At 43.3% G+C, this 565,640-nt stretch overlaps 2 protein-coding genes and 1 non-coding gene across 18 annotated transcripts; all 3 read right to left on the reverse strand.

Annotated features, from left to right (window-relative positions):
- Positions 1 to 21,460: 21,460 nt before the first annotated feature.
- On the reverse strand, positions 21,461 to 424,747 carry ATP2B2 (ATPase plasma membrane Ca2+ transporting 2). 13 transcript variants are annotated; one of them, XM_059856153.1, is made up of 27 exons: positions 424,612 to 424,741; positions 324,029 to 324,080; positions 287,277 to 287,376; positions 207,364 to 207,473; positions 191,248 to 191,732; positions 138,532 to 138,729; positions 115,851 to 116,108; positions 114,705 to 114,830; positions 113,308 to 113,433; positions 111,577 to 111,609; positions 109,956 to 110,051; positions 104,067 to 104,108; positions 102,298 to 102,462; positions 99,960 to 100,174; positions 97,398 to 97,640; positions 73,317 to 73,558; positions 72,127 to 72,361; positions 66,306 to 66,485; positions 65,255 to 65,342; positions 58,799 to 58,905; positions 57,981 to 58,172; positions 49,745 to 49,958; positions 47,099 to 47,310; positions 45,483 to 45,590; positions 41,633 to 41,815; positions 35,396 to 35,482; positions 21,461 to 24,972 (listed from the first exon to the last, which is right to left on the reverse strand). In XM_059856153.1, exons 5-27 carry the CDS (start codon positions 191,444 to 191,446, stop codon positions 24,661 to 24,663), a joined length of 3,861 nt encoding a protein of 1,286 aa, XP_059712136.1. In that variant the 5' UTR covers positions 191,447 to 191,732; positions 207,364 to 207,473; positions 287,277 to 287,376; positions 324,029 to 324,080; positions 424,612 to 424,741; the 3' UTR covers positions 21,461 to 24,660. The 13 variants fall into 13 exon arrangements, with proteins under 13 accessions (XP_059712136.1, XP_059712137.1, XP_059712134.1 ...); XM_059856154.1 differs by lacking the exon at positions 324,029 to 324,080 and having other exon boundaries at positions 424,612 to 424,747; XM_059856151.1 differs by lacking the exon at positions 207,364 to 207,473.
- Positions 424,748 to 441,876: 17,129 nt separating this feature from the next.
- Positions 441,877 to 536,542, reverse strand: IARS1 (isoleucyl-tRNA synthetase 1). 4 transcript variants are annotated; one of them, XM_059856168.1, is made up of 35 exons: positions 536,401 to 536,542; positions 534,641 to 534,730; positions 531,842 to 531,961; positions 531,197 to 531,353; positions 530,628 to 530,747; positions 527,846 to 527,928; positions 520,264 to 520,381; positions 517,567 to 517,714; positions 516,317 to 516,404; positions 512,497 to 512,557; positions 510,913 to 511,008; positions 506,402 to 506,524; positions 504,889 to 504,980; positions 500,528 to 500,626; positions 490,403 to 490,529; positions 485,594 to 485,667; positions 483,966 to 484,160; positions 478,955 to 479,041; positions 478,178 to 478,261; positions 474,576 to 474,723; positions 471,759 to 471,879; positions 467,964 to 468,055; positions 467,184 to 467,261; positions 466,674 to 466,795; positions 463,960 to 464,062; positions 463,748 to 463,831; positions 459,811 to 459,985; positions 458,142 to 458,245; positions 457,764 to 457,859; positions 456,797 to 456,973; positions 453,250 to 453,361; positions 452,176 to 452,301; positions 447,483 to 447,626; positions 446,413 to 446,565; positions 441,877 to 442,467 (listed from the first exon to the last, which is right to left on the reverse strand). In XM_059856168.1, exons 3-35 carry the CDS (start codon positions 531,958 to 531,960, stop codon positions 442,385 to 442,387), a joined length of 3,789 nt encoding a protein of 1,262 aa, XP_059712151.1. In that variant the 5' UTR covers position 531,961; positions 534,641 to 534,730; positions 536,401 to 536,542; the 3' UTR covers positions 441,877 to 442,384. The 4 variants fall into 4 exon arrangements, with proteins under 4 accessions (XP_059712151.1, XP_059712148.1, XP_059712149.1 ...); XM_059856165.1 differs by lacking the exon at positions 441,877 to 442,467 and having other exon boundaries at positions 444,269 to 446,565; XM_059856166.1 differs by lacking the exons at positions 441,877 to 442,467; positions 536,401 to 536,542 and adding an exon at positions 536,125 to 536,262 and having other exon boundaries at positions 444,269 to 446,565.
- LOC132332543 (small nucleolar RNA SNORA84) lies at positions 533,957 to 534,088 on the reverse strand. Its single transcript, XR_009487925.1, has one exon. It is a non-coding gene; the product is annotated as a small nucleolar RNA SNORA84 (small nucleolar RNA).
- Positions 536,543 to 565,640: the final 29,098 nt, after the last annotated feature.

Here is a 565,640-nt window from a genome sequence, read left to right on the forward strand (position 1 = left end):
TGATGGCAGTGGTTGCTCAGAGTTCCCATTCTGCTAAAATCAATATTAAATTGAGGAATATTAGAGTGATGCCATGTCAGGGCCACCTAAACCAGGGGCCAGGCAGAATTAAGGGAATAAAAAGCAGTTCTATTTATTGAAGGGCCTGCAGGTACATTTAGGGCAGATGAAACCCAAAATGGAAAATGTTTCACAGGTTTTTATACTTTTATAAGTTTGGTCCATTTGCACACTGGGGTTCATCTGCCAATTCCAGCTCCAGGTAATGAAGTCACTGACCCCAGGTTTGATCCCCCCCAAGTCCCTTTTGTTCCCATCTCTGGGCCCTGGGGCAGTGAGGTGTCCTTGATTGCCAGGCCTGGAGAGGAATTGTTGTGTCTGCCCAAACTGGGAAAGCTGCAGCTGACCCTGGGTGTGGGGTTTGGAGTTACACACTAAAGAGCTGCAGGAGTGCAAATCAGTTAAAAATATACAAGCTAAAATGCTAAGGCATCAAGAGCATAGCACACACTTGCACTTAAGGATGTGATAATCAGATAAAAAACTCTGGAGTGTTTATAAATGAGCATGCCATGCTCCCATCCTCATGAGCTCGTTTCCAAAGAGAATTGGAAAAGCGTTTCTGAGTTTGCATGGCCGGGGGATGCAGCTTGCCCTGGTGTGCTGTGAAAGCAGGGCAGCACAGCCTGGCACCCAAAGCTGGGATTGTGTGGCAGCACCTGCTCAGCAGCACCAACCTGCCAAGCAGCAGGCACAATCCATGGCACATGGCTGAACCCCCATTATTTCCCTTTGTGCTGGAATGAGAGCAGTGCTAGCCATGAGAACAGCACAAAAATGCAATTTTGGCGGTTTGGAGGTGCTGGTGATAACTCAGATTTTCAAATTCTTTCACTATACTTGAAAAATGTAGCTGCACATGAACTGGAGGCACGAGAAGGTCGTGGCAGGGAAATTCCCTGCCCTGAGGGATGGCTGTGCCTCCACCATCTGCACAGCACCTCAGTCAAGCACGTCAGCACCAGCAAGGCATCCACCAAGACCAAATTATAATTCCTCCCAGAAACATTCCTGGAAGGTTTCCAAGAGTGAAAACATTCCTCCCTCAAGTTTGTTATTTGAATGCTGTATTTATATTGTGGAGTGTTAAAATAATTAAATTTTTAGCCAGACCAGGATAATCTCTTTTGACAACCTTAGTGGATAGCACAGCCATACATTTTTTTCCTGGTAATTATTTGAGTTCTAGACCAGCTTGCAGAAAAAAATCCTATTCCAATTAAGAAATGCAGGTGTAAGAGAGGTAGAACTTCAGGTATTTGTCCCAGGTGAGGTGATTTATCACTGGCAAGTCGTGCTTTTATTTGACTGCAGGTCTTCAAAGCCCCAAATTCACATTTTGGTTACTAAGTTCTTATCCTCAGGAGTAAGGTCCACTATAATGTTTCTGAATGCAGAGCAAACCTGACCCCCCACTTAAAACCAATGAGGAGGGAAAGATTAAACCTCTGTGTGAAGTAGATAGAAAATAATTCTTTAAAATATTTTTAAAACCATATTTTGGGGGAGGGGTGACATTTTTTCAAGTACATACATAATTTTTTCTTTACAACATTTGATGACCTGACCTGTCAGGCTTATTTTTTGCTAGTCCTGATCCTAAGCTATTAACTCTAGTCTGAGCATTCAGTAGAACAATCATTGAGTAAAATAGAGAAATGTTTTCCCAATATTTTGTAAGATACATGAGGAAAAGGAAAGTTTTGTGGACCAAAGAGATTCATAAATTGAGGCAGATTTGTACCATTTCAGAGAAGGTCCCGAGTGTGGGCTCTGTATTTCACACAGGGGCACTCTGCAGGGCTTTGAGGTGACTGAGCAGTCCAATAAAAGAAAAAAAAAATGCAAATTATTGTAAAATAATTGGTTTTTCTAAAGTGGGCACACTGAGGTGTGAAAGAGGCTTCCAGGAGTTCCTACACCAGAGAAGGACTTGTGGTTTTTGGTTGGGATAATACTTCCAGAAAATAAAATTTCATCCTTAAAGAAATCTCTGCTATCTCATTGTGCACGTGAGGCTTTCAGCTGGATAATACAAATATCTGGGGGCTCTGTTCCTCTAGTACAGCCACCAAGTTAATTTTTGTCACAGCAACATTGATTCTGCCTCTTGTGTCTGCTTTTCACAAGATCACAGTATCATCAGGGTGTTCCTTATTTTTTTCTTCCTCTATTCCAAGATGATTTACAAGGAAAAGCTGCTCTCTCCTTCCCTTTGAAAAGGCAATGAAGCTTCTTTGGATGTTCATTGTGCACAGGTGTAAAACCCATCAGAAATTTGGAAAGGTTTTCTTGACAGCATCAGGAGGTTGGAATAATTGAGAGAAAAAATTATGTTGCAAGGATGACTTGCACAAAGCATACTTTACTTTATATTAAATTGCTTTTAGAAATGCAGGTACTAATTCCAGTGTTATTTAGTGCAAAACCAGGTGCTTTGGGTAGGACTAGGAAAAACCAAGTCACTTAGCTCTAATTGCTGAATATTCTTCCTCAACATTGGACTTAAAAAGCCCAAAAAGACCAAATTGTCATTTGAAAACTGAAAACATTTGATTATTCAACTGGATCAATTATCTTAGACTGAGACAAGGCTGGAATTAAGTGCAGATATTTCTAAAACTCCCTGAGAGCAGGCCATGACCATTCCATTAACTCAATTGTTGTGCTTCTCATCCTCCACAATCCCTTTCCTTTCCCTTGGCTCTCTGTTTGATGTCGTGGAGATCACAGCCCTCCAACATGTGCAATTTCAGTTTTCAGTGCTGATGACAAGTTAAAACTGAAAGCAGTTTTGTAAAATTACCAATGTCAGTGCAGACAGACCAGAACAATGTAATTAACTGCAGAACAAGTCATTAAAGAGAGAGAAGAAATGAAGCTGCAAATCAGCTGCAAAGGCAGACTCTGAACTTTTGGCACCACAAATTGCTAATTCGTTATCAGCATTGTTGTTATCAGCCCTCTGAAATATTTGGCGACCTTAAAGTTTAGAAATGGAGCTTTGGGAGTTTGAGAAACTCAGAAAACCACTAAAAATGTCCTTTTTCTTTTTGCTTAATTGAAACAGGGCTCTATAGATCAGGATTTCTGTTTAAACACAGCAGCTGTGCCCTTCTGACACTCAGTTTGGGGGATCACTGCATAAATTCACAGAAGGCCACTACAAACTGCATGAAACAAATCCATTAATATGGCAGGGAAGTGTTTGGAGCCATCACAGGCAGAGGTTTTTTGAGCCAGAACCTATAATTGCCTCTAAAGTTATGGGTTTGCAATGCTAGAGCAGTAATCATTATTTTTTAACTTCTGGAAATGAACAGACAGAAACCAAACAAAACAAAACCATTTGGTTCCTCATTGGAAAAAAAGGAAAAATTAAAAAGATGGTTTGACCATAGATATTGTCAATAAAATGCTTTTGAAGGGTGGGAAATAAGGGCACAAAGGGAATTATGGGCTCACTTCTCAGGATTTACAGATTTTGCCAAGGATAGTTACAAACTCCCCTACCTAGGGAGATCAAATCATGCAAGAAGTCACAAATTCACAGAACTGTGAATTTTGTACAAACAGACACTGCTGCATTTAAGGCCAGAAATCACAAATTTCCCCTCCCAGGAGAAAGTCCAGCCTGAAGTGCTGCAGGGACTTTCTGCATTTGCTGTGCCCAAGACAGAGATAAATGTTTATAAAATGGGAGAGAGCTCCAGCAGAGAGTTTAGAGCTTCTCCATGAGCAGAAAAAGTGGGAATTCCAGCAATAGGACCCTGTGGTGCTGGAGCTGCAGCCCCCACATTTATGATTATTGTCCTTACTCCTCTCAGTCAGGAATTCTAGGATTTTCTTTGGGGGTGGATTTGTACAGCCTGCTCTTTTAGCTGAAATTTATTAGGAATTTTAAGTCTTGAAAAAGTATTAGAATAAATCTTCTTTTCTTGCAAATATCCCCATTGCCTCTATTAGTTACTGGGGACAGGAAGAAAAACAATCAGAATTTCCCTCCATTACTTTAATTCTGGTGTATATTTTATCTATAAAACTGCTCTTTTTGCATCCAGCTGGAGAGGAAATATTTTAAGGCCTGAGGAAGTGCTGAACAAGGAAAAAAAATGAAGACCAGGAATTATCTGTCAAGTCAAACAAAGCTTTTTCAAGAGTTCCTTCTTAATTTCTTTATTATGATCCAAGCAGATGAAAAATGGCAATTTTAAGAGTTAGAAAAGAGTAGCAACAACAGCAACACCACCATGAGCTAGGGGCAAAGAAACCCTGACCTCAATCTTATGTTGTTTTTTATTTTTTCTGATGTACTTTTGTAACCTGTGTGTTAATGACATAAAAACATACATTCATTTTTATATTATTTATAGTTTGGGCTATTTTTAAAAGCCCATCTACCTCTAGTCAGCAATGAAAAACAAGTGTGATTCAAGAGAGCTCCAACAGAGGTCTTATTCTTCAGGGAAATCAGATTGAGTATGGGCTTGAATAAATCCAGGCTGCAGCCCCAGCAGCCTGTGGGTGTCTGTGAATGGCTCATTTTGTATTCCAGACACACTGTGAGCTACAAATGCCAACCACCAGAGCTGCACTACACAGATCAGGCTCTTTCTCCATCTTAAAGCAACCACTTCCTTTCTGAAAACACACTTAAAAATCCTCTGAGGACAGAGTGATTCATTTCAGGAATTTTTCCTCATCAGTGTTGGGTTTTTTTCTGATTTCAACTCAAATACTGTCCCAATGCAAGGCTGTAAACAAGGAAAAGCAGCAGCTCACGAGCAGAACTGAAATGGAGGAGAAAAATTGAGTTTATCTCTTTTGGCAGATGAGAGCTTGCTGCTGTGATCTGTCATTTGGGTCATTTTCCCCTCCAAAGCAGGAACTGAAATTCATTTTGCTGAGATTTCCTTTGAAACTCTGGGTGCAGGGGGGCAGAGTTTTCCCACAGGACAAGTGAGAATTATTTCACCCCACGTTAATCAGGACTCCAGCACCCGTGGCCCCCTGATGCCTCGTGAGGGCTGCCCTAGAGCAGAGGCTGGATGGAGTTACAGAACAAAGCAGGGATTGATTCCAAGGATCTCCTCCATGGATCCACCTTGGGCAGCACCAGAGCCCAGCCAGGGCTGCACCCAAGATGAACCAAAATGGCCCCAAAATGGACACGGGGTCTCTCCCTGGGATCAGCTCTGCTCCATTTGCACCTTGCAGTTCATTGTCCCAGCCCAGCTTTAGCCCAGGCACTCCCACCCTGCTTGTTTTTCTCTCTCCAGCCCACGGGGTTTGTGCTCCTGGGCTGAGATTTGGCTCATTTGTCCTTGGTGCCCAGCTGGAGCAGGAATTGTTTTGTCTCCCTGCTCTGTGCAGAGCTCACCATCCCCTCACATGGAGCCCAGACCCACACACTAAAGCAGCACAGAATGTGAAAAATAGAAAAGCCAAAACCTGAGGCATCACCCCTCTCTGCCCATCACCTGGACTCACACACACGAGGCAAAGCTTTCCCAGCAGCAAACCTGGGCTGGGTTTCAGAACAAAAGAAGCAAAATCTGATTTATTTCTGCCCTGAGCATGCTCTTCCAGCTCTGGGCATCATGTGGCTCCTTGTTTCCATGGAAACAACTCTGATGCTGAGCACATCCTCTCCTATCACCAACTGCAGGAAGGTTTGGGGATTTTTCCCCCCCATCCTCTGAGAATTTTTCGAAGACATCAATCTGAAATAATTTGCTGCACTTGATTGGCATTGATTTCTATTTACAAATATGTAATTCTTCCCAGGAGCAGAGGAGATTATCTCAATCTACACTGAAATGAGCTGCAGGAAATACATGGCACGGGCAAATTAATTTAATTATCCTTGGGATGGGATTGCCACAGCTGACAGGGGAATGAAGATGTTGCACAATTGTGATCCCTTGATGGGGCTTTTACTTTGATTCTTTGGAGGCATGATTTGCATTGTGGCTGATTTGTCCTTTTAAAAAAAGAGATTGACAGAGCAGCTGCTTCCAGTGGTCATGTCTGGAGCACCTGGAAAACACTGAGGAAAACAAGGGGGAAATGGGGAAAAAATGTGAACAAATCTGAAAGTGTTGCACACCTGAGAGAAGTGCTGCTTCTGCCTATCAGTGGATTGGAAAAATAAAGAAAAAATGGATTTACAGATTTACAGGTGCTACAGAAAACCCTTCAGTACAGTGATAAGGGATGCCTGAAGGATTTTCTTTCCCTTCTTGTAAGAGGCCTGGACTTTACCATGCAGGACAGTTTTTATGGCATCAAAACTTGTCCAGTATGGATGGAGAGTCGCAGTAGTTAGGTTTCCAACTTGAATCCACATTCTAAGTTACGGACTGCAAGTTTTCATTCCTTTGTTTCTTTGTGTGAACATCACTAGTACAAAAAATGACATTATTAAATCCCCCACAGAGTATCAAATTAAATTCTAATTAAAGTGAAGAAATCCACTGAAACAGAAATAGGAAGTGCAAATAACCCTTATTAAATCCATAAATCCAAAATGATACAAATTCAGGTAATTCCTGATGTCTGTTATCAGGAGTGATTGTAAGAGGCATGCAGACATTAATTCCTTTGAATGAAAACAAATACTCAGGAGATAACCAAAGCACCAAGAAAGGGGCCAAGCAGCCAGGAATTTTTCCATGCCAAGGCAGGCAGAAACTCCAGGGATTTTAAGAGGCTGAGCTGGTTCTGTTTGGACACTTAATGAAAAGAACATCATTTCCTCTGCCATGTTAACAATCAAGCAAAACACTGCAGAGTTTGTAGGGCTCTGTTGATATCTGCCAGGCCTAAAAGAGAATTTCCAGGTTTTTTGGAGATGACATTGGGCTGCAAGTTCTTTCTGCCTTATCTCCAGTGGGAAACTGACAACGTGGCCAATATGAACTGTCCCCTATCAACAGGCAGGGAAAAAAAGAATTGGGTCTGTGCTTTGGGAAGGGACCTTTAAGTGACAGGATTGAAGCAGATAATTTAATCTAAACACAATTAATTTGTCATGCTGAGTAAAGAGAATCAGCATGGAAAAAGGCAACTCACTTAAATCCTTCTATCCCTGCACAAGGCCATTGCCTTGTGGTAAGTTGCAAAATCTTGCTCAGAAAAACCTCTTTCTTTATTCAAAAGCACAGAAATATTCACAGAAGGGAAATTTCTCTGTGGAGGTTTCCAGACAAAAATATGACTCCAGCTTCCATCAGCTGGTTTTACTGGAGGCTGGGAGTGAGGCTCAAAATTAAGAGCCTAAGCAAAAAAAAGGCCTTCAGCAGGTAAATTAATCTAAACACTCTTAATTTGTGCTGAGTAAAGAGAATCAGCATTGGAAAAGGCAATTTAGTTAAATCTTTCTGTCCTGAGAAAAGAATCCTTCAAGGCCATTGCCTATTTACTGCCTTAGTGCTGAGTTATAAAACCTTCCCCAGAAAAGTGTTCTCTTCAAAAGCACAGAAATATTCACATATTCCTCAAAAGGAATAGATATCCTGTATATTCCTTTTGGAAAATATCTCTGTGGAGGTTTCCAGACAAAAATATGACTCCAGCTTCCATCAGCTCGTTTTACTGGAGGTTAGGAGTGAGCCTCAAAAAAAAACTTTAGCACTAGGGACTCCCCAAATTCAATTTAGCTGCAAAATACTTGAACAATTCCTCATGAGTGGAAATTAAAATTCAGAGCACTTTTTTCAAGTTGAACCTGTTAACAGATTGTTTGATCAGACTCCAGCTTTGCAAGCAAAAGGTGGAATTTTGGTGGTTTTTTACAGAAATTGAGGACATTTGAAGGCCAAACCCAAGGCCATGGAGAGTTCCACACTCTTCATTGATGACTGTTAGAAAGGTTGATGAGCTTTTACTCTGAATTCTTTCCTATTCTCTAGTAAAATAGAATTTAAAAGGACCAGAATTATGATTTACATCACACATATAAAAATTTAATTGAAAGAGGGAATTTTTTTTATGCAGCAGCATGAAAAGCAGAAATCTCTTCAAAGTCTGAAATTCTTTTCCAGGCTTTTTTTTCTGCTTACAAATTCAGAAATTGATACTTGCAAGTTAAAACCTTGACAGAAAACCTCAGAGGGTTTAGGATAAAGTGTTTCTGCTCAAAATTTAATAAGGGGGGGGAATTGAAACATTTCTTTATCTGTCCATGCAAAGTGTAATATTAAAAAAAAATAATATTTTCTTTAGAAGGTCTCATTCATGATGAAACAGAGTAAAAAGAAAACTTGAGAAATTGAAACTCTCTTCCACCTGGGACAGATATTTTGTTTTGGCTTCCACTTTCTGATATCCAACTGTAGAAGGAATAAAACACTCTCCTGAGTATTGTAATCAAAGATGTCCCTTATTAACCAACAAGCAAAAAACTGTTGCAAAGCTCAACATTTTTACAAAGCATCTGATTGAACTTATTAAATACTGAATTGTTCCTTTTTCAGTACTGAAGACAACAATTAGTCCAGGTTCACAATACCATTGTTAGAAAATTTAATTAACTTTGGTTTAAAAAAAAAAACCCTCTGTCAAAAATATTCTCCTCTTGAGTGTTATCCTGAGTGGGCCTTGATCTATAGAGCAGAAGAACTGAACCTGGGTTAATTTTGAAACAGAGATCATGGACAAAACTGGCAAGCAAACAGTGCTGCAAAGCAATTTTCCCTTTAAAAATCCACATTTTTTGGGCATTGGTCTTCCCTGAAAGCTGCTAATCCATTTTCTCTGTGTGTTCAATGCTATTTTCTTGAACATAAATGCATTAGAAAATAATTCATTTTTGGTCTTCCTTACAATATTTTCCTCTTTATAAACATTTGAAAGTTTTTAAAATGTATTTTCTATTCTACTTGTTCCTTTTGAAGCTCAAAAAGCCAAACCCCTGATTTTGTAGACTTAGAAATGATCACTCTCTCAAGATTTTTGTGACTAAATCTAGATCTAGATCTAAATTTAATTTAATTTCATCTGTAGATCTAAATCTGGACATGACCAGCTTCATTTTAAGTGAAAGCTCTGTGGGGAAAGCCCAGGAATATAAATCCATTTGTATTCCAAATAATTTCAGAAATGAACTAGAAGGAAATCAGGCAGGAGGTTTTGGTTTGGGACAACTTCCAAAGCACCACTGGAGTAATTTACTGGAGTCCAGCTGAAGGGCTGTGCTTTTCCTGAGCCCTGTGTATGCCTTCAAACCCTAAATGATATTTTTAAAGTTTGGGAAATTCTGCTTTGGACAGGAAATCGCTAGGAGTCACAAAGAACAGACCTAGAATGTTCTCTTGAACCCTGAAGAGTGCAGAGGCCAAGCTGTCAGGCAGAAAGGAGAGCCCAGAGCCCTGTGCTGATGGCAATTAGCACAAGTAATGAGGTGGCTCCTGCCCAAAATTCCAGCACCACCTGGGCAGCACGGCTGCCTTCAGAGGTGCTGTGGGGTGAAATAGATTCACATGGGAAGCTCGCTCATTTATTGAGAAGCAGAAATCTTTTTCCAGCCTATTCCCAGCCTGGGGATTTGGTTGAGTGGCTCTCATTAGGCTGTGTGATGGTCTAGGGTGACACTTGGTGGCTAATCCGAGCACTGAAATATCAATTGCAAGTCAGCTCTTGGGATAATTCAGGAAGAAACTGATCTCACCTCCTGATTAAAATCCTGAGCAGGCACGTGTGCAGCTTCTCAGGTTTTTGGAGCGTGTCATGTGGAGTGGTGAGCATGTCTGAGCTCCTGCTCTCAACTTAAACCTGCCAGAAATCCCTGAAACAAGGGAATGATCTCACTGGAAGTGCCTTCAACAAGGACAGATGAGTTTGGCCATGGGATAGAAAGGGAAAAACAACTGATGGAATTACTTTGTCAGTGTCCTCTTGATGCCTCAGGTTTTGGCTTTTCTATTTTCACATTCTGTGCTGCTTTAGTGTGTGGGTCTGGGCTCCATACGAGGGGATGGTGAGCTCTGCATAGAGCAGGGAGACAAAACAATTCCTGCTCCAGCTGGGCACCAAGGACAAATGAGCCAAATCTCAGCCCAGGAGCACAAACCCCGTGGGCTGGAGAGAGAAAAACAAGCAGGGTGGGAGTGCCTGGGCTAAAGCTGGGCTGGGACAATGAACTGCAAGGTGCAAATGGAGCAGAACTTATAAAAATATGAGATCTTGTGACCAAGCCCTCTTTTGCTTCCATCTTGGAGCCCTCTGGGCCGAGCCATGGCTGTGGCTCTGGTACTGCCAGGGTGTGGCTTTTGAATAAATATCTACTCAATAACTATGTGACCTCAATAAATATCCACTTTATTCCCTTTAACTCCATCCAACCTCTGCTCCAGCTCCTCGAGGCATCATTTTGGTGACCCAGATGGGACAGTGAGGCATCAGGAAAACCCTTGGACCTGGCATTCCCAGAGAGTCCCAGCTGAGCTCCAGAGGTCCTTAAGGCCTCACTCCTTGTCTGACATCAGCTGGCTTTTCCTGGGGCTGCTGGGGAACAAACAGCAGGCAATGCTCCCAGTCCCTCACCTTGGCCTCTCTGCTCCTGGCCTGGAGCCCAGGTTGGTTTCCTGACCCGTGTTGGTTTCCTGGCCCAGTCTGGTTTCCTGGCCCAGTCTGGTTTCCTGGCCCAGTTTGATTTCCTGGCCCAGTTTGGTCTCCAGGCCCAGTCTGGTTTCCTGGCCCAGTCTGGTTTCCTGGCCCAGTCTGGTTTCCTGGCCCAGTCTGGTCTCCAGGCCCAGTTTGGTCTCCTGGCCCAGTTTGGTCTCCTGGCCCAGTCTGGTCTCCTGGCCCAGTTTGGTCTCCTGGCCCAGTCTGGTCTCCTGGCCCAGTCTGGTTTCCTGGCCCAGTCTGGTCTCCAGGCCCAGCCTGGTTTCCTGGCCCAGTTTGGTCTCCCGGCCCAGTCTGGTCTCCAGGCCCAGGTTGGTCTCCAGGCCCAGTCTGGTCTCCAGGCCCAGTCTGGTTTCCTGGCCCAGTTTGGTCTCCAGGCCCAGTCTGGTCTCCAGGCCCAGTTTGGTCTCCAGGCCCAGTCTGGTCTCCAGGCCCAGTCTGGTCTCCAGGCCCAGTCTGGTTTCCTGGCCCAGGCTGGTTTCCTGGCTGCTGCCCACCCCTCTCACCCCCCCCCTCTTGCCCCATCCCAGCCACAAGGACCTGCAGTTTATTGTGCAGATAACACCAGACCACCCCCCATTCCCATGGATTCTCCTTCATGCCTACAGCTCATGGCTGGCCTCACACAGCTTTGGGGACAGGTGATTTCAGCTCATACATCTTGAAGGGAAGGTAGCCCAGAATTCCACAGATCTCAGCACAGCTTCACCAGTTCTACCCTAAGCAATCCAAAGCCATCAACTTGTGAATTTATGCAAGGAAAAATCCCAGTGGTGGGTGCAGCCTTAACTTTTAATGCTGCAAATACACCAGTTCTTGTTGAAATTTTCCAGCATGCACCCAGCTGGGACAAACAGTCCCACTTTGACACTTTTGTGCAGGTGAGGGGCTCAGCCTGACAGAAACCACCACTCTGGATTGCACTACCATGCTCTGAGAGCATCTTCTGTTGTCCTTCAGCTGCAGCTCCATTTGCTGGTTCCACCTGCAGGATTTAGGATTGAGGCTGTTGCAGTGTGCAGGCCTCATCTATTGCAGCAATGAGTCTGGGCTTCCATAATTAGTTCAAGCATTTTTGGATAATCTCTACAGAATTAGGTCCTGCTCTTCTCTTGACTTAAACTCGAGTGAGGCTGTTTTAGCAGTGTTTGCACTGAAATTTCTCATCCCAGTTTGCAGCAGGGTTCCCCTCAGAGCTGAAGTGAATCTGGCTGGATTCAGAGACCATCCTGAAGCAGGTTTTCTCCTTGGCTGCTCTGCTCACACTGAAACCCACAGCAGGAACAAATCTCATTGTGCTTCTGGGAGAGGCCCTCCTTTGGTGTCCCTTCACAGCTGTTCTGTATTCCAGCCTTTGCCACCTCCACTGGTGCAGTTTGGGGTCCCAATTCTTCATCCATCCATCCTCCTGCAGAGCCCTGGAGGTTTTGCAGGGTAAGGCTCACCTGGGACATCTCAGATTTCAGCCCCTCCCTTTGTTCAAATCTCTAGTTACTTCCCCAGACACTTTTCCTTGCATTTATTAAATAGGGAAAACCAACCTGACAATTTTGGTTTTCCCTCACTTGAATTTTAACACTAACCTGTTAACTTCCCTAAATTCCTTCCTGGACTGTATCACTGCTGAGACACGAGTACCCCAGTGGGTTTTCCACTGGCAGGATGCTGCAGTGTCCCTCTGTTTCCTTGCCACAGTGGTTTCAGCAAACAGAGCAGCCTGATTGCCTCCTCCAAGGTGTAACAGCACAGCAAAGCTGTTATTATCTGCATAAATTGGGGGTAGAGTTGAAAATCTGCATTGAAAACTATGATAAGAAAATACAATTAAAAGATCAGAAGGGATTTAATCTGTTTAAATGATTAGAAATTCATTCAGACCTGCTGGGAGGTGCTGCTCCCCTGCTTGAAAAGGGCCCAGAAGAGCTCCCAGTCTGAGTTTAGCCCTGCATTTATCAAATATGTGAAGAATTGAGTGATTGTACCTGAGGCACAGAGCTCTGATTATAAAACCCAATTTCCAGTTTGAATTCCTGCACACTCTGCAATCCCATAAAGAATTCTCCACCAAAACTCCTGGGCCCACCCTCCCTGTTAAGCTCTGGGTGTTCTCGTGTCCTTTGGCCTGGGAGCTCAGCAGGGAGGTGACAGAATTCCCCTCTGGAGTTTGTGGGGTTTGTGATGTGTGGGATGCTCATCTGTGCTTCCAGCAGATCCTGCACAACGCTGGGAATTCCACACAGGAGCTGCTGGGTCTGGAAAAGCCTCCTCTTTCAGCTCAATGGAAAAAGAAAAATGATTGGATGAACTTTTTTCTTCTTTGCTATCCTTAACCTGAATGATTTAATTCATCTTTGTGGGGAAAAGTTCTAAGCATTATTTCTTAGAGATTTAAAATTATATTACTCAGTCATAGACTATCCTCAACCTTTTCTGCAGCCACACTGAAGCCAAGTGGAAAAGAAGAACCCAAAAAAAGAAACGAAATCAAAGAATTTGGATCACCCTGTGCATTGCTTTGGATTTTTAAAAAAACCCTCCTGAATAAAACCATCATCTACTGATATGATTTTTGCTTGTCGTACTTTGATAAACCAAAATCAAAATTCCACCTGCAGCAGTTGAAAAAAAAAAAATTAAAACAAAAACCACCCCAACAAAAAGAGGTAAAATGAAAAGAAGGAAAACTGATCAGAAAGCAAAAGCAAGTCTTAGAAGCAGCTCTTCCTTTTGATCAGAATAACTTCACATGGAAGAGACTGCTTCAAAGCTCAGCAGTTTTCTGGGAATTATTGAAGCTTGAGGAGAGTGTTTCAAGTGATAATCTGCTCTTTTGGTGGTGTGGACTGCACAAAATGGCCCTAATGAGATTCAGTTCTAATGTCACAGGTCTTTCATAGCTGCATTTTAATCTCTGCTGAGGGCACCCAGGATGCCTGAATGAAGAGCATTGCTATTCTACAGGAATAAAAATTCCATTTGAAGATGAGCTGGAGATAATTTGTGCCTTTCTCCTCCACACAGAAGTGCTGCTGGGGGGGAAGGAGCAGGAATGGGATGTCAGAGTCTTCATTAACCCCTCAGAGGGACACACAGGGGTGGCACCTTGGTGACAGAGCTGTGCAATAGGACAGGGCTGGTGGGGAATTGAATGATGCCTTAGCATTTTAGCTTGTGTATTTTCCATCTATTTGCACTCCTGCAGCTCTTTAGTGTGTAACTCCAAACCCCACACCCAGTGTCAGCTGCAGCTTTCCCAGTTTGGGCAGACACAACAATTCCTCTCCAGGCCTGGCCATCAAGGACACCTCACTGCCCCAGGGCCCAGAGATGGGAACAAAAGGGACTTGGGGGGATCAAACCTGGGGTCAGTGACTTCATTACCTGGAGCTGGAATTGGCAGATTAACCCCCAATGTGCAAATGGACCAAAGTTATAAAAGTATAAAAACCTGTGAAACATTTTCCATTTTGGGTGTAGCCCCTGGGGGATTTCATTGGCCCTAAATGCCCTTGCAGGCCCTTCAATAAACAGAACTGCTTTTTATTCCCTTAATTCTGCCTGGCCTCTGGTTTTAGGTAGCCTGAAAAGGCATCAGGAGCCTCACTGATGTCACACTTTTGCCCTCTGTTGTTATTACGAACACATTCCTCCAACCTGAGATGTCTCAGCTCCATTTGAAGGAGAATTTCTCCCAGCCTGGGCCACTGGCATGGTGACAAATGCCCTGTCCCCTCACTGGTGCCACTGCCAGGGGCTTCACCTGCAGCATGAGGGGAGTCTGAGCAATCACCCACAGAGCCTGCAGCACTCAGCCTGGGCTGGGCAGGATTCAAACCAAAGCAGCTTCTGATGGCTAAAACCCCCTCTCTCTGGCACTGTTCATGCACTGCCACAGAATGTTTCCCCTCCTGTGGCTGTCAGACCCAAACCCAGCCTCTCTGGGCTGTCAGGAATTCGAGCAACCCAAATGTTGTGTCTGAAGGATGCTGCTGTGCTGCAAATTCTGCCCCTCCTGCCATCCTTCTGCAGCAAATGTTCCTCTGCTAAGATGTGCCCCTGGGGTCGGTGGCCATGCCACAGAGCTGACAGCTTTACAAGTCTCTGTGGCACACTGCTCCTGCACAAGATCAGTGCTTGCAATCCAGAGCCCCTGAGGGCTCCTCAGACATTGGCAGGGCAAGAACAGATCACCAGCGTTCCTGAAATGTGACATTGCTGTTTATTTTTTATGCAGTTTTCCATATCAAACAGCACATCTGTGTGCTCTGGCTGGAAATCAGCTGGTGCTCATTCAGAATCCCGGTCCTGGCACTTCCCTGGCTCTCAGTCCAGAACACACAAACCTCGTGCCCACAATCTGTTGCCTTTCTATGGCATCATCTCAATCTTTAATGCCACAAGAAGCACACAAAAATGAGTTGTACACTTGCTTTCTTTCAGTATTATAATCTGAGGAACACACTGAAAAACCTAACACATAAATTACTCCAAGATATAATGAGACAAGGGACTATAATTAAAAAAGTATCACTGCAATGAGAAATTCACTGTGAGGAGGTTCTAAAAAACCAAAACCCCTAAACCTCCCTTAAATCTAAACCAACACATTCATGGCCTTTCTCTGCATGAACAGATTTGAAAATATTTAACATCAATCTTAAAAAAAAACTACTGCTTGCATTGTCAGTGACAGTTTAAGCACAAGCATGAGCAACAAATCTGATGAGATCAGATTTTTTTCAGTGAATTTTGAGATGCAGCAGCAGAATCTTTGAAATCTGATATTGATTTCCACTGTAGGTAATTTCTATCTGAATTCTGCCTCCCTGTTTAGTCAGAAATAAATTATAAATGTTAATTTGTGCCTTGCCTATGCTCCAGGATTGTTTTTTAATCACTGACCACAGCTTCCCATCAGTGGAGAGATCCTAAAACACCAAATACAAAATTAAAGCCTTCCCTGACCTTGTTTTCTATTACACAACACCCACGGACACTGATGGGAAATAAAGGATGGGGAATTGGAAAACTTGGGGGAATTCCTGAAATCAAAGGTACCTGTGCTCTGCCAGCTGAAATGTGAAGCAAAGATTAACTGAGGTATCAAAAGCTGCAGAACAATGCATTAACTTTTGGAAGACTGGAATTTTTCATAGTTTATGGAAATGATTTCAATTCTAGGTCTCTGGTGCAATTTCAAACCAGCAGATTAGAAGCAAAAACCAACACCAATAACTGGAATAATATTCCAGAGAGCTGAAATAATGTTTGAGGATCCAGACTACCAGGTGCAAAGCCATCAAAGGTAATCATGATTTTGGGATGGGAGAAGAAGAGCAGGATTTCCTCACTGGGGCTTTGCTGTACTGTTATGCCCCATAAAAGCCAAAATTTTAGCAGGAAGTTTCTCAAAGTCTCCAATGGCAAAGAGCAGAATAAAGGCAAAAAAAGAAAACTAAAAAAGAGCAAGGATGTGCCAGATTATAACTCACAGCAGGGTGGGAGGGTGGGGAGTGCAGCACACAACCCTCACTATTCCTCCCCAAACTCCATTAGCAACACCCTGCAGGAGCTGAACAGAGGGGAATCACTCCCCTGAGCTCCCCAAGAAACAAAATGTTCCCTCCTTCCCTCCCCTTGTCAGCACTCCAGGCTGAGCTCTGAGCCCCGGAGCTCCCAGCCTCACCTGCTGCAGCCTCTCAGGCTGACCTTTCCTGTCTTTAATTTGGCTTTGATGCCCCTTAGAGATGCAAATGAGACAGACTTGTCCCAGCCAGCAGCAGAGATGCTGCAGCCCCAAGGTCTGGATTTAATTGCTTACACAGATTAGAATTTCTAGAGTTTCTGCCAAAAGATTCCCTTTTGGCACCTGCTGTTTCCTCTGTCTGCCCAGCAGTTCCCCCAGCACAAGGTTTCAAACACTTGTTCTGCTTTTTGGCTTAGCCTGGAATTGAGCTTCAGCTACTCAAATCTTGAAAACTTTTTTAAAGGGTGTCATCTTCTTTAAAGAATGGAATTTTTTCCCGTGTTGAAATTACTCGATCAGTGTTTCAGTATTTGGACTTTTCAGCCATTCTGACACCATTTAGTTGCAGCCTCAGGAGAAAAAGAAGTATTTTTTAAAGCTGCTATCGTTGCAAAAGGCAGGATTTCTTCTCTTTCCTTTCCAATATTGCCTGCAAAGTCTTGGCATCAAAAGTAGGCATTTTCTGAGCCCAGGAGAATTCAATGACCAGTAGTTAATTTTTTTTAATCCAGCCAGATTTTTTCTACTTTGACAGCATTTATGGAATGATATTCTGTGGAACTAATTTACAAGGAGAGACCATTCAGGATGTTTAAGCACCTGCCTGTTTTCCCTACTAAATCTCAGATTGCTGGAGAACCTAAAGAATGGGTTTTGGTTGTTTTTTAAAATAAATCCATGATTTGTAAAGTGTAACATGTGCATGAACTACAGAAGAAAGCAAACTCATGACTGTGACCACAGCTTTGAGCTTTGTCCTGTTTCAGCATTCCATGACACAACCAAACCCTTCAGTGTGGTGAGACTGCAGAGGTTCTGCACTGATGAAGAAATTCAATTAATTCTTGACCATAGGTAGCAGAGCTTTCCTCTGATGTGAGGAGATTCAGGGCTGTCCCAGCCATTTTTTGCAGTGTCTGCTCTTTGGAGGGATGGCAAATTTCCACCAGGCTCACCATGAGCATGAGGAGTGGCAGATCACAGATCAGCCTCCAAATTTTTAGGAACAAAATGTCCTGGCAGGAACACTGAGGAGACAAAATGCTTTGGCATTATTGGGGAGTGCTTCTGTCCTGCTGCATGAAAATGAAAAGAAAGGCAATTGAATCATCCCTGCAGTGTGCTCAGCCAAAGTGGGTTTTCTCATCCACTGAAAAAACAATTTATATCCAGGAGTTGTGGGGTACAGGAGACTGTGGAGTTTAATACAAGGAAAGCAGCCAGAAGGAATATTTCACTATGGCCATTTTTATCACCTCAGGCTTACAGAAAACAGCACAGAAAATGTGATAGAGAAATACTGAAACCTTCCACATCCCTCCCCAGCACAGACAGCAGGATAATAAAACCAGCTGGAAGGGACTTCATTCCTTGCTAGTAGAATAAAACCTCCAAGAAGGTCCCTATGGAACCAGAATCAGCCTCCCAAGGAGCAGCCAGAGCTCCTTCTCCCTTCCCAGGTTGTGTGGTGGGTTTGGCACAGGTGAGTCTCTCCTGGCAGGAATGCCTGGCACAGGTGGGTCTCTCCTAGCAGAGATTATTATATCTCCCTGCAGATGTCTGTGACTCTGCAGCTTTGCCTCTGAAGGCAAAGTCCTCTCTGAGAGGTGGCAGGACACACGGACAGTCCAGAGCACTGAATGCTCTCCTGGGGAGCTCTTAAATTCCCTTTTTCTGTAGGTTTGCTAGGACAGACACTTTATTCTGAATGAATTATGGCTTCATTCCCTGAGCAAGCACCACTCCCCACCAAACCATGCAGTGAGACCAGGCCTGGAACTGGAGAGAAAGCCACTGAAATGCCCAGAACCATCCCAACCAACCAAACAAGTGGGAAAGCAATCTGTCCCAGGCCGGGAGCTGCAGTGCTCTCCCCAGGCAGTGATTCTGGGGAGCAGCAGGGCTGGGCACTCAGCAGCTTCATCTGGGACTGGAAGGTTTCCTTTGGTTGCCTTCCTTTACAGAGCACTATTTCTGTGCACAGTGACATCTCCTACAACTCCTGGAATCTTCGTCTTCGAGAAAATAATTCCAAACGTGTACGAAATTAAAAATTGTAATTAACTCTCCATGTGCAAAGAAGCATGAGAGAGCTTCCCCATGTGATGTGCTGTGGTGAGAAAGTGTTAATAACTCATTCCTGTGACTTTTTCCACAATAATTTTAGAAAATTATTTGAAATGCCTCTTTTAAAACTCGAAGCTGGAATAATTTTAGCTATCTCCCTGATGAAAGCACTAGGAGGCTTTATAAATCCATGGGTCAGCCTCTCTGGAGACATTCCAGACCCAGCTGGCTGTGTTCCTGTGTCACCTGCTCCAGGGGACCCTGCCTTGGTAGGGGTTGGACTGGGTGATCTCCAGAGGTCCCTTCCAACCCTGGCTGCTCTGGGATTCTGGGAGAAAGGGCAGATTAGCATGGATTTAGCAGGTGCCAGAAATGCTCTGTGAAACTTTCAGAGAAAGCCACATAACACTTTTTTCTGATTTTCATAATCTTGTAAAAGCTGTTTGCTGTGCACCAACAATGCTGATTTTATACCAGCTCGACTCCTAGAGATTCTTAGATGCCACACACAAGGGTAGAGGGAGGTGCTGGAAAATCAACCAAGTCCATCAGAGGAAGGAGTGAAGCACATCTCCCCTTACTTGGGATTTAACTCTTCACTTATTAGCAGGCAAACATGGGCTCCCAGACAGACAGACAGACAATCAGTTTGAGCATGTGGGAGAAAATGTTATTGTAAATATTTCCTCGGGTTTGTGTTTGTCAACAGTCTGCCCTGTTTAATAAATGAGCTGTTTAATCATACTTCTCTTCAGTTCCCACCAGGTTAGATCATAATGTGCCTGTTAAAAGCTGCTTGTGAAAAGAAAACCAGAACCAGACACTTCCCTATTGCTCCCAGTACCTCCTGTAGCAGCGTGCTGGTGATCAAACCCCAGCATTCCCTACATGGATTCCATAAAATCAGAAATATGGCTCTGTAGTTCATAGCCCAGGGCAATGCACACATGGACCTTGTCTGGATCTGAGCCAGGAGCACAACATTATTATTATTATTATTATTATTATTATTATTATTATTATTATTATTAATGCTCCATTCTGCCAATGTCTCCCACAGCTGCAGGGATACAAACACAAAAGGCAAATATCCAGGGCTTACCTTCAGTGGTTCCCCAACAGCCACTCTAAAAGTGCTGGAATACCAAGAGGAAGTGGCAAGAGCTGAGCCCTGGAGCTCCACCCGTGCCCACCTTGGCTGCCCCAGGCAGGAGGCAGCAGCTCAGGTGGTGCCAGCCCTCCTGGTGCATGGCACAGCAGCAGACACCCAGGGGCACTGGGATGCTGGAGGTCACCTACTCCCAGCTGCTTTGGGACTTCTTTGGGAAGGGTTTCAGGCAGGGAATAATCTTGGGTTGGAATTCAGTGCCAGATCCAGCCAGTAACCAGCAATTATAACTTCATTTCATTTCAGTAGATAGCAAATTACAGATGCACCTGCATTTTCTTCCTCTTTCTCCCTCATTTCCCCCTTTTTCCTCTCCTTTATCTGCACCATTTCCCCCTTCCTTATCAGTACAGCCCCTCAGCAAATCACCACCTGGTTTACCCTTTTGGTCTTGGCATAAAACAGCTAAAAACTTGCAGCATTGCTATTTTGGATCAGAGTATCAGCCCTGGTCCTCCCTCGTGGATGAAGAGCCTCAAATATGTGCCTTTGTGAAGCCTCAGTTTGCTGCACAGAGCAGGAATTCAGCGTTGTGGGGAATTTCACTCCTGCTTTTCCTCCCAATTTGCACCTGCAACTCACATCCATCCCATACTTCACAAACTCTCCTGCAAAGGTGAAGCTCCTAAAGCACATCCCAGAGTGCCCAAAACACACTGAACAAGAACTCCAGAGCTTTTCTCCCCAGCACCTCCTCACAGGTGCTTCTCTGCAGAGACAGAGTCCTGCCCAAAGCACGCAGACTAACTGCAAATCAACTGATGTGTGTCAGGAGGAGGGAAAGGACTGACAGGGAATTAAAGTAAAAGTATTTCCTGATTATTACCTACCCTGAGCTCCCAAAACCAAAGCAGAAAACAGTTTCATTCCAAAGCAGCTGTAAAGCTGCATTAGTCCCAGAAATCTGCTGTTTAAATAATTGTTTTCTCTGAGGGTTTTGTTGAATTCACTGTGCTGACATTTTTATTTGTCGGTAACTTTCCTCACAGTGTAGCACTATTTCATTTTGGCCTCTCTCAAGTATAACATCTGATAGAGAATTGCTGAATAAAAAGTTTGAAATCTAGGTGAGAAGAGAGGAAAATCTGTAATTTGAAGCATTTTGCCTTTACAAATGAGATTATCTGACAGCCACTCACCTCATCCCTGGCCTGCTTGGCTAATTCCTACAGCAACAATATTTTATGAGCACAACTGCATCAATCTAAGCTGGAAAAAAAAAGGGGAAGGAACTTTGGGCTCAGGGCCTGAGCACTGGAATGAGAATTCCCTCTTTTTCCCTAGGTCTTCAGTGGCAGGAGAAGTCCTGGACTGAACTCCCCAATTCTGATTCTCCTGGCTGAGAGTCCTGATGCACTCCCCAATCCTAAACATTCAAAGTTCATTTTTCTCACTCTGACAGAGGGAAAAAGACCTGAAAAAAACCAAAAAGTCAGTGTAGAGCTGTCATGAATGACAGGAAAAGCCTCAGAGAGCTGTTGTTCCTAGGGCCAGGATGAAGATTGCTGCTCCCTAAGCAAATTCACTTTGTGGTTTGGCTTTCCTGAGCACTCAGTGCAGCCATTCCCTGCAGCACTCCCAGCAGCATTCCCACCTCCAGGCTTCCCAGCCCGGGCAGGCAGGAATTAAACCCTGGGGGCTGCTCAGCCCCTGGGGCAAGGAAAGCAAACTGTGCCTGGGGAGCAGGGTCCTCACTGCCAGTGCAGATCTGCATCCACCTGCACATCCAGACATCCCAGAGCTGCACCTCGGCAGTTCAGGTGAGAATAAAGAAAGCTGTTACATTCAGACCATTATTGTTCATGCTGCTTTGTGAATTTATTTCTTTAAATTTTCCACTTGCGCTCCTGCCAAGAGAGATCTATTAGACAGAAAGCAGCAAGAGTAAATCTTTATCATTTTGTTTCAAACTATAAAATAATTTACATCACATATTTTACTTACTTTTGTCTTTTTTGTTTGTTTTTTTTTTGAAACCACAAACATTCCAGCATCACACTGTAGGAATAAGAATAACAATAGAAAGCATAACCTTTTGCATAGTATTAAATGAACAGACAGAGTAAGTTCTTTATTTACAATTATTGTCTAGATAAAAAAATTCATAAAAACAGATGAATGAACATATATTAATAACCCCTAGTGGGATGGATTGCCAATGTACCACTGTATTGTTGTCCACAAATCTCATGCTGCTAAGTACAGTACGTAGAGAGCGAGCATTTATATATTGCAGGGAATTTTAACAAACTGATCATTTTGGTTTTTGATCCATTGTTCCCATCACAGAGAGGTCAAGCAATAAAAGAAAGGAATTGTGATGCACGACTTGTAGTTGAAAGGTCATAGCTATTCTGCTTTAAAAAAAAAAAAAAAGTCTATCATTTATCATATACATAAAGCACAGTCTCTGCTCACAAAAGCCCAAGTTTTCTATGCATCTCAGTTTATATATGTTTTACTATATATACACAGAATGCAGTGTTCATTTTCTTAACAGTTTTCAAGTCTGCAAATGGTACCTTAGGGAGGGGTACTCCTACAGGAAAAAATTCAAAAAAATAATTAAAAAAAAAAAAAAAAGGGAACCGAGAAAAAACATGAAGAGTGTTGGAAAACGAAAAGGCAAACAGTCAGTGTGTTAAGATGCTGAAAAGAAACTGTTCCAGTATTAATAGCTTCTGTAGATGTTCAAGTCCAAAGCTAGAGGCTTCCCTGTAAATAGATACCACTTTTGTCTTCTGGCCAGAGATGCCCAGAGGCCCCAGGGAGCCCATCCGTGCTGGAGTCCCCAGGTACAGAGCACCTCCCTGGCTGCTGGGGCCCAGCTGGGGCTCCTGCCAGGTGCCACTGCTGCCCTGGGCACCCTGCCTGCCCCTCGGGGCTGGGCACCAGCCACAGCCAGCAGAGCTCCCAGCCCAGAGTCCGGCAGCTGGCAAGGGACGCTGCTCAGAGCTTTACCTGGCTGAGAGTCCTGATGCACCCTGAAAACATCAGTCTGCAGTTTGGCCATGAGTCTAAGCTTGGTTTGGAGAGTTCTGGCTTGGTTAAGCTGCTGTGACTGCAGAGATGCACCACCGTGTGGAGCCACCTTTAGGACAACCAGAAAAACACCTGAACAACCCAACGGGACCGAGATGGTTGGAGGGTGTTTGGTTCCAACACGCCTGGCATAATTGATTGTGGAATTCCAAATGTCTTTTGCACTGTACAGTTATGGAAAAAATCATATGCTGAAAAGTCTCCAAGCAAACTTTATATTAAATACAAAAATTATTTATGAAAAATCTGTGATCCACAAAGTGCTTAGCATTCAAGTGGTTGACATAGCAATTGTATAAGCTCATGATTTTTACGTTTCTAGGGCTGTTACCATCTTGAAAAATGTTTTTTGCCTTCCATACTGCAGGTTTTCAAAGCAGCTTCCTTGGGAGAAAGCTGAAGGTAAAATAAGGTATTACCGTGTTACTGCAGGAACACAAGCTTCATTTAAAAAAAATCACACAAAGCACATCTCAATACACAATTAATAAAGATTCGTTCAGTCCTAATAGTGCAGAAATTATATTTTTCTTTAAAAAAGAAATCAAAGCAACAACCTACAGTGATTTTCATCCAAAATGCCAACAGCCCATACTTTGCAAATAATAAGGAAATAAATGCCTAGAGTACTAATTGAAAAGGATTAACACAGTATATCACAAGATTTTAACATTTCTTTTATCTCCATGTAGACAAACCAAATATAACTTATTTTAAATTATAAACTCATTTAATGTCTCTCTAAAAATAGTTTCCGAAGCCATTGCTGCATGTCTGAAGAATGAAATAGCCTCCATTACTGTATGTTGCACCAAAAGGAGTTCAAGCAGATCATCAGAGGAAAGGAAGGAAAAAAAAAAAGGAGAGAACCTGATCATTTTGATTTTTATTTGAAACAAAGGAAGCCTGGTTTACCTCCCTGTATATAGGATCACAATGCTACATCCAATGTGTAATATTTTGGCTTCTTTTGTTATTTACTAGCAGTATCTACATTATTAACAAAAAAAAAAAAAAAAAAAAAAAAAAGGACCAAAATAAAGCCCCAAAAAGGAAATCAGGCAGAAATCAGAGCAGGGTTGTAATAAAATACCCAGGGTGCGAGAGTACAGACATTTTCAATGAGCTGAGCTGAGCCATTTTTATACTACTTCGGCAGGAAGTGCTTTCTTAACCCTACAAATAGTTAAGGATATTATCTACAGGTTTGTAAACAAATTACATTCTTTTTTAGGACATAAATAAGTTAAAATAGTCAGAGCAATTTGAGCAGAAACAAGGCAACATGCCAACAAAGAAACTTTATATATATATAACTATATATATATAGATAGATATATACATATATATAATTAATTATCTATATACTTATATGTATATATCTCTATATATAGTCTCATAAATGTTTAAGTTCCTCTGTCCAACTGGTGCAAATCTACTGTGCAAGTTAAGCTTTGCAACTTCAAAAAAGTTATTTAAATTAATCTATACAATTGAGTCCATGCCACACAAGCATTTCAAAAACTCACAGACCAGTGAATTGGATAAATAGCCTCAGAAAGAAGTCCTCTGCAGTTCCTGCTTAAGGAGGAAAAAAACAACCAAAAAAAAAAACCAAAAAGGAAATAAAAACAAACAAAAAGAGAGAAAGAAGGGCCAGCAGTGTACAGTACATTCATGCAGGAGGATTTTTTTTTTGTTTTTGTTTTTCTGAAAGGGAGCGGGGGGGTATGTAAATCAGCCATTCATTCTTTCCCCAAAACCATTGTGATCAACGATTCATTCACTTGTCTCAGAGTGAATAAGAGTTCAAACAGCTTTTCAGCCAGCAATGTTTTTAATATATATATTTATATATCTCGGTTGCTGTGGGGTTTCTTATTTTATTTTACTTTAACTTTTTCTATTTCTTTTTTTTTTGTTTGTTTCCTTTTTGCAGTGACCTTTTCAGCTAAAGTGATGTCTCCAGGCTATGTATTGGGCTTCCTGGACTAGAAGAGGTAGCTGATTTACTTGTATCAGTTGTAAGATTGATTCCACTGTCGATAGCACTGTTGTTCTTGTTCAGCGAGGACGGTGGACTCGAGTTTTTCTTGAGAGCAGGGTCTTCTTCTAGGTCTGTGTCATCAATGAGTGGGATGTGGGGCTGGGAATCTTCTATCCTAAATTCAGGATGAGTCATAAAGTTGTGAATAGAGGTTCTAGATTCTGGTTTTTCTAAACCTTCATAGAGAGAGCTACGGAATGCCTTCACGACGCGGATCTGGGGGGAGAAAAGGAAAGGGCTGTCAGAGGGCACCTCCCCAGGGCACAGCAGGGCAGAGAACACTTGGTGAAAAATGTAGCACATGGTTAGGGCAGTGCAGGCAGCTGGAGTCCAAAGTCTCTGGATGTTATATGCATAAACGAGTGGCTCAGTTATGTGCATTTTGAATGTCTGTACCAACTGCAATATTAAAATAAACCGAGGTTTAAAGCCATCAAAGAACTGATGGGGAGGAGTGGTTAAAGAAAGCCAAGGTCCACTCGTGTGGTACATCCCTAGTAAAAGACAAGCCATGTTAATTGTAATGCAAATGTCAAACCATGCATGTTGATAGTTTGTTTGTTTGTTTTTTTGCAGTGAGTAAGTAGAAAGGCTTTTTTTAAATTAAAAAGTCTCTTTTGTATTGTTGTTAAAAAAACCATTACACATAACATATCACACTTCACAAACAGAAAAGCACGGAACAGGGACACGGTTGGATGGGTACGTATGAGACACACACAGGAGCCAAGTGTAAAAACTAGAATATCAATGTTTTAAAGCAAAATCTAAATGGATGCAGCCAAGAGCACAAAAAGCCAAGCAGACAAAGTACTAAGCGCAATCATGCTACCACAGGGGGGAAAAAAAAAATAAATCACAGTTACCACATGAACAGAGATAACTTGCACACAACAACTACACTTGGAAGCCTGGATAATGTGAACATAGTATCGTTGAACCAACTTTTATTTGTCCTTCATGCAGATGTGAGGTAAACACTCGAGTATAGACCCACTGTTCTAGCCATTCAGCTTGGTAATAAATAGAAGAACATGTAATAAAATGATGGGTTGGTTGTTGGGTTGAATTGAGTCCCATTGTTAGCAGCGAGCTGTTTGGATTTGGTGTCTCAGTCGTGCAGTTAAATGCTGAAAGCCGCATGATTTATGCCATATATGCAGTCTTTAAAGCAGGTCAGTGACCTGGGCCAGGGGCCACCTAATGCCAGAAACCACCTGGCAGGAAGAACAGAGGTGAAAATCAACTCAAGACTCAGCCCAGCGATTCTCAGGGATGGTGCCCACCGTTTTCCCAGTAGGAAATGGGAGGAGCAGAGCGAGGAGCCGGGACGCTACATCCTCTGTGGGTGGGCAAAGGGAGGGATGCTCTCTAGTCCCAGGGACCTACCAGTTCTCAAAAGAAGTGAAGGGTTGTGCTGGGTTACTGCTGAAAAAAACAGAACTTTTTGGAAGGGGGTGGAGGGGCAGAGAGGAAAAAACAGAATGGCAAAACGTGATCTGTTGGCAAATGTTTCATGACTAAGTATGAGTTCTGTCCCTCTACTTCCATGTAGCCCATGAGCAAACCTTGAGCATTTCTCAGGGGGGAGATTGAAACACAGGCAGAGGCAGAAAAGGTGCAAGCAGGTACTGTGAAAGCTTCTCCACACACATTTGAAATGGTTTGGTGGTTGGCATGTGGATCTTTTTACATGTAAATATGCTGCACATTGTTGGTTGGCCTGATACACCACTGCTTTGGAAAGCTTTAATTCCTCTTTTCCTTGGCAGACTGCACTTCAGTAATGGCACAGGGCCACAGGGGTCCAGCTGTGGGGTCCAGCTGATCCCATGCTTGGAGCTGGCCAAATTGTACAGAATTTCAGCACATTTGAGGAGGAGGCTGACTTGATCTGGTTTTGGGGTTTTCTCTTTGATCTCGGTTCTTGTTTATGCGCTCTAAATTTGGATATTTGTCATCTTTTAAAATCTTAACAGCTGAAGTCCTGCCATGTTCAGATCATTGGGCCAGCCCAAATACTCTCCCTTCACAGATAAATTTGGTAACAGTACAGGGCACAGTACAAAGGGTAGTTCATGGGACTGTTTACGCTCCAGGTAAGAGGATTGGAGTGGCACAGAACGGCTCAGCCAGACCTTGGGGTGGGAGAACGTGTTAGTTTGGCAGAGGTGCAAGAGGAAAAATTGTCTTGCACCAAAAAAAAAATCAACAAACAAATTTCAAGTCAGTGTCATCCCCTGCAATCACACAGTGTACCTAAGAGAGCTCCTGGAATTAAAAACCAGGGGTTTATGAGAGCTGAATCTGAGCTGTGAGAGGGCTCTGCAGAGACAACAGAGTGGGGTAAGGGATTCATCTGCACTGCTAAAGCCAGAAAAGGTGACAAAGCCCTTCACTATCTGTGCCCTCCTAGCTTGTCTTTTAAAGTACAGTCTAAATGAGGAAAAACAATGTATGACTGTTGAGGCAGCCTTAAATCCACATTCCCATATTGCCCTAGTTTAAATCAGGAATCTTTTTGTACCATGGGTACTTTACAGTATGGGCTGATGAGGTGACATTTCTGCAAACCTCCCCATTATTTCTGCCCTCTAAACACAAATACCAGTCACCTCTTCAGCTGCAGCTGCATGCTAGAGCTTATCAATTAAGGAGATAAATCTATTATCTGGGGAACAGCCACTTCTTATGGCATGGACTTAGGTTCTATTTGCCAGCTGCATTCTTTATGGTGAAGGGAAATTTTTACTGAAATAAAAGAATTTGATATTATCCTGAACAGATACAGCAGAATCCAAAGAAAGGAAAGCTTTTCTTCATCACACAAACTGTATTTAAGTCTGCAAGATTCAGCAGGGCAGGAACTGATGTCAGTTTGTGAGATCCACATCCCACAGTAGGGAAAGCATCTGTATTGCTTTAATACCAACATGTGGCATCTCATTTGGATTTAACTCCAAGCCCCCAGTCAATCCAGGGACACCTGCAGATTCCAGCTGTGTTTGACAGGCAGCTCTGCAAACGTGCCTGCCATGACCTGGATTTGGGGCTCTGCAGTGGCTCTGGAATTAATTAATTAATGAGCCACTGCATGACTTTGAGCTGCGTGGTCTGAAGATAGACCTGCAGCCTCTCACTTTGGGTGAAGGTGTGTGGCAAAAGTTTTGGCCTGGACTGTTTGGGTCTTGCAAGATCATTGAGATGTTTCTAGAATGGCTTCTACTGTTCACACTGGCTTGCACTGGCAATATTAGCTTAGAACTGCTTCAGCTCTGCTGACACCTGAGGTAATTCACCTTCTGAAGGCAATGGTAATGGAAGGGCCAAACTGGGCAAGTCCCTCAAGCTGACAATAAATCAAATTAGATTTCTAAAGAGTTTTCTTCACAAGGGAGCTGTAGAAACCCATAACTTCACTTAAAATCTCTCTACAGAGATGTACATTAGTTTTCCATTGATTTTTCACTTTAGAGGAAACTCCTTCCTCAGATTAAAATTTTGCATACTGAGCTTGGCATCCAGAAGAAAACATTTTTTTTTTTAATGTCACACATTATTCAGTGACAGAATTTCTGCATTGCAATAAAATTCAAAATCTCCTTCAAAGCCTGTCCCCCAATGGATCAAATTATTGCTTGCAGGGACAAAACTGAGTGAAAACAAAGGCAGAAGGTTTGTTGCATATAAAGGTGCCATTTTGGTTTCTCTACCAAAATACTACAATATTTAATCTACCTATTATATCTGATACAACTCCCAGATTTAAAAATATTATTTACCCAGAGTAACAATGCCCAACAGCAACAAATTCTTGTGATACACATTTAAATTCAAGATTTGAGGTAATATCTGGTGTAAAAATGTTTGGGGGCTCTGCTGAAACAAAGCCCAGCCAGATTTTTTTTGAAGATAAAATAAAGCAGATGAACTTGGGATGTTGTTATGGCTGTAAAAGCATGGAAAAGCAGGGACATCCGTGATGGATAGAACCTGGGAAGTGTTGGTTTAGTATGAACTATGTAGAGTTCATGTAATGGTGTTTCTTTATGAGACTGACAATGCCAAGGGAAGACAAACAGTGAGATACAGCTCCCTTTTCTCACAGTAATGGAGACAACAGAAAAAAATGAACTGCTTTTAACAAAAGACTGCAGGGACAACACTTCAGGACATTTTTGACATTGCTATAAGTTTCCACTTCTTTCTTCTCTGGAGCTGTAACAGAAAAAAACTCTTCAGCTTCATCCCACCTTGAAAGTCAGATTTATTATACTGCATCAGGCAAGAAAAAAAAAACAAAAACAAAAATAAAGAAATAGAATTTTAGATACTACAATTTTTTTTTTTCCCATCAGAAGAAAAAGGTGATATTCAGAATGTCAGTCCTAAGTACAACCATCTAGGCAAAATCTCCAAAGCCTGGTGAGCACCAAGAGCTGTGTTCTGGTTGGTAGTGTGTGGGCTTATACTCGAATGTTTACCTGGCTTCATCTAAGCCAAGTATCTGGAGTTTGGTTCACATTCATTTCAGGCTCAAGGTTAAAGACTCACAACCTCTTTTTATTTCACTCTCTCCTGCTGAACCCTTTTGTCCAATGTTCTCTAGCCCTCTGGGAAAACAAACACATTTAATATTCAGACAGTAGAGAGTAGGGCACTGCAACAGCAAATAAATTCAATACTGAAAGGTCAGTAAGGTGATTAGTATAAAATTGTAAACAAGAGGTCAATTTTGCAAAGAGATGCCAACTCTTAGGTGTTACTGAGACTATTCTAGGTCAAGACTAAACTGTACAGAGGTAAAGGAGTTTGGTCAAGGACTGTTGCATATGGAAAGCTTTGAAATAGAAAACATCTTCAGTATATTGGGATTTCTTTTTGAATCCTCCCAGTTTTAGGTGAGTAAAGTCAGATTAGGTCTCCACAAGAGATGCTGCTTGAATTGGGGTTGCCTGTAAATGTTGTGCCTCATATATTCTGGGGAATAGGATGCAGAAGTTGAGCAAATTCAAATATAAAGTTAAAAAAACTTGTATAAAAAATGTATAAAACTTTAAAATTCCAGTTTTCTGCTTTAACTAGTGAAACAGATGCATAACATTATCTGTGCTACTCTCTTCCCACATAAAGATGCCTGGTTCTCACTCCCAAAAGGGCTGAATTCCACTGTATTTTAGAGCAAAAGAGCAGAGCCCTGTGCAGAGCTTCCACTTTCCTCAGCAGGATTGCTGCAAAATGATGGAGTTGGACATTTTTGTATCAGATTTAAATAAATCACACAAGCCTCTAAAAGAACCTGTTTGTGCTTTGGGATCTAACCCTTCCTGCCATTGCACATCTCCACTTGAGGGCTTGGGTTTATTTTTAGGCTCTAAATCTGCTTAATTATCCTTCAGGGAGGAGATCCAGGAGTTGATTTTAATTTTTTTGCATATCCCAGGAGGGTTTTGTCAAGCCTTGGTCACAGGCAGTGGGAAGTCCTAGGCTTTAGTATGGAACCCCAGTCTCTGGTTCAATGGTGCAACTTTTAGAAACATAATTTTAGCTGTGGGTTTGATTGAAGTTCTGCTTGTTCCATTTCCTCCTGTGATGGTTAAACCTTCCTGTACAGAAATTGCCCGCTGGGCTTGGTCTGTGATCTGAATGTAGATCAATACTGAGCAGCAATCTTTGCCTCAACATTGATTAAAATAGATGATTTCTTTCAAAGAAATTAGCTCCCATTTTAATTCATGAAAAAAATTCCATCCAAACAAGACTTTACCTCAAGCTTTAACTCTGAATTCTGAATTATTTCCTTCATAGAAAATTAAATATGGTAGAAATATAAAAGCTCTTCATACACAACAGCTTGCAAACAGTTAAATGAACTCTTTAAGGTGATCTCTTGGGAAATGGGCTGTGAGAGCCACTGGAGCTGGGCTTGCTGGGTGTGACACAATTTGCAGATGGTCCTGGCCTCAGCAAAGCCCTGGGTGACACCTCCACCTGTCCATGACAGTTCCTGCCCTCGTGCCACCCCAGCAAATGCTGAATGCTCTACACAGGGCACGTTCCTGGCACAGTTCAGAGCCACTCTTTGACTAAAGGGGAATGGCAAAGGTTCCCTTGCCCAGCAAGTGAAGCCCCAGCTCTGGAGGCTGTGGCCCCTCCAAGTGAGGCAGAGCACAGATCCAGCCTTAAGGGTGCTGTGCTCTGCTCTTGCAGGATAACACTTCTTAAAAACCAACCAACCAATCAACCAGACAGAAAAATAAGCCAAAAACAAAACCTTCAGAGATCTGTGTGATGGACAAATATCCTGAGAGCATTTTGTGGTTGATTGGTGAGGTTTTACACTGCTGCTATAAAATTTGGAGTCCTGACTCTGTTTTCTCCTGTCTCACCATACAAGTGGGTCATTTGAGACCACTGCTGCTGGGGTTCATGTAGTAAAAAGTTTCAAGTGATTGCTTTAAATATTCACTTCTAAAAACCTCTGACGAGACAGTTCTCAGCAGAACCAAGAAAAAGGAACTCTGGGAGGTCTCTTTTGCTGGGGTTTGCTTTGGTTTGTTTGCTGTTTCCCCAGTGCTCCCTAAACTTAAAAGTTAGAATATTTTCTGAAAGAAAGGAGAGATTTGTTTCAGGGACCTGCAGTTCCTGACTGATTCCACTTGGGAAGAGTATGAGCTCCATATGAGAATGAGGGGAAGAGCAAAGGAATGTTAAATGTGTGTCTTTCTTGGAAAATCTGCAACTGTGTTCTTTTGCAGGGGTTACCTATTGCTACCACAAACATCTGAGAACCAGGAATACACAGAGTAGGATAAAGACTTGTTTACTTTGTGTACAGTTAGATATTCTCACCCTCTACCTAACTAAAAAATCTAGTGGTACAAGCTTTAATCACTACTCAATTTTAAGCACAAGATAATTTTAGGTGTTACTCATTCTGAGCTTCCAAAGGAAAAAAAATATGCTTCACTTTCCCAAGGTTCTGGGTTTCCCCCCCCAGATAAAACATAGAAAGAAATGTATATAAAACACAATCCACCAAAGGTTGTACCTGAACCCAGCCTTAACTCTGCCGTGCAGAGCTTTCAAATGATGGAAGTTTGTGTGTTTAAACTGTCTGAGGAGTTCTGAGACCACCTTGCTTAACTTCCTCATATTTTCATTTTCAGTAGCTTAAAGGTTTGCATATTAAACAGGCACACATATTTAGTGTGCATTCAAATGAATTTCATCATTTTATCAGAATAAACAAGATGCCAGGTTTTAATTTGCAGAAATTTTTGCTCTATTTAAAGCTGCAATGTCTTTCAAAAGAGATAAGAGACTCACAGACCTCACTGTCATCCATTAATGTGACATCCAGAAATTTGTAATTTGTTATTACAAATAACACCCTGGTGGTTCACTAGGGAAACTCTAAAATTGTATTAAATATTCCCTTGTACAAACTGCTTTTAATTAAGGGATTCCACAACTCTGAATGGGCCATATTTGTAAACAGCTGCTAATTACATTTAATAATTTGCTGACCTGTGTCACAAACCACTCTAGGGGTGCATCCCACAGGCAGATTTCTCTTAAGCAAGCACTAAGCTTTGAATCAAACATGAATTTGCTCAAATATACTAGAAAAACATTCCATTAAAAAAAATAAATTCCAAAATGTTACTATAAACCTGCAGGAGGCATCTCACAGATTGGAGAGGTGTCACAATGAACTTTATATTAAAAATTAGTAGCACACTTAGTAAAGAGCTTCATAAATGCTCTGGTAAATTAGACTGAGATATCAATAGAGCATCATGTGATTCCTAGTTTTTAAATTCAGTATTTCTTGATATCAGACCCTCTCCACTTTGGGCACCCAAAATGCCACCTGAAATATCCCAGTTGTTCCAACATCCTGAGCAAGTTTCAAGAGCTAGACCCTGTTTCCTTCCTATACTCCCTTGACACTCCCCATAAGATATTTACCTATATTTTTAACAATCCTGAAGACTGGGAAAGGCTTCAAAATCAGAAGTACAATTCTCCTATTATTCTCTTCCACCCCATGGGGAGGAGAAAATGGGGTATGAGCTGTTCTGAGCAGCTCAGAGGAAAGCAGCCAGTCCTGTGTGCCCACACACACAGAGCTCCAGCTCAGAGCTGGAGAGCAGCCCTAGGTGAGCATTTTGCAACTGGGATTTCCTCAAAAAATGCCAATTCACAAAACCATCCCCCATTTCTATGGAATTTGGATTAGGAAAAGTTTTCCAGGTTCTTGCATTCGAGCAACCCACTGTAAATACCCCATTTAAAAATAAAAACATTGGGGTTTTACTTGATGGGGTTTTTTCACTGCCATTCATAAATTTGTGTCTTTGTATGAATAAAGCCAAACTTTCCCTAAGTGTTACAATTTCTGATTTAATACCAGCAGACATTCTGCTGTGGTAATAAAACACCAACAGCCCAGAATAAGCACTTTAAAATCCCAATCTCTAATTGCCCTGCCATAGAGATCCTTATCTCTGGGAAGTTTAACAAATCAATCACCTGGCTTTTATCTTACTGAAGAAATGTGGTTATAACCATGAGGAGAGCTGTTTTATTTCTCCAAATGAAAGGTGACAAAGGCTGGAGCAGATTCTGCTCTCTCCTATTAATTAACTTCAGCCCATAAATGAGTGAGGCCCTTGTTAAGACACGACAACATCCAATTCTTGCTTTGCTGCAGTGGAGATAGAGAGGGAAGATAAACTGTCTATTTAAATTTTATTAGCTCTTTCCTCCCAGAGTGCTGGCTACAGCATGTGAAGGAAACATTTAGCACAGCACAATGAGCTGCTCCCAGTTTCCTGCTCAAATGGAGAGATTCTATCCCAGGCAATCATTCCCTGGATGAAAAGCTGCTTTGGGATTTTGGGGTTTTGTGCCCTGCTCAGTGTGGAAATGAGGGAACCCAGGCTCAGGAACATCCATGGCTTCACTTCCCCTGATCCTGCTCCTGCTCCTGCCCTGGAAGAGTTGGGGCTGCTGGGGTGAAACTTCTTAGGCCAAACTTCCCAAGACAAAAATAGGAAAACACAGAGAAATCTCTAAGAAGCAACTGCCAAATTGGAACCTAATTAGCTTTAGCAAAAATTAAGTTTTTCCTTTAAATCCAACAAAACTTCTGCTCTGCTCTTGTGTGAAAGCACTTTAAAAACCAACCAACCAGACTGAAAAAAGCAAAAATACCCTTCAGAGATCTGTCTGATGGACAAATACTTCTGAGACTATTTGGTGATTGTTCAGTAAGATTTTAATTGCTGCTATAAAAGTCACGTCTGAATGTTTGGTGTGCAAATACTGAGGGGGTTTGCACTCAAACAGGATGGAAAGGTCAAGCTTTCTTTTTCCTGCAGGAGTTCTGGAATTTTACTCCCTTCTCTTGTCTGCCTTTTCTCTGTCTGCCTTCCCTTCTCTGTTGGCCAGACAGATAACAGCAGTTTCTTCTCTGTTTGGCCAACTACTAAAACCTATATGAGGAATATACCCAATTATCTTCTGAAGTGTGTGACAGGCTTGTAAACTGAGTTCTACACATTTAAATATTCTTTTAATGCTGTAATAAAATAGCTGCTCACAATTCTGAATAAATAAAAATCTAGAAACAGAGACAGATCTTTCTGAGCCACTGGAATTTTGCTATTACCTGAAGCCCTTCCTTATCAGCTGCCTCAAAGGTTTTTCATTCATTTCAAGACTTCTTCAGTAGATATTTTGCACCTTAAACCAAACTGTGTCAGGATATTAAGATTCAGAAATCTCTTTTTTCTAAAAAATTTGTTACCATACCAATCTTGCTGTTTCAACACTGTCTTTTAACTTGTCTTGGTCCCTCCTGCTTCAATGCTTTCCTGCCAGTGAATTTAGAGATAAAAAATCTACATCCAAATAAGACAGAGATAATAAATCTAAATAAGATAGAATAAATCTACATCTAAATAAGACAGAGATAATAAATCTAAATCTAACTAGGTTGGAGAGAAAAAATCTAAATAAGACAGATATAAAATATCTAAAATTATATCTATATATCTAATATATCTAAAATATATCTTAGATAGAGGGAATAAAAGTCTTTCATCTTTCATGTAAAGTTTAAGCCTGGCATCATAAACTAGATTTCCTGTTTCTTGCTCCTTTTCTTCCATGTCTTTCCTGGAGTAGTTACAGAAAGTCTTCCTGGTGGAATGCTCTGATATCTGAAAAGCTTTAGAATCATTAAAAGTCTGTATTTTAGAAACAGTAGAAAATAAAACCTGACCGGGAGCCCTCAAATAAAATTAAAATCTCCTCACAATAAAAAACGACCCTAAATTCCTGTCCCCACTGTGAGTTAGCAAAGAGACAAAGAGAGAGCAACTCCTGGGGAGCATCTACTGTACACAAAGCAACCATGTCACGGGGTTTGGAGCTGACTGAAGTGGGAGCAGAGCCTGGGGAGGGGCAGAGGAGCTGAGTCTGAGGCGACTCTGGCTAAGTTGGCATCTCTGAGGGTCGGGTGCAGTAAGAATTCACACTCACGCCCAGCCGCAGCAGCAGAGGTGCTGGTAGGAGAGGAAAGAGCATTGGATAACGATACGTGACTAGGGCTAGAAATATTGGTTACATCCTGGGTCTGGCTTGTGACGGAGGACTGTCTCCTGAGAGCCCCCTGAAAGGAAGTGCCACTCTTGAAAGTATTGACTACTTCGATCTGTAACGGAGGAAAGAACGAGACAAGTTGCTTAAAGTATGGACACAGTTGCATAACTGACAGGAATAATCATGAAAAACAACAAATCAACCGTGCACGCACTTCTACTCCAGCTGCAATCCAGGTGCCCCTTTCCAGGGTTTTCAGAAATGATTCAAATCTTCTGTCTGGATAAAATGAGGCAGCTCCGTAGGTGGCAGTGGAGCTGCATCACTTTAAACAAGTAGAAGATTTGAAATAATATGGGTTTTTTTAAAGTTTAAACCGTTTTATTTCGAGGTAAATAAAATCAGCTGGAAGATTTGATGTAACTAATCTCCACTCTTTTTTTCCTACTGAGATTCAAATTATGCTGTTATGTCTCTCCAGGGGGAGAAAAGTTCAGTCACGCAGTTGGAATTTGGGGGATAGGGTTGGGGATGACACTCAACCAAAACAGAAAAACTTTAAAATTCAATACATGACTCTATTTTGTCTACAAACCCAGGGTTGTCAGTGCACTAGTTTGATAAAATAAGTCTTCCACTATTTTATCTGACTTTTTCTGCAATTAAAATATGTAAAAATTTAGCATTGTGCTATAGAATGTCGGGGTTTTGGAACTGGAGATTTAGAATTATTAATATTTTATCTTTACACAGAGCACTTAAAAGCACCCCGAAAATGATGTGGAACTGGATTGACTATTGCAGCAAATAACACAAAAATTTTCCACTTATTTTCATATGCCTGCTGTACTCCCTGTTTGACAGACCCATCCTGAGCACCTTCCTTTTACTCCCCACCACAGAGGATAAGTTAAAAACGGAGCTGAGCATTTCCAGGCATCCTTTGGCACCAGTATAAACCCATAAAAAGCAGGCTCTGGGTATAGAGGGAAAGCCAGGGATTGGCAGGAGCCAATCCCACAAATCCCTACACCCCAAAATGTCCTTCTGTTGTTTCTGACATCAGACAAAGCAGCAGAATATCCATGGGAGAAATTCAACCAGCTACTTGTTTAAAGTAACCTACTGTTACCAGACCATGCAACCCACATTTCTAGAGATTCCCAGCCTAGAAAGAGGTAAATTGGGGATATTTTTACCAATTTGAACAGGACAAATCTTGGTGAAAACCCTCCTAAATTTTCCAAGTGGGAAGAACTATAAAGAATTTATAATTTTCTGCTGTGGTCAGACGAAAGAATAAACCAGTTTCTAGGGCTGCATCTTTAATAATATGGATGTTTTCCCTCTCTTCAGCTTGTCTTTGGCCATCATTGTTTATTTTCCTGCATGTTTTTATGGGAATAATCAACCCCAGCCAGCTGGAAAAGGGATCCCAGGTTACTGCTGTGCAATTATCACAGCAAATTTTCCTCCCCAAAGCCCAGGTTTGTTCTGTCTGAGCCCTGGTACCATTTCTCTGTGCACACCCAGGGCTGGGCAGTGTTCAGCAGTCCCCACAAGGTTGGAGAGCTTTGGATTTGGCAGCAGAATTACATGTCCAGTGCAAATCTCCCAGTGAATCAAAGGGAAATCCCAGTAAATAAAATGTGAGGTGAGTTTGCACGTGGGGCAGGGCACCAGGGGATCCTCAGCTCAGGCTCATGGAAACACCACATGGCTCAAACACTGGTGGCATGGCACTTTAAATACTCACCTGGAATGCTCTGCTAAAGTAGAATTAAATACAGATCTTGGCTCCTTGGGGTCTAACCCAGGTGACAGAGCACTCTTCAAGAGAGACCATTCAAAAAAGACTCTAAAGACTCTCACTGAGGGCATGAACTGAGCATTTCTGTGATAAACCCTGAGATGTGCAAAAGCCTTCCTGACAAACTGACAGCCTTTGGTGCAAGAGTGAAAAGATGGGGGAAGATCTGTATTTAATGGTTTCTTCAGAGAAAAAGAATTACAGCCATGTAATTTGCTTTTCTCCTGAAGAAATGAACTCCAGCTGTTCATGGATATAATTCCTGGTGGGAGGATGACAACCTCCCCAGAATCCTAAAAGCTGAACATGCAGGGCTGTGCTCTGCCTGAAGCCAAGAAGAGAAGAACTTGGCCCAAAAGTTTATCTTCTCCAAGCAGAAAATAACAAAGAAGAAAAGAGCTCATGGAAATAAATAGTGCATTTTGAATTTAGATGGAACCTTTTCATGAAAAAGGAATGCATTTATTTAGAACAATTCAAGCTGCTAAAGAGGAGAAAGGAAATAAAAATTCATAAGTTTAAAAAACTTCCAACACAATATTGGATGCAATCATGTTTTGATTATAGACCATCAGGTAGAGAAAAAATACTGTCCTACATTTGAAGCTCATCCTTGATGTTGACATTTTTCACAGCTGTTTCATTTTTCTCTATGTTCTGTACTCTAGAAGATCAATTGTTTAGGTGTGCACAGCAAATAAAAATATCAGTGATTAGCAATTAAAAAAAAAAATCTGATAGTAGCAGAATAGTCCTGGCAGAACAGATACTTCTTCCTGATTTTTAACACAGAACAGATTTTCAGAAGCATTTCTGTTGTCATTTATGTGAGTAAGACCCAGGTATCATTCCCCTAATCTCCAAGCAGGATATTAATTTAAAAATTAAAAAAAAAAAAAAAAGAAAAAAAAAGTAAAAAAAGAAAAACCACCTTTCTTTAAGAAATAAACCAGTTTCCATTCCACTTACATGGGGCTACCACGATGTTTTCTATATTAAAAGCTACATGGATACCATAAAATGAGGTGCTGGCATTTTATCCAACTTCAGAACCTCTTGCCAGGAGTGACTTTCACTGCTGGAAGCTTTGAATTGGTTCAAAAGAAAAGTTTTCTTATTTTCTACATGAAAAATGAAGGGTGAAAAATGCAGTCCAGCACCTTTGTTGGTTTTTTAGCATCTGAAGAGGAACAATCTTCAAGCAGCAGTTACCCTGTCAGCTGTACTTTTTTCAGCTTTTCCTTTTACTCTCAGAACATTCCAGGCAGTTGTTTCCCACCTGGGGCAGATAAAGCAAACTGAATTTCAGGATGAATGAAGCAGAAGAGGAAAGAATCAGGTGGGGGTGTAAAATTTTGACAAACATAAGAAGTATTAGAATCTCCATAATGTTTCCATTCTCAGATGTGAAGGAACTGGAGAATCTTTCAATAAACAATCAAAAGAGGTGAGATGCGAATTTTTTTTCTGTTTTTTCACTCAGATTATGAAGTCTGGCCTGAAGGTGAGCTTGGTGAACTTCCCAAAGGCTGTTAGACCTGCCAAGAGGGTGTGATCACTCTTGTCTTGATCAGAATGAAGAATTTCTGAGAAAGGCACCAAAAACTTGTGAAAAAAAATTGCAGAAAACTGTTGGAAAGTCCTGTCTGTATGCAATTTCAGACCCCTTTTAGATCCTCCTCAAACCTGCATATCTAAAAAATAGATGGCTAAAGAAAAGCCATTTGTGAAGCTTCACCACTCAACGGTCATCTGAGAGAACTTTCCAGGAAGGAAACTCTTCCATTCAGAGAATGGGAGAACACATCCCTAAAGAGATTCCCCATTGGATATTTATCAGAGATTCCCTACTGGATATTTATCTGACAAAATGAACAAAAGGAGGCCAAAAAAGAGCATCAGAAGTCGACAGCCAGTCTCTGGCCTAGTTATGTGCATTTTTCATACACCTTTCTTTCAGGTAAATTTATGTGTCTTCACAAAACCAGGAAATTCCCAGTGGAAACCCCTCCTCTGGTGTTTTGGGTTGAACCCTCTGTTTGAGAGAGAATGTAGATGAAAAATCTCTTGAACACTGCAGAGTCTCTTGAACTGACTGCATTGGATGGGTTTCAAAGAGGGCACTCCAAGGAAGAAGTGTTGGATGTCTGAAAACAGCCCCCAGCCTGTTGTAGGTTCTTTGTTTCAGCAGTGAAGGCTTTGCTGCGAGCTGGGGCCACCTGTCCAAGAGCCACTGAAGAGAAAATAAGGGCAGATAATCCAATTTACAGCACAAGTGTGGAAACTGGTGTCAGGATTGAATGACCAAGCTGGTCCTGAGCCCAGAGTTCCATCCTAGTCTGCCATGCCCAGAGATATAAAAGGAGGGGATGCTCTGCCTTCTTCCTCCACATCTCCAGGAGTGCATTAGACAGCAGAGGATTCCTGCAAATCCTCCCAGGGATGCTAGAGACATCCCAGTCTTTTCCAGGAGCTCTTCTTTTGCTGGCCTCCTGAGAAATGTGTTATAAGGGAATGAATCCACCTGGATGGGCCCCACACACAACTCAGGGCCCTCCAGCAAGGCTCAAATTTGACCTTAGTCCATCACTCTCCACTGCACACCTGGGCACTGCTTTGGAATCTGTTGGCCCCTTTTCTCTTTTTCTTTTTTTTTTTTTTTTTTCATTCCACAGATGTGAAATGGATGCAAAAATAATCAAAGTCATTGAGTAAATAAAATGAGAAGAAAAATCACAGAGGTCTCTTGGCAGAGAGGAAGGAGACATCCTACTAAAGGTGCTTCTACAACTAAGAGCAGAGAGGAAACCAAGATGGATGTTAGCAAAGAGACATAATTAATGTTCATTTGGGTTTAAGGAGTGGAAAAGAATCATTTCTCTGTGAATTAAGTGGACAAAGAGATGCAGAACTAAAAGCTACCTCTCAGACTAGGAAGAGAACTGGAAGGATGTCATTTGCTTTGTGTTGCTCGAAGCTTTTTGCACTCACCCCAACCAGAAAGACATCCTGACAGAAGTGCCAACAGGCAACACTCCTCCTACAGCCACCAGGGAGAAAAGAATGCACATTTAGAGGTCGTCTTTCCCTGAAGATCACCAGTACCTGGGCACTTCTTGTCACAACTGAAATTTGAATTTTCTCTAGTGATGAGCGCTCTTGACTCAATGGAGTCAAGACACCCAAGCTCAGAGCTGAAGATCCATATTTAATCACTTACCACAGAACCCTGGGAATTACCCCAGCTTTTAATCTCACTACATTTCATGCTCTGCAGATACAGCCAAGAGACCTCGCTGCCCTAATTTGGCTTCTTTCCATCATTTTTCTTCTAAATTCATGGCTGCATCTTCCCTCCTCCCCCCCCCAAAAAAAATCAATTTGTAGATGTGAAAAAGCAGAATGTGCTGTTTATCTTGGATGAAGACAAAAACCCCAAATCTTCTGAGACAAAAATGTTCTTTAGAAGATTCTTTCAAGAAAAAAGGTTCATTTTCTTAATTATTCACCTCTTTTTCTTGTCAGGCTCATGTAAAACACGCACATCTGATGTGGTGATAGCTGTACTCTGCTGCAAGCTGCCAGAAATACTTGATCTTAGAAAGATCAAGCAGAGCACACCTGAGTGCAATGAAACACTTCACTGCAATGGAAAAGGCAAAATACTTCACATGATTTTCTTCAGCACTCCAGGACAAATTTCACAGCTCCTTAACCTGCACTATATTTAGCACCAGGATTCAGTGCAAAGGTCTGGTATATTAAAAAATGCCGTGGATTTTTGTGTTTGGCAAAAGCTGGGGAGAGATATTTCTCAGGAATCGTTCTTCATAGCCAGCTCTTACACCTCAATATTTAATGGCTGCTTAATTCCTACTAAAATCCAGAACCACATTTTTCATTATCTAATGGGAAATAAAATCAATCCCTTTTAATCGTGATCGATGTGTGGCAGTGCCAGAACTGAACAGATTTATTTTTTTAATCAAATTGTGCATCGTACTTCAGACTCAATTTCAATTATTCTGTTAGTGCAGCAATGGCAGCAACAATGTAATTTTTTTTTTTTTTTTGGAGCAAATCAAGCAATACATTTTAGAAAGCTTTCATAACATTCTGCGAGCTGACGTTGGCCAAGCAGCACAATTTCATGAGCTGTCATCACTCTAGGAGAAAAAGAACATCCAGTCACGGTATTCCCAAATCACAGATCCCTGGTTTTGCATTTTATCCCTTTGTATCTTTTCAGTTTATCTCTTGTGCTGCACACACCCTCTTTGCTCAGTTCCCTTATTTTGTTTTTCATGTTTTTCCTTTGAGAACAATTAACCAGTGCCATCCTCCACACACAAACACTCCGTGGCTTTCCTCTTAATGTTATTTTGCCTCGGTCTCACATTAATCATTTCTTTGGGTGTTTCTAGACCTTGTGGGCATTTATTTTTAGCATACCTGGGTTTGGATTCTGTTGAGCCCTCGGAACCAGAGGATCTGTCCACGTCGGAGTTCTCTCTCTGCATGATCTATTTCTTCAACATCTTCATTGAGCTCTTCCTCAGGGACCTCCTCCTTCTCAGTGAGCCTCCCTGCCTCCTTTAAAAACTTTAGCCTACTTGTTGGGATGGTTGCAATGACCTAAAATTATAAAAAGGTACTGAAAACATAAGCCTGATTCAAGAGCAACAGTATAACAATCTGCTAATTACAGAAGAGCAATCATATTTTAGTAAGGTCTATAAAGGTGAGCTAAGCCTGTTCCTAACAACACTTTGTGCTAGAATGGACAACTCCATTTTAGTCCAAAAAATATTTAATTTACTGTGTCAACAATTAGCATGACTTGCACCACTAAACCACAGTGTGGAGTGGAGCAGGTTCAAGGCTGGGAAAAATCTTATCAATAAAAGTAATTGAAAGTAAAACAAGATGGAAATATTTCAATGTAAAGAAAACTTAAGCAGATTGATAGCTCTGCAATCAGAGTTTGGGTATTTGTATGGTAATGGGAGGTGAAAATTCATTGTATCTCCTGCTGATAAATCTTCTCACACTCCCTTGGTTCATGGATTCAGCTTCCCTTTGTTCCAGCAGCTGGAATGCTTTTCTGGCATTTATCAAAATGGAGTTTTCTGAAAGGTGAGGATCTGCTTGTTGGATTTCTCGAAGGGCTGTCTCTCACTCTGTGTCCTTACCACCAATAAATTCTGATTAACTTAACCCCTCTACTTATTCTGCTTGCCCCCACAAGTGGTCCTTGGAAATACTTAATGCAGGAGAATAATCTTTAAAAATTGCAGATACTGTAGCTGGACAATTATTTTAAGTCCATTTCAGTGTTACCCTGTTGGGCAGTCATTTTCTCTTTGTTCTGATTCCTTGCATAAAACCAGGAGCAAATCATGGCAATTTAAACAAGACATTACCTGGAACACACTGAATGCTTAAATCAAATCTCCTGCAAAGCAAATTTTTAAACCCACTTAGCAAAAACTGCTGCAATTTTCTTTTTTGTCTTCATTTCAGCAGCGAGCAACCACAACTGTGAAGCTCAGATGTATGAAAAATGAAGAGAGAACCAAGACAGCTGCCAGAAAATTGGTGTGCAGGGCTTTGGAAAACTGGAATGGATGCAGTGAAGACACATGGAAATGTTCTGGATATTTTCAGGGTGAAAGCAAACCTCTGAGTTTGCTGAGGGTCTCCTTGAGCTTCACAATCCACAAGGCCAGTTTTATTATAATGTTTTAAAGACAGATTAAAAAAAAAAAACCACCAAAATAACCAAACCAAACCCAGTTTCTATACTACTATAAAACCTTTTTAAAGGGGGGTTGAAAAACAAGATGCAAACCTGGAGAATTAATGGTGTGGCACGAGCAAAGACAGAACAGGAGAGAAAAAGAAAGGGGAAAAGCTCATCAATTAAATACTTACTGAAAGTCCTTCAGCCTCCCAGCTTTCAAACTACATTGCCAACACTCTACAGAGAGAAACTACTGCAAACTCTGGGATCTGATGAAAGTGATGGTGATAAAGGATTTTTAAACCAATATTCATGAAAATAACTCTTCTGGGGCAGCAGTGTGTGTGACAGAATGTTGCTCTCTTGCAGCACCTCAGCCAAGCTGATGAGACTCTGCTCTAATTCTTTCCTTAAGGTGCTTACATGGCTTTTTTTATTAGTCTTTTATTTTTTGTATCTGCCAACACCCACCCAGTTCAGGACACAGGCTCAACAGATGCAGATTAAGGAACTAAATATTACTCCCAGGAAAATTATCCCAGTTTCAAGAAGTGATCAATAATTCTGGGAATGGGATATGAAATACTTTAGAAAGTCTTGGTTTTCAGAGGGGATGGGAGCTGTTAGAAAACTGTCCCTCCAAGCACCTCGAGTTGACTTGCTGGAAACTTCTCCTTAAATTCCTTTCAGAAGTGCTTGCTTTGGCACCCAGACTCTGAAATCTTGATTGCCTTTCACGGCTCACCAGAACAGCAGGTTCAGCACAGGGATTAAAAATTAAAAAAAAAAAACAAGAATAACAAATTTGTTTTGTGCTGGATGAGTCAGAGCAGCAGAGAAAAGGCTGAGACAGAAGAGAAGCATCACTGCTAAAGGAAAAGAATTCTGTCTGAAGAGCTCCATGAAGAAAGGCCTTGCCACAGACTGTAAATCATGTAAATATGGACAAAATTGATTGGTTTTAGCATCCTATTTTCTTTTCTTGTCACTAAATATTGACCACAAGAGAGATATTTTTTCCCTCTGTATTTGCTTTCTTCTCAGCAATAAAACTGTGGAGGTGTTCCAATACCAGTTTTAATTTAATGTCTAAGGTCTCACAGTAAACCTGGGAAACCTGGGGCAAGTAAAGTGAAGAAAAAATGCTGATATTAGTATTAGTTCTTGGTGGTTATGTAATAACCATGGATAACAAAATTTAGAAGCCAAAATATTTGATCAAAGGCTGTGGGAAATTGTTACAGCTGAATGAAGCAGTTTGGATTCTTGTCCCTCTCCCTGTTTGACTTTCCCTCTCTCCAAAAATTGGCATATTTTCCAAGCAGAAGGAAAAAAAGAAATAAATCCTTCCTTTCTGAGATTATCAAACTGATTTTAGGTCTTCCTCCTGCAAGACCTTAAGTCAAATCCTGACCTCAAGTAATAATTACAGCAGAATCATCTGCTAGTGGTGGTTTTCAGCCAGATGTGCATAAAAGCTGTTCTGAATCTGAGCTTATTTCTAAGGAAAACTAAGGCCAAACTGTCAAAAAATGTTATTTTTTTTTCCCCAGAAGAGAACAAATAATCAGAATTGAAAGCAAGCATTTATTCACTATCATTCCAGAAGAACCACAGCAGAATTCAATTGCAGTGGGCAATTTCTTGACTCTTCATAGAGGCAAATTGTGGATCTACAAATCTCTTTACATCCGAGAGAAAAAAATGCAGCTTCACATTTTTCTTTACTGCACCAGGTGGCAACAACTTAAATACCCTGTTAGTGCATTCAGAGGTGAAAAAATATTATTATTATGAACTTTGCAACCTGTGTTTGCACATAAAAGACCAATCTAGAATGTTAACAATACTGATTGTGTCTGTGTTATCACTTCCAGAGAGTTAATCCCAATTTGTTTAATATCATCTCATTGACATTTATTTCTTCATCAATGTATAATTCTATATTAGCCATTGATGACAGAGAATATGGCAGAAATTAAAAAAGGATATGTTAATTTAACTGCCATTTTTTACAACTATTAAAGGCAAAATGATTTTTTTTTTTTTTGCACTCTCTCTTCCATCCTTCACACACAGAATTAGGTGGAAGGAGAATCACAGCAGAAATATTTTGAAGGCACTGGAATTTTTCCTATGACAGTAAGCCAGAATGACAATTTCAGCAAGGGAATGAGTTGATTGACCTAGAACTGGAACTTCATTTCAGCTCCAAAACTTTGCCACATCCTACAGGAGGAATTCTATTCCAGGAAAGGTCACAGTGCTTTTGCCTTTGCTGTATTTTTTTGTGACTGAAAGACTGAAGTTGTGACTCAACATCTTTCACAAAAAAGCCTAACTGAAGATGGCCCTGGTGATAGCACACCCTGCTAGCAAGGAATGATTTGAAAATTAACAAAAACCCCCAAAGAAACTGAGGGATAAATTATCCTTTCTAATAAATCTCTCCTTGAAGCTCTCAGAGAGCACCTTGGCTTTCAGTGAGGGCTGAGAGAGGAAATCACAGGAATATCAACAACATCACACCTTTGAATGTGCAGCTTCCTGAATGCTTACCTGACCCCACACCAGCTCTCCTAATCCAATAAATACACACCACATCCACTGGTCCAGCTGCAGGGGAGAACAGCTGAATGGTTTTCCTCCAAACTGGACAATTACTATCTACAAAGAGAAGCACCAGGGAAAAGGGGTCAATTTTTCAGGGGGGAAAAGGCAACAAAACAAAAACAAACACAGCCAGACAAAAAAAAAAAAAAAAAAAAAAAAGCTGCATAATTTTGGTCCCAAAAAAACCCCATCAAACCCCACAGACTTCTGCATCCCCAATTAAAAGTGAGAAAAAGAAAGAGGAGTTCAGACTGAAGTTCCTCATCTCATATTTAACAGGGGTCAGATATGAGTGGTCAGGAAAAAAGAGAACAGGACAGTCCCCATGTGCTCTCCCAGCTCCTGAGTTTTTGGATTTCTTGACTCTGATCCGGTTCATTTTGGAATGTCCATTGCAAGAGAGGCTTTTCCCTCTGAGGAACATTTTATTGTGCATTTACAGATGTGCATCATGGGGAGACAGAGGGTACAGAAAACTCTAGATCTGTTGGAGAAAGAGGGTGGGAGAACCCCACACCTTCAGCAGGATAGCAACACACAGAGTCTGAGCAGACTGAGAAGGTTTTGCTAACTGAAAATCAGATATGATTGGTATTTCTTGTTAATATTGCTGCTGCAAAACTGGGAACCTGAAATCGCATCCAGAGATTAAAATTATCCAAATTTTAAACTCATAATTTTGAATTGGATGTTAAAGACCATCACTGTGAAATTCTGCTCCTATCACTGCTGCCCTTCCTTGAATACTCAATTTATTGAGGAGTTTCCCTTTTTAAATCACTGTAGCCCAAGCTCAAACTGCTCTTTCCTCCTCCTCCTTCCTCCTCCCAGGAGAAAGGTGCCAATGCTGAGCTGCCACTGCAGAGCTGAGCAATAACAAGATAAAAATAGATTTCTAAATTATAATATCAAATAGTATCGAGCACAGGATGGATGCCAGCAAAAGAATGGGTGCAGGAGCAGAAGGGGGAATTCTTACAGAAGAAAAATTTGGGGGAAATGTGTATTACTGTGATTATGTTCACTTGTGATGGACAGCAAACTCAGGAAAGGAACATGAGGAATCACAATCCAGGGGCATCATTGCTGGGAATACTGAGCAGCATTGGGCAGTGAGGTTGAACAGGAGAACAGTTCAGCATCAGCTGTTTGAAAGTATATTTGTCTTTTCAAGGAGTAATAAATAGTTGTAAAATGCTTTGTTGGTTTGCTATTAAACAACCTGTTGCAAAATCAATGATGGCTGTTTTTATTATTGTGCATGCTAGGATTAATTTAAGAATTTACCCAGTTATAAGGATCAAAATTTCTGTTTTATTAGCATGACTACATAACACTTTCCATTATTAACACTTGTATTGATTGAGAAAACACACAAAACCAGATGGTTTACTCTTAAATGGGCCTCCTGCAGCACTTAGATATAAAATTAAAGAAAAAAAAAAGAAAACACAGAGAAGAAAAGCCCCAACAACTTTGTGTTTGATTTTTCTGAGTGGGTTTGTGATGGCTTGAGTGATGATTGGTGATGAACAGCAAGTGATTCTTGCCCAGAGCTGTACCTGAATAGCAAAGGTGCCCAGGACAATAGTGCAAAAGATGGGGTTTCTGAAGATGCCGTCGAAGACGTTCCTCTCGCCGTGGATCTTGCGGGCGTTGATCTCGTTGAAGAGCTGCATCATGACAAAGGTGTTGAAGATGATGGTGTAGTGCTCCGAAGGAGGAGAGTGAAGAGGGGCGTTCCTCCCACTGTCGATCTTAAACATTTTCTCACCTAGGTGTAAGACAAAAAGAAAAGTTTCCTCTAGAATGAATCAAACCAGTTTATATTCCACTCGTATTCTTCAGCCTGTTGCCTTCTTTGCTCTGCTTTTTCTAGATAAAACTTTTCTTGCACCAATGAGTAAAACACGTCTCAACTGAGCAAGGAGCTGTTCAGATGCTGACTTTCATCTAACAATACAGGTATTGTCCTCCTATCTAACAAACCCTACCCAACGTTATCAGTCCTGCTCCTACCTATCCAAGTAGGAATGACTCTAAGCACTCAGCTCTCTCGGGTGTAACAAAATCTTAGGGTCATTGCCAGAGTGTTTGAATTTTCTACACTGGTTAGAAGACACCTCTCTCCATCAGGTTTTATCCATTTATTAACCCGGTAACTTCTCCCAAGCATTGAAGGATATCAGTCACAAAATACACTGGCATTCCTGGTTTTAAAGAGGTTTGGGGTTGATCAGCAGCAGGCACTGCTGTTTAGTTTGATAATTTGGCTTTCACTCATAGACCTGACCAAACAAAAAGCAAGATACAACCCAGGATGAGTAACTAAAAATGTGGTGAGCTTTGAAAAAATCAAGTTAAGATTTCTTTTTATACCGCAGCCTGACAGGACCAGACAGTGAATTCTGGATTTCTGATGTCTCAAAGACATTTACATTTTGTATGTTCAAACACAATGTATTTCTAAAAATAAAAAAGATAAAAATTTGATGTACTGGTCTCTGAAGAAGCCTCCTACAAAAGAAAGGAATTATTATTTGACCAAAATAGAAATAATTCTCATTAATTTGAAATTTAATTATGGAGGCACTGAGTTTTGCACATCATGTCACTGCAAAGCTGAGCCTTGTGGAGTTTAGAATGGAAAATATTATTTCCAAGGCTTATCAGAAAATTGTCTGAGATGTGTCCTTCAGAGTATGCAGGAGTTTTCCAAAGACACACAGGAGAAATTAGAATAGAGGGGAAAGCCTGGTTTGCTTTTCATCTGGCTCAGGATAAAATATTTTAAACCATAAAATTCATCAAAAAGCCATTCTAAGTCCCCATAAAGTTCACAGAAGTTCTTGTTCCAAGATGCATATCACAGGAATTACCAAGAGTTTCTTCACCTGTTTTAGAGAACCTGAAATTCCAATTATCTAATGCAGGCATTCTCAAAATTCCCTGTAAATCTAGCAACGTTAGAGACCACCTCACTTCAGAAACCTGGCAATTCTTTTGGTTTAATTCCATTGTGAACAGATCATTGCCTCCTCTGAGCATCCCAAATAAGCTGCAAGATGGCCATAAAGTGGACAAGGCTTTCACAGTGGAGCTCAAAAGCCTCCTAAAAATCACAGATTTACATTTGCAGCTTCTCTGGAAGTCTGTGTATTAGGAAAAAAAAAACCTGAAAGACAACACATGTGATTCAACAGTGACTACAAAGTGACAAGAAGACAATACCCAGCTGAAAAAAATCATCTGTCCTTTGAGAGAGTTCAGTTATTATTGTGGAGCAACAGAATCTATTATTAGCTCCTACTATTCCCTGCAGCAAGAAACATGTCTCCTCCTTCCCTGCCCTCTCCAAAATACAACCTATAAAAAGCATCCATTGCCAGCAAGGCCTGAAGAAGAATCCAGTAATCCAATAAATTAGACTTTTCACCCCCTTTTAATATCCATTGCAGAAATTAAATGTCAAAGCAGAGTGTTATCTGTATCACTTAACACTGATTACTTACTTTCCATACCACTTAAGATCAACATTATTTCTGGACTGGGGACCACACTTTGCTCTTGGTAAAATGGATCTTGATTTTTATTGTGGTTTGTTTTGTGGGTTTTTTTAAATTTGTTTTCATGTCCCTACTCACCACGACAAGCCTCACAATGAAATCTCAGTACAGAAGCAGCAGGGTGGACACTCCTATTACTGCATAACCTTCGATGCAGGGCTTGGATACAAACTTCTGCCAAAGCCCAAACCAGTATTTCACGAGGGGAAAAAAGCTCAATGAGGCCATTCCCAAAGTAACAATACATGGAAAGTGACTACAACATCTCACCTTCTGTGCTTCCCATCCCATCAACCAGGATTCACAGAATCACAGAGTGGCTGGGTTGGAAGAGACCTTGAAGATCATCGAGTCCAACCCAGCCTCAACACCTCAACTAAACCCTGGCACCCAGTGCCACATCCAGGCTTTTTTTAAACACATCCAGGCACGGTGACTCCACCACCTCCCTGGGCAAGACATTCCAGTACTTTATCACTCCTTCTGTGAAAAACTTTTCCCTAATATCCAAAAAGAAGTTTAAGGCTAAGGAAGGCGGGCAACAAGCGCGCATTAATTCGTTACATTTAAAGCATTTGGACACTTCAGCCATGCAACCCAGCTGCTCGTGAGCTGAGCACCGAGTCTGGGCGAGCTTCTCACCGACAAAGAGCAGGGTGAAGATGAGGGTGAGCTGGTAGACGGCGTGGCCCAGGATGTTTTTCATCATGGTGCGGGAGATGAGCGGCTTGTTGCGCCCGTAGGGTTTGCGCAGCAGCAGCGCCTCGGTCGGCGGCTCCGTGGCCAGCGCCAGCGAGGCAAACGTGTCCATGATCAGGTTCACCCACAGCATCTGCACGGCCTTCAGGGGAGAGTCCTGAGAGAAAAAAAATCAGGAAGGTTTGAATTTCCCTGGAAAAGGCTGGCTGGGGGTTCATTTTTCTCATGGGGCTCAGAAATCCCTGCACTGAGGACCCTTCTTCTGTTGTCAGGACCCTTCTTCCATTCCTTCTGCAGGACCAGGAGCACAATGACCCAAGCAGAGAGAAATTATCTCCCTGCAGGCATTTCAGCAGCACCATTTGCAACCACAAAACTCATACCAAGCACAACAGTAACTCCTTCCAACACACATTGCAATGCTCTCCTTTCCTTCATGCATCGTGCTTGAATTTTCAGCTGAAATTAGATGTAACTAAAGAACCCAAGTTTCTCTTGTGGAAGAAAAATTATATTTAAACAGATTTAAAAGTAACATTTCCTTTATACTAAAAGCGACCTGACTTTTTTTTTTTTTTTTCCAGAGAAAGCTTGAAATTATTACAAATTTATGGAACAATTACAGTGACATTGTGATACATTACACTTAAATAAAATCATTAACAGTAGTGACATAATAATAAAAAAAGCCTGATATTTTGATGAAAAAATAACCTGAAACTTATTAAAATATATCAAATGTGCAAAAGCAAGACAACCTGTTCTTTTATTACTTAAAGGAAAGCATATTTGGCACTATGGAAATGGAATGAAAAACTCCAAGTACTGTATTAGATGCAGGCTGTGGTTTTGGAAGCAGGTCTCCTGTCACTAGAAGGAGCTCTTTCCTCACACAATCCCATAAAGACTGTGGTCATAATACAGAGGACTCTAGGTCATGTTTAAAAACCCCAAAATTAACTAAATAAAGCAAAGTTACACAGATCTCAGGAGGATGCTGGACAACCCTTAACCAACTTTTGTTGTGTAACTCTCTGGGGCAGCTGTGAAGAGAGAGAAATGTTTCAAGGAGCCAGGGGAGGAAAAACAAAAAAAATCCCATGCCTTTAGACTGCATAAAACAGGCAGCATTAGCAAGGTCTGCTTCCTGTTCCAAACAGACCATTTTTACGAGGGGAAAAAGAATCACCAAAGTAATAAAGCATCAACATGACAAATTTCATTGTGAAATTGAGTTACTCTGCTGTGTGAAAGCTGGGAGAGGGAGCACTATTTTTGTGTATTTCATTACCATGGTGCTGCAGCAACGAAGCCAAAACAATGTAGAGGACAGGATACAAACCAAAGCAAAGCCAACAAAACTCCCTGAGAACTCTGCCCGCTTCTTCAAAGGGTTAAATGTTCATTTCTAATGAAATACCATACAAGAACACGCATTCAGTATCCCAAGGACTGATAAAAAACAAGGGTAAGTGCTTTGGTCTCTTGAGCATCTGGTTCAGATTTGAACTCTCCCTTGAGATGAAATATTATTTCCCCTTAAAAACACATTTTGAACACATTTACACAGATTTTTATGCATTTGATTTATCAAAAAAAAACAACTTTTGGGTTATTCAAAGGGATGGAGAAAAGCAAGCTCCTGTTTCTCAGTCTTACAGGTTGGCCTCATCACAGCAAGGAGGACAATTAGCATTAATAGATTCTTGACCTCTTGGTTATGGGTTGCATTAACTGAGCTTATCTGGAGAGCTCAGCTTACCCATCTGAAATGCAGCTGCAGAAACAGGAAATGTCTTTGTCCTTTGAGGTGACTAAAAAACTAAAGGTGATCAGGACAAACTTCATCCCAAATTGAGACTTCATTCATTTTTATTAACACTAATGGCTCCAACAAAGAGAGTAAAAAGCAGTTTGTGGCTGGGGCTCACAGACCCTCAGTGGGACACAGGTAAAAAGAAAAACATCTTTTCTGATGAAGAATTTTCCTTATCGTGTTTTTGCCTGTCTCATTAGTAAGTTTGAGCAAGCCTCTCTGCTTTGATCTGTTACAAAAACTCAATTTCCACTTCACACGCTGAATTCTCTGTCAATAAAACCAAATTTCCCTGTTAGATTTAATAGATGGAGTCAGAGATTCAGGTGTCTATCAGAGCCTGCCATATTCCCAGCAGAACAGGAAAGGCAGGGTATTTCAGTCTCTAAATCACACAACTGTAATTGGCAGTCATCAGTTTTGGCAACAACACATTCTCACCATTTCACACTGCCAATCACCTTGGGTGGCTGTGGTGCCCCTAATAATTATCTATTATTGGCAGTGCTACACTGCTCAGTGGAGTGTGAGAGCTCATTCCAGGCTGAAGCCAAAACATTAAATACACATTAGTCTGGGCAGGCAGTGGAATGAAATTTCCACTGTAACTCTATCTGATTTCTGATTAGTTGGTGGAAACTGAGGGAAATACATATCAGCGAAGGAGCTTAGGCTTCCACTGCAGATTTTAGTCACTTATGCAAGTGGGATGCAAATCAACCTTCTTTTCTTTGTGTTTTAGCCACTAACTGACCGGCCCATAATTCTTAATTTCCTCTCTGAAAACTTTGGGGATGTGAACCACCCCAAATCACCACTTATTCATCAAACTCCTTTCACTTGACCTTGGAATAGGTTAGCCTTGGCCTAGAGGTAAAAGGAAAATGTCCCTTAAATCAAGTGATGTTACACTTCATCTTGGAAACACTTAAAAGTACAAATTGCCAAAGGCTGGAAATAAACTACAAATCTTTTGTGACATGCAGAGCCTCACAAATTTTAGAGCTTGTTACTTTGGATTTAGATGACAAGCTGCAAGGGAACAAAAAGGTATTTTCACCCATACCTCTTTACTCCCACTTGCCACAGAACACATGCAGGTATCCAGAAAAATGAGCATTTCTGGGAGTTACCTTTCCATACATTAATGCAAAAAAAGTCCCCATGCTGCTAGATCACACTGTCTGCTAATTGTATGGAAGTGGCATCCTCAATCCCATTCCCATGCCTTGCCAAAACAAGGCCAAACAGTACAGACTTTCATTTTATATTACAGCTTTTTCAAGTTTGCCTGTGCTATTATTTTAGAATTTGCCAAGTACAGTTCTGCAGTAAAACATTATAACCACATAAATTACTCCCTTTTACATGTAAGTATAGATCATCCTCATTTTTTTGAACAAGATCTGTAAAAACAATCAGTGATTCATGCAGCAGTTCATTGCTACAGCGCCTTTTAATTAACATTTAATTTTCCAAACATAATGTCCTATGGAGTCACTGTTTTCAGCTCCTAATGTCTGCTAAAACACTAAGTCTCTCTCAAAGTGCAAGAATAATAATTTGAATGCAAAATGTTAAAACACAGCCTTTGTCTTCCCTTTTTTCAGTGCAACCCTTTTGAAGAGTTGCAATTGCCTCAACAGTTGGAGCCACAGACCGAACCTGGCACGGAGAGAAACTCTCTTCTTTCATGGCTCCAGTAAAAAACTGTTTCCATTTGACTGAGCTGCATTTTAAAATCTTCATTTTGTTCCTAGCCAGATCACTCTGGACAGCTCCAACTGTAATGAGCTGATATCCTCTGGGTGCTGTGTGTTTTTTGGGGACAGGGAGCAGGGTGAGCCCACACAGGGCCCTACAGGACACCCAGAGATGTGGAGCAGTGACTCACTGCAAGCACAAAACTCACAAGGATTGTAGGCAGAGCTCCAAAGAACCACCCTCACTGCATCAATCAGGGGCTCTGCAAAACTGTTATTCAGAGAATGAAGTCAGAATATAAAAGTTTGTAGCTCATAAATCCACTGGGAAAACAAAAAAATGGGCTTAAGCTGAGGCAGTGGCTGCAGAAGAGAAAGGACAATTCTGCACAAACTGGTCAAGATCACCACACCCTGACCACTCTAAAAGTGTGCAATAGGCACCACAGGGAAGACAGCAAGAGGGAACTGAGTTAGATTAATTTAAAATAAGGTGAATGAGCCCAGCTCAGCTGCCCTGAGCCACACAAACCTCTCTGGGAGCAACCAGAGGTGTGAACTCCTCTGGGGTCTGTGCACACACAGACACAGAGCTAAAACCAGCCCTGCACCCCAGACTGAGGGCTCCTGAGTCAGCTTCCCACCAGGGACTTCTCCAAGCTCTGCTTTCCTGCATGACCCAGATCTCAGAGCCCCTTACATAATTACAGACTCACAACACTGAAGTTCATTATTAGCTGAAAATTCAGATCTTGTGGCTTATAGATTGAGCTGCTGTAAACTGAAACAGGGCCCCATGTAAGTGAGATCCCTTGGAGGGGTGGTTGTGGCAGCAGCTGTGCTAAGCTTGTCAGCAGGTGACACTGGATCTGTAATTCTTATGCTGCTTAGAATATGGTTGCTGACACCTTAACATGACTTCGTGCTGGGAGCCAGGGGAGACAAGAGAAACAACCATTTGCATTGGTCCTGTGCATAATAAGTTCTTTGACAGCCCACTGTTTGTGCTGCATAAGCTTTATCTGGCACTGGAGCAGTACAGAGACATTTTGTACTCATCACTATCCACTGGAACAGCAAACCAGGACAAAACAGAAATCTCAGATAAGGCAGATATTCTCTAATAGCAGCATCTTCTTGAAGCAGGCACTGGGTAGATGAAAAATAAAATGATATTTGCTTAAAATTAACAGAATTAAACTGAACAGCAGTTCCCTGAAGTGGAATTGGCAAGGACCTTCACTTCATTAATCTAGTTGAGGAAAAAAGCAGCAGATTATTAAAATGGCCACTAATGGTCCCAGGTTCTGCCTAATGTTTTTCTTAAGCCTCTCCATGGGCCTCCCAAGGTGCCCTGGACCAAACAAATCATCTCCTGCGTGGGCAGGGCACTCTCTGGGTGCCCCTTGGAGGGCTGGCTGCACTCCCACCACACTCATACAGACATCAATTAATTCATTAATGCAGAATTGCAGTGCTTTCACTTGGAGTTCTGCAGGGAGATGACCACATCCTCATATTTACATGTACACCACAGCAAGTGCAGGATCAAGGCTGAATAAAATTAAGCCCATTATGCTGCAAAGCACAAGCCAAGTATTAAAAAAAGATTAGTCCAAGCAAAGATTTTATTATCTTTGTGCTTCCTTTAGGCACAAACCAAAAAGAGTAGGTGAGTGTGCTGGTCCCAAACTGCAGAACAGATTACTTGAGAGGTGGCACGAGGAAGAACAGAACAAATGTTATTACCTACAGAGAATTTTTCTCATTCTAGGTATGAAATGTCACCAAAAGAACAGCCTGTGGAATGTTCATTAACCTGAATCTTAATGATGGGCTGAAATTACATTCTGTGTGTCAGAGAAAGACAAACTGACCACCTAAATCAAAGGAAAACTCAGTCCAGTGAAGACTTTCTTCGTGTTCATTTTGAAGGTCACAGGAAGTTTTGCTGCCTTTTGAAAACTATAGATTTAAGCCCTGTTTGTTTGTTTGTTAAGGACTAAAACATTTCAGTCAAAATCTTTCAGTCAGACCTGTGCACAGTTCTGCAGATTTGGATGTACATGTGTGCACCTAGACTGTTGCAGGCAAGATTTTTTGGGAGAGTCCTGCACTTTGTGCTGGAGCTATTTTCATAGCAACCAGAGGGTACAGCATGTTCCCAAGTGCAATTTTTAGCAAAGCTTTCAAGCCAAACAGAATGTCCTTTGGCTGGCTGGAGTCAAAGCCTAACACAATAATGTGCATTTGTGAGGCAAAATCCTTCTTGAATGAGACAGAACCGGGAGCAGCTCGAGATTATTCACCCTGAGTGAAAACAGTGGCAAAGGACAGACCTGCTGCCTTTCTGCTTCCATCTCCACTTCAGCTTCCCCCACACCTTTACTCTGGGTTTGCACCTTTACTGCCAAATTTAGGAATTGCACAAGAATCTGCAAAGCAGCCCAGGAGTTCCAGGAGGTGTCCACTAAAACCTGTGAGCAGGGACAGCAGGCCCAGGGATGGTCTCACAGACCTCAGGGGCAAGAGAAGTGCACTGGGCCTGATCCAAATCCTTCTAGAAGCCAAAGGAATGATTCAAAGAATTAAAAAAGCTCCAGAATTAAAAAGGGGGTTATGCTTGTACTGATAATGCACTTCACATCCACTTAGGCTTGATTTAAAATAGTCCTCACACTGATCCAGCAAGGTTTAACCTCCTCAGGGATAAAAAACTATTTGGTTAACAAACAGAATGAGTTGCCTTTGTGCTTCCACAAAAAATTGAAGAAGTGCTGAGCATTGACCAAGAAACTTCACCTTAAAGAAATGTTTCTAGTCAGACACCGATTGTCAATAAAATCAGTTCCAGTGATGGTGCTGCTGACAGCACCTTGTTCTAGCTGGGTTTGCACCACATGGAAAAACCTCCCAGGGTTTCAGCCCTCATTCCTGTGTTCCCAGCAACAATCATTTCACAGCTGGGCATTTCCTCAATATGCTGGGAAATGTTTCCAAAGGGAAATTCATCCAACTTTGCCGCAACACCAGGAATTTTGTCCCTCAGCACAGGCTCAGTGGTGACAAGATGGGACCTCCAAGGCCTCTGAATGTCAGCCAGGGCACAGGAGAAGTTTGACCTCATGGGTTTCTTAAGGTACCTGGGTTTCTGGTTGCAAGGATCAATTCCATGATTCCAGTGTAAGTTTAGCCTGGAGCAGAGCTGATGACTTATTCATTGCTTTGCTCAGGTGTGCCTGGGCTGAAATGTACCTGCTGAAACAGGTATGGGCATCTGGGTGATGCACCATGAGGGAAGCATCAGCTTTCTCACAGTGCATCCCAATCCAGGGAGGCACTTTGTGACAGCACCTGTCTGCAGCATCTAAACTAGACATTATTTTAGGGACTGACAGCACTAAAACCCACATTTTGTAATTTTCTCATTAAAACAATAACCTTACACTGTACTGGGCATATCCTGTTTACTCTCTAGAGGGAAAAAAAAGGAGCAATTTTTTCCTTTTGCCCAAAAAATTATAATTTGAGAGAAAAAAGATGTTTTCTTTGAGATGTGCTTCTTGCAAATGACCTGGATATTTTGCATCTGCACCAGGATTGCAATGAAGGATTAATGGAGTGCAAGAAAGAGAGGTCTAAGTCCAACTCTATGTGTCATTTAATTGGTTTGTCATCTGCATCTGGAATTAAAAATAACTGCCTGAAAGCAACAAAATAATTTTATCAGTCAAAAAGGTTGGGGTTACTTCCATGGGTCAGCACTGCTGTCTTCAAAATAACCTCATTCCACAATTCATTAAAAAATATGTATTCATTGGTGAGGTATTCTGAGAGGAAAAAATTCACATAACCTGCTCCTTTCCCAACCCATGGTGCTTTCAGTTTGACCATCACAGGCTCAGGGATGGCAAAAAAGCACCTAAAAGTGAGTTCCTTTGGGAAAAAAGATGGATTAATCCAGCCTGACATCAGCAGCTCTTTAATCCTCAGCAGCCTGATCCTTGGAATGCTCAGGAGAATTTCCAAAGGTTTTGATGCCACAACAATTTGTTGTCTTTTCTTTTTATACCTTTTATGTATTCTCAGTGCCCTTAGCATGCATATCTGTAATCCCTCTAGTCTGATAACTTAGCATAGTCCTGGTATTCTATTAAGCCAGAAAACCAAACATCCTAAAGGCCTCACAGTTAGAAGCCAGAAAGCCCTACACTATCTTGAAAAAACAAGGTCTCCTCTCAAAGACATCCTGTAAACCAAGATTAAACCCAGCCAGGAATAAATACTTCAAGATACAAAGGTACCACACTATTCATTCAAGCTTCTCATTGGGGCATTTTTGTAGATATGTTATTTGCAAGGTCTATAAAACTGCACGTGCGATCTATCGTGTACGCATTTCAGCGTGCCCCACCTCGGTGAAGCATTACACCACAAAAATCCTTATTAAATACCAAGGTAAAACCCCTGTCACCCTCAACCACGCCTAGCTCTTCATGTTAGCACCTAGGAAAAGGCGTCCGTTTGCACTTGCTGTGTGCCAAGCAGGAATCAAATGCAAGGCCCCATCCACTGGGAGCGTGGATTGCAGCGGGATCATGGCGGGATCCTGGCAGGATCCCAGCAGGATTTCAGCAGGATCCCAGCAGGAATTGCTCACCTGGGTGATGCAGGCCCCAGTGAAGGCCACGATGACGGCCACGATGTTGACGGTGAGCTGGAACTGCAGGAACTTGGAGATGCTGTCGTAGACGTTGCGGCCCCACATGACGGCCTTGACGATGCTGCTGAAGTTGTCGTCCGTCAGGATGATGTCCGAGGCCTCCTTGGCCACGTCCGTGCCCGCGATGCCCTGGGGACAGGGGTTGGGAATGAGATTCCCTGCTGGACAGCACAAATCTCCATAGTCAAAGCCCCCAGCTTTTGATATTTCCTGGAATTTTGCTCATTTGGCCTGGTTTTGATGCGAATTAGGCCGCAGAAAAGGGAATTGACAGAGAGCAGAGGAATTTGTGTGGTGATGGCTCTGAGTGTTTTATCAGCTTAAAGACTGCTGAATATCTAAGTATTTTTGTCATTGATGGTGGGTTTTTATTATCCATGAACAGAATGGGTAACAAAAATGAGAATTATGTATAGAATTATATATAGTCGGACTACATATAGAAGACACCTTTCCAATTAGTGATGGATTTTACCACAGCAAAAGAGAACTCCAGTGTTGTGAAGAAAAAGTTCATTTTTCTGCATGGGCACAGGATTCTGCATAAAGCCAATAATTAATTAGACAAAATCCTGAAGAAGTATCAAAAGAAGCAATGCCAGTGAATCCAAGTGAATTAAAGGATTCTGAGCCAACGTAACTCATTCCCACCATTATATTCCTTCACTGACAAGTAATAACTAAACAACTTCACATTCAATGAATGGAAAAGCCCTTACAGCAAATTCATAATGGCACAAACATCAAGATTATACCATTGCAAAGCCAACATCAGCTTTTTTAAGTGCTGGTCCATCGTTGGTTCCATCCCCAGTCACAGCTACCACCTGCCTCTGTTCCACCTGTGTGCTGTCAATAATACCTGCAAAAAATGCATGTATGGGTGTGTGTTTACAGACATTTATGGGCAATAATTAGCAAGATAAAACGTCCCTGTAAAAAAGCAGGGGCTGTATAATACAAATTGGATAACACCACACAGTTTTACAGAGATTAAAAAGGCAGATCTTTAAGGAAAATAACGATGAAAGCTGTGGCATCACCACCATCCACTACTAAATATCACCATTAGGATTTACATGGGAAGTTCTGATCCTGTATCATCAACACATCAACACAACCTGCTCAGGCTTCAAAGGCAATGAGAGCAGCTCATTATGTCCTTCTGGCAGATTCCTGCTGTTTAAAGTGTCACAGCCCAGCACTGATCAAACACTGATGGAAAGGATTTGCCAAAAACTTAAGTTCATGTTTAGGGCCCTCCTAAACTGGGACCCATCTGTAATATCAGCTTTACTTAGAGGCCATCTTAACCTAAAGATAACAAAAGTAATTGATGAATTTTATGTAGCTGGAGAATTTTAGCAGCTGTGTTCAATTTTGTCAAACAAAGATACAAACTAATTCTTTAAATTCTGGAACCAAGCATTTTAATAAATAGATAGAATAAAATAATTTCTACTTTCGTGTTCATTTGAGAGAAATAAAAAGCAATTTTACTTGGTGAATCAAGTTTTTCACACAACAAGGCTGCAGGGAATTATTTTCCACTTATGCAGATAAGGAAAGTCAGGAAAATAATGAAGAATTTTTTCAGAGGCTACAGAAGCAGCTCAGGTTTTTGTAGAATGAAGATCATTCAGAATTTATGTTTCTATTTCCATGTCAGGGTCCATTTGAGCACAAGTCCAGAACACAGGATTGTTGTGTAGGACACCAGAACACCTTTCCATATTGATAACTCAGGGGAGGAAAATGACAGAATTCCTTTTGCTAACACATTTTGCACAAAGTTGTTACCTCCAAAAACAATTATCCAAACCTACCAAGTGTGAAAAGCTTTCACTCTGCTCTGGAAAAAATAAAATCCCTCCCCTATCAGATAACCAAGGAGAAATAGGAAATTGCAGATTACAGAGCTATAGCTGCCTCTTGGCAAGGTTCAGGCTTATCAGAAGATTGCAGTGCCATGTGCAAGCAGTTAGTGCCCTGTATTTTTCAGAGTTATGAAAATGAGAAAAAAAAAAAGCCCTATTCACTTTCCAGTGGTAGTATGATCTCAGAAAAATGACAATTACTCTGATAAGATCTCACAATTAGAGCTTTCAGTTTGTTGGGGTGATTTGCCTTTGGTATTACTAAATAAACAGGAACATCATCTGTCACTACTGTTAAAAGCATTTACTTTGTCTTGTTATTAACACATCCTTTGATGTTAAATTAATAGTTTAAGCTTCTGAAAAAAAAAAAGTCATTAAAATCTCTGGCTCATTAAGGTATTAACTGCTCCAAAGAGGTCGATAGTATCCGCTCACAACTGGGCTCCAAGTGGGAGCACAACCCAAATCAAGTTGAAGAGGCTCAAACAAATGATCTCCTAATAGAGATAAATGGATATAAATAGTGACTGTGCTGATGACTGTGCCACCAACTGCCCTCCATCAGCCAATTCCTGGGCACTGCCAACTCATTCACAAGGTTTAGGAGACACTTTTATCCCAAAATCCAAACTGTGCAGCCAGGATGAGCCCAGAGCACGGACCTGAATGCAGCCATGGGAAACCAGACATGAAAAAGTCTCAGGTAACATCAGCACCTGAGCCCCAGACCTTCCCCACAGTGCCTGCTGGGAGTGCCACAGGAAATATGTGGAATTCTGGGGATGGATTTCAGAGCTACCCATGGAAGAAAGAAGGACTTTGCAAAACTCCCATCTGTGCGTCAGACAAATTTCTAAACTGGAGCAGCCACGATTATTTGGGATTCAGGGGATTTATCACAGCTCTGCCAACACTCCCTGACTTCTACCAGCTCCTTTTAATCTCCTCCTCCTCCCTGCTTCCTCCCATTGCTGAATGCTTGCCTTCTTCCCAGCACGTGCCTCCCTCCAAACACATTAAGGTTTGTTTTTAATATTCTGTCAATGGCTGTGATAAGGTTTCACCTCAAGAATTCCCTCCAGTACTGAGAAATGTGCACAGATAAAACTCACAGTGTGAGGAGACCAAAGAGAGGAAGGATGCCCAGGAAGGGCTCTCCCTCTGAGCTGTGGGGATTAATCTCTGATGTGATCAGGGAAAAATGTGACTGAGGGCATGAGCTGACAGGCTGCCAGTAAAGAGAACATTCCCTGGCCTTTGCACTCAGTCCAAGTGGCTGAAAAGAAGCTCCAGTAATAATCAATCATGTCTAACAACCAGGAAATTTCTTCCAACTATACAGCTTTACTCCAGTTGAATGCTTACATACAGAATTTTAATAAAAACAGGTTTTCACGGGGAATTCTTCTACTCTCAGCAAAGCTTCCTGCCAAGACAGCCTTTGCTCTTTCACTGGCCCCTTCCCTCTGCTGAGCTGTTTGGCCATGACTTTCTCCTGTCAGAAAGAATTTCATTCAACAGCCCCAGGAGCACACCTCGAGCAGAACATGACAGTGTGCTGCACACAGGGATCCTGCTGATGTGGCAGGAATTTGGGCAGGAAATTTGGGCAGGAATTTGTCCTGTGGCTTGCATAAGACACAAGTTTCTCAGAGCAAGCAGCTTGTGTCAGATGAGGGCAAAGATCAGATTTAAAACAACCATGCAGAGCTGTCAAGAAGGGCTCTAAATGCATAAGCCTGCCATAAAAAGTACAAAATACAAGATACAAAACTGAAATATATCCTCCATCTCCCACCTTCCTCCCATCTAACACTAAGTAAGCATTAAATCAAATCCACTCAGGATAATAACTCAGGGAATATCAGCCAATGTCTCCTCTGCACCCGTGGCTCAGCTCAAACCCAACTAGAGGCAGCCCCAGGTTCTCCCTTTGTCACAGGAACAAGTGCTGCTCCACTTAAACAATCCTTGCTCATCACCCTTAGAGTTGCATCAGTAAGAAACTCCTGGGAGAAAAAAAAAAAATCCTGGTTTAGAGATTTCTTTCTGTCTCAACTGCTTAAAACAGGCAGGTAAATACATCTCCAGCTGAGGATTTCAGAGCTGAAGCCCAGTTCAGGGTTAGAGAGGCAGGAAAGCTGATCCTCCCTCAGGATCACACAGATTTGTGTTTCTTTGACAAGCCAAACATAGGTACAGCCGTGTATTTTCATAAACACGTCCTCTTCAGGTTAGTTTTTAGTATTTCCAAACTTCTGGAAGCTCCCTGTTAATGTAACAAGAATTTGCAAAATCTGTCTGAAGGAGAAAGCTCAAATTTATTTCAGTTACATGCCTGGGTGCTTGCCTGGATAGAAGTTTAAAGGTTTATATAAAATGTTCTATATGACATTACAAATAGCATTGGGAATTAAATGAAAATTCCTCCCCAAAGTTCAGGACATCAATTAATAAAATTTTCTGTATTTTGATTATTCTACCCATCTCACAGCTTTCCACATTAATGAGGTTATGAACATACTACCATGCCATGAAATAATAGTTGAAATATTTGAGTAATTAAGGGTGATTACTAAAAATCTTTTTTTCCTGAAGTTCCCTTTCTGTTTGATAACAAATTAGCCCTACATGAGAATAGCTGGTTTTAATATCACCAAAAAAATAATTCCAGTCTAATTGAAATATCTTAGAAGGAACCACTTGTTTAATTGGTTAACTGAGTATTTCTTTGATCTTTTCTATTCCCCATCACTGTTAAACAGTTGTTTCCCACAGTGTTTTTAAAAGATAAACTGACAATTTTGAATTATTTCAGCAATAGCACTATAACCTCACATCAGTATAAATGAGATGGGGTTTTTACTTGTTATATTTTGAAACAGTTAAAAATATGAAATTTTGAATTTGATAAATGATAATATGAAGCAAGTAGTTTTAAAATTATGAAAAGGTGTCTTAAAACCCATCCCAAACTGTATTTCAGTGGGACTGGGATTTTGGTTTCACTGAAGCACTTTGTGATGATAAACCACTCTGATGGGTGTTTTTCCAATCTACCTCTACTTCAAAGCCATAAATATTTGACTGCAAGTGTCTGCCCAGGCTGAAATGCTGAACCATGCCTTTCTCTGGTCCCTGAGCAGCACTGAAAACAAAAGTGAAAAATAAAAATGATCCTTTTGCTGGGTGGGATTGTGCTATGTTAAGGGAAAAAAAGATTCCCTCCAGCAGCTGTATGTCATTAAAAATTAAATATAAAAAAAGTTTATTTTCTGATGTGTGTTTTCAGCCTAGAGCAGATAGAATACATCAAAGGGGAGAAAATCCTCTCAATCCCTCAAGTGTCTGAGAAAAACATAACATTTTAATAAGAGGCCCAAAACTAGTGAACATTTAAATAGTTTCTTGTAACTTTTAATGGCCCTTAGAGTATTACCAGCCAAAAAATTCCATCATGATTTCCACAGACTCGTTCTTGAACTTTGTTAAGACACTTAATTGCTCTCTCGACCTTGTCACATCTTTCAAACATTAATTGTGGTACCTGCATGTGGCATTCAGTAGGAGTAAATATCTTTTGGGCTGTCAAAGTGCTTATGCTACAGACCATCAACAATTTGCTGTTCCTTTTTTCTCCAGCTCTCTATTGATTTCAATTTCCCTGGCAAAGGTTTCCTGCTCCTCTTGAGGGAAAATCCTGAATGATTCAGACGAGCACTCCTGAGGGACTTGGTAAATCCACTTAATGAAACACAAATTGTTGTGTTTCTGAAACAAATCAGCTGTTGGGCTGAACAAGGGCTGTTTTCTCTGAGAACAGGATCCTGGAGCACAGGGTTTGAGATGCTCTGCTGAGGAGACTTCAGCTGACCTTGGGCAGGTCTAACATTGACCCGTGGAGATAAAAATGCCTCCAAACCTTTCCAATCCTGAACAAAACCCTGCTGGAAAACTATTTTGGTGCACACCTCCCCCAGAAATGTGTATTATTTATTAATTACACATAGGTACTGCCATACTAATAAATTGTGTACATTAGAAGATTTACACATGAAAGGGGGGGATGGAGATGATACATTCTGTCTCCATCCAGCACCATGCCAGGATGATCCATTTCCACCTGGTCTCAAGCCCAAAGAACCCAGCTGATCCAGTCTTCAAATTCACAATGGAACTTCTGCTCTAGAGTCATTTAGGCATTTTTTAAAACTGCACGATGCTCAAATGCCTTTGTAATCAGTCATGCATGGAATCATAGAAACAAAACCTGAAGGATTTCCTACCTAAATGGGGATTAATATTGGAGTAGTCAACAGCTGAAAACAGGTATGTGATCAGCTGGATCTCAGCCTGAACTTAGCTGCTCCAAGAATTGCTAAAAGGGGCTCTCCAGACTTTCCAGGGCCTTAGCAAAGTATTCCAGCTCTTTCTTCATCAGGAAACAGCAACCCGCTGACAGGGCTTCTACCTGAGCATGGCCAAAAATGATGTTATTCCTGCTCAGAAACTGCCTGATTTCATCAGCCATGAAGTGTGAGCCTCAAAGTCAACTGAATAAGATGTCAGGCCATCAAAAGAAAGAAGGAAACTGCAAACCAAACCATCTTTAATGGGAGCATTCCATCTGCAGACAGCGTGGGGAGAGAATGGAGTTTGTATGGTGCACTTCCCACAGGGCAGATTCTAAAAATACAGGAATCTAAAGGGAGCCAGTGGAAATCCCACAGTTAGATTAGCCTCTAGGAAAAATGGAATGGGCTGAAAATCCCCATCTCCACTGAGCAGCTCCCAGTTCCACCCTCCCAATAACTGCCACTGTGACAGGAAAAGGTTTTTTCTCTTGGAATACTCTTTAGGATAATTCTGGGAGAAGAGACGCACTGGAGTGACTGGATTCACTCTGAGATTGCTCTTGCTCCCCTCATAAAGCAGTGCAGGCATAGACAAAAAAATCTACATCCCTTCTTGTTTATATCTTGTCTCCCAGCAATATTTTTTTCTGGCCACTAAATGCACATTTTCCCTCCCAGCTTGAGTCTCATTCCAATTAAAAGTCACAAGGCAAATATGAGATTGCCTAAATCCACTAGCCAGGCATCTTATTGCTATTTCTCTTATTCCTGCCAGGGAGTTTCCTATTATTTTCCATGTCAAGGCTGAGGTATGGCACAAACACAAGAGTGCAAGAAAATTTTCTTTGTGTGGTGTAGGGATGTGCAGTTAAAGATGACAACTCAGGTGGATTTGTAGCAGTAAAATCAAAGCAGATGATGTGCTTCAACACCTTCATCATTGATTTCCACCCACCCACAAGCAGTTTGCACCCACCTTTTACCAAAGTGTGTTTGTCCGTGGGGGAAGAGCGAGCAAGCACCCGGAGCTTTGGCCAGATCTTGTCAATCCGCTCCTGCTCGATCTGCAGGGGGGAACACAAAAAATGAACCCAAACAGTAAAACCCCAGCCTGTAATGAGCAGAGTTTATGCTGTCGTGTCAGAAAATTCCCCTCATTGCTCAAACCTGCAGCTTTTCTCCAAAGCACAGAAAAATCCAGTGCTGCAAGTGAAGACAAGGCCAGTACTAACAGGGCTCAGCTGCTGGCTAAGACAGGTAAATTTTTCCTCAATACCTAACCAGCCTTTCTTATCAACCTTATGGATAATTCCACCCAAAATCATCACTCTAGATAAAGGGCACTGGAGTTACTCAAAGCTGATCAAACCTGTTCACAAGTTTGTTGTTCTACTCCACAGGAGAACCCAAAATCCTTCATTTAGTGCCAACAATGGCAAGATCTTCTTGTGTAGCAACAGGAACAAAGCCAAACTTGTTGCATTTACTAACATTCCCAGGATTCCACCTGTCCATGCAGGGAGCAAATGACTGTGTCCACTCATTTATGATGGATTTAAGAGCCAGCACAGTTTTTTCTTTTTCAGAACTGTGTGTGAGCTCCATTTTTGATGAGGAATTAAAAACCTTCAAAAGGATGGATTTTTTTTTTTTTAATGCAAATCATTGCTGTGAGTACATTAGAGAAAGTGGAATAAATTAAAGAAATGAGAGGAGCTGGTTCTCAGTACAGATTGCATTTTAGGAGCAAAATTGCTGTTGAGTTCCTTCTCCTCCTTGCCATAAAGCTCCCTTAATGGGCTTAATTTTGATTTCTTGTGGAGTAGTGCAGTGGTTCTAAACACTGCAGAATTAGGCCTGCACTAAACTGATCCTGGAAGAGTAAAGACTGGAATTTCACCACTGCTTTGAATTACAAATATTTAGAGGGAGAAAAAAGTAGGAATTTTTTCCAAGCGGTCTTTACTGTTTACAAGGCGCATACCAGTACAGGAGAATATTTTGGGTTTTCACTGGGTTTTACTTACCTCTCCCTTCTCATTTCGGATCCTCCTGTTGAACTCCTTGCCCTCGAGGCACAGGAAGTCCTCTCCGGGGTGGATGATGCCACATTTGATGGCGATGGCACGCGCAGTGTTGATGTTGTCCCCGGTGACCATGCGCACGGTGATCCCGGCTCGCTGGCACTTCCGGATGGCTTCTGGCACCTGCAGAGGATCCCTCAGGGTTTTAGCTTTTGTGTTTTTCAGTTCCTGTACTGTAACTCTAAACTCCATACAGAGAGCTGGTTAACTGTCTTCACATTTTGGTCAGATGAAATTATTGATTACACACAGGTACTGCCACACTAATAAATTGGGCACGTTATAAGATGCACAACAATTCCTCTCTGGGCCTGGAATTCAAGGACACCTCACTGCCTCAGGCCCCAAAAAGTATAAAAAAATGTGAGTTTTGGGGGGAGCAAACTGGGGGTGAATGCCTTCATTCCCTGAGCTGGAATTGGAGCATTAACCCCTGATGTGTGAATGCCCAAAGTGATCACTCTGTGACAAACTCGTGCCCATCGCCCACCTCGGGTGCAGCCTCTGGGGGCTGTGGCTGCCCAAGCTGGGCCTGCTGAAGGCTTTAACCCATCCCCACTTTATTCTCTGAACCTGCCTGGCCTCTGCTCTAGGGGCCCTCCGAGCCATCACAGACTCAAGGCAAGGGCAAAGAAAACTCCTGGATCACAGAGAAAACACAAGGCAGGTGTCCCCATCCAGAAAAATTTCAGGCTAAGGAATGCCTGAAGCAGGAAGGGGAATCAGAGGTGTTTTGTTGTTACTTGACTGTTGTGGAGTTGGGGTCACTCCACAAGCAAGGCAAATCTTGTATCAAGAAGTAAAAAAAATATCTTTTCGATCAGTTCCTTCAACTTTCTCCTGGCTAGAATAAAAATGAGTGCTCTGCAGCTTTTTTGACCTTTAGCAAGCTGAACATAACTACTCAAAACATGTAAATATGAATGGATAATACATACATTCTGTACAGAAAATGACTTTACTTCTGATCCAAACCTTCCTTTCAACAAGATTTTAAAAGTTATTGTGATTTAGCACTACTTAATTCATGCTTATCAACAGGTGGAATTCCTAAACACAGGAGTTTAAAATTAAAATTACTATTTTGCATATTTCAAAATCATTAAAATGAAGCCTGATTTGACTAATGCCTTTTCATGCATGAGATAAACTTCTGCTGCACAGGAAATGTATCAGGGAGAGAAATATATTCAGGGACTGTGAGATTAATGTAGGGGCTCCCTTCTGACTTGGCATCATATACATCTCATTTTATAAAAAATAAATTCAGGAATTAAAAGAAAAGGTTGATTTCTAATAATTAAATAAAGCTGTTTTAATACAGTACTTCAGTAAATAAAGGCTATAGAAAGGTTCCATGTCTATAGCTCAGTTTCATATGCAGAAAAAAATTCTGTTCCCTTAAACTACATCCCAATTAATTATAATTTCTAAGTAAATATCACTAACCAATTAATTCAGTCTCATCACATTTTTGCATTATTTTGCATTATTGTTATGAAAGCATTATTTCTTCAAGAGAAAAACTGCAATATTATTTAAAGTGGGAGAACAAGGAATGTGTTTAACATGTCCAGAACAGCCTGGATGTCATTCTCCAGCGCAGCACTACTTCTCTAAATTTCATTTTTACCTACAAGAGTCTAGAGCCCCCCAGGATTCATCATGAAGGCTGAAGCCCTTCACAGAGCTACAGGGAAGTGAAGTGCCCTACTCAGAAGATGTCAATGCACAATTATTAAAAAATGTTTCAAAACCCCACAACTATTTGAGGAAAGGTATCAAAATGGATGTTACTGTCTGTATTCAGTGCACCTTGCTGATCACAGCCTCCTGCACAGATATTAATGTGCTGTGCTACTCAATGCCAGTTTGAGTGGACTCATCCATTAGTGCAGAAAAAGCTGAGAAAAGGAAACACCACCTCCAACATTACACTGCTAGTTTTATGCATTTCTAGATATTTTCATTTCCTCTGTAGCCACAAGGAGGGGACATGGCTGAGGGCTTTTATGGCAACCCTTGGGTTTTGAGGGATTTCCTGGGACCAGGAAGGCACTGAAAACCCTAAAGCCCTCCACCACACCCCAGATAATGGTTCTCCCAACCTGGGAATAATTTCACACCAGGTTTGTGAATATTTATTAAAGGCGTTTTGTGGAGTTCCTGTTTTCCAAAATGTCTCCCTAAACCAATACCTGAGTGAGGAAGGACCAGAGCAGCACTTTTCCCAGGATTCCCAGACAAATCCCTCCACCCTGAGTGTGTTCACAGGACATGCTGTTTGCAGGACTGTCAGCACAGATCACAAAATCAAGGGCAGAATTGAGGGACTGAGCTATATCTTCCCATTTCCTCCCCTCCAACTGGGAATATTTTCCCCACAAATTGTACACCATGGAAAAATTATTCCCACCTGAAACCTTTTAGTGATGTGAAACAGGTTTCTGTAGGGGAATGTATGATCAGGTTCAGTCTGTTCCTTAAGCAAATGACCCCTGCTCTCCCCAGTTTCCACGTTCATAATCCTACTTAAATCCCATTTGTCAGCTGGAAATGCTTTTGGTACCCACTTGGAGCTGTGGTGACCCTCATGCATAGGACAGGCCAGATTTAGATGGAAATCTGGAAAAGCAGCCCAATGGGTGGACTATGAAGGAGAAAAATAAATTACAGTGCAAGCAGCAAAAAAGGGTCAGTCCCATTGAACAAGGTCAGGGGAGGGCAACCCCAGCTGCAAACACGTCTCAAATCCCATCTTACTGGAGAAATCATCCTGTTTTCCTCTCCTGTCATTTTCTGGACAGCTGGTAGGTGGTAACTGATTTAATAGTGTGTACAGTAATTACAGTTAAAATATTGTTCATATTTTTTTTATTGCTGTAAGGGAGAAAGAGTGTTGGCAGACTGAGTGGGCAGAGGAAGCAGATATTTTCCATCAGTTTTGCAGAGCTTAAGTACACATTTCACAATTTTTTGGGTTTATTTTCCCTCTGCAAAGCAAAATTTCCAATGCAAGCACGCATGCACCAAGTGTCCAACACAGGAATATCTCTCCCAATCAGGTGACAAATAAATAGGAGATATTTGGAAGGGATTTATGTTCATCTCCCAGAAATAACAGACTGGAGGCGTTTTCTGGCAGATCAGTGTGAGCCAGTTCAGGCTCATTAAAATCAAGCCAGAAAGAGTGTCAGGATCAACAGAGAATCTCTGCAGGAGAAGGGCATCACTCTGTTTGTTCTCTTCCTGTGTATTTATCAAAGAAAAATAAAAAAACACACCCACAAAATATAAATATCCAGCAAGTAGTTCAGTGCTTGCTAAATCCAGCAGCTGCTGATGACTAAGGTGGTGTCTGAATTAACCTGGGAATATGGAAAAGCCATGGGTGTCCATGGTGGGCATTCCAGAGAAAACTCAACATTGCTGGACATCAGTGTTAAATAACTGGTTCAAATTGGGTTTTTTAGTGTATGGGGGAGATGTGAGTGCCAGAAAGCTCCCTGAGCATCCCAAGAATATCCCTGGAAGCAGGAGGGAGGAAGAATTCCTCCAAAACAGCTGGTGTTCCCACATGGGATCACTCCTGGATGCACAGGAGCCATGTCCCACAGGATCCACAGCACAGCCCAACACCACCGCAGGGCAAAGGAGAATCCTGATTCTTCCCCAGGAAACACAGGAATGCCACTGAAGGGAAGGTAAAGGCTGCCAGGACTGGGACAATTCTATTAGAATTACCTGATTTATCACTTCCATCCAAATAAATCCTGACACCCGTGAATATTTAGAATATTGATAAAACAGCACTTTTAGTAAGAATTCTTATTTTTGTGTTCTTTTCTTTACCCCTACAGAAAGCACTTTGAAAATGCCTAAGCTCCAGTGGGGAGTCAATTTAATGAGCAGATTTCATTTTGGCAAAATATTCCCTATAACTGCTCAACATCTTGCTATTTGCATCAGCAATGGGGATTTCACACATGCACATTACAATATTCCAACCAAGTCAGATATTCCAAACTTACAGGGTTTTCTGAACTTTATGTTTTTCTCCTGGCTCAGGGTTTATTGGTTCATTTATTTCCCCTAAGGTACTGCTTCTTATAATGTGCAGAGTAGTAATTTAAATATTGGTTTAAATATTTTCATGATGTTATTGCCACTTCAATACAGTCAAAAGAGATGAGGTGGAAAAAAACAAAAACCCAAGTCCCAAATGTCCAAAATTTGCTAAATTTCTGAAATTGCAAATATTTTGTCGTGTGTCTTGCACTAAAATAGAAATGTTCCTGCATGTTCTGGTGCTAACCAAATGAAATTCAATACAATATTCAAGTGTTTGTTTAGAAATAAGATGTTTTCCTGCCTTCATCTCTTTGATTCTTTACATAGAAGTCAGATTTGCCTTCTATTTTTAGCAGAATTATTCACTTTTACCTCAAGCTCCCAAAAAATTATTCCCTGCAAGATAAGAGCAGCTCTCTTACAAAACACCCTCCTAACACTCACATGAAAGGAGAGTTTGCAACTATTTTCCATAATAACTGCAAATCCCACTGCTCCCCAATCCCTCAGTCTGTCACACCACATAGAACCTGACTTAAAGCTGTTTTCTAACGTGGATCATGATTTGATTTAGGAGGGGGGCGAGGATTGATTCACAGCTCCAGTGGCCACTGACAAAATATTTTTGAAAATATCTATATTTTCTGCAAAATATTTTCTGCAAAATATCTGTCTATGTGAGCTGGAGCATTAAAGGAGCACTGCAGACAGAATTTCTAAAGGACATTTTCCAACATTTGAAAGCCTTGCAATGTCAGCCATGGGGACAGATGGATTAGCAGCAGGAGACCATCTGATGACAGATAAAGTGGATGCTGTTTATCTGCTCTTTGTGGAGATAAGGAGTTTATCATCCAGTTGTCACCTACACAAGATTTACTTTTTATTTTAACCTTCATATTGAGGGGAAAAAACCCAATAAAATCCATTCTGAGGCAAGGCACAGTTGTGCACTTGGTACCTGGGTTTGTGTCGTGCTAGCTCCAAAGGTACTGTCACCATTTTCAAACCCTAACATGGAATTATTAATTCTCCATTAATCATCAAGCACCAAATAGAGAGATCAGAATTCTCTAACCTGACCCTGTATTTCTGTAGGAATGTAATTTACAAGTGTAGAAGCAGGGGTATGCTTCCCATGTGCACACCTACTACTGATTTACTTGGGTAAGTTGAGCTGAAATTTTATATATATTTGTGCAAGCCATGTAAATGTGATATCCAGGATGACTGCAGCCTTTTCTCCCTCAAATACAATATTATAAACAAGTTTTCCTGAGCACTCACCAGGTACAGCCTTAAGTAAAGTGACAACTATTACAATAAATGGTAAAAACTCCAGTTTCTCTGGAAACTGTCATTATAATCATGGCAATTTTAATCACTGCACTTGTCTTCCCTTCTTTCAGAGTTGTACATCACTGCACTGCTTAAAGGAAAATTCTTTAACATGTGGGAGCATTACAAAACCTCTGCTGATCATCTCAGTCCTGCACTACAAAAAGCCCTACATTCCTTTATTTAAAAAGAGTTGAATTTTATCACCTTAATTAATTGGCTTTTTATCAAGCAAAACCTATTTGTAAAGCTGATTTTCAGCTTCTTTGAAAGACCTAATTTAAAAAAGAGATAAAACCTGTAGGAAGGCATTCAGGTTATGTCCAGTTTTACATGAGATAAAAATTGGACGTACCTCTGGCCTTACTGGGTCTTCAATGCCAACGACACAGATGCAAGTCAGGTCGGATAAGATGTCATTCTCGTTGTCCCAGTCAGGCTCAGGGCTGCTGGGGAAGTCTCTGAAGGCCACACAGATGGTTCTCAGCCCATCACAGGCCATGGGCTCAATCACCTTCTTCACCATCTCATCCCTGTCGCGGGGCCTGAAGATGCGCGGTTCCCCAGCGGCGTTGAGGATCCTGGAACACCTGGTTTGGGCAGGGAAAAGAGAGTAAAAATTGAGTGGAATGTCTTAGCATTTTAGCTTGTATATATTTAATTGATTTGCACTCCTGCAGCTCTTTAGCGTGTAACTCCAAACCCCACACCCAGTGTCAACTGCAGCTTTCCCAGTTTGGGCAGACACAACAATTCCTCTCCAGGCCTGGCAATCAAGGACACCTCACTGCCCCAGGGCCCAGAGATGGGAACAAAAGGGACTTGGGGGGAGCAAACCTGGGGTCAGTGACTTCATTACCTGGAGCTGGAATTGGCAGATTAACCCCCAATGTGCAAATGGACCAAACTTATAAAAGTATAAAAACCTGTGAAACATTTTCCATTTTGGTGTAGCCCCTGGGGGATTTCATCTGCCCTAAGTGCACCTGCAGGCCCTCCAATAAATAGAACTGCTTTTTATTCCCTTAGTTCTGCCTGGCCTCTGGTTTTAGGTAGCCCCAAAATGACGTCAAGTGTGCATTTGCATGACTGCCAAAGTATTTCCTGTATAAGCTCATTTCAGTCAATGGTTTCCTCTCCTGATGTCATGTTTTAAGTTTCTAATGTAAATTTCTAGAAGATTCACTACTGAAATATCAGAGAGAATTGCACAGGCACCAAGAGTCCTTCATGCATTATTTTCTCAATAATCAATGAGCTAGCAGCTTATAGTGAAATTGAAAAGTGCCTTTTTTCCAAATGGGTTGAACGTGAAGAATCCATTCATAAATTACCAAAAGCAGACCCAATTCTATGGTAAGAAAAACGAGCCCATTTCCCAGAAGCGCTTAAAAAAATTAAAAAACAATAGTAGCAGCTCATGCTACTAAGGTGTGCCACATTTCTGGTGCAGGCAGCAAACTCCAAACTCCAGAATTCCCATATTTCAGTGTCAGGATGCTTTGAATTTTGGGAAAAACGAGGCCAGGGATGCAGTGCACTCACTTCTTGAGAACAATCTCGGAGGCTCCCTTGCTGTACATGCGGAAGCTGCCATCTGGCATTTTAATGACCGTGCTCATGGACTTCCTCACGGAGTTGAAGGTGTAAACTTTGTAGAGCTTCTCCTCGGGGATGAGGCTGCGGACGGGCTCGTAATCCTGCTTCAGATCCAGCACAAACCCCAGCAGCCCACACTCTGTCTTGTTGCCCACCTGGCGAGGCAGCCCGCCCTCTTTTTCTGGTGGCTGGATAGAGGAGAAAAAAAAAAGGAGATTAATTTCTCTAATTTCTCTGACTTCACAATTCCTAATTTAATGTCTGAGCCGTGTAGCCATGAGTCTTCCAGTTTTCAAAAGCAAGGTAAAAATTCCATGGAGCTCCAACAGACCTGAAGCATCTCCTCACAAGGAAAAACGTTTCCCTAGACAATATTTGCCACATTTGGTCTCTTGTATTTCTTTTTTCTTAAATTAGCCATTGGCAGCTTGTGCTGGTTGGGCAATCCATTAAAAAGGAAGTAACTTTCCTTAGGCTGAAAACCAAGCAATTCTCACTTGTCACGAACAGAGGATTTCCTTTTCTCTCTTGCTTAGAATTCCATTGGTTTGCTGATTTTCACAGCTTTAAAAGTGAGTTAAAGAAAGCTCTATCTTTTTTTTTTTTTTCCTGACAGGCATTTTTATATAAAAATAAATCTCCATCCAACCATACCAACAAATCTCAGTGAAAAGAAATCTATGAAATAATAGTCCTGTATCTAAATGTACCCGTTTCTAGAATTACTTTAGTCTGCTGCTTCAGACAAATAAATTCTATGTATGTTAGAGAAAATGGAGTAGGCTGAACACTGTGCAACTTCTACCCATTCTTAGTCCTTCCGAAGCACAGAAGGAAGGACAAGGAAGGCTTTACATTCCCTTTCAAAACAGAAATAAACAATTAATTTACAAACTTGCTTGGGAGTGTTGTACACCCCAAACAAAATGTTCCTGTGCCAGAACCCCAGACTTCAAGTGGCCAATATATGAACTATAAACTAATGAGAACTTGGAGTTTCTTATGGTCAGAAGAATTAAAAAGTGTTCCTTAAGCCAGGGCTAAACTGCTCTTATGGGAATAAAAACAGGAAATCATCTCACTGCTTTAATTTGCACTGAAAACAGATTTTGATTTGGTTCTAGCCAAGACTCTAAGTCATCATTTTCAATGTGAGTTAATTTACCACACATTTTGCAGAATTAGGACTGCAGGACTGTATTCAGAAGCCGTGATTAATTTCACTTTAAAATCCTGTTTCCTTCAGAAATGGGATTCCTAACAGATAGAACTTCCTGCATTGTCCATCACTGGGATGAGGGCACACAAAGGGAATGATTAAAGCTGCAAATCAGCCACCCTACTGGATTTGAATTCTTGCAACAAGTATGGCCACCAAAAGGGGAAAGGGGGCCCTTTAAATGAGCATTAGTCATTAATTATCCCAGAAAATCACCAATTGCAGCTGGTTTGAAAAATTAAGGTCAGATAGATAACAGACTAGCCTAGAACTGAAGTAAACAAATATTTATTTTTCCAAAAGAATAATTTCCCTACCAGCAGGAAGATCGATACCTAGTGACAGGTAGATTAATGTCTTTTTTTTTCAGAGAGAAGCAGCTACAAACAACAACACAGAATAACCCAAAAATCTCTGCCTGAAAGAGATTTATCCTTCCAAAAAGGATTGTAACATCTTTCTTTTATGTGAACCATCATTTTTACTGACTAATATGGGTCACTCTGGTGTTGCTGTGACATTTTAACATCACTCCAGGGTCACAGTAAAACACTGACATTCAGCAAAAATGCCAGTGAGATACATTAATTTTATTACCTGCTATAACAACTTGTCCTGCTGTAACCTCATTATACTGTGATGTAACTTCCCTCTGGATTCTCAAATTCATTTAAGAATCCCTAATTCAAAATGGAAGCGCTCGTAGTGAGGTGTATCTGGAATTCAGTGGGGTCAAAAAAATACCTTTTAAAATCCAGTTTTGTTTACTTAAAAAGCTTTGTTTTCCTGGCATTGCAGGCACAGGGTTCCTGGAATCTGCCAGGAACTTCAGGTTTCTCAAAGCAACAGAGGAACCAAGTTCGGTGCCTGGGTAGTGATGGGTGCCAGGGAAGATCCGTTCTTCTGGGCATATTAAACTCATATTAAATGAGTTTCACTCCTCTCATTCTAGATCTAAATCCTCATTTATGTTTCTCTTTTTCCACTGAACTCAATGAAAATTGTCATTGAATTAAATGTGAATGTGGTCAGGCCCCTGGAACACTCCTGGAACCCAAAGAAAGACAAAGTTTTCTATCAAAGTCAGACAGTTCTAGACAGTAATTAATTTATAGATATGATTTCATCACGCCCTGATGCCAATGGAAATCAAGAAAATAAAAACCTGCTCACATTTCTCAATACAAAAAACTATCAGAGTCCTTCCAAAATCACCCTCATTTCAACAAAAAGTAGATCACACTCCCCTGTTCTTACCACAGCCTAAAAATAGATCCCTTTCAGGGAACATCTTTTGAATGCAAATACGTAAGCAAGGGGGGGGAAAATTCCTGTGAAAAGAAAAGGAACAGACACTTCGGAAAGGTTTCAAAATCTAACAAGTGGCCACCTCCCTGCAGAGCAGCTGCTGTCTCCATATTCTTTGTGCATTACATTAGGGGCAAGCATATGGTGCTGAGAGTTGGCACGGAGCATTTCCTTCCCTGCACTGTTCCAGCTCAAAATCTATATGCCAGGAGCAGCCTCCTTGCAGATTGTTCTTGACAATCCCTTGCAGAAGCTGCTGCCTCTGAAACTTCCTGCTGGGCTGGAGCTAAATTTATTTCTCGCTGAATTCTGCGGTTCATGGCACCTGGAAAACAAGGACAGCCCAATGGGGTTACTCTGGAGGGATTCACTGGAAGAGCTGCAGTGACCCCTCAGAGGATGGAACTGATGCCTTAGCATTTTAGCTTGTATATATTTAATTGATTTGCACTCCTGCAGCTCTTTAGTGTGTAACTCCAAACCCCACACCCAGTGTCAGCTGCAGCTTTCCCATTTGGGGCAGACACAACAATTCCTCTCCAGGCCTGGCAATCAAGGACACCTCACTGCCCCAGGGCCCAGAGATGGGAACAAAAGGGACTTGGGGGCAGCAAATTGGGGTCAGTGACTTCATTACCTGGAGCTGGAATTGGCAGATCAACCCCCAGTATGCAAATGGACCAAACTTATAAAAGTATAAAACCCCCTGACCCGTCATCCATTTTGGGTGTAGCCCCTGGGGGATTTCATCTGCCCTAAATGTACCTGCAGGCCCTTCAATAAATAGAACTGATTTTTTTTCCCTTATTACTGTCTGGCCTCTGGTTTTAGGTGGTCCTAAAAAGGCATCATAACCCTTGGAAGCAGGAAGAGGGAAAGGCTTTGAGCTGAGATTTACCACAGGGAGCTCCAGCAAGGACCTTCTGCTCCCCACAGGTCACCTGCAATCTGTTCCATCACCTGCTTGCAAGGGACTGAGCCAGGATCTTCCCCCAGTCATGACCCTGGAAAAATTTTTTCAAACATCTCTCCCAAGCCTTTGGATCATTTACCCACAACATTTCAGTTGCAAGCAGCTACTCACATGCAGAAGAACCCCCAGACAGATGTTTAAAAAGCCCTGGTTACACCCAGCAGACCAAAATAGGTTTCTAGGTCAAACTACAGCTGCATTACCAAGGCTTAAAAATACCAATCCAAAGCCAGTATTGACCTGATACTGAGTTTGGATTACAAAGGGAATTTTCAGAATTGTTTCACTAGGAAATAATTGACTAATAAAAGGTTTTAAGAAGAAAGAGAACATTCTGGGCATAACTTAAAGAGGTGATCCAACTTGTAAAATTAGATTAGGAAAAAGTTCCCATTTTTGTCCTAACTCTTTACTAAACCTTCCTTTTCTCACTGCCCCTTCTCTGCAAGAAGAGCCAAGAAGTCCTTCTACATTAAAATGTCAGGATTTTCCATATATCTAAAGTCTTAATTTGTTGTTTGTAACTCTCCTGTGTTCTACTGGTTGAGCTACTCCTTTAGAATAAAAATGGCATCAAATATTCTAATTCATTAACACGAAAAATGAGCTTTGCTAGAATACTATATCACTGTTGAGTGTCCTATTTCAACCCAGCATCTCAACAGGAAAACAGAGGAAACCAAAAACTTTTTAAAATTAAATTGCAAAAGATTTCCACTTCATACTCTATTACTCAAACAAAAGACAAAATGGACCAGGATGCACAGGAATTTTTCTCAGTATAATTAAAATTTTATATATAAAATTAAAGTAACCAACAAGGATGAATGCTGTTCAAACCACATGATATTTTTATTTTTGAATTCCTAATATTGCAAAAAGAACTACTAAAGAACTGTGGTCCTATCACCCTTGCTACATAATTTTAATCAACATTTAAATGTAAGACATCTAAAGCAAGATTAAAACATCCCAATTTATAACCAAATGTTCCAGCTTTTTGCAGATACAGCTTCCTTCAACTGACTTCAAGCTAAAACAACAGAGACTTTGCCTGTTTATCTTAGAGAAAAGCTGCAGAATGAAAGGGGTGAGTTTGTTTTAGCCTAGGATTAAGAATTGAAAACTTTGCTTGGCTAAATAAAGTTTCCCATTACAAAATGGGAAACGGTTCCAGAAGCTCTGTTGGCAAGAGGAAGGCAGTGAAATACCAGCCCTCAGCTGGTTTAGAATTTGTGTTTAGAATTTCTCTGGGATTCTGGAGCCAGAGCAATGGTTTGACCCCAGCTGGAAATCAGAAAAGGAGCCTCTTTGCTCACTACCCCTTCCCCCTGAGATGGAATGGGGAGGAAAATCAGAAATACATCAACTCCTGGACTGAGAGAAGAACAGATTCCCTGCAAACACCTGGCAGCAGCTGTGCACCCTTAAAATGCTGTCAATTTATTTCCACAAGGTCTCTATTAGGAATAAAAATCAGCTTTTCTATCTCTGCAGACTGGGATCCTTGCAACCTCAAGGGCAGACCAGGAATGACATCATTGGTGACAATTTGTCCTGGCACAGTTTGGAGGTTTCTGTGAGGTCTCCACAAGTTGCCTGTGTTTTACACAGAGCAGGATGATTCGTGGTACCACACAGCTGCTCCCCAGCTCAGAACCAGCACTGCAAGGTACAGGGCTGCTGAAATTCAGTGAAAATAAAGTCAAAAGTCAGCTTGAATTGGGGTCAGAAGAAGGGATTGGAGAACAGTTATGAACTTGGGGCTGGTTGTGTAACCTCCCTGGCACCAGGAGACCCAGACTGCAGCACAACCACACTCTCCTGAGCTCCCTCACTGCATTTAAAGCCCAACACTTCAAACTTTGAAGCTTTGGTGGTTTCTTCCTGTTCTTTTGCACAGTGCTGAGTAGCTTCCCATCAGTGTTCCCATTCACTTATATTTATATTCACTTATATTTATGTTCATTTATATTTGTGTTCACTTATGTTTATGTTCACTTATATTCACATTCATTCATATCACCTGTTCACCAGACAGTAAATTGATCTCCTTTTAACCTTCAAAAGATTAAACAGATTTTTACACTGAGCTGGTACAGATCTCTCCCTTCACTTCATTTCAATTCCCAAGACCTAGAGGTCCACAACCCTTAAGGAGAACAAGCTTCTGAATCCCTGATTTTTTGGGGTCCAATGATTGCACATCCAGGATTTCAAAGGCCTGTGGCTCATATATATGGAAATTAGCTCAAAACCAGACAACAAAAAATGCTTGGAAAGCCTTTAGCAGGTGCTTTGCATGCCCTGGTACCTGAGATTGGATATATTTTCCAAATATTATTGGATTTGTTACATTTGGTACATAATGGTGCTACAGAGTGCTTGCACAGAAGACAGAAAAATATTGAATGTTTTTAGAAGTGTTAATACAGCTTCTCTAAAATAAAATCATGATAGGCTTAACCAGGAACTTTGATTGTGAAGAGCTTCTGACAGAGAAGAGAAAAAAAAAAAGACAACTTTCACCTCTAACAGTGCCACGAATTTTCAGAGAGAAAGAATCAAACAGAAGGTGATGGGAGAAGGAAAAGTGGTTTTTGGTAATTCCCACTGTAATTGCCAGCTCTCTCCCTTTTCTCCTGATATATTTCCTACATGATTTAAACACTTAAACATCTCTGTAGCAGACGGGAGGACACGGAGCTGCTGTAACATGAGAAAGTTTGAACTCAAAATTGGAGGGAGGAACAGGATCGAGAGAAAAAATGGGGGTTTACTGATTGTATCAGTAATGCAGCACATCAGCAGCATTGCCAGGCACCAAACAGGACTGAACCAAAGCACATTGCAGAGGGGTAAACTATAAATAATCACATCATTAAATAAATTGCTAAAATTTCACCAGGGCTGCCCTTTATTGATGTGTCCCTCATATTTCTAGTCTGAAAACACACACAAAAAATGGGATTTTAGAAGCTAATTCCTTCTGCTTCCCATCACCCACAAAATGCCAACATCCACAGCAGTTCCATCTCTTGGGAAATGGCACCAAACAAATGAGCTCAAGTTGCCACTACTTCCTTTAGGCACCAGCAGCCATCACCAAAACCTCTCAAAACCAAGGCAATTTATTCCAAACCCTGGCTGGCAGGTAAGGAATTGCCAGCTCATCCCACATCTAGACAAACTAAACTGAAAGCACAATGAAACACCCACGGGGCATGCAAAATCTGAAGGCTGGAATCAAAAATGTAAACATGATTATTTCATAATAACAAAGCTCTACATTAAGAGGTTGCTCTAGTGTGAGAGTTTTTGTTTAGTATTTGATGGTTTTTGGGTAGAATGTGTTAGTAATGAATGGTTAGAATGGATTTGTAGTTTAATACATTGTGGTAAAATAGTTAATGTTATAGGTATTATTATATATATAGGTATAATTATATATAGGTATAATTATACTATTAATATTAGAGGTATGTTGCATATTGGTGTAGATGTTATAATAATTTTTGTGTGTTTTGGTTGAGTGATTGGAATTTAGTAGTACTTATGGGTGTTTTAGGAATTGGAGGAGTTATACTGTGTTTGTAAAGTGAATTTATGATTCCTGTTATATTTGTGAAGGGAAGATAGTGATTATTTGGTTTTTTGTGGTGTAAAGACTTACAGTGTGGGGGAGAGATGTATTGTTTTAGTGAGGAATAAAAATAGAAGTGAGTTTTTGATGGGAACTGCAGTGGTGTGCACCAACTGTGAAAGATGCATTGTAGCAGGGGAAAAAAATGGGTGATTGGTATTAGAAACAAGAGGAGCATTGTGTGGCAAAAGCTAATAGGGAAAAACATTGATAAGGGATTGTAACCAGGAAATGGGTTGGTTCTGATGGAATGGCATGGAGTTTTACATCTCTTGTGACTCACTCTTCATCAAGACTGATAATGGAATAAAATCTTTTAAAATGCCTCTCAGTTGCCCCATCTCTTAGGAAAACCAACACTAGGGGCTGGTGAGGCTCCTGAATTCCCCCAGCTTTAATATCCCTCATGGTTATCAAACCTGTTTAAATATCAGGTCTGCCCAAACTGCCTAGGAAAAGGGGAGCAGGAATTTTTGCCTCTGTCCTGTATCAGTTTAAGAGCAGGTTCATGTGTGATGGAATTATCCAGGTACAACTGGCACCATCAGCTCTCCCAGGACAGCTGGAGGATATTCAGAGTTTTCCTGCCTCAGATTAGCTGGGATGCAGGGTAATTATTTCATTTTTGGGAGGATAATTATTGCATGGTTTTCCCTATTATCTGAAAATGACCTGAAAACGATGCCCAAACCGAGGGAACGTTTTGCTCCTCATCATTCTCCTGCTGCTGCTCGGGGTGGGGACAAGTTTGGTCAGCTATAAGTTGATATAAAAATGGTGCATTTCAGCATCTTGCCTGCAACTCCAGCAAGGCAATGCTCCCCTGAGAGGGGGGCCAGCTGGAATTATGCAATGGATCAGGGTGACATTTCCCAGCAGCAAAGCTGAGGGAGCAGAGCTGATGTGGCTCAGTGAATATGGACTCGTGCTCCTTTCAGCTCACAGAACAGGGACAGGGAAAAAAAGGATATAGCCCATGAATTCCCCCACGAGTGGCTCTGGAAGAAGGGGAAATCAGGCATGAAGAACAGACTGAGAGGCTGGTGTGACAGTCCACACTCCCCTTCTCTTGGAATCTCACCTATTTTTACATTCACAGAGAGTTTTTTTTAATAAAAACTCTCAACTTTAATAGCAAATAATTTAATTGTCCTTTTAATTTGAAGGACATATTTGCCTTTGATTCACTTGAAAAAAAAAGGCAAAAAAGTACTTCCAAAAACATGGAATTTTTGATTCTTCTCATTGATTTAAGATGGATATGTCAGGTTTGTACCCAATTTTTGAAAAATTAGAGAGTTGCTCAGGGCTGTGTCCAGTGGGATCCTGAATATCTGCAGGGAAGGAGACTCCACAACTTCTGTGAGCAACCTGTGCCAATGTTTGACCACCCTCACCACTAATTCAAATGAAAATTTCTATTTCTTTCAGTTTCACAACCAGATAAATAGAGGGATAGCTCTAGCAGAAGTGGTTAACAAAGCAAAATTTAACCACATTTATCGATGCAATTAATTTAATTTGGACCAGAGCAAGGTTTTCTGATATCAAACTATAAATAAAACAGCTGATAACTTTTAAAAATTATGAATATCTATTCATAAGGTCCTGCACATGTAATTTAACAATACCTATTCTAAGGAACCAAACCCTGACAGAGATGTTACATTTGTACATCACAGTTCAGCAGTGACTCCACAACCTAAAGATATGAATTATTCCTCTCCATCTCCTAACCCTTTCTGGTTGTCTCATTGGAACTTTTTCCTTTTGTAAGGACTCTGTAATTGTGTAAATTTTCTATGTTTCAAGACAAAAATAATTAAAACAGAAGGCTGGAAGTCTTTTAATTTAAAAAACCAAAACTAATTATGAAAAATCTCTCCATTCCAAATGACAATAATTTGTGGCTGGATTTAAGCAGGGGTAAATTAGTGCACCACACCACAGTGCAAAGAATGAACTCTGCCTTGTTATGACAGTACTGATCAATTCTTAGTTGTGATTAGGATCCTTCAGCCTTGTTGTTTCCAGATGAGACTCAACTGAATTTTACTGGCACAGATTTTTCTCCACATTTCCCACAAAGGAATCTTGGCATATTTATTGCACTAAAAGATGTTATTCATCTGTATTATTTAGGGACCTTCCTATTGTTATTGATCAAACCCATTCCTATAGTCCCTTAAATGTGCCATTTCATGACAATTTAGCTCTAAATTTGGAATATTCCCTATTCCCTTTCCAGACTAAAAACCTGCACTCTTGTCCTTTTGTGCAGCCAGGGAACTGGCAATGGTTGGATTTATCCTGGCACCATCCCAGCTTTAAGGGCAACAAGAACTGTTGACAAGTAACCTATATAATCAAAGTAATTAGACACAGCAATTGTTATTAACTTACTTTAATCAACAACTAATTTACTTTAAATATAGCCTAAGTACAAGGATTCTGTTTGAGTTTGCTGTAAAGAAAGACTCAGCACTTTTCCTGGTACCAGTATCAGCAGAACTCAGACCACAGTGACAAAGGGACAATTTCTAAACCAAACTGGCAAAAATTTGGAGCAGATTAAGAAGATTTTATAAATTTCTAATGAATTCTTCAAGACCTTTGGCAAACACTCCCCACACTGTCATGAGCAACAACCAAGCTGAGCATCTTTCATTTCACAAGAGAAATTGCACTCAATGGCAGGGCTGTAATAATTGGCACCCGAGAGCTGCTACCTCAGGTTACATCTGCTAAACTCAGGTTTTACTGCCCTTTGGTCCTGGACTGGCTCTGTGAGAGCTGCAGACAGAGAAAACAGGACAGAAACTGCCTGGGGTGGAGCTCATCAGGTAGCAAAACTCCAGTTCCAAGGCAATGTCCCCAGTTCAAAAAGCAGATTTCCAAATTAGACCCAACTCTGGGATTGGCATGGGGTTGGACAGCATTAAAAGCCTTAAAGCAACTGCCTTAGGGCTGAAACTTCACCTTTTGGGTTTAAGGAAGCAGAGATACATTTTCTTCAGTCTAAGCAGCATCTGTACATTTGGAAAATGTCCTTGGAGCCACTCTACTGCACACTTAAATCATTTATCAACAGATTTTCCCCTCACTTCTCAATCTTTTTCTTATTGAGCCAATATAATATTCAATGATTCTGACCACGTGATCCTCAAATCTCATCACCTTTTATTAACTATTTTACTCTTTTAATCAAAATTAATCACTTTTTGTTAAAGACACTTCCACTGGTAGCCTGAGTTGACTCTCATGCCTGTTTCTGCCTGGCCATCCTGCATGAATTTCAACAACAAAGTGTAAAACCCATCACCCATTCCATGGTATCTACATATACTCCCTCTCATTTCTATTTGTATTGCCTCCTCTATATTTCTTTTAGCTAATTGGAAGTGGAAAAACCAATCAACTAAATATCCCCTTGCACAAAAATCCACCAAAACCCAGTCCCACCATCTGAAAAATCTGAACTGTGATAATGATCACAATAATGTACAAGAATTTAATCAAAAATCCACCAAAACCCAGTCCCACCATCTGAAAAATATGAACTTTGATAATAATCATAATGATAACGTACAAGAATTTAATCATGCATTAAATAACAGAAAATGCCTGACCTTTACCGATGTGCATCAAAAACCTGAATTTCCATAAAAGAAAGAGAATTTACAGGTGGCTGATCTGTCCATCCAGTTTTCATGTGCAGAAAACTTATCAATACTTTGGGGATTTTCTGTTTTTCTATTAAATAGAACCAGATGGGGAAATAAATTTCTAGGAAGACCAAACCAAAGCAAAGATTAATCTTAATACTCACTGCCTTTCTGGTGGCACCACAGCTACAAACAATTTGTACAGTGGAAGGAGCTAAATTTAGTGAGTGCAAAGCAAATCTAGCCACATGGAAAAGGAAGTTTTTTCACTTGATTGAAGCTCCTGATTATAGCCCATCATAATTACAGATCTCTGCTAACAGAACTCATTTCCAGAGTAAGGAGAAGGGTTCTTCAAGCACCCATCTCCAAAGGAGTCTAAAACCACAGAGAGCAGAAATTTCACTGCTGATACAAAATGTGCTCCTCTTTAGCAGCACGTATCAGCTGCAACTATTTTTAAATTGGTTTGGGTCTGTTCCATTTGGGGTTTGGGAGGCAAATGGATGAGCTCAAGTGGATATAATCTGTCAGAGCCATGCTCAGCTAATACATTTTCTCAGAGGGATTTTTTTGCATGATTGGTGGGATAATGTTTGGGATGCATTCTAAATTGAGTCCTCTGGCCAGGCCCTCTCCTTGTCAGGACACCAGGAATGATGCCTTGGCTGGGCAGAGCAGCAGACGGAGGCTGCAGCCAATTTGTGCCTGATTATTCACTCAGGAGGAAACGGGACAGCAGTGATGGAGAGCTGGAACATCCTGTCCTTCTTCAGAGAAAAATTCTCCCAGAAAAATCTCCTTTCTCACCTCTTCCAAATGCACAGCCCCTATCACACCAGCACTGAGCACTGCCAGCCTTTGGAGTGAGGGGAAATGGAGGGGGATGGAATAAATGGAAACGACAGAAAAATAACAGTGGCATTAAAAATCTGCAGTGGAGCTGTTTAACATGCTCAAGGCTTTCCTTGGTGCCAGGGCCAACGAGCCAGATCTTCTGCCCAACTCTCATCCAGAATTTCCAAGGATAAAGTGTCCCAATGACCCCACAAGGACTCACCAGGAGCCAGGCACACTCTACTGCTCTGTGTGTTTGCACCTGCACAGGTAAGGCAGGCTCACAGATTTATTCCATTTACCCCATTCCATTTATTCCATTTATTAAAGAAGGCTCACAGATTTATTCCATTTACCCCATTCCATTTCTTTCATTTATTAAGGCAGCCTCACAGATTTATTCCATTTATCCCATTCCATTCATTTAAGGCAGGCTCACAGTGCTTATTCCATTTATCTTAAATTTTTATCATTTCTAGAAGGTTCTTTTTCATGCAAGGTGTCTGCACAGAGGCTCTGTCATTTTTTCAGTGATGCTAAGGGACTAGATGGCTTTGGCTAAATTAAAATGATCCTTATAAAATTTGAAAACTTCCTGTTTCCTCTGCAAAGCTCCAGCTGGGAAAAGGATTTGGTGGGACACGTGTCCTGCCCGCTCCCTGTCAGTCCCATGCCCCTGGGAATCTGGATCCATCACAGCCACGTGCCTTTGGGAAGCCAGAGCCCCTCATGGATCCCTGGGAACAATTCTCCAGGTTTCCACCCATCCTAGAGGTTTTGCTGTCCCTGAACCCTCTCTAAAAGCAGGAAGGCCCAAGATTTTGGACACCTTCCCACACCCACAAATAACCCAGACATAAAACTGGTTGTATCCCAAAGGAGCCAAGAGCTTCACACACAAGAAGAGAAAACTGCAAGCTGGACAGAAAAAATGGGCTCTAGCCACAGGAGAAAGCAGGAACTGGAAATTGATGCATAGATTTTACTTATCATACAATTAATACTGATTTTGTAAGTTATCTGTGACTCGAAAAGAATATAATTTTGCTTACATTAAAAGCAAATTTATAGATCTTGTGAAGTGCAAGGTCGGTCACAAAGAGTAGCAATGAAAGTCAATTTAAAGTCTTGTTCAAGTCTGCAAATAACTCCTGCCATTTATTGCTCTGAAATCAACACATTTCCTGTCAGACTTTATTCCTTGTGCTTCAGATCTTGTCCCATTTGCAGTTTCTTGGTGATTGTTGCTCTTTTCCCCCCACATTGGAGCTCTGAGAGTAAAAAGAAAACATACTAAAACTGCATGGTATATAAACTATATATTTACACAATATAAATGTGAAAGGAAATTAATTTCCTCTTTAATTACGAGGTGATTCACCCACCACATTGATTCCAATCAGCCTGTGTGTGTACCTTGTAAAAGCACCCCCATTTTCTGTGAAATTGGGATTAAATCATCACATGGGAAGGTATTATCTTCCTGTTCCTATGACTGAGAGCACAAAGAAAACCCACATTAAACCAAAATGTGCCTGAAGTAATTGGTTTACACCAGCTCATGTGAAAACAAAAGCTCCCATCAGGAGAACATGCTCCCTGAGAACATTCCCTGAAAAGTGCTACCACCACATCCCCACCAGCACATCAATCAGCTCCTAGGTGTGATGGCTTCACCTCAGCAGGGTGGCAGAGGAGGAAAAGGAGCCCAGCACACTCCAATCATTCATTGTGCATCATTTCTTAAAAAAAAAAAAAAAAGAAAAAAGGAGTCCTAAAATGCTCAGCCAAGAAGCAATATTTACAAACCCTGATGAAAACACAGTGCAGCACCTTGCAGGAAACACTGATTTTCAAAGCCTGCACTTTTGGGGGGAGCTGGAGGTTTTCCCCACAGGTGAATTTTCTCAAGCCAGGACGAGATTTGTGCAGAATAAGAATGTGAATATAAGATAAATAACATAAAGAAAAATTCTATGAAAGGCAATAGGAAAAACATTTGTTGCATCACGGCGAGTTCCAAATCTAATTTACTCATTTGCATATCAGCAAATGAGTAAAGGAAAAGAACCTAAAGAAGGAAAAAAACCTAAATGCAAAAAATGACATTATAATAACAAGGAGCTCCCAAGAGATTTTAGACTGCCTAAAAGCTTGCAGTGAATATTGATTCCAACAGGAACTGATGGAATCTGCAATGACTGAACTGAAGGCAAAGGAGGCCAGGATGAAGGAGGTGTGGGCTCTGTCACTTGAGGAAATGTGACAAAACAAAGATGGCAAAATGCCATGAAAATGAAGAAATAGAATTTAAACTTTTGGCTGGTATGGGAATATCTTGTCAAGCAGGAATCTTTATTTATCCATCTCCTTTTCCTGTGGCCATTGGTTGCTGGGGCAGCACAGTCACCCCTTTCCTTGGCAGGAGATAAGGAAGAAGGGAGGGAGCTGCTGGTGCCCAGTGCAGCCACAGTTCCAAGCTCTGTCCCAGCACCTTCACCCCAGATCCTCTCCCTCCAGCCCCTGTGTCCCTCTGCAGGGAATCCCCCCTTTCCTCTGGCAACCAGGGCACCAAATCCCACCAAATCCCACAGCCTTGGGTATGTGGCAGAGGGAAAAGATGGCCCTGTCCCCTTCCCTGCTCCCAAATCCCCCTATTCTGCCCCAAATCCCCCATCCCTGCTCCCAAATCCCCCATCCCTGCTCCCAAATCCCCCTATTCTGATCCAAAATCCCCTCTTCTTCTCCCAAATCCCCCTCTTCTGCTCCCAAATTCCCCATCCCTGCTCCTAAATCCCCCTATTCTGACCCAAAATCCCCTCTTCTTCTCCCAAATCCCCCTCTTCTGCTCCCAAATCCTCCTCTTCTGCCCCAAATCCCCCATCCCTGCTCCCAAATCCCCTCATCTTCTCCCAAATCCCCCATCCCTGCTCCCAAATCTTCCTATTCTGACCCAAATCCCCTCTTCTGCCCCCAAATCTCCCTCTTCTGCTCCCAAATTCTCCTCTTCTGCCCCCAAATCACCAATCCCTGCTCCCAAATCCCTCTATTCTGCCCCCAAATCCCCCTCTTCTGCTCCCAAATTCTCCTCTTCTGCCCCCAAATCACCAATCCCTGCTCCCAAATCCCTCTTTTCTGCCCTCAAATCCCCCTCTTCTGCTCCCAGATCCCCCTCTTCTGCTCCCAGATCCTCTTCTTCTGCCCCCAAATCCCCTCTTTTTCTCCCAAATACCCTCTTCTGCCCCAAATCCCCCATCCCTGCTCCCAAATCACCCTCTTCCTTGGCAGCTGACTCCACCCCACCCCTCCCAACTCACAAAAAACAGGAGTTTTCATTCAAGCCCAGCTATTTTGGCAAGACAAGCCCCTCCTGGCTGGCAGGAGGAGCAGGCTGGGGTAAGGAGCTGTCCCAGGCTCTGCACAACCCAGCATTGCCCAAACACAATTATTTCAATTATGAAGTCAGCTGCTAATTTAGGGAGAAAAGCTGGGTTTGTACCTCTCATTCTGCACAACTCCAACGGCAAGTGATGTGTGAAGATCATTACTTTCTGCTAATTAGCACCCCCAGAAGCACAGACAATTAACTGCATCATCTATTAGCCCTAATAATTATTATTTACACAGTAAATAAGATGGACACTATAGGTTGGGTTTCTTCTTTTCCCTGCCTAATTTATCCTGAGAAAATGCTTACCAAGGGCTTTAGAAAAAGTTTTAAATTCGTTGGGGGGGGACTTTTTTTGGATGAGGATTGTCTTGCTTATATTTAGAAAGATTCTCTGGCCTGCATTGTCTGTTCCAATCCATAATTTATAGCTGCTTAGACAGTTGTGTAACACTGGGAACAAAATACAAAAAAAAATCTGATTAAGATATGAATTTACCTAAAATAGGAATTGTTTTGCCTGGGAAATCAAACCTCTTACCCAATACACAGATTTTTAATAATCAGTTCAATCAATTTTCAACCAAATCAATCAAATATTTCATTTCAAATGGCTCAAATGCACCATTTAGCTGGAGATACAGACAGTATTTTAACCCTGTCACCTGAGCTCTTCACAAAAAGATTTTCACAAATTTCCAGCACCAAACTAATGTGGTGGAAGCAGCCAATAAATGACCTGCAGCACTCTCCAGAAGCTGTTTGATTCCTGGGATGCCTTTCCTGATCTAAAGCCACCCTAAAAATTACACAGGGTTTCAGAGGGAGGAAAAAAAGCCCAACACAGTCAAATCATTCATTGTCCCAACATATTTTGTTTAAAAAAGAAAAAAAAAAACAAGAAAAAAAATGCTCAGACAACAAGAAGCAATATTTATAAATCCAGATTAAAACACTGTGGAGCATCTTGCAGGAAACAGTGATTTTTAAATAATTTAAACTTAAATTTGACTGATTTTAATATCACTGTTTCCTGCAAGTTTTTAAAAGTGATTTTTAAAGACCCATTAGTGAATCTGATTTTTTGCTAAGCAGATTTTCCTCTGTGTTTCTCCTGGTATCTCATATTTAGTAATTTACTGTACCCCCAAGGCTGCAGGATCCAAACTGTAAAACCTGGAGCAGCTGCCCACATTCCCTTGGTGGTTTTCACCCAGGGAATGAAATGAGGATCCTTGAATTTCTCCACCAGTTCCTCCCAGTACATTTTTCTGAGTCATTTTCTGGATGGCTTTAACTACACAAGGAGAAGATTTTAGGACTCCAAATGTATTCCACAATGCAGGAAGGTGATTTCAGCCTGCTTCTCCTCCCTCACCCAAAAGCAGTGGCACCAATGTGCTGCCCCAATGTCATTCCATGGGCAAAGATGAAAAAATTAATATTTCTTACTGTTTACTGATTTCCTGTATTATTCTGTGAGGATAAAACCTTGGACAGACCTCTCTTTCCATAAAATACTTGTCAAGGAGCACTTCTCCTCCTCACCAGCCTTAAAACACAAATTATGAGATCATGACAGAGTGTCTGAGGGGACAATTTACTTTTGAGCATTGCCTGAGGAAAGGAAGCAGAGATAAACAATCATTCTGAAGGATGGTCACTGCTGAATTGTCACCAAAATTCCCTCAAGCCCTTCTGTACCAACACCAGCACTGCAAAGCTCCCTGGGGACAGAGCTGGGATTTGTGGAGCACACATGCTGCAGAAAAACAGGGAAAAGCACACTGCAAATAGAGGAGCACAGTGTGGAGAACTCCTGCAAACTCTTCTGCTGCCAATTCAGAATTTTCTATTTCCTATTTCCTATTTCCTATTTCCTTTCCTTTCCTTTCCTTTCCTTTCCTTTCCTTTCCTTTCCTTTCCTTTCCTTTCCTTTCCTTTCCTTTCCTCCCCTTTCCTCCCCTTTCCTCCCCTTTCCTCCCCTTCCCCTTTTCTTTTTTCCTTCCCTTCCTTTTTTCCCTTTTTTCCTTTCCTTTTCCCTTCTCTTCCCTTTTCCCTTCCCTCCCCTTTTCCCTTCCTTTTCCATACCACTTTTCCCTTTTCCCCCCAATTTACCCTCCCTACAGCTCTGTTTTTGGGGTTTTCACTCCTTTTCCCATCATCTCTTCTGCTCCCCCAGCTCTGGCCCAGGCAGGTCAGCCTGGACTGGCACTTGACCCCCTGATCAATAAATAAATGACTGATCTTTTCCAATCAACAGCTGGAGCTGCCACTTGTGCTTTGATGTCAGTGGCAGAAGGAAAAAACAGCATTTAGGCCATGCCAGAGACTCTGTTGTCATTGAAATTATCATAAATGAAAGCTTTCCTCAACCTAGCCTTAATAATTTTTTTTTTCACCACTTTTGTGGCCATTTCTGTCCTCATATTTTGTGTCTGGATGGTTTTGTTTAAGGATTTATTTTAATTTATTTTTGAAAAGTATTTATTAATTTAATTTATTTTTAAGCACTTATTTTATTTCAAGTATTTATCCTTTTTAGCAGCAATGGGGGAACTGAGCTGGGTGAAATAAGAGAAGGTTTGAACCTTCATGTGCAGCAAAAATAAATGGGAAAATCATCTGAACTTTAGCACAAGCAACAAAGGGCCTGAGAACAGGTTTGAAGCAAACCCTACCTGTGAGTAAAAACATCTTTGCAATTCCACATGCCAAAATAACTCAGTTTGGAGGTCAAAAGCTGTTTCCTTATGGCTCTCCTTGGAATAAAAAAGGGAATTCTAGTGACATAAAACAGCAATTTCATTTAGCAGAGAGCCCCTGGCAGACAGCTCTGCTGCTGTAGCCTCAGGCCACAGAAATTCCCTGATTTTCTCTTGATAGGTGTGGCCTGATCTGATCTGTTGGGCCTTGAGCTTTTTTAAAAATGAAATTTAAAAAACCCTTTCCTAAACACTCAGGGTCTCTTTCTTCCTTTCTATTTGCAAAGCAAAACTGCAAATAAATAAAGAGACACATAAAAAAATTAGATACATACATATAGAGAAAGGTAGCTAGATAAAGGTAAAGTCTATTCTCTGTCAGGTGAGCCACAAGCAACCACTGTTTAAAAATTGACATTTCAATTCTCCTTCCCATCACGAAAAACTTTACACGTTAATGTAGAGAAATGTATGGAAAAATCCATAAATATACCTGCTACACCTCAAGTTTCTGAATTATTGGTAGGAAACTTCCAAATATCTATATTCCCCCCCAAAAGTATAAAGTTGTTATTTTTTAAGAAGACCTTACTATATTTAAATTGTTGGAATTATGAATGGTAAAAGGAAATGCCAGGAATTTTCTGTTGGCTAAATAATATGCATCTGTAATTATTGGGACAAATTTTATCTGATTAAACAAATTTTATTAAGTCAAGATTATTCAAGTATTTGAGGAATAAAATTCAGTCTTTGAATAAAAAAATAAATAAATCTCAAAGAAAGAAGCATATGTTGCTCTTTGCACACCTTCTCAGAGGCTGTTCCTGACAGGACCATTGTGTCTCCCAACAATCAGAGAGCTGTTCTTGCTTGGGATGCAAATATCTTCTCCCAAATAAAACCAACTTTCACCTGGCTAGCACATCCAATACCAGCAATAGATGTGCATCAATCCTTGCAAAGCAGCAAGTCTGTGCTAAAATCTTATTTTTCCTCCTTTCATCATTTCACCTTTGTAGAATGCCATTGCTTCTTATGGCTTCTATATATTTTGGGTGTCTGATATTTTATCATCTACCTGCTCTGCCTTTCAGCTGCAAGAAAATTGGCTGTATTCTTTGTGTTTTATTTCATTTTCTCCTTTAGGTTCTGTCCTACCCTTTTGTCCCAAAAGCTTTCCCAGCTCACATTCACAGCTTGATATTTACTAACATATACACCAGCATATTTTAATTTTATTTCCTCTGGGAAAAGGGAGGGAATATGGAAGGGAGTGAATGTTTTGCATTTTCCTGTGACATCTCTTCCTTTGGTTCAAGGTTTGCTACCACATCCTGCCACACTCTGTGCCAATGCACCAAATCACAGCCAGAACAGCACTAAAAACTCCTCCTGGAATTCCAGATATTCACCCAGCACAGGCAAAAGGCACTAAAAACTCCTCCTGGAATTCCAGATATTCACCCAAAACAGACAAAAGGCACTAAAAACTCCTCCTGGAATTCCAGATATTCACCCAAAACAGGCAAAAGACACTAAAAACTCCTCCTGGAGTTCCAGATATTCACCCAGAACAGGCAAAAGGCACTCAAAACTCCTCCTGGAGTTCCAGATATTCACCCAGCACAGGCAAAAGGCACTAAAAACTCCTCCTGGAGTTCCAGATATTCACCCAAAACAGGCAAAAGGCACTAAAAACTCCTCCTGGAGTTCCAGATATTCACCCAAAACAGGCAAAAGGCACTAAAAACTCCTCCTGCAGTTCCAGATATTCACCCAGCACAGGCAAAAGGCACTAAAAACTCCTTCTGGAGTTCCAGATATTCACCCAAAACAGGCAAAAGGAGCCTTTTACCCCTCACACCCATCAAGCAGCAAATGAAAGTCAGTGTTAGATCCTCACAGTAACAGCTCCAGCTGGGACTTTTCCACGGGTGCTGAAAATCCCTCAGCTAACCCCTTATTGTGGTGTCTTCTTAATCAGCCACATCACACCCAGCCAGGAAATTAAAAGAAGAAATTCCTCTCTAATTAAAACTGGAATTATGAAAGAGAGAGCTGCACAGGAAAGTTGAAATCAGTGGCTTTGGTTCATCACTGCTCCTTGGCATCCAAGATCAGTGTGCTCCTGCTCCAAGTGCAATCAAAGGATTCCCAACATGCAGATTTTTGCTCTCAGAGTCTTTGCAGTCCCCACCACAGCTCACAGGCAGGAATGCACAAAGCCTGATTTTATTTCCATGTGGAAACAGGAACATTGAACACAAAGGTTTGCTGGAGAGCAGCTTCACACAAACATTCTGAAGGATGGTCACTGCTGAATTGTCACCAAAATTCCCTCAAGCCCTTCTGTACCAACACCAGCACTGCAAAGCTCCCTGGGGACAGAGCTGGGATTTGTGGAGCACACATGCTGCAGAAAAACAGGGAAAAGCACACTGCAAATAGAGGAGCACAGTGTGGAGAACTCCTGCAAACTCTTCTGCTGCCAATTCAGAATTTTCTATTTCCTATTTCCTATTTATTTCCTATTCCCTTCCCTTCCCTTCCCTTCCCTTCCCTTCCCTTCCCTTCCCTTCCCTTCCCTTCCCTTCCCTTCCCTTCCCTTCCCTTCCCTTCCCTTCCCTTCCCTTCCCTTCCCTTCCCTTCCCTTCCCTTCCCTTCCCTTCCCTTCCCTTCCCTTCCCTTCCCTTCCCTTCCCTTCCCTTCCCTTCCCTTCCCTTCCCTTCCCTTCCCTTCCCTTCCCTTCCCTTCCCTTCCCTTCCCTTCCCTTCCCTTCCCTTCCCTTCCCTTCCCTTCCCTTCCCTTCCCTTCCCTTCCCTTCCCTTCCCTTCCCTTCCCTTCCCTTCCCTTCCCTTCCCTTCCCTTCCCTTCCCTTCCCTTCCCTTCCCTTCCCTTCCCTTCCCTTCCCTTCCCTTCCCTTCCCTTCCCTTCCCTTCCCTTCCCTTCCCTTCCCTTCCCTTCCCTTCCCTTCCCTTCCCTTCCCTTCCCTTCCCTTCCCTTCCCTTCCCTTGATGTAAAATCAGCTCACCCAGCAACTTAATCTTGGAAAGCAGTAAAAAGAGCTATATTTAATGATGCTATTGTTCAGTTGGAATAATTTGTGTTTAATTTCTCAGGGAAATTCAAATCTTTTATGCCAAGCACTGATATTATTCCCTTTTTATATTTTTATCAATGGTTCAGTTGCCCCTTAATCAAAAGACAATGCAAGAGGGAATATTTCTCATTCAGCAGAGCATCTTGACTAATTTTATGGTCCCACATGTGATCCTTCTGAACAGAAGTTCACACAAAGAGCAATTTACAGCACACATGTAGCTGGAGAGCTAAAAATAGAATATGCAAAACTCACTCTTGGCGACAGAACCCTTGCAATGCCCTTTGGGTTTCAGCTGAAATTCACAATTTGATTAAACATGCTCCAAGAACGAGTGCACGAGCGTGCAGTCTGTATGAGCAGGAAGGAAAAGAATTCTGTCTATTTATCCTGGAAACAACTCCCTCAGGTGTTTTTTACTGTATTTATTTGAGATGCAAAATGGGCTATGGAACAATATCTTGTATCTTAAAGGTCAGCTTGTTGTAAACTGTGAATGAAATGAAATCCCCTGAGATTGGAGCTGTGGTCCTGGTGGAGTCTATATTGCAAAGCTTTAGCTCAGAAGATCTTAAAGATCTCCATTAATTTTAAACAGATGAATTCAAGCAGTCACTGATCTGCATCCAGAGGATTTCACCCCTTTATCAGTTTAGAATCAGTCTCATTGCAAAGATAAAAAAGCATTCAAATGCTGAAAGATTGACTCTTTTTAATAGGCACATAGAACTAATTCCAACAAGGAGTAATGAAACCAAGTCAGAGAAAAAAACATTATGTTGAGACCATTTTAGAACTAGTATTGGCCAGAAATGTTTCAGTAAACCACAAGAAAAAGACAGATTATAAAACTTAATATTGCAGATGTGGAAGGTCTGATGATTTCCCATTTACTGTGGGATTCAGAGGGGTGAACTGGTGTGGAGGCTGAGCAGAAACACTTTGGTACTCGCTTTGATCTCAGAATGAACAGCAAAATATAAAACTCTGTATAAGCCTCTGCCAGTCACACCTGACTGAAAAACCAACCCCTGCCTGCCCTGCTGCTCCCTGGGAAGGAGGAAAATTCTGCTGACACTGGGAATGTTCTCCCAAAGCCTTCCCAAAGTCAAACCCCTTGCCTTGTCCTGATCCTGGCTGCTCAGGGTGTTTTATGCTCTTTCTCCAGGAGGAAGCACCTGAGCTGACTGAGGCTGTAACAACATTTAAATAACCAAGGTGTATTTTGCTCTCCCCAGCAATCAAATATTACATTGATTTGTGAGAGCAGGAATTACTCAGCAACAGCAAACTGTTCTTGCTGGTTTAGAGGTGCACAAATGAAATTAAAGGAGCTGCTGCCATAAAATATCCACTCTGAGTTATCACAGAGGATTTGTTTTCTCTGATTGCATTTTAAAAGACCACTTTTAAAACAAACATCAAGTACATGCCTGACTTTATTCTGCAGCTCAGCACAGACCTATAAAAAGTACAATACATGTATTCATAAACTAGAAAGAAAAAAACCTATTTGTTCAGCAATGTTAACATTCAGCTTGACCTTTCAAAGAACAAATCTACTGGAATTGCAAAAATTTTCAGTCTCTTAATTAGCTCTGTACAAAAGAATCCAATACCACAAACAAACAGGATATTTTCCATTCTGGCCTCCTGTACAGAGGGAATAAAATATTTCAGAATGTAACTCACCTGAAACCACAGTGAATAAAGGTCATTAACCTCACTGATTTAATCAATCCAACTGGTGCTCTTTGAGCATTAATTGAAATTTCTTAGACACACAAAAATCATTTTGCACATATGAAGACTCAGTGAAAACCAGACGTGTTACCAATGCATCTGTGTTCCCAAATTTATCTGCACCAAAACTGGGCCACCCCAATCTAATGACAGCTGGAGTTTTTTAAATGGTCTTGTACTCTTAAATAAATCCTTATCTTTGAAAAAAATAATAAAATATCCAGTTTTTAGAGCACCTGTTCTCATTTTGAGGACCCCAACAGTACTTAACGCTTCATAGTCAACAACAAAATGTTAAAGAATTAACCCTTTAAAAAAATTACACCTCCTTCTGCTGATGCCTCAGGTTTTAGCTTTTATATTTTTCAGATTCTGTGCTGCTTTCATGTGTGAGTCTGGGTTAGAATCCTAGATGGTGACAATTTTAAACTTTCTGTGCTTGAAAGGCACAGAAAAGCAACAGAACACTACATTTAACCTGAAGCCAGAGAAAAGACTTTTAAAATTAATTAATAGCACTAAGATTACATGTGTGTAGTTACTTAAAAGTGTGTAATATCACAAAGTAGAAAACTTAAAGAGTTTCATTATATATATATAAAAGATAAATATGGAGCAAGATAAAAATTTTAGAGCAGAAGCAAGTTGTTCTTCACCTTCTTCTTCCTTCTTCTTCATGAGTTTAAGTAGTATTTCATAATTAAACAGAAAAGTCTGCATTGCAAGCTTCAAAAGATCAGTTATTAAGTTAAAAAAGAAAATAATCTAAGTGTCATCTCTTAATTAGACAGTTTAGTCTTAAAAGACCTTGTAACAGAATATAGCGAACCGATTTGTGCCTTGCTAATAAAAAGCTACCAAACTCATGGTTGTAAGACTGTTTCACTGATAAGAAATAATAAACACCTAAGTCCAAACATAAAATACTGTCTCAAGTGCCCTCAATCCCAACCTTAACAAAAGTAGAAAATACAAACAAAAAATCCACAGGTCTGAGCTTCATATAAGGGAATAATAAGCTCTCTTCCCAGAGGAGGGAGACAAAACAATTCCTTCTCTAGCTGGGGACCAAGGACAAATGACCCAAATCTCAGGCCCAGGGGCCTAAACAGCGGCGGAATGAAGAGAGAAAAACAAGCAGGGTGGGACTGCCTGGGCTAAAGCTGGGATGGGACAACGAACTGCAAGGTGTAAATAGACCAAAATTAATAAAAGTGGGAGACCCTGTGACCAGTTGACCATTTTGTGACTATTTTGGTTCATCTTGGGTGCAGCCCTGGCTGGGCTCTGGTGCTGCCCAAGGTGGATCCATGGAGGAGATCCTTGGAATAAATCCCTCCTTTATTCTTTAGCTCTGCCCAGCCTCTGTTCTAGCTCGGCCTTCCCAAGGCATCCCCGCTAGGCCTCACTTAACCACCCCAAAAAACCCAAGCACCCACTCACCAGAATTTTTGTAGTGTAAGCGCTGTTGATAGCAATTGCGTTGACCAGCAGCTCCATGGTTTTGGCAGGGATGGAGTCGGGGTCGGGGATCTCCTTGTAGTGGACGTCGCCCACGTAGGCCTGCACCACGGTCATGCGGTTGGTGGTCAGCGTGCCCGTCTTGTCCGAGCAGATGGCCGTGGCGTTGCCCATGGTCTCGCAGGCGTCCAGGTGCCGCACCAGGTTGTTGTCCCTCATCATTTTCTGAGGGGAAAACCCACCCAAAGACAAGTAAGGAACCCTTGGATGTTGGCTTGGACAGGATTTTAGTCATAAAAAGGAAAGCAGCCCACAGTTTGTCTTGCTGGGGAGAACGCTCCCTAGAGCAGAGCTTTGGTGAGGGCCAATAACCCCAAACCCCAGTTACAGACAGCAAAGCTCTGCCTATCCCTGAGGTAATTTTGCCTTTCCCTGAGGCAATTTTGCCTTTCCCTGAGGCAATTTTGCCTTCAATAACCTAAGAGAGTTGCAGCATTTTCCTGCAGCAGGTTTGCATTTTAAGGAATAGCTGGAACAGGTTGCTGTCCCTCATCATTTTCTGAGGGGAAAACCCACCAAAACCCAAAAAACCATTTGTTGCCAGCTTTGACAGGATTTTAGTCATAAAAAGGAAGGCAGCCCACAGTTTGTCTTGCTGGGGAGAACGCTCCCTAGAGCAGAGCTTTGGTGAGGGCCAATAACCCCAAATCCCAGTTACAGATAGCAAAGCTCTGCCTATCCCTGAGGTAATTTTGCCTATCCCTGAGGCAATTTTGCCTTTCCCTGAGGCAATTTTGCCTTCGATAACCTAAGAGAGTTGCAGCATTTTCCTGCAGCAGGTTTGCATTTTAAGGAATAGCTGGAACAGGTTGCTGTCCCTCATCATTTTCTGAGGGGAAAACCCACCAAAACCCAAAAAACCATTTGTTGCCAGCTTTGACAGGATTTTAGTCATAAAAAGGAAAGCAGCCCACAGTTTGTCTTGCTGGTGACAATGTTCCCTAGAGCAGAGCTTTGGTGAGGGCCAATAACCCCAAACCCCAGTTACAGACAGCAAAGCTCTGCCTATCCCTGAGGTAATTTTGCCTATCCCTGAGGTAATTTTGCCTTTCCCTGAGGCAATTTTGCCTTGGATAACCTAAAAGAGTTGCAGCATTTTCCTGCAGCAGGTTTGCACTTTAAGGAACAGCTGAAATCGGCTGTTATTCCTCATCATTTTCTGACAGCAGGACTGTTATCCCTCAAATTTTCTGTTTATCCCTCATTTTTACCCCCACCCGTGATGCTCTGGGCCATACACATATATGTAATTTTCTGAGGAGAAAACCCAGAAGTAAGAAACCCTTCAATGCTGGTTTTGGAGGTTTTCAGTCATAAAAAGGAAAGCAGCCCTGGTTAGTCCTGCTGGTGAGAACTTGAAGTTCCCTAAAGCAGAGCTTTGGTGAGGGCCAATAACCCCAAATCCCACTTGCAGACAATCAAGCTGTTCCTATCCCTGGGGTAATTTTTGCCTTTGATAAACTTTTAAAAGAGTTGCAACATTTTCCTGCAGTAGGTTTGCATTTTAAGGAATAGTTGGAACAGCAAAGATGAGCTAAATGAACCAGAGATTTTTAAACATTATTTTTATAGCAAACATTTGGGATTTTTTTTTCTTAACACTGCTTGGAATGCCAGGATATTATCTGGCAGCACACAGACGGACCACACATTTTGGGGGAAAAGCAAAAGAGAAAGGGAAGAGAAAAAGGATGTCAGAGGAAGGACATCAGGAAAATGAGAAAGCATTTTCAAAGCAGTTACATTCTTCATTAGCAAAACCCCATCTTTGAGACTTGCTCCGTTTTCCTAATAATTGTGATATTTGGCTACACAGAAGCCAAGAGATTCCTTCCTAAACTTCCCAAGTTAATTTGTTTACATGCTGAACGCAAATCAACTTTACAGCATCTTCATCTAAGATTCCCAGCATGTTTAAATCATCTAATTAAATTGCTCAAGTAATCCTGAAGTCCAGGATGTTAATCCTCTTTAATTTCCTAATAGAACCATTTACATTGACTTCAAAGAACTGAAACTGCATTTAAGAAAAGTACATGAAAGCTTCAGTGAAACTCTTAATTTTTTTGAGAAGCTCCAATTTCTCTGAGAAGTGTTGCTGAAGACTTCAAATCGTTGTCAAAACTTTGTACAGTTGCACAAAAAACAAAATTGAATACAAAATTATTCTATATCAAAAGACTGGACTAATTTCAGAGGACATTCTGCTCAATAAATTCCTGGTTCCTTGCAAATTAAGCAGGTATTTCTACTGCTTGATATTCCTGCACTGTGCAGTTTTAAGGAAATGTGTTAGAAGATGTATTTGAATTTTTGTTAGAAATACTTTCAATATAAGTGTTCTTTAAAGCAGTTTCATGAACATTTTGAGCACATAATTTTCAGACCATTTTTCATCCCATCTGATAAAACCTGAGGACCAACTCAGTGGTGAACTCAAGCAAAGAGCACTTTTCTCCCTGGATTATTTTGAATGTTTCTTACCTTTACAGAATAAGCCAGAGAAATAGTGACAGCAAGTGGGAGTCCCTCAGGAACAGCAACCACGAGCACAGTAACACCAATAATGAAGAATTTAACAAAATACTGAACGTAGACAGGAGTGCACTCAGGCAACCACTGCTTCTTGTTGACCACAAAGGTGTCAATGGCAAAATACAGTACCAAGATGATGACAGTGATGGCAGACATCACCAGACCTGGGAGGAGAAATCATCAGTTACCATAAACCCAAACAGCACTGAGAAAACAAGCAATTAGAAATTGGGATTTGACAGGAGATTCTTTCTTTCTTTCTTTCTTTCTTTCTTTATTTCTTCGTGACATTTTTCACCAGTACCAATAACAATGATAAACTGTACAATAAAGAAAAAAACATTGCCATAAAATATTTACAGCAAGCATACATTACAGTGCACAAGGAATTCTAGGGAATTCATTTTTAAGCACCTTCTGCTGCCTTTACAACTTCCCAGGCAGAGCAGGAGCTCTGCTGCCACTTTAGCTAAGCTTATTCAATTTAGCACATTACTTTGCCTGGTACAACATTTATCTGTCCTTTTAACCCCCACCTTTTACAAATTACTTGTCTATCCATATTTAAACACCTTTCCTCTAAGTAAATATATCTTTAGAGGCTTGAGCAAAGGAGCCTCCCATGTTGCTGTATAAAATACTGCAGAGAAGCCCTACAGATGAGTTTGGGTAAATATAAAGAGGCGATAATGCAGAATTATCCACAGGACAGTTTTTCATGGGGTTTCTTTAAAATGTGACTAATACTGGTGTTTCCAAGGTGTCTCTTTCCAAGGGAACAGCTGCAGAGTCTGTATTTTCATGAGCAGAGGTTCCAAAGAGACAGAGCCACCAATAAATATTTGACAAGATGTCCCAAGCATTCCATCCACTGTCCCAATGGCATGGACTGCTGGGATAGCACTCCTGCTCCACAGTTTTGTCCCTGGGTTTGAGTACACAAATAAAATTTCCACTATAGCCTCAGGTTTGCCTTGCTCTGACAGCCCTGCTTGGCAGGTTTGTGTGAAGGAATTAAACCTGCATTTTGGAATAAATTAATTTCTCCCTAATGAGAACATAGAGTAGAAGGAGAATGCTGTGAATTTCATGTCTTGACTGCAGTTTTAAAAAAACTGGTAAAGCTGAAGGATGCTAAGTTTGACAGGAAACAGATGAGTCAGGGAGATCACTCTGTGCCAGAGGATACAGGAAAAACCATTAAAATATTGCACAGGCAAATACTCCTGACAACACAAGACATCCCCATAGATCGCTCAACACCAAAGAAAAACCAAATGAGGCAATGACTAATTAATTTAATTCCTGTTCCTTGCCACATTCTGGTCAGAAATCCCTACACAATTACTTCAAGAGTAATGTTCACGTGCCAGAGCAGAAGTCAAGGCAGTGCAGAAAGGAATTTAATCCAAAGAATTAATCATCAGGGGAAACAAAGGAGAGGAGCTGGAGGAATATGAACTGGGGCAAGGCATGAAATTGGATATCAGGGATGATAATCCTGGATTTGGTCACACTCTGCTCAGGTAAAGGGAATTGGCATCGTGGGGTTATGTGATCAACTCCTGTGATGAACTCACAGAGGGATGGGAAGGGGAAAATCCAAACTGGGGGAGAAGGCTGAGGGAGATGGAACAGAAGTGAAGGGATCTTGGAGGGCCTCCACCAAGGAGCTGAGATCAAAATCTCTTTAAGCAGATCAAAATCTCTTTATTACCATGAGAAAAGCAAACCTAAGGAACTGTAGGCCCTTATGGAAGGTTTCCACTCTCTGCCCACATGTTGGAGAAGTGCTGCTTCCAACCCCAGGGGCCATATGGTTCTGGATACACGAGTCCAAAGATGTGTCATGCTTGGGGAGAAGGCAGGAATGTGGATATTTGGGGAGAACTGAATGATTTCACAATCCATGTGAGGGAAATACTGTGTGAGTGATATTTGGATATGGTATCAGAGATTCTGAAACTGTGCACTCCCAAGTTCTGAGGGGAGAGGAAATTAAATACGTAATTACTGCACTTGGGAATATTAACTCTGAGAAAAGCTGCATTTCATTTTGATTCAAATATTCATTACAATCCAAGTTGCCCAAAGCTCCTTGACAGTCAAAGCTGATTTTTAGGAGAATAAAAGATGTTCAGCACCACACACTCTCCTTAGAACAGCTTTGTGATGACCCATTTCCAAATCTTGCAGTAAAAAAGGGGCCTGTCCCTTTTCAGAACCATTTGCTTTGCAGCTCTTTGCCTCCTGTGACCCAGAGGGCTTTGGTGTCACCCAGCCATACCTGCTTTGCCAATCTGCACTGCCAGCTTGGTCAGCTTTCCCTGCAGGACGGATTTTTCTTTCTTGTGCATGTTGGATTTCTTCTTGTCCTTGTCGTCTCCCTCTCCCCCTTCCGCGCTCTTCAGCGGCTGCATCTCCATGGCAGCAGCCCCATCCTGCTGCTTGGCTGATAACAGAACAAAACTGTTACTCCAGAGCTTTATCCCTTCCTTTCCTCTGTGTCCATCCTCTCTGAACCCAGCCAGCACCACAGGGCTGCCTGGGACAGTCTCTGCCAGGGACACCCTCGGCCCCTGGAGAGCCAGCAGGGCTGCAGGACACGGCTGTGCCAGCACATCCCTCAGGACACCTGGGGATTTGGGCTGGAAAGCACTGATGGGGTTTATCCCTCATTTTGATCCCCACCCATGATGCTCTGGGCCATACACATATATGTCACTGAATGTCTTGCAGGTGACTTGGCAGGTGACAGCACCAGCACTGCAGCATTCCCTGCAACAGCAGAGCTCAGGTGCTTTGACAGATCCACATTCCTCTGGATTTTGGGATGCCTCTTAGAATGCAATGCATATCCCCAATGCAAACATTTTGAAGGCAATGTGGTTGCACGGGTGGCCTGTGCGTCACCTCTCTGGGCTGCAGGGACACCTCAGTGACCAGGGGACCACACTCTGCCATCCACCCTTACAGAAAATCCCTCAGTTGTAAAGTTTCCTCAGCATTCCGTGATCAAGGTGCTCAGCCCTCGGGTCTGATGGTGGTGGCATCACCATTCCCCCACAAAACCCACACACAGTTTCAGGGCCGATCCATCCTTTCCTGACAGAATGCCAGCAGAAGGAAACTTTATTTTTTCATGTTTCTGAAAGGCAAGGACATTGCAGTGGATATATGTGCATGTGGCTGGTTTGTACTGAGCACAATAAATAAAATAGGATGAGATGAAACAGCTTTGCTTTCGTGAAGAGATTGTACAAGACGGGGCTTGTTTGACCTGGAAATCTAATTTATTTACCTAGCCTGAATTCTTATTATTTAATAGCATTTTATTTGGTACTTTTGTGCCATGAACCACTGAATTTCTTTATCCAGTTTCTGAGTCATCACCTTTGCAATGTTCAGTATTATCTGAGAAGAGAAAATTGTCAATTAATTTGGTATAACCCAAAGTGCTCTTGATAGCTGTGTCTTATAATAAAAAGGGAACCATAACTTTGCTTCAGAGAAAGCAAAATATTGATTCCAATTTCTTCCTGACATTGTATATTAAATAAGAAACACCTAGGACTCTCAATCTTCCTGTTGTTTATCCTTATAAAAGGCTTTTACACTGCTAGATAACACCTTGGCTTTAAGGTTTCCATTTTTTATTGCTTTGCCTTTCCCCTGCAAATGAAGAGATGTCCAGACAATGCCATCAGACACCAGAGATGATGAGACATAAAAAAACTGGGCTGGAAAATCACCAACAACACGTAGGATACACAACTTGCACAGGAACAATTAATTCAAATGAGCTTTGTGAGATGAAAGCAACATCTATAAATGGTCCCTTTAAAATGCTCCTCTCCTGAACCTCTGCAGCTTGTGGAAGTTACAATCTCTTTGGCTGGGGTTGGCTGTTTGGGGTTTTTTTGGACATTCTCATGAACAATTAGGGCCAGTTTCACACACAGGCACAGACCACAGGTTCTCACTGTACTTTGGGACAGGGTTGAACTACATGCTAACAATACAATCCACAACCTCCTGAATAGCAAAGAAGATTACCTTTGTTCTGGTTGTTCTCCATATTCCCATCCTGCATCTTGCCTAAATGATGAAAAATTCCAACAGACAACAGACAGTAAACAACCTTCAGCCGAGACAGAACACGAAAATGGGGATTTATATCAATGGGAGACAAAACCATGAGCACACCACGGGCACCTGGGCACCATCCCCTGCCCTCACACCTGCACTCACAGAGGGGCCAAGGAATTCCAGCCAAGCTCAGGGTTGGAACACCTTAAATGCTGAATATCAGCACTTATTTTTGAGGAATCTGCATCAATTCAGAGGGGGAAACTAATAGAGTGGATCTGGTGGAAAGAGGAATTGGAATAATATTCCTGAGCTGATGTTTCAGAGGGCTGGGATTTAAAAATTCTGGCACACACCAGTATAGAGTATGGCTTTCTTAATGTATTCCAGAATTAAATTAATCCTTTTACTAAATTGAGAAAAAAATAGAAACAATGGTGTTAATAAATCTAAATGAATCAATAAAAAATGTAAATCAGATAGGATTTTTAAATTACATCTTCTTCACTTGGTTTTACTAATTAGCAAATTTCTCCTGGAAATACAAGTGCCAGGTGACCTAAATTCAGATTTACCCTGAACATAGATCTACCATGTGCCTCTTTAATTTCCAGCTTGACATTTTATCCACAAACAGTTTTACCACAGCAAAGTCCTTATTCCTTTGTGCCTTTTTCAAGTGGAAATGTCATTTGAAAGCATGCATGAGATAAAAATGGCAAAATGTACAAATCACATACAAAACTTTGGTATTCGAAATAACAGCTAAATATTTTCAAATGGATTCAAAATTTCTTGGTGGGAACCCTTTTGAAACTTTCACAGTAATTTTATGAATTTATAGAAAAGGCTACACCAAATATTATCTCAGAATTGACGACAATGTCTTTTGGTAGTTATGTAAAATGCACAATAAAAAGTGATGCTAAGGAAAATTAAGTTAAAATACAACTACAGGATTGTTGACACATCCTAATAAGAAATGTACCATCAGAATTCATTAAAAAATGTGCCAGCAGGTACATCTTGTTCTTCTGACTGCTGTGTGGATTAATTTTTTCACTCTGCTGTGAATAAATCATAACAAAATGGAAAAACTAAGATGCATCTCTTGCATGTTGGTTTTGCACTGAGTGGGAGAGCAAAAGTGACCAAGTCAGTGTTATCTTTGTCAAAAATAGGCCCCAGTGCCACAGTGGAAATTCCAAAGGCCGGAAGCAGAGCCAGGGAAAGGACATCTGGTGACCTAAAGTCATCTCAGAGCTCAGGTGAGTTACTGCAATGAACCACTGACCATCAGCTGCATGTCTGCATTTCTCATTCTATTCCTACCCCAGCAATAACAGGACTTGGAAAAATTCAGAATCCACTTTCCAGAGCTTTACACTTTGCACAAGAGAGGAATCCATGAACCTGAGCAAAACCAAGCTCCTTTCCACAGGGAAATTCCCTGTAAAACCTTGGCCTGTGGGGCACAGTTGGACTCAGTACCTGCCTGGTGGCTGTTTTTCTTAGAAGAGCTTTTAATAAAGTTACTGGAAGACACAAAATATCTCTGGAGATTCAGATTTCTGGCTGGAGCATAAAGCCTTCCCTAAGAACTGGAAGGCATTAATTTAGAGCAGGCAGTCTGCTCCATTTCCTGCTCTGGAGATCCTTTTGCAGACTGCAATTTCAAACCTCGGAGTGGCAAAAAAATGGGACAATATTCAACTTTCAAAATGATAAAAATCACCAACAAAACCCAACTGGCAGGCACATTACAAAGGTGTTTTTTTTTTTTAAATTAAAATATGCACTTTTAGGACACATATTTGCTATTTAATAGCATAATTATCATAATAAATTACACCAACAATTGACTGGCTACCTGAAAATAACAGTACACAAAATAAACAATCATGAACAATGGTTTAAGCTCAGGTATTTTGAAAATACATTCTTAATATTCTTAATATGCTGCATTCAGGTTATTGAGTGGGGGAAGTCATCAGAGGTGGTTACAGTTCATTTTTTTAGACAGAACAACAAAGTGAAGGTAATTGGGGTAACCAAGATAAAGAAAAGGAAGTTGTAAACTATTTATATCCTCATGTGCCAAATAATTTTAGGGCAGCACTTTGGTATAAAATAGGAACAAGGAAATTAAGGCAGAGAGAAAGGTGATAGAATCACCACTGCTGAGAGATCCTTCCTCCTTCCAGGTACAAATACTCCCCCATCCTTCTCTCCTTGGTGCATTATTTAGAATTGTCAAAAGGAGGAGTATTTATTGATATTTTGATGGCATCATGTGAAATCATTCTTTAAAAATACATTTTTTTTTTCAGAATTCTGAAAATGTTTTCTTCTTTTCTGTTTGGAATGATAAATAAATAAATGTTGTTTGGGCTGGAGAAATCCATCTGAGTTTTTTATCACTTTTCTAAGCAAGGATGAAAAATCAGAACGTTCAAAATAGCATTTCTAACATCTTCATTCTGCAGCTGATTTGAAAGTTCTGAATTTAAATATAAATACTTTTCACATGCCTTTGCCTCACTACAGTTCCTGTATTTTGGAAAGGACTTGTGGCACCTTTACTGACTAAATTCTTACTATAAGTGTCATGGACTTCACCAAACAAAAATTCCCAAGAAAAGCCTCCCCTTTACCTGCTGCAGCCTGGAGGACAAGGCCACAGAACAGCAAAGTCCTACCACTTTTTGGAAATTATTTCCCTCATTTGGAAATATTTCTGAATTGGAAGAAGTGCTTGGGATCAACCAAAGAAAAGAATGGAATTGTGCTCCACGTGCTGAGAGGGAACCACTGTGTTAAACAGGAAGTTTTAGATAATCCTTCTATGCATTCGATAAATAACTTCACTTACAATTCAGAAATTTATTAAAATATAAATTTTAAAATAGAAAAATAATATTTCAGAAAGAGTTCAGACTGCAAATTGCTTTGCAGGGGCAGAAGTAGCTACACTGGGATTAGCTGTAGATGTGAAATATTCCAGCAGAGATTTCTCTGACTCTGGTAAGCCATTTCTATACCTTTTGCATATTTTCTGAACACCCATTTAAGTAGCAAATTCTCTAGCTTACAAATGCCAAAAGAACCCCCACAACCCACCCTGGAAATCCTGATTTAGGAAGGTAGCAGTGCTCTACTGGAAGGAAATCAAATTTGGGGTAATTTGAGCTACTGGAAGGAAATCAAATTTGGGGTAAACAAGCTGTAAACAGTGATTGCTGCTTCCCTGATTTTCATTTTTTCAAGTCACCTTAACTAAATATAATACCTTGGAATGAGATGAGTTTTCCTGAATTACTACATTTCTGCAAAATTTTCTACTCTGTTTATGGCCTTAACTTGCAACCTTTCAAAAACTGAATGTATTGTCCATAGATCTGACAATGAGATCAGCCACAATTCTCTATTGGATCTCAATTCCTAAAACTCAACATTTATAAGAATTTATAAGAGTTCCTTTGGTACAGCACATAATACCCAGGCTGGGTCACAAAGTAAATGAATTTATCACTACAGGCTCACAGGCTGACAACAAACTCTTTCTTTTGTGTCAATTGTTAATTGACAATTAAGAATGAAAATATTTTATCTGAAATGTAATTGGTTGATTTTTCAAGCAACAACATTTCCTGAGCTTGCTGCTTATTCAAGTATATAATTAGAAATACTTATTTTAAGATATTTTCTACACAAAGACTATAGGCAAAAAGACTACTATACCTACAAAGACTGTAGGTAAAATTCTTGCTTCCAGTCACACCTCAGGGAGAATTTTCAGACTTTAAAAAAATATTCATTTCATCCACACCAAAGGAACATGCAGATGAATTTGGGGTCCTTGTTTTGTAACTCATCCTCTCCTTCCTTTTCCCCTCCAAACCATATCTACATTTTCAGCATTTAACTCATCATAATCAGCAGTGTTAACTGAGAAATTACCAGAAATCTGACGCTGCCCATTTCCCAGATAATTCCAAAGCACTCAGACCTATGTTTGCCTGAGGTCTCTGAGCAGTTGAACTGGGGAAAGCCTCTCCTGCCCTTGTTGATCCAAGACCAGCAGAATTATTGACCTGCCTCATCTCAGAGGAACTAAAATCCAAAACATCCTTAACTGCTCAAAAAAATTCACTCCACACTGCAAAGCCCTGAGCTTGTATCCCTCAGCTCCAGGATAAACATGGGCAGTAACTGTTGTTCCTGACTGGAGAGAGGATGATGGAAAATCACATCCCTAATTCCGACACTGATCTAATATCCCCTGGAACTCAATTTCCTCATTAAGCTCAGCATTAAGCCCAAATACAACAGGGATTTACCAGGCAGCCCCAGCTCTGAGCAGAGCCCAGGGCTTGTTCTGCACCTGCTGGGCACAGCAAAGAGGGGCTGAACTCTGCTCCCACCCCTCCTCTGCAGCTGGCAGGGATGAGCAGCAGTGCTGAGCAGCCAGGGGAACTGCAGGGGACTTTGCTTGTTTTACACTCACCAAAGTTGAATTATCACAGAACCATCACAGGATGGCTTGGGTTGGAACCTTAAAGCCCATCCAGTGCCACCCCTGCCATGGCAGGGACACCTTCCACTGTCCCAGGCTGCTCCAAGCCCTGTCCAGCCTGGCCTTGGACATTCCAGGGATCCAGGGGCAGCCACAGCTGCTCTGTGTCAGCACCCTCACAGCAATGGAGAACAAAACACTTACAATTCATTCCCTGGTTCTTGCTCTCTAGGGAATCTGGAACCAGGATGATGGAGATCCCTGCCATGCAAGGAGATGTAGGGATTGTAAATCCTAGTTTTCCAGAATGGGTTTTTAATCTGGTTATATGTTTCTTTTAAATGATTCTAAAACAGGCTTAAAGATTTCCTGTGTCACTGTCTTAAATAAGATCCAACAGCAGTAAATCCTGTTCCTTGTTTAGCACTTGATATTGCTGTCAGAAACTCTCATTTCACATGTGAAATGCAACCTGCATGGAAAAAAAAACTTCTTTCACCAACATGATGAAAAGTAGAATGACTTTAGTCAGTATTTTTGGCTCTGCACAAGAAGGAAAGGTTGCTTGGCAAATAAAGGCTCATGTACCTGATTAGCAGCAAAATACAGCTGATGCCTACACTAATATTGACCCATTCAATCCAATTTAACACTGGAATCTGACTGTGAGGAGAGACTGAAATATCTGTGTGCTAACAAGCAGGGTCAGGAACCTGTACTGGGACACAGTCAAAACTGGCTGCAGGAATGGTTTGCTTTGGGTTTACTTTACACAGGCAGGCTCAGGAGAAAATCTCTGAGGGCTCACACAAATATCCACAAAACTTCTTGGTCCCTCCTGAAACAGATGCTGAAAACAGCAAACCTTGTCCCTAACACAGTGTTGGTTGAAATGGAGGCAGATCCCTGATCCCAGCCCTCTCTCAGAACAGCGTGAGGAATCAGGAGTGAAAAGGAGGAGAAGCAGAGAGAATCCCTTTCTCATGGTGCTCTTCTCCAGATCTATGCTGAATAATGAAACTTTGTAATAAAACATCAGGTGAGTCTGCCTGAAAGTTTTGAAACTGGCCTGACATAACTGCTTCTTTTAACTGCAGTTTGAATGGCAAATAAATCATTGTGATTTTAAGCTCTGCCTCTCCCAGGCTGAATTCTGGGGGAATGAAGCTGCAGCATCCCTGTGGCTCCTCTGCCAAGCTCCTGCAGAGCGTGTGGAGCAGGATCTCTCAGAGTGCAGTCACACAAACACAACATCTGTGCAGGTCAGCGAGGGGAGAGGGAATTTGACACAGTCAGGAGAGAAATCCATCAAATCAGACAAGCCGGGGGTTGTGACGTACCATTGACTAAGCTGGCATTTGCATTATCAGTGGCATTTGCACCTGCTGCACCATCTGTGGCTGGAGGAGGGTGGGAGGAGGGATGGGAAGAATCTACTGAGCAATAATGGATAAAAAAAAATAAATAAATAAACAAAAAAGCACAAAACCAAATAATAAATAAATAATAACAGCAACACGAACGAATGCACGTGACAGAGCGAAAAGCCTTCGTGGCTTTCTTTGCTCCCAAAATCAAAGAGTTTGAAATTAATTAACACAAATTTCCAAAGCAATGTGGCATTGGGAAGGTGTCACAAAGCAAGCTGAAAACTCAAATAATAATAACAATAATAATAACAATAATAATAATAATAACAACAACAAAAGATAAATATGAAACACATTAAGCAAAGTTAAAGGAGCTGGTGAGAACTGGCTGTACACAGTCCTGTGTATATTGTTTTAGTCCTTTTATGTCCTGTTTTTTGTACTTCAATGTAATTTATGCATTTTTAAAGTGGTTGAAATGTTTCCTTTGGAGTTAATTTACACAGTGCTTGTGTAGCTTTAAAATTTGCATTTTAAAATGTATTATATCTACATCTGTACATACTTCTACACAGAACAGTGGTAAATATTTTATGTTTCAAATAATTTTGCACATTATGATTTATCATCACTGATGCATCCCAGTCTAACAGGGTCCTGCCATCACCCAGGTAAAATGCTTATTGAGCTGAGTAAAAACATGGAACTTTCCTATATTTTATTTGGAAAAGGCAAATATAGTCTTGAGGAGAATGAGGGGTTATTTTAAATCCAGGTAATGGACATGAGACATTTCCTGGTTTGTGATGACATGAAGGAAGAATCAGAAAAGAAAACCTCTTCTTCTTTTCAGTTATTATCCACATATTAGAAAAAATTGAACAAGAAATCTTTCCTAACGGGAAGCTGAAAATCTTGAAGAAGGTTTTATCACTTTACTATGTTTTTTATAGTGAAGTTCAATAAAATTAGTCTCTGCAAATAATAGCTAAAATTTATTTTGTTTTGTTTCTGGTGGTTAATTGCTCACAACAGAACCAAGTCCTCCCATGGATCCTGACTGAGACTTCAAACTGCTCCAGTCCTTGCCCCACAGGGATTATTTCATGCTGTACTGGGTTGGTACTGCAGAAGAATGGGCTGATTTTATTTACAAATGGCAAATTGAGAGAAGAAAATAAACAGCTCCCAGGATTTAAAAACACACCCTGTGCAACTGCATTGAGGAAAATTTCAATTGCAAATTTGATTACTGTGGTGGCAACGACTTAAACTGTTTTGGTGACTCGCGCTTGCTCTTTATTCCGTTCGGATCCCCACCCCAACCAGCACAGCGTGAGCTGCTAACAGCAAATCAAGTATTCCACATTAAACACTTTGCAATTTACTTCTGGAGAACAGCTGATTATTCCAGCTGAACGGGAAGGTTTGCAACACCAACAATGCCTGCTCACCAAAAGGTTTGGCACCGGCAATCTTGTTGATTTGAAATCATTTTTTAATTTCAACTTGACTGATTCAAAGATGATTATTTCAATCAGCAGTTCCCCCCTGATTTGCATCCTTGGATGGGGTACAATTCTTACTCTACCTGGAAGCTGCTGTTCCTCCTCCTGTTTCACACCTGCATGATGATTTTTAAAGTGTTAATGAGCAATAAAAGCACACACCCACACAGACTGAAAGGGGCAGGATTTCTGAGAACTGCAGGTTTATGCTCCAGAGGTTTTCATTTGAGTTGGTGCCTCCATCTGCCACCAGCTCTGCCCAGGCACGAGCACAAAGCTGCATCAGAGAATGTGGAGGAATTCTCTATGTTGTGGATTTTTTTATATTGTAGCTGTTTCTACATGTTCGATTAAATTCTGTGTCTGCATCCAAATTCTAACACACCTCTAGGTAAGTTACAGCCACAATGTGAGGAAAGCTCCCTGATTTCACTTTTCCTGCCTTTCCAGGCTCTTCCCTGGGAAACCTGAGAGAGCCAGCAGTGTCCTGAGCAGAGCCTAGGGAGGCCAGCCCAGTTAAACCCAGCACAGGGAGCTCTCACAGCACACAGGAGTGAAGCTGCTCCTCCTCTGCTCCAGACCACACAAAGGCTCTGAACAAGAGCAAACTCCAAGGTGCTGCTCAGAACTGGTCTGGTGTAAAAGAGTTTTGCTTTGTGAAGTTTCAGTCTTTTCTCCTTTTAATTCTCCTGGAGCCCTCCATGCCTGGCAGCTACTGTGCATTTCTGTGCAGAAATGAAATGGTAAACATTTCATTTAGTAAAAAGGGATTTCCTCAAAGCAGCAGAGAGTCAAAGGCAGACACTTGTTAACATACTCAGAAATGGAAATTGTAGGTCCTGAAAACCATTGGAATTTGGCCTTCCTATCTGCAGCTTCATATAAAATGATGGAGCCAAAAAAGGTGAAATCATATTGCCTAACAGACAGCAAATAAAATGTTCAGTAAAGCTTTAACTGCTTTTTTTAATTAATAGTGAACACCACTAGAAAGAGCAGAAATGTCTGAAAAACCTGTATTAATTGGCCCTTAATCATGTCTGAAAGACAACTATTCTTAGGACAGACTTGGAATGAAATTGTGGAAGCAGAACAATTTACAAGACTGCATGAAGAAAAACTGGCAAGGACAGACATTAAATCATGTTTCTGCTTAGTGTGCAGCCCATAAATTAGCAGATACTTATGACATCACACTGTAATAAGGTGAAAAGCCCAAAGAGGCTTCTTGATTTCATTAACTGATGCAGGACATGAAAGTAAAACTGTCTGCTAACATTTACTGCTACATTCTTGGCTTTTACTATTCTTAGCTTGACCTTTACACCTGCAGAAATTAAAATGCCTCTCAAGTCAGTCACTGACATTAAACAATCCAGGCTAGCAAAGAGCCACAGCTTATCTTTATTTTAGTCCTGAAGCTCCAAGGCAGATGCTATTTCCATGGCCAAAGGGTTTTTTCCTGGGGAAGAAGAACTGAATTGATAGAAAAGCACAAAATCTTAGCAAACTGTAGGTGAGCATGGATTCATGTAGAGAAGCCACAGCAACTGGAGCATGCCCAGGTATCCCCCCTGCATTTCAGTATGGACTGGGAGCCTGCAGTTTCACACTGGAAAAACATCTTGTTATCCAATGGATTTATTGGTTAACAGCTTCTGCTGTTTTTCTGTGTGACATGTGATGATAAAAATGTGTCATCAAAAAAAAAGGCAGTTTGAAAAATCCCATTTATTTGTCAAGAGCGGAGGAGAGCTCTGGCTGCACAAAGCCCAGGAGCTTTCTCTGGAGCATCCTGGTGTTGGGAGATTTACCTTTCTTGTCTTTCTTCTCCTCCTCTTCTCCCCCAGCTCCCAGCAGAGTGAAGATGATGCCAGTCTGAGAATTCACCCCCACAGCAGTCACCAGCATCCGCCCAGAGCCTTCCATGACATGGGTGCCTGAAGAGAGGCAAGACAGAGGTTACAGAGAGATACAATAAATGTAAAAAATTATGCAAGGCCTCTCTGAAAATATTGAGTTTGTAAACCTATATTGAGGAGGATATTATTGCATAACCAAAACAAACCCTGTTGTGCATTATTCTCAACCAAGAATTAATGCTTAAGCACAAACCTCAGGCTGCACAGCCATCAGCATCAGATTCTCTTTTTAAAAGAAATATTGTCACCAACCAAGTTTATCTTCTGCAAGAAAACAATTTCAGCAAAACATCACAAATACAAAAATTAGGTCCAAAAAAAATCCCCAAAATAAATTCCATTCAAACATAAAGATCAGAAATATCTTTAAAAGCCAGCAGAGACTTGGTTGGTTCAGTTGGAAAGGAAAAGAGCTGCATCCTTCCTCAGAAATTATCAGAGCCTCTTTTAAGATGTGCACTATTTGCAAATACCTTTTAATTAAGAACTTGCTATTTGTACCCCTGTGTTTTGCTCTGAGGGAATCTTCTCCTGAATTGGATGACAAAGGTGGATAAAAATATCCTCCAAAAAGTGCCCGTGGCTCCTAGGCTCCCAGAGCAGCCTTGGCAGGCAGACAGGCACCCAGCAGAGCTCAGGCTGAGCTCTGCACCCCTGGAGAGGGCAGAGCAGGCAGAGGGGATGGGATGGGGTGTGCTGGCACTGGTTGTTCTCTGGGTCTGGGTTAAAGCACTTGAATCATAGTTCATGTTCAGACTCAAGTGTTTATTATTTCTTATCAGTAGAACAGTCTCACTACTGTGAGTTCAGCAGCTTTTCATTAGAAGGCAAAAATGGCCAACAATCTCTTGTTCCAAGGGCTTTGAAGACTAAACTATCCCATTAAGAACTGACACCTGGATTATTTTCCCTTTTAACCCAATAACTGATCCCTCAGAGCTGCAATGGGGACTTTTCTGCCCAATTACAAAGTGCCACCCAAACCCATGGAGAAGGAGGAAGAAGAAGCATGAAGAAGAAATCCAGGATGACACCCTGTGCCTTCCATCTTGCTTCCATCCACAGCACACTAAAAACCCCAAACCCTCAATTTCTCACCCAGTGACACACTCACACTGCTCTCTAGAATCTATTTCACACTTTTGTGGATTCTGGTTCATCTTGAAGTCTGGGAAACTTTCTCCATGAACGAGGGTCAGAGTCAGTGCTGCCCTGGGGGTCAGGGCACCCCAGAGCAGACACAGAAATATTCCCAGTGCCCTGGGTTTGCACAATGGGGCAGATCTTACCTGACAGCAGCATCGGGTCTTTGTCCACGGATTTGCGCACCTGGTCGGACTCTCCAGTCAAGGAGCTCTCATCGATTTTGAGATCATTTCCTTGAATAAATATCCCATCAGCAGGTAGAAGGTCACCTGTGGTCAGAACAGGGCGAAGGAAAACCTCCATGAGATTGTTTTTATAGCTACACAATGAGTTTTGTTATTATAAAATCACAGTTAATGGCATGAAAAGGTGAAATGAAAGGAGAAGGGAAGGAATTACTCCTGATTGTGTCCACAGGAGCCACAGCACTGCAATCCAGCCAGGAAAGGCCTTTTACTGCAAACATGTTCTGCTTCATGCTATCCCAGAACCCAAATGTATCACATTTAACTCACAATGGACACCTCCATCATGGGGGTTTGCCGGGGAAGTGCTCTTCACATCACCTGAAGTTTTCTCCATCAGACTTCATAGGAATTAACAGCAGCTAATTAACAGCTGAGCTGCCCTTTCCCCTTCCCCCCTCAGGGAGCCCCCAGGTAAGTCCAGGAGAAATGTGATGGCTGATGGAAGGGGGATGTGGCTGGAATTAGGAACTCCCTCCAGAGCACACAGGGTTCCTGCAGGGGTCTCTCACTCGACTGGAGCATGGAATTATCAGGCACCTCATCTGGGGGGTCAGTCTGGATCTGAAGCAACTCATGAGGTGATCACAGAGGCTCAAATGTTCTACACAACATTTGAAAACACCTCCTCTCGCCCCTAACTGGACAGAAGTAAAAAGAAATTAACCTGAATAATGCAATCCTCCATGATAGAGAATGACCTTTGTGTGAAAAAAGAAAACTGGAAGGACAAATGCAGATAACTGGAAGGACAAATGCAGATAACTGGAAGGACAAATGCAGAAAACTGGAAGGAACAGGAAAACTGACCAATCCTTATCCTGGTCAGTGAAATAAGCTTACACCAGTTGAATTGATTTCCTAGTGCAGCTTTACAGCAGGCCTTCATGCTCTCCTTTTGCCCTGACAGCTCAGCTGTCACCTCAGCATGGCCAACACTGACTTTCTGTCCCATAAACCTGCCCTAACCCTGCAGGGAAGCGTGTCCACGCTGCTGGGAAGGGCCAGCAGAGCAAGACAAGGCTCCAAAGGCCGTGCACTCACCATATTTGACCTGTGCAATGTCCCCAACCACGATCTCTGCCACGGGGATCTGGATGACCTGTCCCCCTCGCACCACGGTGAACTTCTGCTCCTGCTCAATGCGGCTCTGCAGCCCCCGGAACTGCTTCTCCTTGCTCCAGTCGTTGAAGGCAGTGACCAGGACCACGCAGATGACAGACAGGAGGATGGCAGCACCTTCAATCCAGCCAGCTTCGGCCTCCCCCTCATCCTCAGCTCCTCCTGTTGCAGTACCACACCCTGCAGAGATGTTAAGGATCGGTTTAGGGAAGGTCCACAGGGTGTGCCACAAGAAATGAAATTTGCTGTGACGTGATGAGGTGAGGGGATGGAGCTGCTTTTCCAAGCACTGTCTGCTGATGAGACATGGCAGAATGGAGGAAAAGGACAAATAAAGAGATCTGTGACAAAGAGAAAATAAATAAATCTACAGAAATCCTTGTCCTTTTAATTTTTCTTCTTAGCAACCCATCCTCGGTGAACCCAGACTAAACAAATGGAAGGAGAAAGCACCAATTCTGTTTTGTGACAGAGGACTCAGAGCTTCACCTCAGCCACCAAAACCTGCAGGGCAAGAATAAGAATAATACTGAAAAATAAGAATAATGATGAAGAATATGAATAATACTGAATAAGAATCATACTGAAGAATATGAATAATACTGAAGAATATGAATAATACTGAAGAATAAGAACAATACTGAAGAATATGAATAATACTGAATAAGAATAATACTGAAGAATATGAAGAATACTGAATAAGAATAATACTGAAGGTGACAGAAAGCATTAAAACAGTGAATGACATTAAATAATGCAAAGCAATGGCATTATATTCACATTAATACCCTGCCAGATTAAATTAAACAATTTTAAGGCAATTTTTTTTTAACAATTTTCAACACAATTTCTAAATGTTCTGAACTAAACACACTGTTAGGGAGCACTTGTTAAAAAAAAATACTGGGGTCAACTGAGTTTATCAGCATTTCAATTTGATAATGAGTGTATTAAGGAACACTGAGTAAAAACAATTCCCTGATATTAATTCATCAGTCTTCCCTACAGAGAAATGCAGTGGGATGCTTCTAGAACTGCAAGTACATTATTGCTGCCAAAAGCAAAGCAGCATTAAGAGAACCACTCTGTTCTGTGCTGTTAATTCCGAATTACTTTATATACATCTGCTAATTATTTATTTCAATTAAATAGATCATATTCACTAAAGGAAAGTGACATAGCTGGCCTTCTTACTGAAAGAGCACCTGGGAGAAATACTGGGCAGCCAAGGGCACATTCCAGAGTCCTAATCCAGAGAAATCCCAGCTGGTGGGAGAGAGGAGAACTCAGCCTGGCCAGCAGAGCCTCCTCTCCTGAGGCACCTGGGAAGAATTGTTCCCATTTGCCATAAAGAATGGCACCAGGCAGGAATGGGACATCACTTCTCCACCTCACCCAGGCACCAGGGGGTTCAGCAACTTGGCTTCCACATCTGACTGAAGTTTAATTTGGTTTATTCATCACTTCTCACTAAAGAGGATTATCAGCCAGGTTGACTTCTGTATTTAACTTACAAACTGGAGCATCATCATCCATTAACCAGCTGAGTAATTACTCTTGCATGTGAACAACAAAACCAACAAAAGTCAAAGGAGGAAAGATGAGCCTGAACAGCCACTAAGAGAGGAAGGAAATGAAAATAAAGGGAGATTTTAGCCAAGTTCTCTCTAGTTTAAACTCAGCCTCAAAGGGCACTCCCAAGGGTGGGGGCTGCCCTGGCAGGGATGTTCTTCCACTGCTGGCCCACCCAAACCTTCAGCACAAGAACCTCACTAAAACCACTTTTACAGCACTCAGGGAAGAAATTAGGAAACCTTTTGAAGTTCAGTGCCTTCAGCTGCTCATTGCCAGCCTCAAATGCAACTCAGACACCAGCCCTGCAACTTCCTCCTGCAGCACTATGGGGGTTTTGGGAAGCACCAATGAATTTTGCTCTGTTTCACCTCAATCATCTCAGCTGGGCTGTGCTGGATTTTTAGATTCCTTTTCCAAATCAACAGATTCACTTTTGTCTTGGTTGTTTTCAATGGTTTCCTAGTGCAAGTAATTCTGTTTCAGCAGATGTAACACCAGAATTCACTCTCCTTTTTTTTTTCATTGGATATGACTTAGAATTAAATATGATTAATATTCTGGTTTTTTAACAGCAAACCTCCTCTTCTGTTTGTCAAAGAAACATGGCCTGGTCTAGCCACAGTCAAACACTGATTTTATTTCCTTTTCAGATGGCTGAAATTCAGCTTGTACAAAATTACAAAGATCTGCTGCAGAATAATATTTCCAAGACCCTTCAGTAAAAAAAAAAAAAAAAAAAAAAAAAAAAACAAACACAAAAAAAACCAGGTAAAAATAAAATTAAAAAAATAAAAAAGAAAAAGGCAAAATCAGGTAAAAAATAGGTTAAAAATAAACACATTCCTTGACTTGAGCAGTGAGGTTGATTTTGTGGTGTTTGTGTTGTCAGAACTGATCTCCATGTTGACACAAATGGTACCACAGAGCATGCAAATACTGCAAAATATTTTCATGAACATAAAAGGAATTACCTGTAGATACCTTGTAGATTAAGCACAATCAAATAAAATAACTCATTTTTCAGCTGAAAAATTTGTTTGTAACAATGGAAGAAAATCTGAAGGAAACAGATTGAACTTGGATCAAGCTCTTGGAAAGTGTCCCTGAATCTGACAAGCTTCCACACTGAATAAAAAATCATGTTTATGACTTAAAATCCTGAGACAATCCTCCACAACCCAAAGAAAACAACAAAATTTTAAATGCATTCCATTTTCTTTCCTGTTCCTTTCATCTGACAATGATAAATTCAGGTGGAGCAGAGGTGGTTGAAGGGAGGAGGGAATTTTAGGAGTAGAGGAATTAATTGCCAGACCTCACCAAAACCTGAAGTCTTTGAGAGAATGGAGGAAATTCTGAGCTGATTTTTGAGTTGTTAATTGTGGAGATTCAATGTGGCCTCTCCAAAACCCCAGGGCCCAGGTGAGAAGTCAATCAGACCATCAGAATTTCCCAAAATTTTGCCTTTGCATTTTACACTCCGCAGAAAGGAGAAGGGATAAAAGTGCTGCATAAATTAATACAAAATGCTCTTTTTCTAGGAATAAACTAGCAAAAATCTACCTGCTTCTTACAAAAGCAAGATTCCTGGGCTGATTTTTTTTTTAAAAAAATATGAAAAGCAGGACTTCAAAATGCAATCTCTGCCCTTTACAACACAGAAACATTTTCTTGAATTATGTGGTGCTCTTGCTTCCAAACTGTTTTAGAGGTGTTCCTTTTGATAGGGGAAAAAAAAAATAAATTAAGGAAGCCTGCATCTCTATTGGTTTAAGTCTAATATTTTCTTATATACTTACAGAAAAACAATTGGGTTTTTAATTTTTTTTTATGCTGTTATGGTTTTCTAGAAATCATAGAAAGACTTACATGGATTTACAGAAAGAAACTGTATGTATTTATAGGGGAAAAGAGACAAACTTCTTAAGTCTATATTTAAATTATCTGTCCTTATTGCAGTGCAAAGTGACTCAGTATTGACCTTACAGATGAGGGGAAAATATGAAATATTAATAAAATACATCATATTAATACACTTAAGTAGCAAAATTGAATTTAAAGCACCTAATATTTATTTAAAATGTTCACACAAGCTTGAAAAATCCATGTTGAGGTATAAGATTGGTGTTCTGCTTTCACAGGGAGCACGTGGCTCTCAATGCTACCCAAAAATCTGCCTGAGCCTTTTATTGAAATGCACAGAGTGAAAAGCAGCACAAAAGAGTTGTTAATGTGCAGATGAGATTTGTGGCAGGGTTTTATTCCAAAACAGCAAATTGTGATGTTCTCATCTTAAATTCCCTTTAGCAGAGGCCCTGTCTGTCAGAAAACCCAAATGCAGAGAAGCAAACGAGTTTATAACTCTGAGCTCTTTTCTGCCACGACTCTGAACGTGTGCCATGGGCAAAGTCTGACCCTCACAACACAGAAAATGGGCAGGGCTTGAAACTGAGATGCTGAAGACCTGCAAGTCAAGGCTGTAAAGGGCTGGGACTCCTTTGGCACAGAAAAAGCAGGTGCAGCCCTAAAATGGATCCATTTCTCCCAAAAGGAGCAGCCAGGTGAGCTGGAGCTCCCCAGGAGAGGGAGAACCTGGCAGCACAGCCTCAAAGAAGGCTCAGAAACACAAAGGGGGATCAAGGGGACTCTTGTGCCCATAATATATCTGAAAGGACTTTCCAGAACCTTGTGGAAGGAGAACAGAGCTTCCAAAAGCTTAAAACTGGGCCAGAAATAGACCAGCAAAGCTGATGGAAAAGTCTTCTGCAGAGGGGAGATGAAAGGAAGGAAAGATCCAAAGCAAAGGAGGAAAGGAAGGAAAGAACAGGAAAGTTCTGCCACCCATCACAGGCAGTGAGCCCAGAGGTGGCAGCAGCTGGATTTGCATCTCTGCAGGGCTGCAGAGCTCCAAACCTGCCCAGAAGTTCCATTCTCATCCCAGCTGAGGTGGCAGCAGCTGGATTTGCATCTCTGCAGGGACTGCAGGGCTCCAAACCTGCCCAGAAGTTCCATTCTCATCTCAGATGAGGTGGCAGCAGCTGGATTTGCATCTCTGCAGGGACTGCAGGGCTCCAGACCTGCCCAGAATTTCCATTCTCAGCCCAGCTGAGGAGGCAGAAGCTGGATTTGGATCTCTGCAGGGACTGCAGGGCTCCAGACCTGCCCAGAATTTCTGTTTTTATCCCAGCTGAGGTGGCAGCAGCTGGATTTGGATCTCTGCGGGGACTGCAGGGCTCCAGACCTGCCCAGGAGCATGGAGGGCTGAGCAAACCCCCAGGCTGCACTTCATCTCAAGAAAATTCAAAACTGGCCTGAGAAACCTCCTCTGCATGAGTTGAATTTAATTATATGGAAGGGTTTAGGAAGGAAAAAAAAAAAAAAAAGGAAGAGAGGCAGAGGTTATTAAAGGGAAAGTGAGAAAAAACTGAAATGTGTTTGTGGTGAAAAGGGGAAGAAGGAGAGGAGGAGGCACAAGAACAGGTGAAAGCACTTCAGGAACAGTGAGCAAGAGGCAGCACCAGGTAATAATCTGATGGCTGTTATTAATCGTTTAAATTTAGTGAAAGCTAGCAAGCAAGAAAGGGAATTCATAGAAGAGCACAAAAAGCCAGACAGCATCACCTGACAGCTTGGCAGGCTCCTGTCCTGTTGGATCTGGAATGCTTTTACACCATTCCAGTGTACATTTCTCCTGATCTCACCCAAATCTGGGCAGATACAGGAGGAGGCACACAGGCTCGGTGCAGCTGAAAGGAATATCTGCTTAAAATTTCAAACAGCCATCAGGAGATTCTTTAAGCTGCTTTGAATACCATAATGATTATAATTACAAACTATACGGTCCTGAGCTGCAGCACAGTAATTTTTAAATCAGAAAAAAGTACATTTTTAAAACTCTGGGAACATCTGTATTCCTAAATCCCAACCTACAGCACATACCTCTCAGCTACTCATTTCAACCTACACACTGCTATTTTTAAGCTGAGAATACCTTGTGGCATTTAAATTCCCTAGGAAAATCTCCTCACACCCCCAGAGGTAATCTTTTTTAGTCAGTCAAACTGGTTTTGTCACCAGAAAGACAACAGCTCCCCGATAAAAACTTTTTATTGAATCTCTTTCTCTAAAGACATTTTTTCCCCTCTCTGCTGCTCCAGCCCTGATGTTATTAAAGCAAATTGAGCAGCTCAAAGTTACAGCTTTGTCATCAGCTCTGCTTCCCAACAGCACCACTGATGATTCTAACTTTACAAATGTATTTAGCTGTGTAAGAAAAGGAACAATAACCCAAAAATTATGTGATAAAAGCCATAAATTCCACCCCTTAACAAGGCTTTTCAAGCTGTAACAAGCACTGCAGTGTTTATTTCTGCAGATTCCTCCTTGTGTCATGTCTTTTGCTCCACAAGGAGTCCCAGGAGTGATTGGCACCACCATCCCTGCCCCAAATCCTCCTCTGCATGACGATGCATCAGCAGATGTTGAATCACTTCCCACGAGGGCAGAGCAGCACAGGGCTGGCTCAGAGTCACAGCTCAGGCAGAAATCGCTGCAACTTCACCCATTTCTGCCTTTCCCTCACTCCCTCCAAGGGCTCAGTCAGCCTGGCAAACATTTCCAAGTGAGAGCAATAGCAAATTTGTCTCTCCAAACCAGCTGTGGGTCTGCTGGTGGATAAAACCAGCACTGGAAGATAAAAGAAACAATGGGGAGGATTCCACTGACTGATGAATGGGAAAAGAGATTTGCTTTTACAAGTAAACTTTAGGTTTGCTGATAAAAGAAATCAGACATTGAGAGATGAAAGAAACAATGAGGAAGGAAAACCCCTAAATTCCTTAGGAATTAAAAATTCAAAGGGAGGGTTGTACATTAGAGGGGAATCCATGGTATCAGGTGTTTTGGGAAGTGTGAACCTCTCAAGTACCTCAAAAATGGGGAAGGAGAGAAGGGAAATGGGAAATTGGGATAAAAAGGAGGCTGCATCCTCCAAAACTTGGAGAGACCCCAGGGGATGCCCCATGGCCTCTCCCTTTATTGGAATGAAGTCAAAGGGCTCCTCTGTCTCCTCTTAGGACATAAACCCCTGGTGTTTGTGGGTTAATTTTCCTAACACAAGTTACCTGCAGGATCAGTGTTCTCCAAACCCACAGAAGGGATTTACGAAGGTGACAAAATTCCCCCACAAAATCCACGTTTGTTCACTCACTAAAAGCCACTTTTGGAGACGTCTTTGAAGCCAGTCTGAGAATTCCTGGCTTTGTGCTCCACCAGTTGGTTATGTAAGGGCTCCAGGGGGGCAGGGAGGGGGAAGCAAAGAGCTGCTGTCCCTGTGGGTTCGTTATGTAACTGCCAGCTCCAGAGCTCGCTCTTAAATATTTACACTTGTCTGGCATCTGTATGCAAGGAAACAAATCTGGGGGCCCTGGAAGCATAGATAGATAGAGAGAGATGATATGATAGAGATATACATAATAAAGATGTAGAAATAAAAAATATAGATATAGATATAGATTATATAGATAGCTATAGATTTATAGATAGCTATAGATATATATATATAGATATAGATAGAGATTATATAGATATAGATATACATAATGAAGATATAGAAATAGCTATAGATATTGATAGATATAGATGTAGATATAGATATAGATGATATAGATATCAATTATATAGATATATAGATATAGATTATATAGATATAGATTAGATATAGATATAGATAGATATAGATATAGATATAGATATAGATAGATATAGATATAGATATAGATAGAAATAGAAATAGAAATAGAAATAGATAGAAAGAAATAGAAGTAGAAATAGATATAGATGATATAGATATAGATATATAGATATAGATGTAGATCTAGATAGATATAGATGTAGATATAGATAGATATAGATGTAGATATAGATATTGATATTGATATAGATTATATAGATATCAATTATATAGATATATAGATATATAGATATAGATGATATAGATATACATAATAAAGATAAATAGAAATAGAAATAGAAATAGATATAGATGATATAGTTATAGATATACATAATAAAGGTATAGAAAGAGAAATAGAAATAGAAATAGATTGCATAGAAATAGATTATATAGATATATAGATATAGATATTGATGATATAGATATAGATAGATTAGATATAGATATAGATTATATAGATATACATAATAAAGATAAATAGAAATAGAAATAAAAATAGAAATAGAAATAGCAATAGATAGATATAGATATAGATAGAGATTATATAGATATAGATGTAGATATAGATGATAGAGTGTTGCAATATAGATATAGATATATATAATAAAGATATAGAAATTGAAATACATATAGGTATAGATAAAGATGTAGATATAGATAATGTAGATATTAGATATAGATACATAGATATAGTTATAGATGTAGACATAGATATAGATAGATATAGATTATATAGTTATAGATATAGATACACATATATCTATCTCTCTCTCTCTCTCTCTCTCTCTCTCTCTATATATATATATATTCACTCGTTCTTCAGCCTGATCACAAACATTGATGAGCACAGGAAGGTTAATTGGAATATTCCCTCCATTTCAGGAGATGGGGTCAAGCAGGATTCTTCTGCCTGGCATCTCCAAGGAAATTAATTTTGGAGAGATCAGGCAAAGGGATGGGTCCTCACTCCACCAAAGGATCGAGCAACTGCTTCTACAATGCTTCTATTCAATTTTGTTTCCTTTTTTTTTGCCAGAGAGAAAAGAGAGAAAGGCAAAAAATAAAAAAAAAGGGGATTTTCATGGCAAGTCCTGTTCTAAGGGATTGCAAGAGAAAAGAAAAACCTAGATGCTGGGTTGTTGTAGCTTCACTTATATTGCTCCAAGCTAGAGATGTCAGGTAAATAAAACCTCATATTCCAGAGGTAAAACATGGTCTCCAAATGCAGGAATCAGACCTTGAAAAGTTGTTCTGTGCTTTTTAACAAGGCTTCAAGAGCAGTTATTCAACCACTTGACTTGCAAGGGCACGTCCTAGCCGAGTCCTACTTGCAGAATTAATATTTCTGCAGGATCTCTTCCTGGAAAATATGTGAGAAGACTTTTTATGCTGTGCCAAAGTTCTAAATCTCATTCCCTCTTCCCCAGCAGACAGCTGAATCGTGCCTGGCACCCTGGCCATGTGTGATGAGCAATATCCAAGAGTTCTGCACATCTCTCCTGAAGGGAAGGCATCTGGGGGACCTCAGATTTTGCAGCCCAGCAGAGATTTGTAGAAAGCAGATATAGGTCACTTTGCACTAGGAAATAATTCTTTAATCTGCAGGTCCCACATGGCAAATGCTGCACATTCTGCACTCGACAAGTTCCCAATGTGTTGTTACTGACACCAGCTTGAGTCTCAAACTTCTGTCAGGAACTGGCTCCCAAAGCTGACCTGGTGTGAGGAACCCCACAGAATGCAGTAGGGCAACACCAGATTGTAATAAATAAAAACCAATTTAAAAGAAATGAAAAATAAATGAAAAATGAAAATATATAAAAAGCCAATCTAAAATAAACTAAAATTAAAAACTCCACATTGCAATAAAAGTATCAATTGACTCCAAAAACCCCAAGCAGTGCTGGATGAGCAGGACCTCCTTTGTCCTCTCATTCCAAAGGTGATGAGTTCAAAACAGAGGAAAGAGAAAGTCATAAAGACAGAGAGACAGACAGGCTGGATATCCAGCCAGCAAAGCAGGAAATTCAGAAACAAAGGTTTTATAATGGGAGCCTTCAGAAAAGACAATTTCCACAAACAAATTTTCATGCAATCTCAGTCTAGAAGCAGCTCCCTGTAACCATTTTAGAATATGGCAAAAATCAAGATAGGTGGATTCTAAAATGACCAGTGGAATATATCTTCAGCAAAACACCTAGAAAAGAGCAATTACATTCCCTTAAATTTTTGCAGCCCAGTAGGAATTTGCAGAAAAAGTGTTTTCACAAGAAATGTTTACCCCTGTAATAATAACAACTCACAGGCACTGCTAAACAGAGAAAAAAATACTTTATATTCAAAAAAGGCAAAATAATAAAATTTAAAAATCGTTCCTCTTTAAAATTCTGCAAGTAATAATTATTTGAGGGATTAATTGAGAGGCTGAGAGATAAATTACAGGACAATATATCCCACAGTGCAAGGAAGGCTATGCTGGGATAATTGTTACAGTGACTTTCTCTCAAAAAGAAAGAGCTCTTAGTATGGCTTACAACAATTCCATATAGAAATAGACTTAATATTATTTAACTCTCTCTGTAGAAACAGTGTAAAAAAGAATAAACCAAATAAAAGAATAAATTTGTCAGTAACAAGTGATTCTGACATTTCTCTTCATTTCAGCACAAATATTAATGAAGGAAAGGAATAAAGGAAATAAAGGAAAATTCTGGTGCAAGTTGAAGCCTTCTTTGTATTCGTGCAGGATATATAAAAATAGAGCTACAAAACTCTCCAGATTTAAGTCACTTTTCCAAGAATGCAGAACAGGTGCACGTGGTCTTAACCTTAAATACTTTTGCTCAGTTTAGGAAAAAACCCTTTTTTTTCTCAGGGTTTTTTCATGGAAAAAAGCTGGACAACCTCAGCTCAGCTCCAGTGCAGAATAAAAATACATTGAGAAATCTGCTTCAGCAGCCAGCCTTGATACCCCCAGAAACTCCACCAGGAAAGTGTTTTAAATTCAGACTTCATCAAAAACCAATTTACAGCAATGAAGAACACACAGCACAAACAAGGGATCCCCTTCAGATTTAAATGTCATAACTATGACCAAAAAAAAAACCAATGTAAAACACAAACTCTGTTTGAAAGATGTATGGAGTAAATGGAATTAGCAACTGTGATCCCAGAGCTCTGGATGGAGCACTAATTAATGCCATTGGTTAATTCAGAGTCAAAGAAGGAGGGAAATAAATCCCTTTTTTTTTTCACAATCACATGTTGCAAGACCACATTTAGAAGAGGCTATTGTGCCAATGCAAACAAATCATTAGGAATAAAACCAATTAGAAATTAGAATTTCTGTTAGCTTGGTATTAGCAGGGAAGTGGCTGTCCATATGTTGACATTTACTCACTTGGAAAAGTTTAATTAAGTTTGATTTAGAATTCTAACCTTGCTATTAGAAAAAAAATAAAAAATGGCAGCGGGAACGCTGCATCTCCTGGGACGAAGTTGTCTTTTTGAACACAAATGGATGAAGGAAAAAATATATATAATGTCAGGAAAATCTGCAAAGTTTGGGGCTGCAGCTAAGCAGCTATGTCAGAGATAAAGATGCAGCTGGGTTCTAAAAAGAGGAGGAATGCTCCCATTTCTCATGGAGCAATCCCTGATGACTTCTGATGCCTTAGCATTTTAGCTTGTATATATTTAATTGATTTGCACTCCTGCAGCTCTTTAGTGTGTAACTCCAAACCCCACACCCAGTGTCAGCTGCAGCTTTCCCATTTTGGGCAGACACAACAATTCCTCTCCAGGCCTGGCAATCAAGGACACCTCACTGCCCCAGGGCCCAGAGATGGGAACAAAAGGGACTTGGGGGGAGCAAACCTGGGGTCAGTGACTTCATTACCTGGAGCTGGAATTGGCAGATGAACCCCAGTGTGCAAATGGACCAAACTTATAAAAGTATAAAAACCTGGGGGATAAAAGCCCCTGGAGGATTTCATCTGCCCTAAATGTACCTGCAGGCCCTCCAATAAACAGAACTGCTTTTTATTCCCTTAATTCTGTCTGGCCTCTGGTTTTAGGTAGCCCAAAAAGGCATCACTTCCAGCACTTGTGAAACGCAGCTGGAAGGAGAGGAGGCTCTGAGCACTTCCTCAGCTCCCACTCAGATCACTGAGAGCCCCAGGAAACACAGGAACCCAGGCAAATAAAGAAATGTTGCCCAAAAAGCAGCTCTCATCGGGGCACTCTGCTTTAAATAGAGCCCTGCAGAACGTTTCACATTGACAGAGAGCAGCCAAGAGCTGAGGAATGCAGGAGCAGATGAGAGCTGTCTGTCCTGTGCCTGTGCACAGAGCCTCTTCCCTTTCTGTCTGGAGCACGGGGATGAAAAGAGCAAATCACTGCAAAAGGGGTTTTTTGGGGTGCCATCTGCCTCAGTAAAGGATGCTTGTGCTGTTCCATCCCTGAGAGAAATGAAATGTCCTTGCTTCCAAAATTTTTTTTATTTGATGCTTTAAAACAAGTTATTCTAACCAGGGGCGATTTAACAGAAATACTACCAAAAATCTACAAAAAACAAAATTGAAAAAAGGTTGGCTTTGCTTGGAAATCATGACAGATGCTTCACTGGAGCTTTTAAAACCCCAGGAGGAGCAGGGGATGGAGTGGGGATGCCTGCCCACACTGACACAAACATTTCTGTAGATGTTTGCAGTTGCTTTGGTTGTGTTCTGAGCTGGCAGAAGCCTTTCCCAAGGTCTGAAACACTTCACACACCCAGACCATTCAGAGAGAAATTGCCAACATTTTCCCACCCTGCAGAGAGAGGTTACTGAGGAAAGGTGACTGATTTAACAGATCCCCAAAGAGTAATTCAGAGTTTTCAGAGGTTCAGGGCTGGAGAAGCACAGATGAGGAAAATTTGCAATTGAGGAGCTTAAACAAACAAACAAAAAAAAACAACCTGCAATCCCAAAAAATTCAACTATTTCCCTTGGAGCCAGTCCTGGAGCACCTGGGCCTCTCCTGATGCTGTCCCTGCCTCGCTCAGGACAAGGAGAAAACCTGGCCAAAGGAGACAGGGAAGATTTGTAGAGCTGAGCCACAAAACCCCCTCATAACCTTCATTGCTTTCATTCCATTCCTCATCTCCATTCCTTCGTGCTGGAAAGCTTTAAGGGGTGAGAAATGAGCTCAGTGAAAGATTAAAATTCTGTCAAAATGTCTTACAGCAGCAGGCATCCAAAAGTTCTCCCAATATTAGCTTGGCCCTATAAAAGCAGTTTTACAGTGCTCATCTCTGTGCTGAGGAAACGTGGGCTGAACTGTGGGGCTCAGTTTAGCTTCACCCCAAAGGATGGGATGAAATCCCCCCTGAATTCACATCCCAAACCACCTTCAGGGTGAACTCCACTGGGGACAGACAGGAGATGGGATTTCTGAGGCAAATTCTGCACAAAATGTTCGCATGGATCTATCCAAAGCTGCAGGAAATTAGGATACTCTCCATTTAGAATGTGCATTCTATATTTTCTGCATATTAATTATCCACCCTGAACTGAAACAAGAGGAGCAGCATCTCCTGGAGAGAAAAGGCAGAGCTTGTGGAGAACAGAAATAAATCAAAATTACTTGTTTAAATGCTACTTTTCTAAAAGGAGAGATAGATGTGTGTGGTTTTATATATCCAGGAAAATATGCATATATGCAAAGTGCCTTCCTGTTTACAAAGGTATTTCTGGTTGGTTTCTGTGCTTAAACATTTATTTTTCCAGGTAATAATTTTTCATTCTAATTCAAGCCCACCAACAGTGAGGAACTGTAAGCACAGGCAGACTTTGGGATGTAGCACAGTTTGTCTCAACTCCAACTATAAAATAATCACAGAACCAGATCCAGAAATGCTTCATCTTTAAAAAGTCACATCATAAAGATTCTGCAAATTTGAATACTAATTGGTATCTTAAAGCTGCCAAATTAAAAATTACTTTTAAATCACTATGAGATTCAATTAAAAGACATTCAATATTCCTGTATTTTATATTATTTTATTTGTTTTCATTTTGTTTTATTTTGTTTGGCAATAAAGATGTTTTCAGAGCTTTCGGGTTCCCATTGATTTGAGGGAATTTTGATTTATATTTTAAAAAACAGGTAAATATTTTTAAGGTAATATTTTATCTCCCTTTGTCAGCTTCAGTGCAATATTTGCATTTTCTCTACTACTGCCATGCTGGTCAAATTTCATATCCCCAAAGAAAAAGATGGGGAAATCTGCACAAACAGCTATTCCCTGGTATTTATACTCAGGCTGTCTTCAGGTACACAAAATATGTCTGGAAATAAAACACCACAAATTGGTCTTTACACCCTTGTAAAACACAGAAGGCAGCATGGTATTTAAATTCTTACAAGATTTAACCAGGTAATTCTTACCCTGGTTACACACCAGGAATTAATGTCTCTGTGCAGGGACACTCAGATTATCCAGGGAATTCTGAGAATTTCCAGCACTGGAATCTTTTAAAGAGAATTCTGATAAATGTCTGTCAGGGAAGGTTGAAGTATTGATGGTGCTTTTGAGTGTGGGATGGATTAAATCCCCTCCAGCATCAAACCCCCTCCTCATCTCCTGCCTCCTTAGGATGGCCTTGCCAGGCTGGGATTAGCCAGGCCAGGCTGGAGTGCTCTCTGATTTACCCTCCCAGCATTCCTCCTGGCATCATTCTCAATTTTGGGAACCTTGGGGAGCTCTGGGCAAACCCAGCTTGGACTCTCCTGCCACCATGGCCAGGTGAGCCCTGCACCCTGCCCGTCCCCCCTGGCTGTCAGCACCCCCAAACAGCCCCCCAGGGGCTGGGAGCTCCCCAAAACCACAGATCCAGCCAGAGCAGCACGTTTGCCCTCTCCCAGCTGGGAGGAACCAGGGTGGCTGCCGTGGGCTCTCTCCAGGAGCATCCCCAAGCCCCAGGCAAGGCTCTGCAGGCTCAGTCTGAGCCCTGCCTGGCTCCTGTCCCCAGCCCAGCCCCACGGGAGGCTCCCCACGACCCCACAGCACAAAGGACTCTCACCCATTCATCCGTGGAGGAGCCCTCAGCCTAAATCTGTCCCTTCTTTTGAGAAGAACACCAAAGCAAAGGTGTTCCAGAAACTGAGCAGCATCTCCAGGGAATGAGCACCCAAGGGGCACCATCTCCTCCCCGTGAGCTCAGCCTTGCACGAGTGCTGGTGACAATGAGGGTTGGCACACACAGCACACACACTCCAACCTGCCCTGCTCTCTGCTCATGCCTACTTCCACCTGGCATTGATGTAATATTTAGAGCAGGAGTTGAAAAAGCAAATTCTCACAAGCACTGAATTTCCTTAGCCAAACAGATTGGGGCAATGTCTCCAGAAGCCATATGCTGCTTCACCTCATCCCTGCTTTGGGAGGAAGGAGGTTAAACGGGGGTTTTGGCAGAACAAGCTGTTTTTAAGAGGGCAAATACTTCTGTTTCTCCTGTTTTCCAGGCTGCCAACTGCTTCGTCCCCTTCGTGCTCACAGACTGCTTAGACTGGTTTAAAACATCCTGGGGGAATCTCATGGTTAAATTTTTATGGTGAATGAGAAAAGAATTTGAGTGCGTGCAGCAACACCCCTTAAAAGCTGACTTGCTAACTCTGGCAATAATCTCTGCTTTTGAGATTAGTCTGTTTTGTATGAAAAAACTGCTGTTTTCTAATAGCTCAGCTTCTCTTGAGAATGCTCCTCCCTGGGCAGCACAACAGAAGTGGATCCGTGTGATCTGTTTAGCAGCAAAGGTGATGAAGGATTCCTATGAGGCCACATCACCTTTTAAGGCTGGGTGGCCCTTATACCCCCTGATATCCATGATTTCCCATTGATTGCTCAGGGCCTGGAGAACATTATGTAACTCTCTGTGCAGACTTACAGAATGAGACAAACACAGCAGGAAATGTTCACCACTTGTTGTTCTCAGCATCTGCAGCAAAGTTTTGGGAATGTTTTCAATTCTTGCAGGGGCTTTGTACTGACACAGGCCATGAAATGGGGTGTCATTTAGGCTTCAAAGCACTGCAAAGTGTTAAAACAAGTGAATTTTGGCTCACTTTCTTCTGAAAAGGCTTCATTTTTTCTCCAATATGTTTTGTTTAACGGAGAGGACTTGAAGAGAGGACAGATTTACAGTGTCCCAAAAAACATTACTGGGAGACATTGGTTAAAGGGCACTGACACCAATTGTGGAGTCAGTTTTCCATCTTGATCTTGGCTTCATAACTGGGAGAGCTGGCAAAAGACTTACAGTTGTTTATTTCTGTGTGCTGCTTTTGGAGGGTTGCAAAATACCTTTAACATTGGCCTTACAAAATAGATTTTTGTGCTGCCTACGTCTGTGCATTTTTAATGCAATCTACATTATCACGTGTAAAATGATCTTAAAAAAAATAAATTAAGATGTAAAGCTGCCACAAAAGACTAGAGAATTAACTTTGGTTCAGCTGACTCATTTCTGACATTTCTTAGTTTTTCACTCATTAATCAAATTGATTAACTGCATATTAATGAACCTCAGGGTGGCAGATTTTTAGAGAAAGGGAGATGTGTGCAACATTTTCCTGTGGAAAATGTCCTGCAGTCTTGAATGGGCCCTGCAAGACCCTCAGGATGGAAAGGTCTGGCAAAGGATTTGAGAAATGGATGTGCTACATTTCGCATTCGATAGCCCTCCTGAACTGATGTGCTAAGGGAAATGGAGGCTGGGCTGAAAAGGTGAAGACATGGCCAAAGAAATTGATAAATGCTGCATTAAAACATTGAGTTTCTATTCAATTGTGCCTGGCTAGGAAGTAAATGAACCGAATTCCTCAGAGGATGGCACCAGACCTTCATGTGGCTATTTATCTCAGGTTACTTTTAATTCAGTTTAATTAAATTTGCTTCGAGTTCCTCAGCAATCAGTGCTTTCCCTTTTTCAAACCAACTGTTTATTCCCCCAGGCCATTTAATCCAAGGGGCACAGGAGAATTCCTTGTTCCAATGAACCCCAGAGCCGCGCTCATTTCTCCGCCTCAAACAACAGCGACAACGCCAAACCCAACAACCCTGACACGGCCGCCCTTGGCAGGAGCTGAACGCTCTCCCCAGAGGGTTTCACAGCTCCCAGTGCCATTTCCCAGAGCAGATGAGGTGGCAGAGCCCCTGCAGGGCCAACCCTGCCGTGCCTGGTGGCTCCAAGGGCGGCCTCCTGCCCGCCGACACCTGCGCGCGGCTCCCGAGCCAAGCCGCCGCTGAGCCCGCCGCGCTCGATTTCCAGGTTCCCCCACCAGGCATCTGCTGTGCTTACACAATCTGAGAACAAGGTGATTTCATCACAGAGATGGAAGGTTTCTAGAATCCCCAGGTAAAAAAAAAAAAATATATCAATATCCACTAGACCCGTGTCCTGAGACACGACGCTTCTTGGAAAGGGAGTAGAAGGAGTTTTTCATCTGGGGCAGTGAGTGTGGGAAGGAAAAATGTGTCTGGGAGAGTGGGAAGAAAACTGTTGAGAATTGGATATGGAAAGAGTGAGAAATTTCAAATATCACCTACCTGAAATTACTAGAATGAGTGCAGTTCTGCCACAGCTGTTGGCAAAGAAAGTGAAGGGATGCAAATCACAGTTTAAAAACTGGGGGGAAAAAAAGAATTTTATCCAATCTCTGGTCAAGCAGTCCTGACACTTATGGCAACATAGAAAGGGGCTTCTCCTGCCTGTTTCACCTTCCCTGAAACCCTGAAATTCTCTTCAGCAGGAAAACTACAAAGTGACCCAAAGAAAGGTGAGAGCCAGAACCACAAAATGACACAGCCCAAAAACAACATTTTGAAGTGTTTTGAGGGAGCAATGGCTCAATTTCACATTATTCCAATGGGTTTTAATTTCTTTTAGGAATACCCAGATTGAGTGCTGGGGGACTGGGACAGACATCCCATCTCTAGAACGTTGTACCTGAGCCTAGCACACACACTATTGCACTGCTCCAGCAGAACTCCAAGGCAGGGAATTTACATGGAGGAGAATTAGACTGTCCAAATCGATGGGAATATTTTTTTTAATGTACATCAGCACAAACTGCACAGAAATTCAAGCTACCTGAGGTTACATCCAACATTTTCACTCCTAAGAAAAAAAAGCTTGCTGACAACTGCCCTGTATTTTTTCATATCTAGATATTCTTTTTTATAAGTATTCTTTCTAATATCAATAAATTTTTTTACTTTTTTTTCCACTTTCTCCCAGAGATACCCAAACTAACAGCTGGTCAAATCTTCCTCACTGTGACTGATTTCCAGAGCTGCAGAAGAGATGAAATGCCAAAAGACACATCTTGGGCTGTGCTCCACAGGCAGGAACCTGGGAGAAGATGGGAGCAGCACAGCACTTCCAAACCCACACCAGAGACCTGGACAAGGAGATGGGGAAGTTGTTTATTTGGCTTTGGGTGTTTTCTCCCCCTCTGACTGATTTTTACAGGATTTTTTAATCTAAACACCCCTTGGCTGCCTTGGCTTCTGCAGGGAGAACCTTTCCTGCTGCCTGGTGACTCAGGCACTGCTGACAGGTTGGCTCCTGCCTCTCCCTGGCTGTTTGTGTCCTGCTGTCCATCCCATCTGAGCAGGGATCTGACACTCCCACAACAGTTGTGCCAGTGCTGCCTCCAAGGGGAGGCTCAGCACAGGAACAGGCTAAGGCAGCATCCTCACAGGAGCTGTGGAGCAGCTGCACCTTCCCTCCAGTTTCTGGATGTCCTTGCTGGTTCAAATCTCCAGCTTGAGTCCCCACTGAGCAATGTGGCACGTTATAAACGTGATGAGAAGACCCCTGAGAGGTGAACCCCATGAAATAAAGTCTCTTTTGTTTATAAAAGATGAAATCAAGTCTCTTTTAGGCCATGGAAGGCCAGCAGGAACCCCAGCTCCAGCCCTGGGCAGCAGCAGCAGCATAAAACCACCAACATCTCAATGCCAGTGACTCGGGAAGCCCAAATTTCAGGGGACCATGTGTCCTGCTCCCGTGTTTTTCCAACTTGTGGTATGAGTAAGGGGAAGGGTAACCCAGCCAAAACCCTGCTGAGCAGCACTGAGCACTGTAACTGATCACTTCACTTTGTTTTCAATCCAGACCTTTGCCTTGGGAGTTTTAACAGAAGCTGCCTGAACCAAAAAGACTTTTCCTTTTTATTCCACCTTTAAGCTGCTAAAAGCTGTACACTGGAAAATAGATATCCTGCCTGGGGCTTCCTGGTAAAAACACTGGGATGTTAAAACTTCTTACCTCAGGCTGCTTTCCCCCCCCTTTGCAATCCACAGAAGGAAAGAGAGTTCAAGGAAGAAGAGTTAAAAGGTTTGTTACACTCCTGCAAACAGCAGATGATTGGCAGGGCTTGACATCAGCAGATTTGCAATGAGATCCACATGTGATGCAGGGGCTGGAGATGGAAACCAGGAGGAGGACTGGAGAGGGCTCAGAAAGTGCTGCTGAAGGTGTTTGCAGAAGGCTCTGGGAATTTTTGACCAGTTCACATGGGTAGAGATGGGGAAGGCACCAAAGCAGCAGAATCCTGCTGGGGGACTGGGGGAAGGCAGCCCCAGAAAGGGACAGAGCTGCCAAGTGCCACCAGGGCATTCTGTCAGGAGGGGCTGCTCCAGCAGAGCTCTGGGGGAAACCAGTGGGGAAAACAGCAAAGGGAAACCAGTGGGGAAAACACCAAAGCAAACCAGCCAAACAAACCAAAAAAACCACCCTAAAAACCCCACAAACAAACAAAACAACAAAACCCCACCAAAAATAACACAGGACCAGGTAGAGGAGGAGATTCTTGCATTTCTGCAGGCACAATGAGACAGATATTTGGGAAGGCCAAGAGAAGCCATTTCCCATTGCCTTGCTGGATTTCTGAGTCCAAACACTCTTTCCTAAAGGATGTCCTGTGATGGTTTGAATCCATTGCTTGCTCTCCATCTACTCATACTGTCCTTAAAAACAGGACAGGGCATTTCTTCACAAACTGTGCATAAAAATCATTTCACCATATACTGGTGGACAAACATTTCCATTTTAGTCCTACCTCTAATCTACATCACCAAAAAAAATAATGTGAATTAAATGATTTCACACTTTCATCAAATCCTCTGAGCCATCCCAGACCCCCCTGCTCTGCATGGCCAGGGAACACTCTGAAATCCCCAAACCCTGGGCACAGAAGGGATTTTCCTGAAGAATAAAATATTCTTACCCTGCCCCAGCCACAGCCCCGTGTGATCCTCACTGCAGAGGAGGCTGCACCTGCCCTGGGAATTTTCTCTCAAGGTGCATTTGCTAAAACCCAGCCTCAGGTCTGCACCTTTTTGAAAGGGCAGCAAAGTGATTTCCCGTGGCTCAGTAATGAGAGCAGTAATTGCCACGGGGCTGGCAATAATTTATGCAGAAGTTCCCGATGGCTTCTAATGGCCTGTCAGATGGTGAAAGGGAATGCAAAGCAGATCAGCAAAACCACTCCTGAGAACAACATTCTTGAAACCTGCACTCCTGCTAAGGGATATGAAAAGAAAGAACTGGGGTGGCTTCTGGAGAAGCAATAAAACTGCATTTTATCCAGAGATTCCTCTAGATAGATTCCCTGATTGCACCAGAAATGGAAATTATGTTCTGCAGGACTCACCCAGACCTGAAATGAAGATGTCACCACTCACAGCCATGAGGCTCCATCCTTACAAAAGGCTCCTGAGCACTCTCTCATTTGTTGGAAATGTGGATTTTATCCTGTTTTTCTCCTTCAAAAGCCTCAGGAGAAATACATTTTGCACTGCAGAAAGAAGTTAAATGCTAATTCTGTCACAGCATCAGAAGTTACAGGTGGGTTTCAAGAGTCAAGAAAAGAAAGAGTTATATACTTATTTTTAAAAATACAGATGAGTTCAACTTATTATCATAATCAGTAATGCCACTGGTAGATATAAATTCAGGATGTGTGAGGGGGAGATATATTAAATAAAGGCAGATAAATGCTCAATTTATAAGTGGTGTTTCCCTGCCATTGTGTTCTAAAGCCTCTTGTTTCCATATTATCCTTTACTTCTCCAAAGCAAGACTGTCACTTCTGGGGGGTGACAACTTTTCAAGTTACTCCAAGCAAGAAGGTGATGAGCTCAAAATATTGGCATTGGTTGAACAAATCAGTGTGGAAAGCTCATTTTAGCTCATTTTCAAAATGGAAACGCATTTCATTTGGAAAAACAAAAGAAAAAAATTAGAATTTTAAGGAGCAGGTAAGATCACAAATAGAGAACAACATGGGCCAGCTCTCCTTTCTAACACCTGGCTGTACTTCCAGAAGTAAATATATTGTTTTCAAGGGGAAAAAAACCAGCATAAAAGTTGCCAATAAGTGCATATTTCAATGAAATTTTCATTCTGGAGAGAGTCAGGAAAGGAAAACACTGAAGTCAAACCCATTAAAATCAATTACCAGTGGGATTACTCCCCACTTCACCAAGGCAAAATCAAGCTTAATATGTCCATTTTCCAGAGTTTGGGACTCTTCAAAAAGTCATCTGCCAATAAATTATTGGTACCCTCGGCAGTAATTTATACAATTTTAAAATTAAAGGGAATTATTTAGACAACTGCCCCAAGAAAGACTTCCAAAAAAAAGTGTGGAAGACTTTTAGAATGCGTTCTACAGATTGGATTACGAGATATTCACTAATTTGATTTTTTGTCTTGTGCAAACCAGGGCAGAAAAGCTTTCAGGAAAGCAATTCTTGAGGCAGGGAAAGCAGTGACTATTGCCTAGAACGCTGTGCTGTGGGAAAACACAAACTCATTTTCCCAGGCTGGGCTGCTGCTGAGCTTTCCAGACTCCCTCAGAATCTCAGCTGGCTCCTGTCTTCCCATGGGAAAAGAAACATTTTAAATGCAGGATCAAAATAATAAGAATAACAGTTTGAAAAAGAAGGGAGCAAGCCTCCCCTGCCTGATGACACAGCTCCCCTTTTCCTAAAACCTGGAGATACCACGCTTTCAAAATTCCTTTCCCCCCAAAATAAAACAAAATCAAATAAAATAGGGCAATCTGCACATTTAGTCTGAGCTAAATCCTAATTTTGTCAAGAATCTCTCATGGTTTATAATGTCCCACCAGCTAGATGAGGTAATTCCAATAAATAACATTTTCTTCAGTTAAAAAAAATACAAAAAGCAATGCCTCCTTTATCTTTCCATGCCCAAATGGAGCACCTGCTGAATCAATAGGCCAGCACTGAAAAGGCAGTGAGGAAGCAGTGAAAGGCTCCTGGTGGTTTCTGAAGGATTAAAGAAGCCCAGGCAGGAGCTGTGCAGGGCTACTGCTGATGGTGCTGCTGAATGGCAGGGCGAGGAGGAAGGGGCTGCAAGGGAAGCAGCCAAAGGAAACTGCAGCAAATGTAAAAAGCATTTCAGGGCTATATTTAGAGGAAGACATTCTTCCTGCCTTTGCCAAGCTGCTCACGTCATTTCACACAGCATGTTTGATCCAGCTTTAGAAGTCTGGGAGGGAGAGGGAGAGGGGGGGAGGAAAAAAAATCTGGATCAGCTGCCAGAAATGGAAATCTTGCATTTATGGAGAGGAACAAATATTTTAAGCATGTGAATTCAAGAGTGCTTTCCAAAGAGGGTGGGGGGGAGAAATGGGAGAAAAGGAAGAGGGCAGGCAGGGTGGTAGAACTTCCTGCAGGCAGAGAGGCTCTGCAGAATATGGAGAACATTTATCAGGAACAGGACTTTGCTCCAATATTCCCTTTGGAGCCAGGCTCACGAGCCTGAGCTGCACCACTAAAAATACTGAAATGTGTGAATCTCACTGAGTTCAAGCCTTCCTCTGGTGCAAGCTGGAGATCTGTGCTCCTGCAATGGGATCCAGCAGTTACATAAGCAATTACATATTTCTCATCCATGATATGTGATAAACAAGCACAAAGGGTGAATCAAACACGCTCCAAATGCAGGCTCAGAGGTGCAAACTGTATCAAAACCACTCCAGTTTCACAAGAAAGTTATGATTTGCCTTTAACTCACGTCATGAGGTTCAGGATTTGCATAAAGAAACGTCAAGATGAAAAGGAAAATATGTCAGGAGCAGATGTAATGGGATCAGGAACAAAGCAGGTGGAAATTTCCTGTTTGTGACCTTCTGGAGGCTGGGGATGGAATTGATTTAAGATTTAGGACATGCTTTGCTTAAACTGAGATGACTTCTGTGAAAAGTTTTTACCTTCATTCCCTTCTCCAGGTGGCTGATAAAAGGAAAGCCCCAAAGATATGATGGCTGCAATTTCCAAGATGATGAGAGTCACGTCCTGCAACGCTTCCCAAACTAGCTGTATGAATGTTTTTGGCTTCTTTGGAGGTATAAAATTTTTTCCAAAAATAAGCTTTCTTTTTTCTAGGTCTGCAGCAGTTCCAGCTAATCCTGTAAATAAAAAAAAATAAAATAAAATAAAATCAGGTCAAATTGCCATGAAATAGAAAATGCATCCCTACAAATTACTTCTCCAAGAAAAATTCCAAGCTGGGGCACCTATGGCATATTGACAAATGTAAATATTACATTTCAATTGTGCTTTCACGAGAGGATTTGTCCTTATATTCTGAACAGAATTCTCACCAGCTCCATTTAGCACCAATTCCTGCCAGGTTTAATCACTAAAAAAGCCTTTGAATCCAGAGGTTTGTGTTAATAAGACCTATGTACATACATATGTACAAGCAATGACTTCTGGAAATAGATCCTAAAGCACAAAGAAATTATTTTTGGGATGAAGCTGGAATAGCTGATGGAAGCTTTTGGTGATACCTGTAGCAGATCACAGAAATCTTTGTTCTGAATGCAAGGGATAAATCAATAAAGCCTCTGTTGTGCTACTTCAAAGCAACCTCTGGCTGCAAATGGACCTCAGCACATCCCTGGAAGGAGCTGCATCTCATTTTTGTCACAGGAAAAAGGCAGAGTGACAAGTTTAAATATGCACAGAAGGGCAAAAGGAAACAACATGGCTCCATGTATTTTACATGATGCTTCAATTCCAGAACATTTCAGTTTAAGGACCCAGGATAATAATGGGTGGTTGTGCTGAACAATCCCTTGGGGTGCTTTTTCCCCTCCATTTTAATTTTATTAAAGGACAAACGTCTGGTGCCTTTCCAGAGAAGCAAAACAAAACAAAACCAAAAAAATCAAAACCAAACAAACAAACCCAAAACTTTCAAGCATCAAGGAAAAATAAGTGAGACCAAAAATCCCTCTGAGCAGCATAAAAACTGCAAGAAGTGTTCCATGTTTCTGCCAAACAATTCCCGATATCATTGGCTAGATTGGAAAGGACCTTTGGGATCATCAAGTCCAGCTGCTCCCCCAGCACTCCCAACCCCACATCCACACATCCCTTAACTCCCCCCAGGAGTGGTGACTCCACCCCAGCCTGTTCCATCGCTGGTCACTGTCACAGACATGTTTCATGAAAAATCCTTTTACCAGGATCTTTTCTCCTGAGAAGCTGAGAGGCCTCAGAAATGAAATGCAAACAATAATTATCTGCTGCTGTGGAATGCAACAGGTGAATCTGTGATTGGTCCCATGTGGTTGCCTTTAATTAATGGCCAATCCCAGTCCAGCTGTGTCAGACTCTCTGGTCAGTCACAGGATTTTATTATCATTCCATTCCTTGCTAGCCTCCTGATGAAATCCTTTCTCTATTCTTTTATTATAGTTTTATATAATATATATCATAAAGTAATAAATCAACCTTCAGAAACATGGAGTCAACATTCTCATCTCTTCCCTCATCCTGGGACCCCTGTGAACACCCCCACAGGCCACCCCTTCCTGTGGAGAACTGTTTCCCAATATTCAATTTACACCTCCCTTGGTGCACCTGGAGGCTGTTTCCTCTTGTCTTATTTAGAGAGGAGACCAACCCAGCTGGAACATGTACAGAGCTTTAGGTTTTGAACGTGATCAGCAACATATTTATGGTTATTTGGGATTATTTATGGCTATTTATGGCTATCCATCCTTACATGACACCAGGAAAACGCTGAAGATGAGGAACAGAAGGTGCCTGTGAGGGAGGAAACCACCAACCCCATGCCGTGAGGATTCCTGAGCTCGGGAGGTTCAGGGCAAATCCCCGCCTCCCCCAAAGCCTGTGGGATGCCTCAGGGATGGGAAGCCCTGCAAACATGCCCTCCAAGCAGTGAGGGAATGCCCAGAGTCCCCACTCTGTGCCTGGCTCCCCCAGTCCCTCCCGGGCGCTTCCTCGGGAGGAAAGCGATGCTCCCCTGGCCGGATCAGCCCTGCCTCTCTGCAGGCACATCCTGACTCACCTTTCCCTTCAGGTGTCTCCTTACAGCTGCTGGGAGGCTTCTGGCTCTTGGTTAACTCATCAAAGTTTCATTTCCCCCTCAGCTGCAGAGAAACACGAGCCCCTCCCGTGGATCAGGGTTATTATTACCTCACCCCGTTTAATTTGCAGGACCTCTGCTCAGTGGCATGGGACAGGTTCCAGCCAGCAGGAAGTGTCTGCATCACCCTCCAGCATCCCAACTCCTCTGAGAGCTCCCAGGAAGCTTCCAAGGCTGAGAAAACCTTTTCCCCTGTGGCCTTTTGTGGGCCCACAGAAGTTTGGGCAAGGCAGGTGAGGGATGAAGCAGGGACCAGCCCCAGCACACACCAATCCAGGGCACTCTGAGCAGCACCAGGGGGCTGCCAAAAGGAAGGAGTTACTCCAAAAATCAGAGGCTTGTGGGATCACTAAGGTTGGAAAAGACCTCTAAGATCATTGCACCAAACTTTTAACCCAAGCCCACCACATCCCCAGGCACCTGCATGTTTCTGAGTGCTTCCAGGGATGGGGACTCCACCACTCCCCTGGGCAGCCTCTTCCAGTGCTTGACAGCCTTTCCACGGAGAAATGTTTCCTATTATTCAATCTAAACCTGCCCTGGAACACCTGGAGGCCATTTCCTCTCATGGACCTTGTTCTCTGGGGGCAGAGCCCTACACCCCCCGGGGTCCCCTCCTGCAGGAGTTGTGCAGAGCCAGAAATCCCCCCTGAGCCTCCTCTGCTCCAGGCTGAGCCCCTTCCCAGCTCCTCCTCATGGGGCTTGTACCAAAGGCACCCACAGTTTGCATCACACCCCCAAAACTCAACCTCACAGTGAGGGGGAAATTCCTGCATCAGGAATGGGCACCCCTGACAGGGACTTGGGGCAGGAATTTGGATCTGATGCAGCTTCAGGCAGCAACACAAAACCCTGGAAGGAAAACCCCAAGGAATGGAAGGAGCAGACATGTGGACAAAGCCTTTTTCCACCAGCAGCTCAGCACGGCAGGGACAGCTGGGACAGCACTGGGAAAAGCTGCAGGGATTTTCAATAATCCCAATCACAGTTCCCAGGATGGGCTGAATTCCTGAGTTAGAAATGATGCCCTGTACCTTGCTGCCAGGACAGCTCCTGCCCTGGGTCTCTGATTTGTGTAAAACACACCTGAGGAGCCTCCAAAGCCAAGGAGAGACAGCAACTCCAAGAGCTGCTTTTCCTCCAAGATCAAATTTGTCCATTTGGACACCACAAGGCTGAGGAACAGAGTCTAAAGCATCCATGGCCATCCTTATTTTCCTGACTCTAGTCCACATAAAGCTGGAATTCAGACATCAGTCATTCAGAATCTTCCATTTCTGCTAACATTATTTCCCTTAAGAACCACAAACAAGGGTAAATTATACAGATGGTTTTATTCTAAATTATACAGATGATTTTGTTCTTCTCTCTAAGTCTTGGTGAAATTACTCACCCACTCAGTCTCATCTAAAAACCAGAGTGTATTCATCTTTAATAATGAAATTTATTTCCTTGTAAATCATTTAGAAATCCTGGAAAATGACATCCAGTGTTCAGTTCAAACCAAAAGGTTTTGCTCTTCCAGTGACCCAGCCATCACTCAGGATCCTGCCCAGCAAAATTTTGGGGCTGTTTTTTTTTTTAACTCCCATTGAATGCCAGAAATGAACAAATTCTTCTAATGAGGGAGAGAAAGAGAAAGGAAAGGAGACAATGGGGAAAGGGATGAAATTGGATTTTAAGAGTTGTGTAGAGATAAGGGCCAGCAGCAAAGGGCATGGAAATGACCAAGATGTGGGGAAAGGGGCTGAGCTCGGGGGCAAGGCAAGAGCTCTGCCCTGCCAAACTCCCATAAATCCTCAGAATGCATAGGAAGGTGCAGGAGGGGTCCTCCTGATCTCTCCCAAGTCAGCTCTTTGCTCAGACAGGTAATTTTAATTATTCCTAAGGGGGTTCTGGGCTTGGCCAGGCCAGAGGTGGCTGGTGGTGCCCAGATGGCACAGCCAGCCATGAGCACAAGGGCAGCACAGCACATCTGCCCCAGCAGCACCTGAGCCTGGGGATGCCCTTCCTGCTGCCCCAGGCAAGCTGGGTTTTCATCCTGTTAAACACACCCACTCCACCTCCTGAATAGCATTGCTTTATTTCTCCCTGGAGCCCTGTGACAACAAAAAAGGGCCTTGCAGGTGAAGGCAATTTAAAACATCATTTCTGTGCAAGGACAGAAAACACCCAAGGACGTGCAGGGGAACCAATGGGGACTAAAAACCATGAATGGAAACTGAAGCTCAGCAGGACTTTGGGTTTCACAGACTCCCAGCACAAGCAGCAGCCTCCCATCTTGTGTTCAGCGTGGCAATAAAAGTCACAGACTGGCTGGGTTTAGGTTCATGTCTCCACACAAGCATGAATATTTTAGTTAAGTGCTTTTCTAGGTCAAAGCTGTGCAGTACAACTCTGCTTGACCTGAGTGTTCAGAACAGATGTGCAGATTCGGGTTAAATTTACATCCAGATATTGCACACAGGTTCAGGAAATACTGTGACAATTTACTGATGATTCCAGCACTTGAGTAATTGCTTAAGGCTTCATTTTCCAAAAGTTTTCACCAAAGTTTGTGGGAGAATGAAAGGGATTGCATAGAAAACTTTTCCTACAATGTCGTGCAGTATATTAAATTCATTTATGATTTAATCTGGCACTGTTGCCTTTTTGGAGGGAGAAAAAGAACACAGAGCTGGAGAAATGCCACTTAATGAATTTTCTCTGTTCCTTATCTACATCTGCCAGTTCCTGCACGTTGAATATAAAGACATTTTTTCAATTAATGCCTGGAAAATTGTATTTCTCTGACAGTCATCTCCAGTGCAACCAAATGGAGCATGACAAACACTGAATGATTCTGATGCTGCAAAAATAGCAAAAGCACAGCACATCTAACACAACAATTAAAAAAAAAACACCATAAAACTTTTAAGAGAATGTTTGAAACTGGCTCAAATTAGGAGCTGAAGAATGAAGAATGAACATTTGCATTAATGGAACAAATAAAGCAGTCATTGCTTATTAAATTCCTTCTGTGCTCTTTCTGATGCAGCCAGAAAATAAAATAAAAATTTCAAATAGCAAAACCTGTAAATAATGGTGTTTTAAAAGTTAAATGTGAGATTTGTTCAGCACAGAAGGGAAAGGCTTCCAGGGACGTTGTGGAACTGAAGGGAGAGAGGAAAGGCAACGATTTTGATTAGAGATAATTAAAAATTAGGTATGATACACCTGAGTTCCTCTTGGTTTTATCTCTGAAGCCAAAATCCCCTTGGCCTCAAACTCTCTTCTCCCGTGATGAACACTCCCACCATCACAGAAACTGAAGAGTATAACACCCCAAAGACTCTCCTGGACAGGTATTCCATTTTCCTTGCCTGGTTTCACCAGCTGTATGTATTTCCCATGGAGCTCCCTGCCATTCCTGCTGCTCCTCCACGATTCAGGAAACCCAGCCCCAGGCCCACAGAGCCCTTGCAGACTCTCACATCTTCCTCATGAACATTAATTAGAACTATCAGCCTAATTGCTGCTGGGGCAACAAGGACAATTCAAGTCCCTCACTAAATATTTTTAGTGGGATTTGACTCTCTGCCTTTGCCAGCAGAGTTTTGCTCTGCTTTTCCCTCTCCAACAACCAAGAATTAGCTTGGCTTTGTTCCTTCCATCTCCTCAGCAGCTTCATCTCTGTACCAGTGACTGAAGGAGCTGGAAATGTCACATTTTCAATTCAAATGAAGAGCTTGGAACCAACTGATTCAGCTCCCGAGGTCTGCCTTAGGCAAGTGCCCCAACCTACCTGGGGAAGGCAGGGGGACACTCCCAGTGACCTGTTCTGGGTTGGATCAGATGCTCAGGAAGGTCTGGTTTGTCCTTAAGGTGCAAAGATATCATCACTGTGGTGTAATCCAGCATCAGCCTCCCCTATTTCCCACTGGAAAGTGGGACTGGGGGAAAGAAAACCTTCCATTCCCTCATTTTCTCTCTATCCCTTCCTAAAAGCCCCAACACCATTCAGGAATTCTTCATGGCCCTTGTTTATCCAAGGAAAACAAACACCTGGAACACCACAAAACCACAGCCTGCATTGAACTGACACAAGAGGATTGGTTTCCCAGTAAAACCTTCCCCAAAGATGGGAAACAAAAAGTGGGAATGTTCACCCTTGGAATGGGGCCCTCCCAGTTTCACCAAGATTTTCCATGCAGCACATTGAAATTCTGTTCAGGTCATATTAAAATAAAGTCAGTTGAGAGAATGCTGTCCATCAGTGGGAGAGAGTTTAATGAGAGCATCATCCAATTCCAGCAAGGTGAATTGGAATTTCACTACTGAATGAACCTCAACAAATAATAATTTCCTTCTAATCTCAGGACTACAAAGCTGTCTCTGAGTGTAATGAATCTCATTACCCTTTTTCATTAATATCACTTGAATACTTTTTTTTAATAAAGGTTAAGAAATACATCCAAAAATTAAAAGCCTTTGGCATTACAGTCCTCTAAGCACGTGTCCTGTGAGCTTTATGCTGCTGCTGGGACTATTCCTGGGGGCAGAACCTTGCAGGACCCAGACCCTCCTGGACTCAGACACTTCACAGCCACATCCAGACAGCCAACACAGAGAAAAGTGGGCACAGAAACTGGAAATTAATTACCTCCCTCTCCACTTTCTCATTAATCACCCTCCCTCTTCACATCTGACAGCAAGGAGTGGCCCAGGCACCCTGTCCTGCCTCCTGAGCTCTGCCCCCCCTCAGCAGCCCAAACCCAACAACCTGACCACAAAAACCCTCCCAGAAACCTTCCCTGTGACAGGCTGCAACCCAGGCTATCACCTGAGCCACACAAAGTATGCAAATACCTCTCTAATTCCATGACCTTTCAAAAAAATAAAGGAAGTGAAGAGACAACAATTGTTCCTTCAGCCTGATTGTCTAATGCACATGTCAGGAACAGGTACAGCTGTCAGGAACAGGCACAGAACAACTTGCACTTGTGCCATGAGTTGCCATCCCTCAATCTGTAGAAATTGCAAAAACCTTTATCTCAGTTTGATGAGGCAGGGAAAGGCTGAGGTTCCTGCCCCAGACAGGCTGGGGGCAGTTCAGGGCAGTGAATCCACATCATCTGGGACTGCTGATTTACACTTACACCAGGCAGGGCTTGTTACTGCCCAGAAGCACTGAATGCTCCATGACATCTCTAATTCCCCATCAGCCATTTGAGGTTTTGTTTCTTCCATCAGCTTTTAATTCCTTTTTAAAGTCGAATTGCCCTGAAAGGAAGCCATTGAGCAGGAACAATCAGTTTACATAAGATGAGAAATAGCAGCAGCACCAGAAATGGTTCTTGAGAATGGCTGGAAACAGCCCCCAAAAAGCCACTCATGTGAAAGACATGCCATGATTTCATAATAATCTAATGACTGGACTTATGTGCAGCACATGAACGTGAGCCAGGGCTGGGGCAACAGATGAGACATCAAATATTCAAGGCAGGACATGCACTGGGGCAGATGACTAATGGTTTTCTGGCCCAAACAGAGAGCAAGAAGCTTTCTGCAAAGGCTGATAAAGCACTCAGTGTGAGCTCAAGGTCCAGGATGAAGAAAGAGGAATCAGGATTTTTTATTTTACAAGTGTTCTGCTGTCAGTGGGAGTGGGGCTGCTGAGAGGGAAGAGAATTACCCCACCAGAAATCATTCCTTCAGCTCTTAGCCACCCTGGTCATCATGAAACCACCCACACACATCTCACCTCAGTACCCCAGGCTCCTGGAAACATTTTTCTTTTGCTCTATCATGACAGAACATCAAGTACAATAAAGCCACTAGATTCAGGGCAAGGATTGTAAGAAATCTAGAATAAATACTACTAATCCAGAATTAACACCCATCATGCCAACCATCACCAACTAAATAATAAAATGCCAATAAAAATCCATTTTTGCATGACAAATTTAAATGCCAGAGCAGTAAGAGCACAGATCTACACCCAGCACTAAGAGACAATGAAACTGAAGGTTGTGGAAGGGTTTGGATACCCTACAGCCACTGGATCCTCCAGGTTTGTCCAGCATCACAGACCCTCAGCTTCTGCATGGTGCTGGGGCTTTTAGAAGGGACAGGGAGAAAATGAGGGAATGGAAGGTTGTCTTTCCCCCAGTCCCACTTTCCAGGTACTCAAAACCTTGAGAATTATTCTTCAGATATTTTGGGTATTTAAACCAAGCCAGGATTTCCCTCCCACAGAAGGACCACACAAATGCCCTCTGCACATTTTGTATCACCCACAAAGCCCTGACTGCCCACTCAAACTCAGATGTGGGACCAGTCAAGTGATGATAACTGAGGGTATACAGGAAATAGGATCAAAAATATGGGGCATTTTTGATCCTATTTCACAGTCCCATTCACAGTACTGAATTACAATAATATAATTATTCCAGATAATGTGAAATCCTTCTCTTGTTTTTGATATTTAAGTTAAATCAACATCCCTGGGCTGATTTAACTTAAATTGTTGTTCTTGTTGTTCTGTAGGTCAGGCTTGGAAAACATTAGCACATAAATCAGGCCATGGCAAGGAGCACCCATGGAAGTTTAACACATCCAAGGTGATTGTCAAGAAAACAATCACAGAATGAAAGACATCATGATGTCAATGTGGAAAGCCTTCCTTAATTAAGACACCTTCATAAGCTTTTATTACTGTTCTCACTGGACACTACCAAAAAAAAAAAAAAAAAAAATTACCCCTTCACAAAAATTGCCAGTGGCAATTTCAGGGAAGAAAAGACCCTCAAGTCCCCCTGTGAGTGGGTGTTGCCAGCCCAGCAGTGAGAAGTGCTGCTGGCAGAGGCAGCCTGTGCCTGGCTGGGCAGTGCAGGGCTCCAGGGAAGTGTGGCCATCCCGGTGTGTGGCACCAGGGGCTGCAGGGAGGCACTGCCAGCTGGGAGCTCCCCGAGGCTCACAGGTGGGGAGGACAGCCCCAGAGATGTGAAGTGAACCCACAGAGCTGCATGGTCTGAGCCCAGAGAAAGGGCCAGGTCTCTGCCTGTCCCCTGTCCCACCTCCTTCAGGATCTGCTGGCAGATCCTCCTTGTCACCATCACATTTTCTGGAAAAACCCCTTCGCCAGGATTTCTTCTCCTGGGAAGCTGAGAAGCCTCAGAGAAAAATGAAAACAATAATTATCTGCTTCTTTTCTCCTGTGTTTTGCTGCTCTGGAATGTGTTTGGAGATTGTTGATCCAACAGGTGCTTGTTTGATTGGTTTTATGGGAATTGTTTTGACTTAATGACCAATCACAGCCAGCTGTGTCAGACTCTGGAGAGTCACAGGTTTTTCATTGGTATCTTGTTAAACCTGTCTGTATCCTTTCTCTAGTCTTTAGTATTGTTTTAGGATAGCATAGTATAGTTTTAGTATAGTATAGTTTTAGTGTAGTATAGATAATATTATATAATATAGAATATAATATAGTATAAATATAATATAGTATAATATAGTATAAATATAATATAGTACAAATATAATATAGTATAAATATAATGTTGTATAAATATAACATTGTATAAATATATCATATAAATATAATATCGTATAGATATAATATAGTATAGATATAATATCATGTAAATATAGTATATTATAATACAATATAATATAATAATAAATCAGCCTGCTGAGAACACGGAGTCAGATTCATTTCCTTCCTGCCACAGAGGACCCCCAAAAACACCACATCTCCTCACCTAGGAGGACATCAAAAAGGGCCTCCATTCCCTGGGCAAATTGTAAAATATTGGGGTGTACATTTAGTCCTGAATGGAAAGTACCTAACATTACAGAAACAAATTTCTCTCTTAATTTTAGAGATGAGAGTCTTATGCCAGTACTCTGAGAGTCTCTTTTCCAGGAAGGGGAAAGAATCTCTCCTCTTCCATGAAGAATCTTTCCTATTATTATTTGTCACTGCAATCACCACAGTTTCTGTGGCATCAGCAGTTCTGAGGGTCTGGAGCTCAATTTATTTGATGAAGCCTATTGAAAGGTGAGAAGTGACACAGCACAACAAGAGATGCTGTGACAACAACAGCAGTGTGGATGGAAAAGAGGGGCCTTCTGCTGAGGCCAGGCATGTGTAGGGTCGGTAGTTAATTCCTCACAGGGTGCTTTCTTCTTAAACATAAAAGCACAAAACAGAAAAATAAATTTATATTCTGATGGGACACATCTCTGTGAGGTCTGTAAGGAAGTTGAAATGAAATCTCCAAATCCACTTTGCCCAGGCTCATGGCTCTTTCCCAACTGGCTCAGATGAAACAACAAACAAACCCAACTGCACTTTCCTGAGGTGTTACCTCCACGTGCTGCTACTTGGCAGCTCCTAATGTCCCTGTCAGTGTCACCCAGTGCTCCTGTGAGCAATGTCACCGTGTCACCCACGCAGCCTCTCCAGCTCTGCAGGGCTGAGCAAGCCTGCTGTGCATCCAGGGCAGGGGCAGCTAAAAAAGAGTGGGAGGGCTGAAGGAAGCACAGTGCTGTCATCATGATGTCACCTGCCAGCAAGGCTCAGCACTGCTCTGACTCCTGCAGTGACAGTGATTTCCCTCTGACCACGCTGCCCAGCCTGGGAGGGGCTTTTGGAGCATCCAAAGGGAGAAATCCCACAACCCAGGAGCACCTGGCAGCTCTCCCAGCACTGCCACTGCTCCCTCTGAGACTCAGCACCCATCATTTCCCACCCAGCCCATCCTCCCCTGGCACCATGTGGGCATCTGCTCCCAAATTCCATCCTGTGGGATGGAATCACCACTGAACTTCTCCAGGTTGTGTTCCAGGGCAAATCAAAGATCAAATTAAATTACAAACTCAGCCAAGGGCTCCATGGGGTTTTTATGGCCCCAGGAGGGGCCTGGCTCCAGCAGCACCTCGGAGATGCTCAGGTGGTGAAATGGGCTCAGCAAACTCAGTCTGAGGGATTGCCCTGCTCTCGGGTGAGTTTATTTTTATTTATTTATTTATTCTGGGAGAGCTGTTCCCCAGGACCCACCATGGGTTAACTCCTTCTGGGCAGCTCCCACTCTGCATTTCTGAATGGCCCTTCCCAGGATGAAGCACAGCAAGGAGTGAATGGGCTGGAACTCCAATGGAATGGGTGGCACAGCACAAACAGAGGGAGTTGCTGGGCAAGGAGAAGCTTTCAGGCCATGAGTGGATTAAATGCTTCTCACTGGAGATCCCCTTTCCACTAAAAACCCAAACTGCCCAATGTACAGTGAAGGTTCATTAGCAGTGTTGGGGTTAATTGAGGGGCATTAAGAAAATGCAACATTTGTTTACTCAGTGAAGCTGCCCAAGGATGGTTGTTGGTGGGAACTTGGTGCTTCTACCATGACACAAAATAATGCTTTGCTTTCTGCTGATGTGTCTCACACAAGTTTGTAAATATTTGCACACCCTTCGCATCATCCTCTGCCTTTCCTGCAGGCTTAAATACAGACTCAGAGGAAGAAGAGAAGTGGGAGAAGCTGTAAAATTCCACCCAAGGATGCCAACATGAGCTCTGCTCCAGGGACCAGCCCAAAGCTGAGCACAGATGCACACTCCAAGCTGGGAGTCACTGGGCTCTGATATTTCAGCAAGGCAAACAAGCTCCCTCTTGCCCCATTTTCCAGATTAAATGGAGAAAAGATGCAGGCAGAGCCTCAGGACTTTCATGTTCTGTGGTAATGAGTTCATTCAGACACAAAAGGTGTTCAGGGTCCCAGAGCAGGGGATTCACCATGAGCAGCACTGTTCTAGTTGGGAAGATGGCCCCACTGAAACAATAGAATTTTATTATTCCAAAGAGCTCTCAGCCTTATTTAAAGCCAACACAAATTTCAGGAAAAGTGACAATGTTGTCTCCACTCCTGCTTTAATTTTGAGGGATGAGAAAAACGAAGCTGTGACCAAAGCAATCCCAAGATGTACTGAGGGATAGAGCATTATTTTATTCCTGTACCCCCATGCAGCAGAGCTCCACCAGGAGCACAACACCCACAGACAGCTCCCAATTTAGCACACAAAAAGCCCAGAAGAATAGACTGTCTCTTCCATGAAGCACAAATTGTCAATCACCTTGATTAGCCCTCCACACAATTAAGAGAATCTGAATGCACTAATCACCACTGAACTTCTCCAGGTTGTGTTCCAGGGCAAATCAAAGATTAAATTAAATTACAAAGGCAGACAAGGGCTCCATGGGTTTTTTATGGCCCACTTCAAGTCCTCCTAGAACACAGCCATGACAAAAAAAAAAAAAAAAAAAAACCTGGGAAACATTTTTGGGGTACAAAAGATGGAGTTCCAGCAACCCTGAGAATCACTCAGCTACAATGGGATTCCATTTGGGGTGACAAAAGGGGGGGAAGTGTCTCTGTTCAAATCTCTTCACGTTTTTGGTCACAATATCTACGTGTTTGTGTTCTTTCCATTAGGAATGACTTTCTCCTCCATTTTAATTTTCTGCTCTGTGGTCTGAGAAGTGGAACGTTCTGTGTGTCCTTTGGCCAGTGCACACTGAGGACTGAGGATGAAGTTCTGATCAAAGCTCTGGCAGAAGTGTGCTCACATTGCAAACATTTGTGAGTTTGTGTGAGGCACATCAGCAGAAATCAAAATATTGTATTTTATCATAGTAGAAGCACCGAATTCCTCTTAAGAGACATCCTTGGACAGCTTCACTGAATAAACAAATATTGCATTTTCTTAATGCCCACCAAATAGCCCCAACAGTTATTCATTAATAATTAACCTTCATTATTCTTCCCCCACTTCTCTTCTTCCTCTGAGTCTGTATTTAAGCCTGCAGGAAAGGCAGAGGATGATGTGAAGGGAGTGCAAATATTTACAAACTTGTGTGAGACACATCAGCAGAAAGCAAAGCATTATTTTGTGTCATGGTAGAAGCACCAAGTTCCCACCAACAACCATCCTTGGGCAGCTTCACTGAGTAAACAAATGTTGCATTTTCTTAATGCCCCTCAATTAACCCCAACACTGCTAATGAACCTTCACTGTACATGGGTTTTTAGTGGAAAGGGGATCTCCAGTGAGAAGCATTTAATCCACTCATGGCCTGAAAGCTTCTCCTTGCCCAGCAACTCCCTCTGTTTGTGCTGTGCCACCCATTCCATTGGAGTTCCAGCCCATTCACTCCTTGCTGTGCTTCATCCTGGGAAGGGCCATTCAGAAATGCAGAGTGGGAGCTGCCCAGAAGGAGTTAACCCATGGTGGGTCCTGGGGAACAGCTCTCCCAGAATAAATAAATAAATTAAAATAAACTCACCTGAGAACAGGGCAATCCCTCTGAGTTTGACTGAGTTTGCTGAGCCCATTTCACCTGAGCATCTCCAAGGTGCTGCTGGAGCCAGGCCCCTCCTCATCCCACAGGATGGAATTTGGGAGCAGATCCACACAATAATTGATGTTTTTAACACAATATAATTTATTGTGTTGAAATAACACAATCATTTACGTGGTTAAATTAGAAACAAATTCTTGCAAGTAAAAAGTAACAAAAAAGACCAAGAAGCAAAAAGTGATTAAAAAAAAAGGCAACTAAACCCAACATTCTTATTATACCAAAAGGGAGCAGAATTCTAAGCACTTAAGTACTTTTATCATGTAACACAGAGGCATAGATTTAGATAACAACCACTTAAGGAATTAATTACATTCTTTACACCAAAAGAGATGGAAAAATGAAGTTATCCCAGTTATGCTCACCCCAAGGAAAGGAACACTTAAAACATTTTCTGAACTTAGCATAGAATTGTTCACTTGTCTCATTAGTAACTTAATTGGAAATTCTATTTTTGATTTTCAGCAGGAGAGTAGGTTCTGCTCTGCTCTGTTCCTTGACTTGTCAGGTTATTTTTTCTTGTGCAGTCCCTGCCTCTCACAAAATGTTTTGGGGAAAGTCAGTCCAAATTCACAGTCCAAAATCTTATGCAAATTACTACGAGCCAACTGCTGTATAAATATTATGAAACAGAAGTCTCCCCAAGTCCTTTTCAATGGCTGCTGAACACAGCAGGATCAGACACTTTCTATTTTTATTGAAGCTCAGGTTTCCAAGCTGGTAGAATAAAAGGCATTGGAATAAGTCTAAAAAAAAAAAAAAAAAGAAAAAAAAAGAAAGAAAAAGATTCTGTGCCTAAGAAATAATGCTTTGGGAAACTGGCAATCATCCTAAAACCCAAAATGTTCCAGAAACACAGCCTGTGATTCAAAGGCACTTTGTCATCTGCACAGTTTTGCTTATAGCTGCATTGCAGCATTCTCTTCAGGACTGCTCACTGCTCTTGGAGGATAAATGACCCAAGTGCCTCCTCTGTTCCATCATTACTCATTAATGAAGGGCCTGGGCCCCGAGACTGGCATTGCAGGAGAGGAGGAGGCTTCATTAACACATCCCTCCAGCACCACACACCAAACCAACCCCAACCAGGAGGCAAGAAAATCAGCCAGGATTTCAGTGCCTGCTTCAGCAGCATTCAGGGGCTGTTAGCAGTTCAGATGGCACTGAAAATGCTGCTCTGCCATGAAATCATCCTGGGGAATGCAGGAAGTGCAGAGAACCAGCAGGATGAAGTCATTGCTCTCAGCAGACATCTTGAACATGCATCTGTTTCTCCAGGTTATGTGAATGATGAGCAGAGAGGAGCTCAGTGCTGAAATGCTCTGGGTGCTCCAAGGCAGACTTTGTGGGAGTGCCCTGCCTAATTCCAAATCCCTTTGTCAAACAAATCTATGTTTTTGCCTGCCTCCCCATGCACCTTCAATGCCTACTGCTCTTCCCAAAGACCACCTGAAGAGATCTTCCCTCCCTTCCTTTCCCACATGCCTCAATTTCCCCTTCATTGTATCTCAGAGAATCTGATAAATGCCAGACAGCTCTTCCTCCTTCCCTCTGAGCTCCCACTGCTCACCCTCTCCTCCTGCACCCCTGCCCTCTGTCCTCTGAGGCACAGCTCTGATTTAACCTCACACATCTCTTTGGGAGGTTTTTTTTTGCTTGTTTGCCCCTTTTAATCAAGAAGCAGGAGCACAAAGTGAGCAAAATTTTGGGAGATCAGCACTGAGCAGTATCCATACCCTGTCAGGAGGGTCTGCAAAGACAGCCATGAGTACCACACACTCTGCAGGCTCATTTCTTCTTCAATGAAGAAAAGCCCACTCAAGGAAAAAAAAAATATTCCTCACACTGCAAGACTTTGAGAATGTTTAAAAAAAAAAAATCTTCTATTCATTTAATGATTACGAAAACCAGCAGACAACAGAAAAATTCAGAAGTAATTACGTGAGCCTATTAATAGCAAGTGCCAATAAGTTTCCATTTCTGTGCCCCTCATTAGAAAAATGAACAGTTTCTGGAATTGTGGAAACAGGCTTGCAGAACATAAAAAGACTCAGACAGCATTAATCTTTCAGCTTCCCGAGCTTTGTGTGTAGCACAGCCTTTATTTGCAATTAAGCTTAGTGCATATGAAGCTCAGTGCCTGATCCAGCCTTGGTGGGTAATTCAAGCTCCTTCTCTCTGACCTACCAAACTCTGACCTGTTGGACCTGGCTGGTAAAAGTGAGAAGGGATTACAGTTTCATTCAGATGGTGATATCTGAGCAATTCATTCAACAAGGGGACCAATTATGTCTGATCCCCTCACCTTTCCCCCTGCTTCTGCACTGGACTGATTTGGCAGGAGAAGGTAATCCTGAGTCAGGGGGAATTTGATCACAGTGACCTGAGATGAAAAGTGCTGGATCTTGAAAATGATCTCGAATTCACCCAGTTTGTTCAGCTGTTATAGACTGGTGCTATGGCAGCAGAGGTTCTCTGCCTGGAGATAAATATCCTCCACACTCTAATTTATTTACATGCAGTGGGGAGGATGCACACGAGACCATCATGTGCAAAATGATGGGGAAAACAAAACCAGGGAATGTTTCAGTGGTGCTCTGCTGTGCCAGAACATTAAATCTACAAAACATGGCATCCTCTGCCACTGGTTGAAGGCAGCAGGTGATTCATTAGCTAATGCCAAACCATCAGTCCAGTCCATCTAATACACTGTTCTCTCCTGAACATAAAATTAATTCATTATTAATGAAGTTCTAGAAGCAAATACAGCCAGTAATGCAGTCAGCACCTAGCCAGAGCCAGCAGAGAGCAAACTCCTCCTCAAATGATGCTTGGAAGGTTGTTGGGTGCACTGGGCACTTGGTGCCTCTGACTTCCCCCTGCACAGAGCTCCCCACACCTCCCCAGCCCAAGCATGGGAGGAAGGATGGCAAAGCCACAGGACCCTGGGGTGCAGCCCCAGCCCCCCAAGCCCCAGCAGGGCCCTGTCCATGCCCCACAGGCTGGCACCCAGCTCCACCATCCAGCAAAGCAAGAACACCTGCTGCCAGCAGGGATTTCCAGCTGCACTGAGGATGCAGATGCCTCCAGGACTAGATTACTTTATCAACACCTAATTTAGAGCCCAAGCCCACCCCTGAGGGCAGCAGCAGCTTTGCTGCAGAGGGTGCAGAGCCCAGGGATGCTGTCCAGCAGCAGCTCTGGCCCCAGAGGTGACTCTTTCCCAGCAGAGCTGCCCTTCCTCCCCAAAAGAGCCACCACACCCTGCACTTCCCAGGGCTGACACCACAGCAGCCAGATGCAATTGTCCAGTTTTAAATCCTATTGAAAATCTCCTTACACACTGAAAAGAAGCAACGCCAGGCTGAGGCAGCCATTGAGCTCCAAGCCAGCTCCCCCCTTGGAAATTCCTTATAATATCCCTCCAGAGCATCTCTCTGGGCTCTGGCTCTCCGCTCTGGCTGGGCCACACGCTGTCCCCCTGCCTCTGAATGCAGACTGCAGCTGCTTTATGTAACCCTGCTTGCTGCAGCACAGCACCCAGACACAACATTTCCACACAGAACCACACGGAAGGGTTTGGCTTCTGCTGATTTGGAGTCAGGAGCTCCCCTCCCAAGGCCTCAGCTCCTTCAAGCCGTGTTCCTTGAGGCTGGAAAGCACTGGATCCTGGCTTTATCAAGCTGCTGCCTCCAACACCCTTGGCTTGCCCTTGAAAAGGCTTTCTGCAGCCATGACTCACTGCTACAGCACAAAACCCAGCCCAGCGCCAGGGAGCTCATCAGGGAGGGACATTTCCAGGAGAGGGGGACAGCAGGGACCTTCCTGGGGCAGGAGGAGGGGACACTGAGCACCCAGAGCAGTGCTCTTGCTGTTTAAAAACAAGAAAAGAGGCATTTACTGTTCAATTTCCCTGGCTCCAAAGGCACTTTCTGGATTTGCAGCTTCATTCAGCTGCAGGAAATAAAATGGCACAGCCAAGCTTGGGCCTTGCAAGCAACCACTTAAAGGGGGGAAAAGGGCCCAGCAGGAAGGATTTGAATCATAGAGGTATTGGAAGGAAATAAGAAATGGCAAACAGGCAGGTAATGAAGCTGTTTGCAGCCAAGTTTGATTTTCAAAGCCCACCTCGCTGGATGTTTGCCCTTCTGAACAAAACTCCTTTCATCCTGCTTGTATTTCTGGAAACTTCCAGGTATAATTTTCCTAATGGCATAAAATAGAGCCCCAAGTGTTCTGGTGCTGCAACAGACCGTGAGGATTTTTGTTAACAGTAGAATTCTGTCTGGAAATTGCCTTTGGATGGATGGAACAAGCTGCCCAAAAAGCTGCAGTTCCAGGAAGGATAACACAGGATGCTTTCTGGAACATATTTATTTACCTGAAAACCATGTGTGGCCATTAGGCTGCTTGTTTCCCAATAAATAGGAATAATCTGTGATCTGTGGGAGATCAGCTGAGCTTTCCATATTCTCCCCCTCTCCTGTGCCCACTCGGTGCTTACAAATTGGGATGAGACATTACTGCACTCTCTGGCACAGTGGGGATTTGAATTCTGGTTGAAGACCAGCAAAACACAAACATATGGAAAAATAAAGCCATTTACATCTCAATTTGGCATATCCCATGCTCTGTACAACTAATTATGGATCTCTGAGCTCATTAATTTTCCCTGGAATTCCCATGCAGTGGTGGCAGCAAAGCCAAGTGTGAAATACCCTGTGGCCAGTCCCAAGCCAGCCAGGCAGGATTCCAGATGTATTTCCCAGCAGAGTCACACAACCAGCTGTGCTGACACTGGGAACAGAGGGTGGCAACAGCCCCAACTTGGAGCATCCAAAGTGTTAAAAATAAAAAAATTTAAAACCTAAAAATCAAAAAGAAAAAGCCAGCAGTGCTGTCCCCAGCAGTGCATGAGCACAAGCACCCACCTAATGAAGGAGCAGGGCTGTGAAAATCCCCAAAATCCAAAGGATTTCTCCCCAGCAGTGCAGTGGCAGGCAGAGGTTCACATGTTAATGGCCTGTACAAAAGCCAGAGATGGTCAAAAGGTTGTGTTTATCCTCGTAGCAAGGATTGTTTATCCTCACAGCACACTCTGGGCTTTTACAGCTCCAATGTTTGCATAACATCATGCTCAAGCCATTAACAGCAGAATCCTTCTTGACCCTTACGTGCCCAGGTACTGCCAGTGTTTGGCTTCTCATTAATCCCAGGAAGTTTTAGTCCTGGAGAAAAGAGAGGAAGCTGATCCAACCTGGATTACACACAGCTTGTGCAGTAAATGTCACACCGTGGATCAGGAGGGTTTGCTCCTGCTCAGCTCACACATATCTGTCACAGAATTGTGGAAACAGGGGCAGAGAGAATGCACACCAGTAATATCCAGAGATGTAGGAACCGTGTCAGGAATACCACGGGGATGATGCAAGGGAAGGGGTGAGCTGGGAATGTCAGCACTGATGGGAAACATGACACACAAAGCTCTGCTGCAGGCTCAAAAGGTAAAACCCACAGGAGTGCATTTAACTTCTTTTTTCCCCTTCTTTTTCTTCAATTATACTTGCACAAAAAACCATGATCTCTTTGCAACAAAGCACCAGACTGATGGCAACCCATCTGCAGGGAGTGGAGCTGCCTTGTGGGGCTCACAGTGGTCCAAACCAGCTTTTCCTGAGCCCTGAGATCCCATGGCTCCCTGGCAGCACAGGAATTTCATGGAGAAATCCAAGGCAGGCTGTTCCAAATGGGGTTTTAAAAACTCTCCTTTCCAACGTGCAACACAAAATTAGGGCTGAGTAAAGGCACTGTTTTCAGGGCCATGCTGGATCCAGTTTGTCACTTCTGGTGTGGATGGGAAGGATTTCAGAAAATTAACTGTGTTCTAACTTCCAGTCACTTCTAAAATTACACACACTAGAAAGATCACATTAAAGGTCCTTTCTTTTAGATCCCCTCATGCCATAAATCTCCAGATCTGGAAAAAACATCAGACCTCCAGGAATAAGTGCAAAAGCTTCATCTCTAAATAGTGTCAGAAAATAAATAACCACTGACTTGTGGGTCTGAAGCTGAGAAGACAACAGGCATGGAGACAGGGATTTAAGCAATTAAATGTTGTAGGGGGCTTGTATTAATTTCAGTCTTGTTGTAAATCTTATTGCAGTGATAATGAAGTTTTCTAATGACTTCAGTGTTTCACTGATTGCTCTTGGGCACAGCTCACACTCACGTTTATGGCAAGAAACAAAATGTTGTGAAAGCAGCAGTATTTTTTCCCTTGAAAAAAACCACAAATAACCTGGTCTGACAATAATTTTCTTTTATCATCAGCAAACTGACAAAATGCAGGAATCTCAAGCATTCTTGGCAGTTTGCAATATAGAAAAAAACACCAGAAAATACCATGGGGATGTTTAGATTTAGATTTCATACTCTCACACACAGAAGTCACAACCTGCTCTCAGGCAGGAAAGCAAACAGGCTCCTCCCATTGATGCTCCCCAGTTGTTTGGTTTTTACCCCCTCAGCTATTTTCAAATGTCCTGCTCCTGCCTGAAGGGACACAGGAAAGATGGACTTGTCACAAGAGCCTGGAGTGACAGCACAAAGGGGAATGGCTTCCTACTGAGGGTGGGTTTAGATGGGAAATGGGGAAGGAATTCTCCCCTGGGAGGGTGGGCAGGCCCTGGCACAGGTGCCCAGAGCAGCTGGGGCTGCCCCTGGATCCCTGGCAGTGCCCAAGGCCAGGCTGGGCATGGCTTGGAGCCCCCTGGGACAGTGGGAGGTGTCCCTGCCATGGCAGGGGTGGCACTGGACAGACTTTGAGGTCCTTCCTAACCCAATCCATTCTGGGATTCCATAATTATCTTTCTTTTTAGTTAACTATTAAATGCTAGTGGTTTAATTCTCCATTTCTAGCAGAGCAATTTAACTTCAAGTATGATCTTGAAGTTAACTTCAATTGAGCTTCAAGTATGGTCTGCTCTGTAGCCAGGAATTTTCAGTGCTACTTCAATTATAACCCTACAGATTCCAATAAAAACAACTTTGGAAAACACAAGTTGCACTTACAAGTGACCAAACTGTCCTGCATGACTAAGCTGATCTCTAAATAATGACCATTCACTCTTTTTTAAAGTAAAGGTAATTACAGGGTTGGATAAAAATGTTTATGTAGGCAAGGCAAAAAGCTGCAACTGACAAGTAAATTATTCATCCATTCTAATTGCACTGCCTGCAAAAATTGGCTGAAAAAATTAAAATAATAAAATGGTTTCTAACAAAAAAAAAAAAAAAAAAAAAGAGAAGTACTTAAAAATTAAAAGAGTTGTGGTGTAAAGTTCACTTCTAATCTTTCATACCACTCAGTTTTGGTCCCAATGCCTGGGAAGATTTCTCTAAGATGTTGTAACTTCTCTCATATGGGGTTATAAAAGTTGTAGTGCCAGGGAAAAAAATGTCATTTCCTAAGATGTTACAAGCTGAATATAACAGTAAATTCTTGTAGAGCCCAGAAAGGAGGATGCAGAGTTCTGCAGCTGTGAGGCTGCACAGAGGCACAACCAACACACCAACCCTGCAATCCTGGAGTACAGAGAACAACTCACTCACTCCTGTCACTTAAACCCATGGACAAGGGGCCTTGGGAACACAACAAATCAAAAATGACAATGAGAACCACCTAATGTTTGGGGGGCTTCATTTGTTCCAGCTTATTTTTTCCAGCCAGTGAAAAGGATTTGAGATATTTTTGTCAGGGCTCTGACTGATATTGGCTTTTCTTTAACTGTGGGAATCAAAGCTGGAAGAAAGGAAGGCCAAATTCTCTAGGGCTTGAACTCTGATAAATGTCAGAGAACTCTGGAAACTGGGGGTCAGATTTCTCAGAATGTGTTGCACCAGGTGTCACTGCCACAAAATCTCCCAGAAATCCAGCATGTATCAAAAGAGCAAAAATGAAAGACTCCTGCACAGAATAGTTTGGGTTCCTTGGGGCAGACAGGTGCAGTGAAAGGAAAAAGAAAGGAAATGCAAATGAAGGAATAAACCCACCCTATTTATAAAGGAAAAGAAAAACCCTCTAACAGATTTAAGTTCCCATATAGATGCTATTTTCACAAGGTGTTTTATCAGCCAACTTGAGTTCACCTTTTCCCTTAAGCCACAAGACATAAGCAGCTGATTTAGGCACTTTGATTTCCAAGCCAAGGATGAGCACCTGACTGTGGGAGGAAGAAGTGCATGTGAGGAGGAGCCAGTGGAGGTGCAAAGCCAGAGATTCCCCAAAGATGCTCAGGGCCCACAAGGAGGAGGGGACTGTGCTGGAGCAGAGGCAGGTGCCCTTCACAGCACCCAAACCAGGGGAGGGAAACCCAGGCAGATCTCCTGGGGTTGAACCAGTGTCCCTGGAGGTGCCTGAGCTCCCTCCTCATTTCCAGCACACCCTCCAGCACTTGCACTTCAAAGGCTTTTATCGTTATTAAGGATATTCCTGTATAATCATCCCCTTCATTCAACGCCCAGAGCTGATGGAAGGGTGGAAGATGATCCTTGAATAGAGAAGCAGGTAAGTTACACCTGCTTCCCAGAGTGACAGGAGTACTCCCCAGAGCTGCTGCAGCCCCAGCAGAGCAGGCACAGGCTGTTATTGACACATTGTCTTGGCTCATGCGAGTTCCCTTTGATGTTTCATAATCCCCAGGGTGCTGAAAACTCAGTGAAAAACACATTCCCCCCTCCTACAGATCTGTCTCATCCTCCAGGCACCTCCTCTGCACAGAAAATTGATCCCCAAGAGAAGGCAAAGATGGATGGCTTTGAAAGGGGGGCAGGAGGAATGGCCAGAGCCAAGGACAGCAGTGTCCATGCTCTGGGTCACTGTGGTCAGCCCTCTGGGAGTGCTCAGCACTGATCTTGGTACTCTCCCAACTGCACTGGTTATAATTAGTGACAAATAACTCCCAAATGATGAGAGAGCTCGTCACCAGCACTCCCTGCTCTCAGCACTGCCAGGAGAGGTAAATCACACAGCACCTATGCACATAAACACAGCCTTCCAAAGCCAAAACCCTCCCAAAACCAGACAGAAGTTCTCAAATGATGCAAACATGACCTTTCTGCACACATCTGTTTATATTCCTACAAACATAAATTGGGGAGAAAACCCCAAACCATTGGGGGGGTATCACATACAGCACTGTCAGGGCAGTGTTTGCTCAATAACAAACATTTATATGTGTGTATAAAATGCTTTTATACTGAAAGCCAGACTGGATTTCCATGTTAGAGGTGCTGCTGATGGGAAACGTGAAGAATGCCAAAATGTGGGCAAGTCTGAGAGCTCCATTCTGTTTGATTCCACACCTTGAGCCAAGATGGGGAAGCAGGGAAGTGGCTCCAACTGGGAGCCAAACACCAACCCCCTCCAAACACCCCCACATCCCTTTGGAAAGGTTGCAAAAGGATAGGAACAACTTAGGGTGAAAGTAATTCCTCAGCTGAACCTGATGCCTTGGTTTTCCACCCTCTGGAGATAGCAAAGCCTGTGGAAGTTAAAGCAGGTCACTGCTGGAGGAGAACGTTACCAGCTCCTGCCTCAATAACCAACATCCTCGAGATTTATCTCGTGGAAACCAGAGTTCCAAGACTTTTCCTGCAGGGAAAGAGGCAAGCAGGTAACAAACTCTGAGTTCTGGTGGTGGGAGGCAGCAGATGGGGGCAGTGAGCACTGCCAGTGTCTCCATGAGCCCGCGGGGCCGGATAACGTTACCGTGCTCCACGGGAATGGTAAACGGAGACACGGCTGGAACCTGAGCTCTGGAAATTTCTGCTGCTGCCTTGAATTGCCCAGGTTTTGCTGGAGAAGAAAGCTTCAGCACAGCCATTGCCTGGGCCACCATTTCATAGGTGTTTGGTGCACCTGCTCCAATTCCAGCAAAATCTGAGGAAACCACGCAAACTAGGCGTGAGAATTCAAAGGTTCAGGTGGTTTGCAAACGTGGTTCCAGGGTAAGGAATTTATGGAAGGTGCAAGGATGGAGAGGACTGCCCTGCCAGCAACACTGCCAGCAAAGGATTCAGTTTGCAGAGGAGACCTTGGGGAGAATTCGTGCAGTTTTAATTCCTTCCAGCGGAGGACAGTGGTTTACAACAGAAGGAATCGGCTGGCTGCCTGTCCTCTGGAATTGTGTTTCCCATGGTGGCAGTGCAGGGAATACACCTTGCCCAGGTTTTACCTGAGCTAAGGATGGAAAGCCCCAGCCTGGCGTTGCTCCCCACACCAAACTTTGCTTCAAAATTCCCCTGGAGCTTCCAAACGATCCCTACAAGAGTGAGCTGATGCCAAAACCACAACTTATCATCGCATTCCTAAACAGGGACAACTGGAACCCTTAGTTCTCAGAATGCAGAAGTATTTTAAGAACGTTTTTAGAATGATCTGTAGGATTCAGGATGTGTCAATTTAACTGTACAATACAGTGATTTTCTGGCTGAGACTGCACCTCTTTAAAGGCTTGATTTCCACAGGGAAAAAAAAAAATCTCTTATGTAATATTTAATATTTGAAATAAAATGCTGAGAAGGCATGTATCTTAATTATTTAGTTTCTGACACATACCCTGCCTTTAAAAATTCAGCGTCTGACTGCAGATCTGAAAGACTTTCCTATAAATAAGTTATCTTCTCTGAAGCTGTAACAAATTTTAAAAAGTATTGCAATGGTTCTTAGCTGATCAGAGGAAGCACAGGACTATTAAAATGTAAAAAACCCACGTATCTGAATATTATTTTAAGGCAGAAAGCCATTCCAGGTTGCTGGAATTCTGCAAAAAAGGCTCAGGGAGAGCAGCTTGAACAAAAGGAAATTAATTTCCCTGCTCCCAAGTACTTTCTGTCCAACAAGTAAAGCACAAGACTGAGGGAGTAGTTAAAGTTTCTCTTATCTACAACAGACCTGTTTCTGCTGCAAGTATCTCCTAAATGGAAAGCATTCTAAATTAATTAAACAAACCTCAAGAGACAGTAAACTAATTATTCTGGGCATACATAAGATGCTGTTGAGTTAATCTCTATGAACACAAGTGAGTTAAGTTTGTATTGACATATTGGGCCAAATTTATTGTCAGAGAAATTAACTTCAGGGGAGTTAAGCCAAGAGTGAATTTTTCCTCATTAAGGAGAAATAGGCCTATTGTCTGAAGTGTGAGGATTTAGAGCCTCTTGGGAAAATCATATTGCACTTCAGTTTTCTAAGTGATGAACTCTTGCCCAGAGTTGTGCTTCAAAATGCACAGAATTCTGTTTAAGCACCTCAGAGCTGGGCTGTCACATGGGACCCCTTTCATGTGAGCCCTGACCTGAGCACTGAGGATGCAAAGCGTTCCGCTAAGCTGTGGAAATAATTGTTCCTGAAGCTTCCCAGCAGCACTCAAAGAGCTTGTACAAGCAGGAGACACATCCCTCATACCTCAATTTAACACAAGGTTCATTTACTTACCACAAAATGCCTTTGTTGTCTACACTTAACCTCAGTGAGATATTTTTGAATGAACGACTCAGAGAAATTTTCATCCACTGCAATTTTTCCTATTCAAAAAATAATCATATTCACCTAAATTTTATAATTACTGTGCTCTACACAGGGGCACGTATTAATATTTAAATTATTTTGTGCGGCGGAGCAGAACTCAAGGAAGTAATTGCTGACAGGAATTAAGAAATAGATATAGGAAGGGCCCAAACTGGCACAAAAATCGTGTCTCGAGATCAGCAGTGCGAGCCCCACCTGCTCAGGAGGTGGTCCCCAAACTCCTCCAGCTCTAAAATTTCACCTGAGGTGACCCCAGAGTCCTTGCCTATGCTAATGGGACAAATCCCATCACAAGTGGCAGGACAGCATTCCCACCATCCTGGGGGACTCTGTACCATCCTTGGTGCCCCTTAGCATCACCCTTCCTTCCAGACCTCTTCTCCAATTAATGGTTTTTTTGGAGCTTTCCATCTCCACAACTCAGGGCTACGACTCAGCACTGCACACCAAAGGTAAAACATGATTCCTGTTTGATTTATCCTCTTCTCTTCCCACCAACCCTGGCTCACATGAGCGTCCCAAAGAGAAATCTATTTTCAGCGTGGCCAAGAGAAACTCAAGAAGTGCCCGAGGGTGGAGTGAAGCAGGCTTTGGATCAGGCTGGAAATATTGGGAAACATTTGTGAGAACTGGCACAGCTCCACAGAACCAAGGGAACTCCCTCGACCCGAGGCAGAGGCCTCAAAGTACCTGGAATATTTTCTGAAGTGATAATAGCTCACCTCTTCTCCTGGAGACATCCGCACTAAGTGGTGTTAGGGCTGTCACCTCGACTTGGTTTTCAAGAGTCCTTTCCACAAGGTGAGACAGAAAAACTAATCAGAACTCAGCCTGACCTGGGTCATGAGGGCACACAGCAATTGCCACCCTGCACCTCCCAGAACAAGCAGGAGAGAGGAGAGCTCGGGCAGGGAGGTTCATCCCACTGGCCTTGGGATCACCTGCACCTCCTCTGGCCCCACACTTTGTGAGCTCCACTCAACAGCAGTGCAAACATCAAGTTTCAATCTTATTTAGGCTTTCTCACCGTTATCTTGGCAAAGGCAGCCTGAGCGTGGCTTTAAGTATCTCTGAAAAAAAACCATGTTAAATTACATTAGGGAAACATCCAAAATTACTGGTTTTAAAATCAAAACCCCCAGTGCAGAGTATTATGGTAATGACTAGGAAAATTGCTATAAAAGCCAGGAGGTTGTTTTCTTAGCAATACCAAGAGGATCTTTCCCATTGTTCTGCCAAGACTCGCAGCAGTGCCAGAGATGTTCAGTTTTCCTGAGGCTCATCTCTGCACTACAGCTGCTGCTTCAGCCACTGAAGAGTGGCAGCCTCCTGGAGAGCCTTAATTAAATAAAAGGCAATTTTAGAGGGTGGGGGGGCAGCATCACTGCTATTTGGATGTCAATGGACACAAAGCTACATTTGCTCTTTGATTATAAATGGCATTTGAATCAAAAGCAAAACTATCACTAAATGATTCCACTTAAATTATTTACCACCAGAGTTTAGGCTGAGGTGGTCACTAATTTAGGTTATTTTTCAGCAGATTTCCTCCAGGAAAGAGTAAATCTCCAAACTCCAAGTAGTGGATCCTTTTTTCTTGGATGAGTATCTGATGTGTTGGATGTATCTCTAGTGCTGTTCCCAACCAGGAAGAAGCACAGCAGGGATAACATGGAGGAGGAACTGGTGGTGCCCATTTTCCAGGAATAACATGGAGGAGGAACTAGGTGGTGCCCATTTTACAGGGATAACATGGAGGTAGAATTGGAAGGTGGTGCCCATTTTCCAGGGATAACACAAAGGAGGAACTGGAAGATGGTGCCCATTTTCCACAGATGACACAAAGGAGAAATTGGAAGATGGTGCCCATTTTCCACAGATGACACAAAGGAGGAATTGGAAGATGGTGCCCATTTTCTATGGATAGCACTAAAGAGGAATTGGAAGATGGTGCCCATTTTCTATGGATAGCACTAAAGAGGAATTGGAAGATGGTGCCCATTTTCTATGGATAACACTAAAAAAGAATTGGAAGATGGTGCCCATTGTCCAGGAATAACAAAGGTGGTGCCCATTTTCCAGGAATAATATGGGGGAGGAACTGGAAGATGGTGCCCATTGTCCAGGGATGACATGGAGGAGGAATTGGAAGATGGTGCCCATTGTCCAGGAATAACTGGAAGGTTGTACCCATTTTCCAGGGATGACACAGAGGAGGAACTGGAAGCTCAAAATGCTCCTGATTAGAAGTGGCTGTGAGCACCAGGACAGAAACCTTTCCCCCTTCTCTGATCTGTCAGAGCTCTAAGTGCCAGTTGACTGTACAAAATGACAGCTATCCAGGCTCATCCCTTGCAACAACTGGCATCTGCTCTGGAGCCGTTTGAGTTGGTTTGAATGGCACTAATTAGGAGTAGTTACACACAAATGACATCCCAAAGACTTGACACAATAAACATTGCTATCTAGTGCCATTCATTTGCTCTCCCCATTCAAGCACACACAGTATTTAGGATAATTTCCATGTTCACTGCCACCTTTATCCCACAAATAAGGTCAGGAGACAGACAAACAACAAATATGGGAAGAACCACATGGAAGTTGAATACATAATAAGTTATCAACTGCTCTTTAAAGCATGTGAGCCAGGGTTTTGATTGCTCCTGGAAGGTGGATGAGAAGGCTGCCTCCTTGTTTGACCTTGCAGAGAAGGCATTAGGATTCCTCACAACCAGCAGGCAGCTTTATAAACACTATCAGAATTCCTTATCTCGCTCTGCTCTGCAGGCAGAGAACAGCACAAGTGAAAAATAAAGACATTTCTATTGTCTCATGTCTACAGGCTGCTAGGAAAGATGTTGGAACTCTGAGCTACCAACAAGAAACTTCTCAATTTTCCTTTTGCTGACCAAAACTCCTCTGTTTCTGCCTCAAGAAAAGGCAGCAGCCACCAAGTGATTTTCTCTGATTTCCACCCTACATTTTTAGCATCTCACTGCCCATTTTAGCCCTACAGCTTTTCTTTACCCCCATGTCATTGCACATGCCTTCGACACCTCATACAAACACTCTCACAGCCATAGTGGCACAATGTTATTTTCAAGCACCTTTAAATAGTGCTGCTGATTAAATAACTCGTCGCTAATGTGATTTCAGGAATCCAGAGCATCTCCTAAGGTGTAACCTTTACCACTAATTGCAAATATAGAACAGAAAATTAAGTCAGGCTGACAGAATTAAATCAGGAGCTTTCAGTGCAATGTCAAATTTCTGACAAACTGCATATTACCAGAGAACAAACTATTTACCAAGTGATTACAAATTTAAATTTTCTTAAGGATGTTTTTGGGCATCACATTTTGTGTACAGCTTTGTAGAAGATGGAAGGAGAACAATCCCAGTGGATTAAGAACAGAATGCTCATCGAAGACTACTGGGACCTGTCAAACTCTGAATCCCTTCCACCACCTTTGAAAAACTGGAATGTGCAGCTCCACTTCCATTGTTTCAGCTCTCAGGCAATAAATGCAGACTTTATTTTTTTCCTTAGCTACTCCCATTCCCAGCTTTACATGTGCACACACTTGCAACAACCTGACAGGAAGGTTTTGGAGTCTTCATTTGTTGGAGTCACAGCATAAAAGCCCAACTCCCTGTGCACTGAGCACATCAGCACAGAACAAAGGAGGATGAATAGAGACTTGATTTTGTGTCCCTGCTTGTACCACAGAGCACGGGAGGCTCAAACAAAACCTCCACAGATGAACCATTGCTCAGGCACTAATTAATTCTTTTCCAGAACAGGGCCAGTTAACACACAACCTTCTTTTTAGTTAACAGCCTGTTTAACTCTCCCTGTGGATGAACCAGCTCCAGTTGAGCTATTTGAGCACACACAGATCTCCTGGAAACGCTCTAAATGACAAAAAATGCTCAAAACCTTTCTGAGGGTCTCCCAAGGTGTGCCTAAGGTGAGGCAAACCCAGTGTGTCCAAGGCACTGCAGAGGGATGGGCTGCACCTGAGAGATTCCAAAGGTCTGGGAAACATTCCCAAGGACAACCTCAAGGTTTTGAAAATCTGTCATGGTTCTGTCCCACAAAGGCCACTCTGCCTTCAGCACAAAGACACGTGGGAGTGTCTGACACAAGCCAGTGTCCCCCTGCCTTCCACCAGATGAAAATGGTGCTCTCAACTCGTGTCAGCTCTTTAAAAAGGAGATTTTAAATCCACTTTCACCAAAACTGCATAACCTTCAGAGTACCAAACTTATGAAATCTCAGGAGAAAAGACTTACAGTGTAAAGCCTGTCCTGTCATGCACTATGAGATGAAGGCCACTTTTATAAACTCAGCACTACAAATACCTGCCAGACCATACTGACATTTCCAAAACCAGACAGGTACTTGGATTCCTGCCTCAACACTGGTGCCAGAACTTCAGCCTATTTTCCCAAAGCAGAAGTCAAAGCAGGCTAAAAATTATGCAACATTCTTTTTCATTCAACTTGATGATTATATAATCAGATGCTTTTCAATATCCCAGCAGTACCTCTGCGTGTGGGTCCCTGGAAAAGACATTCTCAGTCCATCCCTGCCCACAGCAGCTGCCTATTCTTTCCTTCCATTAAAAGACCAGTCTGGAGAAAATGGATGTGTCTTTTGCCCTCAAGGTACTCTGTCTTGACAAAGCAGTGCCATTCCCCAGGCACAGCTCTCCAAGACTATAATAATCATTATTTTGTTAAAGCAGCTGCTGGGCTGAGAAGTCATAACTAGGTTATTTCCTTTTTTAACTCATTACCTTAAAAGTTCTCTCATCTAACCAACTAGAATTTATTTATCACAAATTACATCTGAGATGCGTAAGAATATTCTTAGTAGCAGCATTATATTTTAGGAAATAGTGGGTCAGCTCAGAGTTTTATGTCTGTATTCACCTACCTGTTCCAAAGGTGGAATTTTATTTAACAAATTCTTTTATTCACTCATCACTTTTAGCAGCCTAACTGTTAGGAATGATATTAAGATAAATAAATTTTAAAATCTTTTGCTTTCATTTGAGATGGCCAAAGCAGCAAGTGAATCAAGGAGCAGTTGCAGCACACAACAGGATGGAAAGGTTAAGGAAACAGAGCAAAGTGTCACCCAACAGGGCACAAGAGTTATTCACTTCTTTTTATCACTAGGAAATGTGTGGAAGTTTCAGAAAAATCTGTGAAATAGGAGCTATTCAGAGGGTTCATTTGCACAGCAACCCCCTCATACCTACAGGTTAGCCCAGGACACCTGCTCCATACCTGCTCTGTGGTGCAATCAGCACTTTATTCCCTGACAGAAGGTTGGGAATCAGTTAAGAGCCAGAGCATTCTGTTCCACATTGATTGCTCACCCACACAAATACAATAAGTGCTAAAGAATATCCAAATGCAAGTGTGAATGACCACATTTCGCTCAAGCATGAATTTTTTAATTGCACTTCAAATTGTGGAGCTGCTGTTCTAAAAAGCAGAATAAAAGCACCAGGCTTGAGGTTAAGTTGCAGACATCACCCCAGACTCTCCAGAGCAATTTCCATATGGATACACAATGTCCTGCACTGCTTTTCAGACCAGTCTGTCCATAACAGACACACACACACCTACAAAATGGCTGTTTTTCCAGCAATTTCCAGTTACTCTGATTAACCCCTAACACACTGTCATTCTTTGTGCCATGCAAGAATCAAATCCTAAGCTAAAATAATTAGAAACTCAGAGCAAAGCACTTCCAGGCACACGTGTCCTTCTGACACTGCTTCCTAGCAGCTCTTCCCTGGGTTTGGCTTTCACAGTTGGTTTTTTTTGGGGTTCCTTTTGTGTTTCAAGCGGGATCTCTGGAGTTAGACAGTTTAGAACCACCACACAAGTGTTTCCCTAGAGACCTTGGAGATAACTCCAGACTCCTGCACACAGCACCTCCTTTCTATTCCTAAAAGCAGCTGGATTTCCAAGGCCAACCTTCCCTCGCTGGCAGTCAGGCACCTCTGCTCTGGAGCCTCCTGGATGTGTTCAGCTGTGAATTAAGGCTGGAACACCCTCATCCTTCTGCATCCTGCACTCACAACAGGGAACGAGGCACTGACCTTGCCCCTGCACTGAATAAACTCTAAATATAGCTTGATTTCCAAGTATTCCAATGTTCTCTCACCAGTTAACTGTTAACTCATGACAACAGGCAAGTTTTGTCCCGAGGCATGCGTTTTTCCTTTGTTGTCCTCTTGTTCCAGGTTAGAATAAAACTGGTAAAGAGTCAAGATGACATTCAGGTTGTTTCTCCAGGCAGCTGCTTGATGGCTTCAGGGGGGAAAGGCAAAAGGCACCCGGGACAAGAGATGCACCAACAGCTTGGATTTAGTGAGTCAGATCTCATTTATCACTCCCTGGGCCTGGGCTTTGGTTTTGTAACTCACCACAGAGGTGGCACTGGGCTGTTTGAACTCAAATGTAGGGATGTTTCTGTGGAAAGAGCTGCAGAATAAGTTGGGTCTCCTGCCCAAAAAATCCTAATGGAGAGAGCTGGAAGGAGGGAGAGGGAGGAGCTGAGGAACTCTGCTTAGCAGAGCCCTGCAGAGGAGCATCCAGGAGAGCTTTGCACATATTCAATCCCATATTTCAGCACGGTATTTACCCAAGCCACTGCTGAATGGAGACAAACACCATCATTTCCCTCTCCCTCGGCCTCTCCATAGATTTAGAAGAACCTCAGCTCTACTTTAAGAAATTTCTAATATTTCCTCCTCTGTTGGAAAGGTTTAGAGACATTGAAATTAAATTCTTCTCTTTACCCCTCAGCTGTTGCAGGACACACCTGGAATGCTGTGAACACTGGAGGAGTCCAGTTCAAAACAGTGGCTGGCCTTGGACAGAACTGCTCTTTCCCTGTGTAACTATGAATTCTGTGGGGAGAAAATCCATCTCCTTCATCATTTTGCAACATTTAATTGTCCTCAACAACCAGCTCTGCTTTGAGGCCCAGTTCTACCACATTTTTCCTTGTGAGCATCCATAAAAGCTCTGTTAGGAAACACCTCCTCAAGCCATGCCCAGCCTGCTGGAGCCTCTGCCATGGGCAGGACTTTTCCATGCTCACCTGCCCTTCAGCTTCCTTTTGGGAGCTCTGCTTTCGTTTTGCTCATTCAGCACCCAGAGCTAAACTCTCCTGTTACACTTAGGCTGGATATAAAGTTGGTTTGGATGAAAACTTCAGTAGCAAGCAGATAATTCCCTGTTTTCTTCATGCAGAGGCTCAGCTGGAGCCTTCCCTTCCCTTCCCTTCAAATGCCTTGGAGCACTATTTATTTATTTATCAATATTTATCCAGGAGTGCTCCAGCACAGGACACCTGAGCTGCCTTCCCTGGCCTAGTTCAGGTATTTATAGCATGGCTGGGCAAGGGACTTTGAGGTGAATGTGCAGATATTTCAGCTTCCTTGAGGATCCTTCCAGCCTGGGAAGGAGCCCCAGGTTTGTGCTGGATCAGGCACAAATCCCTCATAGTGCCCCAAATACCCTGTGAAGAGCAGGACCTGACCCCAGCAGAGCCTGCCCCCAGACACTCACCATTTGTCCTGAAAAATGTCCTTAAACACCTGAGCAAAAACACTGGAAGGAAGCAAAATTACCAAGTCCTAGAATATTACAATTCCACAAAAAGAATCCCCTCAGGAAAATGCAGTGCTGCCTGCTCTGCACTGATCTCAGAGTTTCCACTTCCACGATTCAGGATTACAACTGGAATTCTCTCACATTTTAGTATCAGCATGGGGGCACTAAAAGCACCACATCAGAGGTTGCTTTAAAATGAGGATTTAAGGAGGGCTATAAATCAAAAGGTATAACAAGGAAATTTAATAAAGATAACATTGTTATGTCAAATGCAACATGGATTCTAATACACAAAGTGCAATTGTTTTTCCACATAAAAAGCTCTCAGCAAGAATTTTGCACACAGTGTGAAGCTAAGAATTACTAGAATAATAGCAAGCTGTTCTTGGAAATTAATTGAACAAATAATCTATTTTATTATGAAGCCTACAAAAGATAAATACCCACGTACTGAAACAGAGTCTTTAACTTTCTTCACCTTTTAACCACATTGTTGGCATTTGCTTTGCCTCTTGCCTATAAACAATGAGGATTTGGGGACTACATCACAGAACAAAAGCAGAATATTATTACAGGGTTCATCAGAATTGCATCTTACACATGTGTACAGAATTAAAACTTTAAAGCAAAATCAAGTGCCAGAACAGAAAATGCCATCTGATCCTCTTGGTAACTGTGATGATGCTGAATATGTGATGGAAAAAAATTTTACTTTTCCTGTACATATCATGGCTAATAATAATAATAGTTAATAATAATACATGGGGATTCTAGTCCCCACTCATTTCCAATGATGCCAAGGTGGCTTCTTCAAAGTAATTCCATATTTTGTAGTAAAATGTAAAGCTATGGTTCTCTTTTTTACTGAGCAACAGAAATGTTTGTGTGAAAAAAAGCAACATTTATGTCTCACGTCCTAACAGATAAATGGCTTCATTAGTTCAAGGGAAAATGTGGTATTTCCACTTTCCCTCCAAAACCACCCACAACCTGAGTTTAAGACACAAACATAAACTTTTTCACATAAATTACTGCAAATGCTGATGTCCCCAAATCAAATATTAATGGAGGAACTTAACCTGACTGAAAAACAGCAAAAAGCTCAAACAAAGCAGCTGCAGACAACCTTGAGAGGCACTAAAACACTTTGCTGCTCCCACATGAGATCCCTGAGTCCAGGGCAATCCCTGTGGTACCACACACCGGATTCCAGAAGTAACCAGCTGCAATCAGTGGATATTTTGAAAAGACTTGACTAAAAACCAGCTTTGCCCTCCAGGAGAGTCCTGCAGCTTCCTCAGGTGGGTTCAGGGGGAAGGTGCCCAGGACATGCCCTGCCACCCAGCAGTGACATTGATGTTCTGCATGCCAAGGACACCTCATGCCCAACCCAGCCTCCTAAATTATTTAGGGCACCATTTTCTTCTGGCAACTTTTTCATCAGAAAATTCTGGGAACAGACATCTCAGCCCTCTCAGGTGCTCTTATCTATAATTCACCATCCCAGGTTCCAGCTCACAGAACATTTACAGGGAAAACCACAACTTGGCACAGTCTTTGTCTGTGCAAGACAGCTGGCAGAAGCTGAGGGCACCACATCAGGGGCAGTTTTGGCTGAGCAGAGGCAGCTGGTACAGAGAAAAGCAGGACATTTAGGCATGGAGGTCTGAAAATCAGAACACCTCTCTTCATAAAAATGTCATTTATAATTCCAGCAACTAACCGGTTACTTGGAATAAAGAAGGAAGCAAAGCTGCTTGGAGTTTTGAAAAAACAGATGAAAAACATCATTTCAAATATGATCTGAACAAAACAGTCAAAATACAAGATTCTTCTTCCAGGAAAGTCTCCTGGGAGCAATTCCCAATCACCACACTGCTGAGTTTGTCTGTTGTAACAGCTAGCATCTATGAAAACTGGAAAACTTCATCATTTTCCAGCACTTTTCTTATTCCCTACAAAACCACAAAGTAAAAATGACAACATCTTGGAAAGTGACACCATACACATCTTCTGGTCGTGCAGATCTGCAATTTGACCATTTTTCCTCTGAAGTCTTTTCAGATAGAAAGCATCAAAGACCAGTCCCACAGAGCTGGGGTGACTCTAAAAACCTTTTCCTGGATGTGTAATGGATTTTTCCAGACCCTCAGCACCACAACTGCCCCATCCCTGTTGACCCCATGTGAGGAAAATCCCATCTCTGAAGGGCAGAAAAGTCCCTTTTCTGTGTGGGACAAGCAGGAACAGCCATGCACTGATCCATGTCTGCTCGTCCCCAGCCAGGCTGGAGCTGCCTGAGCTGGGCTCACACCAGCTTGGGAGCTGGGATCACCCCAAAGATCCAAAGATCCGTGCTGCTCTGCAGCTGAAAGCACATCACTCCCACGTGGGCTGCTGTGGATTCTGTAAAATGAGTCTGGCTTCCATTTACAGGGCAATAAAGTGCCCATGGAGACAGACCCAGCCCCAGACAGCCAGAATTTGGTTATTCAGTGATGCAGGGTGCTGAGTACCCCCTCACAGGTATTCAAACACTGCCTGTGCTGGCTCCTGCTCAGAACAGGAGATTGCTGAGTTACTGCCATGCACTACACCAGCTTGGAAATGCAGCTGCACAAACCCATGGCTCAGAAGCCTCAAGGCCCCTCAGATGTGATCTGAGTCACAGCCCACACCCAGAACTCCTCCTTACCATGGAAATCCACGTTTGCACCTGGTGCTTGATGCAGGTTTACATATTTTAAACCCCAGCTGTCAGTTTAACTCTCTTACAATTACAGCTGGTCCAGGATTTGTTCTGTGGTCTGTTATAAAATCTCTAACTCTTGCTCTAATTCCCTTCAGCTTTTTTTTTTCTTTTTTTCTTTTTTTTCAATGGCAGGATCACCTCCAATATTTCCATGACAGAAAAGCTCTTACAGAGCCATGCTCAAGGAAGCTGCTGTGTGTCAGAGTGAAAAACACAACAGTGAAATATGTTCCCCCCTGTGTGGAGCAGCTCAAGCTTCTGAAGTACAAGCACTTAAATTAGGAGCAAGAGCTACTTTATAAAATCAGGGCAATATTTCCAGCCTCTGAAATGCACATGGCTGTCTCTGTTTTGGCAGAGACAATCTCTGCACTGTTCCAAACTAAATTCCTTATTAGAACTGAACCAGATAAGATTCAAAATGAAATCCACCTCTGCCTTTCTCTGCACACCTGAATTTTTGTAGGAAATTCCTTCCTTAGGTATTCCCTAAATGAGGTTAGTTTTGTTAACATGGTCTTCTAAATAGCTCAAGTTCTTTAAAAAAAGCTGTGGTTCATCTTTTTCCACAGAAGAAAATAGTTTGGGAATCCACTAGGTCCTATGAACTGCCTTCCTTCTCCTTCTGCAAGCTTTGAAAAAAATAAAAATATATATCTTCCTGGTTTTTAATCAGGTGGAAATGGTAACATGGTTCATTGCTTGATTGATCACCCATATTTTTACATATATTTTAATAAAATCTCTTTTAAATTTTGGATCCCAGAAGTTCCTAAGTACTTCAATAATTTCCTTTTTCAAAAGTATTATTGCTACTCCAGGTTCTGGGTGGATTTTTGCCAGAAAATGGATGGAAAGAGATGAGTAACTGCAATCAAATTCACTTTAAAGTGTTCCTTCTCAGAGTTAGATACTATAAAAAACATCATATATCCAACATTAACAGCACTGTAAGTGTTTACAGAAGATATTCTGAGAGAAAGATTAAATTTTCACTCCATCTAAACATAAACACCTGGATTCAAGGAAAAAATATGCTTCTATTTTGGGACATCAGAAGTCAGACTGGAAGCAAGAGAGAATTTTCAAGGCTGTTTGGCAGCACATTAAATTGCAGTGAGTAGAACACACAAAATTAAGTCAACATGACACTGAGGAAGGGCTTTTTACCCCTGCCAGGCATAATTTCTGATACAATTAACCCACACCTACCAATTTTCCTCTAAGCCTGCTGCCTTACCACTCCCATTTAGGCAAACAAATATTTGTTTAGAATTGTTTTATTAGAAGAATTGAAATAAAGTTGTCAGCTCTTCAGGTGATGGCAAGGTGTTGTTTATCAGCTGCTGCTTCAGATTTAGGGAAAGGTCAAATCTTTGAGTATTTCTGCAGACTGAAACTTCTATATCTGAAAAAGATTAGGGAGAAACTCCAAGCACACCTCCCAAAAGGAGGAGTATATGCAGCAGACTCCAGCTGGAAATCCAACAGATTTCCAGCTCAAAAGTAGATTCAAGTTAATGAATTCTTTGGTAACTTCAAGCAATATAAGCAGTTGTTCATAAAGGACCAGGCCTCCTTGGTTCCTTTATTTAACAATTAATCCTCCTGGAAAGGGAAACTCTCTCATCCCTAGGGAGCCACTGGCACCTTGGGCCCAGCCCTGCTGTACAAAGGAGTTAATTGGAATAAAAGCTGGGCAATCTGCTGCCAGTTTAGAGCAGTGGGTTGAGGTCTGCACACTGCTCAGGACCCTGCTGTCCCAAAGCTGGCCATGCTTACAAACCCACAGGCACACCTGGATCTTTAGCTGGCTGAACCTGGGAATGCAATTGTGCCTTAAACATTACACTAAAAAACAACAAAATAAACACAAGAACCCCAAACCAACCCAAGCCCCACCAGCCTTTCCTCTAGGAATTCCACCTGCAGCAGAGAAGACCATGCCAGTGGTGGGCTCTGTCTCTGCTCTTACCCCATGAACCACAGCCTAAAAGGAACCCAAAGCGACACCAGGTGAATTTGGCCATTCCATTTCCTAAAACCTCCCTGTGCAGCACGAGCTGTACAACACCACCTTTGCTAAGGGGGATGGATGCATGAATTAATTTTTCCTGCCAGCTCACCTTACTCTCCCACAACACTGAGCACAATGTCAGGTGCTCAGCTCTGAAGAGACGCGGCCTTGCTCGTTAATTAGCGCCACTTGCCAGCTCCCGTTAACGAGTTGTTGGTTACTGAGTAAACCAGGGCTTGGCTCTCTGTGAGGGAACTCTGTCCTGAGCCTCAGTCTCCCCTGCCATGCCTTTATCTGCTCCTGACTCTGCGAGCACCGCTGCGAACTCTCCCGCAGCTCCTGTGCCTGAACCCGGGGATTATCCTCACATTTCACTTTCACTTCCTAACACTTCCTCTGCTGCTTCCCCAGCCCTTACAACACCTTCCAGGCTGTGGGATTTCTAAACACTTTTGGCTATTTTTAAATTGCTGGTTTTTACCTTTGAGGATTAGGTGCAAGCAGTCTTTTGTGGTGTGGGAAAAGCAGGAGCATTGCTGTAAACTTGGATTTGTAAAGAAGTCCTGGGAGAATGTCCCTGTTCACCAGCAGCAGAGGCTTCCTTGGCTTTACACATTCAACTCAGCACAACTAATTAAGGTTCTATAAATTGCCATTCCAGAGTTCCTCCCAGTTCTCAAACCAAAATTACCTTGAGCGCTTTCCAACAAATCTTAAGTAAGGAACAGTTGAATTTAAATAAAGATAATTTAAACAGAAGAGTATCTGCTAATATTGTACCTTATCACATCCAATCTTTTCCTATGAAAATCGATTATCATGATAGGAAAGTATTTTAACAACTAATTTTTTTTTAATAATTACATCTTGATTTCTTAGACTGGATAGATTATTGCAGCTGACCAAAGAGTCAAAGCACCAAAATCCATTAATTTTAACAATATTATGAAAGTTTATCACTTAAAAAGGCTTTGTGATAAAACCTAAATGTTAAATTAATAATATCTTTTCTAGAAAGTATTGAACACTTGTGATATGCCCAAAAGGGAAAAACTTAAATTATCTTGCTTAAGGAAGAAATAGAAATTTCATCTTGGATGTGAATAAAATAAGGGTTAAGTCAGGGGACAGAATGAAACAAAACCCAATTCTTGCACGTCTGGAAACACAAACACAAGTAGCCAATCTTCCCTGTCATTTAAAATCCTGAGTTTCAGCCAGTAACTTTTACATTTAATTATCTCACCCAGTGAAAACAGGCAGAAGTTTTCAAAATTAATTTCTTATATAAATACTTCTCTTGACAGCCTTTCCAGCAAAGAGCAACCTAAATTTTTTTCAAGGATTCAGAAACAAAATCTGATCTCATTATAAATGGTATGAAAACCACTGTGTAATTTGGGTTTGGGGTAGATTTGGTGGGGTTTTTTTCCTTTTTAAGGCCATAAGCCTAGTTTGAAGATCACTGCTGGCCTTAAAATAGTTTCAACTGGAAACTGGTCCATCCATTTACAGAAGACCATCCAGTTCCTTGTTCAATGCACCTAGCTTGTAATTATCAACTGTATTTAATATCTCAAATGGATTTATTTAAATTCATCCTGAACTATTTGTCTTTAACAGTCAACACTGAGTCTGCTGCCAAGAATTAATGTAGCCACAGTCACCCAGTTGTACAAGGGACATTCAGCTGATGCCACCATCCTGCAGAACAACCTCAGCAGATAAGGGAGAGACAGGGCCAAGCTCAAACAGGAGAAACAGGCCAGAGCAAATAGAGGTGGTGAATTCTGCCAAAAGGGCCAAGTTCAAACAGGACAGATGCCCAGCATGACCTGATCAATACTTGAAAGCACAGGGTCACCTCCAAAGACTTGGGATGGTTAGAGAAAGTGGAGCTACCTGAGGCCACAAGGGTGATTTCACTATCAGTTCAAAATCAGAGATATTTAAGACCATTAGGAAGAAGAAGAATGAAAAAAAAAAAAAAAAACCAAACCATCAAACAAATATAGTCCAAAAAGCAAATAAGGAATAAAGGAAAAGTGTATCTGCAAAGAAATTGCAATCAATGGACAATGGAAGAAAGTAAAGAAAATTGAAGCATAAATGGTTTGGTCTGAAATCACAACAGAACAGAATTTCAATATTTGTTTTTTCAGGTTGTCTATAAGCATAAATTCAGACATGGAAGAGTACAGAAGAGGGAACATTATACTGAATTTTAAATGTGGAAAATGCAGATATTCAGAAATATTTCAGAACTACTCAGAATTTTTCAGAAACAATTCAGGAAAATTCAGATAAATGACTTAATTTTATCAGGGAAACATTTCTGTCATTGCTGACCACTCACACCAGCACCTGCATTTGTTCAATAACACAAGAAAAGATGGAAAATCTGCAAGATGAATAAATACCTCCTAGGCATTACATAGCTTAATATTTTTTTTGTTGTTCCTGTCAGCCACCACCAGTCCTTGCAATCCACCAAAGTTACAACATTCCTGAGCAGACCCAGGCAGCTGTGTTATCAATTTTTAATAACAGAATGAACTTTTGCAAAATATTTCAAAATTAAAACAGGCTTAAGCCTATTCCCCTCCTTCCACCCCCCAAATTTAAATGAAGCTGGCAAAAAAATTCTCATAAAGATCCCATGGCAGCCTCCTATGGCTGAATCTTTTAAGGAAGATTTAAGCAAGACTGAAGAAGCTCCCCAAATAAAATTCAGGACTTTCAAGCAACAATGCAAGTTAAGAGGCTGAAAATAAAGGTAAGAGAGGAGGAAAGTCTCCTTAAACCACCATGAAATGGTGATAAATAATGAGAAATCCAGGGGATTCCAAACTGGGTCCCAGGTCTGGGGAATGGATTCCAAATCCCTCATGTAAAATGGAGTTTGCTGCTCCACCATGAACGTGGCTGGACTGAAGAGGTGCCAGAGGCTTGCAGGAGCAACAGTGCATTCTGCAGGGAAGGATGCCAGCAGTGCCTCCCCCTGCATCCAGAACAGCAGCTGGAAGTGACCCCAGAGCAGGGCTGGATGTCCCCAAGGGACATCTCCCACCCACCCAGGTGTCCCTCAGCAGCTGCTCAGCGTGGGGACATTGTCAGGAGAGAGCAGAAGAGCAGACACAGAGCTCTCCCCACCCAGGGAACACTGTGGATTGCCACCCCACAGCCAGTCCCACCCAATTTTCCTCTGTAATTTTAAGCTGTGAGCTGCAGAGACATTCGTGTCAGCATCAATACTTTGGGAAAAGTGGGGCAGCAAAAAGAACTGCCAGCACTTTGTGGCAAAACATGCCACACTGATAGCCTTGTTAAACAGGATTAACATCAGGAATTAAAAATAACATCCAGGTTTGGCAAAGAAAAAAAAACCTACTGATTTTACCTTAAGAGTCCCCATCTATTGCAAATACTAAAACAAAGTTATTTTCAAATCTTTTCAAACTCTGTAGATCTCTTACCATGCCCACTTTTCAGGGCTGAAGGCACAAAATCTTTCTTCAAAGCCATTTATTTAACCAACCCAACCATTTATCATCCAGCCCAAAGGTGAACCCAGCTCACTCTCAGCTTGCCCGTGGTATTTTGCAGCAGTGGTGCACACACACTTTAACCAACTGGGTGTATTTGTCCTCTGCTGAGGTGTCACTTCAAACAGTGAATAAGACAATTTGAGCTTCATGGCTTCTGCCATCTGATATTTCTTACTGAAACAAGTTGAATTTTCTTTCTTATTGAAGCTCAGCTGCGCTGTGGCACTGAACACAACCAAACCAGCTCATGGAAGGAAATACCACTGAGCTGTGGCACTTCCTCAGCTAAAACTGCTCCATTTCTCTGCTAACACAACCAGTTGTGCACATCCCTCAGTGTGCACCGTGGACTTGGGTGGAAAAAGAGAGAAAAGAGAAAATACCAGCGGCTCAGAAAAGAATTCCTTTAAAACTCACTTCTGAGGGTTCTGGGATTTACCTCAGGGGTTGCAGCAACGTGAGGTTTCATGTTCATAAGCAAGTAAAGCAGCAGGAGGTGTAACACAACCACTGAGACTTCCTTGGGAAAAAAACCCAGCAACACATTTTCCTTAGCTATCTGTAAGTTTTAAAAATTCATCTGTAGAGTCCTTCAACACCTGGAGCTTGGAATCATCCGATGGACAAGGCAGCAAAAACAAGCAGATTTATCATCCTAGGGCCAACTACAACTCTCATGTAACAGCCTCATGTAGCATTGAATTGTTGGAAATTATATGACTCACTAATTTTTAACTAGTTGTTTTAATTAATTGCAAGTACTGCCCACTTTTAGCCAGCATTAGCTGAGTTTCTTCACAGACTCTTGTTGGAGTAACCAAAGATAGAGGGGAGATTAAGGCTTGGAAAGCTGGAGGAAAAGGTGATAAAAGGACTAAAGAATAGGGACCAAATTACCATGAAGAGGAAAAGAACAATAACCAACAGAGGACAGAATATTAATTAATAGAGAGAATCATGTCACTTAGAACCATTGAATACCAATTTCTTTGCTAAAAATGCATAAAGAAGTGAAAAGGTTTTGGATCAGCACTGCTGTGGAGGCTGGAACTTTGACAGCCACTCACCTCTGGGCCAAGAGTGAAGTAATGCCTTGCTAACACTAAAAAGGCAGCGTTAGAGAGGGTTATTTTTGCCCATTTTGGGAGGATTTTGGTACCATCGTGGCTCCTGTTGGACTCACCGGTGCCACTGATAACCACCTCCAATTTAGCACCGTGATCCCCCCAGGTGATTGTGACTGAAGTCTGGAAAGCAAATTGTTCTGAACACTTCATTGGGCACCAGTTCCAGAGCCAGGGAGGCAGGGTGAGCTCTGTCACACTGTCCCTGCAGTGCCCCACACACCCAAAAACTCACTGGCTTGAGAAAACAATGGAACAAAGGAGAAGCCCGGGCACTCAGCACCCCCACCTCCAGCAGCAGGGGAGCACACCTGGATGCTTCCAGAATGTTCCAAGTTTACACCATCTTTCTGCAGCAAACAGCAGGAGGCTTTAAAGTATCTTGAGGTTTTTCTCTCAGTAAAAACTCAACAATTTGAGGAGTGAAAATCACAGGTTGTGACCTGGCCAGTCTCTTCACTCTTATTTTTCATTATCACCAACAAGGAGGGATTTTCTCCAGGGTTTCTGTGGGCTAAAAGTCACCTGTAACACTCCAGTTCAAGGACAGGCAGAGATTTGGCTGCAGATGCCAAGCTGGATGACCTCTGCTGTCCACAAAAAACCATGCAACAGCCACGACCCCACTGGCAAAGCAGAATGCTGATGTAATGCAGCAATTCCTATTACTGTAGGATTTTTTAATGAAAGTAAAACAACTTCAGGGTGTAATTAAAAAGCGAACAAAAACAAACCAGAAAAGATGAAATGGAATGGCTCAGAAAAGAATGAGCATTCCTCTAAAACTGAGCTCCTGTGCCAGGGAAAGGGAGGGGGCCAGCACATGACTGGAGTGAGGCAAACCCAAGGAAACCCCCGGTGCCACCCAAGCTTCCAAACTGAGGCAAACACTTGAGACTGCCAGGAAAACTGCAAAAAATCCAAGTGGATTTGTTGTATTGTTTAGGAAAAGAATTAACATTGATGCCCAGACTAATGCTAAGATTATAACTGCACAGTTTCCCTGCAGTTCCACAGCATTCCCATGTATTTTTTTCCCACATTTATGCTGCCACAGCCCTGAACAAGCAGCACTCAGCTTGTAGCATCCAAGGAGCTGTGGTCTCACTCATGGAGGCAAAGTGAAATCTTGCTGCAGCTCACTGGATGCTCCAAGAAAATTCTCCTCTTTTATTCTGTACTACCTTCTAGGGCAAGCTCACCTTTTACAAGAGGGCTATTCCCTCTTCTCCCTCATCTCCACTGCTAATCAGAGGAAAAGAATCATGACAGCTTTTGAACTACTCCATGAATTTGATTGGTTTTTCTTCCCAGGACTCATTTTTTCAGACTTTTTTGTACCTCAGAGGACTGTACCTAAGCTGCCCTCACAGTGAAGGAGACTGTGGAAAGTGCTGGGGAGGAGAGATTGACACAAAATGCAAAAGGAATAATCAAAGGAGCAGCAAAGCCTGGGGAAGCTCAGGTTTGTGAGTCTTAGCAGAACTGACTCAGCTCACAATCCACACAGGAAAAGAGTATCTGCAGTCCCTGAAGAATTTCATTTGAAAGCAAAGAGGAAACAAGGGCTAGTAAATGCTATTGTTACAGAAATAGCAGCTCCATACACCCAGCTATTTCTATTACACAACTGAAATGTTCTGCATTTAATAGAATCCGTGGCTGCTTTGCCAAGTTCTGGACTGGCAATGAGGATGGGACATTGAAATGCATTGTTTTACCAGCTCCAAGGCAAGGACAAGGAATGGGATTTACAATGAGCATGCAGAAAAGGTTTCTTCCTTCTTTAAAAGTTAAAAAGGAAGTTACTATATCCTGCTGAAAGCTGCGCCAGAGAATGTCATCTATTATCTGTGAAAACAGGTTCTTTATGTCTGAGGTAATCATCAGCTTTTCAGGAGGGTGGGGAGGCTGCTTCCTCCTTACACCTTGCAGGATCTCAAGCACAGTTTCCAGAACACCTACACAGATGTGAAAAAAAAAAAACAAAACTCTTAGAGCTAGAGGAGAAACAATTTCTAGAGATGCTTCGAAGGCAAGTCAGAAACTATGTGTACCACATTAAAGGAAGTCAGCACTGAGGGAATGCAGATATGTTTGTCTTGGAAGCACATTGAGCTGACGGCCAAAAATACATATTTGGCTTTATTTTCCACTCACCTTTATAAATAACAGGCATGTCAAACACCAACCTCTGACTTCTTGGAAAACAAATGGAAACAGTACATTTGAACAGTCTACATTTGAAGGGTGAGTAGTAATTGCAAAAGGGACAGGAGTCAGGAAATCATTGCTGCACCTAACACTGTTCTTATCCCAGGTTTGTTGATACAGGTTATCTTCAAAAGAAAAATGACCACTTAAACATGCTAATTCTTCTTGCAGGGCTGCTGAGCTTATGCTCAGTGAAGCCACTGTCTCATTTTATAAATATATATATATATATATATATATAGAGCACAATCCACTTTCATGAAAACACAGAAATGCAATGCTGAATAAAAGAAAACTAAAATTCAACATTTCATTGTTGTGAGGAATGGCATTTTCATCACCTGTCCAATCCACAGATGATCCTTACGAAGACTTTAGCAGCAAAATTTCCCCATTTCCATGGTTCAGCTGGAAGCAGCATCACTGCTAGCAGTGACACTTGGCAAAATATCTGAGAACACCTAACAGAGATTCAAGTAATCGTTTTACCTCTACATTTTAAGGTGACACTTTAAAGGAAGCAGGTTTTTGCACCCCTGTAAGTGTCAGCTGAGACAATGAATTAAGAGCTGTGCTCTTGCAGCAGGGCCAGTCCCACCAGGACAAAACCACTGCATGGCAACTATTTGCTTTCACAGGGCACCGACAAAATCAGGCAAAACCCCTTCTCTGTCTCTGATACACTGCAAAGGCAAAGCTTAATTCCATCAAGGGCACACTGGCTCTATCGATTGGATTATTCATTTGGTGTAATGGACTTTGCTTTCTTCCTGCAGCCTTCTCAAAACAAGAACAAAATGAAGATAAATCAGCTCTCACTCAAGGCTGGCAGTCTATAGATATTTATGGATTTCTGAGCCCTGCAGTACAACAGGAGGGAGGCATTCCCCAAGGATGTTTTCCTCTGCAGTCCTGTTACCCTGCCAGCAGCTGCCCAGCACAGGGAGACACCAAGGAAAGGCTGCAGCCACCCCTCCCCTTCAGGTCCATCACTGGCCCAGCTTTGCCTTGCCCAGGAGCCACTTTGACACCACAGCCCAGAACAATCCCTGTTTGATCCTCCAAGCAAAGGCCTAATTGCCACTTTCCGAGGCAGCAGCACCAACGTAATCCCAATTTGCCACTGGGACAGCTGACGTGGCTCCCATGGATCACAAAGATCCCTTCTCCCCCGTTTCACTCTGCCCGTTACGTTGCAGGCCTGGCCTCATCTTTTTCTCACACAATGAATGAGCTGATTATGCCAACAAACTCACACTACTACTCCTACGAAAGAGATTACAGGTTTATCAACTGCCCCATAAAATGGCAACACTTTCCATCCCTTTTTAATTCAGCAGAGAGGGGCTGACTCATTGTATTGCATCACTGCTTTCAGATCAAGGAGAAACTCGGGGCACAAGACGTTATGGAGGACGTTGACCTGTGATAATCTCTTTGCAAAGAGGGAAAGAATAACAGAAAGTTGCTGGGCCAGGTTTTCCTTTGACTTACGACACATTGTAGCTGTAATTGAGGTAACTGCACTGAACAAACACTAGTCCTGTGCAGAACAGCTACAAAAAAAATTCACATCTATTTATTACTCTGTTATTTAAATCTGAGGTACAAGAGCAGAATGTATGTCTGTGGTCAGTACACCCTGCCTGCATGTATTTAATGTCTTACAGGGAAAAGGGATTTCAGCTCGCTTGAAAATAGCCTCCTTTCTAAGCACTGCACCTGCTGAGGTAAGATAATCATTGAGAGGAAGATGATGTCCTGGGTAATCACATAAATAAATCAGCACTGACCCCAGAAAATCTCTGATGCTGCCTAATAGAAAAAGCAGAAGACACTCACTCGCTTTCTGCCCTTCCTGGCCTTACTTTAAAGCACTGCCTGTAACCCAGGGAGAATCTTTTGCAAGCCATTTAGGATTCTCAAAGGGCCAGGTATCTCTTTTATTTTTTGAAGCTTTATGGGGAAAATGCATCATGCAATATCTCTCTAGTTCTCCACAAGTAACTGAACAAAGCCAAAGTAAATCAGCAAGTGGCACGACATGCAAGAACCCAAAAACAAAATGAGCAATGAAATTGGACTTATCACAGAGAAAAATCTGAGCCATTCATTTGAGATGCTTATGTTTGGGTAACCTTTGGAAGAATGTTTGCTGTTCCATTATACAAACAATGGAAACATTAGATAAGGAAAAGAAGCACCACTGCCAGGAAAGCTCCATGCACCTCTTCCAAATCACGAAACGTGGAGATGTGATTTTATGGAAATATAACATGCTGCCTGCAGCAGGAGTGTCAAAGGTACAGAGCCATTCCTGCCAACCCCAGTGGGCCCAGGGAGTGCAGCCCAGGAACCCCTGGGGCAGCACATCTGCCTGGCACTGGCCCACGGACACATGGGGACCCAGGAGCCAAATTCAACCTCCCCGAGGCCAAGCCTTGCAGCTGGGCCAGGCCTGTTGGGCAGGACTGAGACAGCCCCTGTGCCAAAGCAAAGCTGCCACGAGTTATTCACACACAGCCATCCCTGCTCCATCTGCTCAGCCTTCCCCAGCCCACCAGGCGCCCCGTGGCAATGGCACTCCTGGGACTGGGGACAGGCCCAGAGCTCCCCACAGAGCAGAGGTGCCAAGTGCCACCAACAGGAGCCAGGGCTTGTCCCTGTGCAGAGCAGGGGCAGCAGGAGCCCCTGGGTGCCACTGGGCAGGCTGCAGAAGGGAAGCCCCTGCGCGCACTCTGTGCTGCCCCCTCCTCCCACAGCCAGGGACCCCTCTGGCTCCCACAGAGATAAAGATTCCCAAAGAGAATCACGGAATTATTTGGGTGGGAAAGGACCTTTAAGCCTTGTCCAGTCCAACCCCTGCGGAGGGCAGGGACATCTACAGCTAGGTCAGGTTGCTCAGAGCCCCATCCAAGCTGGAGTTAAACATTTCCAGGGGTGGGCATCCTGATCCAGCATTTCACCACCCTCGTTGTATGAAATTCCCTCCTTCTATCCAATCTATCTCAACCCTCCTGCAGTTTAAATCCATTACCCCTTCTCCTATCAGAACAGATCCTGTAAAACATTTTCCCTAACTTTCCTGCAGGCCTCCTGCAAATACCGGGAGACTGCAGTGGCCTCTCCCCGGGGTCTCCTCTTCCCACGGCAGAGCAAACCCAGCTGGGATACACACGAGGGGTTCTGCACTGCAACTTCCAAATGCAGGAGCATCCAGGACCCCCTTCCTTCCTTCCTCCCTTGCTGCCAGCCCCGACGGACAGAGCCAGCCCCTTGGCCAAGCACAGGCCCCTGGGAGCCATTCGGGGGCAGCCAGTGCCCACCGATGGAACCAGAGGAAAATGCCAAGTTATCCAAGCTCTCTCCAGCTCAGCCACACCTAGCACTGCAGGAACAGCCAGGTGAAAGATGAGTTTAAAGTTCCTCCCTGGGGTTTTTCCATGTGGGGTGGGAAAAGGCCCGGCTAGGCCTCGGCCCTGCCGGCGCTGAGGGGATTTTTCATGGCCAGGCCTGATTTCATTGTTCAAACCAAACCTCCCGTGTGGGGAGAGCGTGTACAGATAAGGGCTGGATGGGGACCTGGAGCTTGGCTGCTGCCTGGGGGGTTGGCAAACGGGCCTGAGCTACAGGAGATGTTTTGATAGCACAAATAAGGATGAGGAATTAGGCGGCGTGGTGATCCGGAGAGAGGATGAGCGGGTCTGCTCCTGCAGGGCTTTTGAGGTGCTGCTTTGAAGGTTTCCAAAGTATTTCATCTCAACATCACAAAGAAACTCCTCAAATCTACTTTCAGACAGCTGGCAATGTTCCTTTTAAAGAGATTATAAAATCAATCAAATATTATCCATCCTCACCTTAAATGTAAAATAATGTAAGAAGATCTTGAAGTTATGGATAATATTTAATGGTTTTTACATGACCAAGTATGTTCTTTTAACAATGAAAATGATGCTATCACCAATTTCTTTACATTCATGATCTGTTTGACAGTGTATTAAAATAAAGCTCAGTCTCTGACAGTCATAGAATCGATTACTTTCTATTTCTATTTTAAACTTCTATTTGTCTGAATCAAGTATTTTTCACTCCTCTCCCAATTTCCTTTCCAAATTCTTTGCACCTCTGTAGCTGATTGAACACAGTGGTGCACCTGACTGCAATTCAGTGTGAACCAGCAAGAGCAGCTTCCAAACAGACTATTAAGTTATTAAAGGTGCATTTTTACAGAAGCAAGCGTGAGGAACCAAAACTAGCGAGTATTAAAAGCAGCTGCTTAATTTTGTTGCATTCAATCTTTCTTCATCTTCTACCTCATCGTTAAAATTGTGAAAGGCTTTTTAGATTGCAATAATGAAAAATAAACACTCCTCCCCAGCTGGCCCGATTGATTCTCAGCCTGTATCCCCCACACAACAAACACACATTTGAAAAGAGAGAGAACTTCTCTGGTAGCACAACTAAGGGCAGTTGTGGTGATTAAAAAGTCAACTTCTACAGTAGAAATATTATCAGTTAACTGTTAATTGATATTGGGTCTTTCCATAAAACCTTTTCATGGTATCCTGAGACCTACAGCCAGAAAAAAACCCACAAAATGAAGCTGAAATATTCTCCCCCAGTGCACTCCACCAGCCCATTTTTAGAACATTAACCAGTTCTGTATCCAGTAAATACCAACAGAAAGACTTCTGTTGTGCTGTAACATCATCACCAACATATAACACCTTTTGGAGTGCCTGTTTGGGGGGTGGCTGCACAGATACCACCATGGAAAGGTTCTTTCTTCATTTAAAAATTAAAAAAGCTTCACTCTGCTTTGCTGGGGCACGGCCCCAAGGCTGCCAGAGCTCCAGGAGCATTTGGACAACACTCTCAGGGATTCACAGGGTGGGATTGCAGGGCCAGGGCTTGGATCAGTGATCCTTGTGGATCCCTTCCCACTCAGGGTATTCATCATCCTACACACAGTGAATTCTTCACTTTTTACATCCACTGGAAATTGCAGCATCCAAGTGTTTTTAGCAAGAAATCAGGGAATTTAATTCACTGACATACTCCTATAAGAAATAAACATTTTTATAAGGGGAAGTAGATGAAAAAGTGGCTGTAAATTGGTGGGTGCTATATAAAATTGTGGGTAAATACAGTTAAGTATTGGAGAGAGTGGATTCCAGTCTCAATTGGTATTCATCCAACAAACTCATCCCATTTTACCAGCTGTCCTTTATAAGGTATCACTGATGCTCCAGTGGGCCTCGGAGACTCCAATTGCATGGAAAATTCTACAACTGTCAGCACAGCTCTGCCCAAGGGGGGATTCAGCACTGTTTTGCAAAGTGGCAGGGCTGGATCTTGCCTATATGTGGTATTTCTGGGATAATGAAAGTGAAACTAATCTGAGCATAAATATTTTTAAAGCAAATTCAAATCGACACGTATGTGTGCCTTTTTCATATAAATTATTTCCATAGATTTTTGGGAGGTTCTTTTCATGACCACTTAAACGGGAGCTGTTCATTATAACATAATCACTTTAGGGCAGGAAATCCCTCAGGCATAACTGAGAGCTGGGATCTCCACTGCATCTATAGCTAAAGGAGCAATCAAAGAAAATTTAAAGGAGAGACTGAAGTCTTGCAACCCATAATAATATTATTAATTCATTCAGCATGCAAATATTATTCTACTCAACATTCAGCAGACTTCCCCAGCTCCATGCTGAACTGAGACAGGGGTTCACTGGGAAATGAGCCTCACAGCAGAGTCAATGACATCTGAGTTACAAATACGATGTCTTAACTCGAGAAGTTCAGGGCCTTTAAAACAGTCTCAGAAAGCACTTCTAAGTGTGATTGATCCTGCCAATCCATAGGTGGGACCTCAAATATTAACATGGGAAATTAATTGAGTCAGCTCTGAGATCATGACTACTTCTTGCTTTCTAAATAAACCAGTAAATTCAGTTTGGGCCACATTTTACCAAATTATCATGTCCCTGCTACCAGGAAACATTTTTTCATCTGCTCTGGTATCTGTTTCAGCCCATATCCCACAAAATTACAAGGACTTTATGCAGCTAAATTCTGGAAGATCTCACAAGGCAAGGAAGAACCAAGTTCTACAGTCAGGTCCTTTTTACTGTTTCACAGTCCCCCAGGACTCCTGCTCAGCCATTTGGTTTCTTCAGAGAAGTGCCCTGCAGTAATACTTATTTTGTGTTTCCCATAAAAGCCTGTGAGATGTGCAGCACACCAAAGTATGAAAAACAAAGGAAGTTCAGTGAACTATGCTTCACCAAAAATGATGCCTGGCTGGAAAAGTGATTTTTCAGGCACTGTAGCAAATTGTGGTTTTTCACCAAGGTATTCAATGAGGAATCCACAGTTTGCTGCAGATACCAAAGGATAAAGCTAAGTATGTCAATAATTAATTTTTAAATCTTGTCTGCTTGATGTTAGGATTCCATTTCCATGTAAGAAATGATTATGTTTTTTTCCTCTAAGAATAGTCATGTCTCCAAGAATATCCTCTTCACAGAGCTTGGAATCAAGAAAAACAACGGCTTGGGACTAAGAACTAAATATAAGCTTATATTTGCCATAAGCCTTTAAAGTTTCTCTGTGATGGATACTTTCTCTCCAGTGAAAGTTTCCAGAGTTTGACAAGACATATTTCAGAGAATTTTTCCAAGCAAAACAATTAAAAATACAATGTAAGCTTCATGTGACTGGGAATTCCTATTATGTGATCTGCTTGAGAATGAAAACCCAGCGGAGCCTTGCCGATTCCAAGGCTATGCTGATTGCCATTTGAAGCTGGAAAGGTTTTTCCCTAATGCACAAGTGATGAAGTGCACGTAATGCTTGGAGGAAAGTTACCTTATCTGCAGTATCAGATATAGATTACTGCTGGAGTCAGTGTGCCACGCTGCTGGATCCATACGCCCTGTTCCAACGTGAGGAATTGAGTTTCCCTGATGTCATAAATTGAACACATAATGCAATTAACATCTCCTTTGAAGTTCACATTGACCAGGTAACCACTAGAATGAGTTGGCAAAACTTGACTGAAGTCACCGCCACGAGCTCGGCTCAGACAGACTTCAGCTCTGACTTTCTGCAAATGTGGAATTCTTGAGGCTGAGACATTGATAGCTGCTCCTTTGGGACCCCTCAGCTGGGGTAATTTATGGTATCACACTACACCTGACATGTTTACGATCACACCAGTAATTCCAGACTTTGAGGCATTTAAACACTGGAGGTAACTAAATGATTAATTTTAGAAAGAAGAGAATGGAATAAAGCCAAGACTTCTATCTTCGTGAAAAAGAAAAGAACTTGAAATGAACATCTTGGCTACTTTACAAGACTGCAAAAAAAAAAACATTATAGACTGAAAGACTGTGTAATTTCCAAAAGTGTTAATAGTCCTTGGAGATGAAAATACGGTGACAAAAATAGAATTCTTGGGATAAAACAGAATTTTACTTGCACTGAAAGAGAAAGAAAATTGTACGAGGAGAGGGAAACATTGCACCATTGTCAATGCTTTAGGGGAGCTATTTGGTTTGAGCATTGAAAACCAGACTAATAAATGATCAAGTAGAAGTCTCTTAAAAGACTTAGGAAAATAGATGCTGGAAAGTTATGATTGGTAGTGTTAAACATAAGAAAGCACGGAGCTTAGCGTTACACACAACAGAAGTGCAAGTAATAAAAACATCGATACAATCACAGACTGATGATTTAAGCAAAATTATCTCTGGTAATATAATAAGTGAAGATTAGTAACCTACATTAAAAAATAAAAAAAATATTGATCTACACAGTAAGATAATGTGCATCTCAGAAGGTCATTTCATCCTCTCAAGATGTCCAAATACCTAGAAGCTGTTTTGAAGCAACTATTTTGCACCTTCTTACCCCCAGGAGCAGAGAGATTCAAGTCTCTTTGCAATGCCTAAAACACGTGCTGATTTTTTGTGTCGTTTTAAGGAAGAATTTATGCATTTAACTGTTAAAACAAGAAGCACTCCTTTCACCCTCATGCCAGCTTTAGCTATAGCTGGGCTGGTTTGCCTTCTTTCTTAGAATACTCTTGTTTAGTTATTGTTGGGAACAACGGCAGCGCCATGAGAATTCTGTTCAGGTAGGAATCAAAACCTCTCTTTTCGCTGTCTGGAGAGCATTTACACAAATTCCCCTGATTCAAGTGAAGCGAGAAGTGCTTACCTTCTGTTGGTGATGTCTTCAGATGTCTGCAGAGCCCCTCTGTTTCCCCATAAGTCTCTTTAATTTTTACTACTGCTTCTGTCCCTCGGAGTTCCATGAGGGAGCGCAGTTCCTGCAGTGTGCACCCAAACTCTCCTGCATGGTTGGCCTCATTTCTTTGGTTCTTGGAATAAAAATCGCTATTTGTCATGTCACCCATCGTGGCTGGTTATATTGCTCCACTCGTTGTAGTTGATACAATCTTAAAAGTGTTTAAAAATTGGAGGAGAGGAACCTCAAATTCCAAATCGGAGAAATTAAAAAGAATCCCGCGTGTGTCCGGCGAGCGACGTGGAGGATGCCCCTGGCGTGGAGAGTGTCCCTGACAGACTGGAGGTCACAGAACGGCTGCTCTCAAGGCTGCAGACCAGCTCCACTCCATTCACCATTTCCCATTATGCTGCACCCAAGCTGTAGAATCTACATGGTCATTTCTTCCTCTGGACCTTTGGGAAGAAGCAGAAAGGACTCATTACAAGGCGAGACACGGGGGATGGTGTCAGACGGGTGGTGGCATCCCAGAGGAGCTGTGCAGCACCACGGAGGGGTGTCCTGGAGGTGCTGCAGGCGAGCAGCATCCACCCAGACAACACCTGCTCTGCCTTAGATAAAGCTCTCCACGGCTCGAGCACCAATAGCAGCGTTGCTCGAGTCCAAGGAGCAGCCGCTAAATGAGATGAGTCATGAATATTAATTAGTGAGCGATTAAAGGATGCACCCCCAGTACGTGCTCTGCTCCATACAGCCACCCCGGGCTGTCCTCTGACCAGAACAAAGGCTCCCTGATAACGGGTTAACAACGGGTTAAACCCTACCAGTTTTCATTAGGGGTTAAAGCAAAGCTGGTTTTTAGTGCAAGGGCGGTGAAACTTGGGGAAAAACTACAGAGCCAGCATCAGAACTGCAGAATATATTTAAATACATTACATCTTGCAGCCTTGCCTTCTGTGCAAGCGAGCACAGCATGGATGCAATGGGATGTCTGGGTTGGCAGAGCTCTGTGTGAGGAGCCCTTTCCCCTGAGCCCAGTCACCACCAGGCACACACACACACAGCATGCTGCCGGGCTCTCTCTTTTCTCTTCTTTTCCCCTTTTTTTTATTGTCTTTTTTATGTGCAGTGTTGAACGAGTCCCATTTGGACCATCTGGGAGACAGTTGATTACTTGCTAAAGCCAGCCTTTAAAACCTGTTTCCCCTTCCCATATTCTAATGAAGTTGGTTTAAATACTGCTGAAACCAGCTATTATATTTGGCACGCAGAGTTTTAACAGAGATTAAAGGTTTCTTTTTTGCCTCAAGCGGGTTGGTGCGAGTGCACTGTCTAATCTAGAGGTCTCAGAATCGTTTTCATAATAAAAAAGATCTTTCAAAGGGCACCCCAGCAGCCTAATAACTGACCAACCTGTCACAGGCAAAGGTCACACACTGAACTTTCTAGGCACAGCAATTCCCAGTGGAAATTATATATAAATGCCCAGATAAAGCACATCAAGAGGAGCCCAGTGTCTTTCAAGTCCCAGGTTTATATTTGTGCAATAATTTTAATCTCCCACCCAGCTACAGCTGACACAACACGCAGGGTTTGCCATTTCCACTCTCTAAGGACATTGCCATTGCTCTGCAGTGACAAAGATCAGGCCTGTGTGAGCTCTAATTTGGAGTTACCTTGCTCAGTTAACAAAACTGAACCTCTACCAGCCCTCTCCTTTACAGCTTCAAACTTCAACATCCCTTTGATTTCTGTGGTGGAAAAAATTAACAAAAAAAAAAAAAAAAGGCAAGTTCAAGTTTCACTATGGTATTACAACCCAGAATTCAAATACCAGCCAACTGCTGCACATTTCTTCCACCCATCCCATTTACTGATTTATCTTCTAGTGCTAAGAACTTCTGCCACCCTCAACTTCACATATTGCTTTCCACATTCACTAGATGAGAATTTCAGCACAAAATGTTTTTGCAGTTAACAACAAAGAGAAACTCGAAGTAGCAATTAAAAAGGGGTTTTATTTGCCAAGCAGGAGATGGTGAACCACACTCTGCTCTCCGTGGCTGCATCCTGGGCACTGCTCAGCCTCAACCCATCCCCAGGTAATGCCCTATGTACAGCAGGAAGAAAAGGCCTTACTCACACTATTGCTTTGTCTTTTTGTAAACAGGATGGATCAGGATTCCAAACAGAAATAGCATCAGCCTGCAGCATTATTTGGGGAAAAAATTGCAGGCCAGAAATGTCACAGATGCCCAGTGAAGCAGGCTTCATCCCAGGAGGCAGCACAGGGCTCCTCCTTCCTACCAGCAGCATCCCAGGCTCTGCCTGCTGCCAGCCACAGCAAATTGCAGATTGAGAGCTGATTGTCAGAAAGGCTACAGTGATGATAACAAATAGCTGAAATAACAGGCTGCTCTTTACTTCAGTTGTAAAAAAAAAAATAAAATAAAATAATAAAGTCTGTTCCTAAGTGGAGTTCAGGGCTTTGAAAGCTAGGCATCTCAAACAGCCATGATTTTAAGAGAAAAGAAGATGGATAAAACATTGCTCTAATAAGAAAAAAAATCTTTTTAAATGCTGCTCCAAAATAATAAAATTGTTCTCAAACTGTTCCAGAACACCACAGAGAAAAGACAATTTTGAGTGTTTTCTGAAGAGAACCATCTACCAATTTAACTTCTGATGCAAAGGCTACTAAACACAGCATCAAAGAGATTTTCTCCATGATCTTTCTGTGGGATGTGTCCACTCCTCTCAATCAAAGCATCTCTTTAGGCTCCCTGCGATATAAATTAAGATATTTTCTTCCATTCTTAGAAATTCAATGTCATTTGTCAGCCACAGTGCTGACAAGACTGTGCCGTTGCTTTTCACCATGAGTCATTTGCCTGCTTAATTTTTAATTTCACCTCCAATTAAATATTAACCAATAAACAACAAACATAAAGTTTACACTTCCTTTAGAGCTCCAAAACCAAATCACTGGCAGTCTGTGCTGCCCATGACTCACCTAATGCTGTGCCACCAGGGAAACACCACCTCATGGTTCTGAGAGGCAGATGGAGAAACACAGCGGGCACTGAGCATGACTGACATTATTCCCTGCTAATGCAGCTCCCTAATCCCCTGGAACAGGATCCTCAGGCTCCATCCCATCCCAACATCTCTCCTAGCCAAAGCCCAGGCTGGCAGGACTGACATGCAACCACCTCACCCCTCCTAAGCAGTGAATATCGAATATTTCTTCACCAAAAGCTGAGGAATAGAAAAGTTGTAGCCGGCATGTGGCAATAGTCCCATCATGGGGCTTTGCATCTCCAAGATACATCCAGTTACCACAAATGGGGAAATTAAGAGTCTCATCCTCGAGAAATCCCATTATTACACTGGGCTTGGGCAGGGTTTTTTTGTTTGCTGGGGTTTTGGGTGGTGTTTTTTTGTTTGCCCTTTTTTTTTGGGTGGAGGTGAGGGAAGGAACTATTTTACAAAGACCCTCACAATGTTGATACTTTCAAGATGTTTTACATATTGATGTTTTCAAGATGTTTTAAGTGAACTACCAAGAAATTCTGATTAAAGGAGGAGATACTGGCACATTTTTCCATCAAAATTATCTAATATCCTAATGCCCCAATAAATAAAGTGAGCTGGATTTCATGCTCTGGGTGCTGCTTTCACTGCTCTACCCATGGTGGGCTTCAGTGAGTTTAATTCATAACCAAAATCTTCCTGGAACATAAAGAGGCACCATCCCCAAGCCCTGAGAGCACAGGGTTTGCCTTCCACACCATTCTAGAGCAGGGTCACCTCCTCCTCCAAATCCTCCAGATTTGGTCTCATCATTCCCTGTGAGAACAACTTCTGGGGAAAACGTCCCTCCTCAGACACGTTCCACAAAAGAGAAATAAAAACTCCAGTGAATGAATTTCACACCCAACAGTAGTTGGTTTTCCCAGACCAAAGCAGTCACTTTTGATGAAGGTTATTTGGGTTTCCTTACTCTTCCCAATGCTTCTGAAACTAGAAAACTGAGTAAAAGAAGTCCCAAAGTGCAGTTTGTAAACAACAGACTGCTGTGGAGCAGAGATAAAATCCTAGCCCACTTAGATACAACTCAGGTAATAAAAGACTTCACACACAGAACACCTGAGTAAAAAAAACAGAAAAACACCATTCTTATTTTCCTCATTAAAAAGTCAGAATATCAGTCTGTTCCTTGGTCTGGGATCTTGTCAAAGATGGATTTTTGTTGTTCAAATGAAATATAAACTTGAGCTGGCTCTTTGGTTGGGATTTTTTTGTTTGGTTTTTTGGTTTTTTCCCAGAGTTGCTGTGTCTGGGGGAAGAGGCTTCCAGTCCTGTAGAGCCCAAGTCAAATATTTTTAATCTCCTAGCTGCTTAGAGGAAATGCATGCCAATTAAAACAGAAGCAATTTGGATGAGCTAACTGCAGGCCTGCTGGGAAAACTATTCTTTGATTTCCCTAATCAGGAAAAGTCTCATCTTGGAAGCTTGTAAATATTTTCACAGTGTGTTAGAATGTAGATATCATCCCCAAGTATTCTGACATCTGATTTCATTCAGGCTTCTACTGGCAGGAAAGTTAACAGCAACTTAATGAACCAGACTTCACCAGAGCAGAATCCCAAGACTTTCACTGTCTTAGAAGAAGTCAGGACAAATAATGGATTCACCATGAGTCAAAAAAAAAAAAATAAAAAAAAAAAAAAAACCAAAACTGAAAAAGGACATATTTTTAATTTTACTATTTTCTCTAAAATTCTGGCAGCCCTGATTTCAGAGTTTGCTGTGAGGAGCTGTTTGAATTACAGGTGAAAGGGTGATCCCCTCTCACTCCCCTTGCAGCTGGAAGGTGGCACACACAGCTGCTGCTCCAGGGATTCAGCTCAGGGAATCAGCAGCTCCCACCCTTCCATAGGGAGCATTTCTGCCCCACTTGGACTTGATTTGGCTGCAGAAAAAATTCCAGCTGAGCCCTAAAGACACTCCCAATTAAGGGGTAAAATGCACATTTTAGTGGGTACAAGGTGCATAACCAGATTCATCTGCATTCACTGACACCATTTCTTAATAAAGCAGGACTGGAAGCAGATTTAAGGGAATTTTCCCTTGAATCTGAGCAAAATCATCTGAGATGTTTTGACACTACAGTTCCTGGGAGCAGCAGGGCAATAACTGATTGCAGAGGGTGAAAACCTCACAGCAGATCTCTGCAAGAGGAAGAGTTGAGAAGGAAAGCCAAAACCTGCTCTGTAGAGGCCTGCAGATATGTGAAATAAATCAGGTGTGGCCCAGCTCTGGCATCTTTGCATGGCAAAGCCAAAATGTCCATCCACTTGGGAACACAATCTTCATGGAGCAGAATGAGGAAAGGATTCTCTATCCAGCAGCCAAAAAAGCTGAATAAATGTACCCAGCAATGCCTAAACGCACACTCTCTTTAAAATAAAATTAAAAAAAAAAAAAAAAAAGAAAAAAAAAATCAACCATGCTGACTTTGAAGTTCAATTATCAGCAGTGCACAAGATGCAGAAGGAGCTAAGGAAAAACACCATCTGAATAAAAGCTGGTTGGCACCTCACAAAGTGTGAAATTTTTGTTTAATGCCAGGAAGCCAAGAGCAGATAAAGAAAGAGAAACTGAACTTTGTCACTGAAGTGTTCTCTGAAAATATTCCTGACTTCATCCTTCCATTTCCTCATGGATTTTAAGTTGATTGAAGCTAATCTGTCCATCTATAAAGGAGCTGTGGCTGTCCCTGGATCCCTGGCAGTGCCCAAGGCCAGGTTGGACAGGGATTGGAGCAACCTGGGACAGTGGAAGGTGTCCCTGCCATGGAAAGAGCAGGAATAAAATGGTCATTAGGGTCATTTCCAACCCAAACCTGCCTGTGATTCTGTGCTCATTCATTCATGATGGGCACACACAGATGAGACATTCATTCAGCTGTTGTTTTCAGACAGCAAGATATTTCCCCTGATAATAGGATGACATTAAGACAATTAAGTTAAAGTATTATTTTAAAAATATTGCAAAATGAAAACATTTAAAAAAAGATAAATCACAGGCAACTTCCTGTTACAATCCCATAACAGCTGTTCCTGTCTTGCAGCATGAACCTGAGCCTCCAGTCAGTACCAGTTTCATTATCAGGTAGGATAAATAAAAAGGATTCCATGCCTCCTGTATACCCTGTTGAATATTTGAAGGCAACAAAGGCCTTGTCACAAGAGAAATTTTTATTAAAGAGACACAAACTATCATTAATTTCAGTTCTAAAATAAGCATATTTACTTAGGACTTCTACCAAAGAGCATCTCTCACAAATGGGCTGATTTTTCTCTTTTCCACCTTGTACCAGTGTAATGAGGGGAATGGAAATGAGGGCTGTGAATTCAAGTCCCTGCAGCCCCTGCTGCAGTGCACAGCTCCTCAGCCTACATCTGATCCCAAGGCTTTCCTCTGCTCCTGGTGGAAACAGCTCCAGCAAAGCCAAGTGCACTCCTGACAGCAACAAAACTGCTTTAAGGGAATCAATTCAGGCCCATTAAATAACAAAGTGACTCCATCAGTGACTTCTGGGGGACTGCAGCAGCTCCTGCAGATGAAATCCTTCCTCCCCTGGTGCCAGAGCCTCCCTCCCTGCCTGCAGAGGTGGGATCTGCCCTGAAAATGAGATTTTCCCACTAAAGGCTGTCCCAGCCATGAGTTTTCAGAACTCTCTCTCATGCCCTGCTGGTGCTAACATGAATTTATGATGTTTTGCTTCTAGTGCTCAAATGCAAGGTTATTTTCCATCAGCTATTTATTCTCTTGAGGCTCCAATTCCCCACTGCAAAGGTTTGGGGTTTCTTTCATTCACTGCCTTCCTACACACCACATATTCCCATTCTTTGGGGTTGTGTTTCTGGCACTGAAAAGACCCATTCTATGCCTCCATAAACTTTAGAAAAATTCATGTTTTCATGTAGAATTGATTTTATTCAGCACAGTTGTTGCAAGGAGTGCCAACTTCCAAATTGTGTTATCAGTTTAATCAAAAAAAAAAAAAACAGCTGGGGAAAAAACTTCAGGATATTCAGACTTCAGACACTCAGCATTAAATAAAGCAGATGTGGGGGAAAAAGGAAAAATATCTAAATTAAATGCTCTAAAAACAGTAGGTGATCAGGTAAGGAACATTTCCCAGTAGAGATTCCTGCATCAATTCCAGAGTGGGGGGAAGCCTTTTTTTTTTATCAGAAACACCCAAAAGATGAACTACAGTGATGCTGCATGAGAGAGGGATCTTAGAGAGCAGCTCCTCACCATCATCTCCAGGGAAAATATTAAAATGTCTTCCTTGGGCTGAGGTGCCTTTCTTTTCTCCCCCAGAATTGTAGTTCTGTCCAGTCATTACAGTTTCGACCCAGGGAACAAGGATAAAAAATCCTATAAAAGAAGAGCCCAGACTCACCAGGCTATAATTCTGATCTTTTCTTTATTTGCTTCACTAAAAGCTAATTGCTGGCACATGAACACTAAAAAGATGAGGCATTCTACCTCTGTCCTTCAGCTGCGTGTTTCACAGAATACCAGATTTCTTAAATCTAGAATTTGGGTTACCATGTGATCTTTAGCTGATTATCAGCTCCATGCACACAATTTCAGGGAGTTCCAGGAGTCTGTGTGCCCAAAATACCCAATTAGAGCTCATTTTATCAGAAAACACTCCAGAACATCTTAAAAGAAATAGATTTTCCAGCTCCTTCCAAACTAAAATTCCAATCTAACCTTTTCCTGCTACATCCCACCTAAAATTTTTTGGCTTTTGTTCAGTCTCTGAGTTTGGGTCCTAATTATTACTTTTTTTAGTCTATTACTAATTATTTCATTATAAAAAAAAATTTAAATGACCTCTATAATCTTCATACCTTGAGACTAACCCAAATATTTAATCCTTTGGTAGAAATTGCCATTTCTCCTGACTGGTCACATCCATCTTGACCTCTTTTCACATTTCTTTCTCAGATTTTCTAACAATATTTTACAGGCACTTTCAGTCCTAAAAATTGAGATTAATGAAGATAATCTCACCTCTATCTGAACCACCTAGCAGGCTTTTAATCAATAAACTGCAATTTCATTTCATGATTCCTCTGTGCTCCCAGCCCTACCTTGAGAGCTGCATCAGCCCACGACTGGTTTGAGAGCTGTGAAATGGAACTTGAAATATTTCCAGTCCTGGACAGGACTTTGTCATAAGAGAAAGATCAAAGACTTAAAGGAGGCCTGGACTTGATTACTTTTTAAATAAACTGGAGATAAATTGAAGCATTTTCCTGCCTTCTTAGGAGGATGAGGAAGTGCAGCAGAAGTGCACTCATTAATGTCAGATAGAATTCGGATGGATTGCTTTTACTAAAAAGTTGACAGGTATCATGTTTTCCATAAATATGGATCTGTGGGATAACAGAGAGAATAAAAACCTGGGGAAATCCATAACTGGCCAGCTGGAGAGAAAATCATTTTGTTGTGTCATGATCTGAGCTCTGGAGGTTAAAGCACTTTTCCACTTTTAACATCCATGCTATTGTAGCATGATCACTGTTGACACTCACATCCCTGAGAAAGAAACTCCAATTTCTACATAACAACCCATGGGAGACCATTAAGGGAAAAGAGGAAAAAAAAAGGAAAAAGAAAGAAAAAAAAAAAAGAAGAAGAAACAAACCCTGGCCTTGTTCTGCTGTTCTCTCTGTCCTTCTGTCAGCATCCATCACATAAATCACCCAACCATTAGCAGGGAAGAGGACTGACTGACTACTGCTGTCCATACAAGCCAAGAAAATCTAAGCAGATCTAACAGACCTTTAGCCAAAAGACAGGAGACCACAGCACACAGAAATGGAATCAGACTGCTGTGTTCAGCCAAAAATGCCATAATTTCAGAGTTATACATACAAAGTCTTCCATCTACAAGAGGCTTCAAGACAGACTGCAGAAAAATCCAATTTTCCAGGAGTTACTCCTGTTTTTCAGGTGTGTGATTGCTCAGCAGGTGAAATGCTGAGCATCAAACAGATCATGAGAAACAGCTGGTCCAGGGGGGAAAAAAAGAAAAAAGAAGAACAAAAAAAGGAAAAAACCACCCCCCCTAAACAAACTAAATCAACTCCAGTCTAAATTTGCAGACATCTCTTCTGCCACCTTGGTTTCACTGTCTGAGGCATTTTATTAAAATATTAATTAAATGAAACCAAATACTGAAGCTTTTAGTGCAGCACCATTGGTTGTTAATGAGATCCAGAGAATGGAGCTCCCATGCAAAATAAGTGCAAGCAGAAAAATAAAAGAGGAATAAAACAAAATATAAAATAAAATTATTTGGTTTTTGAAAAAAACCCAAACAATATAAAGTTATTTAAATAGAAATATATATATAGGTAGAATTGGAAGAAGCACATTTTTCACTTGCACCATTCCCATAAAGGCTGAAAAAGCAAACTGCAGGCTATAATCTCCTTTTCTAAACATATATCTACATTTTCTTTTTGTTAACAGTGAAAAGAACTTTTGCATCTTGTTCTTAAAAAATAATTTTAAAAAACTCTTACATAAGGGTGAGCTATTTTATTCTTGGGATGGGATGCAGTTCTCTAAAATGAGAATAGAGATACCAAGTTGTAACTAACAGGGACCATCTCAGAAAGATTTCTGTTGCCTCCTGCACATTTGATGGCAGGAGATCATTTTAGTTAACCAAGAGCATAATCCCAAGCTTGTCCTGCTGTGTGCCTGCACACTACAGAGCATTCCGTCCCCACCTCCCCTATTTATCAGCATTCAAAAAGCAGCAGGTGAAAGTGTAACAAATTTAAAATCAAGCTTTAATAGGTTATAAACTGCTAAAAATAAACTACCAGTAGTTTACCACCAGCAGTACACAGAGCAGAGTTCAGCTCCTATAAAACTTGGCACCTCTTCAAGTCTCCTTCATGCTACTGAACTCTCAGACCATCATTATGCAAGGAGCAGAGGTAGAGAAAAATAACTTTTTAGCTTTTCTCTTTCTTATGGAAAAGAAGTTATGGGATAGAAGAAAAAAGCTTTTTCCCTTCAAAAGATAAATTTGCTTTAAGCATATTCTGTAATTTTTTTGCTTAAAAAAAAAAAATCTAATTTTTTTTTTTACTGTCACAGTTTTAGAAATCTTTCTTATAAATCAACCCATCTTTGCTACTAAAGAGAGATCCAAACCTGGCCAGCTTTGAACTCCAGCTCCACATCCTCAGCCACGAGCTTGCAGGTTACAAAAAGCTAGAACAATAAACTGCAACTGAAGGGATGATTTGGGCAGAATTCCTTTGCAGTTTTGCAGAGAGTGGAAGAGAGAGAACATGCAGCTCATCTGTCTCCAGCTGAAATTAAAGCCAAGAGGCCCCAGCCCTCCCCAGCTGGCTGATTTTTCTCACCTGCCAGAAAACCACAGGTGATTCCGATTCCCTTTAATCAGGGGAGAAGACAGGGAAGCCCTGGGATAGCATGGAACCCAACATCCCCCTTTGGCATTTTTAATTGCTAAGAAAATCAAATATAAACATATTTTCTCCCCTGTGATTCACAAGATCTGCCCTGTGAGGCAAGAGGAGCAGAGCTGCAAGGGAGGTGAGTCTGTACCACGAAAATCTGTGTGGAAGGGGGAGAGGGGAAAAAAATCCATCCCTGCAGGACTCGGGGGTACAATGGGAACTGGCAGCCAAGGTCACTCCTGAGAAAGAGAGCAGCCAAAAAGGAGGTTTCAAATCTCAGTGGGCATTAGCTGAAAGACACACAGCGATGTTCTGCACAGCTTTTAAATAGGACATGCACAAAGGATTCCAAGGAGATGGCTATCAGGCAGCCCTATCAAAATACCAATTTCTTTTTTTTTTTTTTTTTTTTGCCCAGGTTATTGTCATCCACGGAGAATCACGAAATCATTTTGGAACAGAAAACGAACAAGTGCAATTTGACAGAAATCAGAGCCAGGCCCTGCATAAATACCTGACCAAAATGGCCTCACCAGCACCGTCTGAGGGGGATGAGGAACATCTGAGAGCTCCCAAGCAGAAGGCAGGAGGGTGAGGGCCCTGCCCAGGAGCTGCCAGGGACACTTGCAGAGGGCACTGGGCACCGTGGGACTCCAGCTCCTCTCCCTGGCACCAGCTCACACCACCTGGCCCACGGGAAGGCACTTTGGGGACAGGCACATGCAGGCAGAACTGGCACGTTAATGCTAAAAACTGGCTCATTAAACCTAAACATCCAACAGGAAGAATAAAATTAAATAAAAAAAAAAGAAGAAAAGATTTCGGGAAGAGAAATTTCCAAAGCCGAGTGTTCTCTGCATTCAGCTTGAGGGAAAGCATCAATTTTAGCAGAGGGAAAATAAAATAAAAAACCCATTCTTCCCTCAAAAACGTACATGAGTAGACATTGCTCTCTTTCTGCTTCACAGAAGCAACATTTGGAAAACGACTTAACCTTTCTATTTTTATCTGGGTGCATTCAAATTACCAATAATGTACAACATGCTGTAACAAAACCACTGATGTAGGGTATAATTTTCCCTCAAGCACATTATCCTAGCTGGTGGCTCAGAAAAATAAGCTGATAAAACAGCAGCAGACATCAATTGATGGATAAAAAGCGATCACAGCTATGCAGAATGCTGCTGCCCAACCTTAAAATCATACAATTAGCCAAAAAATACAAGCTGTAGGACAGGACATACCAACAACCACGCATTAGCTGCGGGGTCATCCCAAAAATCCTCCTACAAACACATTTTTAGGCAGACCAGCAGATTATCGCCTCATAATTTAGCTATTAACACACAGATTTATTTTAAAGCCATCATCATGCCTGGTACTTTTATTAAATATCTTCTTCCCTGTCAAGTTCAATCGGGATCTCATCCTAACCATGATGAGCTTTTAATTTTCTGCGCTATTAATAGCAACTTAAAAATAAAATGTTCTCTTTCGAAGCTATAAAGCTGTAACTTTCTTTAGGAGCTGCAAGGGGGAAGAGAGATTAATCTTCCTACTCTGCATCTCTTAAGCTACCTTAGTTATCTGCATATATGGGAAAAAACCCAGGAGAACAGGGAAGAAACAGGAATTTTCCCTAAGAATCCCTTGATATAACTCCCTGTAAGGATTTCACGTGGCTGCAGCACAGAAATGAAGAATTACCAATATACAAGGAATAAATACTTTAAGTGCCAGGTAGGTTCTGAATCTTTCTCAGTGACCCTCATCAAGAGATAACAGATTAATGAATGACATAATTAGCTGCAGGATGCACAGAGTCCTGTCCAGCAAAGCCCTTCAGCAGGTTCTCAAATTTCAGCACAACTGGGGTCCTCATTAATTGCCCAGCAAATGAAGAAAGATGGGAAGCTGGAGATGAGGCTCATGGCCCTCTCTGACCATCTGACACAGGGATCAGATGCTTCCAGCTGCTCTTCCTCAGCTGCCTCCTCCCAGCAAGGGCAGAAGGGAAGGTACAAAGCAGTTCCAAGCCCTCTCTGGGTCTGCAGGAACAAAATTAAAGCAGAGTGTTGTACAGCCCCTTTCAGCATCCTGCTGCAGTGCTGCTTGCACTCCCAGGGAATGACACAAGGAAGGTCAGCTCCAAGGCTCCTGCCAGAACCACAGAGCCCCAGCAGCTGCAGAACAGCCCCGAGAAGGCTCCAGGGAGAGCTCAGAGCCCCTTGCAGTGCCTGAAGGGGCTCCAGGGCAGCTGGAGAGGGACTGGGGACAAGGCATGGAGGGACAGGACAAGGGGGAATGGCCTTAAACTGGAGGAGGGCAGATTTGGATTGGATTTAGGGAGGATATCTCTCCTGGGAAGGGGGGCAGGCCCTGGCACAGGTGCCCAGAGCAGCCGGGGCTGTCCCTGGATCCCTGGAAGTGTCCAAGGCCAGGCTGGATGGGGCTTGGAGCCCCCTGGGATAGTGGAAGGTGACCCTGCCCATGGCAGGGGTGGAATGAGATGGTCTTTAATGTCCCTTTCCACCCAAATCACTCTGGATTTGCTGATTCCATGACCTTGGGACACAAGCCAGGCCCTGGGCTGCTGTGGGATGTATTTTCTGCCAGTGCCTCCATGCTTGTGACCTCTCTTTTAGGATATGGGCCTTGCCACAGCCACCGAGGCCTGTCTTTATCTAAAGATTGGAACACTGAAGTGTGTTTTAATGAGGGATAAACTGAGACCATCTGGATGTCTCAGCTGCTACAGAGCATGATTGTTTGCTGATTTTAACCATGGCTCTTGCAGAGAACATAGACCTGTGCTGCACAAAGTGCACGAGCTCAGCTTGATTTCTCCTTGTAATCAAATGTGTTGATCTAAAATCTGTTTCCAGCAAATGACTTGTCTGCTTTGGGAGCAGCTCCCTCCTCATCTCCTCAGCACGGTGATGGGGATAAGCAGAGACAATTGAGTTGAAAAGGTATTTTTGTGAGGGGCTGCCAGTGAGTGCTGCCAGTGAAATTTTCCATTTTGGAACATGACCACCATTTACTCACAAACTGCATACCAGGTGCCAACTCAAATTAAAATCTGGAATTTTCTTTTCTTTTCTTCTTCTTCAAGGCTTTTGGTTCATTGTTGTTGTTGATTTTTTTTTCTTTTGTTGCAAGAAAATTGGTAATTACTTGGTCCCATTTGAATGGTGGTGGCACAGGGACAATCTGCATTTCTCCATGCACGTATTTCAATGGTTAAATGTTCTGAGTACTGGATAACCATCCTGCAATTGAGCTGCAATAGATCATTTGTTGACTCTGTATCTATCCTGCAGGATACATAATGAGTTTCTCTGGGAAGGTAAAGTAAGAAACTACTCAAAACCACTGCAAAATTAATGGTGAGCAAAAGAAACTGTGAAAATAATTCTGCAGGTTAATTATTAGAATATTGTCTAGACAGCTGAGGTTTCTGTCAATTCTCAAATTAAACAGAACCAATAGGGGATCAAATCCAAATTTCCCAAGTTCCCACAGATTTTTTTCCATGTCAGAAGACAACAGGCACTGGAAACATCCAAATTCTAAAACCTTCAGCAAACTTCACAATGACTTTTCAAGAGAGCTGTCCTGGGTCTGGAAGTGGGGATGGAGCGAGTGCATAGAGACTTCCCCCCAAACCCCTCAGCCAACAGGCACCATTAACAATTCCAGATTAGAACATTCTGTTTCAATTAGTGTAAGTGCTGTTAATTATGCATTCACCAGGAATGACACCTGTGACTTCAAATTCCAAGCAGATCTGAAAATTAAAAAACTAAAAGCAACAACTGTTCTTGTGAAAAGAGCTACTCCAGGGATACTGAGGTGAGAAGTAATTTAGCATATTTTAGCATGGGTTTTTCACCCTTTTTTTAATCTAAATAAAGTTTCTGAAAAAGAAATTTCTATCTGTTGTTTTTACCTCCCAAAAAGTGATCCAACACAGAATCTCCTGGCTTTTGAATATAAGGTGATTATTTGAAAATGAAATCCTATCCTGTATTCTTTTCCTATCAGAGTATCAATAAATGCCTAAAGGGAATTTCTGGCAGAGGTATCTTGAGATGCTTGGGAGAAATACCCCCCAAAACACCAAGCTAAGCTGACTGCTGCCATTTATTAGGCTCCATCTGGTACCAGGAGACATTGATTTATTGATTTGTGGGGCTCAAAAGCCTTTCAGGGACAACACGTCAATACCTCCAAAGGTTTCAGCTGGTCACTACTCCGGTTCCCACTTCTAAACCCAAATGGTTTGGATCATTTGAATTCAAGTCACCCATCACCAGTGGCTATCCCAGATGTGCTGGAAAGCCACATCCTTTCCTCTGACACCAGGCCCACAGATATTTCACACTAAGGGATTCCCAAATAAATTAATTCTGGCAATAGAGTTGCGGAGGCCTCCAATGGACCAATAAAATTCAATCTCTCCCTCTATGGGCAGAAGTGATCCCGAGGAATTACCAAATTCTCCAAAGATCCAGGTTAGTGCTGAACGTGCCTAAAATAGGCAAGTTTATTAACCATAATATTATTAACCTGAAATATCATTGGCCATATCTGTGCCTTGGTGTGTTCAAGGTGTACCAAGTTTTAAAACAAGTTTTAAACGCTGGGATTTCCCTGATTAATCTGTTTGAATCAAACCCTCTGCATTGACATAACACCTGAAATGTGCAAGTAAACAAAAGACAAAATCCAGTTGTTTCCAAGGTTTTCACACCCACCAACTCCTACATATTTCCTAGAGAAGCAAACTCACACCTCCTGCAACAGCTTTGGTTTTCTTTGTTATGTTTTGGGAACCCATCTGAAATAATTCAGACATCAGAGAATTGAAATTACCATACTTCTAATAACTTTCAGCAATCTCCCAATCCGTTAAATTCAGAAATCTTACAGAGAGAGCACCCCCACAGCAATCTCCAGAATAAAAGGGAATTGTCAATTCTTTGCATGCTTAGCTGCAACCCCCAAAAAATAAAAATACAAGCTTATCTCAGAAAATTAAGCAAAACTGATCAAAGCAGAGCCCACGTCTCTGATTTGCATGCACCTAACCCACATGCTATCACAAAATGCAGATCCAGCCCACTCCTGATGGCAGTGAGCAACTCTGCCAGGTTGGGGATTAAAAAAACAAGATCCCATCTCTTGCCTCAGCCTGTCTCAATCTGGTGCTCCCCATGTAAATCAGTGCAGGGTTTTTAGCATTTTAAATCAAGACAACTTTTGTTCACATATGCTCCTGTGATTATTGTTTTGCCTTCTTTGAAAATGAACAGAAAACACTTCCTCAGATGGGTTCCTTAATCACCTTATGTTTATCTTGCTTTTTGTCACTTCTTGCAAGAACAAAACTTCCCAAGTTCTAGCAAGGCCATTTTAGAAAGGACTTACAACATTCCCATTGCCGAAAATGATTTGTGGAAATAGAGTGAGTGGAACAGACCCTTCCCATCCCTGTAACAGCAGCTCCAGTGACCTTGAGGAAAACAGACAAATAGGAAAAACTCACAGCTGAACCTCTTTAACTCTTCCTGGAAGCTGCAGGTGCCCGGTGTCACCACGAGACTGCCAAGAGCATGCACTCCTCATTTGGAGGGGCTGATGCCTTTTTGGGGCCACCTAAAACCAGAGGCCAGGCAGAATTAAGGGAATAAAAAACAGTTCTGTTTATTGAAGGGCCTGCAGGTACATTTAGGGCAGATGAAATCCCCCAGGGGCTACACCCAAAATGGATGGTGGGTCAGGGGTTTTTATACTTTTATAAGTTTGGTCCATTTGCACACTGGGGGTTCATCTGCCAATTCCAGCTCCAGGCAATGAAGTCACTGACCCCAGGTTTGCTGCCCCCAAGTCCCTTTTGTTCCCATCTCTGGGCCCTGGGGCAGTGAGGTGTCCTTGATTGCCAGGCCTGGAGAGGAATTGTTGTGTCTGCCCCAAATGGGAAAGCTGCAGCTGACACTGGGTGTGGGGTTTGGAGTTACACACTAAAGAGCTGCAGGAGTGCAAATAGATGGAAAATACACAGGCTAAAATGCTAAGGCATCATGGAAGCACTCCTGTGGCACTGTGTGTGCTCAGGCTGGGCATTTCCATCCCAGGCAGGAGGCAGTGACACAGGCAAAGCTCTGGGTGTGTGTTTGCTCCCGTTCAGCTGCTGCTCTGCCTGACCTGATCTGCCACTGGCGAGCACAGGCAGCAGAGTTTATTTGCTGAATCTGTTTACCCCAATGTCAGTGAAGATGTAGGATATGCTTAAACAGGGAACAGTCAGATTAATATAACTGAGCTGCAGCTCAGAGCAGCCAGGGAGCCGTGCTGGAATGGCAAAGCACTTATTCCCTTCTGATTAAAACCTCCCCAGGGCTGTATCAGTGTAAAGACACCAAACCAGGGATGCACAGGGGAGCCAGAGATGGGAGCCTTTCCTTTTGGGAGCAGCTCACCAGCTCGAGAGGAAGGAACACGGATCACGCAGAGATAAGTTGCCATTTTAATTGCATAAGGAGCACTGGTGGATTTGTCATTCCTTGTGACAGAGTTCTCTCCCCAGAGTCACATTCTGAGCACAGCTCTGTTGCTACCGTGTTAGACATTTCATGCACCAGGGTGACAGCCCAGCACACAGATCCTGAGAGCCTCAGAAACAGCCTGTTTCCATTGACTCCAGGGAAAGAAGCCTCTCTGCTCTTCCACAACAGATCTGCTTCTGCCCTCCCTGTCCAAACACAAGAAAAGGAGCAAATCAGTGGCTGAAAAGGAGCTCAAGTCCTCAGCACCATCAGACTGACTGAAAACCACACATTTCTTTGTGCTATTTCCAGCACAGGGAAAACAGACAGGCAGCTTGCAGGTGGCATCCTCCTGCAGGGACCAACACTGCTGGCACAGATGGCACAGGAAAAAGGGTGATGCTGCTGCTAAATCCATTTGCTGAAGCCTTTAGGACCCTTTGCACTTAAACTCTTTATTACCTCAGCACTACAAATCCCAAAGTTGGAAGGACATGCCCTGACTCACACCTTGTCAGGAAAGTAACACAGAGAGTGAGGTTCTCATGGTGGCAGAGGGTTCCTCAAGGCCTGGCACCACAGCTGTGGCTGTGGCTGGGAGCAGAATGTCCCCAGGGAGAAGTGCTGTGCTGCAGCTGGAGCTGCACCACAGCAGCATCCCACAGCTGGGAACCACTGACTTGGTGCCACCACTGACTCAGTGCCACCACTGACTTGGTGCCACCACTGACTCAGTGCCACCCCTGACTTGGTGCAGTGATTTCAGCGACATCTGCCCTAGAAATGAGCCCTCCAACTCCAGCTGAAGCACACAGGAGCCACCAGTGGCACAGCACACAGGAACTATTTCTGTATCTGTGCAGAGCTGATCTTTGCCTTTTCTCTAGCCTAGATTTTGATTTCCCCTAAGTGATCAGTGGTGGCCTAATTCTACTCCCATTTACATCAGTCGAAGCTTTACCATCAACTTCAAAGAAAATGGATTTAACCCAATATAGTTCATTTTGATAAATTCTCCTTTAAGAGAGAAGGACCTCTGCTTCTCCAGCAGAGGATAAGATGATGTATTTTTACACCAGGCTTCAGAGCCAGATGACTTTGCTGTGCCCTACATTCACATTTTGGGTTTGAGCAGCACTGCAGTTCACAGCAGCTCAGCTCTGGCTGTGTCTCAGCTCTGGAGCCCAGGCAGGAGATTTCTCTGGGAGAAAACAGAGCAGAAGCCCCACTGCAGGTTCACACTTGGCACACACGGGGCAGGAATAATCAGAAGGCTCTGGAAAGCTTCCAGCCCCAGCAGGAGCACTTTGAGGCCAAAGGCTCAGACTAAATCCAGTCAGCCACGAGACCTGCACAGGGCCAGGGCTGCTCCCCACTATTGATCTGCCTCTAATGCACCCAATGCCTTGCTGAGGGTGACACTGCAAACTCCACTTCTACCTCTTATCTCTGGCATCTCTGCATTTCCCATCCCTTCCTAAATAATTCACTCAGCATAACTGGCCTTCACAACCTTCTGTGTCTTATCCCCAGACTCCTATTTCAGTTGCATAAATTTGGATTCAGACTTTTTGGATTATAGCCTTGGAGCTATGTCTCCCTCTTGCAGGGACCTGACTTGTTAAAAATTCCCTCCCAGAATGAAGACACTTTGTTTCCATTGCATTAACCAGCAATTTCTTATCAAGAAAACATCCCTTGTGAACAAGATTCTGTAACAAATAATCTAACACATTAGGCATAGGAACTTTAGTCCAACTTAGGTACCAGCAAATCCACTATCAGAATAAAATATTGAAAAGGAACACTACAAAAACCCTTCAAATAAGGCTCAAAATTCAAAATCAGAGCACTTGTCTAGCAGGAACAGCAGTGCTTTAGGGTTTTCAGCTTTTACAGGAGGAAGAACTGTTGCAAAAAGTATCTCAGCAAACCCCACATTGGCAGGGAAAGGAGCTGCACTGAAGGGCTTCAGCAGGAATTTCTTCACAGAAAGGGTGATTAGGTATTGGAAGAGGCTGCCCAGGGAGGTGGGGGAGTCACCATCCCTGGAGATGTTTAAGGAAAGACTGGATGTGGCACTTGGTGCCTCTTGGTTGATAGGGTGGTGATCAGTGATAGCTGGGACTTGATCTCAGAGGACTTTTCCAACCTAAATGATCCTGTGGTTCTGTGCCTTACTAGAAAACATTTTATCAGAGGAAGAGCAACCCCAGAAGAAGTTTATCACAGATACTTAGCAGGAAGGGAAGACAGAAACTGTTGTAAATGCAATTCAAAGATTTCAGCCTTTATCCAGCTAGAATCCCCTTTAACAATATCCTGTAATTGTTGGAAACCCTCTGTGTGCAGGAGTATCTCACTCTGCCTTTATACACAATGATTTCTTTTCATTCTTTCCCCCAATACCCCAAGATGGGGACAGAAGCCCCCTGACTGTCAGATCTTTTGCCCCAAAACCAAGGAACACTGCAGCCACCCCAGCCTGGGCTGGCTCATCTGCCTCTCTCTCCCTGATCTGCCTCTGCCCTCCCTGATCTGCCTCTGCCCTCCCTGATCATCTTCTGCTCTCCCTGATCTGCCTCTGCTCTCCCTGATCATCTTCTGCTCTCCCTGATCATCTTCTGCTCTCCCTGATCTTCTTCTGCCCTCCCTGATCTGCTTCTGCCCTCCCTGATCTGCCTCTGCTCTCCCTGATCTGCCTCTGCTCTCCCTGATCATCTTCTGCTCTCCCTGATCTCTCTGTCCTTCCTGATCCACCTCTGCCTTCCCTGATCCTCCTCTCTCTCCCTGATCATCCTCTGCTCTCCCTGATCATCCTCTGCTCTCCCTGATCTTCTTCTGCTCTCCCTGATCTGCCTCTGCCCTCCCTGATCCGCCTCTCTCTCCCTGATCATCCTCTGCTCTCCCTGATCATCCTCTGCTCTCCCTGATCTTCTTCTGCCCTCCCTGGTCTGCCTCTGCCCTTCCTGCCCATCCTGTCCCCCAAGGCCTCTCAGGGATAAAGGGTCATCTCTAAGGCCACAGAATGATGGTGGCACTTTTCCCCCCAGCAATTTTCCCTTTAACCAGAGAGGGGTTAGTAGTTTCCAACCAGTTTTCATCCTTGTAACCTCACTGAGCCCACCCTCCATTTCAGAAGGGACACCTTGTGTTCATTGAGCATGTTTGATCATAACTGATTTTCCTCTTCACTCACATTTCCCCCTCAGACACAGGCCTTTACCAAGATGATTATCAGATGTATTATTTACCATTTTATGGTGCAGGAAGAACTCACCCAAAGGAAGGTGACACTTGCAGGAAGGGTGCTTTAACAAGAGACATTAATTAGCCACCACTGTAATCACACCACAGCAACAAGTGCCAAACCTCCCTACATGGACTCAAGCAGTCAAGATTAAGTTAACATCTTTTCCTTATTACCCTGACTTTATATAATTTCACACTGTAAATGGAAAAGTCATCCAGAAATTTGGGGCAGGTCATTTATCACTGTTGAAACAACTGCACAAAAATGTCTGAAATGGAAGGATTTCAGTAATGTTTTCTGAATTCCCAACACAGGACAAGACTGTGCTTCTTTCACTCCTGCTTCTGCACTTTGGTCTTACCTGTACAAATTTTACTTGCTGGAATCAATTAAAGCAGAAGATGATGACAAATCTATCATGGAAAGATGTAAAAGTCTCATAAAGAGTGGCCAGTAACAGCCCATAATAACAGCTAAGTCCGAGCTGCCATTTCAAACCAGTGCTCCAGGAGTGCCAGAGGACTCAGTGACTCCACAGGACAGCACCCACAGAGCTCCCATCAGACTAAAACTTGTCCATGACTCACAAAAACACAGGCTCAGGCTTCCCCGCATTCCTGCTTGGAAAACTGACCTCAAATCAAACAGCTCTTATTGGTTTGGGGGCTGGATTTCTCCTTCCCGGTGTTCCTTAGAAAACCAGAGGAGGATTTAGATTGGAAAGGAGCTTGGAAGGTCACCTAGCCCGACTCAGTGCCAACTTCAAATGTGGAACAGCTTGCTCAGGGTCATGCCCAGCTGAGCTTTGAGCCTCCCCAAGGATGGAGATTCCCACCCCTGTCTGGGCCACTGTTCCCATGTTGGAACACCCTCCTGGTGAGAAAGCTATTTATATTTGACCAGAATTCCCCTCACTGGAACTACAGCTTTTACCTCAAATCCTTTTGCTGTGCACCTCGGGGACGAGTCTGGATTTTCCTTCTTTTATGACCTCCACTGCTAAGTGAAGGGAGGAATAAAACCACACCCAGCTCTTCTCCTGAGCCAGGAATGCTGACACTCCCAAGGCTCTCCCTGTGTGCCACCTGCTCCCACCTTGGTGGCTTTTCTGGGGACTGCCCCCAGCCACCAGTACCTCTCCTGCACTGGGCAGACAGGTCACAACTCTCCAGAAGCAATATCACAGAGCAAGGAAGGTAGGAGGGGTGGAGAGGACAGTTATTGGAGAGCTCAATGCCCACACCTTGGCTCAGGTAGCTCTGATAAAGCAGTTAATGTGCACCATAAAGCAGTTCATCTGCTATTGCAGAGTGCCTTCCCTGAGCTCACAACACCACCACTCACCCAGAGCTGCTGAGAGCAAAGGAAGAGTTGGGATGGACTTTGCCAAAGTCCCAGGGAAAATAATTTTATTTTCAGGATCAAGAATAAGTCTTCATAACCTGCACTGGAGGAGGGGGGAAAAGTTTCCATACAATGAAGGCCATCCATTTAATCAAAACATTAATCCCAGAGTGAATTTTCTGAACACATTTGAACCTCAAGGTCAAAAGTTGCAAATACAGATTAAATACATTTCTTATATATAGGATTAGCCACACAAAAGAGAGTGTTTTAAAACTTGTTTTCCTTCAATCCACAAAGTATTGGAATTAAGGGACTTGAAAAATCAGCAAAGGAGTTTGATTCATTTGTGTGTGTGCTATCAAGAGAGCCTTGCTAAAAAGAATTAATTCTGATTCCCAAAAATACTTGGAGCAACATTAAATTCTGCTGTATTGGAAGTTTTACATTGTACAAGATAATGCAGTACCTCAAAGTGCACAGGAGCATTTAGGATCAGAGCAAGGCAGTGGCAGATTATCAATCCCATCTAGGACCAGAGCAAGGCAGTGGCAGATTATCAATCACCCCTGCCTTTGTTTCATAAACACAGTTTGAAGAATGAGGCTTTGGGAAAGGCACATACTGAGAAACAAAAGCAAATCAGAGCAGAATTCAGAGATTAACAACTCAAGCAACTTCCTAAAGCCAAAATGTACCCAGAGGGGCTCTGCTGGGGGGAAGGTGCACTGAGAGGTGGGCAGGGATCCTCTACAGTGGTGGGGAAACAAAGGACTAAAACCATCAGCATTTCAGTGCCAATGAAGAGAGAACCTGTGCATGAAGTGATCTTTAACCAAAATCAAATCAGCACACATCCAGAAAGAGCAGCAGGGAGGCAGGTGGCAGCACAGGTAACAAGTGAGGCACCTCTTGGTGTGGGAGAGGATCTGAATTCAGCTCTGAAACATCTTCCAGCATCACCTGGTGCTCAGGGCAGCAGGGATGGAGCAGCCCCAGCAGCCTGGGAGATGAGCTCTGTGGAGAGGGTGAGCTCTGTCCATGGCCCCAGTGGAGGCCCTGCTGTGTCAGGAGAGGCAGGCAAGCAGGAAAATTGGAAAAAGAAGTCAGGAAAGTGCCTAAAGAGCAAGAAATGCCTTTGCCAGATATCTGCAACCCGAGGGAGAAGGCAGGCAAGGAGTGGGATGGATACAGGCCTTCACCCTGGGATTCAGGTGGAAGGAAAGCTGCCAGCACCGCTCTGCAGCACAGATTTCTCAGGTCCACATGGGTTAGAAACAAACATCCTCATTTCTGCTCCCATTATATTATAATATATTATATTATATTTTATATTATATTATATTAATTATATTATATTATATTATATTATATATTATTGTATTATATTATATTATATATTATTATATATTATATTATATTATATTATATTATATTATATTATATTATATTATATTATATTATATTATATACTACATTACATTGCATTATATTACATTATATTTATTATATTATATGTATTATTATTATCATATTGCCAAGCTCCCCAGGAGCAGAGCACTCTGGCTGTGCTGGCCAGCACTCACACCTTGCTGGCCAAACACAGCCGGGGTGCTCACAAGAAATGAGGGCAGGGAAGCTCAGAGCAGTGCTTTTCTAAAGGCAAAGCCAATTTGGGCAGCTTGAAGCCACCCCAAGTTTCAGAAATAAAGGCTGAACAGCTTTCTGAGGCACTCTGAAGCGCATTTTCTGCTGGATGAATGTGGATTTTGCAACACTTGCAAATCCCATTAGCAGCAAGGAGAGCTGTAGGACTCAGTGCACAGGATGCATTATCACTGAAGTGACCCCTATTTAATTACTGAAGAAAATGCAAACACTTTTCAGCTGATTTTTACAGCGTTAAATAGCTTACAAATTGTTGCAGATTCCCCAGCATCAGGTCCAACACCTGAGCAAAGTCATTCCTTCACCTCAGCTCAAACCTGGGCTCTCAGTGATCAGCAACTGCTGAGTGACACTGCCCCTGATCCCCACAAAAACTGTGCTCATTCTTTAGGAGCTTCACATCCTCACTTTAAAAACCAAGCCATTGCAGCTCCTTCACGTTCTATTTTATGGTTCCAGCAGTTTCCTTAACCTTGAGAAAATTTGGCACCGTTATTCTAATTATGAGAAGTGGGAGTACATGAAATCTTTCCAGCAAAGGAGAATCTGAGCTGGCAGATGCATGAAATTCTATCCTGCAAAATGACAGAAGGGGAAGTAATGGGACACTGGACCTGTCACTTACCCAGGTAAGTGCTGTAAATAAAAAACTACATTCTTTTAAACTCATTCAGCTCTTGATAAATTGACACCAAGTATGGATATTGTTACAAAAGGCAGCTGCAGTAACTCCAATTGCTTATTTACAGAACCTCTTGTCACTATAACACAAAGACAAGCAGTGTGTGTGTGTTTGTGGCACATTTAAAGCCCCAAACCCCAGAAAGGAAAGTCTCCCGTGTGTGTCCTGACACAGCATCATACATGAAAAATGCATGCACTTTCCTACTGAGCTCACACATTGGGTTACAGCCACATGGGAGGACTGGGGATTTAAATACCCCACTGGGCCTTTTCCATCTCTGGGACACCTGCCCTGGAACCCAACATGCATGAGTCCCAGGTGCCACAAAGGCTATGGAGTCATCACTCCCTAAAATTTGGAGGAAACCGAAGGAGTTTATATTTTAACAATTTCCCATTAAAACCCTCAAGTTTATTAAGGCCTCAGTGCTAAAAATACTCAAAAGCTTTCATTCCAATAAAAGACACCATTCCACAGGGATGCCTCAAGCACAGGGAAGCTCAGTGAAGCACAGGAAGGGCCTCACAGACATTCCTGCTCCAGAGGGCAGAACTGAGCTCCCAGTGATCTCCTCCACAGCAGAAACCTTCAGCCACAGATGTCCTCACACACATTTAAAACCAGACTTCAATCCCCCCTGCATCCCTCTCTGTGCTGTACTTGGCTAACCCCTTACATAATGCCAGGACTTCCTCCTTTTAAAGCACACATAAAATAGTCTGAGTTCAAGCACGGAGATAACAAAGTCGTCAAACAAATCTGAACGCTTCCAAAACCTGCTCTTCTCTTTTGACAACTGTCTGAGAACAGAGAGTGCAGAGAGCTGTTCCTCCTTTAAATTTAGCTTCAGCCTCTGTGAAAATCCCTCCCAAAGCTCCAGCATTTGCTGCCTGGGCTTTCCATTCAAGTGGAACGGGACAACGAACCTGATTTTGCTGACCCATCCCATGGCTGTGGGATTACAGAAGGGAAAAAGTGAACACGTGTCTGAACAGAAAACCCAATTTTTTAATTTTTTTTCCCACACCTAAGGTTAGTGTGTGCCTGCAGCAGTGGGCCAGCTGCTGCTGCTGCCCCTCAGTTTGGCACAGCTCTGTGTGCCAGGGAAGGAGCTGGTGCTGGTGCTGCTCGGGCCGGATGCGCTGCCCTCGGAGCCACGTGAGCTCTGGAGCTGCTCAGATGTCTGCCTGACATGGGATTGCTCTGAAATTAGAACATTGCCCCATTTTCAATAAAGCCTCCAAGATCCCAGGGTTGTCCCTGTTAGCGAGGGATGTCCTTGAAAACGAGGACAGCTGATGACCTTAAAGAAGGAGGGTAATTAGTCACAGCCCTGCAACCTTTTCTCCCAAAGAAACAGTGACAAAAGTAAACTCCTATTAGAATATCATTAAATGCATTATTATGCAATACTGGTTACATAACCATGCTTTACCAACTCGGGGTATTTTCAGGCAGAATTCAGTTTCACAGAATTGCCCACACAGAAGGGTTTTTTAAAGTATGAATTGTCTCTCTGGAGGGGATGGAAAAAGCTCAGGTAAACTGATGAATGGCAGATTGGCTGCCAATATTTCACATCCAACTTGAGCCCTTAAAAAAAACAAGTCTTTTTAAGAATCCCTTTTCAGCTAATTCCTCCCAGAGAAGTGATAAAATTCATAGAAGCATTTGCAACTCCAAATATATCACTTTATCCAGACATTCAGTACCATTTGAATTTCAGCTAAAAATTCACTGTGAATCCATGCAAAAATCAAGGATAAGCAAAATTAGACTACATTAAGCATGACAGCTTGAAAAATGTTGCTGCATTTTATCAAAATTAATAGTGTCATCTATTTTCCTCTATCCCTGCTTCCAATAACAAGCAGGAATAGTGATGCATTCTATGTTGGACTAAAATATTTCATCTAATTCTACTCATTTAACAGCTTTAGCTAGTTCAGAAATGTTCTAACCTCCAAAATAAATACCTGAATATTGTTCTTATTGGTGCCTGAGCTCAAGTTAAATAAAATTCACAGCTGTTACAAAGTCTAAAAGCAAGAAAAGAATGAAACAGGACTGCATGTGAAATTCTGACAAGGCAAAAGCTGGTGCTGAATGGATTTCTAAAAGATCAGGTTCAAAAAGACAGGATGTACATTTTCAACACATGAAATCTACATTAAATAGAAGTACTATTATTATTTAAAGTTCATTAGCATGCTGCTTATTTTCTTGCCAAACATTTCCTTGCAATATCAGCCATCTAGGGCTATCTGTGAAAGTCATCCCATAACACTGCATTTCTACTGGGCTACAGTGACAATTGTTAAAGAGAAAACAAACAGCTGATGAATATTTCAGGTACAGCATCATCTCTAGGTAATAAATCCAGCATAGTTACGTTTTTCTTTCACATGGCTACATTCTAATGAATCATTTCTACTCCCATCCTTCCCAAAAGTCAAATGCAGGGGACATTTTCGAAGCAATTACCATTTGCCTTCTGGCTGTGCAAACTAATAATGGACATTCTCCCTCTGTCACCAACCCACATTTTGTGCCTCACGCCTTCCCACCCAGGGCACACACAGCTTGTGCATGCCTGGAACCCAAAACCAGAACCCAAAACCCTCCAGGCAGCCCAGAATAGCCCTGCTGGGCAGCAGAGCCCGGAGCTGCCAGGCAGAGCATCCTTGTGCTGTACCTGGAACCCAAAACCAGAACCCAAAACCAGAACCCAAACCCTCCAGGCAGCCCAGAACAGCCCTGCTGGGCAGCAAAGCTGCCTTGCAGAGCATCCTTGTGCTGTATCTGGAACCCAAAACCAGAACCCAAACCCTCCAGCCAGCCCAGAATATCCCTGCTGGGCAGCAGAGCCCAGAGCTGCCATGCAGAGCATACCTGTGCCATAACTGGAACCCAAAACCAGAACCCCAAACCCTCCAGGCAGCCCAGAATAGCCCTGCTGGGCATTAGAGCCTGGAGCTGCCAGGCAGAGCATCCCTGTGCTGTACCTGGAACCCAAAACCAGAACCCAAACCCCTCCAGCCAGCCCAGAATAGCCCTGCTGGGCAGCAGAGCCCGGAGCTGCCATGCAGAGCATCCCTGTGCTGTACCTGGAACCCAAAACCAGAACCTAAAACCCTCCAGGCAGCCCAGAACAGCCCTGCTGGGCAGCAAAGCTGCCGTGCAGAGCATCCCTGTGCCGTACCTGGAGCGCTGCAGCCCCGGCGCGGGCTGGCCGAGCAGGGATGAGCCGCGCAGGTGAGCCCCGCTCTGGGAGCAGCGCTGGCCATGGGATGAGTGAGGCGTTCCCCCAGCACAGCCCGGGGTGTGGCAGCAGGGACACACCTTTCCTGCTTCTCTCCACCCCCTGGAATGCCTGGATCGCTGTTCTCCTTCCCAGCCGGCGGCAGGGGCTGCCTGGGGAAGGGAGGCAGGAGCGGGGAGCGCTCCGGGGAGGAGGCGCCGCCGGCGGGGCGATGCTTTCCTTCCCTGCCGCATCCTGAACAGCAAAATGACATTCCCAAGGCTTGCCAGGAACGCCAGCCGCCCCTGGCGGGATTCAGCAGCTTGCAGGAAGGTGGATTCCTGTGCGCTGTCGGATGCTGTGTCCCCGATCCCGACCGCACCGTGCCCACCCCAGGACAGCCAGCCTGGGCTGGGTGCGCACCCCGGGCTGCTGGGGCAGCTCCTCACGCCCCAAACCATCGGGAACGCGCTCAACAAGAGCCTCTGGAGCGCTCCCAGCTTCAAAAGGGACTGTGCAATATCGCTCTTAGCAAACGCTGCTGAAAAGGCAGCGAGCCGTCAGGTGCAGCCACCACCTTTTACCTTTTTAGTTATTTATTGAAGGGCTGAAAGACAAACCCAGCAGCAGGGAAAGCCTCCACAGCCACCCAGCGTGCCTGGCTCGTTCTGTGTCACGGGAATATTTGGGGAAATGAGAGGTGCTGGATTTAAGCAGAGGATGGAGCTGAATCCCAGCCTCCATCCCTGAGCCCTCAGCCACTAAAACATCCCGAAAGAGGGGAGCAGCAAAGCCAGCGCTGCAATTTTCACCTTCTCTGCCCAGGTTGGGACACCAGGGGTAAGCCTGGCCAAGTTTTTTTTTCTGTAATCATCACGAATATATTGAAGTACTATTCTCAGTTTCAGAGGAAATAAAGAAGTAGAAGAAAGGAAAAGGAAGTTCCTGCTACCTCCAATTTTTTAAAATGTCCACACTAAAATAAGTGGGATGAGTGGGACAATCCACATTAAAAAACACACCAATATCTCTATGGAAGACATATATACACACATCAAGTGCCTTTATTATTATTATTATTATTATTATTATTATTAGGCACTTTCTTACAGGTAAACATTTTCTCCCATCAATAAAAGACAGAATTGTCATTAGAAAAAGAAAATAATGATAACATATCCAAAAGTAAGAAAGCTTAGTGCAGCTTTTTTAACTATTGTCTCATTCTCTCAGGAAAAAAATAAGTTCTGATTCCTCTAAATTACAGACCTTTGTATCTGTAAAGAGTGGCATTTTCTCCTATAAAATTATAAGGACTTTTAATAGAGTCTGGAAGAATTATACTGTGGTATTTAAAAATAAACACTGTCAGTCTTACCTGAGAAAATCAAATCCTGTGAGTTAATGCATGTTTGGACAGAATTTTAAGAGTATTTCACATATACAGACCCTCCAGGTGAAAAACCAACAGCCCCAGGTCTTTAAATTTTGGGACTGTATAAACAGACTCCAAAAATACTCAAGACAGTTTCCCCCAGCTATTAAAATAAGTGGTTAAAACCTAGGTCATTTAGAAATTTTTAAAAATGCAGGAACAAAACCTGGCACTAAGCTGTTAGAAAAGTACATTTGTGGCACACAAATGTCTCCAGATAAAACCAAATTACACCTGAACAGGAAAGCAGCGTGTGCAACCTCACAGAATATTTTTGAGCACTGAGAAGCAATTGCTGCTGGTGAGAGGACTCATTTCTTGAGTGGAAGCGATAAAGAGGATAAATATCTATTTGTGATGTATTTTGAAATAGTTTTTATTCATATTCCAGGTCCAAACAAGCGCCTGAGGAAGAAAGCCCTGAAGCTGTGCCGAGCTGTGGCTTTCAGCCTGCTGCTAACCCCAAAGGCTGGAGCTGCTCTGCCTTTGCTGTGGCACAATCAAACACCTTCAGCTCGCCTTCCCCCGGTGCCCTGCGGGTGTTTTACACCCATTTCTCCTGAAATAAACCCACAATTCCACGGCAGGGCTCCCTGCAGCCCAGCCCGGGCTCTGCCATGCCAGCCAGGAGCAGCTGTGACGGACGAGGGCTTTGCCCCCTTTGTGCAGAGGGCGAGGAGTGCCCCAGGAGGGGCTGGCCCAGCTCTGCAGAGCCCCGGTGGCACCGTGACCTGCAGGAGCACAGGGCACACCTGGCACGGCAGAAATTCCACCCTGGCCCTGCCCGGGGATCACCACTGCCTGCAGCTGGCAGGGAAGGGCACAGCAGGGGCAGAAAGTAAAAATCTGCCAGGTGGGCAGAAAGGAAAAATCACTTCAAAGCAGGTTCTGTATCTTTCTGTATACAAATAAACACTTTTTTTTTTCTCCCCCCCATTTTCCACAAGGGAAATGTTCACCAGCAGCCACTCCCAATCTGAGTACAGCAGGCTAAATTTAAGAATTAAAGGAATTTATTTCCCTTACCTTTGGGATACTTTCCATTCTGAATAGCTCTGAGGGTTTTTAAATCTAAATTTACAGAGGGGGAAAAAAAATTAAACAGAGGTGATTGGGGTGGGGAGTGTTTAAAAAATGACAGAAAGCAAAGGGGAGAAGTTTGGTTCAAGGCACAGGGAAAGGACATTCAAGTCCAGTTCAGGACATTATTTTGGGAAAGTCACTTTTGCCACTGCTCTAAAATTTGCATGAAGTCAGGGTAATTGAGTGTTATCTTCAGTTTATATTGTATATAATTATCTTTTTTAGGCAGATATATACACATTTTCCTGTACATAATTGCAAGTTTCTGGCCTAGATGAATCTGTAAACAGATTAAATACTGCTTCTTAACCAGGTAGCTTTTAGGAAATCTTTAACAGTAAAACCAGATTTTAATTTTTTGAAGAGTTATATGTAGATGAGAGACAAGAAATCTCTATCAAATCATTTTATCAAAGCATAGGCACAAGGCTAAAGGAGTGGAATTTCAAGGAATGAGAAAGGAGGACTGGAGATGATGGAATTTATGTGTGGGGATGAAGAACAAATTAAGTAACAAAATACCATGGGAAATGGTAATAGAAATGGGAAAGGGTAATAGAAAAACTAGATTCATTTCGTTAATTAATTTTAAACTTTACCTGCTTTTCCATAAATTTAGCAATGTCATTTCAAATTCAAGAAAACAACAGCTCATTTAAAAGAAACTATTATTTTTAAACAAAAACTGTCTACCAAAAGCCTGGAATTAAATAAAAAAAGGTGGGCCTGATCCAGTCAATACAATCCTATCCATTACAGTTTCAGGGGTGACCTTTACATCAGATCTTTGCATCTTGGGAGCAATTCTGTGTAAGCAGAGCTGGAAAAGGTGTCAGAGAGATGAGTTCTGACAAAAGGTGTCGGAGACCTTTGACCCCACAGGTGTAAAATCTGTGAATTCTGACAAAAGGAGGAAGAACTCTGAGTTCTGACCAAAGCTCTGAGGTGGGGACCCCATAGCTCTGACCCCTGATCCCCCAAGAACCCAGAGCCTGCTGGAGCCCAGCATTCCACCAGCTCCCCTGGGAGGTGTTTGGAGGTCCCCAGGACGAGGGGAGAGATGAGAATCTATGTTCTTCAGAAGGCTGATTTTTATATTATATTATATTATATTACATCATATTATAGTATATTATATTATTGTATAGTATATTGTATTATAGTATAGTATATTATAGTATAGTATAGTATATCACATTTACTATATCATATTTAATAATAATTATATTACATTATTATATTACATTATTATATCATATAATAGTATAGTATATTATAGTATAGTATATCACATTTACTATATCATATTATATAATAATTATATTACATTATATTATATTATATTATTATATTACATTACATTACATTACATTATATTATATTATATTATATTATATTATATTATATTATATTATATTATATTATATTATATTATATTATATTATATTATATTATATTATATTATATTATATATCACATTACATTACATATCATTTCACATTACATTCCATTAATTACATCATACCAAACCATAGCATATCATATTATATATGCTATACTAAACAATACTAAAGAAAGAGAGAAAAGACTACATCAGAAGGCCAGAAGAGATAATAAAATGATAATAAAATCTTGTGACAGGCTCAGAGAGCCCGACACAGCTGGCTGAGATTGGTCATTATGTTAAAACAATTCACACGGAGCCAATCCAAGGTGCCCCTGTTGGTAAACGATTTTCAGACCACATTCCAAAGCAACCAGACCATCATTGCTTACATTTCTTTTCTGAGGCTTCTCAGGAGAAAACTCCTGGTGAAAGGATTTTTCATAAAGCACCACAATGACAGCCCTGACCAACGAGCCCCAGCACCCAGGTGTGTGCAGCAAACTCAGCCAGGTAAACCCAGCCCCGAGCACAGAGGTTTTTGTGCTGTGGCAGCAGGGCCCTGCTGTCCCACACAGCACATTTCTCAGACACACAGAGAGAGGCTGAGCACTAATATTTCATGAAGGTGTCACGTTACTGCCCCCAAAGGGAAGCGAGGCAAGCAAGGCAGCCCTGGTGTCTCCAGATTTCAGAGATAATTGCACAGACCTGTCCCAAAGTGCTGAGCATCACTGCACTACAACTCATCTGCAAACACAGGTGTTAGAACTCCCCTTTTTTATGCAGGTTGGGTATATTTCACATCATGAGTGGGGACTCTAAATCCCCACAGCAGGATTTAAGCTTTAAGGTCCCCTCCAGCCCAAACCCTTCCTTGTTACAGGAACAAAGGGGGTTTTGCCATAAACTGAGGTGAATAAGCCAAACAAAACAAGATTTGTCAACCACAACCCAAAACTTGACCCAACACTCTTTTCTTTTACACAATTTACCAATCTTTTCATCCATTCCTTTTATCTCTACTCTTGTCCAATGTCCACACCACTGTTTGGTTTGTGTCCCATCAAACACTCCCTCCAGCAATGTTATTAATCCAAATTCACCCAAATGCATCTGTCATGACCAAACCTTTCTGCATTGTAAGAACAGAATTCTTGATTGAGAAGAAAGTTTTAAAAGTAGAGGTTTGCTACTTTCTAAGGCTCTGGGAAAATGGATGGGTTTTTTCAGAAGAACCAGCCTTAAAGTAATTAATCTGCTTTTTAAAGCAGGTAGAACAGCAGAAGCCCAAGCTGCAAAACCCCCTTCAACCTCAGTAAAACCATCATTTAATCCCATGCTGTGTTTCATCTCCTACAGCAAGAGAACAGGATTTAAAGATTGCATTTGTGCACTTTTGGGACTGTTCTCACAGTCCCAATCCATCCCCCACCACGCTTTTTCTATAATTATGACAATGAAAATATACAAACTATAATAAGCATGTCCCAAATGTTCGACCCAAACATAAACATCGCTTTAAAAATATCCTCATCCCATTTCACTGCCTAATCCCAGATAACAAACCTTGCCCAGATAGAATGAAGTGGTCATTTCCCATCACTTTCACCTCAGAGTTGCCATGCTCTGATCCCAGCTGCAGATCCAGCACCACATGGACACCTTGGACAAGGCTCTGAGGCACAGGGGGGGATTACTGGGATGTCCTGGACTCAGTCATCCCTGTGGGTCAGGATATTCCATATATCCACAAGGATACAGATATATTCCATATATCCATAAGGATTTGTACAGCAGGAAATGCAGAGTGAGGCCCCATTGCCAAAATCCAAACACGAGCAGGGCTGGAGAGGGCTGAGCGCGGAATAACCGGAATAATCAGAAGGATCAGAGCCACAGCAGACACCTGGCAGCAGCCATCCTGCCCTTCCAGAGCAGCAGGGGAAGGAGTGAGGCTCCATTTCCAGAGCAGCTGCAGCTCCTGGAAGCTCTCAGGCTCCTCTTGGAGCTCTCACAGGCACAGCAGCCACCCAGCTCCCAAAGCCCATCAGCCCTGGAGCATGGACTGGCAAAAAAAAATATCTCCCAAGAAACCTCGACAGCAGCCACTGACTTGTCCAATTATCCAGCTAAATCAATGTGGAAAAGATCTTGCATCCTTTGACATCTGCTTTGCTTTGGGGATGAAGGCCAGTTCTGTTGTAAGACAGAAATCCTGCTCTTTTTAATAAAAATTAAAAAAACACACAGAATTCCCAGAATGACCTGGTTGGAAGAGACCTTGAAGACCATCAAGTCCAACCCAGCCCCAACACCTCAGCTGAACCCTGGCCCTCAGTGCCACATCCAGGCTTTGTTAACACACCCAGGGATGGGGACTGCACCACCTCCCTGGGCAGCTGTTCCAGAACTTTGTCACCTTTCCATGAAAAACTTTTCCCTTTTATCCAACCTGAATTTCCCTTGGCGCAGCTGGAGGCTGTGAGCTCTGGTTGTGTCAGTTCTGCCTGTAGAAAGAGCCCAGCCCCAGGTGAGCACAGGCACCTTTCAGGAGCTGTGAGAGTGATGAGGGCACCCCTGAGTCTCCTTTTCTCCAGGCTGAGCATCCCCAGCTCCCTCAGGGCTTCCTCTCAGGGTTTGTGTTCCCAGCCCCTCTCCAGCCTCGTTGCCTACACACATGGAATTAAAAAAACAAAGGCAAATTTTTAATGAACCATTCAGCAGAAGAGAGTTCTCAGCTGGTTCTGGCCCTGGTGATCACACAGCCCTCAGCACAGGTCATTTCCAGGAAGGTGTGTTTCCCAGAGTGGTACAATGGTTTAAAATATTTATCTTGAATTGCCTTTAGCGAGGGCAGCACAGCCCCAGCTCCCCCCAGTCTCTGCAGTCACCAGACCAGGTAAAACCAACACCTGAGTGTCCCTATGAGGGACCTTTCTATTGCACAGATTGAGGGTGACTGCTGCCTAATAAATCATTGTGCTTCTCTGAAAGTCACCAAAATCAATAAATAAGAGTCATCACAATAAAAATGTCTCTCTTTTTGTTCCTCAGAGCACCGAGAGCTGCAGAGATCCCAAAGGCCACTCTGCCTTCACAGGCTGCTTCCCTGAATTCCTGGAGATGGAATAAAAGCATGACCCCCATCAGGGCAAAGCCCTTTCTAAAACAGAATGGAACCTGCAGAATGCTCCTTTCAGACCACAAAAACACACACACAAAGATTTTTCAGGAGATGATGCAGGAGCACAAAGGAACAGACCATTTTTCCTCACCCAAAGCTCTTGGGTTATAAAAGCACACAGTGAAACAGGCTTCCTAAACTGAGGAATGTTTCACACAGACAAACAGGCATCCAGGCACTGCTTCACCCCTCTGCCACAAGTGCTGCAATCCCAGAATATTTCTCCAGAGCCGCTTTGCCAGCCCTTCCTTGTAAACAAGCAGTGAGCTGAGAGCCAGGGAATGGATTGGGGGATGAAATCCTGCCCCAGTGACACATTAATGCAAATCAGGGGGAGGAGAGATGGATTCCTCATTCCCTGCCACGGTCTTATCCTGCATCCAACCATTCTGCTGGAAGATGGGAGCCACTCAGCAGCTGGAAAATTGGGATTTTGTTGGTCCAGAAGAGCAGAAAGTGTAAATATAAATATATATGAACACAGAATTAAAGTATCACCTCCCCTAAGGATGGAAGAGTGCAAAGAAAAGCCACTGCCCATTTCAGGCTGGCTCTGTCTGAAGATGAAAAACCACTGTAAAACCCCCCCAGTCCCTGCTGGCAGCAATTCCCACCCAGCTGGGGCTCAGAAACAAGCAGGGCATGTAATGAGCTTTCAGTAGCTGCATTCTGAACAAATGAGTTCATTTTCACTTCACCAGGTGGAATTCAGAAATTCTCAAGACAACCTTTTGTTGTTGAGATTTGAGATTAATATGAAACCAATCATTCCATATTAAAAATTCAATATGTTAATAATAATAATGCAGTTTATTTTGCTTCTCTTTATCCCTCCCAGATTAAATTTAATCCGTGTTTGTATTGGTTCCCTGAGCATCTGAGGAAAAAAAAAAAAAAAAAAAAAATCTAGAATTAGGAACTAAAATGCTGACCACTGTGATTTTAAAATAATCTTGAAAATCTCAAAATAATCTGTTTCCAGTAGAACGAGAAAAATGTTGATACTTACAAAGCATTAAAACATTACAAAAATACAAGCTAGCAATCATCAAAAATTGCCCTCACTTTTCATGCAGCATTTTATACTTTTGTGAAAAGGATTTTTAGAACAGCTTAAGACGTCACAAAATTGAAGTGCTACATTTAGCTTGGACAAGGGAAAGTCATGCTGAAAAGTAGAAGCTTCAATACTACCAAGAATGCTTAAACATAAACCTGTAAATATCTTAAATATCTGTAAATATCTACAACTTTATAAATAAAGTATTATGGGTGACTTTGATAAGGAAAACTCCTGCAAGTGCCAGTGAACTGTATAAATGGTTTTTTCTATTTAACCTTATGCACAAAAAAAAAAAAAAAGACATAAATTAGGAGAATGGTGCAGAACAAGAAAATCTATTTCTAAATACATTTTTCTGTTAGAATCACAAGCTCAGCCTGAGAAGTTCAGGCCAATTCATCCAGGTCTGTGTCACTCCCACAGAGGAAGCTCAAAATTCTCTTAGGATGGCCCCAAAGAACCCTCTGCACAGTTCCAAGGATCAGGATGGATTTTGCTCCATTGAAAGAAAACTTTCGAACAGAGAAACAGATTTAAAATGTGCTGAGATCCCCTATGGTTACCCCAGGACAGAAAAAGTTAACTTTTCAAACTCCTGAGTTGGAAATAATCTTCACTGAAACAATGCAGAAAAATATCCCAAGACGCGATTGAGATTTCTTTTGTTGGTCACGGGACAAATTTCTGGGTCTGGCCATGGGATTCTCAGTTTCCTTCTTGGGCTCTGGACCAGCAATTTGCTCCTGATTTACAAGAAACACAAGCCCCAAGTGTTCTCTGTGGCACCCTCAGCAGAGTGGGAACGTTCACACCTCCGGTTTTGGAAGAGCTGAAATTCAGTTCCCTCCTCACTGACACATGCCAACATCACAGGAGATTTTTCCAACACCAAACTTGTGCCTGCACTGCTTAAAAAAACACCCAGAAAATTGTCATATTGGACCCTTCTTATTCTATACTGCCAGGAAGAAAAGAGACAGCCAAGGTGAAACTGTCACTTCCCACTGGAGCATGAAAAATCATGGATTTGACCATCCCAAAGTTCTGGCTGAAAAAACTTTGGGTGCTCTTGGAGGGCCACGTTTTATCACAGCTTCATGTTTCAGGAAAATAATTTTTCTTTTTTTCTAATTTTTTATTTTTCTTTCCAAAAAATAATTTTTTTTTCCTTAGAAAAATTTTAATGTGAGGAATTATCCAAAGAAAGGTGAAATAGCAAAGTCACCATTTGTACCCCTTCGATCACACCCATGGGATGCATGGAAATTTTGGGTTCAAGTAACTCTTTACTCCCAATTTGGTTTTTGGTTAGATCTTGCCAGGAACTGTGAAAATTCTGCCTTTGCAGGCAGAAAAGCTACATTTTGCTGGGGGTGAATTAAATAACATCCTGGACCTCACAAATTGTTTCCACTGAAAACTTAAAACCAGTGAAGATGCTCGCTGGAATTTTGGGCAATATCAGTTGCAGAGAGCTGTTCCAGAGACTGACTTCAAGTTCTTTTGTTCCAGTTTTAAAAGTGGCCCTTTTTTTTATGTGGGTCTAAGCAAACATTAGAAATTCAGATCCCCAAGTCATCTTCTTTGGGAAAAGAGTAGATTCACTTTTCCCCTTGGATTCCAAGGCTGTGGGGGAATATGGGCCTGCTTGGTTTGGGGCTTTTTTCAGAACTGGCACAAGATTCTCCTTAAACAACAAAAGAGATGTGAAAGGAATTCCAGTGGCCCATTTAAAATGTTGAAATGTTGACAGCCAGCTACCCCAGAGTTACTCACAGTAGGAAAAATATTCCTGTGGTGTTTGTTGCATGCCTCGGCTGTACTATGAGCATGTTACAGCACTGTAACCACATGGCCACTTAGCTTTCAGAAAAAAGATCACAATTCAGATTACAAAATCGATTTATTCCCTGAAAACCGATGAGAAAGAAGGTGACAATATTTATTTGATAAACAGACACCCCAGCAAGTGTTACCCTCTTGGAATTCTGCTGCACTTCCAGAGAAGTCACTGCTGGTGCTTACCTTGAGAGCACACACCTTCAGAGCTCCTCTTCTCACACACTGGGATGATCCAAGTTTACTTTTCCAGAACTACTATTCCTGAATAACAGCAATGATCTGAATTTGTTTCAGAATAAAAATGCCTGGTTCACTCTGAGCTCCGAGTTTTTTGAGAACAGTTATTTTCATCCAAATTTGTTCTTGGCATTAACTGAAATCATTCTGCATTTATTTGATCTGGTTTAAAATATCCCTCTGCAATTTCTCTTTCCAGGTTGCTTCTGCCCATCCTCTGCACACATGTAGGCATGAGGGTCTCACTGCAGAGACCTCAGGGTCTCAGGTGTTGCTGGAGCAGGACAAACAGGATGGGTTTGACCTCTTTTTAAACACTCTGGGAGCCAGGCCAGCTCTGCTCGTGTCTGCTGCAGGCTCAGCTGCCTTTCTCACACAGACTGCTGCAGGAATTGCCATTGCCCTGCCTGCTGGGGAAGGAAATGCTGCAAAGGCCGAAGCAGAAGGTGTCCCTGCTGCTGAGAGCTGCCCTGTGACACTCAGGGTGACACAGGGGATGATGGCCCTGCAGTGCCAGCAGGGCTGGGTGCCCTGCTCACCTGCTCCTCACACCTCTGCCCCTCCTGCCAGCTGGGCACCTTCCACCTAACCCCAGCCACATCTCCAGAGCCATGAGGGGCTTCTGGAGGATGGAGATGCTGCAATCCCTTCTCCTCCTCCTTCCACCTAACCCCAGCCACATCTCCAGAGCCATGGGGAGCTTCTAGAGGATGGAAGTGCTGCAATCCCTCCTGCTCTTCCTTCTCCTCCTTCCACCTAACCCAAACCACATCTCCAAAGCCACGAGGGGCTTCTGGAGGATGGAAGTGCTGCAATCCCTCCTGCTCTTCCTTCTCCTCCTTCCACCTAACCCAAACCACATCTCCAAAGCCACGAGGGGCTTCTGGAGGATGGCGATGCTGCAATCCCTCATCCTCCTCCTCCTCCTCCTTCTTCTCCTTCCACCTAACCCCAGCCACATCTCCAGAGCCATGGGGAGCTTCTGGAGGATGAAGATGCTGAAACCCCTCCTCTTCCTCCTTCCACCTAACCTGACCCAAATCTCCAAAGCCATGGGGAGCTTCTAGAGGATGGAAGTGCTGCAATCCCTCCTCCTCCTTCTTCTGCTCCTTCCACCTAACCCAAACCACATCTCCAAAGCCACAAGGAGCTTCTGGAGGATGGAGATGCTGCAATCTCTCCTGGTCTTCCTCTTCCTCCTCGTCCTCCTTCCACCCAACCCGACCCAAATCTCCAGAGCCAGGGGGAGCTTCTGGAGGATGGAAGTGCTGCAATCCCTCCTGCTCTTCCTTCTCCTCCTTCCACCTAACCCAAGCCACATCTCCAAAGCCATGGGGAGCTTCTGGAGGATGGAAGTGCTGCAATCCCTCCTCCTCCTGCTCCCACATGAGTCAGGATGAGCTGACAGATTTCCAGGTGTCACCTGGGGCCGTGTCCCTGCCGGGCAGTGACCCCGGGGGCAGGCAGGAGCTGCAATCAGCTATTTCAAGCTCCTTACAATATCAATGGCAAGCTCAAAGGCACTGCCAGTCCTCCTAATCCCCGGAGCTCAAAGCACACCTTCCAAAGGCACGGCGTGTTTATCTCCACCCTGCTGCAGCCAGGCTGGCTGGCTTCCCCTCCTCCTCAGAGGCATCTCTGCAGTTATTGCTCAGTTAACTCGAGAGCTGCTCAGCAGCACAGCACCTCTTCCTTTCCCCTCCGAGCACATCGGTAATGGTGCCTGCACTCCCCCCATCGGAAGGAATTCCCAATAAACACTGCTGTAATCTGTTTACTACATCCTGATGATCCCGTTTAGGCTGTACTAAGCATCCCCAGCAGCTTAGACCTGTTTTATGTAATAGGGCCCCAGAGCTGCTCCTCCTCCTCCTCCTCCCTCTTCAGCTTCCTTTCCAGAAATTGATTTAAAACTTCCCAAACGTAGGGACTCACCTTCCAGGTGTTCACCACTGAGAGAGCTCTTGCAGGAATACAAACCATGGGTTTTATGTCTATTTCTGTGACTTCATCATAGCATGGAGCTTTGATCCTCCTCTGAAAGGGCCTGGCTGATATGAAAATGAAGGCACAAGAATAGATCTTGTCTCTGGCTGGAAGAGCCATTCAGGCACAGTTGTTCATTATTCCAGGGAAAATTGTAGCCACAGACACTTCAAGGAATTGTAGCCACTACTCAGAGAGGTGGACTTACTGAAAGAAGAAGCAAATGGATTTACTACACTTCTCTCTCACACAACATCCACCTGGGGCTCACTGAGGGGTGAAAAACCACCCTGACCCATGACCCCTGGATCCATTTCCTAAATTCAAGGTGTTTGGGGTTTTTTCCTGTGAGCAATACTGCTACACACCACAACAGCAGCTTGCTCTGAGTGCAGGAAGGCCCAGCTGGGGCCTCTCAATTTAAAATTTGGTTTAAAAGAGAAGGACTTTTTACCAAGTCCTGTAGTAACAGGACAAGGGGCAATGTTTTCAAACTGAAAGAGGAAATGTTTTATTGAATGTTGGGAAGAACTTGTTCCCTAGGAGGGTGGGCAGGCCCTGGCACAGGTGCCCAGAGCAGGTGGGGCTGCCCCTGGATCCCTGGCAGTGCCCAAGGCCAGTCTGGGCAGGGCTGGGAGCAGCCTGGGACAGTGGGAGCTGTCCCTGCCGTGGCAGGGGGTAGAATAGGATGAGCCTTAAGGTCCCTCCTAATCCAAACTGTTCTATGATTCCATCTCCTGTATGAACTCTGTGATCACATTTTCACCCAGGAAGAGGAAAAGAAAAAGGAAAAGCTGAACAAAGCAACCAAATAAAGTGAAAACATATTTTGGAAAAATTGAAATTGAAATCATGGCTAAATCGTGCTTGTTACAGTTAGAAGCCAAAAGAAGTAAAGCCCAAGTGTTAAACCACCTCCTTAAACCTGGCATTGTACATCCACAGGTGCAGAAAAGAAACCACAGCACAAAATGATGCCATGGCTGCTGCTCCTCCACCAGAAATCCTCACTTGGGCAATCCTGAGAAATCATTTAAGAAGAGAACAGAAATCCCTCAGGAGAAAACAGATCTGAAGGCTGAAACCTCCATCAACCCTCATAAATTACACCAGTCCTTGCAGAAATATTCCACCAAGAAGCCTGCAAAGGCAACAGAGAGTGTTTAGGAGGGAAAGATCAGTAATTCCCAATCCAATCACAGTGATCTGGCAAACAATTCTGTTGCTGAATGCTTTAAAAACATTGGTCTCTAAACAGCTGAAATCCAACAGCTTTGGATGGGCAGACAGGTCACAGCTTTATTGTTTTTCACTCTCTCTCCTGCTGCCACTTTGACCTTTGTTTGCAATCAGGAAAGGACAGAATTGAAACCCAGTCTGGTGGAAGTCCAATAAAATCTGATCTCTTTAGCTCCCCTCTCTACAGAAAATCTGCATGGAGTTCACTGTGTATTTTCAGTCTCTTTAATAAAATATCAGACAACAAATCCTAAAAGTTTTTAAATGTCATTATTAATTCCAGGCAATCTGGGCTGAAATTTGGAAGTAGCAAGGTCTGACTTGGGGGAAGGAGCTCAGAAAAGAATTTGGGAAGGGAATTTAGGGAGCTAGACAGAGAAATAATGCATTGTCTTGTCAGGAGTTAGCTGCAGCCTTTCAAGCACACACCACAGAATGGAACCATGGAGAAAGGGCACAAATGGAAGAACATTCCCAGGGGAATCAGCAGGAAGTGCAGGACCTCCACTGCCCACCCTGTGCTGACTTTAGCACAGCTGTTGCCCAAAACAAGACATCACAAAGATCCTGTTTCCCTGCAGACAGGTTTTGTTGGTTTTTCTAAAACCCCTAACTCTAAGTTTTCTACTCTGTGACATCACACACTTCTAATCAACTACACCCCTGCAATCTCAGTGTTATCAATCCATTTTGGAAGTTCTTGCTACGGCCTCAGGCGAAATGCAGTGTTCTCTTGGGGGTCAGAGTCTGTCAGCACAGAAAGCCTGAAATTCTCAGCATCCAGAACTCCAACATCAAGTGAAAAATGTGTATTTTATGATTGGCTTTTCACAAATATTAAAATGAATATTATATGGGTAATGTTAGAAAGTTATGCTGTATTAATTTTCTTAAGTAGTGTGTTAAATATAGTTTTAGGTATAACATAATGTTAAAATAGAAACTATGCTATGTAGGACTCCCAGTGAGACAGCAGCCAGAGGACACCTCAATCTCTCAGAGAAGAAGAATTTATTCATTATCAGCAGAAACAAACTTCTTCCTGCCTCCCTCAGCCATGAAGACACCGTTAGGATTCAGAGGAAGAAGCTGACACTGCCCAGACAGAATCCTGTGTTTGAACGGAATTTATGCATGGTGTATGAGATGTGTGAATGTGCAACAGGTTATTGTTTGTAAGGGTAAATCCTCTGTTAACATGAGTCCTTTTTTGGGCTTGTGCTGCCCAGAAAGAGGTACCAGGACCATCCATAACTCTTTGTTTCTATTGTCTCATATTGTCCTAAATCTCAATTGTCCAAATTATTATTACTCTAACTATATTACTATTTTAATAACCATTTTATTACTATTAAACTTTTAATATTTCAAAAACAAGCGATGGGCGTTTTTCACAATCGTTTCTCACCCAAAGCTGGGAAGGTTTCAAAGACTCCTTCCCTGTCTTTCCCCCTCAGAGCTGCACAAAGATGTGACTGGCAGCACCACAGAGATTCAGGATCAGTCCAGGCCAAAAGCAAACCTCAGGAGTCAGGGATTTTGCTCTTAGGACAAGGTCTCTAAAGAGAAAAGTTTGGAAAGCCCTGAAGCAGAAGTGGGATCGTTTGATGGCTCCACCACAGCTGCTGCAAGAGGCAGGAACCAGGGGATGAGACAGCAAGGTGGAGAAGGAGCAGCTGCATCTGCAGTGCTGATCTCCACAGGAATCCCTTCATTCCATATTTTGGGAGTGGAATTTAGGTCCCTCAAGCCCATCCATCTGCTGCAGCCCTTATGCTGCTGTCCATCCCTGCTCTGAACGACCTGAGGAGCAGTTCTCTGTACGTTCTGCACAGGATCACTGCTCAGAGGAGGCTGCAGGAGCTTTGCTGGCAGGGTTGGCCCTGTCCCTCCTGGTGTCCATCTCCCCCTGGAATTGCTGCACCTGCAGGTGGGACACACTTGGTGGAGACAGCAAGTTCCAGCAGGGAGGGACGTGCTGGCACAAGGATGGGGCATTTTCCTGCTCAACAGAGCTGCAGCCTCCCATGTGCAGCACCAGGGAAGATGCTAAATGCACAGAAAATCAGGGAATTCCAGAGTTCACACCATGCTGCCCACAGCTGCCCTTCCAATGAGCACAGCATCTCCAGGCTGGTCCACAGGCAGGGTACTCATGGCAGGTTTTTCCATGAGCAGTTTTGGGAGTTAATCACACAGTTACCAGCCCCTAAAGGCCTATTTTCAGTGCTCTAAGTCCATCTATTCAGCAAAGGTAATTTGAAAGGCAAACAGCCCACAGCAGAAAGGTGTGTGAAGAGGATTGCAGTTCTATATGCAATATATATATAGCAATGCAGATGGTCCTGCAGATCATTTACCCCTCAAAACAACTGCCCCAAACTGGCACTGGTAACCAGCTTAATTACCAGCCTGATTATTCTTAAGGCTTTTCTTTCCCACTTGCAGACAGGATATTTTTCATCAAGTGACTTCTAACAGGGAGTTTATGCCTACAGGACTGGTCTTCCAGTTGGACCAATACTGAAATTATAATTTACCACTCAAATCTGAGAAAAACCACCTCAAACCTTTAGGTCAGGCAGAGGAGAAGAGGACTACACCTCACTCACACTTTATTGCTGGTGTGTTTGCTATTTTAGGCAGAGAAAACTGGGTACATGTTTCTGTTCTAGACCAGCAGTGAACTCTCCACAGGTGCACAGGAAAAGGATAAAATTCTCCTGTGACTACACTGAGGCTGAATTCAAACATTTCACCTTGGCAGCTGCACCCTGATTTCATAGCTCAGCTTCCACTGAGTGAGAGATCCCTACAGGCAAAACCTTACAAAGGCTATTGTTGGCACAAAACATCATTTAAGGGTTGTATTAAATATTAAGTAAGGCTCTCTAAACACAAACTCTTTCCATTTTCCATGCCATTGTTTTACAAGCTCTCTCCTCACTGGCTGCAAGCACAGGGCTGAGCAGAACTGCACATGCCCAAGTGCAGCAGCTCTTGATCTCCTGCCAGAGATTCCAAGCCAGTCCATTCATTGGAGTGACTCCCAGTTAGATCTCCCCTGTCTATCAATAAATACAGAGCAAATTCAGTACAAAACAGGGGGTTACAGGCCAATGTTGCAATCAGTTATTCCTCTGCACGCTCAAGGTTAATGAAATCAGATATTTACAGAAATCATATCATTCAGGGGCTTTAGGAACTCACCACTCACAGTTGTCATCCATTTTCCTAATCCAGTGATTGGTATTGAGCAATAAAACATTTTGGTCAGCTGCTGCAAAAATGCCTCAGAAGTGATTGTTTTATTTGCTGATCCTATAACCACTGAAGTGCTGCACAGTTAAATTAAATTATTTGGGGCCCAGCATAAGCAGCTTCATTTGGGATGTTTCATTTTCAGCCAGCGAACTCTGATATCCATGGGGGATCTGAAAGCACTGTACGACTTCAGCATTCCACCCTGCCAGGCACAGGCTGTCTGTAGGAACTCCAGGAGGTTTCCTGTGACACAGGGCTGACATTTCAGTGTGGAAGATGCTTGTATTTGTCACCAACACGCTGGCAAAAGTCGGGGTTGTGCTCACAAAGCAAGTTTCCTCCTCCATCACTCGATCCAAAGCCTTTCTCTTGCAGTCCAGCCTGCTCTCCCCAGGACAGGAGGGTTTTCTAACTCTGCCCATCCCCACCTCCCCTGACAAATCCCAAATTCATCTCCAAGTTCACGGAGGGGAGGGAACTCTCAAGGTCTGACAACTGTCCTGAATGTTTGAATCCCTCTCTGGGTCTGATCAGAAGGAACACAAGCCACTAGCACAGATCCTGGTGGAAAAGTATCTCAGAAGTTCTTCCAAGCAATTTCAGAAGCTGCTTTGCTTGTAAAACATCTTGTTTAGCCACATGTTTATGTGAAATAACAGCTCTGTCAAACCAGCACACTGAGAATCAACCACAGATAAAAGCACAAAAGGAACAGAACTGCTATTGAAATGTTCTGAATGCTCCTCTCATGAGCTGAAAGACAATAATGTGATTGGCAACAGAAAAACCCTGGATGGAGCTCCAGCGAGTTAATTTAAGCCAAACAGCTCCTTAACTTTGGATTTAATGGACAAGACTCTGCTTAGCTGCAATCTGGAGCACTCTGTTATCTTGTTTAGATTTTCCAGACTGGTTTACCCATCCCCAACCAATGATATATTTGTCTAATTAGCCTTTAACACTTCACTGAGAATATATCTGATATGAGGTAATGAAAAATAATACAATAAAAAATAATAGAATACCAGAACCCCAACCAAACCCCCTGCATCACCTGCTCCTTCCCCCACCACCTTTCTTGGTATTCAAAGCACCAAGTGTTTTCAGCTCATAGTCAAAAGGAATAAATAAAGTTATTTTTAAACAAACAACACCAAAACAACCCCAAAACCCCCATCACTGCTCATCATGACTAAACAAAGGAAGAAAATTGCTGAGCAGCAGCTGTCACAAGTAGGAACTGAGAGAAGAAACCACCAAGCCCTTTTAAAGTCTCAGTCTTTAAGAAAATCTTCTCCCAAAGCTGCTTTTTCAGCCTTTTAAACTCCACATAACTGCCTGACAATTTATCACTACATTTTCCTTGCCTGGGGGGGGTCTGTCAAAGGTTTGCATCACAAAAGCTGAAATGCACGTGGTAGTGATATTTTTTTTGTCCAGAAAATACTGTTAAAAAGAAATAACTTTAAAGAGGCATCTGATAGCCAGCTCATGTATGTTTTAAAAGTAATTAGAAATATTTTTTGTCTTTGGTAGAAATATATGATATATATCCAAACATTGAGAGAAGGGTTAAAGCCAAGAGCAAACCCATGAAAATACTTGGGTGGATTTCAAATTCTGTGTGGAGCTCTGGAAGATCTCCCCATGCAGAGAAGTGATACCTCTAAGATCACATCCAAATTATTTCTCACAGTTCAACTTTACCCAAAAAACAAAGTTTCAATCAACTGCTTTAAAGGGAAAAGTGAGCATAAGGAATCCTTCAGCACCTGAAAAAGGTGTTCAACAGAACAGAAACTCCTAAGAATTCCCAGTGCATCTCCATTTATTCCCCAGGCAGCAAGCACTTCATTCCCTCTGGGGATGAGCCTGGTGCCTCTGTGTTTGATCCCATCTTTGCTGGGGGCTTGGCCCCACCAGACCCAGCCCCTTCCTATTCCCTGAGACCCATTTACAGCAGGATTTATTTCATGGGCAGGCTGTGCATGTCACACACACCAACTGCTCAAAACCAGCAGAGTGCCAGGGGCTGCTCACAGTCAATAACAATATTCAATAACCACATTCAATAACCATATTCAATAACCACATTCTATAACAATATTCAATAACCACATTCAATAACAATATTAAATAACAATATTCAATAACAATGTTCAATAGCAATGTTCAATAGCAATACTCAATGAAAATACTCAACAGCAATATTCAGTAGCAATAGTCAATGAAAATATTCAAGGACAATATTCAAACAGGCCCAGCCACTCCAAACCAAGGCACTGCACAAACTTTAATCATTACCATGGAAAAGCTGCAAAGAAATTCCATGAAGTGGAGGACATGACAAGAGCTTTTTAGGAAGTTCATGCAATGAACTCCAGCTGTGCTGGTTCTCTTTGGTTTACAGATAAACCTAAAATACAGAGTTATTTCCCTCTCTCTCCATCATCCAGTTTCTTTAACAAGGATTTTTTTTAATGAATGACCTGCAAATCTGTCACTCAGAATTATTTTGGCTATTTTTGTCAAGATGCACTGTACACACCTATGTCCAATGCCTCATCTAGTGCAGCTGCACTACAAAGATAATTGAGGTTAAATAAAAAGAATTTAGGTTAAAACTCTGGAAAACAGATATGATTGAAAAAGCATGGCATAACAAACAGTTAGTAAATGGTACAGGAAAATAAAAGGTGAAATGCTTTAGATAGACCTAATTAAAAATTCATATAAAATAAGCAATTCTAATAAATTCAGGTTTGGGAGTTCTTTCTTTAACCTCTGATTAATTTACTGGTCATGATCCTAATTACTATGTAGGGCACTGCCAAGTGCTGCCAATGATATCTGTTCCTTTGTAGCACAAATTACTGCTCAAAAGCTGAGGTAAGATATCTCAGAATGAATGAAGGTTTTGGGGAGGCCACAGGGTTAATGGGATCACTTAAGAAAAATGTTCTGACTCAACTTATCATTAGGATTTCCACTTTTACTCAGCTCTGGGAACATGTTCTCCAGAACAGGATAGAGCTGTTTAGGTTGGAAAAGCTCTGGGAGAGCCCTGGGCACAGCTGGGCACCTCTGGGGACACCTGGACTCGTGTCCAGCCATGTCCCCAGCACCCCCAGGGCCTCTCCCACCTTTCCAGCTGCTCGTGCCCAGCCTGGAGCTGCAGGGATTGCTGTGACCCCGGGGCAGGACCCCACACTTGGCCTTGCAGTCCCTCACCCTGCTGTCCCCATCCCTCTGCAGAGCCCTCAGCAGATCTGCATCCCCCTGGACAGCAAAAAGGGAAATTCCAGCAGGTCTGTATTGAATCTTCCCCCCCAGAGCAGCCTGCTGATGCCAGCTCTCAGGGGCAGCACAGGAGTCCCAGGCACAGAGCTGCCAGCATGGCCATGGCCACATCCCAGACTGACACTGATCCTGACATTCCCTCCTGCTGCCTTTCACCCACCTGGTCCCAGCAAAGGCACCAGGCAGCACCACCCTCACCAGTGGCTTGGTCAGAATTCCTGCAGGAACCTCACCAAGCCCCAGAAAAACACAGTTATAAATATTCTTTGCACATCTCTGGCCAGCCATCCTGCAGCATCATGCCAGGCCACTTCCCCTTGATTAGAAACATTTGCTCAAATGAGGTTATTTTGAGTTGCAAGTACATTACCTTGTGTCAGGGAATGATTCATGCACACAGATTTTAATAAAATCATTAACATTTTGTGCATAAGACAGTATTTAATGTTCTAGACCAAGATGTCAGTCTGAGTCCTAGGCAGCACCACACTGTCCATGCCTGAATTATTCAAATATCAAATCCTTGTCATGCTGTAGAAAACAGCTGTTTGAGAAGAATCAGTTTTAAATGATAAATATATTTTATATGTGAAATAGTGACTAAACCACTAAAGGCCAGACTCTATTTTGTCTATCAAAAAGTACAGGGATTTATCAGCCTTTTTTTTATTTGTGAGCAATGTTTAGAAGGTCTGAAGATGCAAAAATCTGTTCTTGCAGCCAACAGTTGATGGATAGGATCTAATCATGTCCAGAACAACAGGTATGTCCATAAAGACTGGGATGCATCCAGGGCCTTGGTGGCAAGGAACAATTGCAGTCCACAGGAGAAGAGTCAAAATATTGTTTTGACAATTCACATTAAATTGTGCTCTGGCATTTCTTTCTCTGCAGGTAGAGGCACTACCAAAAAAACACCAAACTTTTTATGCCAAATTTTTGCTTTGCAAGAATTATCAAAATCTAGTAAGTGCTATTTGCAGAAAATCCTTTTTCTTGCATGTTCTTCACACATTTCCCATTGCAGCTGACCTCTTCCATGGCCCCAGCCTGAGGAGCACGTGATTTGTCACCAGCACATAACCTGGGGACAAGGGTTTGATTATCTGTGGGATTTCCAAGGTGCAGGACTGCTGGAACATCTCACTTGCAAAATGTCTTGGTGCAGCTCTTGAGGCACTCCTTGCTGTGTTCTCCTGATGAAATGATCCTTCCTCTCATCTCACCATCCCTGCAAACCTCCTGAGCAGTGCTCCCCCCATCCTCAGGAACCTCCCTCCACCCAGGGCTGCACCTTTCAGCAGGGCAGTGGAATTTCCTTGGATCCCAGCAGGACCTGCCCACACTCAGAACCAACAGCAGCATTTTTGTCATTTGCTCTGTGACAAAATTCCCAGCCAGGAGCTCTCCTTTGTGATGGAAGATGGGGCAAACTGCAGCACCCTAAATTTCCTCACCTCCTTCCTGGCTGCTTTGCTTTCTGAAGAACAAACCCAGCCATTCCAGCCCTCCCATTAATCCCAAAGCTGGACTGGATTGCTGCTACACTCAGCAAATGCTTACTGGGAACGGCTGTGTTCAACTATTCCCAGAAAAATCTGTACTAGGAAAAGTAGAATCCTTACCCAAACTGTCCATTTTAATGATTTTATGATGAAAATAAATCTTACCTGTAAGATTTTTTTTGACCTTTATATAGAATTTCATAAATGAATGGCTCAATATTAAAACCAGAAAAAAGACGCAGATTTATTTCACTTCTTTTGCTTCATCCTATCTTCAAAATATTAGATGAGAACCAAGTTCTTGGAAACTTTACACCTGATTTACTTGGAAATGAAATATTTTTGCAAAGCCCTGTTAAGCATTTTCAGCCCCTGAGGTCCTTGGACAGGTCAGTTCTGCAAGCTGCACGTAGGGAATGAATGAACATGCTGCAGAAGGAGCTGCATTTAAGCCATTTCTGGAAAATGGGTTTTGATTGTGGTTTTTAGACAGAACACAGGGTGGACTGAAATTATATTTCAGCTTTGAAACGTCCTATGAAACATTCAACAAGAATTCTTCAACCTTATCACCACTTTTTTTTTTTTTTTTTAAAAGGCTGTTCTTGCCTAAGAAGATGACTGATAAAGCACATTTCCAATCTCACAGTGACTTATTTGGGGGGACTGAAATTCTCCCAGTTCCAGGAATTAGTTCTGCAGAAAAACAGCCCTTCCATCAGGAATTCCAACTGGAATTTGCTCACAATCCAGACCAGCTGGGCAACGCTTGAAGCACCACAGCTTCTGCACCAATTATCCCTGGGGAAATATATAGATTCCTAATCATCTATTGCTTCCTTTTGAACTATGCAAAAGGGATTTATGGAAAGGATTTTTCAGGCACGCCATCACTCAGAGAGCTTTAGAGACAAATATTCGGTTCTGCAAAAGCATTTTTACACTACTTGGACACTCAGAAACTCAATCACTCCCTCCTGCCAACTCCCAGATTATTATGCAACATACCCAAGCTTTTACATTTATTCAGCATACACAACTGTGGTTCAATTTGGCACATTTTTGGTTTTTAAATATGAATAAGAATGCTTCAAAGAATAAAACGAAGTTGGGAAATATTTATACAAGAAGCTGAGTATGGATTAAAATTGCTTGGCTTCAAAAGTAAAATTAGATGATGTTTAATTTAGTTTATTTATGAAGTTGTATTTGTTCAATTTAAATACGTAATCTCCTCTGAGAGAGTTCAGCTTTGCAAAATGATAATCTGTTCCTATATTTCCATTAGTTGTGATTTATTCTGATTCATTCCTTTGTTCAAAAATGCTAATGAAAGCAGATGATGCCGAAGAAGATCCACAAGCAACAACCAATACATCCATCAGTCAGAAAACCAGGGAGAGGCTGCTCCACACAGTCAGGCAAGGAATCCCAGACAAAAGATTTCCAGGGAGACACTGGCTGTGGAGAAACCCGAGCACAGGCTCAACCAGCAGCACCTAAACTCTCAAAACTCATCTCAAAACGCCCTGCCAAGGCACACAGCAGAGTCCCTCCCTCCTCTGGGTAGACATGGAAGAGAGATGAATGCTAAAAATCAGCTTTGCTGGGCTGTGATGGGGAGGCTCCGGGGAGGAAAAGCTGCCCAAAGCTCTGGGGACTTGGGGATTGCATGGGGGGTGAAGGACAGATGGACAGCAGCTCTGGAAGTGTTCTGAGAAGGCACCAAAGAGATTTTTCCCATGGGACATCAGGTTTGGAGGGGTTTTGCACAGAAATAATGATAAAATTCTGGAATGGCTGCATGGGGAGGTGGTGGAGTCCCTATCCCTGGGTGTGTTTAACAGAGCCTGGATGTGGCACTGGGTGCCAGGGTTCAGTTGAGGTCTGGGTTGGACTCAATGATCCTGAAGGTCTCTTCCAGCCTGGTCATTCTGGGAATTCTGTGACTTTGCCTGTCACCAGCTGCTGGAGTGTTCACTGCACTCCTGGGTAAGAGCCTGGCAGTGCTGGGGGGTCTGCACGGGCCATAAACCCTTCTTCCACCACTGGCTCCCACAGCTGCACCCAGAAACTCCCACAGAAACACCCCTGGAGCTTGCCAGGGTCAAGACCTGTTTGCAGACAAAAGAATTGGCCACTGATAACAGAGATCCTGGGAAATGCCTTGATTACAAGGAGATTTTTTCCATCCTCCACGTGGATTAAAAACCCTCCAAAGCACAGTCTCTGCTCTTTCCTTACAAGGCTATTTCTTCTGGGTGCACATGGAATATCTCACCTCCTGCCTTTCCCATGGAAGCTGATGGATCTTCACCATGTAATGGTATGGTTGGAGGGGATAATAAATAATAAAAACAGGTTTGAGGGGATTCCCTGTTTCTAAGCTTTGATTTGTTTTCTCCCAGGTGAAAAAGAGTAGGATCTGCTCCCTCTTCCTTCCAGAACTAAAAGCAGCTTCATGGAGCCCTTGTGGCCATCTCCACAGGTGTTTGATGCTCTGTGATTTAATGGAGCATGTGGCTCATTCCCTGGTCTGTTCAGTCCTCTGCAGGAATGAGCTCCACAGCTCCCAAGCAGAAATTTTTATCTCAAGTAATCACAAGCATTCCCGTATTTGTTTTCTTACTGCTGTGGTGGAACTTGGGGGCTGTAAAAAAGCAGAGTCATGGGAGAGAAAGTCAAATCCACAGAAAATTTTGAATTAAGTAAGGCCTCGAGCTTTGGGGCCCTGTGTTCACTACAGAACAAACACAAAAGCCAGACCAAGATGGAAATGTGCTGCTGCTCCTGAGGGTAACTCCTGAATAGAAATATCTGGCAGCTGGGAGGAAAGTTTCTGGAGAACCAGCTGTGAGGTCAAACAAGAATTACTGAGGAAGGGAGTGGATCTGGTGTGTGGGAGGCAGCACAAAATTGGTATTGTTTTCAAGTGAACCACTGCAAGATTAACTTTGAATGGAATTAAACTCCACAGTAAACCAAAGAGCAAGAAGGGTTTTAGAGCCACTGCTCTCTGCTCGGGTGCTTTAGAGATGCATACACACACACACAGACACTGGCTTCCTCCTGCATGTGCAAGGATTTATCCCTTCCCCAGTCCAGCCAGGGGCAGAACTCTTCCCTGTGAGATGTGCCCTCCTTCAGGAGCCTTTGCCCTTTGCAGGGTCACTGGGAGCCCTTCCAGCTCTGCCTGCCCGCCCTGATTTGCTGCCACTGCCACAGCCCAGGGTCATGCTCTGCCTAGAGGCAGCAGGGTTGATTCTCTGATGGGATAAATCCAGCACAGAGGCTTTCCAGAGGATCCCAGAGCCTAATCCTCTCTGATTCCCAATGCCCACAACAGCACTGAGCTCACCAGGACTGTCTCCCACCATAAAGTGCCTTCTTTAAAAGGAATATGCTTGGATGTTTCTACTTAATTTCATATTTGTTCTTTCATAGCATCCTCATCCAGGTTGAATTTAAATATTGCAATTATTCTTCTCTCAGGGTTTGGCAATGAAAGCTCAGAGAGCACAGCTGTTTACCTGATTGATACTAAAATCTTTGACATGTCCTGTACCTGCAGCTTTCATCTGCTCCAGATCAGGTACAGGAGGGGAACAAGATTTCCCTAGAAGGAAGCTGGACCCAATTAAGAAATTGTATATTAGTTTTCTCTAACAAGTGGGGAAAAAAAAAAACCCAAAAATACTTTCTTAGCTTATTTTTCAAGATCCCCTCCTAATCCTAAAGCAGATATGTAAATGAGGCTTGTATGTTAAGACCTCATGCACTCAATTTTAAGTCTTAAAAAGGTTCAAGGAAAAAAACCACCTCAGATGTCTTCTATTTTCCCTTTCATTCCTTTCCATCCTCAGTTCTGGTACCAGAATTATGTTTTCAGATTAAAACTTCCAAGTGTACTTCTAAACCAGAAAAAGGAGGACAAGGGCAGGGACGAGGACGTTTAATTTATTATCTTTTCACATTAGAGTTACAGGGAACCTTAATGATAGACCAAGCTATAAACCCTGTAGCTGGTACTGTATTAATCATCTGTCCACATGAGAGCTCAGATAAATATATAATCCTATTTCTGCATTGCAGATTTTATATGTGCCTTCCTCAGACCGCTGCTTCTTTTTTTCAGTATTTTGAAAACATTGCTGGAGGGGAGGATCCATCCCAAGGTAGGGAATGCCATCCTAACTGTACTTGCTGCAATTGAACAGCCATATTAAGATTTATAGGAAGATAACCAAAGCAATAGGCAGCAGTTCAAGCTTTGCAGCAGAGAGTCTCTCTTTTTTTTAACAGTCTGAGCACAGTTTGTGTCTCTCAACACATTCTCCCTTCTCCAAGGTCAAGTCTGTGGCCAGCCAGAGGCAGCAGCTGGCCCACCCAGGCTTCCCCCAGCTTGGGGACAAGCCAGGTCCCACCTGCATGTCCAAACCAGCTCATTTGAGACAGGCTCCAGTGGTCCCTATCCGTGTCACCTCTTGTTGTGTCACATATTCCTGAAAAAAAACTCATACTCCCCTTTCCTGCCTTCCCACTTCAGCCCAAGCATGGAAATAAATCCAACCCCTCCACATTCTGTAATGTTCAGGCATCACACAGGACAGACAGAGATACCCAGTCCTATTTTAGATGAACCAAAACAAGGTTTAAAATCAAATAAACCAGAGATTCTGCACACAGTGGCACAAACTCACCGACACAGTGCCCTAGGGATAACACCCCCATAAACACTCGGGATAAAACATCACCTCCACACCTCTGTGCCCTGCAGGGGAGCTCTTGATGCTGCAGAAATATCAGGGCAGTCCTTCCACATCCTGTTGGGTCAGCCCCAGGCACCCAGGGCACCCCCTCAGCCTTTCCCCTCCTCAGCAGGAGCTCTGTCCTGCCTGCTGCACAGGGATGCAGTGTGGGCATGAGGGAGGCACCACAAGCTCAGGGAGAGCCATGGAAATCACCTGCAGAACCAAAAGTTTGTCCCCAAGATAGCTGGGAGGTGCCTTGCACTGGGATTTGGGCATCTCATTCCCCCTGCAATCCTCCTGCTCCAACAGTTTGTTTTCCTGGCATTTTCAGCCATCTTATTCAGCGCTGCTGATTTAGCACTACCATTTTATCCTGCAGTTCTCTGCATAACAATCACCACGACAGCCTCACAGAGACAACCAGTCCTACCATAATGCAAATGTCCTCCATGGGTACTGCAACAATTTGCATTGCATCTCAGGAGCCGTCTGCAATTCTTCTTGGAATTTCCCAGGTTAGCTCAGCTACTCATAAATAGGTATTGCTTCAAGCACTGAGGGAGGGAGGATGACAACCTCATTGTGAAAAACACCATGAAATCATGGTTTCATTGTAATTGCATTTTGCTGGTCCCTTAATATCAGACATCATTTGGAGGTATTTTTAGAGCAAGGTGCAAAATGTTCATTGCAATGCAGGCAGAGGCAAGGGACATGGGAAGCCTGCAGTGCAAACGGAGCAGCTGTCCTCAGCCAGGACAACAGCTTCTTCTCCAGCTGACTTCCAGAGGACACAGATCAATGCTGCCTCCTGACAGTTGGGACTGCACTTTTCCCAAGGAGACTGGAAGGGTTTACTGGGAACGCTGTTCCCTTCCAATGACCTGTGTGACACGAGGTGTGCCACTGTGAAAGACAAGTCAGACCGGTGGCAGAGCATTTTGTTGTGCTCCATCAGCACCCCGGGGGTGCCAAGGTGAGCGAGGTGCTGAGCACAACCATTGCAACCAATTCATCCAGCCCAAGACAAACAGTGCACGTGGCAAAGAGCCACCACCCCTCTGGGAAGTGTCCCTCTTCCCCCAAGGCCCACTGGGGCTGCTGAACAAAGAGTGAGGATGGCAGGAGCTGGGCTTGGAAGGCTGAGGCAGCCAGGGGAATGGGGATGGAGGTCCCCTCATGTCAGAGCCCAGGACATCCCTCTGGCTGCCCTGGAGGGCTCAGAGACCTTGGCACGAAGCCAAAGACACCTGTGCCTTTGATTTTAACCCATGGAGAAAACTGCCAACTTTATGTGAAGATTTACAAGCCATGAGAGTTGAAGTAGGATGATAGTTTGTCACAAGATAGAAAAGTAGGATTTTTAGAATGGGGGTTCAGAAGCCAAGATGGAGGGATTTGGGCATGCCTTGTCCTTCTTCTTTCTTCTTCCTAGCCTCCATCTTCTGGGTGATGGTGGCACTTTTGGGTTGCTTTAGAGTAGAAAGTCACTGTCTAACACAGGTGATAGGTATTAGAAAATCATTGTAAATAAAGCACAGGTAGTTCTTAGTACAAAAAGCCAACAGCACCCCAAGGGCAGGGGCTGTGCCCCAGCCTGACCTGCTGGACAGAGCTCAGCAGGGCAGAAAGAGAATGTTATGGATAACAGAGAATAAACACCCTTGAAAACCACAGCCAAAGAATCCTGACTCCTTCTTCAGTCCCGGGGCTGGGAAAAAGAGACTTTCTAAAACCTTGGGGTCATCTCCACCACAGAGACCCCGAGACCCCCACTGCAGCCCCAGGGGACAGATGGCTTCAGAGCAGAGTGCAGCAGAGCCCAGGATGTGTGTGAGGCTGTAAAGGGCTCCCAGACTGTTCCACTCTTCTACAGGAACCTGCTCCTTGCTGGTTCCAGCCCCACTGTGCTGCCTGCAGGTTTTGAGGATGCCTGGACTAAAAACAGCGGGGCATGGAATTAGTGCAGAGGGATGAGACAGCACCACCAAAGGGACTGAGCATGGCAGGGGTTCTGAGATTTGGAAAACTGAGGCCCCTTGAGCTCCAGAAGGAAGACAAGGCTGAACAAAGTGATCTCTGAGAAAACAAGGGTATCCAGGATAAAAAAAGTGGAGATTGCACAGAAGACCAAGGGGAGTTTGGAAAGACAAGTAAGGGGAGATCCTGGAATTCTGAGATGCATGGAGACAAAAGCTGGGACAAATGGAGATCCTGGAATTCTGAGATGCATGGAGACAAAAGCTGGGACAAATGGAGATCCTGGAATTCTGAGATGCATGGAGACAAATGCCTAGGACAGCCTGTGTGTGAGATCAAGCAGGGTAGAAGCCCAAAACTTGTTGGATCTTGGATAAACCCCATCACCCAATCCCAGCATGGGCTGTCATTCCCTGCCTCACCTGGGACAGCTGGTGGGAATTGTCATGTGAGACTTTAGCTGGGGGATGCAGAAGGAGGGATCCCAAATCCTGTTTAAAACGCTGAGTCTGATCCCAAACTGCGGCGCAAAGTCTGCACAGATTTATGCTGTGGAACACAATCCAAAGCAAAGCACAGAAGATAACTCATCAGACTGAGACAGCTCTTGTCTAAGTAAAAATCTCCTCAGATGGAGTGTGTGTATGAGGAGTGTCATTTTCTCCAGATGCCCAGCTAATTTCCAGAGGTCAGGAGCTGGAAGGTCAGTGAACTGGACAGGCCAGGGCTACAGAAATAGCTCTTTGCCCAACATCCCACAGATAAGCATCTTCCCTATCCTGTTTCCTCATTCTGTGCGACAGATTTTTCAGCAAGATCCAAATCAGATTGGACTAAATCTCATTTTATTTTTAATTCATTTCATATGGTTTTATTTTTAACTCGCTTTAATTGAAATGCAGCGAATGAAATTATCAATTGAAATTACTTCATCAGCTGTGAGTCTTCATTCTTTAATATATAAAATAAGCTCTTAGTAAATCTGAATCACTGATTTTCCTGTTTCATCCTCAAACCCTGGGATGCTGATGCAATGCATTGGGCATTCAGTATTGCAAATTCCACGCTCTCAACCATAAACCTATTCAGGATATTGACCAATTTTTGGCAATTTTTAATAACACAGCACTTCAATTCTGGGCTAAATCTTGAGACTGCAGTTCCAGCTCTAATCCTCTCCCTTCCAAGGGATTTCTTTCGATGCTATAGCCAAGTGTTTTATTGATGGCCTGGATGAAGGAACAGAGCACCCTGAGCAAGGGCACGGAGTGGGCAAATGGGGAGGTGTGGCCGTGCCTCCAGATGGATGAGCTGCCTCTCAGAGGGAGCCACGGGCCAAGAGGAATCCCAGGATGGCCAACAAAGGGAAAAAGGGAAGCTTGTGCCCCTGAGGCAGGACAGGCTGGGGGCCAGCTGGCTGGGAAGCAGCTCTGCAGAAAAGCCTTGGGGCTCCTGTTGGACCCGAGGCTGAGCAGGAGCCAGCAGTGTCCTCCCAGCACAGGGCTGCCTCCCTTCCCACCAGCACCCTGGGGCATCCCAGTGCTCCCAGCTGGGCTGGGGGAGCACAGGGGACCTGGAGAGAGCCCTCCAAAGGCCTGCAGAGGGGAGGAAAGGACTGGAGTATGCAGGTAGGAGGGTCAGAAAACTGGGACTGCTCAGCCTGGAGAGCGGAAGGCTCAGGGGGACCTTATCAATGAACAGCTGATGGGAGGAAGTGAGGAAGATGGAGCCAGACTCTTCTCAACGGTCTCAAAAAGGCCAGGAGAGCAAAGGTAGAAAATTCCACTTAAAGGTCAAAAGCTGTGAGGGTGGCCAAACACTGGCACAGGTGGCCCAGAGAGGTTGGGAAGTCTCCATCCTTGGGGATCCTGAAAACCTGACTGGACATTGCCCTGCTATAGGTGACTCCACCTGGGGCAGGAGGGGTCGGGCTGGACCATGTCCAGAGGTACTTGCCAACCCCAACTCTTCCATGCCTCTGAAATCTGCTTTCTGCAGCCATTTCACCTTCACCGTGTGGGCAAAGGAGACAAAAAATGCACCAACTCTTCCATAGGAATCCAAGTTTTACTGCTGGTCCTCTTCTAGCTTTCCCCATTAACTGTTTCTAGGATTCTCTGAGAGCCTGCTGCACGGCCCTCAGATGCTTTAACTATGCCATGAATATTTTAAAAATGAGGGAAAACAAGTTACCAGCAGGATGAACCTGTTCCCACACAGCGTGGTAGAAGGGAAGTATTTTGTAACTTGGTTACCATTTCCCAACTCTGCCAACTCTGGTACCTAAGCAGGAATTCCACATCCCTTCCGAGGCTCCATGTTTCACCCATCTGCAGCCTTCAGAGGGAACACGTCCTGCCTTTCACAGAGCTGACAGCCCCTTAAATTTATTAAAATACGCCTCGTTCCCAACCCTGCTCTCATACCTTGGTTCTTTAACTGCAAATCTCCAGGTTTAATGCAAAAGCCAAGGTTGTTTATCAAAAATACAACAGCAAACCCACGCTTTTTAACCTAAACACGAGTAAAACTTGAACCAAAACCCTAAAGCTCTGAAAATTGCACTGTATGGTTACATTTCCTACAAAAGGGCACCGAACTTCCCACTAAAGACCCCAATAAAATGCCACTGACCCTCTCCGTGGTGTTACAGACGAAATTCAAGCCCATACATTTACATAACCTCCACAACGCCCTTTATTTACCTCTGTTGGCACACAGGAAACCATCCAGCACGCGGAGCATAACCTACCTAGAGAGAAAGAGACTTCTCTTATGCAACTGCTCCACTAAGGCTCTGTCACCTCGGAGCACCGGGGAGCCGGGGAGGGCTGGGTCCCGGCGAGCATCCCTGCTGGGCACGGTCCAGGGCGGCGGGGCTGAGGCTGCCCGGCTGCCAGCCCGGACTGCAGGGGCTGCAGAGGCTCCGGAGAGAGCCAGGCACACACGGAGGGAGCTCTGCTGCTCCGCCGGCAGCGCCGGGGAGGCTCCATTCAGAGCGGAGTCATCGCTGCCCGCCTGCCTCAGCACCACAAGGATCCCACCGAGGGGCTGGCTGGAGCTTCAGCATCATGTTTTAATAGCTACATTAAAAAAAAAAACACCTCTCCAATCCTTAGCCGTTGGGGTTTTTTAACCCCTTTTCAACTGGCAGGTTAAAATTAAGCAGAAATGTGTGGTTTTAATCGTGGGGGGGGAGGTGGGGGGAGAGAGGTTGACATTTGATCAGATCATGTATAATCTGAATGTAATTAATCAGAGCAGTGCTTGCTAAATGCCAGGGAACTGTAACATCCTTCATTGAGTCTCCTTGAAAACAGAATGAAAAAGCCTGGCAAGAGGCAGCTTATTCTCCACAAGGTTTCCCAGTCAGGTTAATCAAATGAACCACTTTCTTCCCTTCAGAAGATGATTTTAGGCTGTAAAAGTATTTCCATTTCTGAAGGGAGGTGGGAGAACCCCCACTGCTGGAGTCCTACTGCAGTGCAATGGGCTCTCAGCGAGTGGGAGAGGGAGTTACAAGGTCAAGACTTGTACATTTATTCCAAAATGTAACAAGGAATTACTACGTACACAACGGGCATTTGACAATGTGAACTCCAGGATGAAAATGAAGAAAAAAAAATTTTAAAAAGCAAGAACACTTTTAATCTTTTGATATCTTAGCAGGATGTATGCTCGCAGTTGCTGAATTCAGACAGGGGGATATTTATATATATGTTGAGTAGGATTCAAAAAATGTTGCATCCCCAATCCAACAGCGCTGGGAAAGATAAGCTGAACATTTTAAATGCTGGGGGAAGGCGAAAGGGGAAAGAAAATCTTTCCAAGCTGTTTCCTGGATACATGGTATGAAATTTAAAAGGAAAAAAGCACTCACAAAAGTGACTTCACGGCAGCTCTTAGAAGAACAGTATGATACCTAGTTGATCATTACCATGTCTTCTGCAACCTGGAATCCTGCTGGGAAGCACGAAACTCTTCCAAGCTGCTCCAGTATACATGCATGCAACCTTTTTACATATGCAGAAAGCATGAGGGATGTCACGCCGGTTTGGATTGCAGCAGAGAAGAAAATTGACCTTTTCCATGAAAAGGAATGTATATTTAGCATTGATGCGGGCCAAAGTCAAGTCTCTATAGAAATGAAGACAGGCACACAAAAAGGATGGAAAGGGGGGCAGACAGGGAAAAATAAATAAATAAAAGGGGAAAAACCTTCATGCTGCATTGCTCTACACAACTTATCTACGAGCCGTATTCTATTGCCTTATTCACAAACTTGCTCATTTTACCAGCACCACGGGGAAAATGTGAACCACCTCTTCACAGGTAGCAATTTGGATTAAAATGAGGGGAGCAGGAACAAAGTAAAAGCTGTCTGTGATCAAAGACCTGCTGGATACCTGAGTCAAACAGTTATTCCAGTGCAAGGTACAAGAGCCAGTCATGCATATGGATGACCTCTCACAAATTAAATGCTAATCAGGAATGCATCTCAGCAGTAAGAAAAAAACATGTGGACTATGAAGTCGATCTGTAATCCCTTCTCTAAGCAAATACTAACAAACCCCCTCCCTTTACCAATTTCATACCACAAACATCTAACACCGACCTGACATCCCAGCAATAAAAGCTCAGTTTTCCCACGCTGAACCTGCCAGCTCTCCTCCAGCCATCCCAACTTGTGTAATATCCCCGCCAACCTGCCCCAGCCCCACAACAGAAAGCAACCAGGGGGTCAGAGACCAGAAACGCTGAGGAGCAGGGATGTCAAAGGTTTCTCCTGAAGGCAGAGCCATTCCCTTGGAGCCCCTCCAGCACTCACCTTGCAGAAGGAGCGGGGAGCGCCGGGCTAAGCATCCGCTGGTGGCTGCCTCGGAGCCCCGGGACTGCCCACAGCCATGGCCCCGGCAGCCCTGGGCACGCCGTGCGGGGCTCGGGGAAGTGCCCCGGCTGGGATAGGACGAGCCTAAAGTCGGGACTGGGGAGGCTGGGGCAGAGGCTGGCTGCTGGCGGAGCGCAGGAGCTGCCAGCGCCGCAGGCGCGGATCGAACGCACAGAAATCTCCCTTTACATAATCGGAAATGACTCCCGGAATCTCAGGGCTTCTCTTAAAGCCTCGGGTGCCTCAAGAACAGCCAAAAGCTTTTTCCATGCAGCCTTCGGTGGGTTTGGGGCTGATTCTTCTTTTGATTAGGTAAATAAATAAATAAATAAATAGGAAAGTCTATCTGTCAGAAGTCTTAATTAATATACCATACACCTCAGGAAAGCCTTTCCCCATCTTCCCACAGGAAACACCATGCATGGCAAGAAGGAATTACAGAAAATTCCCAGTTTCTTCCACATTATTTTCTAGCCCGTCTCAATACAAAGGCAATGCTTGGGGGGTTTAACCCGCATGCCCTTTACTTTCAAACAAACGCACCGAAAACCTATAAACAGCTCTATAAAGGAACCCAGCTGAAGATTATAGATTTCTCTAACCTGAAATAGCTTTGCCTATCGCAAGAGAACATTAAAGTTAGAAAAATACAACAGTCAAAGTGTACTGCTCACATTTTAGTGAAATGTGAGCTTCTGAAAGGGAAAAAAAAAAAAAAAAAAAAAAAAAAGGCACATCCGATTCTTACCAGCAATGATAAAAGCAAAATCCCATCCACGTGTTTTCCTCATCACTAAAGAACTGATTTAATCAAAATCAAGCCCATACGTTTCAAAAACAACAAGATCATGCTGAATTCTCAACCTACCCAAGCCCAGCAAACGCTTTCTGATGCAAGAGAGCCTTTTAGCTGTGCAGTTTCTCTTTGACCTTACAGAATAATCTACACGAGTCGCAGCATTACCTTTGCAGAGATTCCCAGGGCACGAACCAAAACCTAATGCATCACTCAGCCCCAGTCCCCACACCATCTTCCCATCAGCTCGCGCCTTCCCCGGCAGCAAAATGCCAAATAAACGAGCTCAGGAACGGAAAGGGGGAACGAGATTTTTTTTTTTTTTTTTTATTATCATCACCACCATCATCACCACCACCATCACCACTATTGCTCCCGTGCTGTGGATGTCGCTACTTACTTGGCTAAGACATCCTCCCCAGCACAGCAGCCTGCTCCCGGCTAGCGGGCGGAGGGCTCGGGGCTCGGCATGGGCGCGGGCAGGCGCGCAGCGGCCGCGGAGCCGCTCTGCAGACCGTACCACCGCGGCCGGGGAGGGCGGGCAGCGCGCAGCTCCCGCAGCATCCCCGCACCGCGCCGCGCCGCACCGCGGGGACACCGCCACCGCCACCGCGGCCACACGGGGAAGGAAAGCCGGGAAAAAAAAAAAAATAGAAAATAAAAAAAAAAAAAAAAAAATATGGACTGAACCACCATGTTTGTTGTTTGCGATTTTTTTTAATGCTTCCCCCGGGATAATGACAAAAACGGAAGATGGCAAGCGACCAGGAATATGCCACTTACTCAGAAACGGGAGAAACCTTCAAGGACAAGGGCTGTCAAGTCCTATCACTGTCGCTGGAGGAGGAGAGGGGGGGATGGAGGGCTGTGGAGCAAAGGGGGCGCGGGGAGCGGCGCATCCCCGGCACCCCCGAGCAGGCGCACGATGCGGCGGGGCTGGAGCCCGCAGTGCCCGGCGATGCTCGGGCTGTGCCCGCTGATGACAGCCCGGCACGGCGGCGTGGCCCTGCTGCAAATTACTTCATAATCACCCTCTGCAAAGATCCGGCTCGCTCGCCCTCCCCTGCTCTTTCTGTTTATGTAAGAACAATGGGGATCCTAAGGAAAATGGCAAAAAAAAAAAAAAAAAAAAAAAAAAGGCAAGCAGCCTTGCAGCGCTGTGGGGTTTGTGTTGTGTTTGTGTCCCTGCCATGCCTGCCAGAAACCCAAACCCGTACAGGAGGAACAGTGAAATATCCCCGTTTAATCTGATCTGGTCACATCAGCATGTGCTGCAAAACCACACACACATGCCAGAGCAGCTCTGTGCCCTTTCTTCCTCCTCCTTACAGCCCTGCACTTTGGGGAATAACTGTATTTTATCCACAGCTCCTCACCACCCATTCTGAGCTGTTATTATGTGTCTGCTATTTTGAATTATTAGCACACAGAGGATTCAGGAATGTAAAGGGCTTTTCCAATGGGATACCGTGCTATGGCAGTGCTAAACAAACCCAAACACCAAAAATAAGACAGAGACACCAGTCCTTTGAAAAGCAGATTATTTCCTGTGTAATAGTTTATGTTTTTCAAAGCAAACATGTACCACGTCCAAACTACAACTTCAAATTCCCTAAATTCCCTACCTCAAACCATTCAATCCTGAGAGTGACTGAACATAAGAAAATAGCTTTTTTTTTTCTTTTTTTTTTTTTTTTTTTTTTTTTTTTGGTGAAGAATGTGTAAAACAGCACAGATAAAAGTTGGGATGTGTTCTGTAGCATCCTAGGACAGCAGTGGCTCATGGCTTGCCTGTGCCTTGGCCAGGGTGGGCAGAAGCACCTCCCTGAGCAATAACAGGAGTAGCTGTGCTGATGCTCTGTCATCCTGCCTTACTCGCTGCTCAGAATATCAATTCAGCCAGTTAAACCAAAAGTCTGCACTGCACCAAAATGGAAGCTATTTAAAAAAAAAAAAAAAAAGTGCTGGGATCATTGATCAGGAGTTTTATCTATGCTGATCAATTTTTTCTTAACGAAGTAAAATGTAAATCTGGACTAGGATCAATGCAGAGTTTTCTCATGTGAGACTGCCTTTATCATTAGGAAGCTACAGGCAATTACATGCATGCCAGGACACCAGATGCAGTGACTTTGGGTTATATTAAGCAGAGAAACGTGTCCCCTTTTCAGAACAAGTTTTCAGTCCAAACTGCAGCTGTGAGGAGTTTGCAGTGCAGCTCAAACTGAATCCCAGCACTGAACAAAGCAGTGCTCCAGTTAAATGTCTTGTGCTGAGGTCCCAGACCCATAAATGTTGGTGACCTCTACTGCTCTGTCAGAAAAGCAGGAAGGCACTGAGACATCTGCAATTATCTGGCTACTGACATTCTTTTTTTTTAAAATGGAAATTTTGAAGATAAATTGACAAGCAATAGAAGGTTGATTGACACAGTACCAAAATATATTAAAGACGACTTTTTTCTTACTCTGTCTTTCCAGAAGAAAGGGAGGACTGGCTTAAAGAAATCCAGCACAGCATAAAACTTGTTCCACACACGTGGCTGTTGCCTGTTTGAGGAGGGCTGCTCTCAAAGACTTTGTGTCATGCTACAGGAACTTCAGGCCAGAGACAGGACCATGAGGTCTAGATCAGAAAAAACTCTAATTCTTATTCTTAATTAATTAACAGAATAAGAGGAGGAGAAAAATTAACAAAAAAAGGTGCTCAAAAGGGAAACAAAACCTTAGTTTGAACATTTCATTAGACACCAAATCCCAGCAACTTTGCACATGGATATTCCCAGTGCTCACTCACCACAGGCTTCCAGAGCCCCAGAGCACGTGGGGAGATGGAGAAGCCAGGAAGATTTTGGGAGGTTTGGTGCTACCTCCACCACAATGCTGCCATCCTGCAGCCAAGGCCAAGCTTTAATGCTGATCTCCACCCTGGAGGATGCAAATCCTGGAGGGGGAGCTGAGCTCCCAAGCCCTGGATTCGTGCACACGCTGGAGCCTGCTCTGGCTCAGAATAAAGGCACAACCTCCTGCTTGTCCTCATTTAAAGCTCCCAAGTGAAAACTCTTCAGAAATGGCCCAAACCTGAGCCCCAGCCCTGCTGAGACAGGGCCAGGAGGTCTCTGGTTCCAGGCTGACACCTGCTTGCTGCCCTCAAATTACAAGACCACAATCCCAGGGAACACCTGCTACCCACAGCAGGTACCCTCCAACCAGAGCTAAAAACAGCAATTGCACCCTCAGGACTGGGCCAGCCAGTAAATAGCACCTCTAGGAACATTCTAAGCTCAGATTTTAGAGGGTTGGAGGGGTTACTTTTGGGACACGACTGTGAAAATATTAACATTTTCCAGCCTGGCTTCCAGCACTTGCAGCTCAAAATGGCTGCAACGTTGGCTGATGCTGTTTTGAGATATTTCATCATCAAATTTAATAGCAAAGCCCTGCAAAGCAAAGCACCATCAAAAATGAGGGTTTGTCAGCATATCTTCATGCCTATTAAAGCATCCAGCAGAATGTTATTTAGCTCTGACAGAAAAACAATTTAACACCTTAACTTGGGGGCAAGGAGCGGAAATGGAGCAGAAAAATGGAATGGAAAATAGAAAGATGCTCTTTGGGAGTGAGTTTAAAAAACACAGCAACGCTTAGGGGATACAGTAGGAATGAGACTTTAGCTGTTGAGCTTGAGCTGCAACTTGAAAAAATTGTTTCCCCAGTAAAATTTCAACTGACAATTGATATTTGGAGGCAAAAGAGCCTGCCTAATCTCTTTGGAGAAAATTTTAATTCTGTAGGTTCTGGTGATAGACATCACAAGCACATTTCAAGGTCTTTATGAGATAATTAATGACAGGAAACACAGGAACATAGTTTTAATTCCTCTTTCAGGATCTTGGGGACCAAGTCCTCCTTTCCAGTCAGGTTGTCCAATCAGAGGAACCGCACTGGAAAGCAGCAGCAGATTTTTAATATTTTCCTAATCACAACCCAGATACTTAAACTAGAACAGCAGACTGGCAGCCTCTCATGTTTTTAAACCTCATTTGCTAGGTTTTTCAAAACAAGAATTAAATCTGTTTTCAGATTCGGTGTCTCTCCAGTTTGGGAACACAGAGCAGTAATATTTCTGCAAGGAAACAGCTTGTGCTCCCAAACTGTGCAAACATGTTGTTATCCTGGGAAGCAACACGACCTAATAAAAGGAGTGGAGGAGAGGGACCTCAGAACAGTCACATTCAAGGACTTGCCCTGCTGTTTCCTGACTGGGAGATGTTAGTAGGTCACTTGATCCCACTGTGCTTCAATTTCCCTAACTATAAAGTCAGTATTCTCCAGTTTAAATTACAGCTCTCTGGAGCTGGTTGCTTGGTTAACCCTTCCCTGCCCTTGGGGGAAGGTGTTGGGCACACCTGGCTGTGCTGGGGGAAGTTCTGGAGCTAATCCAGGCACAGGGCTTGGGGTGGGAGAGCCCCAGAGCTCCCACCCAAGCCCAGCCATTCGCCGTGTGATTCAAACCTGGGAAGCTCACCATTGCCTTCAACTCTTTATTTGATTTGCCACATTTATTTTCCTGCACAAATTGCCACTTGCTCTGACTGATGAATTATTGCAGCTCACTTCCTTGACCAGCATCCCAACTTTCTCAATATCTGAAAGGAAAACTACCAGCCAGCCAAAACTGCAGTTCCCCCCTCACCTTCAATCTCCACCATCTGATATCTACAAATATCCCAACTGTTCTTCTTTCACCATCTAAAAGCCATGCCCACAAAGAGCAGGTGCCTGCAAGGCTGGGCTACCATTGCTGTCCCCTCCTTGACACAGGTTTAAAGCTCAGAAAACAACACCAGACTCCCAGGATCACCCAAGCAGGAAGAGAAATCTTTAGGCTCTTGCAACAACAACAAAAAACCCCTAAAAAACCGAGGAAGAAGCATTAATTAGTCTGAGTTTCCCAGTAAAGCTCAAGTAAACCTGGCTCACTGCCACAGCCTAAGCACAGCAAGGAGAGAGAAGCATCTTAGCAGCCTCCTCCAAAGGGATCTGCCCTGCAACATCTGACACAGCTAAACCCAAAGCCACTGCTGAAATCAGCTTCTCAACAGCCCAAGACAGGCCTAAGGACACAAAACCTCTTTTATACCAGCACTCAGCCCTCTTTCTGGCTTACAGACAGAACCTGCCCTCTCACATGCAGGTGAGAGGAAATATTTGTCAACACTCAGAACAAACCTGAGACCAACCAATAGAGTGTCCTGGCAAGAGCTGGGAAGAGCAACCTCGTGAGGGTGCCACAACTTGTGGGGACTGTGGACAGGCAGCAAAGGAATCCCTCCTTCCTTCTGTGGGCATTTAAACCCCATAAACTGCCAGCTCCCAAAACAGAGCTTGTGCCAACTGCCTTCCAGCATTAATCTGTTTACCTAATGTAATTCAGTGGTACTGGCAGGGAGATTCCAGTCCTTTGTGGTTTCCACCACAGGAACTGCCTTCCCTGTGCTCTGGAAGGGAATTTTACTCTCCCCATGCAGTTTCATGTCACTGGTCCTGATGGAGATTAGAAATGTAATGCAAAGTCAATTAAACTCAAATTATAGGATTGTACCATTTACAGGGGTCACATCAGCTCCTATCAAACTGCAGATTTCAGACAACCAGACTGTCATGGGGTTTTTTTGGGGTTATTATTTGTGATGGTGTTGCAGGGGTCTCAGGATGAGGGAAGAGATGAGAACATTGATTCTATGTTCAGAAGGTTTGATTATTTTATGATATATATTATATTAAAAACTATACTAAAAGAATAGAAGAAAGGATTTCATCAGAAGGTTTGCTAAGAATAGAAAAGGAATGAATAACAAAGGTTTGTCTCTGACCGAGACAGTCTGGACAGCTGGACTGGGATTGGCCATTAATTAAAAACAACTACATGAGACTAATTACAGATTTACTTGTTGCATTCTACAGCAGCAGATAATCATTGTTTACATTTTGTTCTCAAGGTTTCTCAGCTTCTCGGGAGGAAAAATCTTAAGGAAAGGATTTTTCATAAAACATGTCTGTGACACCTGAAGGATGTTTGGAGATAGGGGTGAAACTTTGCACCAGTAGATGGGTTACATGGACTCATCCCTCTACTGCATCAAAACTTCTCTCCCAGAAAAAACAGAGTTTGGAATCTGAATTTTGGTTCAGTACCTTCTTCTGACATCACTGCTGCCAAATACCACCACAATGCTCTAAGAGTTGTTTTTCCTTCTTATTGGCAAAATTTCTGTGTGGGAACCCACTTCTCTTCCCTTTGGAAAGAAGATCCCCAGCAGGATGGGTTTGAAGGAGCATCCTTTGCCATGAAAGTGTGCTGGTGTAGATGTGAACCTCAAGTACCCCCTTCACACAGCCAGGTGACACCATGGCCGTGGAGTGCACCTTGAGAAGAAACCCACCTCTGTCCTACTGAACTGCTCAACCCTTCCAGTCGTACCTCAGGTTAGACAGCAAGCAATGACAGCAGAGAATTCCACCACAAACGTGGACTGTTATTAATGTTATTAAGGAAATGCATGCTCCTTTGAGAACTTAAAGCTTTCATTCTTCCATAGATGGACTTTTCCTACATACCTGGATCTCCTGACCATAAATCTCATTAACTGACACAGTAGCTCCCATTGTAGCATTTTTGTCAAATGGCTCCAAATGGGGGCCTGGGTCAGCCTTATTTATTACTCCAATAAAGGCAAATTATTAACACAAAGAGAAAGGACAAGGTTCAATCGCTCTCAACAAGTCAAACAGGAGAACAGAATTTTAACAAACCATGCAAAAAGGACTTTTGATATCTCAGCAAACAACCCAACTCCCATATGCACTTCCCAGTAATTAGTCACCTGCAGGGATTGCCTCCTGTTGAGGAGAGGGTTTCCCCAATCTAATGGGATAAAAGGCTATCTTTAGCTTAGTGGGCAAAGCAATCTGACCCATTAAGCTTTGCTAAGCCCTGGGTATCTGTGCCCTGCTGATCATCCTGCCTGAGGAACGTGCACACACGGGCAGCTCCAGGGGGGCAGAGCCCCATCCCGGGAATCTCGGGGCCACCCCAGAGCCACCTCCTCCAGAGGTGTCCCCATAGCCCCATTCTGGGAATCTCGGGGCCACCCCAGAGCTACCTCCTCCCAAAGCTGTCCCCAGAGCCCAGAGCTCCATCCTGGGAGTCTCAGGGCTACCCCAAAGCTATCTCCTCTAGAGAGTGTCCCCAGAGCCCAGAGCTCCATCCTGGGAATTTCAGGGCCACCCCAGAGCCACCACCTCTAGAAGTGTCCCCAGAGCTCCATCTGGGGAATCTCAGGGCCACCCAGAGCCAACTCCTCCAGATGTGCCCCCACAGCCCCATCCTGGGAATCTCAGGGCCACCCCAAAGCCACCTCCTCCTGAGGTGTCCCCACAGCCCAGAGCTCCATCCTGGGAATCTCAGGGCCACCCCAGAGCAACCTCCTCCAGAGGCTGTCCCCAGAGCTCCATCCCAGGAATCTCGGGGCCACCCCAGAGCCACCTCCTCCAGAGGCTGTCTCCAGAGCTCCATCCTGGGAATTTTGGGGATATTTTAGAGCCACCTCCTCCAGAGGCTGTCCCCAGAGCCCAGCACCAGGGGCTCTCCTCACTGCAGGGCCACAAAGCCACGCAGATCTCGGTGCTGCTCTGGGTGAAGGAGGAGCTGGAGCTCCCCCACCCACCCATCACAGAAATCACTGAGAACCTCGGATGTCCTTCCCTGTGCCACAACCTCCAGCTCAGCAAAAGCTTTGTTTTCACTTTGTGCTGCTGATGTCACCGGGGCTGGCAGTGCCACCCCACTGGCTGTGGGAACTCAGCCTGGTCCCAGGGCCTTGGGAGGGTTCACTGGTGTTGGCTGGAACGTGCTGGTACAGCCCAAAATGTTTCACACCAGTGCTGCCCCTTCCCTGCATGGCAGTGTTTGACAGAATGGCTGCACCTCAGCCAGAACAAACAAAAAATGTGTGAACTTCAGGGAGTCAGCTCTTTCCATCCCACTGGAACAGCTGGGAAAAACTCTCACAAAAGCCAGTGCAAGGGTTCAAGCAACCATGGAGTCAAACCTGATCTGAAATTATCACCATGGCTGTCTGTAGCTTTTAGATATAAATATTCTCCTGGAAGGACTCAGACTTGTATTCACAATTACATCTAAATTTGAAATAAATGTTCAAATTCTTCAGCAAAGAATGAGGCTTACAATAAGAAAGCTTCAAGAATTATTGCTATAGAAAATTTGCACAGAGGTGTAATGTATAATTTGCACAAAAATACTTATTCCCATTATTAAATATTGAACTAAATACAAGACCCAAATGGTATTGCAATAAATATAGTCGGTATAGGAAGTAAAAATACACTCTAAATGAAAATGAGGTGGGTGTCAGGCTTGGCTTCCAGACTGAGCCATGTCCTGAAGATCCATGAGCTGTTCCTTAACCCCAGATGCAGCACTATGAAGCAATAGTTTTGAAAATTTTGCCAAAATATCAGAACTTTTTGAAGCAACTGAGCTTAGGGCTTGCCAAAACATTATTGTAGAATAAAAGAGTCTGTCCAGCACAGAATAGAGAACACGTGAACAAAAATGTTATTGGAGAAAAAACCCCAACAATATCTAGTCTAGAATAATCGAACATCCAAACAAACTTGGCACATTTTATAGTATTTCCCTTAGCTAAATAACCCTTCAAACTGGCCAATATTTTAAAATTGTCCTTCTCCAACCACACTGCTGTGCTGCAGATTCCTCACTGAGAGGAAAGGTTCCATTCCTTCAGCAAGAGTTCAAAAAAAAAACAAAAAGAACAATGAAAAAAATCCACCAAAACAACACTAAAAAGCCCCCTACAAAACTGATTTAGTTTGGTCAGAAATGTGTCAAGAAAGGACTTAGGGGCAAACAGTGCCCAGTAACACCTCTCCAACCCCCCCAAAGGAGCCAGGAAATACAAGAACCAAAAGACCAAGCAGAAGGAGCCAGAACCAGAACCAGTCACTACTTTGTAACATCACAGAATATCCTGGGAAGGAGCACTGAACCCAACTCCTGGCCATGGTTGGGTCACAGCCAGGTTTAACCTAGCAGAGAGCACAGCCTGGGAGGTTTGAATGATATCCTAATTACATCCTGAGTGATTTATTGACTGCACTTTTACCTCCCTTTCTTCAGAGCCAGAATTGTTCTTTTCTGCACCAGCAACAATTTGTTTTGGGCGCTGAGAACAGGATGCAGCATTGTGCAGGGGAAATAAAAGTCTGGTTATTTATTTCACTGGGGGCCATTTGTCAGCTCCCATCCCAAACCCAGCCAAATTCCCCTCCACAGAGACCACCAGGAAGTGCTCCAGGACCAGCAGGCAAATTCCAGGGCCCAGAACTCAAGGCCTCATCCACAACTTCTCCATCTGGATGACCAACCTCATCCTCTCCCTTTTCCAGGGCTAACTCACAGACATGATCTCTTTGAAAGGTTTTTGCTCCAAATAAATCTTTTGGATGTCTTAATGTCCAGTAATAAACCAGCAGATTATAGTGATAAAATCCCAACAGCCTCCTCCTGTTGGAGGCTGGCAGAAACCACCCCTCCTCCCTGCCCTCACCTGATCAACCACACACATCCTGATCTCCATAAACAGAATTAATGGGTGACAATAATTAAGAGAACAAAAAAAAAAGTAATTTACTGGTGAATAAATACAAAAGCCTCGCTGGGAGGTTGAGAAAATAAATCTGCGAAGCTTGCTTAAATCACTCCAAAAAAGGGAAGATAAGAGGGAGAGTTTGAAGCACTTGTAAACCAGTAAAAGCCAAGAGAGCATCTTTTTTTTCCCTCCTCTTTAAAGTGTTACAAGGTGGTTTATATGCATGGGCTGATAATTTCATACCATTAAGAATTCGTCTGCCATTTCGGCGCAGTAATGTTGAAAGCGTCCAGCACCATCAGATAAGCACAAATTCCACTTTAATCCACATTTCTTCTTGGAATCCCCATATTTAGAAGGATCCCTTCATTTCTTTAGACAAATAGCCTTTTTTTTCTCTAACACAGCACTGTCCTACAAAGATCAGCCTCACAGCTCTGTTACATATCTTGGAGTTTTGCTCCCTCCAGTCAGACATTCCAGCTGCATATAAAAATATACAGCTTTTCTTTTCAAAAGCCCAAGGAAAAAGATAACCAGTAATGCATACACTTGTGTACACATGTAATATATACAGGGAAATTCCTAACCTTGAAGGGAACCACATTTCTTGAACACTGATGTCAGTGCTCAAAGATGTTGCTTGACCTTGAGGATAAAAATAAATTGTGCAGTCCTGCATCGTGTCCTGGGCTTAGTTCACTAAAGACATCTAAATGTTCTGTGCTCACATACCATAAAACAGTTAAACACAGATATTCCATATTAATTATATTTAATACTCCTAACTTCGATTTGTGGAGAGGAAAATTGGGTTTCCCAGGAGCTGCTGCAGCTTCCAAACATCCTCTAATTCACCAGCAGCAGAGATGCTCACACTGTTATATTTAGATAAAGTAGTGATGAGAACCCTCAGCACATTATTTGCAAAATTAAATCCCACTGAGGCTTTTTTCCCTCTTGCCATTTCATTAATTCCAGCCCGGGGAGCAACAATGGAAGATCATAATATGTGTAAGAGATAAAATAATAAAATATATAATGAAGCATCATTCGGAATTCCATGTTTCCTGCTTTTAAAACAACAGAATTTTTGGTAATTCCTGTGACTGGGAGAGAAGACTCCCAGAGAAGCTTCCCCAAGCTGCTGAGATGATGTCTGCTAGCACTGATCTTCACGTAATTAATTCTCTAAAGAAACATCTGAATGCCAAGCTCAACTTCCCTTCAAAAAGGCAATGGTTTCTCAAGGAACCATTTCAGAGAAGCCGTCAGCCCTCGATCCCCCATTTTACAGAAATCCTGGGCTCCCCTTAAGGAATGATCCCCTGGTGCCCCAGCACTGGCACAGCCCCGGTGCCACCTGAAGTGTCCCCGGCTGGGGCTGCCTGGGGCCGTGGAGCTGTGCCAGAGCTGCCCAGGGTGCTCCTCCCCAGGCACCTGATCCCACCCGGGCACTCAGCAGGGCCAGGGAAAAGCACCCTCAGCTCCCAGAGGAAACAGGGAAGGGAAAGGGGAAAGGGGAAAGGGAAAGGGGAAAGGGGAAAGGGGAAAGGGAAAGAGGGAGAGGGAAAGAGGGAGAGGGAAAGAGGGAGAGGGAAAGAGGGAGAGGGAAAGAGGGAGAGGGAAAGAGGGAGAGGGAAAGAGGGAGAGGGAAAGAGGGAGAGGGAAAGAGGGAGAGGGAAAGAGGGAAAGGGAAAGAGGGAAAGGGAGAAGGGGGAAAGGGGAAAGGGGAAAGGGAGAAGGGGGAAAGGGGAAAGGGGAAAGGGGAAAGGGGAAGGGGGAAGGGGGAAAGGGGAAGGGGGAAAGGGGAAGGGGGAAAGGGGAAGGGGGAAAGGGGAAGGGGGAAAGGGGAAGGGGGAAAGGGGAAGGGAAAGGTGCATCCCCTGTCCTGGCTGGGAAAAGATTCACAGGGACTGGACACAGAGCTGGGCACGGCCACAGCTCAGCTGTTAATTAACACATTAATTAGCAGAGGTGCAGAGCCCTCCAGGTGTCCAAAGAAATTGGTCCCAAGAGAAAAAGGTATCCCTGGGTTGTCACAAAGACCCTTTCACAAGGGTCCTGTTCATACAAAACCCCGAAACAGAGATCCCACAGCACATCAGTAGCCAGCCCCTCACTGATGTCACCTCAAGTGCTGCCACTGACACCAGCAGAGCCCTCTCCAGAGCCCAGGAGAGTTTCATTCCAACAAAAAAATGATCATTTGTTAGCAGGGGAATTAAAAAGAACCATTTCCTTCGTCTATCCCTCTAAAATAGTTGGGAGAACAAATTTGGGATGCTTCTTCTTCCTCCCTGCAGGATTATGAAAAAAATCTGATGAAACAGAACTTTATTTTACATCATTTGCTTTCCCTCAGCCTAAACTAAGTTAAATATAATTATGCAGAAATTAAGTCAATCACATTGTTCAGAAAAGAAGAAGTTAATTTCTCTTAGAGGATATAATATTGATGGGTGTAAAAGGAGGGACTTCTAAACCAGCTGGGGAAAGAAACTCAGTGAATGCCCTGGAAGGAAGGATGGCCAGGTTTTATGAAGGACCACCTAAAATCCTTCAGTATGGTACTTAAGGAACCCACTGGAAAAGCCTGAATTATACAAATCAAATACGACAGCATCGGAGAGTATTTAATTTATACAAGTTTCAGATATTTAATTTATACAAGTTTTGGATCCTGCGTTTCCTGGAAGGCAAAAACAATAATAAATGCTGAAATCACTGTCTGTAAAGAGCAAGATTACCTCACTTGTAAGAAACTCTGGCTTCTTTTCTCCTGGTTTATGAGAAAACCTAAACACGTGGTTTATTTGGGCACCATGAATAGGGAAAGTGATTGCACTGGTGTTCCAGCAGTGAAAGACTCTGGGTGTGTTTGCAGAATCAGCACGAGAGCAGCAAGGCAGGGATTTCAATCTCTAGGAAGGGAATGTTTAACCAGCACAAGGCAATAAACATTATTCTGGCACATTTTTCCATCCCTCCCAGAACCAATCCAAGTAATTATTTTAAAACACCGTTTCTGACTTGTGCATCCAATAAGAGGAGCTAAAAATTTGCTGTTGGACAGCAAAACCAGCATCCAGTTAAGCTAAAGCAAGAGAGTTTTACAAAGATTTAGTGATAACCTTAAAGAGCTTTGGAATTTTTATTGTTTTTTAAGAGCTTGAAGCCTCAAGATTCAAAGCGACCTTAGAAATTGAATTTTCAAACCAATAGCCCATCTTTTACAAATATGGCACCCAATGAAATCAGGCATCAATTTCAGTTTATCCTGAGCAAATAGTGTGCTACTGAGCACTTCTCTGGAGATCCTGCAGCAGTGAGATCCACATGGTTTACCCCTTCCTCTCTCAGCCCAGACTTGGGCTGTAAATAACTGATCCCCCATTGGCAGGCTCTAATGTGATCCCTGTGGAGATCTCTCCCAGATCTCCTACACATGCCTTACATAAAGCCTTGCCTCTCCATCACCACACAACCAGCCCAAGCTCCACCAGACTCCAGAGATGTACATTTAGCTGGAAGAGAATGAGAGCTAGCACAGCTGATGCTCGGGTGTATCATCCTGGAAAGTGCTGGAGGGAAGAGCTGAGCAGTCTGTCTGTGCTGAGCTCCACACTGCCCCAGTTCTGGGATCAGTTCTCAAGGCACATGCTCAAAAACCAAATTTGAGACCCCTGCAGCTTTCTCCTCCCCCCTCTGGTGGCACTGCCTGGCACTGAGGTCTGGGCCAGCACCCCCAGCTCCCCGCCCAGCTCCACTCTCCTGCTCCAAGACACTTTCTGGGAATGCCACCTGGAATGTACTGCTTCCTCCCACCCAACTGAGCCATGAACCAAGGCTCTCCTGAGCTCTCAGCTTGCAGAACAACTGGGGATTCCTCCAGGAGGAGCTGCCCAGCAGCTGGGGTGGGGGGACAGGGGCTCCTTGCTCTGCAGTGTCCCCACTTGGCTTCCACAGACACTTTGTGGCCGCAGCAAACTCAGCCAAAACTGCAAACAAGCCCGTGATGACAGAAGAGATTTCAAATAGAGGGTGACCATGCTGCAACAGGATTAGCTCAGGGCTAGGAAGATCCAGGCTTAATTTCAACATCCATCTCAAATTCTCCCTGTAACCTTGACCAAGTGATTTAATTTCACCGTGTCCGCTTCCTAAATATATCCACGATAGATCACCTCCCAAATGTGCACTGAGGACAAACAGAAGATTGCTAAATACTCTGATAAACTCTCAGTCATGAGGGCCTTCCACAGGCAGATAAAACCTACTGGGTAAACACAAAGTAAATATTAAGTAGCCAAATCGCTGGGGAATTTATTGCACTCTATTACATTGCAGCAGAAATTCAGAGTAAATTCAATATTCCATGTTTTACTGAACATAACACAGAGCTGAGGAGGACTACAGACTTTTTCCTGTGAGTTCTTAAAAATCTTGAATGCTTTCTCTTATTTTCATGGACTAAAGATCCTCAACCCTGTTCAGGGGACCTTTCTCCCAGTTTTTAACCTACATACTGTCAAATCTCAGAACACTGATTTATCAAGCATAAAAGTCAACACAAGACTGAGCTCTGAAGGAATCCCAGCCCCAGCTCTTCTGGCTGATCTCAGGAACAAGCTCCTCTTTTTCTGGCTTACTTTCCACACCCCATATCCTTTGCTCCTTGCATTAAAATGACACCTGTTAATTTAATTGTACTTCCAGATCTCTTCAGATATAAGACTGAATTCCTCTTTCCTCAGCCTTCAGCAGGGTTATCTTATAAAGAACCCAAACCAAGCAACAAAAACCCCACAGTCTTCAGACCCCCCACATCATTTTTGTGTGATGTGGATGTAAAATTTCTGTGTGCACACCTGGAGCAGCTCCTCAAAGCCTCACACGGAGAATGATTTAGGTTGGAAAAGACCTTTAGGAGCAGTGCTTCCTGAATGCCATAAACCCCTCCAGTATCAGGGTTTTTTTGCTAACTGTGCCTCTTTCTGTCATCTGTGAGCTCCTAGTAACGAGCACTCTCTGGAGAGTTTGTTTTATCCATGTTGAAATGTTTGAAATCTGAAAAACAGCAGCCATGCTGCCAGCCCTGCTCTCTGCAGGGAGAACTTCCAAGCTTCCTTTCCTTATCCATGAGCACTGGCAGAGGGACCTCTCCCTCTGCACCTCCAGAACCTTTCCCCCAATTCCTCCACAAATCCCAAACCCCAGAGCAACTCCTGCATCTCTGCCCAAGGGCTCCCTGGCCTGCCGGGAGGAGCTGCCCACAACCAAGAGCTGGTGGCCTCCCTACCAGCAGGATAAAGGGGGAAAACAGGGATCCTGCTGAGGGACAGCACCAAAGCAGGCAGAGCCACCAGGCAGGGGCACAGCCTGCACACAGGCACCAACTCACACCAGCACTGCCACAGCTGGAAAACCTCTGCTCCAAAAACATGAAATCCTCCAGAAAAAGGGAGTGGGAGAAATCAATTAAGCATTCTGGCATGGAAACTCCATGGGAAAGGCTGAAATGCCATTGCCCAGGCTGCTGGTGTCACTGTATTTCTCCACAGAATTTGAATTTGCAGCCTAAGGAACGCAGCCTTTAATTTATCAGGATGAATTATCCAAACAAAACATCTCACAATCCTGGCTGCAGCAGCCTGCTTTAAGCAGAAAGAGAAGCAGAGACACTCAATCCCAGTCAAAGGATTAAGGAATGCTAAAGTGCCCAAGGAACAGCTGGACATGGAACTCAGGCCATGGTCTGGCTGACAAGGTGGTGCTCAAGGTTTGGACTCTGATCTTGGAGGTCTTTCCCAACCTTAATGATCCTGTGATTCTAAACAGGGAGCAGAAACAAGGTGAAAGCTTTCAGAGCTGGGTCAGTGCAGACTCCAGCAGGAGGATCCAGGCTGAGTGCTTAGCTAGCGTGGCTGGAAATTGAAAAAAAAAAAAAAAAAAGAGAGATTGGAAAGAAAATGCTCCTCCTCCTCCTGCTCCCTGCACTTTCCCAATGTGGCAGCTTGTCCTATTTCCCAAAAGCTCATTCTATTGTCTCTCTTTCACCTCTGTAAACAGAGCTGAAATCAAAGAACGCTGCTATTCTTCCTGCTCTACAAAAGCAGGCATTACTGTCACAGGTGTGTTCTGCTCAGAAGGGTTTCATTCACTTTTTTCCATTTCCTTTCTCATTCTGGGGATCCTCGCTGCAAGCACAGGGAGTGTCCAAGGGAATATCAACTGTGGGAAAAGAAAATGGAATTTTTCCTCCTTCTTCTTTTTTCTCCTGCTTAACCTGCATTGGTCTGGTTTTGTTTTGGTGTCCTGGCAAAGGACACCAAATTCCTGCCCTTAGAGACAGGTGTGAGTGGTTCTTTCCAGGTGCTTGGCAAAAAACAGGTAAGGGCCCAATTAGCCAAACCTTCTCACAGGTGTAGGTGTGTTACAGAACCACAAACAGGGGAAAAAAATGGTTTAGTAGTTCAAGATCCCCTTTGATTAGGATTTGATTTTATCATTACTGCCATGGCTGCTTTGCTTCCCTTCCCTATCCCAGAGGGAGGAAATTCCTGGGTTTCCTTGCCTGCTGCACTTACTGCACCTAATGTTTCCTGGATGAAGCACCCCGGGCATGCAGAGAGGCTTTGGGAGCCTCAAAGCCCCTCTCTGCTGAGCCCTGCCCAAAGCTCAGCTCTACCCAAAGCTCAGCCCTAAAGCAAAGCTCAGCCTTAAACAAAGCTCAGCTCTACCCAAAGCTCAGCCCTAAAGCAAAGCTCAGCTCTACCCAAAGCTCAGCTCTACCCAAAGCCCAGCTCTATCCAAAGCTCATCCTTAACCAAAGCTCAGCTCTACCCAAAGCCCATCCCTACCCAAATCTAAGCCCTACCCAAAGCTCAGCTCCACCCAAAGCTCATCTCTAACCAAAGCCCAGCCCTACCCAAAGCTCATCTCTAACCAAAGCCCAGCTCTACCCAAAGCTCAGCTCTACCCAAAGCTCAGCCCTAAAGCAAAGCTCAGCCCTAACCAAAGCTCAGCTCTACCCAAAGCTCAGCCTTAACCAAAGCTCAGCCCTAAAGCAAAGCTCAGCCTTAACCAAAGCCCAGCTCTACCCAAAGCTCAGCCCTAAAGCAAAGCTCATCCTTAACCAAAGCTCAGCTCTACCCAAAGCTCAGCCTTAACCAAAGCTCAGCCCTAAACCAAAGCTCAGCCCTAACCAAAGCTCAGCTCTACCCAAAGCTCAGCTCTACCCAAAGCTCAGCCTTAACCAAAGCTCAGCTCTACCCAAAGCTCAGCCCTAAAGCAAAGCTCAGCCCTAAAGCAAAGCTCAGCCCTAAAGCAAAGCTCAGCCCTAAAGCAAAGCTCAGCCCTAAAGCAAAGCTCAGCCTTAACCAAAGCTCAGCTCTACCCAAAGCCCATCCCTACCCAAATCTAAGCCCTACCCAAAGCTCATCTCTAACCAAAGCTCAGCTCTACCCAAAGCTCAGCCCTAAAGCAAAGCTCAGCCTTAACCAAAGCTCAGCCCTAAAGCAAAGCTCAGCTCTACCCAAAGCTCAGCCTTAACCAAAGCTCAGCTCTACCCAAAGCTCAGCCCTAAAGCAAAGCTCAGCCCTAAAGCAAAGCTCAGCCTTACCCAAAGCTCAGCCCTAAAGCAAAGCTCAGCCTTAACCAAAGCTCAGCTCTACCCAAAGCCCATCCCTACCCAAATCTAAGCCCTACCCAAAGCTCATCTCTAACCAAAGCTCAGCTCTACCCAAAGCTCAGCCCTAAAGCAAAGCTCAGCTCTACCCAAAGCTCAGCCTTAACCAAAGCTCATCCTTAACCAAAGCTCAGCTCTACCCAAAGCTCAGCCTTAACCAAAGCTCAGCCTTAACCAAAGCTCAGCCCTAAAGCAAAGCTCAGCTCTCCCCAAAGCTCAGCCCTAAAGCAAAGCTCAGCCTTAACCAAAGCTCAGCTCTACCCAAAGCCCATCCCTACCCAAAGCTCAGCTCCACCCAAAGCTCATCTCTAACCAAAGCCCAGCCCTACCCAAAGCTCATCTCTAACCAAAGCCCAGCCCTACCCAAAGCTCATCCCTAAACAAATCTAAGCCCTGCCCAAAGCCCAGCCCTGCCCAAAGCGTGCCAGAGCTCCTGACGTCAGGTGAAATCGGGTCAGCACAAAGGCTCTGCCGAGGAGCAATCACATCCTGTATCTCATTTCTCTCCCTGAAGCAGCAACCAAATCAGGGCATTATTTTCCAGCTCCCATCCTGGATGGCTGCCGTAATTTGGATTTTCTTCTCCTTAGCTGAGCAAGCGTGAGGGAGGAGGAGGAGGAGGAGGAGGAAGGTACTAATCTCTTTAGAAAGCAGCACTTGACACCCAGTGTGTAGGTGATAATGAGCACTTCAAGGGAGCTGACATAATACCGAGCATTTACAGGAGGGAAACTTTGCTGTGAGAGGAGCCAAGGTCCGCTGAAGAGAATAATTCATGATTTCTCTTCTCTCACACCGTATAAAGCCCCAACAGGATTCACCCTGAAGCGATTCCACAGTTGTTCAAACAGGCACAACAAGAGGTGACAGTGGTGCCTCAGCCCTCTCGGGTGCCTGGAAAAAAAGCTACAGTTCACCTGAATCAATACTCCAGGAAGAAGGAAAATATCACCTATTAGATTAAAACCAGAAGGGGAGAATGGAAAAGAAAGGAAAAGGAGAAAAAGGAGGGAAAAGGGGAAAAAAAAGGGGGGGAAAGGGGGAAAAAGGGGGGGAAAGGGGGAAAAAAAGGGGGGGAAAGGGGAAAAAAAAGGGGGGGAAGGGGAAAAAAGGGGGAGGAAGGGGAAAAAAGGGGGAGGAAAGGGGGAAAAAAAGGGGGGGAAAGGGGGAAAAAAGGGGGGAATGGGGAAAAAAAGGGGGGGAAAGAAAAAAAAGGGGGGGAAGGAAAAAAAGGGGGGGAAGGAAAAAAGAGGGAAAAAGAAAAAGGAAAAAAGGAAAAAAGAGGGGGAAAAAGAGGGGGAAAAGGAAGGGGAAAGGAGGAAAGAAAGAAGAAAAAAAGAAAGAAGAAAAAAAGAAAGAAGAAAAAAGAAAAGAAGAAAGAAAGAAGAAAGAAAGAAGAAAGAAAGAAGAAAGAAAGAAGAAAGAAAGAAGAAAGAAAGAAAGAAGAAAGAAAGAAAGAAGAAAGAAAGAAAGAAAGAAAGAAGAAAGAAAAAGAAAGAAGAAAGAAAGAAGGAAGAAGAAAGAAAGAAGGAAGAAAGAAAGAAAGAAGAAAGAAAGAAAGAAAGAAGGAAGAAGGAAGAAGGCCCCCAACTCAATTAAGTGTAGCAAGTAGCAAATAAATAGGAATCAAATTTAAAATGAATCACAGGTTGAACATTCCCCAGCTCCCCACACATCCCTCTCTGGCAATTAAGCTACAGCTGTCCTTACAGAGGGAAAGAAGGATGCAATAGCTTTATTTACATATAAACAATTATTGAGCTGTAAAGAGAACTCACACCCACAGGAGTTAATGGAGAAATCATCAACACAGCTATCGACTACACCTAGATCTCCTCTTCAGGTGCCAGGTAGCAATTACAGACTCCTTCACCTCGGGAATTCTTAAATATTCCCCTCTTTATCTGGACTGACCTGTGCCACTCCTATTTCAAACACACCAAAGACTGGCTCAGGTGGGAGTTTGGGGATATTAGCCTCTATCAAAGCATATTTGCACAAAGTGTGTCTGAGCCACAGGACAAAACTAAAAATTAACCAGGCACATGTAACTTCATAGAGCCTACCATAAAGTGCCACCAGAGGCCCAGAGATACTGCCTGGACCGTGACCTCTTTGGAAATCCACAAATGTTTGCTGGAGAATTGGGCACGTCTCGCCACAGCAAATCTCAGTTTACCACTAAAAATCCCCATGCAAGACTTGTTTTGAGGCAAAATTTCCACCTACTCCTGCATATTTTCCTGTCCAAATACTGCTTTTGCCCCAGACACTGGCCTCCAGTCCCAACATCCAAGTTTTTATTGTACAGTTGTGTTATTTGGAACATGGAGAATGAGGTTGAGTGGTAAATTATTACTTTATCTTTGCAAGATGAATTAGGGCTGGACACAAAGGTGCCAAAGGTAATTATCACAGTGATGAGGCCCGGCCAGAACCACTAAGTTAACCTCTGCACAGCTGTGCCCTGAGGAGCTGAGAGTCTGCTCCTTCTCTGGAGTCTCTGACCAGGCAGATTTCTCACCCAGAGGTGACAAAGGAACCTCGAGATCCACATTTATGTCTCTGTGAGAGCCACGCTGCTCCCTCCTCCAGAACAATCCCACAATACAGCTGTGAATTTTTGTCTCATTTAGTCTTTCTGATGGGTACTGATCCTACAGGTTCTTTTCAATGCTCTCTGACAATGCAAACCATGCAGCATTTCAGTGTGGAAGGTGAGCATCTCTTGGAGGCAGAATGGAGCACACCCAAGCAGATCCAGGAGCTGTGGCACATCCTCGTCCTCCTCAGAGCAGCCTCTCCCTGCTCCCCGTGTGGGACCACTGGAGCTTGTTTTCACCTCAGACACACTCATTTCAGAGAGCTGGGTTTACAGAAATTTCACTTCTGTCTTCCTGAAGTTTGGCTTTTTTTGCTTAGTTTCTGCTTTTGTTCCCTTCCCAAGCTAGCTCTCTGCAGGGTTACCTGCAGGAAAGGGATGCTCAAGGAGAAGGGAATGGGATTCTTTTTCTGCTTTTGTCAGCAAATATTCCTTCATGGATCCTAATTTCAGCTACTACTCCATTGGGCCATTGTCACTGCCCAAGCAAAGTGTGCTGGGATTCCAGCAGCTCCAGGAACAAGAAAATCCCAACTGGAAGCCAACTGGTGCAACAGCTCCAACACAAATTTAAGTTCACACAAGTTAAGACACACAAGTTTTGATTTTGCTTTCTGCAATAATGACTCCTTCTTTAAAAAAAAAAAAAAATTAAAACAGGATGAGAGAAATTATATGAAGAGCTAAAGCTTTTCCTTTTAATGCAAATGTAGCTGAAAGTGCATTAACCACAGAACATCCATTGGGTATTAATCCCATTGCTAAAATGACCTGTGATCCTATGGAATGTCTGCTGTGCCTGGGAAGGATGGAGCACAGCTGCTGCATTGAGGAGCTTCAACAGAACCAGCTCCATCCTAGTTTTTAAAGAATGGAACTCTTCTCTAGGTGCTTTTCCTTCAACTCCAGAGCTTTAGGTGTTGGGGAGGTTGTTCCCACCATGGGCTTCTTGAAGGACTTGGATCAGCTCCAGGGTGAGTGCAGGAGCCAGGGCAGGGCAGGACTGGGCCCATGGAGGTGAAACCAAAAGGGCCAAACCCCAATTTTGCACCAGCTGGAGCTGTGCTGCAACAACCATGTGTGCCAACCCCAGCAAACCTCACAAAGGTCAACAATCCCCTTCCACAAACAGGCACTTGTGCCAAGGGTGATGATTCCTCACTGGCCACAAAGTGGCTCTGATTTCAAGCTGTTAAACTCAGCTGAAGTGCCCACTGGAGAACATCTGTGTGCAGTGTTCATATTCACTGTGCAAAACCAAACATGAACCCCTTCTGCCCAGGAAACTCCACGGTGTGCACAAAAGGAGAATCCTCTGCATCCCTCAGAACTTACAGCTTCTTTTTGCAGTTACTCCTCACAGCTTTTCACTAATATTTCCCACAATCACAAATAAACAGGCATGGGCACAGTCACAACTGCAAAGTTAATCCCAGTTATTAATATGCTCTTCTCTGCATCTTATGGACCATGTATTCATAACAACCATATGGATCAGTTAAAAACAAACAAACAAACCAACCAACCCAAGTGAAAACAGGTTGGCTGCAAACTCCAGAGTGCTTTTCATCAGGGCTGTGAAAATGTTCACAAATTTCCCTAAATTCCATTCTGAAAATCCCATTTTAAAATGGCCACGTTCATCAGTAGCAGTGAAGCAGTTTCCCAGGAGCCATTTTGATTAAAATCAAAGCAGTTAAGCTGTCACAGAGATTTTGGGGAGGAGCCAGGAGGACTGAAGGTCTTGTGCCTGCTTTTCTAAGAGCAGCTGCTGAAGGAACTTGTTGGAGTTCTGGCTGCTGAGGATTTCAGACTTTCTGTGCTGCCAGGCACTGACCCCCAAGAGAACACTGCATTAGAGCTGAGGCTGTGGAGAAGCTTCCAGAATGGAATGATAGCACTGGGATGGTGGGTGTGGAGTTGATTAGAAGTGTGTGATGTCACAGGGTGGAAAACTTGGAATTTAAGGTTTTAGACTATAGCAATATCTCGAGAGAGCAAGGTAGAAGTGCCTGTCCCAGAGGTACCTGGAGAGCCCAGTCCCACTGCCCTGAAATGAGGCTCCTTGCCCTGGGCAGCTCCTCCCCACAGGTGACATCAACAATTCAACATTTGGGCCCCACAGACTCATTCACTGTGAGATTTGTGACACATTTGGTGTGGATCTTGCATCCAGGCACTTTAAGAATTCTGTGGATGCTTCCTTGTGCCACTGAACAGATTGCAGGCAAAGGATTTTCAGGTGGCAGGAGGGACTTAAGAACAGAGAGCAGGGAAAAAAAATAAAGGATGAGTTTTTGAAGCTTCTTTTCTGTGCTTGAGTTTGGGTTGGACAGAGTTAAAGTGCTTTAATGAATTAAAGAATATTGTATTTTGTACACACGTATTGTGAAAGAGCAGCCTGCACGAATTCCCAGGCACTGAAATTAATCTGTCATCTTGCAAGGTCACCATCACCAGGGAGCAGCTCTGGCAAAATGATGGGTGATGGAAAGGCAGAGTGAGTAACTAAATCAATGACTCAATATTGCTCTCTAGGAAATGATATTTTGGGGTGGAGGATGCTCTGCTGTGAGATCTCTCCTCAGCAGGGAACAAGGTCAGGAATAATATTGCACTAACCAGGAACAAATAAACATGGGGATCTGGCATTGTAGATGGAAAAAATTCACTAAAAATGGTTTTCCTACATCACTCACTAATTATTACTCATAATTTAAGTTTATAAATATTTCCTCATACCACATCCCTCCTAGTCCAAATCTTTTCCAATATGCATCTTCCATCCTAAAAATATTTTCTGTTTCACCACTCGGCCATCAGCTGAACCCTTCCCCTAATCCTTTCCAGGTATAAAATTAAAATCCAAATGAAAAATGCAATTTCTACAAAGCCCCAAGAGCCCTTCTGAAATGTGCTGTGCTGACAGGTGGGTTGCCAAACCGCATTAGGACATTTTTGACCTTTTGCACTTTCAAATCAGTGGCAGTAAAGATATCAGGCATTTTGCAATAGGAGCTCTCCCCAAAGAGAGTTCCATTCAGAGTTGCTTGGAGGAAAATTTCCTTCCATTTCAGAAGATGAATGACAGGACTACTTTAGAAAAAAGGTAAAAATCACAAAGATGCAATGTTAGTGATCTGTTAGAAGGAGCTGTTAAATCCTGGATGGCAGAGTTACTCCAGATATGCAAATGATATTATGGTGAATAATGTCTTGCCTATCAAAATTCACACAACCACAGGACTCCAGCACCAAACAATTTCCAGTCTAACATACAGCACCACCTTATAAATTCATTTACCAAACAATCAGAGGTAGAAAATTAGCAGAATAATCCCAGGGAATGTACTTGAGCCATGGAAGGAATCATTAAGGTCTCATGGCAAAATCGTTTTTACTTCATTCTGAGTTGCTTTGGTTCTCTGTCCTCAATTTGAGGGGGAATTAACAGGTGTGATGTTTAATGAAGTTCTATAAATACTGTGGGTTGCATTGCCTTAGAGCTCCATGGGACTGGCACTGTAAAAATACTGGCAAGAATTCCTTGGCTTTATTAAATCTTTACAAGGATCAAACCTTCCTTTTACAGCAGTGCAGGATTTACGTGGGAATAACTCATTTCTTGGTGGTAAAGCTGAGCACAAAGCTGCTCCTCAATGACCAGTCCCTGCTTTCCACCCAGCAAACCTTCATCCCTGCCCACCCAGATGCTGAGGAGTTCAAACTTCCCTTGGTCCAGGTAGGAATCCCCACCCAGAGCACAGGAGCACACCCAGAACGTGTCAGGCATTCTCAGAGAGTGGAGAAGACAAACCTCTGCCAGGCCCTCTTTGTTCACCCCTCAATATTTTGTCAGAACACAGATTTCCCACACCAAACGTGTCCCAGGTGGAAGGAGAGCTGTGAAAAGAGCTGGAACAGAGGAAGTACAAGGACAGGATTTCTGCACAGACTTGGAATCCCATCTGCTCACAAAACCAGCGGATATCCATCACTCACTGGTCAAACTGGGCACGTGTAACATTGCAGGAATTTTGCCTGGGTTAAATTACAGCTCCAGCCTATAAACTAAGAACAAAAACCACTTCCAGCCTATGAAAAAAAAACCAAAACCAAACCAAAAACAAAAAAAAAAAAAACCCACCAAAAAACACTGCACAGAAAACAAAACCCTTAAACTATATTATTCACAGCTTGCATGGAAAATATGATTAAGACTGTATTTTTTATACATGATTGCTTCCTGCATGGAGAAATATGGATTATTTCTCATTAATCTACAAGGAACCAAGCCCAGTGTAACAAAGTTTCATTAAATTCACTGCTCATTCAAAGCTGCAATAAACCTTTTTCAATACACTACTGCATTTAGATTGTGTATGAGCAAAAGTGCATTTTGTTTCTGTACTTCAGAAATAGTCATAGAAACACTGTCACAGTATTTCATTTGCTCATAATACTGAATTTCACAGGCTACAGAACAGACTGGCAGCAACTTCAAGCCAGAAGCCACTGCCATGAAGATGACACAACTGTTACTCAGTGCAAAAGTTTGATCTCTTTTTTTTTTTAAAACCCCACTTTATAAAACATCTGACTCCTCTCTTTGGGAAGTGACCTTCTCTGGTTATCTTTCAGAGCTCCAGTGGCAGACCTGTGCTCTCCCTTCCTCCTCCATCCTTCCCAAACAACCCCAAGCCCCTTTTGGGAGCAGATCCTTCTTCCTCAACGTGTGAGAGCACAAGCAGAGCCTCTCTCCTGCCTGGCTGCAGTTTTCATTTCATTGGAGCTGCTCTGGCTGATTTTTCTCTGCAAACATCTGTGACTTCAAGCCAAGTGTGACTTTGGATACTGCCCACAGGATTTCCTCCATTTCCCACCATCCCTGGGATCCTGCCTTGTTTCTTCCCTGCTGTATTTTTAAAGCATGTTCTTCCCAAAAAGATCCCAATGACAGTCTCCTGCTCAAGTGTTATGGATTTTCATTTAAATTGCCAGATGGAGGAGGGAGATCAACTCCCATTTTCCCATCCATTTCATGTGGAGCTGCATCCAAGATGATGTGAGTACCCCCAAAATAGCTGCTCAAAATGAATCATTCAAACCAGCTTCCAGCTCCTAACAGACAAGGACTGAGCCACCATCACAAAAAACTTAAAATGTCGGGTAATGAGAGAGTGTTTTGTGAGCAAAACAGGCATTTTGTAAGCAAAGTGAAGAATCAAAATCTAAATTACGTGCTTTTTAAATTTGTAGTACGAAAATTACCCCTTTCACTCAAATTTGACCACAGAAATAACAAAAGTCTCGTCACATACAAAACAGAGGGAAAAACAAATAACACCATCTCAAGGGTCAAGGCTTCTGCAGCAAAATCCAAGGAGTCCAATGAGCCTCCAGATGGGGAACAACTGAAGCTTTTCACAGGTTTAAATCTTGCAGTACCTTGGGGCTGCTGCTGAACTCCAGCAGTGCATGTATGAGCAGGCACACCAGCCCCCTGTGCATTCACACACACAGCTGCAAAAAAATCCAGTGCAGTACAGCCCTTGCTGTACCTCAATATTTAAAGTGTAATGATGATTTGGAGGGGTTTTCTGTCTCTGCCATTTTTCTTTCAGATACAGATTACAATAAAATGGTTTTTTTCAGGTTCTCCTTTTTTTTAATTTTACTCTTTACCCATCCATATCTCGCCAAAATTATTTTAAGCTCCATGAAGACAAGATAGAAAATTCTCTGATCCTTAATAACCTCATTTTTGAGCTCTTGCAGTCTCCTCCTTTAGCCTTGGCAATCCCAGTTTGCTATCCTTTAGTCTGAAACCCTACAACAGTTGGGCTGGGGCTGTAATTTGATTGCCTCAGGTTGGTTTTTTCCTTTCATTTCCTGAAATTTCCTTTCCTTGGACCCTGCTGTGGGCTGTTGAGCTGGAGCACTCACCCTTTGTTCTGACAGGACCTCACTGGCTGCCCATTCACCAGATTTCCCAAAAATCATGACCTGGTCTGCTCTGTTCACGCAAAGCAACCCCACTACCCTGCAAAATCCACCAACCAGCTTCTCTCCACAATCCCCTGAATCATCTCTACAAAGAGATGAACCACTCTTAGTGGTTCCAAGCTCTGGTTCAGATGCCACTTCTGATCCAGAAAGTGTGAAACTGGATATGGAAAAAGAAGTTCCCTTGTTAAACTCTCACCATAAAGAACCTGCTGCTCGTTCTCCTCGAACGATACATTTTTCATTTTCAAGAGTGCTACTTGATGGGATTTAGGAAAAATTTGAAAGGCTTGTGAGGAAATGAGGATTCAGCAGCTCCCCGAGTCTCCCATGCTCCATGGCCATGTCATTCCCCAGGAATCTCACTGAGGGGAGAAATGTCTGCAGGCCAAAGGGAAGAGCTCAGTTGGGATGGGCACGGATTAAATCCCCATTTTGGTGCTGTTTCTCCAGCACCCCTGACAGAGAGGTTCACAGGGGAGAGCCACCTGCTCCAGCAGGACTGGGCACTCTGGGGACCTGGGGGATGATGGGGAAAGGAAGGATTCCTCAGCAGGAACCCCAAACCAACCAAACAACAAACCTGAAACAAAACCCCAAAGGAAACAACCAAACAAGCCCAAAAGCCATCAGCCAGAGCAGCCCAGAAGGTGACAGCAGTACTTGGAGAAGGATGACACCCATTGGGGTCATCCTCACAGCTTTTCCAGCAGTGCCAGGGGTCACTTCATGGCCAGGCTTTTAGGGTTCTCTGTCTAAATTTCTACAGGCTAACACGGACTCATCTCCCTCCAGGCTGGAATTTCTATCCAGCGGCTCGCTAAGGTTAGAAAGTGTAAAGATAGAAATGCCAATAAAGATGACAGGGGATGATCCTTCTCCTTTCCCCTCAGCACTCCCCCAGGGCAGTGCTTCCCCAGCAGAATCTGCTGGATCATTGCATCCCAGACAGAGCAGCAGCTTCACCTACGGCGCCGCCCCAGCTCTGCTGCAGAGCTCGCAGCAGCTGCTCCAGCAGAGCTCAGCACAAAGAAACAAAACCCTTCCTTCCCTCTCCTCCTACAGCGTTTAAGGCACACATCTGCAGTTGCCAAGCTCTCTTTTTGATGCTGGCAATTTGCATTTGCCTTCATACACACACATGCTCCTTTTATCACACTCTGATAAGCTCAGTTTTTATCCTCGTGCCAGATGATGCTGGTGGAGAGAAGAAGCTACCTGCTACAGAGGAGAAGCTGGACAGCTGTTCCTGCAATAAAAAGTGTTGGTCTTTCAAACTGAGTCCATGAAGACCCACTTTAATGGGCAAAAACAAGATCCATGTTTGCATTTGTGAAGCCAGGAGCTCGTGTAATTTATGCTCTCTTCTCTTTGGCTCTGGGCAGAAGGATTCACAGCACATCATTCCCAGAAGATTTCACAGCAAGTGGCAAACCTCTGCTAAACCTTGTCATTTACAAAGAGATACTTGAAATTATAACAGATTCTAAACCAGAGGTGTGAAGTTGCTGCAAATAAGATTAAGAAAAAGTTCACCAAATTCAAACTATAAAGTTGTGATCTCTGCTATATTCCAGCCCAGCTCAGGCGAGTCACTGAGCCTTGCTCTTTCACTTTAAGGAAAGGGGGGGAAAAAACACGACCACAAATCCCAAATAAACCCTACAAAACCCAGCCTTCCACCACAATCTCTCACTCTGGATTTAGCATCAGCTCAGGTCAGTGCTGGCTCCAGAACTGGCACTAAATGATCTGGGCCAACAGAAGCTGGATGCAGCAATTTTCATATTTATCAGATAATCAAGTTTTGCAGGACAAGTGATGATGATGTGCAGAAGTTCCATAGCAGCTAATCAAAGACAAAACTTGAGGAAGCAGCAAAAAGCTCATAATGAAGAAATATATTCCACCACAGGTGGCAGGAAATTGTAGCTACTGATAACAAGTGCTAAGGGGCTCTGGCAAAGAAAGACAATCAGCATAAGCATGAAGGCAAAGTAGTGATAGCACCAATAAAAAAAAAGCCTCAGAGCTTTTTACTCTCCAGAAATCTATGGTGAGAATCAAGTGACAAGTAATAAATTTGCATTTTCTGTAAGACCTTGCATTTAAACACATTCTTAAATACTTTGTGAGTTTCAGGAGCTGGCTGCAGACCATGTGTTGCTTGAGAACATAAAAAGCAAAGCATCACTTCACTGAGCACTGAAGCACCAACATCTGCAGGGAGAGATTAGGGGGAAATCTCAAACGAGATTCAGGAACAAGCTGCTCAATCCATCCAAACGGTGCAAAGGATGGGACAAGCCAAAGAATTCGAGGTTTTGTTTTTTTAAAAACCTGATTTTATTCCATAAAGATTCCGCTAATTTTTTTTTTTTTGCTCTTGTGTTTCCACATTGTATTTTAATCTGTGCCTGGAATATGGCAGGGACAAGTAAGGGACAGAGCAGGAGCCTGAAGTCAGGGCCCAGCCTGAAGGTGTCCCATCCTGGAGCAGTCACAAACTCCTCCCCAGCTGCATTTGAAGGAATTTCCAGCTCAGGGAAAGCCATGCAGGAAGAGCAGTGCATCAGAGAACCCTGCAAAAGCTGGGCAGTAGCAAATACCCATTCAGGATAGGCATCCATATCCCTGGAGAATTCATATCAGATGAATTCTCCAGGGGAAAAATGGATTGCAATGGGAAATTTGCTCAGCAAACAGGGAATTCACCCCCTGTGCTGCTGGGAGAGAACACAGCTCCTGAATTCAAGGGAATTCCAACAGCCAGGACCAAGAGCAGGCAAACCACAGAGCTCAAAGCTGCTGAGCAGCATCTGTGAGCTCAGTGCACGTTCTGACAAGGACCAGGTGAAAGAAGGAACTGGTGTTCTGTCTGAAAGGAGCTCAGGCAGATTTACTGGCAGGGTAAATTGGAAAAGGGAGGAAGGAACACCAAAGTCAAGGAGAGACTTCCCAACACCCAGGAGAGCAATAAAATCAGCTAAGGGAGGAAAAAAAAATCCCCTATGCAGACTCTGCTGGATATGTGCAGCTCAGTTTCTCCCTTAAAAAGGGAAATTTAACACTGAAATGCCAGAGAAAGTGGAGGAATCAGCAAAGCAGGCTCAGGTGGGGTCATGGAAGGAAAAATTCACTTTTCCATGGGATCAAAAGATTTAAACTCTGCAAAAAGGAAATGCTTCTCTCTGCCTTTCAGGGGTGAACTTGTACAGTGTAGAATGCTCTGAGTGTCAAGGAAGGCTTGGCACATATCCTTTGAAATAGAGTGTGAATAAAGACAAATGTTAGCACACTCCTTTGTGAGATTTGATTTCTACATATTAGCATTTGAATTGTGCTCAGCCCTCTGTGTGTGTCCCATTAAGAAAATCCCCATTTCTGGGCTCTGCATTAGGAGAAAGCTGCAGAAATGTGGGCTCCAGGAAGAGCCAGAAGGCAGCAAAAACCCAGGAGCACTCCCACAAACCCTGTACCATCCCAGAGCCTGCCAAGGAAAACCCTAAAGCACAAGGAGCACACAGGAATTTCCCTTTGTGGGCAGCAGCTCCTCATGGATCACCAGCAATCGACTGATGTCACCAAGGATTGCTCCAAAGTCAGGAGGAGCTTCTCCTTTGCAGCTGCTCCCATGGTGTTTCCTCAGGGAGGGAAATGTGCCCAACAGCTCCAGCAAGGAGCTCCACTGTGCTACAGAGGTGGCCAGTGCAGAAATTCTGAAAATGCCTTTTTTCAAAACATTACTGAGCAACCCCCCAGAGAAACACTCAGAACATGCAATTAACCACCTCCTGGCAATCCTCAAAGCAGCTCTTTTTGGTGGCAGTGAAGCAAATCCACTAAAAAAGCAGGGGAAATAAATGTCCCCAACATGCAAAACTAAAATATTTACATTTTTAAAAAACTATAACGAAACTAATACTATAGAAGTACTTTCATTACTATGAGCTCTTATCTTTTGAGTTACATTCAATATTTCTGAAGATTTTTAAATCAGAAAGGCACTTCAAAAGTAGTAAAAAAGAAAAAAATAATGACACAGTAATTAGTAAGAGAATATTAAAATGGGATTTAAAAAATAAAATATTTCAAACTTTTCTTAATGTGCAAGAAAATTCCATGGGAACTTTACCTGCTGGACATGGCAGGAATCATCCTGCCTGGCTCCCAGAGGCACACAGAGCTCAAACCAGGGCCAGGCTGTCATTTATAAACTGATCTAAATCAAATACTTTTCCTCCAGTCCCTCGAGCAGGCACTGAAGTCTCACCTGACTTTCCCCCCCCAGAACTGCTCAATTCCTTGGAATCCCGGGGAGCACAACCACCCTGTTCTCTCTGCCAGAGAGGACAAGGAAAAGCAGCCCCTGACACTGAGGCTCTTTGCCATTTTTAACAGTCAGGTCACACCAAGACAGGTGAGAATTGCTTAAATCCCACAGTAACACTCATCCATTAGAAAATTCACTGACACTACAGAATAACTCCATGGTAATCCATCCAAGACATGATTTGAACCAAACACACCACACAGAATTCAGCAGGAATATGTTCAGTTTTTTCAGGTTTGGGTTTTTGTTTTTTTGTTTTTTTTTTTAATCCTGATTTGATTCCATTAAGATTAATGGAATTAATCTTAATTTCTTTTTTGCTCTCGTGCTTCCACTCTATATTTTAATCCAGTGCCTATCAGGAGTCTGATGGGATGTTTAGGCAATAAAACCCATGGAGAAGTTTGCACAGCCATGCAGGGCAGCCTCAGAGGGCCACAGTTCCCATCACCTTTAAAACAGGGATAAAATCCATATTTTTCTAATGCACTTCAAGATTTACTGAAGAGAACCCCATGCAAGAACTCCTGTCAGCTGTGACCCTCTCACTGAGTAGGGTGATGTTGGGATATTACCCTTCCTGACCTCTGGAAAGAACATAAAATTGAAATGAAGCAGTAATTGTACAATCATAAATGTCACCAACACCAGACAGTAGGGAAAGACTAATTAAAGGAAGTTTGCTCTTCAAAGGAGGAAGAGTTCAGATTCATTCACAGATTTTTATATATTTAATTTTGTTGTGCAAAGGGAAAATGAATGTACAGGCAGCTCTAGGGAAGAGTTCAGATTCATTCACAGATTTTTATATATTTAATTTTGTTGTGCAAAGGGAAAATGAATGTACAGGCAGCTCTAGGGAAGAGTTCAGATTCATTCACAGATTTTTATATATTTAATTTTGTTGTGCAAAGGGAAAATGAATGTACAGGTAGCTCTAGGGAAGAGTTCCGATTCATTCACAGATTTTTATATATTTAATTTTGTTGTGCAAAGAGAAGATGAATGTGCAGGTTTTTGTGGGCAGAGATCTGCTCTGCTTCTGCACAAGAGCTCTGAAGGAGCATCAGCACATCCACAAGTGCCAGAAAAAGGAACAGGCTCTTCTTCCCCATGAAATGTAGGGACAGAAGTGGCACAGAAATGGAGGGAGGGAGGGAGGGAGGGAGGGAGGGAGGGAGGGAGGGAGGGAGGGATGGAGGGATGGAGGGATGGAGGGATGGAGGGATGGAGGGATGGAGGGATGGAGGGGGCTGTCTCTGACATCCCACCTGCAAACCAGGCTTTGCTGACATCTCTCATGGTTTGGGATGAGCTGCTGGGTAATCTGTGCTGGGAATTGCAGTGGAGGGAGCCCCCTGCTCAGCTGTTTGCCTCCAGTGGAGGTGGCAGAAGTGACAAAAGCTGTTTGCCAAAGGTTTCCTCACTGCTGGAAAAGTTTCCCAGTGCCCTGCAATTACAGGCCAGGAGGGGAAAGCAGGTGCAGCCACACAAGATAAAACCATTCCTTCAGCTTTCCATCCCCAGTTCCAGCTGGCATTTCAGTGCTGAGCAGCACAGAAATAACAGCACAGCCCAAAGTATCTCCTTAATAACTCCAATAAATCAGAGGGATGACAAAACAAAACCAGGAAGGATTTCACATGGGAACATCTTTGGGAGAGGACAACACCTGCAGCTGCTTTTGAGAAGAGCAAATCCTTGTGAGCTCCTGGGCTCAGCAGACACATTCCCAGAGCATTCCCAGAGCACTGGGACCTCCTGGCTCTTGTCTCCAGCTCCTGCCAAGGTCTGACCACAGCAGGTGCTTCGTGTTCATCTGTGCAAGCAGCAGCATCTTCCATGGGTGCAGCCTCAGCTCTGGCTGGGAGGGAGGTTAAACTGAGCAATCCAGGGATTCAGCCCATTTTCCCCTGGAATGGGATGGGAGAGGCTGAAGGCTCTAGGAAGGTTTGTTTTGGAGGGTTACAATTTTTTTATCTCTACAAGCTCACTGAACTGTGTGGTTGTGCCTGGCAGCTTGCCTTCCACAACAGGAATTGAAACTATTATACTGAGAAATAGAGAAAATTACAGTATTTCAAACTCTCCTTATTTCTCTGCAAAAAAAAAAAAAAAAAAAAAAAAAGGGGACAAAAACCTCAGGAGGCTTTTCTTTTTTTAATAGCTGAATGACTAAGAAAGTTCCCTCTCTAGTAAGTCTGGCTTCGCTTTTCAGTCTCTAACAGACATTTAAATGTCTGACAAATAGATTATAGACTACCTGCTTTAAGAGTTTGGGGGGAAAAAAACGAAGCTGAAATCTGTATTACTTTGAAAGACAAGCACAATATTTGGTCTGCTCAGCTTGTGGCACCTATTAAAACCTTCATTAAAGCACCAGTGACAAACTGCTGCTGTCAGGGAGAAGTGATGCTGAGCACTCTGCAATATTTGATGGCACAGTTGCCCACACAGTCATTATGACCATGTTTTCATCCTGCTCTACACTGGAAAAATATTGGCACCCACTAGAACATTTTGATAGAAGTTGGGATGGTTTTAGCCACAAGAGCCCATCAAACATTTAGATGGAGGTGAGAGCTGTAGGTGCACTCATCACCTGAGTGGAAATCCATCTGGAAATCAGCAGAGGAAAAAGGGAGCAAACCTTGGAGTAATTTCTCTCCACATTTACCTTACATAATATTTTGAATGCATTAAATCTGTGCAAGTGCCACTTTGTATAATATAATTCTTTTTATCACCTTCCCAACACAACAGTTGTTTCAGGTTTTTCAATACAGAATACAGAAAAATTAATCTAAAACAAGTCTGTGCAGTATTCTGCATAGCAGCTACCCAGAACTGAGAGCTCTAATCTATGGAGAGCTTCCCTCATTACCCACAGAAAACCAGCAAAGCCTTTGAATCTGAGTTTTTCATTCCTTTGTGCTCCTCCTATTGAGCTTTAAGTCTTTCCACACACACCACAGGAGAGGGAGAGTTCTGTGAGCAGACACCCAAAGCAACAGGGTGCTCTTGTTATCTTTTTGTTCTCCATGCTTACTTGCTGAAAAAAGAGTGTGATTCTCTCTCTTCCCTGATAACTTGCTAATAATTTCAATATTTTTGGAATATATTTATTGTTGTCATAAAGCAAATTTGCTCAGACATCTCCTTGCAATCATAAAAATGAATACTAAGCTTATTCTATTTCACAGTTAACACTTACTAATTTTTCTTTATTGGTTCTACTATTTCAGAAGCCCAAAACTTACTTGCTGGTGAGTGCTATTTTCCCCTTTTTTCTCTAACAGTTTGAACATTATACCTCATTTTCCCTCCTTGGTTCAAGAGCCTTCAGCAACAAGAGAGGTAACAAATGAAAAGACAGATTGTACATGCATTGTATCACCACTTGCTAGTCAAGAGAAAACTCAGACTAAATACCAGCTTGTACAAACAGTGGGATTTTTATACAATCAGGGGCAGTTGGGCAATGCCATTTTAACAAGATTATCAAGTTCAGCCAAGCCAGCCTGCCTGGCTTTCAGGGCAGCTATAGCTAAAGAAAAGCTGGAGGCAATGTGGTGCTGCCCCACACCTAATAACCCTGCCTGGAATCCTGCTCATCTGAGTGCAACATCCTGTGAGTGTATGGCTTCCAAAATTTCATCATTAAACCCCCCCCTCCACCTGGTTACAGACATTAAAGTCTCATCACTGCTAAGGCAGAGCATTTTCACACAAGTGAAAAATGATAAATTAGATTCACACCACACCAAACACGGTGACAAATGTATCAGCACTCCACCTGCATCTAATAACTTTATTAAGCTGAGCTTATAAAACAGGGCTCGTGATATAGATTAAAAAAAGATAATTAAGCCATGCACTATTACTGCTGGAACTTTCATTTCTGCATCCCAGACCATGATGGATACTTTACCTGAGAAATTCTAGTTTGTGAGTAAAACTGAGGGTTTGCCTTATGAAGAACAAATTAATAATTGTGGGGAAAAACCCCTGTCTGCATCAAGTACAGAGGAGGCATCATTTAGTCCAGAAGCCCAGGGTCTGGGGCAGTGGGAGGATGCAGAACTCTGCAGAGGAGCCAGCTCCTCCTGCACCACTTCCATGCTGGGATTCAGCATCTCCTCACACAAGCCACCAGCAGTGCACTCCAAGCAGGTTTGTCACATCCCCTGATCCCACAAGTCACACAGCACAAGGTCCAGAGACAGCAGACTGATCCTCCTAGCCAGGGCAACCTCCCAAAACTATCACTACGTGGGGGAAAAAATCTCTGGTAAAGTAAATAGAGAACGTCTGGTCCTTGGCTGGCATCAGCAAGCCAAAATTCAAAATTGTCTTTACAAATCAAAGGGAATTCCTCAAGAATGTTCCAGAATTTCTATGAAGTTACAACAGTAGATTTTTCATTTGAGGGAGGAAAAGAAAAAGAAGCAACTTACAGTTGTCTTGTAAAAACAAGTGAGTGCCTCATGAACAGGGCTCTGAGTCACATAACCAGCTGGGTCTTCTCCTGTTGGCTAATCAATCTTGATTTCAAAACTGGAAGAAAGAAAGAAGATAATTAGACTTGACAAACCCCAGAGAATTAAGCAAATTAATAGAACAAACAAGGAGTGATCTAAAGGATGCCCCACAGGAGGAACAGATCCAAGAGCAAACATCCAGTGTCATAAATAGTTAGGGACATTTTGCAGTAAAATCAAGGGATTAAAAAGTTCCAACTCTGCGACCAAAGATGTGAATTAAAAGCTTGAAAACACAGTCCCAGTGATATCTCTTTTACCCATTTATCAGAGCTCTAACACTCTGGCCTCTCATATTTGTAAATAAATGTGATTTTTAATGTTTTTGGAGGCTGAAAACCCCATGTGTGAGAGGGAAAGGCCAGCAGAGAGGGCAGGAGCAGAGGAGAGACATTCCCCTAGTTTTCCTTGCACAACATAAGAACTTGGAAGGGAATAATTGAGAGGCCTTGAGGTCACCACAGAGATGTCGTGGTGAATAAGTGACATCCTGGCTGCTTTCATAAGAGGTGCTCAGGAGGGTGCAGGGAATGACAGGCAAGGAGAGGCCCTCCTAGGGCAGGATGAGGGAACACATCCTTACACTGTAAGGACAGACAGAAAGAAATCCATTTTTCATCTTTTGGTGCTAAAAAGGGATTGTTGTGCTCCAGCACCATGCCATGGCTGACCCAAGCACAGAATTCCATTGGGTTCCTCTGGTGTCACACCACAGCATCTGGCAGAGCTGGAGGGGACACTCCTGGGAGAGCAAACATCCACTTGTGCCTGTGAGTTCCAGCTAATGATCAATTCATCTCACCCCTCAGTAAATCATGCTTGGATTCAGCCTGCAAAAACTGGATTGTTTCAGGCCCTTTGAGCACCATGTGAGAACATCTTTCATGATAAATGAGGATTTCCCTGCAGACACCAGTGGGATCACATCTGCTTCATCCTGCATTAGCACAAAGCAGTGACTGTCCCCATGCTCCTGCCACTGTGCCAGCTCTGGCACCTCATGGGCTCTATTCAGTCTCCACCTTGTGCCCAAATGAACATTCCAGCTACCCAAACACATTTCAGCTCCAGATTGCTGGCATTTGTTTGAGATAGAGCAACATCCTTAAATATTCTCACTCTACCTTAGGTCAGTTCAGTTTGTATAATGCACCTGGGACTCCCAGGAGGTGGACACCATTCCTTCATAAACCACATTTCAAATGTATTTGAAGGTTCATGCCCAGCACAGAGTTCCAGCACCACACAGCACCCCCAGGCTCTCTCCCCTCGTGGCTGTGGAAATCAGGGGGAGCTGATTTTGGGGGATGCACAGATGGAGCAGCCCAGGGGAAAGCACTGGGAGGTGCTGGTGGCTGAGAGGCTGGGCATGTCCCAGCCGAGTCTGGGAGCCCAAATCCCCTGCCCTGGGCTGAGCAGGGCTGGGGGGATTCTGCAGAGCTGCCCCAGCCTGGGCCAGCACAGGAGGGACCTGGAGGAGCCCAGAGGAGGCTCCAGGATGGGCAGGGGATGGAGCAGCTCTGCTGGGAGGAGAGGCTGGCACAGCTGGCATTGTTCACCTGCACAGGAGAAGCTTTGGGGTGATGGAATTGTGGCCTTCCAGGACCTTCAGGGAAGATGGAGAGAGATGATTTACAAGTGAGAGAACATGGGGAATGGCTCCCACTGCCAGAGGGCAGGGTTAGATGGGACATTAGGAAAAAAAATCCATCCAGCAAGGGTGTTGAGGCCTGACACAGGTGCCCAGAGCAGCTGGGGCTGCCCCTGGATCCCTGGCAGTGCCCAAGACCAGGTGGGATGGGGCTTGGAGCCCCCTGGGACAGTGGGAGGTGTCCCTGCCATGGCAGGGGTGGGATGGGATGATCTTTAAGGTCCCTTCCCAGCCAAGGCAGCCTCTGATGTGACTCTGCTGTTTAATGCCAAGGGATGCACAGCCTTGCACTGCCAGGGAGGGAGAACACACTGAACCTGCCTGCTACAAACAGGAGCCTGTGCAGGATCCAGTCTGAAATCCCAGCCCCAAGACCCTGCCTACCAAAGAAAATAGGACTTTTTGGAACAGGTTTCTAACCAAATATTTATTATCAGGCTGTACCACCAGGTGGCAAGATTGCAAAATAAAGGGATTTTTTAAATTGTTCCTAAAACCCCCTCAGTCAGGGCTGCTCCAAGGACCCCTGGCTGGGCCCTGGTGATTGTTTTGGGAGGACTTGGGCAAGTATTTAAATGTACCCACTTGGGGCTGCAAAATAAAGTACTTTAAGTTCTCTCTCCTCATGCAGTCAACAGCCAAATGCAACACCATGCATTCCCAGTGCATGAAAAAGGAAATTGTGGCCACCAGCTGCACTTCTGTGAAGAACTTGGTTTTCCCACTGTTTCCATCCTGCTCCCTCTTTCCCTGATAACCAGTTCAACCTTTTCAAAAGAGCCTAAAACCTGACATGACTGCAGGGACCCACATAACAAAGGGGAACACAACTCAAAAAGATGAATAAGATTACTTTGCAAAGGGAGAGTAAGGACTTTACACAGAGTGTACTTACAATCATTTGGGTAATTTTTTTTCCCAATACTTTCATTTATCTGGTTATATCCCAATTATCCATAAACCAGTTCTAAGTTCTACCCTAAAGGTGTGCCACATGAGCTCAGTTTAAAGGGCTGAATTTTATAACATGTTATTTTAATTCAAAATTTAAGGAAAATATAAATCTCCAGTAACAACTTGGGAAGCTCTCTCTCTAATGCCTCGCCCCTAGATCACAAAGGGCACCATGTGAGCACCCAGTCCTCATTGTGTGATTTATTTATACCTACACACACACAGGCATGTGGCTAAACAACAGCATATAAAATATTAGTAAAGCTAATACTGGTAACCACACCAAGCTGGTGAGAAACTCTACCTGACCCTGAGATATGCAACACAAAAGAAACAATGATTCCAGAAATAGTTTAGGGACTTTTTCCTTCCATTTGTAGCCTTGCACCTGCTCCATAACACACAGTTACACTTCACAGATGCTTAAAATATTGTCATTATCCCTGGAGCTAGAAGAAATTAGGTAGGTGTAAAATAATCAGAATGTCAAGCACATTAAATGTCAAGCATAAATAAGAACCAAAATTGGAATCTTTCAAAGATGCTGGTACTCCCACAGTTGGGCAAAAAGTGTTAACTTCAATAACTGCCACCATTTGGGACTTGTATTATTATACAAACCACAAAATTCTCTGCCTTAATGGCACCAGCTTGAAAGATGATTTGGCATTAGAAAGTAGAAGTAAATGTTATCCAAAACATCAAGACAACTTCCTGCCCCAAAATAGATTTTTATTTGAGACTCTTCAATTCAAACACTCCAGGGTATTGAAATTAAAAAGAGAAATAAAAAAAAATCCAAAAGGCTTTGCAGGAGAAGGGAGGGATGAGTAATACACGAGCCTGTGTTACATGAGATGGCACCAAAAATACAAACTGCAAGATAAACTGCCGAGTTGTGTTCCTTCAACCAATAAAACAAAATAACTTGTTCAAACAACTTTTAATTCCATAATCCAATCATCATGGAAATTAAAATCAAGCACTCTTTCCCTAGTGAATATAGACTAACTAAATATTTTAAAGTGAAGACACCTAAACACTAAATTAGATTGGAAATTCTTTCAAGAGAGATTTGCTTTCATCTAAGTTCATCCCACCTCAGCATAGAGGCAAGTCCAGACATCTAAACTGTAGTTAACTAAAATTTAAGCGTGAAAAAAAAAAAAATTAAAACCCACAAAGCACATTATGCCATGCTTAGAGAATAGCACCTATGGTGAATTGTCCAATGAAATCCACACAAGTGTTTTGGGTTTTTTTTTTGTCTGGCACCAACATCTCCTTTTCCTTCCACATTTCCTATTTAACTTTCTATTTGAACTACACGACCAAAGCAGCTTTACAGGAGATTCAGAGCTTGGGAATGGCTTTGCTTTGAGGGCTTCAGATGGGAAATCCCCTGGACAAGTCTGTGGCCATGGAGAAGCCCCATGGAGAAAGCCATGACCCCATCACAGAGACATTCCCATGGCCAGAACACACCACAAAATCCTGAGTATTTCAGGTGGGAGAGATCCTCACTCTTGGACAGAGCCAGGACAGGAACTGTTCTCATCCTTCCAGCCTTGGGGCAGGAGCTCTCCTCTTTCTGGGGAGAGCTGGAGCAGAATCAGTGGACTGCCAGGAGGATCAAGAGGAGCAGGGCTGAGGTCAGAGAACCTGCCAGCCCAGGGGAGCAAGGACATGGAGCTGATTTGCAGCAAGAGAGCATCAAGGTGAGAACACCTCCACAGAACCTGAGGAGGGAAAACATCAAACACCCCAGGGAGCTGAGCTTTAACACCCCAGCCACCCTGTAAATCTCCAGGATACCCCCCACAGGTCCTACCTCAGCAGCAGGGGCTGTGCTTCACATCTCTGGAGGCTGAGAGAAAACACTCCAACTCACAAACTCCTCAATTTTACACTGAATTGGTAGAATTAGGGCAATTCAGGTTTGCTCCCCTGCTCTAAGGAATGAAGGCTCTCTGCACTGTCCAGGACTTGCTAAGGAGCACTGCTAGGATTGCCATGCCAGCTCAAGCCTCTGCTCCAAATCCCAAACTAAGAGGGAAATACAAAGTATAAAGGTATTAATAACTGGAGTTTAAATTACATTAAATGCTTTGCTGGCTTTCTTCTTTGCCTTATTAAATAGTCAGAAAATAGAAAAAAAAACAATCCAAAATTTTATAAGTCAAATGAGGCCGTGCCATGTAGGGGAGCACTCTTCTTTAAGGTCTTCCTGAAAATAACATTTTCTCTTCCTGGAGAGTACTGTGATCCAGCCACAGACTCAGGCAACTGAAGGACGTGTTCACATTAAAAAAAAAAAATAATAAAATCAAATCCTCTTCATGTTCAAGATCACTCTCTAAAGCACTTACTCTATAAAAAGAAATCTGAGAGAGCACATACACCTGATTTATTTCAGGAGCCAAACAAAAATAACAAGAGTGCCACCTATCCTTCATTAGGAATAACAGAGCTTCCTGTGGACTGACCTTGCTGCTAAAAACCCTGACAGCTGAGAACACACAAAACTCTCCATCTGGGCAGGAACTTTGGGGGGGAAAATGCAAAATGGAAAAGCAGGATTAAAAAGAAATACAGGAGGAGGAGGAGGACTTGGGGAAAATAAATCTGTTAGGTATCAAAAGTATAAAATCCAAAAGGTTAAACCCAGGAAAACTCAGGATGTTTTACAGCTTGAGGCCACATTTAGGGTTCCAGTAATGACTTTATGAAAATCAGTTTGTCTGCAACAGGCAAGGAGGAGCAAACTTGGTCTAGAAGAAGCTGCTGTGCAGAGGCAGCAGCTGCCACTGAACAGGAGACAGGGAATATTTATCCAGTGCAGACAACTGGAGCAGCAGAGAGAGGTGGGAGGGTCATTATTTTCTCTTTTTTTGAAGTTATAGCAGATATAGAAGTATTATGTACTATATATATATAGGAATATATTCCATATATTGCTCATACAGATGGACAATTCCTATACCAGGAAAATAAAATTATTTCACCTAGTGATAAACACATATATATTTATTATATAAAATACTGATGAATTTATATAAATATATAAATTTATGTCCATAAATATACTTTCTCTATTCTTTTAGATGTTTTGATGATTTATTTTTATATAAATAAAAATAAAAATATTTAGGCATTATAGACAAATTTACTAATAAAAAAGGAGCAAAGTTTTCCTTTTTGGAAAAGGGAAGTCATGGCTCACAACCTGCTCCATGTGATGAGGGGAAAATCCATATATTTGCATCTATTAAAATCCAATAGATATTTGTAGGCTTTCCAAACTGCCTCCCACAAAGGGAGTCACATGAAAACTAAGCCCCTGTGAGATCATGCAGAAGGCTTTTGCTTTTCAGAGAAACCTGGTGAAGACATCTGGGGAAGCAGAGCTCAGTTCTCCCTGCAGAGCTCTCCAGGGAAGGGAAGAGCAGCAGAGCCAAGGGAAGCCCAAAGTTCTCCCTGGAGAGTGAGGAGGGGCAGCCATGGAGAAGAGTGAAAAGACCTTTCCAGCTGCAGCTGGGCATTGAGGCAGGAGATTAATTTCAGCACAAGTCCCCACAACACAAAAAACACCTGGAAAAACAAATTTACTACATTTACTGCTCAAATAGGGGAGCTCTGAGCTGATCCCCTCCACAGAGAATTGAGGCTGGGATAAAACAGTGACATAAAACGTGGCCTTACATGGAACATCCCTCCCATTTTCACCCAACCAAAGCAAAAACAGTCAAACATTTGTCACCTCTCCCATGGAGACAGCCTGGAGAAGGCTCCAGGGAGACTTCAGAGCCACTTCCAGTGCCTAAAGGAGCTCCAGGAGAGCTGGAGAGGGACTGGGGACACGAGGGAAGGGCTGCAAACTGACAGAGGGCAAAGGTAAATGGGACATTGGGAAGGAATTCCAGGCTGGGAGGGTGGGCAGGCCCTGGCAGGGTGCCCAGAGCAGCTGTGGTGGCCCCTGGATCCCTGGCAGTGCCCAAGGCCACGTTGGTCACTGGGTCTTGGAGCAGCCTGGGAAGGTGAATGCTGGTGTGAGATGATCCTCAAGGTCCCTCCCGACCCCAACCACTCCTAATCCACAATCCCCTGCCTGTAGGCTGGCCAGAAACCTCTCCAGGATGAAGCAGTATTTTTTAAATCAAGTGGACAGCCAATGCTGACAGCTAAACAATCATCTGCACTAGATTTCCCAGGAAATTGAGGTGTGAGACACCAAGCTCCAGGAAGCATTGCTTGCCAAGCAGATCTTCCTCAGAGACACCATTCACAGGATAAACAAAATGCAGTGTCGTGTTGGAAAGTAATGGAGGTTACCTCAAACCTGTCAAAATTCACAACTTCAGCCTCCCCTCAAGTGCTGCAACTGCCTCACCGTAGGAAAAAGGTGGGAAAGAGTCCAAATGAGAACTGCAACCTCTCCAAAGAACACCATGTGGACTCAAATAAAAATCATTCCATCAAGCTCCCCAGCAGAAGCTCCTCAGTGAGGAGTCCTTATGGACTGATTTACAAATAAAACAGCAGGTGATGGTTTATCTGTGGAGGGAGCTTTGCTCCAGTGGTTTATGGAATATCAGTCCCTAAGTATAATTACAGCTATATAATCAATCAGGGGCTGCATGTTATTTCACTCTCTTACAGCTCTGTTTGGAATCACATCCAAGACATTTAAAATTGTACTCCAGTTACAGCTTAAAAAAATCTGCTGTATGGTCTCATCAGAGGAGTTTCAGAAGGATGCTATTAATAAGTATTGAGACAAATACAAAGAATGGCAAAAAAGCAGAAGTGTGAAAAATATTTCCCATTAACATGTGCATATGGTTTCACTCAAAACAAATTTTCTAGCAGGAAACATGTTTATATAACAATATTAAGTTGTTACATTACCAAACTGGCTGTAAGTTTATAATGGGACCATTTTGATTTAGGCACCATAAAAATTTCAGCTGGAAGGCAAGAGTCTCAAATGTATATGGAAATATTGGAAGTAAACTGGAGGAAAACTATTTGAGAGAAAAATGATAAAGACAAAAGAAACAAAGCATTGTTTCCCTAATGGATGCCAAAAGCCCAAGGAAAGAGGAGGGACATTGGGATTTGGCCTCTACCTCACACAGAGATGTTTAAGACAGTTCCATTCATGGCTGCCAGTGCAGGTAATCTTAAATTCCCTCTGCAAAACTTTCAGTTTTAAGTGATTTTAAGAAGCCCATCAAGCAGCAGGGGCCACCTGTCCCCAGGCTTTGTTTGAGCACCCAAGTCCTTGTCAGCCTTACCCCAGCATCATTGGAGTAGCCAGCTGCAACAGCATTTCTAAGCAATTTTTAATCCAGCTCCATGCTTGGGTGAAGTAAACAATTTGTATAGAAGATTCTGTTGTAAATGTCCATCTTTTTTTCTTGGCATTAGCTTGCTTTTGGGACCTGGATTAGCTTTCATGCCCAGCAGGACTGAAGCAGAACTGATATGAGATAATGCTAAAAATGTAATAATGCAGGCATTTCTGTGAGTGAGCACTGACAGGAGAGACTCCCCAGGGAAATGACCCAAACTCTGGGAGTTTAACACTTCTCATGCACCAAAGGAGAGACCAGCAGAGCCTGGCACGAGTCTCCCCATCCTGTGAAAGCTGGGAGTTACTTCTGATGGAGGAACAAAACTCCCAACAAAACTTGGTGGGGAGCCCTGGCACAGGGGCCCAGTGAAGCTGTGGCTGCCCCTGGATCCCTGGTAGTGCCCAAGGCCAGGCTGGACAGGGCTTGGAGCACCCTGGAATAGTGGGAGTTGTCCCTGCCCATGGATGGGGTGGCACTGGATGAGCTTTAATGTCCCTCCCGAGCCAGGGAAGCTCAGGGGTTTTAAAGGCACTCCCTGCTGAGAGAGGCAAAGCCCAGAAGTGCAGATGCTGGTGTTTAAAGCCCTGCCCTGAGGTGCTAACCCAGCTCTGCAGCAGAGCAGTTCTGCAGTTTAAAGAGCAGGAGGGAAAACGAGGCAGTGGCTGGGTAGCTGGAATGCCCCTGGAGCTGTGGATTGGAGGAAGCACAAGGGCACACCCACGCTGCTCAGGGCAGAGGGACACTCTCTTTGGGGAGCCAGGGGTGCTGAGGAAAAGTCAGAGAGAGAAAACTCTTCAGGAGGAAAAGCTGATGGCATGAACCCTCCCAGCAGGTGTTCAGTGGTGGGAGAAAGACAGGAGCTCTCAGCACTGTCATGGGTAAAGGAGATTGCCAGAGCATTTCTCATTGTTTTCAGAGATTGAGAGGATAAACATGAAACCAGTGTAACAACTTGTTACTCTGGGAAACAAAAGGGGTACATTTGTCAGCAGCTCTACATGTCCATTATCATTTCAGAAGTGACACATTAAATATGGATTAATTTGCTGGGAAGGAGCAGCACCATCCTGCAGCACCATCCCCATTGAAACCTTGCAGGAGGGCCTCTCTGAGTAACTGCAGCCAAAAAAATCACAAGGAAAAATCCAAACCCATTATATTCAGTATTTATACTTGTTTATGACATTAAATATTTACTCTTTGCTCTCAGATTTGAAAATATCAGAGGCAATGCTTGTTGCTTCCTATCTAGCAAATACATAAGAATAAAAATAGATGAGATGAATCCCTCAACAGCACCCAGAGCAGCTGAAGAAAGAGGACAGACTGTCCATATATATAAGAAGAAGCAGGTACAGAGTTCAAAACTCCTCATCTCCCTCCCACTCCAGCCAAGTGAACTGAAAAGGCCACTTGGAGGAGGGAGCCCCACCTGAGTTGATTTGCTCTGTGGATTGCAGGAAGGGCTTGACACCATTTCCCAGGAAAAGCAGGGCCCTCTCCCAGCCCTGAGCAGCAGCATCCTCCCAGAGAGCTGAGAGCTCACCCATCCTCACAGAGCCAGCCCAGAGCCACCCTGGTCGTGGTGCTTTTCCAGACTTTGTCACCGTGGGTGTCTAAAGCAGCACATCCCGGACACTGCAGCACCAGCAGTGTGTGAATAACTGTGACAGATGAGTTTAAAAGGTTCTCTGCAAAGCTTCCTTGAGACCAGGGCAGCTCTCACTGTCTCCTCCCTCTTTGCAGCCATTTCTGTGTGCTCTGTAACTCTTCTTTCCCTCACACAATCACCCAAAGCCACCAATAAAGCACCAACTGCTCAGTGAGCTGCTGCAGATTGCTAAATGATGGCCTGACTTGGATATGGCAATCACCAATAATAATTTAGGTATTTCATGCAAAATGCCATCCTATTCCTCTCTCAGAATTACCAACCTTCACAATATCCTTCCTAAGCCCATCTGAATCAGTCAGGAATAATGGGTTCATTTCTTTCCAATTAATTCAACCTGGCTTAGGGAAAAAAAAAAACCCAAATTTTATTTGCCTCTGAAACAGTTCCAGATTTCTTGTGCTTGAAAGAGTCTCTGTGCAAGTAATAATGCTTGCCCAAATGTCTATTCCTTTAAAATTAGCACCTAAAATTAAAAAAAAAAAATCTTCCATATCCTGCAGGATTTCCTTATCTGCTTAACTCCTCAAGGGTTTGCTGTAAATGAGGTGAAGAAACCTAATAATGGGCCATATGAAAAAAATAACCCTCCTGACCTTGTTCCAGCAGGAAAAGATTTTTAAAAGGTACGTGCAAGGCCCAAAAAGGCACTCTGAGAGCAGCAGTGGGAGGTGTGTCAGCCCTCCCAGGCAGGACACAGCCCAGAGCTGTGCAGGGAGCAGACAGGAAGACCCCCAAAGCATCAGGATTTTATCCCCAGCTAGCACGTGGAATATCCAACTTGGTCCAGCCAAACCAGTGAGAACCAGGCTGTGGCTTTGCCCTGCTCCTTGCAGCCTGCTGGGAAGAAGCTGCAGCTCAGTCTGGTGGTCCCTGTGGTTATCAGCCCAGCGTGGCTGGAGAGCAGGGGGAGCAGCAGACAGCAGCTCCAGGTGCTACAAACTGGGGCTCCCTGCCTTGCCCAGGGTGTCCATCCCTGCCCCACAGCAGGGGGATATTGAGCCTCTCACAGGCAGCTCCTACAGCAGCTCAAGGGCTTGCTCTTGGAACAGTTCTTGAAGCCATCCCATTCTTTTACAGAGGAATTTTTAACTGGAGTTGTCAGGCCTACATTTCCCTGCAAAGGATTTATAGCTGGGAAGGAAAGGCAGGAAGGTCATGAAGAAAGAAGTTCTCCTCTGGTGAAGGTACCCAGACACCAAGCAGCCATTTGGGAAGCAGAGAAAACTGAAATTAAATTGGAATTCCTCCCAGTGAGGGTGGGGAGGCACTGGCACAGGGTGCCCAGAGTAGCTGTGGCTGCCCCTGGATCCCTGGAAGTGTCCAAGGCCAGGCTGGACATTGAAGGTGGACAGTGGAAGGTGTCCCTGCCCCATTCTATATCCTCTATATATTGAATTCTGTAGACTCCCCTCCTGAGCAAGAACATCTCAATGCCAAGATTTGTCCTAGGAAGGAAAATTCTGTTCAGGAGAAACCTTCTCTCATCACCATTTATTGTCCCTAACTCCATTCTGCTCTCAAAGTTTGGACCCAGAGAAGATGGATTTCACATCAGAGTGAAAGCTGGAATGGAAATAGCCCTCTAGAAATGATGGATGTGCATTACACCCTGAAAATTCTTCTTGGAAAATGACAGACAGCCCCAGCTATGGTCTGAGGCATTGGATGGATGGTGTGAATGCTGCCAAGGTGCAGAGAACTCAAAAGGTCAGGACAAAGACCTAAAGGAAGAGGAGGAAGCAATCACATTGCTCCCCAATTTCCAACAAAATGAGAATTTCCAAAGTACATATGCTACATTATTAATTTTCAGCCATGCAAAGACTTGGGAAAACAGACATAGTAATAAAAATCACTTTGCTCTTCAGACCATTAAAGCAACCAAACACTGGAGTCCTCCTTCACTGCTGCCCCCAAGGAACCCTGGGCTCAGCTTTGCTGGCAGAGCTGTGTGGGTTTAGTCCTCACTGCTTAAACCCTGCTCAGCCAAGTGCAGCCCAAGAGCCCCGTGCTGGCAGCTCTGACCACCCAGAACCACGAGCCAGGCTCTGTCCTAACCCTAACACTCACCAGGAGAGCAAGCTGAAACTGTCATCATTTTACTCACAAGACTGTCTTAAAATCACTCAGACTCACTTAATACAAAGATTATTTTTTAATGTGCTCCTAATTTTCCCTTATCAAGGTCCTAGAGAGTGATTTCAAACAATTGTACAAATAAAAGCATAGCTTATTTATTTATTTTACAAAATTGACAAAACATTCCCATCTAACTGCAAGTGGCAGGAATAACCATCAAGGAAAGAAAGCAAGGCTGGGTTTTATTCAGAAGATTGTCTTAAAATCACTGCTAAACTCACTTAATACAAAGATTATTTTTTAATGTGCTCCTAATTTTCCCTTATCAAGGTCCTAGAGAGTGATTTCAAACAATTGTACAAATAAAAGCATAGCTTATTTAAAACCAGAACAAAATTGACAAAAACATTCCCATCTAACTGCAAGTGGCAGGAATAACCATCAAGGAAAGAAAGCAAGGCTGGGTTTGCTTATCAGTAAATAAAGCAACTCACCAAACATCTGAAAACACAAAAATGCATTGGGAATGATACCAAAAAAAATTATCTTAATTGAAAAATAATGGCTTGTCTGGAATTTATTTTCTTTGCATCTCTTAAAAGAAAATTCAGACAGCTCTGCCCTCACATTGAATCTGAATAGAATTGCAGCAGATCTTGATGGTTCTCCCAGCAGAGAGGACATATCAGTGGCAAGCAGACCCTGATGTGGATGAGGATAAGGGGGAAGAGCAGAGCTCTGTCCTGCACAGCATTTTCCATGCACACTGCACATCCCCACAGCCAAACAGCACAGTCACCTTGCTGAATAATGAATGGCAAAAATGAAAAGAAAATTAAGGAGCAGCAAGCACAGGAGAGAAGATTGAAGCTGACATTTGCAAGGAGAGGAAGGCACTGAGAGGTTCCCAGTGGCTGCTCCAGATGGCTGCAGCTATTTTGGCCAGACTACCTGAGCTAGGCACAGGGGGACACAGGAAGGAGAGGAACAAAGGGACAAAAACAAGCCCTGAAAATGGGATTTGGAGCCTGCAGGCCACCTAACTCTGGAGCTTGGGAATAAGAGAAAGCTACAAAATAAAATAGTCACCATTGAGGAAAAGGAAACCAATTACCACTCGGGATTAGACAGACATTTCTTTTGGCCACTGTGTGGATTCATTATCTCTCCCATGCCTGGCTTTCTATAAACATAATTAAATTGACTATTTCTTATGAGCAAATCTTCCATGTGCTTTAGGCCACATAAAGAAAGCATCTTGCCATCTAATTGTATTTTTCATCTGCACTTCCCCCTTACAGAACTGGGGAGAAAGGAAAAGCCCTTCTGTATAGCTTCAACTCTTTTTTTGTTTGTTTGCCTCGAGGTCCAATGCATATTCTAGCTGTCAAAAGTGATTTCCCTGCTCACTGAGCAAATATTCTCAACAAGGATTTTCTTTTTTTATTTCCCACGATTAAACAATGATTTTAGGTAATAGAAATGCAGGCAGGTCAGAGTGCATCAAAGATTTATCTCTGGGCAGGAAGTCAGGTTTCATTAAATATAAAAATGAAGTTTATGTAAGTAAAACGCAGGGTGGCTGTGAGTTGGCTTTGGGACATAGGTGACAAAGTTGCAGCAAAATGATGAAAAACATAACAAATGCCAGTAGGAACTTCACAGGACCCCAGGCTCGTATGGTAGGTGAATATTCCACTTCCAGAAGACTGTTTTAAACAATACATCAAAATATATTTAAAGACCTGAAACTGGATAAAGTCTCAAGTCCTGATGTCTGATAAGACCAAATCTTTTGTACTCTCTAACACTGGGCATAAGATGAGAAATAAATCACAAAGAAAGAAAAATGCAAAGCAAGTGCAGAAGTGGTGTAAACCAGGTTTGGGGCTGACAGCAAGGGGTGAGCTGTGTGCCAGTGCAGAAGGGAGCCCAGGGCAGAGCTGGCAGCCAGAGCCAGGGGTTTGTCCCCAGAGTGCCCAACTCAACCCAAGACCCTTCCCCAGGGCTGTATTTGGGGGTCTGAGTGGAAATGGTGCCAGGGTTCTCACAAACCTGCTGGAGCCCAAACACAACCTGGCATAAAAAAAGGATAAAGCCTTGGGTAGCTCCTGCCAGAGCAGCTGATGTCCTGCTAAGAGGTGTCCTGGTGAGCAGGCTGATGGTGGAACAGCATTTACAGAGCTGAAAAACCCAGCACATCAGAGTTTTAAATTATCAAAGGAGATAACAAGGACCAGAGGATTACTGCAGAGGTGAAACTGAGCTGGAGGATATTCCTGCAAATGCAGCCAGGAGAAGCTCAGTCACGTTTTCATTTAGGAATTCAAACACCCGTGGCCTTCAGTAGTCCTTAGGAACCCAGTCCTGGGTACTGGAGCTATTTAGGTCCAAATAAGCACTGATTACCACTTCAAAAAATCCCTGTATTTCTTATTCTGAACTCCAGGTATCAGCATCTGATGTAGCTGAACTCCATTACTGGTCACAGTGTGGGGTCCCCAATGCAAAACCCCCCTAAACTTGATGTATTTTACAAATGCTAAATGTACATGAAAGTTAATCAAGAGAGAGGTCTCTGCAAAATGTCTAAAGCTTCTTTAAAATCCCTGCAATGTCTGAACAGTTGTTGTGAGTGAACTGCTAAACAGAATTAAAATTCAAGCAAGACCAGATACCAGGAAGGATTATCTTCCCTAAAAAGCTGGAATAGAAAACTCTGAAATATTTCAGGCAACTGTTTCCACGTTCAAAGCACCATGACAAAACAATAAACCAGAATATGGAAAGCAAAGCATCAGGAGAGTTTAGGAGATTGGGGATGGAACATGAAGACAAACAACTCATCAGGCAACAGACATTTCCCCCATGAGAACAAACCTCCAAACTCCACAATGTGATGCCATTTGGAAAAATTTGTTTGGATGTCAAAAGATAGCAATAAGTAGGAAATTGGGTGTTTGTTTGTTTAGCACCCAATGGACATAAGAGAAATGCAGGCAATGCCATCCCATTACCAGGAAAACAATGATCTAAACACAAGAACAAGGAAAGCACATGCCAAACATGGATAATCCATGGCTGCTGCCAGTGTGTCAGAAATGTGAGTATAAAAACATGGCTGTTTTTAAAATTAATTTAAAATAATCCATAGACTAAAGCCTGAGGGGTTTTTTGGTTTTTTTAATTAAGCCACGTCTTGGGGTTAAACAATTTTAAACACAAAACAAAATCAAACCGGGTTCATCAAAAGAATTATAAGATATTTGTGTTAAATAATGAAAAATAACAAGCCTTCACTTTTTTCACTATTATCAGAAAACATTAGGTGGAAACTACAGAAGAAAAAGTTGCTCCCTGATAGACAAAAGAACCGTTAGGATTATTAAAGGAATCCAAATTTGTACAGAAAACAAGCTTTGGCAATTAAAGGCCAGTACTGTTATCTTATCCATGCACTCTAGAGCCCATGGATAAGATAACAGAAGATCTGGAATAAGATAAAGATATAGGAGAATTCAAGGCAAAGTCCAAGCTTTCAATGCAAAAACAAGTAAAATTCTGATTTCTAGTATTGTCAAGATTTTCTGATTCTTAGGGAAGCTCCAGACCTTGCATGGCTCTTGCTCCTGAGGACACTCAGCTCTGCACTCTGCTGCCACAGCAGCAAGAGCCCAAATAAATCAAGGCAAGCTAAGTTAAAAGTTCAGCCAGACAGGAGTGCCAGTAATGAGAAGGGACCATGAATGGAGAATGGTTGCACAACAGAGAGGGGAAGAAATCAAGAAACCCCCTCTGTGAGTGGCTGAGCCAGTGAAGCCTCCCTTGCTTCTCTGCTGTCTAATTGTATGCAAGATGAAAATGGAGCTTTCTTCCCCAATTAGGGACGTCTCAGGAGATCTTATTCCCCAGCAGCTCTTTGGTATTCAGCAGGGATCATCAGCCTTTTTTCTTAGGGCTTTCTTTCCCCTCAGCCTGGTCATCTGCTTTCCCTGCTGGCAGGAGCTCCCTGTTTTCTGTCTCTACCTGCCAAACAGACTCACACTGGCCCAAGGACTCAGGAATTATTGAAGTGTGGGGGGAGAAAAAAAAAAAAAAGGATGAATGCAGAGACACACCAAGAGATTTGGTCTGAATGTTTCCAAGGGGAGCTACTGCCAAATCTTGGCAGCTCCTCCTCAGTCACTTCAGCTCCTCAGGTTTGCATTTTCCCCTCTCCTACCCCCACTCAGAAGCACCAAGTCAGGAGAAGGAATCTGGGTTTTGGGAATGAATCACCTTCTCAACACTTCTCTTCATGAGACTCTTTCCTCTTTGGAAACTCAGCAAGAAATCATACATATGCAACAGAAAACCCAACAAAGTCGATTTATTTTAAGCCCAGGAAAAGGGAATTAAAAGGCAAACACTTTGCAGGAGTTAAAGCCCAGCCATTTTGCTGGTTATTAGCAATGAGGACAAAGAAGGCAAATGGTCACAACCAACTTGTCAAGCCTTCCCTGCACCTCCTCGTGGGGGAAGCTACCCTACTTTCCTGAGCAGTTTTCCTCAGACTCATCACTTTCTGCTAACAGATGGGGAGCTGAAGATAGAAAGAGGCATAGTTTATGCCTAGCACCAAGGGGAGGGAAAAAATTACCTCAGCAGGAGATTCTTTAAGAAAAAAAAAAAAACTCAGCAACTGTCCTTCTCTTTAGAAACCAGGGAAGGGGGAAGTGTTGAAGACAAAGGATCCCAGACTTTTCCTGGTGCTGCCCATGATCTGAATGCCAAGGCCAGCTCCTCCAGCCTCTCCTTGCTCCTTTTCCTAATCACCCATCAGTGCTCACATAAGAGCAGCAGGAGGAAAAAAGCTCCTTCAGAAGTCTAACATAAAGAGTTCTACAATCAAAAAGGCTTCCCCATACTCTATAAATTGGAAATACAATTTTTCTGTAAAACCCAGAACATTTCAGCTCAGCCTTAATCCTGAATTCCTATCTGGATTAGTTTCCTCACCAAGCAGTCAGGATTTCCCTAACTCAGAGATGGCAAAACCCTCTGTAATGATCCAGCAGCAGGGCAAATCCTGGGATACACACTGAAATATTGTGCAGCAAAATGCTGGGATGGACACTAAAATAGACTCTCTGATGCAGGCTGGAGTTTACAATTTGCCATTGAGACCTACAGATTTCCTGAAATTGTGATGATACAGTAAAAATGTCACTGGTCTTAAGTCACTTAACATTTTCTTCCTTTCCACCACTATGGAATTGTGAGAACATTCATTAGTAGTGGCATTAAGGAGGAAAAAAACCCTCAAACACCATCCCACAACAAATTAAGCTGAACTAAACCCCTTCAGATTGTGATACCTTAATACTCAAGGGGAGGAAAGACCCTCTACTAATTCAGCAAGCTTACCTAGTGCTGGAAAGGACAAAGTGCCAACAATTTTCAGCATCATTTGTCATCATTTTCTAGATGCCAGCACACACTCCACTTACATTTGCATGTGTTTGTGCCCTTTGTGTGGTTACATAAAAATGCACACACTTTTTGGGGACCATGGCACTAGAAGCATTAACACCACATTATCCACACACAACTTTAAATTCAGGTTGGAACCCACACCAAGGGATTTGGGAGTGATTGTTTCATTTTCCTGTCAGTGACTTACCAACTAAATTGAGCAGGAAAGGGCTGGTTTGCTCCAGGGCTAACAGTCACTGAGGAACACGAGTCTTGCCCAAACCCTCAGCACCTCAGGGCAGAAGGAACAGCATTTGCTCAATACTGATTTTAGATTTTTCTTAGATTTCTCCCGTGTGAGGGTGGGCAGGCCCTGGCACAGGGTGCCCAGAGCAGCTCTGGCTGCCCCTGGATCCCTGGCAGTGCCCAAGGCCAGGTTGGACAGGGCTTGGAGCAGCCTGGGACAGTGGGAGGTGTCCCTGCCCACAGCAGCATGTAGAATGAGATGATCTTTAAGGCCCTTCCAACCCAAACCATTCTGAGATTTCTCTTTAGTTCCAATTTCCAGAGCCAGCTGAGAGAATTCAGGGATTAAAAAAATTATTTTGTGCATAGTTCTTCAAGGGAAAAGCTTCCATTTCTGTCTTCCCTAAGAGAAAAGAGGTCACCAGAACCAGGGTGAGAACGTTTCCAAGGAGGTTTGCCTTTGACAGGGCAGGCATGGAATTGCATGAGTGATTCTTACACAGGAGTGTGAAGATAATAATCAAGCCCTAAGAAGGCTGAAATTCACAGGAGGTCTATACACACACGTATGAACCCTGAAATAATGAGAGATAAAGGTTTGGTCAAAGTATCAATGGCTCTGTTATTTCTGAGCAGATCCCAGGTGCTTAACAGAAAAATGGGACAAAAATATAGAGCCCCAAAGACAAAACCAGAAGTGAACCAGAATGGTTTATGAGAGACATCAGAATACCATCAACTAATTAAGTCCATCTTCTCCCTTTTGGGAAGATAACTGCAGCCTCTGTGGACTTGAGAAATCTAGGTGGATTCGGACAAGTATGGAAAATGGAAGTTGAGCTGCCTCTTTAAATGCTGAGTGATTATAGGAGGGTATTTCTTTGGGGTTTTTTGGGTCCATAATGCAACCATAGAAGAAACTGCAGCTCAGCAAGTGCCCTGCCATGGGCAGCAAGCACCATTTTATCTTGGAATTGCATTAGTCCATCAATTGAGACAAGCACTGACTGAAAAAATCAAAGAGAACTATTTATCTGCAAGAAATGCAACAGATCAGGTTACCAATAATCACAGATAAAAAATAATGCAGACTAGTCTACAATGTGGTTTTGTGAGCTTCTATTTTGTTGGAGTTCAATTTTGTACCATTCTTACAGACTGTTCTGTAGTGTCATCATAAAGAAAATTTAAACCAGTTTCTGTCATCTCCCTAAATCTTTCTGACTAGCCTGATACATGCCTTGATTTATAAAGTCTGTGGTTATTTACACATTTGCCCTCCATCATTCTGGAATGAATTTTCCTTGAACGTTCCTTTCCTGGCTGAAATCTAAGAGAAAGTAACACAAGGAGAACTTTCAAGGGTAGCCTTGGCTATGGAATAGGTTAGGGAGCCTTTAGTCCAGAGGATCCTTGCTCAGAAACTACTACAGCTGGCAGAGTGATGAAAGGAGCAAAAGAACTCTGGACAGGTCATCAAGAAAATGCTAAATGAGACTCAGGATGAGCATCCTCATAGTGGAGACAGGTCTCTCATCCCAGATTTCCTTTGGTTACCCTGAAAGTCTCCAATTTCTGACTGCCACTATCACAGCCTGTGATTACAATGATTTTGTGGGTGGCTGGAACTTCCCCAGGAATGTTTCCAGACCCAGCTGAGCTCCCCTGAGTGTCACCATCTTATTACAAAAGTTCCATACCTTGTAGGCAATTTCTCATGGGCAGCTCCTCACAGCACAGCCAACAAACCCCAACTCCCTCCCCACCTAGCTCACCCCCTCTTTTAAAGCCCTCATCCTCACTGGACACAGATGTTAAGGGCAGGCCTGTTCCTGATCGTTGGTGATTAGCACAGCTGCAGCTCCTCAGGGCTGAGATTGCCTCCTGCACCATCTTTATTTTCTTACATTCCCTCCCCCACTCTGGTGCACAATGAGTGTTGACAGCAGTGATTATCAGTGGGGAAGCCCCGTGCTCAGCTCTCAGAGAGAGCCCTGCAAGCAGCAGAGCTGCCCCAGCCCTGGCTCTGTTCCCTTGGGCACCCAGGGCTGGCACCCCCAGGCTCTGCTCGCTGACACCTCCACACTCCAACCTGCCTTATGAAAGCTGGCCAAAAACCTGTGGCTTCCCTTTCTCACTTTCTGCTGGGCATGAAGAACAAGCCCAAAAACTGAGGTTGTTCCATTCTCACTTGTTAAACACAGGAATGGGCACCACAGACGTTTTTCCTCTCCCAAACCAACCCCCAGCTCGTGACAACTCGGTGCTGCCTGGGTGGCAGGAGTGTGACAGACACTGGGGGTCAAGCTCCAGCAGCATCGTGATTGCATTTACAAAATTATTTCTTATTAAAATTATTAAATTATTTCTTATTAAAAAAAAAAAAAAAGTGAGAAAAGCCTGAGGTGATTTCATTTGACCAAAAAAGGATGCTTGATCTGCAGATGTTGTTTCATTTCTGATTAAATGAAAATTGAACTCTGTTAAGCTGGGAGTTGGAAGATAAAGTTAACCTGAGTTACCAGCACCACCAACCTGAGATGATTTCACATAAAGCTGGAGGAAATTTTATCAAAAGCATGGAAAGAAGATTTAAACATTGAAAACAAAAAAAAACCCCTCTTGTTAGCTAGTCTGCCATACCTTATGTTCCAGTGCTTAGTTTATATTTTAGCAAAACAGAGGTAATTAGGTTGGCATTAAATTCCAGTACATAAAAGCTGCTGAAATTTTCATTTGCAGAGATGTTTAACCATCATTTTCTTCACACTTTGAAAGTGAATATAGACAGTCTGCCTAATGTCCTCTTATGTAAGATGCACCAAATGCAACAGAAAGTAATATGGAATAAAACATATCTGGGCATTTTCAATTTTACTTGTGTTTCATAAATAACACATTTAACCTGACAAGAAGAAAGGTAATAAGAATAAAAGTCATCAATTTGAAATAGTACTTTTTGGTTCTAATCCTTAAGCTATGAAAGAAAGTCTAAGTTTCCATGGAAAATGTTCTATTACTAAAAAACAGACAAATAATATTCAGATAATAAATCCTGAGCAAGACACTTTTTAGCTGCTAGTAGGTGAAAAAATACTGCTGTCAAGTGACTAAAATAAGCATTCAATTCTCTAACAGTCTGAAATGTAACAGATTTCACCACAACATCAAAGTGCACTCAGGTACATGAAATACATGACACAAAGGACATCCACAATCACATTAGAAAGATTTTTTAAATTTACAGTCCCAACAACAAACCTCCTTTTTCATGTACTTGATAGAGAGGGCAGATATCTGGAACTGCTGCCCTTCTGTGCTTGGCACCAGCCATTCCCAAGAGGGAGAAAAAGCAGGATATTGGGAAGTGCTGTTCAGAGTTCTGGTGAGACTAATTTAGTGACCCTGCATCACCAGAGACACATGAAAAACCCTAACACCTCTGTTCCCTGAAATAAATGAGAATATTCAATATGGCAATACAATAAAAAGGCTTTTTCCACCACTGAGCTTGTATGTCCAGTTCTGGGGATTGTAGGAGAAACCATCAAAACACCCAGCAGATTTGGCTGCTGCTCCTGGACTGGGAAATTTCCCTTTCTGTCAGGAAGGAGGGTGCCCATTTCACCTGGCCAGGACAGACTCAAGAGGAACCACAGCAAACTTCCACACTGGTATCCCTGTAGCAACATCACCCCCACTTGGATCTCCTTAAGTCAAAGCTTGTCCTGGAAAGTGGATGTTCTTTAGGACATGATGCATAAATAGCCATTTTTGACCCATTCTACACTGGAGAAATCCCTGCATTGTCCAAAGAAACTTCCATAGATTTACTAGCAGCCATCATACCTGGATTTGACTTATTTTAATTTCCAGCCTCAAAACCAAACTATAATAAAATAGCTGTTGGACCTGTCACAGCCTGAACACAGCAAGAACTAAATGCCATGTTTTCAGCTAGTCAGAAAATTCTCTTTAAATAGAGAGATGATGATCATACCAGAGGACATCATCAGCTTTCATAATTCAAAATTCCTTTGTGTTGGTTGCAGCATATTACATGGCAAAACAGGGGGGGAAAAGTATAAAATTATATAAATATAAATAATATTAATATAAATATAAAATAATTATTAAATATAAATATATATACATATAAATTTTTAATATATATAAAAGAATAAATATATGAGTTAGGTCTGGAATAGAGTAGCCAAGGAAAATTCAGGAAGACATAGAAGCAAAAGGAAGCCCAGGTGTGTGTTAATTTACTATTATTTTACACACTCTCCTCCCAGGTCATCCTGTCTGAAAAGTAAGGTGGCCTCAGGACCACACTTCCCAAGCTGTCGCAGACTAAAGATAACTTGACAGCTGACAATTTACTGCCACTAATTTTAAAAATATCACACAGATCAGCTCCAAGAAGAATACCATGGCCCACTACAGGAATGCAAAAGGAGGCATGAAAAAAAAAAATCTAAATCCTCTCAAAATATATCTCAAAGTTCCTTTTTCTATACAATAAAAAAGCTGCCAACTTGTTTCTTCCTAATTTTTTTTTCCTCTTACTTTTGTATCTCCTTTTCTTTCTTGGCTTTGGATATTCAAGAATCACAAAGAAGAAAAGAAAAAATATTAAACCACATGTAAAAATATAATAAAAAAATAAAAATTGTTTTGAAAATATAATTTTAAAGCCAACTTAACAACATTTACAATCACACTGGCAATATTCATTTTCCATGCTGGATCTCCCAGCGTTTGGATCTTAACAGCACTGCTGGTCCATGCAGGCATCTGCAGAGAGTATTTTGAAAAGAACAAATATTTGATTCTGTCTGTTGCCTCAAGATGGAGAAGACAGGAAGGTGGTGATAACTCCATTAGAAACACCAAACTTCCTTGTGGCCACAAGAGAAAAGCAAGGCACAGCTCTTACCAAGAATATTTCTGGGTTTCACATTCTCTGAACCTCAGAGAAAGGAAAAACAATTCTTGTTTTCTTTGCTGTGCCTGTGTTGTGCCAAAGCAGAATGCAATGTGGAGATTGGTTACCCACGGTGATGGGGTTTTGTTTCCTTGGCCCATCAGGGCCAGGTGTGTGTGTGTGTGTCAGTACTGAGGGTTACAATCATGAGATTCGGTGCAGTTGAGTTGAGTTCTTGGCAGATTCAGCTTAGATGTAATGTAATATAGTATAGAATAATACAGTATAATAAAGTCATTAATCAGCCTTCTGATAAGATGGAGTCAGATGCATCATTCTCTCCCCCTCATCGGGGGCAAAAATATCCACTATACTTCCTCGTGTGAAAACCTAATTTGTGTCTCTAAAACCTTGAAAACTTACCTAAAAAAGAAGTTGAGGCATGTGTTAAATGCTGTTGCTCATCTCAAGGCCTGCCATGTACAAGCTCTTTGCCAGTCCCCCCTCAGGGAGAGGGAAATGCAGAGCAAGAGGAGCCAAGACAACATTTCCTTGCGCTCCTCAGAGCAGTGGCCAACACATTTGGGCCAGCTCCCTTCCCCGGGTGACTGGCAAGGACCTGGTTGAGCTGTAATTACTGCTGGCAGCAGGAGCTTTTGGAGAAGCAATTCCTTTCTTTCCCATGGTTCTGGCCATAAAAGTGAATTCCAAGTGTCCCACCTCCTGTTTTATGCTCGCTGTCCGTGCGCGGATGCCGCTCCGGACAAAACCCTGTAAAGGATCTGTGCCCGAGTCACAAGGCACAGGAAGAGGCTTTAGAGGGACTGCTTCGTCCCTGGGCTCTTCCCCCAAGAATTTATGGCAAAAGCAAGCTGCTAAAATGGTCATGGAAAAGGGAGGAATTTAATGTGGGACATAACCTGGGCAGTGCTATAACCACGCTGTAAAAATTTCAGCAGGAACCTTTCCTGTGCAGACATTTCAAGGAGCCTTTTTTGGGTTCAGATATTTGCTCCAGCTGAAATATCAGGCACATAAAACATCGAGACAATGCCACCACCAGAAGCATAATTAGAGATCTGGAAGAAGAGCTTCATCAGTTGTCCATTTAATTCTCTCTCCTGGCTCCAAGAGTGGCAGTACCAAATGCTTTGGAGCAAAAATGCTCCAAATAAGAGGAATCAGAGCACTCTGCAATCTGGTAAAACCCTTCCCCGTGGAAAGGTTCCCTGAACTCCTCTCTAGCTCTTCATATAGAATATAAACAAGTCAAACTTTAATTACTGTAAGCTTTCACGTACTAATGGAATATGAGGAGATTTAAAGAAATTTAGAAAGCAGCAATTTGCTTTGGAGTGATGTAATTTTACTTAATTGCTTCTAATTAAAATTATTCTACAAATGTAAAACAAAAATGTCTATTAATTCTCTGCATAAACTAAATTTAGGTATCAACTGAGTAGCTTATTCACAGTATTTACTATAATTACTGCAAGACTTTTGTAACTTTGATGATTTAAAAGTTTGGAGGCTTGATACCAAATAATGGTTTCTGCTGCATAAAGCAAAATAATCTTTCAAACTCCCAGTGCCTTTGTACTTTGGCTGTGACTCACTAAATTTACATTGTGTGAAAGTACATGTAGGAGTAAAAGCACTTATGTATTATCAAGAAATATGACATTATAATCCCATGAAGTTACTACTTATAGAAAAAAAATAAAACTGTTCCCATTCTCTTCCACACCTAAGTGTAAAGTGAATACTTTCCATTAACTTTACCTTGGATTAACTTTAGAAAGAAAAAGGACACTTAATATTTCTGCATGTATTTTAAACTTCACTTTTAACACAAAGTTTTAAAATCAGCCATGAAACGTAAAAATTGGAAATATCTTTCCAAAAAAATTGAACTCATCTGAAAATAATTATTGTATTTTAAACTATCCTGTGATTCCTGTCAAATCTGACAAAAAGCTGCGGCCAAAGTTGGGGTGGAAAATTAAACAAATAAAAATGTGAGATCATTCTGTAAACTTTTATATTTTAGAAATGGATCAAATTAAGTCCAAAGACAGTTATTTTTAAATTTTTTGTTCTCTTCTTTTATCTTCCTTATTCTCTCTCCACATTTTTGCTACCTAGATTTTCATTTGGTTCTTCAAACAGCCCAACAAAGCAAATGCAACAGGGTCAATGTGCCATTCTGAGGTGCAATTTGCTCTCTTGAGTAAAGCCAGTACTAAATGCTATTTTCTTCCTACAGATAAGCCATTTTCTTCTCCAAATTCTTTAATACTCCAAAGTCAGTGCATCACAAGAGAGCCACGCCTGATTTATTCCATGGGGAGATGGCATTGCCACCCTAAGGAGTTCACCCCACTAACACCTGAGCATGGACCTCTAACAGCAGAGAATCAGGAGGAAGCAACCACACTCAGAGCTCCTCTTGCTGTGGGGAATCGTGGAATGGCTTGGGTTGGAAGGGATCTTAGAGCCATCCTGTGCCACCCCTGCTGTGGGCAGGGACACCTCCCACTGTCCCAGGCTGCTCCAAGCCTGTCCAGCCTGGCCTTGGGCACTGCCAGGGATCCAGGGGCAGCCACAGCTGCTCTGGGCACCCTGTGCTTCACAGGGAAGAGTTTCATCCTAACAGCCAACGTAAATTTCTCCTCTTTCCATCTGTATCCATTACTCCCTGTCCTGTCACTCCAGTTTCTGACAAAGAGCCCCTCTCCGGTTCCCTGTAGCTCCTTCAGACCCTGGGAAGTGCTGGGAGGTGTCCACTCAAACTTCTCTTCTCCAGGCTGCACAGCCCCAGCTCTGCCAGCCTGTCTCCTCAGGGGAGGTGCTCCACACCCTTATCAACATCCTGGCCTTCCCTGGACTCACTCCAGCAGTTTTTGTGTTGGAGGCACCATCTGAAGACACTTCCAGAACCTGGCAAACCACGGAGCGTGGAAACCCAGCCCCTGGCTTTGTTTTTAAATTTGAAGGGGAAGAAAACAGATTTCTCTTAGCCAACAATTTTGGCACTGTATTGGTATTGTTTTCCTCCAAAAAATCCATTTCCAAGAGCCTCCTAAGGAAGTCACAGGCTGCCACCTTTGGGCCCAGCTGTGTCACAGAAACATCTGTGCAGTGCAGGATCAGCGCTTCACCATCTCAGCAGGGGGGAATCTCTCCATCAGTGTTCCCTCTGCCTAATGAAGTTCAAGCCAAATTGCCACCAAAGCCCAGAATGAGATTGCTGATGTCATGGCAAAGCAGCAAGCAAAATAAAATGAAATTGTAGAGGCAGCAGCACCCAGGAAATAATTCCTCACAGTAATTTACTTCTCGCATCACTGTGTGGCACTGACTGCATCCCTTCACTGCATGGATGCCACGGGAAGCAGATGGTTACACATTTTTAACCCCAAGCTCACCAAGTCTAATTACAGGCTCTTAATTAAGGAAAAAATCAGGGAAAATAGGCTTTAATAAACAAATGGGTTGCATGAATACAAAACGCAGAGGGCATGATTAAAAATTGGCCAACATCAAAAGCAGGAACAATGAGTTAAATTACAAAACCAGTTATTAAAATGTCTGTTTTAAATATCTGAAAACAAAACCCTTGAAAATGCACTGTTCCAGGGAAAATTCTGCAGTGGCAGGAAGAGATTCCCAGTGCAACTTGAAGTTTTTTCTCAAATTCAGCAATTCACTAACAAATCATCATTAAAGCCTCGATCCCCAGGGCATCCTAAAAGCACTTTTGCAGCATTAGTAATAGGCCATTTAATTCCCCCACTTTATTTCTAATTTCTAATTAGGCTTTAATTCATCATATATCTTATCCTCTCATTGTGATAGCCTGTGTTCTTAAGGAAATGGGAATTTGTCTTTCTGAGCTAAAAGTTTTTACACTCAGGATTGCTGGATCATGGTGTTCCTTCTGCTTGTTTGCCATCTCCCTCAAACTATCCTAAAATAAATCCAAGTGTTTATTATTGAAATATCCTGCTTTCCCTTATCTGCTTATGCTGCTCAGCTGGCATTTTGGAACTGCAAGAATTGGTGACATTCCATGTATCACCACCTCAAACCACATTAAAAAGTCCTCTGTACCAGCAGCCCTGTCTTCAAATAACCTTGAAGAGCTTCACCGTGGAACACTGATTAAACATCTGGTCCCACTGCATGTCACCCAGACGAGGGATGGTGCCAGGGGCTCCTTGTCCTGCTTGGACTTCTCCTACCTATGGATTGCTGCACTACTTGACTCTCTAAAAGTTTCTACAGGACAGTTTCTTTATTACCAATCTGAAAAAAAACCACAAAACAAAACAAAAAAGAACCAGAAGAAAAAAAAAAAACACCAACCAAAAAAAAAACCAAAAATCCCCAAATCTGCTGTTTTTCCTTGTGACTCTTACTCAATTTTTTTTCCTTGTGACTCTTACTCCATTTTCTCCTGCCCCAGTAAAAGGTTATCAGCATGGTACATCTAACTCCAAGATTTCTTTGTGATCTTAGGCAGAATGGAAGAGCTGGAATGAGGGTGGAGCAAGTGGAGTAGAGCAGAACAAGGGGAGAATTGGGGTGAGCTGGGCTTAGAGCCAAGCAGACCCGAATTCCTGCACCTGCAATGCAGCACAGCCCAGCTCTGCCTCAGAGACTCCAGCAGCAGCAGGAACCTGCTCAGGGCAGGGTGACCAGCTGCACCTCAGGAATCACTCCTGCACCCACAGATTCTGTCACTGGGGAGACATTTCAGGACCTCCCCAAGTGCCAGTGCTGGGGACAGGAGAGAGACCCCAGGAAATGCTGTTCCTCTGGTTCTCTGCCAGTGGGAAGCCTGAGTTTGTACCTGATGCCCAGCAGATTTTCTTGTTGTGGTTCAGTTTAATTTATTTGGTTCTAAATATCAGCAAAAGATAGAGTTGAGGGGGGGAAAAAAAAAAATTGTGTCCCTGACGTGCAGCAGAGCCGGGGTGGGGCTGCCAGGTGATCCCACAGTCAGACACTCATCCGAGGCTGAAAAGCACTGCTGCACTGCAGGGTTTGCATTTGCAACCCTCAGAGCAGCACCAGCACCCAAAATCAATCCAGTTCCCTCTGCTGATCCCTTCTGAGCGAGCAGCATGCACAGACCATGCTGAGACAGAGGCTGCTTTTCTTTAGCCTGCTGATCTCATTCTAACAAATACGAGGGCAGTCTAATTTTATCAGCCACAAAACAAAGAGCGTGTTTAAATTTTAACATCCAGCCAAAACCTCTTCTGCTTATAATTTGAGTTTAAACTTATACAGCGTGTTCATTACCATAAACAATCTGCAAAATGGCCAGAAAACAAACTCCCCCCTTGTCATCTGCTGTCAGAAAACCACAAAGAAATAAACACTGGCATCTCGGCTTTGCTTTCGCTTTGCTCTCAAGGCTTTGGAAAGACCAGCTGAGAAGGTTCCCTTCCAAATAAACTGAAGGTTTTAAACAAAGCAAAGAATGCTTCCAGATGTTTTTCTTTCAAGCATACCTTAATAAATGACCCTGAATAAATAAAACTTCAAGGTAGATAAATAGTGTCTTGGAGGATAATGAATTAGGGAAGGGCTCTAAGTATTACAAAATTATACTCATGTTTCATCTCAATTGATTTTGTCCACCTAATCAGTAAAATCAACAATAACAATTTGACCTTCTTCTTTTTGAAAGGGAACAAAACACTATTTTAAAATATGAGATAATTTCAATTTAATAAATACTACATGTGCAGATAATGGGATTTCCATGAAAAATTCAAAGAGCATTGCTCTTCGTCATTAAATTCAAGTTAATCAGCATATTCTGCTGCAGATTCAATTAAAAACCAATATTCTAAATTTATTACTCAGTTGTAAATATCAATTCGGTTTCCAAGCAAAACAATATGAATCTGCAGTAAACAGCTCAATCATTCTGGAAGTTGTCTAAACACCAACCCCAACAGCAACAGAGAAAATAAACAAGAGAAAAGCCACAACAGCAACTTCTCCAAAGTCCAGACTAGGTGGTACAACATATTGTACCTTAACAAACCGAGAGAAGTGACAAAAAGTGGTGATAACCAACAGGAACAAAGGCTGCTATTTGCTTATCAAATGTCACAAATTATTGTTTTAAACAGATGTTCATTTGGAATGCCATATGGGAGATGGGAAGGGTCTGTCAAAGCACAATCCTGATGGAAATCTCCTAATCAAACCTGACAGAAAACCAAATCAACAGATCGACAGTCAGGAACTGCAGATGCCTCGTTTCCTTTGGAAAACCAGCCCGAAAGGAAGGGCTCACTAACAACAACCCCAACATCCCCTCCAGAGGGGCTGGCAGCACCCACAAACCCCAGCATGACAATATCTGATGGGAAAACAAGGAATCCAGAGAGCACGACCCCTGGAGAACGCACGGGGATGGATCCAAGAGGGGCATCTGCCTCCCCTCCCCGTGTGACTCCCCCAGATCCTACAGGGGGTCCTGCCTGCTCGGGAGAGGAGCCCCCACAGCTCTGGGGGAGTGAGGGACCTCCCTGGCGTGAGGGGAAAAGGACAGAAGCACAAGGATGGGCACAGCGAGGGCACGGAACCAAGGCAGGCTGGTAAAACCTGGTCAGATTAGTCCTGGCTTTCCAAAGCCAAGCTCAACAGCTGCTCTGAAACTCTGCCTTGGGGAACAGCCAGGTTTGGGCAGGCTGGAGAGAGCAGGAGCTGAGGGAACGTTGGAGAAAGCAGGAGCTGAGGGAACGTTGGAGAAAGCAGGAACTGAGGGATTGTTGGAGAGAGCAGGAGCTGAGGGAATGTTGGAGAAGGCAGGAGCTGAGGGAAGGCTGGAGAGAATAGAAGCTGAGGGAAGGCTGGAGAAAGCAGGAGCTGAGGGAATGTTGGAGAAAGCAGGAGCTGAAGGAATCCTGGAGACAGCAGGAGCTGAGGGAACGTTGGAGAAAGCAGGAGCTGAGGGAACGTTGGAGAAAGCAGGAGCTGAGGGAATGTTGGAGAAAGCAGGAGCTGAGGGAACGTTGGAGAAAGCAGGAGCTGAAGGAATCCTGGAGAAAGCAGGAGCTGAGGGAACATTGGAGAAAGCAGGAGCTGAGGGAACGTTGGAGAAAGCAGGAGCTGAGGGAACGTTGGAGAAAGCAGGAGCTGAGGGAACATTGGAGAGAATAGGAGCTGAGGGAATGTTGGAGAGAGCAGGAGCTGAGGGAATGTTGGAGAAAGCAGGAGCTGAGGGAACATTGGAAAAAGGGAACACTGAGCTCCACAGCCTGAGGAGACACTCAGAACCATCAGGAATGTCACTTCCAGGTCTGAAAGGTGCCCTAAGCAGTTACAGCCTCCACTTTAATGTTTCCCTCTCCTCTCCCATAAGTTCCTGTTCATTATTTTCATATTTTCTGTTTGGCATATAGAAATAGGATAATATCAAGTTTGAACTAAATTTCTCCATGACTATAAAAATATATTTGATTAAACAGATGTCAGCAAAATTTTATGGAGTGAAAATTGAGTAACAGATGGTGAGGTCTGTGGAGTTCAAAGAGGCTGTATTTTATTAAATAGGAAATTTGAGGAAAAGAATTATTTTGCTGGAAATATTGATGCAGTGTTTAGGCAAATGTAAAAGCATTCTTACTTGATAGAAAACAGTAAGTTTAAAAAAACTTAGAATAGATATATTCATAACATGAACCTCACTCAGACCATTAAAAAATGGGATTTTATTCTACCTTCTTTTTACTGACTAGAGCATATCAAGATTCTCAAAGAAAAATAATGGAGAAGAAAAAAACTCAGCTATCAAACCAAAAACAACAATGACCTTGATTAAGCATCCTGAGCAAAACACATCCTTTGTATGATCCACAAATATTGTGAAAACAACAAGTTTAGAAGTACAAGACCAGGGGATAATAAACAGTTATACCAAACTTACATTATAAGCATTAAACAAAATGGCAAATAATGGCTCATGTGCTGTGGGAAATGAGACAGAAGGATTATAACTCCTGGCTGCCATTAATGTACCCCCCCATTCCAGCTTTACTACTTGGAATGGTGGAAGAGCATTGCCACCAGTGGAACATAGACAGAGAGTCAATGAAATGAAAAGAACATCATAAATGTAATTATTATTGCACAAAATGATTTCTCTCCCTATTCCTATGGCTCTCAAGTCTTTTCTTCAAGCTGATATTTTAAACATTTTATTACATCATCGGGAAAAAAAAATTCAAAGGGCAGAAGTAGTTTCTAATTCATGACCAGGCTCCTTCTGCATCAAAGAGAAAGCTGCAGTACCCTGTGGAATAGCAGTCAGGCAGCTGCCTCAGATGTCCAGGGGGAAGAACTGGAGAAATCCAATAGCTCCAGAGCACTCAACCATGCTGAGAGCTGCCTGTTGTCCAGAGCAGCCTTGTGCTGGATCACAGGCAGGAGACCCCTCTGAGTCCCCCACGGGGAGGAATTCTGAGGAGGAGATAATTGGAGCTTTCTGAGCTGACAGAGCCTCTCTGACCTGCAAGAGGCACCAGCCCCCGTGGCCAGACCTGCCCCAGCAGAGCCCAGCTCCATCAGAGAGCTCTGCTCCCCCCCTTCCCAAAAACCTGCTGGGAGCTGCTTCTCTCTGATCTGGCCCAGCAGAGCTCAGGGCTTGGTGCTCCCGTGGATCAGAGCTCTAAGTGCTGATGCCACCAGGAGTGAAACCATCACAAACACATCACAGACACTTCTGAGCTGGTGTCCCCATTTCTCAGAGACATTTCCCATCAGGTGCTTGGCTGTGCTGTCTGGGCTCCTGATGTGTGCAGCCCCAGAGCTGTGGGAGCTGCTCCATGCTCACAGGGAGAAATGCTGCTGCTTCTTCACAGAGTGGGGCAATGAGCTGAGCCTCCCCAGGCTGGGAAGGCAGGAACAGAGCTTACAGCACACCAGTGTTTATGGTTTATTAACTAAGATCATGTCTTACTAGTGGGTCTAAACCTTGACACGAGCCCCACAAGAAACATTTTCCCACAAAGACTGTATTTTAGGAGAGAAACAGTCAGATAATGTTTGACAGACTGATAAAAGAACCAACCAATTCAAGCCTCCACAAAGCAGAATACCCTCCTCGAGTTTGCACTTCAGGGTTTTGAACAAGAACAAGCTCTTCAGGAGCAATGCTTAGCTTTACAACCCATCCATCCTTCCTCCCTCTCTACTGATCCATTTATCAGTCACATCCAGGGGTCTGGGCTGCTCCACAGGCTCCAAATAAACACATGAGATCCTTCCCGGGTTTGTATCACTACCAGAGTAATTTACATCACGTTTAGAGGAGCTCTGCAGCCTTCCCAAGGAAGAACTGATGGGATTCAAGCATGTTGAAAGCACATATATGTTGTCTGAACTATCTTCAAATGCTTTTAGACCTAGAAATTTAAATTAGCAGAAAAAGGAAACGTTGGAGGTGGGTGTTAATTACTCCTATTTACAGGCTTTTTAGCAGTTTCCCATATTGGTTAAAACAGAAGCTGTATCTTATTTTCAGTGATTCAAAAATCAAGGCAAGAGACAGAAATTCATCAGAAAAATCAGAGACTTCTTTTCCAGAGATATAAAAGAAAATGCAGCTTACACATCTCAGGCATCAGCCTTTAGATCTGTCCTTTATCTTCCTAAGGCAAACATGATGATCAATCTATAAAAAAAATCCTGAAATAGTCACCAAAAAACCTCCTCTTAATCTTCAGCCATTCAAGGATTCTGCAGTTTTCAAAAGAACTCTTAAGCCCAGGACATTTGGGGGTTTGAAGTATTCAGTGTTCAGGGCATGAAAAATATCACTCAAAATGTTTAAAGAAGATTTCAAAGCTTGACCCAAGTTGATAACCCTGGTTAAGATTTTCATTTCTGGATATTTAAGATAAAATGGCTGAGGACTTACAGAGAGCAGAAACCAGATTTACAGCAGCATTTTAAGTGGTGATAAGATTCCTAAATATAAATGCCCAAAGCTGATGGGCCAGAATGTTCGTTGGGTATTTTTTAAAGGAAGGCACAAGGAATGATCTTAAACCTATATTTAACCTCTTCACAAGAGGCAGTTTAGCATTTAGAGAGGTCTGAAGGAAGGCCTTGTTCTCATCAGATCATCTTTCTTCTGCTTTGGAGGAAGAAGTGCTAATTTCCAATCTTCCCCATTTTCTGACGTGCTTTAGGACTCATTGTGGATGTGGGAAAAGAAATTATTTGACCTCTTCAATAGAAGGAAAAGGGAAGTGGGAAGGTCGTGTCTGGAGAGAGATCTCGGTCCCCTATTCCATGTCAGCATTCTGGGGCCTCAGGGAAATTGCTCAGGGCCAAATCTGACAGCTACCAGAGAGGTTTATTGTGAAATGAAACGAGGAAAAGCACTCTGGGATAATCTTGTGGAACCCTCTTTATACTCCTGCAGTGAAAGGAAGGAAAAGTCCATCTAAAAATACCAAATCATTTACAAATGGAGTCAGAAAAACAAAAAAATTGTGCCAATATGCATAATGCTCCCCAAACTGGATAAACTCAATTAGAATAAAAACAACTTGTTGGAATCATCATTCTAAGGTGCTTTTAAATACCTTTAAGATAATTGTTACCACAATGCAGCCAGAAGTTCTGAGGAGCTGCCTATTGATCCCTTTCACAGACAAGTCACTGTTTAGATAAAATCTCATGCCCACTGTTGGTGCTTCTCTGTTGGTGTTTTCACAGAGAATGCTGAACACTTTTTAAAAATTATTTGGTTGACAGGAGGCTGCTCTGTGCCTGGGGAATGCCAATGGATCCCTGAGTGGTGCCAGGTTACTGACAAGGGGTGACAAGGACACAAGGAGGGAAGTGTCTCCCCAAGCACAGCCTTGCACTCAGCGTCTTCTTAAATGAAAGCTGAAAGCAAACTGCTCCAGCTGATAACCAAAAGATAGAAACCAAACAGTTAAGGCCTGGCTGATTAATTGCTCTACTTAGCTAATTTGATAAGCCCTCCATCAGTTTCCCATGCCTCCCTCATTGGCTTGATCTAGTCTGTAAATTAATCTAATTATGAACACCTGCAATCCAAAGCCCATCTCTGCAGAAGTTCAACAACTCCTGTTTATACACAGCGTTTCTCTAAAGGTCAGTTCTGAGCCCCATCCTGCCACAAGAAGCCAAGGAAGGGGCACAGCAAGGGGAACAGGCAGTGGAGGAACCACTCTGCCTCAGCAATGCTTTATTCCCTCTGCATTCAGCAACACAAATGCATTCTACAAGGGAAACCTGAGAACAATTTACAGCAGACAGAAGATGACAAACGAGTCAAAGTCATCACAGTCCCCACGTTGATCAGATCAGCCACACACCAGGAGGGGAGTGATAATGCCAGCTCCAATTCAGGGTGCCATGGGATCCCCAAAGAAACCAGGGACTGCACCAGGAAAGGCTGTGGGTTTAAACCACGCTGCAAGCTGCAACCTGATAAAATTATTTCAAAAAGCTCAGCATCACCTAGAGCGAAGATATGTCAGATAATAAAAGATTAGCTGTGTGTTTATGGTGTAGATGTGTGGCTTACCCTTGGTTCCCTGAAAAGCCCTTTCTGTTTGCCCCAGTTCTCCACACAGGACAGAGCTCTGCCAATAGAATCCAATCACAAAACTTGGGCTGCAGTGTTTTCAAAAGCATGGATTGGTGACTGATTTAAAACCAATTGTATTGATAGTTTTAATTTATATCTCTGCTGCTTTATCCTCATTAATTATTGTGAATATAAATTAGAAACAAAAGGAAGCCCCAGGCAGTTTTATCTGACTATAAAGATTTCTTGCCACTGGGTTTGCAATTCCTTTTCACAAATTATTTTGTGGGCAGAATTTTTAATACTCTGTTTTAATCATAATTTTCTCCCTCTCAACATCATTACAGAAAGACTGAACATCATAAAATGTTTTTTTCCATCAAAATCAGAAAAAGTTATAGTTCAATTCATCTGGGGGTTCGTGCTAGCCTTGATAAAATGTATTTTTAAAAGACAAACAATAACACTGTCAGGCTTGCCTAACTCAAAAGCAATTTGCATTAGTAAAATTTAACTGTAAGCCCTTGAGATGCCAATGGCTTATTGTATTTGTTGTAAAAAATATTTTAGCCAAGCAACGCCAAGCTTGGGGCCTTCTGCAGTAACTGTGGCAGGAAAAATGGGGAGGTTGTGCTTCAGACAACATCTGCAGAGCTTGCAGGGGATCCCTGCTAGATGGACCCCAAAAGGAAGGACACTCCTACCTCAAAATACTGGTCCAATATTTTAAACCTGAGAGCACGAGGAAGTTATTGATGGAGCCATTAACTGTCCCTCTGGGGCTCCCAGATGAATTAAATTCAGAGCCAGTGCTAGATCCTCACAGCCTTTCCAAACCTCCAGCAAGCACCTGCAGAGCTGCTCCAAACATCACCACGGACAGCACAATGTGGGGAAAAAGTCATGAATTACATGGAAAAGCTGCTAGAATGTCAGAAAAGTGTAGAAAACTACACCAAAAAGGAAAAAAAAAAAAAAACAGAAAGGAAAATGCTGGCATTGAAAGCCCTGACAGATGTTAAGCTTTTGTTCTTGCATCATCTCCCTTTGCAGAGCACTGAGTGATTAAATGTGATGAGCTGCAATGTATTTGCAAGGGTTAGGCCACAGTGTGCACCAGCCAGCCTGCTCCTGAGTTTGTTATCAAAGCCTCAAGAATCCATCAAGGCTATTAGAACATAAATTGCACTAAATTAAGGAAGAAGAGGCTGAGAAACTGAATACCAAGACCACAAGAACTAGATTGGACTGTAACCAATCATTACTCTGAGAAATGCAGGCAGAAAATGAGTAAACAAGACAAAGGCACCAGTCAAAAAGTGTGCACTTAGTAGTTTGCAGAATCTATAAATATGTGCATAATGTAAACAATGAACAACTTCTACTTAATCACATTAATCAGCTATTCAAAAAGCCCAAATTTCCCATGAGAGGATGTGCAACTCAGCAAGGGCTTGTCCTTGCCACGACCCCAAAGCTGCCCAGAGCCCCTCCCCAGGGGCTGCTGGAGACCCTGCAAGGCAAAGCCTTCCCCAGGGAGGTGGGGATGGGTACTGCCACCCCAGGGGATGTGCCAGGCTGGAACACTCCCTCCACAGCACATGGATGGCTCCCAGAACCACCAGGAAGCTCAGCTGAGCGTGGCCACTGATTACCCCAACACCTTAATGAGGCAGATCCCAAGGCTGGCTCAACTGAGGTGAACTGGGGAAGCAGATTAAAAATCTGTGTCCCATCCCTAATCCCATCAGCAAGGGAAAGCTGTTTATTAACTTCTGCTCTCAGAGGTGGAGGTCATCAAGCAGCTCAAACATCCTGAGGCAAATGGAAGGGAGAACTCGGGAGGAAAAAAAATTTAAATGGAGAAAAAAGAAAAAAAGAACACTGGAGACACATGAGGATCACTTACTTCCAGTTAAAAGCATGAGGGAAAAATAATCAATTTAAGAATATGTATCAGTAAACCCAGAAAAACAGAAGGTGTTTGCTACTTAACCCCTCAAAAAGAGAAAAAAAAAAGAAAGCAGAACACAGTAGGAAACCATTTGATAAATGTGAGGCCTAATCCCAAAAGCTGGTTTATTTTCATATCATTATAAAAGGGGCAATTTGCAAATATTTGGAGGAGAAGGGAGAGAGAAGGAACATGTGCTGCTGAGGAGCAGCACAGGGGCTTCTTTTGCCTATACAAAACGAGTTTATGAAATATATTTAACTGAGTTATTTTAAGAAGTGCCAAAAAAGTTGGCAGCCACAGAGAATTCCTTAGCATAGCTCAAGAGCCTGAGGGTTTGGAGCCAGGACAAAATGGGATCCACTGGAGCCAGGACAAAATGGGATCCACTGGAGCCAGGCTGGGCCTGTTGTGTTGCTGTTGGCAGATCTCCTCATGGAGAATTCCATGCAGGAATTCTGATTCCTGTCAGGAATTCTGGTGTCACTGAACTACAAAACTGGCCCCATCCTGCCTTATCTGCAATTTTGACCAGGACCACTGGAACTCTGAGGGCATTATCAGATCCTTCACAGGTTCTTAAAACTCATTTTGCAGTGGATGTTGTAGGAAACTGGAGATTTGTCACTAATTCAGCAAAGAACACAGACCAAACCCATTTCCATGTGTTTATGATGATTTCAAATGATTGGTTGCTAAAATACCATGATACCCCTTTGATATAATAATCCCTGGAATGACAACGTGGACAACAGGAGGAGATCAGGCTCACCATGAACAGAGAGCACCAGGAGAGGAGATCTTTGTGTCACAGCATGCAAGGCCTGATGAAAACAAAGAAAAAAGCAGTTTATGTTTTGGAAATTTAAATAATAATCATTATACTGAATGTGAAATCAAAGAGAAAGGCAGTTCAATCACTGAAAAGCAGCTGGTTTCATTTCAATCCAAATGTGTTTATTGCACAATTAATAAAATTAAGCTCATCTCTTTTGTGTTATTCCATAACAGAAAATTTAAAAGGGACTCAAAAAAATGAAGCATAAGACACCTTCAAAAATAAAATATTACACACCTTCCAATAGAACTGAAGCATTAAATATTGCCTAATTCCAGAAAAATCCAACTAACAATGCACACAAAAGCTGTCATGCTTGCTGCCATTTATAATTATTTTGTAGTAGCATTCAGGTCTACAAGTATTCCACAAAACTGATAACCTCAATTTTTCTCAGAATCAAATAACTTGAGGAGAAAGTGTTTACTAAATAAATACAAGCACAAATCAGGGCACATGAAAGCTTTCCTCCCTTCCTGTTGGAGAGGAAAACAAACATCTCTCCCAAGAATTACATCAGGACAAACTCGCAGGTGTCACAAATCTAATGCCAGGACGAAATTTTCAACAAAGAATCTCTTTCAAGCCCTTCTGGGGGTGATTTCACGTCAGCAGAGACAGAATCCTGTGTGCAGCACATTTGTCAAGACACAACTTGCCAAGCCATCAGTTCAGCAGAGCCCCCCACACTGCTCGGGGAACGTCTCCCTCCTAAAGCAGCAGACTGATGCAGGAGCACAGCAGTGCCAGCCCTCCCAGAGCTTCAGGACACAGGGATTCAGCAGCAGTTTCTCCCCTAACCCCTCAAAGCCCTTCAGAGCATCAGAGGGATGCACAAACAGGATGGACCTCGTGCTATTAAGAGCCAAAAAGGAACTCCTGGAGCCTCTGGGTTCTGACTGCTGGGCCAGAAATTAAAAGGACAACACGACTTCTTTGGGAGCCAGAGCTGACTTAGGGAGGTGATACACCATGAATTAAATTGAAATCTGGCCCAAAAAAAAATAAAATAAAATAAACCAAGCCTAACCCACTTGATGGAAGTGCCATGTAAGCAGTACAAGTGATAAAAATACCTCTCTGCCACCCTAAGCTGACAGAAGTGCTTGCAGGAGTTCCAAGCCAAACATCTTGTTCCACCACCTGGGCTACCAACATCTCTTTAGCACATTTATCCCAGAGATTCCCCATTGTGGGAATACATGGAAACAGCTAAAAAGCAGAGCTGTCTCGCTCTGAATTGCACAGCCAGTGCTGGAGCTGAGCAAACAGCCAGTCCATCTTGTCCAGGAGCTGGCAGTGCAATGCCTCTACTGGACACCAGTCCCAAAAATCAGCAGGTGACTCCAGGAACCAAACAGCCAACAAGGAGACACAGCAGGGGAAATACCCAAATACCCAAAGGCTTTGGAGCACAGCAAGTCAGAGCATCTCTGCCAGAGGGGATGGAAGTGGTACCAAGTTGATTAAACGAGTGAGAAGGGGACTCCCAGCAGGATGCAGGCAGGGATGGGAACTCTTGGCTCTGTCCTGACCAAATCCACTCCCAACACCCACCCTTGGAGGCCTAAGTTGTAAAAGCTGTTTGTGCCCAGCAGCACTGGTGTGTCCTTAAACCTCCTGCCTGCCTTTGCTTCTAAAGTTGTCCCACTTCTGTGAGATTGATTTTGAGTATAAATTCAGAGGATAACATAAAAGTGCTCAAACACAGGGGTGATAAATAAAATAAATGTCTCATTGGTATTCTCAATTTATTTCTCTGACTCTGTAAAGACTCAACATTTTCAGCCTGGGAAAGATAACAAAACTGGAGTCCAGGAGTAATCAATGCTACTTTTAAAATGCATTTTTACTTTAATCAGGGATTACTTAAACCCCAGCCAGATCAATATTTATTTATTCTTTCATCTGGCTTTCCCTGAGTTTTAGAAAATTATAGTTGTCAGAGGTACTACCTATTGCTGTAAAATTCCCTGTGAAGGAGTTTGATGTAAGAAAACCAGTCACTCATGAAAAAAAATTAAAGTCATACAAAATTTATAGTTAAATAAAAACCTTTGTGCTTCATTCATTTCCCTAAATAGCTTAAACCCTTGCTGGAGCAGAAATTCAGTGTGCCTGCAAATCAGTCATTTGCTGCAGCTGCCTAAAAATATGAATAACCATAAAGAAATGGATAATCAAAGAATTTCCTAGAAAGAAAAGAATCCCAGTGATTTTTAAGACTGGTTTTGATGAGGGAAAGGTTCCACCTCCCCAGAGTGAAGATGGAATTACAAAAAAAACTTGCAACAAAATTGTAATAAAATAGATGAGTTTTCATTTCTCCAATATCCAGAAATCTGGAGGAGTCACATGGGTGGCAATGGTGGGTTCTTCATCAAGAAACCCATTTCCTGTGAAAAGGAAAACAGATTCTCTTTGGGGTACAAGGGCACGGGGGAAACTTGATTAAGCATTAAAAGAAACTTCTAAAAGGGGAGGGAAACTAAAGGATCATTTCTCTGTCTGTCAGTCAGCTCTGGGATGCTCAGTTGCTGCCAAACATCCTGAGAACTTTTAATTTACTTTAAAATCAAATTCACAGGTACTTTTCTTTATATCTGGGGCTGCTGGAGTGGCTTACAAGGTTAGGCAGAGCAGTTGCAGCCTCTCCCATCCCAGAGCTGCAGCCCTGCCAGGTGTTCTCACACAACCAGAACCCAGAGTGAGACCAGAACAGAACTACAACAGCTCCAAGTGGAATCTGATGGTCATTTTTTAAATGCTGATGACCAAGGTCTAGCAAATATTTTGCCATCTCTTGAGAACCCATGTGTAATGCTGCAGTCCAACATTCAAAGCCAACGCTGTGCTGCTGAAATGGGATCATTTCCCCAGGATTCTGCAGCAATTAGGAGCAGCACTCAGTAGGGTTATTTTTAGCAAGTGCACCTCATTGACACGTTTCCCAGTGCTGCTCAGGGATCACTGATCTATGTGCATGACTGCAGAGATAAAATCTGGCAACACTCTTTAATAACTGTTTAAACTGTTCTCGGCGTGTTTCGAGCAACGTGCAATTATTCCAGCACCTAAAAAGAGCTTTTCCACTGGCAGGATTTTCCACTACTCAGTATGTGCCCCCTTGCAGTTGGATAGTTAAGATTTTCCATTATTTCCTTGGTTTGATTTGCACCTTTCCAGCCAGTGGACAAAGAAGGTGTCCCTGCCCATGGAAGGGGGCTGGAACTGGATGGTCTTAAAGGTCCCCTCCATCCCAAACTACTCTGCTCACAAAAAGGACCTAAGATGGGATTTGAAAAGGCTGGAAGGAGAGATTCTGATCCTGATGCACAAATTCATGAGGGTACAGCCGAAAAATATGTCATTCATCAACACACATTTATATAAATATTTAGAATAATCACTGTAAGACCTGTATGATTTTGTCGGATTTTAGTGAGCATAATGTATTTGGCATGACACTGAACCAAGCCAAAATTGAAACTGCAGCTTGGTCACTTTTGCTGGGTTTTTCAATTTACAAAAAATTCCAGAAACATGTTCACTGCATCACCACTGAATTTCTTTCTATTTTCTAAATGTCCTCAAATGCTGCTGCTGTACAGCACCATTTCTTAAGATAAACAGAACAAATTAAATTTATTGAAATGAGCATGGATGGAGATTTTGAATCGAGCACAACACTTTTGTTAATATAAAAGGTGGCAGAGCTTTGGGTGAAGCAGGGATAAATAAAAGGCAGCTGTGTTAGGACATCTCCAGGAGGAAAAGTTTCCTGCTGGCCATGCTTCCACCCTGTGCAGAGGAAGAGACCTCAAAACCCTGCTCCACTTGGTCCTGGCTTCCCAGGACAACGTTTACTGGTGTTTGAAGATGGAATGAGTGTGGCATTAGCAAATAGCCCATGATGACCTGCCCAGCTGCAATTCAAGCTGGTGGAGAAATGGAGTCACAAGGGTTGGAAGCCGGAGACAGAACAGGAGAGAAACCACAGTGATACTTGCAAAATGCATCACAAATGATGCATGGCAGGAGGAGAAATCACTGCTTTTAAATCAAATGGCCATTTTGAGGGCTTTGTCTTCCCCTAAAGCCCCCTGGAATAGTGCCACACCTTCACCTGCTCCCACCTTTCGCAAGGGCAGCATCATTCCAAGCTGAGCTCCCAGTGTGAAATGCATCTCATTTTCCCTAGAGTTCCCCAGGACCTGAGAATCTGTAATTACAGCACAACAAACCAAAGCTGACAGCCACCGTGGCAGCTCTTTTTGTCAGACAGAAAGGCAGCAAAGCCTCTCAGGGGCTGTGCCACATCCACTGTCAGCTCTGATCGGCTGGGGAGCTGAAAATCAGCAAGGGATGGCTTCCCTTGTTCCACCAAATGAATCAAAGATGTTCTTCTGAAGGGCTCTTCTGACTCTCAGTCAAGTCCTCACTGGAAATGGGAGCTGAAAACACTGCCCCACAGCACTCAGATTTTGGAACATGCAAACCTTTTATCAAACTTACTGACACTAAAATAAAAGCGACATCCCAGGCACCTTGAGTCACTCTTGGAGCTAGAAAAGGGTTGTAGGCACCAAACAGGAAACACAGCTTTTCTGCTTGCTGATGGAAGTTCTGGATGGTTATTTTAAACCATCCCATGTGTTCTGTTTGCAGACTGAGGTGACTGATGCCCCTCCTCCCACCACTGGCCTGAGCTGGTGGGAATGAGGGAACAGCAGAGCTGCAGATAAAAGTGTCCTGTGCAATGTCCCAGCAGTGCCTGTGTCACACAGGAGTCCTGACTGACACAACACAGTGTGCTGGGGACTTTCTCTGGGGAGCTCTGGTCAATGAAAGTGTTACTCTGATGGAGGAAAGGGGCAAAAAAATTTGGGGATTGGGTTTTGCCTTGGGGTTTTCTGTTGGGTGGGGTTTCCCCTCTTTTTGTATTTCTTTGACTTGTCTTTATTTTAGAGGTGCAGAGTTTAAATGATAAAAAAAGGTACTCATCACCTAAGAAACTTCAGTGACTTCAGTCCTCAAGCATTTCATACAATGACTATTCTGTATGTTAATTTAACATAAAATACATGAACGAGCAACTCTACCAAAATCATACCATAGATCCAGACAAATTTGGTTCAAATTCCTTTAGATACAGTGTGATTTACCTGTTGATCTGCACTGTCTTTGGTGTGGTTGGTGGTTTAAGATGTGCTGGTGCATCTACTTTATCCTAAGGCCACCTATTATAGATTTATAACAGGAAAAACAACAGTAAGGGTCTTTCAGACAATAAACTTTTTTTCCCCTAGAGGTGTTCAGCTTCAAAATAAACAATGAAACAGGGATTTAAGATTTTAAGTGCTGGAATCAAAGCTATGTATTTCAAAGGACTCTGGGTGATGTCCAGCCTTCATTTGCCTGCACACTGCTCATATCCCAGGAGATGGGACTTTTGTTCTTCTGAAATTGTTTCGGTTATAAGAAATTGCAGTAGCTCAAAAGGCACAGTAATAGCTTGCCCTCAGTCATATTAGACACATATTTTCTAAATAGTCCCTTTATTTCTAACAAATGGGGCTGGATTTGTAGCAGAACTTGACTATCAAAGACCGTGATGCAATTATGACCCAGCTTATCTGCAAACTCCTTCACGGTTTGGATTCACCAGCTCTTCATGAACTGCAGTTATTGCCAATTCCTTTAATAATTTGGCTTTCTGATTCTAGGAGATTATCTGGGCCAGAAGAATCCTCAGATAATAACTCTGTGATGTTACAGAGCCTTACAGCTGTATTCAATATGTGTGAATGTCTTCTCCCAGAGATCAGTTCAGGGATCCAATAACACTTTTGGACAGTTTAAGGCTGTGCAATAAACACCCCATAAAAACTGATTCAAAACCAAATCATCTTATAAAATCCGAGAAAACATAAATCATGTTTGAGAAACAAGGGGGTTATTTCCCATCTTTTCCTAGCTGTGAGAGCAGGAGTCAAGAGCTAACACAATGCTGCTTTTCCAGCATTCCCAGCAGCGATCCCTCACTGCCGTCCCTGCAGAGTCCCAGGAAATGGGATTTGTGTGCCCTGCTTTAGGAACAGCAGTGCCTCCGAGGCAGAGGCTCCTCCTGGGGGATGAGCAAGCCCACAAAGCAAAGAACTTGACTTAGCCCAAAATACCAGCTGCTCACTTGTCCCAGCAAATGACGGGTTTAGTGAGCAGAGGCACCAACAGGTATTTGCTTTCAGCAGCATTTTGAAATGAACCTGGCTCTGGCAAGGAGGAGTCCATCATTCTCCCTCCGTGGCCTTAAACTCAGCAGCCAGGAACAGTTCCATTATCCCAACCCTGTGGAGAAGCTGTTTCAACTCATTTATAGCCCTTCAACATCTTCCCAAAAGAGCAGAAGAATCACGCCAGAGTCCAAATACTCTTTCCACTGTAGCCATTATGAAATAGCAAATATCTCTCCCAACTTCCTTCCTGTACCACCTTCCACTGGTACTGCTGAGCTTTAATTCCTCAACTTTCTAATGAACACGGCCCCATTCTCTCCCTAATATATGCAAATGCACTACAGGAATTTTCAAAGCACTGAACAAAACTTGATATCAATTTCTAATTAGAAATCCCTGCAGCAGCTCAGGAAATCTCAGCCTCCTCTCTGTGATTTTGTTTAAAAAAAAAAAAATCCACTTAAGTGGTCATAGAAATGTGTATTGTATGAATGTATTTTTTTAATTTATTCATGAAGAAATATTTTTAAAGGCTGCTCGGTGACAGAGGATTTAACACCGTGTTATGCAATAACTGGTTCAACAGCTTCCCCCACCATGTACTTTTCTCTGCATGTAAATTTTTTTGAAGTTATTTCTAAGGCAATAACTCGATATCAAAAGTTTAATTTCAGAGTGTGACAGATGACAAATATCTTCTCCCTGTTTAAGTGCTCCCCCCACAGCACTATTCTAGTCTGTGCAGAATATAAATGACCAACTGAAGGCAAAATAAAAAAAAAAGCCAAAAGCATATCTCAAGGTTTTTCATTAAAATCCATGTTTAAGAGAGAATTAATGAGGGGGAAAGAAGTTACCCTCCCTGAATGATGCTGATTAAAGTACTTTTCCTCAGAAGCTTCAAAGATTTGCTGAGCAATGCATCACTCATGTCCCCTCCCAAGGAAAAACCAAATTATGTATTGAAAATTTGGGTTAGCTACAGTTCACTGTAAATACATTTATGACACTGCAACAAAGGCATGCTGCCACGTGCACAGGAAGGAAAATTCCTGCAGCATTCTTCTTGTGAAAAGGACTGCACTGACTTGGACACCACAGTTCAGTGTGAGCTTGGGTGCTGAACTTGGCCACATCTCAAAAGCTCGCAGAGCTGCAAGGCTTTGTGTAAGAAAGATGAATCAGCCTTAAATTAACCCCAGAGTGGGCAGTGAGGCTGTGAACCTTCCCAGAAATGCAGAGAGAGAGGTTCCAGCTCTTTCCCTGCTCTCTGCTCCAGCCCCAGCTCACACGGCCATCACTGTGCCACCAGGGACTTGTGCTGGTGCTTCCCCAGGTGTTAAAAAACAACAGGAATTTTCCTCTTTGTGCCTCTTCCTGCTCCTTCATTCTCAGGTGATGCACACAGGAAAATAACTTCATTCCAGAGAAAATCTCCCTGAAGCACCAGAGACAGCCATGTGTTTGCTCTGAGCCAAGGCCAGGAAGGAAAAAAGGGCTCTGGGTGTGCTCCCAGCTCATTTTGGGTAGCAGAGGGTGCATCCTGCAGGGGAAAGGGCACATCCACGGGCAAGGCCTGCCAAGGGCTGACTGCAGCTCAGCTCAACAGCCTCTCCCAGGAAAAGAGCTATAAAAGCAGAGATTAGAGCAGTTTGCCAGATCCCTGCCACAGCCCTGAGCACCTCACTGGGAATTCAGAGCATGAGCAGCGTTCCCAGCATTTCCCACAAAGCTTTTACACTTCTGCTTTTGATTTCATCCATATCCCTTCCTTCAGGGGTGGGTGCACGTGCATCCAAACATCCTGGATCTGAGAGAGGGTTTAACACCTCCCTGGCCACACAGCTGTGCTTAAACTGCTTTTCTGACAAAGTTTAATCTGCTAATTCATTCTTTTTCTCTAATGAGGTCTTCCACAGCATCAGCTAAGTACAGCAACAGCACTGCCAGGCAAGGTGATCCATGCAAGGATGCTTTGCAACATTCTCCCAAACTAACTTCAGTGTAGTTGTCATGGCTGGTTTGCCCATCACTTGTAGTAAGCACACACATTAATTATTCATTACAAATTGTTATCAATTACTCAACTTGAACTGTTGCAAGGTATCTTGCCAGGACAGTCCAGCTAGTTCCACAAGTTAAAAAAAAAAAGGTTAATTTAAATTTTCTCTGATTAAATAACATACTGAAATTATTTCCAGAAATGGTTCAAGGTGAATTGTCTTGACCCAAAAGCAATTAGGACATTTTTTCAAATTCAGTAAATTCAATAAATTCTAATATAATGAGATGCCAGTGAAAAAACTTCCTGGTGGTTGACAGGTGACTCCATTACTAAACTCTTCCTTTTACCTTCAGTGGATGGACCTACAAAAAATGCTTACAAGCAGTTTTGGAATAAATATTGGTTTGTTCCTGGCATTTTAAGTTGTGTCAAACTATCTCCTGCAAGATTGCCCTAAAAGAATTCCCTGGAGCACGCCAGGGAATTTACAGAGCAGGTGATGAGAGCCTGTCTAAAGGCAGAGCAGGGCTCTTTGAGCACAGTGTGAAGGAGAAGTATTTTAAACCATCCCTCAGCTCCGGAGCCTTCTCCTGCACAGCTTTCCCCCACACCATTGTCACAAAAAGGCAGCACTGACAGCTCTTCAGGCTCCAGCAGGAAGCCACCCACACACAGCTCAGGAAAAGCTCTGCCTGGGTAAGCCAGGCTCTCCTGGCCAGGCCCAGGTGACATCTCTGGTGGCACTGGCAGGATCCCCTCTGGGCACCCAGCAGCTGCCCCTGTCTCTTTGCGGTCAGGATGGCCTGAGAGGTGTCAGAGATTTTCTCTTCTCAGGTCAGCCACTGAAGAAGGAGTCAGGATTCTTCTGTTCTGGTTTTCAAGGCTGTTTATTTTCTGTTATCTACACCACTCTTGTTTTGACCTGCTGAGGTGTGTCCAGCAGGTCAGTCCATGGCACACTGCCTCCCTCCAGGGAGGTGTTGGTTTTTTATACTCAAGCCCACGTGTACTTTATTTACAATTATTTTCCAATACCTAGCACCTAGGTTAGACAGTGTGTTTCTACTCTAAACCAATCCAAAAGTGCCACTATCACCTAGAAGATGGAGACTAGGAAGAAGGAGAAAGAAGGACAAGGCATGCCCAAATTCTTCCATCTTGGGACTCCGAGTTCCTATTCTAAAAACTCTACAACTCCACTTTGCACCCTGTGACAAACTAACTATCATTCTACTTAAACTTTCGTGGCTTGTAATTCTTCAGATAAGGTTGGTAATTTTTTCCATGGGTCAAAATCAAGGGCACAGGGGTCTTGGGCCCTGTGCCAAGGTCTCTGAGCCCCCTGGCAGGAGCTCGAGCCCTCCAGGACAGCCAGAGGGATGTCCTGGGTTCTGACAGCCCTGGAGCTGCCCCTGAGCCCAGGATGCAGGAGCAGAGTGGCTGCAGCTCCTCCCTGGCTGCCCCAAAACACATCCTGCTCTCTGGAGGTGTTCCCAACCTGTCCCAGCAGCCAAAAGTAGGACAACTGTGCTGCTTCCCCTCTGGTGGGGGTTTGCTATATGTGAAAAATGCCTGGTTTATGATTGGCTTTTTGCAAATATTCAAATGAATATTATATGTGTTGTGTTAGAAACTTATGCTGTATTAATTCTCTTAAGTAGTCTGTTAAATATTGTTTTAGATTATACCATAATGTTAAAATAGAAACTATGCTATGTAAGGTACTTCTTTTAAAGAAAGGATTGGCAGTGAGGTAGCAGCCACAGGACATCTAAACCTTTCAGAGAAAGAGAATTTATTGCCCCCTTATCAAAAGAAAGGAACTTCTTCCTGCCTCACTCAGGACTGGAGATGCCTTTAGGATTCAAAGGAAGAATCTGACACTGCCCAGACAGAATCCTGTGTTTGAATGGAATTTATGCATGGTGTATGAGATGTGTGAATGTGCAACAGGTTATTGTTTGGAAGGGTAAACCCTCTGTTAACCTGTGTCCTTCTTCAGACTTATTTTGCCCAGAAAGAGGTACCCAGACTGTCTGTAACTCTTTGTTTTGATTGTCTCATATTGTCCTAAATCCAAATTGTGCAAATTATTATTACTCTAATTATATTACTATTTTAATAACCATTTTATTGCTATTAAACTTTTAAAATTTAAAAAACAAGCGATTGGCATTTTTCACACTGTACTAAAAAAGAGAGGAAAATGGGAAAAAACAACTTTATTCCTTAGTGTAGTAGCACAAAAGGTGATTATTCTACCTTAGAGTTTGCCAAAAATCACCTTATCTCAAGATACCCATCAGGCACCACTATTTTCACAACCATTAGGATATATTTCAGCTTAAATTTCCTCTGACAAGGGGGTTTTACCTCTGTAAAATGTCTTGGTTTAAAAGAAGAGTTCCCTTATTATAGATTAGGGGTAAAAAAACACACACACACCCCAAAAAAACCAAAACCACAAACAGAAAAGCACAAAACTACTCAAGTTGTTTGAGAGAAAACCATAAGTACAAATTGCCATGGCAAAAAGCCACAAAATTTGTAAAATTTTCAGAATTTCATAATCAGTCACTATTTTCACAACCATAAGACATTTGAGCTTAAATTTCCTCTGAGAAGGCATTTTTTTACCTCTGTAAAACATCTTGTTTCTTAAAAAAAAAAGTTCCCTTATGATTAGAGACTCTTGGCTTTACTGACTTTCTGTGCAGAGGAAACAGCACTAGAATTCTTTGCTGTGGATTAGAGATTTTGGAGAATCCCTAATCCACAGATTTTAGAGATTAGAGATTTTAGTGAATGCCTTTCTGTGCAGAGAAAACTCCAGTTTAGGGCACAGAGCAGCACAAACCATTGCTCAAGATAATTTCCAACCACATGAACAAGTGCTTGAGGAAATACAGGCATTAAATGATCCTGTTTTAAATGTTCTAACTCTGTAATATATTTGTCTTCTTGTTCTGATAAAGTATGCATGTTGACAAGAGAAAAATGGAAGAGAGATCCAAGGGAATAAAACCCCTGCCATCAACTACAGAAAATGTAACATGGTTTCTGTTGTACCAGAGATTGGAGATATTAAATGCAAATACATGCAAAAATGCTACTCATAAAGTGGTTTGGAGGCCTTGAATAACCTTTTTTTTGGTAAAATGTGTCATTCACAGAATAAATGCAGATATATCACACTGTGAGATGTGATATAAAGAATTGTAAGTGACATATTACATTTTTGAGGGATTTTTGGCCCTCATTTGAGACCATCAACATCCACATCCTCAGAGGCTTCAGCATTCACAGAATCTTAGAAAGGCTTGCACAGGGTGCTCAGAGAAATTCATCAGTGATGATTAAATGATGAAAATGCTTTAAGATAACTGCAAATTCCTCTTGATGGCAAATATTTAACTTTACACAACAAGCACCCACATACCAAATTAAAGAAGCTGCAAACCAAGATAAAACTCCATTATTAGTCCTCACAACATGGAGAAATGAGACAACAAATACAAGCTGGCAAGCCATCAGAGCTATTTTTCAGCAACTGCAGGCAAGGTAGAAATGCATCAGGCTTGCAGCAAGTGAGATAAACTGGAAGCAAGAGCTGCCACCAAAACTAAACCCCTGCAGGTGCTGCTTGTGTTGGTGTGAGTGGGCATTACCCATTATTTATAAGTAATTACCCCTTATTTATAAGTAATGGCATCATTATAATCCCAGATTTCCCCCCATGGATCCCTCCAGACAGCAATTTCCCCACTGCTGTCACCATTCCTGCAGTTAATGAGCCCTGGGAAAAGCCCCACTCCCAGGTACCTCCAACCCCTGGAATGTGCAACACAAGCAAGGTTTGGTTTTGATTTGCTGCCTGAACTGAGGATGACTCCTCAGGCACCTGCAGCATTCCCAGAAAAGCCATTCCTGAGCCTCTAACAGGCCTGCAAAGAGACCCCAAAGAGCTGCTTGCTTTTCCACTGCAAGCTGTGGCTGAAAAGCAAGCCCAGCCCTTCTTCCCCTCCACCAAAAGTCATTTACTCCTCTCTAACTCTGCCCTCATTTCCATCTGGGAGCTGGGAGATGTCTCTGTGCCTCACCCTTGGCTGGGAGCACTCTCACAAAAAGAAAGCTGCCCAAGAGCAGGTGCTGCTGGTGGGTTCTGCTCCCACAGCCAGGCAGGGCAGCACTCACCAGCCATGGTCTGTCCTCAGAAAGCTCAGACAAGCAGCAGGATGGAATCACAGAAAGGGCTGGGTCAGAAAGGACCTTAAAAATCACCGAGTTCCAACAAGTCCCAGCCCCTGCCCCAGGCAGGGACACCTTCCACTGTCCCAGGTTGCTCCAAGCCCCAGTGTCCAGCCTGGCCCTGGGCACTGCCAGGGATCCAGGGCACCCTGTGCCAGGGCCTGCCCACCCTCCCAGGGAGGGATTCCTTCCCAATCTCCCATCCATCCCTGCCCTCTGGCAGTGGGAAGCCATTCCCTGTGTCCTGTCCTTCCATCCCCTGTGAAAAGTCTCTCTCCATCTCCCTTGTGGGCTCCTTCAGGCACTGGAAGAGCCCAATGAGGTCTCCTGGCAGCTTCTCTGTTTGGTTTTGGGGTACAACTTTTAAACCAAAAGGAAAAACCAAACCACCAACAGAAAAGCACAAAACTGCTCAAGTCATTTAAAGGAAAACCATAAGTACAAATTGCCATGGCAAAAAGCAACAAAATTTTTAATATTTTCAATCTTAGCAGACTTTCATAATTACTTGTTCCCTTAGCAGTAAATCTCACTCCCAAACAGAACCTCCTATATTGTGCTAAGTGCCAGGGGCTCCAAAGAACATATTCCCCCAAATATTTCTCTTGTGAATAGCACGTTATATTTACTATTTGATACATTTCTAGTGGCACACTAAATATACACTTATGAAACAGTCTGGATTTATTTCCAGCATATAAAAGGCCATAAAGTTTTCCCTCCATAGGGGACCAAGCTAATCACAGCCCATTCAACCACTGGACTTAAAACACTTCTGTCAGACAGTTTGATTATTTCCCACTGAGGACTCATGGCCCTTGTCTCCAGATAAATCTCCAACCTGAGTTTAAGGAGTGAAAGGGTTAACAAGGACCCAGCTATTGTGACACAAAGACATATTTCTTCACCAGCCCTATTTCCACAAGCCAAGGGAATATATCAGATTTCCCACGGGGGTCACACATAACAGCATGCCCCACATTTCAAAGCAAGGATACATTCACTTCATTTAAAATTTCTCTACTCCCATTTTAGGTACCCGTGTGTTCAGCCTAAGAGTGGACATTTTGTCTTGCCACACACTCCACTCCCACTTCTTACTCTCACTGCTTGAGATTGAGCTTCACTCATAAATGAACCAAATGGCCAATTTTTGGGTGAGCAGGGGAGAAGGTGATTGTTTGGGGTTTTTAAACAATTCCATTTTCAACTGTCTCCAAATGACCGTTTCGAATCAGCAACAAGCTTTACAGCAGGCTTGGTCTTCATCTTTGCATTTACTTGCTTTCATTCCCCTTAAACTAGCAGAATAAAAAGCTTTCAGGGATTTCCAGAGTGACCCATGCTCATTGCTGCCAAATGGAAAATGTGGATTTTATTGCACTATCCTATAAGCAGGATTGCAGAGGAATACTCTGTATGGAGCAGACATTTTCCTTTGGAAGTGGAAAAAGGGTTCCTCTTTTTTTCCCCTTCTTTTTAAATGAAATCTGCTTCCTTACAGTCCACACACCTCATTTGTGTGATGCAATAATAAGTGTTGCTTTCTCAGAGAGCAAGTTTGTAGTTCAAAATAAACTGTTCTGGAGCATCTGAAGATGCTTTTTATCACCCATTGCAATATGCTGTGGTTTTAGAACCTATGTAAATATGATATATCCAAACCCAGCCCCCAGGTTTTCACCCCCCGTGGAACACAGGAGCTGTGACAGGGGACACAAAAGCTCTCGCTCGAGTGGCAGCCCAGCCTCCTCAACACCTGAAATTTGTGACAGGAAGTGTTCACTGAGTGAGTGTGGACATGAATAGTCTGGGTTTTCTAGACATGGAGATTAGGGACAAGAAACCAACAGGACTCATGGAATGGTTGGAAAACACCCCAAGGTCATTGGATCCAGCTGTTAATGCAGCACTGCCACGTTCACCACCGAGCCGTGTCCCCAAGTGCCACATCCACAGGGCTTGATGGAATGATGGATGATCCAGCCACAGCCCTGGGCAGCCTGTTCCATGCCTGGCTGCTCTTTCAGTGAAGAAATCTTTCCCAATATCCAACAGAAACCTCCCCTGGTGCAACCTGAGGCCGTTTCCTCTTGTTTATCCCTTGTTATTTGGGAGAAGAGACCGACCCCCACCTGGCTGCAAGCTCCTGGCAGGGAGCTGTGGAAGGAAACTGTCATTTATCATGGGAAGACTTTAGCACAGCACACAAAGACAAAGCAGGGATTCTCAGGGCAGCAAACTGTTCTCCAAGCCAGTAATTTCTAATTCTACAGGACACAGATCAATACTCCTCAGCTTTACGAGCTGATTCGCTCGAGTTATTGTTCCTGCTGCACCTTTAGAGCACAGCAGAGAGGTTTAAATCAAAGCCAGGGAACAAAGGAGGGCTGATGTGCCCGTGGGGAGGTCTGGATGAGATGCAGGCTCTGCTGTGAGCCTGCAGCCCCCTGCTCAGGAGAGCTCAGCACCACAATGGAGCAATCAGCCACGCACAGCCCTGCCACCAGCACCGCTGCCACGCCATCAGCAGGTGACTCACCGGGCCACCCACTGCAGGGGCTGCACAAGGGAGGTTGGTAGGCAGAGAAGGAGACAAAGGGAAGAGGAGAGCACCTGAAATCTCAGAATTCCTTTTGGAATGCCAGCATTTGCACTGATCACTGCCCTGCACGCAGAGGAACATGCAGCGCCTGGCTGGTTTGCACACAGCCCAAAGACAAAGCAGCAGCACGAGCTCCTGGGAGAAGCTGCTGAACAGGGAAAGGGAAATGGCAAAATTAAACATTATCTTAGATAATCTGGGCTGAATATTGTTAAAATCTTCTTTCAGCTTTACAATCACTTGCTTTTTTTTTTTTTTGGTTTTTATTTCAATGGCAGCTTGCAAATCTCACTGAAGTGCAATAAAAATCATAGTGCTTCATGAACATAAACTATTAAAAAAGCTACCATTTATTACTTCAGTGAAACAAGAAATGGAAACTCTAATGTATCCCATCTGTCTCAATGGTAATGAGCCCATGCAAAACTCATTGCAGGGTCAGAATCCAATATTTCCCTTTGTATCATTCAGTGCAAACAAAGTTCATGTCAGCTCTGGTTCCAACAGCAGAAAGAGGCAAAATGAGCTGCAGCTCCCAAGATTTTGGTAAGCTGATCAGATATTTCTCAGGTTTGAAGCCTCTTTGGTGTACAGTCTGATTTCACACACTCAGAATTTGGACTGGAATGTGTTTGCAGCTCTTGTTTCTCAGACTGCTGATCCACCTGCCTGGAAAGTTTCTCCCAAGGCACACGGGCTCCACTCGCTCTGCAGTGGGAACTTTGTGGCAGTCAAGGCTGGGACTGACTTCAAAATTCAAAGTACATAGCTTTTGCAGAGCATTTTGTGTCTTTATAAAGCTTTTGTAAACCTAAACACATAAACATTTAAACACGTGGTTTACTAACACTGGTTGGAAGCTTTTTTGAAATAAAAACAGTAATTTTTGAGTTGTGAAGATTTGATTGCCAAAGCTGAATGATCGGGGCACAGTAACTACCTGTGTGCTTATCTTAACACAACTGACAGAGATCCAAGCAGCTCCATTCAAACAAAACAAAAAAAAAAAAAATAAAATAAAAAAAGGAAGAAAGAAAACCGAGCAGACAATGTTCAACATCTTCCTTTAAAAAAAATAACAGAACAAGAAAAAAAGGCAGAAAAACCTTCACGTATTTTCCTACAGTACTTGACTAGAAACTGACTTTGAAACTCAGCTCCAACAGGCAGGTTTACAGAGCCTGAAAGCAAACTGAGTATTATTTGTTTTCCTTTGCAGTGCTGCAGAACCAGCAGCCAGAGCAGAGCTAAGCTCTGGCTCAGGTTTCTTTGATCCTGGAAAACCAAGTTCTGCCAAAACTGTTCAAACAGCCCTGCAGGCTTAAGGCTAACAAGCAAGGGAGGCTCATCCATATTCAGCAGAGCTGGAGGGTTCTTGTGCTGGGAGCCCAGAGCAAACCTTCACAGATGCCTTCATGACCCACACCTCTTGTGATGCAACCACCCACACTGGGCCTGCATGATAAGCACCAGCATATCAATGTGTGATCAATTAATTGATGAGTATTTAATATGCTAAGGGAAGGTCAGCTAACTCCCTCACTGAGATTCAGAGACTTTTCAGCACTACAGGTGCATCTGTGGTCCTGCAGCTCAAATATAACATTTCAAGCCCATAGGCACAGGCATCCACCAAAGCTGCTCACAGAAGGATGATTTATCTTTTCACACTTGCTTCCCACTAATTTTGTTACTGACATACCAGTAATTACTGTTTCTAAATGCCTTCCCTACCTTCTTCAATTTTAATTATACTGTGTCAGCACCTAAAAATGTACAAACCATGCAGAAGACAAAAAAGTTGCATTTCCTACAGGGGCTACAGAGCTTTCAAAAGAAGGAAGAGCAAGGTCCCAGTAGGCAGGAGTCACCAGCTCTGCATAGGGAGTCCCAGGTAGGGATAAAAATAAACTTGAAGTTTTGAAGGGCTGAAATAGAGGGCAAAAAGAGAAGTGCAAAAGAGTTCTCCTGGCTCTTCTTTGCCATTCTTCTGAGACTCATTTCTTCCTAAGAAATGGCCAAAGAAAAGGTTTGCTTGTCACACCAAATAATACAAAACCAAGGCTCCCAGTCAGCTTCCACAAGCTTTTCCTGCCCTGTCCCCTCCAGCCCTTCCACCACATCTGCAGGACCCCCCAGGGCCCATTCCAATAGCAGTACATCAGATTCTACCAAGGAAGCAACTTTTCCCTGCAGAGCACCTTCCTGAGGAGAAACACATCAGCTGGGGATTTATCCCACATCCAGCTCCACCTCCAAGCACCTCCTCCACTGCTAAAGGAGCAGGAGACACGTGCAGGTCTGTGTGGTCTGCAAGGGCTCAGAAATCGATGCAGGACCATCTCCCTGTGAGGGGGACATGAAATGATGTCTGAGAAGGATTCTGGTGGATCAATAAAGATTTGTCTTTAAAAGTGAGCTGAGAGCCAGAGCCACGGGGAAGATGGAATGATTTCAGTTTCTCAGCTGTGGTTAAGTTCATGAAGAGCTTCTCCATCAGACTCTCACCTGCTTCCTTCCCACCTCCAGCAAACAGTGTGACAAGCCAGGGACTCCAGCAGGGCCTTTTTGGGAGCCTGTTGTCCCTCTGCCTGGTTAATAAGGGTGCCTTCCAGTTCTCTGCTATTAATTCATTCCTCTTCTGGTGTGAGGGGGAATCACCTAATTCATCACAGCTCTCATAATAGCACCTACACTCAGGGCATGTGCCTGTAACAGCTCCTCAGCAAGTTTAACCCTTCTCCTCCCAACCCTCACAGCCTCAAGGGAAAAGTCACTAAAGCTGTGAAGAGAAAGAGCTGGAGGCTGGATGCAAAAGGGAACTAAAATCCCACTGGGCAAGGCACAAAACCTGTGCCAGGTTTCACCTCCTTTCTTCATTCCCTCATCTCTGCTCCCCAAACCAGCCCAGGTCCTGTTTCAAGGACACAGACTCCCTATGGACACAAATCAGGATACTCCAAGAGACAAGATCCACCAGGAAAACACACAAGGGTCTGCACCTGGAGTCCCTTCTAGGATCTTAGGAACTTCCTAGGAAGGGGCACCTCTTTTTATCAGGGTTTGTAAAGCCTTCCTCACCCGAGGGAACGCTCCCCAGACTAATTTATCAGATAAAAGGAACAAGGCTTTGACTGCTGCCTTCAGCCCCTGCTATTGCAGCTCCCACAGCTTTGCTCAGTGCTGGGCTAATTCCATTTATCTGGAAGACAAATGGCATTGTTCTTACTGAAGATGCATGAAAGACAGTGCAGAGAACTCCTGCAGTGATGTTTTTCCTGCCATCCACCTGATGGAGGGTATAACCCAATACACCTGTATTTCACAAATAAAAACTAAAACTGCTGCTTCTCCTTCTCTCTACTTTACATTCTTCCATGCCTCCTCACTAAGGAGCTTTTTTACCAAAGGGATCTCTGATGGGCATCTGCAGATCACCAACCAACATTTACAGGCAAAGTGAAATTTACTGCCTTGCCCACCAGTGACTTTCAGTACTCGCACTGTTCATTGTTTATTTATAAAAGATTCCTGAGGAAAGAGGATAAATATTTTGGTCTGGTGCCATTTAACATCCTTTTAAAATTCTGCTGGGATGGTAACTTGTTGGCTGTGTTACTTACACACTAATTGAGGACACATCAATTACTTAAGAGAATATACCAAAAATATCTTGCTGGGAGACTTTCTGTCATCTAATGAAAAAAAAAACTTTTTTTTTTTTTTAAGCACCTCAATCACCTTTTAAAACACAAGACAAACCCCTGTCTCATTAGGAATATATTCTATAACAATTTAAAAGGCAACTGCCAGTTTCCCACCTTACAACAACAAAAATTTAAGTATTTCTCAAAGCCTGGGGATAATTCAGGAAATGTTTTAGCCTAGCATCATTTTTGGGAAGGGTTTTAGCAGCTTAGATTTTAATGAAGTATCAATAAAACTTTCCTCTATCACACTTAAAAATACACAGAACCCAGCTCCTGGTCTGACCTCACAAACATCCCAACAGGACAGGCTCTAGAAATAAAGCTGTTGCTGCCTTAGAAAAACAAAAAAAGTGCATTTTTCCTGCAGGGTTTCAGCAGTGACACACAGGAAGCCAAAGGCTTTTGCTGGAGGGTTTTGCTCCACAACAAACCAAAGCAGGCCCCAGTTCTCATCTCCCTCAGGACCCTGCAAACGCAGCTCCATTAACATTCAACACACTTGAGCTCAGAAAAGGAGAATTTAGTGTAAGTATTAATTATGCAAATGAAATAAGTATGCTTTTAAATATATCTAATGTATGGAAATGACCCACAGTTATATCTTCACTTGAATTATTGTCTAATAATAGAGAGCTGCTGTTGCTGCAGGTACAGCCCGTGGGTGACATCTCCATTGGGGCCAACACTTTCAATGAAGAGAAAAGAGAAAGAAAGGGGAGAGGAGCAAGAACATTTTTCTTTGCTGGTTTGGCATCAAACCTGAGATAAATGGAGCTGAAATCTCTGTGTGTTATTGACCAACACTTGCACAAGTAGCTGTGATGAATACAGATATAAATATTCTCCAGGCATCATCCTGGAGCACATTCCTGGGTTTAGGTGGCTGATTCATGCATCTGACCTGCAACTTAAACCCCACCAAGAAGAATCTGCTGCAGCTCTGATGGTTCTCTGGCAAAATCCAAATTGGGAAGGGAAAGAAAGGGGAGAAGAGGAAGAAGGGAGGGAGAAAGAGAGAAGGGAGAGGAGGGAGGAAGGAAGGAAGGAAGGAAAAAGAAAGAGGAAGAAAGGAGAAGGGGCTGGTGGAATGGAGAAAGGAAAGGACTGAATAGCTGATCATTTTTTATGAGAGAAATAGGAGATTCAGATCATAAACTTCTTATTCTGTTGAGAATTCAGCTATAGGCACTGGAAGTGGCTGTATTATCCAATTACTGGTATGTTCCAGTGTCCAACCAGACCTGGGCAGAACAAAATCTATGATGAGAGAACATAATTGAACTCGAGAAATAAATAATTGAGGGGAAAATTCATGGTTTTTGCCTTAAACCCTTTAATGGCACTGAAAGAATTTTAAAATTAAAACCAAAACAAACTACTTTTAGTGACTCAAACTAGAAACCTTTCCAGAACACATAAATTGATTAACCCATCATGCTGCCATGAAAAAAACCATAATGGAACACCAAAAAAATCTGGTTTAAAAGTTTGTTTTTAAATTACTAATGACATAGCTCCTTGTATTTACCTCTAACTTAGAGGAATGGGTTAATTGTAAAACCAAAAATGCAAGCATGCATAGAGAAACATCTGCTTGGGATGACTTCACTACTACCTCCCTGCCTGGCTCTGGGAAGCTGTGCCACAAGTGTCACGTTTTTGGCATTTCTTGCCATGCCAAGCCCACTGTTCAGCAGGAACATTTCCCTGCCTTGCTGACAAACTCCCTGCTATACCAGGATGCCACACTCGGTGGGTGGAAAGCAAATTTTTTTCCTTCACACTCTTCTGGTGATAAAGGCCAAAATGAAATTTTTGAAAATTCCCCTTCTGTTTCTCCAGCACCATCATTCCTGAACTTCATGGTCCAATTTTTTTTCCAATTTATCCTGCCAGAATCCTTTCTCTTCCAAGCCTGACAGCAAACTCCATGGGCAGCACCCCTCTCACTGCAGCAGCTGTCACTCAGCTCCAAGGCCCAGGGAAGTTTGATCAGCCCAAATAATGTGACAGCAGGAGGAGATAGCTCATGTGTTGGATGAAGATGTGCTGGGCTGAACATCACAAAGCTCAGATGATCTTCTCCATCAGGAAGCACAGTCTGGGGGAGAACAGTTTCTCATCCATGAATAAGGTAACTCATTGCTGTGACCTGTTTTAGGTTTTTCAAACAGTGCTTTCTGCTGAAAAAATGAGAGCTCTTTCTCCAGCATTAATGTTTCCTCTCTTCTAAAAATCAGGGAAAATGGAGTGAAGAAAAAAACCACCTTACTTTACTCAGGGGGAGAAAAAGGAGCCCAGTGCCTTAAAGCAGATCTGAATTCTTGTTGATTATAAATGTCACAATACCTTGGCTGTTACACAACTGCTAGGAAAGTGAAATGGCAATGCTGTGGGATTACTCACATGGAACAACCAATCCCCAGCTCTCTGAGGGAAAACATTAAACTTAGTTGTAAGCTAAATAAAAATGTGTTCTGAGGCAATAGTGCATGGATACAGCAGCAGGAGTCAGAGACACTGTTGGAGGCATTGGTGTGGATTTCACTCTGGCTCAGATCTGCTTTTACATCAGTTGGGCTTCCAAATGTGCCCCTGAAACATGAGACCTCTGTCACTCCCCTGGACCATCAGGACAGCTTCTGGGAGAAGGAGTGCCAGGTACTGAATGCCTTTGGCAAAGGGACCTCCTGAGCAGGACAGTCACAGCAGAGGGGCAGGGGGAGGTGAACTTGCAGCCTTGCATCATTTTTCCCAGAGCCTGGGAAAAGCCTTTGCTTTGTCTCTGACATGGATTGCTAAACCACTGCATCCCCACAAGGAATAAAACTGGTGCTCCATGTCTGCTCCAAGGCAGGGGTTTAAGGTTCACCTGAGCTGAATGACTCCAGGCAGCTCTGGCTCCAGTGCCCCTGCCCCTCTCCAGCTGGGGGACACTTTGGATAATTGACTTCCAAAGCAGAATGGAACAGCACAGGAACAGCAGCCAAATCTCTCAGTAGGCAAAAAATCAGCCACTCAACTGCTGTCAGCACACAGCAATAACCACCCCAGCTGTGCACAGGCACCAAGCTGTTGGGCTGGCCAAGAATTTTTCAGTTTGAATTTTGCCATGACGACAACCCCAGCAGGGAGCAGCAAATGACAGGCAGGCTCTTCTGACCCCACTCAATTTCTGGTTTCAATGAGGCAAGGTGAAAAGTTGGGCTATCACACACAACCCATCCTTCTTCCAAAAGAGCTGCAAGGGGCTGCAGCAGCAGGAGCCAAGGCTGGGGCTGCAGGGGAAGTGGTGGAGGGTGAGCCAGACCTGGGACAACCTGGAGAACCACCCAGGAGTTGTCCTCAATTCTGCATGTGGCTGCAAATGTTCAGTGGTGCCACAGAAAAAGTGGTGTAGGGTAGCACAAAACTACAGTGGGAACAAAATTGGGGTTTTGCTTAAGTGTCTGACAGGAGGCTCCTCAGAACAGAGCTGCATCCACCCTCCTCAGCACCAACAACAAATTCCAGCCTGAACTTCTGCTGAAGGTTATTTTGCCAGAAAAAGCAACGGGCTTGCCTTGTTTGGTTTGCTTTTGTTTGGTTTGGGGTTTAGGTCAATATGGTCTGCAAATAGTACAGCAGAGAAATTAAATAGTTCTAAAGAAAAAGGAAAGCTCTTTAAAAAGCCAATAGCATTCAATGCTCTGACTTCAGCTCAAGGTTCCTTGAGATGTCTGTGAAATAACAGGGCACGAGGGCTGGGGCTGACAGACAGATCCACCTTGGAGTATGATTAAACTCCAAAGAGCTGCCTCAACAAAGACTTTTCCTAAAGGAGTACAAGCATTCCACTGATGTGGGGTATCAGATCATATAGAGAGCATTACACACTTCAAAGGGAAAGCCATTCATGTTGCCTCTATTATAATAATAATAATAATTATTGCTTTTCTTATGAGACATTTGGAAGCTACAGATATCTGTGAAATTTCAAACCTGCCTGCTAATACAGAAGTGCTCTACACCAGAGAGGTAAAAGCAGTTCTAAGAGAGAGGTCCTGGAGAAAACACCTGTTTTATGAGAGCTCTTCAAAGATTTATCATCCCTGCTGGCTTTTTCCCTGGGTTAAAAACCTCAATGTTACATCTCCAGTACAGATGCATAACACATTTCAGCTTTAAAGGTGGAAATGAAAACTGATGGAAATTGATTTTAAACTCTTCTCAAGCTGACCTAACTGAAGTCACCAAGGCTTTTAAACAAGAGCAATGAAAAAAAAGAAAGAACCCCAAAAATAAGCAACAAAAAGGTGATTCAGCTGGAAAGGTGTTTCCTAATCCAGCACCACTGAAGTATGTTCAGGACACTCACATTAATTTTTCCACTCTTTTTCAAAATGCATAATATTCAAGCATTTCCATGATCACTGTGAAGAGGCTGGTAAAGTCTAATTTGCCAAAATAACACTGAAAAAGAAATCTAGCCAAACATAGAAAGAAGCAGTCACAAACAATCACAGCTGCTGCAACGTGTAATAATGAGGGAAGGTAACAGGCTGACAACATGACAGGATTTAGAAAAAGCAATTAAATCCTAAATATTAAACTCTCTTTACATCTCTTGGGATGCTTTGCAATTTCTGTTCAGCAATATCAACAGTAACCACACTCAAGATAAAGGTTCATTATCTGAGTTCTACAGCCAGGCACCTGTAGTTGGCACCTGCATTGTGACATGTTCCTGTTTCCATTTGCAGAAACCTAAAAGAAACAAGGCTGTACAATATTTGCACACAAATGAACCCCTACACCTGGTAAAAATATTGCTTCAAGTGCTAAAAACACCTTGGAACTCCTAATGCCTAAAGCAGTGAAAAGTTTAGAAACTTTTAGGGAAAAATTGTTCATTTAAGCATAAAAGTTTTCCCAAAACCTCTCAGCTCCTTGCTTTACTCAAAGCAGGTCACATTCACCCTTCTCTGTCTCTTTATTAAAAAAAAGTCCAAACAAAAGCCACTAAAGGAGCACCTTCCAGCTGGGACTTTTCCAGTGACAACATCAAATATTCAGAGCAGAAACTCTCACTTTGTTACATTGAGCCTGGTGCAAAAGCAAGTTAAAATAGCAGAAGGTGCTGGGCACCCTGAGCAGGTGAGTGTTTAGAAGACTTACCCAAAATTTCCAGAAACACATCACTCCAGGATAAAAGGGTGTTTCTGCACAAATACCAATGGCTCTGGATTCTCTGAACAAAATTTCTGTATGGTGAAATGTCAGTGGCAAGGGACATAACTCCAGCCCACTCTAGGTTCTGGCTTTAGAACCTTTTCATGGAGTTCAACCCCTTGCAAAATAATGAATTCTGAATAACTGGGAATAATGCTACTTTCATGCACTTCAGCCACACACTCTGCAAGTAAAAAGGTGAAATTATTGTGACTCAGGACCAAGAATGGAGCTGTCACCTGCCCACTGCCTTGTGTCACTGCAAGTGGCCTCACAGGTCACTCCTGCTCCAGCCACCCAAAGCAGAGCTGTGCATGTGACTGAACTGTATGATTAGAGCCAGAAAATTCACTGAACTAAGCTAGGTCAGCCCTGATAGCACAAGTGTTGTCACTCCCCCCTCATTTATTGACAGGATTTGCACATGAAGGAACAAAACTTTTTTTACAAGAAATTCTGGAAAACAGAAGACTGATGTTGCAAAACCTCCTGCAGGAGAGGAAATCAAAGTAGTTTTTGCAATCTATGACAATCAAGGCTTGGTTTCTAAGAGTCTCCAGTGGCTTCTGGACACTCCTGGCTTTTCAAAAGGATCAAGAAAGGCAGGGTGACAGCAGAGGAGCCTCAGGCTCTGGGAGGTCCTGTTGGGAGCCAGGGAGCCCTGTCCTGACACCTCCAACCCAGGCTGGGACCACAGCAGTGCCCTGGAGGCTCCGTGTGCCACTGCCAAGCCAAGCTGGGCCAGCAGGAAGCTGCAGCTCCCAAAGGTCTCCTTTATCACCCTTTCAAAAGGAGACATTTGCACCAACACTTGGGACTACAATGAATTTGAACTGTCCAGCCAAAAACGTTTGGTCACAAGTCTCTGCCATTCCTGCCACCAAACTAAAAACCATTAAAAGAATGAAGTTGTTGTGCAATTCTGGCCAGCTGATTCTTCCCCTGCAGCTCTTGCAGAATTCTTACATGACCTGGAGCCAGCCCAACTTTTCAGTGGTGCTCACGGGTCACGTGCTGTGCATTTTGTGCACCCAGCCTGAGGCTGCCAGGTCAACCTCCCAGCAAGGTGGGGGCTGAGCCCAGAGCAGAGAAAGTTCTGTCAATAAAAACTTCTCAAAGGGCTGGCAGCATTGCAGCTTAGTGCTCTTGACAAGGTGGCACTGTTGTGCATAGAAACATGAGCTTCTCTTCCTTGGCTGCCTGGTGGTTCAAAGATGAAGAGAAGTGTGCTGTCACTGACCTGCTGGCATCCCAGCACACAAGCCCTGGTTCTCTGGCTCTGATGCTGCACAGCACCCACACAACAGAGACACATCGAGCTACAACTAAGTCCAAGATGAAAATTACAAACTCAGATACCCACCCCAGACCCTACTAGACAAAGTGTTACTGCAAATTCCAATAATTACCCCTTGCTGCTGAAAGAAACAAAGTCATTTCAGAAACAAATGAATTCCTCTCACTAACACCATCCATTAGGTCTTTGCTGGAGGAATCAATGCAGGTATGGCTGTACCTGCATGGAAATAGCTCAGCTACTCACTCACCCTCCAAGCACTGAGTATTTGCTAAGCTCAGGGAAGCAGAGTGTTTCCATACTGTGCATTTTACACAAACCAAGCTTCACAGAAGGTGCCCCAAACTGAGCCTGAACCTGGTCTCTCCTCAGCCTCCTCCCATGCACCCCCCAACCAGGAGCACAGGGAAACACACCGAGCAATGCCTGGAAGAAAAACTTCATCCCCCCCATCCCAAAATATTTACTGCAGTCTCTAACAGCTTTCCCATCAGGGAAGGGATGGCAGCTGGAATACAAACCACTGTGACATGCCACACTTTGGTGGAACGAGGATTTGAAAAGATTAGTCCTGATTTTGGCAAGCATGAAGTGTGGCAGTAATTAGTTATTCTCGGGGTAATTGGTGCCAGTGAGACCCCAGCTGGAGCTCTGTGCCCTGCTCTGGGGCTCCAAACAAAAGCAGGGCCTGGAGCTCTGGGAGTGGCTCCATGGAAGAGCCACAGGGATGCTCAAGGAGCCCCTCTGGAGCCAGGCTGGGAGAGCTGGGAGGGCTCCAGGGAGAGCCCAGAGCCCTTGCAGGGCCCAAAGGGGCTCCAGGAGAGCTGGAGAGGAACTGGGGACAAGGCATGGAGGGACAGGACACAGGGAATGGCTCCCAGTGCCAGAGAGCAGGGTTAGGTGGGATTTTGGGAAGGAATTCCTGGGATGAAGGTGGGCAGGCCCTGGCACAGGTGTCCAGAGCAGCTGGGGCTGCCCCTGGATCCCTGGCAGTGCCCAAGGCCAGGTTGGACAGGGCTTGGAGCAGCCTGGGACAGTGGGAGGTGTCCCTGGCCAGGTGAACTTTAGGTTCCCTTTCAATCCAAGCTGCTCTAGGATTGCTAACCTCACCTGGAAGCTACAGTCGATGCACAAAACTGCAGCACATTTCAAAACAAAGATCCTTTCTCTCTTTGTAGTGGTTAAATGGATCTCCCACCTGAAGCAAATATGATTTATTAGAGCATTTAATATTTGGAGTAGCATTTATGCTTTCACCTTACACATAATATTGACCTACCAATAAGACAACTGAAAGCAACAATAAAACAGAAATATAACTGCATTTTCTTATCTGCACTAAGAGAAGAAAACTAATGTTGCCAGCCCTGACACTCCATAATGTAATTTTTTAGTGTATTCCTTTGGTTTTAAATTAAAAATGATGTTTCCTTTCAGGAAAATCTACCCATACAGGAAAAAAAATGGGATTTTACAGAGATTTTCAGATACTGAGTCTATTTTTATTCTAATTTATGTACAGTTACAGTAAAACAAACTTGCCTATAAGAATAATAATCAAAAATGCATCATGTGGTGTCTGGGATCTCTAGGCTCCAAACCCAGCTGGGGACACAGGACAGAGCATTTGGCTCCTCCCTTGGAAGAGGACAGTGCATTTTGATGTGACTGCAGCTCTTGGGAGCTGTCTGAGACTAAAAGACCACAGCCAGTGGCTGAGGATTGGGCTGAAGAGCTCAACCCCTGCCCCAATTCCTGCTCAACAATCTGCTCACAAACCAGCAGCTCCTCCCTGATGCTCCATCACACAACTTTTGCAACCAAAGGGTTCCTATCCTCAAAAGACCTCTCAGCTTCTCCCCCTTCCCAAACTAAGGTGGTCTGAAACACCAAGGAAAACAGTTTTTAACCAAATGGAAATTTCTGTCAGAAACTCTAAGAAATCAATTTTTCATGAGCAGAAACCCACATTTTCTGTAACAAAACATCCTTTGGAGAATGTTTCCACTTTTGAGCAGCAGCTGCAAGCAGGGAAGATGTGAGGCTTTCATTCTGGATGCAGTATCTGGGGGGAACATTAGCAACTGGATTTTGCACAGCTTCTATTGTGAGTGCTCACTCCCCAGCAAGCTGGGCTCCCTGCTTCCTTCCTGGCCCTGCTTTCCCAAGCCAGCACTGCCATAAGGAAGAAATGAAGAAGGGGGTGGCACTCAATCAGGATGTTTTTCCATGAAGGCAGTAACAATAGAGCTATTTTTACTTTTATTCATTTAATAAAATGTTGGCAATTAAGAGAAATAAATAATCAAAACCAACCACCTTCAATGACATTTTAGATGAGTTAGGGACAGCCACTCTCCCTCTGCTCACTTCATCCCAGTGGTAAAACTGCAGATTCTGTCTCAGGAAGAGAACACTGTTTGGAATATTTCCTTTCACCAACTCAGACTTTTAGACAATACAATAACAATTTTATTTAACTTTTTTTTTTTTTTTTTAATGAGAAAGAAAACAAGATTATGGGCTAAAACACAGCAGAAATAGGGCTGTGAATGCAGCCAGGCTGTGTTGTGCTGCTCATGCTGCTGTGTCCCCCCCAGTGCTGCAGCACCCCTGGCCCAAGGAATGGCTCTGCCCTGCTCCACAAGATGTCCCAGTTTTCAGTGATTGAGTGACTCATTTTGTCTTTGCAGACAGGAACGATTCCCTATTTCCCAGAGCTATTGAGACAAGATGTCACAATGTTCTGGGAGTCCCATAAATACTGGTGCAAATACCACCAAATACAACAGAGAGCTAACACACTTCCACCCAGGATCTCCCAAAGGATCCAGCTCTGTGCTGGAGAATTCCCAAAGGAATTAGTTTCAGTTTTCTGCAGAATTCCACTGTAGGAAATCTTCTCTAATTTATTGAGGTGCACGGCCCAGCTTCCTGAAAGGGATGGATTGAGCTGGAGACAAATTCACAAATTCCATTGTGCACCAGGCCTAACCTCAATGAAATCCAGGCCTTCTTCTAAGTCAGAACCCAGATACAATTCTCTTGTTTTAAAAGCAATAATTAAACCCTCCACAAACATATTCTACTCATTTTCACACTGCCAGAAGTCAGAAGCATTTGATGCCTCCTGCCTGCCTGAAGCCATTGCTTCTTGTGTGGGTTTTAAAACACAAGTGTCCTCTTCATCCCCCCCAGACCTACTGAAGAACCATTCTGGAAGTTTTTGAATCGGTCCAGAAGCTTGCCTCTATGCAAAAAAAGGGTGGTTATGAAAAGGTCTTTTGCCTAAATGAAGCAGTCAAATTACCAAAATTATCTGCCCACCCATTCTGGTGGCACGAACTGCCCCAAACCCTTCTAGGACCCAGTGGTGCTGAAAAGAGTTGTGCCACATTTCTCACATTTCAGTCTGATTCTGAAGCTGCTTCAAAAACCACAGTCCCATATTATGTATGGGCCCCTTTTGGAGACGTCTGATGTTTATACCTACAATACAGAAAAAGGAAAAAAAGCTCATTTTTGGGATCATCTTTTTAACGCCTTTGGCTTCGCGCACTTTAACCGCTCCGAGCGCGGCGTGGAGGAAAAGCTTAGAGATTGTGCAGCCCTGCCACGGCCAGGAATGCACAGGATTAACACAAGCACTGCTAAATCATGCCTGCCAATATGTTTCCAGGGGAAACAGCTCTGAACAAACTTGACTCAACCTTCAGCAGCTCTGTTGTAAAATGAGGTCCTCCAAAGACAAAGGACGAGCTGTAAAAGCAGCTGAGACAGTCACCTCTGAAAACAGCAACTCAGCGTTCATACCTGACCTTCCTAGACTTGTCTTATAAATCCTTTTGCCTCTGGATGCCAGAAATCTTTGGATTCAACACCTAAGGGTACCTGCTGTCAAGGAAGAAACACCAACAGCTTTATGAAGGGCAGTGTTAAAGGGAATCCTCTGAATGGCTCCTAAAGCTTCAGAGCGGCGAGCAAACAACCTTGTTTCACTGCTTGAAAATCCAAGGAGCAACCCCTGAATTTGAATATATAATAGCCACTGACTCCATAAGAAGATTATAAACAATTAGAATCCTTAAAATCTGTTTCAACTAACTAGTATTTGCTTCGCTTGAGGCAGAAAGGCAGCAGCACACCCCGTGCAAAGCATGATGTGCAGGGAGAGGAAGTATCTTCAGCGAGAAGAAATTATATATTTTGGAATATAGGGTGCAAGTATTTTTTCCTTTCAGCTGCTGATGAGACATGCAATTCTAATATCAGTGGGGATTTTTTTCCCCCTCAGAGGGGAAAGCAATCAATGGCTTTCCAACCAGATCAAAGCAAGGTTCATGGTATTTTCAATGTTAGCATTCAACTTCCCCAAAAAGAGACAGAGAGGAAAATACAATTTATGAAAAGAGAACTGAAGAGGTCAATTTGACACCATATTTCTGTGAACTGCACTCAGAGCACTCCCAGCCCAGCACACCTCCTAAAAAGGGTTAACAGCAGTTTTAAAGTGCTAGCAGACAAATTTTAAGCCATCCAGTGCTGGCCTTATCCCGTAGTATTAATAACAAGTACACAAAATATCTATTACCCACAACAAACAGCAGTTTCTAATGTTCCTGCATTTCAAAAGAACAGGGAAGAAATTCTTTTGGACAATAAGCTAAGCCTTCACAGTTAAATCTAAGATTTGTGGGAGAAGCATTAGCTACTGTACAGAACTGGAGAAGGCTAAAAACAAAAACCAGCATATGCCAATTAATCTTGCAGCATGACGACATAGTGCTAAAATCAGACCACTAAGACACAAGTGTAGGCAGAGAAATAATTTGTCTTCTGTTAGAGGCTTTTTTTTTTTTCCTTGGGGGAGGGAGAAAGGAGAAAGAGATGCAAAAGCCCAAATAGAAATTTAAAAAAAAAAAAAAAATCTTCCCATGCCCTTTTTCATCCAAGGTTGGAAGTATCCCACAACCTTCAAAATAAGTAGAATCTAAATTTAGTTGCGTATGTTTTTCACAACATATGCAAGTACCACGTCCCCCCTTCCTCCTGGGGGCACACACTTTGCTAAGCATTCTCCCCTCTTTTCCAGGATGTTGTTCACCATCTTTTTCTTAAATATGAAACTAAAATTCTACCTGTAAAACATTTCAACTGCATTAATTAACACTACAAGAATTACAACAACACTAACTTCTCTCTCTTTGACTTCTAGATCTCCTTACCTCTTTGTGATTTCCTGTTCTTGTTCCCTGTGTTAATGAAACAAAGCAAAGTTTCACCTTCTGGAAACCCTTCAGGGCTGTGTCTCAGCACAGCTCCAACTGTCTCAAGGTTTCAGTGCAGCATCACCTTCCCCTGGAAATGCTGACACAACCAAAGGCAGGCAAGCACAATTCCTTCAAATAAACCCTTCCATGGACAGTGGGGGTTGAACTCAGTAACACCATCATCAGTAAGAAATCAATTTAATCCAAAAGTGACTTTCAGAGGTACTCAAGAAAGCTGTAATTTCACATCGTAGTCCCAAATGCCATCACTGAAAAACCAGCTTTTTTTATCTTTACACAATCATGGTTTTGCAAGATAATAATAAAAAAAAAATAAGCAAATCAGCAGTAGCAGCAACTATGCTTGCCATTGTCCAGTCCTGCAGGTTAAATTTGAGGGACTCTAGAGTAAATACAGAGCAGAAGGGGTGCTTAATTAAGACTAATTTTAAGCAATGCTCAACATAACACTGATCAGTGACACTGTACACAAATACAGCATTTGAGAAGATGAGACCTTGATCCTTACTGGTGCTTCACAATGTTGGTTACAAGGAAAAAATTTCTGCCCTAAAGAGAAGAAAAGGATGCAAGCAGTGACCACATGGGCAGCATGAAAGGTCTCCAAGGCTGCCCAGCAGGAAGGGAACCCCTCCTGAGCCAAGGATTCAACCCCACACCTGCAAATCTGTGCTCAGGAAAGAACATCACTGTCAGTGCTTCATGCAAGGCCAGCATTTAATGCTGCAGAGCAGAGGTGGAGCTGCTTTCCTCTCACTGCCCAAGCCAGGGGAGTGCATTTGTTTTATTTGTGAATTCTGCAAATAGTAAAATAATTCTGCTGGGCCTCGTCCATGGGTACAATATTCACATCACAGCTTTCACAGCAAGGTTGGCACAAATCTCTGCCTGCCCCTTTAGCTCAGTCTGTGGTGTATTTTCCTTGGATTCTTGATCTCAACTCACAGGCCAAGAGACCAGAAAAAGTAAAATAAAGTATGAGGAACACTCAAGCTTCCAGGCTTGACTCAATCTCTCAGCCTGTTAAGCAAAGCTGATACCAGTTCACATTTTATCCACAAACCCTTCCCATTTCTAAAGCTTCTTTCCCCTTCCCTTTCTCTTTCACAAGTTCCCTGGAAGTGAAAAAATGTTATTAATGACTTGTGAGTGCTCCCAGGCACACCAGGTTTCTCTGACCTCACAGAAGTGCCCTGTAGATTTACAGAATTATTTAGGCTGGGACAGACTGTTTCCATCCCCAAGGAACGAGGTAAATGTGCAAAATGTACCTGGGAGTGTGGGGAAATGCAGAAAATCAACAATTCCTGCTGCCTCTGTGGCTCAGACAACACACTGACCAGAACAAAATTAACCATGCCTAAGCACCAATTTCTAACTGAACTCCCCAAATTCAGTAGAGCTCCATTCTCCAAACACAGTTTGGGGAACAGCACCAGGATCAAATCCAAACCTCCTCAGTCACCCAGAGTGAAAACCAGCCCCATTCCTGCCAGTAATGCCCACTAAAACTCCCAGCTCTGAGCCAACAGGACCCTCCAAGCACACTTGTAATTCCAAGTACATTTTCACCCCACATCCAACAAATAAGACTATTAAAGTTGTGTCCTTTATGTTCTAGAAAGGAAAAAAAATTGCCCAAACAGGAAATTATAAGGAATCAATAAAAAGATGGTGTAAGTCTTGAGGAAATGTCACCTATATTGCTGGGGGGTTTTATTGGTTTGTTTTTTTTTTTTTTAATTCAGACAACTGCAAAATCTTTCTTTTGAATATAGAGAGTCTGGTTTAAACACAACCTGTGTAACCTGAAAGTTGAGGTGAATTTTTACTTAACATAACCGACAAATATATTGCAAAATCTCTAAAAAAAAAAAAATTTTATTAAAATAGCCCTGTTGGGAAATTTTCTTTCAAATTTCCATTTTATTTGTAGGCAAAATTTTATCTGCAGATAAGAAGGCACTGTTGCATTTTTATGGGTTTTGGTGCCTGATGTTTACAGGTCTCAGACACTGGAACAGAGAAAGTATCAGGAAGTTTTTGAGGCCAATATTCACTTCTTTGCAAAAGAGATTTTGGGAATTGTGGGAAAAGAGGAGCATCTCCAAACAAAGAGAGTTTAAGAACAGCCATAAATGATTTGCTGTGAATAAAGGGAAAATAATCTATGTGTACATACACATACAAAATATTTAGACCATATGTACACAAGCACCCACAAGCTATGAAAACCAAAGCTTCAGGAAAAAAAGCAAAAGCTTTGCCTCAGAAAGGATGAGCTGAAAAATAAAACTGCAAATTTTATTAAACCATTCCCAAAAAAATCTTTTTTTAAGGAAGTCACAGCAAAATTAGTCCTGGGCTGCATGAAAGAAAACTCTAAACATTAGGAGAATCATTGCAATTGCTTTCAGAGAACTACAAGGGAGAACAGTGAAGTCTTTGAATATTCCCAAAAAGATCAGAAAAATTTGAGAAGGAATGCCCAGAATAGCTGTTTCTGCTATCATTAGTTTGAACCAAAACAGGGAATCTTCAGGTTATGTGATTTGCAGACCAATTAGGACAAGTTCAAATGGGAAATGTTATGGGACAGCAAATGCTTGGGAAGATTCATTTTGAATAATGCTGACCACACACATCCAGCCCTGGGCTTTTTTCAGTACTAAATTTTTTTCAATAATAATTATAGTTAAGAAAGAGTAACATCATTAACTGAGAGTAAATACAGCCCACACACACATATCAGAAAGATTTTGACAGAACTGATAATTTTTATGGTTCTTACAGTGACATCCCAGCAAGGTGAAAACCAAAGGAAGCATAAAATTCCAAAGCCCTTAAGCTGAGCAGCAGATCCCTGATCTTTCCTCAGAGAGGAATGTGCAAAGCAAGGAGACTCTGCCTTGCTCCAGAGGCACCTTGGAAAAGTTTCCCTCTTCCCTCAGAGAATGCAGATGATAAGGAGCAATGGATATTATTTATATAAAATTACAGATAGAACACTTTCAAACAGCTATAAATTTGCTTGCTGAGTGATCTATCACTGTTTATCAATTAATTTTATTTCTCTCTTCCATCAGCACTCTTGGCAATTTATTTCTGACAATGTCTTTAGGAGGAATGTGACACTAACAGGTAACTTATATGGTGAACCTACCCCAAAATGTCATTCAGCCTGAAAAATCCCCCCCACACCTTTATTATTACTGGGGAAAAGGCCTCCTCCCAGAATACATGGACACATGAAAACATTCCTGCCTCACAGGACTGATATACATCAAATACATGGAAGGAATTCATTCCTTTCTGATATATGTTGATATTTTGTACATTTCAATAGCTCCAAGATTGCTGGCAATTCCTATTTGTGTCCACAGCAAACGCAGAACACTGATTTTATTTTTAATTTTTCTTCATTTGGGTCATTGGTGGGGTTTTTTTTTCACAAATTGTTACCCTCCACCCTTGCCAGACACTAAATGCTGAATATTTCCTGAGCTCCCTCAGAAAACTGGAGGGAAAGCATTCCTTTGGAAAGCATTGAAAATTCCAAATGGGGGGAAAAAAAACTATAAATATAAAACAGTTCAAGACTGCTGCCTCAGAGAATTCCAAAGGACAAAGGCAATCCACTCACAGAAATGCATTTTTCATATATATTTTTAACTGCTCAAAGGGAAAGCAGCACATTTTATTTATTGTAATGTTGAACTCTCAACTCTTAGCATTGAACCTTGTAAAAAACATAAATAGAGCTCTGAAATTGAGTCCTCCACTCAGTTTCAAGCACTGTTCTTCTCACTGCCTGGTGCTGCCCAGGGGTGAAGAGCAAGCCCAGCACTCGAGAACCCATTGTCTGCTGGGTTTGTTCAAGAACCTGCTGGGAGCTGCTGCAGGTTTGACAAAACCTGGAGCAAAAGGCCACCAGGCCCCTCTCAGGGTGCTGCTCCCTCTCAGGAATGCAGAGATTCAGAGAGAACTGCAATCCATCCTCCCACCTGCCCGCCCTCCGAACCCCCAGGGCGCATTTCCACGGAGCTGATGTGTTTTCTTCACATCCCTAAGTTTGTCTTGGAGATAATTTGCTGTGCACGAAATAAGAATTTTCTATTTGTCAACATTTTGCCAATCTTTGCCTCTGTTGCTGCTCCAAACTAAAATCCCCAGGAATAACTCCAAATTTTGGGCACTTGTTTGCTCTCTGCTCCTCCCCATGCCTCTCTTTCTCCACGAGTCCCTTTGCCTTGGATGCAGCACACGAGCAGGATTATGCTTAATTTAACAAGATCCCTGAAAACAGATTTTTCACTTTGTCCTGAAGCACAACATGCAAAGGCATAAGGCCAAGCCTCAGTCACATGAGAGATTTTAAATGTGCAAGTAGTAAACATAAGGGTAACTTGAAATAAATAGTTTACTTTGAGTCGTTAAGCCGTCTAATTAATTTTTGTTTGACATTATTAGGGTATAGCAGCAAGCAGCCATTTAAGCAGCTGCTTAAACACAGATCATACAAATATATGAGTGTAGGCTAATGGAAAGAATGGCATATTTATTTAGATTAAACATTCCTGAATGATTTAAATACAAAAATGCTCAGATCACGAGAACCGTGTGGCTTTCTGAAATGTGCTGCAGAAAAACCTGGCTGGGCTGCTTTGCACGAGGGAGAGAGCAGCAAATGGAACGTGCTGAGTCCAACCAAGATTGGGAATTTGTTATAAGCTGTTAACAGACCTCGTTTGAAAAGACTTGCATTAAAAATAATTCCTCAGCTTGCTCCTTTTTTTCAGTACATAACCTTGTTTTATTGCTCAGACTCATTTTCACCACCGAAAGGCATTGCAGTTTGCTTTGATGCTGTGTAATGCTGCTCCTTTCTGTTAAGTGGGACATAATTATATTCCTCCCCTTCCCCCAGCAGAGATCATAAATTCCTTATCTCCTGACAGCTTCAAACAATTCAGCTTCAAAATATGCAGGTGAGGCAGATGGGTGAGGAGTCATGTGAAGCTGTTAAGCTTTCAGATGACAGAGGGGGTCTGAGTGTTATTTAGTGCTTAACTCCCAAGCTCTGAAGATCTGAGGAAAGTGTCAGAGCCACCTTTGGTTACTCCAATATCTGGAGACAATCCACTTAAATCTGAGGCAACATCAGCACTCAGCCCTCTGACCTTTCAGAGCAGCAGCACAGCCTCAGCTCTGTGAGCAGACTCAGAGGAACTTCACGTGGATCTGCTGCCTCATCACGTTGGCTCATCTGGAGCTCTGAAAGTGAAATAATCCAACTGCTGGATGCAACAGCACCTCCCAAATCTGCAGAGAACGTTCTAGACCTGGGTAAAACCCAGAGCATGCCTGAGGGTTTCCCACTGTGCCCACGTACAGGCAGGAGCAGGGTGCCCAGGTCTGGGGGACAGAGGGCTCCCTCCTCAGGGAACACTCCCTCCCCTCCCTCAAAGCCCACCCCAAAATGAAGGCAGCCAAGGGGCCATGCAGGACGTGCCAGGTGAGGTTGGCTCACCTGGAAAAGCCAGGCTGGGAGCAGCCTGAGTCCTTCCCCTCTGGAGCTGTGCCCTGGCCCAGTCCCAGCCCTGCCCAGCCCAGATGTCCAAGTGCAGCTCCACTGTCACCTCTCCCCAGCATCCCCCCACTGAAATCTCCCTTGCCAACTTTCCTGCTCTGCTTCTGGGGGCACAGGGAACAGCTGATCCCCATCCTCCTTCAGAATCCTTTCTTTAAAGCCACGTGTTCCCAGCTGGTGGTTTTCCAATCCTCTCAGGGTTTTCTTCCTCACAGAGCAATTTCTCAAAATATTTAATTTTGAAAAAAATAAAAGATAGTCCCTTTTTTTTTTTACCCTTATCCACCCTACTCACCACAATTTCTCCTTTGCTTTAAGTTCTCTTTGACATTTTTTTAAGTGCTCAAATTGGAAGCTAAGTGGGTCTCCATGAGCTCATGAATTCAAAAATCCCAGATTAAACATCCCAGATTAAAAAATCTGTAAAACACAATCCTGTCATGTTCAAAGTCTGCTATAATCCTACACCCTGCTCTAACCCCAGTTCCTTGCCACCTACTAAATTATCTCTTATTTTAAATAATACACTTCCCTTTTTATTTGTTCTACAATGGTTTTAATTCCACACCTTTTTGTAAATATCAGTTTTAATTCCAGTACTGCCCTGCAAAATGTTTTTGAAATGCATTTATCCTGAAAGCACTAAACTTTGCACAGGTTTTTGTATTCTAGAGCCAACCTGTTCATAAAAAAATGACACCTAAGAATCAGGATCTGATGATATTCTTGAGTGAGCCATTCCCAGGAGGGAATGAGTAACTGAGAGCTCTGAACATTCTTCTAAACTGGCCTAATTGTTTCACGGTCATTTCACCTAAATCAGATTTTTCTTCTGAAAATATCCTACCAGACCATGTCAAATGCCCTCCTGAAGCCACATTTGTGTGTCCCCCCTCTTTTGGCATCCCTTTCAGGGCCATACAGGAGGTGGGCTCTCAGCAAAACCCAACCACTCTTTAATGAGATCTGTCCTCTCTGTCCTGCAAACTCCCTTTTTAAAACCTGTTCTGAATCTTTCCAAACACCCAGTTAGGCCCTCTTCACCCTCCCACAAGGCAAAGCAATATTGCTTCCCACCCACCCACAGCATCCAGCTCTCTGGGAATGCTTCCTCCTGACAAATTCTCTGTGTCAAATGGCAGTAAATCATGGATCACTTTAAAGAATTCCTTAAATAGCACAGAACGTGCTCTCCCTGTGCCTGACCAAGTGGAATTCATCTAAATCACCCAAATATTCTCTAGCATGCTCTTACCTTCAGGCATGCAGTACTGTTTTGAAATTGCATCAAGCATCTGATTCTAGAGAATCTTTTCTGGACTGGTTAAAGAAACAGATATTCCATGCTGCAGCTTTGTCCAAACCCTCTGCTCCTTCCTAAGGATGGCAATCACTCTGCTTCGACCAGACAGTGCCCATGGAAAAAATCCCAATTACCCTCTCCAGCCTTTTTAATTGGAGCACAGTTTTCTCAAGTTAATTAACAGCTTGTAGGGAACCAGAACTGTTGAACCTAATTTTGAAGCAGATCACTATAACTCAGAACAACACACTGTCAGTTAAGTGCCTCTAATATGTTAATTTTGCCTTTTGGCAAACATTGTCTGCAGCTATTTACTCTACATTGACTGAATGAGATTTCAGTTTCTCCTCTTGACAAGCTAATGCACTCAGAGTTTCTGGAAATATCTGATTTATTTTCTTGAGGACCTTACAGTAATCTCCCATCAGGTTCTAATGCAAATGGTCCCCAGCCACCTGTATGAAAAGACACCCTTTCTCAGGTATTTCTAAAAATATCCTGAATTTATGAAGCCAAGACAGAAATTGCATTATTTACACAAGTTATTCGTGGCCAACAGCAAGAGGGAATTTATTTTTCCTGACATTCTTACAAGCTGAAAATTCAATTGAAATTAATAAAGTTAATACTGTCAAAGTTCAGCAAGGTTTGCAATTATTCAGAGTGATGGGTCAGAACAATTCATAATCTGTTTTTACCTGCTCTGTTAAAAAAAAAAAAAAACACACAAAAACGCAGACAAAACCTTAAAATAATGCAGATGGTATTTACAGACCTTTTAATGCCACGGAACTGTTTCTTTGCTCAGACAAGCTGCCCAACAGACAGCAATTCCAGGCAAGAGCACCATTGCAGCACAGTTCATTCATTTAGAAAAGCAGCTCTGAGTGGAGCTCTCAGGGAGCTCCAGGTCCAGGCTCTGAACTTTCCCAGCAGAGGGATGGAGCTGCAGCTCTCTGAGCAATGTTTGGCACTTCAAACAATTTCTTATCAGGGATGTCTGTTTCCTGCCTGCCTTTTGCACACATGCATCTGACTTCTGAATTTACAGCCTGGAGCCCTCCATCACTGGTGCTCCAGTTACAAATCGTTCCCTAAATGCTACAGAATCCTTTTAAATCCTGGCAACTTCATCTTAAGTCTCTCAGATCCTCCCCAGTGTGAGGAAGGCTGGAGTCTCATTCTCAGCAAAGCCAGAACCAGCAGAACTGCTGCTGTGCATGGAGCTGGAAATTCATCTGTTCTCACAAAAAGCAGACAATTCAGACCATTATTTTTTAATTGTCAGTCAATCTAAGGCAAACTGCTCTAGCACAGGCAGGGCAGTGTCAGCTCCTCTCTCAGGCCTCATCCTCCACTACAACATTAATCTGGTTCCAAAGGATTGGAGCTCAAGTGTCTCTTCCATGCTGTCCAAGATTTAAAATACCAGGGTACACCCAGTTTGGGGAAATTTATTAAAATAAATAGTATTTATTCTTTTGGTACCCTGTCTTTAGATGGTTTGAATAGCCACTCAGATATTTTTGCAGGTTTCTTTGCTAAGGAATGAAACTGAGCTACAGTAACTCTCTTCAGTTTATCTGCACTGAATTCACCACATCACTGTAAAAACAGGGTCTTTAAAATGTGCAATTAAAAAAAAAAATAATCATTTTAAAAACCCCACCTTGCCAGCATTTTTTTTTTCATTTGTTCCAGATTTCAGTCCAACTTCTGTGCACTAATAATGCATTCCCTGCACAGCAAAAAGTGATGTCCAACCTCAGCAGACTTTTTAAGAGGACAGCTTCAAATCTGGAATCAGACTAACACTTAGCATTTAGTCAGACAAGAAAATCTCTTTTCAAAAGCATTATAAATCTTTTAGAGCACTTTAGTCTGTGCAGCTGGATTTCTATGGAGAAAGAAAGTCATTATTTATTAGCAAGTTAGATTATAATATATATAATTTGAATTACATTAAATTCCTCCCAATGTAAAAAGGCTTTAAAAGAGAGTATTTATCGAGAGTACATAAAGGAATAATCCATGGATTAATTCATGTTCTAAGTGCCTTTTCTGGTCCCTTCTGGGTGGATATAGGAGCTGGTTTTAACCAATAACTGGCAGGAGCCTCACAGAGAAAAATCCATTTGCTTAAGCTTCATGTTCTGGAATTTGGAGTTTAAAACTGCCATATATTGGTAAGGATGCTGCTGTGGAAGGCCTCAGGAGTTCTGGGTTTCTGCCTCCTGAAGGGATTTGTGCAAACACAGAGCACTCAGTGATGTGCAGGTGTTGTGGCAGCTGGTGCTGAGCTCAGGAGCTCCCCGTGCCCCTGGTCCCCTCCTGCCCAGGGGACAGAGGGGTGCCCTGTGCTAGCAGTGGATTTTATCCAGGGTCAGAAGTGAAAACCCCGGTGGGAAAAGCCCCAGTTCCACCCTGTGACACTACAAAGGCTGGAAATAGAAACCCAAGCAGGCAAACCAGGGAGAGGGATCAGCTCAGCGAGCCCGAGGACCTGGGGCAGGCACAATGACATTGTGCTGCTTCTCACAGCTTTGCTCCTTTCCATCAGTCCTTCTTTCCAGCTGCATGAAATCCCCAGAAGCACATAAAATATTTTAGGACTCTCTCTTCCAGACTGTCAGAAACAAGAGGAGAAAAGAGAAATGCCTCTAAACAGATTTTTTCAGGATAAAAACCATCAAACACATGATTGACTACAAACTATAATGCTTTATGATCTTCCCCTGCAGCTCCCCAGCAGGAACTATGATAATGCTGTTTCCTTTTGAACTCCACTGGCTTGGAACCTCACAGTGAGTGCAGCTGCAAGGGTTGGGAACACAAATCCATCCTCCCAGCCCTGCATTTCTCAATAACCACACCCCAGTGGGGACAGAAATTCTTCCTCCTGGCCCGAGGGCTGAGCAGCCACGACCCCCCCAGGCTGTCTGCAAGGCTCTGTGTGTGGGGTTATCAGCTGGGTGAGGAGTTTATAACTCCCAGGATAAGGCTCCTGAATCCTGAGGCAAACTGCAAAAGGGAAACACAGAGCAAACAGAAAATAGATCTTCAGGTTTCAATGGGAGCCTCAACAAATGGGCATTCCCCTGGAACAGAAATCCACTGGAAATGAGGAAGCACTCGAGAGAAGTGCTTCAACACACAGGAACGTGGGACAAAATCAATGGTGAAGATCAAAATCAGTGAAGAAAATCATTGAGAACACCCAGTCTGACAGCAAAGCCTCGTGGTCACCTTTGGTGAAGATCTGGAGGTCTGTGATTCTGCTGAGCCTTTCAATGCCTTGCAATGAATAGAAAAACACTGGAAACACTGCTCTTACCAAATCTGAGCTGAAAAGAAAAAAAAAGAGACAGGAGAGAGGTGGGGAGGGATCCTGGCCTGATGCTGTGAGCAGTTTGTACACACAGCCCTGCCAGGTGCAAACTTCACTTGAGTTTAACCCTGACACACTTTCAACATTTCAGAGCTGTACTGAAACAAGCACAGACACAGAAAACTCAGTCAGAGGGCACCCTCAGCTCCCCCAAAAAACAATTAATAAACCTTCTGATGATGGTTGCAAGTGATTTAAAATGAAGAACAAAAACTCATGAACTTGCAGGTATAGAACTGTCTCCAAAGAGAGCCAAACTGTGAATCATTACATTTGTTTAGGTCAGAAGGTCTTTAACACCTCCATCAGTGTTCTATTGCTGCTCAAAAACAAACACACAGGCTTTGCAAGCCACAATCTCCCTCATTTTGTGCAAATAAAGAGATCAATGAAATCTGATACAGAAAATTTAAGAAGAATGGGGTCCCCTTTTAGTGCCTGAACAAAGGATTTGGTGCCCAAGGACAGCAATCCCAATATTTACACCCTCAGTCATTTAATAGCTGAGCATCAGGGAGAGATCTGAAGCTACAGTTCCCAAAAAGAAAGGGAACACTCAAAATCTAATTTTGCCATAAATAAGGGCTTGAAAACCAAGCCCTGCTCCCAAAAATCCAGCCAGAGATGTCCAGGAGAAGCCAAGCTAGGCAGTCCAAGTTGTTCATTTAATAGCAAACAGAGCACATTGCACTTCACCATAACGTGGCAAAACTCAAAGATAAATTTGATATCCTTAGCAAAAAGAATCTTAAAACCTGATGAAGGAAAAGCTAAAAATTCTTCTTTTCTTACAAAGCAAATGGGTTTTTTTCCTCCTGAACTGGCCAAGTTCAGGCTGGATTACAGTTTTCTTCAGGTAGAGCATGCAGAGAGCACAGACATCCCATAGTATTTGGGATGAATTCCCAGTGCTCCTGCAGCTGCCAGCCAAGCCAAGTGAGTGACAGCAGATGATGAGCAGGGAGAGGGTGAGGCAGGAGCAGGGGAAGCCAGGGATCACATTACACACATCCTGACAGCATCAAAGCATCAGGTGCAAACCTACACAAACACAAATTACACACGGAGCCTGGCACTGCAGTCAAGCACCAGGCAAGTCAATATCTGACAATTTGAAATGACAGCCTGTGAAACACAAAAGTATCTGAACCAAACGTAGCAAAGCCCCTCTAATTCCATTGATAATTAGGGAAGGAAAAGACCATTTAAATTACTGTAGGCAGAAATGGTTGTCACCATTTAAGCCCTGTAACCCTAATCCTTGCCAGAAGGCTGGCAAAAAAAAAAAATTCCACATTCATGATTTCCCAGATAAAACATTTCTGGCCTTTTACCCTGAAATATTTCAGTTCAACACCACCCAATTCCCAACATTTTCAAAGCCCACAGTCTGTTTGTCCCAGCATGCAGTGACCTGAGCTTGTGATGGCAAATGGGTTCTGGCAAAAGCAAGAGGGGCAAGGAGCACGAGGTGCATCTGCATTGATTCAGTGCTTGAAAATCCCTGAGCCAAGCAGAGCTCCAAGCACAGAAATTTCCTGTGGTCTCTTGGAGGTGGGGGTGAGACCAGCTACAACATCCACAGACAATGACAGCAGGGCTTGAGCTGAGCTTATGAAATCCCACATGGATTAAGGCCTGAACACACTCTTGGGAAGGGTGAGGAAGATTACAGGCACTTTTCTCACCACTTCTTAAGGGATTTTGTTAATGCACAAAAGATAAGACAGCACTATGGAAATCTTAGCAAAATACAGTGCCAAGCATTAAAGTTCATTTAATGATAGGAGATTTTCCAGAGGTACAGGAAAAACTCCTCCCAAAACAGCAGATTTTGATGAACCACACAGAATTCCAGAATTCCATGTTTTCTTCAGCACCATCCCCACCTTGATCCCACCAAAATGGTGGGAAACTCTCCTGTCACAAGCTGAATTTTACAGAATTATTGAACCAACACACGTTAAATAAATGGATCCTAAAGCACAGTCTGGGTGATGAGGCTCTTTTTTCCTTCAGTGTAATTGGAAATACAAGCAAAGGCACAATTATGGGCTTGTCAGCACCTCTCCAGTCAGAGGCACCACTCCCCATTGCTCTCAGAAGGAAAATCCCCAGCAGCACCTGCAACCCTGGCACTGCTCATTCTGTCAGATCCCAGGGAATCTTCCCCAGCATCCCAGAAACACCAGGCTCCTTCCAAGAATTATGGAATAATGGCAAGCCACTGATGCCCTGTGGAATGAGAAATCATTTCCAAAACACGAGGGGGGAAAAATGGGACAGAGAACAGCATCAAGAGCCTTCACATCATCCTCTGCTTCCTCTTTAGTATTCACCCCACCAGGGCACCTAAATGCCTATCAGAAATATGTACAGCAAATTAGAGCCTCCAATTAACCATGCCTAAGTAAAGCCAGCACAGAAAATGCATTTTCATCTGCAAAAGGAGGAAAACTTCCTTCCATATTGCTGAAGAGGAGGTTGCAGCATCCTCCATATCCAAAAAAAACTCATCTGAATTGTAACACAGAATTAAAACATTCTGTGGAAAGGAATTTAAACCTCCTTTATTGAGTTTTAAATTAAATACCTGGGAACTATGCCAGGTCTTTAAAATATCTTACAATGTGGGGCAAAACCAGACAGAAAAAAAAACCCATTTTTAAAATACTATTTTACAATCCTTTAAGAGAAGATTGGTGAAAATAAATTTATCTGATGGAGGATTTTTTGCAGCTATTTGGTTTAGATGCTCTTAATTAATTAAAAAAATATTTATGCAACTGGTTCTTAAGCAGTCAAGGAAGATAAACTGAAGAATTGTCAGCAAGGCAAATTCTGCAGGCTGGAGGTGGCCAATCAGATTTCAGGTGCAAGGCACAAACCCAGAGGAAAATCCAAATGTTCACAAAAGTCACATTCCTCTGCACTGTTCTAAACATTATTTCTCATTGAATCTGAAGCACTCTAAGAGCAGCTACAGAATTAAAAAAAAAAATTAAAAAAAAAAAAAGTCCGGACACTGAATATCCCTAAAAGACAAAAAAGTTCTACCTGAATAATCCAAAGAGTAGCAGGGGGATTTGGAAGAACACACTGCACCTATTTCTGACTGCTTTAAAACTAAAGACTCAAATGATACTTGAAAAATATTTTCAGACTGGAGATATTTCAGCAATATCCTCCACCCCAGTGAGCACTGAAACTGAGCCCTGCCCTCTGTGCCACAGGCACTGAGTGAAAGCACAGCTTTCCTTCCAGCTCCCTAGAATCCCAATCCCACAGAAATCAGGGGAGAGCATTCAATATCAATCAGGACTATTAAAAACCATCAGTGTCTTCATGTCAGTGAACTTAATCTGTGTTTGGGCCACCAAGAAATCAGGAGTGATGGCCCAGGGCTGGATTTAATGCCCAGCAGGGGAACAGGTTGCCATGTCTGTACAGTCCCCAGAGCAACAAGACCCACTGTTTACCAAAAATTGCAATTTTGCCCCCTCACTCATCACATTTGGAAAGGATTTTTTTTTTTTTAAAGAAAATAAATTTTTAAAATTTACCAGACCTTTATAGCTAGTAAGAAAATAAAATATATCTGGTTTGGGGGTTTGGGTTTGTAAGTATCTTGTCTATGAGGAAAAAAGGATTCCTTCTGGTGTTTTTCTACCAGGTTGGTTTCTAAGTGACTGAGGTCACAACTTCTTACTCGTGCTGGAATCAGCTTTTCAATTCTTTGCCTTCAGTAAGCTCCCAAGAGCTCAGCTTGGTTTCCATGCCCTCAATCTCTCCCTTTAAAATGGAAATCAGCTTGGAATTTCAGCCTTCCCTCTGCCACGGGCTGGGCCATCTCAACCTGCCAACAGGATCATTATTAAATACAAGATGCTGGCTGTTCACACAGGGATGCACCTTCAGCTCCCATTTCCCCAGCTTTATGAGCTACTCAATATTTGACTAGAGAAAGGGAATTATGGTTTAAATCTTGGTGTCCTTCTCCTTTCAGCAGCCACCAGTGACAAAGCTCTTCTGCACTGCCAGGTGTAACTCAGGGGCTGGGTCTCCTTGTGCCCATTCAGCAGAAAATGTCCAGCTCACCTGGCTCACTGAATTCCTCTGAGATCCTTCACAAAGTTCTCTGGTTATCCCAGCTCAGGGAGAGCAGCAGGAGGGGAATGCTTTCAGCAATTGTCTGCAGTGACACTGAAGCTCCTCCTCTGGCCTTGGCAGAGCTGGCACTGCCCTTCAGCCCTTCTCTCCTACCCCTAAGGACACTTTCCACGGGCTCAGCCAGGAAAACATCCCCGTGGGGGTGGCACAATGGAGGCAGGAGCTGAGAAAGCATTAAAATTTCCTCTCCCCAGGTCTCTGAAGAGCACATCCTCAGGATCTGAGTAGGAGACTATTCTGCCAAAATTACATCAAAAGCTCAGGCTCAGAATTCAAATAGGTGTAATAAATGGCTGCCCTCATGCCAGATAGCTCCTTCCAACCACAATGAATCTGCCTTTATTGTCCTTTTAGCCTGTGGTGGAGGAGAAGCTGAGCCCTGTCACACCCAGCTCAAACAGGGGTTCCTCCAGTGGCCATCAGTCCCCACCCCTGCACACTCCAGGACAGACAGCAACCCAGAAGGTTTCACTGAAGGCTGAAATCCCTTCACACTCCAGGACAGACAGCAACCCAGAAGGTTTCACTGAAGGCTGAAATCCCTTCACACTCCAGGAGATCAAATTAAAGTCAGCCATTTATACAAATCATGCAGCAGGCAGAGAGTGGCTGCCTGCTAATTAAAATGAATGGCTGTGTGGGCAGGGGGAGCAGAGCTGAGCACAGGAGGCAGCACAATGTCCCCTCCACTGCCACAAAGGGACACAGCATCAGGATATCCCCAAGGGGGGCAGGACAGCCAGAAAAGCAATGCTCAGTCACACCCAACCTTCAGGAAACACCAGAATCCCACCCAGCAGCAGCTGGGAGCTGCTCAGCCCAGTGTCACCCCAGTGTGACACTGCCAGCTCTGCTGAGGGGCACACACTCAGCACAGCCATCACACACTCCTCTCTTGGCATCACTGCTGCAGAGAGCTCCCAGACTGGCAGGGAGCTCCAGCACTGCCTGATGCCACCCCAAACATGGCACTGAGAGGATGAATTGCTCTTAATTCCAGGACTCTTTTCTCTGCCATGGCACAAGAGCAGACTCGAGTCATTCCCAGGTGCAGTTTGCATGGCAAGCTGAGAAAGCCACCATGGAACTGGAATATTTTTTTAAAGGATGTAGGATTAATGAAAATTTTTCCACCTGTGGCTAGGAGGTAAACCACCAGCCCACCTGGGCAAATTACCCTTGTGATCTTCCTCATCTCTGACCCCCGTTCCATACTAAACATTTTGCTTCTCAGCCTTATGTCAGAAGCATGTGAGGAAAATCTCTTCATTTTCTTGAGGTGCAGTGGATCACTCCATTAAACCTGCACTGCCCTGTGTCTCAGCTATTTCAGCAACAGCTCCATCTCCCTAAAACTCAGTGGTGCAAAGTCAGTGAGAAGTGCTGCAGGACACCATCTAGGGCCAAGGAAATGTCCCACAGGGACTTCTGCTCGAGCCAGACCTTCTTGGCAGCTTTGCCAACAGCTCTGGGGCTGGGTCAGAACACTCCCAGCTGGGATGGAAAGTGGCAGTGCCATCACTGGTCACTGACCTTGTCTCTGGGAGCTCCATGCTGCCATTCAGGGCTGAACATTCAGCTTTCACTGGGTTTTGGGAAGGGTTACCAGCTGCTGGCTCTTGGAAGTATCTGCCACAGGAGAAGGGACAGAAATGGATGGTGGTTCATGGGAGAGAGTCAAGCAACCCTTAACACTGAGCAGGAAACAGAGAATCTCACTGGGCAATTTTTGTTGGCCAAACCGATTTTATCATAGAATCCTGGAATGGTTTGGGTTGGAAGAGACCTTAAAAATCAAACCTTAAAACCTCATTCCACCTCCTGCCATGGGCAGGGACCCCTTCCACTGTCCCAGGGGGCTCCCAGCCCTGTCCAGCCTGGCCTTGGGCACTGCCAGGGATCCAGGGGCAGCCACAGCTGCTCTGGGCACCCTGCCAGGGTCCCCCCATGCACCCAGGGAAGGATTTCTTCCCAATATCCAGTCTAAACCTATTCCCTGGCAGTGTGAAGCCATTCCCCCTGTCCTGCCACTCCAGGCTCTTGTAAAAAGTCCCTCTCTCTCTTTCTTGTTGGCTTCCTCAGGCCACAATCCAGTCACCCCTAAACTTCTCTTTTCCAGGCCGAACAAACCCAATTCTTGTCTTATTCTGAACCAAGCATTAAAAGCACCATTAAATTCAGTGAATAAAACAAGAAGAAATATACAAGCAATACAAATTCTTCTCCTCCAAACTTACTGCAGTACACAGGCTCTGCTTGCACACAGCCATCTGTCAAGCCTCAGAGTACAATCTTTGGGCTTAACATGGTCCACCCAAAGATAAGTTTAATTATGACAGAATAATTCAAGCATATCTGTTAAAGGGGGGGAAAAAATATATCAGAAAAAAAAAAGTTATTTTTTCCTACTGAAAAAATAGCTCTGGATAGATATATCAACTGCACAGCCCTGCAACCTCCTCCACCTCAACTGCAGTGCTGGCAGCAGGCTAAAGGTTCTCAGCTAAAGCAGCAGATCCTGTCACTGCAAGGCTTGCTTTGATTTGGATCATGAAAAGGAGTTTGAGCCAATGGTCAGAGAAAGGGCAGCATTAGCATATTACAACAGCCACAGCCACATTTCTCCCTCTCAACAGAAATAAACACAAATCTTGCCTCACATCTCAGATTCAGCTGTGGCAAGTGATCATGTTCTGCATTCTTCACTTGCACCCACCAAGGGCTCAGGCATACCAGGAAGACTCAAGATGTCAAAGTGCAGGAGCAAAGGAACAGGTTTTTCTAGGGAAAATATCATAAGACATCTAAAAGCCTAAAAGAAAAATGCATCTTTGTTTATTTCTTCCATATTTTAAACAATAAAACAAAGCAAGCAACCATAATCCTCTCTATGTAACGCTCAACCTTGATGAATAATTCCCATTTCAGATATAAACAGGAAAAAAAAAAGTAAAAGGACTGCCTGATCACCTAATAATTGTCTCAGTAAATCCCTACCAGTGTGGCAGCACGATCCCAGCAATGTTCATTAATGTCAAACACAGGTCTGGGAGCACAAGTGCAGGGGAAGGAAGAATTAAATCCATTTAGTAGTGCTGTGCATATTCTGATGAATGTTTTTAAAGAAGCTAAACAGTGCAGAGGTCAGTCAGAAATAAACAGAACATTAAGTAAATAACCTCTTCAAATAATAAGATAGATGAATTTATTAAAAGTAAATTTTAAAATAGATGGCTTTTCTGACTACTGCACTTGCTTTCCCTGGCAAAGGAAATGGGAATAATTAATGGATTTGGCTGCTTCTCCCCGGGGACAAAGATAATCAGTCTGTGGGAGAAGGCCTTTATCTAGCCCAGAGATAGTGCTGGAGCAGCAGAAGGAAGAGGGGGAAGAGGTGCTGGAGATCTTTTCCTGGCACACCTTCAGAGCTGCTTATCAGCCCTTACTGCTCAAACTGACTCAGCCCCAGGTACCTGAAATGCTGAAACGCTGCCAACAGAAATATTCTTTTTTTCATGAACCAGAATGAAAGGGGGGTGTCCCCATTGTTATTACAGCAAGCAAAACCTCCGAGTTAATCCAGGAGCACTAAACAGACTCCTTGTTCCTTTCTGGCAAAGGCAGCTCTTGAAAGCAAGGACCTGTTTTTATTTTTTGTTCCTGTGTTACTGGAAGGTGTTCCTGCCCGTGGCAGGGGGCTGGAACCAGATGATCTTTCCTGGTCCCTTCCAAACCAAACCCCTCCACAATTCTGGGCAGTCACAGTAGGAGTGCAATCATTGCCTGACAACACAAACTGCAGCTCCATCAGCATTAAATGGGTTTGGGTTTCAGTTTTTTATTTTACAGTAGCTCAGTTCGTTATCTCCTCCACAGCTGAGGAGTTCTTGAAACACAAACCTCTTTTTCAGGGCACAAGAGAAGCAAGTTAATTCATCCCTGCAGGCAGGGAGCAGTGTGACTGAGACCTCCAACCTTCCCACCTCTTCTAGAGCCCCAAAATCTGCACAAACCTCTCTGGGAGTGATCATTTCAGAAACCTCATCCTCAACAGTCCCGCCAGTGGTTTCCACCTAAGATTGACGTTGCCTTCATTTTCTGGAACAAACTAACAGCAACCATTTCTATATTTTTTTCCAAAAAAGCTTCATGATTTGGGATTTAATAAAATAATTGTATCAGCCCAAAATGAGCTCAAAACTGGCCCTCTGTGTTTGTGATTATCTGGCAGAAAAAGAGGAACAGAAAAGAAGGTGGTGGGGTTTTTAATACATTCTTAGATAATCCCATGGCATTGCTCAAAATAGCACGAGTTGAAAGCCTCTGAGAACACACAGGAACTCACAGCTTTCCCAAAGTCATTTTAAGAAAAATTAAAATACCTTGAAAGGAATCAGATGCTGCAGGAATGCAGAGACCTCCTTCCTTGGAGGAGGACAGAACTGAGCTTATTAAAATCACTGTACAAGTGGCCTGGAAGCCAACCAGAGGAGCCACAAGTGGCTGAACAAACACCACCATAAGGAGCCTAGATTTTCACAGGAAGTTAAACACTGCTGATCTCCTTTCCAAATTACCATCTAGATTTCCCTTGTGAGGTGGGGGGGAGTAGAGTGTGACAGTATTTCATCTAGCACCAGAAATAATCTGGATTCCCACTGTCAATCACATGGTGCTGATTAACTCAAATTATTTCAAAGCGGCACAAACGAACGAAAAGCTCCTAAAAAAAAATAAAAATCTAGTCCTACTGGTTTGTCAAAAATATGGTGACTTAGGCTAATGTGGAAAAGAAAACAGACACATGATCTGCCTGATGTAAACAAGTGTTTACTCAGGAAAGGTCAAGTCCTCACCTCACCCAGTTGTGAGAACCAGCACTGGCTGAAAGCTCCATAAAATTTGGAGAGAAAACAAAACGGGAAGAGGGGTTGTTCTCTGGTGCTTAGTCTATAGCACAGGGTGAGTTCTGCAGGAAAACAAGCAGGAAGCAAACAGAAGTGCTCAGCAACACCTTCTTAATCAATCCAAAATGCAAAAATTATCCTTGTGATCTTCCTCATCTCTGACCCCCATTCCATACTAAACATTTTGCTTCTCAGCCTTATTTCAGAAGCATGTGAGGAAAATCTCTTCATTTTCTTAAGGTGCAGTTGATCCCTTCATTGAGACTATTGTCTCCAACTCTTTCAGGAGCAGATAAATGATCTAGCACCAGGCAGCTAAAAATCAAAGTTTAGTTTAACATTTATTCTTGCAGTACATCAAATCTCCCTGATCTTCCAGTGAATGTGTCAGCAATTAAATTCCAAATTACACCTACTTCTCTTTCTTTTTAGAAGTAATTAGAACAAGAGGAAAATATCCTAAGTAAAATAAATTTTCAAGTCTAGATCTCAACATGAATAAATTGGTACATTTGGGGCTAGAGAGAAAATTGATTTCTGACCTACATAAGGATGAATTCTGGACAGGAATGTCAAACCACCCCGACAAAATTCCTGCTGTCAGCAGCGTGATTACATCAAGCAGTGTGCAATAGTGAGTGTGATTTCTATTCCCCAGGCACACCAGGGTTTATGACCCATCTCTGGTCCTTCTTCCCCCTTCCCACATGGAATTCTCTCAGTTCCAGCACTGCAGCAGAGCTGCTGGGGCACAGCTCCAGACTCCAGCTCCCCACAGGGCCAAGGGCAAAATAAAGTGGCTGGGTTAAAATAACTGCCTTGTACAGGTGTGAGCATCATGGGCACTGCAGGATGTCCCTGTCACACACCTGCACACCCTGGGCACTGCAGCCTGTCCAGGTGACACACCTGCACACCTGGGCACTGCAGCCTGTCCCAGTGACACACCTGCACACCCTGGGCACTGCAGCCTGTCCATGGCACACACCTGTACACCCTGGGCACTGCAGCCTGTCCCAGTGACACACCTGCACACCTGGGCACTGTAGGATGTCCAGGTGACACACCTGCACACCTGGGCACTGCAGCCTGTCCAGGTGACACACCTGCACACCCTGGGCACTGCAGGAAGTCCCAGTCACACACCTGCACACCCTGGGCACTGCAGCCTGTCCAGGTGACACACACCTGCACACCTGGGCACTGCAGGATGTCCCAGTGACACACACCTGCACACCCTGGGCACTGCAGGATGTCCCAGTGACACACCTGCACACCCTGGGCACTGCAGCCTGTCCCAGTGACACACCTGCACACCCTGGGCACTGCAGCCTGTCCAGGTGACACACCTGCACACCCTGGGCACTGCAGCCTGTCCCTGTCACACACCTGCACACCCTGGGCACTGCAGCCTGTCCCAGTGACACACCTGCACACCCTGGGCACTGCAGCCTGTCCAGGTGACACACCTGCACACCCTGGGCACTGCAGGATGTCCCAGTCACACACCTGCACACCCTGGGCACTGCAGCCTGTCCCAGTGACACACACCTGCACACCTGGGCACTGCAGGATGTCCCAGTGACACACACCTGCACACCCTGGGCACTGCAGGATGTCCCAGTGACACACCTGCACACCCTGGGCACTGCAGCCTGTCCCAGTCACACACCTGCACACCCTGGGCACTGCAGCCTGTCCCAGTGACACACCTGCACACCCTGGGCACTGCAGCCTGTCCAGGTGACACACCTGCACACCCTGGGCACTGCAGGATGTCCCAGTCACACACCTGCACACCCTGGGCACTGCAGCCTGTCCCAGTGACACACCTGCACACCCTGGGCACTGCAGCCTGTCCAGGTGACACACCTGCACACCCTGGGCACTGCAGGATGTCCCAGTGACACACCTGCACACCTGGGCACTGCAGGATGTCCCAGTGACACACCTGCACACCTGGGCACTGCAGCCTGTCCCTGTCACACACCTGCACACCTGGGCACTGCAGCCTGTCCATGGCACACACCTGCACACCCTGGGCACTGCAGCCTGTCCAGGTGACACACCTGCACACCCTGGGCACTGCAGCCTGTCCAGGTGACACACCTGCACACCTGGGCACTGCAGCCTGTCCATGGCACATACCTGCACACCCTGGGCACTGCAGCCTGTCCAGGTGACACACCTGCACCCCAAAGCCAAGGAGCCACCAGGTGTCCATCAAGGAGCTGCTGCTGCAGAGCACCAAGCTGACATTGCTCACTGAATAAACCTGCAGGTGCATTCCATGAAATCTGGAGAAAGGACATTGTTCCAGCCCCAGGACCATTCCACCTTCTGGGCTGAAAGCTGCCTAAATGGAGTCATTGGAAAACATTCCCTTCCCAGGGCTGAAATCATCTGGATTTCATGGGCAGCTCAGTCACCATTAAGTGCTTTATGAAACTTGGAAGGGCAGGGACAAAGTTCAGCTCCAAGAACCATTCATCTCCTCCTAAGCTGGGTAAATATCCCACTGAAGCAGCTGTGCTCAGGTCCCACTTGCTGCACTCCCTGAAACACCAGCAGGAGCTGCAGCTCCAGATCCCACCCTCATTTTCCATGCCCAGGGAATGCACACCCCCCCAGAACAAGAACAGGGGAGGGCACAAAACCTCTGGAGATCCCTGGGCAGGAGAAGGGGAGAGGGCAGCAGGCACATCCCAGCACGTCCTCTGGGCTTTTGGGGCAAGAGTTAACACACACACCATGGCAAAGTAAACTCTGAGCACACTCAGCACTGATCTGGAGGCCTCCCCTGGCAGAACTTCCACACCCCACTAAAAATTGTTTCATACATTTCAGTGGTAATGAAAGCACAACAAAGTTAAGTATTTGATGTTGGATTTAGAGCACTTAAATGCTGTAGTCAGGAAAATCAGTGGCAAAATGCAAAGTCATTTTCAGAGTAACAAAACCATTACCACTCCCCCCTTTAATTTGTATTCTTTTTCCCTGTTTTCCTGCCATCTCAGGCTTTTCAACAGACATTTCATCTTACATTTTAAACAATATCCTCAGGCTGACATTTAGGTTTGTGACAACTGAAATAATTAATTGTTGGCTATTGGAAATAAACTACTACTAGGTTGGAATTTATTACCACATTTGGAAATAACTGTACATGGCCTTTGGCTGATGTCCAGCAGATATTCCAGAACCATCAACCCCCCTCTTTGAATCTCCAGTGCTTTTCTGCTGCCTCATGTCTCATCTTGATATACAAAAAGTTTGACAAAATAAAGCAATCCCTCCCCATCCTTAATCTCCAGTTTAATTTCACTAAAATGCCACTGGTTTGGATCAAAGAAATTACTATGAGAAGTCTTAAAACATTCTCTTTTTTCCCCCCTTACATTTCCAATACTCTGAGTCTGTTAAGTGAAATTATTCTGTGGCCTTCAGCCATTCCCATGGGAATCACATCAACTTCATCCAATGGGAAGAACCAAATTCTTAGAACTTAGGGATACTTCACCTTTCCAGAGCTTTGGAGATCAGACATTAATGGAACAGCTGCCAACAGCACAAATATTATCTGCCATTTACCAAGACATCACAAATTATTTGTGCAGCTTGCCAGAGAGCTCCTGTGATCTACCACAAAAGCCCCAAAGACTTGAGCATCAGCAGACTGGGGGCAAAAAAATACACAAAATAGAAATGAGCACAAAATACTCATCAGTTTGTGCCAGGCCAAAGGCAAACAGTTTGGCTCTGATCCAGCAAAGCATTGAATTGCATGAGACAATCTATTGCTAAGCATGACTTCAGCTCCTGGGTGGAGCATTTGGAATCGTGCAGGGCACTCCCATAAATAGATATTTTCAGTCCCTGCTTTTTAATTTCCAGGAATAATTAAGCAGTTGACTTCAAAATAAAAAAAAATTTAGAAATCTGATATTATTATCATCATTATTTCTTCCAAACACAGGTTCAGGAGTTGCAAAGCTGTGGGATCCACAGGCAGGTTTTGAGTGGGTATTGGGTGGTTTGATTTAGGGGGTTTTTGTGGTTATTTTTCCTCCCCACAAAATAATTCCCAATTCCACACAGCCAGTAAGGCACATCTCTCAACTCAAATTAAAAAAAGCCAAATCTATTTCAGTACAAGTTTATTCAGAGTGTCAGTGGCTACAGGTACTTATTTGGAAAGCTCTCCTACTGCATTACATTTCCTGGGAAAATTACCATCCTAAGGCTGGGAAAAGCTCAGCAGAGCAGCCCACCTCTCTCTATATATACACCTCTCCACAGCCCATCAGAAATCGAGACAACTCCCCAGCCAGGATGCAGAAGCCTGTGCTATATGCAGGTCTTCCTTGCTGCATGCAAATGCAAATGCTCTGGCTATTCTCCATCAATATTCCCAATTACCATATGACCTATTATTCTGACAGCTCAGCTAAAGGCTGAAGGACCAACAACAGCAAAAAAAAAAAAAAAAAAAAAAAACACCAATAAACCCACAAAACACAAACACAAAGGGGGGAAACCCCAAAACCAAAACAATGATTGCTGTGCTGTTAGCAAAGGCTCTCTCTTGGTGCTTCACTGTCCCTTCTACTCTGCATATAAACAATTCCAGGGTTCTGCTCTGCTGAAGCCTTCACCAGTCATTGTTTTAGCAATGCTTAAATAACAATTCTGCCTCTACAGCAAAGCAGAAGTATCATTATTTTATATGAAAGCCCTATCATAAGAAAGATAAAAACCTCTAAGGTTTTCTATTAAGTGTAACTCCAAATAAAACAAATTTTTATAGATTTGTGTCCAAATATATAAAGGCACATTCCCACGACAAGGTTTCAGAATGTTTCTTTCCAAAGCCACACCTGGAGCAGCCTGGCACACACCAGGCCATGAACACACAGAACACACAGCCAGGAACGTTCCAGAAAGACAATACCCATTCTCATGGTGCTTTAGCCCCAGATCTATTTTGGTTTGGGGTTTTTTTTAACCTCTTTCACAGACAATGTTTCAGACACCATCTTGCCTCATAATGAAGACCTGAATTGCAGACCAAGCAAAAGCAGCAAAGCAGAACAAACAGCTTTGATTATCTTCTTCAAATATTGTTACATTGGCAGAAAAGTGTTTGGCTCTCACAATGCCTTTTTTTCTTGTTGGAAACATGAATGGGTTCAGAGGAGCAGCAGCACAATGAGGACGATTCAGTACCTGTTTCACAGAGACACAAATGCTCTGTCAGAGCAAACCCTGCTTTCTGCATTCTCCAGAGCAGAGGGCCAGGAGGAGCCCTCACTGCAGGCACCTCCCCAGCCCACAGCACTAACCACCACTGTTCCTCCAGCAAGAAATCAGCTGAAAAGAAAAAAAATAAAAAAACAACACAAAAATCTTGCCCCTATATATATATACACACACACAAAATGATGCTGTCTCCTGAATATTTATTCTGTCAGCACACACAGTTTAAAACAACAATCCCATAAAACAGCAGGCATTTGCTTTTCTGGCTGAGAGGGATCCAACAAAAGCAGGAAAAAGAACTTGTCCATTTAAAAAATACTGCACAACTGGTACCATTAGATTTGTTTATTAGAAGTCTTTGAGGGATTAACAGGGAGGGAAGTACCAGGCCAAATTCACAAGGACATTATAAACGTGTCAATTGTATTTTGCATTCTGCTCCCACTCATTTATTCAAGAATGCAAGAGGAAAAAATAGTCTTTGACTAGGGCACTACATCTAAATGATTTTAAAAAATCCATTTTTAAAGGTACTTTCTCTCTTGATTGACCAGCTTTCCTTTATATGGTGTGTGCCAGTTTAATCCTACCAGTCTGCCTCAAGAACTTTCTAAAATAATTCTCCTCCTTGCTCAAGAAGAGCTCTGTGAGTATCACACGTTCCCCGCAGTGCCCTTGAAATAGAGCCTTGCTATTCCATCTGAGCAGGAAACCCAGAATATCAAAAGATCCAATCTCCACAGACCTAAACTGCAAGGGAAAAACAACACTTGGGTTTGCATTGCTCTGATCCAAGGGAAAAGGGAGAGCTTTGAACAGCATCAAAGGGACCCAGATGCTCTCTTGCCACTCAGAATCTTCGGGCAGCTGAAGTGAGCACATTTTGAACAATGTTTGGTGTGTTAATGCTCACTCAGAAATGGGCAGGTGACAATTATGTGACACCTGGAGCCCTGTGTGCAGTGGGAGATGGAGCCAGAGCCCAGGGAAGACGTGGAAGTGGAAAGGCAGACAGAGCTTTGCTAACCATTCACCTGCAGGGCTTCTCTCCTGCTCTACAACCAGAACGTGGCTCCCTACAATAAAAGCACAGCCCCCAGCATAACAAACCTTCCTCATCTCCATCTGCCCTTCTCACCCTTCAGGCCAGAGAGGAGCTCAAATACAACATTTGGTAAAACACAGGACCCAGCTAAACCTGCACTAACCCAAGGTGTCTGTCTTTAAGCCTCCTTCAAGGATTTATCTGGGCTCACTGAGGGAAAAAAAAAAAAAGCAGCATCCATGCAGCACAATTATCTTAAATATCAGTTACCATCCCCGAAATGTACTACTACTGAAACTTGACATTTCCAGGAAGGAAACTGCTTAACTGAAATTGTTCAGCTGAAATATATACACTGTCAAGACAACAAGTTCTCTGCTCTGGGAAGATGCCAGCTCAATTCAATCATACACTGCTCCACTGCTGCAGGAGATTCTTTATTTTCCTAGGGGAACAGGAAATAAATAAGCTGAAAGCTCATCCTTAAAATGCTGCTGGAATTCCTGTACCTAGTTCCATGACCACGAGCTCTGTCCCATCTCACCAGTCCTGACTGCACTCCACTGTTGGAAACACCATTTGTTAGAGACACCTGACAGAGCATTTTTCACCCACATTCATTTTTTAACTTCCACTGTGCTTTGTAAAAAGAGTAAGTAGATTATGACAAGGGATGAGATAGCACTTCTATTGATCCAACACACGTCCACTCCTCCTTGGTCTTCTCCATTCATAAGAAATCTTTTCTATTCTCCATGGTTTTGTACAAGGGAGCTTTACAAAGAAAGATTTTAAGCAATTGCCTTGTCCTACTTCATGCACACTTTTAGAGATTTTCTATACATGACTTTCCTTTCTACAAGGGATTTTGAAGAAATGGGGGTTTTTCCTACACAAAATAGTAAAAGCAGGTGACTCAGTCAAACTCTAAGACACGAGGTCAGAAAATAAAATATTTTGAGCTTTGTACTCCAATAGTGATCACTGGGAGCTGGTCAAAACAAAACGCTGCTGTTACAGCCAGAAATAGCAAAACCCTAAACAAGAAAGGTGATCCAACTTCTCCAGTGACAGAAGACTTCACGTGTAAAGCAGCTGGAAATTCACTGCCTGCTGGTTTGGAACCTGAGGAGCTCCCAGCACAGCTGACTTGGGCATTTCCATCCCATTGACAACACCGTGCCCAAACAGTCACCCAGCACAAAAGTACAGGCACAAAGACTGGCCCTCCCAAAAGAGTCTGTGCCAAAACAGCTTCTTAACAACACACACAAAAGACTTACAGCTTGGCAGGGCAACAGAAGGAAAAGGTGAATATTTCTATTCAAATGTCCAAAACCCCAAGAATATTCATTATTCCATGACAGAAAGAGAAGCAATAAAGAAGTGGAAATTAGTTAAACAAAGCACAGGCTTCAGCCAATTACCTCTCCAAAATGAGGCAGCAGCATCTATTTATTTTATGTAAATATGCATTTTCTTCCAGCAGCTCCTAACTCCACTCAATGTCAAAGCTTTCCCAGCATCTCAACCAAGCACCACAAGAAAAATATGCACATTACCACGAGTATTTCTTTGCTCATTCTCAAAAGAGCAGGGCCAGGTGCAGTCTGTGAAACAATTCAACATGCTGAGCCCTTCCCTTAAATTCTCATTTCCCACTGCCTACCTCAGCACCTGAATTGTCCACAGAAAATCATCCCACAGTTCTAGCAGCCTTTCATAGCAGGTATTACCATCTTAAAAACTCTTGGAGGGGAAAAAAAAACCCAAAATAACAACAAATAAAGAAAGAATAAAATATTTACAAAGGTGTCCTTTCACTGCTGTGAATTTTTAATCACTGAATAATAAGGCAGGTCTTAAAAAGCATTGCCTGACAAATGATCACTGCCCACTACAGAGCCTCTCAAGTGTCACATCTGTTAAAATTTCATGGAGGCAGAAGTTTTAATGATGTCTGAAAAATATCTATTTTTAAACACCAAAATTAAATGGAAAAAAAAAAAAAACCCAACAACATTACGAAATAATTTGGGAAAAAGGCACATTCAGAAGAGGGTGGATAAAATCCAAAGCCTCAATCAGAGGGTATTACAGAGGTGGGTGTTCCAAAAGAACTGATGGAAATGTCCACTGGTGACCTACAACTCCAGCAGCAGGGCTGCCCCCCTGCAGCACAGCAGGAGAACTCTTCCTGCAGAGCCTGCAGGAGCTCTGTCTGTCTGTCTGTCTGTCCACAGGGACAGCCTTCCCTCCAAGACATTTGTTTGTCTCAGCCACTGCTGGCACTAAAACTGAAATCAAGGGCTTTGTGATGGCTGGAGCCAGGCTGGGAGAGCTGGGGGTGCTCACCTGGGGAGGAGAAGGCTCCAGGGAGAGCTCAGAGCCCTTCCAGGGCCCAAAGGGGCTCCAGGAGAGCTGGGGAGGGACTGGGGACAAGGGATGGAGGGACAGGACACAGGGAATGGCTCCCACTGCCAGAGGGCAGGGATGGATGGGAGATTGGGAGGGAATTGTTCCCTGGGAGGGTGGGGAGGGCTGGGATGGAATTCCCAGAGCAGCTGGGGCTGCCCCTGGATCCCTGGCAGTGCCCAAGGCCAGGCTGGACAGGGCTGGGAGCAGCTGGGACAGTGGGAGGTGTCCCTGCCATGGCAGGGGTGGCACTGGAGGGGCTTTGAGGTCCCTTGCAGGCAGGCCAGCCTGTGACACTGAGGCCAAGCAGGACCAGGGCTGTGAGCCCAGCCCTTGGACAGAGCAGCCTCGCTGTGCACAGACACAGCTCAGCGTCCCCACTCCTGTGGCCACAGCTCAATGTCACTAAATAATGTCACAACTCTCCCCCTTCCCTTCCCCAAAGTGTGGCTGGGGTGCTTTTTTCCCTTAAGCTTGTCTCAGGCTGCCCGTGGTTAACCCCCTTTTATAGCTACAACACTTTACAAGACTGTACAAGGAAGGTGCTCCCACACACAGCTCAGTGCTTCATTTTCCTCTCCCAATTAACTGTCTTTCAGGGCTTCATAACCTCTTCTGACAGGAAAACAGCCCAAGCAAATGACTCCTCACCCCAGCCTAGCAAAATTAATTCTCTAGCCCAAGGCAAAGGGAAATGAAATGTTAGAAAACAAATGGCTAAAAAAAGCAACTGAACTGCCAAAATCAGCTTCTCTTATGAGGTTTTAATAACTGCTAGCGTTTCCAAATGAACATATTTGTAAAACATGAGAATCAACTTGAAAATCAGGAAAATAAAGTGAGAAAAAACCAACAACTTTTTATTAATGGAAAAACCTCTTCAGAAAAAACAATAAATCAAAAAAGTGTGACACAACACCGCTGACAGAGTTTGCATAAATCCCATATAGCTTCCTGTTTAACAGGATGTGTATTTTAATGAGAAAATTGTGGTTTAGAATTAAACTTTGAATAATTTTCTTCTGGAGAAAAGGTACCAACGAAAGGAAAAAGAAAACAAAACCTTAAACACTGTAGGAAAGAGATGACATAACAAACACACACCACCATTTCCATAATTTGTTGTTACCTTTGTTGCAGATGGGGAGCACAGAAAACACTGATAAAAAATCACCAGGTGAATCAAAAGCCAGCCTAGTGAGATGTCAACCAAATACCTCTGGCCTGATAAGGAATTTTTAAAAAACAACATGACAGCCATAAAACAAACTCAACCCAATCTCAGAATAACCAAGTCAAATAATGGTTACAAAAATAAATCTTTAAATGCTCTTAAAAGTTTCAAGACATTAACAATATGCTCCATCATTCCAGCAAAACAGTAAACTGCTGCTTGGGAAATGTTCTGCATTCTAAATTAAGTCTGCAGATCCCAGGGATTATTTTATTTTGTGTTTGCCTCTGAGGTCATGTACAGTTTTGCTGCGAGTTATTTTCCTCTAGAACCTATAAAGCTGAAGCACCTCAAACTTTCTGACCTTGAAACACAAACATCTGCAATCAAACACAGAAAACCTCATTAAAGTGGGCAGCAGAAACCATGGGATTAAACTGTAGAAGTGTATCTAAATTATAGAAACAGCATCAAATAGAAATTCCTACATTCCTTCCTTTTGTGCTTTACCTGCACAAAGGAATCCCAATGTGCCTGTGCCAGCAAATTGAACTTTTCCTTTTGCCCTGGTTTGTATCCACTGACTACTCCCACGTTTGCTCCTTCCTGCCTTTTTACAGAAAACCTTTCCATCTCTCATGACTCCTCCTGCATTATTGTGTGGGGACTGCCAGTGCCAGGAGCCCTGGCAGCCACCCCCCAGACCCTGCCCTTCCCACAGGGTGAGCTCTGACCTCAGACTGAGGTGCAGAGCTGGATCCCCCATTCTCCCACCCACTGGGGTGAGAGCCATCTCCTCCAACACCCCTGGGACAAGGGAGGAGGATGCTCCTTCCCTCTGGCTTTGGGCACAAGCTTCAAGAAGGTGCTCAGGGAAACAGGAGAGAAGAAAGTGTTTTGTTTGTCACACAGTTTTCACCAGCAGAGCAGCTCTAGCTGAAGTCCAAGCACAGGATTGTTACTGGGAAACATCAGAACACAAAAAAAGCTTCTGAAATACCATTGGACCAATTCGGGGTGGGGAAAATATGTTTAATAAAGAAAATTGTGGAGTTGAAAATATATCTGGTGACCACCTAGCAGCACAAAATCCGTGGAGGGAAACACATCTGAAAAGCATTTCCTCCTTCCAACCTCAACAGGTGGAGCTCACAAGAAATGGCAGAGCCCAGGAGAGGAAGGTGCCTTCCCCAGTGCTCTCACCCCGAGGTCAGAGCAGCTGCCACAGAAGCACTGACCAAAGCTGCAAGCTGAAAGCAGCCAGTGCCACCAAACATGGACAGAGCAGGGGACAGCCAGGGAAATGCTTTTCCAGCAAACCCCCAAACAGCTCCTCAGCGCAGGACAAGGGTGTCCAAGCCTGGGCTTCTCCCCTGAACCCCTCTTGCCCAGCTCTGAAGGGCAGGCAAGGCTCTGCAGGCTGTGCCCTGGTCCCTCCTGCAGCCCCAGGAGCCACCCTGAGCTCTCCTGCCCTGCCTGCAGCCCAGCAGGTGAGGGGAGCTGAGGGAGAGGAAGGAACCCTTCATCCCTCTGCCTTCCCAGCCACGTGGGCACCAGCAGGACAGAGAGGGGTCAGGAAGCTGCTCTGCCTGTCCTGGTGCTCCTGCAGGCTCAGCAGGCTCTGGCCCCATCCCTGCTGGCTCTCAGGCTGCCCCTCTGCAGGGTTTACTGCTGAAATAAACAGGTCCCAGCCACGAAGCTGCTTCCTCACCCTCCTGCAGCATCTCCTTGGGGCTGCTGCCAAGAAGGAGCCAAGGCTGTGGCTGCTCTCTCTCCAGTCCTTCCCTCACCCAGCCCTGGCACAGCTGGGCTTGCAAAGGGCTCCAGCAGCTCCAGAGAGAGCTGCTCCAGCTGAGCCACAGCAGGCAGAGAGGGGCTGTCCTCAAGTGCCAGCTGGGACCCCCTGACCCCGCTGGAACTAAACCCTGGCCCCTCTGGCTGCACCACTGTGCCGAGAAAAGGCACCCCCAGGAGCTGCCATCCCTCGAGGAAGCCTTTGCTTCCTGCAGGGGCAGCTGAGAGCCAAGAGCTCAGGCTTTGCCCATCACCCAGGCGTGGGGACAGCCCAGCAGCCACCCTGGAGCCTGGAAGGGTTTGATCCTGGCCTGGAAGGGGTTTTGTCCAGGTGTTCTGGCACAGAAGGGGTGTGATCCAGGTGTTCTGGCCCAGAAGGGGTGTGATCCAGGTGTTCTGGCCCAGAAGGGGTGTGATCCAGGTGTTCTGGCCCAGAAGGGGTGTGATCCAGATGTTCTGGCCCAGAAGGGGTGTGCTCCAGGTGTTCTGGCACAGAAGTGGTTTGATCCAGATGTTCTGGCCCAGAAGGGGTGTGATCCAGGTGTTCTGGCACAGAAGGGGTTTGATCCAGGTGTTCTGGCCCAGAAGGGATGTGATCCAGGTGTTCTGGCCCAGAAGGGGTGTGATCCAGGTGTTCTGGCACAGAAGGGGTGTGATCCAGGTGTTCTGGCCCAGAAGGGGTGTGATCCAGGTGCTCTGGCACAGAAGGGGTGTGATCCAGGTGCTCTGGCACAGAAGGGGTGTGATCCAGGTGCTCTGGCACAGAAGGGGTGTGATCCAGATGTTCTGGCACAGAAGGGGTTTGATCCAGATGTTCTGGCATAGAAGGGGTTTGATCCAGATGTTCTGGCACAGAAGGGCTGTGATCCAGGTGCTCTGGCACAGAAGGGCTGTGATCCAGGTGTTCTGGCCCAGAAGGGATGTGATCCAGGTGTTCTGGCCCAGAAGGGGTGTGATCCAGGTGTTCTGGCACAGAAGGGGTTTGATCCAGGTGTTCTGGCACAGAAGGGGTTTGATCCAGGTGTTCTGGCCCAGAAGGGGTGTGATCCAGATGTTCTGGCACAGAAGGGGTGTGATCCAGGTGCTCTGGCCCAGAAGGGGTGTGATCCAGGTGTTCTGGCACAGAAGGGGTGTGATCCAGGTGTTCTGGCCCAGAAGGGCTGTGATCCAGGTGTTCTGGCCCAGAAGGGATGTGATCCAGGTGTTCTGGCACAGAAGGGGTGTGATCCAGATGTTCTGGCCCAGAAGGGGTGTGATCCAGGTGTTCTGGCCCAGAAGGGGTGTGATCCAGATGTTCTGGCCCAGAAGGGCTGTGATCCAGGTGCTCTGGCCCAGAAGGGATGTGATCCAGGTGTTCTGGCCCAGAAGGGGTTTGATCCAGGTGTTCTGGCACAGAAGGGGTGTGATCCAGGTGTTCTGGCATAGAAGGGGTGTGATCCAGGTGTTCTGGCCCAGAAGGGGTGTGATCCAGATGTTCTGGCCCAGAAGGGGTGTGATCCAGATGTTCTGGCCCAGAAGGGGTGTGATCCAGGTGTTCTGGCACAGAAGTGGTTTGATCCAGATGTTCTGGCCCAGAAGGGGTGTGATCCAGATGTTCTGGCCCAGAAGGGGTGTGATCCAGGTGTTCTGGCACAGAAGGGGTGTGATCCAGGTGTTCTGGCTCAGAAGGGGTTTGATCCAGATGTTCTGGCCCAGAAGGGGTGTGATCCAGATGTTCTGGCACAAAGTCCCAGGCCTGGTAGCAAGGGGACTGCAGGGGCTCAGTGGGAGGGGCTGGGGTTGCCCCGTGCAGCCCCTCCAGCCCCTCCATGGGCCAAAGCTGAGCCTAAGGAGGAGTCTGTGGTGCCCTGAACAGTCAGAGGAGCCTGAGCTGCCCCCTGAGAGCACACTGGAGCAGAGGCAGTAACTGGGCAGTGCAGCAGTGACACCTCAGAGCTGGTGGCACACCTGGAGGGGCTGCAGCCTGGGGGTGCTCAGCAGAGCCCAGGAAACACCTGAGCAGGGGCAGAGTGAGGAACAAGGAGCAGCAGGAACTGATCCCAGCCACAGCAAGGGAAGGGCAGGGGTTCACTGTGCTGCACTTGAGCCTGGCAAAGGGGTTGAAACACTCTTCCTAGAGTGTTTCAGTGCTTGTCATCTGCTTCCCAATCAGTAAAATCAAACATTTAGAATCAGGTTTGATTCCCTGAGTTCAGTCCGTTCTGCCCAGAGCAGTAAGCAGTGAGTGATCTCCCTGTCTTTATTTTGAACCATGACATTTCTGACTCCAGTTCCTCCTGTTTGCTGCCCCATCCCTCTGTGGGGAAGGGGAGAGCACGAAGCTGGGTGAGTGCTTTGCTCTCAGGATTCTACCTTGCCCTTAGCTGGGGCCCACCCATCACACCAGGGCAGAATGTCCAGGACCCTGTGGTCACTTCAGCTGCCCTCCTCCCTGGTACACCATCTCCATCATTAACAGTGGAATTTTAATGGCATGGCCCAGCCTGGAAGGCACCAAGGACATGAATAAAGCCCAGCTGTGATTTGCTTTGCTCACAAAAATAGCTGCTCAGCCAGCACAAACCCCGTTCTCAAACTGGAACAGACAATTCTGTACTGGTTTGGAGCCCTTCTCCCACGTGCATGTGCCACTCCTGTTCCCTTCCAGCAGGATCTTCAGGTCCTGATTATCTTAACCCATGGCAGTGACTCCTACTTGGAGGATTTAAAACTTTTTCCTTCAATATCTTCAGCTCAAAGCTTTCAGAGAGCCACAGAGCAGTCAGGGCTGGAAGGGACCTCTGGAGATGATCTGGTCCAACCCTCCTGCCAAGGCAGGGTCACCTAGAGCAGCTTTCAGGCCAGGCCACCAGCTTCTGCAAGCTGCCAAATCTCCCCACTTGGTTGCCTTATTTACCTTTGAATAGCAATAAAAAATAAAGCCAAGTCCTTTGCTCAAGGGGATCACAGCATCAGGAATACTGCTGCAGCTAGCATTCTCCAATTTTAAATTTTCATTAAAGAATTCATATTACTCATGAGCCTATGCAATATTCCAATCATGCTGTATTACCTTTCCCATTAAGGAGTCAGTAAATTCAGAGCACAAGATCTTTTCATTCTCCTGACAGCCAGCAGGGACAGAAATACATCTCCTGCAGATCTGTCCTGTGGGTTTTTATCTACAGACCAACACCATAAGTACAAATCATTTCTGAACAAGTCCAGGAAGCTCTTTTTCCAGTATCTTGCTGGAAATCAGAATCTAACCTTTCCCCTGAAAATTCATCAAGGATGGATGACATAAAGCACGTGTCATCCAGACTACATTTTATCTGCATTTAACCTTGTCCAAATGCAACTGTGGCCAGCCATGAACACACAGGCCACAGTTCAGATTTTTTGCTGATAAATGGGAATTGCAAACTTTATGTATAAAGCACACAGCCCATCTTGGAACTTACATGCAAAATGGTGGCATAGATTTCATTTCTGAATTTGCAAGTCTTAACCTTACTCATATTTACCAAAGAGCTTTTCCAAAGAGCAAACAACCAAAAGCCAACCACTTTGCTGTGTCAGCACAGCTTCAGTGGAGGGTTGAGATTCAATTCACAGCAAGACAATGGATGGGTGATAACAGAAAAAAAAAAAAAGGTTTAATTATTTTTTTGTTTGTTTGTCTTAATTTTTAAAAAGCATCCTTGAAAATTGCTCAGAGAAAGAATCAGCCTCCAGAAATAATAATCTTGTTTTATTTATAGTCAGGGTCGTGGGAAATCTGCCCTGAAACATAAAAAAAGACAGCCTCCCAGATTAGTTTGGGTATGGGAATTCAAAGAATGAAGAGCTATGGGAAAGTTTAAATTCTCATCAAATACACCTGAGTGTCCCTGCTCAGAATGGTTTGTACTTTGTCACTCTTTAAGCAGAGAGCACACAGGCAATTGTAATTGCTGGAGCACCCAGGACTAATTGTTGTGGTAACCCAGAGTTTACCAAAAGCAGGAGCATCTCTAATGTTTACAAACTAGAGTCTGTGATCATGGCAATCACTGTGTGATTAGGATATTGTTTGAATGATTATATTTGACAAGGAAAAAAAATCTATAAAAATACTTTATGAGATTAGTAAAAGCAAGCACTAAAGTTTTGTTAAATACCCCACATATCAAAGTCTGCTGTACATACTAGTGAATTAATTGTATCTAGCAGCACTTCTTATCCCTAAAAAAATAAAACACCAATGGCAAGAGGATGCCTTCTTTCTGTACTTATTGCTCTGTTTGGTGCTTGCCTGACAAAATTCATCCTCTGTCCCTTGTGCTGCACAGTTTAAAATGCTGTTTGTTCTGAGCACAGCATCAGCAAAGTACAACAGGACAGACAAAGCCCCACAGGACAGAGCTGAGCCCAGGCCAGCCTCTGACCCTGAGGAAAGGATCCTGGCTCAGCTCGGGCTGTGCCCAGGCACTCACCCTGCTCTGCCCTGCCAGGGACCCCTCTGGGACCAGGGACAGCTCTGTGTTCCCAACAGCTCCAGCTGCACAGCCACACCTTGTGACTCCAGACAGACTCCACAGAAATGCCACCAGACCTGAGCCACCTGCACCTCAGAACTTTGGATTGCCCTGGAAGAAACAGCACCTTGCTGGAGAATTGTGCTCCTTCCTAAATTTCCCTGGGATAAATGTTGGCTTTGGGGTCGATCCTTCCAGGAAATCAATCAAGACCTGAATGTCAGCACTGAATCCACAGAGTGCCATATTCCCCAAGGCATCCCAGCCACAGGCTCACCACTTCTGGAGGCAGCTCTGTGCCAGCCCTTGCACAGTCTGCCAGGCTGTGACCAGAGCCCCAAACACAAAGCATTCATTTACAGCAGCACAGGTTGTTGGGTTTGTGGGGTGCCCTGATGAAGGCAGAAATGATGAATCTGACTGCATGTTCTCAGAAGGCTCATTTATTACCTCATGATACTGTGTTATATTAAAGAATACTACAATAAACTAAACTAAAGAATACAGCAAGGATACTTAGTGCTAAAAGATAATAATGAAAACTCCTGACTCTCTCCAGAGCCCTGACACAGCCTGGCCCTGATTGGCCAAAGAGTGAAAACAACTCACAGCAGAATGCAATGGAACAATCACCTGTGGGTGAACCATCTCCAAACACATTCCACATGAGCACAACGGGAGAAGCAAATGAGATCAGGATCGTTTCCCTTTTCTCTGAGGCTTCTCAGCTTCCCAGGAGAAAAATCCGGGGCAGAGGGATTTTCCAGAAAATGTGAATGTGACAAGAGGTGACATCAGCAGCTGCTCTGCTGGCCCCTCATGTCCCACACCACGAGCAGGGGAGTGAGGAAACCTTTGCATTTCTGCCAAGCAGACTCATTCTGTTCCCTGCAGCACCTTCAACCACCCTCTCTGCTCCTGCTGCAGGAGCTGAGCAGCCCTGGGTGACAGTGCCAGGCTCTGTCCCAGCTCTGTCCCAGGCACCCCCTGCCCTGAGTGCCTCAGGAAGGAATCCCCCTGGAGCTGACTGCCGTTAGAATGGATGTTTTTCTCTCCAGAAATGCTGCAATTATCTTTGTCAACACTGCAGGCAGGTGAAGTGTGGGTGCCAGCTGGAATGCAGCCTGGAATGCAGCACCCATGGTCCCAGCTGCCCTGCACCTCGTCCATCACCCCCAGAGACACAGGGCTGGCCCCAAAAGTCAATAACTCCTCTAGTAAAGTCCATTCATGACCCAGTGTGAGACTGCAGCAGCACCCAGGGACACACGGGCTCAGATTCTCACAGACACACAAACACCTGCCTGCATCTCTTATTTCCTTCAGTATTAGGGCTTCTGTCTACAAGGGAGCCAGAGCAGCAAATGTTGTGATGTGAGCACTAATTAATTTCCTCTTTGTCACTCTCACCATGAAGTGAGCTGAGCTCCTGATTTCTGCCACCACTTGGCCCATACCCCTTCATCATTTCTGTCCTTCTCACTGCTGGAATGCTACACAAGGCAGAGGATTTCTCTGGGTCTTGCAGCTGGTTCAGGACAGTTCACTGAGCAAAACCTCTTTATCACCTCCTGCTCTGTGCTGCTCACACCCCAGGGGACTGCACAGAGCCCATGGATTTTCTGCCATCAGCAAAGCCAAGCCTCCTCCTGCTGACACACAGAAAGCTCCCTCAGCTTCTGCAGTGGGCTGGGAATTACCTGCAGGAGTACCTGTGTCACACCAAACAAGGCAAGCAGAAACACAACTGAGATGAATGCAAAGCCTCCCTCAGTCCAGCCAAGCCTTCAGGCTCAAAAGCAGGAGGAACAGACCCATTTCTTCTGGAATGAAATGAATGGGAAGGGGATCCAGTGGTGCACTGCAGCAAAGCAGCAGCCCCTGCCAGCTTACACTGGTAGGCTGGATTTGGAACATTAAAGCCTAGGCCTTTAAAGCATCACATTTGGTGAGAGGTGGATCATGTAAAGTGCATTCATTAACCAGGGTGAGACTCTGCAGCAGCACTCAGGGCTCAGCTTCTCACAGACACACACAAACACCTGCCTGCATCTCTTTTCTCCTTCATTATTAGGGTTTCTATCCACCCTTTCTATCCCATTTCTGTTCCCATCTCCAGAACTCCAGATTTAGATTTCCTAAGGAGATCACCTGGGACAGCACTTGCCTCACAGGAGCACAGCCATGCCCAGTCTGACCTTCCTGTCTAAAGGGTCGCTCTATGTATGCACAGAAAGCCTTGAGAAGAACACACTTCTTCTTGCTTAAAGCATTCTAAAAATATTACTTCCTAATGAGGATCTCATTTGCATGACAAATTCTCTGTGCAGTGTCAGAAACATCTTAAAATTAAGATGTCATGCTTACAGGAATTATTCTGCACGCAGATGAGTTCTCACCAAACTTTGCTTCTGACAAGTTAATTTCATTTTCCTCATCATGTGCTTTGACAGCAAGATAAGGGAATCAAAGCCTTTCCCCAGTGAGAATCCTTTGCTCCTCCATTAATTGGAACCAAGGAACATCATCCACTTGAATTCATCCCTACTTTTCTGGCCAAATATTTAAAATCAATCATTTTCTAAGTTAACAGTACATATGTCATCCATGCTTTCCACTTTAATTCTTGCAGGAGGAAATGCAACCATTGAGGAGAAATATTAATAAAACAACTGAAGGTTTTTCCTGCCACCCTGATTTTTTAAGATTTTCTAAGCCTTCTGATGTTTACATTCTTGCAATGAACTTTCTCACACACTGTATGTAAATAACTCATTGTTTGGCATTCTTTTGTGGAGGAGGAGAAATTTGATGGACAGTTGGTTTGTCCAGTGTCACTGGAGAGGTGGCACTGTCACCCTCCAATCCACTGTCACTTTTGGAAATCTGTAAACGTTGGAGTCAGAAAAATAAAGGTCCCTTTTTTACCTAGGAAAGAGCAGTGATTCCTTGTTGTTTTGTGTCCTATAGTGACATGTCCTACCTCTACACGATAGATTTAAATTAAAAAAGAACATAAAACCATCAAGGCTTTAAAATTGGGGATAAATAAGATGAACCTCTCATTTTAAAACAAAATTTAAAAAAAAAACTTTAAAAAAACCCCTGAAGCCAATATTCTCAAAGAAACCCATGCACATGCACTGAGAGACAGACCTAGGCACAAATCCTCTGCCTGGAGAGAAAGCAAACTCAGGAGCTGCTTCCTGCTCCAAGCCATCCAGAAACACCCAGCAGGGAAACCTCTGCCCTGGCTCAGGGAGCAGCACAACTCCAGGCACAGGCTGCAAAGCTTCCACTTGCTTTAGAAGTGTTCACATCACACATTGTGCTTTCCTTGGCATGGGAGGAGGAGCCCTGCAGGACTCCAGCATCCTGGCAGGAGTGGGTGCAGGGAGCTTTTAGTCCCACCTCCCTGGAAAAAGCTGCCACTGGATCCTCACACCCTGTGACCAAAGCTTGATGGAGCAAATAAAAATATTTCTTCCTCTACCTGGAGTCTGAGAATATGTGAGAGCTCTGCAGCAGAAAGATCAGACCCTGTACACATCTTTTCTCTCCTCAGCCTGGAAACTTTGGGAATTAATGGTGAAGTCATGAAGGAAACCTTAAATAGACTCTGTTTTCCACCATCACCAGGCTCACTTTCTCAGATTTTATCTGCTTCAGTTTCCCACTCAAATCTTATATTAGATTTTTTTTTTCCTCTTTTTTCTCCACCTCCAAGCTTTTCCATTTTCTTACATAATACTGAATAAATATTTTATAGCCAAAGAGGATTTCTACCTGTTATGTAACTCACATTTTTGGAGACAGCTTCCCCTCTCATTTTTACTGATAGAGCCTTGGTGGAACCAGGAGCTGTACTGATGCAAGCAGAGTGTGCCTAAACTTAAACAAACAGCTCTGTTTCTGCCCCATTAAAAATGCTAAATGGGGTGAAATCTCACTTCATCAATATGCACAGGGGGATGACAACGTTGAGGAAAATATTAACATATGTATATAAACATCAACAAAACGATTAATTGTCACATAATGAGGCAGCAATTTGAGCGTGCTGAGCAGATGCATCACAGCTAAACTGGAAGGAACTGTCACATTCTAATTCTGAACCAGGCTGGGATCCATGGCTGGGTTTTGGATGTCCAGTCACAGAAGCTTCCCAGAGCCAGAGAAATTTTTGAACAGCCCCCTCTGAAAAGGGCTCTGAGCAGAGCTCTGAAAAACCTCAGATAAACTTTGCAGATCTTGGAAAACAATATCTGTCCAAAAGCTAAAAACTCAAAAAAAAAAAAAAAAATTGTAATTCCACCTTTTTCTGGCCACCCACCTGTTTGCTTACACCATAATGCTGGATAGAGCAGGAAGGTGCCTCAATTAGCAAAAAAGGTCTGTGCCCATCAATATACAACCAGGTCACCTGCAGAGGATGGCAGAAATTCTGTGTAGCAGAATGTTACACACCCTCTAAGAGCCTGATGTTTCCAGCCAGGCCAGCAGCAGTGGGTACAGAAACAGAGCAAGCTGAGAGCAAATCCATTCTCTTCTCCCCCACCATAAGGAACACACTCACTGCTTTATCCCAATAGGAAGCTTCACTTCAGAACTACAGTTTTATGATGAATAATAGTTATTTCGGATTTTAAAAATTTAAAATTAGTTGTGGTTGGTTTTCACCCATTTTTATTTAGAATTAATAATTCAGTGTTGGACCCTGATTGAAAACATTTGGGGGAAAAAACACATTTCAAAGATTGGCTTTAAGCTTGAGAACAAGAACATTACAAAGAGCACAGGTATTACACTGCCATCAGCTCCTCTCAGGACGTGTCCCGAACGTGGAATTTTTTAAGAAAGGCAAAGAAGACTCCATAAAAAGCTATTAAGTTGTAATTGGATTGAATATGATCAACTGCTGGCACTTGTAGTTTTATGGTAGAAAACAGATCACAGAAAAGAAATGTCTCTGTGTTTGCTCAGTCCCTTGAATCACTTCAAGGAGACCACGTAACAACCAGAAAGGCCCCATTTCTTCCTTTCATTTGGCATCAGATGAATGGCAACGCTGGGCAGAGCAAATTTGGGGTTTCAACACAACATTGGGACAGAATTCTGGGGCTTGCACTCTGAAAAACGAGGCAGAAGCTCTTTGCTCAGCTTTCCTGCCTTTATGACACACCAGGAAAAGTGGGTGTCTGGGGACTTGGGAGCTTACCGACACAAAACACCATTAAGGTGGTGCCAGAAAGATCTATACACTGGGCAGGAGGGACCTTCAAACGTCTCCTTCAGTTTTGGATTCCTTGGAAAGCTTCCCTTCCTCCGGGCACCCAGACCCCCGGCCTTGGGGTCACAGCTCTGCCACCCGAGCTCGGGGATCGCTTGTGCTGGGGGCGACCCTGATCCACCGAGGGGCAGAGACCGCAGTCAGCGGGAAACGGAGCGGGAAAACAGGAGTGGGAAATGGAGCGGGGAAATGGAGAGAGGGGAAACGGGGAGAGAAAGAGAGAGAGAAAGAGACAACGGAGTGGGAAACGGGGAGAGGGGAAACTGAGCGGGAAAAGGGGAGTGGGCAAAGGAGAGGGAGGAGAATGGAGAGGAAAACGGAGAGAGAGAACGGAGCGGGAAACGGAAAGACTGGGAGTGGGAAACGCAGAGAGAACGGAGCGGGAAACAGAGGGGGAGGGAGAACGAAGAGGGAAACGCAGAGAGACGGAACTGAGGGGGAACGGAGCGGGAAACGCCAGAAGCGGAATGGGAAACGGAGCGAATGCGGCTGTGCACAGGCGACAAAGCCGGCACTCGAACGGCCCCGCAGCGCCGGGAGGATGCAGAGGAGCCCGCCACGCCGCGGTACCCGGAGGAGAGGAGGGACGGGGCAGCAGCCAAAGGGGTCAGGACTGGGATCGGGGGTCAGGACCAGGGGTCAGGACGGGGACCAGGGGTCAGGACCAGGGGTCAGGACGGGGACCAGGGGTCAGGACCGGGGGTCAGGACCGGGACCGGGCAGCGCCGGGGGCTCCTCTGCCCGCCCGGCGCCCCCTGGCGGCCGCGGCCGGTGCAGCCCCGCGCGGTGCGAACCCCGCGGGCTCCCGGAGCATCCCCGGGAGGGGACGGGAAAGGAGCTCGCTCATCCATCCATCCATCCACCCACCCACACATCCATCCATCCATCCATCCACGGGCAGCACAGCCCGCCCCGCACCCAGCGGAGCCCCAGGACCAGCAGGGCTGGGGTTTGCTCCGCTGTCAGTAACTCCAACACGGCCGGCTCCAGCCCAGGAAGGCCGCAGCTGCTGCAGCCCTCAGAGAAGCCGCATCCAATAAACGCTGCGAGCCCCAGCAGCATTTAAAATACCAAAAAAAAAAAAAAAAAAAAAAATACATCTCCACAGCAAACAGGGGACTGAGGCTGCTGACAGAGCCTGGGTGTCTTATCTTCATTTATCCTGAGCAGATCGCATTATCAGCCGCTGAATGGATTCTCTGCAAGAGAGGGAGGTTTAGCATCCAGTCTTTTGTCCTGGATCTTAAACCCCCCTTTTTAACAATAACAGCTCAAAAGACGTATTCCTTCTGTCTTAAATAGATGTCAGCTCAATAGCTGAAGTTTGAATACAGTTTTCAATAAAAGGTAATTCAGAAGTGAAGATAAGGCAAAGGATGAGGGAAGTGTTCAGTGCCTCCCTTGCGAGTGCCCTGTCACAACACAAGGACCTGCTTGAGAAAATGCCATTAAATGGAGAAAAGGGAGTGAGACATTTATTAGCACTCACTCATACAGATACACCCAAGGAGGCTGCTTGGCTGAAGAAATAGAGTTTAACAGCCCAGAAAACCCAGCCATCAAGCTCAGGGACAAAACCTGTTCCTAACCTGTTTCCTTAACCCGGGGTTAACGGAATGACAAACATGCACCAGCAACAAAAAGTGTGATCACCCAGTGCACACAAACTCATTGGCCATTGACCACTGATGGTGAGCACCAAAACACCAAGACTGGAGTATCATTAACAGGGATTTGGAACCTCTGCTTGGACAAGACATTGAGATTCTTGAAGCCTCAAAAAAAAAAAAAAGAAAAAACCAAAAAAAAAAAAAAATAGAAAGCAGCCCAAGTTTCTGTATTAGTTTCCCAGTGCAGAAAGAGGATGTCTTTAGTCTCTCAGCAAACACCAGCATGGAAACAAACCAGACAGTGTTGATGGACTGAGCCAAAGTAAGCACTGGGTGGGGTGGCACCAGTCTCTCACTCGGGGTGGGTTTTTTCTCTTGCAAAGGAAGAATTTTTCAAATAACTTTGAGCGTCTCTAAATAACAATTTGTAATCAAACGAGTGTTGAGGCTGCCTGTGCTGCAGCACAAATTAGAGCTGCAGAGTTCAGCACAGATCTGATAATCTCAGCTGGCTCCTGGTGCCACAGTCTTTGCATCTTACGTCAGCACAAGCAGAGGGAGCTTACGTTTGTCCAGACACACATCCAGGGATTTTTGGGGGCTGGCTGGGGCAGGACAGGCTAAAGCCATGGAGCAGAGCCAGCCCAGCACTGCAGGCAGCAGTGCCAGCTCCAGGGGTGACAGCTGGGCACAGTCTCTGCCTAAGAAGGTCAATGTCCAGGGGATCTGTCAGTCTCAAGTACAAAAACAAGTTTGGTGGCATAGCTCTGTGCATGTGAGTGTAAAAACCTCTTTGGTGTGTGCCGTGGCAGCAGCTGGTTCTGCTTCCTCACACCACAGGTGACTCTTCTGTACCAACAACTGCACAGAAATCGACCTCCCAGCTCAGCAAAGATGGGCTTTGATTACTTATAAACAGTCAGAGATCAAGACAAATTTTACCTTCTTCAAACACCTTTTGGTTTATGCACACGGAGAGCCAGGCAGCGATGGTTGGTAAAAGTACTGAGGTGCAAATATAACAATAAAATCCCATTAGCTCTTCACAGAAAGAGCTAAATCATTTATATCCTAGAGAGTGTTTGGTGTAAACTCACCTGTCCACCCTCTCCTGCTGGCACTAAAGAACTGGAAGCTCTTACAAAGGATACTCTGGTCCTTTTTAAGTGCCACTTTTTGGGGTTTTATTCTAAGAGAAGACAAACTGCACTATAACTAAAAATGTTTGGTCCAAAATAGAAATTTAAGAAAGACAGATTATAGCTAAAAGTCAAGAAGAAGCATGTAAAGATCTTTCAAAGCTACAGAAATGAGGGTTTTAATCTTCTTTCTTGCTCTAGTCTGCTTCTATGAGAAAAAAAATATTCTAAGTATGAAGTGTTTCACAGACTGTACTCCTGAGAGTTAAATTTTGCTCTGGTTTTTGTTGGTTTTTGGGGTTTTTTTAAGGCCAACTCTATGCTCTATTTAGTTTTGCCTTCCCACTCACACACAACACTTTAAAATTTACAAGTTCCAGTGATACCAACTGCTTTCATAAAATTTAATCCTTCTCCTGACAGATCTTGCAGCTCTTGAACCTCCAGCCATTGCAGTTCCATAAATCCACAGCTCCCAGGTTCCTCAGACACCCTGGAGCCCAGCAGAGTGCACAGAGAAGGTCACTTGGAGTGCTTCAGGAGCAGAGCAGAACCAGGAGGTGCTGCCAGCCTGGCAGGGGAAGCTTTGCCCACGTGTCTGGTCAGTGCTCCACGAGCAGATTCCACTGGCACCTCTCAGAACCAGCAGCTCCTGCAGCCAGAATCCCCAGTGTGGCCCAGAAAAGGCTGCTGGAACTGGCACTCAGGTCTTTGGGCAGAGAATTCACCGTGCTCCTGACAGGGCTTTAAGGGAATTGGACAGGAGGCTGAGGGGTTAAAGTGAGACATTTGTGATGCTCACATCTGGGTGTGAAAGCTGTGCCAGCCCAGCCTTCTCCAACCCAGCATTCCCAGAGCCAGACCAGCCTTCCTGGAGGGCAGCACAGGGAAAAGGGACAGCAGAGGAGGAGAAAGGAGGCAGGACAGAAAAAGGCTTTGCTTTCTGTTTCTGTGTTCCAAGGAAGACTCCTGAAGTGCTCATCCTGCTTTCCAGAAATCACACCAACAGGCAACCTGGAGTGACCCTTGTGAAATGTGGGCTAACTTTAGGACAGAGGACATGCTATAAAGTCAAATGAAATTATGCCCATTTATACCAAAAGTGAAATAAAATGTGCTATTTTTGGGGTTTTCAAGCAAATGTTTGGTTAAACTGATTTACAATGGTGCAGTAAAAGAGAGCATAAAACAACAGCCCATCACTTTTGTCACCTACAGTACCCATTTACATTATTTCACATAAATAAAAGTGCCTGAAATTACCTGAAGCAGTCCTTGCTTAGAGGGCTTTGAGACATCCATAACCATGCAAAGTAAAAAATATTTACTTTTTTTCAGGCAAGGCTCCTGCATTATGTATGGCCAGTAGAAACACCTTTGCCTGAAATCAATTGAAACCATCCATCTGGAGCAAACAAGAAAATTAGGCACTTCAGGAAAAAAAAAAAAAAAAACTTTACAGCTTACCACCCTCAACCCAGGGAGCCTAAACCTTATTTTACACAACAATTCTCAAGTATTAATGTTGTCCATTCTATAAGGGCAACTAATCTCCTTAAGTGAAATCCACTGACTGGAAACATACTGAATATACTGTGGGAACAGTCTGAAATTACAACCTAAGAGCCCAGGGAAACAATGGCAGTCCCATGAAACATTCTGTGAGCTGGGCAGGAACAGCAGGGACTGGACCAAAATGAGAACACAAAAACATGAGTCTAAGGAGTTTTAACACTTCCTGGTCGTCTCCCAAGGTCCTCCCATCCCTTGGGAAATGGAACATGGCATCTTCTGCACATCCTTCTTCCACCTTCTTCACAGCTTGCACAAAACAGCTCCAAGTTTTGCCAGCTCCTGAGAAATGGCCACTGGTGCCTGCAACTTCTGCAGGCTGGGAGTGACTCTGTTTGAGATCAGTGCAAGGGCTGCTGCTCAGGGTCTGCCCCTGCTGGGTGCCAAGGCCTTTTCTCACCAGAAACAGGAGAAAGGGAACCCTTGGGAGAGGGAAAAGCAGCCTGGGTGACATTCTGAGCCAAATCAACTCACCTCTGGTTGATGTAAATTACTAATGAGTGAAAGCAACAAGCCTGGTCTCCTGTTCTATATCACCCAGTGAAATAAAATCTTTTACCCTCTAGATCTGAAGAATTTTGGAGTGTTTTGGTTTTTCATGGCAGCTCCTTGCCTCAGAAGCCAGATATGACCACAGGCAGCAAGTGCTTGCCCGTGTACCAGTGAAGTGAGCTCTCACCATTATCACGTGGCCTGCCAAATACTGTCTCCATGGCTTTGCCCTGGTTTTTCAAAAGTTATTTTTCCAGGTTCTGAGCAATTACCCCTCTGACAGAGCCCAGCAGCTCACCAGGCTGGTTTCTGCTCACCATGATGAATAAAATTCCTGTTCTAAGGAATTAAAGGAAATTCCTCCCCAGGCACACTCTCTGCTTTAGTGCCCTGGCTGACACCTGTGTGGGGCTGGAAATGTTGCTGCTCTCTGACCATGCCCTGTTTGCTCTCTGAAGGACATCACATCCCAGGGAGCATTTTCAGAGCAGCACATGGCACTGCATTGCTGCTCTACCTGCAGCTCTCTCCCCTCTGCCCACACTGCTGGCCAGGCTTCACCTTCCAGCAGAAAACCTGATCATTCACAGTATCTCCATTGCTGCTCCTTTGCTTTAGCATCCTCAGGTTTCAAACAGCAGGGTCAGCTGAGAGCACAGCCTGGTCCTGCTGCTGGCCTGAGAGACAATCAGAGCTGATTTGGCTCTGCCTTCCCTCCAGAGCAGTGAGGGCTCTCAGGTCCGAGCTCTCAAACACCCCCACCCAGGTCTCTCTCAAGTTCAGCATCTCTTCTCCACTACAAAATAAAAGGCATCTCAACTGGACCTTCTAGCTGTCACCCTTACAAAAAATCCTGCAGTCCTGTTTGTCCTTTGTAGGAAGATTAAGGAAAGCTTCAATGTTTGTAGGGTTTGAAAAAGTTTCCCATTGATTGTGTGAAATCCATCTGAAGAGCTGTGATTAAACTCACAGCTGATGGCACTGAGGTCAGCACTGGGGGATCAATGCAAATCAACCTTTCCTGCCTCCAGAAATCAGTCATATCTACCCAAAGAGAAAAACGTTCAAGGCAGAGCCACCAAGTGATTTATGGCTGGTGGCATTACTTCATTTAAATAAAACACTCATTTAACATCCCAGCAGTGATTCTTTCAAGCTGAACTTGCTTTTCTGTAAGAATTATTAACCAGAGAAAACATGTTTCCCCCTTTAACCATACTGCCTCAATCCACTTTTCTATTTGTATTTCATTTCTGGTAGAAAAATAAAAAATTCTCCCGTAGACTAAAATTGTAGAAAAATAGAAATTTTCCCATAGAAAAAATATTATATCAGCAAAATACCAGCTATCAGGGAATGATAGGAGAACTCAAGAGGAACATTAACTTCCACTGTCTCTGAGAGCAGGTTTCAGAAGACATGACTTTCCATCTGCTGTGGTGTTACCTTAGCACCAGAGACAAGGCAGGAGAAGAGATTATTCAGATTATTATGAATACCTAGAAGACAACAAGAACTGAGCACAGGAATTTTGGGGAGTGTTTTTTGTAACGTGGACTTTTGTCACACTGGAAGTGGCCCAAAAGGCCAAGTGCAAGCTGTAAGGAATGGTTATGACTCGTGTCCCTGCTTGCCAGAGGATGCCAGGCTCTGAGGGAAGAGCTCACTGCTGGGATCCCCATTTTCCATCCAGGGGTTAAACCAGAATTTTCTCCTGTTTCTTCAGAACCCAGTCTGAGAAAAGTTTGACCAGAATGCTCTTTGTTCACTCGGAGTGTGAGCCAGGATCACACACACAGCAGAACAGAGACAGGAGGCTGAGGAGCAGCTGAGAGTGCCCTGCAGAACCTCTCCCACCACAGCACCTGGAAGGCCTCAGAGTGCTGCCCTGGATTCATTCCTCCTCAGAAGGGCTCTGAGCAGGGGAAGGAGCCAGCTCACAAACCCCACACAGGCAGGGCAGGGTATGCTGGAGACAACCCAAGGGCAGAGCAGGGAGCAGACTGCCTGTAGTGGCACCTGTGGCACTGACCCCATGCTCCAGCCAGGCTCTGACCCTGGCCATGCCCTGAGTGCCTCCCACAGCTGCCACAAGCCTCAGCACTGGGACAACCTGCTCTCTGCACAAACCTTCCCATGAGAAATGTGCCACTTGAGCTCCCTCAGACTTCTGCTCTACCTGAGTGCCTTATCCAGACCAGGTCCACCAGCACTGACAACCCACACCGAGCAATCTGAGGTGCAGCTCTACCCCAGGAAACAGAGGGTGGGGGGGTTTATGCTTCCTTTGAACTTTATTCCAGGTTTATAAAAACACCCAGAAAAACCAAGGAGCAGCCTGTGAACACCACCCACTCCTGCAGCCCAAAGGCACAGAGCACTGCTCTGCAGAATGGAGCAGCTGAGAGGAGCTGAGCCCCTGGAAATGCTCTGTATCCTTCTCTCCTCCTTGTGCTCAGCCCAGCAAACACAGAGCACTCTGCAGGTGCTGCTGGCCACGGAGATCCAGCCCTCCACACCCTCCCTGCATGGGGACAATCATCCAAAGAGGTCTGCAAGGAAATGACAGAAGGGGCTGTGCAGTTCCCACACACAAACAAATCTCTTTCTCTCCAGCCACTCTCCCCAGGACCAGACTTTTTAAACTCATCCTCACTATGGCAGCTCTTCATTTTCCCTGGGCTTTGTCACTCCCTCATGGAGCTCCAGCTGTGGCACATGCTGCTCCTGGTGTCAGAGCCCACAAACCAACACACATCCCCCTAAACAAGAAAATAACAACTCACTGTTTAAAGAAAACACACGTGCAGCCAAACTAGGAGGGTATTTTCCATATTCCCACTCCAGCCCTCTTGCAATAATTGTATTTCACCTGCTGCAAGAACCTAAGGAAACTGAGCTCCTTATCCATAAAAACTACTGTACTTCTTTTCTCAAAGATTTGTCTCCAACAACAACCAAACGTCACATGAGTGAAAGTCTGAATGATATTGCACTCATGTGATTCTGTTTCTATGCAGGCTAAACCTCTCTTTTCTGTTTTGCATGACTCCACAAGCTTTTTTGAGATTTAAGAACTAATCCTATTTCACCAAAACTTTTTTTTTTTTTTTTTTTTTTTTGCCTCAGATCCAGTTTCCCCCTCTCTCCTTTATTGGCAGTGAAATTTTGGATTCTTTTCAGTTTGCAGGCAGAGGAACATGAGGAAACACATTTACATTTTTCAAGAACTTTTGGAGAATAAGAAAAGGGCGTTGGTTAAAGCTCTTATGAGAATTTTAGGTCGTTCAATCTGTCTCTGTAGGTGCTGTGCTTTGGAGATGAGGCACTTCCAGCAGGGTGGCACATCAGGGGAGGGTTATTTCCAGTACTCATGGAAAAGAAGTGTACCAGCACTTACTGGAGCAAGCACTCACTGCCCACCACACACTCGTGCCAGGGATTTCTTCTGACAGCTTCCACTGTTTGACTGTGGGCTTTGGGAAGATGATACAACTCCTCTACACTTCCCTTGCAGTCCTGGTGTTCCATTCTTTGTAATTACCTTCCAACACAGAGGCAATGGCAGTGTTTTGCCACAGCATTTTCTGGGTTATCTGATAGAGCTGGCAGTCCTTCCTCCTCTCTCTTAGGCCTAGAGGTGTCTGGGAAATATTTCCTGAAGTAAATTCTAGTTCAATCTTCTAGACAAGTCATTTATCCTTTGCCTTTCTTGTGATAGCTCAAATATGAAAAATAAAAAAATCCTTTTTCTTTTGGGTCTTGGTGTAGAACACACCTGCAGAGTCTGACGGTACCAGCAAAACTCTGGTCTCATTTCTCCCACGTGTCACTGGGAGGCAAAGTTAATGGGATGGCTGGGTAAAAAAACCCTGATAACAATATTGATCACCTGCAGGAGTTAGTCAGGGGGCTTCCAGGGGTGTGAGAATTCCCAGCAGAACTTTCTCTATATAATTCAAACTGTTTCTCCTTTCTTTCATGTTTGGAGACCTTGAGCAGACCCAAGGATGAATCATTCTCAGAGCTGCAGCTACATTGCAAGGCTGTGGCAATCAGTGATGCCATTTCAGTGATTTACACAGGCAATTCTTCTCCAGAAGGAACGGGGAGAGGAAAAGTGCTGTGATGAGCTCATTGCACAGCAGAAGATTTTAATGAAAGGAAAAGAACGAGGAGCCCAGGCTGAGCCAGGAATATGCCCAGATGAATATGCAAATGAGAAACTTGTGGGCAGGCATCTTCTCCTGGCTTTTTGACAAATAGTATCTGGCCTGTGGAAAGCCTGCTGAGGAGCAATGTTAGGCAGGGCTGTGGGAGAGCCTGGAGATCAAAGCAGGAAGATTTTGCATTTAAAACCAGCAGTGCTGATTAACATTAACAGATGAACATTAACTTAGACAGAGAGCAAGTGGCAGAAATGCCACCGAGCACCGTGGTCACTGGTGCACGAGGGCAGGCTTCAGCTCTGTACATGCACCTCTTCTCCTCCTCTACCACCTGAAATTTACTTCCAGCCACTCTTCATAAAGTATCTGTTCCAAAATTAAGCAATTTTAATCCAAGTCTGCGGCAGCAGAATTTCTAACTACTGTAAAACAAACAAACAAAAAAGCTTTTAGACTGCTTATCAGATAAAAGCACCTATGTTGCTTTTCCTCTACACATCATAAATAGCACATACAGCTACTGCCATAACCAGCTGGTGGGAAATGTCCTGGCTGAAGAAATAGCTGCACTTATTTCAGATTAAATCCCCTGCCACAGAGCACAGGTCTGCTCTAATCTGAATTATGGATGTGTGCTTTTCCTGATGAACCCAAAAATAATACACACTTTAGACTTATAATCCATTTAGAGAATTAGAACATGAACAAACAAATACAGACATCTTCGATTTCCCTCCTTTCCCTGCTTAGGGAAGGGCTGTCCATATCACTCATCAAGCAGCATGCTGGCAGCAAATGGGCTGAGCTTTCTTGAGAAGTCCAGCTGCAGCCGACTGAAAACCTCAGCAAGAGCAAGTCACTCCCCAAATGGCATTCACTTAGCACAGGAACATTTTGCAGAAGTCAGTGGGATCAGTGATAGCACAGCCAGCAGGAAAAAGCAGGGTTGTCTTGGGGAGAGCTGAGCAGAGAGGTCATGACTAAAACCAATTCCCCTTTAAGTCGTATTTGAGCAAGAACCTAAGCTGGAAAAAATGTGAGAGGAAAAGCTGCAGAATGTGAAAGATCTCGTTTTGAAATCCAAGCAAAATGCTTCTTTTTTGACAATTTATTATCTCGTGTTAAAGTCTTTTACAGTGTTAAGTTTCCATTTCAAAATTCACCTAAATTCAAGGAAACCTGGGTAACATTTAGTTTTAATTGAGCTGGTAAATATTTTAGGCTGAAAAGCAAATCCTTATGCAGTGTTTTGCCAACAAACCTATAATTGTCATTTCAGTTCAATTCTGGTTTTGTTTCTTCCAAAATTTTTGTTTCAATCACTACGAATGTGAAAGCAGACAAAATTTACCAACTTCATCTGAGGGATAATTCACTTTCAGTCCAGTGTGGAATGCAAGTCTGCTCCTCATAGCTGGGTGAAATCATCCACTGACATCCTGCAGGGGCCCATACAGTGAGCACAGGAACATAAGCAGTAGCTGGTACCTGGGCTGGCAGGAAAAAAGCCCAGCAGGAAAAAAGCCCAGCAGGAAAAACCAAGTATATTCCAGGACTCAGGTGCATTCACCTTCTCAAACCCAAAGCTTCAGCAGGGATAACTAAGGCAAAGGACTTTCATTATTAAGAGCAGCCATTCCTAAATATTTATAGTAGTGAAGGGGCAAAATATAAAGGCTTCATCCTCTGAGCTCTTAGTGAGGAATCCAGGGAAAGGAAGGGCCAAGGAAACAGGTAGAGAAGGGACAAGGAAATAACCAACACTGCTGTTGGTTTGCTTGGTGTAGTGAGTCCAGAGCTCTTCTCTCCCAGCCTCCTCCTTCCTCAACAATTGGCATTTGTGCCTGGATTCCTTTGTGCACAGTCTGAAATGCTGAAAAGAATTAATATTTCAGCAGGGCTAAAAGGTTGTACAGCCTGCAGTCTCCTACTTACCTAGGGCAGGGGCAGTCCCCAGGGGGCAGGAGCTCCACAAAGAGCCCAGCAGGGGAAGGGCCCCTTCCAAGGATGAGAAAGCAGCTCAGTCATTATTCATTTTTATTGCACTGGTACTCCTGCACCACAGAAATAGTGGTTTTGTCTCAGAAGTCTCTTGCTCAGCCTGCAGGAGGCCCATTAGTGATCACTTTCTAATCTTATTTTTAGTTCCCTGCTTTAAACATCTATTTACTGGTAAACTGGCCAAGGTCCCTTTACCCACTGAATGGGCCAAACATTGCATTTCATGAGAGCTAGATTATATTTATTCTTTCTGTTAATAGCCTTGAAACAAAAATGTGAAAGCCCAAAACAGATAAGAAAAACAGAAATCTAGATACACATATACAAAAGCCCATGTCCACATGCAAACAATAAATATGCATAATATTTCTATAGTGTCTAGGCAAGATAACATTTTTAATCATGGTGCTGTATATAGAAATGCCAAACATTCAGCAAGGGGCAAGGGAGACACACAAATCAATCTCATACAAAACAAAATATCTAAATGCCAAGAAAGTCTAATGTATTGCTAATTTTCACAGTCACTTCCACTATGTTTCTGTGCTCAGACATGAAATGACATCTTCCAGGAAAACACTTAGCCTACTGCCCCTAAAACAAACCAAAAGAAGAAAACCTTCCTTTTGTGCCCCAGGGCACAGCAAACAGGAAGATGGGTTGCTCTGGGTGGTAATTGGATGATCCTGAGGACAGCATGTGTGTGCTGATGTGCATGTACACATTCACCACCTACCCTGAGTGGTAATTAAATGATTTTGTGTTTCTGTGCCCACACACTTATCTTGGCCAAACCAAAGAGCCCTGAAAACCAGATCAAACAGAGAGGAAAATCAGCTAAGAGCAAGACCAAATGCCCCAGGTTCTAGTGTTTCTAGTAGATCTGCCATGGCTGAAAAGTTTGCAATTAATGCTTGGTAACTCTTCAAACAGCACGGTCCTGCCTTGGCAACTGTGATTCATCAGGCCCTTGGGTCATTTGAACACTTCCATGGAGGTTTATCCCCTCTGCTCATACAAGCCATAATTCTTCTCATTCCCATCATTTCCTTGAAAATTTGGCATTTCTAAATTTGCCCTGAAACATTTTTGAATTATTGACGTGGGGTTAGCAACGGGACTGGAGCAGCACTAAACCAAAATGAGGTTACAAACTTTGCTAAAAAGGCCCTGACAGATTTACAGCAAGCCCTAAAGCTTTGCTGTGCTGGGACTGGTTGCACTTCTGAGCCAGTTACTCCTACCCAGAAAATCAATTTGAGAGTCAACACACACCATCAGTGACTCCATGGAGAATTCTTGTGTCTGTCTTCAAACCCATTTATTTATACAGCAATTAAATGTCTCTATAATTACATTTTATAAATGTTTATAGCTCATCTTGCAAAACAGCTACATAAAGAGGAACTACACTGAAAAGTAAAGGGACTTAATGCACACTAAACAGCAGAATCTAAAGGGAAGTTTATTTTTTTGTGAGAACTGTTAAGGAAGGAAAAACAGGCTGTCCATCTGTACAGACTCAGAGATCAGGTCAGCATTGGAAATAAGAGGTATGGAAAACCCCATTTACCCATTCAATAGCTTGGGATTGCATTCAGCCCTGATTGCCACGTTCCCACCCTACTGCTGGTCAATAACTGTTTTCTTTGCCTCTTTGGGGGAGCTACAGAAGATCACATCAGCAGGAGGGTGGGCAAAAGAAGGACAACAGGCTGAAGTTTCCTAAAAACCATTTGTAATTAAGGTGTAATTTTGACACACACTACTCATGTCCCTGCCTATCAATATCATTGCTCTTGGTAACAGGGCTTATTTTCAGGTAAGTATTTTGTCCATTGTATACTTTACCAGCCATTTGTCAAAGACAACATTTATTCATGTCACTTTTAATCTCTCTAATGCAATAACATGGCAGTAGATTGTTAATTTAGGCTGCATATTGACCTTCTGATGACTTTATAAACTACCAGATTAGAAAAACACTTCTGAAGAAAAGCACTGATTTATCAGAAACACCAAAGCACATCAACAGTGAGGAGATACCAAGCATGCCCACCCAATTCAAAGGCCCTTAGGGATGTGCCTTTATCTGCATTTTGCTGCAGTCCCCAGAACATTGAAGAATAGGAAAAACCACACCTGGAGTAAGTCTGGACACACAGGCAGGAGGGAAACTGCAATGCACACATTTCAGCTCTGCCATTCTCCCCACAAAGGTCCCTTGAGCAGTTACCCATCTTCAGTTACACAGGAAAAAGAAAACCCAGCACAAAAATAGCTGCAGATAAACCTCTGCCACTCCCCTCTGCTTCTGTGAGGGTTTTTGTGGACTTTTAGGCACGATGGCCAGAGAAGGCTTTGCCTCGTCAGCTGCCTCTTCCTCTCCTCAGAATTCACTCATGTCAACAATTCAATAAAGACATTTTCAAAAGGTTCTCAACATCTATGACCTTATTTTCTTTTTATCCAGTTCTATCTCCTATCTGAGCTGAGATTAAAAAACCACCAACAACTAAGGATATTTTCCACCCATCTTACACCACCAACTTTCTCTTGGTCAGGGCATCTCCCTCACTTTGCCCTGGCCTGGTTGTCTCAGGTAAATACTCAGCTCCTATTCAATCCCAGCTTTCTAATTCCTGATTTTTCCCCAGTTTCCAGTGCTGCAGGTCAGGGGCAGTGAAGCTGGATGCTGAGGGCTGCAGCCACTGAACACACCTGGGAGGAGCTGCAGGCTCAAGGATTTCCCTGCACGCTCCTCGGGAGGAGCCCTGGGAGCACAATTCCATTTCTGTGCCTTCATCCACTTCACACATCAGAGCTGCAACTTCTCCCAGAGCAAAGACCCCCAGTGCACTGAGCTCTGCTCTCTGCAGAGATCTCCTTGGGGTGTCTGTAGCAGCAGCACACACAGAAATCATCCAGGCTGTGCTGAAAAGCCAGCTCAGCTGGGATCTGCCACCCTCCAGGCTGCCCAGGAGACACTACAGGCACTATCTGATTTATACCCTTAGTGCTCCCCAAAAAGCATTTTGCATGTAGAAAAAGTTCTCTTTGAAAGGTGAATCCTCTGAAAGTTTAAGGCTGCAATTGGAGTTCCTGTTTGGAGGATTTATTCCAACACCAGTTTCTGCTTGCCATAATCCCACTGAAATTCCCTGTAACACAGCTGATAAGAATGCTTTATTCATGGGGCTTCAATACTGAGTTTGAGATTATCTCACAGAACCTGGGATTTAATTTCTTCTATAGAAAAGAGCTCTCTTTTTTTTTCTTTTTAAACACAGGAAAATTCTGAATGCTCCTACTTGATTTCTCTAATCTGCTCCAGTACAACAGCACCACAGAGCACACCAAGGACTCAACCTCATGTGCAGTTTCTTCATTTTCAGCTACTTTTTTCAAGTTTATTAAATGATTCTGTGTCTGTAAAACCTGCTGGCAATTGGATCCTCCACCTTCCTGCACGTCCTGCCCCAGTGAGTTTAAATGCTGCTTTTCACTCTCAATTGAACATTAAAAGGGCAGTGATACACTCTAGGAATTTCATGCAGCTGTATTAATGTTGACTACTGTAGCAGAGAACTGCCTTCCAAAGCAGCCCCAGAATTATCTTGTAAAGACATTATTACCAAGAAATTTAAAAAAAAAAAAATCCTAATCTGGTCATTCCTTATAAAAACGAGGAAGGAGGAGGAAAAATTGATGGTTTGTTTCTTTTTAAGTCAACTTCTGAAGCATTTCAAAACATTTTCCTACACAATCACAAAGGCTTTTTTAAAAGGAATGTCAAAGAAAAAAAAAGAAAAATGTGTTTTTGCAGTATTATCTGATTCCAGGAACTACAACTTACAGGAAAACATCACATATGATGGAGATGATGCAGAGAAAATCTTGTGCCAGAAACAGAAAATTAATCAATTTAGTAATCTCTGTGTGTGTCATCAGGGCCAAACACTCATCTATAAAAAGCACCTCTTTGGTGCCTCTTTGGCTCCAGAACTCCAGCACCATCCTCACTGAATCTGGTGTCTTCTAAGATCACATCTCCAGCCTGCCCTCCTATTTATAGCTGGACAGGCTTTCACAAATATTTATAGATAGGAAGTGCTTCTCAGAAGTTTCTTTTAATTCCTGCTTCAACACACACAAAAACTCATTTGCCCTCAGAAAGCCAAGACATTATTATGCATATTAATAAGCATCTTAGGAAGTATATATTTATTATATGATGTATTTAAATACAAGTTGTGACCTTAAAATGATCTCATACAATTATTCCTTTAAATAACAAATGTTATTTGTAGGAATAGTTATTTAACAACCACAGTGTTGTGTTATTTCTGTGAATCCAGCAAGGATTTCCACAGCTGGACTAATCTGTGAAGAACTTCAATTCCTACCAACCCTGGTGGTGCTAAAAGGGCATCTTGGTAACAAAACAGAAAAAAAAAATATATTAAAGAGAGAGGAAAAGAAACTTGAAAATACCCCGAGTTTCTCAGACCAAAGCTGTTTTGAGCACTGTCACTGTACCTTCAGCATCTACAAGGCTGCTGGGTGAGGATGAGAAAAGTGAGTACAAGCAGCTGCCATCAATCCCAAATCCCATCCCAGGAGCCCAGGCACACGGGAGCTGTGAGTGTGGCCAGAGGAAACCTGCCTTCCACATCCAGCAGGAACTGGAAATGAGCAAACAACCTGCTCTGAGCTGACAGATCCATTTTCCCTCCCTCAGAACCCTTTGCCTGCTGCTGCCATGCTCAGCCCCGTGGGTGCCCTTGCAGGTTGTGTGGGGCAGAAGGGAAGGATGGAGGGAGAAGCCAGAGCCCGGGATTTGGGGGAGGGGGAGCACTCCCAGCCAAGCTCCCAGCTCACCCCTGCCTTGCCAGCTGACCACTGCACCCACCACTAACCTGCTGCACAAGGCACTTTGATTTCACTTTCCCCAGGAGCTGGAGGAAGGCAGAGAGGAGAATGCATCCAGGTGGTGAACCCTGCTTAGGTTAAAGCCTGCTGAAAGCTTTCTGCAGAAACAACACACAGAAGGCACTGCAAAGGAATTAATGGCTGATCATGTTTCCCCAATGCTTTTTCCCTTAAAAAATATTTTTGTGAACTAAATAAGCATGACCATTTTGTTCAGCTTTGTTCACAATACTCCCTAACACATAAAAAAATCTGTCTTTGAAAAATGGGGTTTTTTTCCTAAAAGGACCAGAAAGCAGTTCCATTTCTTGGATAATTTTTCTTGATGAAAATTATGAACATTTTTGTATTGAAAATTAGTAACGGTACTTTATATATAGCTTAAAATATTTTCCCTTCTCCTGGAGGCAAGACTTGAAGGCCTCTGGCACCACCATTGACCAAAGAATGAAAGAATTTATTTGCCATGAAGCTTTAACAAAACAGCTCCAGAACATTTAATTAAAAAGGCTGCAGTTCTCTTCAGCCAAGAGGAAGCCTGACAGAGTTAGACTTTGCAGGGCTCCTTTGCTTCATTGCATGCACATTTCAACTTCAGACCATCAAATACTCCGTCAGTTGATTTCCATTCCAATCTGTCACTTCCCTGGCAATATCCTACTGGAAGTTACTCTCTCTGCATATTTCACAAAGACCAGCTCATTAGTTTCTTGTCCACCAACCTGCTTAATTACATCCCATAGTGAAAGTGCATTAATTTTAACAGAAGCTGTGTGTCATTCTGCAGCCTGATTTGGGTGCTTGGATCCCGTTTCTAACAGACATTTTGACCCTTGCTACAGCAAGTGCCACTCACACAGTTTGAGGCTCACAGGGACAAAGCCCATTTTGTGCTACCCAAAGTGCCAAGGGCAGCCCGTGGAGCCAGAGCCCATCCTGCCACTCCTGGGGCTTGTATCAGCCCAAAATGGCCCTTCCTCAATCTGCCCTCATCAAACAGAATGCAAAGCAACAAGGGACTTTCACTCAAATATTTACAGAGGGGTGGTTTTAATTATAGAATTAAAAAATTTCAACTATTACACTGGGGAGATTTACATGAGCTTATTATGACTTTATAGACTTGATCTGGTTTCAATTATGAAAGCCTTTTATAACTTCCTACATAAGGATCCAGATTAGGATTTCTTTAATCAGCTCAAACATATAACATTTGAATTAACCATTCTTACAGCGTGCTTTTCCTGGTAGAGATTTGGAGCACCCCCACAAAACAGGTACACAGATTTACTCAACAGAGAAACACTGAAGTAAACAAAGCCCCTAGCACCAAGTATGACTTGGGCTCTACAGACTTCTTTATAAACAGCCACCATTCTTCAAAGAGTATTTTTGAAAGTGATCTTCTAGATCCATTTGACAGATGTGTGCATTTGTGTGTGTATATATATATATACACATATGTATATATCTCCACTAAATCATCATGGTAGCTCTACTTCATCAAAACATTTCATTGGTCAAACCTTTGCTTCATCAAAAGTCCAAACACTCATTAGTTCAACCAGATTTCCACTGGAAAGAAAACTTGTAAGGATTATCCCAGCTGTGAAGGTGAAAGATAAGCAATATTCTGAAGTGCATTTGGGGAATCTTGGGCTGATTAACTTTGAGTGATCTGAGCTGTGAGAGCTGCACTGTCAGTCAGAGCAGGGACTCAGGGCAGGTTTCTCAAAAGCCAATCCGTACCTCAGAATCCCTGATGAGGGACTGACACACTGAAGTTTCCATCTCAGTGGAAATGTAAGTTTTACAACCTTCATATTCCTACAAATGAAAAAACAAGAAGTCTTTTTTGCTGTCTATGTCTATGCTGTAAAAAAAAAAAACCAGGATATATTGTATTTTCATTATTTTCACCTGATTGAGATACAGTTTTTAATTCTCACTTTCTGATGGATCCAGCCAGCCACAACAACCACTGTGGAATTTATGTGGAGCCTTTCCAGAGATAAGATGACTAAAAATAGCTGTCAATAGTCAGGATCCCTGTAGAACAGTGGGCAACACTTTGAGAAACTGAAATGGTAAGCTAGATTTCCTTATAGAAAAAGAGATGCTATGATATGAGACATTAGGTCTTTGTAAGAGATCTTATGCAGGTAACTCTAAAACTGAGATCCAAATGGGTTTTTAGATGTACCTGAAGACTCCTTGAGAGTCTTCAGGGATACCTGGGCGGAGAAGCCCATGCTCTGAGCTCCTGAGTGCAGCTGCCTCACTGATGCCAGGAGAAAAATCCTCACTGCATCAGCTTTACAAAGAAAATGGAAATTCACTTCAGTGGATACTACTGGTCCTACTCTCAGAAAAGCAGCAGCAATCATTAACTCTGATCAACTGGCAAACAACAAGAATTGTTGGAATATTGTTGCAACCCTTCCATGGCCAGCAGCTCCCCGAGTTAATTGGTCAGTGCACAGAGTCAGAAATTCCCTTTAAAGCACTGCCCCACAAAGGCTCCCAGCACCAGGGGCTGTGGGGGAAAGCACCCTTCTCTGGGGTCAGCAATGTCCTGGAAAAGGCTCCCAGCACACCAGGGGGGTGTGTGAAGCCACCCTTGTCCAGAGTCTCTGTGTCCCCACAGCCCCTAATCCCAGCCAGCACTCAGGCCTGACGTCCAGTGCTTTATTCCAGCAGAATTCAAGTGCACATGTGAGTGCTTGGTTGAACAAGGAGGGATTTAGGCATGTGCTGAAGTACTTCACTGAGCTGGGACCAGGCTGCTATTTATAGCAAGCTTTCTGTTCCGGTTTTATTGTTCCACACTTAAAGCCATCCTATGGCTTTTCCTGCTGGACGCCCTCCCCTCACACAGCAAACCTTTTAGGGCTGCAATCTCCTTCCAGAAGTCACAGGCTTAAAATCAGAATGGGTATTATAAGCTCCTCCACGATTACATAATTTTTTTCATCATATTTACACAGAAATATGCAAAAAAAAAAAAAAAGGGTGAATGGTGGGAAAGTCATGAAGCCAAAAGTTGTATGCAATAACAGGATGAAAAATCCCATCCCACCCCACCCCCAGGACTGAAGCACCCACAGAGGAACCCAACACTAATGTGTGCACCCAGAAGTGCTCATTCCAACTTCCCCAAGTGTGCTTTGCTGTGCAAGCCTCTGTTCCACGGAGAGATTCAGGCAGGGTCGGGTCTGAGGCAGGATTTTATTGGGCTTGAGAAGCCATCAGTGCTGAAGAGCCCTTGCTGCTGCAGGGGCAGACTGCGAGCAGGCGCTGAGTGCTGCGGTGAGGATACTGAAACACTTCCCAGTGACTCCAGGGCAGCACCAGCACCTCTAAGTGTTTTCACTTAGAAAAATAAATCTCTCCACTGCAGAGGCATCCGGACCTATCAGCTCATCTTTCAGTGTTAATGAACATGTTTACACCAATCCTCGCTTTGATTAATTAATGTCTTCTCACAGATATTGGTATAATAACAACAAAAAAAAATCCACATCTCAAATCTCACAGTAGTCCATCTGCTTTTTTTAAACAATTGTTGTTGTTTTACAGATGTTATGTTCCCTATAAAAACGCACACGGGTCTTCTGTGTTCTGTACTCGTCCCCAGATTACCCAAAGGCAGCGCTGTGCTCCTGGGATCCCTGAAAACCCGGCTGGAGAGGAGCGGCGGGGTCAGCCGGCAGCGCTCGGGTAGAGCGGCCGGAGGGAACGGAGGGGCGTGGAGGGATGGAAATGGATTACAGGGAAAGGATCGGTGCCCGCTGTGCGGAGAACGGAGGGAGAGAGGAGAGGCAGACCGGGAGAAGGAGCGGGGCGAGCCAGCGGCGGCTGCGGCCGTGCCGGGGAGGGGAATGCGGGAGCGGGATGCGGGATGGAAAGGGATGCGGGAACGGGATGGAATGGGATGGGGGAACGCGGGAACGGGATGGAAAGGGATGGGGGAACGCGGGAGCGGGATGGAAAGGGATGGGGGAACGCGGGAGCGGGATGGAATGGGATGGGGGAACGCGGGAGCGGGATGGAAAGGGATGGGGGAACGCGGGAGCGGGATGGAAAGGGATGGGGGAACGCGGGAACGGGATGGAAAGGGATGGGAGAACGCGGGAACGGGGTGGAATGAGGCTGCGTGTTGGCAGGGGGATACAAGGATGGGACGGGAAGGGATGGATGCGGGAAGAGGAGGCAGATGATGCAGGGAGGGCAGGGATTACAGGGCTGTGGAATGCAGAACCCGTGCTGCACAGCCAGAACAGCCACTTCCCCAGTCCCCAAGGAAATCCACCACCAAGCTCTGCCTGTGGAAATGTTCCACCAAGAAACTCGCTTTGCCCGATTCCTCCCGAGCTCAGGGGGGATCTCACACATTCCTGGAAATACTGGCACGTGAACAGCACTAAAGAAGGCTCCAGCATCCATTTCTCCTGTAATTCTTGACTTTCAGTTCTGACTGCCAAGATGCATTGAAAGGGGCAAAATCATCCCTCAAAAGCACATTATTTCATCAGAGTGCCCAATAACCCAAAGCCACTAAAATCACAGAGAGAAGCTTTTCACCATTTTCAGGAGGCACTGAGTCCAACTGCAATAACCTCCAGCTGAATTATTAATGGCAACTTGTAAGCCATTATCATGGAAAGATCTCTATTAGCCACCAATTTACAGTGTTATTTTCAAAAACATCCAATTTAGGGATGCACAAATCCCACTGACAAGCCAACAGGACTTGAAATTCCATTTGGCTTCCATTCTTCCCCTTTTTAAAAATCCTGCCCTTAATACATTAAACCTTCCTACTGCACTATCTATAACTTATTTCTCAATCAGGCCATAAATGTTGCTTGACAAGAACACAACCCTTGGTGCTAAGTCTACAAATTCTCTCCCCAGGGCTGGATGAAATTTTAACTACAGGGCATTGGTTCTAGGCAGGTTCTTCTACTCGAAATGCAAACGTTCTCAGAAAGGTGTCCTCAAGAACAGCAGCAAAAAAACCCTGATATTTTGACATACAGAATAGATTTGGTTGGTTGTGTATGTGTAGAACACATTACACTTCTCCATAAGGAAATGGCTTTAATGTTCTATAATAAGAGCATGCTTTTGTATGCTCTTATTGAATAACACTACAAATATCTTGCACATACAACCAGAGCTTTGTGCTTACAGCAGCATTTTCTGTCCAAAATTCCCAGCAGCTTTACAAGAAGTGATTAATTAACCCTTGAAGCAGGCAGGTTATGTGCACTCTGTAACAGCTGAATGGTAAATCTGAAGCAGCAGCCCACAAGGACAAGCAATGTGTCTGAAGGCACAAAATGTCCCCTTTTAGGTAACACACACAATTTATTCTCCAATCCCATGCCACAGCCCTCACACACCTGCATTTTTTCAGTCTTCCCCTGAGGAGGAAAGCCAGGAGATCACCAAACTGGAGCTGACAGGATAAAGGAATGAGCGTGGAAGCACTGCTAAGGCTGCAGCTGTATTTTATTCTGATTAATGGGAAAGCATTGGCTGGGATCTTAAGGGCAGCAATACATTTCAAGTGAGCATCATCACGAGCCAAGAGAACTGACCAGAGACACACTGAAAGGAAGATGTGAAGGAAGCACAAGGAAGAAGTGGAATTCAGGGCAGCAACTTCAGCAAGCTCAGCCAAATGATTTGTAGCATCTCTTAAAGAGAGGATCAAGGAATTCAGGAAAACTGACAATTACCAATGAAAAGTGTATAAAGTAGTGCAAGAGATTATCTCAGTGCAGGGGGAGGGCAGGAAACACTGGAGGAGGCTGTTACACCCAGCACCTTCAAAGGCTTTGACTAGCAGAAGAGATTGTACAAAAGGTGGAACAAGAACATTGAACAGAGAACAAGAATTGGAATGGCACAAACTGCTCAGTGCTGATCCACATGAGCCAACACACAAAAGGATCAACAACTAATGAGGGACATAAAAAGGCAATAGGAAAAGGATCTATAAATACAGCAGAAGTAAGTGGGTGAAAAAGATAAGCAGAGGCTCTAGTATTTAATGGGAAAAGAGAGAAAATAACAGATGGCAAAGAGAAAGCTGAAGCATTCAGTACTTCCTTCATATTCTTTTATGTTTCCATCTAAAGGAAAATGAAAAGCAAAAATGTTTCTAAAGTGATTTTCATGGAGAAGACAGGACCAGAGGCCTGAAGAAAGAATAGGCTAAAAAGTATCAAAAGAAGCCAGACATACTCAGTCTGCTAGAGAATGCTGGAGTTCACCACAGAGTGCTTAAGGAATTACCTAAAGCCATCCCCAAACATTAGCTACTATATTCAATAATGCACAGAGGGAGGGAAGGGTTCCCAGGGGACAGTGGGGAGGCAAAACCAGTGTGCAGCTCCAGAAGGAGAGCAAGGCTAAACTGAAGAAACTGCAAAGCCAGCCACCTCCCTTGTGTGGCACAGAGGCCACTGGAAGAAGTTAAATCACCACGTAGGTGCCTGAAAACACTGAGAACGTCAAAGCAATGAAATTTCCTTTTTCATGTGGTAACTGGGCTACTAGAGAGGGAAACCCCAGCACCAGGCAGGTTGGACTGGCTGCAGTGAGGCTTTCTGCAGCTGGCCAGCATGATATTTTCACGGGATGGAAGGACTGATAGGAAATTGCAGTTCAGTGGAGGTGTTTTCCTCAAAAAAATCAGAAATTAAAAACCAAACAACCACCCAAATTAAAAGTGATTACTAAAACTCACTGCCAGTGGAATTGATCTCACAGCTCACTGCACACATTAGGAAATGTGTGCAGGAGAGAAAAATGTTTGTGAAGGAAACAGGTAGGGTTCACATCACCTCCAGCTCACAAGCAAACAGGATCAAAACTCAAACTAGAACTGGAAGCATTGAGGGACCTGTTGAAAAGTGAAGTGTAAGCAGAACAAGTGCAAACCTAGACATCAAGAAAAACACTGAACAGAGACCAGCTGAGTTCTGTTGGAAGGGTTCTGGGAGCCACAGGTGACTATAAGTAAAAAACAGTATAATGGTGTTTTTAAAAAGGCACATTTCATGGCAGCATGTCTAACAGGACTGCCACTCAGACAGTAACCTTTCCATTCTTCTCCACTGTCCAGAAACTTGCAGAACATGAGTGGGGGAAAAAAAAAAAATCACAAGAAAATTCACAGTAAATGCAACTCTGTCTTGTCATCCTATTGAGCTGGGGAGCAATAAATGTCAGCAGTGCCAAGGGGAAATGTGAGGGAGCAGTGCTGGGTGACACAAGCAGCAGTGTGGCAGTGTGTCTTTGCAGGGAACACACCCACTAGCACCCACCTTCACAGCCCATAATGGCATTTCCCTGTCCCTCCTGCTCTCCATTCCTCAGCACTTGACACAGAACCACCAGGGCTGCTGTCTATTACACATGAATTTTTCAGAGTATTTAACCTTTCTAGAAGGATCATTCTGCATCTTCCAGATTGATTCTTGTGACATTTTCAAGCTTCACTAAAAAATGGGCCTAGTTCTTGTCAGGGCTTTTGGACACTTCCTGTAATTAAGAAAAACCCAATGATGTGGAAGAGATCTTTTCCAGGCAAAATTTTAACATTTTGTCTTCATGTAATTATTTTCTACTGTTTATAGGCCAAAGCTCATGCCAGCCTTCTATTTTTACTTCACATAAACTGATTTAAAGCCTGTAAAATACTTCACACATGAGAAAAATGCTGGTGAGCACGCAGACTTTGTAGACTAAAGCAATGCATTAACACTGCATTTGGACCTAAGGCCACGAGTTCAGTGCAGCAAAGCAGTTGGAAATACCCCTAATAATGCCACCAATTCCTTTTAAATGATGCCATTTCTTCTCAAAACTTCCATTGTGCTTTTCCTGTAACTGTAGGCCAGCACCTAAAAATGCACATATCCATTTCCTCAGATGGAAAAGAATGTAATTCTTAATTCTTCTGGAGTCATTACTCTAAGCTTCAGCAATTGCAAAGAAAGCTGATGATAGCACATCTTGGTTATCATAAATCTCCTCATTCATACTTTTCTGCCTATTGGGATACTTTCTAGGAACCCATCACCAACCTATTGGAAGTTTTCAGTATGGGTTACAGAGGACATTCCCTGAAAACACAATTCCTATTATTTCAATCCTCTTAAGCAGTATTAACCTCTTTAAATAACAACAACAGTGCAAAAAAGTTTAAAATATGAACAAATTACCTGAGTCACAAAAAGTGGAATGCTGGATCATCTAAAATGGCCCTGTTTTGTCTGCTGTGCTGGTGCAATCACACCTTCCAGGATGGAAGATTTCCCATCAGTGGGAATAACTGCCCCTAATGAAGAATGGCTGTTCAATAAGCAGGACAGAACACACAGGATCAGCAAATACTTTCAAGGTGACTTTTTCTGCACAGGAAAGCTATCCAGAGGCTTGGAATCTCCTGCTCATCGTGAGAAAACAAAAGGAATGTGCTGGGCATTAGGCTCACTGATAAAGCATCAGGAGAAATCCTGCTCCCCAGGAAACTCCTGACCCCCAAAGCATTCCATGAAGAGATGCAGCTGCAGTATCTTGGAGCAATCTTCATCCCTGATGGATGATTTTTGTGGAGGTACAGTTTTCATAAGTTCAATACAAGCTATTTGAGCCTTTTTAATAAATAAATCAGGCTAAAGGCAATTCCCCAAACACTGTGGAATTAATGATTTATCAATCTTAGAAATAGAAACTCTGAACAGAGACAGCTGCATTATTCTGGCTTCACAACACACAAAAGGTTTTCAAAACTTGCAATGTGCATCCAAGGTCACTCTGCTGGGGAGTGTGAGGGGAAATGTGATTCAGACTTGCAGCTCCAAATCCCATCCCTTCAACAATTACCATCAACCCTTGATGAACATGCAAGCCCCTGTGCCAGTTTCTGTGTTGACACAACCCCACAGCTCCATGCAGGCAGAAATACCTCAGAGCACCAATGAAATCAGGCAGGTCTGGCTCTGAAAACCTCCCCCTGCTGAGCCTTTTTAAAGGCATTCCAACACCCAGGGAATAAACTCACTGTGCAAACAGAGGTTCCTGCATTATGGCAACTGGGCAGCCCCACACACAGCCCCACTGCTGCTGCTCCCTCCTGGAGGCTCAGCTCTGGCACCACAAGCCTTGGGCACCCCAAAAGTGGCAGCCTAAGAAACTGGGCAGCTCTTGGGATGTGCAGGGGGGCAGGAGTGATGGAGGGACTGTCAAACCCAGCGGTGCAAGCCTTGGGATCAGGGCAGAGAATGGCTGGGAGCAGATAAATAAGAATCCACAGGAGAACTGCTCTGGGGGCACTGACCTGAGCAGGCTCTTCAGAAATGCCTTTTCTGCACAAATAAAGGTGTTCAATGAACGCTCCAAAACACACCTCCTATTGCACTAATTAAAAATGTAGCAACCTCTGCCTCCCAGAAATATTTAAAGCTTTTTTTGGTTTACATTCCAGTGTGAGTGGAGGGCGCCCCTGCAGCACACCAGTTGTTTTATTTAGAGGTTACAAAATATTCAAGATTTCTGAGCATAACTTCCAAAATAGGTGAAAACACAGCCTTTTACATAATGACCCTTAGATACAAGCCCATGCTGCTGGATATGGGGCCATCAGCAATATGGGAGTCACATATCCCTCAGGAAATGCTGTCTCAGATCACATAGATGAGAAAAATTGGTCACACCCATAAAAGGGAAGTCTGAAATATTTCATTACTAAATAAGTCCATTTGTGAAGATGAAGCTTTTTTCCAAGTAGGCTTTGGCAATAAATAAGCCATTCTGATTTAACTGATAATTTTGTAGCATGAACATACTGAGACCAGCCTGGATCTCAGTGACTGTGACACTCATTGCTGTCACCTCTGTCATCCTCTTACACACAAATATTTCTTGTTCATTCTCAATTTTCCTTTCTCAAATACCTTATATTTTTCTTTTCAGATAATTAAAACGATTTATCCTCTTGCATTTGCCACTCCTATTCATAAGTTTTTTATTTAACTTACTTTTTACCAACTTTTTCTTTCCAAGGACAGCTTAAGTTCCACTCTGAACTTTGCAAATTGCAACCATTTACTGCACAGTGTCCATTAAATGTAAAGCTGTCTGGAAACAGAACTCTTATGTCTGACACACACATTCCAAGGATAAGCATCACCAGAAGTCTGAACTTTGCTCTGATGTTTGTTTTAAAAGATCTCAGCAGCCACACAATTTTGTTTAAATGCAAACATTCACTCTGTTCCCAATTATCTCCTTTGCTATCATCTCCCACCAGACTGCCACTAAAACAACCACTTATCTCTTGAACAATTACTCTGCTTTTTCCTCTGGTCAATGCAGATGACTTTTCCCCAGCTGCAGTCCTGAACCTATCCTTAAGTTACAATCCAAGTTTTAGGGAGTTTTGAGTATCAGAATTTCCTTTTCAACCTCACTTGCTGCCCTTTACACTGCCTACAACACCCAGAATACACAGGTTTTGTGGATGCAGATCACCTCCAAGCACTCAGAGGGTTATCAATACTCAGACAAACAGTCCAGCTTCCCAGCCCCATCGCTGAAGCTTCTGTGGAAAGTGACCTCAGGTGCTTTATTGTTGGGTAGCCGAGGCTAAGGAGCCAGACAGATGCACCAGGTTTGACTCAGCCAGCTCCAAAAGGCAGCAAACCCTGTCAGAGGTGCCTGGTACATGATGTGGGACACAGTGGAGACTCACAGTCCTCTGAAACAGTGACAAAGGCCAGGAGAGGAGCCCTGAGGCACCTCCAATAGCACCAAACACCTCTTTGGGGAAGCCAAACCAAACCCAACCCACTGGCTATGATAGATCTCCATTCAGCCTCCTCCCTGCACTCCTCCAAAGCAAACCCATCAAGGTGACAGCATCACAGGACACCACACAAATATCCCCACGGAGCTTGGCAAAAACAATAAAAACGTACTCAGCAGGATCAGGAAACAGACAATGGAATGGTTAAAGAGATGGTTGGGATAATGTTGCAGCAGAGATTGTGATTATACAGAGTATCCCCACACAAATTCAGAACTCTTCAGCCCATACACAACTCACCACTTCAGGAGGCTTCAGAGGTCTGCCCACACACAGTAACATCACCCCACTCCAGAAGGCTGCAGGCATCTGCCCTCCTTGTTCTTAGGGGGCCTTTTATCCCCTCGTGGTAATGCCCTGCACCTGTGTGCCCTCTGCTCCCTCTGGGGATTGGTCAGCACCCCGGGGCTCTTTGCCCTCAATGCTGCTCACCTGCTGCTCACAGCTGCAGCCCATTAGAGATGGGCCCAGCCCCAGTTACCTCAAACTGTGTGCCCACAGCATTGAGGGACACGCAGACATTTGGATCAATATCACACTCAATAGCCTGGATAATCAAGAGGTTGTGGTCCTGGATTTACAGCATGTGGGCAAGGGACAGTGCTGGTAATGGTATCAAATAGGAATTCAAGGCATCAGAACACTCTGCATTCATTCCACTAAGTGTTAAAGTGACTATGTTAATATTGACACTAAACTGAGCATTTAACCCATATTATTTTGCTTTAGGAAGAGCTTGCAGCAACGTTCACTTTGAAAACAGAGCTTAATGTCAGACCATGAAGGCATTGCAGAGAATACTGAGCTGCTTTCCTAGCAGGATACCACAGACAAACCACTTCTCCACAGAAAAGTCATGATAATGCTGAATCCTGCTTGAGTCAGCACATGAAAATTAGCCACATGTAGGTGAGGGGACAGGGTCAGAAACCAAGTGCTGCTGAGAAGGTGACAATGTGCGTGCAGAGCCACTCAAAGAGCTGCTTACGTAACCAGGGCTCGCAGTATCTACCAGCCACACACAGGATTCCTTAAAAGATTCCCTTTTACTCTTTGGGAGTTGAGTTACAGCACTATCGACTTTCACACTGGTTTAAAACTTACATTTTAGCTTATTTTGGGAGCAGTTAAGCCCTACTCTACATTGCTTTCAGCTCGCCTATCTTCCCAGCACCTTATCTTGGTACCCATGCTTCTCAAATAGCACTTTACCACAAAATACGCTTTAATTAAAAAGAAAGTAAAGAAAGTATTAGCACAGAAGTGGGTTGGTGTAACGTGATAAAACTGCACAATAAGATGAAAAAAAAAAAAAAAAACACGAGGAAAAAGAATCAGCAAGAAATACACAGAAAGAAATAAACTTTTGGACAGTTTAATTCAGCAAACGAGAGGTTTTCTCCGCCTACAATACAGGAGGCCTTTCAAAGATACAGAACGGAAGACAGTGCCCCTCCTTTCACGATTCTAGTACAGTCTCCAAACCAAGATTTCAGCAGAAGAACCCATTCTGTTCGGTGACGGTAGGAAAGCACATCTTGACGACATCCATGCCAAGGTGGTGGCGCCGGGACTACAGCGGCCACCTCAGCCGGCATCCCGGGCACCCGGGCGGCTGCGGGACCCGGCAGAGTTCCCTCCCGCCGCATTCTCCTCGGGCTTTCAGCCGCTCCAAACGCTCCGCTGGAGTATACTGCGAGGCTTTGGAAACTACTGCTTGTAAAACATTTAAATCCCCCCCCGCAGAAAAGAAGAAAAAAAAAAAACCAAAAAGCCCCAGCCCGGCCGCAGCGGAGCTCAGCGGCACCGCAGGAGCTGGGCGAGCGCCGGGGACGGCGCTCCCGGGAGAGCTTCTCCTTCCATCACCCCGCCGAGGGAGCGGGGCTGCGGGCAAACACCTCCTTCTGACCCTCTCAAATTAATATTTCTAGGAGGAGCGGCGTGCCCGGGGCCGCGGGCGGGCAGCGGGGGGCTCCGCCGCCGCCTCCGAGCCCCCGGCCGGGGCAGAGAGCGGCCACCGCCGCCTCCCGACCCGTTTCCGTCCCTGAGAGCCCTCCGGGCTCCGGCCGGACTGAGAGCAGAGGCTTCCCGCAGCCGCTGCCCGAGCCGCCCGCCCCGCGGAGCCGCCTCCATCCCCGCCCGAGCGCATCCTCCGGCCGCATCCCGCTGGCCCGGCACCGCGCCGGGATGGGCTCGGCCCCGGCAGCGCTCCCGCCCCCGCCGCCCCCTCAAGGTCACCGCGGCTCGGGGCAGCCCCGGGGGCGCCGCTGCCGCTCCTACCTGAGCCGGCGAGCGGAGCGGAGCCGCCGGGAGCGCGGAGCCGCCGCTGTCCCCTCGCCGGCGGCAGCGCCCGGGGACTCGGGCCGCGCACGGCGCCTCCTCCTGCGCCGGGGCCGCTGCGCTGCGCCGGGAGGCGGCGGCTCCGTCAGACTTAGCGGGGAAGCCCCGGGGGGGCGGGCAGCGCCTCTCCCCACCCCGCGAGGTGCCGGAGCCGAGCCGAGCCTCCCCCGGCGGGGCTGGGGCTCCCCTCAGCGGGGAGAGGCTGCGCCGCGCCCCGCTCCGCTCCGCAGGGCTCCCGCTGGGCTCCCGCAGGTGCGCGGATGCTCCGCGGGCTCGGGGGATGCGCGGAGAGTCCGCGCAGGTGAGCGCGGCTCTGGGGCGCCTCGCGTCTGTTCAGCACCGAACGTTTGACACCACCACCTTCCTTTGGCTTTTATTTTTCCTCAACACGCCGCGGTTTTCTGACAGAATTCTGCAAAAATCCCAAGGGGAAAGCCTGGCGCGGAGTCTGAGAGCTGGAGAGTCCCACCCTGGGACACAGCACCTGGGGAAGTACAAAAAATGGAATTATGATGTACGGGTGATGTGCATTACACAGACTGAGCATCAGCACTCCAGATTTAGAAAATTAGCAATGAAACCCCACCCCGTGACTTAGATTTGAAGATACGACTTTTGTTTGCAAGGAGGATGGCATCTCTGAAATGCTGCCAGAGTAGTTAATGCCGGGTATTTAACCAACACGTTCTGCTTTTACACATGGGCTGAAGTTAGATTTCATAAGAGTTCTCTTGTGCCACATAATCTTTTCACCTTGAGAGTTAAAACCAGTTACCCAATGTTCCCAAAGCTGAACGGAGACAGAGGGGATTTTGAAGAGCAGAAATGTGTATTTGGTAGGTGGCGTGGGGGTTGTGAGGTGTGAGGGATGCACACACGTCACACGGCACCTGCAGACTGCTACAGCGAACAACACCAACATTTTACTTGGAAAACTGGAAGTATTCCACCACTTTCTATTGGTGAATAGCAGCACTGCCCAGCCCTGGTTGTTTGACAGATGATACACTGTTAATTATATTCTGATTACTATCTTGTCTTCTTCCTTAACACCATTTAAATTCCAGTTTTAACCTTATCTCAGCAAGGACTAAAGGAAAAAGTAGGACAGGCAACATGAAAGTACAAATCCCTCCACATCTTTTAAAACTCTTTCTAACTTATTGAAAGCCAGGAGAAGATGTTACAGTATATTTGTAGAGCTTTCAGACAAGCTTGTTAACAAAATCCAGACTTGTAGGTCTCACCAAGTTCAGTCACCAGCTTTGGAAGAAAATCAGAAACCTGTAAGTATTCTGCAAATATCTAGATTGGTTTTCTCATCTGATCCTAAACCACATGCCTACTGTCAAGTGAGAGTGAACAAGGGTGCTTTCCCCTGCTACATTTCCCTGGGTCATGAGGAAGATCAAACCAACTGAGAAAAACTAATCAAGAATAGCAGCATTTTTTGTTTTGACAGTGCTTAGAAAGATGGCAGAGAAAGCCTGAATGAAAAGTTTACAAAAATAATCATGCAAACATTAGGTAAATGCAGTGCTATTTTCAGCTCGTGCTTATTAATCATTTAAAGCAGATGATTGGAGTGCCATTTGAAAAGCATTAGATGTGCATCCTTACTAGCTGCCTGCAAATGCATTTCACTGGTAATTCTGTGCTGCACAAAAACATTACACCCCCTCCCAGACTGTTTTCACAGAAATACTGAATTCCACACCCCGCTCCACCTGTTAAATGCCCAGGTTCACAGTGCAGAGCTCAGGGCTGAAATCTCACACAGAAGGACAGTCTCCATCATGTGATTCTCACATCAGAACACCCTCAGCAGGTCAGCTTCTGCAGCTGGAATTAATAACACCAGCAGCACAAACAAATGATTGCTTTCCTTGCTTCCTCTCCATCTTGAGATGTTCAGCCCCTACAACTGATTTTGTCAATCATGGTGAAATAGCAGAAGTGTCTGGCTGTTTATCACTTCTGACAAGCAATGAATGACAGAGCAGATTTCTTCATTTTAAGATCTCCTGCCTATGAAAATCTCTCCCCATGCAGACAGTGAAGCAGAATTTTGTACATTTCTGCCACCTTTGGAAGCTGTCCCCATGTTTTTGTGGAGTACATGACAGGGGTCTCAGCACATCTTCTCTGCTACTACAGCATTTCTAGGAACTCAACCTCTTGCACACAGGTTTTAAAAACACCTAAATGTGATGTTAACAGTAACAACATCAACGAATGACTAAATTTAACACTTCCTATTATATTTTAGAGATTAGGACTGTTTTCCCTAAATTCTTTGCACCTCCTCTCACCTAAGGTGATGCTTAGAGATTCCTTTAAATCCTTCTCATTTTCCTGGTTAAGGGGGGAATGTGTGCATGGTGGGGGTCATCTCCTTCACCAAAAGAATGTAAAGGAGCAGGGATCATGCAATCACTAAACTCTGGCACTATGCTTGCCTCAAGTTTGAATAACCTAACAGTGACTTATTCTTCTCAGACAGTTCTTCTCAGGTTTTAGCTTCACATCATTTTCACAACCTGCATCCTAATTTCCACACCAACAAAACAGGAGAGGATTTTCAAGGAAATTTCAGAAAGGCAGTGACAATGCATGCCAGTTCAGCTCAGATTTTGGCTGTACTATGTTAGAATGGAGCAGCTATTGGTATTTCAGCCTCCTCTGGGAAATTTGTAAAACTAGATGTGTGTGTGAAAGGACACAGCCGTGATGTCTGGATACCACATACAAACAGAACATCGTCCATCCCATGAGCCCTCCTGCACTCACAGAGTTTATCTTTGAACTGCTGCTGGTGCCAAGAGGCAACACTGAGAATGAAAGGGAAGAACACTGAATCTGCCAAAACCACAGCAGTTTGTGCATTGAGAGAGCAAAGTGCAGCCCTAAGAGCTGTGCTCACCCTTCAGGCACAGAGGAGTGACACCCAGCCCCGTGTGAAACACGAGCAGCAGGGAGGACATTTGGGGTGCCCACACTGGATTCCCAGCCACCAAACTGGGGCTTTTCCAACAAACTGGGACATTTCATTACCAGAACGTTCAGGCCCAGCCATGGCTTCTATTGAGGAAAAACTCCCATGGTATCAAATGCCACCAAAGCGTGGCACAAGTCCAGCATCTGATAGAGTAGAAAATGTATCCCTGTGAATCACCAATGAGATCTCCTGCAGTAATTTCACACCCTCACACCAGCCTGCCAGTGAAAAGCCAAGCAGCCCTAAATATCTGCTGGTTTTAAGAGCAAAAGTAATGCCAGACAAAGGCTGTGTCAGTAAAACACTCTGTGATACTGCCATGATGTCTTGTAGCAACCAGCGTGAGGAAACTGATTTTTGCATTTAATGTTTCAACAGGAGAAGATAACAAAAACCTGCCCTCTGCTTTGTTTGGAAAAAATACAGGTTGACCAGAGGATTATTAGGTGTACTGGGATATCCTGGATCCATCCTTTTGCTGTTCTAATTCAGTACCAAAGCACAAAGGGGCAAGTGCAAAGGGCACATTTTGTTTGCACTCACATGAAATGACCTCGCTGTGGCCCAGCTCCAGCCCCACAAAAAGCAGAGGCACTTCCACTTCCACCTGATGCTCAGCAATTCTTCAGGCAGACACAGAGTTCCCAGGCTGTTGGTGCTGCTGACCCTGGCCAGAAATAAAACTGACTAAAAGTTACCAATGGATTTCTCTATCAGTGCTAACAAATATCAAAACAAATCTGGTGCTTCCCTGGCAGAATCAATTCTCAAGCTGTAATTTGTTAAACATGACATAAAGTTGATGATCTTGCAACCAAAAGCAGGAACAGCATAAAAAGCCATTTTCTTCCACATTTATAACTCAATGCATGGAGCTGTCCACAACAACTTCACTCTAAAAAATCTTTTTTTTTAAATTAAATTAAAAACCCTGACCAGTCAACCTGAAGCCACCACAACAAAAAAGTCAGAAGAATATGGTGAATAGTGACAACATGATATTACAATTATAAATTTTCTGAAAGGGCCCCAAGTTAGTTTTTCCAGATGCATAATCTGACTTGGTTTGTCCTAATCTGTTAATTATATGTTTCTAAAAGGGGGCAGGAGAACACTTTTGACCCCTGCACTCCTTAGCAGTCACACAGTTCTTTTATATTCACAGGGTAAGTTGTGCAAAAGAGCTTTTTGCAATATCCAAACCTTTTTGCCACACACCTGGACAATCCTCTTAAATGATGCAGCAAGACTGCTGTAAAAAAAATCCCAAATTTTATATACCACCCAACCCACAGATTATTGTGAGAAATCAGCTGGCAAAAGTAAAAGCTTTAGTAAGGATGACATTGCTTTGAGAACAACTTAGATATTTTGTTTTATTTATTTATTAACATTGAAGAACACGAGGGAAAATGCTCAAGTGGACGCAGTGTTGGATTAAAAACTCTGAAAACACTCTGAGAGCCAAAAGATGGTGAATTACCAAATGTTAAGTCACAGCACTGTTATTTTACAGTTAAGAACAGAAAAGACAATTTCAAGTGAGTAAAAATCACAAATAATCTCAAACATGGTCCTCTCTTTTTGATTTTTTACCTATTTTTTTTTTTTTACTTTCTTTTCCAAGAAAAATCCTGACAGGCTGAAATAGGCACCAGTTTGCAAAATTAATGCAAGTACCAAAGATGTTGAAAGTGGCAGAGCATTAAATCCTTGGACATGGGGTGGAGGGCATTTCAGAAGCAAGAGAAAGATCAAATTTAAAAAAATAAACAACTAAAAAAAAAGCAGTGAAAACAAAGCAGCAGCTAAAGGTCAGTGCTGGAAAACCAGCTGAGTATTGGCAAATTTGTCTCAACATTCCTATAAATTTAAAAGTCAGTCCTTGCTTTCTACTGCAGCTTCCCAAGGGGAAGCAGAATAATTGATTTAAATACTTGCTGTCATCAATGGCTGCAGCAGAAGTTCCCAGAAAAAATACTACACAAAAATACCTAAAATATTTATCAATAACAGAAAAATTTATGTTGCAAATAAAGTGAATTTAGCAAGGCAAACCAACCCAAATGTGGTCCCAGATTCTTTTGATAAATCCCAGATGTCACTTGCTGCTCTATGGGTAAGGATAATTCACTGCCTAGGAGAATAACAACATTTTACAGTATCTCCTTTGGACTGAAGGCTGCAAATTACAATCCTGCTGTTTTTTTAGGAAGCCCCCTCACCTTTCATATTTCAAATTATGATTAACACCAGCACCAGGGCAAGGCAAACCTGTCAGCATGCATTCTCAGTGATTGCTTCGAGTCCTAGATGCCAGGAAAAGCCATCAGGGAGCCCTCGCTGCACTCAGGAGAGCCATGCCACTGCAGAAGGAAGTCAGCAATGCTGTTAGGCTGCTCTGCAATTTATCACCAGTGAAATTTGCTTTTTCACTCCTCCAGCTTCCGGCCAAAACTCCTCCTAATGAACCCAGGGCTTATTTCTCACTGCATTTTATTTAAAATCACCTTGGATCTCCTCACAAGCTCTGCAAGCCAGCCCTGAGGTGAGATGAACACATCAGGTTCAGGTACAAAACACCCCCAGATTAACCCCACAGTCACCCAGCACTCCCAAATGAATCCCAGAATCACCCAAGTCCGGGTGGACTGAGCTCTCCCAGGGGCTGGTGAGGTTTAACTCCTGTTAAACAGCAGCAGAGAGGCCCTGCATGGCTCTGCAGGGGCAGAACTGGCATTTGTGTGGCCTCACCTGCAACCTTCAGCTCTGAAAAGAGTGGGATTTATATTTATATTTATATTTATATTTATATTTATATTTATATTTATATTTATATTATGTACTCACAGACCCAAAACAATCAAAAGGGAAATAAGCACACCCAGATGGCAATTCCAGGTCGCCTTGAGTATCCCCCCTTCCACCTCTTCATTATCTGCAGAGTGAATTTAAGGTGCCTACACACTTAAACTATGCACTTGAGGATTAATTAAGAATTAACCTCTGATATTGTTTTATAATTAAATCCATATATCTGTCTAATGATCCTGGGCATAAATTATAGTGATGAGTGCAAACAGCAGAAAGGCAAAAGTGTGCATGTGGATTACATTACAGATGGAGGAATTACAAACCTTCTCTTATTTTTCATTCATATTGATTTATATTGATCCAGAACTTTTAGACAAAAACTACTCCCAGTTAAAAGCTACTTGCTTTTTTTTTTTCTCATCCAATAAATTCTGATTCTTTTTTATTCCTGTAAATATTAAAATTGTCATTTAAAGCTTGAAACCTGAACTTTGTCAACAACAATGTACAACACAGTTTTCCTCTCAGTGTAACTTTCTACACAACTTTTAATTAACCATGGATAAACATTGGGATGAATTTTATTTTAAAATGTTTTTCTGGAGTGGTCTCAGTTTCTGCTGACTTCTTGATCCTGAAGATCCTCCCTTATCTTCAGTGTTTCCCAGTGACAGTTGGATCAAAATCACCTTGGGAATAGTGCTTGACACAGAATGCCAGTGCACTGTACAAAAATATTCCCCCAGGTCCTGAAGTTTTAAGATTTACCTCTTAGAGATGGTTTAAACTTTTTCTTATAGGTAAGTGAAATCCCAGGACAAACAAGTTCTTGGGAGAAGTGTTATTCTCTTACAATGGGATTATAGATATATATATTATTATATATATGTATATGTGTGTCTTTATATTTTATAAATATTTATTTGTCATATATATTTATTATATAGTTATTATATCATATAATATAAACATAGATTAATATTATATATTATATTAAATATTATAAATTGTATACTATAATATTGATATATAATATGTAATATATAATATAAATTAATATCTAAAATTTATTTATTTGTTTGTTTATTTCTATATAGGGATGGTTCAGGCTTCAGTGCAAATGGTCTTGTCCTGCTGGGCTGCTCTCACTGCCAGGCTGATGCACACTCTGTTCTCACTCACAAACATTTCCTAACAAGGCAAATATCACTTTTGTATATCATATTACCATTTAAGACTCTCACCAAAAGAAACAATTTTTGACTGAGCAGGAGAATTTAAAAAGGCAGAAATAAACCTGGTGTCCCATCTCCCCTGAATGTGGAAGCCCAAGTGTTCCTGCTCCCAGTGTCCCAGTCATGCTCAGGAATCCTGGAGCCCAGCAGAGGCCTGAGCTGGGATGTGCTGGAAAACAAAAGCTGGAACAACCCTTGGCAAGCCCCTGGTGGGTGAGCTGCCAGAGCTCCCATGGGCACTCACCAGAACAGCTCTGGGGGCACTGCTCAGACTGAACACTCCCTGGCTCTTTCAGAACTCCTCTCCTTTGCAGCACCATAGTTTGTTTTTGCCTGGAATGAAGAGGCTGGGATAAGCACCACCACCTTCTCCCCAGCAGCTCTGGTTTCTCCAGACTTTTTCCTTTCTCTGTGAGGAAGAAGGGAGTGAGATCTTTGCACAGAGGGAGGTCCCAAAGATGGACTGTGCTGTTCCCAGAGGAAGGAGGCAGCCAGGCCTTGGTCCTGGAAATTAAGTTATCTCTGTTTCCTCTTTCAGTTCTCTCCTGTCTCTGGTTTATTTCTTGGTTAAACCAATGCTCATTAGTTGTGTCTGCATTTAGCCTCCAACAATTGGCAAAATTGAAAATTCACATTTGAGTCAGCGTTAGGGGAGCTTCAGGAGGGAAAATCCAGGAATTTCTGCACTGAGGCAAATGTTCAAGGTTTAGATGAGGCAGCAAATCAACTCACAGAGTGCAGAGCAGCACCTGCCCAGAGCTTCCATCCATCCTGCAACCTGCCTTTATGCACAGAGGACAGGCTTGAGGGTATATTCAGTTATTTCAGATCAAAGAAAGCAAACCTAGCTATGAAGATACAATGTTTTTTAAAAGGTTGCTTTATTATACAGGAGTAAACCTACATTAGAAAACAACCACCTTCTATGGCCCAGTAAAACAAAAAAACAAACAAAACCAACAAAACCCAAAACCAAAACAAACAAACAAAAAACCAAAACAAAAAAAGACACCAAAAAAATCACCAAAACCAAAACCAAAATTTTAAAAAGCCACCAAAAATCCAGGAAATCTTTATCTACTCCTTACAACTTCTCTCAGACTACATACACACGTTACTTACTATTAATGGGCTGCACTGACATCTATTAATCAGTCTCTGCTGGAGCAGTAATTATTGCAGTTCCAAGGGGGTGTTGAGGTAGATGTACTTAGAGCAGATTAATATTCCTTGAATTATGTAACTTACTGGGATCTGTCAGCTGGCAGGGCTGGTGGCTCCTCAGTGCCTGGCATACATGACAAAGCTTCACCAGTCTCTCATCTTTCCCCCCTTCTCTCCTTTTCATTTATCATATGGTTAGATAAAAACAGCAGGGAAATGAATTATGCATGGTTTTTAGCACCCTGAGAAGATAATAAAAAGTTACACACAACTCACATGTGTGATTGCACAAAGCACTGATGTGACCTTGCTGAGCTTGAGCAGGCACTCTAAGATTAGCCTGGCATGGATTTCAAGTGTATGAAAAACACAAAATGGGTTCTTAAAACACTAGTACAGACTGTTTCATGCCTAAATCCTCGTTATGTGCAGTGTATTTATAGGACATGACTCAACTTTGAAGTGTGCAAAGACAAGTAATCTCCTTGCTCATGGCAAAGTGGGGCTCGTGTGTTCAGATGCTCCTCGCCAGGATCAGCCTCCAGTAAATCCTGGTCTGCTCAAGGAGGAACAAAGACAAACAGAGGTTCCCAGATGCCAACTGAAATGTGAAATATTGCAGCATTTTAGAGCTGAGCAAAGGGGAGGGACAGGACAGAAGGAGGTGAAAAAGGGGAAGGAAAACCCCAACCCTCTGACCCTTTTCAGGCTGAGGGTTTGCACACAAACCTGAGGTTCTCCAGCTCATTTTGCCTTTCCACCATTGGTTCCATGTCATTTTAACAGGGCAAAGCAAAAAGTAAGTGAACAGAGATACCAAGGATAGAATAAATCCCAAAGAGAATGTTTTATTCCATTCTTCATTCCCTGTCCTTGTGTAGCAATGGAGAAGGTGACAGTGCCAGATCTGACACACCATGAACCAACCCTCCATGCCCACAAAGAACACCAAGGTAAGAGTTGCTTCTGTTTATCCATTTGTGAAAGAGCCAATAGTTTAAGGAGTTGGAAAAAAAGAATCACATTCTTCTTAAGCAATACCTGAAAAAAAGTTAAATAAAAATATATAAAAGAATAAAATAATAAAATATATAAAATATTATTAAATATATAATATTTATTTTAAAATTAATATAAAATAATATAAATTTAAATTTTAATATAATTTAAAATTTTAATATAAAATATTTAATATAATTACTTAATGGAAGATTTAAAAGTTACTTCAGTAACTGAGCTCTGCTAAGAACTCCTGGACAACGGCTCACTCTCAGCTAACAGAAGCAGGTCAAGTTTAAGTTTTCCTTACAAACTGATGCAAACAATGAGAGGATGAAGAATGTTAGATGGTTTTCTCCCCAAATGGTAAATACATGTAAGCTGTGGGAAGTGATTTTTAATATCATTCTTATATTGGGGAAAACAGACTGTGGAACAGAAGACCATCCATGACACTCAGACAAGTGCACATGTACCAGTAACCACAGCTCTCAAGCCCTTCACTTTAATCACTAATTTTAAAATATTTTTAATTTGTGGAACTATTCATTTTCCTTGACTTAGTGTCTCCTCACCTGTACAGTCTCTTTGTTTGTACACATCACTGTGTTGTGTTGCATTATTACAGAGCTCCTGATTTCCAAAGGATAAACTCCTGGTCAAGTTATGTAGGTCTGATCAACAGTTATAAAAAATTATTCCTCCAAATGCACCTCTTTGTATCCTGCTCTCTATTTTTGTCATGTCTGAATTAATATAACACATTGCAGCTTTTCCATGCTTTTACTGCTGGGGAATAATACATTTTTTCAAAGTGATTACTCCATGCAAGAAAAGGCTTTAAACTGGCAATACTTTAGGCATGTTATTACAAAGGTGTAAAAAACCTGTTTGATATTACTGCCTCATGTAAATTACTTTGGCCTCTTGCAACTCTTAATACCTTAAAAAAGGAGACAACCTTGCAATGAAGAGACTCCTTGCACTCTGTGTTTGGTGCCCTTATCTTCCCTTTCTCTTTATTATACACACTTGCATGAAAATCTCTCACTTTGCCACCACTTCACTCCTTTTCCCTTCCCTCTCCTATTGTGATGGAAATTATTCAAGAATTAACCTGCTGCCACTGACTCCTGGGTCAGTTTCTCTGTTGCTGTTTTTACATCATCTAACAAAGATTAATTTGGATACAGGCTCTGAATGGCAGCTCTGGGAGGATCCAGCAGCCAGAGCCTGCACTCTGCCACTGAGCTGAGGAAAAACAGGGCAAGTCTCACAGGCTTTAAGTTCCTGTGTTCACTTCTAAAAATGCAAACCTACAAAATAATCAGCCTATTTCTTTGCCTTAAAAGAAATCCTGGTTTTGGATTTTTCCCCCTCAATGAGTTCACTGTTTATGCATGATGTAATTAATGAGTTTATCAACTTTTTCTCTGCATGTCACAAAAGAAATTTGAAAGTGGGAATTACCTTGGGACAGACCAAGAGCCTGGTCTTCCAAGGAGACACTTTAATGTTTAAAAATCTAAATACACATTATTGAACTCTCAGCTGCAGCATGCCTCTCTGGCAAACAGCAAAGTAAAACAAGTACCAGCCTTAAGAAGTTCAGGTGTGTCATTGATGGTGGGGAGAAAAAAACCAAGGTGTTAAGGCTGGACTGCTCTGACAGCAGTGACAACATTTGTGCTTCTCTGTGTCAGCACAGACAAGTCCTGCTTGGCAAATGAAGCTTTGAGTGAGCATCCCTGGAGTCCACACATAAGAGATGGGAATGGAAAGGCAGGAATGAAAATCCAGTGTGCCAGAAGCAGCTCAAAGAACAACATTCCCACGTGCAGCCAGAGAAACAGGGAGCAGGGAGAGAACGCTTTGGGATCCTCAGGGCTGTGCTGTGCTACCCAGCTTAGCACATCTACCAGATCTACCCAAGACAGGCCTGTGCCTCCACCAAGAGAGCAGCTGAAAGCAGAGTTTCACACAATAATCCAAGTCAAACTAAATATTTGAGAATTTTGTGCAGCTCTGTTTTCTGAGACTGCTCTCGCTCTTCCCCATGAGCCGTTTGTGTCTCGTACGTGATGGTACCGACAGCAAAATGGGATTTGGAAACAGACCATTAAGTCTCTATTTGCAGTATCTCTTTGTAGGTTTTTCCATTTTTAAAATGATGGATGGTACTGGTTCTTTGCTGTTTTCCTCAGGGGGAGGAAGGCATCTCTTTGGAATACGTACAGCCTGAAATAGCCAGTGTTTTTTGGCTAATATACACAAGTGCTAAAAGCTGATGCCTTCAGATTTTAGCTTGTCTATTTTTCATACATTTGCACTCCTGCAGTTCTTTAGGGTGTAACTCCAAACCCCACACTCGGTGTCAGCTGCAGCTTTCCCATTTTGGGCAGACACAACAATTCCTCTCCAGGCCTGGCAATCAAGGACACCTCACTGCCCCAGGGCCCAGAGATGGGAACAAAAGGGACTTGGGGGGAGCAAACCTGGGGTCAGTGACTTCATTACCTGGAGCTGGAATTGGCAGATGAACCCCAATGTGCAAATGGACCAAACTTATAAAAGTATAAAAACCTCTGACCCACCATCCATTTTGGGTGTAGCCCCTGAGGGATTTCATCTGCCCTAAATGCACCTGCAGGCCCTTCAATAAATAGAACTGCTTTTATTCCCTTATTTCTGTCTGGCCTCTGGTTTTAGGTAGTCCCAAAAAGACATCAAAGCAAAAGCACAGGTTTGCAGGGCAGTGGCTCAGCCATGGAGGGGAGGAGGTTCAAGGCATTCTGCAGAACTGAGATTCAGAACTCTGTATTGTAAAATTCAGGCAGTGGAGCAGCAAACAGAGGGGAGAAAAGAATCCAAGTGCAGCCCATCAATAGAGCTGGAAAAGTCAATAGGGATGTGCTGGTACCATGGCACCAGTGCTTACAGCCCCACCTTCGCTGAGGCACACACACTGCACAGCTGCTTTGGGACTTTTTTCCTCAAAGAGATACTCAATTACTCCTTAATTTAATTTTAGGTGGAGGAAATAGAAACACCTGTGGCTGTTTACCAGCTCATCTCCTCTGTTAGTATTGAACTGTGAGTTTATGTCCCTGAGACGAGGGCAAAGCAGCAGAGAAAGGCATTTTTTACAGAGACCATTAAAAAAGGGGAACCTGGGACAATTTTCTAATTAATTTGCAGAATTAAGATCAGGAGTAAGCTCCTGCCAAGCCCACAAACTAACAGGATCATCCAGGGATTTGCAGCATAAGGCAAATGTTCCAGTTTGGGTTTGTCCCCTCCACTGCCCTTTGGGGCAAGCAGTCATCAGACACAGTAATAAATATAACCTGTGTTGTTCTGGGGTTTTAATCCCCTTTCTGTGCTTTATTTCTGTTACTTAGACCAGCTCTGTAAGAGGAGTCAAAGTCACATGGTGTTAACACCAAGTGAATGGCAGAACCTTGAAGGTACCCAAATATTGCCAGCAAAATCCATTTTTGCATCTGGCTTGTATGGGATGATGAGGATGTCACAGGGTGCCACAGAGGTGTTCAGATATCAATGTGATCAACACATTATTGTAGATAACCAAAGAAAACCACATTTTAGAACTAGGAACCAGTTTCTTTCCTTGTATCCACTAATTTTCATGGGTCAGCTACTGTCAGGCTGAAATTTGTCAGGGAATTTTTTTTTGCAAATCCACCGTTTCCTTAAGTGACAAAATAAATTTTAAAAGTGAGTCAGAAAAACCCTGTCACTTTCTCAGGCCACCCATCCTAGAGACAGATTAATTCTTAGGCAGCTTCCCCCCATGTGTGGCCTAAATTCCCATCCCATTTCACTGCAAGCCTCTTGAAAACTTGTTCATTACTCTCTTTGCAATTAGTATTTATTTACTGGAAGACTCCTCCCATCTCACCCTCAGACTTCCCTGCTGTAAAAGAAACATGCCAACTCTTGCAATCTTTCCCAAGACATCTTGGCCAGACCTTATTCCTGATTCTCCTCACGGGCCTCTCTCCAAATTGTCAACATCCTCCTCATGGCAGGGCTCCCAAAATTGGACACAGGGCTGCAGGAGGAGCCTTATCAGCAACCAAGTGGAAACATTACTTCACCATCTCCCAGACAATCCTGTTTATTCAGCACAGCACTTGCTTTTTTTGGTACTTGTGTTCTTTGGCAAGAAGATGGAATTATTGGTCCTTGTTTAATTACTGATCCATGGCAGCTCCCTTTGCTGTAAAGCTCTTGCTTTCCAAGAGCCTGAGCTTGGCTTTTGGCTCATTCAGCTGACACAGGGAGCAACTTCTCTTTTCCATCTTACAAACACTGCCTTCAGGAATATTCAGGATCCTTCATCCTTGTTTAGATTGTATCACCAGCAAGATTTGCAGACTCAGATCTCACTTTTTCCACGTTGCCTCATCTCCTCCCACTTCCCTGCCTGGCACACACAGCCACAAGCAATGCAGTCCCAGAGATCCCATGATTTTGGGGGTTGCCAGCACATTAATCACAGAACACACATCCTAGCTCTACATTTGGATAGTCTTCACCTTTGCAAACCTGCTGCCTTGAAAACAGAAGGATATTTGTCCCCTTCAGGCAGAGCACAAATGATATCCCATGGCAGCACCCCCTGCACAGCTGTCCAGCTGTCACACCTGATCAAACACAGCAAATATTAAGTGCCAGGGTACATTTTGCTTGCCTGTGAGGTTTCAGATGTTTTCACTGTTTTGAACACTAAAGACAACTAGAACAAATTGCAGAATTAGGACAGTGTTTACAGAACTCCCAAGAAAATCTTAAAAATTAAAAATCTTTAGGAACAGTTTTAATTCCATCTACAAGGAACTTCAGAAGTCTTCTGAGGAGCTTCGTGACCCCCTAATTGGAACTTTGTACAGACACAGGCTGGAAATGAACTGAAATATCCAGACATACTGAAATAGGAACCTTCCCCCCCTCAATTACATAAAAGCTATAATTATATTTGTTACATAAACATTTTAACTGGGGAAAACATTAGATAATTGATGACAGTCCCTCCCTCCAGCCCCAGCTGCCCACCACTCACAGCACAGCAAGAGTAAAATTAACTCAGCAAAGTTGTGTTCCCCCTGCAAAGCTGCTCCTGTGCATGGGTGGTGCTGTGCTGCTCATGCTGATGAAGAAAGATGTGAAAAGAAATTATCTGAGGCTGTTTTGCAGGCCACCTTTTGTAATGCACCTGCAGACAGTGTATTTTCAATGTTTAATCAGTGTTAAGAGTCCAGCTTGTAAGAAATCAGATAAAGAGCAAGAAATTATTAAACAGACTGAATAATTGCTTTGTGCTTAAGCAGTAATGACGAGGACACTGAACTCCACTGCTGCTGGCAGAAATCAGAAAGATTCTGAGCTGCAAAAGGGCTGAAAGGTTGATCAGCTGCCACTCAACTCATTGCAGGATGAGAAACCTCTTTTTCTCTCCTTAAAACCATTCATCTCTCTGGAAATTACCTTCAGTCCCTGCCCTTCCCTGCAGCTGGGCAGGGCAGAAATGCAGCTCTGAGTGCTGCATCCCACCCTGGGAGGTGACTCTGGGCTGGAGCCAGCCTGGCCCACACTCAGTGATGGGTCCTGAGGAATGAAGGGACTGCACTGGCAGGGAGCAGTGCTGCTGCTCTCCTGTCACAGAACTTTGCTGGCTCAGCTCAGCCAAGCCTGAGGGTTTCCTCTGCCCTCAGCCTTGCTCAGTGCCAGGCCCTGCCCTTGCCAAGGGTGCCAATTGGGATCAGCTACAGAATCCCAGCCTGGTGGAACTGGGGCAGAACAAACCCCATGGAGCTCAAAGCAGCTCCCAGAGATTCAGTGGGGAGGAACACAACTCCGTGCACGTGTGGTGGGGGATGGCCCCATTTTGCTGAGCTCCAGCACTGTGATTTTTGGATGTAACAATGGATCTGGGTTGTGTCAGTACCTCCTGCTCCCCAGCAGCCCAGCTCCTGGAGGCTGCACACATTCCCAGCAGGAGGAGAGCTGGAATGCCACCAGGTGAGAGGCAACAACATCAGGACTCAAAGGCTCCAAACTCCTCCAGGGACAGCAAATGCTGTGACACAGCTCTGGGAGTGCCCTGGTGGTGGCTCCTCTAGGCAGCAGTGGTCTGGGACTCATTTGTGTAACAAGCTATTTAAGAGGGAAGCTAATTGAGGTACATAAATCCTGAAGAATATCACATCAAGCCAAGAGACTATTATTAGCCCAACCTAGATAATGTTATAGAAGTGCATTAAGAAACCTAACTAAAAAAATTACTAGGAAACATTCCCCCCTTCATGATCCCAAGAGATAAATTCTCTCATGCAATGATTAGATATTATCCAGAATAATAAAAAAGGAATACTAAAAATGGATGTGGAGAAGGAAAGTAGAGACAGCACAAGATCACCCAAATGGGTCACAGCCTGTTCCCAACGTTCATGGCTGTGCAGGTAAGAGATCACAGCCATCCAACAGTGGCACCTGAAAGGAAAATTAAACACTAATTCTGCCTCCAAATTATTTTTTTTAATTACATGCTACTTCTGTTGATGCAAATGTTGATGTAAAGTTAATGGACCCAGAAGCATTTCCAGCAGTGTCCTCAAATCAACTCTGGTCTTGTTCTTCCATTACTTGTCCTAAGTATATTGAATTTTCCCCTCTGCCAGTTTCTACTGATCCTACCAAACAGTAAGAGCATCCATGGGCATTTCCATCCTTATGATGTGAGCAGGCTGGAGCACACCTGGCTTTCTGTCATCACTACCCAAGAGGACTGTGCTGATGTGGAGAGAAAGCAGAGCAAGTTAAAAAAACAAACAAACAAAACAAACAAAACCAACCGCACATACACCAAAAGCAAAAAGAAGAAAAAGGAAGAGTGACATGGTGAAGTGTGTGCAGTGAAGAAAGGAGAGTGAGATGAAACAGGACAAAATGCTAAAGCCCAAATAAGTCTTTAAAAATGCAAGCAGTGCTGTGAACTTAGACTGGCTCATTGAAAATGAGGTTAGGTTGCAATCATTTACCATCTCCCTTTATTCTCCATCAATAATAAAGCAAAGCTCCTTTAGGAACAGCAATCTTGCTTTCACAGAAGATGAAACCTGGACATTTTTGGTGTGACAAAGAAACCCCACAAACCAATACAAATTGGATTTCCATGTCACTGTGTCACTAAAAACCAGCTGACTTCCAGGTAATAGTAGAGGGCAATGTCCCATATTCATTAACCTGAACAGGCCAGTGATTCAGGAGGCACAGCCATTTTTAATACTGAAAAAATAATTTTCTGTAAGTTGAGTGCCAGGAAGTTGGTTCACTTCAAAGAGTCCTTACAATTTTGGTCCAGTCCACCAGTGCACAGGAGTTACACAGAACAGCTATTTCTAGTTATTCCAACTAACAGAGTTACCATGAACCAGCTCTGGGGTTTGCTCCAGTGCAAAGATGAAACTCACAGAGCAATGGAAAAACGTGCTCAGAAGCCTCTGCTCTGCTAGGCTGCTGCTCCACTGTCTGCAGTGTGTGTCCTGCTGCTCTCAGCACTGCCAGGACAGCCAAGGCTCACTCTGCCTGCCCCCAGGGAGGTGCAGAACCCCCAGGTATGCTCAAACCCCCAGAAAACCAGGCAGAACCCCCCAGCACTGCCAAAGGTGGGCTCTGCCTTCCCCTTCCTTCCAGCAGGTACACGAGTGAACACTGGAACACTGACAAGCTGCTCTGGGTATTACAAAAACCAAAACCCCAACTGTTCTCAGTCTGAAACTGCTTCTGCATCAGAACAACTCTCCCCCAAGCCCCCAAACCTGTCAGCACCACAATGCAAACAGCCACTGGTGCTCAGCACTGTCACATCTCAGGTGTCTCTGGCTGCTCCTGATCCATAAGGAGCTCTAAGAGGTCTCTTCTTCAGAAATCCTGAGGAAGCAAAGTACTCTGAAGTCAGGGAAGCAAGAGTCAGGAGATGAAGCAAATTTATTGTTCCAAGTGTTGAAATTAGGGAGTACTTGCAATCAACAGCCACACACTTGATGAAAACCCAGCAAGTATGAATGAACAAATCCAGATAACCCTTAAATAAGTTACAAAGCTTGTGGGAGGGTGGGAATATATCAGAGAGCCTTGTAGGTAAGCCATGGTTTAGAAAAGATGCCCTCTGCACAAAGGACAGGCAGAGAACAGCATCACTGAGGTACGAGTCCCATTTCTCTCAGGCAAATTACTGCATAGATATCTAAGGTTTCTGAACAGCTTTTACAGCATATTAAGATAACATAATGAAAATACACTGTATCTGAAACCAAAGAGCAGCATATTAGACATGCACTGGTAGAAAACATCCTGTGTGCCACTAGAGATGTTAAAAGTACCATACACAACTTGGATGTTCATCTAAAAGCATAATAATTTCCTTTGACTTCATTTTCTGTGGAAAAAAGTCTACATGGTCATAAATCTGGAATTCTCAACATTCAGCTGTGGTGGGTATGACATGAACATAGAGGGTCTTCATGTTCAGGTTCTTCATGGAAACGTCCTTTGTGATCTCTGAGAAGGAAGAAAAGAGAGAAACAACAGTTAGTGCTCTTGCTTACCAGGAGAACGATGAACTTTCTTTTTTTAATTTATTTTAATCAGACATTTTTCTGGTTGCACCACAGTGGGACTGGGACAGAAACTGCTCATCTCAAAATTCCTTCCTGTGGAAGCCCAGGGCATGAAAGGAAGGGTCACCACATGTCACCAGTGTCCCTGCAAGAGCAGGAGAGCCTGTTTTATCTTCCAAAGTAGAACGTTTTGAAAGTCTACATCAGCCCACAGCTCTCACCTTCACATCCTGACAGAGCAGCACCTAGTTCAGCAAACTCTAACACCATTTATGAAGTCAATATGAACAGTCCAACACAATGCACTGAAAGCCAGAGTCCCTCAAAAACAGTTTATATGTAAAGCAAGGATTGTACCAGTACCTGCTGAAGAACTACTGCTGGGATCTTGTTGAGTATGCCTGAAGACTTTCTTACCACACAGGATAATTCCCTAAGTCTTCTCACAGCTACATGCTGTATTGGAACAGGATAAAGTCCCAACAAACCTCTGAAGGACAGAGCACACTTCCAAGAGGCTGACTCAGGGGTTGTAATTACTCAAGAAACACAAATACAGAGTAATCCCACTTGTGTCTAGGGAAAGTCACCTGCAAAGCTTGCAGGAGCTGGAAATATTTCACTATTACCTGGTGAAATGTGATTTTTTTTCCCCCAAGAAGCCTGGTGCTTGCTGACTTTGCTTCCAGCAGCCATCAGCTGCCCCACGGAGAGCAGAGTGTTTGGAATACTGGGAACTACAGCCTTGCAACAAAAGTCACCCCAGAATCAAACAGCCCTGAGGCCTCTGCACGAAGAAAGCTCAGAGAGATTAAAAACTTGGCAGGTGTAAGCAGAGAACACTGATGAAACCCAGATTAACAAGGACTGGGGGCACAGTGTCACTCTCACCCCAAACCCCTGCAGACAACCCCAGCAAACACAAGATAATACAAAGATCTGGCACCAGTGTTAGCACAAAGGACACATTAATAGCACCCAGACTGGCTGGGGGTTTTCAGGAGGAACCCTTTTGCAGTGTCCTGCCCCATCCTGCTTTGAAAAATGTTTCCTTTTCAGCCTAAACACACAGAATCTGCACTGATTTGAAAAGCCATCTGTTAATTAGAGAACTGAGAAGTCCTCATGGATCACAGTGTTTTTCAGGAGTTCTCTTCCATTGTAATACTACCCTTTGAGCAGCTGAATGTCCATCCACAGAGCTATAATCCAATAGAGCAATTAGGGCTGTATTCCCTCACCACCCTTCCTTCCCAGGAACATGTTCCATCAGGGTGTAAAAGAGTCTGGGCTGCAGAAGCAGCCAAACCAATTGTGAACTTGGGTCTCCAAGTCTCTTATTACAGATTTATTTATAAGATTCTGAAAAATGAGGAACTTAGATGAACCTATTTCCAACTGTATTTATCACAATAATCAGTCTTAAAAACTGGAAATTTGATTTATCACCAGACTGCAGGAACACCTTCCTTTCTGTGCCAGTGGCTCCAGGGAAGGGCTTTGCAGGGAGCACGTCAAGTGTCCCCAGCATCCCCAGTGTGGAACCATCAGGTACCTGGAACTTCTGTCTCTCCAGCTCAGGCATAAGCAACACTCACCACTTGAACATTTCTTTTTGGAATGTTTTCCAACATTACAAAGGGGGAGTGAAACCACATTTGTTTCTGAAAAGCTGGTGAGTCTCTGTGCAATAGACAGCAGATGCCCAACATTTATAAAAATAACTCTTCAAAAGCAATAACTCATTTTCCACCAAGTGATTGTTTTTCCTTTTTATTGAACAGGCACCAACCTTCCAATTCCTGGGTTATTTTCATCAAACATTTCAAACTGTTAACAGCAAATACATTTTTATTTTTAGAATAAACCCCAGAAAACCTACTCAAGAGACTGAACTTTGTTGTTCTGAAGGTAAGACCTTGAACAGATTGATCAGAAGATGAATGGGAGATTACAAAGCTGCAACAATGTAGATAAACATTAATTGACCTAATGTTTTCTAGAGGCATCAAAGTGCTTTATATGCAGCACTCATTTGTCATACAAAGAGATGTGAAGATAAAATACAGCTATGCCAGTGTTTAAACTTAAAAAATGTTATTCAAGGAGGTGAATGCTGAGAATTAAATCTGAGATAGCAGAAGTGTGGCTACAAGGCATTAGCTGCACAAATAAAACTCTGGGACCAAGCTCTCTGTGTTCTGAGTTCTGTTGTTTGGGCCTTGGAGGAGTTATCAAATCTGATCTTTCACATCACTGTGAATTGTCACTTCATAGACTTTAATAAAGTTTAAACAGTTCTAGAGAATCCATGCTACAAATGTTACAGTGATTTAACCCATCTCCCTTTCAGGTAAAGGCATTTTAAAAAACCTCTCTTCAACTGAGCCTTAAAAGCTGTTTTGCCTGTCTGTACATTTCCTGTCCTGTCACTCCTTGCCTCTTTCAAAGCTCTGCAGTTTCCTACAGTGGTTATTTCAGAGTCTGAACAGAGTCATCTGGTGCTGAACCAAAGAGGAACTGTGCCTAACATCCCTTGCTCCTGAGTGCCTGAATCCCTGAATCCCCAGGTGGGCAAGGCTGCACACAAAAATACTCTTCAGTTTATGCAAACCAAGTGTGGTTCATCATCTTGGTTTTTACCCCTTGTGCTGAAACACTCCAGGCTCCAGTGCTCTGTTAACACCACTCAGCACATTATTTTTGGCATTTGCTCAAACTATCACTAGAAAGTTTCATCAACATCTGAGATCCATTTGAATTACAAAAATGGCTTTTGAATAAATACACTTCAGGTCACATGAAGTAAAAACAAAAAAAAAAAAAAAAAAACAAACAAACAGAAAAAAACCCACAAAACAAAATAGCCAAAAATCCACAACACCCCCCTCCTTGCTCAGATTTAACATATCCCACCTGAATCCTCATGGGCAGCTGAGTGACCCCAGCTCTCAGCAGCTGCACCAGAGCTGCCCCCTCCTGCCCTCCCCACTGACAGCACCTCCTGAGGAAGGCAGTTTGAGCAGGATGTCCAACTTCTGGACAGGTAATGTGTGATAAGTCAATAACTGTCATGGATCCCTCCCCAACAGCCTGTAAGCCACATCACTGTGACACACTGCAGTCAGAACCCTTAGCATCATTTCACTCAGAGAGCTGAACTCTCCTGGAGTTCTCCAAGAATCCCTGTTTGGAGTTGTTTGAGTTTTTACCATGTAGTCTGCAATCCATCCTCTCTGTCAAATGAAGGCCCCAATCACTCTGGTCCAACTGTTCAGCACCACAGATGGCTCAAGCTTCAGTCACACCTTCCTCAGGAACCAGAGATTTTTGTTTCCCATCTGTCAGTGGGTTTGGGGGGCATTTAGCATTTCAGACCTGTGAGCGTGTGCTGAAGCTTCCTGCTTCCCAAGTAGCCCAAATGGCTGTGCCCTACCAAGTCTGACCTACCCACACTGCTCTAACAGAGATCCAACACTCTTTTCCACCCACTCCAATCCTCCAAGACAATGCAGCAATATGAATGTTACAAGTTTGAACAGATTCTTAAAATATTCCTACTGCAGACTCACTTCCAGGAGGAGATCCCTGTTCAGTCACTCAGCAGGGCACTGCTGACTGACCTTTAGTGCAGGAGGAAAAAGCTTTCACAACAACTTGCCTTGGCCATTCCATGAAGGGAATGCATCACAGCTCACAACCTCTACATCTGCATGTTTGCTTAAAGGATTTTGTTATGCCAATATTGAATTACTGGGCAAAATTACAAACCAGTGTGTGAATAGCGTGGATTTAGTAATTAAACTGGATCTCAGGTTACATGAGCTGCTCCTCAACAATAAATTCCAAGGATTCTCAGATGAGCAAACCAAAAGTTTGTGCTTACCATGAGTCAGTGCTTCATCCAGGAACAGCTTTAGCCTCCTGCTTCTGAGCCCAAAAACCTTTGCTGTCTCATGCAGAAGAGCTTTGTAGGTTAATCCATTCTGACCAACAGGGTTTTCCATTAGGAGAGTTCCCACTGTTCCTTTCTGGCATTCTAGACAAGATAAAACAGCTGAGTCACTACTGGTGAGAAATGAAATCACTTTATTTATCTGAGTAAATCAAAATTTAGGATTTCTTCTTCCGTTTCACCTCTATTTCTTCATGGTACTGAGAGACAAATCAGCAATACCAACCCACAGATATTCTGTAAGTTCTTTAATTATAGAGCCAGAAATGTAAGTGATGACTGACAGCTTGACCAACAGAAGAAAACTTCTTTACATGGGTCAACAGGGTAACACAGAGTCTGGGAAACATGAAATATTTCAACAGGACATAGAAACCACTGTGTGCAGAAGCTCACCAAGCACCTACTTATGATCAAATCCCCTGTAAAAACTCACATTTTTGGCTCCTGCAAGCTCTCAGTAGTGTCAGAAAGGGCTCATAGCAGGGCACAGGGTAAGAGCAAGTTACTGAAACAACTCAGCTGCTCCCACAGGAGCTTTCAGAGTGCCAGATTAGCAGGTGGGAAACAGAATTACACACACATATTTATACACCAGACCAGATGAATAATACAATTCCCTTGGCTTTTAAATAGCACTAAGAAATGTTTCACAGGCTGTTTCCAATGTCTTGGTAAAGAACTGGCTCTTCATTCAAACTTGGTCTGTTTTAGACTCAGCCTTTTACAAGAAGCTGCACAGGTGAGCTGGTGGTCAGAAACAGGGAAACAATGCCCAGGGGCTCATGTTTAACTGCTGCCCCTTATCTCAAACTGGCTCTCCTTTTTCTCTCAGGAGAAGAGGGAGAAAAGCTAAGTACAAACATTGTTTTTATCAGAAAGTACACACTAGGGAAAAAATAACCAAAATCCCCATGTACCAATGAAAAGCTAGAGCTGTGCAGCAGAACCTGCCTGACAGCAGGCCAGGCTGTGGAGGAGCAGCCCAGCAGCCCACATACCTTGTGGCTTTGCATTGATCAGCTGCAAGTTGATGTACTGGCAGAGCAGGGCACTGGGGGAGCTGGGCAGGCCAGGGGCTGACCCTGCTGTCACGTGCAGAGTCCTCCCACTGAGGCCCAGCAGGTCTGTCTGCTTCAGCAGCTCTGCAACACAAAGGGACACCAGTCAGGCCAGCCCAGGAGCTGGCAAGGAGGCTCTCACTCCTGCCCCCACCATCTCCTCTTTCACCATCCTGTCCTCCAGAAAGAGCTTCTCAGTTGGAAAAGTGGCAATTGTGCAGAAATATTTGGTTTTCATAATAACACAAAGAGGGTGCTTCGTTTGCTGTGGAAATTAGCTCCTGTATAACATTTCTTATGCACATAGTGACTTATGCAATAAAAACAGTTAGCTAACTTCAACCAAGCAAGAAATGATTCACCCAAGCCAACCATTCAGTAGCCATTATGGGCTACTTCCATGAAAGCTGACTGCATATCTACAAGCCTCCCAAACAAGAAGCTTAAGAGATTTTCAATGCCTAGAGGAAAAAAAAAAGTCACGGACAACTTTTTTCGCCAGCTTCTTCCCTTTGAATTTTAGGTTTTTTTAATGTAGAAAGAGACAAATTTTATTTTCTATTTTCTATCTTATCTCATAATATGAAAAGCTGTGATCTTTGCTTGCACCCAAAGCAACACTGGGAACATGTTACTATGCAACATCAGGATATTTACTAATAATAACAACTATTAAGTATATTAAATTAATATAATAATAATAAATTAATTACTATATCATATATTGATATTAAATATATTAAAATCCACAAAAAAACAAACCAAACAATTTCAAGTCATGGCTCATGAATAAAGCCCCCCACACAAGTATCTGTGTGCAATGCCAGCACAGCTCATGATGCAGCACATGACTCCAGGCAGGCAGATGGAGAGAATGGGAGAAGGCCAGACCCAAACCTGGAGCCCCATCTCCAAGGACATCAGAAGCAATCCCTGGAAGTGCTGGGAGGAGAAGCTGATGAGGTTTCTGTGACAAAAATGAATCCTGCAGCACTGTCTGAGCCTTGAGGTCAAACAGAGCCACTGATGAGCATGGTATTAAAGATACACAGGAGTAACATCACTCTGTGCTGCAAAGAGCTCCAGAAATCAAATCCAGGGAGAGCTGATGCATTTAATTTCTTGTCAGAACTGTGTGTTCCTGTACATATGGAACAGGCACACCTGTCAGCTCCAGCCAACAGGTTTTCATTCCACAGCAGCCTTATCCATGTGTCAGGCAGCCTAAGCTGTACAAAGCTCATTTTCTATAGTTCACCTGAAAATCTCAAGGGGAATAATTTATAAATGTACACTTTTTGTAGGTTTATAAACTTATAAATTAAAAAAATCCTAAATCAACCACCCGGCTCCGAAAAAAAAGCCCCAACCCCTCAAAAAACCTAAGCCCACAAAAAGATGAACGGCAATCACAAGTTCTCAAAATTCTGTCAAGTGCCACACAACAGAGTGAGATGCACTGGGAGCATTTACAAGATTGCTCAAGGAAGCAAAAAGACCTCAGGCTGCACCTAAGATTCTAAAATGTGTATTTTAAATATCAACTTTTATAGATTTGTATATAAATATATACAAATTTAAATTTAACAGTTTAAAGAAAAAAGAAACCAAAAGCCAAGCACTGCTCTGGCCTGTCTCAAGCACAGGAAGGGGATTTGCTTTTGGTTTTATTTTCAGGAAAGTGAGAAAACAACTGAATTAACAAGTGGAGAGGAATTACCAAGGTTCCATCCAAAGGAAGGGAGCCAGGGGCAGGTTTTTCCTGAACCAGCACCATTTGAGGCCATGGGAAGAGAGAGCACAGGGGGTGACAGAGCTGGGAACATTTGGCCCCAGTAACTCCCAGTCTGCCATTCCCCAGCTGGCAGCATCCCTGTGGATCCATGCAGGGCAGGGAGGCAGAGCTGCAGCAATGGGGGTTTGCCCAATTAACAAATGAGCATTTGGCATTCCAGGAGCACTGACATTTGCCAGGGAAGAGTTCAGGCACAGGGCTGCCAGAGGAGTCTGTTCACAGAGCCCTCTCACAAGAGCAAGAAAAAATGGATCATTTCTTCCTGGATATCAACAGACTTGAAGGCAAGCAGGTATTACAAGTGCTCATCAAAATCACTTCAAAAGTCAGTTCTCCCTGCAGTGGGGTTTAAGTGCTAATGCTCTCCCCTAAGGTACCTTACAGCCTCACAGCCTTTTAAAAAAAGAAGATTAAAAAAATCAGCCATCTGAAAATCAGAAAGATGAAATAAGGCATGGATCAAAAAGTTTGTAGGGGGATTTTTGGCCCACCTTCCTTGCCCCTCCCTTTTTTTTTAAGCCCTCCATGATCTACAGATGCATTTCTTCCCATGAACATATTGAAAGTGTTTTAAATAAATCTTTTTCATTGTGGGCTACTGCCATGAAAGCTGAGTGCAAGTCTACAAGCCTCCCAAACAAGAAGCTTAAGAGAGTTTTCAGCAGTATAGAGGAAAAAAGAAGTCATAGACAACTTTTTTTACCATCTGACTAGAGTCCAGCTTCTTCCCTTTTAAGATTTTTTCTTTTGATGTAGAAAGAGACAAGTTCTATTTTCTGAAGGTCAGTACAAGTCCCAGAGCCTTGTTTGGGGGGTGCAGTTCCTCAAAATACCTTGACACACTATTGGGGAGGAAATGTTTACCCCATTCTTCCAATGCTGCACTGAAAAGCAGGGACAGGACCCATGTGAGAAGAACTGCCTGATCCTGTGCCACAGCACAGCCCTAAGGAAACCTTCATTACAATTAGAGAACAAGATGATAAGTTATTGCAAGTCCAGTGGACAGCCCTAAAAACCACAGGAAGGGAATGAGGAGGCAGAAATATGGTTTTACTGGGTCCCAATTTTATTAACACACGTGGGAACTATTCAGAAATTACTTGTCTGGAGTGCACAACCTTTCTCTGCAATTCCTCACAGCAGCTGATTCCAAGCCCTGCTCACCCTACAGAGGCCCTGGAGTCACCATGGGACCTCACCTGAGGTTACCCACACCAGAGCTGAAGGATTGTGTCCAAAGCAAACACTGGGATTCTGGTTCTGTTCTCTGACACCTTTCAGGACCGTTTTCCTGGCACATGCCTTGAGCTGTTACTCCCCAGGGTACCACACCTGCTGACCAATACTCGTTTGAGATGTGACACACTGCCACAAAAGCCAATTTGATGATCTGATCTTTCCAAGGGAATTTCCATATGGTGAATATGTGGCCAGGGAAAACACCCTGCTCTGCCCAGACCACTGACATACTGAAAGGTGAAAATCAGCATGCCAAGATGGAACCCAAAATGATTCCTAAGAAGCAAAAGTGACATGGAAAGGAAAGGAATAAAGCCTTTGTTACTACAGCAGAAGAAGAAGGAAGGTTTCAACTTTCTCCACTTAGGACTTCAGATTAATGGACTTGTGCTGCATCTTTTTGTCCTATAAATGGCAGAAAAACCCCAAATATGGAGTCAAACTACTTCTAAACTTTATGAGATGGGAGTTTCCCAACTCTTCTGGGCCTTTTGCAGGTCATCTCTTACTATCTGTGGTGACAATGAACAATACAGGTACAGACCCTCCTCTGAAGGCACAGAGCACACTGTAGGTGTGCTCTGTGCCTCCTACTTGGAAAGGATTTCAAGGAAAACTATTTCCTTCTTCAAAGCACAACTGGAACATGAGGAAGATACTGAAGGATTTCCTCTAAATCCACTCTGACTGAAAGCAAAGATTAATCCTTTTGGATGACAGGACTGAGGACTGTGTTCAGCTGAGCTGAGCACGACTTGAAAGATTTATCACAGGGAGTTAATGGATGGGAAACCCCCAAAATCCTCCTAGAAATTTTTGGGAAACCCTCAGAATCCTCAGGACAGGACAAGGAAACTAAGGACTGAGATGGCAACAGTGACACACAGACTATTTTTTTATGGATGTCACTGGTGGACATGAACTGGTGATCCTAAGCAGCCCTGGGGGCAACCAAATCAGCCAGCTCAAGTAGCTCCCCCTCAGATGTGCTTCATTAATATTTCTATTAAAAAAAAACTAATAAAAGGTTTTGTAGCCATCCAATTAGCATTTTTATAGTGTTTTGGGTTTTTTTTTTTACATTCTTGTGCCTTAAAGTTCAGTCTGCAAAAATATTCAATAGGTTTTTCTAAAAAAAGAAGAAATGCAGAGCTCCTTAAGGTTCTCTAGGGTGGAAAGGCAACATTTTTCTTCTACAGATCACAGTTTGCATTCAGCTTAAGTTCTCACCCTGCCTACTGAGCCATTAGGGAAAGCATGGAAAGGCTGATGGCAGCTCGCCATCAAGATCCAGCACAGCCTGGGCCCAGTGGAAACACTGAAATAAATCACATTTTGTCCTGATGAGAACTGCAATGGAAGCAAGATAACAGATGAGCACCATTTAGCAGCAGCTTTTGGAAACATGTTGATGTGACTATAAACACAGTCTCATAAGCTAAGGACTATAAAATGGAATATTTCCTTACCCATTTTCTTGTCAATTTGATATAGCTAGCTAGATAGATATAAATTACACAGTAAATAATTATACAGTAAATGACTCCTAGCTGGCACTAGAAAGACTTTCAATTTTCCTTGTCATACTCCATTTACCTGTGTTTCCATTAAAAACTGTCAGTTTGGAATTTTTAAGACCAAAAATGCAGGAGACAGCATCTACAAGTCCAGTGAAGTTCAAGGTATTATCTCCTTTTGGATTTTCCAGCAGCAACACACCATCTAAAACCAAAATTAAGAAATTAAAATGCAGTTTGGAAGCAATATCCAAGTTCTAATGATTTTCTAATGATGCTAATTACTTCCAGTGAGTTTCTTAGCCAATTTAAAACTGTCAACATTGCATCTTTCCAGATTTTTTTAGTGGGAAAGGAGAAAGAAAGCAGAGAAACAGAGTGATGTGTACTTCAGATTTATGGTGCAGAAGTTCTATTTGCTTTTATTAACAAGGCAGTCCCATTTGTGTGTTACTAAGGTACAACCCAGACTATAATTTAATATTATAGATATTATATTGGTTTAAAGCTGAGACTGTGCCCTCTGAGATGGTCACCAGCTTTTCCAGCTGGATTCCTTCTCACTCAGGGAGCAGCTCTGTGATCATGTCCAACAAGGAACACTCATTTCCATACATAAACTGGCAGTACATGCAAGAAAAAACCTCCCCAAGTGCATTCAGTTTTCTCCCTTCTTAATATGTAACTCACCTTGTAACAACATCACGGCACCATGTCCACTGCCCAGGACAGTCAGGCCATTAGCTAGTTTTAAGTATTCCTTTCATCTCTGTACTTCATATCTGAGCTTTTCAAACCATCTCCTCCACATCCAAGCCTCACCTCCTGCACAGTGCTACAGCAGGGATTGCGAGTTCTCAAGCACAGCCCAAATCCAGAGAGCAGAGTCCCCACAAAGATACTGACACACAAACTCTCCCTGCAGCAGGAGTAACAACTCCTGTGCACACAGGAGTGTTTCCCTCAGAAGAAATCATGGACAGGGGTGGTTTTGCTTTGAATAAACTTATTTTCAATAATTATTTAAAGCTCCTGTCGGAGGAGAGGCTGCACCATCTTTCAAATGAATTCAGGCTCCAGCCTTCACCACTCCATTTCCAAACTCTCCCTTCCAGCAGCCCTGACAAGCCAAGCTGGGGATGTTCATTCCTACCTTGCTCTGTCCCATTGACACAAACTTTGAGGTTGACATAGGCACAGGCTGGGCCAACAGGCTGGCACAGCCCCCCTCTGACCAGTGTGATTTCCAGTTCTGATCCCTTCAGCTGGGGAAAGACAGAGATTAGCATTATTTCAATACTGCTTATTAAACAAACACAGCAAAATATTTTCTTTCAATAAACAACACTAAGATCTTGCCTTGTTATACTAAATGTGATTAACCATAAAATAGGGATTTTTCCTACATCAGCTTTCAGTGACAGTGCTTCAGACATCAACCTGCCTGTACCAGATGTCAGGAAAGCAGGGAACAAACAGCCTGATTTTCACAAGGGATGAGCAGTGGTGACACCCTCACAAAATACAATCCCAAAGCAAATCTGCCTGAGATGAACACTCTTCCAGAGAAATTCAGATTACTGACCAAGGCCCTGCTCTCAGTCACTGTGTGGAGAAGCCTCCACTATGCCTGGGGGAGCACTGAGAACCCCCTGGGTCACAGCTGCCTTTGAGTATGTCCCCAGAAGGCACCAGTGACCCTGTAAGACCTGGAGGCACTCCAGGAAATCCAGCATGGATCTTCCAAAAAAGATCCAGAAATCACCCATATGAACAATTGGTACTAAAAGACCATTTAAGCCATTTTGTTTTGTAAATTTAGAGATGGTCTTTGGCGAGAGACACAGTCCAAAGGGTGACAGACAAATTTGGAAGTGTCATTCTTTACTGAAGTCCTATTACAAAGTAGGCAAAAACAGTTATGCAGCAGCAAATGCCATTCTGTGTTTATCCATTCTATCAACAACTCAAAATTCATTTTTCAAGTACCTACTTTTCTGCCCCAATAGTTTCTGAGAAACTGCTTTTTTTTTTTTTTTGTTGTTATGGCTTGGAGCAAGTCTTTGAAAAAGGAGCCCAGAATTAAAGCCTTGTATCAAAAATTGATCCAGGATAATTTCCCAGAAGCAAAGACTTGAATGTAATCACAATAAATGTAAAAAGAACAGAGTGCATTTCATTTTTGTTCCAGTCCTCACATATATTCAACATCAAGCAGACTCCTGTTACTCCTCTGAATAACTTCCAGAAATTTGGTGCAATGATCCTGCCCCAGCTGCCTTAACTTACACACTCACATGAAGGATTTCTCAAGAAGGGCTTTCTCATGTCACTGCTCTGGATGTGACAAAGGAGCTGCAGCAGAACTGAGTCAAGCACCTGCCCTAAGCAATCCATCTCTGCAGGCTCAGCAACAGAAACTCCCAAGGAGCACTTGACAGTTGCACTGGAATCTCAGTCATCTGTTTCTCTCTGCAACCTTTATTCTGAAGTCTAAGTGTGTGACAAACACTTCAGAGGCACAGCCAGCCCATAAGCACAGACAAGGCTGCAGCAGGCACAGAGCTCCTCCACAAGGAGTTCTCTGGGGTGACTGTCCCTGTCCATGGTAGGGCTGGAACTACATGATCTTCAACCCAAACCCTCCCAAACCCAACCCATTCTGTGATCCTGTAACTGAGACACCTTAAAATAAAATAATAATGAACAAGTGCATAATGAACAAGTCCATTTCCCACACACAGACTGCAACCCCTCAGCACTCAGGACTGGCAGCATTTTGTAGGATCCTAGGGTGGCTTGGTTGGAAGGTGCTTTACCTTGGTGACCATCTCATCCCACTCTTCCTGCCATAGGCAGGGTACACCTCCCACTGTCCCAGGCTGCTCCAAGCTCCATCCAACCTGGCCTTGGACCCTGCCAGGGATCCAGGGGCAGCCTCACCTCTGGGAACCTGTGCCAGGGCCTCCCCACCCTCACAGGGAACAATTCCTTCCCAATCTCCCATCCATCCCTGCCCTCTGGCAGTGGGAAGCCATTCCCTGTGTCCTGTCACTTCATCCCTTGTCCCCAGTCCCTCTCCAGCTCTCCTGGAGCCCCTTTAGGCCCTGCAAGGGGCTCTGAGCTCTCCCTGGAGCCTTCTCTCCTCAGAGAGAACAACAAGCCCAATTCCCTGCCCATGGTTGTGTCTGAAACACTCTCCCTGCCAAGGTTTCAAGGTGGCAGGAGGCCCTCTCAGCTGGATGCCCACAATGAGACAACTGAATTTCTCTAAACTGAGCTATCAGCACCCCACAGAACTGGCTGGCAGAACGGTGCCATTTAGTTTAGTAGATTTTCTCTGTCTGAAATTCAACATTTGTGCAAATGCGTGGCCTGACCTACAAACCTCTCCCAGGGTCACACACTAGCTCATCATCTCCACAACTGAAAGGACTGCCTGGTTTTTGCTGACATCCAGATGACAGCCATCAGTTCTATCCACAAAAACCAGATCAGGTGCCTGCTGTCAGGGGAGGATTTCATCTCTACACACAGAGCATTATTTATGACTATACTAAATTAGATTTAGGTAAGAGCAAAATAAGTGGGGGGGGGAGATCTATACTTGCACAGGCATTCAAGTTTTCATGGAAAGCAACAGTGACCAGCACTAAAGCTCAGGTTCAGGTGATTTGAGGCAGGCAATCACACAGGTGATTCCCAGCACTGTATTTCCAGCTGCTTTTAAATTCCAGTTCAGATTTGATGTTGTCCATCAGAAGTATCAAAAAAGTACTTAGAAGAAACTTTAAGATTTTCAGTGATTTCTCAACCACAGTATTTACTCAGTGTTTTCCCCCTGTCTGTCACTAGATGAAACTGATAGTTTTGAAAAAGGCCAAACAGGGCTTTGTTTCAAATCTACAACTTCAGAAGTGCCATTAATAACTATAAAACATTTCCTTTACACACACTATTAAGATGGATGAAATGTGCCCTTTCCTTTCAGCTATTCCCTGCCTTCCCAGCCATTCTGTAAATCAAATTTCAAGTCTGATGGATCCTACACTCTTGTGTGAATTAATCTTTGTGGTCCAGCAGGACATTTATATTGAAGAACAGTTCATTCACAGTTCTGCTAGGAATGTCTTTTGAATAGAGTAAGTTTCAGTAAAACCATGGCAAAACTATCATCAAATATGTCAGAAGCAACAATCAAAGAAAACAACAGAAATTGCTGCTGATTTGAAATATGAAACTACACTTTTACAACAGAAAACTTCAGCAACACAGGGCAGAGGAAAAAAAACATACTTAAATATTAAACAGGTTGGGCTTAAGCCAAATTTAGCCTCGAAGGAGTAGTTCTAGTACAAAAGACCATTAATCTAAGAAAATCAGAGCAACAACATTTTGGCTGTTCAAACAACACACTAATCCAAGTACAAATAACTGTGTATTAAGTTCAGACAAACAACTGCCTCAGTTGTTTACTTTGGTATCCAAGCAGCTTGATTTTCAAAATCACCACGCATACAGAACCCAACTCCTTTCTTTTATAAACCAAGAAAGACGAATACAGAAAGTTATAAATAGAAAACAATATCTGCTCTAACCCACAAATAAATATTGACACCATTATTCTTTAACTGGAGCAGCTTGTTGGGTTAAAAGCAAGTAATAAGATGAATCATGCAAGCAGTGCTTTTCCTCCTTACTTGGGTTGTTTCCTGGATGAGAACTTCCCTTGAGGTAGGCACCGGGTAAGGCTTCAGGTCTGCCTTTATTGTGGCAAAAATGAACTCAGCGTGCTGCTGGATGACAGTGTCCAGGTATTCCCCCTCTGGCAGGGCCCTGTAGTACACTGTGATCTCATCTGTGGGGACCAGGTTCCTCTGCAGGACACACAGACACCATTACTGACAGCAAAACCACACACCAAGAGAGCAATACTTGTCAAGTTAAAAAAGTATTTATCAAGCAGTTGTTAAAAGCTTCCACAAAAGACTTAGAAGAAAACAATCCTTCTACAAAAACACCAAGAATCTTAAAACGTGGCAGTTTAGGCAAGATAGAGTATATTGATATTCATTATAGTGAAAATAAATTATGGTTTTGTCATTACAGAACTGAATTTAAATCCAGTAACACATGTGAGAGTTTTCATGGCCACAATCCTTCCTGGTTATATTTTATACAGAAATAAATCCTCAAGTTTTATACATGTAAAAAACATTAAAATATATAAATCTACATAGGTGCAGAGATATATATATTTTTAAAAATACTACACAGGTGTGTATATGTGTGTGTATATATATATAATATATGCAAAATCTACACAGAGGTTTTTTTAAATATACATAATGTAAAGAATGTCTGTTTTGGTAAAATTTATAATTTTTCAGTCTTAAGCTGAAGAAAGCTCCTTTCAACCCAGACTTTTCTACGAGTCTTTGATTTATGCAGCCTTAACTGCACTGATCTTTTCCAAAATAACACGTCCCATGAAAATTTCCTCTACACATCCTTTAGAGCTCTTGCAAGGGAATCCAATCAGAAAGCCATACATGAGGAGTAAATGATACAGGGCTTCATGTTTAATTAAAAATGCAGCTTCTGCATATTGCCCAGACTGCTGGAAAGGGAATGGAAGTGCCTTGTCCCACCCCACTGACTGCTCACCTTCTTGCGAAGCTTCTGGATGCGATTGATCACTTCCCGGGCCACGCCTTCATCCACCATGGACTGGTCTGGGGTCACATCCAGCAGCACCAAAACCTGAGCAGATGCACAAAACATTGATGAACGGGTGACAAACTGGAAACAAGGTGGAAGTAACACTGTCAGGAGCTCAGGATGCCTTTAGAGAGCTCCTCACGTACAAAATATGACGGTGGAGAGAGCATTGAACAGCTCCAGGATTCACACACTCCTGGAATGTGCTGAACTACCTGAACTAACAAACCCCAGCCAGCTTTTACCTCACCATTTTAATACTGCTTCCTGAGGAACTCTCCCCCTAATCAAAAAAAGAAAGAGAGGAAATACCCAATAACATACCTGAGCATCGGAGTGTGCCTCGAACTGGGCCGACCCCTCTGTCATCTGGTACATGAGACGCAGATCTTCCCCATGGAGTTCGTGTCCTTCCACAACAATGCTGCCTGCAGGGTTGGCAGATGGAGAGCATCTCTTACCATCCAAGTAAAACCCCCAGTTTTAAATTCAGAGAGCTTTAACCAAGTATCAGCCTTCAAACATGTGCAATGTAAATATTTGCAATGCAGTCAAACAGCAGTTAAGCACTAGTAAGCAGCAGTGAATTATCCCACATTTCCATTTTTCACAGAAGCACTTCTCCAGGCAGCAGAGCTCACTAAAACACAGGCACTTCAGCAACTGCTTGTGTGGAACCATGTGAATGGAATAAAACTTAAAAATAACCTGTATACTCCACCAACTCCAAACTTCCATTTAAGCAGTTTGCTAAACAGATATAGCTGCAAAATTCACACCCACTTGTAACTCTGGAATCAAATTAGAATAAAAGCTACTGCACAAATACTCAGTTCCAATCTGATTCAGTCTCACAGAAAGCTTATTCTCTGCTTCATCTTGGCTTTACAGTAGCATTTAAAATCAGAGAACATCCTGAGCTGGAAGAAACTCACAGGGATTACTGGATCCAAATCCTGCACAGACACCCCAACAATCCCACCCTGTGCATCCCTGGCACTGCTGTCCAAACTCTCCTGAAGCTCTGGCAGCCTCAGGACTGTGACCATTCCCTGAGGAGCCTGGGCAGCGCCCAGCACCCTCTGGGGAAGAACTTTTTCCTATTATCAACCCTAAACCTCCTCTGACAGGAAGGAACAGTTTAACAGGAGAACAGTTTGAAATCAGTGTCCATGACCATTTCTAAACTTTTCTTGCCCCAAAAAAAAAAAAAAAAAAAAAAAAAAAAAAAAAAAAAAAAAAAAAAAAAACACCACCAAAAAACCTCAGAAATAATAAATGCAAATTTCCTCCCGGTAACAGCTGAAGAGGGATAACAAGAGGGAAGCAGGCCTTAAGCTCCCTTAAGCCAAGGGCATCCTGGCCTGGATCAGGAATGGTGTGGCCAGCAGGAGCAGGGAGGTCATCCTTCCCCTGTACTTGGCACTGGTGGGGTCACACCTGGAGTGCTGTGCCCAGCTCTGGGCCCTCAGGTTGGAAAGGGTGCTGGGAGACTCAAGCACATCCAGAGAAGGCAACGAGGCTGGAGAGGGGCTGGAAACACAAACCCTGTGAGGAGCCACTGAGGGAGCTGGGAGTGCTCAGCCTGGAGAAAAGGAGACTCAGGGGTGACCTTATCACTCTACAACTCCCTGAAAGGTGGCTGTGCTCAGCTGGGGCTGGGCTCTTTCTCCAGGCAGCACTGACAGAACCAGAGCTCACAGCCTCAAGCTACATCAGGGAAGGGACAGGTTGGATATTAGGAAAAAATTTTTCACCAAAAGAATAATAAAGTATTGGAATGCTCTTCCCAGGGAGAGGGTAGAATCACCGTCTCTGGATGTGTTTAATAAATGACCGGACCCGGCACTTGGTGCTACAGTCTAGATGAGGTGTTAGGGCACCGGTTGGTCTCGATGATCTTGGAGGTCTCTTCCAACCTCATCATCCTGTGATTCTGTAAGTCCACAGAAGGATACCCCGCCATCCCTGAGGGGTCTGCCCCACTACAGACCTGTCTCCTGGAACCTCTCCAGCTGCTCGCTGCTGAGCTCCTTGATGGCAGCCATGAGGGGCTTGAAGGCGCCCTTGAGGCGGCGGCCCAGCACGGTGTGCTCGGGCTCGGCCCGCAGCCGCACGCCGTAGCGGGCCTTGTCCGCAGACAGCGTCAGCGCCCGCACGTTCAGCTCCTGCAGGGACACACAGCACACGGCTCAGCTCCGGGGAAGCTGCAGGTGTCAAGGTGCAAGGTTTGTATGGGGTTGTCTCAAAGGAGCGAGTCGCTGGGAGAGCAAACAAACCCAACCCTGAGCCCACCCTCAGCAGCAGAGCCCGTCCCCACCCTCAGCCTCCAGGGTGTTCTGTTATTACCAGCAGCTCCCGCCTCGAATCAGCCCTTTTGATTTCCCCCTCACAACTGCCCAAGCAGCTAAACCCACCCCCTCTGTGCGCAGAGCTCAGGAGAGGAAATCTGCTGGAACAGTTCTTTCAGCACACACAGGAAATCATTACCAGCCATTTCATGGTTGAGGTTGTACAAAATGGCCTCATTTTGTCTCCTCCTTACCTGCTCATTCCAGCTCCTCACTGCACAGAAAACCACCCTGCTCAGAAAAGCTCCTGGCTGTGTCCTGCAGCCAAAGCAGCTTTATAAAACCTGCATGGACTTTAGGAGAGGCCCCAGACACTGCAGGAAGGTGTGTGCTCATTTTTCTGAGTTGCACATGCAGATTTTGTTCCCACATCTGAAGGGAACATAGCGGTGCTGTGGGAAGTTTTACACAACTGACAGAGAGGACAACGTTTGTTTTTGTATGAAGAAAGACCAAGGCTGGAACTCTTTGGAGAGAATATGGCTGGGGCTGGAAAACATGAGGCACAGACCTGCACGTACATTTCACTGCAATCCAGCAGGTTCTGTCTGCCAGGCTGCCCAGTACTTGGAGCATTTGGTGTTTAATGCCCACTGGATGGTGTGAGAGCTCCCATCACCATCCTACAGCATCACCAGGTGCACTTGGCAAACAAGCAAGGCATTTAGGAAGCAGAAGTAAATGGCAGCATCAGCATGACAGGACTAGCAAGTAGCCAAACATTTGGATTGAGAAATAATGTTTAAATACAACCTCTGAGCTGCAGCCTAATTCCCCAGGAAGTCCTACTGACATGAGGAGCCAAGAACACAACTGAATCTAATTTTATTTAATACATCTTTTAGGAAATCTAATGAAAATTATGCACTTCAGAAATTCAGTTTCAACGGGGTGCTGCTGGAAATGAGCCCACGAGTTGTAAATGACAACCTCGTGAGGGAAAAAAAATAATAATCCAAAAAATAGCACAAATTGAAAAATGACTTTGGGCCTGATTAGATAAATCAGAGAAGCCAACTCCATCAGGACAAGTTTTCTGTACTAATTAGATTAGGAAATTATTCTTTCGTACACATTATCCATTTAAAAACCCAGAAAGAGTCTTAGAAAAACAGGCAAATCTCTATCTTAGGTCTGTTTACATCAGTCTCAGAGCTTTGACTTAAAATAATTCTTAATTTTATCTTCCTAATTACTCAAAATTAGCTCCTTAACACATCTTTCAAGTCTCCTGGGGACATACTGAGGCAACCAGCCCTTCCCATGACCAGCTGAAGAGCTGCACATGGAATGCCTGAACACACAAGAGCCTTCAGCTGGTGCCATGTGCCCCAGCAATGCCCAGTCCTCAGAACAGAGACAGAAATGTCAGAAATGCTGAGCTTCAGCTGGGCTGGGCTCTCTAAGCAGGCAGCCTAAAAAGGAAAATATGTCCTCATTATGTAACAGTGTGAAAAATGAAAAACTGCTGGGCCCCCCAGCCACAGCTCCTGTCAGATAATTCAGCCCTGTCGCAGGCTCAGTCCCTGGGTTTGATGGAGAAGTCAATTTTCTGTTTTACAGCAGCTCTACACAGGGCTGGGGGTTGGAGGGAATACAAAAGTTGGATGGAAACAAGATTCTGGCTGTGCACAGAGTCAAGTTTACAGAGAAAACCTTTCCCTGGAAGCAGCTGGGAAGAAAAGTCCTGACCCAAGCTTGTAAAAGGCCTCAAATACAAATGAATAAAATGCAACTGTGTCCAGTTGCTAAAAGCCTTCTGGGTTTATTTCATTTCATGAGCTTGGCTATTTTTGCATGACAACTCTATAATCTGACAAGTTCTAATATTAAAATCCATTTATTTAAATGACTTGCTGCGTTCTGAAGATGAGAGAGGAGCACTGCAGATCAAAGACTACAGCTCTCTCTGAAAAAGCAATGAATGAAATTTCTGAAGAATTGACAAGTATATTTTTCCCACTCTTTTGTCAGCAACTACACAAAATTAAATGGTGTAATTCTCCTTACCCATTACCTCTGGCATCTGCAAATTTACTCCTGGCAATCATTGAAGGTTCTAAAGCTCTGAATAGGCAGGAGGTTGATGAACAAAGCTGCAAATGCAGCCCAAGCAATGCTGCCCAGCCTGCCTGTAATCACTGACCTCTTTAGCTCTGCACCATCCAGTAAACAACAGGATTGATTGCCATGCAGTACAATAAAACACACACCAAGCTCCAGCAGCAGCTTGTTGAATTTTAAGACACATAATAAAACCAGGACAATAGACAGCACTTTGTGTTTGTGCTTCCACAAAGGCATCTGAGTTTGTTTTAGCTCATCTCTCCAGAAGAGACACTTTTGTCTGCAGCAGCAAAGGAATGCAGATCAAAACATACTAATGTACAATCCAATTATGTAATAATTTAAAATTTGTTAGCTTCTTTTGTTACCTTTCATTAGCTGTAGAAGCTGACAACAAATTCTAGCAACCACTCTTTTGGAAGTAATTTGAGGAAGCCAACCTCATCTCCCTTAAAACTGGATTCTCTAGAATTTAAAATCCATTTTTCAGATCCAAAAAATGAGACAGACATTAGCCTAAATTTCACAGAATTCTGCTGTTGAAGAGACTCAGATATTGAAATGATTATAATTAATACTAACAGCAATTGTGAAGCGAGGGATCATAACTGCCAAGTCTAAGAGCAATAATCAATAAGTTAACATGACAGAAAAGCTTTACAGTCCCACTTGCAAATCAATTACTATTTTTTAATTTAAAATTCCTCTAGTGAATAATTCTTAGGCATTTAAGTCCCACAGTAACTAAAAGCAAGCAGCATACAGCACTGATGTAGAGGCCCTGTGCACTGAGCTGTGACTTTCTGAGCCAGGGCTCATTCCCCCAGCAGAATTTTTAGAGATTTTCATAGATGTGTATTTAGGCTTGGGGAAAGCTCATGTTGCTGGAATTATATGTACCACAAGTTTCAGAGTCCCTCATCTCCTGAATTCTCTGACTGACATGGCTGCTCTCACCAAGACAAGTGAGGTGAGCTGATCCTCTTTGGGAAGATGCACATTTTTGTTCTCTTTGTCAAGGTAAAAGAGCTGCCCTTGACAATGGCAACCTCAACCACAACAGGATGACATATTTTAGGCAGATGTGCTGCTACAGATGCTTCACTGAAGGGAAGAAAGCATCCTTAAGCTGCCAAGAACAGGCACAGGATAATGAAGAAGCACAGAAATGGCCACACCATTTGCACAAGGGAAAACCCCCTCATATCCTGTACTGCCAGTGCTCAGTGGGAACAGAACAAGAATTTTGTGTCACAGATCCTTGAAGATGGATTTCATGGCTTTAGAGAATGCAAACAGGTCAGATTCTAGCAGCCCCTCAGTCCAGTGTGATCAGTTTGTAGGATTAAGTATTTCTCAACACTGAACTGCCTTTGGCACATGACCCACTGACACCCCTTCCATTACAGCTCTCCTGGAAATTCATTCCACCTGGGAGCTGTTAATATGGTCAGCAGAGGAGGCTGTTCAAGGAACCAACAGACACAATCCCCTTAAACATGATGTTCTTACCTCGAGTACATACGTCTCTAAAGACCTGATGTTTTCCAGAGCCTCTGGATCCTGGTGGATAACTACTACTTCTTTCAAAGGATACTGGGGGGAAAAAAAACAAAAAAAAAACAAAACAGAAACTTAACTATTCAGTTTCCCCAGGTTCATCCCAAAGTTACGAAGCTGTTACACATTCCCAAGGTATGAGAGGAGATGTGAGGAGTTCTAACCTTGACTGGGATGGTTTTTCTGTCTCTGATCACTCGTCCCAGCTCAATCACAGACTGCAAACAAGAAACGGCATTTTCAATTTTTTTGTCGATGAGCTCCTCCCTAGATTAGAAAGGAAACATTATAATTGCTGCATTTTCATCACATCTCTTTGAGCAGATGGAAAACATTTTACCCTCTTCTCTGACATTTCCTGCAACAGACTCAATTATGCCCTGGTTGGGGCAATTTGAAAAAGGAACAAACAGGCTTTTCCTCTCTCTTTGTGGAGATGAGGAGGAAATAACTTGCTGAAAACAACTAGCAGAGCTATTTTTACATCTTTTGTTAGCACCTCTCACAAGGTGCAGAGGATTGAGTCATACAACCTTTTCTAGTAATAGCCAATAAAAAATACAATTTACATTAATAATATCATAAGAAGATGCAGAAAGATATTATAAATAGGGTACTTATAGCAACAATGAATTCCCTATAACAACAACTCACTGGATCTCAATTTATCCTCTTCTCCAGAAGCTGCAGATATTTGAGCTTGATGTTTTAGAGTTTTAACATCTTTCTGGGCTAAATAATTTTAATACCCTTCCATTCTGAGGCTAGGCAGGGTTGGGGTTTTTTTTGCCTTTTGGGGATTTGGGGAGGTGGGGTGGAGAGAGAATTGGGGTTGAATTTTTTGGCCTTTTTTTCCTTTTTTTTTTTTTTTGAGGCAATTGACATTTACATCTTGTTTCAAATGTACAAGCAGTGAAATGTTCTGAAAATGTGTTTCTCCTGATTTGTTGAGTAGATGCACTAATTGGGCAGCTCCTTTAAAACCACTCAGGTATCAAAGCAAGAGCAGAGGTATTGGTTAAAAAGACAGATATGAATAAAATTAAATGAACACAGACAGTTGCTGTAATCTAAGAGCAGAAGTACTGGGATGAAAACCACAACTCCAGTAAGGACTGGCCAGAAAAACAGAGCTGGTGAAGCAAAACTTATAACTGAAATATACCCATTGCAGCATTAAGGCTTTGAGCTGGTTCTACCTCTTTTGAAGCTTTTGTTTTACCAAAAGCCAGTCCCTGAGGATGATCCTCCAACAACTGGGAAATGTGGAAATTACAAGATGGAATATTTTGCTCCCAGAAAGCTCCATACAGGATTATGTGACACTATTTCAGTATCACTGAACAAGACTGCAGAGCCACAACATGAGAGTATTTTTCAAAGACTAATGCAAATCCACAAAATTTAGTGCAACCCATCTGTTCACTGAGCAACCAAGCACGACCTCAGTGGGGTTTAACACAGGTGTTGAGTCAAGCTCAGCTGTGAAAGTGGCCAAGTCCTTCAGCTTTATCTGCACTCCCCATACTGGTAAAGTGGTATTTTCTGTAACTGCATCCAAAATTCTCTCTTCCTATTAACTGACAATATTGTCCTTGTGCTGTATCAGAAAACTTTCAAAGTAAATGCTGTGATGTGCTTTGCAACTACAGGTGAAACTCCAACAATACTCTGGATTTGAAAAGGCTTTTTTCTAAGGGACAAGGGAACAACTGATACACAGGGGATCCAATAAATTCCACAAACTAGTAACAGACGAAAACCCAAACAAAATGCAATACAGAGAAAAGTGATGCAAGCCTGAAACACATCCCACATTTGCACAATGCAGCAGCAAGTCAGCACTAACTGCAGTGAAGAGTGACTAAGCCACTTTTAAATGCTTGTGCTACACCCATGACTGAACTGAGTCCCTGCAAACAGCTCCCCATCCTTCCCTGACTCCCTTCCACAGGAGCCCAAACCTAATCCTGGCAGCTCCCTGATGAGGGTGGCACTCCTTGATTACATATTCTTCACAGCACTTGCCCAGGGAACAGAAAATCAGCACCATCATCATGTCAATCTCCAGCTCCCTGTTGCAGTAACTCTCACTATTAAAGCTCTCACAAAGACCATACACCCTCCTCAAAGCATGCAGCAGCCATAAAAAGACACACCATTAGAGAAGGCTTAAATTTTTAAACTGTGAAGTATCAAGGTCAGGTCCCCTGTCCTTGAGGGTTTTCACACTGAGCTGCAATGCTGAAGGGAAGTTTTTTCTCCTATTTTCAGGTACCCAGAGCAGACAGTGCTGCAGGAACTAAATCCACGGCAATAGCAGTGATCTCTCTGATCCTTCAGGGCCTTTCACAGTTAGGCACTACAGCTTTGAGCCAACACACAGTTTGAGGAGGTAAAAAGGATATTCCTGTCCACCATAAGAAAATATTATGAATTGGGAACATGCATTCCTCCTAATTGCTTTCCTTCCTATCCCCAGTCCTTTAAGCTAACACAAATCTACTGCCTGAATATGGAGGGAAAATTCTCAGCTAAAATTGAGGGTGGAGTGTGAAGTGTACTGCAAGCAAAATGTGTTCCTACAGCAAAGAGACTAAAATTGATCAGATAGATCTTAATCAAAATATAAACATTCTGTGCTCAGAGAAAAGAACATGTTCACTAGCACCCAAAAGTTTTTTCAGAGACAAAGGAATATTTACATTATTAAAGCAGTTTGGTTTCTTGTTATGCAGTTTTAAACACAAGTGAGGGAGCACTGTTCTGTGAAATAAAAAAAAAAAAAAAACCCCAAACCCACAAACCCCAAAAATGAACAAAAATCCCCCAACAAACAACCAAACCCCAATTTTGCCACCTAAGAGCTGCCTCTTACCTGACTTGGGGGAGCATGAGGTAGTGAATGCTCTCAGTGTTCTTCTCCTGGACCGAGGCTGGATCAATGAGGGTTTTCAGATTCTGGTACATCAGCTCAGTGATAAATGGAGTATATGGTGCCTGTAATGTTGCATTCAATCATCAGCTTTCCTTTATTGCTTGGACATTATGAATCAGTAATACCATGAATTACATAAGGGCAGTTCAGCAAAAACAATGCTTACACAGTGTCTGCAACTGGGATGTTACTCAAAATACAGACTGAAATAAATAATGGAATTCAGACTACTTATTTACCTCCTGCCTGATGGTATTTCAATGTTATTTCTGGGCATCAGGAAAGAAATTATAATGTGTCCTTATCAATAAGGTGATACAGGTCTTCTTTTTACTACCATGGGGCAGATAAGCAAAGAAAAGGGTAAGATGGAAAATGAACTGTGCTACAAAGATGCTTTTATATTAATTGCTTTAAAGTGTTATTGAGGGTGGGGTGTGATTCCCTTACCATGAGTCTGCACATGGAGAATAAGACACTAAACAGAGTTTCCAAGGCCATAATGCAGTCCTCAGTCCCATTCTCGCCCTAAATGAAGAATTCACCAAGAAAAACAGTGATTTTAGGATCAGGAAATGCTCCTCAATAAGCTTCAAAAGTTTCCTATCTTACTACAATATACTTGTTTTCCAAACTGTATTAACATTGGTTGATTCCACTGAGCAAGTGTGTCACTGACATATTTTATGAAAAATCCTTTTACCAGGATTTTTTCTCCTGAGAAGCTGAGAGGCCTCAGAAATGAAATGCAAACAATAATTATCTGCTGCTGTGGAATGCAACAGGTGAATCTTTGATTGGTCTCATGTGGTTGCTTTTAATTAATGGCCAATCCCAGTCCAGCTGTGTCAGACTCTCTGGTCAGTCACGGGATTTTATTATCATTCCATTCCTTGCTAGCCTCCTGATGAAATCCTTTCTTTATTCTTTTAGTATAGTTTAATATAATATAGATCATAAAATAATAAATCAGCCTTCTGAACATGGAGTCAAGATTCTCATCTCTTCCCTCATCCTGGGACCCCTGTGAACACCCCCACACAAGTGCAACAGAATTATTGGGCATTTTGGTTGGTTTTGCCCACAAAGCAGAGAGGAGAGAGAACAGTTCATTTTTGTGCCACTCTCAGCATTTCAAGCCAAGATCTTGTGTGGAGCTGCCATGAATGCCATGGCCAGGGGCTGCCAGGACTCTGTTGCCAGGGCAGGAGTGCAGCAGCTGATGCCTACCTTGAGCCTCCTGCGGTTCATCCTGACGTACCAGTTGGTCAGAACATCCACAAACTTCACCAGCCGGGGCACCACTGTGTACAGCCTGTAAGCTGCAAGGGAAAATGGGGCCTGCAGGTCAAATCTGCCCTCTGCCAGCTCCTCACTTACAAACCACATCATCCTTTACAGTCCTGGTGTTAAACACAGCAGAATGCTCCAAAATGTGACTAAATATTGATCACTTTACAGCTGTATTTTGAATATCCCAGCATCGCTCTCATGCTCAAGACAAACACTTTCCCCCCTCCCAAACTACTTGCCTAATCCCACACAAACAGACATTATGGGAGCCTTATGCTTTTATCTGACTGGTAAGGAGGATAGTGGATAAGAGACTATTAATGGCAGGGGATTGGGCAAATCCTCCCTTTGCACATGCTGCAAACACAGCCAAGGCACTGCAAGTTGAACAGAAATTATTGCAGAACCAGAAAATAAAATTTGCTTAATTACCGCCAACACTTCCTCCTTTTGCTCAGCAGATTTAAAATGAGACACCTACTTCAACCAAGTCTCCCTGAATTAATTACAGCTTTCCACTATTTTTCTAAGTAACAGTAAATGTGAAGTAGCAGCAAGGCTGATGAGGTAAGAGATAAACAGAGCTGCATTTTCAAGTTCTGTGTAACTGAAATCATGGAAAGCTGCCAGCACCAAGGTCATCCCCAACATCACTACAGAACAGGGAAACAAATTTCAGCTGTTCCTGAGGGATAAGGGGGACAGACCATACACAAGACTCAATTTTCTAAGCAAAACCTTGTATTTAACTTCTCTAAAAGCCAAGAGCTTCCTGAGCTCCATTCTGAAGCAGTTTCATTAATCAAGCAGCTACTGAGTAAAATGGATCTTGGCTTTAAAAGCTCCACCACACTTTTCACTGTGTTTTGTAGAGCAGAAGTGTTTTTAAAGGCAGAGAATGGGGATTTAAACCTAAAAAGGAAATGCCCAGAAGAGTCACATCATGGTGGGGAAGACATTATTTATGGGGGAATTTGTATTTCTAAAAAACCCTAACCTTTCCTCTAGCTATGCATTATTTAGTTAGGAGACCTGTCATAAACAAAATTTTAAATAATCAAAAATCCCACCCTTCAGGCACAGCGGATCTTTAACAACAAACACAGTAGTAGCCTGGAAAAATGCATTTCTGTTCTCAACAGCTGTGACCAAATTGTGAAATCTGCTTTTTTGTGACTCAGGAAAAAGCCATGGATGTACATGGGGACACTACACACTTCTTTTCATTTCAGTCATCAGGAGAAAAGATGTTTTACTAAAATAAGTGCTTGTATTGGGCTACTTTAGTAGAAAATAAAAGCCTAATGAGGCTTATTGATTTTTGACACAGAATTTTAACACCTCTGAAACACATCAGGTTTCACCACTATGTAACTTGTGCCATTTTCCAGGAATATTGGGAATGGGGCTGGGCCTCCTCTTCTCCAGCTGCACACACTCCTGGAAGGCAAAGCCCTCCCCCCATGCAGGACCAGCAGAGAGCTCTTCCCCCTCTCTGGAGTTTCTCCAGGCTCTCCCAAGCACCCCAGAGCTGGATGGGGCACAGGCTGAGCCCCTTCCCTGCCCCTCAGCCCATGCAGGGAGGTCAATGCCCCACTGACCCCAGCTGGGCTGACACTGCCACCCTCTCCAAGTGCCAGCAGAAACTGGGACAGAATTACCATAAGTTGGACTTTATGGAAACATTTTTCCAGAGGCAAGAGCTGGGTGTAAAATTCAGCTCCACTCTAAGACACTGGATGAAATGGAAGAAGCAGAGCCCAGCTGCAGCATTTCCCTGGTCACTGGGGTCTCCTCAGCACTGCCAGGTTCAAACCTGTGTGCTCTTACACCCCATGACCTCCAGCTACAGGAATTTCTATTTTTATTTATCTCCTTTATTGAGCATTTGACACTATCAGTCACCATTATAATCTTCCCTTGTCTCTCCCTAACATTTTTCCTACTTGAAGTGATACAAAGTAGAAAATATTAAAAAAAAAAAATCCCAAAATAGGTTTGCAAAAGAGATTAGAGTATCATGTCACAGTACACAAATTCACTTCATCTCATTAAGATCTGCCTGACTGAATCCAGAGTTTATGCAGAAAAATAAATTGAAAAATTCTGTTCATTAATCCCTTCCACATGAGACTGCCACTCATTTGCTGAGCACATGATGTTATCTTCATCTAACACAAGACAACAGTATTTCCTACCAATACTACTGCCTTGGAAGTCCTGGCATTGTCATTTTCCAGCAGAAACTCTTCTCTCCTGCTTGAAAGGATCTTCTTACTTTATAAAGATGGTCACTGACACATCCCTTTTTGTCAGCTTCATCTTCCTCTCAGAAATGCAGAGCAGAAAATTCAAGTTTCTACCCCCATATTCACGTTCCTACAAATATTTCTGTTTAAACCATGCACTGATCCAAGATCCCAGGTTCACAAACTCACAAATGAATTTTCTGCTGTCCCTCAGAGTTATTTTCCTCTTCACAAGCAGCACATAAACTTGCACAGGCTCTGCTTATTTCTGCTTGGCAACACATGAAGCTCAACACAAACCACCATCACATTTCAAGGACAACAACTTGCAGGAAGAAGCCACATTTTCATCAATCAGAGCCAGCTTTTATCATATTGCTAGGTTGGGCAGCTTGAGGACTCCTGCTTCCTTTAATGAAATGTTCTTAGATGAGCTCAGTGCATTCTGCTGGTACCAAATGAGCTGGTTCAGCCCCCACAGAGAGCTAAACTGCACTGCTCTTGGTGAGGGTGACCATCACAGCAGTCAGGGGGAAACAAGAGTGAGGGCAGTGCAGGACTGTCCTGTGTCCTGCTGAACTCACATCTGCCATTCAGCTATTCCCTTATTACCTGACAACCCACTTAACACCTTCCTTCCCAAGCCCAAGGCTGCTAAAATTTTTCTGTGGGCAACTTAAGGTCACAGGTGTTGAGGGGGTTATTTATTCATGAACAGGAGTGACAATGGCCAAAGCCACCTTCTTTCCAATATCTGGGCTTCCAGTGCCCTCAAATGCACCAAAACCTCTTCAAATCTCAAAGTGACTTTATCTGCAAGTTTATCAACTACTTCAGGGGGTTCTTGCAGCATCTCATCTTTGCAATTAAGTGTCCCAATGGAATGTGAGCATCAAGAGGTATGGGATGATGAAAAAGACATCATGCAGGAAAAAAACCTGGACAGTATCCTTTACAGTTATCCTAATACCATCCACTCTGCTGCACACACTCCCACAGCATGATTCCAAAAAATCCCTCTCCATGGAACTATACCAGGGTAAAATTTATTGCCAGTGCTCGTGTATCCATCAAAATTATTTTATTCAGCTGACTTGAGCACTGCTCATTTTATCCCTTTTTTTTTACAGTTTCTCCAAATTCTATTTGGCTTCCTTTTCACTGCTGTCTTTCAGTGACTATTATAAAATTATTAATTGCTCCAAGCACTGCAGACGTTGTTACAGCAACAAGCTCCATCCCTGAGCTCACAGGATTAGCTGTGACAAAAAAAGCCTCATCACTTTGTGAAACCTCATGAACAAGCATAGCAAAATCTGACTTAACACCCATGAAAGAAGCATTCCATGGATGATGGTAGCTGGTTAAAGATTTCCTTCCTTTTATCAAAGTCTCTCACAGAATTTGGGAATCTCTGTATGGAAAGGCAAGTTCTGCAATCCAACATGAAACACCCCCAGACCCCCTGAGCAAAAATGCATACCTGCCATTTCAGCTTTGAAGAACTGGATGAGGGACTGGGTGAAAGAAAGAATCCATTTATCCATGATGTTATTGCTCTCCTTAACTGTGTTCTCATTGTAAAGGAATTCTCTTCCCTCATCCTATCATCAAAACACAAAGCAGATTTCCAAGTCATCAGGGTATATACTCAAACCTCTGTATCCAATTACCTGCCAGCTAGCACTAGTTTGGCATCTTCCCTGGGTTACACTGGCTTCCCAGCAGCAAACACCACATTCCAGACACAGGTATGTAAGAGAAGGAGCTGTGCAAAGCCTGTTTCTCACTGCTGCCTCTCCAGCACCTTGAACTGCAAAGGAGGCTGGTGATTTGGGCCTGTTAAAGCAGATAAGAAGCAGCACCAATCCTTTCTCAGTCTCCAGACACAGGCCAGGATCCTGGAATTGACACAGCTCCTTCATCCAGGAGGCTCTGAGGCATTTCTAAGGAATTCACTGTGCACAGGGATTCTGTCTGGAGAGCAGGTCTAGAAACAAGACCTTTACTTTTTCAAGAACATAGGACAATCTCAACAAATTAAAACACAGATGAATGAAGCAACCGGAAAAAGCAGGTGGAATTTTGAGCCTCCAACATGCAAACAGTGCATTTCTGCTGCTTTCCAGAGCACTGATGTTTGCAGCCATCTGAGAAATGGCATCATTTGCTGGTTCTGCAGGGCCTTGCAAGCAACACCATGTCTGACTCTTTCCCACATTCTTACAACAGCTTGGAAACTGGTTTTGTTTCTTTTTTTTTTTTTTTAAATTTATAAACAGTATTTAATAGTTGGTTTTAAAAGCCTTCAGACTTTCCCTTCTCTAAGAGTCCAGATGAAAAAAAATCTGTTTGGATTATTAAACCCAGACACTACAGATCCACTTTCACAGTACAAAGAAGAAGATTCATAGGAAAGAAATGCAGAAGAGGAACAATCCCAGTGTGAGGTCAGCAGTCATTAACCAACTACAATTAAAGGGGGAATTACAGTAAGCACTAAATCATTATTATACCTGATCCAGGACACTGGGATTTTACTTGCACTCTTGCAGGAAGCAGAACACAATGAAAAAGTTGCTTAAACCTGTGCATGAAATCTAATTTAAGCATTATCCCATCCACATTCTTTTACCCAATATGGTGAATAGGAAGGATTTCAGTTTATAGAGAGAAAAAATCCATCTACTGAACTACCAAACCCTCCTCAAGCACCTGGATTTTCCACTGGGGTCCTCCATCCCCAACTGAGCTGACACTGCAAGATTTAATGGGATCACAGGAAAAAGCTATAAAGTTCACTTGAGACAATTCAAAGGTCACACAGGATAAACAAGTGTATTCTGGGGGTAACACCTAAGTTTGTCTGATGAATGCTGTCTAGGGATCCTAAAAATAATACTTGCTGAATATTAGGATCTGGAGTTAGCAAACTTTCTTCCCCAAAGAGGTTGCTACAACAGATAAACCCAATTGTTTATGTCAGCTGTTTACTGTACTGATTTCTGAATTCAGCTGCCTTTATTGATTCAAATGGCAGCTCTCCACAGTGACCAGGCTGCCACTGCAAGTGCAAGGTTTGGACTTTTCATTTAGCTCCTACTTTCCCACAAAAGCCTGCACTAAACCTGCTGTCATTAATTTCAGCTAAAAGATTAAAATTGGTTTCAATAGAAACTGTACAAAATACACATCAAATCTTCAATTTTAATGAAAAATTACTATAAGAAATTTTAATCTTGCTTTCACACTGAAAGTGTAGAAACTCCTGTCACTCATCCAGCATTTTTAGCAGACTTCAAATATAATCTACAAGTCTAAAGCATTATTGCTTTTGTGATTTGCCTTTCTTTCCATTCCATTTCTGAATCTTTTTTCTAAGTTGCATTTAAATATAACTTTAAAAAAAATTACTGTCATGTTAGAGAAGACAATCTCCTTGCTGTGGCTAATGTATTCAGGACTGAGTATTCCCAAGTTAAGCATTTTAATGCAGATTCATAATTAAAGTTCCTGTAAATGAGTTAGCTCAAGAAACTGTCACAGCAGCCACTACTGCAAATAACTTTGCTGACTGATTTGCAGTTCTGCTCAGTGTGTGTGCTGCAGAGACTGCTCTCAGTGCAGAGGAACTTGCAGCCCAAATGGCAGATCCTGCTGGGCAGATCCTCCTGGACAAGGCTGTGCTGGCCACACCAGACAGGGAACAGCAAGGAAAAAGCAGCAGCACTAAGGCAGGATCAGTGGGAACTGCTGCCTCCCTCTGCTCTGGAAACAGCACCAGGAAAACCTGCCCAGGTTCAGCAGGGACATCTCAGAAAGAACCCCTGAAGCACACGTGGCTTTAACTGGTGCTCAGGGGGTGAGGAGCAGCAGGTAATTGCTCAGTGTGCCCTGACCCCACAAACACCAGGTCTGGAACTCCAATTTCTCAAGTCTGAATGCAGCAGCAGCATGCCACAAATGTGAAATAAAAGGGACTCAACAGCACTCTAATCTGAGAAATGAGAGCTGTCCTGTCTTGGCAGTCCCTCACCTTCCTCTCCTCCTTTCTGTTTAATAAGCTTGGTCAAGAAGAGAAAGATGCAGGTGGTTACAGCCTTATAAAGCAAGGTACAAACAGCAAATAACAGATTAAGAGCAAGTATAATAAACAACCTGATCTAACTTAGACAAGGAGGTAAGGATCAGATGACCTCCAGAGCCCAGACCTCCCTTCCAATGTGAATTTCCCTGCCCTGCTGATTCCCTGAACCCTGCAGGAGCAGGCAGGGCCCTGCCCTCAGCCCCAGAGCTGTACCTTGTGCTGCAGGACCTGCACGTTCTGCACCAGGAAGCGATAGGCGTTGTACCAGGGCAGGAACACATCCTTCAGGATATCCCTCACCCCCTCCTCCTTAAACCTCAGGTTCTCTGCTCTTACCACGGGAGAATTGATCAGGTACAACCTGCAAAATAAGAGCACAAGACTTCAAAGCTTAAAACTGCACATTCTGATAGGGTTTCACAGGAAAAACCCCAAAGATGGCTGCACTGTAGGCATGTAACAAACTGAACATAAAACCATTTGTTAGTAACACTGCTCCAGGAGTTTTTCTAAGATGCTGCATACAGCATTTGAACTGAAATTTCCTTTTTCACTCTCTGTGTTAACACATGCTCAGGTGCCATCACAGTGTAAAACAAGCAGAGGTTGTGTGGTTCATCTTTAGGATTGTACCTGTTGTTTGGTAATATTTTGAATTCCTGAACCACTACCCAGTATCTCTCTATTCAATCTTGTTCACCTCCTCAATTACGAAAAGCTTTGGCAGAACCAAGGAGCAAAACAAAGCAGGCAAATCCAAGGGAAAGAGCAGAAATCAACATTTTCAAGAAAGACAGCCCCAGGAGGGAACAAAGGACGTGCCTACTGCAATAGAAATTGTATTGTATCCAGAGGCAGCTCTGAGGGACCAAAGCAGAGGGTCCAGGTGACACCAACTACTTATACAAGGGACAGAAATGTCCCCCAGCTTCTTTGCTGTCTCTGAGTTAAAAAAAAAAGTCCCACCTTTGTCCCCAAATAAACATTCTGTCTTCAGAAATAAACTGCAATCTATCAAGTTAACTCAAATAGAAACCAGGCCTTGCTCAGGTGTCAAAAAAACTTCAATACAAACTTGATTTAGATACACTTCATTTAATTTTCCAAATATGAAAACCAAACCAAACATTTTCTCATTTTAAAGATGATGGCATTTTTTCAATCCAAATTTACTAACCCATTTTCTCATATTCTTAAACTTTGCAAATCATGATTCTAAACTAATATAACTTTACAGGCAGTTCCTTTAAGAGGCTTTAAAATCTTAATGGGGTTTGACACAGCACATTCAAGAATACCACACCATAAATTCTTCAGGCCTCTTGCATTAAAACTAATAGATAAAAATAGAGCTGCCAGAATAAACAGACAGTAATGCAGCACTGAAATGGGTTTTTTCAGTACTGGATTTTAAAAAAAAAAAAGAAAAAAAACACCAAATAAACCCCAACAAAACAAAACAAAACAAACAAAACAAACAAAAAAATCCAAAACAAAAAAACAACCCAATACATTTTTCATTTTTTAACACAGATTCATAGAACAGCTTGGGTGGGAATGCACCCCCCCAAAGATCACCCAAGTGAATTCATACCTGAATTCAAATTATAAACTCACAGAAGCACAAAACAATTAATGGCAATGAACTAGTAAGTCCCTAAATGAAACTAGAATTTAGGTCTATCCTTAAACCACACCTTCCTTCTACCACAATTATTTATGTTCTACAGTTTGGTGGTGCTGTAGTATTGCTTTTTGGGGGGTTTGTCTGTTTTAATAAAGCAGCCCTACCCTGCCTTACCATATAGAAATGGTACAAGAAAAGCAATTTCCTCAATGACTCCAATTCCAAGATGCATTTATTGTATGGACAGAGAAATAAGGCTCACAAGAAAAGCAGAGTTCCCTCAGTTTAGTTACAGCCATTCAGTTCCCCACTGGGCAGAAAACAAAACCTTCCTCAGATCAAGCCAGTGTTACTGAGTTTGCTGACAATGCACAAGCAAAAAGGGAATTACCTCCTCTTCACCCCTCAAACCAGCAGCTTGCTGCATTATTGCTCCTGCATCTGAAGACCAGGTTGAGAGGAGGATGCAACTGCTCCCTTCTAAGAGCAATCCTCACCCCAGCACAGAGGAAAGCAAAGGCTGGAAATACCAGGACCAGCAAATTCTTTCTGACATAGCTCAGCTTGGACAGCCCAGGTCTCAGCAATATTGAAATGTAACTGTTTTGGCCCTTCTAACAGATTTCACTCAGAATTCAGATTTCATGAAGCTTTAAGTTGGGCAGTTAAATTTACTGTGCTGTTATTTTTGCTGTTTGCCCTTTCTGCTCAATTCCATGTTCACTTCACCAACTTATATCTATATTTTCCACTGATCTATTTATCAAGCTACTGCTGAGAATACTTCAAAGCTGGAGTTAGAATATACATATATATTTGTGTACTGCAAAAGCTAAAGTAACTCTGCAGGGAAACAGTGCCAAGGAAAAAACCTCAGTTGTAGCTTTTGCTATAAACAGAGAACATCAAGCACCTCAGAAAAGGCAGAGAACTGAATTGCAGAGCTCCTTCCAGAAATGAGCCCAGGCTGCAATGCTTTTTTACTCTCTGTGTGGGTGTAGGTATAAATAAATGTGACATTAAAGAATGAGTACACTGGCAGAAAAATGAATTAGCTTCTTAGAAATTTCAAAAAAAAAACCATGAATAATGGAAGTGTAACTTCTGGTGTTTGAGATTTTTTTGGTTTGTTTATAAAAAAGGCAGGTTGTTTTTTTTTTAACAGAAACATCACCTGTGATTTAAAAATCTCCAGTATGAGTAACTCCAACCCTTCTCACTCTTATTATTGCAGCTACCAGCTCAGTGCTACCCTGCTACCACACCTTGTTGATTTGTAAAGAGCAACCTTGATTAAATTTAAGAATTCCACTCAACTCTTTATTGTAAACATGTACTAGGTCTTTTAAATGCTAAAGCTTGAAACAATTAGAACTTCACATTGATTCTGTTAAATTATCTAGAATCAACAACCATCTTGCCCAAACACACACTCAGCTCCCATTCAACCATCAGGTCTGTGGGTAGATGCAACACACCATGTGTGAGAGCTGAAGGGATTCTTATATACACCAGAATTAGAGGGCTCCAGAGAACTGCCCAAGTAGTGCATTCCTGCAGTTATTAAAATGTCTTTTATGCACCTTTACCTCAAGGTACCACCTGATGCATGCAGTCAGTGCACCAAGTGACTGTGTAATTACTTCATGTGCTCCTGTAATTTTAATGAACCACTTGAACTGTGTTTAATCTCTGTTTGACCAGGACAATTTAGCTACACACATTAGGCTGCTCCACTTCTGCTCTCGTGGTGCCACTGCTGTTAGGTGCCAATGATGCACTTACACCCACAAACACAAGGCACTTTCTAGAAAATGCATAGTGCAAACAGGGAACAAATGGTTTGTGCATTATGCACAGCCCCTCCTCTAAGCCAATGATTTAACAGTGACCTTGTAGGGTTGTTATCAAATATTTTATTGCCATTTTCAGTGGCTCAGCTCAGATTATCAGTGCTGGAAGAAGCAGATCCCCTGGGCTTTAGGGAGACATGCACTGCACCCATTGCCAGCTCTTTGGGGTCATCCACTCTTGCAGCTACTTCTGTCACAGTGGTCTAGAAGCTTCTAAAATTAACTCTCTTCCTGCTGCTAACTGTCTAACCCCCCCCCAAGCAGCCTCTTGGTATGGATCTGCCATGAGCAGGGAGCCAACACATCCCACAGAACATCCACCAGAGAAACCCCACCTGAGTGCATCAGCTCCATAACTGTTCACAATGTGCATAGGATCAGGGTAGTTCTTCTTCCTTTTGCTCATTTTCTGGCCATCACTAGAAAATATCAGAATGTAGGCATCAATTCCCAGAACTCTTGTAACACTTTTAACACTCATTTTAATGGATAAAGAAAAAAGGCCCTTCAAATCCAGCTCAGTTTTTCTGTCCTAGCACGTTCCTGGTGGCACAGACAAAATTATATATATCTATATATGAGCACATCCTTTCTGTAGGACTGTTGAACCTACAAAAACAACTGAAGCAAACCAAAACCCAACCCAGGAGGCTCCCAAGTTACAAATCTAAGCAGGAAATCTGTCCTTCCAACCCAAGCTGAGGAAAGATGCACTTGTTTTGAATCAATCCCTCCAGCCCACTGATTTATTTTTTTTTTATTTTCATTGGAAAATAGCAGGAAACAAATATAATTAACTTAAAATTACATCTAAAGCTACATTTATCACCCCCTTTACTCTGCATAACAGGTACAATTTCTTTGCTATTCTTGTTATTAATTTTCTCTCTCCAGGAAGGACTGGCCCTGCTGGAAAGAGCCAAGTGCAGCAGATGCTGGGATGTGTGAGCCTCTCACTCTCAGATGTCTCTTATCTCCTGCAGCACAGATATCACCCTGGCAAGTCTTAACAGCTCCAAAGTCCATTTCACATTCCATTTACAATTTGCAGGTCTTATCTGAAACATTCTTTGACTAGAAACCTGCTCAGGAAGGAGCTGATTGACACCAACCTGGCAAGGACAAGGCCATTCACAATGACATTTTTGAAGGGAGGCCTCCCAAAAAGAGCAGTGGACAGCACCAGCAAAGTGTAGAACCTGAAACAAGAGACAACACAAATGTGACTTGATAAATACACCAAGCTAAAGCCTGCATGTCTTCATTACAAAATAAATGTTTCATTATGCTGCTTTCCTCTGGCAAAGGTAAATTTTAAGTCTGGGGAATATTCACGTGGCAAAGAGTGAGAAGAGGAGCTTATGGAAAGTAGATCTTCCTATCTGAAGCATCTCATGCTGTTTGCTCAGCTGGCTTCTACTACTCCAGGAAGGCAAAAAAATTTTAATAGGAAGCATTAGGAAGATCATGAGGAAGAAAACTGCAGCATTTTCCCTCTTTAGCAGAAAAAAGGGAATTCTGCCTCTGAACAAGTTTCCTATTTGCTCACTGCAAACCTGTGACCAGTCAGGACCAAAGAGAGCACTCAGGACCAGCACACTTTTGTGTGTGTTTGTGTGTTAACTGAGTGTTCTTCAGCCTGACAGACAATGGAACATAGTACAGAAGTATAAAAGCAAGTTACCAAAAATGGGAGAAGCCTCCTTCCAAGGCTGCCAAAGGTTTGATTGGAAGGAGGTTGTGGCTGCCTGCTTAAATCAGCCATCACTAGGAAATAAGAGAATGTTCCCCCAACAAAGGGCAGCAGTGGTTCCTCCCCATTCTACATGGTGTGTTTACAATCACTCTGTAAACTTGGACACTCTGGAAATCAGTGCTGGAGCAAGCACAGGCACCTATTGTTCACAGGCTGATGTATGATTATATCTGGAAAATTAAGTGGAAGTGCAGGATGATGTGATAATTTCACACTCAGGAGCCAGAGCCTTCACCAAAGGAGGGCTGTGTGAGCTGCTGGAACTGCACTGTTGGTAATTACTTTAAAGAAAGTAACTGGAGGGTGGGCCACAGCTTTCCTGGCTCAAAACAGGCATCACACTGACAACTGCTTAGCAACCTTCAAAGAGAAGGTGATTATAAAAAAGCTATAATAAGGCACAGGAGGTTATGTCTCACAACTATGTATTTGCATGAAGATTTAGGGGAGAAGCACTTCATGGGGGGGGAGAAAATCCATCTGTATGTTCCAAAGTTGTTTTTATCAAAAGCAGCCTATAATTGCAAAAGCATTATTCTGACACTTGAGGGTCCTCTGCAGAGGGTGCTGTGTGCATTTATTAAGTGACTTCCATGACAACTCTGATGCTTGTCTCAGACAGGCCCCTAAGTCTCAAAATCACCCCAATCCACACTGCACAATGCAAATTCTCTTTATTAACCTGCAGTTTAATTGCAAGAATTTTAACCAATTCTCCTCCACCTGCACACAAACTTTTGCATTCAAAATCCCTGTCTTGATTTTTAACTTTCTTAAGAAAACCCCCAAACACAAATATCCAACTGTTTACTGAGGTGACTGAAACCTCAAGCCTACAGAGCTGAAAGTTCATTACAAACACAGCAGCTTTTCCTCTGTACTTACTAAGAAGTTCCTACTTGACAAAGCCCCAGCACTTTCTGCAAACTGGTCACAAATTCTCCCAACAGGGCACCTGAATTTGCAGGTAAAAAGCACAAAGCAGAACCAACTAGGAGAGACTTCAATGCTCTTTAGGAATTCCTAATTCCCTGTATTAGGAAAGTTGTACAGGCAGACTGAGTACTGAAAAAATGCATCCAAGGATACATCACAAATTTTATGTTCAAACTGTCAAACCTAAAGAGCCTCAGCATGAGGTGCCTTAGGTGATGACAGCTACAAGACTGTCTCTGAAAACCTGTGATGCACATATTCTGATGGAACCCTTCTGATTCTTCCTCAGGTTGTGCTTTTAGAATTCACCTCATTCACTCTGAATATTTTAAAGCAGTGTCTTTCTGCACCTTATTTTAGAAATATCTTGCTCACAAACACTTGTTTGCTGAAAGCTTCCTCGATTTCTCTGCTGCTTCACCTTCCACCACCAAATCTCAGACTGTTCCTAGGTATGTCCTTGCAGATAAATACCTGTCAGTCAACCAACAGTAAAAAAGCCATAACAGGGACAGAAATTCACTCCTTTGCTCTACTTTCCACCGAGAAGAAAACAGGGAAGGAAACTTTTCTCCTTTATTTCTTGAACAACTGTGGGTAAATCCATGATCCTGTGGTTCATGCCAAACCCTCCAGCTGTGAATTCCCTGTGGGCCACCACATTCTGACCACAACCATAAATCTTGGTACACTTCCCTGTTCAGAGACAGAGTCTTTCCTACCACTCTGCCTGGACTCCAGTCTTGCAACCCAACTACTCTAAGATTTCGTCCTGTGGCTTTAACAAATATAATTCAGCTGGTTCTCTATCCAAGCAGAAAGTCATCAAAAATATCACTTTCCTGGACAGTCACCTTCTTCACATTAATTTTCCCCTTGTCTCCCTTGATTTTTTCTCCTCTTCTGTGGAGTGAACCAGAAGCCACCAGACCTGCACCTCCTGAGCCTTTCCCCACCTCCCAGTCCTCCCTTCACAGCAGCTGCAGACTCTGACCTGACACAAAACCAATCTCCATTCTCAATCTTCACACTTCTAACAGGATGTGCCAAATACAAATCACATCCTGCACTCCCAAAACTTCAGAACTCACCCCTGCTCCTTGCTCTCTTAGACCTCACATCTTAATTCCTCCTGCCTCACAAATCACAAGTGCTCTACTGCAAATCACCCAACACTTGCTGGCAGCAAAGCCCCAGCTCATTAACAACCTGGGAGAGGTGGGAGCAGCAGGAATTCAGGCAGGTGTTTTGATTTCCCACCACAAACAGGTGAAACACACCTGGCTCTGGGTAACAGTCCCTGGAACTCTTGCACTGATGTTAAGAACAAAAAGCAATCTGCCCCAGACTGAAAAGGGAAAGCCTCCTCTTGCACCCTGACTATGGCACACAAGTCTGAGGGCTCACACCAAATGTCTGCATCCTGAGTTCCTCCATTAAAAAAAGAAAAAAAAAAGCACTGTTTTCTAATTTTTTTCCAGATAAAAAGAATAAAGAGGGAAAATTAAGATTTTAATTCTCCTTCTGCTACCCAACAGTATCTGGTCGTATACTGAGGTATTAGATAATTTTTTGCATCACAATTAAGGGGTTGAAAAATGAAGATACTTCACTACAATAATGAAATTTAGTTGTATTTGGCATCCTGCCTGCTTTGGTTGCTTGGTTTGTTGGGGGGATAGAGGAGTGGGCAAAGGGAAGTGCCAACTGTATTGCAGAGGAATTTATTTAGCTCTAATACCTCAAGTTACTGCATGGAAAAGTTCTGCTTGGACAGAGTCAAACTCACTCATCCAGAAAACACAAAAATTCATCTTCATCTGTCAATTTTCACAGGCAACCTCAAACTTCAGACATGGACTAAACACTTTGCAATGCTAGAACTAAAGCTGTGTGTAGGCATACAAGTATGTATGAGAACATTAACCACAGAAAATCAGACAAAATTTTTCACCAACGATTGAAAAGGATTTATCCAGAGTGAGAGAAGCAGATGTAGTTTACAGCTAAAAACTTTGACTTTTCTGCCAACTGTACAATCTTAACAACCTAAGGTTTGATCTAATTTTTGTCTGCACTCAAAAAACCCAAAATTCAAACATAATCCTCGGGTAAAAATTACCAGGCTATACATTGGCTTGAAATCCTCAACAAATTCACTTCCATTTCAACTGACTCAACTGCACTTCTGTCTCTAGTAGATAACTCAAGTTCTGGGATCATTCAGCTGCTGAGATTTTTCCTTACCGGGCCAAAGATGTGCCCTATTACCTAATGATGTCTTTTTATTTTAATTTTATGAATTTTATTTTAATTTTCCTAATAAAGAACCATTATTCCTATTCCCATATCTTTGCCCTATGTTCTCATCTTATTGCAGGGTTCCATACTGCTGTCTCCTTATCACAAGAGCTCCACACCTTCTTGGAGTTTTTCATGGGCAGTTCCTCAGAGCACTGACTCTTTCCTCTTCTCAAAGCAGCCAAATGACTCCAGCTCCCCTCCCAACCAGCCACCCCACTCTTTTACAGCACTCTTCTTCTCATTGCTCACAGCTGTGGCCTGTTAAAGTCAGGCCTGTTCCTAATCTCTGATAATTGGCCCAGCTGCAACTTCTTAGGGGTGAGATTACTTTCTACACTATCTTTATTTTCTTACAGTCTATCCCCTAGAGCCCGAGAGCCCCTTAATTTCAAAATTATAATAATTTGGATGGATGGGGTTCACATTTCCCATTTCAGGGAAGGCTCCTGCCTTCCTTAGCAGCCACCTGTCTCTTCAAAGCAAGCCACCTTGTCAGAATTCAGGACATCTCTCTGGCTGTCCTAGACTGCCAGTACCCCTACCACGGGGCTCAGAGACCCTGGCACAGAGCCCAAGCTGCCTGTGGTTTTGATTATGACCCACATATCAAATTACCAACCTTAGATGAAGATCCAAGCCACGACAGTTCAAGTAGAATGATAGTGAATTTATGAGGGGGTGAAAAATAGATTTTTGGGGTTTTAGAATGGGGGCAAGATGGAGGGATCTGGGCGTGTCCAGCCTTTCTCCTTCTTCTACTTGGCCTCCATTTTCTGCTGTGATGTTGGCACTTTTGGATTGGTTTAGAGTAGAAGCTCACTGTCTAACATAGGTGATAGGGATTGGGAAGTTATTGTAAATATTGTACACGTAGTTTTTTGTATAAAAAGATAACACCGCCCCAGGGGCAGGCAGAGTGCCTCTGTCTTGTTGAACAGACCTCAGGAGGACAGGAGAAAGAATTTTATAGATAAGAAACAATAAACAACCTTGAGAACAAGAACAGAAGGATTTTGACTAATTCTTCAAGCGCCAGGCTGGGAAAAGAGACTTTCTAACACATCTCGGGGTCACCCCGACGAGCAGAAGTGCCGAGACCACCTGAGCTAATCAAGGGCAGGGCTTACCATCCTCGTGTCTGGTCGATGCCCTCGGCGATGAAGTCGGCGGGGAAGGCGTCCTCGAGCTCCCTCCTGCTCTCGAAGGGGTAGTGCACCTGCGCGTAGGGCATGCTGCCGCTCTCGAACCAGCAGTCGAAGACCTCGGGCACGCGGCGCAGCGCGCCCTTCCCGCGGCGCGACGGGATGCGCAGCCCGTCGATGCTGCCAACGGGACACACAGCCTACCTTTAAAAATCCACTTTCAAATTCAAAAGGTTTATTCAACCTTAACAGAAACACAACAGAAGGACTCAGTCGTCTTTGTTTCAGGTGTGCTGTGTATCTCTGGGTTGCCACTGCTACCATGTCACTGACATATTTTATGAAAAATCCTTTTACCAGGATCTTTTCTCCTGAGAAGCTGAGAGGCCTCAGAAATTAAATGCTAACAATAATTATCTGCTGCTGTGGAATGCAACAGGTGAATCTTTGATTGGTCTCATGTGGTTGCTTTTAATTAATGGCCAATCACAGTCCAGCTGTGTTAGACTCTCTGGCCAGTCACGGGATTTTATTATCATTCCATTCCCTTCCATTCCTTGCTAGCCTCCTGATGAAATCCTTTCTTTATTCTTTAGCATAGTTTTAATATATCATTTTATTGTAATATAATATATATCATAAAATAATAAATCAGCCTTCTGAAACATGGAGTCAAGATTCTCATCTCTTCCCATGTCGGGGTTGCCTGCAATTCAACACTGCCAGAAGTCTTGAAGAAAGAAAGAAGATCTGAATTAAATAATATTCTCCCTCAGACATTTTCTTTCCTATGTCTATTGAACAGAAGTGATCTAGCATTTAATTTAAAGTGAATCGGTAAAGGAAAATAGCTCTTGGTCACATGAATAAATCTCTGAAGAATAAACTGTGCAGTAATGTCCTAACCTGACTCGATTTCCCTGAACTCACAGAAGTGCAGTTGGTGTCTCATTTCAGCAGAGTTTAACTAACTTCATGCAGATTTAGTGTTATAGATGGATATCAAGATGATTGGCTCTCACAATTCAAAGATAACTACTGTGTGAATATTAAGAGAAGCTTTAGTGATGTACAGTTATGTTATTGTGCTTTAGATGCCCTCTGCTCTCCCACAGTTCCCTTTCCCCCTGTGTTGCTGCCATCAGACAGCCGGGGCTGTCCAGGACAGGTCCAAAGAAGCTGCACAGGTGTCCCTTGCATGGGGCACTGGGGATGGAAAAGCTCAGGGGGGGCTCAGGGGGTGGGCATGGCAACACCTGAGCTCCAGTCCAGTTACAAAGCAGTCTGCACAGGTAAATGGCACAGAGGAGCTGCCTGACAGACTTTGGGAGGGCCAGGGCTGGCTGCTCAGGCTTTTATACCCCAGGGGTATAAAAGCCTGAGCACCCATCCTTCAAAGCATTTCCTTTGACAATCTGTAATTTTTTTTATTAACAGTGTTCAACAAATGTTTTTCAACAGAAAAAAAGAAAATTTATATGTGTTACGATAAGTGCTGTTACAACTTTTCTATTCCCTAAATCTGTTTCCCAGGGTTTGGGCAAAAAAACCCCAAGGTTTTTTATGTCTGCTTATCTATTTCTAATACCCAGGGGAGAGTCTCTGTGACCCACCTTTCTCGATGCAGATCTGTCACTTTCACTCCAGACAGCTCCTCCAGCTCTGCCATTGAACCAACACAAACCACCTGTAGGAGAAATTACAGAAGTTTACCCAGTTATTTGTACACAGCAGCTATTTTCTTTTTAATATCAGACAGGAGACTTGCAATATCTCTTGTAACAGTTAATAGAGCTGAAAAAAATAAACCAATACAAATTTTGTACAAGAGTCTCCTTCCTCAAATGATATTAAAGACCACTGCCCTGTTTTAATACAACTCATGTTACAGCAACTGGAGACTTGGAAGCAGCAGCATCTTGGCAGGTTATCAAAAAATGTGGGACTGGGGTGGGGGGGGCTTCTCCAAACCAGACACAACCAAAACCCTCTGAAAATTCAACGACTGGCTTTTACACAAACAGGAATTTCAGATCCCAGGTTCCTCCCCTAAAGTAAGCAGCTCATTATCCAGAAGGGTTCCATCCCAGATAGACTAAACTGTACATGTTAAAGGCTTTTGATTTAAAGTGAAGAAAGCATCACAGCTACCACAGGCGTTGCTAAGACTTTTCTTGGTTTTGTGGCACCAACATGCTATTAAGAAGAATGCTGATTTCCACACAGACTTGCACTGAGATCATGAAACAATGATTCTGAAAAACTGTATGAGAAAGCAGGAAAGCAAAGCTTTCTTTGCTTTGGGTATTATTCAAATGGAGCCCTCCCAGAGCCCTGGGGCCTCTCTCATCTGGCAGGACTCATGAGCCACAAGCTGCAGTACAAGCCTGGATTCTGGAGATGCTGTCCCACATGCCATCCTTCCCATTTAGAATTGCAAGAGAAAACCCCCAGGGTCTGACAGCTCTGACAGGGAAGGAGTTAAATGTAGCACCATAAAGAAGCTGTAAATAGGCCAGACGTTTTTCACATGAAATAACTTTGGAAGTTGTTCTTAAGATACAAAAAATCAGAGCACTGCTCAATTCCTTTAGCTAGTCTTAAACATATGCATATGTATACACATGGAAATTGTGACTAACTGAAAGGTTTTGGTGTATTTAATTCCAAAAAATTGTCATGAATTACAGAAAAGACAGAAACTCAGTCTGATTTCGGTTTTAAGACATGATTTTCCCAGTCTGATTCAAGTGCTGATCTTCATTACTAATCACCATTTGCTATTGTTAAAGTACTTTGGAAATGTGATGTTTTCATTGCTTATCTATCTTTTTTTTTCTGTAGGGAATGAGGCAGGACAATGATTCCACTAGCCAGGTACAAGAGGCTGCAGAGTGCACACCAACTACACCAGGGGATTGATTCCAGGTAAAAATACATCTTCATCAACAAACTATTTTTAACCCAGATCTGTTCTTCATGTGGCCCCATAAGTAAACACAGAGGCCCAAGTGAGCAGCAGCAGGTGCTTAGTTCAGCACTGCTGGAGGAAGAAAAGGTATTCATAGAGAAATGGGTAAAAAAATGCCCTTGGATACACCACTTACTTCACCTTCACTGACCTTTCTATTTGAATATACTTTCACACTAAGCTCTGGGAGAAAAGCTGCTCATTATTTGGTGCTTTTTGAACAAGTACTTCAATTCTAAAGCAAAATTGTGAATATTGATGCAGAACTGCACCCAGAAATCACTCATGGAAGAAATGAAAAATCCACCAACCCCCAGAGTAACAGAGTAACCACTGAGTAAGACTGCCTCAGTCCAAGGCAGAAGGAAAGAGCTCCTCTGTCCCAAGGGGAGCTCATTAGATACGGAGAGGCAAGAGGAGGAAGCAGCAAAGAGATGCTAATCAAATCCCATCCCTCATTAGGTCCACCCCCTCGTTTCTGCATGGAGCACACACAGGCTGATGCTCCCCAGGTAAATTCCTCAATTCCAGGGATCCTGCTCTGGATCCATCCCTTCAGGAGCCATGGCTGTCCCAACACCTGGGCCTCTCCTCTGAGAGGAGCCAGGCATTTGCTCCTCCTCCATTTCATGGCTCACACCAGCTACAGAAGCAGCTCCACCACCATCCAACAGCAGCTCAGGCTGCAGCAGAGGGGCTGTGTCAGCACCTCCAAGATCTAACCCACAGGTCAGGGTTAACCCCTGCTAAGAAAATGAACATCAGATCCTGGATTATCCACGTCCACAGGAGCACAGATCCATCCAGCAGCAGCCATGGACCTCAAGGTTCCTGTGGCACAGCCCTGCAGTCCCTGCTAGATAAAAGTGTTTGTTTTTGTGGGTTTGCCATTTCAGCCCTGCCCAGGACCACAGCTGAGGAGGAAGGAGTGCCCACAGACAGGAAGAAGCCTGCAGGGTGTGTCACAGAGATGTCTGGGATCTCCAGAAAGCATCTCATGAATATTCAACAGGAGAAGAAATGAGGGCTACAGTCAGCCAGAAGTGGCCCAGAAATGCACCTGGAGAGGTTCCCTCGTCCTCAGGAGAGCAGAGGCAGAGCCCTCTCCTTCTGCTGGCCCAGACTGAGGGCACCCAGCCCGGGGCAGGGTTACCATGGGGGACAAGCCAGGAAATAATCAGGGAACCTCCACAACATCACTGAATACTGAACACAACCATTTGTATGCAAGTCCTATAAAATGAGCCCATACCTGCTTTACCAACTTGGGTGTTATATTAAAAAATTTTATTATCTAATCCAAATGAGATGTGTTCCTCCACTGAGGAAATCATTGGAATTTGAAAGCTTAAAATGATAAACTGTCTGCAAAAATGTGGCAATAAACACAAACTTCAGAGTTTAACTTCCATTATGTGTCTCTACCTGATAATTATGCTAAAAGAAAACTAAAATAAAACCGTGCAAAACCAGTTATTGATCTGTAATAAAATTCACTTTAATACCAATTAATTCACCTTACTGTATATTAAATAAGGAATTGTTATTACTTCTCCAGGATTTAATATGCAAAGCATAATTGCATGCAACCAAGTGTTCTTCTGAGAGCAAGACATGAAGAGGCTGCTGTGCAATCCCACACCAGGCTGCAGAAGCACTGGAGTCAGAAAATTCTGAGGGAATATCATTACTGAGAGAGCAGATGTCACCTAGGCTCCAAGTTCCACATCAGTTCCAGCCCTATTTGTTCTTCAAGCCATATCTCACACGCACAAAAAACAGAATATTAAAAAACAAAAAACCTTAACTTGAAATTTAGCTCAGTTCAGAAGCTGTACTCAGCTGTCAAAGCACAGTACTCAGACTCTGGAGCAAACAGAAATGTGTAACATCTGTGGAGAGAAATAATAGACCTGTTGGTGTTTCCATCATTATTCAGAACACCGAGCCCTGAGGAATGCTTGCAGCTCGTTTCAAAGGAAAGGTCAATCTTCCAAGTTAGACATCATTTTGTTATTAAAAACTAACAAATCAAAACTAGAAAAGCAAAAAAAATCAGTACACACAGGAATACAGATATGGGGAGAGTGGACAGAAAATGAAATATTATTAGAGGCAAGGAGTGGAAGTAATGAAACCTTTACACAATCTTTTTCAGCTGTAGAATGAAACACTCAGCCACAACACTGAAAGCCTTTTTATTACCTAAAAGAAATTGTTATATCAAACAAGGGACTTAGCAATGTTGGATGAATGTGAAAAGAAGTGTGTATAAATTGTCAGTCCTCAAACTAAACTTGAACTGTTACATGAGAGACAGAAGCACTTGGTTTGTCAGTAATTTACAAACACACTCACAGCACAAGTGGAATCCAAATGCCAAGGCTTTCTTAGATACTTAAATCCTAATAGCAGGAGTAGCTCCCTCTCTTTCCCAGTATCTCCCTGCCTACCAAGATTCCCACTGAAGAGGAAATAAAAAATGCTTTATGGTGCACATCTAAGCAATGGCAAGTGGAAGATCATAAAATACTTCTCTCGCAGATGTTTTCCTACTCAAGGTCTTTCCGGTCTAAAATGAAGAGTAAAACTTTTTCAAATCAAGAGAGAGAAAGATAAAGGCTTGGGGTGCTGCCATCAGTATTTACCTTCCCTGCACACTCTGACACTGATTACCATTTCCTACTTCAAGCATGAGGGAGGCTTTTCATGTGTGTCTAATGGAACTAACCCAATGCAAAAAAAAAAAAAAACAACAAACCAAAAAAAAAACCCAAACGCACTCTACTTTCAGAAAGAGTTTTAAAACCATCAAAATTGTGTTAAGTGTTCACTCATGCCCTCTGCATTCTGCTACCAATGCAGGGTACCTTACAACTTGACAAAGCTCACTTCTAGCACTACCATTATACATTTTCATCATTCCCCTAGATTCATATTTTTACAGTCTGCTACATTCATATTTGTGGCACTACAAATATGTATCTTTGCTGTTCTGCTGTGGTGGACTTGCTTTTATGCCTTCAGCAACTCATTTGGCTTGAACAAACCAACCACCAGAATATCAAAAGCAGACTTAAAGGAGTTACAAAAAACAAAAAAAAAAACTCCTCCTTGCCGTTTTCTCACTGCATTTATTATTTCCTTTAGATTTGCCATCACTGCAAATTCTTCTGGGAAAGACAAGATTAATTTTAATGTAAAAATCAAGAAAAATTGCTTGCAGTTCTCAAGCAAAAAGCAAGGAATACCTGTCCAGGCACACAACTGCACCCATAAATATGCACAGATCTATCACCTATTACACACATACAGATGGGCTATACAGATCTGCTGCTCAAACATGTAAATAGCACTGCAGGCTGCAGCAGCCAAAGATACACCAAAATAAGCAAACAGCAAGTACAGGCAGGGTTTTTGCCAGCTGGAAGCTTTGATGTTCCTCACTCACCTCTTCCAAATCCTCGCTGACCCACAGGGGGATGGGGGTGCCCCAGTAGCGGTTGCGAGAGATGGCCCAGTCTCGAGCGTCCTTCAGCCAGTTCCCAAAGCGCTTCTCCCGCACAAAATCTGGAACCCTGGGCCAAAACAACAACAGCATTCATGGGTCACTAGGTGCCACTGCAAAGAAAGCTGGTAAGAATTGGTTATATTTGATTTTATCCACCAAGAAGTTCATTTCAGCACTGATTGACTTGGAGGACGTTCCTGTTCCAGCTGTGGTTGCTGCAAGGCCTGTGGAGGTGCTGCCAAAAACACAACAGTGCCTTCTTCTGATCTCAGGTGAGCTGCAGAAGGGACAAACACCAGATTCATTTTACCATAAAGCAACTCAGGAAAACATGGCAACATAAAATAGATTCCTCAGGGATGAAACAATGGCCAAAGTCCTCAGGACAGTCCAACACTGGAGGATTATGGCTAAGGGTGATAAGCTCCCTACTGTTAAATTACATACAGAAAAAAGAACAGCCACTGGTGTTGAGGTTGAATGAAATTCCCATGATTGAAAAGTCTGGAGCAATAGCATCAAAAGGCACCTTGGATTATGTGTGAGCATCCAGGTACACGCACATTAATCAAGTTGATAGATCTTCCAAAACATCCTTTCCAAGCTATTTATCATCTCACTTTGAATTACCCAATTAAGAAACTAAACACGCCCCAACCACAGAACCCTATCAATGCTTGCTGAAACCTCATTTTGAGCACTAATGGGCACTGAGGGATGCTAAGGACAAATTTTCATGGTATGAAAGTGTCTTGGAGCTCAAAGGTTATGCCCTGCAAGGTTCCTGGTTGTGCTGAGTGGCCTGGTGCCTTGATTAGAACCATTTTCTCCCACGCTGTAAACAAACAATTAACTATTTACCCAATGATGATATGGAGATGAAGGAAAGCAATGGATTTCACAGTCAACAATGTGCTCCCCTCATGCCTAAAGGTGCATTTCAGAAGACAAAGTTCAAATGAAACTCACAAAAAGAGCAACCTTAAGACAGTGTCAGACACACTGAAGCTGTGAATGAGCAGCTCACAACAATAAAGCAGCTCTGGAACTGAGCTTTCAGCAACCCATGGCAGGTTTTGCTGGGTTTGTTTTTCCAGTCGAACTAGAAAGGCCCTTCCCAAAGTCTGAGCTGGATTAGGAGAGCCACGGTTTCCAAAGGGGGAGCAGCCAAGCTACAAAGCACACAGGGTCTCTTCCACCTCTTCTTTCTGAAGCTCTTGGTCCTCTTGTCAAGTATTTCTTTTTAAAGAAGATTTTTAATCACAGATCAGTCCCAAGAGTAACAAAGATGAAAGGCTCCTTTAGAGGAAAAATTAAAAGAATGGATTCATATGACACATTGAGGTAGGATTTGGCCCAGTAGCAGGAGATTTATGAAATAAGTGTGGACAAAAAAAAAAAGTCAAACTATTGATGAAAATAAAAGCCACTCTCTTTTAAAAGTTTTACCCATGATGATGCCATGTGGAGATCTAAAGGCTTCTTGATGCCAGTGTGTTCTCAAGTGGATAAAAAGTACCCTTAAAAGCCTCACTCAATATCAGCCTGAGGTTGCACAGCTTCCCTCGCTATTTCTGGAGTTACTTTCAGCTGCAGAGTTGTCTTCTGTAACACTTCTCGAACAAAAATCTAATATAAAAAAACGTTAAACAAACTCAGTGACTCATGTTTCACATGACATGTGCAGCCCTGCTCTGAAATGTAGAATGTATACAGGCTTTCCCAATTTGGTTCAGCGTGGGACTCATTACTATTAACTTTCTGTGCTGACCTTAGGAGACCCTCTCTCCAAACACAAGTGGAAACTGTACAAAGTTCATTAGCATTTGCCCAACGTTCCACTAATGTGGAAAACTTCTTTACATCACTCCTAAACTAGTTTCCATTTTTCAGAAGTTGTTAGACACTGATTAGCTGAAATTATTAGTCCCATTTAACATAGCTAGAGGCTGAGACAATCCCCCAATGACATTAAAATGCTAAGAGTTTCAACTCTGCCTCCTCAAAACACGCCTGAAAAATTAATTTTATCCCCAAAGTGGACATTAACCACAAAAATGTATGTGGTGTGATCTCTCTCTCTGAGCTATGAAAGCATATAATTTACCTCTTCTGGTAAAATTGCCTGACCCTGCTGCCAGTTTTCAGTGGAACATGAAACACAAACCACTTCATCTCCTACCAACCACATCTGCAACAATGATCTGTGGCTCTTCAGAGGTACAAGGCAGGAATACCACTGGCACAGCCATCAAGCCAAACAAAAAGAGCCTGGATCTAACCCATTCTGAGCCCATCACTCAAAGGAAGTGTTACTTGAAGCAGTTGGGTTTTGCCTCTGCAGAGGTGCTGCCCACAGGTGCTGCCCAAGGGCAGACACAGCCTCCAGCTGGGATCAAGCTGGAAGAGGGATCTGCTGCAGGAACAGCCATGCCAGGCTCAGCCCTTCCAGTCTGGAGCCCATTTCTTTTACTTCTTCTCAGCAGATTTAGCTCCAGATAGCTCAGCTTAACGCATACCTACATATCACAGGGGGAAACATAAAATCAGAGGCACCTTCTACTTAAATACTTGATTAGGCTGGGAAAAAAAGGAGCATTCTCAATGATGTTGTTATTAACACCTGATCTTTCTTTAAACCAATTCCAGGTTAGTGTTCTTATAGAGTTTTTCAGTTTCTTTTCATCCTACTCTTAGACATTTTCTTGGTATATTTCTCCTGTTAAATTTTCATAAAGACACCATCCTGCCACAGGCATGTATTAGTTGAGGGAGCATTTTTTACTCTTCCATCTACACAAAGCAGCTGGAAGATCCTCAGAAAGGATCAAGCCCCAGCTCCATGAGGCTGCAGTGAAAAATCAAAGCAGCCCCATCTCTCCCAAAGCCATGGTGCTGCAGCTCCTCAAACTGAGCTGTGACAAACGGGTTTTTCTATTTCCCAACTGGCCTACAATTTGTTTGACCTTCAAATTTCTCTGCAAAATGACACAGATAGGATTTCATACTTCTTTCTCTGACATTTAGCAAGGTTAAGGAGACTGCTGCCTCAGCAGGTCAGGGAGCTCTTGATTCATGGCTGTGGAACAGTGTGGGACAATTGCAATTTCTCCTCTTGGCACCCAGGACAGGGCACTAAATAAACTTCAGCATGCAGACACTGCAGCAGTTGGAAAGTTCAGGGAACTGAACTCCACAACACAAAGGAATAAATATTGTTCTGCCAAATCATAAATTAAAAAGTCTCTGAATCAAAGTACATCAGTTCCAACCTGTTTGAATGCTTGTCTATCTTACTTTCCCAACTCTACCATATAAGTTAAAGATAATGAAAAACTATCTCTATGAAAATTTGCTGCAAATTTCCGTGTCCATTTTTGACTGTTTGTTCCTATTTTTGAAGCAGATGTGGGGTTTTGCTTAATTCATGCATTGCTAAGTCCTCTGCACACTCAACTCCCACATCCTTTCTTGGTAGCTACTCATTTTCTTCGTGTCTAAAATAAAAATTCCATTTGACAAGCCAAAAAAACCCATGAAGAGCAAAGCAAAACCCGGCCTTTTAACAACATTTATTAACTTATTACAACAGGAACCATCTTCTTTGCCTTCTCAGTCCATGCACCACTCAGCACCCAAGTCACACAAGCAATGTGGGCATGGATTTGAAAACAGCAAATATTGAGCACCTTCAATCCCAGAGCAGAACTGAGCCTGCTGACAGTGAGCTACCACAGGCCGAGCCACTGGGTTCTCAGCACCAATAAACACTCCAGGAACAGCAGCAATTAAATAAAGAAATTTGCTTTCTGACTCTTGTCTCCAGAGGAAAAACGTACAGAATGCAAATTAAAAAATATTCTAAATTATCACATAATCCAGAAGGAAACTTATTGAAAGGATGAAGACACCTGCTCCTTTTCTGTAGATATATTTTGAAGCATATTTCTTGTGCCCATAACACAACTGCAAATACAGAACTCAGCTCCTTATTCCATCTGAGAGCTCAGGTGTGCTCTGAGCTGCCTCACTGTGCCCCAGTCACGGGATGCAGGAGCTGCCTCAAAGCAGCACCATCCCCCTCTGCTGTAAACACAAACAGCACTGCCAAAATAAAACACTGCCCCTGCACAAGCCTCGTGTTTTAGCATCAGCTCAACATGAAAAGCTGTTTCAGATATTACATAAAGATAGGCTGAACCTTTCTCACTGTTGGTTGTTCTTCTCACCAGCTAATTTTATTCAGGATATTCTCTGCAAAACCACAGCACCTTTATGTATTGGGTAAGATTTACTTCAGAATTGCTAATTAAAGGAGTTAAGACTGTAAAGTTGATAAACAAAATACTACCTTAAGCAGTGGGAATTAGGGGACCTAATACCAGATTAAGAACTCTAATACAGCTTGGGTTCTGAGAGGATGGTCCCAGATCTGCCCTGTCCCTGTAAGCTGGTAACTTTTTAAGCGCCACCTGAAATCAGGAATCAGATTTAAGTCTGGAAAAGAGAAAGATACTCTTGCAGAAGCTAGATGAGTTGTATCAGCAACACCAAAGGTGATGAAGTAGTTATTCTATGTCATCTAACTAAATATGCCCAGATTTATTTAAATTCCTAGCATACCAACTGGGGGGTTTATTTTAGGGGTAGATTTTGGCTTTCTTTTTAAACATTAACCAACCCTTAGAAGACAAAGGCTTAAAATCCATTATGTTAATTTACTCTAATAACAAGCCTCCTTCAACATGCCCTCAAATTGATTTTTAATGGTTTTTAATTCAAAGAGATAAAATAAGCAACTATTCATGGCCTTTTGACACTTTAATTAGCACCAATCTATATCATGGACCTAATTAAACATGGGGGGAGGGAGGAGAGGGGAAGGGAGAAAAGGTCAGTGTGTGCCAGGCAGAATTTCCACTGCAGCAGCTCTGCTCCTCAGCCCGGGAGAGCTGCAATGGTGCAACCCCACACACCCCACAGAGCCTGGGCTGCCTGCACCGCTGCCTTTGCTGCTCATGGTGCAGCTCACAGGGGCTAGCCGAGCTGTGCTTTCAATCATTTTCACCTCCCAATGTTTCTCTTGCCTCTTTTCTCCTGGTTCCCATGGCAACCCCCACGTTTGGTGTGACTGCAATGCTGCTGCAGCCGCAGCCCCGTCGCCGTCGCCGTCACCGCTCCGGACGCAGCCCTGACCTCCAAGGCTGGCACACGCCCCACTGACAGCCCTGCTGCACCTCCCTCCCACAGCCAGGCACCTGCTAACTGTGCTCCAATTCCCTCTCTTATCAACAATCCCTGCAGCCCCAAGCCTGGGAGAAGGGAAGCTTCCACTTTTCTCCTCTCTGCACAGTTTCCTTGGGAATGCTCTGACGTTTGCTGGCACAAAGTACTTTTGTAGGGCATCAGCACCCAGGATCCATTTCAATGCACATGTATCAGTACATCTGCATTCCTGTGACAGGGGCAGACATTCAACACACTGCTCGTGTCACAGATTCATCAGCTGCCCAAGGAAATCGTGCTGGAGTTGCTTAAAGCCCCAAATGCCAGTTCACTATTCCATAAGCTTTTCCTTGAAGCAAAAAATAAGCTTTAGGTGACCCTCCAGTGGGGCTGGAGAGGCACCTCTGCATTCATGGCATCATCAGCAACCTCTGCACAAGAGGCTCAGGGAGCAAACAGCAAAATGAAGGCACAGCAGAACAGCAGCCATCAAAATCCAGTGAACAAGCCTCCAAATTCACTTCTAATCCTCAGCCATGTCTGATAACAGACGGTAATAAAACCCTCTCTAAATTAGACAAACACAAGGCTAACCCTGCAGCAATTTTTGCACCTCCTGCTGTAGGCAAAGGCAGCAATTTGGATTTTTCCTTGGGAAATGTTGCCATCTAGTGACTCCACGCTGCTGTACACATCACAATTGCTACCGGAGGGAGGATCTCATTCGTAGTCACGGTTCTCCAGTAAGAGAAGTGTGACTGATGACTCAAAAAGAAGAGTTACAACTGCATGGTGATACTAAAGAAAAGAAAAAAAATGAAAAAATCTACACACAGCATACATTTCAAACTGTTCAGCTGAAATGTATTGATATTAACAAACTAAGAGACTTTCCATAAAACAAAAATAAGTAGCAAAGGAAGGGAAAAGGATTTTATTCCATGGCTCTACAATCATGTTATGATTTAAAATTCTGTTGCCCTGCTACAGACTCAGATTCCTCATGTGAGCAAAAATGACAAGTTCAGTAAAATAAACATTTGCTTTGTACTGTGGATGGGCTCCACAGCCCATCCCCTGCACAGCCTCGGGGTTTCTGACACAAACAGGATTACTCCTGATCACATCTCACCTTTCCACAGGTGGGAGACAGCTTTGTGGTCAAAGATTAAAATGACCAGGATGAAAAACTTCTCCAAAGCTTGATGGACACATAAGAAGACACCTAGGCTCGCCCAGGAGCTGCAGGGAGTGAGCACAAAACTCAATTTAATTTCACTCACAGAAATGTGCTGTGGGTGGCATTTCCAGCAAGAACCAACAGCTTAAGTGATGGAAATCAGGAAAATAATACCTTCAACCATACATCAAGCTCTTTATTACAGCACCTGAGCTCTTCAGTGCTGAGAAGATGCCACAACAAAAGGTTTGGCTTCTCTGAAGTCCCTGACTGTCTCCCATCACTGCTTTCCTTCCACTGATGCTCATTTTTCCACTCCTGCAAGTGCTGCACTTCTTATGCAAACAATGTCAGAACTGCACAATGTCTTTAACATTAGAAACGGCAACAGTCACAGGTCAGTGTTTCAGGAGTTACTGAAGGAGAACTTTAGGTGAGAGAGGTTTAAAAGAAAGAAAAAAAGAGCTCAGAGCTGATATTTAAATACAGAGTCTTTTCTATCAGTCTGCAAGAATGGAAACATAACATCCACTGCCAGAAGGACGGGCTACAACAGTCTGGAATTCTCATTAGAAGTTGTACAGATTTATTGCTTACAGTAACTTATAAATTTTCAATTTACACCAACTTTGAACACTGATGACAGGAATTAGTCCTATATAATTATAATCTAAGATGGCCTGGCTTAGTCTGTGGGCACATAAAAAATGCTCTTTCAACAAAGCATTTGAGAAAATGATGGTGGCAACAATTAAGGCTGAAATCCAGACAGCACCTTGGTGCTGCATCCAACTCTCCTTATCAAGAGAACAGAAAGCCAAGATCTGACAAAGTCTGGATTTTACAGCAGCCAAATCTGCCCCTCTTCATCTCAAATACAGCAGCAGTGGGTGCCTGAATGCCAAACAGAAGAGAATCTGTTTAATTTAAATTTTCTTTAAATAAGATCTCAGTTACACAGCAAAGAATATTCAGTAAGGGAACTTCAATTAAGGGCTGAAGCACAGCCCCCTAAATACTGTTCTAATTGTGCATTTTCATCAACATCCAACACAGGTCAATTCCCAGTCTGACTGAAATAAGGATGCAACAGAGCAGAGAGGGTTTCTTGGCTTCTGGTTTTACAAAAATGCTGGCACATTACTCATGCAACCATTATTGGAAGTGATAGTTAAATTCATTTTGAAAAATGAAAATAGAGTTACTGGTTTTAATAAATTTTGAATGACTGTGGCCTTACAAGTTGGGTAATTCACTAAAAAACTAATTAGAAATGCAATCAGGTTGCAAAGTTTGTCCAAGTATGTTTAATCTATTTCATCAGAAAGGATATCTATCAAGAGGGCAGCTATTCTCAAGGGACAATATACCTATCAGTCATTTGCAGGAATAAAAAAAGCAATGCAGTCAAACCCATTTTGTAAAGGTTAATATAGTCTGAAAAGCATTTATCCCAAATTTTCTCATTTTCAGGACATGCTGAAGCCCCAGAGAGTCCAAAAATAAATTTTTTAAAAGCTACATATTATTACTGTGACACTTTCAGAGATCAAGTCTCTTCAAAAGCAGAAAAAGTAGGTTTTGGGAAGGAAGGAGTTCCCAAAATTGAAATAAATGAATACTGCAGGCAGCCAGCAGTCTCAATGCCAACTTCAGAAGCTACAGCCCAAACAAAACTGGCATCAATGTAGAATGCAGGGAAAAACCCTCAAAAACTCTCCTTATTCTCTATAAAAACTGGATTTTAAAAGCCAACTTCAAGATTACCCAGTATTCAAATTACCATGAAATCACATACTGGAAATACATATTATTTATTAATAATTCTGTGATCATACATCTCTACTTGTAGCTACATTCCCAACAAAAGGCTTCCCAAAATCCTTAAGACCACATGGTTTAAAGAGGAGTCCTGAGGAACCAGTTTTATGTTGAATTATGGAATTGTGTTCAGGAATTGCCTAAAGGACAAAAGGCTCCTGTAATTCCAAGCATTTTGGGAATTGCCAAATGAGGGCATTGCCTGCTCTTCTCACCCAAGCTCTGCAAGAGCAGCTCCAACATTTGCTTCCACTGGTATCCCCATTACTCAGCACTTAAAAAAGCACCACTGAAACCCCAAATATGTGCATGAGGCAGGGCTCACACTGAGCAGAAATTCTTACTAATTAGTGTCTCCTGGATGACTGGAGGACACTTAGCAGCTCCTTCCTGAAGCTCTGCTTCTGGAAAAGCAAAACCCATCCATTCAAGCACTTCTCAACAGGATCATTGCATTTTTTCTTCTGTTCATGTGAAAATTAAGTATGCAGGTCTACTGTCATCCCAACAGTGAAAGCATCTTGAGGCAGCTAATTAAAGCTAAGAACAAACACTTTCACCCCCTCTCCAGCTTATTTTTGCCCCAAAGGAGGATCACAGTATGTTCTGCTGTGGAAAACAGAAAACAGCACTCACTAATCTCTAAACTCTCCTGACACAGGCAGCCTGGGCATGTGCTGCTTGGCAAAGCCAGGCTGCAGCATTGCTGGGCAGCTCCATTCTGGATCACTGACTTTTCCCTCAGATCCCAGGATTTACACTGCCTGCACCACGTCAGCACTTATGCAAAAGCTGCTCGTGGAGAATTTAATTGCCAGCTACTGTCCATGAAAAAAAGGCAGCACAAGCTGTAATTGCTCACTGAAGGCTGAGTCACCTTTACAAGAGGCAAATGAGGTGGGAGAGGGGTGGAATCCCAGCTCTCCCTGCAGCCCTCAGAAGGAAAGACTGAATGAGGTTGTAATCTCCAAGTTTTCCTCGCTCACTGGGAGGTTTCAGCCTCCCAGGCACAAGTGATGGATAACAGGAAGGAAAATAAAAATGCAGCTCATAAAAGTGCAGAAGATAAGGTCCTTTTGTTACTAACACACCACAAACCCAGGACTGACTCCCTAAAAGGCCACCAGCACCAACAGTCCCCTTTTACTGCACTTAATAAAGCATTTAAGTTATCTAAAGCTCATCTGCTGTTTTCTACACAAATCTCACACAAGTATTTTTTACACTCCCTATATACATGTCAAGATTTAATTTTTGCCATTAATATAATTTCTTTCTTTAAAAACTGTATAACTGAGTTTACCTACAACAATTAGGGCAGCTGGGTTGAGCTTTTTGTGGCCTCTTGGGGGGAGAGTGTGGATTTTTTCTTCAAATGCACCTATGATGAAGTAATCAACCTTATCTGTAATAACTAGATGAAAAAACCCACAACTTGTCTAAAAATTAGTTTAATTTGGAACAACAGACACACAGCCCCAAGCTGCCTCTATTACTGTCTCAGGTGGAGCCTTTTGGGAAGCACATCTCTGCTCCTGCAGGATGATTCTCCTCTGCAGTTTCTCTCATGCCGAATTGTTTAGTACCACGATTGGAAGGCACTTTTAATGACCCTGTAGTGTATTTCCCTGTAAATTACTAGGAAATATTCAACCTTGATGGAACTGAGATAAAACACTGCTTAGAACTGGTCCCAGTAGCACTGGCTGAAAAGGAGTGGAAGTATGGAGCAGAGTGAGCATAGGAACAGGGGAAGAGCTTTGGAGAGCTCCAGCACACACCCCCTACACCCCAAGCCTAGGGAAAGGAATAAATCAGATTTCTGCAGGACACATTACCAGTAGCACTGGGCATTATTCTCCAGCAGCTTCTCCACCATGTGCTCCACCCTGACAAACCAGCTGGGCACAGCTTTGTAGATCAGCGGGGTATCTGACCTGTGCAGGGAAGGGAATAAAACAAAAAGACACATTTTTAAATGCTACATTATTTATAAAGTGCTCTTTAATATTTATTTTTGCACATGACAATCTCCTTTTCACAGACTGAGTTCACTGCTGCTGAAATATTATCACAGCTAAAGGCTGGGGTTTGTTTGGTTTGTTAAATTACATAAACTGTTACACTTATGTGAGCTACTATTTTGAAATCCAGTCCTGAAAAAAATATTTTACAGCCTTCAAACCCAGTAATTCAAGGAATTTGAATAGCAAGAGCAATCATGAGAATGTTCAAATGATACCTGAATTTGAAATCTGTGCTCCTACCTAGTACAACATGATGAACTTCAGTAACTATTAAAATGAGTCATGTTTCAGTCTTCCACACGAGCTCATTCTGCATCACTTTTTATGTGTACATGAGCCTGAAAAGCCAGGGAACATTATGCTGTGCTTTTACTACTTGCAGTTCAAATAATAATCACAAATCATAAAGAAGTAACAGCACCTAGGGTTAATCAGAAGAAAGTTCTATTCCAGGAGGAGAGGGAAAGCAAGAAATCCAGATAAGCATATAAAAGAAGTTTTAAATATATCTTAACATATTCCTTACTTCAATAAGCAATAAAAGAAAATTCTTATGGGAGAAGAGCAGTTTCACCACTTGGGATTGCTTAGAAATGGAGACACAATTGGCCAGAGCACAGATTGAGCAATTTCCTAAATTACTTGGGAAAATCAGTATCTCCAAGCATCTGACTGCAGTGTCCCAGCCCAGACTCTGATTTATCAGTTCCATAATAACTGCTTAAGGTCTTGAATAACTGTTCAGGCAGCACATCCTTCTAAAGGATCCTGAGATCCAACAGTGGGCACTAGCAGGAGCTCAGGCATTTCTAACCCTTCACGTCCATCCCATTATCCATGATGAGGATGGAGAACAGCCCCAGGGGATAGGATCTGTCTGTGGCTACACAGGAGCAAACAACACTGAGACAAGGAGCTCACTCTCCTTTAGCATCAATTCACCCCACAAAACATTTCTGAAAAATATTACTTTTGTTTAAGTCACTTTGGCTCAGAACTTGGCAATACACAAAAATTCACCAGCAAAGAGCACTACAAACAGCCAAAGTTTAATTCATTTTACTTATATCCACAGCAAGAACACATTTGAAATCCACCAACTACTGCAGATTATGATGTAAATTAAAACTTCTACTGTGCCAGCACTTGCTAAAGGTGCACCTGCCTGACCCACAAAAGAAAGAAAACCTACAACAAAGGTTGTTCAGACCTAAAAAGCTGAACTCACAGTGCACAAAGCCCAACAATAAAAAACACATTGTTTCTTTTAACACTGTATTTCAAGACTTTTCATTTTAAGCACATGGAAACATACAGATTATAGTTAAGTGTTCAAGTACCTATATAACCTTAAAGGAAATGGTGAAAGCTCAAATAATAATAATGTAGTTGTGTCCTAGCTAAATGCAAACTTACTGATGGTTTGCTACACAAATTTAACTCCTAACAACTAAAAAATGGGAACAGTTGAGTTCACTGCTCACACAGCAGCGAGATCCCAGTAAAAAAGAAAGCATTCCCCAAGCTACAAGGTGTTTTGATTTCACTGAGTATCTTGTTTCAGATGTGCTGAAGAAGGATAAATTGCCATCACAAGATCTTGAGTAACTGGAAACAAGGAGAACAAAAAATTGATATTAAAAATTGATCTTAAAAATTTCTCACATAGTCTTAACATGTTGGAAAAGGAAGGTTGGGACAATGGTGGCAGCCCAGCTCTATGAGGAGAGCAGCAGGTGGGGCTGGCTGGTCCAAGGGCAGAGTGGGTTCAGGCAGGGAGATCCATGAGAAGTGCCCAGCAGGGGAACATTTCCCACCCAACACTGAGGTTGTAACACCTGATAACCACTCTAAGCACCCACAAAGGCACCAATAAAGGGGAGAGGACAAAGCTTCCCTGAATATTTTTCTTCTGGCTGTACTACCAAGCAGTGCCTCAGCAGGAGACTACAGAGAACAAAACAATAAAACCTGCCCAAGCAGTGACACCTCCCACATTTATGCCCCTCATGACTGGTGAGAAGGTTGAGGAATCCAGATTCAGCTGGATTTTACTGTAGAATCAAATGAGAAATACTCACTGCTGGGTTTTGTTTTCCATCAACACACCCAGACTGACCTTAAATCCAAATCTGATGCTCACCAAGTTCCTGCCTAACCATTCCTCTCTGTCCCAACTGAACAAAGTTTTGTTCCCCTTACAGACAGATCCTTTAGAAACACATCAGAAGAATCAAATCCCATTAACTGTGATCCTGTTCCATTGTCTTGTAATTTAGGAATGAAATGATCAGTAATTGAGCCCGTGCTATAAAGATGCTTCTTGGCTTTGCCTTCTCTGGCTTGGAAAAGTCAAAGCTCCACATCTGCCAGTGGAAGAGCTTCCCAACACTGCTCCCAAAGGAATGGCAGGCAGGAGCTGTGAGGGACACCCCAGCTGCTGAACTGCTGCCCAGACCCAGCCAAAGACTCCCGAGAGCTCCAGTTCTGACCAATGTCCTCCATTTTCAGCAGTTCCTATAATGACCAATTCTAACTGAAAACTACTGTGTCCTTACCAAGCTGTTGTGGTTTTCATGTTTTAAAGTTTAGCTGCCAGAAAGTTACTACACAGATAAGGACCCTGACTTCATGATATGTAAAAAAAGAAGGCAAATTTCTCAACATCCCAAGGATTCAACAACCGCTTGGTTTCAGGGAAAAGCAGCAGTACATTAAGAAGAGTCTGATTGCAAAGTTTTCTTCCATTAATCAATACAACTTATAACTGTGTTCAAAGTTAAGAACCACTCTTCTACTTTTAGCATATTCCAATTATGGTTTGATTTGTGATGGCAGTGAAATGAGCTTTTCAAGTAGAATCCATTGTTCGGTTCTTCCCACCGGATAATTTGCTGCTAGGTGCTGCCTGCAACTTATCATCCATCAACAAAAATGTCAACAGAGTGGCAGCATTAAGGATCTTCTACAGAATCAGCACTTCTACAGCCCTGCTTTTGTCTCAGAAGGCCATGACTGGATATTTGAGTTGCTGCACAAGAAAGACACAAGCCTTGCTTGATTTTGGGCCTGCCATTTTTCAAAACCTGTCCCAAATCATCAAGGATGTAACACTTGAAGAGCAATTTCCCTCCTTCCTCCAGGCAGCTGCTAGAAACAAGCCAATCCTGCTGCTCAAGAGCAAGAAAAGGTTATTTTTGCTATAAATTAAAGATAAATGTACCCTGCTAGAACACTTCACCTGGCAGAGTCAGAGGCAGACAGAGAGATGAGCTTTTATCACAGCTATTTCAGTACAGGGGCTGTATACATCAGATAAGACTTAAAATCTTCAAGCCATTTCAGATAATTAAATTAGATATTTTAATTTAAGTCTGTCTTTGCTCATAGTAAGAATTTAATATTCTGCTAAAAGGTTACTGAAGATTTTTTTTTTTTAATTTGATATTGTTTGGTGATTTTTTACAACAGCAACTGTGGAAATTTCAAACCAGGGAGGACACTAATAAAAACAAGCTTCATTTCTAGATTAAATCTGTCTGGCCTGTATTCCTCAGAACCAAAACTTGTTTGTTCACTGATACTGAAGGTCCATGGAGAATTCCACATGGAGACTTCCCCCAGAGACATCCACCCAGGGAGATGTTTCCACATTTTAAGCAACTGAGCTTCTTTCAAAGAAATAAGTCATCTCACAAGGTTCAAAAGAGCTGAATTTTAGCCAATTTATTCAAAACATACAAAGCTTTAAGACAAATATCTGAAGACCTTCTGTGACTGTGATATGCTTATTTGGATACAATTCAAAGGGTATTAAAAAAAAAATCATTTTCCATCACTCAGCTGCTTAAAAATAACCTTTTATACAAGAGGTGGTTAGGAGTTCTAGACTGAGAAATGAGCCACACAAACTACAAAAACACACATTGAAAATCATAAATAGAAACTAAATTTCAGCACTAGACCTAAACTCATCAGTTTTATGGCATAAAAAACCAAAATTTTTTAATGACTGAACCAAAACTGGAGCTCTCCTGAATTAATAATCTCAGTTTGTGTTACTTTTAGTTTTGCCAGGAAAATTAAGTAAAGGAGGGGGAAAATATGAGAGAAAGCTGAGGAATTTCTCAGTTAGAAAGCTCAGCTGAAGGCAGGTGCAGGTGTGAGCTTACCTCCAGCAGAAGGGGTAGCTGTGCTGGAAGGTGGTGCTGTGGATCAGCCGGCCCTTCTCCTTCAGCCATCTGATGATGTGCTTATCTGCATCCTGAAAACACACACTTGCCTTGGAATGCACATTTCACTAAGCTACCACAGGATTTGTCTCAGATACTCAAAATAATTTTAAAAAAATTTATGCATAACCCAGCATTTCCAAACACACACACAAAATGTTGCTCTCAAGTTTATACATTTCCTGCAGGGGCACTGCTAAACACCAAATTTGCAAAGTTATTTGCTCTCCAAACCCTGTTTATTTACAGTGTCTTCAATGTGTCTCTGCTATATGGAGAAATTAAAATTTATAAATTAAAGCATCAGTCCTTTTATACCCTTAACTCTCTTTCCATTTACACACAACTTTGTGTAAAATTCAGATTTTCTGAAGCACCAATACAAGCCAGAAACCACATTATTTAATATCCTAATGACTGAGTCTTCTAATTTTGTGGCAGGAAATCACACAGTGCTTTTTACTAGTATTTAAACTTCCTGATACCACATTCCTCTAAAGTGACTGAATTTCAGAATTTGAAGCATATTTCACAGTACCTCCCTAACTAACTGGGATTTCATGCTAGGCTGGAAGAGAAAGCTGTAAATTGATAATTCAAGACAATCTACTGAACATACAAGTGTCAATACGACATTAAGGAAAAAATATACAAATATCCAGGAGTGAAAAATTCAGTATCATAAGAAAATTTTCCAAGAGCCTTAAATCCAGATTTTTACCAGCAAGAAGCTACACATGGAGCCTCCACTGTCCTCTTATTTGCCTTAATGCATAAAGCAGGAAGGAAAGACAGCTGATTGAATCCTCAATTTAATTGGAAAAGACTGTAAAATCTTGTATTGCATTTGTTTACAGAACATGCTTTGCTATCAAACTGGAGCAGCAGGGCTAAAAGCAATTTGTTTTCTCAGGACACAGAATTTAAGAGGCACTCCCTGCTAGGGATTTGTATCTGGAGCAATGTGGAGTTCCTGTGGGTTCCTTTTCCAGGGATTCTCCTGCATCTGCTGGCAAGCAAATTCCCACTGCAACACAGCCCACAAGTGGGGAAATGACTGAATTTCTCCCTTCTAGGGGGCCACGTTACATTAACTGGCTGAGAGCAACTAAATGATGGCACCTGGAAATTCAGAGTCATCCAGAGGTGAGGGAAGCCCTGCACATGTGCCTGGAGACTCTGGACAGGACATTTCTGTCAGGAAAAAGCTCAGTGAGGGAGAGTCTCTCTGGAGCAGCTGCAAAAAGGATTCTCCTTTGCCCTCTTCTCACCACAACATTACTTGCATTTCAACTTTTTTCTCAGCTGCTTAATAAACAAGCAAATGTTAAAATAAATTTTAATTTATCCAGATACCAGTCACACATTGAAAACAAGCCCACACAAGGAAAGCAAAGAAAGCTTCTGCTATATATAAAATGTATCTTGAACAAAGTATTTCAGGCCCACTGACCTTCACATACTGCCCAGCAAAGTCAGCCACTTCTGCTGTGAAGCAGCCTGATGCATCAACAGGACACACAGGCACAGAGTCCTTCTGAATGATATTAAAATCCATGCAGACTCTGTAATCATCCTGCAAAAGAGACAAGCAGCAAGCTGTAAGAATACAAAATACTGGGTAAGCTATACATCCCTTGAAACAGAAATGAAATATGGAACAGAAAATGTGATGACTGGACAAGAATAGCAAAATACTCAGCCTTCACTAATCCCAAATGCTTAGGAGGAAGTCCTTTTTACAAGATTGTAGTTTTAGTCATGCAGAAAATGATGATTTCTTCAGACTGTCCCCTAGCACAGGGGATATGTGCATGTGTTTCTCTGCACATCAGTGCATACACACACACATGTATTTTATGTGTCAGAGCACACACACCCATGGAGTGAACAGCTTCAGGAAACTCTTGCATGGCAAAGGAGCTGCAACCACTCCATCCTGAGCCTGGATCTGCCCAGCTCTCCAGCCACAGGGCATGTTTCAGAAAGCAGGTTGTTTTAATCAATCCAATTCTGGCATAAGCAGTCCCATTTTCTGAATGTCTTAACAATCCAAAGCCTTTAAACCTGTACTTCTCAATCATTTTTGGCCCATAAGCAATGCTACTGACCAAGAACCACACATGGACAACATCATCGTTTTTTTCCTGGCCAGTCTCCATTTAAATTTTTAATTTCCTGTAGCAGTAAGGGAAAAAAAAAAAAAAGAAAAAAAAAAAAGTTGCTTCAGACTTTCCTGAACATGACTGAACAGAAATGGCATCAGAGAAAAGCTTAAAACAAAATAAGAAGGGGGATAGAAAAGTTCAGATTTGACCTTCCAGGCTGAAGAGACATTAAGTCTGCACCTTACCCAGTGACAGCAAAGGCTGACAGGACACATAGCAGCTGTTTCACAGGAGCAGCACCTAAAGCACCTCTGGGGCAGCCCAAGGACTGGTGTAATGCACATTTCACAGGCCAGTGCTCCACAGCTCCCTGAATTCTCCTTGCCTGGCCCCAACCAACCCAGGTGAGCCAGCTCTGGGGTGCCAGGGCAGGGCTCCCATGTCCTCTGTGGCCTCATCCAGCCCCTCCAGCTCTCCCCACTACCCCTGAGGCTCCCAGCTCCCCCAAGCCAGACCTGCTGTGTTTGACAAGGATGAAATCCATCCACAGATGGGGAACTTGGCTGCTTCATGGACCAAAGCCTTACAGACAGAAACAGCAAATCCCTGCAGCCCCAGCACTCCCAGCAGAGCAGAGCCCTGCCCAGCAGCTGCAGAGAGCATCCCACAATTACTGCCCCTGCCCTTGTGACCCAGCTCCTGCATCAGGACATGACTGAGAGCAGCCCTTCTCTGCTGGCCTTCCCTCAGAGGCACTGGGGGTTGGAACACAGGCAAGATGACAGAGCTGAGGCCAGCCCTGATCTGGCAGGGAGCTGTTCCAGGCTGGGAAGCAGCAGCCAGCACAGAGCACAAAGCCTGGCACACTCAGAGCCCTGCAGAGGGAGGCAGCCCAGCAAACCCTGCCCTGGGCAGCCTCAGGAGGTGCTTCAGCCCCACTGCAGCACTGCTGCAGCCAGGGCACCAAGGGCTGTGCTGCTCTGCCTGCCTGCACTCAGCTCCCTGCTCCTCAACACCAATGGAAGCTCTCAGACTGAGCTGCCATTTCATTTCATTGAAATTTCCCTCAGTAACCACGAGGCAAGAATATATTCAGGCACATATAAGGAATCCACAAGTGCTAAGCTCAAATAAAAGCTAAGATCAACATCAGGTTTTTTCAGGATAGGAGTTACAGTGGTCACTCCTGCACCTCAAAATCCCTCAAAAGATTACACACAGAAGTTGTAATACACAAAATTAGTAAATACAGCTCATTTGTGACAAATCAAAAAACCTTTTTTTTGGTAAAATTTTAACAAAACAACAGAAACACAAAGTCAAATGTTCACCTTCAGCACCTCTTAGCAAAAACAAACATCACTTTTGCCAAAAGTGTCAGGTACTGAAAAAAGTGTATCAGTAACAGATCTATGAAACTTGTGTGTCACAGCCTGAGCAGGCACTAGCAGTACTGCAAATTAAAAATTGGTATGCAAATTCAAGTGTTACTAAAGCTTTTTAGTTGACTGCAGGTACATCCACCTATGTTGAAATGCCTGAGCAGCTGAATTTTAGTGTCATGTTAATCTGGAGGTACAGTGAGTTTACAGCGTTTTTAATACAGGTTTGTCTTGTTCTGTGAGCTTTAATTTTGATCTCTTTTGAACTGAAATAATAGAGTGCTCTGATATGGTGTGGCAGCTTGCATTTTGGTAAAGGCATCACACAAGACATCTGGAACTAAATGAAACTGAATTTTTACTTTCAATTTTTTTGGAGAAGGATACATGGCTGAGCTATCAGCAATACAGAACACGTATCAGTAAGTAGGATTTTAAATAAATAAGTAAATAAAGCCCTGACTTTTCAACTTTATTTATCAAAGGGGCTCACTTATATTGTTGGGAAGGAACAGAGACAAGACTGGAGGCTTGCTGTGAAGGACTGTGCTTTATTTCTTCACCTGGGACCATCCTGGTGCAGTTATTCCTTTTCTATTCACCTTCACCTCAACAGGAGGGTGCAGAGGAGCCAATTAACCAGGAACACAACCCTGTCTGCTACCAAGAACCATCTCCCTTCCTTCAGCTAAGCCTGTCTAAAGGCCAACAAGCAATACCAGCAGCATTCTACACAGAGCCTACTGTGTCATAATGAAACCCTGAGCTTTCACCAGCACCTCTGGCAGCTTTTCTGAACAGAAATAATCCAGGGGCTGTCAAAACTGAATTACATGCACCCTAAAAAGAAGGCAGCAGCTTTAAGTGCAACACACAGGGTGCCCTTTCCTTGTGAAGGCAGCACAGCCCCCTGACTCAGGCCCCTGCACCAAAAGTTATCCACTCAAACCTCTCCTTAGCTGATGACTACAAGGTTTTGTTTGTGATGCCTGTGCACTTTTTCCTCACACAGTGTTTTGTATATTTTTTTCTTTGTGAAGCATTTAACTGTTACTCTCAGGTTTTTTCCTAAAAAAAATGTTTTACAAGTAATTGCTGATTTCCCAGGAGGGAGAGAGAGAAAAATATTTTTTCCTCTGTGTTTACAAAACTCAGTGGGCTTATTAAAAAAATCAAATAAAAGAGGGCAGATAATGCTTGCTCTAAGAGGCCAGTCAAGCTTTCCAACAAGCTGTTTCCAATAAGTTTAAGTGGACTGTGCAAATACACAATCCACTCTTAGGGACTTTGTGATTCTTTCCTGCCCAGGGAAAGCTTCTTCCAGAGCTCCTTCCCTGCTGGCAGCCTCTTCCCCTCCTTCCCCCCATCTCCCACAGCAAGAGCTCCTGACTCTAAATGAACTCCCACCCTCTGGAACATCCAAGATTCAGCTCCAGGGGAGAGTCTGAGGAGCAGAAGTGGGACAGGATTTACCCTCCTGAGGACACTTGACCAGCCACCACCATTTTCTTCATTAACTGCTAACACAACCCACTCTAATTTTCTTTATTCAGAGCTATATTAAGCTGGAACATCTTTTCATATCAACCATCATCCTGCCAAGGGAAACACCACCACAATGGATGTTCCCTTCAGCAAAATGCAGGGGGAAAAGGGTGGAAGAGGATGGGCTATTTCACAGGAATACAAAGAGGCCTGTTGCTAATGCCAAGTTTCTCTGGAAATTATGACAGAGCTCGTGGTCCAGGGATTGCTAATTGCTAGGCACTGCAAGTTTTTGGAGGGCATCTTTGGATAATGGCTGAAGACAGGACACTCTACAAAAAGGACAATGAGCCTAAACCAGTGCATTTAATTCAAGTGTCTAAAAACTGAAATGATTAAATCCATGACAAATTATTCCTCTTAGCTTTAAAAAAGAACAGACTGAGGGAAGGGACAATAAAGGCAGAAAAAAAAAAGGGATGGAGTGCAACAAAATCCTTTCACAGCAAGGGACAAAGTCTCAGGACAAAAGCAGTGAAAGCATTTTCTCATTCTCTAAAAGCCCAGTGGGTAATGAAATTGAAGCACTGAAGAGGAGCAGTGTGCTGAGCAGAGCTGCTGTTCCCAACCAAAATCATCACTTAGCAAAGGCAGTTTTCACTGCCAGTGCTACAGACCAGCCCTTCCCAAAGCTCCAGCTTCAGCCTCTGAGAAAAGCTGAGCTTTGACACCCAAAAGATCCAGCGGTGAGTTCAGCTCACACATCACAAAGCCAAGCAAGGGACACAGAAATCTCCAGCCCAGCACAGGCACTAAGTGGAAGAGCTCATGAGAATACAAAGCTACGTGACATTCCTCCCCTTTGAAGCAGCAAATGGGAAGATTGTTGAACATCAATCACCCTGAGAGAGTCCCCAGGAGCTGGAAAGCCAAGCAACGTGTGCTGGCCAAAATGAACACAGATACACCACAGTGTAGTTGATACTTACAGCACCAAAATAGGGAGCCTGATGGACAACCCCTGTGCCTTCCTCCTCCTTCACATAACCATCCACTACCACTGTAAAGGCACCTTTTTCTTTGCACTGTAACACAAAAATACCATTTTATATATTTGCACATATACAGCAAAACAGAGCTGTTCAGAACCTGACAGAGCCACACAAAAGAGGAAAGAACTGCATCAAAAATCAGTGACACAGTAAAATGTGACATCCCTGACATGACTTAATGACTTCCCATAGGCCAGACACCTGAGTACTTCATTTAAAGAGTGTCAAGTGTGATTAAATCTCACACCTCTCCAGAAGGCCTCCAAGTCAATTACTCTTCAAGCCACAGATCTTCACACAGTTCTGTGCTGAACAGACTGCAAATCAATACACTCCTGAACACGAGGACACAACCAAGAAAAGCACAAAAGTTTCCCTGCATTTTTGTATGTCCCCTATACATCTGAATTTCATTAAAAAAATTTGCTTTTATAGTCACATATTTCCCTTATTTCCTCCAGAGAATAAGAGCATGGTAAATACCAACTAAAAACAGAGAGAACAGAAAATCCAGAAAAAAATCTGCTAAGAAAAGACATGACAATTTTCAGTGTATTCAGTATACAGATAATGAAAAATAAATGCTTATTTACTATTCCTTAAAACAAAAATAGTAAAAAAAAAAATCAGCAGTCACAGCTGAACCAAATATGTTACAAAATATTAGGCTTGGCTTGTTCTGAAGGGAACTATTTTGAGATAAGATCTCCATTCTATATAAAAAAAATTGTAGATGCCCCCATCTGCTCTTTACAAGTACAGCAGGACTCACAAAATTTATCCATTCCAAACCTCAGATGCACAGTCCAATATTCCAGATTCAGCTGTGTTTGACTTTCCTCTAGAAACATCAGAGATTGCTCCCTGCAGAGGTTTTTCCACCATTGCTGACTCCTGCACATCTTTCAGAACAGGAAGTGTCTCAAATGAGAGAGGAGTTTCCAGCTGCCTGGCCAGCAGTGCTGCACCTCTCCTCTTTGAAAAATGTCATCAGTTTTTAATCAGATTTTTTTTTAAAAATCAGAAAAATTCTCTAGGCACTCTCCTATTGCTACATATTCTTTTATCATCTATGATGCCAGACCTAATGCAGCTGAAAAGTTGCATCCAGGTAAATCTGATACATCAGCAGGTTTTTAGCAAAGGATTCTAACTCTTCAGTGGGAAACATGACATGTCTGTGATTGTTATCCAAGTCATTCCCTTGTGAAGACAAAGCTGGACTTAGGAGGTAGGCAACACTCACCAGATGAGAAAATGAGAGAATATTTGTGAATATGTATTGAAGTTTCTCTGCAATCTGAAATCAAACTTCTATTTATCATCTGGTGTTTACTCTGAGTATATTGAAAACTTCAAGAGAAAAAAGTCAACACTGTTTTTCCAATTTCACTATTTAATACAATCTGGAGTTTGTTATTAGAACCTAAGATCTTTTTATAATATGAACAAGGAATACTCAGAATGGGTTTTATTTTTGTCTTTATATCCTGTATCAAACACCAAACTGATCCATCTTACCTGAATAAAATATTCAAAGAGTGGTTTGTATTTCTTGCCTTTAAGAACAATACCAGGAAACCTGAGGAGAAAGATTTACAAGAACATAAATTAACAATTTGAAAACTGTGGGGTTTTTTTCTATTTGCTTCACCTCCCTTACAGAATTTGATTTCAGAAGATGAAAATAATTTCCTTAAGTTTATTTCCCACCTCAGTGGTAACTTGGAGAAAAAACAAATGTCTTTCATGCATGTCTGCTACCAGTCAACAACTTGTACCTGATGGACTTCAATCAAACAATCAATGTCAATTAATACAGGAGTTAAGCATTAATGACAGCTCCTTATGGTAAAGCTGGGCAAGAATCTTCTGGATAAAACACAATAATAATAGCAACAAAGCCCTAAAGCTCAGCATGCCCAAGAGCACTAAATGATGACCCAAACCACCTGAAGCTCTATGTCCAGAAGACAGTGACACAGGGTATTGCAGCCTGGGGAGCTCAGCTGTCTCATTCCTTATCCCAGACTGGGCACCCAGGCTCTCCACAGGCAGCTCAGGGAATGAGCCCACACACACAGAGCTGCCTGAGGAGCAGCTGAGCCACACCAGGCACGGGAGGCAGAGATGGAGCCTGGCTCCCATCAGCCCCTGACAGCAGCTGACAAAGGCAGGGCTTAGGTTGGGATTTGCAGCTCAGAACTCCCCTGAAGGTGCTTAAGTTGTCCGATTTCAGGGGATAAAATTAGCTAAAACATAAATTAATCTAACAGATGGGCTGGCTCTGTGACTGTGTCCCAGCTGTGGTCTCTCCCTGCTCTGCCCATGATCTACAACTTCCAAACAATGGTCAAACCATAAAACACTTGACTCCTTCAAAGTGGGGGACTCTCCAAAGCTGTTTCACTGCACAGGAAGGACCTGCAGCAGCACTGACTGCCAAGTTCAAGAGCACAACTCCTCAGCTCAGCACACACTATATCCTCTAGGAATAGGGGAGATCTCTGCTTTAAGCCTCAGCTTTGCAGATGGTTTCTATGTTTTTATATTACAAACAGCCTTAGGAATGTTTGAGGTGCTTTATCAGGACCAGATGAGAGAGAAGCATCCCAGTGCTCAGCCACACAGATGTGGGAATGCTCAGGTACAGAATGTGAAGCACCAGAATTGGCTTAAAAAAAAAAAAAAAAGTAGTTATATTCTTATATAACACAAGTAGAGAAAGGTAAAGGTTGTGGATCACATTCTTGATTTTCATTTTGGGATCTGAAATGCTTTGTTTGTCAAAGTCCTGAACTTCAGGTTGAAAATTTATACAAGGGTGCCTTCTTGTGACCTAAGCTATAGCAGCAAGATTTGTTTAAAATCACTTCAGCAATCCTTCACTCTCAGGAGATCAGAAATCTCTGGTTTGGATTCTTTAGAATCCAAAAAGAGACAACCAGGGAAAACAGTGTGAAGAAATTAAATGCTTAATATGCCAAAGGACTGAAATCTACCACAAGGGGAGGGAAATGCTCAACAATCACATCCTACCTCTGCTAAATAAAACAGGAAGCCACTCAAGGGCCAAAACTGGGGTAATACACCCAGACCAAGTCATGAGTGCAAAGCAGCCAGTTCAGGGGACTTCAGACACTGAACATTTTCAATCACACCAGTCCCTGACCTCAGCCTGATCCTGCTATAGATTAGGTTCCATCAATTTCTCCCTCAAGGGCCTGACTGCTTGAGAATTTAAAAGTGAGCTAAAGGAAGAAAAAAGTTAAGAGCAGAAGTGGTGAAGTTCATTTCCATGAATTCGGATACTTGTAGATCTAAATCTTTCACAGATCCATTCAACTACCAGCTACCTTTTAATTGTCTCACATTTGAGAAAATTCATTATTACATAACAGAAAAACTGGAGCATGACCAAAACCAGTAAAGAAATCAGCTTGAGAAGAGACCATAGCACTAATACAAAAAGAATTAAAATATACTGCTCTGCAAAGAGATTTGCTAGCAGCCTTATAGATGGGCAGAGGTTTAAAAAAAAGGGAAATTTAAAAAATAATCAGAGATTGGAGGGGGCGAGTGGTGGTGTTAAAATACCATTAGTCAGGGACATAAATACAACACCTGAAATGTGCATGATTGCCTTAAAGAGCAGGCTCTTCAAATTTCTGATGAAGACACCATATCAAAAGAAGGCCAAAATGTTCTGTGCACTCCTGATATAGAATGACTGCAGTCACACTGAAGTTAAATTTGTAGTATTGCATTAAAAGTCGAATTTGGAAATAAAAGACAACAGATCAACAAATTTAATATATGAGCTAGCTTGCTTCTTTTTTAAGCCTAAAGCAAATGTATTTAAAAATACTTAAGAACATCAAATGGCTTTGATAGAAGTTTTTAGACACTCTGAACAGGTTTCAAAAGACCAAAAAGGAACAGAGTATTTCCCAAGAGAAGTGAAGCACTGCTGGACCTAAAAACCACTGAGACAGGTCTAACAACCTGACTCAACTTCAAGTGATGGAGAGTCTTTAGTAAGAGAAGTGCTAAAGAACATACAATGTGAATTTGTCAAGAACAAGCCACACAAAGCCAACATTTTTGGGGCAGACTTGCCAGCTTAGATAGCAAGCAAGCAGATCAAATTTAGGAGAGCTCTGACACTTGATCATTCCAACACAGACAAATCCTGGAACTGGAGGATACACCACCACCTCAAGAGAAAGCTGTTGTTAACTCAGTATCAGCCCAAAGAAAATTCCCAGTGGTGGCCTGGCAGGACCATCCTGACACTGTTCAGTGATTCCACTGATGACTCAGAGGGGAGGAAAAACTCCAGAGATCAGAAGTTCAGCCAAGCCTGAACATCATCTTTAGAAACTGAACACCAGCTTAAATTGGTACAGAGTAAGTGACAGATTAAGAGCATTCTCATGGGGGGAAGGGCAGAAATCAATGCAAAAATCTAAAATTATTCAACTGTCACAGTATGAGCCATCAGAACGGGAAACATCTTAAACATTCCAGCTCTGTATTTCTCTAATTTAATGATTACATGCAACTGCTTAGCTGAAATAACCTCTGTTTTTTCAATTTACAGCTTTCAAATACTTGATAAAAATATGTAAATAGAAACAACTGATGCCAGTGAAGAAGGGGTGTTATTCTTAAAAACATTTTTAGTCTTTTTTTTGTACTGTGCTTATGTGGGGTTTTATAGGGTTTCCGGGTTTGTTTGTTTGAATATAGTGAACAAACAAATATTGGTTGTATTTGACCTCTTTAACAGGCTGCTGGTTTATACAAAATATTTAAGAGAAGCCAAGACAGACATTTTGTCTGAAAGAGCTACAGAATTTAATACCTGCAGCCCCTGTCCAGTCTGACTTCTTAAACAATTCCTCTTTTTCCACCTAATCAAGATGAGTAAACACCCTGCAGAAAGCAATGACTGCCACTAATGAGAGAAGTAATATTTATCTGCTAAAAACAAAGGGATTGCTTTGCCCATTTCCCTTCAAATCTTTACATCATGTGTAGAAGAAGGCATCTGGACCACACCTCCAGCATTTTCTCAAACTTTTACCTTTATGTAAACAGAAAGGAGAGGGGGGGACTTTGGAACCTTTTTTCCCCACCACAGTACAAAAACCCAGTGAAACTTCTTTCTATTTGTAGCTTCACATACAAGACCAATTTGTTCCAGCAAATTTCAATTCCTGTTACAGATTTTTGCAATATAAACACAGATGCAGGGAAATCCATCTTCTTAACAACATTTAACTCGTGATCTAGAAAAACACTGAAAGCTAGCAAGTATACTAATTTCTGGACTTGCCTGTCAAGAATCTGATATTCACTGTCAGATTTGTACAGTGCCACCAGCCTGGACTCCATCAAAATGTAAATCTTCCCTGTGGCTTTATCTAGAATATAAAATAAAACAGGACTTTCACAAATCTCAGTTTAATCCCCTCATTTGCACCGTTATGGAATCTTTCAATACATGCAAGATATTGTAACAATAAAACTGCCCAGAATAATCCTTTACTACTTTGTAGCTACTCTTTCCCCACACAGCCAGTTAAGGAACACTTTCCAAAGGCTAAGTTTAAATCGAAACCACAGGATAAACCCAGGCCACTGATTTTCAGGGTGTTTTGTTGTAAAGGCAGAAATACCTTGTCTATTATTGCTGAGTCAAATTAAAAAGCAATTGAGAAGTTGCAGTAAATTGTAAGTGAAACAGAGGAAAACAATTGGAAGATGGACAATGACTGCATAAAATCAATATTATTAAGTTGTAAGGTAATGATTACACTTCATGCAGCCTTCTTCAGATTTGCTACTTCAATTTCATGCTTGGATTTCTTTATAAAAAAGTATATACCAACAAAGGAAGTTAACATCAAAAATGAGTGAAATGTTAATAAAACTCATTTTCTATCCCAAACCTCCCAGATTTCTTAACTTTAATGACAAATTTTTTTCAGGTTGCTTCCCTGCCAACTCAAGGTCACTGTCCCACAGCAGTGAGCCAGAGACATCCAAACCCAACTCAGAGCCTCAGGCAAGTGAGGTTATTTCTGCAAATATCCAGTATTTCTTTTAAAGATGACCAAATTTATGTTAAAACTTTTGAAAACTGAAACAAACTTAGTTCTCTTCAAAGGAAGAAACCCCAAACAGGTGGAATTCACTGCAAAGGCCTGCACAACCTCATGTTAACACACAACAGATTCATGTTGAAACTGGAAATTCCTACTCACTATTTTACTTTATAAAAAAAAGGGGGGGAGGTGTTTGTACTTGAAGGTATAATTAAAGACTACAAACACACACACCTTTTTTTTTTTATTCTTTATTTCATCTATCAGTATTTTGTAAGGAATAGTCCTCTCAATTCATGTTAAATAACAAGAGCAGAGCAGCTGGAAATAATCAACAACATGCAAAGTGAATCTCATCCTTCACACTATCACTGGTTCAACCCCAGAAAAGTTCTGTAAATTTAACATAAGCCAGTCTAAAACACAAAACATAAACACATATCCACAGGCCCTGAAGGAAGAGGTGCTCAGCACTTGCCTCTCAGTTTTACATACTGCAGCTCTGGGTTAACACAAAGGGCCAGGTTGCTGGGCAAGGTCCAGGGAGTCGTGGTCCAGGCAACAAGAGAAACATCTGGATCTTCCTCCAGAGGGAAGCTCACGGTCACTGAAGGATCCTGAACATCCTGAAAAACAATTTAACATGCCGTGTTCATCTGTGATGTAAAAGGTCAAGTGACAGCATTAAAGTTAGAACAGAGCACCAGTCACTGAGATCCTCATTACACCAGTGCAGCCTGCCAGTCCAACCAGGCCACAGGGTTAAAATGCCCCATTAGCAGGGAGATTTGGGGGATTTGCTGCCAAAACACCAAAGAAAGACAAGTGCAGCTCCTATAGGCACTTCTTATAACCCCATTTTCAAAGTTTAGAACCAATCTCAAGGGTCAGGAAAATGAGCAGTTTCTCAGATACTGAGAAATACTTAGATACTGCTAAATAAAGCCTTTTCCACATTTTCTTCTGCAGCCAGGCATTAGGAATAACAGCCATCACATAAAATGATTCATCTCTAATTAAGAAGGGGGAAAAACATTTGTAGTACTTAAAAACAAGAGTATGTCAATATTTAAGAGTAAAAAACCCCAGGGAAGGAGATCTTTGTCAGCTACTCTATAAACTTCACCTTCCAATGAGTCCTAAAAATCCCCTAAAAAGAAGTTTTTCTTTCAGCCAGCTACAACCCTATTCAGTCACTTCACATTTCACATATGATGAAAAGCTGCTTGTAAAAGCAAGTCTAGCCCTGCAAATGTGAAAGTTTCCCTCTGAAATTCCACATGCCAGCCCAGAGGGTGCCATGCACACCGACCCTAAGCCCTAAAACAGGTCCTGTGGCCCCAGCACGTCTCGTGCAAGGCGCTCTGCTTTCCATGCAGCATCATGGAACACTTAATGGCATCATGGGACAGGCAGCTATTTATGGCTGAGCTGAGGGCTGCTCCACAGGGAATTTTCTGTGAACATCTGGTGCAGTCAACAGTAAAACATAAATATTACATAAGCCATGGCCCAGGCTCAATAGCAGGCAGAGCTGCAGCTCTGGGTTCTGGCGGTACCGAGTGCGAGCCAGCACTGCAGGCTCCTCACTCCTCACTTTGCTTTCTGAAGCACTGAGCTCACCCAGGAGACAAAAACAACTGAAAAGCATAAAAAATACCACCCAGACTGACAGGTAATGGTGTTGTGTAGTGTTTTAGCTGTTAAAATTTCACCTGCAGACACCATTTCCTCAGTTTAATGCAATAGCAGCTGCTGGCATTGGGAACTCAGGTGTGCCTTGGACACCCAGCTCTGGTTCTGAACATGCTTCTTGTGCTCCTGATCTGTGTCCCAGCTCTCAGAGGATCAATAAACAGTAGCCAAAGGCTGCTTTCCACTGTGAGAAAGGCAACAGCTGCCTCACACCCAGAAATGACTCTCCTCACTGACAATAAATCCTGCCAGCTCACAGACCCACCACTTCCAAACCCCATTTCTGGCAGATGAGAAAGGTAATTTTTGCATGGAGTGGCAGAGCAGCATCCCACCCACACACACCTCTGGTTCTAGAGTAGGAAACAGCATCTAAATATTTCATTAAGACTCAAGAAGAGAAAAGAGCTTCAAGCTTTATGGAAAAAGAGAACATAGATACACATACAAACCCTCAAAAAAAGTCTTTGTTCTAAAGCTCATTTTTCTGAGCCTGTGTGAAATGGCAGCCAATAAGGGCAAGAAAAGTAATTATTTCAGTTGTCAGACAGTCACAAATATCAAGATCTTTTTGCATATCTCTCTTTCATAAATCACAAACCATTTTTTCTTCAGTATAAATACCCTTCAGCAACACTGAAAGCTCTGGTATCTCTCTGGTATCTGTGGGCAGCATTGTACTCCAAGTCTATTTAAACATTTGTTTTAAAATCACTATTTTTGGCCAGAAAACTGGCCTTTTAGGTAAGATATGGAGACCAGATGTACAATCTGTGCTAGCTCTCTGCTCTCACAATGCAAGTGGAAGATTTACAATGTAAGGATATGGAGGCCTGGGTCAGGAGTGGAGGAGATACAAAACCTCTATCTACAAGCTAACGTGGAATTTGGAAAATTGGGACACAAGTTCTGCCTTCACATCCATGAACATGAGTTTGTTGTAGGTGAGAAGCTGCACTTGCTTCATCTTGTCTCTCATTTTTAAAGGACCATGTTATAAACCACAGTAAATCCTGCATTCTGTTAGGTAGAACGTTTTCCCAATGTAAATTCATGATTCTTAGGAGAACCATTATCCTACAGCTACAGAGTCTTTGACATTCCTTACAAATCTCCTCACAGAAGATTCAAACCCTGCCAAAGACCCTCTTCTTTTCAGATGTGCACAGACAGGGACAACTGCAGCTCTCCTCTGAAAATGCAGCATGAAAATCCACCAGGGCAATAAAGCCTTGAGAGCACAGAGAGGGAGGAGTTTACCACCACAAAAAAAAGGTGTATTTTAAACATCTGTAAGGAGTAACCAAGGAAGAAGTCTAAGATCAAGTGATCCAAACAAATACAGCAAAATATGATCAAAATTAACCCATTTACCTAGATTTTACCACTGATTTGGAGTGTAATGACATGTTTAGGAACCACCAAGTGAAAAGTACTAAAGCTTTACAGAATAAAATAGAGAAATCTGATTGCAACTTACCTTGTAGTTCTGATGGGACTCAAAGTTGGACAGGGGGGTGTTGCATGCAGTAGAAAAAGGCATGACCTTGACCCCTCTGTACACCAGGCCTTTGTCATAGAGCTGCTTGAAAACCCACCTGGAAGTACACAAGGAACAAGGAATGACTTGGTGTTTCACACTTAGTAAATAAACTGTTAAATGGGGTTTCTGCTCTAGCTGGAGTTTCTTTCTGAGTAACAACTTTTTTTTAAAATCCACCATAAACTTAAAACAATATCTGCAAGTCAAAAGGCAGAGAGATAATTGATTGCAACTGCATTTCTGGCAGATTTTTAGCTTTGGCTGGTACTAGCACTTGGTATTCCATGCACTGGCTGCATAGCCCAGAGATCAGGCAGCAATATGGATTTGTGTTCCATCTAAATCCCTTTTCAGATTTCCTGCATACAAAGATCACCTGAAATTTGAACAAGGCTGAAATCAGTCACAACTTAGAGAAGAGCTGGTGTGACATGGCTGCTCACTTCTCACATGATCTTAAGTTTCTGCTGCAGCAACCAGTGCTACAGCAGAGACACAGATACAAATCAGTCACCTGCAACCCACCCCAAGTAAATCCTGATCATCTGAGAGCATTTTCCACAGGAGGCCACAGTTAACTATGAACTCAGTGCTGCAATTTAATGCCCTACTTTGAGCTCAGATCCTCACCAAGACCTCAGTCTCACAGTCTAACTCTGCTTAGGAGATCATCAGTTCAGCCTGGAGCACAGCTGGATCTTTATGTTTTCTTGAAATAATGAAGACAGCACTTAATACTGCAAGTGACAAATTGAGTCAATGCTCAAGGTGAATTGAAGCTGGAAGAGAAACTCTTCACACAACAACTTGAGGTGTCCATGTGACGGACAAACCCTGAATGCTCCAGGGTTTCCTCAAGGATCACCAACATTTATCAGCTTCTCATGCCTTGCTGACTTGCACACTCAGTGGCACAGCCTGCAGGCTGTAAGGCAGGAGAGGCCAAGCCTTAAATAATCCTGCCAACTTCAACTCACAAATCAGAGCTGCTGCAGAGCCTCCTCTTTTTGAATTTCACAGCAAAACTGTTAAACTCTGCTGACTTTAAAAGCTCCTTTATTCAAACTATGTTTTCAAACCATCCTGATCCCTTTTCTGGGTCCCTTTGCAGATAAATAGCTCATTGCTAAGCAACCAACCCAGTCCTGGCAAGCAGCACTTCTTTCTGCAGGCTGTCATTTTGTGCTTGAGAATCTGGACCTGTATTTCAGTCAGTGTCTTGTCTTCTATGCTTGAAATTATCATCTTCAACAAAAAACACAAGTAGACTATTGCACTGATTTTATATGTGGCCCAAAATAAGACTATCAAAAGACATGCCCTGGCTTGCTGACATTTAAGTCCTGTGATGCCTTAATCAGAATAATTATTACACTGCAGATTAGACAGCTGGAGAAAATACAGAATGTCACACAGAAAAGATGTGCAGTCCAATCAGACTCATCCATGGACCTCCAGTAGAAGTCAAAAACTCTCCTACGAGTGGTCATTAACATCAGAAAAATTATATAATCCAAAGTGGAAAAAGCCTCTGAGACCTTCAGCAGCATCAAGTTCTGCCCCAGAGGAGCCAAATTCAGGAGTCTCTCAGAGGTGTGCACTCCTACAAAGGTGCTTACCTTACACACAACTCCAAAGAAAACTTGTTAACACAAGACATGTCACCAACAGCAAGATGTGGCTGCCTGACCCCCAACCCAAATCTGGAACATAGCAGTGAGTGACTGCTTTACAGTGGAGATTTTAAGTTTATCAACTTCGACTTGTATAAATCTAGATCTAGATCTTTTATAAAAATGATCCCTGAATATAGTTTCACCAGCTTTCAGCATATAAATTTGAGCTGGCTAACTGCACAAGTTTTGTGGGAGTTAAAGTAACTTTAAATGTATGCTTACCCCCTCAGAGCATAATTAATGCAGCCTGTGACAAGTGACAGCATTCCTACTGAAGGTGTTCTATTTGCCTTTCAAAAACAGTAAGTGAAACACCTATAGAATAAAGCTCCACTTCACTTTCTATAGAACACTGCCTACTAACAGCACACAAAAACTACTCAGAGAAACACTGAATATTTAATTCAGCTGTAAATATAACTGTAAACTCAGGGAGCTGCTCAGGAAAGGTGAGCACTGGTGGAGCTGCCAAGCTCCCAATGCAGGCCAGCATCTCCCTCCTGTGGCAATCCCACCCCACTGCACAGCCTGGGCTCCAGCTGTGCACTCAGAGCAGGGATGGGCTGCAGAGGAAATCCCTGCCCTGAGCACATCCCAGCCCTGCCCTGAGCTCCTCATTCTTTGGAGTTTGTCACAACCTGTCCCCTCACACAGCCATTCCATCAGAATAAACAGAATTATAGTTGAGTCAGGACTGCTGTTTGATGCCATAGCTCTCATTATTACTACAGGAGCTCTTTTGTTATCTTAAAAAGCACCTAAAATGGTTTCCTTAACAAAGCTGCTGGGGTGAGACCAGTAGAGCTGATTCCCAAAGAGCTCCCTGCAGCAGACACACCTGAAACACAGGACCTGCCAAAGATGAGATGGTTCTAACAGTAAGAGTCACTGACAGGTGGAGATCATGTTTTGATTAAAAAGTCATCCAAATATTTTAGACAATAACCTTACAAAACATGGTTTAACCCTTATGTTTGAAAAATGTTGACAGTTTGCAAGAAAGAGCCCCAGGTTTGTAAGCCAAAATTGAAAATGCAGTGCCTTCTGAAAAAAAAAAAAAATAATCTAAGGAAACCACAGAGCTGCTTTCTAGTGACAAACCAACCATTTACTCACAGAAGAGAGAAATCAAATCCTGTTCCTCTAATTCTGCTACATTTCTCCTCACACATAAATAAATTTAGTCACATCCTCTTGGCTGTGGGAGCAGCACTCAGACCTTTACTGAAGAAAAATGCAGTTTGGGAAAAGGTGAAATTCAAGATGCGTATTTCAGCTTCTTGTTAAGAGAGAATCTGATCCCTAAAGGTGCAAGGAATGTTGAACTTCCAAAGTCATAAGAGTTCGTTGTTCCTGAAGTGTCATGAGGTTTGAGCCCAGTCAATAACAAAGCCTTGCTCTCCCCAGAATTCCCAAAAATCCAGAACCTTCCTGCAGCATTTGTTCATCCAGGTCACACACACACAGCACACGGATCTAACCAAACTCCTGCAAAGGGAGATTTTGCTTCCAGAAGATACTGAATCAGTCAATGCAGCACTACAAACACCCCTGGCATCCCACACAGCATTTAACATCTCTCACTACCCAAAAGCAAGCTGCACTTCTCAAACACCTACATCCAGGTCCCATCAAAGAGAAGGGTTTGATCTTGGAGCTTCCCAAGCCCTTAATGCCATTCCTTGGAGGGATCAAGGGGCTCTGTCTGCAGTGATCAGTATCTAAGGGTTTTCTAAGGGTTTGAGAACTCCAATCTTTCCAGAGAACTTCCTCACAACTAACACTGAGATTTATTTTCAAACACATATAAAGTGGTTTTCCCCCTTTTTTACTCTTTAAAGAAAAAACAGCAGGAACTGTGAACAGTTCTGTGGCCATCAGGACAGCAGGATCTAGAGGTCTATGATTTCTACATATCCATGGTACTTCAGGTAAATGGACAAAATAATTGCTGTGTGACTTCACATCAGTTCACAGCAAGATAAAAGGACAATTTTATAGCCTTTGTAGAGCTACCAAACAAATCCAGGCACAAAGACCACACTATGCAAGAAGCCCTGTCATTTTCAAGTTCAGCAAACACTGCATCCTCACAGCACCCTGGGAAGCAGAGCTCCTGAGGAAATGGTTTTCCTACAACTCATGGACAACACTTGAAAAACAAGAGGAAATTAAAATGAAAGCAACATGCAAAAACAGATGCTTAGGGACAAAAAAAAAAGGAAAAAGTACTCAAAAAACACTGGATGTGAATCAGATAAAGCATAAGCCTAAGTGGAACATGAGTTCCAATAACAAACACAACCTATCTTTAGAATAGCAACTTGGAAAGACAGCTCCTGAATAAAGTCAGGAAAGTATTTCTTTGTTCCAGGGTCTAGGAATTGTTGAGTACAGAAGTTGTCAAATTCTATGTTAAATTACCACTGAAAGCTTTAAAATCCTGGCATACAGAGATCATCCTGTTCCAGGTCTACCCTCCAAGCTGTAATCTTCAGAACTGTGTGACTGTTGAGAGATTCTGGATTAAGCCAGAAATGCAAAATACCTGCATAACCTTAAATCTGAATATCTAAAACTGATGCTAGACTTATCCCAAAGGTCAGCCAAAGGACTGCAGTTTTCCTCCTCCAAAATACAGGTAAGGAGATACAAGACTGGAATGGTGAGAAGCTAACAAGGGGACTAGAGAACTTAATGCACAAAAGAAATACAAGAATGAGGGGAAAAAATACGAGTAGCTAATACAAAAATGGACAAACCAACACTTCTTATCACCAGTATCTCTCTAGAGACTCTTTAGTCATGGAATACACAGAATACAATAGTGATTTCTATCAGCAGAAATCTATTTCTAGAAATCTATTGGGAGAATTTCTATTCAGAGATCTGTTGCTCTGAGATCATTCTGGTTTAGTGCTGAGTGCTGGGCCTGTCTCAGGGCAGGCTGGGTGTCAGCCCAGCTCTCCCTGGCAGCTCCTCCCGAGCTCTGTCACCAAGGGCTGTCTGTACCAGGCTCAGCCCGCAGTTGCTCATTTGGGCACTAGATGGTGACAGGAATCTGCTCGAGCCACCCTTCAGAGCAGCAGGAGGAGAGGCCAAGCCCTGGCATCACCCTGGGAACAGCAGAGCATCCCCTCATCCCTCCAGCTGCTTCCCAGGGGTGAACTCACAGCCAGCCCACACCTGTGCAACAACCCAGCACTGAGGACAATCATTTAGAGTTATCCCAACTCCCAAAGGTTTCTTTCAGAGCACCTCAGTAAGAAGTTAAAGCTCCCATCAAACTCCTCAATTTCACTGATGTGCCTTGTGGCTGTACAAAAAAGGCAAGAACATATTCCATGTTTGTGCTATGCCAGCTCAAGAACATCACTCACTGCACTGTTCCAGTGAAGGGCACTTCTTAACTGAGATCCAAGCTGGCTGCAGGACAAATTGTACAGAATTAGAACTTAAAAGTTCTATTTAAGTTATTGAATATGTGCAGAGCTGACTGGATCTTAACATGCAAAACCAGGGCAGTATCACCTCTCACTGACACCAACTTTCAGTCCTCCCCTGAAAAATTCTGCCAGGATACCACAATTCTACCAATGAATGTTTTGTTATAAGTCAAAATTTAGCAGGCTAAAAATTCAGTTTAGTCAGTCATCATATGACAGCACCAAAATGCCAACAAAGTAGTCATTTCCACCAGACCAATTATAAAGATGAGAAAGAAATGCTCTCTAGCATTCTGAGCTTATTAACATTGTTTTGTAGAGATACTGTACAACAGATGTATTTGGTGTCTGAGTCCTAAATACTTCAAATCTAAATGATTTGGATCAAATCAGCCACCACTGAAAACAACATTTATTACAAGTATTAGATTATCTCACTGCACCCAACAGAAACAAGGAAGAAAACACCACATGTCACAAAGAAAGTCCAGTTGAGGCCACTCCAGAGCTGCAGGAAAAGCTACAGACCAGAAAAAAAAACCAACCTCAACAGACTGGTTTAGCTGATTATATGACTAAAGACAAACTCCTCACCATATTTTAATCACAAAACCTACAGCTGCCATGCCCACTCCCATTTTCATAACCAGTTTTGGTTTTTTTCTGGGCTTCAAATCAGCATTGCATTCCCACAGACAGAACAACAACAAGGTCAAACCACTGAACAGGCCACTCCAGGGCAGTCAATGCAGAAATTAAGCTGCAGTTTCTCTTTTGTACATAGCTGGACACTAAATTTTAAATTTTTTTAAAAGAATTTCAAAAGGAGCTCAGGAAAAAATTGAATCAATTGTGAGAGAGGCATTCTAGAACCTACAGCTCAAATTAACACTCCTGAGGGACACACAAAGCTTCAGTAACACCTTGTGGGTCTGATGAATGCCTGGGTAACCATCCAATTGATTTAATTTTTAGGAAATTGTGCATTACCCTGCCAAGAGCACCACTCTAAGTGCAGTGACAGAGATCTCTTTAAGCATTATCTCCTTCAGCCCTGAGACAGTCCTAGGAGACTCCAAAAAAATCCCCAATTTTTAAAAACAGAAAATGTTTCATTACATGATTTAACAGAAACTTAACAGTATCAGGAAGTAAAAAAAGTACAAAATTAAAGGGCTGTCTGCCTACATGCTTCCTGAAATCTGAGTTTTCAGATCCAATAAAATTTAGAGTTTGTATCAAAGCAGGCATTAGGGGAGGTGATCTCTGTAACACAGGTCAAAGACCAGAAACTGCCTTTTAAAGAGCTGGGGGGAAAAACAAACCACCAAAAAAAGGCTTGGGCTGCTGAGAGAGATCCTGCAACTAGCTCAAGGCAGGTTTGGTTTTTAAGCTGCCAGTTAAACAGGATTTGAGGTGCCACTAAGTATTTTTGTAATTTACAAAATGAAGGTTTCTTGTCAGTTTTGGCTTTATAATTATGCAGGGTTTCTTCAGCTGAGCGAGTTAAACATCTGCTGCCTTCCCACCATCTCTGCACTGCTCACTGAAATCTCACTGGCACTTCAGCCCTCTGCTGTGGCTGCAGGGACATCGAAAAGTCTGTCAATCCAGTGTCATAACCTTATGAAACTAACCATACAATTGAAGCTGAATATTACCAAATATTCAATAATACTTTATTATGCACATAATTTGCTTTTCAATGGTTTTTTGTCAGCATATACTCTGCTAAACCTCCCCCTGAAATTCACCTTGTCATTCTATCACCCAGAGGACTCACAGCTACCATTTCTTCCCTGTGTTAAACCAACCTGATCATCCTTAACCTGGAAGGTTTTCTTGTCTTTTGAAATCCCAACAGGCACCCTGAATACACTGCCAAAACCCCAAACTTTATTAAGCTCTGCACCAGGAGTCCAAGACAGTTGTCAAACTGTGCTGCCAAGAAAAAGATAACAGCAGATTCACAGCCTTGAAGAAGAGGTTTGGAGCTAAACTGAGCTTGGACAGTTTGCCATTTACAGCTGACAGTGTGAAGAACATCAAGAAAGCAGAGCTAGAATGTAATTTCCTAAACCACCCAAGGACCATATTAATAGATCAGAACTGCTTTGAAGTTGGCATGGAGCAGTGAGATTTCAGGGCTCACTAAAGGCAGTGTTGCTGCACTTTATTTTGCAAAGCCCTGCTATCCTGGAGAAGGAAAAAATGGGACAATTCATTCCATCACTTGGACATCAAGAGATTTCACATCACTTGAATTCCTCTGCCTGATGTTTTATCTGCATTTGCCATTTTCTGAGCAGTTCTAGTGATACATGGACCAACACATGTTTGCAATGAGTGAAGCCCTTCTCACATTTCAAATCCTCAAAGCAATGTGTGCTCACTTACCACACAGACTCCATGAACTCGGGGTAAAGAGTTTTATAGTCATTTTCAAAGTCAATCCAGCGTCCTAATCTGGTAACACTGAACTGTTAAGACACAAAAACAGAGACTGAAAGGCATCTTAATAATGCATCATCAATGTACATTACCAATATTTATTCTGTAAAATAAAAATCGGCTGGGTTTTCAGAGCAGTGTTTGAAATACATCTATAAAGTATTTTAGCCTGATAATAGTTCCAAACAGTGCATTAATACAGGCAGAAAAAAGGAAGGAATGAAACCATGAGATGGTTATTTAGAACCAAGGTCACACAACAGGCAAATGTGTTCAACAAAACACAGTAGATCACTTGGATCATTCATCAGATAGAAATGGTGGATCACTCAAGGTTCAGCCAAGGTTCAAATGCCTGAAAATTGCTTTTCATGACAGTGGTCACACTTCTATTTTTAAGACTACTTGCTGCAGAGACAGTGAAAACCCAGAAGTCTATCAGCTTTCAGTTCCATGAAAACATGATGTAACTTGAAGACAAAGCAATGCTGAAAGAAATTGATACATGACAAGTTATCAAACTCTTCCAGGGCCAGCTGCCTTCTCTGACTTCCCAGAGCCCCAGGAGTGACAGGTGCCAGCCCCTGTCTCAGGACAGGTCATGGTCACATTCAGTCACTCATGAGGAATGAGCCAGCTGTGGGATTCACTGGGACAAGTGGGATTTCACAGCCCTGCAGAGAGCTGAGGCAGGGACACCTGTCCTGACACTGTTACACACAGACCACACTGAATGCCAAACCAGCCAAGTGAACACAAAACACATTCATTCCCTCACCTTTACATTTTCATACAACACCTGAGCTCCTGCCATGGATCAGTTTCCATCCTGGCCTTTAAGCCACTCTGACATTGCACTAATAAGATCCATAGCCTAGGATTGATTAGCACAAGGAGTCACAAAGTTGGAGAATTATGTTTGGTCTCAGCATTGTAAGATCTCCCACAGCCAAGGAACCTTCTCTATTTTTTCATAAGGCTCAAATTTTTGCTAACCACTCCAGGTAGAAAATAAACACTATCTAATAGGAATGTTGGTAATTCCTCTCCCAGCACTATTCCAAAATATTTGAATTTAAATAAATTTCATTATTTATCATCTAAAATACACACATACATGCACAAGTTTATGAACAAAACAAAATACAAAATGCATTCACCACCCAGAAGATCAAGTGCTTGGACTAACCAGCACTGCAAACACACCAGCTGCTGAAGCACAGCGAGGTAAAAGGTATGGAAAACGAACCACAAATGTTCCAGCTGTGGCTGGGATAGAGTTAAAACTTTCTTCTTCATAGCTGGTACAGTGCTGTGCTCTGGATTTAGGATGGGCATTATGTTGTTAACCCACTGCTGGCTCAGATGCTGCTGAGTTGTGCTTGCCCTAAGCAAGGAGTTCTCAGTTTCCCAGGCTGTGCCAGCCAGGAGCTGGGTGGGAGAAGAGCCACGACAAAGAAAAGCCAGGACAGCTGATCCCAGCTGGCCAAAGGGACATTCCACAGCACAGCACATCGTGCCCAGCAGACAACTGGGGGACTTGAAGCAATGTGAATCACTGGGCTGGGCATCACTCAGCAGCCAGACTGGGCATCACTTGGTTTTCCTGGCTTTTATTCCTCCCTCTATCCTCTTTTACTATTAGCATTAGCATCATTATAATATTTTATTTTGTTTCAATTAAACTGTTCTTATCTCCACGAACTGGTACTTGGCTGCCAGCTGGGGTTAAACCACCACAACAAACCAGAAAGAATCTTGCTATTTTTATTTCTAAAAGCAACAAAGAATTATCAATGATGGGCTTGAAATACAATATTTCAGAGTGTAATTTGAAAATAAACAAACTGTCCGCTTTTCATCCAGCCACTCACTGAGGTTTAGGCCCCAGTTACTCTACCCAAGGCACCTCTGGTGTCTTCATGCACCCCAGATGGTCCCAAGGGCAAGAGGCAAGTAAGAAACTCTTATTTCCATGAAAAGAAATACAGCAGGACTAGAAACATGCAGAGGAGTGTGATGAAGTAGAAGCGCCTTCGCAGGAGGAAGAAATTAAAATCATTAGGACTGTTCTGCCTAGGGAAAAAAATATAGTTAAGATAAAGCTTTATTGGAAATCTCTTTAGAGAACTACTGTTCCTCAAACTTGCAGATACCAACGCTCTCCCTGTATTCCTGGGATGAAAAGCTGACACCAATATTCTCTGGGAAGACTGAGGCTTTACCCACACCTCTTGTGACAAAAGCAGATGTGAGAATTTCTGTTCTTCCAAAAATACAAGCTGCTGCCCTGCACTCTGGCAATGAAAAGAGTGTGGGGAAAGAGGAGCAGAAAAGCAGTGAGGGTAATGTTAATTTTCTTTAATGGCTCCATCAGAAAACCAAAGTCAGATCTTTCAATTTCCTATATAAGAGAAGACACAAAGAGACAATGCTGAACATATCTGTTATTTGTTCAGTGTAGCTCATCAGACACTTTGAGCTCCTTTGAGCTCCAGGTAATCTGCCAGTAACCTTCTCTTGACAGCACAGCAGTGTCTGTTCCGAGCCACAAAGGGGCTTTTTTTGTTCCCCTTTCAGGATCACAGGGGAGAAACACAGGAGCCTAAAGACATGAGATTTATGCACACAATCAGACAAAAGGTTGAAGCTCCCCCCACCTGAAACACTTCTGCACAAACACACATTTAGAAATGCTCAGCAGAACGTGGACTGAGGCTCCACTCACCTCCCACTCCTTGGCGTATCTCATGACAATCCCTCTGCACTCTTTGTTGTAAGCCTCAATGCCCATCTTTGCCACGTCCTCCGGCCCTTTAATGCCCAAGGTCTTGTCAATCTCATATTCCTGGGAGCACGGAAAACACCCAAACAAAACATCCTGTTAGCAAAAGCCTTGAGGATTGCCCTGGATACTTTATGTGCCCTGTACATTGTAATGAAGCTCAGGGGCCTCCTTTAACCTTCTGGGATTTCATGGGAGCTGCACCTGAACTAGGCAGGGATTTCAAATGCTCACCCTGGTGTGACTGTTTCTTTAGTTTCTTTAGAAAAACAAACAAAGCACCAGTTTCTGAAATATGAACCAAATAAGTACAGGCTCATAGCAATGACCAGTAGGAAGCTCCTGAACTCACCACACACAAAAGCCAGAGAAACACACTGGACAAGGAACTTCCATTTCTTTTTTAGCAACAATGTCAGGTATAAAAGCAACAGAAATATGAGTGATAAGCAGGGAACAACAGGGCAAGAGGAACCTACAGAAATATCTGCAGGTAAATTCATGACACATACCACAGGCAAGCCGTGGCAATCCCAGCCAAACCTCCTCTCAACATGAAAACCACTCTGATGAGCAAATCTGGTCACAATGTCTTTGATGGTTCCTGCAAGAATGTGGCCATAGTGGGGGAGCCCCGTGGCAAACGGGGGGCCGTCGTAGAAGTTGAACCTACAACACAAAACATTCCTCATTAAAGCAAAACCCAAGCAGCAGGCTCAGTGACAGGTGACTCCATGCTTACACGACTTGTGTTTCACTTGGAAAATGTCCATTCCTTCCTCTTCCATCATCAGCCAGCACAGGTGCCACGCTGGCAGTGGCACTGAAGGGAACATTCCAAGCAGTTCAGTTCCTACCACTGCCAGCTCTACCAGGATTCCCATGGCACACCCAGCACAGTGGGAAAAGCTCTTTGCTTACCTCCCCATTTCTCTTACAAACCCACCAGGCAGGAAATTACAGGTTTATTACAACTGTTTGAACACTGCTGATTCTTCACCAAGTGAAATATAAAGGGACAGCAGCATGAGCCAGGCCTGCTGCTGGCAAAGGGAGCAGCTGCTGTTTACAGAACCAAGGAAAAACAAAGAGCAGTAACAGCCAAGGCAACCCTGCAGTGCCACACACAACTGCTACAGCTTTTAACAGATTCTTACCTAGGTCTGTTCTTTGATTGCTTCAGGCATTCCTTGAAACAATTCAGATTTTTCCAGAGTGTCAATATCTTCTCTTCCTCATTTGGAAAATTTATGTTTTCTGGAACTTGTTGAACCATTCTTTCTCAACAAGGATCAATAAGAGAAAAATACATATTGAACAGAAGTGAGAAAAAATAACTCCACAAATACAACTTTTATCTTTCAAATCCATATCACCAATCCAAAGAGTCTGATTCATTGCAGGCATGGAAGCAAGCACTCCATCCCAAAAAAAGTCTAATTTTGACTGACTCAAACCAAGAGGAAGAGGAAAAGGATTCTCCATTCAGCTAACTATGATTGTTCCCTTTTTTATCATGTTTTTATTTCTGTTTCCCAAAGAAAACAGTCAAAGGGTAAATTATGTTTTGGTTACAGTTTTTTTTTTTTTCTTCAGGAAAAGCTTCTAAGTCCAAACTGACCCTTCAGCACCAGTTTGTATCAGAGAGTTTCACTTGAAACTACTGAAGAAGGGGCTCCTTTTCCCTGTACATCTATTCACAAACTGTTTACAGGTTTAAAAGAACATTTTCCATCAGGCTGTGCCAGCAATCTCAGATGCCCCTAAAAGCAGCCAGACTGCAGAGAGCACAGTGGAAAAACTGCAAAGATGAACATGAGTTTTATAAGTACATTAAAACTAAGCCCCACCAGGCCACTTCTGTACAGGCAACACAGGGAAGAGCAATGCTCAACATAATTAGGAACACACAGCAGTTGCCTGGTTCCAGACCTGCTATGAGATAGAAAGGGGTCAGATTTCAACAAAATGCCACAGCAAGAACTAAACAAAGCTCTGGGGTTTAAGACAGAAGCTCCCTAACAGGAGAAAATTGGTTATGAAGCTTGTAACAGATGATGCTAGAGAATAAAAGGGCTCTTCCACCTCTCACTTTAGTGCTGCTGCTCCTGAGCACACTTACACCAGAAGTAGCTACTGCAACTCTGAGCTTCTCTCAGCATTAGAGAATTACAAGTAACAGCACAAGGCCTGAGTCTTGGGATTTACTCAAGGTTTGTAAATACTAACCATAAAGCAGCAACAAAGGCAAATGCATGAAGACAATTCTTCCAGTTACAGCTGGACTCCAAAACATTTGCTTGAATGGGGCCCAGACCACCACAAAAACTGCCAGCTCAAGGCTTGAACCCCTATGAAAAAATGTACTAGAGACCATCTCCACCACTTTTGTATTCATGACAAATCATTCTCTCCACTAATAAACCCAAATTATCCTTTATCATATCATTGTAATTGAGAATCCCACAACCTGGTGCACAGGCAACACAGCATTTGGAGGGGAAATCAGGGCCTGGCAAGGAACACATGGACATGGTCTGGATGTATTTTAAAAGGTAATAACTACCCTGAGCACAGTGAGTTACTCTACACACAACCTGTAGAAGAGTTTTCACCATTCTGCCTCAGAGCACTGATTAGGCTGTGTCCTTCCCCAGTGACTTGATCACAGAAACAATGGAAATGATAAAAGAATTCAGCCTTAAAGCTTTTATCTCCCACAAGCCAGCTGACCTGAGGTTAAAGGATCTGCATGTTCTACTAAGCTCCACGTCACATTCACATTCTCTGAAAAATCCCTTTGCCCAGGATTTTTCTCCTGGGAAGCTGAGAAGCCTCAGAGAAAAGGGAAACCATTCTTATCTCATTTGATTCTCCTGTGTTTTGCTGCTCTGGAATGCTTTTGGAGATGCTTTCATTGGTTTCTGGTGTGAATTATTTTGACTTAATGGCCAATCAGTGGCAAGCTGTGTCAGGACTCTGGACAGAGTCACGAGTTTTCCTTATTATCTTTTAGCCTTCTGTATGTACCCTTTCTGTATTCTTTAGCATAGTTCAGTATTTTTTAATATAATATAGTATCATAAAATAATAAATTACCCTTCTGAGAACACGGAGTCAGATTCATCATTCCTCCCTTCATCTGGGGGGAACTCAAAAACTCAGCTCCAGGATCTGCATGCTCTACTCAGCCCTCCCAGATCAGTGTACCCACAAAGGGCTGGGAGCCTGGCCAGCTGCCAGGTGTGAGGAAGAGGAGGCAGGCTGGTTTGGGGTGTGCCTGAGGCAGGGCTGAGGAGGCTGCTCACGGCTCACAGCCTCCCTGCGTTGCCACAGAGTCACTGTGGGCCCCTTCTCCAACTGAAGCACTGCACGGGCACAGCAGTGTCCAGCAACCACAGGGCACAAACCACCCACGCTCTCAGCAACAGCACAAGTTTATTGCATCAGAAGCAGGGGGGAATAAATACTGTTGAGAATTAATGTGCAACCATCACTAGCAGCTATTTTCTCCAAGTTACAAACCAGAATTTTATGGAGATTTAGAATTTTAAACAGAATTTTAAACAGACTGACTGAAAAGGCAAAAGCACATGGAAAAACTTGCCACAACTCAACCTCAGCTGAGAAAAAAAGCCAAGATCTAACAATCATTTTATAGACAGAGGTATGAATATCTCTACAGCACAGAAGGAAGCTTATTATAAGCAATCTAGGTAATTTCAATCACAAAATAATGAAGGACAACTTCATTACTTTGAACACAGACTGAGCACAAACATCACAAACCATATTACAGAAATTACACAAACACATCTAATAAAACCCCACTTCCAGACAACACTTCACATTAAGTGAGATCAGTAAACACATGAAGAGTTCTCTGTGCTTTTTCTGCTGATAAGAAGTGTTAAAGACAATGCACCATTAAGCCCATTTTTATTAAGTACACTCACTTTTCTAGAGGATAATAACATTCACTAGCAAAGGTGTCAAAGTTTGGAGATTGTACTACAGCAGTCTGAGACTTAAGCTGGGCTTCTTATCTACAAGAAAAAAAAAACAGGCATTAAAATCATAAAAGCAAGCTCCCATGTACTTTTCAAAAATATTAATTTCTTTAAAAACAATAAAAATTCAATTAAAACACCACTATGAATGAAGGGAACCCACGTTTAAGAAATATTGTTCTACTTCCCATATATCAGATACATGATTAAAACACAGTGGATTTCATGCTTTTAAAAATTATAATTATTAACAATTTTTGGCAAGTATAAAAACACAGGATGAACTAAAGGTGGAAAAAAGATTTCTGATTTCCAGGGGTTTATCATCAGTCTCTTACTCTTGCTCCAGTCACCTTCTCCCACAAATCATTTTGTAAAAGAGACCAAAGCTCCCTCCAAAGACAAGGAGCTTCCTTTCTCCACCTACAGCTGCTTTCTCCAAAGTTAAACAATGCTCCATTTTCCACACACACCTGGCCCCCCATTTCTGCCTTTTTAGGTACTGCTCTAGGCTAACATCAGTCTAAACCATTCACCTGAATATCAAAATTCTCCATTTCGAGAAGGGGAGGAAACAGCAAGTTTAAAACAGAAGGAAGGATGGGAACAGAAAGCTGGACTACAGGACAAACATTGCTTCTAAAAACTCTGTGCTGGTGTCTTACACAGGGAATAAAACTGCAACACTAGCCCAGCTGTCCCCGTGCAAGGTTTTCCCTCAACACTACAGGCCAATTAAAACTTCGCTAAAGCAATAAGCACACTCATCAATCAATGCTGTCCTTAGATACAAACATTTCATGCTATGCAAGCGCCCAGGTTTACACTGTATCTTGTGATGGCTTAAAAAATGTTTGTCGTCATCATGCTACCTTGATTAAAAATGTAACATATCACTGTGAACAGAAGAAATCTAGGTTATCTTGAAATAACTTTGAACTACGTCTTTTTAATAAAAACTCAGAAACCAGTGTCAGCTGAGTTACCGAACACTGCTTTTATGTGACAACTGAATTCTACTACCTGACAGCTGCTTTCTGAGCATGTCACCACCAAACCGAATTTAAGTCTCCAAAAGGCTCCCGGGGTGTGGAAGCCAAGGTTTGCTGGAGGTATCAAAGTCACCACAGCTGCAGCAATAAAAAGGGTGCATTCATCAACCCCCCTGTTAAAAGGATGCTGAAGAGGATGCTTAAGACACCACACTATTGTAAGAAACCGTAAGTTCTTTGTACAAATAACTAATGAAACCAAGACTTGCTAACTATTAAGCCCTGCAATACAAATAACTAATGAAACCAAGACTTGCTAAGTATTAAGCTCCGCAATAAGGCATCACGCTAACCTTTAATAAGTACCTCCTATAAGTAATCCCTAAATTGCCGAAAAAGCAAAGGATCCCCACAGCACCCAGGCAGTAAAACACGCACATGAAGGTGACGCTGTACACACAAAACACGAGCTAACAACGCCCAAGGCCGCAGGGAGCTGCCAGCCCGGCCGGAGCCGCTCCCGCGGGGACAGCACCGGCACTGCCGGGCCGGGAGCCGCCGCTCTCCGGGGACACCCTGAACGTGCCGCTGCCCCGCCAAGCCGCTGGAGCCGGCCCGCCCTCGCGTCTCGGAGCCGCCGGCCGCCCGCATGGAGCGAAGCCCGCCCGGCCGGGCCGTGAGGCGCCGAGGGTCCCGCCGGGCCCCCCCGCTCACCTCCGTCCCGCCATGATGCAATCGCGCCCCGCGCAGCATGGCCGGAAGCGCCGCCGGCGCCGCGGCCAATCAGCGCGCGGCTCTCTGCGGCCGCACAAAGGAGCTCTGTAAGGCGGCCGCCCATTGGGCGCGAGCTCTCCCTGGGCGGTGCGTCACGGCGGCGCGAGGCAGCTCGGGAAAATCTACCCGCGTGCCCGCCCCGCGGCTCCTGATTGAGCGGGGCGGGGGCGGGGCCTGGGGAAGGGCCCGGGCGGGGCCGGAGTTCCCCTCACGGCTCGGGGATGGAAGGTGCGCGGTCCCGGGCACCCTTCAGCCGCGGACCCCGAGCCAAACCCGGGCAAGAGCTGTGCTGGGTGGCCTGAGAACCCCCCCCCCGGCTCTGACCCAGCGAGACCAGGACGCTGGGCTTCTCCCAGTAACTGGATACCAAGGGCCTCTACCGAACTCCTCTCGGGAGTTCGACCTTACCTCCGTTAAAAGGATACTCTTAAATATCTCAAGATAACAATTCTTAAGGCTGTAACTACAACAGAAGTTCCTCCTTTACTGCTAAAAAAAAAAAAAATTAAAAATAAACTTGTAGATGGGTTCTTGCATGTGAAAGAAACTTAAGGGTTTGAAAAAATATTATTGCCAGCTGGCAACCACTGAGAAATTACAAAACATTTCATGATACATTAAAAAAACATTTCCTCCACTTTCCTAGTGCTGAAAACGGCTGTGAAAAGGCTCTCGACAGGGAAAAACAGAAGTGAGCCAGGAGGGTGAGGGAAGGAGATTTCCCAGCCTGCACACCTGAACCCTGCCCAGAACCGAGCCTGGGCAATGAAGGCCAGGTCAATAATGGCACAAACAGTTCATCTGCCTCCAGGCAATGACTTCAAATTGCTCTAAAAACTTATTTACTCACAGAGATGTGGGTACCAATACAGGTTTCAATAAAAGCTTTAGATTTGGATTTGCAGGACTGGGTACAGGATGAATTCACTGGTCTGTGCAGGGCAGTGTCAGTGTCTGGATTAGAGATAATCCAGATGTGAAGGGAGGCACATTACCTGGAATTCTCTCCTGCACAAAGTAGCACAAGGCTCCTTTCTACACACAATTTCCTACATCCTTCTAGAACAGCTAAAAGAAATGCAGACCCAATCTGCACCAAGCTCAGAGAAACAGAAGAGAAAGTGGGAACTGAGGTCAGACTGAGCTGGGCTGAGCAGCCAGACAGGAGAGACTGGGTGCATGTGGTTGCCAGGGCAGTCCCCTGTACAAACACAGAGTTCTGGGATGTTCTGTAGCCAGGAGAGAACTTTGGAGTGGCAGAAGTTTATTCAAGCCACACTGCTGCCTAATACATCTGTGAAAAAGCCTGTGACAACTCGGGATGTGGATTCTACCCCGTGATGTGGCATTTCTTTATAAACATCCTCATGAACTCTGAAAGCGCTGCAGCCTCCCCCTGCTCTGACATGCCCTCAGATCTCAGGCTGCAGATTTTAGACAGCTGCTGCTTGCTCCAGTGCCAACCCCTTCCATTTTGGCCTTTAGTTTGTAAAACACACAGGTGACAACACCAGCTGAGTTTAAATGGAATACCGTATAATTCCTGAATGGAATTTGAAACAAACACTGCTTAGAAATACACACTCTAAAGCAGTGAAACTGACAAATGTGGGCAATTTGGTTTTGGCAACGTTGACTCCAAACTTAGCTCAAACCCAGACTGTTACCTTGTCTCTCCCTGTATATTTTGTACTTCTTTGCCCTTTAACTGTTAACTTGTAATAAAATGTTACCTGCATGGGAGTTGCTGCCCTTGTTCATGCACAGCCTTTACTTGGGAGCATTTGGGCAACACTGAGCTTGTTTTCCATGAACAGATTGGGAGGGAGTGAACAGGGAAGTCACTGTCACATTAGTTATATACAGGGCAGAAAAACGCCACCCAAAACAGACTGGAAAATCAGGGGAAATTTGTAGTAGAGGGACCCAGGGTCAGCACAAGTAACTGGGACATTCTCCAAATTACAAGAATGAATGTCTCTGCTCTCGTTTTTCACTCTAGACTGGCAAAAAAACCACCGATTCAGCCGGAGAGGTTAAAAGAGAAAAAAAAAAAAAGAAAAAAAAACCACCGTGAAGCCTCAGGAGGGGACCCCCCAGGCGTGAAGCGGCTGAGGGGAAGGCGCGGGCACCATTTTGTGGGACCTGCGGGAAGGTCACCGCTGCCCGGCGGTGGCGCCGGCCGCAGCCTGCAGCTGCAGAGGAAGGACGGCCACGGGCACTGGCACTCAGCGCCGCGGCATCTCCAGCGCCCGGTGCCTGCCTCAGGTCGTCCCTTCTCCCTCCCCGCTGCCCCGCGGCCATTTCACCAGCACCCCCCCCCCCACCCCACCCCAGCGCCCCTCACGGGCGGCGTACGCGGTTTGCGTAGCGGTTGGCGTAGCGCCGCTGCGAGGGACGGGCGCCGTACGCGGTTTGCGTGGCGCTGCTGCAAGGGGCGGGCGGGCAACGGTGCTTGCGCGGGGAGCTGAGCGTAAACGGCCTTCGTGAATAGGGGATGAACAAAATGCGCCCGCAGCTCTGAGCCAAGCCAAAGCGCGCCTAAGGGGGAAGAGATCCCGGGATAACCCCGCATAACACGGGAGATACGAGCGCGCGGGCTGCGGTGACGCAGAGCTCCCGCGTTCCCCGGGCGCGGAGGGCCAAGTTTGGCGGGAACGGGCCGGCTGAGGAGCGGCTGTGCCGCCCGGGGCTCCCCCCCGCGGCGCGGCGGCAGTTGGACTGCGCCGGAGGTGATAAGTACGGGCTGCGCGGGAGCGCGTCGGCAGTGGGCGCGGGGCGGCGGGCGGTTCGCGCGCTCCCTGTGCGGTCCCTGAGCCTCGGCGCCTTCCCCTCCCCTCCCCTCGCTCGCTTCGCTCCCGGGCCCTGCCCCGGCCCGCCGTGCCCGGCGCAGCGCTGACAGCCCGGCAGCGCCCGGCCGGGGAGTAGGCGAGACCATCTCCGAAGAGGCGGCTTGGAACCCGTCAAGCTGCCCCGCAGCCCGCAGCCGTTCAGCCAGGCTATGCGCTGCCAACGGGCTCCGCTCAAGAAAAAAACAGAGCGGATCGTGAAAAGGTAGAGGCGCCCGCAGAGGCCCCCGCAGGGCTCTTGGGAAGCGGCCGCTCAGCCCGGAGAGAAGCGGAGGACGCGCCGGAGAGGCGACGGCGCAGGAGCAGCGCGGCGGGGGCGTCCCGGCGGCTCGGAGCATGTGAGAGGCCGGGGGGCCGCGATGCTGCGACGCGCGGAGTTCATCGTGTGCCCGCCCTGGGAGCCCGCCCGCGGCGAGGGTGTGCCGGGGGGCGCCTCCCCGACGCCGCTGAAGGGCGGCGAGCCCCGGCGGGGCGGCAGCCGCTCCCGTTGGCCGCCCGGGCGGCGCGGGAGGCTCCCCGGCGGGGCTAGGAAGCTGCTGGGCAGCCGCACGCACAGCCACTTCCAGCACTACCAGCAGCTGCAGCAGCAGCACTGCCGCGCCTTCCGCCGCTGCCACCGCCCGGCGCGGCCGCGGGTGCTGCTCTCCCTGCGGCCCGTCAATGTGCTGGGCCGGCGGGCGCCGGGCATGCGGGCGCCCCGCAACACCAACCAGTTCCTGATGCGGGAGAAGTACCAGCTCATGCACCTGCGCTCGGACTCGGTGGGCACCGAGAGCGGCGGGTCGGACTGCGAGATGGACCCGCTGGACATGGACTCGTACCTGGGGGTGCTGGAGAACGCCCGCGGGGCGCTGATGGAGTGCGCGGGGGAGCCCGGACCCGCCGCCCGCTCCCCGCCCGCCCGGGCCGGGGCCGATGCAGCCGCGGGTTCCCCGCAGGAGGAGAGCCAGCAGTACTTTCCCTCGGAGGACGATGTGATCGAGAGCGAGCTCTTCATGGAGAGGGACTTCGACGAGTTCTGCAGCAGGATCGCCTGATCCCCGGGCCTGGGGGGAGCAGAACCCCGCTGGCTTGGAGCCTTTCCGCCTCGGAGGGGGGGAGAGGTTTATTTATTTCTCAGCCATTCCTTTGCGTTTTTGTCAGGGGGGTTGGCTAATTTTACAAATGAGCGTGTGTAAACAGGGGGGAGCCCCCCTTGTAAATAAAGTGAACTTTTCTGAAGGCGACATCAAAGCGGATCGCGCTTTTTGGGTTTTGGGGAGGAGCGGGGGGGGCGCAGGGACAGCCAGAGCCGCCGTCGGGGGCAGTGGAGAGAGGTGGAGCGGGAGGGGACGGGCAGGGACCGGGCAGGGGGGCGGTGACGGCCAAAGTCGCGGCGGAAAAGTTTCACGCCTCTCTGACACTCGCCCCGATTCTGGTTTACGACGGCAAAGTCGTTTAATTATCGCGGAGGGCGGCCGAGGAAGCGGCCCTTGACACACGGACACGAGGGGAGCGCAGGAGCCGGAGGACAGCAGCTCGAAACTCGGCAGCTCCGAGCGGGAGCCCTGCCCGGCCCCTCCGGCTCGGCCCGGCCCGGCCTGGCCCGGCTCAGTGCGGGCACAGCGGGAAGGGAAACACCAAAGCCCTGCAGGTCGTTATTGACCCTCCCTCGCTGGGGAACGCTGGGGGCACTTTGGACGGAGCTTCCATGGCTGCCCGTGCTCCCGACAGCAGGTTCATTTCTCTTTTACCAACTACAACAGGGGGAGGAATGTCTAGAAAGAGGTTTAAAGGGCCACCAGCTGAAACAACTTGGCCAGCTAGGATTAAGTTCAAGTACCGTGCAGGGAGCAGATCTAATCCACATTAAACTCATCAACTCCCTGAGAAGGGAAGGAGGAAGCATCAATTCCACTACAAACGGTTAAAAATTACAGCAGGTAGCTGGAACATTCCTGGAGCTTGTTGCCAGGGGAGAAGAGAGGGACATTGTTTTAACAGGTCTGAAACAGGAGATGCGGGCCATCATTTCTCATGGTGCCTCCTGCTCCCTCGGCTCCCTGTCTCGGACCCTGAGCTTTCTCCCACTGCAGACACGGTGAAATCAGTGTGCCAGAAGGACAAGTGGAAGATGAATTTGCAGATAAAGGTGTCCCTGCCCATGGCAGGGGGTTGGAACCGAATGATCTTTAGGGACCCTTCCAACCCAAACCATTCTGGGGTTCTGTGGGATTTTTCTTGCAATTACAGATACAGGGACAGGAGTTAACTGTTATCTTTACAAATAAAACTATTTTAAGACAAAATATTTGAAATTTGTAGTACCTTAGTTGCAAACATATGGAAGGAAATGTCCAAAGACACAATTTTCTTCACCCTTCTTAAGAAACAAAGCTGCTGAACACATTAAGACCAATATCATGTTTATTTCCTTCGGAATTAGCCAAGTGGTCTATACATACAAACTTCAGTTTGTTTGATGCAGGGCTGCATTACAGCCATGCTTATTCTGGGAATTTCACTCCATGGGAACTTCCAGGAGAGGCACAGGGAGAAATAAACCTCTCACATATGTAAATAAAACCTAAGTTTGCACCAGTTTGGTCATCAGCAAGTTTGTATTTTATTAATGAATCCAGATCTGCACTAACATGTTAAATTAATGGTTTGAATGCGTGTTTCTTTTTTTTTTTATTTTTTTCCCTGACTCGTGATTTGAACAAGTATGACAAAAACTCCCTTAGGAACACTTCCTTGGAACTTGGCCTTCATGCTGCTGGTGAATTTGCATCATAATATGGATGTGCTTGGACACAAGCAAAGTAAAGCAGGAGTGTAAATTAATAAAAGAGCACAGGGCCATAATTACAGGTCCCACAGAGCCTGACAGAATGACAGAGGTTTTCCACTGGGGAAGGGAGCCCTGTGTTCTCTCCACCAGACAGAGACTTGTCATCAGTGATCCATTCGTGTTGAAGCCCTGGAAGTTCCTCCAGGCACCAGCCTTGCTCCCCTCCCAGAAGGAATTCCCTTACAGACCTTTCCCTGGTGTGTTAACTTGTGTTACTCAGATCTGGCTTAAGTGTAGGTTTTTTTTCCTGTTTCCTTCCCTTCTCACTTGAATTAGGAATTTCCTGAGTGTTTGGAAGGTATCTGCCTTGTACTGGCTGCAGACACAAATAACACCTTCCTACTAGATTTGAAAATACTTAACAAAGCTGAAATTCCAAATATAACCACGTTCCTCAACATCAAGGCTGGGAAAAGAAACCAAAAGCTGTTGCTGCAGAAGATCACCCATCAGCCCAGTGACCAACCAACTCGCTCAAGTCAAACTTTACAAAACCAAGTTTTATACATTCCTAGGATTTTTCCTTTATAGACACACTTCTCATACAGGTGAGCTTTACAAATTTAAGCAAATGTGATAACCAGAACCTTATACATCAAGTCTTCACATTGGTGAATTTTTGTTAGGGGTCCAGCTGGAAGTCACTTCTAAATCCAAATGACTGGGAAGTCCAAGGCAAACAGGAAGAAAAATTAAGGCCTTGTTACAACACAAAGGCTTCTGTTGTAAGCTCTGTAAGGTGTTTTTATGGCCAGCTGGGCACAGGATGACTTAGGATTTTGAAAACCTTCCTGGAGAAAAGAAGGGTTTGGTAATGTTCTGAAGGAGGCAGCAGCATTTATTATTCATTATTGCCATTTCAGCACACTGCTGAGCAGGTGCATTAGCAGTTTGTGGGGCTGTTTGAAGTCTCCAGCACGGCAGAAATGCTGATTTTTGCTGAGGGACAGCGATGCTGCACAGCTCCTGAAAGGTCTTCAGCCACATTCCTAGAAGAAAATCAACCATGAGTGGAAGAAAATGGTCAGCCTGTCATCCCTCATTTCCAACTGTGCATTTGTCATGGATCTGAGGATGTTCAATTCAACGTGGGGTGATAAAAAATATTTTTTTAACTATCTGCTGTAAAAGCAGTGACCATTTTGCTGTCATATGTTCCAATTACATTCAAATGTCTCTGGTTAATTTCTCTTAGTTCTTGTATTCTTTTCCAGGCAAAAACTGATGGCTAATAAAATTCCCATTCGGTGTAATTTATTGTAGCTGGGTGAGGATACCTTTTTTCACCATGTAAAAAGAAAAAAAATTTCAAACAAACTGGGTGCAGCTCACCACCACTCCTGGCTGTAGTGCTGCTACATCACAGCCACTTTTAGCTGGGAAACAAGAAAAATAAAGTATCACATGAAGAGAAGCTTGTATCTCCTCTTCAACAAACACTTTTGCATTTCATATTATCTTTAATGTTAATGATCCTTCTATCCTGAAATTTCCTAGTGAAAAAAGATCAAATGTTTTATGCAATTCAGAATAAGGCAATGAGTTCAGAATAAAATTTTGATTTATGGGCCACTCCTCCCCGTGTTTGTTCAGGAAAAGAAAGCCAAAGTCTAACAGCAGCAGATTGAAACTGAAATAAATAAACACACTGTCTAGCTGTTATTCCCAGCCAGTTAAAGGTCTTTTCCAGATGATTAATCCTTTATTTATTAGCAACAATTTAATCAAAAGTTGATTCAAAATAATTAAAATTCCAAGCTCCAGAATGGTTCCTTTCAATACAACCAGCAACTTCTGCCAAGAAAAAAAAGAGCTTCCTCAGGCCTGCCTGAGCACTTCAGGCAGGGTGAGGAGACTCCAGGAGGGAAGACTACAGGAGCTCTGCCCCACCAACATCCCCGAGAGCCCAGCCCATCTGGAAACTGAGTCACTGATCTTTGCTTCACTAAGTGTCCAAAGCCCCAGAATAGCAAGGAAATGTGCTCATTTTGCTGTTTCCAGGGCTCTTGCAGGAGTTAAGGCAGGGGTAAAAAGTGTGCCAGATCCTCACCAGAGAGTCAGGGCAGCAGTGCTGCTGCTGCCAGGAGCAGGGCACAGTGGAGTTTCCTCCTGGCTGCTACCACAGACACTTGTCCAGGCCAGCATTCCCCAGTTATGGTGCTCCACCCCTTTTCCCTCCACAAATGAGCTCTGTCATGCAGTTGCTGTCCTTATCAGCCCCACAGCAGGAATCCTGCAGGCACAGTGTGCTGCTCCAGCCCCAGGCCAGCTCGCCGAGTGCCCCTCGGGCCATCTCCAGCCAGGTGTGCCCACCCTGGGAAGCGAGGTGTGCCCCTGGGAGTCACAGAGAGCATCCTCTGCCTCCTGTGTTTGCACAGCTTGTTGCCACAGGATCCTCAGCACAGCTCTGAATGGAGCAGGGCTGTCAGCTGAGCTCATTGACCAGATCAGTGAAAGATTCTGCTGTTCCCCTGCCAGGCACAGTGAAACCATCCCTGTCACCCTGGGGCTGCCCTCAGTGCCCACCCTTGCCCATGGAATCTGTCAGTGGAGCAGGAAGATGGATGATCCCTCCCCAGCTATGTGGCACCTGCTTGAAGTCTCACTGTGTTTACTGCAGTGCAAATGCCCAGCAGTGTTTCTGCACAGCAAAACCAACAAAAGCATGCTCCTAATGGAAACAGAAATGTCCTCAGCACATTTCTATTTCCTGTAACACCTCACTCCCTCAAAGCAAGGAGACTTTGATATCCTTTGGGAAGAAGCTCCCCAAGTTCACCCTGGATTTCCCCCCACACTGACTCCATCAGGCTTGTGCAATGCCTCCAGAGCTCTTGTCTTAGAGCTGCTGAACAGCCAGCCTTTATCTCATCCCACCAATGGTTTTATAACCTCTCCTGCATTCCAAGTTGTCTCTTCTCTGAACTGAAGGCTTCTGCAATAATCATCTCTTCCTCACACTGATCAGCCCTGGGATCCACACACAATTGTTGCAAGGGTTGCATCTCCTCTTGCAGACTCTCTAATCAGTTTCTCTCTGAGTCACCGATGCTATCTAAACCCTCGTTATCTACAAATGCAAACTTTGTGTTTTGGCTTGTAAAATTACAGGTGACTTGTACCTGAAAATGTCTTGCTCCTAGGAAGGTCATCTTTTATAACTGAGATCACTTCATTCCAACCAAAAGTTACTTGGTTGGTAAATTAGTTTTACCTACCTAGTTTTAATTCATCTATGGATCAATTGCAATTGGATCCCTTTTTTTTAACTGTCTCCAAGAAAATGCAATAAATGCAATTCTAAATAGAGAGAATTTTTGTTCAGTATTGGGAAGGAAGGAATATTTTAAATGTTGCATGCTTGCCAGGTAGAAAACTTCTTGTGGTTAACTGAATGTAGGTGCTCAGTGGGATTTACCATCTTCTGGTTGTTGACTGAATTATTTTCAATGTTTTTATCACAAATGTTTCTGCATCACCAGTTCACGCCTCTCTGACGACTGAAAACTGACAGAGAGGAGAAACTTTAACTGAGAGGTAAATCTGGGGCTTTCTTTTTGGGTTCTTTGATGCACAAGTTGAGCTCATATTGCATTCTCTAGTGCAGCACCAGTCTGAGTAATTCCCTGAACAGAAATAGGACTGATGTGTTCTACCTTTGAACTCTCTACACTTGACTCCATAAATTATTATAAGGGACAGATGAAAAGACACATGGAGCAGCATGATCCCAAAGAGACAAAGCTAGGAAAGAAAAAGAATCAATAATACATATTTCCAAACATCTGCACAAGTGTTACTATCCTGCAGCTTGTGTTCAAGTACTTCCAGTGCTCAGCTTAAAGAGCACACACAAGGAGGTGCCATCTCTACTGAAACCTGCTTTTTTCCATGGATTATTTCATTATTTAGTCCTGATCCATCTACACCCGTGTTATACATGAGAAGCTTGACTAGGCCAATATTCAAGCAGCAATCTATTAATTAATATGGTAAAGTATGAGCAACACAGCGCTGGGTACAGTGGGGGAAGTTTTCCCTCCAACTGCACACCTATAGTTGGGGCTTACAGGTGTTTATAGGGGTACTCCTAAGCTTTCTCAGCAGTTTCTCTTCCCAATTTTTACTCATGAGCAGTTTCTAGTCCCAATTTTTACGTCACAATTCTATACACTGTTGTGATTTCATTTTTCTCAGGATGTATCCCAGAAAAGGAGTATCCCCAGATGGTGGGGGTCCAGCTTCCAAAAGAAGAAAGAATTCTCCCAGCTGGTGAGGTCCAATCTCCAGATGTGGGTCCACCTTTTGATTGCAAGGACTATAAATCTCATAGCAGTGATGTCCAGCTTCCCTGGGTTGAAACTTAATCCTTGAGTTGATGTCTATCTTCCTTTCTCAAGCTGCTTTTCTCTGTTTTGTTAAGGCCTGAGATAAGCATGTTTCTTTTTTATATATTCTAAAGCTCTAGTTTCAAAGATCCTGGCTACAAGCAATATTCTAGAATTATACTTCAAAAGGTTATTATTGCAAAACTCTTTAAGGCTTAGCTACAAGCAGAAAGTTCCTGTCAAACAGAAACGTCCTTAAAGCTTTAATTCAAATGCTCCTAAATCAACTTAAGACTTATAAGAGTTGATTGCAAACAAAGGATAGGTTCAAAGGCCTTCTTCCATGCTTTACTTTCCTCAGTTCTTATTAGAATTCATCTTTATAACTGTCCCATGGTCGGTTTGCACACATATCACAATCACAAATACTCACCTTGCCTGTGTGTACCTGGCACCAAACACAGCTTGGTATTTCACTCAGTGCCAGAGCAGCTGCATGAGCACAGGGACACCACACACAGGAGTAAAGAAACATTCAGAGTGGGTCTCACAAATACCAAGGAAATGTTGGATTAAAAGAGAATCTTTTATGCTGCTGGCATCAGTTTTCCTGCATCCCTGTTTCATTGACACATGTTATGAGAAAAGACAAATCATATTTCCAGACCTGCTTCAATCCATTTTGGAAATAAGAAAAGCCCAGTTGCACATTTCAGACCATCAAGAAATTCTCTCTGTGCACAAGAGAACACATTTTTTTTCCTCTCCTGTAACCAATTACTACAAAATCCAGCAAGTATCAGATATCTACCTAAGAATATCTACATGAGAGAGCAGAGTAAAGCTACCAGAACATCAGACAGCCTCACACAGAGGTTTGATGTCTCCTATTTTTGTTCAGAGAGGAGAAATGAGTCAGGCACCCTTGACTCTGGTTTGCCTTTGGATCTCAGACATACTATTTAATTATCATTAAAATCATGCAAGCATGAAAGAATCCTTAAGCATGCATGGATTATTTCTTTGCCAAGACTTACATGAGAAAAGTTGGTCCTAAAGGCTTGGAAAAGTAAAGCCAGAGATTTACTCTGCCTTTGCCATTCACACAATGCAAGTGTCGCTGTGTTCTGATCCCTTTATAGGCCAGGATTCAACAGAGCAATCAAAATTCTATTAATTACAAAAAAACCTGAGCTGGACACTCACAAAATTAGAAGTTTTCCTTTTAGTACTGATTTTACACTCATTGATTATTTTGGGGTACACCTGAAGAGGAAGCTTAGAAGTAAATCCCCCCCCCTTCCAGGGCTCTCTTGAGGGATGACTGCCTAAATGTGTGCCATTGTAGGGGTACAAATCCAGCCTTAAAAAGCTGAAGCAAGCCTTCTCATAGTGATCAGAAGGGATTCCTCACATCTCTGATTTCTGGAAATCATTTCTTTAGTTCACATTACTCCATTTGCTTTAGCATCCTCCTGCTCCAGCCTTCTCCTCTCCCTTCTGTTCCTAAAGTCCCCATTTCTCCCCTTTCCTGCACATCTCTTGTTGTCTTGTCCTCCTTACAGTTCCTACACACTCAACTCTTCTCTCAGTGGGACTGTAAGAGAGGGTGATCATCAGAACAAGAAACAGCTTCCCCTTCCCACTGTTTGGAGGTGAGGATCAAAAATAATCACGAGCCAGCCATGTTTAAGCTAGAAACACATTCCTGGTGAGAGAAGAGCTCCTTCCAGCTGGTGTCTGACTCCAGGAGGAAAGCACACATCTGCTTCCTACCATTTGTCTCCTCATATCCCCCCAACATGCACATTGTTATGCTAAATGTTCCCATTAGTTTATGGATCTGTCATCACAAAGGTGGCTCATCCCTGATTAGGCCAACTGATGCAATCTGTCCCCACCTCTCTTCCTGGGCTCTGTGTGTACACTGCTTTCCCTGAACTAGTCTAAATTTAAGCCCCCACTCTGTTCTGCTGTTTTGTGATTTAACACACCTGACAACTACCAAAAACATGGAAAAATTCTAAAGCTGCTTAAGTATCACCCATTTCCCCCTCAATTCCTTAGGCCAGAGAAGCTTTGGCAGTCTTGCAGCATAACCTTGTGCAAGGCAGGTCTGCACTGGTGCCAGGGCAGCCTCACACCAACACTTTGGACCTCGTTCAGCTCTGCCAGAGCGAGGCAGAGGCAGCAGGAGCTGTGTCTGCACTTGTCAGGACGGAGCCTGGCCCTGTGTTCCTGCAGCTCTCCAGGCTCTGCAGATCCTCTGAAATTCTCTGGGGTTTGGGCTGGTTTTGACCAGGAGGTGAGACTTTGTCCCTGTGTCTGTCAGCCACAGCCTGTGAAACAAACACCACTGCAGAGCTCTAGTTTGTCAAATATACAACTTCTGCTAGACGTTTTTTTTTTCTCTTTTTAGAAATAAATCCATACTTACATTACATTCCCAACCCCTCACGTTCTACTTCAACATACTTTATATTGCTCCCACATTCAGGAAATATAAGAACTAACAAAAGCAAGAGCTTAATTTTGCAGTAGTATAGCAGGAAAGGAAAAAAGTTGGAGGTCTACATTTAAGCACTTTCAGCTTTTCTAAAAACTTTTTTAAACCAAAATCCTTGCACAAATGAGTTTCTTCCTTGATAATAGATGAGTGTATTCTAGACAGTTGATGATGGCCTATCTAGTCATATTAGAATTACAGAAGAGATCTAGGCAAATCAGTTTCTGGAGCAATCTCGAATTCTCTTTATCTCTGCTCTGCTTTTCCTGCATAAATAGTGGCTGAGCCCAAGACAAGCTGAGTGCTTCACCCACCAGAACAGAACCTCTGCAGGCTGTCCCTGGAGTGCAGAGCAGTTTGCACGCCCCGGGACACGGCAGGGCAGAGCCAGAGGAGCTGCCCCGGCCCTTCCCCGGTGGGAAGGAGCTGCCCCTTCCCCCTTGCCCGGTGCTGCAGGCAGGGGCACAGGGCTGGCAGCTCCTGCCGGGGCAGGCTTTGTCCGTTTGTCCGTCTGCACACAGAGCAAACCCGTCCCTCTCAGCAGGCACCGCCTGTGCCACAGCTCCGTTCCAGGTCAGAATCCACCCACCCCTCCTTCTGCAAACAGCCCGTCTGTAACACCAACAACACAACAACACAACCTCTGGTTTTAGAAGGGCCCTGTGCCCTCCTGAGAGGTGACCTGCTTTTTGTGAGCTGGGCCAGTGTTTCCTGAGCCCTGGATGTTGCTTAGGAGAGGTTTTAGAGACACTGAAGTGAGAATGCACAGACGGCAGGGAGGCACGGGACCCGGCCCAGCTGAGGATGGGGAGATCTGCTCCCCCAAGAGCTGCAGCTCTGTGCCCTCCATGCTGAGCCACGTCCTCCAGCCTCTGCTGGGAAAAAGGGGGAAAATATCCAAAGTGCTTTAACTTACCTTAAAATATTGCTTTAAAATCTAGTGTAAGCACGAGCAAGAAACAGTTAAGCTCACACAGAAAAAAAAAAAAAAATTGGCTTCTGATCAGAAGGAGGAGCTTGGCTTTCAGTGATTTTGAATGAGAAGTAATCCAGGCTATGGTGAAGCTTCCTGCCCGAGCCTGGCTGCCTCAGGGGTGCCTCAGCAGCCCCAGGGTGGCTCCTGGCACCCCTTTAACAGCCAGCACCCCTCTTTAACAGCCAGCACCCCTCCTTAGTATCCAGCATCCCTCTTTAACAGCCAGCACCCCTCTTTAACAGCCAGCACCCCTCTTTAGCAGGCAGCACCCTTTATTTCCATGGTCAGGGGGACACAGTGAGCCCCCAGCAATCCTCACTGCCCCAGGCAGAGGCACGTTTTCAAGCCATTATGGCTTTGATCACTAATTTATTTGACTTGTGTAAATTGAGAAGGGATTGTCTGTGTTGTAAGAGGGGGCCAGGGAAGCCTGCACAGAGTCCCCCACTCTGCCAAAGCTCCCAGGATGGCATTCTGTGAGACACAGAAAGACCACAGGTTTTGGAAGAGTCCAACAGGTGCCAAAGGGCCTCTCCATGGCAGATTTGTAGAACCACTGAGGTTGGAAACACCTCTGAGGTCAAGTCCAGCCATTTGACCCCTGCAGACATAACCCCAGTGAAGTTCAGGTGCAGATGTGGGGTCAGGAGCCTTGACACTGGGCAGGGCAGCACCGGGGAATAGGAAAGGCTGCTCTGGCTGCTCCAGGGGAACTGAAATCCTGCCATAGGGATTCCTGCCAGGAACCCCTGTCTCACACACAGAATGCAGCAGAGCTCAGTGCTGTACACCATCTCACCTCCTGACTCGCTGCCCCTGCCCTCACACCAGTGTGACCAGATCTGTTAATGTTTGGAGGGTGGTTTTTCTAGAAATAACTCCTGTTACTGCTGAGCAGTGTTACCCTTTGAACACCTGCCTTCACCCTCTCCTCCCTAAGTAACTCTGTGTTTTTCACTCTCACATCTTCATTCCCTTTTGCCTTTTTGATTTTTCAGTCATTATCCTCTGCACTGGGTTGTTCTTTTGGTTTTGGTTTCTTTTTCTTTTTTTTTCCCTTCTGTGATTTTGTGAGGACATGAAAGCCAATGAATGAGAGGTTTACAATACAAATGGCTTAACAACCTGAACCTGATTTTTTGCTTCTGATTTAGTGATGAAAAAGGCAAGGCAGGACATGGACTCAGTAGGGCCAGAAGGAGGATGCTCATCAGCTGAGACACAACAGAGGAAAGTTACACTTACTGAGACCTGAGCTGTTTAACCTTCCTGAGCTACTGAGAAGTGCTCTCCAGCATTAACTTTCTATTGCCTGTTTATTTCTCACATTGTACCCATTATTTTGACTGCCCATTATTCAACAATCTACAGTTCCTCTCCTTGCATTAGCCTGGATTCTACTTTGAAAAAATACTTTTGAATATCAGAAAAAAATGGCATGGAAAAAAGAGTTAAAATTTAGGCAGAGCAAATGTTTAGAAGCTTCAGGAAGCATTTCCTTTCTAGTGAAAGAAAAAAAAGCACACAATGAAACGAGTTTTCTGCTTGTTTCTCTGGCTTAAGGTTTATCTTCTACTTCTCCCAGTTTTCTAGGATTCCAATAGCCCTAGAGGGTTCAGTAGTACAGCTCTGTCCAGGTCTGTCTTAGGTGCACAGAAAGTCCATTTTGACCTTCCAGTACCTGCAAGGAGCCCACAAGAAAGATGGAAAGAAACTTTTTACAGGGGCCTGGAGAGACAGAAAAAGGGGGAATGGTTTCAGACTGACAGAAGGTCAGGGTGAGGATGGGTGCCCAGAGAAGCTGGAGCTGCCCCTGGATCCCTGAAAGTGTCCAAGGCCAAACTGGACAGGGCTTGGAACAACCTGGGATGGTGGAAGATGTCCCTGCCCATGGCAGGAAGGTGGGAATGAGTTGGGCTTTAAGGCCCCTTCCAACCCAGGCCATTCTAGGATTTTCCAGTTCTGTGCTGGCTGTGAAGAGATCTTTCATGCCAGGGAATCTCTCCAGTTCTGGAAGTCCTGGCCTCAGCCACACTCCCACAGCACACCCCCCAGAAGGCTTTTGTTCAAGAACACTTACAGAGAGAAGCAGCCCTTCTTTGGCTGCACAGAGTTTGCACAGCAGCTGGGATTTTTATAGCATTTTTACAGGCACCAGAGCTGCTGCCCATCTGTCCCCTCTGCCGTGTCCCTGACGCAGGTGCTGGGTGTTCCTGCAGGGAATGGCTGCACGTGTGGCACTCCTGCTCCAGGATGGGCAGCACAGCCAGCTCCTTCAGAGGCACCAGCCTGCTGCTCCTGCCCCACACAGCTCCTCTGCTCACCCTCCTGGAAATTGGGGGCTGCAGGACAACAGGGCTGTGTTCAGACAACAGCAGAAGGAAGATTTTGTCATTAATGCTACAAGTGATGAGGTAACAAGTGGCATCAAATGCAGTGTATTGTAAGAAATCAGAATATTTCCAGGTGTTCTGGACTGGACAGCAAAGTATGGAGTATTCAGAGACTGAGAGTCAGTTGTTTCCATCTCTGCACCCTGTGTTCAAACATTGGGTCTACAGTAAAAGTCAGAAAAATCTCCCCTGAGTGTCTCTCTCTCTTCACTGAGGAGGAGATGTACATGTCTGAACACAGCCCCAGGAATCGAGAATTAATGAATATGTTAGAGTCACATTTTAAGGACATGCACAGAAATAAGAGTTTGTCCTAACTGATCTTTATTCAGAGCTGCTGCCTTAATAGGAAGCCAAGTTAATGAAAACCATCAGCAACTATAGCTAACAGGGGAAGGGGAACAGATAAATACAAAACATACACAACTGTTACTACAAACTTTCACTGTGACAAAGAGAAGCACTACTTTTCCAGCCTACACTGGCAGCCTAGAACATTTTGATGTGGATTAATTTACCCATCATTACAAATCAAATTAATTTACTCAGCTGTTAGTAGTTTGATCTAAATGTTAACAAAACCCTGTTTATTATCAGTTCAGGAGGACTCTGTAGCTCCCTGGTAGAGTAACGAAAGCCAGAATTCCAACTTGGTTAGAAACTGGAGTTTTGTGAGACAATTTATATTACCAGTGTTGCCTCAGATGGTATTTATGACCCTTAAACATCTCCCTTAACTTCCCCAGGTCCCAGCTGGAAGGCATGGAGGAGGTTATTTCTGAGGAAGAAACACTTGTTCCAAGCTGGGATGATTGATTATTTGTGAAAGGCTTTTTTTTTGCCTTTTTTTTTTTTTTTAATAGGCTTGGATTAAAGCTATTCTCACAGTACAATACTTTTTAGTCCATTCTCATGCACCTATGAAACAAGTTTCAAAAATGCACTCAGAATTACAATGCAGTAATTTGTAACAGAGCTAAGAAAGATTCTCAGGTGACAAAAGAAGGGGGAAATAGGGAAAACACGACTTCCCTGCTGGAAGACTATTTCTAAGGTATTTTCCCTCACTGATCATGGGACAGACCTTGCCACTGCAGAGCAGGAACCTGCTTCCTTGAACAGCCACTATAAATATGACATCACGTTAATTAACCTTTTTTTAATTCCTCTGCATGAGTGACATTACAGTGGAAAGTCTAAGATAATGTGCTCATTAACTTTTCCATTCTTTGAAGCAGTAAACTGAAACATTCAAGCAGAAGTACTTGAAACAAGCTCCACTTGTCTCACTTTTTCCTGGATTATCTGCTCAGCATAAGAGACAACTCGTTTCCCATGCATGAAGCAACAATTCCACGGCAAATACTAACCTGAAATGTTCTCTTCTGGACCTGTTTCACCCTAAAGTGGCTCCTTCAATCACAGGGGGCTTTTAAGCAGATAGTGGAGCTGCAGCCATGACTAAGTGACAGTAATGAGACCAGACAGTTTAAAACCTTGATATTGTTTCTGCCTCATAGCCAAGCTGACACCCCACTGAGATCCTTCCACATTTGCCTCCCTTTATGATACTGCAAAAGGCACAGCTCATCAGAAACAACAACATTAATGAGATTTCTATTGGGATTGCAATACGTTTTTCTATGGGGACCATTTGGACACTACTATTTGCCTAATTATTCCTCTCCTAATTAATTCTGCTGGCAGTTGCAGATCTTCAGTTACGTAAATACTCTCCTGTGTTTGTTCAATTAAGTGGAAAGATTCCTGTAACCTAATATGTTAACATTAGGATAAAACAGCTGCATAACCTCCACCCAATACAGAAAATCCTGGAGTTCTCTAAAGAAAAAGTCTCTCAAAGCTCCTTAGACCTCTTATTTTTTCCCCTGTAGCTTCTCATAATTTTCAAATGTATATTCCAAATATTTTTTCCATTCTTCAGAGCTGGTAAAAGATATTAGACGACCAGTGAGTAAAAGATTGCATTTCTTTGGAGAGCTAAATGGCAAAGAGCTTTACTACAACTTTACTACACAGATGATACCACTTAAATCTTTGAAGCCTTAAGGAATAAGAGTTCAGCACTCTGCTACATTATCCATCACCCACACACAGAGCTGGGGATGACAACAAAAGGTCTGGTGTATTTTGTCTCACTGGCTTCCATTCCAGTGGGGACAGAGAGAACTCATTCACCCAGTTCTTTGGAGGAGCCACTGTCAGTCCTGTCTCAGCAAATGGGGCCAAAATCCACTAAAATCCACAGGAAAAAAATGAAATTTTCCCAGCAGAAAAAATAATTTAATTGTGCAAAAGAACAAACTCTCTACAAGTGCCCACATGGCCCGTGTCAGTGTTCCCTGACTGTTCCAGCTCCTGTGCTGACAGGCCACTTCCCATGCCAAGTTTTCCTACCCAGATAACCCTTCCCACCCCCAACTTCAAGCTATTTCAGACTGGCACCTTTTTGAACAATCACAAATAATGCAGAAGAACATCCTCAGTAATTCCATGTCAGTGTTTCTGTGCTTTCCAGTGTGTGCAGAGCAGCCTGTTTGCTTTGGTTTATGACGAGTGATTTACATTGAAAATTGCCTTTCAGGGCATGAAGGACATGCCAGCAGGTAAACACTTAGCACTACAGGCAGAATTAGCTTTTAGGAAATGACAATCTCAAATTTAGGGACGTAATTAGGACAGCCAGAGTTACACAGAGTGTTTCAGGGGGCCAGCTGCTGGCTGCAATTCAGTTACACAATGGATTTGGTATCTAAATGTCCTTATCAGGAAAGTCTGCCATTTCAGCAAGGCAAAAGTAGAACTAGTGTTTTAACTCCACTGGATTTTGACAGTTCTCATGATTACTGCACTTCTAAAACAAACACCTCAGGGCACATGACAGGCTGCTCACAATGTCTGCATTGGCTCTCCCTTATCACAGACTTATTTAAGTTTCCAGTTGGAAGCCATCACCCTGGAGAGAGCTGGTCTGGGGGTATTTTAATGAGCTGCTGACTTGGAAACCAATTTTAATACTCAGAAGGAGCAACAGCTGGTAAGTACCAGCCTTCAAGGCTACATGACACACAGTGCTTTTTCAGACTATAAACAGGATTATTGAGTGTTACAAAACAGAATTAGACTTTTCATTCTCTGAGACTGTAAAATTATTTCAGTGTGGATTAGCTCTAGGTTTTTCAAACATTATCAACGTTGTCAATTCTATTCAATGCAAGAACTTCCAGCTGTGTCACTTAAGACAGCAATTAATAAAAAATTCATGCCAATTAACCAAAAAGCCTCAGAAGATAAAGATGACACTAACTTCTTTCCAAAAGACACATCCCAATTAATACAAAACTCCTGCTCAATTGTTCAGCAATGAAGTGCCTCCTATGAGTTGGCATTCCTGCTTATTTGGAGCTGTACAAAGAGAACTACTCCACAGTAGGTTTGGCATGGATTTGACATTAGTAAATAATATATGTTAAATATTAAATAGGGATGCAGCAGATTGCACTCACAATCTAAAAAAAGAAAGCCTTGGATTTTTATCTCCATAGTTATGAAGCAGGAGAAAACTTTGATAGGAGAAGGATCAGGATGGCAGATGGCAGTGGAAATGTGGTGGTGGTTCAGGTGGTTCAGATGGTTCAGAATGTCCTTTGGTCTGTCTTCAGCACAAAGATGCAAATCCTTGGTTCCTAAATCCAGGTGTAGACACTTCTTTCCCCCACACCTAATCTAATCCCTGGTATTCAGGACACCAAGAGGACTTCTCTGCAGATTTCCTTTCCACACCTTTTAACTTCTGCAACCACATTCTTCCTTCCAGTTCCTCATGTTTGTAACACAGCAGGTTTCCAGTGCAGAGCAGAGCACAAGCCTGGTGCCCAACATGCCAACTTCAGCCTTCCCCCCAGAACACAAACCCTCTCTTGAACCCCTTCCCTTCACCCAGATCAGCACATAATCCTCCAAACACATTTCAGCAGGAATGACAAAACTCAAACTCAGCTGGAAATTTTAAATTAGAAGGCTTATGGCAAACACCTGTGCACTCTATTAAAATATGGACCTTTCTTGCCAGCCTCATCTGTGTGCCTGAGATAGTCTGACTGGAGTACACCTAAATAAAATGAGCTCAACCTGGATTTGATCTCAGCTATTACTTAACTTTTAAGTAACAAAGAACCACAGAAGGGGCTGGGTTGGGAAGGACCTTAAATACCAACCAGTGCCACCTCCAATGCCACCCCCTGCCATGGGCAGGGACACCTTCCACTATCCCAGGTTTCTCCAAGCCCTGTCCAAGCTGGCCTTGAACACTCCCAGGGATGGAGTGTTCCCACTCCCAGCTTCTCTGGGCAGCCTGTGCCAGGGCCTCACCACCCTCACAGGGAAGAATTTTTTTCTAATATCTAATCTAAAACTCCTCTCTCTCAGTGTGAAGCCATTTCTCCCTGTCCTGTAACTCCAGGCTCTTGTAAAAAGTCTCTCTCCATCTTTCTTGTGGGCTCCCTTCAGGTACTGGAAGGCCAGAGTTCATTCACCCTGAAGCTTCTCTTCTCCAGGCTAAAGTACATTGATTTTATTTAAGAGTGGAAGGGCTGAGTGAGGTGGATGTGAGAAGACACTGGTGTGTTTTTCTAATTATATCAGCTGATTTTCTTTTTCTGAAGACATATCTCTAATTTTAGAAAATGTTTTCTCCCCAGTACATGCACTGGGCATGTAGTCAATGAATAAATAAGTACCTGGGCTTGCTTCATTCACTACTGAGGCAGAAGAGGCAGGGATCTTCCCTTGTGCTGTAAAACCTCAACCTGAAAACTGCAATTCAGGTACAGTTCTTCTTTCTTAAAGGGAAAAGAAGAAAAATTCATCTGATGACCAGAAAAGAACCCAGCAATTTGTGCTGGTATAAAGCCAGTAGAAAACATTCAGATATATCCTGGACTGGAGCTCCTGCTGTCCCAATCATCAAAATGAAAACGTGCATGTTCCCAGAAGGACAGTTCTTATCCAGCCCCAAAATATGTCCTGTCCTACCCCATCTCCTCTAAAGAGCAGAGAACAATCAGTGGTTAAAACAAGCATGGGTAAGCATATGGTAGCACTGCTATAAAACAAGCTTTAGCATGGTCTTGTGATAAATCTGCTGCAATACAAGATGTAAGAATAGCCCTTCTCCTAAAAACACTGGAACAAGTAGATCTAAATCTTGTACAGAGCAAAGCTGAATTAGAAAACAACATTACCCACATGAACTTGCCACCTGCCTCTCGCCCAGGCCCTGCCACCTCCACCTCAGAGGCAACAGAAGAGCCCTACCTCATCACTCAAAGACTCACCCAAGTTAGCTCAGATCACCAGTTTAAGTCACAAAGCTGCTCTGGCTCACTTTGCCCGGAGCAGGACACTCACATCATCCCTCTGGATGCCTTGCAAAAGGCAGCTGTTACCAACGGGGAGAGGATTAGGAGAAGCTGCAAGTCAGGGGGAAACAAACATCCAATTCCAGCTTTATGTATCAAATGAACATTTCCATAGCAACCACTGACTCCATCAGCCCAATTTTCAGGGTTGAATTTGTATTTATTAAAGAAAAGAAGCATAAAATGTTAATTTGAGGCTGTTACAAAAGGGAAATACTCGGCCTGTTGCAAGAAACTGCTGGGCCACAAATTAAGAAGTACAGTAGATTAAAGTGTTTGTATTTGTGCATTTCTTTGGGGCTATACATTCGTTCACTTCTGTGAACACGATCTGTTCAAATACCTCTGCACTCAAAAATTTTAAAAAGTTGAATTTTAACTAAAACCTGTAAGAATAATTTAAAAGTAACAATGAATTGCCTTTTTAAAAGCCCAAACCTGATCAAGTTTGCAAGCATATATTCTCCCTCATTTTTCAAGGTGTGTTGTAAATACCCATCAAGAATGAATGTGCTCCCCAGAGTTTAAAAATATTGGGGGTTGAACTAGATGACTTCCAGAGGTTCCTTCCAACCACCTTCTCTATGGCTAAAGGAGAGAATGGACTGGTTTGTATTTTGTCCAGCTATTTGTTAATTAAAATACATACTAATGACAACATATTAACCAAACTTCCATTGTCACATACTTCGGTAATTACCATTAAAAGAGGTCTCTTACACATTAAATTTTAAAACACTTCAAGGTCATAGAATTTACTGGCAACCCAAGTATTACCAAACTTTACATTCCTAGAACTACAGAAGATGATATGAGAGCAAAGCAAACTCTACAGATCAGATTCCATGCCCAGACAATCAGATGAAGTCAGGGAATCAAACTATCACAGCATCAGCAAGTCTTCAGCTGAGTTTCTGCCTTTTATATGCAGGTAAAGGAACAAGTCAGAAAGGGCAATGCAAAAAAAAGACAAAAATTAAGATCTCCATAATTAGCTGATAATTCAGCTGAAATGAGACACCACTAGCAACTGTTAGGTGATTAGTTTTGCTATCTTCCCTTTTATCAGCAGCACAAAAGTCAGCATTTCAACAACTGCTGTATTCTCTGTCTGAAACCTGGCTTCTGAAACGATTGCAGGGCAATGATGGCTGTTTGCTGTGCTCTGGAACAACTGGTATTCCACAGAATCCTTGAAAGCCTCTGGAGCAAGTGGTTAATGAACACATCCCTGAAGGCTTCCTGGGACATTTTAAAGCTTTTTCACATGCTGCAGGACAGAAGTTGGACTGTGAAATAGACTAGGACTGTGTTTGTGGCTATCGCTGTAGGAGGTAATATTGTAAATATTCTCTGTGAATATTCTGTGTGTGTCAATGCCTCTTACATGCCAGCAGTCATGAGGTCCAGTGGATCAACATCTAGTCCATGTATTTGTGAAATAAGCAGCTGGAATAACCCTTTGATTCTGACTGCTTCTCCAATAAGAAGGCTGGAAACCTGCTCATACAGAAGATCTGCTCATTTTCAGTATTTGCACATTTTTGGGGCAGTCACTGGAGCTGTTATTTGTGCCTTGTCACCCTGGGCTGGGATGGCTGGACCAGCAGTAAATTGACTCAGGGTCCTGTTTATAAAATAAGTTCTTACCAAAACTTAAATGGGGGGAGGCCTGATATGAAATAGTTACAGTACTTGTGATAAATGAACAAAATTACAAAATTGACACTATCTTCTAAGAGGTCAAGGCTGGCACCTTTGCTTTTCATACAGGACAATTTTCACTTTCTGATCTGATAATAATTAAAAAAAAAAAACCAGCAGAGGAGTAAGATAGAAATCAGGGACATCAGATTGCAGAGGATGGGTCAGATAATCCTGCTAATTATTTTCTAGAATTAAGCAATATGAAATGCTACTGAGATAAACAGCTCTCTGTTGCAGCGTGTTTTCTCTAGGTTTTATTAGCATGCCTAGTGTTTATTTGTGATTTTGTAATCCCTTTATATTGTCCTCCCCCTACCTTCTGGAGTGGTGCAGGTTCCCCATTTTGTATCCAATGCTCTAAAATTAGACTCGCACCCTCATTGTTATTCAGTTCTGTTAAGTGTCAGTCCTTCTGTTTGTTACCCAGCCACTCCCTGCCAAGCCTAAAACCTCTCCCCAGTTGTCAATCCCCCCTATCCCTACCCTTTTCCCCAGAGCCTTCCTTGCTCCTTCAGCCGTTAGATGTCAATCCTTCCCCGAACCTGCCCTCTCTCCAAAATTCCCCTGTCAATTCTGTATCCCTTAGAACCCATTTGGTTTACTCAAGTTATTCCCCTCGCTGGTTCAAGCATGAAATACCCTGCCTCAGACCCCTCCCCACCCATACCCCTCTAGGTTTGTTGCCCCAAGTCTCTTCTCCCCAGACATGGTATGAAAACCTCTGGAAGCCTCGAGTCTGGGTCTTGGATGTCTTGGAATTTGGGGCTCGGGAAGGCTCTTATCAAATAAGCTACTCCAGTTCCACCCTGAGAGCTGTGTTACTGTGTCTTTGTTCCCGCTCCGGACCATCGCTGTAGCTGGGATCTGCAGAGCTTGCCTGGGGTCTGTTGTGCCTTGTTGTCACCAATCAGAGATTAGGAAGAAGTTTAAAAAAAAAAAAACAAAACAAAAAAAAAAAAAAAAACCAAGAAGGGCAGTTGGGCACAAAAGTCCCCGGACAGCCTGTAGGAGACTGACACCTCAGTTTTATTTGTATTCTTAAAATCTACTCCTGCTGCCAAGGCTACAGAGTTGATGTGCTCTATTTACAGCAGGAGAAGCCAGAGCCCAAGACAAGTGCAGCACTGCCAGGCCTGGGGGCGAAGGCACTGCTTTGTTCCAGGGGCATTCCCATGCCCAAACCTCAGTGAAGGAGGAAGATCACCAATGGCAACACCGCTGAATAAACACAAAGCACATTTCCATGGGCAGCTGAAGTGCCCAGAGGAGACAGACATTAGCCACCCTCACACTCATCCTCAGGACACTTTTGTGTCCGCATTTGACAGTTCTTCCCTTGAACGTTGTTTGGTTTGTTATAACTCAGAAGCTTAAAATAACAGTGCCCAGTGTCGTTATTAAACCCCAAAACAGCCCTCTGACAATTGCTTAACTTATTTCCCATTGTAATGTCCCAACACTTTTATTTTAGGTCAGAAAAAAAGAATTCCAGCCTCCTGCCCATGTTAGGCAGACAGATTTTGAAAGGATATAAGGACAGCCATTTTTTGTTAGGAGGTTATTTATGAAGAATAGAAGTTCAGGGGAGATGGAAAGAAGTCAAATTGCTTTCCAAGAACAGGAAGAAAGGCTTTTTAAAACCAGCATACTTTGCCATTTTATCTTTGCTTCTCTCCCAAGACAAAAGATTTTCAATTGTTACTTCACCACTATTGGTTTTGTATCTAGAAAATTAAATGTCATTGTTCTCTAAAAGGATAAAGCTGCAAAATCTAAAATTAAAAAAAAAATCCAAACAAAGCTAAAGTATTTGTCAATTCAGCTGCAAGATAGGTAAAATGCTACCTGCCAGCAGGTTCTGCCAGGGTACAGTGGCTTCCAAACCAGCATGGCATTCTTGAAAGAGTCCTGTGCAGATTCATCACAGAATAGAAGTTTAGCAGGACGTGAGCAAATTCAGAGATCATCGTTTCAGAAATCAGATACAGGAAACAATTCCTTCAAAGCTCTCTGCTATGGTTTCAGTTCATTATCTACCAGAAGAAAAAAGTAAAACAGACCTTTAAAACAGACTATCAAAGCAATAGTGGAGTTTTCAAGAATGAGTAATTTTCTCTACTCCATGGGACTTAAGCAGATCCCACCCTTGAAGGGAGCCTAGGAGCACAAATACAGAATGGGCAATTCCACCCTGTCAGGAAGAGGAGCTGCTCTTTCCACTCTCTGTGGTCATACTGTTTGTCTTTTCCAGACTGGGAGGTTGGAAATTTGTTGTTAAATTACACTTCTAACAAATTTAGGAGCTTTAGATATGCTTCAATACAAGTTATTTTTATTAATTTACTTCTTTATTTTTATCTCCTTTACTATATGAAAACTATTGTCTTTAAAATTAAGTTTGAAGCACTACTGCAATATAAAAGAAACTTTTATTAAAAAGTGCTTTATCCCCCAGAACTCAAATAAAGTTACATAAACAGACATGCATTTGTTATCATACAGAATCTAAGAAAGAAGCCTTTTGTCTCAGTTATTGTCTAATTTTTTTTTTTTTTGGTGTAAAATGCTGACACATTTGGTAGGTGCCAACAGGTTGAGTAATCCAACAGGCAGCTCTCTTTTCACTACCCACCATTCCCTTCACACCATGAAGACTGGTTTTTGTCAAAATAAATGAGGCTATTCCATATGACAACACATTTTCCCCCACTAACTCCAACAGCTGTAACCTGAAATAGAAAAAAAAAGTTAACTGCCAAGTTAACCCCAAAACTTCTTATTCATTTAGAATTTAAAACAGTGTGACTGCAGCCTTGTTTTTATGCTTTTCTCTCCCTCATCCTGTCAGTACAAAACACATACCATGCATACTTAGAACCTGGTATGTTCCCAGTTAAATCAAAAAACACGGCAGCATCCAAGCATCCACAGTTACCTGCACTGAGACACAAATGGATCATCATTTATCAGTCACTTTGCTTATGCAAAGTAGGTATTGAAGAGGAGTGTGTGCAGAAGGTGTCTAGGAGATAAAAATCTGTGTGGACCTAAGGCAGAGAACATGCTTTTAATCTGAAAAAAAAAAAAAAAATCAAACCTCACAGCTGCCTTTGGGAAACGACAGCATGTCAAATTCAGTTTTGCTTTTGCTTAGATCACCTCTCTTGGAAAAGCTGTAGATGTTGGGGGGGTTTTTCTTCAAATTTAAGCTTTTTCTAAAACTGGGCTAGGAAAAAACTGAGACTGCACATGTACATCTTTGACTAGAATTTCCTAGAGGAAACAACTTCATGTGAGAAGCCCGTGAAGAAGATGTTGACATCAATGGCTTCCCTGCTCCCTCTGCCCTTTCCCCCCACCATGACTGCACGTCATTTACCTGTATCACAGCACAGATGAGAGCCAAGATAAGAGAAGGAATTTAAAAAGCTGTGATGGTTTCTATGCCATTACTTCAAGTGCCACATGCAAACCCAAGCCAACAGCCCTCTACTAGACACAGGGGATCTAAAATAAGATCTTGCACACTGGATGTCAGGTAGGAGTGAACATATTTGTGAAAATTACTGTAGAACAGGTACTGCATCACCAGTGGCAAAAATTCCTTCCCGGGGAGATTCCAGCAGGGAGAAGGTTGCATTGAATTAGGTTGAATTAGGTTTTCAGGTACTGTGCAGTTGGCATCTGACCCAAGGGCACAGCTCCCACATACATATACTTTGGAACATCTAAGCATGGGAATAAGTGCTCTGGCTTGCTAAAGAACTCAGTGTTCAGTGCCTTGCAGTGGGGGGTGTTCTTAGGATGCACTCAGAAATAAACCAAAATTAGGCCCATTACTGCTTTGGGAGTTAGTGTTCCTTGGGGCTTGGTTTGTTCTTTCAGGGGTGGCTTTTTAAAGATGTGTAGAGAAATTCTAGTGGCAAGCACTTTATATTATTAGACCACAGTAGTTGTCTTATCACTGAGCACAATGAAAAATTTATTATTTTAATCCAAAATTACCAGTGATTCAAGATGTGACAAAACAAATATCGTAGCCTTACAAAAACAAATATTCTATTCATAGAAATGAATGATAAGTTCAACGTTTGCACACTTGTTTTTAAAAAATCAAAGGGGCAAAGGACTAACTTTCAAATGATACTCCCAATTCTTAAAAAGAATAAAGCTACCAAAGGACAAATATAACACTGACCATTAAACAAAGTAAAGGTTCCACTTTTTTTCAGATAAGCACTGGTAACACCACGCATAATCAATCTCTCAGTGAGCTTATTCTTTGGAAAGGAGACTCCTCATTCCCCAAGGGTGCCATGGCCTGTTGTGTGCCCACAGGTCAGTGTCCTCGCCTGCCTCCCAGCTTGGCAGCTGAGCAACAGGGCTTCTGGCTTTGGGTAAGGCAGTGTTTGAAATACAGGTGCAAACAAGACTGTTTGCAGCTAAATTCAGGAACTTGTCAGACACAGCAGGTCAAGTTACTGAGCAGCACAAAGCGTTCTGAATTTAAGAACCTGTCTTGAAAGAGATACCACGTGTGTCTTACCTGGAGCTCAGCTGCTGGTACTGGACATTGGACTCTGTCATCAAAGCAGACCCTGCCTGCTACCACACTGTCAAATGAGGCTGGAGATGGATGGAGGGGTGAACAATTACCAATTTGCTTAGCAAATGAGAATTGAATTTAAACCATTTTTTTTGTCTTTTCCTCTGTTCCAAAGCACAAAGTAATAGAGAGGAGATTCAGAGATCCCTTTCTTCCATTGTGGTGTTATACAGTGCCTCCAACTGTTTTAGATACCTGGAAGGTGGGGCCAGAGTTCAGGTCCTCAGTTTTTGTGAATTACAGACACTGCTCGACCTCCTCCCAATTTCTTAGGGTGCCAGGCTGCCTGGCAGGATCCTCACTCCAAGCCCAGCATCCTCACTGACACCAGCATTAGCCACTTCTGATTGTGCAGCCACAGCTCAGCACCATTTGATGCAGCTCTCCAGCTCTCCTGTCCCCCTTCTAGTCTAGTCTCATTAATCAAAATGGATGTTGGCAAACTGCAGTAAATGCCAGTGAAATTTCTTCAGTGTCTCCTAAGTCCTCTTGAAAACTGTGTACATGGAAATTCAGATGTTTCACTGAGCTGCACTGCACAGCTGACACTGCAGTGTAGCTTTTGAGAAAGGCAAAGGAAAACAAAATACAGAACCTTCTCCTGGCTTATACAGGTCACCACTAAATGATTGAACAGAAAATGTTTGGTTTAACCAAGTTCTACTGCACAAACCAGAGCGAAAGCTTCAGGACATCACCTTATGTGGGGGGGGAGGGAAGAGCATATTGAAAATAAAAGCAGAGGAAGTGCCACAAATGCTTCTCTGCCATTGGCCGGGAGAGCTGCTGCTGCACAAACTCTGCCTGCTTCTGCCCCACAGAGTAAGCCCTGGTCCCTGTTACAACAGGCTGAAGCACAGCATGGCAAGCTGTCCCCAGTTACTATCCCTGATGGCCATCCCCCCTCAAGCTAACAGCAGTAACAAGCTTGCCCAGGATGCTAAAAATCTCTCAGACTGAGCTGTGCGCAGGCGGAAAATTGTAGTCCACAAACGTTTCATGCTAAGCCCAGCAAACTTGTCTTCTGTAACTTCTGGTTTCCAAAGCAACAGAACGTGGTTCAAATCCCTGCTGGGGTATTGTCCGATAAAAATCCCTTTCAAGTGCGTCATCACTGTAAGAAGGAAAGCAGGGAAACAAAGGTGAGGCAATTTCAAAAGGTACTAAACTGAAGGCGGAAAGTAAATTAAACTGAAGGCAGAAAGTAAATTAAACCCCCTCTTCAAAGAAAACAAGCCTTGGGTTTACAACTAAAATACCTTTACAGGGGATTATTTTTGATTTTTAAATAAGAAAAAAGACGTTTTCCCTTTGTGTGGGACCTGTATATTAAAATCAACACAGATAAAACTGTACCTGAGTGTCTAAAAGTCTCACCTGTCCCAGGAGTAACTCTTTGTATTGGAAATCAAAGGTGTGCCACAGCCTGGGGAAAAGTGCTGCAAAAATACCTGCTGCTTTAAGATATGAAATGGAAAAGCTAACATCCTACCTCTTCAGCTCCTACTCTAATGCAAAGCAATGTTGAACTTGGAACAAAC

This window comes from Haemorhous mexicanus, chromosome 11 (genome assembly GCF_027477595.1).
Source record: "Haemorhous mexicanus isolate bHaeMex1 chromosome 11, bHaeMex1.pri, whole genome shotgun sequence".
Classification (NCBI taxonomy): domain Eukaryota; kingdom Metazoa; phylum Chordata; class Aves; order Passeriformes; family Fringillidae; genus Haemorhous; species Haemorhous mexicanus.

Bases quoted from the DNA above. Each gene is read 5' to 3' on its own strand.
- ATP2B2 (XM_059856152.1), bottom strand. From the start codon at position 191,446: ATGGGTGACATGACAAATAGCGATTTTTATTCCAAGAACCAAAGAAAT. The intron at 138,730-191,247 runs GTAAGCACTTCT...TTTTATTTACAG, and splicing joins GAAGACATCACCAACAGAAG to GATTAGCTGGAACTGCTGCA. The intron at 111,610-113,307 runs GTAAATCTCCCA...ATCATCATGCAG, and splicing joins GGAGAAGAAAGACAAGAAAG to GTGTGAAACAGGAGGAGGAA.
- IARS1 (XM_059856165.1), bottom strand. From the start codon at position 531,960: ATGGTTCAACAAGTTCCAGAAAACATAAATTTTCCAAATGAGGAAGAG. The intron at 520,382-527,845 runs GTAAGTGAGCAC...GTGTACTTCCAG, and splicing joins GAGTTCATGGAGTCTGTGTG to GTGGGTTTTCAAGCAGCTCT. The intron at 490,530-500,527 runs GTAATGTGTCCT...GTTTTGGCCCAG, and splicing joins AATAATGCCCAGTGCTACTG to GGTTCCAGATTTTGTGCGGG.